Here is a 576,716-nt window from a genome sequence, read left to right as displayed (position 1 = left end):
GGTGATTGGCTGGGCCATTCTAACAACTTTATTTTCTTTCTCTAAAACAAAATGAGTTTCCTTGGCTGTGTTTGGGATCATTGTCTTGCTGAAATTTCAATCCTCATTTCAACTTTATCATCCTGGTAGATGGCAATAGATTTTTATCAAGAATGTCTTGGAATATTTGTCAATTCACCCTTCCTTCAATTATGAAGTTTGCCAGTGTTGTATGCTGAAAAACAGCCACAGCACCTAGTCTTGGTTGGTCTATGATGAAATGATGCTCTTTCCACTTCTGCTTTATGGCCCTAACAGTGCTCACTGGAACCTTCTATAACTTATGCTCTCACTACAAAAGACAAAAATATATCTCATACCCTACCATCATTATATATAAATGTAAAGCAAAGTTGCATAATAAATATAGGGTACTTAGTGAACTATTTTTGATCAAAAAAAGTATACAAGCCGTCCCACCAGCGGCAAGGTGACCCTAAATTGGGACGGTACCTATACTGCCTATATTAAAAACCTTACTGTATATCAAAGTTGAAGTAATGCATATAAAAGGGTAGACAAATAGGACCGGGTCTCAACTCCAGACCACCTAGGCCCGTGGTAAGCTACATATATACTAATCAGCTCAACAAAGGGGATGCCACACCCTTAAATTGCACAGAATGCAAACAAGACAAAAAACCAAGCAATGTGAACTGAGGTCTAAGATGGTAGACATGCAAGAAATAGGAGCATGTTCACACTAGCAAAAAGAAGCAAAACCTACAAAAGACAAGAATATATCTCATACCCTACCATCATTATATATAAATGTAAAGCAAAGTTGCATAATAAATATAGGGTACTTAGTGAACTATTTTTGATCAAAAAAAGTATACAAGCCATCCCACCAGCGGCAAGGTGACCCTAAATTGGGACGGTACCTATACTGCCTATATTAAAAACCTTACTGTATATCAAAGTTGAAGTAATGCATATAAAAGGGTAGACAAATAGGACCGGGTCCCAACTCCAGACCACCTAGGCCCGTGGTAAGCTACATATATACTAATCAGCTCAACAAAGGGGATGCCACACCCTTAAATTGCACAGAATGCAAACAAGACAAAAAACCAAGCAATGTGAACTGAGGTCTAAGATGGTAGACATGCAAGAAATAGGAGCATGTTCACACTAGCAAAAAGAAGCAAAACCTACAAAAGACAAAAATATTTCTCATACCCTACCATCATTATATATAAATGTAAAGCAAAGTTGCATAATAAATATAGGGTACTTAGTGAACTATTTTTGATCAAAAAAAGTATACAAGCCGTCCCACCAGAGGCAAGGTGACCCTAAATTGGGACGGTACCTATACTGCCTATATTATAAACCTTACTGTATATCAAAGTTGAAGTAATGCATATAAAAGGGTAGACAAATAGGACCGGGTCCCAACTCCAGACCACCTAGGCCCGTGGTAAGCTACATATATACTAATCAGCTCAACAAAGGGGATGCCACACCCTTAAATTGCACAGAATGCAAACAAGACAAAAAAACAAGCAATGTGAACTGAGGTCTAAGATGGTAGACATGCAAGAAATAGGAGCATGTTCACACTAGCAAAAAGAAGCAAAACCTACAAAAGACAAAAATATATCTCATACCCTACCATCATTATATATAAATGTAAAGCAAAGTTGCATAATAAATATAGGGTACTTAGTGAACTATTTTTGATCAAAAAAAGTATACAAGCCGTCCCACCAGCGGCAAGGTGACCCTAAATTGGGACGGTACCTATACTGCCTATATTAAAAACCTTACTGTATATCAATGTTGAAGTAATGCATATAAAAGGGTAGACAAATAGGACCGGGTCCCAACTCCAGACCACCTAGGCCCGTGGTAAGCTACATATATACTAATAAGCTCAACAAAGGGGATGCCACACCCTTAAATTGCACAGAATGCAAACAAGACAAAAAACCAAGCAATGTGAACTGAGGTCTAAGATGGTAGACATGCAAGAAATAGGAGCATGTTCACACTAGCAAAAAGAAGCAAAACCTACAAAAGACAAAAATATATCTCATACCCTACCATCATTATATATAAATGTAAAGCAAAGTTGCATAATAAATATAGGGTACTTAGTGAACTATTTTTGATCAAAAAAAGTATACAAGCCGTCCCACCAGCGGCAAGGTGACCCTAAATTGGGACGGTACCTATACTGCCTATAATAAAAACCTTACTGTATATCAAAGTTGAAGTAATGCATATAAAAGGGTAGACAAATAGGACCGGGTCCCAACTCCAGACCACCTAGGCCCGTGGTAAGCTACATATATACTAATCAGCTCAACAAAGGGGATGCCACACCCTTAAATTGCACAGAATGCAAACAAGACAAAAAACCAAGCAATGTGAACTGAGGTCTAAGATGGTAGACATGCAAGAAATAGGAGCATGTTCACACTAGCAAAAAGAAGCAAAACCTACAAAAGACAAAAATATATCTCATCTCATAGGGTATGAGATATATTTTTGTCTTTTGTAGGTTTTGCTTCTTTTTGCTAGTGTGAACATGCTCCTATTTCTTGCATGTCTACCATCTTAGACCTCAGTTCACATTGCTTGGTTTTTTGTCTTGTTTGCATTCTGTGCAATTTAAGGGTGTGGCATCCCCTTTGTTGAGCTGATTAGTATATATGTAGCTTACCACGGGCCTAGGTGGTCTGGAGTTGGGACCCGGTCCTATTTGTCTACCCTTTTATATGCATTACTTCAACTTTGATATACAGTAAGGTTTTTAATATAGGCAGTATAGGTACCGTCCCAATTTAGGGTCACCTTGCCGCTGGTGGGACGGCTTGTATACTTTTTTTGATCAAAAATAGTTCACTAAGTACCCTATATTTATTATGCAACTTTGCTTTACATTTATATATAATGATGGTAGGGTATGAGATATATTTTTGTCTTTTGTAGGTTTTGCTTCTTTTTGCTAGTGTGAACATGCTCCTATTTCTTGCATGTCTACCATCTTAGACCTCAGTTCACATTGCTTGGTTTTTTGTCTTGTTTGCATTCTGTGCAATTTAAGGGTGTGGCATCCCCTTTGTTGAGCTGATTAGTATATATGTAGCTTACCACGGGCCTAGGTGGTCTGGAGTTGGGACTCGGTTCTATTTGTCTACCCTTTTATATGCATTACTTCAACTTTGATATACAGTAAGGTTTTTAATATAGGCAGTATAGGTACCGTCCCAATTTAGGGTCACCTTGCCGCTGGTGGGACGGCTTGTATACTTTTTTTGATCAAAAATAGTTCACTAAGTACCCTATATTTATTATGCAACTTTGCTTTACATTTATATATAATGATGGTAGGGTATGAGATATATTTTTGTCTTTTGTAGGTTTTGCTTCTTTTTGCTAGTGTGAACATGCTCCTATTTCTTGCATGTCTACCATCTTAGACCTCAGTTCACATTGCTTGGTTTTTTGTCTTGTTTGCATTCTGTGCAATTTAAGGGTGTGGCATCCCCTTTGTTGAGCTGATTAGTATATATGTAGCTTACCACGGGCCTAGGTGGTCTGGAGTTGGGACCCGGTCCTATTTGTCTACCCTTTTATATGCATTACTTCAACTTTGATATACAGTAAGGTTTTTAATATAGGCAGTATAGGTACCGTCCCAATTTAGGGTCACCTTGCCGCTGGTGGGACGGCTTGTATACTTTTTTTGATCAAAAATAGTTCACTAAGTACCCTATATTTATTATGCAACTTTGCTTTACATTTATATATAATGATGGTAGGGTATGAGATATATTTTTGTCTTTTGTAGGTTTTGCTTCTTTTTGCTAGTGTGAACATGCTCCTATTTCTTGCATGTCTACCATCTTAGACCTCAGTTCACATTGCTTGGTTTTTTGTCTTGTTTGCATTCTGTGCAATTTAAGGGTGTGGCAACCCCTTTGTTGAGCTGATTAGTATATATGTAGCTTACCACGGGCCTAGGTGGTCTGGAGTTGGGACCCGGTCCTATTTGTCTACCCTTTTATATGCATTACTTCAACTTTGATATACAGTAAGGTTTTTAATATAGGCAGTATAGGTACCGTCCCAATTTAGGGTCACCTTGCCGCTGGTGGGACGGCTTGTATACTTTTTTTGATCAAAAATAGTTCACTAAGTACCCTATATTTATTATGCAACTTTGCTTTACATTTATATATAATGATGGTAGGGTATGAGATATATTCTTGTCTTTTGTAGGTTTTGCTTCTTTTTGCTAGTGTGAACATGCTCCTATTTCTTGCATGTCTACCATCTTAGACCTCAGTTCACATTGCTTGGTTTTTTGTCTTGTTTGCATTCTGTGCAATTTAAGGGTGTGGCATCCCCTTTGTTGAGCTGATTAGTATATATGTAGCTTACCACGGGCCTAGGTGGTCTGGAGTTGGGACCCGGTCCTATTTGTCTACCCTTTTATATGCATTACTTCAACTTTGATATACAGTAAGGTTTTTAATATAGGCAGTATAGGTACCGTCCCAATTTAGGGTCACCTTGCCGCTGGTGGGACGGCTTGTATACTTTTTTTGATCAAAAATAGTTCACTAAGTACCCTATATTTATTATGCAACTTTGCTTTACATTTATATATAATGATGGTAGGGTATGAGATATATTTTTGTCTTTTGTAGGTTTTGCTTCTTTTTGCTAGTGTGAACATGCTCCTATTTCTTGCATGTCTACCATCTTAGACCTCAGTTCACATTGCTTGGTTTTTTGTCTTGTTTGCATTCTGTGCAATTTAAGGGTGTGACATCCCCTTTGTTGAGCTGATTAGTATATATGTAGCTTACCACGGGCCTAGGTGGTCTGGAGTTGGGACCCGGTCCTATTTGTCTACCCTTTTATATGCATTACTTCAACTTTGATATACAGTAAGGTTTTTAATATAGGCAGTATAGGTACCGTCCCAATTTAGGGTCACCTTGCCGCTGGTGGGATGGCTTGTATACTTTTTTTGATCAAAAATAGTTCACTAAGTACCCTATATTTATTATGCAACTTTGCTTTACATTTATATATAATGATGGTAGGGTATGAGATATATTTTTGTCTTTTGTAGGTTTTGCTTCTTTTTGCTAGTGTGAACATGCTCCTATTTCTTGCATGTCTACCATCTTAGACCTCAGTTCACATTGCTTGGTTTTTTGTCTTGTTTGCATTCTGTGCAATTTAAGGGTGTGGCATCCCCTTTGTTGAGCTGATTAGTATATATGTAGCTTACCACGGGCCTAGGTGGTCTGGAGTTGGGACCCGGTCCTATTTGTCTACCCTTTTATATGCATTACTTCAACTTTGATATACAGTAAGGTTTTTAATATAGGCAGTATAGGTACCGTCCCAATTTAGGGTCACCTTGCCGCTGGTGGGACGGCTTGTATACTTTTTTTGATCAAAAATAGTTCACTAAGTACCCTATATTTATTATGCAACTTTGCTTTACATTTATATATAATGATGGTAGGGTATGAGATATATTTTTGTCTTTTGTAGGTTTTGCTTCTTTTTGCTAGTGTGAACATGCTCCTATTTCTTGCATGTCTACCATCTTAGACCTCAGTTCACATTGCTTGGTTTTTTGTCTTGTTTGCATTCTGTGCAATTTAAGGGTGTGGCATCCCCTTTGTTGAGCTGATTAGTATATATGTAGCTTACCACGGGCCTAGGTGGTCTGGAGTTGGGACCCGGTCCTATTTGTCTACCCTTTTATATGCATTACTTCAACTTTGATATACAGTAAGGTTTTTAATATAGGCAGTATAGGTACCGTCCCAATTTAGGGTCACCTTGCCGCTGGTGGGACGGCTTGTATACTTTTTTTGATCAAAAATAGTTCACTAAGTACCCTATATTTATTATGCAACTTTGCTTTACATTTATATATAATGATGGTAGGGTATGAGATATATTTTTGTCTTTTGTAGGTTTTGCTTCTTTTTGCTAGTGTGAACATGCTCCTATTTCTTGCATGTCTACCATCTTAGACCTCAGTTCACATTGCTTGGTTTTTTGTCTTGTTTGCATTCTGTGCAATTTAAGGGTGTGGCATCCCCTTTGTTGAGCTGATTAGTATATATGTAGCTTACCACGGGCCTAGGTGGTCTGGAGTTGGGACCCGGTCCTATTTGTCGACCCTTTTATATGCATTACTTCAACTTTGATATACAGTAAGGTTTTTAATATAGGCAGTATAGGTACCGTCCCAATTTAGGGTCACCTTGCCGCTGGTGGGACGGCTTGTATACTTTTTTTGATCAAAAATAGTTCACTAAGTACCCTATATTTATTATGCAACTTTGCTTTACATTTATATATAATGATGGTAGGGTATGAGATATATTTTTGTCTTTTGTAGGTTTTGCTTCTTTTTGCTAGTGTGAACATGCTCCTATTTCTTGCATGTCTACCATCTTAGACCTCAGTTCACATTGCTTGGTTTTTTGTCTTGTTTGCATTCTGTGCAATTTAAGGGTGTGGCATCCCCTTTGTTGAGCTGATTAGTATATATGTAGCTTACCACGGGCCTAGGTGGTCTGGAGTTGGGACCCGGTCCTATTTGTCTACCCTTTTATATGCATTACTTCAACTTTGATATACAGTAAGGTTTTTAATATAGGCAGTATAGGTACCGTCCCAATTTAGGGTCACCTTGCCGCTGGTGGGACGGCTTGTATACTTTTTTTGATCAAAAATAGTTCACTAAGTACCCTATATTTATTATGCAACTTTGCTTTACATTTATATATAATGATGGTAGGGTATGAGATATATTCTTGTCTTTTGTAGGTTTTGCTTCTTTTTGCTAGTGTGAACATGCTCCTATTTCTTGCATGTCTACCATCTTAGACCTCAGTTCACATTGCTTGGTTTTTTGTCTTGTTTGCATTCTGTGCAATTTAAGGGTGTGGCATCCCCTTTGTTGAGCTGATTAGTATATATGTAGCTTACCACGGGCCTAGGTGGTCTGGAGTTGGGACCCGGTCCTATTTGTCTACCCTTTTATATGCATTACTTCAACTTTGATATACAGTAAGGTTTTTAATATAGGCAGTATAGGTACCGTCCCAATTTAGGGTCACCTTGCCGCTGGTGGGACGGCTTGTATACTTTTTTTGATCAAAAATAGTTCACTAAGTACCCTATATTTATTATGCAACTTTGCTTTACATTTATATATAATGATGGTAGGGTATGAGATATATTTTTGTCTTTTGTAGGTTTTGCTTCTTTTTGCTAGTGTGAACATGCTCCTATTTCTTGCATGTCTACCATCTTAGACCTCAGTTCACATTGCTTGGTTTTTTGTCTTGTTTGCATTCTGTGCAATTTAAGGGTGTGACATCCCCTTTGTTGAGCTGATTAGTATATATGTAGCTTACCACGGGCCTAGGTGGTCTGGAGTTGGGACCCGGTCCTATTTGTCTACCCTTTTATATGCATTACTTCAACTTTGATATACAGTAAGGTTTTTAATATAGGCAGTATAGGTACCGTCCCAATTTAGGGTCACCTTGCCGCTGGTGGGATGGCTTGTATACTTTTTTTGATCAAAAATAGTTCACTAAGTACCCTATATTTATTATGCAACTTTGCTTTACATTTATATATAATGATGGTAGGGTATGAGATATATTTTTGTCTTTTGTAGGTTTTGCTTCTTTTTGCTAGTGTGAACATGCTCCTATTTCTTGCATGTCTACCATCTTAGACCTCAGTTCACATTGCTTGGTTTTTTGTCTTGTTTGCATTCTGTGCAATTTAAGGGTGTGGCATCCCCTTTGTTGAGCTGATTAGTATATATGTAGCTTACCACGGGCCTAGGTGGTCTGGAGTTGGGACCCGGTCCTATTTGTCTACCCTTTTATATGCATTACTTCAACTTTGATATACAGTAAGGTTTTTAATATAGGCAGTATAGGTACCGTCCCAATTTAGGGTCACCTTGCCGCTGGTGGGACGGCTTGTATACTTTTTTTGATCAAAAATAGTTCACTAAGTACCCTATATTTATTATGCAACTTTGCTTTACATTTATATATAATGATGGTAGGGTATGAGATATATTTTTGTCTTTTGTAGGTTTTGCTTCTTTTTGCTAGTGTGAACATGCTCCTATTTCTTGCATGTCTACCATCTTAGACCTCAGTTCACATTGCTTGGTTTTTTGTCTTGTTTGCATTCTGTGCAATTTAAGGGTGTGGCATCCCCTTTGTTGAGCTGATTAGTATATATGTAGCTTACCACGGGCCTAGGTGGTCTGGAGTTGGGACCCGGTCCTATTTGTCTACCCTTTTATATGCATTACTTCAACTTTGATATACAGTAAGGTTTTTAATATAGGCAGTATAGGTACCGTCCCAATTTAGGGTCACCTTGCCGCTGGTGGGACGGCTTGTATACTTTTTTTGATCAAAAATAGTTCACTAAGTACCCTATATTTATTATGCAACTTTGCTTTACATTTATATATAATGATGGTAGGGTATGAGATATATTTTTGTCTTTTGTAGGTTTTGCTTCTTTTTGCTAGTGTGAACATGCTCCTATTTCTTGCATGTCTACCATCTTAGACCTCAGTTCACATTGCTTGGTTTTTTGTCTTGTTTGCATTCTGTGCAATTTAAGGGTGTGGCATCCCCTTTGTTGAGCTGATTAGTATATATGTAGCTTACCACGGGCCTAGGTGGTCTGGAGTTGGGACCTGGTCCTATTTGTCTACCCTTTTATATGCATTACTTCAACTTTGATATACAGTAAGGTTTTTAATATAGGCAGTATAGGTACCGTCCCAATTTAGGGTCACCTTGCCGCTGGTGGGACGGCTTGTATACTTTTTTTGATCAAAAATAGTTCACTAAGTACCCTATATTTATTATGCAACTTTGCTTTACATTTATATATAATGATGGTAGGGTATGAGATATATTTTTGTCTTTTGTAGGTTTTGCTTCTTTTTGCTAGTGTGAACATGCTCCTATTTCTTGCATGTCTACCATCTTAGACCTCAGTTCACATTGCTTGGTTTTTTGTCTTGTTTGCATTCTGTGCAATTTAAGGGTGTGGCATCCCCTTTGTTGAGCTGATTAGTATATATGGAGCTTACCACGGGCCTAGGTGGTCTGGAGTTGGGACCCGGTCCTATTTGTCTACCTTTTTATATGCATTACTTCAACTTTGATATACAGTAAGGTTTTTAATATAGGCAGTATAGGTACCGTCCCAATTTAGGGTCACCTTGCCGCTGGTGGGACGGCTTGTATACTTTTTTTGATCAAAAATAGTTCACTAAGTACCCTATATTTATTATGCAACTTTGCTTTACATTTATATATAATGATGGTAGGGTATGAGATATATTTTTGTCTTTTGTAGGTTTTGCTTCTTTTTGCTAGTGTGAACATGCTCCTATTTCTTGCATGTCTACCATCTTAGACCTCAGTTCACATTGCTTGGTTTTTTGTCTTGTTTGCATTCTGTGCAATTTAAGGGTGTGGCATCCCCTTTGTTGAGCTGATTAGTATATATGTAGCTTACCACGGGCCTAGGTGGTCTGGAGTTGGGACCCGGTCCTATTTGTCTACCCTTTTATATGCATTACTTCAACTTTGATATACAGTAAGGTTTTTAATATAGGCAGTATAGGTACCGTCCCAATTTAGGGTCACCTTGCCGCTGGTGGGACGGCTTGTATACTTTTTTTGATCAAAAATAGTTCACTAAGTACCCTATATTTATTATGCAACTTTGCTTTACATTTATATATAATGATGGTAGGGTATGAGATATATTTTTGTCTTTTGTAGGTTTTGCTTCTTTTTGCTAGTGTGAACATGCTCCTATTTCTTGCATGTCTACCATCTTAGACCTCAGTTCACATTGCTTGGTTTTTTGTCTTGTTTGCATTCTGTGCAATTTAAGGGTGTGGCATCCCCTTTGTTGAGCTGATTAGTATATATATGTAGCTTACCACGGGCCTAGGTGGTCTGGAGTTGGGACCCGGTCCTATTTGTCTACCCTTTTAAATGCATTACTTCAACTTTGATATACAGTAAGGTTTTTAATATAGGCAGTATAGGTACCGTCCCAATTTAGGGTCACCTTGCCGCTGGTGGGACGGCTTGTATACTTTTTTTGATCAAAAATAGTTCACTAAGTACCCTATATTTATTATGCAACTTTGCTTTACATTTATATATAATGATGGTAGGGTATGAGATATATTTTTGTCTTTTGTAGGTTTTGCTTCTTTTTGCTAGTGTGAACATGCTCCTATTTCTTGCATGTCTACCATCTTAGACCTCAGTTCACATTGCTTGGTTTTTTGTCTTGTTTGCATTCTGTGCAATTTAAGGGTGTGGCATCCCCTTTGTTGAGCTGATTAGTATATATGTAGCTTACCACGGGCCTAGGTGGTCTGGAGTTGGGACCCGGTCCTATTTGTCTACCCTTTTATATGCATTACTTCAACTTTGATATACAGTAAGGTTTTTAATATAGGCAGTATAGGTACCGTCCCAATTTAGGGTCACCTTGCCGCTGGTGGGACGGCTTGTATACTTTTTTTGATCAAAAATAGTTCACTAAGTACCCTATATTTATTATGCAACTTTGCTTTACATTTATATATAATGATGGTAGGGTATGAGATATATTTTTGTCTTTTGTAGGTTTTGCTTCTTTTTGCTAGTGTGAACATGCTCCTATTTCTTGCATGTCTACCATCTTAGACCTCAGTTCACATTGCTTGGTTTTTTGTCTTGTTTGCATTCTGTGCAATTTAAGGGTGTGGCATCCCCTATGTTGAGCTGATTAGTATATATGTAGCTTACCACGGGCCTAGGTGGTCTGGAGTTGGGACCCGGTCCTATTTGTCTACCCTTTTATATGCATTACTTCAACTTTGATATACAGTAAGGTTTTTAATATAGGCAGTATAGGTACCGTCCCAATTTAGGGTCACCTTGCCGCTGGTGGGACGGCTTGTATACTTTTTTTGATCAAAAATAGTTCACTAAGTACCCTATATTTATTATGCAACTTTGCTTTACATTTATATATAATGATGGTAGGCTATGAGATATATTCTTGTCTTTTGTAGGTTTTGCTTCTTTTTGCTAGTGTGAACATGCTCCTATTTCTTGCATGTCTACCATCTTAGACCTCAGTTCACATTGCTTGTTTTTTTGTCTTGTTTGCATTCTGTGCAATTTAAGGGTGTGGCATCCCCTTTGTTGAGCTGATTAGTATATATGTAGCTTACCACGGGCCTAGGTGGTCTGGAGTTGGGATCCGGTCCTATTTGTCTACCCTATTGTATGCATTACTTCAACTTTGATATACAGTAAGGTTTTTAATATAGGCAGTATAGGTACCGTCCCAATTTAGGGTCACCTTGCCGCTGGTGGGACGGCTTGTATACTTTTTTTGATCAAAAATAGTTCACTAAGTACCCTATATTTATTATGCAACTTTGCTTTACATTTATATATAATGATGGTAGGGTATGAGATATATTTTTGTCTTTTGTAGGTTTTGCTTCTTTTTGCTAGTGTGAACATGCTCCTATTTCTTGCATGTCTACCATCTTAGACCTCAGTACACATTGTTTGGTTTTTTGTCTTGTTTGCATTCTGTGCAATTTAAGGGTGTGGCATCCCCTTTGTTGAGCTGATTAGTATATATGTAGCTTACCACGGGCCTAGGTGGTCTGGAGTTGGGACCCGGTCCTATTTGTCTACCCTTTTATATGCATTACTTCAACTTTGATATACAGTAAGGTTTTTAATATAGGCAGTATAGGTACCGTCCCAATTTAGGGTCACCTTGCCGCTGGTGGGACGGCTTGTATACTTTTTTTGATCAAAAATAGTTCACTAAGTACCCTATATTTATTATGCAACTTTGCTTTACATTTATATATAATGATGGTAGGGTATGAGATATATTTTTGTCTTTTGTAGGTTTTGCTTCTTTTTGCTAGTGTGAACATGCTCCTATTTCTTGCATGTCTATCATCTTAGACCTCAGTTCACATTGCTTGGTTTTTTGTCTTGTTTGCATTCTGTGCAATTTAAGGGTGTGGCATCCCCTTTGTTGAGCTGATTAGTATATATGTAGCTTACCACGGGCCTAGGTGGTCTGGAGTTGGGACCCGGTCCTATTTGTCTACCCTTTTATATGCATTACTTCAACTTTGATATACAGTAAGGTTTTTAATATAGGCAGTATAGGTACCGTCCCAATTTAGGGTCACCTTGCCGCTGGTGGGACGGCTTGTATACTTTTTTTGATCAAAAATAGTTCACTAAGTACCCTATATTTATTATGCAACTTTGCTTTACATTTATATATAATGATGGTAGGGTATGAGATATATTTTTGTCTTTTGTAGGTTTTGCTTCTTTTTGCTAGTGTGAACATGCTCCTATTTCTTGCATGTCTACCATCTTAGACCTCAGTTCACATTGCTTGGTTTTTTGTCTTGTTTGCATTCTGTGCAATTTAAGGGTGTGGCATCCCCTTTGTTGAGCTGATTAGTATATATGTAGCTTACCACGGGCCTAGGTGGTCTGGAGTTGGGACCCGGTCCTATTTGTCTACCCTTTTATATGCATTACTTCAACTTTGATATACAGTAAGGTTTTTAATATAGGCAGTATAGGTACCGTCCCAATTTAGGGTCACCTTGCCGCTGGTGGGACGGCTTGTATACTTTTTTTGATCAAAAATAGTTCACTAAGTACCCTATATTTATTATGCAACTTTGCTTTACATTTATATATAATGATGGTAGGGTATGAGATATATTTTTGTCTTTTATAGGTTTTGCTTCTTTTTGCTAGTGTGAACATGCTCCTATTTCTTGCATGTCTACCATCTTAGACCTCAGTTCACATTGCTTGGTTTTTTGTCTTGTTTGCATTCTGTGCAATTTAAGGGTGTGGCATCCCCTTTGTTGAGCTGATTAGTATATATGTAGCTTACCACGGGCCTAGGTGGTCTGGAGTTGGGACCCGGTCCTATTTGTCTACCCTTTTATATGCATTACTTCAACTTTGATATACAGTAAGGTTTTTAATATAGGCAGTATAGGTACCGTCCCAATTTAGGGTCACCTTGCCTCTGGTGGGACGGCTTGTATACTTTTTTTGATCAAAAATAGTTCACTAAGTACCCTATATTTATTATGCAACTTTGCTTTACATTTATATATAATGATGGTAGGGTATGAGATATATTTTTGTCTTTTGTAGGTTTTGCTTCTTTTTGCTAGTGTGAACATGCTCCTATTTCTTGCATGTCTACCATCTTAGACCTCAGTTCACATTGCTTGGTTTTTTGTCTTGTTTGCATTCTGTGCAATTTAAGGGTGTGGCATCCCCTTTGTTGAGCTGATTAGTATATATGTAGCTTACCACGGGCCTAGGTGGTCTGGAGTTGGGACCCGGTCCTATTTGTCTACCCTTTTATATGCATTACTTCAACTTTGATATACAGTAAGGTTTTTAATATAGGCAGTATAGGTACCGTCCCAATTTAGGGTCACCTTGCCGCTGGTGGGACGGCTTGTATACTTTTTTTGATCAAAAATAGTTCACTAAGTACCCTATATTTATTATGCAACTTTGCTTTACATTTATATATAATGATGGTAGGGTATGAGATATATTTTTGTCTTTTGTAGGTTTTGCTTCTTTTTGCTAGTGTGAACATGCTCCTATTTCTTGCATGTCTACCATCTTAGACCTCAGTTCACATTGCTTGGTTTTTTGTCTTGTTTGCATTCTGTGCAATTTAAGGGTGTGGCATCCCCTTTGTTGAGCTGATTAGTATATATGTAGCTTACCACGGGCCTAGGTGGTCTGGAGTTGGGACCTGGTCCTATTTGTCTACCCTTTTATATGCATTACTTCAACTTTGATATACAGTAAGGTTTTTAATATAGGCAGTATAGGTACCGTCCCAATTTAGGGTCACCTTGCCGCTGGTGGGACGGCTTGTATACTTTTTTTGATCAAAAATAGTTCACTAAGTACCCTATATTTATTATGCAACTTTGCTTTACATTTATATATAATGATGGTAGGGTATGAGATATATTTTTGTCTTTTGTAGGTTTTGCTTCTTTTTGCTAGTGTGAACATGCTCCTATTTCTTGCATGTCTACCATCTTAGACCTCAGTTCACATTGCTTGGTTTTTTGTCTTGTTTGCATTCTGTGCAATTTAAGGGTGTGGCATCCCCTTTGTTGAGCTGATTAGTATATATGGAGCTTACCACGGGCCTAGGTGGTCTGGAGTTGGGACCCGGTCCTATTTGTCTACCCTTTTATATGCATTACTTCAACTTTGATATACAGTAAGGTTTTTAATATAGGCAGTATAGGTACCGTCCCAATTTAGGGTCACCTTGCCGCTGGTGGGACGGCTTGTATACTTTTTTTGATCAAAAATAGTTCACTAAGTACCCTATATTTATTATGCAACTTTGCTTTACATTTATATATAATGATGGTAGGGTATGAGATATATTTTTGTCTTTTGTAGGTTTTGCTTCTTTTTGCTAGTGTGAACATGCTCCTATTTCTTGCATGTCTACCATCTTAGACCTCAGTTCACATTGCTTAGTTTTTTGTCTTGTTTGCATTCTGTGCAATTTAAGGGTGTGGCATCCCCTTTGTTGAGCTGATTAGTATATATGTAGCTTACCACGGGCCTAGGTGGTCTGGAGTTGGGACCCGGTCCTATTTGTCTACCCTTTTATATGCATTACTTCAACTTTGATATACAGTAAGGTTTTTAATATAGGCAGTATAGGTACCGTCCCAATTTAGGGTCACCTTGCCGCTGGTGGGACGGCTTGTATACTTTTTTTGATCAAAAATAGTTCACTAAGTACCCTATATTTATTATGCAACTTTGCTTTACATTTATATATAATGATGGTAGGGTATGAGATATATTTTTGTCTTTTGTAGGTTTTGCTTCTTTTTGCTAGTGTGAACATGCTCCTATTTCTTGCATGTCTACCATCTTAGACCTCAGTTCACATTGCTTGGTTTTTTGTCTTGTTTGCATTCTGTGCAATTTAAGGGTGTGGCATCCCCTTTGTTGAGCTGATTAGTATATATATGTAGCTTACCACGGGCCTAGGTGGTCTGGAGTTGGGACCCGGTCCTATTTGTCTACCCTTTTAAATGCATTACTTCAACTTTGATATACAGTAAGGTTTTTAATATAGGCAGTATAGGTACCGTCCCAATTTAGGGTCACCTTGCCGCTGGTGGGACGGCTTGTATACTTTTTTTGATCAAAAATAGTTCACTAAGTACCCTATATTTATTATGCAACTTTGCTTTACATTTATATATAATGATGGTAGGGTATGAGATATATTTTTGTCTTTTGTAGGTTTTGCTTCTTTTTGCTAGTGTGAACATGCTCCTATTTCTTGCATGTCTACCATCTTAGACCTCAGTTCACATTGCTTGGTTTTTTGTCTTGTTTGCATTCTGTGCAATTTAAGGGTGTGGCATCCCCTTTGTTGAGCTGATTAGTATATATGTAGCTTACCACGGGCCTAGGTGGTCTGGAGTTGGGACCCGGTCCTATTTGTCTACCCTTTTATATGCATTACTTCAACTTTGATATACAGTAAGGTTTTTAATATAGGCAGTATAGGTACCGTCCCAATTTAGGGTCACCTTGCCGCTGGTGGGACGGCTTGTATACTTTTTTTGATCAAAAATAGTTCACTAAGTACCCTATATTTATTATGCAACTTTGCTTTACATTTATATATAATGATGGTAGGGTATGAGATATATTTTTGTCTTTTGTAGGTTTTGCTTCTTTTTGCTAGTGTGAACATGCTCCTATTTCTTGCATGTCTACCATCTTAGACCTCAGTTCACATTGCTTGGTTTTTTGTCTTGTTTGCATTCTGTGCAATTTAAGGGTGTGGCATCCCCTATGTTGAGCTGATTAGTATATATGTAGCTTACCACGGGCCTAGGTGGTCTGGAGTTGGGACCCGGTCCTATTTGTCTACCCTTTTATATGCATTACTTCAACTTTGATATACAGTAAGGTTTTTAATATAGGCAGTATAGGTACCGTCCCAATTTAGGGTCACCTTGCCGCTGGTGGGACGGCTTGTATACTTTTTTTGATCAAAAATAGTTCACTAAGTACCCTATATTTATTATGCAACTTTGCTTTACATTTATATATAATGATGGTAGGGTATGAGATATATTTTTGTCTTTTGTAGGTTTTGCTTCTTTTTGCTAGTGTGAACATGCTCCTATTTCTTGCATGTCTACCATCTTAGACCTCAGTTCACATTGCTTGGTTTTTTGTCTTGTTTGCATTCTGTGCAATTTAAGGGTGTGGCATCCCCTTTGTTGAGCTGATTAGTATATATGTAGCTTACCACGGGCCTAGGTGGTCTGGAGTTGGGACCCGGTCCTATTTGTCTACCCTTTTATATGCATTACTTCAACTTTGATATACAGTAAGGTTTTTAATATAGGCAGTATAGGTACCGTCCCAATTTAGGGTCACCTTGCCGCTGGTGGGATGGCTTGTATACTTTTTTTGATCAAAAATAGTTCACTAAGTACCCTATATTTATTTTGCAACTTTGCTTTACATTTATATATAATGATGGTAGGGTATGAGATATATTTTTGTCTTTTATAGGTTTTGCTTCTTTTTGCTAGTGTGAACATGCTCCTATTTCTTGCATGTCTACCATCTTAGACCTCAGTTCACATTGCTTGGTTTTTTGTATTGTTTGCATTCTGTGCAATTTAAGGGTGTGGCATCTCCTTTGTTGAGCTGATTAGTATATATGTAGCTTACCACGGGCCTAGGTGGTCTGGAGTTGGGACCCGGTCCTATTTGTCTACCCTTTTATATGCATTACTTCAACTTTGATATACAGTAAGGTTTTTAATATAGGCAGTATAGGTACCGTCCCAATTTAGGGTCACCTTGCCGCTGGTGGGACGGCTTGTATACTTTTTTTGATCAAAAATAGTTCACTAAGTACCCTATATTTATTATGCAACTTTGCTTTACATTTATATATAATGATGGTAGGGTATGAGATATATTTTTGTCTTTTGTAGGTTTTGCTTCTTTTTGCTAGTGTGAACATGCTCCTATTTCTTGCATGTCTACCATCTTAGACCTCAGTTCACATTGCTTGGTTTTTTGTCTTGTTTGCATTCTGTGCAATTTAAGGGTGTGGCATCCCCTTTGTTGAGCTGATTAGTATATATGTAGCTTACCACGGGCCTAGGTGGTCTGGAGTTGGGACCCGGTCCTATTTGTCTACCCTTTTATATGCATTACTTCAACTTTGATATACAGTAAGGTTTTTAATATAGGCAGTATAGGTACCGTCCCAATTTAGGGTCACCTTGCCGCTGGTGGGACGGCTTGTATACTTTTTTTGATCAAAAATAGTTCACTAAGTACCCTATATTTATTATGCAACTTTGCTTTACATTTATATATAATGATGGTAGGGTATGAGATATATTTTTGTCTTTTGTAGGTTTTGCTTCTTTTTGCTAGTGTGAACATGCTCCTATTTCTTGCATGTCTACCATCTTAGACCTCAGTTCACATTGCTTGGTTTTTTGTCTTGTTTGCATTCTGTGCAATTTAAGGGTGTGGCATCCCCTTTGTTGAGCTGATTAGTATATATGTAGCTTACCACGGGCCTAGGTGGTCTGGAGTTGGGACCCGGTCCTATTTGTCTATCCTTTTATATGCATTACTTCAACTTTGATATACAGTAAGGTTTTTAATATAGGCAGTATAGGTACCGTCCCAATTTAGGGTCACCTTGCCGCTGGTGGGACGGCTTGTATACTTTTTTTGATCAAAAATAGTTCACTAAGTACCCTATATTTATTATGCAACTTTGCTTTACATTTATATATAATGATGGTAGGGTATGAGATATATTCTTGTCTTTTGTAGGTTTTGCTTCTTTTTGCTAGTGTGAACATGCTCCTATTTCTTGCATGTCTACCATCTTAGACCTCAGTTCACATTGCTTGTTTTCTTGTCTTGTTTGCATTCTGTGCAATTTAAGGGTGTGGCATCCCCTTTGTTGAGCTGATTAGTATATATGTAGCTTACCACGGGCCTAGGTGGTCTGGAGTTGGGATCCGGTCCTATTTGTCTACCCTATTGTATGCATTACTTCAACTTTGATATACAGTAAGGTTTTTAATATAGGCAGTATAGGTACCGTCCCAATTTAGGGTCACCTTGCCGCTGGTGGGACGGCTTGTATACTTTTTTTGATCAAAAATAGTTCACTAAGTACCCTATATTTATTATGCAACTTTGCTTTACATTTATATATAATGATGGTAGGGTATGAGATATATTTTTGTCTTTTGTAGGTTTTGCTTCTTTTTGCTAGTGTGAACATGCTCCTATTTCTTGCATGTCTACCATCTTAGACCTCAGTACACATTGCTTGGTTTTTTGTCTTGTTTGCATTCTGTGCAGTTTAAGGGTGTGGCATCCCCTTTGTTGAGCTGATTAGTATATATGTAGCTTACCACGGGCCTAGGTGGTCTGGAGTTGGGACCCGGTCCTATTTGTCTACCCTTTTATATGCATTACTTCAACTTTGATATACAGTAAGGTTTTTAATATAGGCAGTATAGGTACCGTCCCAATTTAGGGTCACCTTGCCGCTGGTGGGACGGCTTGTATACTTTTTTTGATCAAAAATAGTTCACTAAGTACCCTATATTTATTATGCAACTTTGCTTTACATTTATATATAATGATGGTAGGGTATGAGATATATTTTTGTCTTTTGTAGGTTTTGCTTCTTTTTGCTAGTGTGAACATGCTCCTATTTCTTGCATGTCTATCATCTTAGACCTCAGTTCACATTGCTTGGTTTTTTGTCTTGTTTGCATTCTGTGCAATTTAAGGGTGTGGCATCCCCTTTGTTGAGCTGATTAGTATATATGTAGCTTACCACGGGCCTAGGTGGTCTGGAGTTGGGACCCGGTCCTATTTGTCTACCCTTTTATATGCATTACTTCAACTTTGATATACAGTAAGGTTTTTAATATAGGCAGTATAGGTACCGTCCCAATTTAGGGTCACCTTGCCGCTGGTGGGACGGCTTGTATACTTTTTTTGATCAAAAATAGTTCACTAAGTACCCTATATTTATTATGCAACTTTGCTTTACATTTATATATAATGATGGTAGGGTATGAGATATATTTTTGTCTTTTGTAGGTTTTGCTTCTTTTTGCTAGTGTGAACATGCTCCTATTTCTTGCATGTCTACCATCTTAGACCTCAGTTCACATTGCTTGGTTTTTTGTCTTGTTTGCATTCTGTGCAATTTAAGGGTGTGGCATCCCCTTTGTTGAGCTGATTAGTATATATGTAGCTTACCACGGGCCTAGGTGGTCTGGAGTTGGGACCCGGTCCTATTTGTCTACCCTTTTATATGCATTACTTCAACTTTGATATACAGTAAGGTTTTTAATATAGGCAGTATAGGTACCGTCCCAATTTAGGGTCACCTTGCCGCTGGTGGGACGGCTTGTATACTTTTTTTGATCAAAAATAGTTCACTAAGTACCCTATATTTATTTTGCAACTTTGCTTTACATTTATATATAATGATGGTAGGGTATGAGATATATTTTTGTCTTTTATAGGTTTTGCTTCTTTTTGCTAGTGTGAACATGCTCCTATTTCTTGCATGTCTACCATCTTAGACCTCAGTTCACATTGCTTGGTTTTTTGTATTGTTTGCATTCTGTGCAATTTAAGGGTGTGGCATCTCCTTTGTTGAGCTGATTAGTATATATGTAGCTTACCACGGGCCTAGGTGGTCTGGAGTTGGGACCCGGTCCTATTTGTCTACCCTTTTATATGCATTACTTCAACTTTGATATACAGTAAGGTTTTTAATATAGGCAGTATAGGTACCGTCCCAATTTAGGGTCACCTTGCCGCTGGTGGGACGGCTTGTATACTTTTTTTGATCAAAAATAGTTCACTAAGTACCCTATATTTATTATGCAACTTTGCTTTACATTTATATATAATGATGGTAGGGTATGAGATATATTTTTGTCTTTTGTAGGTTTTGCTTCTTTTTGCTAGTGTGAACATGCTCCTATTTCTTGCATGTCTACCATCTTAGACCTCAGTTCACATTGCTTGGTTTTTTGTCTTGTTTGCATTCTGTGCAATTTAAGGGTGTGGCATCCCCTTTGTTGAGCTGATTAGTATATATGTAGCTTACCACGGGCCTAGGTGGTCTGGAGTTGGGACCCGGTCCTATTTGTCTACCCTTTTATATGCATTACTTCAACTTTGATATACAGTAAGGTTTTTAATATAGGCAGTATAGGTACCGTCCCAATTTAGGGTCACCTTGCCGCTGGTGGGACGGCTTGTATACTTTTTTTGATCAAAAATAGTTCACTAAGTACCCTATATTTATTATGCAACTTTGCTTTACATTTATATATAATGATGGTAGGGTATGAGATATATTTTTGTCTTTTGTAGGTTTTGCTTCTTTTTGCTAGTGTGAACATGCTCCTATTTCTTGCATGTCTACCATCTTAGACCTCAGTTCACATTGCTTGGTTTTTTGTCTTGTTTGCATTCTGTGCAATTTAAGGGTGTGGCATCCCCTTTGTTGAGCTGATTAGTATATATGTAGCTTACCACGGGCCTAGGTGGTCTGGAGTTGGGACCCGGTCCTATTTGTCTACCCTTTTATATGCATTACTTCAACTTTGATATACAGTAAGGTTTTTAATATAGGCAGTATAGGTACCGTCCCAATTTAGGGTCACCTTGCCGCTGGTGGGACGGCTTGTATACTTTTTTTGATCAAAAATAGTTCACTAAGTACCCTATATTTATTATGCAACTTTGCTTTACATTTATATATAATGATGGTAGGCTATGAGATATATTCTTGTCTTTTGTAGGTTTTGCTTCTTTTTGCTAGTGTGAACATGCTCCTATTTCTTGCATGTCTACCATCTTAGACCTCAGTTCACATTGCTTGTTTTTTTGTCTTGTTTGCATTCTGTGCAATTTAAGGGTGTGGCATCCCCTTTGTTGAGCTGATTAGTATATATGTAGCTTACCACGGGCCTAGGTGGTCTGGAGTTGGGATCCGGTCCTATTTGTCTACCCTATTGTATGCATTACTTCAACTTTGATATACAGTAAGGTTTTTAATATAGGCAGTATAGGTACCGTCCCAATTTAGGGTCACCTTGCCGCTGGTGGGACGGCTTGTATACTTTTTTTGATCAAAAATAGTTCACTAAGTACCCTATATTTATTATGCAACTTTGCTTTACATTTATATATAATGATGGTAGGGTATGAGATATATTTTTGTCTTTTGTAGGTTTTGCTTCTTTTTGCTAGTGTGAACATGCTCCTATTTCTTGCATGTCTACCATCTTAGACCTCAGTACACATTGCTTGGTTTTTGGTCTTGTTTGCATTCTGTGCAATTTAAGGGTGTGGCATCCCCTTTGTTGAGCTGATTAGTATATATGTAGCTTACCACGGGCCTAGGTGGTCTGGAGTTGGGACCCGGTCCTATTTGTCTACCCTTTTATATGCATTACTTCAACTTTGATATACAGTAAGGTTTTTAATATAGGCAGTATAGGTACCGTCCCAATTTAGGGTCACCTTGCCGCTGGTGGGACGGCTTGTATACTTTTTTTGATCAAAAATAGTTCACTAAGTACCCTATATTTATTATGCAACTTTGCTTTACATTTATATATAATGATGGTAGGGTATGAGATATATTTTTGTCTTTTGTAGGTTTTGCTTCTTTTTGCTAGTGTGAACATGCTCCTATTTCTTGCATGTCTATCATCTTAGACCTCAGTTCACATTGCTTGGTTTTTTGTCTTGTTTGCATTCTGTGCAATTTAAGGGTGTGGCATCCCCTTTGTTGAGCTGATTAGTATATATGTAGCTTACCACGGGCCTAGGTGGTCTGGAGTTGGGACCCGGTCCTATTTGTCTACCCTTTTATATGCATTACTTCAACTTTGATATACAGTAAGGTTTTTAATATAGGCAGTATAGGTACCGTCCCAATTTAGGGTCACCTTGCCGCTGGTGGGACGGCTTGTATACTTTTTTTGATCAAAAATAGTTCACTAAGTACCCTATATTTATTATGCAACTTTGCTTTACATTTATATATAATGATGGTAGGGTATGAGATATATTTTTGTCTTTTGTAGGTTTTGCTTCTTTTTGCTAGTGTGAACATGCTCCTATTTCTTGCATGTCTACCATCTTAGACCTCAGTTCACATTGCTTGGTTTTTTGTCTTGTTTGCATTCTGTGCAATTTAAGGGTGTGGCATCCCCTTTGTTGAGCTGATTAGTATATATGTAGCTTACCACGGGCCTAGGTGGTCTGGAGTTGGGACCCGGTCCTATTTGTCTACCCTTTTATATGCATTACTTCAACTTTGATATACAGTAAGGTTTTTAATATAGGCAGTATAGGTACCGTCCCAATTTAGGGTCACCTTGCCGCTGGTGGGACGGCTTGTATACTTTTTTTGATCAAAAATAGTTCACTAAGTACCCTATATTTATTATGCAACTTTGCTTTACATTTATATATAATGATGGTAGGGTATGAGATATATTTTTGTCTTTTATAGGTTTTGCTTCTTTTTGCTAGTGTGAACATGCTCCTATTTCTTGCATGTCTACCATCTTAGACCTCAGTTCACATTGCTTGGTTTTTTGTCTTGTTTGCATTCTGTGCAATTTAAGGGTGTGGCATCCCCTTTGTTGAGCTGATTAGTATATATGTAGCTTACCACGGGCCTAGGTGGTCTGGAGTTGGGACCCGGTCCTATTTGTCTACCCTTTTATATGCATTACTTCAACTTTGATATACAGTAAGGTTTTTAATATAGGCAGTATAGGTACCGTCCCAATTTAGGGTCACCTTGCCTCTGGTGGGACGGCTTGTATACTTTTTTTGATCAAAAATAGTTCACTAAGTACCCTATATTTATTATGCAACTTTGCTTTACATTTATATATAATGATGGTAGGGTATGAGATATATTTTTGTCTTTTGTAGGTTTTGCTTCTTTTTGCTAGTGTGAACATGCTCCTATTTCTTGCATGTCTACCATCTTAGACCTCAGTTCACATTGCTTGGTTTTTTGTCTTGTTTGCATTCTGTGCAATTTAAGGGTGTGGCATCCCCTTTGTTGAGCTGATTAGTATATATGTAGCTTACCACGGGCCTAGGTGGTCTGGAGTTGGGATCCGGTCCTATTTGTCTACCCTATTGTATGCATTACTTCAACTTTGATATACAGTAAGGTTTTTAATATAGGCAGTATAGGTACCGTCCCAATTTAGGGTCACCTTGCCGCTGGTGGGACGGCTTGTATACTTTTTTTGATCAAAAATAGTTCACTAAGTACCCTATATTTATTATGCAACTTTGCTTTACATTTATATATAATGATGGTAGGGTATGAGATATATTTTTGTCTTTTGTAGGTTTTGCTTCTTTTTGCTAGTGTGAACATGCTCCTATTTCTTGCATGTCTACCATCTTAGACCTCAGTACACATTGCTTGGTTTTTTGTCTTGTTTGCATTCTGTGCAATTTAAGGGTGTGGCATCCCCTTTGTTGAGCTGATTAGTATATATGTAGCTTACCACGGGCCTAGGTGGTCTGGAGTTGGGACCCGGTCCTATTTGTCTACCCTTTTATATGCATTACTTCAACTTTGATATACAGTAAGGTTTTTAATATAGGCAGTATAGGTACCGTCCCAATTTAGGGTCACCTTGCCGCTGGTGGGACGGCTTGTATACTTTTTTTGATCAAAAATAGTTCACTAAGTACCCTATATTTATTATGCAACTTTGCTTTACATTTATATATAATGATGGTAGGGTATGAGATATATTTTTGTCTTTTGTAGGTTTTGCTTCTTTTTGCTAGTGTGAACATGCTCCTATTTCTTGCATGTCTATCATCTTAGACCTCAGTTCACATTGCTTGGTTTTTTGTCTTGTTTGCATTCTGTGCAATTTAAGGGTGTGGCATCCCCTTTGTTGAGCTGATTAGTATATATGTAGCTTACCACGGGCCTAGGTGGTCTGGAGTTGGGACCCGGTCCTATTTGTCTACCCTTTTATATGCATTACTTCAACTTTGATATACAGTAAGGTTTTTAATATAGGCAGTATAGGTACCGTCCCAATTTAGGGTCACCTTGCCGCTGGTGGGACGGCTTGTATACTTTTTTTGATCAAAAATAGTTCACTAAGTACCCTATATTTATTATGCAACTTTGCTTTACATTTATATATAATGATGGTAGGGTATGAGATATATTTTTGTCTTTTGTAGGTTTTGCTTCTTTTTGCTAGTGTGAACATGCTCCTATTTCTTGCATGTCTACCATCTTAGACCTCAGTTCACATTGCTTGGTTTTTTGTCTTGTTTGCATTCTGTGCAATTTAAGGGTGTGGCATCCCCTTTGTTGAGCTGATTAGTATATATGTAGCTTACCACGGGCCTAGGTGGTCTGGAGTTGGGACCCGGTCCTATTTGTCTACCCTTTTATATGCATTACTTCAACTTTGATATACAGTAAGGTTTTTAATATAGGCAGTATAGGTACCGTCCCAATTTAGGGTCACCTTGCCGCTGGTGGGACGGCTTGTATACTTTTTTTGATCAAAAATAGTTCACTAAGTACCCTATATTTATTATGCAACTTTGCTTTACATTTATATATAATGATGGTAGGGTATGAGATATATTTTTGTCTTTTATAGGTTTTGCTTCTTTTTGCTAGTGTGAACATGCTCCTATTTCTTGCATGTCTACCATCTTAGACCTCAGTTCACATTGCTTGGTTTTTTGTCTTGTTTGCATTCTGTGCAATTTAAGGGTGTGGCATCCCCTTTGTTGAGCTGATTAGTATATATGTAGCTTACCACGGGCCTAGGTGGTCTGGAGTTGGGACCCGGTCCTATTTGTCTACCCTTTTATATGCATTACTTCAACTTTGATATACAGTAAGGTTTTTAATATAGGCAGTATAGGTACCGTCCCAATTTAGGGTCACCTTGCCTCTGGTGGGACGGCTTGTATACTTTTTTTGATCAAAAATAGTTCACTAAGTACCCTATATTTATTATGCAACTTTGCTTTACATTTATATATAATGATGGTAGGGTATGAGATATATTTTTGTCTTTTGTAGGTTTTGCTTCTTTTTGCTAGTGTGAACATGCTCCTATTTCTTGCATGTCTACCATCTTAGACCTCAGTTCACATTGCTTGGTTTTTTGTCTTGTTTGCATTCTGTGCAATTTAAGGGTGTGGCATCCCCTTTGTTGAGCTGATTAGTATATATGTAGCTTACCACGGGCCTAGGTGGTCTGGAGTTGGGACCCGGTCCTATTTGTCTACCCTTTTATATGCATTACTTCAACTTTGATATACAGTAAGGTTTTTAATATAGGCAGTATAGGTACCGTCCCAATTTAGGGTCACCTTGCCGCTGGTGGGACGGCTTGTATACTTTTTTTGATCAAAAATAGTTCACTAAGTACCCTATATTTATTATGCAACTTTGCTTTACATTTATATATAATGATGGTAGGGTATGAGATATATTTTTGTCTTTTATAGGTTTTGCTTCTTTTTGCTAGTGTGAACATGCTCCTATTTCTTGCATGTCTACCATCTTAGACCTCAGTTCACATTGCTTGGTTTTTTGTCTTGTTTGCATTCTGTGCAATTTAAGGGTGTGGCATCCCCTTTGTTGAGCTGATTAGTATATATGTAGCTTACCACGGGCCTAGGTGGTCTGGAGTTGGGACCCGGTCCTATTTGTCTACCCTTTTATATGCATTACTTCAACTTTGATATACAGTAAGGTTTTTAATATAGGCAGTATAGGTACCGTCCCAATTTAGGGTCACCTTGCCGCTGGTGGGACGGCTTGTATACTTTTTTTGATCAAAATAGTTCACTAAGTACCCTATATTTATTATGCAACTTTGCTTTACATTTATATATAATGATGGTAGGGTATGAGATATATTTTTGTCTTTTGTAGGTTTTGCTTCTTTTTGCTAGTGTGAACATGCTCCTATTTCTTGCATGTCTACCATCTTAGACCTCAGTTCACATTGCTTGGTTTTTTGTCTTGTTTGCATTCTGTGCAATTTAAGGGTGTGGCATCCCCTTTGTTGAGCTGATTAGTATATATGTAGCTTACCACGGGCCTAGGTGGTCTGGAGTTGGGACCCGGTCCTATTTGTCTACCCTTTTATATGCATTACTTCAACTTTGATATACAGTAAGGTTTTTAATATAGGCAGTATAGGTACCGTCCCAATTTAGGGTCACCTTGCCGCTGGTGGGACGGCTTGTATACTTTTTTTGATCAAAAATAGTTCACTAAGTACCCTATATTTATTATGCAACTTTGCTTTACATTTATATATAATGATGGTAGGGTATGAGATATATTTTTGTCTTTTGTAGGTTTTGCTTCTTTTTGCTAGTGTGAACATGCTCCTATTTCTTGCATGTCTACCATCTTAGACCTCAGTTCACATTGCTTAACTTTTGCTCTCAGTATGATTTGCAACAATAAGGTTGTGAAGGTCTTATGACAGCACACTGGTTTTACTCATCATGAGATATTTCTTGTGTGGCACCTTGGCAATGAGGCACCTTTTTATGGGTCATCAGTAGAACCAGCTGATATTATTTTTCACTAAGTGACTTCATTGCTTCATTGCTTTCTAATTACTGATAGATTTCAGCTGGTGTCATGACTTTCAATGGCTTTTTGCACCTCTCTTTGTTGATGTGTTCAATACTTTTCACTGTGTCATTACTCATGATTACACATAACTTAATTTATTGACATCTATGGTTTGATTTATTTTTCTGTGTGGATTGGATGGGTTGCTACCAACATCTGGTGAGAATTGCATGTCAAGAGCATGTTTAGAAATATATGTACATACAAAATTGTTGACATGTTCAATACTTATTTCACTCACTGTATGTCCAGCTCCAATGTTGGTTGATAAAACAACAGGCCAGTCACAACTGATATATGTGGACCTAGCCTATTTAAGTAAATGGCCCATAAACTAAATATTTATAAAGATACTGAAGTATAAAAGAACATTTAACAAAATTTCTACAGTTTTACATAGACAATAAAAATTTTAATTAAAATAGAATTTACATGAGTGAGGTCAAACACTATATGCATGTTTGACCTCATGTAATATACAATTGTATTGTATTATTATACCAACACATTGTTAAAGAGAAACTGTCACTAGATAAAAAGTGACCAGTTTCTGCACTTGTTTTATACCCTTGTCTATGTTTTTTTTTGTTTTTTTTCTAAAATCTGCCATACAGTTTCCGAAATATGGGCCTTTTTAGAGCTAAATTTTATGGTCTTTTCTAGTGATGAGTGAATGTGCTCACCACTGCTCGGTACTCGCACGAGCATCACGGTGCTCGACAAGCTAAGCGCTCGGTGAGTATTTCCAGGTTGCTCGAGCAGAAACTCGGGTCCTCTCCCTGAATGTTTGGCGCTCTTTAGAGTGCCAATGAACATGCAGGCATTGCCTTCCACACACTGTAATGCCATAGCCATGTTGGTTGTGGGCACTACAGTGATTGGCTGGCCGCACAGCATCATCAGTTCTATATAAGATCTGGCGCCGCTATACTCGTCACAGTCTACCCCGGCAACAGGCAGAGTAGGGAGAGCTGCTGCTGAGTCAGGGAGAGATTTGCTTGTTTGTAGTTAGTATAGGTATTCCACAACATATATACAGTACAGACCAAAAGTTTGGACACACCTTCTCATTTAAAGATTCTTCTGTATTTTCATGACTATGAAAATTGTACATTCACACTGAAGACATCAAAACTATGAATTAACACATATGGAATTATGCACTTAACAAAAAATTGTGAAACAACTGAAATTATGTCTTATCTTCTAGGTTCTTCAAAGTAGCCACCTTTTGCTTTGATGACTGCTTTGCACACTCTTGGCATTCTCTTGATGAGCTTCAAGAGGTAGTCACTTCACAGGTGTGCCCTGTCAGGTTTAATAAGTGGGATTTCTTGCCTTATAAATGGGGTTGGGACCATCAGTTGTGTTGTGTAGAAGTCTGGTGGATACACAGCTGATAGTCCTACTCAATAGACTGTTAGAATTTGTATTATGGCAGGAAAAAAGCAGCTAAGTAAAGAAAAATGAGTGGCCATCATTACTTTAAGAAATGAAGGTCAGTCAGTTCGAAAAATTGGGAAAGCTTTGAAAGTGTCCCCAAATGCAGTTGCAAAAACCATGAAGAGCTACAAAGAAACTGGCTCACATGAGGACCGCCCCAGGAAAGGAAGACCAAGAGTCACCTCTTCTTCTGAGGATAAGTTTATCCGAGTCACCAGCCTCTGAAATCGCAGGTTAACAGCAGCTCAGATTAGAGCCCAGGTCAATGCCACACAGAGTTCTAGCAGCAGACAAATCTCTTCAACAACTGTTAAGAGGAGACTTTGTGCAGCAGGCCTTCATAGTAAAATAGCTGCTAGGAAACCACTGCTAAGGACAGGCAACAAGCAGAAGAGACTTGTTTGGGCTAAAGAACACAACGAATGGACATTAGACCAGTGGAAATCTGTGCTTTGGTCTGATGAGTTCAAATTTGATATCTTTGGTTCCAACCACCGTGTCTTTGTGCGACGCAGAAAAGGTGAACAGATGGACTCTACATGTCTGGTTCCCACCGTGAAGCATGGAGGAGGAGTTGTGATGGTGTGGGGGTGCTTTGCTGGTGATACTGTTGGGGATTTATTCAAAATTGAAGGCATACTGAACCAGCATGGCTACCACAGCATCTTGCAGTGGCATGCTATTCCATCCGGTTTGCGTTTAGTCGGACCATCATTTATTTTTTAACAGGACAATGACCCCAAACACACCTCCAGGCTGTGTAAGGGCTATTTGACCAAGAAGGTGAGTGATGAGGTGCTACGCCAGATGACCTGGCCTCCACAGTCACCAGACCTGAACCCACCGAGAATGGTTTGGGGTGAGCTGGACCGCAGAGTGAAGGCAAAAGGGCCAACAAGTGCTAGGCATCTCTGGGAACTCCTTCAAGATTGTTGGAAGACCATTTCCGGTGACTACCTCTTGAAGCTCATCAAGAGAAGGCCAAGAGTGTGCAAAGCAGTCATCAAAGCAAAAGGTGGCTACTTTGAAGAACCTAGAATATAAGACATATTTTCAGTTGTTTCACACTTTTTTGTTAAGTATATAATTCCACATGTGTTAAATCATAGTTTTGATGCCTTCAGTGTGAATGTACAATTTTCATAGTCATGAAAATACAGAAAAATCTTTAAATGAGAAGGTGTGTCCAAACTTTTGGTCTGTACTGTATATATATATATCCATCTGAACTAACTGTCATTCTGAGGAGTAATCCAGCTGCATATATTCAGTGGTGATAGCAGGAGTTAGGCAGGCAGGGTGTGTTGTAGACTGCAGTGCATATAGTGCAAGAGGGTCCATAGCATATTCCTGCTGCTGCTGTTCTTACATATATTTGTAGACATAGCCCCATATATCCAGGGGTCAAGCAAATTTTTTTTATCTTTATCCTGGTTGTTTGCTTAAAAATCAATCCAGAATACAACATTTTTCTGCTTCATTTGCTTGTTAGCACTGCAGAATACAGCCAGATCTGTTCCATATTTTGGCGATAAAATTCCAGAAATGTGAACTGAATCTGGAAAATATTAGCCTCCTTTTCCATTCTGCTGCAGTGGGCCGGTCAAGCTATTCACACTAGGGCTCTGTATAGAATAATATTAGTAAATTACAGGCCTGCTGTTTAAAACCATGGTTCTCTGTCAGACATATCACTTATAAGAGTGTTCCAAAATCAGCCATTTCTTCTATTTTTATTTTGTTGCAGTGTGTCGGTCAAGCTATTCACACTAGGTCTCTGTGTAGAATATTATTAGTAAATTACAGGCCTGCTATTTAAAACCGTGGTTCTTTGTCAGACATATCACCTATAAGAGTGTTCCAGAATCAGCTATTTCTTCCATTTTCATTTCATTGCAGTGTGTCGGTCAAGCTATTCACACTAGATGTCTGTGAAGATTAGTATTAGTAAAATACAGGCCTGCTGTTTAAAACCGTGGTTCTCTATCAGACGTATCACATATAACTGTGGTTCAAATCCAGCCATTTGTAGTGAACGTGGAAAATATTGTCCTCCATTTAAAGATTGTAGCAGTGTGTCAGTGTACACAATTTTACAGCTCCATTTGCTTGTTCGCAGAATACAGCCATATTTTTTTAGTTTTATTCATATTACTGTATTGTGGAAGCAGAGGAACTTTTTTCAATGATCGGACACACGTGATCCATATGACTGCTGTAATAATACAGAAATTTTGTGGAGTGTGCCAAATATTCCACTCCTTTTAAAGTCAGCCATCTGTGTTTTGTTGAACGAATTGACACTTGGTCACTGACAAATAACATACTATTAGGTGACTTCCTGAAACCGTGGCCATCAGACGTTATCCCATATGACTGCCTTAATAATCCAGCAATTATTGTGAGCGTGTCAAATATTACACTACATTTAAAGTATTGCAGTTGAGGGTTCAAACCTATTCTCAGTTGGCCGCTGACAAATAGCATATCTGTGAACAATGTTGTTAGAGTATTACGCGGACAGGCAAAAAAAAAACATACAAAAATCAAGCTAAAATGGAAAAAATGTTAAGAAACATTCTTTCCAGGGTAATGACTTGTATATAAGGCCAAAGAAATAAAATAAACTATGGACTGTGGAAGACATTTATGCAACCAAAATGAACACTCATGTGTAGCTGGTGACGATACCACCTAGCAACAGCACCTGTTCCTATTGTAAATGCATCTGATAGCATTATCAATAGGAAATAGAATAGATTTTATTTTTTTTGGACAGCACCAGCAGCAAGCAGTATAAGGCAATAATACCTGGCTGGATCGGTGTAATACACTATCCATACTGCGACACCTCACACGTAAAAAAATTTCAGATAAGACAGTTAATATTCTAGAACATAGAATCTATTTGAATTGTCCTTCCCATCATTAAGGAGTGTGTCTCTTATACTGTTATTGCATATGCAACAATTTCAAGGGCTTCCAAAAATTAGGATGCACTCCAATAATATTTGAAGAGACGTAAAAAAAAAATAAAAGCACAGTAGGATCTTTCTTTAGTATAAAAACCAGACTTGCCAATGTAACCTCAATGTAATCACATTATTCAGCTCTTGCACCTCCTTCTCCAGTTTGGCCTCCATCTCTAAAATGACCACATCAGTCACAAGCTGAAAGCACTGCAGCACTGCCTTGGCCAAGCGGCAACAGGCTGTGCTGAAGATCATATGCTTAATGCTTAGGCGACAAACCGCCCACCGCTGCAGAGTTGTTGAAAGCTGTAACACAGCAGCCTGATCTGTGGCTCTCACCGCCAAGCATACAGCCAGACATGATCGTCATGTGTGACAATGGGTGGAACCTGGTGGCGGAGAAATGACAGCCGGAGTAGAAATGGTTTCCCTCTATGCCTGTTCTTTCACAGAGCTAAAGAATATGGCTGTGGTGAAACACAACTCTCACCGAGAAGCAGTGTCAGACTGAAAAACATTGGGCCCACCAGAGGATTTGATTCTAAGGTCCCACCTTTCTCCCCTGCTCAAGAGCCCCATAGCAACTGAAAAGTTTGCGCTATCATGAACTCTCCTGATGGAGAAGCCAAGGCCCACCAGAGGATTCTCTGGTGGGCCCTTAAAACCCTGCCAAGAAGCAGCCATAGCTAAGAAAAGTGTGTGGGAAGGTTCCTGGACACTCTATGGCTGCTTTTTTACTGAGGGGGAAATCCATGCAAACACAGGGAGTACACACAAAGTCCTTGCAGATCTTGTCCTTGGTGGGATTTTAACCCGGGACCCCGGCGCTGCAAGGCTTCAGTGCTAACCACTGAGCAACTTTGCTGCCCTCTCTGTTCTCCCTCTGATATCTAACATGCTTTAGAAACTTGCACCTACTGCCACTTAATATCTTCAGCTTCTTTGTGAGAAACTAATGTATTTGGGCAGCCACTCAGTCTACCAAACAAAATTCCTGAGAAGGAAATTGTGGATGGCTTCGCTACTGATATTGGGTGCCAATACCCAAACCACTGGAAATATTCCAGGCTGGTTGGAGCCAAGCTGATTCCCACAGAAAAGTACCAGCAGCAAGCTAAGGAGATGGTGGCCTCTATCATCATCACGACCTCACCTCGGCACTATGAACTCTCCTGATGGAGAAGCCAGGACCCACCGGAGGAGTCTCTGGTTCTCTGGTGGGCCCGTTCAACCCTGCCGAGAAGCAGCCTTGGCTAAGAAAAGTGTGTGGGAAGGTTCCCGGACACTCTATGGTTGTTTTTTTTCTACTGTGGCCTGGCTCCATACCATCCCTGGCCACATTCACTTGTCCACGTGTTTCTGGCTAGGCGGTCCTTCCCAGTAAGTGCACTGGGGAGGGCACGGGTAATTTTCTGGGACCCGCGCTTGTGGAAGGCGGAGACGATACCGGGAGAAATAGTAGCGGCTGGGGATCGAGTATGGACACCCAGCCGCCGCCAGCATGAGGTTGTGAAAAGCTTCCACCTCCACGAGCCTAAAAGTCAGCATGTCAAGTGCAAGCTAGCAGTCCAGAAATGTGGCAGTTTAGTGTTGCGGCCTGTGGGTAGATGATTGCAAGTCTGCAATGACAGGTGCAGGGCAGGAGGCATCTTTGCATGCGCCATGGACAGGGGATTGGCGTGCACGCACAATAGCGGAAGGGGCAGTGGTGTCACCCGCATACACTGTTTCTGGACCTTGGTATTCGACCCAGCTAGTGAGATGCTTTGCTGTCATGTGCCGGAGCGCATGGTGGTCGTCAGGGTGGTGGTCAGGCTGGTAGTTTTGGTGCTCTTGCTGATGCAGGCCTGGCAGATGTTGCAAATGGCCTTTTTGGGGTTATCTAAACAGTCTTTAAAAAACAACTATACTCGGGAAGACCTAACAGTTGTACTGGCAACATCCGTTGTGTTGGTGTTCCCAGGAGAGGTTGCCTGCCTTGTGTCTGCGACCACCACACTTCTTGTTCCTGCCTGTTGTGGTGCTATGCCTCCCTCCCCCTGTGTACTGCAGGTCTCCCTCTACATGTCCCCTTGCCTAGGTTGGGTTAGTGACTTCATCGACCACCACTTTATTTTCCACTTCCACATCCTGGTCCTCCTCCTGACTTTGTCCATTGTGTCACATCATTATCCACCTCTTACGACAGTATTTGCATTTTCGGGTGACCATGGCTCCTCAAATCGCTACATGTAATTTTATGTTGCCCTGCTCAAAGCTGGACGATTGAGAGGCCAAAATGTATTGATGGAAAATTGAACAGCTGGACTTTAATCTCTCCTTCAAACCACATATCCAAGCTCTTTCCACTTCCGAGCGGACGGAGCGAGAGGCCAGAATCTATAAATGCAAAGATGAACAAAACAGCTCTTCAAAGTTTCCAAGTGTGGGATCAGTTGTCTCAGGGCACTCGGAATGGTGGGAGGAAAGTGGATCAGGGTGAGGAAGATGCCGACTCCAATTAAAAAATTCTCCTGAATCCGCACATTCCTCAACCACGAATCTACAAAAACACCAGTGCACGCGCTCATCATCTTCCTTCTCGACGACTGCAACCCCCTGCTCTGTGGCCTCCCTTCTAACACTCCCGCATTCCTCCAATCTATCCTAAACTCTTATTTTAATTCTCATACCTCATTAGAATAAATAAAAAAATGGTAATTCTTGTGCTATCAAAATTTGAAAGTTTATTACATCAAAAAATTACACAGCCAACAGACAAAACCCTATAAAATAGCCCCTAAAAAGACCCGTTTAAAAGACTTGGGCAGTGTGGTTCTAGATGAAAATATCATTTGGTATCATGATTATGTCATCAAAAATTAAGTGGTGAACATGATACAAGAGTTCAATTCATATATTCCCGAGATAGAGTTACACGAATAACATATTATAAATTACATATATTTACAGCTTAATGATAACAACCATTTTTAACAATGATTATAATTGCAGTACATGATTCTAAAATAGATATTAGAAGCTAGTAAATGTATCACATAAGGACGTTGAGTCCTTATATACATCAATAAATCATGAGGACGGCCTAACAGCAGTCAAATTCTTCCTGGGTCTGACCAACATGGATCATCAGTTGATTGAATTACTTCTCCAGTTGCTGCGGTATATCCTCACACATAACTTTTTCCTTTTCAAAGACAGAATATACCTCCAGGAGAGAGGCACGGCTATGGGGGTGTCTTGTGCGCCCTCATATGCGTGCCTCTTCCTTGGTTATTGGGTACACGGTATAAACTACCCGGATAAAGAAGATGGAGCAGTCCGCTTCATTGATGATCTTTTCTTGATATGGCAAGGGGAGGTGCACCAACTGGAGAGTTCTTGATGAATTGAATATAAATGAATGGAACATACGACTGACATATTCATCGATAGTGTTGAGCCACCCCCGTAGTGTTCAAGTTCGGTTCGGTTCGTCGAACACCCATGTGTTCGCCGAACTGTTCATCGAATGGCCAATGGCAGGCAAACAAAAACACATAGAAACACATAGAAAACACCTTCAAAGGGGTCCAAAAGCTGACAAACTGCTCAGAAGACATAACTAACACAAGTAAAAGTGCCAAGTACATATAGTCATGCGAAAAGAAAAGAGGTGGAAGAGTAAAAGGAGGGGGAGACACAGATATAGGCATGTCATGCCCTTCTAAAATCCAAAAAGTGAGAAGCCGACATGGCCAGTCCGTTCCTGCCCGTGCCACCTCCGTGTCGCCGGGTTTGTGCCAGAGCCGCGGTGGACCCTGACGGCCAGCCCCCCTCTCCCAATACTGGTGCCTGTCCGCTGGTGGGTCGAGCGAGCCCCCCTGTGGTGGAGGCAGCTCTAAGCTTTTTAATTTAAATTGTCTCTCTAATTTGAATGAATACACTTTAAATCCTTTTACAAGGATCTATTGGAGGGCAAGTCTCATGCCAGCAGCCGCATAATTCCAGCTCCAGTAGCGTCCACTAAAGCTGCTGCAGTTTAAAAGCTTTTATAAGGATCGAGCTCGGCTGTCCACCGCAAGGCATCCTCCCGCCGTCCCAGCCCCTATGCCTTGGGGTGCCTCCTGATGCTCTTCACTGAGTATCCCGTGGTCCCGAAGCATTTCCTTTGAAAAAATTAAGTGTCCAAACTACAGGTGGTGTAGCTTGCTTAACAGCCGGGATAATCCGCTGACTAGCAGACAGTGCTACTGGCACAAAGCATTTCCTGGGCTAGATGCAGTTAAAAATTTGTAATTAGATACTCTCGTTGGATGCTGAGAAAGCATTCCATAGAGTCTCCTGGCACGACATATATTATTCTCTTAAAAAGCTTGGGGTAGGTCTAGGGGACCCTTTTATAGCCAAAATCATGGCCCTGTATCGCAATATGTCACCTAGGCTGAAGATAAATGGAACTGTAGCACCCTGAGGGCTCGGTTGCTACAGAGGTATTGCACCTCACCCAGAGGCGTGATATCTCACTCTCAGGTAAGGATGGAGTGTGGATCAGGACCCGACACCTGCATGCATTACACCACATTGCCGTGGGGCAGGGCGACCAATATGCCCCTGAGATGGGCACGACAGTCCCTGTACCTGGCTGGAGTGGGGGGAGGGAACACTGAGGAAGTGGAACCCTGTAGTGCAGGAGCAGGGAGGAAGCAGTCAGCTCTGGAGAACCAATTTCATGAATGGCAGTCTCCACTGGACCTGAAACCAGGGAAGGCCGTGTGCGACAATGCTGCAAACCTGGGTGCGGCCCTTAGCCGTGGAAATGTCACACACGTGCCTTGTATGGCTCACGTGTTGAACCTGGTTGTCCAGCAATTTTTAGCCCACTATCCCGGACTAGATGGCCTTCTGGTGGATGGAGGATGAACTGATGGAAGACTCATCAGATGAGGGAGACCTTGATCACATTTCTGTTGTGCGAGGTTGGGGGGAGAGGGCAGAGGAAGGAAGCATGATTGTTACCTCGCCACCAACACAACAGGGACTTGGTGCTCCTGGATGCGCAAGACACATGAGTGCCTTCTTGCTGCTCTACCTGCAACATGACCCTCAAATTGTGTGAATTAGAAATAATCCTTACTGCTGGGTTGCCACACTGTTAGATCCCCGGTACAAAAGTAAATTTGCAGAAATTATTCCTGCCATAGAAAGGGATGCACGCATACAGGAGTATCAGCAGAGACTGTTGCAGAATCTTACATGTGCTTTTCCACAAAACACCAGTGGTGCACGTAGTGAATCTCACAGTTCCAACTTGCCAACCGTGGGACCGTCGAGTGTTCAGCACTCAAACCATAACAGAACCACAGTATCTGCTGGTAACATCAATTTTGCGGAATCATTTCACCACTTTTTTAGCCCATCCTTTGCAAGGCCACAGGAGACAAGAAGTCTGACACATAGTCAACGCCTAGAGACGATGGTACAGGAGTATCTCCAAGTAAACACTGAAGCCATGACTGTGTCACTGGACCCTTGCTCTTTTTGGGCTTCCAATCTGGATAAATGGCCGGAGCTAGCCACTTACGCCTTGGAGATCTTGTCATGCCCCGCAGCCAGCGTTCTGTCTGAACGTGTGTTCAGCGCTGCTGGTGGTGTGCTGACAGATAAGCGCACGCAGCTCTCCACTGATAATGTAGACAGACTCACGTTCATAAGATGAACAAATTATGGATCCGAAACGACTTTTCTACCCCTGTGTCATCCTGGGGAGAGTAAAAGCTTGATGATTGGTTAAAATCACCTCACCAACCGTTTTAAGCTTTCAAATTACTAATCATGTTTATCTGTATCTTGGCTGGAAAATAATTTGGGCTTTGTAGCAGTGTGCAGCACTGATTCTATTAGGCCATCTATACTAGGCTCCACCAGATTTAAAATTACTAATCATGTTTATCTGTACCTTGGCTGGAAAATAATTTGGGCTTTGTAGCAGTGTGCAGCACTGATTCTATTAGGCCATCTATACTAAGCTCCACCAGATTTAAAATTAATAATAATTTTTAGCTGCATCTAGCCCGTAAAATAATTTTGGGGCTCCGAGATGCGCAAGACACATAAGTGCCTTCTTGCTGCACTACCTGCAACATGACCCTCATATTGTCAGAATTCGAAGTAATCCTGACTACTGGGTTGCCACACTCTTAGATCCCCCAAACTTTTCGATCAACCTTTTCATTTTAATAAAGACCAAAAAAATTGTCATTTTTGAAATTATAAGCATTAGCAGGTTATTAGAAACTGAAATCAAACAGTTTTCAACTCAAAACTTTATTCTAGGTGATGTTACATTTTCGCATAGGACCCCTTGTTCGAAAGGAGCTTCTGAACTCTCTCGTCCATTGAATTTGTCAGGTTTTGGATGGTTTCTGCTTCAATTGTTTTGCATGAGGACAGAATACCCTCCCAGAGCTGTTGCTTAGATGTGAACTGCCTCCCGCCATCATAGACACTCCTTTTGATGATGCTCCAGAGGTTCTGAATGGGGTAGAGGTCAGGGGAGCATGGGGGTCACACCATAAGTTTGTCCCCTTTTATGCCCATATCAGCCAGAGATGCAGATGTTTTATGTGCAGCATGAGATGGTGCATTATCATGCAGAAAAATGATCTTGCTGTGGAATACACGGTTCTTCTTCTTGAACCATGGCAGGAAGTGCTGTTTGAGAAACTCCACATACATTATGGAGTTCATCTTTACCCCTTCAGGGATCCTAAAGGGGCCGACAATCTCTCTCCCCATGATTCCAGCCCAAAACATTACTCCACCTCCTCCTTGTTGGCGCTGTAGCCGTGTTTGCGTGTGGTGTCCATCAACCAGCCATCCTCCACTCCATCCATCTGGATCATCGAGCGTTGCACGGCACTCATCCGTGAACAAAACAGTTTTGAAATCAGTCTTCATGTAATGGTTGGCCCACTGGAGCCGTTTCTGCTTGTGTGAAGTGGATAGAGGAGGTCGACAGGATGGCGTATGCACAGCTGCAAACCTCTGAAGGACCCTGCATCTTGTTGTTCGGGGGACGTTGGAGGCACCAGCAGCTTCAAAAACTTGTCTGCTGCTATGACAAGGCTTTTTTGCCGCTGCTCTTTTAACCTGACGTAGTTGCTTGTAGGAAAGAGTCCTCAATTTGCCCTTATCAGCACGCACACGTGTGTACTGTGAATCAGCTACATACTTCTTGATTGCCAAGACACTTCATCCTGATCATCGCACAATGTTGATTGTAGTCATGCCTTGACCTAAACACTCCACAATTTGTTGCTTCTCAGCAGCCGACACATCCTTTTTCTTTCCCATTTTGGCCTTCTTAAGTAGTCTTGCCTTTCATTGGACACACCTGCCAAACTAATTAGCACAGGTGTCTGCAATTGCTTACAGTGATATAAAGAGCCCTGACACACATCACCATCAATGAGTTTAACTGACAAACAAACAAATTCTTCCCTTATCACTCCTAAACACTTTTTGCATAATAATTTGGAACACAGTGTACATGTGCTTTTCCACAAAACACCAGTGGTTCACGTAGTGAATCTTACAGTTCTAACTTGCCAACCGTGATCTGTATGGAGTTGTTCAATAAAGGGCCCAAAATTAAGATAACATAGATGGGAGAGGTCTCTATGAATAGGAATTCCTAAGTATTTGATACCCTGTGAGGGCCAGGCAAAGGGAAAGTTGGACTGGATGGAATCCTGTATGGATTTGGGGAAAGAGACATCAAGGGCCTCAGACTTCGCTGCATTGATTTTAAAATTTGACCATGTAACAAAGTGATCTATTTCAGGAATAACAGCATGGATGGATATATGTGATTGAGTGATATATACTAGGACATCATCAGCAAATAGAGAGCACTTGTACTCGGTGCCTCCCACCTCAATCCACCTAATATTGGGGTTATGGCGAATTGATGAGAGCAGGTGCTCCGTCACTAGGATGTATAAGAGAGGGGACAGAGGACATCCCTGCCTTGTCCCATTGGTGATTGTGAAAGGTGATGAAAATGTTCTGATGCACCCCCTGGGCCTTGGGACACCCGGAGCCGGACCCTTTTTGGTGGATGCAGGTGGTTGCAGTCTCCGTGGCGGCGACCCGGTTCCGTGGCTCAGGGCGGTCAAACCAGTGGCGAAACTATTTATGTGGTTTTGATGTTTAAATGTCCGACTACGCCACCCGTGGATTGCGGTCAGAGTGAACCGCCGCTGCAGGGCAGACCGCTGAGGCTGGTGTTGTGGGTGCAGCAGAGCATAGCATAACTCCCCACAGGAGGAGTATAGCCTCAGGGCAGTGTATGCTGAGGATGGGGGTGATGGTGCAGGGCAGCAGCAGTAACGACACGGAGTCAGTGATGCAGTCCAGGGCCTTTACTCACAGTTCTTATTATCCAGACCATGTCTGCAGGTAACGGCTGCCCTCGTCGTACTGTGCTCACCAGGTGAGGGGCTCAGACAACTCCCAGATAACTTTGGAGCGCTTCACAGGACCCCCTTTGTGTGTCCTTGGTCTGGCCTTTCTTACCAACCCTTCTGTCCGGCTGCCTCGGGCCTCCTCTTGGTAAACTTGGCGCCAGTTTCCCTGACCCTATGTGGTGCCTTCCTAGCGGGTGTAGCGAGGGGCTGCGCCACATAAAATGTCACAGCCTCCGGTTTCTAGCTGAGGGTCGTTTCCTGCCTCTACTAGTTTTGGGGACCGGTCTCCCCCTATGGCCTGACCCCTCCACGCAGGTGGATTCGGGCGTGCGGTGGCGACTCGCCCGTCCGCACCCCTGGGATCCCTTCGTTCCTCGTTCCTGGAGCCTTCTCCGCTCCTCTTCCTTCCTTCTCCCTCTTCCAGGCCTGGGCCTCTGTTACTAGGCCCGCCTCCGGAGCAGAGCTCATACAGAGCCCCTGCTCCCTGTCCTTTCTGCTCAGACTTCTCTGCACTGAACTAAGATGGTGCCCACCTTTTATACTCCCTTCTCAATGCACCCAGGAACTGCTTCCTCCCTGCTCCTGCACTACAGGGTTCCCCTTCCTCAGTGTTCCCTCCCCCCACTCCAGCCAGGGACAGGGACTGTCGTGCCCATCTCAGGGGCATATTGGTCGCCCTGCCCCACGACAATGTGGTGTAATGCATGCAGGTGTCGGGTCCTGATCCACACTCCATCCTTACCTGAGAGTGAGATATCACACCTCTGGGTGAGGTGCAATACCTCTGTAGCAACCGAGCCCTCAGGGTGCTACAGTTCCATTTATCTTCAGCCTAGGTGACGTATTGCGATACAGGGCCGTGATTTTGGCTATAAAAGGGTCCCCTAGACCCCTACCCCAAGCTTTTTAAGAGAATCATATATGGCGTGCCAGGAGACTCTATGGAATGCTTTCTCAACATCCAACGAGAGTATCTAATTACAAATTTTTAACTGCATCTAGACCAGGAAATACTTTGTGCCTAGTAGCAGTGTCTGCTAGTCAGCGGATTATCCCGGCTGTTAAGCAAGCTACACCACCTGTAGTTTGGACACTTAATTTTTTCAAAGGAAATGCTTCGGGACCAGGGGATACTCAGTGAAGAGCATCAGGAGGCACCCCAAGGCATAGGGGCTGGGACTGGCAGTAGGATGCCTTGCGGTGGACAGCCGAGCTCGATCCTTATAAAAGCTTTTTAACTGCAGCAGCTTTAGTGGACGCTACTGGAGCTGGAATTACGCGGCTGCTGGCATGAGACTTGCCCTCCAATAGATCCTTGTAAATGGATTTAAAGTGTATTCATTCAAATTAGAGAGACAATTTAAATTAAAAAGCTTAGAGCTGCCTCCACCACAGGGGGGCTCGCTCGACCCACCAGCGGACAGGCACCAGTATTGGGAGAGGGGGGCTGGCCGTCAGGGTTCACCGCGGCTCTGGCACAAACCCGGCGACACGGAGGTGGCACGGGCAGGAGCGGACTGGCCGTGTCGGCTTCTCACTTTTTGGATTTTAGAAGGGCATGACATGCCTATATCTGTGTCTCCCCCTCCTTTTACTCCTCCACCTCTTTTCTTTTCGCATGACTATATGTACTTGTCACTTTTCCATGTGTTAGTTGTGTCTTCTGAGCAGTTTGTCAGCTTTTGGACACCTTTGAAGGTGTTTTCTATGTGTTTCTATGTGTTTTTGTTTGCCTGCCATTGGTTTTAACGGTGTTCGAAGGTGTTCGACAAACAGTTCGACGAACAGTTCGGCGAACACACGGGTGTTCGACGAACCGAACTCGAACACTACGGGGGTGGCTCAACACTAGTCCTCTCCTCTCCTGTAACAGTCGCTGTCACATTTTTGTTCAAGATTATTGAAATTGTTTTTGCAATGTATACCCCTTTTTCACATGTAAAGTGCCATGGAATACATGACGACAAAGTAATAATAATAATGTGATCCAGACTCACATCTACTGAGACTGGACCATGTGGAACACAGAGTGGGGGTGGTGACAAACTGACCGGAAACTTTATCTGTTATCCAAGCAACAACAACACTGCTCTGCCTTCAATAGTGGTGTTCCGAGGCCCCCTAGAAATTGGACAAGAAGGTAGTTCGACATGACGTAGGTGTTTGTTGTGCTCCCTCAGCAGGCACAGTTTTATCTTGCCCACGGCCTCTGCGTGCACTATCACTATCACCTTAACGTCCACTTCCCCTTCCCTTGACACACACCTTGCCCATTTTAAATGGAGTTTAAGATTTGTCACGTTGCCAAAAATGTTTGTATTATTACAGCAGTAATATAGGATCACGTCTGTTGAGATGACCACAGTTTTAGGCGGTGCCCTGGGAGTCAGAAATGCTTTCAGGGGTCTTCTTCATGCTGTTCCCATGTCACACACAACATGGCCAGATAAGGTTGTGAGGTCAAATAGTTAATGTAGTTGCAAACTTTATGAAGGAAATTGTAAAATGGCTTAAACTAATGTATACTGTCATAACAAATCTTCCTCATTTCCATATCAACCTTGTTGCAGGCAATCCCTGCTGCTAATTATGGAGGTGGTTATGGCAGCGATTTATAAACAGTGGACACCATTCATGATAAATAATTAAATGACTCTCATAAATTGACATGCCATGCCACCATAGTTAGGAGAAGTTTGTATGATGGGTATGAATGTTTGACCTCACTCATGTTATATATACAGTTGTACAATATCTTTCTGTCACTGTAAAATTCCTGCATATTATAGCATTATTTAAATGTGTAGTATATTTCCTAGAGATGAGTGAATCGATCTGCTGAGAATCAACTTCAAGTCGTATTTTATTTACATTTTAGGTCCCAGAGAATTTGATCAATTTGTGTGAATCTCAAAAATATGGCCAGCACCATTTCCCACATTTCCAAAAATTGCATCAGCCAGAGAGTAGGCACACATGACGTCAAGCATGGCTGTGCGAGCTTCCCTATAGCCTTGCAGCTATAACATCACATAGTCTAACACAGCCAAAAAGGAGGGAATACGAGAGCCACTATAAAAGATGAAGCAGAGAAAGCAGCTGCAAATTTAGGGCTTTACAGTCTAGGGTGAAGCGGTCTGAGCATACAGCTCAATTATTAGATAAAAAAAATTTCACGGCTTGTTGGCAAGCCATTGTTTTCTTACTTTGCAAATAACTATCCTGTTCATGTTCTCTAAATGCTGCAGAATATTTTGGCGCTATATAAACAAAATTATTATTATTATTATTATCTTTGCACAACTTGTTAAGAAGCTGTTGCATCTTTTCTATTGAAACAGAAAATGTGTTGCTGATCTTAAAACTGAGATGATTTTTGGCTAGCTTGTGAAAAAGCTATCACTTCTTCATTGAGCAAAGAACAGACCTCTTGATGTTCCCCTTGTAAATTTTTCAACTGCTTTTAACTTTTTACAATTAAAAAAAAAATGTCTGTTAGTCTATTGAGCAGGCAGTTGATTACCACTAATTACCCTCTGTTTACCCCTAGCAAGATATGTTGAGGTCATGTTGACATTTCTAAGGGTGCGATTTCATTAAAGAGCTCAAAAAGGGGTTCTGTACAGTCCTAGGAAACCTCAGATAGTTACACATCTTTTCTATGCAATTAAAGGCTTAACAGAGCTTGCAATTTGTAGAGAATTGATTGGTTGCCAATAGCTTTTTTTATAAACTTTGAAGGAGCAGGTGAATCTTTCAAAAGATTTAATCAACTCAAATCCTATCCTATTCAATATATAAAAAAAAGCTATCCTGTCACAAGAAGGACCAGAGAAATTGAAGATTTATATGCCTGGCCTGTAGAAACCTAAAGTACAGAATATACTTCTGAAATAGTTGTAATAGTTAATATAATAGTATAATATAAGGTCAAAATTGTTAGAAATGTTTGCGTTGGAAAAAACTCCAAAGCCTGTTCCACATGCCCAAGCCTCACGATTTCCGGATTTACCCTAGGTTCCTGGCCAGAGCTCAAGAGCCTCTTATATGCCTATGAGGCTACTCAGTTCATGTCAGGAAACTCACAGATGGCCTGGAAATCTGTACAAAGACCATGAAACTTGTTTGGATGAAATGAACCTTACTTCTAACTTCTTACTTAGCAATGACCTGCTGTCTTTGTAGATTATTCATCCATTCGCACATAAGTTGATCATATTTTCATAATGTTTTATCTCTGACTATCTCTGACTATTGTCAACTACGTTAAAAGGACCCAAATGATCTATTATTCTTAATATGTTTTATTAACTTTCCTAACCATTTATGCGAAAACTAAATTCATATATTTTTAGACTTTATGAGTCCATATCAGATTTCATTGTAGAGACTGTACTTGGTAGGCTATTTAATTATTTTAAGTAGTGCTGCCTACTTTTTGCTTTGGGGCACCAGGATTCAACTGGAAGATTGCATACACAAGCAAATATAAGCACACTTCTGTAACATTTCATGTTCACAGCTTTTTTTCTCAAAATAATACATTTTGGTGCAAAAACATTTCATTGTAGAATGCGTTCACAACTTGCACTAACAGTTTTTACCCTGTTTTTTTTTTCAAAATTATGTAAAAAAATTGTGAATGTGGTATTATTTGGAAAAATGGATACAAAAGTAATTATAGCTGCAATGTATGAACCAACCATTAACCTATTGAAATGGCTTCTGACATGTCTGTTTTAATATTTTAATAAATACTTCTGTTATTGATAGTTGTGTTCAGGCATAGCTTGAGCATTTTTGCTTAGAACTAGCGCACAGTTACAGAAAAATTGCATTGTTATTTCATGGGAAATGCAAGTATTTACTTTAACAGATACAGTATGTCAGAGAAATTTACAAATCCACTTTAAGAATAGGGTTTTGTTTTTTTAACCACACCATATTCAAGTATAGCTAGCTTTATTTATTATTATTATTATTATTATTATTATTATTATTTATTTATAGCTAGCTTTATTTGTGGGGGTATGACAGATAAAAATTAAAAAGAGCAATTGCAATAACTCCCCTTCCTTTGAGGATGAGAAAAGTCATGTAAAAATGTGTCTTGTGTGTGCACAGAGATACTGGCACAGCATTGATCATCTATACAATTGAATATTATGTAGCCACAGATACCATGTGATTTATGTAGTGATCTCTATGAATAGCACCAGAAAATCAAATCTATGAGAGCAACGATTGTACTATATCTGTATCAATTTCTAGAGTAAATTATAAATAATTTGATGAGCAGTGAGTGACCACAGTGAAATTTGCCCACTTTTTAGAAAAGTGCTATGAGCAGTGGAAAATGGGGAAAAAGTAGCAAATTGTTGACCTTATAAGGCGTGTGCCATAATTTATGATTCTTTCATGAGAGAAAACTGATGTAGTATGTTCATATAGATTTCTATAGGTGCTGAAATACAGTCGAATGCTAAAGAGCTAATTTTGTATTAGGGTTAGTGAACATAAAGTGCATGTGCAATATCAGACACATCATAGAATTTTTCTAGCTGGAGAAATTATGCTATACGTGATAACATTAAACTTAAAGCACCACTCCAGTAGTTCTTTTTATTTCAGCACTGGAGTGGTGCCACTAATCTAAGTCCCCTGCCCCTAGTATTATACCTACCAGTCGATAGCTTTAGCTCTTCCTGGTGCTGCTCCGGTCCCACCATCTTGTCACCGCAACATCTGACTAACCGGAAGACAGAGAAAAAGGTCACAAGTTCTCAATGTAAATCTAGGAGAGTCTCGTTCTGTCATATGCCACTATTCAATGCAATTGCCACATGTCTTCTGTAGGTAATACTGATGAATATTATTTAATCAATTTATTTAGTTTATTTGCTTATTTGAGGAGAAATGATCTGCTCTACTGTGTGTACTTCGCGCCAAGAAGAATGACATCTGTCAATAACATTCAAAGAGGAACTTCAGCACCGAAATAATGAGATGAAAACTTGCTTTAGCATAAAGTTATATGTATGTGTGCAGATAATGTCCGACATATTGGCCTCTTTCTAGGTATATCTGTGGTGGGGGGAGTTCGTCATGTACGATGAAGATGTGCATAGCGGGACATTGCGCTGCTAGTCCTTCTCTGCACATCTTCATCGGACACGCCAACCTCTGCCTGCCACAGATATAACCTGATAAAGGGCGGCATGGTTGCAATGTCAGACATTATCTGTATACATTGGTCGGCGAAGAATTAAAATATCACTTTATGCTAAAGCAACTTTTCATCTTCTTATTTGTTTATCTGATAGTAAAATCTCCTGCGAACAACATAATATAAAAAAAGATTTACAAAAGATATCTATATTGAAAATGATTTATTCCCAATTTTATATCATTAAAATAACACATGCATTAAATGTAATCTTTAGACATTTCATATTTGAACTCTCCCAACACTGAACTATTAAATTAGTAATGTAAAGTTTAACAAATTTGTAATCAAGTCTAATAAATGGCCTGATAGATGATACTTTTTTACAAAGTTGGATGAATTGTCAGCTTCTTAAACTTGCAGAAAAATATGATTTCCAGTCTGGTAAAAATCGCCAGATTTTCCAATTTTACAGACAGTGGGTTACAGTGTAATATTAAATCCACAACATACAGTAGATATACTTAGTCTTAATAAATAAATGACTTGAACCATACATTATATATCACTCAAATCCACGAGGACTTCCATTATGTATAATATATCAACTGTGTGATTTATTTATTAAGCAAAACGTGAATTTTCAGTGCTTGTGTTTTGAGGCGCTGTTTGTCACACACAGCTAAATGATGTATTCTTATTAGTCCCACTCAATTACCAAGTCATCCCTCTGTGCACTGCGTATTTGTTAATGATAGTGGCTCAGCACTGCAGCTACAATACCTGTGATTTTAGTGATTCATAGCCGCACACTAAAACGGTGAAAATGATAAATTGAGGGCTGTTGATTAAATGCTGCTAACAGTATGCCTCTTATGTATTTGTCGCAGTCAGAAGTTAAAGAAACAGTATTTCTGAAATAATTTTACATATATAATTGAGCAGAATGCTCTTAAGTTATTGAAAGAAAAATGCCTGGAAAGTACATTTTATATGATTAATGTTGAAATTTCAAGAAAATAGTTGCCAAAGCGTAAGTTTCTGATCGTGAAACAAGAATAGCTAATACCATTTTTTTGTTTAAGCGCATGTAATGCATTACAAATGGCTAAGCACAAAGCAATTTTTGTAAAAACGCAGCATTTTTTTGCAGATGTTAATAGGTAAATATTAAAAGTACAATAGGGCAAGTTTACTAGAACTAACTTTTAGACATTGCAAACTTAGATTAGACAGAATGTGCCAGATTTATTAAGAGGGCTCATGGTGTTTGATAACTTGGTCTAGTCTAATTTTACACCATTTATTAGTTGACTTACTTTGGTCCAAATTAAATATAATTTTATCACTAATTTATCATTTTTGTCTACAAGCATTGCTAATTGGCGTAGGCTAAAGACCTTACTGCATACTGTTTAATGTACTCAAGGCCATCACCATTTTATTATGGAACTCTAACTATGCAGAGGATTTGGAGCACTGTTTCAGAAAGTGTAGCCTGATTTCAATAGAAATATAGCAAGAAGTTAAACAGCACAGATTGGTGATTCAAAATTAACCTGGTGGTAAAAGATGAAGATTTATTCTTCATTTCCATAGTTCCATGAGAGTATGATTTGTCCAGAAAAAAACCTGACGTCTTTGAATCCATATTTGTTACAACTCTCCTGTTAGGTTTTTTTTAGTTTGCTGGTCACATGACCATTTTGCCTATTTAATCCGGCTCCGCCCTCCTGGCTTTGCTGGACTTCATTTGTATTTACTACTGTTGAGCTAGCTTGTTGCTCTATTGCCGTTCTCTGTTAGTTTTGCTAGGTCTTCGGACCTCTTTGCTTTTTTGTTGTGTGTTTGTCTTTGACTGCTACTATTTCTGCTAGGAGGTGTCCAACTTGTCCCAGTCCCTAGATCTTGTAGGGATCCCTCCCCCACATCTATAGGTCTGCGTTCAGACTAGCCGAGGACTTTAGCGGGTCTGATCGCAGGATCAGGTTCCCCGTTACATCGTAGGGATCTAGTTTAGTTCTATTGTAGGGACAGATCTCCTGCCTTTCCTTAGTCTCTGTAGCAGATCATAACAGTAAGTCCAGCCATAAAAAAAAAAAATAAATAAAAAGGAAAGGATTTTCTCTGGGGAAAGACCTCCAGTTTTCCATCATGATCTCGGTGCAAGATTTGGCTCAACGCTTGCAGGGACTCTCTCTGGAGGTGACCAAGCTCCAACAACACGTGAGTAGCTGTTCTGGAGCGCATTTTGTGGAACCAAAGGTACGTCTGCCTGATCTATTTTTTGGCGAACAACAAGATTTTTTTTCTTTTAAAAATGCTTGTCTATTATATTTTCGTTTGAGACCCGGATCCTCTGGTGATGAATCACAGCGCATAGGGTTCATAATGTCACTTTTGCGCAAAAATCCTCAGGGATGGGCCTTCTCTCTCCAACCTAGTGATCCGTGCTTTAGTTCAGTGGATAGTTTTTTTTCTGCTTTGGGTTTGTTGTACGATGATCCTGATCGTGTCTCATCTGCTGAGTCTGAATTAAGACGTTTGAGGCAGGGATCAGGTAATGTGGAAAAATATTGTTCTCACTTCCGTCGGTGGTCTGCCCAGGTAGGGTGGAACGATTCAGCTTTGAAAAGCTTGTTTCTGGCAGGGCTAGGTGAAAGGGTTAAGGATTTACTGATTGCTTATCCCACACCTGGAAACTTGCAGGAGGCAATGCAATTAGCTATACGGGTGGACAGGAGACTTCGTGCAAGGGTTAATGAGAGCAAATCCTCTGCTATGTCAGCTTCGAGTCCTGAGAGGTTCTGTGCTGACAATGGAGAGCCGATGGAAATTGGGGCGATGGCACCCCGCTCTCAGGAAAAAGACCGCCGACTTTCTGAAGGCTTGTGTTTCTATTACGGAAGCTCTGGTCATTTTATTAAGAGCTGTGTGCTTCGTAAGAAGAAAGAAAAAAAAATGGTCAGTCATGCTCGTATTGCCTGTTTAAATTCTAAGGGGGTATTCCTATCTGCCACTACTGCTGCTCAGGATGAATTAATTGAATTTCGGGTATTTGTGGATTGTGGATCTACTCTGAATGTGATTGATGGGGGATTCTTGGAAAAACTTAGATTAGAACCTAAAACTTTGTCATCCCCTATTGCTGTGGTTTCTGTCGATGGCTCTCCCTTGAAGAGTGTTACTCACAAGGTCTGTGAATTTCCCCTCACTATTAATGGTATTCACCAAGAAAAGTTGGATTTGGTGGTATTGGATAATTTGCCTTCTCCAGTAATATTGGGGTTACCCTGGTTAAAATTGCACAATCCTGTACTGGATTGGTCTACCAATGAAATTAAGTCCTGGAGCCCTAAGTGTTATGACAAGTGTTGTAACGGACGCATTGCTGCTTTGGATAGAGGGGAATTGTCTGTACCTATTCAGGATTTTTGGAGAGTTTTTTCTGAGGAGGAGTCGCAGGTTTTGCCTCCCCATAGAGACTATGATTGTACCATTGAATTTGTCCCTGGAGCGACTCTTCCTAAGAGTCGTTTATTTAATCTTACTATTCCTGAGAGAAAGGCTTTGGAGGAATACATACAGACAAGCTTGGCCGCTGGTCACATTAGGCCTTCCAAGTCTCCTGTGGCTGTTGGTTTTTTTTTTGTGAAAAAAAAAGATGGCGGTTTACGTCCTTGTCTGGACTTTCGTGAGATTAATAAAATTACTGTACGCAATCCTTACCCACTGCCATTGATTCCCGATTTATTTAACCAGTTAGTGGGGGCCAAGTGGTTCTCTAAAATTGATCTCCGGGGGGCATACAATTTATTGCGCATGAAGGAGGGTGATGAATGGAAGACTGCTTTTAACACTCCTGTGGGTCATTTTGAGAATCTGGTTATGCCTTTTGGTCTCACCAATGCTCCAGCATTTTTTCAGAATCTTATTAATGATATCCTTAGACCTTTAATCGGCAAAGATGTGGTGGTGTATTTGGATGACATTTTGATTTATTCGCCGGATCTGGAGTCTCATTGGCGGAGCGTACGTGAGGTATTACAGTTATTAATGGACAATTCGCTTTTTGCTAAGCTGGAGAAATGTGAGTTCGCTGTACAGAGAATTAGTTTTTTGGGCTACATTATCTCCAGTGAAGGTTTTGAGATGGACCCGGTTAAAGTTCAAGCTGTGCAGGAATGGCCTAGGCCTATTGGTTTGAAATCGATACAGAGGTTTTTGGGTTTCGCCAATTATTACAGAAAATTCATAAAAAATGTTTCTATTATTGTCAAACCGCTGACCGATCTCACCAGGAAAGGTGCTAATGCAGTTCAGTGGACTTCTGAGGCCATTGAAGCTTTTGTGTTTTTAAAGGAGAGGTTCACCTCTGCTCCCATCCTTATGCAGCCTGATGTGACTAAGCCGTTTTTGGTTGAGGTTGATGCTTCTTCGGTGGGGGTTGGTGCGGTGTTGTCTCAGGAAAACAAGGATGGAGTACATCCCTGTGCCTTTTTTTCAAAAAAATTTTCCGAGACTGAACTTAATTACGATATTGGTAATCGGGAATTGCTGGCGATTAAACTCGCATTTGAACACTGGCGTCATCTCTTGGAAGGTGCTGAATTTCCCGTTCAGGTTTTCACTGATCATAAAAATCTGATCTATCTTGATGCTGCCAAGCGCTTGAATGCCCGTCAGGCTAGGTGGGCACTTTTTTTCTCGCGGTTTAATTTTTCTGTTACTTACATCCCGGGTACCAAGAATGTTAAAGCGGATGCTTTGTCTCGCAGCTTTTCTCCCATGGTCGGTGTTGAGGAGGAAGAGGAGACCATTTTACAAGAAGGTGTTGTGATTGCTGCTTTGGACTCCGTTTTGGAGGATGAGATTCTTAAAGCACAGGAGAATGCCCCATCTAACACTCCCCATGGGTGGTTGTTTGTGCCTAGGACCTTTAGGAGAGATTTGTTTGTTGAGTGTCATGAGTCTTGGTTGGCAGGTCATCCAGGAATTTCTGAGACCAAGAGACTTGTGGGTCGCAGTTTTTGGTGGCCTGGATGGCAGAAGGAAGTCATTAAGTGGGTGCGCCAATGTACTGTGTGTGCTAGATCGAAGTCTTCGCATGCTCCTGCTGCGGGGTTGCTTTGCCCTCTGGAGGTTCCTAGTGCACCTTGGACACATCTGGCTATGGACTTTATTACTGACCTTCCTCCCTCTGAAGGTTTCACGGTCATCTGGGTGGTCGTGGACCGTTTTAGCAAGATGTGTCATTTGGTTCCCTTCATCAAACTACCTTGCGCTAAGACACTCGCCAAGGCCTTTGTCAAGGAAATTGTCAGACTACATGGTGTTCCTACTGACATTGTTTCTGATAGGGGACCTCAGTTCGTGGCTCGTTTTTGGCGTGCCTTTTGTGACAGGTTGGGAGTTCATTTGTCGTTTTCATCCGGATATCATCCTGAGTCTAATGGCCAGACAGAAAGGAAGAACCAGGATGTTGAGCAGTTCTTGCGTTGTTTTGTGGCAGACAATCAAGAGGGGTGGTCTGAGTTTCTGCCACTTGCTGAATTTGCTCTTAACAACCATACATCCTCTTCTGCTGGGTGTTCGCCTTTTTTTTGTTGTTCTGGGAGACATCCGTCTTTTGGGTCATTCTCCAAATTGGTTTCGGCTGTGCCTGAGGAGGAGAGTTTTTCCGGTGATTTGGAGAGAGTTTGGACGGATGTGCGTGGTAATCTTCAGGAGGCTAACAAAAAATCTAAGAGGTACTTTGATAGGAAATGGCAAGAGGTTTTGTTTGCTGTTGGTGACATGGTTTGTTTGTCCTCTAAGAATCTGCGATTGAGGATTCCTTCTAAAAAATTGGTCCCAAGTTCATAGGGCCCTTGAAGGTACTTCAGATAGTTAACCAATCTGCTGTTAGGCTGGAGGTTCCTAGGTCCTGGAGGATTAATCCGGTGTTTCATGTTTCTCTGTTGAAAAAAGCTGATGTGTCGGATGGTGACGCCTCTGCCACTGTTCCTCCGGTGGTGGAGGACGGGGAATATGAAATTTCCCGCATCCTAAATTCTAGACGGTATAGAGGGAGTTTGCAGTATCTCGTCGCTTGGAAGGGTTTCGGACCTGAGGATAACTCATGGGTGAGGGCGGATGATGTTTCTGCCCCCAGACTTGTCCGAGCGTTTCACAGGAGGTTTCCTGGTAAGCCTGGGCCTAGGGGATCCAGAGGATCCTCTTAGAAGAGGGGGTACTGTTACAACTCTCCTTTTAGTTTTTTTTTAGTTTGCTGGTCACATGACCATTTTGTCTATTTAATCCGGCTCCGCCCTCCTGGCTTTGCTGGACTTCATTTGTATTTACTACTGTTGAGCTAGCTTGTTGCTCTATTGCCGTTCTCTGTTAGTTTTGCTAGGTCTTCGGACCTCTTTGCTTTTTGTTGTGTGTTTGTCTTTGACTGCTACTATTTCTGCTAGGAGGTGTCCAACTTGTCCCAGTCCCTAGATCTTGTAGGGATCCCTCCCCCACATCTATAGGTCTGCATTCAGACTAGCCGAGGACTTTAGCGGGTCTGATCGCAGGATCAGGTTCCCCGTTACATCGTAGGGATCTAGTTTAGTTCTATTGTAGGGACAGATCTCCTGCCTTTCCTTAGTCTCTGTAGCAGATCATAACAATATTGTGCTCCATATGTCCATTTCTCATATCAGTATTACATCCGTATGTTCGTTTTTAACAACATTTTTAACTGTGCACCATCCGTATGTCTTTTTTGCACATATGTATGGCATACAGGTTTCACATGAACAAATTAATAAATAATAAAGGTCAAATAAACTTTCCTATTTTAATAATAACTAAAATAATTCAAATTTACTCAGTGCTATCATTAATTCTAATTGCAGCACAATTATTCACATTAATCCATCAAAATGTGAAACGTGATAAATAATTAATAAAATAATATTGGCGCATAAGACTTTTCTGTTAACCAAAGTCTTTGAATAGGACCAACCTTGGGTAAGTTTTCTCGTGTATATGGGTTGTGTAGTCCACTTTGTCCTGTTAGTCCATAAATTAAATTAAAATAGATCTACTCCCATTCGGCATATTGAAAAAAGGATGGTGAGAAGTGTGGTGTGCCCTAGCTGAGGTACATGTTTAGTTAGATAATGTAAAGATAGTAGATGTCCCTTATCATTTTTTATAATTTTGTTAATATGTTCACTAATTCTTTTATATAGTGGGCATTTTGTGCATCCCGCATATTTCTTTTGACATGGACACATAATACATTATATAACCCCTTTCATACTGCATGTTATATATGCCTTAGTTTTTAATTTCTCATTCTCTTCATTATTGCTAAATTCTAGCATATTTTTATTAGTTTTCAAAATACAGCATGCTTTTAATTTTTTGTATGGAAAAAAACATTAATTCAGAAAGTCATGATATATTTATAAATTGATTATTATTTTGTACCGTAGGGGCTACCAAGTTCCCTATATTACAAGTCTTTTTATAAATAAACTTACAGTGGGGAAAATAAGTATTTGATACACTGCCGATTTTGCAGGTTCTCCCACCTACAAAGAATTGAGAGGTCTGTAATTTTTATTGTAGGTACACTTCACCTGTGAGATACAATCTAAAAATAAAAGCCAGAAAATCACATTGTATGATTTTTAAATAATTAAATTGCATTTTATTGCATGAAAAAAAGTATTTGATCACCTACCAACCAGCAAGAATTCTGGCTCTCACAGACTTGTTAGTTTTTCTTTAAGAAACCCTTCTACTCTGCACTCATTACCTGTATTAATTGCACCTGTTTGAACTTGTCACTTTTATAAAAGACACAAAGAGCTGTCTAAGGACACCAGGGACAAAATTGTAGACCTGCACAAGGCTGGGATGGGCTACAGGACAATAAGCCAGCAGCTTGGTGAGAAAAATAATTTCTGCAAAGGAGAAAGGACGACTGCACCGTATTGAAGGGGTCATGTGTTAGCCAAAATCTCTCTATAATCTCCTTCCCTCAGTAAGATTATTGAAGATGGATCATGGCTGGGTCTTCCAGCATGATCCATAAGAAGCATTTCAACATCCTGGAGTGCCCTAGCCAGTCTTCAGACCTGAACCCAATAGAAAATCTTTGGAGGGAGCTGAAACTCAGTGTTGTCTAGCGACAGCCCCGAAGCCTGAAAAATCTGGAGAAGATCTTTATGGACGAGTAGGCCAAAATCCTTGCTGCGTGTGTGCAAACTTGGTCAAGAACTACAGGAAATGTCTGACCTCTGTAATTGCATACAAAGGTTTCTGTACCAAATATTAAATTCTGTTTTTCTATTGTATCAAATACTTATTTCATGCAATAAATTATCAATATAATATATTGACATTTGATAACACCTCTGCATTATGGTAACCCAAATATATTGACATTTGAACACTAAAAAGTAGAGAAAAATTGACAATCCAACATTGAATTAGTGTACAATGGATAGAGGAGAACTTTCAGATTGCTGTGGGTCTGACTACTAGGACCCTCAGCGATCCCTAAATCGGGGCTCTTTAACCTTGACAACATGGCTCTGCAGCCCCATCTTGAATGGAATGGAGGTGTTCATGATTGAACTCCACTCCATTCATTGTCTATGGGGCTGCACTATACTTGGCTATTTCTGGCAGTCCCATTGATAATGAATGGAGCGGAGGCTGATCATGTGTACCCCTGCTTCATTCAAGACAAATCTTCAGTTCCCTGTTTTTGGTGTTCCAGAGCCCTGATCTTGGGGTCTCTGGAGGTCTTAACTGTTGGACCCCAAGCAATCAGCATGTTATTCCCAATCCTATTGATTGAGGATCACTTGTTTTTGGGCGGAATAAACCATTTAATGAAGGAATTGTCTACTATGAGCACACATAATTGAAAAAAGGAGAAAGAGAGTAGCATGGCATGCATCACATTTTATTAAGAAGTGATATTTAAAATTACAATATCATATAAATACATAATACACAAATGTGACATGGGAACAAAGTAGGTCGGGTGATATGACATCCTGCCTCATCAGAAGAGGCCTCAGTATATACCATGGGAGTAACAGGAGGTGATATCCATCTATAGAATAGCCAAACGGGTTATACCAAGGTATAGGAGTAAATATATTAAAGTGAAGAAAGAAGCGGCAACCTTCAAGAGACTTACCACATTGATATAGTGCCCATGAACCGAGGCAGGGTTTTCAAGAGGCGCTGTTTAGTGACTCACAAGAACCTTCTTAAATAAACCCCTAGATGGTCACCTGACAAGTCATGTGACCGTACAATGTCAGGTCCTATTGTGCCAGCATACTTGATGGTGCATGCGTAATGAGAACCGCCCCCCGCCGCTCCAGTCCCAGCCGTCAGGCCGTCGGCACGTGTCCGGGAGCAGGTGTCACTGCACACCGAAGATGCGCAGAGGGTGTATACACAGGCGGGCATGTGCGTGCAGAGGACGCACACCACCGTGCAGGCACACAGCAGCAAGGCATATAAAAGGGGCTAAGTATAAGCAAAAGAAAAGAAGGTGCTGGTATCCATGTTATAGCAAATATAAAAGTATGTATCTCCCAAAATGTAATAGTGCTAGGGTGAGACAGCAGTAGGGTTTATCTCTATGCAATAAAAAAATCCACAGAAATACCATCACTCATATTATGAAAAGACATACATAATAAACCACAAATAAAGAGGAGTTTGTATAGACAAATGCACGGAAATTCCCACCCCATCAATCATTAACGCAGCAACTGGGTAGTTCTGAACAAAGTCCAAATACAAAGCTATGCTTTAGAATGTCCGAGGATCCGCAGGAAATGGGGCTGCACTATATTTGGCTATTTCTGGCAGTCCCATTGATAATGAATGGAGCAGAGGCTGATTAAGTGCACCCCTGTGTAACACAGGCACTTTAGATGCAGCGACACAGAAACACAGAGCAGCCAATACGGGGTTAATAAACAGGGGAAGTTTATAATTACAGGGTAAATCTCCACGCAGGGAGTTACATAGCTACATAGTTACATAGTTTATAAGGCCGAAAAAAGACAAGCGTCCACCCAGTTCAGCCTATTTCTTGTGCACTGCAGCTATTCCGCAGCGTTGATCCAGGGGAAGGCAAAAAAAAGGCCATGCGGTATAGGCCAATTTACATCATTGAGGAAAAATTCACTTCCCGACTCCAATCTGGCAGTAAGATTAAATCCCTGGATTAATTAACTATCACTAAGCATAAGAAGTAATTTTATTGTTCTCAAGAAAGGCGTCCAGGCCTCTTTTGAACTCATTAAGTGAGTTGGACATCACCACTTCCTCTCCCAGAGAGTTCCAGAGTCTCACGGCTCTAACTGTAAAGAATTCCCTTCTATGCTGGTGCAGGAACCTCCTTTCCTCCTGACGCATAGTGTGCCCCCTCATCTTTGTCACCATCCTTGGTATAAACAGGTCATGGGAGAGATCTCTGTACTGCCCCCTGATGTATTTATACATGTTTATGAGGTCTCCCCTAAGCCTTCTCTTTTCCAACGTAAATAGGCCTAATTTTGACAACCTCTTTGGGTATTCTAGTCCCTCCATTCCCTTTATTACCTTAGTCGCCCTCCTTTGTACCCTCTCTAGCTCCAATATGTCTTTCCTGAGTATCAGGGGAAAAACAAGGGAAAAGCAGGTAAAAGTCTATCACTGACAGTTCACAGTTTAACTAGATGTAGCAGAGTCAAACCGGTTATAATCAACAATTTTTTTCACTTAGCTGACTCTCGCTCCTCACAAGGCAGATGTACACTGATGCCGGTGTTGATTTTTCAGGCGTCCCCACCCAAACAATGCTCTGTCTTCTGGCGGCAGAGGGCGGTCTCCAGTTTTACCCGCTGAGCCCCTACTTCATAACACAGCACCTCACGTGCCCGGCTCCACCAACCCTGCGTCTCTTCTCTAGTCAGCCTGACTCCTCTGGTCCACTGCACTCGGCTCTTCCTCCCAGTCCTGGAGCCAGGAGCCTGGACCCTCTCACGCTGCTCTGCTGAGCCGGATCCAGCTCCGCTTTTTCGCGCAAAACGTACTCGTCTCTTCCTCCCTCTAGTCACACCAGGAGTCCCTCTGTCACCTGATCTCCCAGCTCTCTCTCTTGACACACCCCCTGCTTCCCTGTCACATGACTCCTCTGCTTGCAGTCTGTCTTCCCCCTGCAACAAGAGGTACGGCCCCGGCAGTTCCGGATCCCTTGCTCTGAAAGTACTTACACCCCGGTCTTCCCCCTTACACTCCCGCTCTCCTTTAACTCGCCATTCCACGGGCGAGAGTTCCTTCATCAAACGTTCACATTCTTGGACTTCCTGGACAATATGGTACCATGTGAATTGATCTTGTTCGAAACGGTGAGGAGGCACTCCTGCTGTTGTCCGTTCTGACTGGCGTAACTCAGTTTGACCGATGGGGGGTGCAGGGTCACTCGGATTTCCAATCTCCGCCTGCCCGGTGGCTTCAACCGATGTTGTTCCCTCGCCGCCTGCACTGGGGACTGCAGGTAATCGAGTGCTGGGGCTCGCAGATAGAATAAACAACTCTTCTTTGTCCACATCGTGGCTTGGGGCAACTGTGACAGGTCGCTCTCTAGAAGCAGGTGATTCTTCTCCACCCTCATCATCTTTAGACAGACAGGGTCGCAGCATACTACGATGAACCACTGTGGTAGGGGCTCCTTCAGCCTCCTCGGGTTGAACTTCTTACACAGGTCCTTCAGTGCCAATCTTGCGCTTCATTCAGCGCGGGGTCTGTTCCCACCGCCTACTCAATTTGCCCTGGGGCCGCCTGTCCTGAACCAACACCCGCTCCCCGGGCCTCAGAGCTGTCCCTCAAAGAGGCAATGTCTCATGATGTTTGAGCTCCTAAAACTTTGTTGTACCAACAGTAGGAGGGTCTGCAGTCGATGCCGATGTTCTCGGACCCAGGAAGACACCCCCATCCGTGGGTAGGCCTCCTCGGGGTCCAGCTCTAACTCGGTGATCTCTCGCCCCTTTTGTCCGAACAGCAAAGTATAAGGAGTGAACCCCGTCGTACTATTCACTCGGTTGTTGTAGACCCACACCAGCTCGGCCACAAACTCAGGCCATCATACCTTCTGATCTTCCTCCAACGTGCGGAGCATTTGGATCAGTGTCCGATTAAAGCATTCACAGGCCCCATTTCCTTGAGGGTGGTAAGGAGTAGTCCATGACTTCTCAATCTTGTACAACCGGTGCAGCTCTTCCATCACCCAGCCTTGGAAGCAGGCGCCTTGATCGGAATGAATCCTCTTTGGGCAGCCGTACACCCGAATGAAGTCTCGGCAGATAGCCTGCGCTGCTGACTCGGCGGTCTGGTCTCTGGTCGGGGTCACTACCGCAAACTTGGTGAAGTGGTCTGTCATTACCAGGCAATGTTCATACCCGAGATGCGCCGGTCAAACAGTCAAATAGTCGATCATCAGCACCTCCAAGGGGGCAGAAGTCACAATAGTTTGCATGGGGACCCGCTGCTCCGGGGGCTTTACCAGCTCACAGCTCTGACATCTTCGACAAGTGTCTTCTATTGTTGCTCGCAGTCGGGGATGATACACCAGCCTCTGCAACCACTGAAACATCTTCTCTGGTCCGAAGTGAGCCCCTCGTTCATGAGCCTCCTTAGCCACTACTCCGACCAACTTCTCTGGGATCACCACTTGCCAGGTGTTCCCGAACTCTCGCAGTAGCTGCACCCGTCGGTACAGCAGCCCGTCTCGCAAACACAGTCTATCCCATTGTCCCAGCATTTTCAGTGCTCACGAGTAGTGTTGAGCCACCCCCGTAGTGTTCGGGTTCGGTTCGGTTCGTCGAACACCGGGATGTTCGAGGAACTGTTCGTCGAACTGTTCGTCGAACACCTTAGAACACCGTCGAACACCGTTAAAACCAATGGCAGGCAAACAAAAACACATAGAAACACATAGAAAACACCTGCAAAGGTGTCCAAAAGCTGACAAACTGCTCAGAAGACACTCTCTTTAAAAAAGCCGGCCGGCAAATTCAGCAGCGGCATACACCGGTACCCGACAATTTAGACAAGAAGGAATAGAGCTTCACACATAGATTAGATAGATAGAAACATGTCAGTCACACATATAAGAAGCACAGTGACAGTGTTGGTTACTGCACTTGTCATTTAGTGTAAAGGATTTATTAAAAAAAATATTAGTGTTTTCATGCACCATCTCTTTAAAAAAGCCGGCCGGCAATTCAGCATCTGTACCCGACAATTTAGAACAGAAAGAATAGAGCTTCACACATAGATTAGATAGATAGAAACATGTCAGTCACATATATAATAAGTACAGTGACAGTGTTGCTTACTGTACTTGTCATTTAGTGTAAAGGATTTATTTAAAAAAATAATAGTGTTTTCATGCACTGTCTCTTTAAAAAAGCCGGCCGGCAATTCAGCAGCGGTACCCGACAATTTAGAACAGAAAGATAGAGCATCACACATAGATAAGATAGATAGAAACATGTCAGTCACATATATATGAAGTACAGTGATAGTGTTGGTTACTGTACTTGTCATTTAGTATTAAAATAAAGGATTTATTATTAAAAAAATTGGCGTGGGGTTCCCCTTAATTTTAGGCTCTAGCGGAGGTTAAGCAGACGGCTGGGGCAGATGTTTGAAGCCTGGGAAGGGGGTAATACCCACGGAGCTTCCCAGGCTACTAATATCAGCCCCCAGCTGAATACATAGCCTTTACTAGCTATTAAAATGGGGGACCCCCCAAAAAAAATGACGTGGGGTCCCCCCTAATTTAATAGCTAGCAAAGGCTAGGCAGACAGCTGGGGGCTGATATTAATAGCCCAGGAAGGGAGCCATGAATATTGGCCCCCTCCCAGGCTAGAAACACCAGCCGTCAGCCGCCCCAGAAATGGCGCATTCATAGGATGCGCCAATTCTGGCACTTAGCCTCGCTCTTCCACGCTGCCCTGGTGCGGTGGCAGGGGGTAATAGGGTTGGGGTTGATGTCAGCTTATAATGCCAGCTGACATCAAGCCCAGGTTAGTAATGGAGAGGCGTCTATAAGACACCCCCATTACTAACCCCATAGTCAAAGTTAAAAAAAACACAAACACCCAGAATAAAGTCCTTTAATTGAAATAAAGACACAATCCTTTATTGTTCTAAATTAAACCATACTTACCATCACGCCCATTCCAGCTGAAGCCAACGATCTCCTGCAATAAAAGAAAAATAATAAAGCAACCTCATCCTTACCTTTCCATGGTTCCCACGACAGCTTCAGCTCTGCTACATCGAGATGACAGGCTGGACCGCAGCAGAACGCTGCAACCAGCCTGTCATCCCGCAGACACTGAGAAGCGCAGGCTTGCTTGCGCTGCTCAGCGTCTCTCTGTGACGACATCCAGATGAGCCGAGTTCATGTCCAATGAACTCGGCTCACCTCATGCACGTCACTGACAGCGTGGGAAAATTCTCACGCTGAAGCACTGATTGCAGGAGAATTTTCCCACGCTGTCAGTGACGTGCAGGAGGTGAGCTGAGTTCATTGGACATGAGCTCACCTCATGCACATCACTGACAGCGTGGGAGAATTCTCCTGCACTCAGCACTTCAGCGTGAGAATTTTCCCACGCTGTCAGTGACGTGCATGAGGTGAGCCGAGTTCATTGGACATGACCTCGGCTCATCTGGATGCCGTCACAGCTTGACAGTGAGGAGCGCAAGCATGCCTGCACTTCTCAGTGTCTGCGGGATGACAGACTGGATGGCGGCGTTCTGCTGCGGTCCAGCCAGTCATCTCGATGTAGCAGAGCTGAAGCTGTCGTGGGAACCATGGAAAGGTAAGGATGAGGTTGGTTTATTATTTTTCTTTTATTGCAGGAGATCGTTGGCTTCAGCTGGAATGGGTGTGATGGTAAGTATGGTTTAATTTAGAACAATAAAGAATTGTGTCTTTATTTCAATTAAAGGACTTTATTCTGGGTGTTGTGTTTTTTTTAAATACTTTACTAGAAATTCATGGCGGTCATGTCTAATACTGGCGTGACCCCATGAATTTTGGGCTTGGGGCCAGCTGATAATACCAAGCTGGCCCTAACCCCTTTATTACCCAGTGAGCCACCGCACCAGGGCCCTGGATGAGTTGGGTACAGCGCCAGAAGATGGCGCTTCTATGAACGCGCCATTTTCCGGGGTGGCTGCGGACTGCAATTTGTAGCGGGGGGGGGGGCCCAGAAAGCTTGGGCCTCCCTGCGCTGCAGATTCCAGCCCCCAGCTGCCTAGTTGTACCTGGCTGGACACAAAAATAGGGCGAAGCCCCACGTACTTTTTTTTTAATTATTTCATGAAATTCATGAAATAATTAAGAAAAAAAGGCCTTCCCTATATTGTTGTGTCCGGCCAGGTACAAATAGGCAGCTGGTGGTTGGGGGCAGCCCGTTCTTGCCTGCTGTACCTGGCTGGACACAAATATAGTGCGAAGCCCCACTTCAATTTTTTTTAATTATTTCATGAAATTCATGAAATAATTAAGAAAAAAAGGGCTTCCCTATATTGTTGTGTCCGGCCAGGTACAAATAGGCAGCTGGTGGATGGGGGCAGCCCGTTCCTGCCTGCTGTACCTGGCTGGACACAAATATAGTGCGAAGCCCCACTTCAATTTTTTTAAATTATTTCAGGAAATTCATGAAATAATTTAAAAAAAATTGACGTGGGGCTTCGCACTATATTTGTGTCCAGCCAGGTACAGCAGGCAGGAACGGGCTGCCCCCAACCACCAGCTGCCTATTTGTACCTGGCCGGACACAACAATATAGGGAAGCCCTTTTTTTCTTAATTATTTCATGAAATAATTTAAAGAAAATTGACGTGGGGCTTCGCCCTGTTTTTGTGTCCAGCCAGGTACAACTAGGCAGCTGGGGGCTGGAATCCGCAGCGCAGGGAGGCCCAAGCTTTCTGGGCCACCCCCGCTGCAAATTGCAGTCCGCAGCCACCCCGGAAAATGGCGCGTTCATAGAAGCGCCATCTTCTGGCGCTGTACCCAACTCATCCAGGGCCCTGATGCGGTGGCTCACTGGGTAATAAAGGGGTTAGGGCCAGCTTGGCATTATCAGCTGGCCCTAAGCCCGAAATTCATGGGGTCACGCCAATATTAGACATGACCACCATGAAATTCTAGTAAAGTATTTAAAAAAAACACAACACCCAGAAAAAAGTCATTTAATTGAAATAAACACACAATTCTTTATTGTTCTAAATTAAACCATACTTACCATCACGCCCATTCCAGCTGAAGCCAACGATCTCCTGAAATAAAAGAAAAATAATAAAGCAACATCATCCTTACCTTTCCATGGTTCCCATGACAGCTTCAGCTCTGCTACATCGAGATGACAGGCTGGACCGCAGCAGAACGCTGCCATCCAGCCTGTCATCCCGCAGACACTGAGAAGCGCAGGCTTGCTTGCGCTCCACAGTGTCTCTCTGTGAGGGCATCCAGATGAGCCGAGTTAATGTCCAATGAACTCGGCTCACCTCATGCACGTCACTGACAGCGTGGGAAAATTCTCCTGCACTCAGCGCTTCAGCGTGGGAGAATTCTCACACTGAAGCGCTGAGTGCAGGAGAATTCTCCCACGCTGTCAGTGACGTGCAGGAGGTGAGCTGAGTTCATTGGACATGAGCTCACCTTATGCACGTCACTGACAGCGTGGGAAAATTCTCCTGCACTCAGCGCTTCAGCGTGGGAGAATTCTCACGCTGAAGCGCTGAGTGCAGGAGAATTCTCCCACGCTGTCAGTGACGTGCAGGAGGTGAGCTGAGTTCATTGGACATGAGCTCACCTTATGCACGTCACTGACAGTGTGGGAGAATTCTCCTGCACTCACCGCTTCAGCGTGAGAATTTTCCCACGCTGTCAGTGACGTGCATGAGGTGAGCCGAGTTCATTGGACATGAACTCGGCTCATCTGGATGTCGTCACAGAGAGACGCTGAGCAGCGCAAGCAAGCCTGTGCTTCTCAGTGTCTGCGGGATGAGAGGCTGGATGGCAGCGTTCTGCTGCGGTCCAGCCTGTCATCTCGATGTAGCAGAGCTGAAGCTGTCGTGGGAACCATGGAAAGGTAAGGATGAGGTTGCTTTGTTATTTTTCTTTTATTGCAGGAGATCGTTGGCTTCAGCTGGAATGGGCGTGACGGTAAGTATGGTTTAATTTAGAACAATAAAGGATTGTGTCTTTATTTCAATTAAAGGACTTTATTCTGGGTGTTTGTGTTTTTTTTAACTTTGACTATGGGGTTAGTAATGGGGGTGTCTTATAGACGCCTCTCCATTACTAACCTGGGCTTGATGTCAGCTGGCATTATAAGCTGACATCAACCCCAACCCTATTACCCCCTGCCACCGCACCAGGGCAGCGTGGAAGAGCGAGGCTAAGTGCCAGAATTGGCGCATCCTATGAATGCGCCATTTCTGGGGCGGCTGACGGCTGGTGTTTCTAGCCTGGGAGGGGGCCAATATTCATGGCTCCCTTCCTGGGCTATTAATATCAGCCCCCAGCTGTCTGCCTAGCCTTTGCTAGCTATTAAATTAGGGGGGACCCCACGTCATTTTTTTGGGGGGGTCCCCCATTTTAATAGCTAGTAAAGGCTATGTATTCAGCTGGGGGCTGATATTAGTAGCCTGGGAAGCTCCGTGGGTATTACCCCCTTCCCAGGCTTCAAACATCTGCCCAAGCCGTCTGCTTAACCTCCGCTAGAGCCTAAAATTAAGGGGAACCCCACGCCAATTTTTTTAATAATAAATCCTTTATTTTAACACTAAATGACAAGTACAGTAACCAGCACTGTCACTGTACTTCATATATATGTGACTGACATGTTTCTATCTATCTAATCTATGTGTGAAGCTCTATTCTGTCTGTTCTAAATTGTCGGGTACCGCTGCTGAATTGCCGGCCGGCTTTTTTAAAGAGACGGTGCATGAAAACACTATTATTTTTTTTTATAAATCCTTTACGCTAAATGACAAGTACAGTAAGCAACACTGTCACTGTACTTCGTATATATGTGGCTGACATGTTTCTATCTATCTAATCTATGTGTGAAGCTCTATTCTGTCTGTTATAAATTGTCGGGTACCGCTGCTGAATTGCCGGCCGGCTTTTTTAAAGAGACGGTGCATGAAAACACTATTATTTTTTTTGATAAATCCTTTACGCTAAATGACAAGTACAGTAAGCAGCACTTTCACTGTACTTCGTATATATGTGGCTGACATGTTTATATCTATCTAATCTATGTGTGATGCTCTCTTCTTTCGGTTCTAAATTGTCGGGTACAGGTGTATGCCGCTGCTGAATTGCCGGCTTTTCATGTTTCACTGTTGGCACTGTTCCCATCGATTTGGGCAATCACTGTAATGCCACAACCACCATGGCTGTGGCATTACAGTGAGTGGCAGACAATCCCTGCATGATTGGTGCTCTAAATAGCGCCAGACATGCAGGACACGCTTTTGGTGCACGAACAGTTATCGAACATAACCTCGAACAGCCGAATTTTTTGCAAATCGTTCGGGTTCGTCGAACAACTCGAACACCGCCCAAAACAGCTCGAATTTGAGATTGGCGAACAGTTCTAGTCGAACACCGCTCATCTCTACTCACGAGGACAGTGTACTCCTCTCTTCTCGACTGGGGACTTGCCGCAAAGCCACCCATTGATGTAATTGAGCAACTTCTCTGTCAGTCTGTTGAAGTCGGATCCAGTCATCTCTTGGCCGTCCTAGCACTTGTTCTTCCGACGTCTCTCCGATCTGTCCCTGCGCCGCAGCCAGCGGTCCCACGAAACTTCGAAAGCTAGGGGTCTCATCCGCCTCTAAATATTCATCACGGTCATGATCAGGCCATTCATATGTCACTCTGGAGAGGGCGTCGGCGTGAGTATTCTCTGCCTTAGGCCAGTAGGCGATCTTATACCGGTACCTGGCCATGTGGGCCACCCACCACTGCTCCAGGGCCCCCAATTTCGCATTCTCCACATGGGCCAGCGGGTTGTTATCTGTTCTCACCAGTACTTCGGACCCGGACAAATACTCCGCAAACTTCTCGGTCATTGACCAAACCAGGGCTAGCAACTCTAATTTGAAAGAGCTATAATTATCTGGGTTCCTCTCGGAGTCGAGAAGGGAGCGGCTGGTGTATGCAATCATGCGCTCTTTCCCATCCTGTACTTGGGATAACACGGCTCCCAGACCTTGTAGGCTCCCATCAGTGTGGAGTATGAAGGGTTGGGAGAAATCCACATAGGCAAGTATTGGGGCCTCGGTCAGGGCCATTTTTAGGGCACGGAAAGCCTCTTCCTGGCTGCTTCCCCACCGAATTGCTTGATTCTTGGAGCCCGCCGGCACTCCCTTAAATAGCTCCAGCAATGGGTTGGCTATGCGGGTGAAGTTCTTCACGAATCTTCGGTAGTAACCAGCAAGTCCCAGGAAGGCCCGAACGTCCTTCACTGTCTTCGGGGTAGGCCACTCCTGTACGGCGGCCACCTTTTCCTGAGTGGGCCTGACTCCTTCACCGGACAGTATGACCGAGATATTCGATCTTTTTGCGGAACAGGTGGCACTTCTGGGGCTTCACCTTTAGGCCTTGACTCTGTAGGCGACTCAGTACTTGCTCCAGTCGCTGGAGGTGCTCCTCGAAGGTGGCGGCATAGACAATTATGTCGTCAAGGTAAATCAGTGTCGCCTCAAAGTTCAAATCGCCCAGGCACCTCTCCATCAGATGCTGGAACGTCCCGGGGGCGTTAGTCAGGCCGAAGGGCATCCGATTGAACTCGAACAGTCCCATGGGTAATATGAACGCTGTCTTTGCACGGTCATGTTCGGCCACAGGCACCTGCCAGTACCCACTGGCCAGATCCAAAGAAAAGACGTAAGGCCGACAGGGACTCTTCGATTCAGGGTAGTGGGTAAGAGTCCCATACTGTACAGGCATTCAGCCATCTATAGTCCACACAGAACCACAGGGTCCCATCTTTCTTCCGGACCAGGACAATCGGGGCCGCCCACGGACTCTGACTCTCCCGTATCACACCATTCTGTAACATATGGGCTAGCATCTCCTTAACCTCTTTATACATCTGGGGAGGTATCTGCCGGTATCTCTCCCGCACTGGTGCAGCGTTCCCCGTGGGAATCTCGTGGGTAATGGCTTCGGTGCAACCAAAATCATCCTCATGGTGAGCAAATACCTCCTGGTAGCGCTCCAGCACCTCCTCAACCTGCTGTACCTGTCGAGGTGTAAGTCCCGTTAATTCAGCCCACATTCATTCTAGGATTCTTCATCCCCCCTTCACACTAGCCCGATGGGATTCTGGTGGCAAGGTGATCGCCAGAGTCCAGGGGTCTCCTCGTACAGCGGACAGCTGTACCACATCAGGTCGCACCAACTTCTCTGGCATTCCCAGAATCTGGGCTATTTCCGCCCTGGGAGGGAGTGTGAGATCATCTTCGCCCAGATTAATACACCGCACTATAACATTGCCACCCTGGATGGTGGCCAGTGTTCGAGCCACCAAGAGTCCGGGGGGTACTTTGGCCATCGATGTGGGTTCTATCTGAACTTCGACCCCCTCAAGAGGTGTGCAGGCCCATGTGGGTACATGAGTACAGTTTGCCCGGGCAGTAAGGTGAGCGCCGCAGCTGCTGGCACTATTATTTTCCCCAGGATCTTCCCTTCACTCGACGTCTCCTGAGCCTGGGCAGCTCGGATTAGTTGTTGAAAGATCCTCCTTTGGGGAGTTCGTGGGTCCCACTGGTCTAGAGGGATCTCCTTTGGCTCACTAAGCAGGATTTGCCCGATCTCTTTCAGCACATTCATTCCGAGGGTCACCGGGGGTCCACTTACGGTTCCCCCTGCGACCAGGACGACTCCTTTTTTTCCCACATCTTTTACACACACTCGGATCTTCATCCACACCACCCCTGCGACCGGGATGGGTAATTGATTAGCTGCCGGGAGTCTAATTACTGGTCCCCATTCAGGCCACGGTATCTCAGGAAATCGCAGTTGGAAGAAGGCTTCTGTCATCGTAGTCACCTGGGATCCCATGTCAATCAGGCAGTGAACAGCCCGACCGCTTATTTCGGCCCAGACAGTCGGGCTGCTGGAAACTAGGTCCTTGGGACTTCCTCTTTTTCTTTCCCCTTCCTCAGGCTCCGTGCTATGTCCCCCGAACACGGAGCCAGCTAGTTTAACGGCTGCTGCGACAGGGGCTGCCCTCGGCTAACACAGCCCCTGGCATAATGTTCTGCGCCTCCACTCTTCCAGCAGGTCGTGTCTCTGTCTGTGTAGGGCTGCCTCACTTCTCTATGGAACTCTCTTGCAGGGGGGGTCCTGCATTCAATTCTTTCCATAACTGGGACTATAGATCTGGGTATCTCTGGTGTCGAGGCAGGGGTCTTCTTGAGACTGGACCATTCATCTTGCATCTCCTGTATCTCCTTTCGCATCTCTCGAGCCCATTCCGGTTTAGCTGCAGGCGGGGGTGGGTACCTCATTACTTCGGACCATCCCTGCCAGGGCCATCACCCCCATCTCCTGCTCTCTCACACGTGCCTCTGCCTCCACTTCTAGAAATGTCATACGTGGGTTGGCGCGCAGGCGCTCCCACAAGGCCTGCTTTAGCTGCACATCCCTGAGGCCTGCCACAAACTGGTCCCTTAAGATCACGTCAGGGGGGCCCATTCCCAAATTCCCCATGTCATTTTTTCTAGTGATATAGGCATGCACCCTCTGTAAGCCATTAACATACTTCATCACAGTCTCCCCCTCCTGCTGCACTTGGTAAAACAGTCGTATCCTCAGCTCTCCTACATTGGTGGGATCCCCATGCATTTCCTCCAGTATCCGCACCACTTTTTCTACAGTATCCCGGTCATGGGGAGGGCGGTACATCACGGATTGTCAGGCCTCGCCGTCCAGGGTCAGTACGGCTATTTCGGCTTGCATAGCTGGGGTCATCGGATGCATACGTAACATACTCTTAACTCTCTCAATCCAGTCCCACAGCATCATATTGTCCCCGGTGAACTTTGGCAGATTGCTGAGCATGGCCCCCAGTGGCAAGCTAGATTTAGGGGCTCCCAGGATGGACTGCTCTGCAGTGTCTGTGTCTAACGACTGCATCCTGCCGACTACGCCAAATGTAACACGGGCACTTTAGATGCAGCAACACAGAAACACAGAGCAGCCAATACAGGGTAAATAAACAGGGGACGTTTATAATAACAGGGTAAATCTCCAAGCAGGGAGTATCAGGGGAAAACAAGGGAAAAGCAGGTAAAAGTCTATCACTGACAGTTCACAGTTTAACTGGATGTAGCAGAGTCAAACCGGTTATAATCAACAGTTTTTTTCACTTAGCTGACTCTCTCTCTACACTGATGCCGGTGTTGATTTTTCAGGCGTCCCCGCCCAAACAATGCTCTGTCTTCTGGCAGCAGAGGGCGGTCTCCAGTTTTACCCGCTGAGCCCCTAGTTCATAACACGGCACCTCACGTGCCCGACTCCACCGACCCTGCGTCTCTTCTCTAGTCGGCCTGACTCCTCCGGTCCACTGCAGCTCAGCTCTTTCTCCTAATCCTGGAGCCAGGAGCCTGGACCCTCTCACGCTGCTCTGCTGAGCCGGATCCAGCTCCGCTTTTTAGCGCAAAACCTACTCGTCTCTTCCTCCCTCTAGTCACACCAGGAATCCCTCTGTCACCTGACCTCCAGCTCTCTCGACACACCCCCTGCTTCCCTGCAGCAGCAATGCAGAACCAAATACTATCCATAAACAATCAAATTCAAATCAAGAGCCCAGGGCAGTGGCCAAATTGAGAAGACAAGAAATCCATTGGACAAGGAAAGAGGCAAAGGTTAATTTAAAACTCAGTGTCAATTCATGGGCAGGCATTAAGAGGAATACACAGGCTGGAGGGAGTTCAACTAATACATATTGTAACTAAAACACTGGAACTAATACATAGGCAAAGGTAAGGCACCCATTGTTTTCCAAAATAGGCAGACAACAGTGAAATGCAACCATATGCACAGGCCAATAATATCATAGGAATTCAGCTCCTCCATCAGCGAGATGAGGCAGAACAGGACTGGAACAGGGAAACAGTCTAGTTAATAGCCTTGTTTAAATGTCGGTAGGATTACCTTGTTGGCAAGCTTGTCTTTGGATTGGGCAGTTGTGGCTAAAAGTATTGCTTAATGGGTTACATCCTTATACTTCAAAGTAACAGATGTTGGGCCCCAAGGATAACTAGTTAATATATTTCAAACTCTCCTATGTTTCTGCTGGGAGCGTTGGGTAATAGTGTCAATCCATGCGGTGACGGAGAATACTGTGAATGTTATAGGTACAGTATAAAATGTATATTGTAATTAATCTGATTTCAAAGTCCAAGACTGGATTATCGGGTAATCATCACATAGTGGAAATAACAGGAGAAAAATTATAAAAAAAATATTCAAGAACTGCCTAAATACACCAAATTTGAAATTTAGTAAATGATTGATGCCTTGTACTTGTACAATGCCAGCGTTCAGAGGCATGATTGCCTGGATTAGTTTTGTTGTATAACTCCCTTACAGCAATATATCAAGAAATAAAGGTGGTATATTAAAAGAATATCAAGCGAGTACAAAGTGTTGTTTATATAGCCTGGCTGAACAGCTGAATTTCAGTAGTTTGACAGCTGTAACAGATAGCCAAGCTTAGCTGGGGACAAACAACATGTGAGCAGGACAAAGACTCTGTGACAGCATTAGGAATTGGGACAAAGGAGATGGGTGTTCAAGGTAAGTAAATAAAGTCAGGTTCTGCCAATAAAAGCTCCGAGCAGTCATTGTGTTCACAGCAAGAAAAATGACAGAACAATGTACAGCGAGTCAATTAAAGTGAACAATTATCTGCATTTTTGTGGATAGTTTAATAATCATAATAATGCTGGATAGCAGTCATTTTGATACAGCAACATCAACTATTTGCATTTATCAAAGCAAAGCAAATTTAGAATATTAACGAAAAATATTAAAACATTTACAGAATACTATCAAGTAACATTATACAAAAACAAATGTGCAGATGCTTCTCAGAAATGTAACTGATATGATCAAACTACTTGATGGAATGTTCTGATCTGATTTCATATATTATTCGCTTACAAAGCCTACCCTAGAAATAGAGGTGAGTAACCACAAGTAACAAATGGAAATGGAAAGAAAGCTGGTCATTAACATAGATTTCCCAAATTAAATGCAAATCTCTATAGATAAGCCATATTCATTTCATCACAACTGTAACCAGCAATATCTATGCATAGTAGTACTTTAGACGTGATGTATATATGACTGAGACAAATAACTCCTTTATTAAGCTCCCACATTATTGTTTAATTGAGACATATACAAACAGGTGTCTTACTAGCATTCAAGATTCCGAGCTGAGTATAAACATATCCTATCAGTTTACTCGGAATGACATGGTTCTGGTCAGATTACTTGTGCCAACATTCTTGTATAATACTATATCATTTACGTTGCATTCAACCAGTGTTTAATTAAAATGCCTACCAAGGCAGTTTAATATAACCATGTGTATCATATGGAAATCCAGCATATTTTGCAACTGTAAGAAATTCCTACCTATAGTTTTAGAACAATAAAAAATGGGGAAAAAAATACAAATTAAAATTATACTGTAATCTAATGAAGTAGAGGGGAAATACGGCCTTCTGACTGTGCCCTAAGACGGACAACGATCGCATCGCAATGCTCGAACTCGTAGTCCGAGCATTGCGATGTGATAGTCATCCATATTATACAGCCATCAGACTGCGCCCTTAATGTAATAACTGGTCTAGAGTGGGCTAACATTCACAGCTTCGAGATAAAATTGCAAGTTAGCACAATAACTACTAGTTAATAATTTACAACTATGCTCATTGTGGCTTGCACAAGGTGTTGCTGACTTTACTGCCCTGATAATAATACATGTCACCCTATTAGGGCCTGTGCACACATTGCAGATTTGTCACATATTTGAGAAACATGCTTATTTTACGCAGCATATTTTCTGTCAAGAGTCTGCACCAAATTCTTAACTTGTGCACATACCCTTAGGCCATGTTCCCCAATGATAATCTGCATGTGCTGTGCACATGCTGCGGAAATTTCCGCTGCGGTTTATCATTGCGGAAAAAAATGCAGCACTACCAATTATTTTGCGGAAGCGCTGCGCTTTCGCTGCCATTGATTTGCATTGGGACGCATGGATTCCGCATCACTGTATATGTAGATGCGCATTCCATGCGTTCCAATGTGCGGATGGTACCCAGGTGTGGAGGAGAGGAGACTCTCATCCAGACCCAGGTACCATAGAACCTGGAAAAAAAAAAATAATAAAAAATATATGTTATATTTACCTTCTGGGGGCCCCCAGTGCGCTCGTCCTCCCATGCCGGCAGATCGCGATAGACTGAAGGACCTGCGCTGACGTCATAGTCATGTGAGGGGTCACGCGACCGCTGACGTCGGCAGGTCCTTCAGTGTACCGCGATCTGCCGGCAGCCAGGACGGTGAAGCAAGGCTCCGGGGGCCATCGGAAGGTAAGTATACACTGTGTTCCAAATTATTATGCAAATAATGTTTTCTCAGATTTTCCCAAATTACCTATATGAATTGCAGTCATTGTAATTTTCCAGTCAAATAACTATTAGAGAACAATTGAAAGGTTTTTGTACAAACTGCCTATGATAACAGTATATTTTTAAAAAAATAAAAAACTCAAACAGCACTCAAAATGCATGTTCCAAATTATTATGCACAGCAGAGTTTTGAACCTTTTCATTTTAATAAAGAAGAAAAAAATGGTCATTTTTTAAATTATAAGCATTAGCAGGTTATTACAAATTGAAATCAAACAGTTTTTAACTCAAAACTTTATTCTAGGTGATGTAACATTTGCACATAGGACCCCTTGTTCGAAAGGAGCTTCTGAACTCTCTCGCCCATTGAATTTGTCAGGTTTTGGATGGTTTCTGCTTCAATTGTTTTGCATGAGGACAGAATACCCTCCCAGAGCTGTTGCTTAGATGTGAACTGCCTCCCACCATCATAGACACTCCTTTTGATGATGCTCCAGAGGTTCTCAATGGGGTTGAGGTCAGGGGAGCATGGGTGCCACACCATAAGTTTGTCCCCTTTTATGCCCATAGCAGCCAGAGATGCAGATGTGTTATGTGCAGCATGAGACGGGGCATTATCATGCATGAAAATGATCTTGCTGCGGAATGCACGGTTCTTCTTCTTGAACCATGGAAGGAAGTACTGTTTGAGAAACTCAACATACATTATGGAGTTCATCTTTACCCCTTCAGGGATCCTAAAAGGGCCGACAATCTCTCTCTCCATGATTCCAGCCCAAAACATTACTCCACCTCCTCCTTGTTAGCGCCGTAGCCGTGTTTGCATGGGGTGTCCATCAACCAGCCATCCTCCACTCCATCCATCTGGACCATCGAGATCATTTCATGCATGATAATGCCCCGTCTCATGCTGCACATAACACATCTGCATCTCTGGCTGCTATGGGCATAAAAGGGGACAAACTTATGGTGCTTGATTTCAGTTTGTAATAACCTGCTAATGCTTATAATTTCAAAAATGACCATTTTTTTGTTCTTTATTAAAATGAAAAGGTTGAAAACTCTGCAGTGCATAATAATTTGGAACATGCATTTTGAGTGCAGTTTGAGTTTTTTATTTTTTTTTAAATATACTATTATCATAGGCAGTTTGTACAAAAACCTTTCAATTGTACTCTAATAGTTATTTGACCGGAAAATTACAATGACTGCAATTCATATAGGTAATTTGGGAAAATCTGAGAAAATATTATTTGCATAATAATTTGGAACACAGTGTAGATTTATTTTTTTATTTTTAACCATTCTTTAAGGTCACACTATATAAATCCATGCCTTTTGCATGGATTTATATAGTGTGGCCAAGTTGACAAGCACTTTCCAAGTGATGCTAAAATCGCTTGGAAAGCGCTTGTCAACCCGCATGCGGAAATGCATGTGAAGACGCTTCACATCCGCTTATCCCTGGCAGGAAAAACACATGTACAATCCGCATGTACAATCCGCATGTGTTTTTTCTGCCAGGGGAGATGCAGAAACGCTCAGGAAAAATCCAGAGCATTTCTGCATCGTGGGCACATAGCCTTAGAGTGCAATCAGCACAACATCAACATGCAAGCAATTCACAGTAGACATTTGACATAACAGTGCTCCCTGTATGTGCCACGTCAGGACAATCTTCAATAGTAAAACCAACTGTTATAGAGAAGTTGTGTGTGTAAGGGGATCAGAACTTGAACTCCTTTAAGGTTAACTATGGCTCCCAGCTTGAGCATGGCACAGTGATGGATACTGGCGTGGTAAAGGTTAAAGCAACCCTCTGGCCTGAGACTGAAAGTGACTACATATTTTTGTGGTAACATCCTCCGTTATCCTTACCTGCATCCACTTCTCCAATTTGTGTGTCGTTCCCGTTTCCAAAATGGCTGCTACAGTGGTATGGGGAGTGTAGTGGTAGTCTAAACCATGGCAGTTGCCAAGTAAGGCACAATCTCTTTTTCAATAATGGAGTTTGTTTGCTATCAATCAAAAACATAGACCAGTAATTTTGAGGGTATCGGGCACCTTTCATCTCACAGAGTCAGGACAGAATTGATTACAGAAACATACTTTTGCACATTCCAAGTATCTTGGTGTGGGCACAGTTTTTACCTTTGCTGTCTCAATTCGCAAAAGGACATTCATTGTCTCACGCCATGATACAGCTCGTCTCAGGCAATCAGTGTGATGATTCTCAATTCAACATTCTTGCATTAATACAACACGTTACACCACTAGAATTTATAATCATTGTTACCGGTTTTCTACATGATGAGTTGCCAATCATTTCTATTATAATAGTGATCACATGACTATACTGTCTGTAAGATAAATACTACTATGCAAAAGTTTTAGACAGATGTAGAAAAAATGCTGCAAAGTAAGGAAACACTTCTAATAGATTATTTTAGTCAGTTAAGAAAATGCAAAGTGAATGAACAAAAAAGAAATTTAAGTCAAATTAATATTTGCTGTGAACACCCTTTTGCTTCAAAACAACATCAATTCTTTTAAGTACACTTGTTTACAGGTTTTGAAGAATTTGGCAGGGAGGTTGTTCCAAACAACTTTGGCGAACTAACCATAGATGTAGGCTTGTGTAAATCCTGCTGTTTTTTTCATGTAATAATAGAAAAACTGAAGTTGAGATCAGGGCTCTGTTGGGGCCTTATCATCACTTACAGGACTCCTTGTTCTTCCTTACTCTGGAAATAGTTCTTAATGTCATTTTCTGTATGCTTGGAGTCCTTGTCCTGCAGCAGAATATATTTGGAGCCAATCAGACACATCTCTGATAGTACTGCATGATGGATAGGTATCTATCTGTATTTCTCAGTACTGAGTATTGAGTAACTGGATTTTCTGAAATGCATCCCCAAATTTGCAAGGGACCTCCACCATGCTTCACTGTTATGTGCAGATACTTATTATTGTACTGCTCTCCAGCCTTTCAGTGAACAAACTGCCTTCTGTTACAGTCAAATACAGTGACTTGTGAAAGTATTCACCGCCTTGACATTTTTTGTGTTTTATTACCTCACAACCTGACTTGTATGGAGATCTCCTTGGTCATCATGGTGTTGTTTGGTTAGTGGCGCCTATTGCTTAATGGTGTTACAGCTCCTATTGCCTTTCAGAAAAGGTGTGTATTTACTGACAGAACATGTGACACTTAGATTGTACACAGTTGGACTTCCTCTCACTTAGCATGTGACTTATGAAGGTAATTGCTTACACCAGAAACTTTTAGGGGCTTCATAGCAAAAGGGGTGAATACAATTGATGAGCGAGTGCTAAAATGCTTGGGTACTCGTTGTTCGATTCAAGCAAATTGGAATGCTCGAGCGCTGAGACCGAGTAACAAGCCAAATTTAAATCTATGGGAAACTCAAGCATTTTTCCGATGGCTCCCCCCGGCGGTCTGCAGAGGGACTAAAAATTGCCCAAATCGATGGGAACAGTGTTCAAATGACATGGGAACAGCATGGTGAAGACCACTGGAAGCATTTCTGACTCCCAGGTCACTGCTGTCAACAACATTGTCAGAGGTATTATGCCACTTTTACGGACTCACAATAACACATACAAAAACAAAACCAAAATGGATTTTCCTGGGAAATGTGTTAAGGAACTTCCTTTCATGGGTAATGACTTGTATATAAGGCAAAGTAAATAACCAAAAACAAAAATGCTCCTCCACACCTTGGGCTATGTTCACACGTAGCGTTTTTGGTGCGTTTTTGCACTTTTACATTGCTTTCAACCAAGACAAATACATTCACTAGGAAATGTCATTCTAACATTTTATTACCTTATCTGGCCATGTGGTTTGTGACACATCATCAGACACATCCTGTTTCATTTATGATGGAGGGACTCTGAAAGTCACAAAGACTATTTTTATAGGGTCATAAGGCGGCCCTTACTATTTTTTAGGGCCAGCAGTCGGCAATGCTTTGTTGTTCCCATTATTAACGAGTGGGTCTCCTATACTGTAATTGCAAATGCAGTGACTGCAACGGCTGCCAACAATTTGGAGGAACTCCAATGCCCATTGCAAGAGACGTAGACGTCCGAGAGCCTCCTGCAAAAAATTCTCCCATTATTAGAAAGTGTATCTCCCAAACTGTTTGCCTATGCAGTGAAGCAACGGCTGCCAAAAAATTGGAGGAACTCCAATGCCCCTTGCCAAAGACGTAGAGGTCGGAAGGCCTCCTGAAAACAATGATCCCATTATTAGGAAGTGTGTCTCCCATACTGCTTGACTATGAAGTGAAGCAATGGCTGCCAAAAATTTGGAGAAACTCCAATATCCCTTGATAGAGACGTAGATATGTTTATATGGTACATATGGTGTTGATATGGTGTTGATATGGTGGTGGAGGATGAGGATGCAGAGAAGGAGGAGGACCAGAGCAAATAGACAAAATCAGGAAGAGAATACCCATGTGTGGGTGTGAAGACAGAGGTGCATGGGAATAGAGCTAGACCTCCCAAAAAAGACACTGCATTTGAGTTTATGCTACGTTGCTATCATTCGGTGGTGTTGAGAAGTCTGGCCCAATCCAGCTCTTGTTCATTTTTATAAGAGGCAGCCTGTCAGCATTTTCAGTTGACAGGCGGATGAGCCTATCGGTTATAATTCCACCGGCGGCGTTAAAAACCATCTCTGACAAAACGCTAGCGGCAGGGCAGGCCAGGACCTCCAAGACGTAGAGCGCCAGTTCATGCCACCTGTCCAGCTTGGATACCCAATAATTATAAGGCACAGAGGAATCACGGAGGGCATTGGTATAGTCAACAAGGTTCTCCCTCAGCATCTTCTTCAACTTTTCCCTCCTTGAGAGAGTACCCCGCGCATCAGGGCTTGTGCAATGGTAGGGTCTGAGAAAACTGTCACAGAACTTTGACAGTATTCCTCTGCTCAATTGCATTTGTGTCTCTCTCACCTGTACTCCTTGGTTGTCCAATCAACTGTGACCTCTGCCGCCAGTGTTTTCAGATGAGAATTTTTTTAATAATTCCGGGCCAACAAGTGCCTTCTCTTACTTCACCATTTTATTATACCTGTCCTGCAAGGGAATAAGAGACAGAAAGTTCTATTTGTATCGTGGGTCTAGTAGTGTCACCAACCAATAACAAAATTTGGGCAATGCGAGAGACACGGGAAAGGCAGCGTAACATAAACTCAGCCATGTGTGCCAGACTGCAATGAGGCAAGACTTCCATGTCCTCATCAAGAGGATGACTGATTATGCTCTCCTTCTCATCCTCCTCCTCTTCCTCCTCCTCCCTGTCCTCAGGCCATCCACGCTGAACAGACAGTATCACATTTGTGCAGGTAGTACCATCCATAGCGCAGGAAACTAGCTTCTGTTCTTCCTCCTCCTCCTCTTCGTCATTGTCACCCAATCCACGTTGGGATGAGATGAGGCTGGGTTGTGTGGAATCACCCTGTATGGTTCCTTGCTCCATCTCATCATGCTCCACCTGTAATGCATCCTCTTTAATTGTGAGCAGAGAGCATTTCAGAAGAGAAGCGGGATGGTGACGCTAATTATGACATCATCACCGCTCACCATCTTGGTGGAGTCCTCAAAGATTTGGAGGATGGTACAAATGTCTGACTTTCATGTCCACTCCTGAGGTTTTATGTGTGGAGTCTGACCTGAATACCAACAGCCTTGTTGATGCTGGTAGTCAACAACTGCCCAGAAGCTCTGTCGGTTAGGCTTCATAGCAAAAGGGGTGAATACATAGGCACATGCCAATTTGTAGTTATTTGATCTCAAAAATGTAATTTATGTCTATATTTTCAAATCGGATTACAAAAATATTTAAGCACAGGATGTCATGTAACAAAATAGGTAAAAAGCCAAGGGGTCGAGTACTTTCGCAAGACACTGTATTTCAAATTTTCACTCATCAGTCCAGAGAACCTGCTGCAATTTTTTTTGCAACTCATTTCCTATGTTTTCATGCGTTTTTGAGTTGCTTGGCCTTGTTTCCATAGCGGAGGTGTGACTTTTTTTCTTTTTCAGCAAGACTACTATAGGCAAGACATTTCTGAACAGTAGGTGGCTGGAGCTGGGCCCCACTGATTGCTGCAAGTTTTGAATTGATGGCACTGCTGGAAATCTTTCTATTTTGAAGGGAAGTAAACATGATTTATCTTTCATCTACTGCACTAACTTTCCTTTGCTAACCACTAAACTTATGGTCCTTAACGCTGCCTATTTTTTGGTGCTTCTTCAATAGGGCTTTAACCCCTTTACGATCTTAGACGTATCCATAATTCCAGATGATAGTTAACGACCTTGAACGCATGGATACATCATATCTTTAATGTGGCACCTCCACCACAGTCACGGTGATCGCATTAAAGTACCAGCACCATCTTACCTCAGGGTATATGTTATCATCGTCCCGGGGGTGCTGATGCCCCCCTGCAACTGTGATCGCTGTGATTGGCATTTCAATTCTGAAAAGCCAATCACAGCGTTTCTTAGCTTTTCAGGCAATCAGATTTCCTGAAACACTGATGTCCAGCCAAGGATCCTGGAAGTAACCAGTAAGAGCCCCAATTATAGACTGGAGCTTGGCTATGCCTGCGTCACCAGGGTCAGCTCTGATTGGTGCGATCGACGATGACATCGATCGCACCAATCAGAGCTCACAGATACGGTGTGACCTGGCAGTGACCGCCCTGTAGTTCCTCATTCTAGCTGGGAATTTGTAGAAGACAGTAACCCTGTCCGTCTGAGTGCCGTGCTGGGTCTTGTGGTGCCACAGAAGCCTGGGCATCACTACTTTCACTGTTCCTGCTGATACTGCTGAAGAAAGAAGAGTTCCTGATCCCTGATCTTTGCCTGATATCTTCTAATCCACCCCAATCCCCGTCTCCCCCCTTTCCCACTCTATCCGCCTTTCTACATGTTTCAACCCTCCCCACCCACTCCTTCTGCCACCGAGTGCTGATTAGTACTTGTTCGCTGATCAGTACTTGATCTCTTGATTTTTGGCAGTTTTTTTATTTTCATGCATCCTGCAGTGGCTGAACGCTGATCAGTGATGCAAATAACTGATCTGCACTCATACTCGCTGTTTTCCAGGACTTTTTTGTCCCTGTCCATTTTTACACCCCCCCAATTGCACCACCTCTGTGCGTGCATCCAGCAGCCGCCAAGCGTTGGTCAGTGACGCAAATCACTGATCTACACTCGTGCTCGCTGTTTTCACAACTTTTTTTTTCACTTACTATTTTTTCTCCTTCTCCTTTGCACCACTCCATGTGTGCATCCTACAGCCACCAAGCCACTGATCAGACACCATTGATTAACACCCGTGCTTGTTTTTGTCAAGGACTTTTTTTTTCCCCTGTCTATGTTTTTGTTATCCCCTTTTTGCACCACATCCGTGCGTGCGCACTACAGCTGTTGAGTGCTGGCCGGTGACGAACATCACTGACCCACTGACCGGGCTCCGCTTGTTTTGTTTTTTGTGAAAGAAGAATAAAAAAAAATAATTTAGATTAGTTGATAGGACTAGATTAGACTAGGGACAGTAAAAATATACTGTAGTAATCGTCATCTACTACAGTATTTTTTAGTGAATTGAGTGAGTTAGTAAAGAGTAAAATACATCATATTCATTGTCGTCTACTACGTTATTTGTTACTGAATTTAGTTAGTTAGTAAAGAGTAAAAATATACCATAGTAATTGTTGTCTACTATGGTATTTTTTACTAAATTAAGTTAGTTAATAAGGAGTAAAAATATACCGTAGTAATCATCGTCTACTACGGTATTTTTTACTGAATTGAGTTAGTTAGTAAAGAATAAAAATATACCATAGTAATTGTTGTCTACTATGGTATTTTTTACTAAATTAAGTTAGATAATAAGGAGTAAAAATATACCGTAGTAATCATCGTCTACTACGGTATTTTTTACTGAATTGAGTTAGTTAGTAAAGAGTAAAAATATACTATAGTAATTGTCATCTAGTATGGTATTTTTAGAGAATTGAGTTAGAGTTAGAAATGAGCAAAAAATATACTGTAGTAATTGTCATTTACTATGGTATTTTTTACTGAATTGAGTTAGTTAGTAAAGAGTAAAAATATAGTGTAGTAATCGTTGTCTACTATGGTATTTTTTACTGAATCTAGCTTGTGTCAGCGTGGAAAAAAAGAATCATCTGTGCATCCGCTCTACAGCCATCAAGTGCTGATCACTGACGCACATCAGTGATCAACCTCCGGTTGTTGATTTTTTTTTCTTTTCTCTTTTTCTTCCTTTCTAAATAAAAAAAAGTTTACACGAAGCACTCGCACACACACACCTGTTTAAAATTTGGTACTCACACAACACCACATACGTAAAAAAAAGTCTCACTCGTCCCAATCACTGCATTGAGCGGGGGAGGCATACGCCTTCCTTGCCTCCGACACTGATAGTGAGGGAGAGGATCCCACCTTCTTATATTTTTCCTCCTCCTCCTCTTCCTCAAGTGATGTTGAACTGCCACACAGATGCCCCAGGAAGATTATGAGCCACTGATTCCTGATTTTGTGGCTCAATCTGGAATCAAATTTGACACCACCGGCCTCACAGAAATGGACCTTTTCAAGGTCTTTTTCTCTGATGATTTTGAAAATCTCATGATGGGCCAAACAAATATGTAAGCCCAGCTAGTTTTGGCACAAAACCGCTCTTCATCATTTTCTAACTGGGCTCCTGTAGACGCAGTAGAAAGTATAATGTTTTGGGGCCTGGTCCTTCATATGGGGACACTGAAGAAGCTAGAACTTCGGTAGTATTGGAGTGCTGATGTTTTATACAACACTCCAGTGTTCCAAATGGCAATGACCCGTTAACTTTTTGAGGCCATCCAAAAATTTTTGCATTACAATGATAATGCATGGTGTCCTCCCCGAGATTACCCCAACTTTGACCGTCTTTTCAAAGTTCGGTCATTGAGCACTTCAGCAACAAGTTTGCTGAGGTGTACGTGCCCCAAAGGTACATCTGCGTGGAAAAGTCCCTAATCAATTTCAAGGGAAGGTTCAAATTCCGACAGTACCTGCCCAGTAAGAGGGCCAAGTATAGATTTAAGCTGTACAAACTGTGAAAGTACCTCAGTGTACAACCAAAAGTTTAGGGTTTATGAGGGGACTCCCGGATTGAGCCCCCTGAATGCCCCCCTGTCCTGGGAGTACAGAATTTACTCTCTATGTAGATCTATCTCTACGTAGATAACTTTTATACCAGCATCCCACTCTATAAGTTCTTCTCTGTGCGAGCTACCGCAGCCTGCGGAACTGCCCTCAAAAATCAGAGAGGCCTCCCTAACACACTAATTTGGCAGATGCTCAGAAAGGGTGTGAGCAGAGCCCAATTTAGCGACAACAATTGTCTCTGTAGGCCATAATCATCAACATTTAAAGAAATAAACACTTGAAATAGATCACTCTCTTTGTAATGACTCTATATAATATATGAGTCTCACTTTTTGTATTGAACTGAAATAAATGAACTTTTTGATGATATTCTAATTTTGTGAGAAGCACATGTATGTCAACCTTACGTACACTACGCATCTCACGTATGCCAATCTGATGCACTCTACACAACTTACGTATACCACTACATTATAAAAATTCACATACCAAGAAACAGTAGATCAGTTCCAAAATGGGGTCCCTTGTGAGGCATTTCCACTGTTTAGGCTCTCCAAACGTGAAATTACGCCCGCAGATGATTCCATCAAAGTCAGCATTCCAAAACATCACTCCTTCCCTTCTGAGCCCTGACGTGCGCCCAATCAGTAATTTTCTCCGACATATGGGGAATCAGCATACTCAAGAGAAATAGCACAGCAGATTTTGAGGTCGATTTTTCCTTGTGAAAATAACAAATTTGGGGCTAAAATAACATTTTTGTGGAAAAAATTAGATTTTTTTTTATTTTTACCACTCAATGTTATAATTTTCTGTAAAGCACTTGGGGGTTCAGGGTGCTCACCCCACATCTAGATAAATTCCTTGGGGGGTCTAGTTTCCAAAATGGGGTCACTTGTGGGAGATTTCTACTGTTTAGGCACATCAGGGGCTCTGAAAACGCGACATGACGCATGCATTCCAAAACCCACTTCTTCCCTTCCGAGCCCAGACGTATGCCCAAACAGTACTTTTCTCCCACATATGGAGTATCAACGTACTCAGGAGAAATTGCACAACAGACTTTGAGGTCCATTCTCTCCAGTTACCCTTGTGAAAATTTGAGGCTAAAATAACATTTTTGTGGAAAAAATGTGATTTTATTTATTTTCACAACTCAACTTCATAATTTTCTGTGAAGTACTTGGGGGTTCAAGGTGCACACCACACATCTAGATAAATTTCTTGGGGGGGGTCTAGTTTCAAAAATGGTGTCACATGTGTGGGATTTCCACTGTTTAGACACATCTGGGGCTCTCCAAACGTGACATGGCGTCCATTCTCAATTCCAGCCAATTTTGCATTGAAAAAGTAAAACAGTGCTCCTTCCCTTCTGAGCCCTGCTGTGTGCCCAAACAGGGGTTTTCCCCACATACTAGGGTATCAGTGTACTGAGGAGAAATTGCACAACAACTTTTGGGGTCCAATTTTTCTTGTTACCCTTGTGAAAATAAAAAAATATGGGCTAAAAAATAATTTTTGTTGTATTTCTATGCTATAAACTTCTGTGTGTAACATCCCTGGCGGCGTGCTGGCATGGCTTACCACCTCCCACCATGCAAGACCACAATCTTACCTATCAGTCCTGGCTGCACACTTTGCTCCAGTACCTGCTGTGTGCATGTCTCTTGTCTGATTGCTTAGGGCGGCGGCGCGGTTACTGCCTGATTCTTATAGTTACTATGTGCGCACTCCTAATGCGTCCCCAGCCTATTGTTGTGAGTCACTTCATACTTAAACCCCCTCCACCCAGTAGGAGGTGCCTGAGCAACACTTTCTTTCAGTGTGTTCTGTGCAACTGAGTTGCCAGGTCCTGTCCTGTGACTTCTAGTCTGTTCTGCCACCCTGGGGGCTGTATACCCAGGCCCGTTACCTGTATCTGTGACTTCTAGTCTGTTTCCGCCACCCTGGGGGCTGATTACCCAGGCTTGTTCCTGTATCTTATTCCTGGTTCAGTTCCTGTCTGAACAGTGTCCTAGTCCATTACTTGTTTGTCTCTATGTTCATATCTTCCCTTTTCCTGCAGTGTCTGAAACTGCACCTAACTCCAACTCGTTGTCTCTGTACTTCTGTTTGTGAGTTTAGTTTCCACTCGCTACTTCATTGTAAGTACCTTGTGTGTATCTGCTCTGCTTGTCTACCGTACCTGCGGGTTTTGCTCTGCTCTGCTTGTCTACCGCACCTGCAGGTTTTGCTCTGCTCTGCTTGTCTACCGCACCTGCGGGTTTTGCTCTGCTCTGCTTGTCTTCCGCACCTGTGGGTTTTGCTCTGCTCTGCTTGTCTACCGCACCTGTGGTTTTGCTCTGCTCTGCTTATCTACCGCAACTGCGGGTTTTGCTCTGCTCTGCTTGTCTACCGCTCCTGTTGTTTTGCTCTGCTCTGCTTGTCTACCGCAACTACGGGTTTTGCTCTGCTCTGCTTGTCTACTGCACCTGCGGGTTTTGCTCTGCTCTGCTTGTCTACCGAACCTGCGGTTTTTCTCTGCTCTGCTTGTCTACTGCAACTGCGTGTTTTGCTCTGCTCTGCTTGTCTACTGCACCTGCGAGTTTTGCTCTGCTCTGCTAGTCTACCGCACCTGCGGGTTTTGCTCTGCTCTGCTCGTCTACAGCACCTGCGGGTTTTGCTCTGCTCTGCTTGTCTGCCGCACCTGCAGCTCTTTTCCTGTATCCCAGTTTGTACTGGTCCCTATCCTGCCTGCCTTCCTACTTGCCAGTACCCACCTGTCTGTATACCAGCCGTGCCTGCCAGTACCCACCTGTCTGCATACCAGCCGTGCCTGCCAGTACCCACCTGTCTGCATACCAGCCGTGCCTGCCAGTACCCACCTGTCAGTATGCCAGCCTAACCTGTCTGTTCCTGCATTCCCTGGTGTGGGTCAACAGCTGTGACCGGGGTCTGACCTGGAGTAGCACTTGGTCTCTCTGCTCGGTTCCTCCCTGGTTCGCGGAGTCGACTGAGCCGCCGTGCGACCTTGGTCGGACCGAGTTGATACTTAGTCACGCCCCTCCAGGCACTCCTCGGTTCATGGTCTAGTGGGATCACTAACCACGCTCACGCCAGCCAGTCCGGGTGTGTGCGTAACACTGTGAAGGACTTTTGGTTGAAAAAGTCAGTGTCCCTTCCCTTCTGAGCCCTAACATGCGCCCAATCAGTAATTTTCTCTGACATATGGGGAATCAGTGTACTCAGGAGAAATTGCACAGCAGATTTTGAGGTCCATTTTCTCCTGTTACCCTTGAGAAAGTAAAATATTTGGGGCCAAAATAACATTTTTGTGGAAAAAATAAGATTTTTTTTATTTTTACAACTCAATGTTATAATTTTCTGTAAAATACCTGGGGGTTCAGGCTGCTCACCGCACAACTAGATAAATTCCTTGGGGGGTCTAGTGTCTAAAATGGGGTCACTTATGGGAGATTTCTACTGTTTAGGCACATCAGGGGCTCTGCAAATGCGACATGACGCCTGCAGACCATTCCATCAAAGTCTGCATTCCAAAACCTCACTCCTTCCCTTCCGAGCCCAGACGTGCACCCAAACAGTAGTTTTCTCCCACATATGGGGTATCAACATACTCAGGAGTAATTGCACAACAGATTTTGAGGTCCATTTTCTCCAGTTACCCTTGTGAAAATTTGAGGCTAAAATAACATTTTTGTGGAAAAAATTAGATTTTTTTTATTTTCACAGCTCAACTTCATAATTTTCTGTTAAGCACTATGGGGTTCAAAGTGCTCACAACACATTTAGATAAGTTCCTTGAGGGGTCTAGTTTCAAAAATAGAGTCACTTGTGGGGGGTTTACACTGTTAGACACATGTGGGGCTCTCCAAATGTGACATTGCATCCGCTCTCAATTCCTGTCAATTTTGCATTGAAAAAGTAAAACAGTGCTCCTTCCCTTCTGAGCCCTGCTGTGTGCCCAAAGAGGGGTTTTCCCCACATATAGGGTATAAGTGTACTCAGGAAAAATTGTGCAACAACTTTTGGGGTCCAATTTTTCTTGTTACCGTTGTGAAAATAAAAAATGATGGGCTAAAAGATAATTTTTGTTATATTTCTATGTTATAAACTTCTGTGAAGGACTTGGGGGTTCAAAGTGCTCACCACACATCTAGATAAGTTCCTTGAGGGGTCTAGTTTCAAACATTGGGTCACTTGTGGGGGTATTCCACTGGTTAGATACATCTGGGGCTCGCCAAATGTGACATGTCATCTGCTGTCAATTCCAGCCAATTTTGTTTGAAAAAATGAGTGTCCCTTCTGAGCCCTGCCGTGCACGCAGACAGTGGTTTTCCCCACATATGGGGCATGAGCGTACTCAAGAGAAATTGCACAACAACTTTTTATTATGATCTGCAACAAATACTAAGGAAAGATAGGGGAAAGCTGTCCCTATAGTAAGACTAAGCTAAATCCCTACTATGTAGCTGGCTGCCTGTTCCTAGTGAACAGACCCGCCTTAGTCCTCGGCTAGTCTGAACGAAGACCTATAGAATTAAGGGAGGGGTCCCTAAAAGTACTAAGGACTGGAACAAAAAATGGGACACCTCCTACACAGAAGTTGTTGCAGAACACAAAAAGACAAACTGACAAAAAGTACTAGAGGTCCCAGAGGACCAAGCGACCTTGACAGAGAAAGGCACAGAAGCACCAGGATAGAGAGACAGTAAAACACTGAAGTCCAGCACAGCCAGAAGGGCGGAGCTGGAGTATAAAGGCAGATGGTTACATGACCGCAAACCACAAGATCGAAAAAAACAAACAGGAGATTTCTATCACTTTTGGGTCTATTTTCTTCTGTTACCCATGTGAAATAAAAAAATTGGGGCTAAAATAACATTTTTGAGGAAAAAATTTTATTTTTTATTTTCACAGCTCTACGCTATAAACTTCTATGAAGCACGTGGGGGTTCAAAGTGCGCCTTCCTTTCTGAGCCCTGCCATGTGCCCAAACAGTGGTTTTCCGCCACATATGAGATATCAGTGTACTCAGGAGAATTAAATTGTACAACCACTTTTGGGGTCCAATTTTTCCTGTTACCCTTGTGAAAATAAAAAATTGGGGTCTAAAAGATCATTTTTTTGGAAAAAATGTGATTTTTTATTTGCATGGCGCTACGTTATAAAATTCTGTGAAGCACTTGGAAATTCAAAGTGCTCACCACACATCTAGATAAATTCCTTGAGGGGTCTAATTTCCAAAACGGGGTCACTTGTGGGGGGTTTCTACTGTTTAGACACATCAGAAGCTATCCAAAAGTGGCATGGCATCCGCTAATTATTACAGCAAATATTGAATTCAAAAAGTGAAATGGAGCTCCTTTTCTTCCAAGCCCTGCCGTGCACCCAATCAGTGTTTTTTCTCCATATATGGGGTATCAACATGTTCAGGAGAAATTGTAAAAATTATATTGCTGTCCATTTTTTCCTGTTACCCTTGTGAAAATTAAAAAAATTGGGGTCTAAAGTAACATTTTAGTGAAAAAAAGTTAAATGTTAATTTTTTCCTTTCACATTCCATTAATTCATGTGAAGTACCTGAAGGGTTAATAAACTTCTTGCATGTGGTTTTGACTTTCACTCCTCAAAGTCACTTTAAATGTGATGTGGTCCCCAAAAAAAAGGTTTTGTAAATTTTGTTGGAAAAATGAGTAACCTAACGAAAAAAAAAATTTTTCAAAAATTGTGCTGATGTAAAATAGACAAGTGGAAAATGTTATTTATTAACTAGTTTGTGTGACATATCTCTCTGATTTAAGGGCATAAGAATACAACGTTTGAAAATTGCTAAATTTTAAACATTTTCGCCATATTTCCATTTTTTTCACAAATAATCACAAGTCATATACAGGTCCTTTTCACAAAATTAGAATATCATGAAAAAGTTAATTTATATCAGTTGTTCAATGCAAAAAAGTGAAACTCATATATTATATAGAGTAATTACAAACAGAGTGATCTATTTCAAGTGTTTATTTCTGTTAATTTTGATGATTATGGCTTACAGCCAATGAAAACACAAAAGTCATTATCTCAGTAAATTAGAATACTTCATAACAACAGCTTGAAAAATGCTTTTAACCCCTTAAGCCCCGGAGCATTTTCCGTTTTTGCATTTTCGTTTTTGCTCCCCTTGTTCCCAGAGCCATAGCGTTTTTATTTTTTGGTCAATATGGCCATGTGAGGGCTTATTTTTTGCGGGACGAGTTGTACTTTTCAACGCCATTACTAGTTTTACCATATCCTGTACGGGAAAACGGGAAAAAAATTCCAAGTGCGGTAAAATTGCAAAAAAAGTGCAATACCACAGTTGTTTTTTATTTATTTTTTTAACACGTTCACTGAATGCTAAAACTGACCTGCCATTCTTATTCTCCAGGTCATTACGAGTTCGTAGACACCAAACATGTATAGGTTCTTTTATATTTAAGTGGTGAAAAAAAATTCCAAAATTTGGTTAAAAAAAAATAGCGCCATTTTCTAAGACCCGTAGCGTCTCCATTGTTCGTGATCTGGGGCTGGTTGATGGCTTATTTTTTGCGCACCGGGCTGACATTTTTATTGCTAACATTTGGGGTAGATCCGATGTTTTGATCGCCCGTTATTGCATTTTATTGCAATTTTGCGGCGACCAAAAAACGTAATTCTGGCGTTTAGAATTTTTTTCTCGTTACGCCGTTTACCGATCGGATTAATTCTTTTTTTATATTGATAGATCGGGCGATTCTGAACGCGGCGATACCAAATATGTGTATGTGGGGTTTATTTTTTATTATTTTATTTTGAATGGGGCAAAAGGGGGGTGATTTAAACTTTTATATATTTTTTTTTTTTTTATATTTTTAAAAACTTTTTTTTTTTTACTTTTTGCATGCTTCTATAGTCTCCATAGGAGACTAGAAGCAGCAACTATCCGATCGCCTCTGCTACATACAGGGGACGAGCAGGTCCCCTGCATGCAGCAGAAATGGTCCTGTGCTATGAGCGCCGACCACTAGGTGGCGCTCATAGCGACAAGATCATGACAACCACAGGCGTCTGCTGCAGACCCTGGGTTGTCATGCCCACCCATCGGCGACCCGCGATCACGTGACGGGGTCGCCGGTGGGCGGGGCTTATGACGCGCTACCCGGAAGCGCGCGTTAAATGCTGCTGTCAGAGATTGACAGCGGCATTTAACATGTTAACAGCCGCTGGTGGATCGCGATTCCACCCGCGGCTGTTGCGGGCACATGTCAGCTGTAAGAATCAGCTGACATGTGCTCCGTTCAGTGAGGGCTCAGCGCAGCAGCCCTCACTGAACGGGCAGTACGCAAATATGCGTACTAATACGTCCCCGGTATTTAAGGGGTTAAAATCCGAAATGTTAGCCTACTGAAATATATGTTCAGTAAATGCACTCAATACTTGGTCGTCGGGGCTCCTTTTGCATCAATTACTACATCAATGCGGTGTGGCATGGAGGCGATCAGCCGGTGGCACTGCTGAGGTGTTATGGAAGCCCAGGTTGCTTTGATAGCAGCCTTCAGCTCGTCTGCATTGTTGGATCTGGTATCTCTCATCTTCCTCTTGACAATACACCATAGATTCTCTATGAGGTTATGGTCAGGCGAGTTTGCTGGCCAATCAAGCACAGTGATACTGTTGTTTTAAAACCAGGTATTGGTACTTTTGGCAGTGTGGACAGGTTCCAACTCCTGCTGGAGAATGAAATTTCCATCTCCAAAAAGCTTGTCAGCAGAGGGAAGCATGAAGTACTCTAAAATTTCCTGGTAGATGGCTGTGCTGACTTTGGTCTTGATAAAACACAGTGGACCTACACCAACAGATGACATGACTCCCCAAACCATCACCGATTGTGGAAACTTCACACTAAACCTCAAGCAGCTTGGATTGTGTGCCTCTCCACTCTTCCTCCAGTCTCTGGGACCTTGATTTCCAAGTGAAATGCAAAATTTACTTTCATCTGAAAACAACACCTTGGACCACTGACCAACAGTCCATGTCTTTTTCTCCTTGGCCCAGGTAAGACGCTTCTGACGTTGTCTGTTGGTCATGAGTGGCTTGACACAAGGAATGCAACACTTGTAGCCCATGTCCTAGATACATCTGTGTATGGTGGCTCTTGAAGCAATGACTCCAGCAGCAGTCCACTCCTTGTGAATCTCCCCCAAATTTTTGAATGGCCTGTTCTTAACAATCTTTTCAAGACTCCTGTTATCCCGGTTGCTTGTGCACCTTTTTCTACCACACTTTTTCCTTCCACTTAACTTTCCATTAATATGCTTGGATACAGCACTCTGTGAACAGCCAGCTTCTTTAGCAATGACCTTTTATGGCTTATCCTCTATGTGAAGTGTGTCAATGACTGCCTTCTGGACATCTGTCAAGTCAGCAGTCTTCCCCATGATTGTGGAGCCTACTGAAACAGACTAAGTAACCTTTTTAAACGCTTAGGAAGCCTTTACAGGTGTTTTTTGTTAATTATTCTAATTTTCTGAGATAATGACTTTTGTGTTTTCATTGTCTGTAAGTCATAATCATCAACATTAACAGAAATAAACACTTGAAATAGATCACTGTTTGTAATGACTCTATATAATATACGAGTTTCACTTTTTCAATTGAAGAACTGAAATAAAATAACTATTTGATGATATTCTAATTTTGTGAGAAGCACCTGTAGAAGAAATTTTACCACTTTGATGAAATATATCACAAAAAACAATCTCAGAATCAGTGGTATCCGTTGAAGCGTTTCAGAGTTATTACCTCATAAAATGACACTGATCAAGGGGCAAAGTCACTTCAAATATGATGTCGTCCCCCAAAAAAAAGGTTTTGTAAATTTTGTTGGAAAAATGAGTGTTAACAGCACATTTTAAAACCCCAATCTGAATTTAAATCTTGCATGTTGTGGAGATTTAAGTAAAAAAGCAAAGGGAGCTGTTTAGAGGACCAGATGAGAGTCTGCAGTGGAGGGAAAGGTAAGTGACAAAGTAAGAATTGTTTTTTTTCATTATTTTCTCATAGGCACTATAGAATCTGAAATTTTTGTAAAATTCGTGGAAAATTTAATTTGCTTCTAAATGATTTACTCATGTCTTGTATTTTACTGTTATTGTATATATGTAATGTATATTTTATGTATACGCTGTAATATACTTGTCCCACTAAGCTGGCCAGTAGAGTAGCTGGGAAGCAGGAATCATAGGGCAGTTAGATTGCAGGAAGAATAGCCAGTGACAGCATGTTTTAATATTAATCTTTCATTGGCTTGAATAAAAAGGAGAGTTAGCAAAGAAACAAATGGATTTACAAGCATAGGGGGCCACAGTATTTTAACAAACTAGAAAAAAAACACTAAAAACCTAAAAACTTAAAATCTCTATTTAGTAATATTAAAACCACACCCATGATTCATCAAAGTGATATTGGCTTAAAAGACCAGAATTATTTATTCTTATACAGGATAGTATCTCAAGACAAAGTAGTTAATTTTCACAATGGCAAGGTGACAATAATTTTAGGGGATCCTAAAATTCCCTAATGTCTGTCCCTACATATCTACGGAGATTGGCGCTTTAAAAGTATGATAATGACGGTGTAATGTCTGTAAAATGCCACCTTGGACAGACTTAATGCAAGCCACTCTCTCTGGCAGATACCAGAGAAACCTCAGCCTTCACCCCTTAACCCCTGTATAGTGATCTGTTCTTATAATGGGGTCCACTGGATTACTTCCAGTGTCCAGAGGGGCAAACCAAGGCAAGGGAATTGCCTGGTAGCAGGATCAAAAACAAGACTGCAGAGAAGATACAAAATCATCAGGCAGGAAAAACGTTAATTAACAAGCAAAGGTCAAAATGGGAAACACATATACTAAACAGGAGCAGAGAACACAGACCTTAATCAGACGAGTGCAAGGCTATATCTGGCAACTACCAGCAATATATTGGCAGCTTTAGTTGGGAGTGGAGCTACCCAATAGGCTGAAGCAGGGAGTTGATTCCTTCAGCTGGACAGCATACACACTCATATTAGCAGAATGGACAGCATGATAGGTCCAAGCTACCCTATATTTAGTAGCTGGACAGGGCCTGGGCCACTCAGAGCGTCTAATTCTGACATGCCCTCCATCACCAGCGTCGATCATAAAAAGAATAGAGCAGTGCCTGGTGACAAAAACATATGTCACTGGAAGAAGTCATGGTGGAGATGGGACAGTAGCCCCCTTTTAAGAGGGGCCTCTGGACCCTTAGAACCAGGTTTACTCTGGAACAGAAGATGACACTTCCTGATCAGGTTTTTGGCATTGATATTACTCGCTGGAACGCAGGCTTTCTCTTCCAGGCCATAACCCACCAAAGCACCAGATATTGCACAGTCCCACTCACCAAACGAGAATCCAGGATTTTCTGCACCTCATACTCCAAATTGCCTATAACTACCGCAGGAGGAGAAGGATCTGTGACTGGGTGAACTTAAAAGATATAACTTGAGGAGGGACTTGTGAAACACATTGGGTATTTGGAAAGATGGAGGTTTCAGACAGAAAGGTGCAGGGTTAATGACCTTGCGCATTTGATAAGAACAAATAAATCTGTGACCAATCTTGGCAAAAGGAGCCTTAAACTTCATATTTTTAGTGGAAAACCACAACTTGTCCACAACTTCAAAGCTTGAGCCCCTAATGTCTCTTATTAGCAGCTGAGGTCTGACTACCCTCTAACTTCACACCAGATAAACTTTAATTTATCCACAGATTATTCAACCACTGGAGTATCCATTATGGTGGTTAAACAGGAACCAAAACAAGGATGCACTCCAAGATTACAGAAAAATTGACAATTTTAAATTAATTCTTGATACTTTATTAATAGCAAATTCTGCTAATGGGAGATGTTCCACCCAGTCAGACTGATGATCAGACACAACACTGAAAATATTGCTTGAGTGTTTGATTAGTACATTCTGTCTAACCATTGGTCTCTGAGTGGTAGGTAGAAGAAAAAGACAACTCAATATTTATCTTTTTACAGAACATACTTCAAAATTTGGGAATGAACTTGGCCCCTAGTCAAAAACTATATTTTCTGGAATACCATGTAAACGCACAATGTGATTAATGATTAACTTGCTTAAAGGGGTTGTCCACTACTAGGACAACCCCTTCTTAAACTAAATATTCGGCCACAATAAAATGATAAAGTCTATACTCACCTCCTGTACCAGCTCCGTTCCAGCGGTGTCGGCACTCGCGGTCCCGGGACTGTAATGCGGTAGAATTACAAGTGATGCCCGGCACCCAATCAGTGCTGGCGTCAATGTCCCCACCTTCGGACAAACTGAACATGAAGAGGAAGTCCGGGATCAGCTGCAGGCCTGGCTTCCTGTTCATGATCAGTTGGTGAAAAGACGGGGACACTTATGTCAGCACTGACTGGGCGTCGGGCATCATGTGTCATTCCACCACATCACAGCCCTGGGCCTGCGAGTGCCGAGACAGCTGGAACGGAGCCGGCACGGGAGGTGAGTATAGGCTTTATTATTTTATCGGGGCCGAACATTTAGTTTAAGAAGGGGTTGTCCTAGTATTGGACAACCCCTTTAAGTTTGAGAGATAGACAACCCAAACAGAGGGACAAAATGATACTGTTTACTGAAAATGTCAACCATTACCCAGATAACAGTCTTCTCTTCTGAGGTTGGGTGATCAATAATGAAGGTCATGGAAAGGTGGGTCAAAGGACTAAAGGGGGCGGGTAAGGGCTGGATAAAACCAGCAGCATGGTTTTGGGGCGTGTTGGCTCGGGCACACATTTCGCAAGTGAGCACATTTTCCCTGCAGTCTTTAAATATGATTGGCAACCAAAAATTCCTTACCAGTCAGATGGTATTGTTAATACTAGGGTGACCTGTAAGCACAGAATCATAAGACTCTTTAAGAATATGTAGGCAAAATTGGGGAGGAACAAATATTTTTTTGGGCAGAAGTAGTGTCAGGGGTTTGCTCTTGGGATCTACAGATTTCTTCTACAAGACCTAAGGAAACAGAAGACACAATTATACTTTCTGCTAGAATAGGAACTGGTTCTCAGACTGAATCTTCACACTGAGAAGAATAGAAACTCCAGGACAGTGCGTCAGCTTTTATGTTCTTAGTACCAGGTCTGAACGTCACAACAAAATCAAATTTTGAAAAGAACAATGCCCATCCAGCTTGCCTGTGGTTGAGTCTTTTAGCTGATTTTAAAGAAGTCAGATTTTTGTGGTCCGTTATAACAGTGACTTTATGTTTGGTATGTTGAAGGAAATGGCGCTATTCCTCCAAGACCTAATTAATTGGCAACCATTCACGATTACCAATGCCATAATTCCTCTAGGCAGATGAAATTTTTTGTGAAAAGAAGGCGCACAGGTGAAGTTGAGTGAGAGACTGGGTATCTTGCGATAGCACCCCTTCAAGTCAAACCTCAGAGGCGTTGACGTCCACAATAAAAGGACGCTCTAGATTCTGCACCACAAATACTGGCTCAGACAAAAAATGTTAATTTAACTCAGTGAAAGCACAGATTACCTCAGGTTTCCAAATAACTACATCTGCTCCCTTTTTAGTCAAGTCAGTCAGTGGTTTGTGAATCTTGGGAAAATTTTTTGTAAATTTACTATTAAAGTTTGCAAATCCATGAAAATGCTGCAAGGTCTTCAGAGGCTTTTGTTGCACCCACTCCTTAATGCGTTGGACCTTAGAGGGGTCCATGCGAAAATCTTTAGCAGACAAGATATACCACAGGAAATTTACTTCTTGAACTAAAAAAAAAACATATTTTAAGTTTCGCAAATATGGAATTGTCTTTGTCACGCAAGGTGTGTGAAAAACTAAGTGCAACACAAAGGGAAGAGGGAAAGGGAGCCCAGACTTTAGGGAAAGTGGGGAGTGGTGACCTCTTAGGTTGATCTGATATCACCCAGTCTCCACTAACGTCCCTATATTGGTCCCTCACCAATCGCCGCACGTGAACCTAAACCCTGTATTTGCTTAGCGCTTAGCCCTGGATAGGGAAGGGGCAATGAACACTAGTCAATCCCCACTAACGACTAAAGACCACAAGGGAGACAAATACGGGGGAAAGTAGCTTAGCTTAAGCCGACTTCAGAGAGATAACTCCAAGCGTCTTCCTAGCACCACAGAGGAGGATAGCAATCTGAGAGCTCCAAGCATTCACAAGGAAACACGTGAGTATCATCAGCACCTTCCTGCTGCAAAGTTAAACTATTTAAACACCCAGGCCAGGGTGTCATTTAGTAGGAAGGAGGTAGCCACTGGGTCCTACAGTGAAACAGCTAAGAAGGTGCCTGTAATGCCAAATGAAGAGATCTTCTGCAACCAACTGCACGGCAACTGTCTGTCACATCTGATATACCCGTGACAGTCTTTGAGTCTTTGGAGTATAGTAAGTACATGGAGAATGTGTAAATTAATGTCAGGTGAATAAACCAAGATGTCATCCACATAGACAACCACATATTGACCACTGATATCTCTGCATATGTCATTAACACATTATTGAAAAACAGCCAGTACATTACTTAACACAAAAGGCATCACAAGATATTCATAGTGACCCTCAGGTGTGTTAAATGCTGTCTTGCACACATCACCTTCACTTGTGCTGATCAGGTTATACACACCCTTGAGATCAAGCTCGGTGGACGAGCTGGTTGTAGAGTTCAAGAATGAGTGGCAGAGATTACTGATTCTTTACAGTAATTGTGTTGAGTTCTCGATAGGCAATACATGGTATTAGAGGAAAAAAACACTGGAAAAAACCATAAGTGTGTATTGAGATAAGTTCTCCAGCATGAAATCCAAGCGAGGGAAATCAGCAGAAGGACCATAGAATGGCAGACCATTTGGTGAAAATACATGTGAACAAAAAGAGAACAACTGAACATGCGGTCCTAGATGAATTAAAGAACAATGGAACAGGTTTTGAAAATGAAGTAAAATACCTTTAATCAGAAAAAATGGTACACTATACAAGAAGAGTATGTGCGCAGTACACAATTTGATTAAAAATTACATTCTCAATACTCCATTTTAACATGTCAAACATATCAAATAATTTAATTAAAATCCCATAAGTATATGAAATGTATGTAATCATTTATGTCAAATAGTGTGTACAAAATAATTAAAACACTGTTCCACACTAAAAGATTCCATTAGGGAAAGAGATAATGTATATAAGTAAGTAGGAAAGTCCAGACCAGTGTGAATGGGCAAAGGAGATAGTAGCACACATATAATAAAGTTATTTACGTCAAAAGGTGTGTATATATTATCAAGTGTGTGCAACACCAAAACTCTAAGCACATATACGTGGAACTAACAGTCCCAGGTGGGACAAGGAACTACAATGTACAGGGCTTTAAACAAAATCACATCATGTCATATCATGAAAGAGGACATACACTTGATAATATATACACACCTTTTGACGTAAATAACTTTATTATATGTGTGCTACTATCTCCTTTGCCCATTCACACTAGTCTGGACTTTCCTACTTACTTATATACATTATCTCTTTCCCTAGTGGAATCTTATAGTGTGGAACAGTGTTTTAATTATTTTGTACACACTTTTTGACATAAATTATTACATACATTTCATATACTTATGGGATTTTAATTAAATTATTTGATGTTTGACATGTTAAAATGGAGTATTGAGAATGTAATTTTTTATCAAATTGTGTACTGCGCACATACTCTTCTTGCATAGTGTACCATTTTTTCTGATTAAAGGTATTTTACTTCATTTTCAAAACCTGTTCAATTGTTCTTTAATTCATCTGGGGCTGCATGTTCGGTTGTTCTCTTTTTGTTCACATGGTATTAGACCATCATCTTTTTATCAACAAAAAAGAAACCAGGGCCTACTGGTAACGAGGACGGTTTGGCCCTTTTTACAGACTGTCTGCTGTATAATATTTCATGGCCTCACATTCTGGACTAGAAAGATTATATATTTTACCCTTGGGGAGACTGGAGTTGGGTACCAGATCAACGGGACAATTGTAACACAGGTACTTTAGATGAAGTGACACAGAAACACAGAGCAGCCAGTACAGGGTTAATAAACAAGGTGGATTTACTGTAACAGGGTCAATCTCCACGCAGGGAGTAACAGGGGAAATATGGGGAAATATGGGGACAACAAGGGGAGTAGCTGGTAACAGACTATAAACGACAATTCACAGTTTGGCTAGATGTAGCAGAGTCGACACGGTTGTAATCGGCAGTTTTACACTTAGCTGACTCTTGTTCCCAACAAGGCAGATGCCGGCTGATGCCAGTGTTGTTTTCTTCTGGCTTCCCCGCCTAAACAATGCTCCATGTTCTGGCGGCAGCGGGCGGTCTCCGGTTTGACCCGCTGAGCCCCTAGTCCATAACACTGCACCTCACTTGCTCGGCTCCACAGACCCTGCGTCTCTTCTCCCTCTAGTCGGGCTTGACTCCCACTGTCAACTGCCTGGTTTTCCATGCAAAACTCCTTTTTCTCCCTCTTCCTAGACACACTTCCAGCTCCCCGGTCACCTGACCCCTGAGCTCTGGCTCTGGACACGCCCCAAGCTTCTCGGTCACCTGACTCCTGTGCTCGCAGTCTGTCTTCCCCCTGCAACCAGAGGCCCGGCCCCAGCAGATCCTGATCCCTTGTTCTGAAAGTACTTACACCCCGGTCTTCCCCCTTACACAATCATATTCCCTGTGTGGGGGTAACTTTTCAGATTCTGACAGAGAAAATATATCAACAAAAATTTTACATATATCAGGTAAACCACTCTGTGGGTGCCAGCCAAAAGCGGGGTGCTACTGGTTGGGGTAATTGGTGCTGGATTCCCCAAAGTTACAGAGGTTCTAATCCCTGACGAGCCATTGGAGCGGTGAGACTGTCATTTGCACAATCTTGTGTACTTGCTGGGATTATACTATATGTTATGTACTGTTGGTGATCCAATAAAGTATTAGCACAGTGTGTTACACTCACCCTGTGTTGTCTAAGTAGTATTCTGCCCACGGGGAAGGAGCTCAGTGGATTGAATCCTGGCCCATGTGGTCTTTCTAAAGACAGCCATGCCAGTGGACGAAAGCACCCACTGACCCTCGTGTCTCCACACGCGTGTATGGAGCGGGTTCATAGAGTGAATTTGCACCATACTCAGCAAGTAATAGCTGAGTGTTATAGCTAGGACATGCTTCTAACAGAGTAGAGATCCGCCCGTGACTGTTAACCTATTAAATGCTCTGACAGTGGAATTAACAGTGCATCAGAATGAGGATATATCATGGTTGCTGTATAGAAATACCAGCGAGGGAACTAATAAATACAGTGAACAGTAAAAAAAAGTTTGACTAACTATGATAAAAATAAAAAAAGCATAAAAGTTCCAATAACATCCCTTTTCCACTATTAAAAATAAAGATATAAAGATAATAAAAAAAAATCAAAATACACATATGTGGAGTTGTCTCGCATTCAAAAAAGTCCAATATATCAAAATATAAAAATAATTAACTTAATTGGTAAATTTCTTAACAGAAAAAAATCAACTTCAAAATTGCAGTTTTTAGTCGTTAAAATGCCACAACAAATGTAAGAAATGATCAAAATGTCATATCTCACTCAAAATGGTTTCAATAAAAACATGGTCTTACTCCACAAAAATTACACCTTCACCCAGCTTTATCAGTCAAAATATAAAGGTGTTGTGGGTTTTGGAAAATGATGATGCAATGAAAAAAATTTTTTTTAATTTCTGATATTTTTTACTACTAAAATAATAAAAAAAATAGTTTGGCATAACAATAATAATACTGATGAGGAGAATCATAGTGCCAGGTAACTTTTACCACTCAATGTACGCCATAAAAACAATTCCCAAAAAACGATGTCAGAATTGCGTTCTCTACGCAATTTCACTGAGCTTGGAATTATTTTTCTGTTTTCCAGTAGAATGTGGTAAAATGAATGGTGTCATTCAAAAATACTACTCGTCTCGCAAAAAACAAGCCCTCATACGGCTATGCGGACAGAAAAATAAAAAAGATCTGACTCTTGGAAGAAGAGGAGGAGAAAAGCAAAAATTAAAAATAAGAAATTAGCCTTGTCGAGAAAGGGGGGTAAAACAATGTATTAAAAATACAGGAGAATATGAACTGACCTACACGTTCCATCAGGTTATGCCTTATTCATGGCCAACAACCATTGCCATTTGTAGGCCATGGTCCCACTATCAGTATTTGGTCAGTATTTGGTCAGTATTTTTTCTCAGGAGTCGGAGCCAAAACCAGGAGTGGGTGATAAATGCAGAATTGGTGACTTGTTTCTATTATACCTTTTCTCTGACTGTTCCTCACCTTGTTTTAGCTCCTACTCCTGAGAAAAAATACTGACCAAATACTGACCAAATACTGACAGTGAGGCATTGGCCTTACTGTAGTTTCAGGGAGCTCTGACAACTTTTTGAAAAGTGGGTGGAGCTGAGTTGGGGGTGTTATCAAGCACGGCCGACAAATCCATCATAGTTTACACTGTCATACTTCTGCCCACAGGAGTACACTTCTTGTGGTGGCACACGGCAGCTGAAAGATGCACCGAATACAGTAAGAAGCAAACGCATCTTAATGAAGCAAATGTGGTACCAATATTCAAAAAGGGGTCTAAAAGTGACCCTGGGAACTATAGACCAGTCAGCTTAACGTCTGTTGTGGGTAAATTGTTTGAAGGATTTCTTAGAGATGCTATTGTAGATTATCTTAATGATAATAACTGTCTAACTCCATATCAACATGGATTCATGAGGGATCGCTCCTGCCAAACAAACCTGATCGCCTTCTACGAGGAGGTGAGCTCACAGCTGGACCGGGGAGAGTCAGTGGATATTGTATACATTGACCTTGACTTCTCCAAAGCGTTTGATACCGTGCCACACAAAAGGTTGGTATATAAAATGAGAATGCTTGGTCTGGGGAATAATGTGTGCAAGTGGGTAAATAGCTGGCTGAGTGATAGAAAGCAGAGGGTGGTTATCAATGGAGTAAGCTCAGGGTGTGTCAGGGTTACTAGCGGGGTGCCTCAAGGGTCTGTCTTGGGCCCTATATTGTTTAATATATTTATTAATGATCTAGTGGAAGGGTTGCATAGTAAAATAGCAATATTTGCAGATGATACTAAACTTTGTAAAGTAGTTAATACAGATGAGGATAGGGCACAGCTACAGGAGGATTTAGATAAATTGGGGAGTTGGGCCAAAAAATGGCAAATGGGGTTCAATGCCGATAAATGTAAGGTCATGCACATGGGAAAGAAAAACAGCAGTCACCCATACATATTAAATGGGAAACCGTTGGGGAAATCTGACATGGAGAATGACCTGGGCGTCTTGGTTAATAGCAAATTAAATTGGAGTGCCCAGTGTCAGGCAGCAGCTGCGAAGGCAAATAGAGTCATGGCATGCATCAGAAGAGGAATAGGGGCATATGATGAGAACATTGTTCTTCCTCTGTTTAAAGCGCTGGTAAGGCCGCACTTAGAATATTGTGCACAGTTCTGGGCTCCGGTGCTCAGGAAAGACATATTGGAGCTAGAGAGGGTACAAAGGAGGGCGACTAAGGTAATAAAGGGAATGGAGGGACTAGAATACCCAGAGAGGTTGTCAAAATTAGGCCTATTTACGTTGGAAAAGAGAAGGCTTAGGGGAGACCTCATAAACATGTATAAATACATCAGGGGGCAGTACAGAGATCTCTCCCACGACCTGTTTATACCAAGGATGGTGACAAAGATGAGGGGGCACACTATGCGTCTGGAGGAAAGGAGGTTCCTGCACCAGCATAGAAGGGGATTCTTTACGGTCAGAGCCGTGAGACTCTGGAACTCTCTGGGAGAGGAAGTAGTGATGTCCAACTCACTTAATGAGTTCAAGAGAGGCCTGGATGCCTTTCTTGAGAACAATAAAATTACATCTTATGCTTAGTTAATTAATCCAGGGATTTAATCTGACTGCCAGATTGGTGTCGGGAAGTGAATTTTTCCTCAATGATGTTAATTGACCTATACCGCATGGTTTTTTTTGCCTTCCCCTGGATCAACGCTGTGGAATAGCTGCAGTGCACAAGAAATAGGCTGAACTGGATGGACGCTTGTCTTTTTTCGGCCTTATAAACTATGTAACTATGTAACTATGTAAGTTGAAAAATATTACTCCAGTTCAATTTTCATCAAGACTCACATAATACCAGTTTTGATGAATTAGAGCTCATGTATTTATCTGAATGCCTGCAATCTGATCTATACGTAGACCTGTCTTCTCTATATTTGCATAGGTATGCATAGATTAAATAGTCTTATAAACATAGCAATGTGTATGGCTAAAAAAATTATATGAACCTTTGCACTAATTAAAGAAGCACTCCCATCAAAATTGTTATCCTCTTAATATATTGCAATCATCATATTATATAGCACTGTGTATTTTCAATTACTCATTTTGCCTTTCTACCCAGTAAATTCTTCTGTTTACACATAATTAAAAACTGACTAGCTGAATCCTTCTAAACTCTACGTAGAAACAGGAGGTACATTTTCTCTGTATGAGTCATGAATTACTGCAAAAGTCCCTGGCAGGGTGGAGGAGGCAGCAGCTTGGTCAGGAGGTGAAGAGGGGAATGATACATGCAGGGACAAGAGACTTTCTGTTTCTACATAGAGCAGGAAAAGAATAATTAACTTGGTAGAAAGGCAAAATGAGCAATTGTAAGTACACAGTGCTATACAATATGATGATTTCAATATATTAAGAGGAAAAAAACTTTGATGGCAGTGCTTCTTTAATGCAGATTTACTAATGCAGATTTACAGATTTAGTGAGTGAAAAATCTCTTATATATTAACACAACTAGTTTTAGACTTACTTATTAAATGTTTAAGACAATGTTTCTACCTCATTCAAAAAGTGAGTGTTCCTTTGATAGAATGGCTGTGGTTTGGACAGAAAGGTATGTAGCATATGGTGTGCCAAAGTACACCAACATTTTAGTGCAAAAGTTGGTACAAATTTAATGCAACCAAAAGGTAATTTAAAGTTAGACAAAAATGTGTAAAAACAATATTAATCCCTTTACCCCCGAGGGTGGTTTGCACGTTAATGACCATGCCAATTTTTACAATTCTCACCACCGTCACTTTATGAGGTAATTACTCTGGAACGCTTCAACGGATCCGCCTGATACTGAGAATGTTTTTTCGTGACATATTGTACTTCATGATTGTGGTAAAAGTTCTTCGATATCACTTGCGTTTATTTGTGAAAAAAATGGAAATTTGGTGAAAATTTTGAAAATTTAGCAATTTTAAAAATTTAAATTTTTATGCCCTTAAATCAGAGAGATATGTTACACAAAATAGTTAATAAATAACATTTCCCACGTCTACTTTACATCAGCACAATTTTGGAACCAAAATTTTTTTTTAGTAGGGAGCTATAAGGGTTAAAAGTTGACCAGCGATTTCTCATTTTTACAACAAAATTTACAAAACCATTTTTTTAGGGACCACATCACATTTGAAGTGACTTTGAAGGGCCTTTATGACAGAAAAAACCCAAAAGTGACACCATTCTAAAAACTGCACCCCTCAAGGTACTCAAAACCACATTCAAGAAGTTTATTAACCCTTCAGGTTCTTCACAGGAATTTTTGGAATGTGGAAGAAAAAAATTAACAGTTACTTTAGACCCAAATTTTTTTATTTTCGCAGGGGTAACAGGAAAAACTGGACCCCAAAATTTGTTGTGCAATTTCCCCTGAGCATGCAGATACCCCATTTGTGAGGAAAAAACACTGTTTGGGCACACAGCAGGGCTCGGAAGGGAAGGAGCGCCATTTGACTTTTTGAATGTAAAATTTGCTTGAATAATTAGCGGACGCCATGTTGCGCCCCTGATGTGCCTAAACAGTGGAAACCCCCACAAGTGACCCCATTTTGGAAACTAGACCCCTTAGGGAACTTATCTAGATGTGTGGTGAGCAACCTGAACTCCCAGGTGCTTCACAGAAGTTTATAACATTGAACCATAAAAATACAATTTTCAAATTTTTTCAACAAAAATGTTTTTCAGCCCCCAATTTTGCATTTTCATAAGGGTAACAGGAGAAATTGCACCATACAGTTTCTTGTGCAATTTCTCCTGAGTAAGCCGATACCCCATATGTGCGGGAAAACCACTGTTTGGGCGCACGGCAGGGTTCGGAAGGGAAGGAACGCCATTTGACTTTTTGAATGTAAAATTTGCTTGAATAATTAGCCGATGCCATGTTGCGTTTGGAGAGCCCCTGATGTGCCTAAACAGTGGAAACCCCCCACAAGTGCCACCATTTTGGAAACTAGACCCTAAGGGAACTTATCTAGATGTGTGGTGAGCACCCTGAACCCCCAGGTGCTTCACAGAAGTTTATAACATTGAGCCAAAAAAATAAAATTTTTACATTTTTCCCACAAAAATGTTTTTCAGCCTCCAATTTTGCATTTTCATAAGGGTAACAGGGGAAATTGCACCATGCAGTTTGTTGTGCAATTTCTCCTGATTAGGCAGATACCCCATATGTGGGGGAAAACTACTGCTTGGGCATACGGCAGGGTTCGGAAGGGAAGGAGCACCATTTGACTTTTTGAATGTAAAATTTGCTTGAATAATTAGCGGATGTGTCCCTGATATACCTAAACAGTAGAAACCCCCCACAAGTGACACCATTTTGAAAACTAGACCCCTCAGGGAACTTATCTAGATGTGTGGTGAGCACCCTGAACCCCCAATTGTTTTACAGAAGTTTGTAACATGGAGCCGTGAAAATAAAAAAATCAAACTTTTTCCACAAAAAATATCTCTTAACCCCAATTTTTTTATTTTCTCAAGGGTAAGAGGAGAAAATGGACCCCAAAAACTGTTGTGCAATTTTTAATGAGTACGCCAATACCCCATATGTGGCGAAAATACAGTGTTTTGGTGCACGGCAGAGTTCAGAAGGTAGGGAGCACTGTGTGACTTTTTGAACGCAAAATTGGCTGGAATCGAGAGCAGATGCCATGTCACCTTTGGAGAGCCCCTGATATGCCTAAATAGTGGAAACCCCCCACAAGTGACCCCATTTTTGGAAACTACACCCCTCAAGGATTTATCAAGGGGTATAGTGAACATTTTGAACCCAGAGGTACGACACAGAATTTGATAACATTAGGTCATCATATTGAATAAGTTGTCATTAGTCTTGAGTGCTAGTGCTCGCTATTTGAGTTTGCATTGGGTGCTCAGGTACCAAGTATCGCGGGTGCTCGAGTGACATGCTCGAGTCCCTGCCCGCATGTTTCATGGTTATTAGACTCCCAAAAAAAAAAAAAACATGCGGGAATCGCTCGTGCATGGCGGGCAATCCCCGCAAGTTTTTTTGGCTGTATAACAGCTGCAAAACATTTGGGTCAGAGACTCGAGCATGTCACTCGAGCACCCACTATACTCGGTGCATACCCGAGCACCCGATGCAAACTCAAGTAGCGAGCACTTGCGCTCAACATTAGTCGCCATATCGTCGTCATTTTTTTTTCTTTACTTCTGACAAAATCCCAACCCCAACCCTAACCTTAGTCAAACCCTAACCCTAGCCCAACCCTTGTCCAACTCTAACCCTAGCCTAACCCTAACCTTAGCCTAACCCTAACCCTAGCCTAACCCTAGCACAACCCTAACCCTAGGCCAACTCTAACCCTAGCCCTACCATAACACTAGCCCAACTCTAACCCTAGCCCAACCCCAACCCTAACCCTAGCACAACCCTATCCCAAACCCTAGCACAACCCTAACCCTAGCACAACCCTAACCCTAGCCCAACCCTAACCCTAAACCCTAACACAACCCTAACCCAAACCCTAGTACAACCCTAACCCTAGCACAACTCTTACTCTAGCACAACCCTAATCCTAGCACAACCCTAACCCTAAAGTTTATTTTTTACGCCGTTCCTCGTGCGGTATAAGTGATTAGATGACTGCATTCTTCGGGTCGGTGTGATTACAGCGATGCCAGATTCATATCGGATTTTTATGATTGACAGCTGTCACACACTAAAAGACGCATTTTTTTGCAGACTAGTTTTTACATCGCCATATTTTGAGAGCTATAATTTTTCCATATTTCGGCCGACAGAGTCATGTGGCAGCTTGTTTTTTGCGGGACAAGTTGACGTTTTTATTGGTATCATTTTCGGGCACGTGACATTTTTTGATCGCTTTCTATTCTGATTTTTAGAAGGCAGAATAACAAAAACCAACGATTCAGGAATTGTTTTTTTGAGGGTTTTTTTATGCCGTTCTGCGTGTGGTAAAATTGATAAGGTAGCTTTATTCTTTGGGTCCGTACGTTTATAGCGGTAAGACATTTATATATTTTTTTATATTTTGGCGCTTTTACACAATAAAAACTATTTTATAGAAAAAAGAATTGGTTTTGCATTGCTTTGTTCTGAGAGCTATAACTTTTTTATTTTTCGGCCGTTGGAGCTGCATTGTGGCTTGTTTTTTGCGGGACAAGATGACGTTTTCAGCGGTAACATTTTTATTTACATTCGTCTTTCTGATCGCGTTTTATTCCATTTTTTGTTTGGCAATATGATGATAAAACATAGCTTTATGTTTCGCTTTTTATTTAGTTTTATCGTGTTCACTAAAGGGGTTAACTAGTAGGACAGTTTTATAGGTCAGGTCATTCCGGACATGGCGATACCAAATATGTGTACTTTTATTGGTTTATTTTTTTTTCATAAGACTATTTATTTATGGGTACAATATATATATTTTTTTATTATTATTATTTTTCTTTTTTTTTTCATATTTTTACAATTTTTTTTTTATTTATTTTTTCACTTTCTGACATTTTTATTACTTGCTTACATTGTCCCACTATGGGACTTTCACTTTTTGCAGCCTGATCGCCTGCATGGCATAGAGAGCAGCAGCTCCCTATGCCATTCAGCCTGTCAGCGCTGCACAGGGAGAAGTTGCTTTGGTTGTGCACTGCGCATGACCAAAGCAACTTCCTGCCTCCTGGTGTCCCGGATGTTGTCATGATGACGTTGGGTCACCATGGCAAGATCCGGGACCGGACTCAGACGCCGCTGGATGCCGGCAGGGAAGGTAAGTATAGCGCTTACCTCCTCTTGCCACAGCAATGCTGCAATCGATTTTGATCGCAGAATTTCGGGGGTTAATGTGCCGGGAGCAGTGCGGGACCGCTCCCTGCACACAGCACCGGGTGGTAGCTGTGACAATCAGCTGACACCCGGCGGCGATCTAGCCCGCACCGCTTGTGTGAGGGCGAAATCGCCAGGGCGTATTAATACGTATCAGGCCAATAAGGCCCAGGGCACAGATACGTACTAATACGCCCTGGGCCAGAAAGGGGTTAAAGTGGCTTATCTAGCCCCTCTCACTTTCGTATGAGGTAATGCAGGCAAGTGAATACGAACTATTTTAATTGACAATACCCAGAAGCAGAACACAAGATGTTGCAAGAGGTCAACTAATAGCAATAGCTCCAATAACGACTTTAAGTGATACTGAAAGTAGAGAGCAGACCTGAAAGTTTCTTTAACCCCTTCATGACATGGCGCTTTTCCTTTATCATTTTTCCTCCCCTTCTTCCAAGCGCCACAACTTTTTTTATTTCTCCTTTTTTTTTTTTGTAATATGGCGAGGGCTTGTGTTTTGCAAAATTTTCATTTTTTGGGATATAGGCTTTTGTGAGGGCTTATTTTTGCACCCTGCGCTAACATTTTTACTGATACCATTTTAGGGTAAATGTTTTGATCGCCTCTTATTGCAATTTAGTGCAATGTTGCAGAGGCCAAAAAGACTTAATTTTGGTGTTTTGATTTCTTTTCTCGTTACACTGTTTACCATTCGGATTAATTTACTTTATATTTTGATAGATCAGACCTTTGCAAATGCAGTGATAGCAAATATGTGTGCTTTTTTGTTCAATTGTTTTATTTTTTATTGGGGCAAAGGGGGGTGATTTGAACTTTTGTGTTTTCTTTATTTTTTTCTTATTGTTAAAAACCTTTTTTTCACTGCATTGTATAGTGAAAATCACGATCTCCTATGAATGCCATATCAGATCATAATGACATGCACCGGAGTTATCAGCAGACCCCCGGCTGTCATATCAATCCATCAGCGCCCTGCGATCACGTCACATCAGAGAATAGCAGTTTTACTTTCACCAAACTGCGGAGCAGTGAGTGTCAAGCACGGTGAAAGATTTCACCAAGATATTGCAGTTATGGAGAAAAGATATCAAGGAAAATGGAATCCAACGATGCTTGCAGACTACTGTTGTACAATTGTAAGAGATGATCCTATGCAAGGAGTGCAAGAAACAAGCAAAAAAGAGTTATCACTGAATGAGGACCAAATTTTGTAGTGCAATTTCTGTAATTGTTTATTATTCCCAATAGTGTTAAGACATGTTTTAATTGTTTGAATTGTTGCCTCTAAATAAATATCAGAAAATTGGCAAAACAAAATATTCTGCATCTTTATATTTGCAAAAATTATAATGTTTCAAAGTACTAAAACTTTTATGCATTAATTATATGTAGCAGTGAAAAGAAAACTCTTTGATATCATAGAAAGAGCCAACTAAAAATTTTCATTGTCAGATTTGAAATCAGGTGGTCAAAATCATTAACAAATGGCTCATTTCATAACTGAACCTGACAACTTTTGAAAATATGCAGAATAGACATAACATGAAATGCACAATGATTATAACACTATTTTGTCCCATAACCACCTTGCGGTTACTTCACTTATTCATCATTCCTCAACCTTCAACACCCATCAATTACAATATAACCATCAACAATGTATTGTTCTCTTCATTCTTTTTTAATAACCTATATATATAATATAGAATATGATTTATAGTGCATATGTATATACAGGGTGGTCCAAAAGTAGGTGGACAGAAAGTGTAATAAGGTTATGAAGGGGGGAGATTTATCAAATACTAAATTGCAGCCGCCTGTCTGGATCATTCTCCAATAAACTATGAATTAGATGTGGACGATAAGCTTTCCACCCAATAGATTTCAGGATTCGCATGATAGAAGCTCGTGAAATTCCCAATTCTAAAGAGGCTCTTCTGTGGACTTTTTTGGACTTTGAACAAATGTTTCAGCAACAAGTTGTTTATTATCTTCTGTACAGACTGTTTTGGGTCGACCAGTTTTTGGAGCATTAATGACTGAGCCAGTTGCATTGAATTTGTCACTGATGCGGTAAATGGTTTGTCTCTTTGGGGCTTGAGTATCAAATGTTTCAACCCAATTTGCTCTAACGGCTTCAGCATTTTGAGATTTCCAATACTCTGTTAAAATCTATTTTCTTTGATCTGTATTTAAATCATTTGTCATTATGTGTTATCTGAATTATCTGAGAAGAAAATAGATTTGGGGGAGATCTATCTGTGAAAACTAGATCTGTGAAACTGGCTCAGTTGCCCTTAGCAACCAATCAGATTCCACCTTTCATTTTCCAAAGAGTCTGTGAGGAATGAAAAGTGGAATCTGATTTGATGTTTGATAAATCTCCCCCTTCATAACCTTATTACACTTTCTGTCCACCTACTTTTGGACCACCATATATATATATATATATATATATATATATATATATATATATGTATTTATTTATGTATTTCTTCTTTTTACATTTTTTATAGAGATACAAGTGATAACAATGTTTCAACAATAAACATGCATCCACCAATTTTCAGTTAAAATAAGGGTGGGGGGAAATGAACCTCTTCTTTGAGCATGCTGGAATCAAAAATTTTGATACCCTTGCCGCTCCCTGCTTATAAAGGACCAGGGCAATTTACCTTTAAGTACAACCCTCTTGCCCATAACAACCCCATTTGCTATTACCTCCCCTAAGCAAGTCCCATGCTCAGCAAAACTATTAGCCCACTCATTCGGCACGGTCCTGATCAGAATGTCTGTTTTGACTATTTAATTATTTTGCTTTGGCGAGAGAAGTAAAATCTTTTAGATCAGATCACTTTTTAATTGCGCAGAGTATTGAACACCATGCAACTTTCTTAGACAGAGCTATAAAATGATAAGATAAAAATAGATTGAAAGAAGACTAGCATCCGTTAGATAGATAACTGATACATAATATACTTATCCATCACATGTATACCACTATCACAAAGAAAAACTAAATTTGTCATACCATACACGCCCCCCTATGGACAAAAACGACATTACAATTTCAAAATCAGATTTTTTTTTTTATTGCTTTTCAATGGTTAACAGTAATGTGCTTGCTTTCTTGCTTAGGAAACAGATATAAATAAATATTTTCAAACTTTCCCCTGCTAGTATCTAATTATACATCTAAATATAACTTTAAGAGATAAAATAAATACTTTTGTGGCAATAAGACATTTCAATATCTGAAAATGTATGATAAACTAGGTAAAAAATATTTCTACATGTATGTTGTACTGTAGTGATATAGTCTGCATTGTATGATTTTTAACTATTTTGTTCCATGTGTATTTGCAAGCACTGAAAGTATTTATTTCTTTTCACTTAATAAAACTACTTCTTTGATCTTCAATTTCTCATTTACTATGTATATTTATCATAAATGTCCACGTGGAAGCTTCTTCGACAAAACCAATGAGTTGTGTCCCAAAGCTTGTAATACATAATAATCACAATCTGCGGTCCCTCTGTTCATCCTGCTTCTAGTCATTTCAGGCCTTCTGGTTGCTTTTGTATTAGTTATGTGAAACATCCATTGTGATTTATGAAGAGGGCGTCCCTCTAATTTGTAGCAATTAATATGCTACAGAATACAGGATATTAATTTAAGCGCAAACACAAATGCGCTGAGAAATCACCCTTATCTGTAAATCGACAAGAGAAACTTTGTTTCCCAAGTTTGAGGGTTGTGACGAGAATGGCTGTTTGTCACCGATCTTGCACAGTTTAGTGTTTGCTTTTTTTAGAATAATTACTTATTCCATACATAAATCCCTCTGTTTTGCATCACTCTTCCGTAAAAGCCTGTGTCTTCAATCATTACTGATGCCGTATTTTTTCCTCTCTTTAGCATCCTAAGGAACAAGTAAAAGAAAAGTACTGATAGCTTTCACCATGAGTCTTAGGCCTGCGTTGTGGCCTGTCCTCTCAGTGTCCTTCCACAGGCCCCAAGTCATGCATCACTCATCTTGTCACATTGAACTCCAGATGCTCCTACCCTGGAGAATGCTCTGACTCTGGCAATTTTTCTTCATTCTCACTAACAATTTGGTAATGAAATATTGATTTTTAGTTAGATTCATATTGATGCTATTAGGTTTGCATTGATAAATCATGCTGGACTCCTATCTGAGGGGCTAGAAAGTGCTACACTGAACCCTGGAGATTACAATCAACTCATTGATGTGTTAATTTGATGGATTTTTTGTTCTCTAAGAAGGAGTGGGAGGGAAGACAAGGATTTTTCTTCATAGCTCTTACAAAGTTTTCACAGTGAAAATGGGAACTGTAATTGCAGACCTCTACGTACATTAACTTTTAAAAGCATTTTGTGGCTTAGCATTTAAAGGAGGGGGTTAAAAAGGTTGTTAGCAGTTTTCTAGACTTGTATTCGGCTGCAGAAAATCTAATATGTGTTTAGACCCAAACAAAAGCAGATAAAGAATCTCTATACAGGGGCTTCTTCATATTAGATTTATTTTGTGCTGCAAGCTGTTTTTTCTCTCTTTTTTTTTACTAATGGCAGCATGCCACTTACAGTGTTTCCTCATTCATCTGAAGACTATTTAAATGCCCAGAAACTTGATTTATGTGATCTGTAAATGTAATGCTTGTCGTTAACACATAATATATGTTGAATTACACATTGAACTAAAAGATTATTTTGTAATTCTTCCACATATAAATGAACTGCACATTTTCCTATTTTATTTTTAAAAACGCAATGGCATAAATAGCACGAGCCATATATTCATTGAATAAAAAGATTTATAGACAGCTAATGTAAAGTGTATTTACCAAATATAACATCCACCTCCACAGTTAAGTAGTATTCAAACATTAAATGAAAAATTAACACATTAAAAATATATTATTACTTAAAGGTCACTTCCAAATGAATACCTGACTTTGAGTCAAAATCTTTATGATTCACTATATGTTGCCTTTTTCTTCTATGGTCAGAATTCGCTTGCCTTACGTTTTGTTACACAAGAAGACAGTTTAAATGGTGCTGTGTTTGAGTATGTTCCTCAACAAACCGGTAGAACTGAATGTTGTTTCCATCAGTCTCATAGAATTTAAATGGAGTGGCAAAGTGCCTGCTCGACCCTTTCCAAATTCCTCCTTACCCACATTTTAGTGATCTAAGCCATCCCAAAGATCTGTCATTGTGAATATGTAATATGTAAATGCAGTTCCCTTTTAACTACAGGCTCCTTCATTTAAGGACAAAGAAATACATGTCAGAAATATTGCAAAAAAGGAGACCAAAAAAGAGCAATATGGCAAAACAGACAGCAATTTTATTCAAAATACATTAACAAAGTGTTAAAAGTTATGTAGAGATAACACCGCAATGAGGTAAAAAGAGGTGCCAGAACTAAGGCATCTCCTGAAGATCATACAGTGGGATATCCAACTCTAGAAGGTACATATAAAAGGAGGACAAGGAGTCCAGAAATGGGTGCATAAATAGGTCAATCAAAAACCCTCCATTAAGAGGGAAACAACCCCATTGTGGGGCAGGAAATCCAATGCAGTCAGTAAAACAGTATATTGAGTCAAAAATTAGTGACTGACAAGGACTTAAAGCAATAGGTAAAGGATGCACCCATATCAGGCACCAATATATAATAGATTGCAGTGTCCAAAATGCACCTAGAGTCTAATACATAGCACTCACCCAAGCAAGTGAAGTAGATCGCAGCATTGCGGTGGCAAGGGGAGGTGATCGGTATACTCACCTCCTCTTCCGGCCTCCAGCGCTGTCTGCCGCAGCTTCCCGGGTGTTGCCATGACGACCTGATGTCGTCATGACAACATCCGGGTCACCAGACAGCAGGAAGATTGTTTGGATATGCGCAGTGCATCTCCAAACTATCTTCTCCCTGTCCACGGCTGACTGCCTGCATGGCACAGGGATGGTGCTGCATTCCTGTGCGATGCAGGCGATCAGAATACAAAAAGTGAAAGTCCCATAGTGGGACAAAGTAAAAAAGTAAAAAACTCCCAAAAAGTGAAAAAAAAAAATTGTAAAAATATTTTAAATAAATATAAAAAAATAATCCACTAAAAATAAAAATATAATGTACCCATCAATAAATATTATTATGAAAAAAAACAAACAAACAATAAAACAAACAATAAAAGTACACATATTTGGTATCGCGCATCCGTAATGACCTGGCTTATAAAACTGTTCCACTAGTTAACCCCTTCAGTGAACACGGTAAAAAAAAAAAAAGCAAAAAACAATGCTTTATCATAATACCGCCAAACAAAAAATGGAATAACACGCGATCAAAAAGACGAATATAAATAAAAATGGTACCGCTAAAAACATAATCTCGTCCCGCAAAAAACAAGCCACCATACAGCTCCATCATCTGAAAAATCAAAAAATTACAGCTCTCAGGATAAAGCGATGCAAAAGAATAATTTTTTCTATAAAATAGCTTTTACTGTGTAAAAGCGCCAAAACATAAAAAACTATATAAATGTGGTACCGCTGTAAACGTACTGACCCGAAGAATAAAGCTACCTTATCAATTTTACCACACCCGGAGCAGAATAAAAAAATGTAAAAAAACACAATTCCTGAATTGTTGGTTTTTGTTTATTCTGCCTCCCAAAAATAGGAATAGAAAGCGATCAAAATATGTCACGTGACTGAAAATGGCATCAATAAAAACGTCAACTCATCCCGCAAAAAACAAGCCGTCACATGACTCTGTCGGCCAAAATATGGCGATGCAAAAACTAGATTTTACAAAATATGTGTCTTTTAGTGTGTGACAGCTGTCAATCATAAAAGCCTGATATGATTCTGGTATCTCTGTAGTAGCACCGACCCGAAGAATAAAGTAATCTCATCACTTATACCGCCTGAGGAATGGAGTAAAAAATAAACGCTAGGGCTGGGGTTGGGGTTGTGCTAATGTTAGGGTTGGGGTTGTTTTTTTTTTCAAAAGTAAAAAAAAAAAAAAAAAGATGACGACATGGCGACTAGTGTTGAGCGCAAGTGCTCGCTACTTGAGTTTGCATCGGGTGCTCGGGTATGCACTGAGTATCGCGGGTGCTCGAGTCTCCGCCCCATATGCTTTGTGGCCAAAAAAACCTCACGGGGATTGCCTGCCATGCACGAGCGATCCCCGCATGTTTTTTGGGGGTGTCTAATAACCGTGAAACATGTGGGCGGGGGCTCGAGCATTTCACTTGAGCACCCGTGATACATGGTGCATACCTGAGTACCCGATGCAAACTCAAGTAGCGAGCATTTGCGCTCAAGAGTAATGACAACAAATTTTGTGTCGTACCTCTGGGTTCAAAATGTTCATTATACCCTTTAATAAAATCCTTGAGGGGTATAGTTTCCAAAATGGGGTCACTTGTGGGGGAGCACCACTGTTTAGGCCGATTTTCCATTCAATTTGTTAGCGGACACCATGTCGCGTTTGGAGAGCCCCTGATGTGCCTAAACAGTGAAGCTCCCCCACAAGTGACCCATTTTGGAAACTAGACCCCCCAAGGCACCAATCTAGATGCATAGTGAGCACTTGGAACCCTCAGGTGCTTCACAAATTGATTCGTAAAAATTAAAAAGTGGAAAAAAAAATACTTTTTCATTTTACGAATCAATTTGTGAAGCACCTAGGGGTTCCAAGTTCTCACTATGCATCTAGATAGGTGCCTTGGGGGGTCTAGTTTCCAAAATGGGGTCACTTGTGGGGGGTTTCCACTGTTTAGGCACATCAGGGGCTCTCCAAACACAACATGGCATCCGCTAATTATTCAACCAAATTTAACAATCAAAAAATCAAATGGCGCTCCTTCCCTTCCGAGCCCTGCCGTGCGCCCAAACAGTGTTTTTTCACCACATATGGGGTATCTGCGTGCCCAGGGGAAATTGCACAACAAATTTTGGGTCCATTTTTTCCTGTTACCCCTGCAAAAATAAAAAAAAATGGGTCTAAAGTAACATTTTTGTGAAAAAAGTTAAATGTTCATTTTTTTCTTCCACATTCCAAAAATTCCTGTGAAGCACCTGAAGGGTTAATAAAGTTCTTGAATGTGGTTTTGAGCACCTTGAGGGGTGCCGTTTTTAGAATGGTGTCACTTTTGGGTATTTTCTGTCATAAAGACCTCTCAAAGTGACTTCAAATGTGATGTGGTCCCTAAAAAAATGGTTTTGTAAATTTTGTTGGAAAAATGAGAAATCGCTGGTCAACTTTTAACCCTTATAGCTCCCTAACAAAAAAAATTGTGGTTCCATAATTGTGCTGATGTAAAGTAAACATGTGGAAAATGTTATTTATTAACTCTTTTGTTCGACATATCTCTCTGATTTAAGGGCATAAAAATTAAAATTTTGAAAATTGCAAAATTTTCAAAATTTTCACCAAATTTCCATTTTTTTCACAAATAAACGCAAGAGATATCGAAGAAATTTTACCACAATCATGAAGTACAATATGTCACAAAAAAGCAATCTCAGAATCAGGGGGATCCGTTGAAGCGTTCCAGAGTAATTACCTCATAAAGTGACAGTGGTCAGAATTGTAAAAATTGGCCTGGTCATTAACGTGCAAACCACCCTCGGGGGTAAAAGGGTTAAAAATGCCCAAACTGCGAACTCTAAAAAAAAATGCTCGCATAATTTGTCTAGCCACCCAAATTAAACATGCTGGCCTCCATACATTCCTTTGTCATCTTCCAGTGGTTGCCTTGGCATCTTCAGGTATAGCTCATGTGGAATGATCCCATTAACATAAAAGTAAAGGTGCCAAACAGTGGGGCAGTGAGCCTAGCAGGTCAATTTAATTGTATCAATGTGTTAAAGGTGTAGATGCAAATAAATCCAGGAAAGAATTCAGTATTACCATAAAAGTAAGAACTTTCAAATTTTTATTCTCTTAGTGTTGTGATCAAGTCCCAAGTAAGAACTTGTATTCCCTCTGCTTTTACAGTCTAGATCCTAGAAATATAGGGAGTCACTCATCTTGCTTCTATCACCTCCCCCTGATGCCAATTTATTTGCTAGAAAGGGGCGGCACTGGTATTACTCACTGCTTCTATCTCCACTCCCTGACAACATCTTCTTTCACAGTCAGAAGCAGCAGCAGCTAATATAGAAGCAGAGTGCAGGCGCTGCGCTCACATCTCCCTTGAATTCAATCACCATGACCATTGATCTAGGACATCTTCAGAAGGCTGTGACGCAAGAAACTATAGTAAGTAACTGTGTGGCACCCCAGGGGTCTGGCTGCCACAGTGGCATTGCCTCCCTCACAAGGAATGATGCCATGCCTGCAATCAAGGAGGGGTCCCCTAATCAGGTATACCAGCACACAACACTTTCCTGGCTCCAGACCAGAAAGGGGAGCTCCTCCCCTTAGCAACTGGAATCTGGAGGCGGGGTTAGTAAGAGTGAGTTGAGAGGAGTTGAAGACAGGACAGCGACGAGGAAGGACCTGGGGAGGGGAGCTGTGTACAAGCTTTCCCCAGAGGAGAGAAACGCAGAAGAACCGGACACCGGAGTCCGAGGTTGTGGGGCACTGAAGGCCCAACAGCAGAAACCAAAGGGCAGAAGACTGCAGGTCTCCTGGCCCCACCAGACGCCCAGAGGCTCAGCAGCACATAGGGCCCAGCACCGCCACGTGGGAGCGACACTTAAGGAAGGCCCGAGCTGCCTGCCATACGGGTGAGGAAAAGACGTTTTACTCAGAGACGAGGGCCGCAGCATAGCTACGAGCAGCAGGGCCAAAGAGATTAGCGCAGAGGGAAGGCCTACAACTTCACAAGGCGAGTTGGATTCCCAAATTGCTTCCAGGCCGCCCGGACTTCTACTACCAGCTAGTACCCGTGCCTCGGTCTGCTTAACAAACCGCAAGTAAAGATATGAGGAAACCACCATTAAGCTGTGGACTGGTCATTATCTGTGCCATCATCTGCATTACACCGCACCAACAACATCCACCTCCACAATTGTACATATACTGCCCTGGAGCTTAGCTCTGCCTGTGGAGAGCTGAACCAACTCTGCTGCATCACCAACAGCTCCAGAGGATCTGCACCGTAGCGGCGGCCCCATATTGCCGCATACCACAGGTGGCATCACGAACATTATCTCTAAAAACTTCATTCCCCTTTCACCTTTTCCTTTAATTGACCGCCCTTGGTCATGAACCAGGTCACTGCCACTGTGACATTCCTCAGCATCGACCAGCCCTGCTACCGGGTACCCGAAGGCCCAAGGGGTGCGTCAAACTTGGAGTCACAAACAGGATTTACGAAGCCCGGTATAACCGTGTACTGTGTGCCATAGACTTTACTGAACTGGGTCATCACGTCATTTGCCATCAGCCAAGGGGAAGCAGGAGGCCCCGATCCAGAACCGCCAGGTAAGCGTTTCCTCTCGCCGACAGAGCAGCATACTAGTACGTCAACAGAAACCCAGGACCTGGTGAGGTTCACTAGGGGGGAGGAAGATGCCCAACCTGGGTGAGGATTCAGCCGCAGGCACAGCCGCCGCCACAGTAATGCCATTATCCATGCCGTATATACCGGGGACGGCATGGTTGCCCCAGTACTCAGGGGAGTCGCACACCCTGAGCGACTTTGGGGAGAGACTGCGCAGTTTGTTCCAAGTGTATTCCCTGTCTGAGGAGCAGAAAGTCAGCATCCTCATGGGCCAGCTAATCGGTGCATCCCAGAGAGAGGTGAAGTCCTGGCCGGACCGGGACAAAAGCACTGTTAAGGAAATACTGGCCAGGTTGAAGGATACCTTTGACACCCGCACAGCAGCAGAAATTAAAATGAAGTTCTATGGTTGCAAACAAAGGGTGCAGGACAGTGTATGGGACTATGCTCTAAACCTGCAGGAGGCACTGCGGGCCATTTAACAGGTAGACCCCGACAGTGTGCGAGACAAGGACAGATTGCTAACTGAGCAGTTTATTGAGGGGCTCCTGTCTAACGCTCACCGGACACAGCTGTACATTAAGGCTCTGCAAAACCCTGATCTGGACTTTGTGCAATTTAAAGACCGGGCCATCCAGGTGCTGCGAGAATCAAATCCAAGTGGCACTGCACCCCTCTGGAGCCCAGTTATCACAAACCACCAGGAGGTGGCGTCCTTTTCCCCGGCACCTGTGGAGGCTGACGCGCAGACCCTAGGTAATGACCCCTCTGCAGACCTACGCCTTCAGGTCCAGGAGCTGACCAAAAGTGTGGCTGTAGCGTCGGCGTCCCTGCCTCCTGCTAGGCAGGGACGCTGTTCCCCTCACCTCTCCGCTCCGTGTCCGGCGTCCTCCTCCCGCTCTGCTGGCAGCGCGCGCTGCTTCCCGGCCACTGTGCTTAGGGCGCGCGCGCTCCCCCTCTCTTAAAGGGGCCGCACGCGCCGTCCTAAGGAGTCCCCGGCCAAAGGCCGGAGGACCTCACCATATATAAGGCACCTCCTCCAAAATGGAGGTGCCCGAGCAATGTTGTTGCAAAGCCTTCACTCTGCTTCAGCCCTCAGGTCCCGTTACCAGTTACCTGCCAGTCACCTGCCAGATTCCTGCTTGTTACCTGCCAGTCACCTGCCAGATTCCTGCTTGATACCTGCCTGATATCCGCTTACCTGCTTGCAAGCCTGCGGTCCGACGGTCTGCCTTCCGACACCTGTCAGTCTGTCTATGGACCAGCTGCCCACTCACCTGGGAGCGCTCACCTGCTACCTGCCTGCTAGCCTACCTGGAGACTCTGCCGTCACTTGCTGTGACCACCTGCCTGTCCAGAGACTCTTACCCGCTCACCTGGGAGCGCTCACCTGCTACCTGCCTGCTAGCCTACCTGGAGGCTCTGCCGTCACTTGCCGTGACCACCTGCCTGTCCAGAGACTCTTGCCCGCTCACCTGGGAGCGCTCACCTGCTACCTGCCTGCTAGCCTACCTGGAGGCTCTGCCGTCACTTGCCGTGACCACCTGCCCGTCCAGAGACTCTTGCCCGCTCACCTGCTACCTGCCCTTCTACCCAGAGACTGTCCCTGTCACTTGCCGTGACTACCTGCCCTTCTACCCAGAGACTGTCCCTGCCACTTGCCGTGACTACCTGCCCTTCTACACAGAGACAGTCCCTGTCATTTGCCGTGACTACCTGCCCGTCTTCCCTGGGAGCCACCCGCCCCCTTGTATAGTTGCTCAGAGGTTCCGCCTCCCAGACCCGTTACAGTTTGCTCGGGCCATGGAACCCGGTGGCACCCAAGCTCCCTCGCTCTCGGACCTATGTCATGAACTGTCCCGGCAGAGGTCCCAACAGGAGTCCATCCTGAGTCACCTGTGGAATGTCAACTCTCGACTGGACACCCTGACTGCTCCACCAGTAACCACCGCTAGTGTCATGACTCGCAACCCGGCAGCGCCGCTGCCCACCAATACCATGGTATCCTGCCCCGGACCCCGGCTTTCTGCACCTCCTCGCTTCGGAGTCGATCCCGCTCAAGCCCGGGGCTTTATAAACCAGTGCACCCTGCACTTTGAACTCCTGTCCCACCAGTTTATCTCCGACCGGGCCAAAATAACCTTCATTATGTCCCATCTCACGGGGGAGGCACTGGCTTGGCTAAATCCTCTATGGGAGAGAGGAGACCCCCTAGTGTCCGACCTGCCAGCCTTTCTCACGGCTTTCCGGAAAGTCTTCGACGAACCCTAACGGAAGACCTCATCCGCATCATCTCTGCTACGCCTCCATCAAGGAAATCTCACCGTGGGCCAATATGCCATACGGTTCCGTATCCTTGCTTCGGAGCTGGCCTGGGATAACGACGCCCTGGTGTCTGTCTTTTGGGAGGGTCTGTCCGGCCGTATTAAAGATGAACTCGCCGGTCGGGACATTCCTACCACTCTCGACGACTTAATAACACTTGCCACCCGGATTGACATCCGGTTCCAGGAGCGCGCCAAAGAGGTCACCCGTGAGAGGAGGTTTCCACGTCTAGCCCCTACCTTCCAGAAACCAGTCACTTCTCCCGTTACTACCCAGGCGCACTCACCTGAGCCTATGCAGGTCGACCAGACCAAGATGGTCAAAACCCGTCAAGAGTTACGCCGTGCCGAGGGGAGCTGCTTCTACTGTGGCAGTAAGGAGCACCGGATCCGTTCCTGCCCGGAGAGGTCGGGAAACGCCTGTGTCTAGGATCGCTCAGAGAGGTCATCCTAGACAAGAGTAAACCCTCTCCATCTCTGTTGCTGTCGGTCTCTATCATCTGCGGGGAGAACCGTTAATTTGAACTAGCCCAACTTGACTCTGGAGCTGCCGGAAATCTCATTTCTCAGTCTCTGGTAGAGAAATACCGCATTCCCACCAAACCTCTAGCTGTACCCTTATCTGTCGCTGCCGTGGATGGGGGCCTCTTACCACATCCCATCCAACTCATCAGCGAATCCATAACCCTGCAGGTGGGAATGCTGCACTCTGAGAGCATCTTCTTTCATGTTCTGCCTGGACTCTCTCACGCCCTCTTACTAGGCCTACCTTGGCTTCAGAGACATGCACCCGTGCTTGATTGGCAGACTGGAGAAGTCCTTCGCTGGGGACAGGACTGCCATAAGACTTGTTTAGTTCCCGTCCATCCTGTCCGTCCTTCTCCTACTCCAGCCAATCTACCTGGTCTTCCGGCTCCTTATTGGTCGTATGCGGACGTCTTTAATAAAAAGGAGGCAGAGACATTACCCCCTCATAGACCATACGACTGCCCAATCGACCTGATGCCCGGCGCTACTCCTCCCCGTGGGCGCATTTACCCTTTGTTCGGTGCTGAGACCCGATCCATGTCAGAATATATTGAGGAGAATCTGGCCCGGGGATTCATCCGGAAAGCTACTTCCTCGGCGGGAGCAGGCTTCTTCTTCATCAAAAAGAAGGACGGCTCACTCCGTCCCTGTATAGACTATAGAGGCCTTAACCAGATCACGGTGAAGAATAAATACCCCCTTCCGCTCATTCCGGAATTATTTGACCGTCTGAGGGGGGCTAGAATCTTCACCAAGCTGGACCTCCGTGGGGCGTATAACCTGGTACGTATCCGTCAGGGGGATGAATGGAAGACGGCATTCAACACCCGGGACGGCCACTATGAATACCTGTTAATGCCCTTCGGTCTCTGTAACGCTCCCGCCGTCTTTCAAGAGTTGGTCAATGACATCTTCCGGGACCTTCTCTACTCCTGCGTAGTGGTGTACCTGGACGACATCTTGGTCTTCTCTTCGGATCTCCCCACACACCGGAGGGATGTTCGTCAGGTTCTGCTCAGGCTCAGGCAGAACCACCTCTACGCTAAATATGAGAAGTGCCTCTTTGAGCAGACCTCGCTTCCGTTTTTGGGCTACATAATTTCTCAGACCGGCCTACGAATGGATCCTGAGAAACTGTCTGCCATCGAGAAGTGGCCTCGACCAGAGGGGTTGAAGGCTATTCAGCGGTTCCTGGGCTTCGCCAACTACTACCGCCTGTTCATACCGCACTTCTCTTCCCGGACTGCCCCAAACTCTGCGCTCACCCGTAAGGGCACTAATCCCAGAGAATGGCCGCCCGAAGCAGAGGAAGCCTTTCTTTCCTTAAAACAGGCTTTCTCTTCCGCCCCGGTGCTGCATCGCCCGGACGGCAACAAGCAATTCTTCCTGGAAGTTGATGCCTCCTCCTCTGGAGCCGGAGCGGTACTTACCCAAAAATCGTCTTCCGGGAGAATGGTAACTTGCAGCATCTTCTCCAAACTCTTCTCCTCTTCCGAGCGCAACTATTCTATTGGAGACCGAAAGTTATTGGCCATTAAGCTGGCATTGGAGGAGTGACGTTACCTGCTCGAGGGGGCTCTTCACCCGGTAATAATTTACACGGACCATAAGAACTTGGCTTACCTCCAGAGTGCCCAGAGACTTAACCCGCGCCAAGCCCAGTGGTCCTTGTTTTTTGCTCGCTTTGATTTTGTTCTTCATTTTTGCCCGGCTGACAAAAACATCAAAGCTGACGCCTTGTCCAGATCCTTCCTGGTGTCTGATCTTGAGGAGGAACCTAAACACATCATCGATCCCGCCAGAGTAATGCAGGTGGCCCCCGTGATTCTAAATCGTCTCCCTCCTGGTAAGACGTTCGTAACGGTACCTGATCGGGAGAAGATCCTACACTGGGGTCACTCGTCTTAGCTAGCTGGCCACGCCGGTCAGAAAAAGACCCTCCAGCTTATCACCCGGCACTACTGGTGGCATACCCTGCACAAGGACGTAATAGACTTTGTTTCTGCCTGTGTGTCCTGCGCCCGCAACAAGGTTCCGAGACACCTGCCAGCCGGTCGCCTCCTTCCTCTTCCAGTACCTGCTGCCCCCTGGCAGCATATAGCTATGGACTTCATAACAGATCTCCCTGTCTCTGCCGGTTGTACGGTCATTTGGGTGGTCGCTGACCGCTTTTCCAAAATGGCTCATTTCATTCCCCTGCCAGGCCTCCCGTCTGCACCCGAGCTGGCTAAAGACTTTATCCGCCACATCTTCCGTCTCCATGGCCTGCCCCTCCACATCATGTCGGATCGTGGGGTTCAGTTCACCTCACGCTTCTGGAGAGCCACATGTAAGCTGCTAGATGTCACCCTGGACTTCTCCTCCGCATACCACCCACAGTCCAATGGTCAAGTGGAGCGGATCAATCAGATCCTGACCAGTTACCTCCCGCACTTCGTTAATGCCCACCATTCAGACTGGGTGGATCTCCTGCCATGGGCCGAATTCTCTTACAATAATCACGAGAGCGAATCTTCCTCCAAATCACCGTTTTTTGTAGTCTTCGGTCAGCATCCTCGGATCCCATTTCCCGTCTCCACCTCGGTGGACAATCCGGCTGCGGAATCTCTCGTTAGCAAATTTTCCTCCATTTGGGAGAGTACCCGATCCGCACTCCTTCAGTCGTCCGAGTGGATGAAAAAACACGCTGACAAAAAACGCCTGGATCCTCCACAATTCCGTCCTGGAGATAGAGTCTGGCTCTCGTCCAAGTATGTCCGGCTCAAGGTTCCTTCCTACAAGTTAGGGCCTCGGTTCATCGGCCCACTGGAGGTTATCAAATAGATCAACCCGGTGGCCTATAAATTGAAACTCCCGGCCAACTTGCGGATCCCTAATTCCTTCCATGTATCTCTCCTCAAACCCGTGGTACTTAACTCTTTTTCCAAGTCTACAAGTACGCCTCCTGCTCCGGTTTCCGCTGAAAACGAGTTTGAGGTAGAGAACATTCTGGCCACCAAAAGGGTAAGAGGAAAGACCTTTTTTCTAGTGGATTAGAAGGGGTTTGGTCCTGAGGAGAGAACTTGGGAGCCCCGGGAGAACATCCATGCCCCTCTCATCCTTGATAAATTTCATTCTGGCCTAAAAAAGGGGGGGCCTAAAGGGGGGGTACTGTAGCGTCGGCGTCCCTGCCTCCTGCTAGGCAGGGACGCTGTTCCTCTCACCTCTCCGCTCCGTGCCCGGCGTCCTCCTCCCGCTCTGCTGGCAGCGCGCGCTGCTTCCCGGCCACTGTGCTCCCCACCCTGAGCGACTTTGGGGAGAGACTGCGCAGTTTGTTCCAAGTGTATTCCCTGTCTGAGGAGCAGAAAGTCAGCATCCTCATGGGCCAGCTAATCGGTGCATCCCAGAGAGAGGTGAAGTCCTGGCCGGACCGGGACAAAAGCACTGTTAAGGAAATACTGGCCCGGTTGAAGGATACCTTTGACACCCGCACAGCAGCAGAAATTAAAATGAAGTTCTATGGTTGCAAACAAAGGGTGCAGGACAGTGTATGGGACTATGCTTTAAACCTGCAGGAGGCACTGCGGGCCATTTAACAGGTACACCCCGACAGTGTGCGAGACAAGGACAGATTGCTAACTGAGCAGTTTATTGAGGGGCTCCTGTCTAATGCTCACCGGACACAGCTGCACATTAAGGCTCTGCAAAACCCTGATCTGGACTTTGTGCAATTTAAAGACCGGGCCATCCAGGTGCTGCGAGAATCAAATCCAAGTGGCACTGCACCCCTCTGGAGCCCAGTTATCACAAACCACCAGGAGGTGGCGTCCTTTTCCCCGGCACCTGTGGAGGCTGACGCGCAGACCCTAGGTAATGACCCCTCTGCAGACCTACGCCTTCAGGTCCAGGAGCTGACCAAAAGTGTGGCTGTAGCGTCGGCGTCCCTGCCTCCTGCTAGGCAGGGACGCTGTTCCCCTCACCTCTCTGCTCCGTGCCCGGCGTCCTCCTCCCACTCTGCTGGCAGCGCGCGCTGCTTCCCGGCCACTGTGCTTAGGGCGCGCGCGCGCGCGCTCCCCCTCTCTTAAAGGGGCCGCGCGCGCCATCCTAAGGAGTCCCCAGCCAATGGCTGGAGGACCTCACCATATATAAGGCACCTCCTCCAAAATGGAGGTGCCCGAGCAATGTTGTTGCAAAGCCTTCACTCTGCTTCAGCCCTCAGGTCCCGTTACCAGTTACCTGCAAGTCACCTGCCAGATTCCTGCTTGTTACCTGCCAGTCAACTGCCAGATTCCTGCTTGATACTTGATACCTGCCTCATATCCGCTTACCTGCTTGCAAGCCTGCGGTCCGACGGTCTGCCTTCCGACACCTGTCAGTCTGTCTATGGACCAGCCTGCCCGCTCACCTGGGAGCGCTCACCTGCTACCTGCCTGCTAGCCTACCTGGAGGCTCTGCCGTCACTTGCTGTGACCACCTGCCTGTCCAGAGACTCTTACCCGCTCACCTGGGAGCGCTCACCTGCTACCTGCCTGCTAGCCTACCTGGAGGCTCTGCCGTCACTTGCCGTGACCACCTGCCTGTCCAGAGACTCTTACCCGCTCACCTGGGAGCGCTCACCTGCTACCTGCCTGCTAGCCTACCTGGAGGCTCTGCCATCACTTGCCGTGACCACCTGCCTGTCCAGAGACTTTTGCCCGCTCACCTGGGAGCGCTCACCTGCTACCTGCCTGCTAGCCTACCTGGAGGCTCTGCCGTCACTTGCCGTGACCACCTGCCCGTCCAGAGACTCTTGCCCGCTCACCTGCTACCTGCCCTTCTACCCAGAGACTGTCCCTGTCACTTGCCGTGACTACCTGCCCTTCTACCCAGAGACTGTCCCTGTCACTTGCCGTGACTACCTGCCCTTCTACCCAGAGACTGTCCCTGTCACTTGCCGTGACTACCTGCCCATCTTCCCTGGGAGCCACCCGCTTCCTTACAAGGACCGCCCCCTTGTATAGTTGCTCAGAGGTTCCGCCTCCCAGACCCGTTACAGTGGCTACACTAATCAAAACCGTGCAGGCCATGCAAGTGTCTCCAGAGGAAAGAAACCAGCTGGCTTCCAGTCCAGATGATGTCCCGTGGCGACGGCAGAAAAGGATTCCACCGACCAGAGGGAGGAACAGCGATCGCTACGACCAGGACAGACAACCCATCTGCCGACGCTTTCAAAAGGCGAGGTACTTCGAAAGATTCTGTAATTTAAATGAGCAACCCCTGGGGCAGAGGGCCAGCCCCCAGGAGTAAGACGACCAGGCCCACAAAGCTGGCGAGACAAGTACATGGGAGGACGACCGGTCCTACCTGTCGTGCTTGATGGTATCCCAATGAACCCGTTACTGGACACTGGTTCCCAGGTGACAACGATGCCATATATGTTAGAACCTTGCTCTTAGGTTTTTTTTCCTTTGCTGGTCACATGACCTTGTTGGCCTATTTAAGCCTGCTCCGCCCTTCTGGCTTTGCTGGACTTCATTGTATATCTACTTTCTAGCTAGCCTGTGCTCTGTGTCTTGCTCTGTTAGTTTGCTTGGTCTACTGACCTCTATGTTCTATATATTTTGTTTGTTCGTCTGTCTGCTACTATTTCTGTTAGGAGGTGTCCCATATTCCTCCCAGTCCTTAGTACTTGTAGGGATTCCTTCCCCACATCTATAGGTCTCCGTACAGACTAGCTTAGGACTTTAGCAGGTCTGATCGCAGGATCAGGTCCCCTGTTACATCGTAGGGATTTAGCTGAGTTCTATCGTAGGGACAGATCTCCTCTCTTTCCTTAGCTCTGGTAGCAGAACATAACAATATATTCTATTCAAACGATACTGGACTGATTCAGACATTACCCGCAGTCCAGATGAACATCTTAACATCTATGCCAGCAATGGTCAGCCCTTGCCTCAGGTGGGGTGTAAAGAGGTGACCATAAAGGTTGGCCGAGTAGAATTGCTATCACAAGGGATGATTATTGTTGCTATTGATCGCCGAGAAAGCCATCCTATGATAACTATAGGCACTAATGTGATAGAGAATTCTCTTGGGGAAATTATTGTTTTGTTGCAACAGGTCGCAGAGACTGCCAGTTCTAGTCAGCAGCGAGTTCTGCAGAAGGAGATCAGAGCCCTGATGCAAAGACAACAGGTAGAGCTGTCTGGAGGAGAAGTCTGCAGTGTTAGAATGAATGATCCATTCCCCATTGTAATGCCCCCTAGGAGTGAAATGTTAATATGGTATTGGGCAGCAATAGGTCTCAGGGGTCAAGATTATCAGGCCCTGGTAGCACCCGTGTACTCTGATAGTAGGCCCACCATCTTGACAGCCAGCGGTGTAGTCGATGGGGAGAGTATCAATACGCATCCTGAATTGTGTGGAGAAAGAGGTCCATTTACCCCGGTATGCCATCCTGGCTAAGCTGTTCACTGTCAGTAACAATGCAATAAAGGCTGTGGAACCCTTTCCTCCGTCCAAACCAGTGGAGGATAATGGCTCCAAGGGGTAGATGGAGGATTGGTGTCAGAAGCTACAAGTAGGCACTGACTCCACCCCTTTGCACCAAAAGCATGGGGTGTATCGGGTGGTCCAATAATATGAGCGAGTCTTTAGCAAACATCCACTAGACTTTTGGGCAGGTAAAAGGGGTCCAACTTCATATCCACACAGGAGATCATCCGCCCAATACAGAGAGGTACTGGCCAGTACCCCAGCTCACTATCAATGTGCCAAAGGAATGTTACAGGAGATGAAGGAGGCTGGGGTGATCAGAGATAGTTGTAGCCCCTGGGCAGCTCCATTAGTCCTCGTTACAAAGAAAGATGGTACAATGAGGATGTGTGTTGATTACAGGCAGATTAACCGCATTACACATAAGGACACCTACCCAGTACCCAGAATTGAGGAATCATTAGCTGCACTAAGATTCGCTAATTATTTCTCCACTTTGGATCTCACCAGTGGGTATTGGCAGGTTCCCACGGCAGAGGCGGACAGAGAGAAAACCGCGTTTACGACACCAATGGGCCTCTGCGAGTTCAACTGCATGCCATTCGGGCTCTGTAACGCCCCGGGAACTTTCCAGCGGTTAATGGAGTGTTGCCTAGGACACAAAAACTTCAAATCCATTCTGCTGTACCTAGATTAAGTAATTGTCTACTCAAAGACATACGAAGACCACCTGGAGCACCTGGCCGAGGTGTTCGAAGCCCTATCTGGTCATGGCCTGAAAGTAAAGCTGTCCAAGTGCCACCTGTTGAAGCCCAAGGTGCAGTACCTAGGTCATGTGGTAAGCGCCGAAGGTGTAGCACCAGACCTGAAAAAGTCACCGTGATCAAGGACTGACCAAGATCCTCCACTATCAAGGAAGTGTGGCAGTTCCTCGGGCTGATAGGCTACTACAGGAGATTCATCAGGGGTTTCACCAAGATAGCGGCACCCATGCAGGACCTGGAGACTGCGAAGCTTAGTGCCCTAGATCAACGATGGATGGCTCGACTGTCCAACTACGAGTTTACCATCAAGTATCGGGCGGGGCATAAAAACACTAATGCTGATGTGCTGTCCAGGATGCCCAACTTTCCAGATGGGGGAGAAGACCCGGAACAGCTGGGCGAGATAGAGCTACCCGCTTTCCATCGTCACGGGGTGACCCAATGCTCCCACTGTGTGAGGAACAAGCGCTCCGCCAACAGAGAGGCCACGTTTAACCCATTGCCCCACCATGGATGGGCAGAGATGCAGGATAGTGAACCGGCTGTCCACCTAGTAAAGGAGTTGCTGACACAAGCTGACTCACACCCTGATCCAGATGCTCAACAGGAGACCCAACAGTTGTGGAAGGAGAAGGGCAAGCTGTTCATCTACAAGGGAAAGCTGTGTCGAAGAAGCATCAACTCCTGGACACACGAACTGGTCTGGCAGGTGGTAGTCCCAAGGCGGGATGCGCCAATGGTCTTAGAAGCGTACCACGAATGAGCAGGACACTTCAGGTGGAAGAAGTTGGAAGCCCTGCTACGTGAGCGATTCTACTGGGCTGGCATGAGGAAAGCAATTGAGAGATGGTGTCGAGAATGTGGTCCATGCAACATGAGACGGAAAGACCGTGATAGCCAGAGGGCTCCCCTGCAGCCCATAATCACCAAACAACCACTTGAACTGGTAGCCTTGGACCACGTGAAGCTAGCTCCAAGTCGGTCAGGCTATGTCTACGCTCTCACCGTAGTAGACCACTACTCCCGGCTCCTGGTAGTAGTGCCAGTGAAGGATCAGACGGCTAAGACGGCAGCCAAAGTGTTTCAACAACACTTTTGTCACCCTCATGGTTACCCTGAACGAGTGCTTACCGACCAAGGCCCAGCCTTTAAAGCAGAAGTGTTTCAGGAATTCTGTAACTTGCACGGCTCCAAGAAAATAAGGACGACGCCGAATCATCCCCAGACCAACTGGTTGTGCGAGAAAATGAACCAGGTGGTAATAGCCCTGTTGAAGACATTGCCCCTTGAAGAACATAGCCTGTGGCCAGAGAAGTTACCGGATTTGGTGGACCTATATAACCATATCCCGGTGAACTCCACCAACTGTACACCCGCTTACCTGATGAGAGTGTAGCACCCTGAAGATTCGGCTGCTACAGGGGTATTGCACCTCAACCCAGAGGTGTGATATTCCACTCCCGGGTAAGGATGGAGTGTGGATCTGAGCTCGGTAGGCTGCATGCACTACATACATCCCATTTCCGAGGAACAGGCCGACGGTACTCCCACTTAGAAATGTGCAGGTACGACCGAGTCTGTTCCTGGCTGGAGTGGGAGGGGGGTGGTACATCCCAAGTAGTGTAGGGGCAGATAGGGGGAGCAGCCTGAGTAAAGATAGGAGCTCATTGGGTGCTGGTCGCCTGAGCTCACACATAGAGGGTGTATATAAGGTGGGCACCAACTAAGAACAGGGTCAGTTGCAGAGAGAAAGTCAGGAGCAGAGGAGAAGAGAGACCCAGAGTGAGAGAGGAGAGAGAGAGACCCAGAGGGGGAACCAGAAGAAAAGGACTCCAAGATCCCAACTTAAATCCCCGGGTGAAGAGTCGGCACCAGGGTACCGGAACCCAAGCTGGTGGGGGTAAAAACACTCCCCAGCCAGAGACCGGAGACCGTGGGCAGCGTTTGCCACGGTCACCCACCACATCCACCACGAAGGCATACCACGAGGAGGGTCAGGGAACCCAAGGCCAAGGGTGTCCCAACAGAAGGCCCGAGGGAGCTGGACCTGGGTGGATCAATAGTGGGGACGGCCAGAGAAAGGACTGAAGGAGAGCTCAGGGTCACGCTCCGGACTTATTTGGGAGTTGGCTGGATCCAGAACCTGGTGGACGCAGCACGGCTCGGGAGGTCACTCGAAGCTGGAGTGACCAGAACATCAGCAGTGAGTAAACATCCTAAACTGCATAACCCAACTCTGTCTCTGATTGCCGTCTACACTGCATCACCACAACTCCCATCCTCTGCACCTGATCCCCCTGAGGCTATACCCCACCCGTTGGGGGTTATATCACCAAAGCTGCACCTACACCAACAGCCTCAGCGGACCCTGCTGCAGCGGCGGCCACAGTGACCGCAACACAACGGGTGGCGTAGTCGACAATAAAGAACTTAATAACATCTGTAGGACTGCCACATACAACTCAGTTTGACACCCTGGGCACGGACCGGGTCACAGCCACTCGGAAGACTACAACCCCCATCTGATCCGGCTCCGGATATTCCCACTAACGAATATGGCCCAGGGGGCGCGTCAACTTTGGCGTAGTCGGCAGGATTACGTGCCCACAACCACCGGGTACTGCGTGCCTGAAGAAAAGAACAAGTTTACCTCAAAAAGAAGTCTCCTGCCGGTTCCGGAGGGTCCCCGCCATCGGACCCCATCACCAGTCGATTCCCGCCGGTTGTCCGCCATTAACAGCTTTTTCCCGCCATCTGCAGAGTTTCCCGCCACTGGGAAGCGATTCCCGCCATTTCCAAAGGTTTCCCGCCTTGGAAGAGCGGACGCCATTATGGGCGTGCCAGAGGGTGGCGAGAGGCCACCTCCCATCGTGGGCCAGGACCGAAAATGGCGCCAAAAGTGGAAACCGCCCCCACCAACAGAGACTGTGATGCTAGAGGTGTCTGTCAGCGTGAAAGAACAGCCCCTGGAGCTGACAATCACCAAGTGGCCCCGGGACCGCCCTCGAAGGGGGAGGAGACGAAAGGAAAGAACGAAGATGGGTGCCGTCCGGAGCAGTCTAGAGCGAGCGCACACGGAGGCAGGAAGCCTGGAGAGGAGTAGCAGAAAATCTCACCCGGAGATGGCGAGAGAGCAGAGCAGCACCGGCCCGCTGGCCAGGAGCCTGCTGGAAGAAGAGCAGAGCAGCACCGACCCGTTGGTCAGGAGCCTGCTGGAAACCGCGACCCCACTAGGCCTAGTGGAGGTCCTTGCACAGCTCCCCCGAGACCGGGAGTGTGCACAAACTGCCCTGGAGGGCCTCGCACGGAGGATGGCCCGGGTACAGCGAGAGACATTGGCGGAGTGGAGCCGAGAGATGGCCCAGCAAACCAAGACCCGGAGCACGCCAGCCAAGATGAGGAGACAGACCGCCTCTGAGGATGGCGCGGGAGGACCCAAGGCCGGAGACGGCGCCGAGAAGGGAGCCGAACGCATGGAGGCAGGTAAAGGGGACGTCTATACCCCAAACCAGGACACCGCTTACCTGCCCCAGCTCCCCGTCGCAGAGCCCGAAAGTCCCCCTGCTGTGCCCGAAAACGCCATGTCACCGATGCAGACTAGGCCCCAACCGGAAGCCGCCGCCGCGACCCCTGTGACGTCACACGCCTCGACCCCGAGCGTGACCAAGCAGGAAGTACACCCAGCCTGGTCGCAAGGCCTAGTACCCCCGGGCGCCGCAATACCAACAGCGCCCCCTACCTCCGCGGAGCCTCCGGCCTGGCCGCAAGGCCAGGTAGCCCAGGGTGCCGCCGTCCTAACGGTGCCCTTCACCTTCCAGGTGCCCCAGGCCTGGCCGCAAGGCCTGGGCAACCCGGGCGCCACCACCACCGCGCCCGCACCCGTAAAACCAAGGGTGCCGCGTCTGGGAGAGGACTTGTTTGCCCAGCACACGTGGCCGGACGGGCAGCCTTTCATCTGGCCCCAGGAATATTACGAACTGGAGCACCAGAGAGTTGGGGCCATGTGTGCACCCCTGATTCCGGCTCCGAAGCCCGTAATAAGGATCTCGCCCCCGCTAGCGGAAGCACAGTTTGAGTGGGACCCCACCGGAGAAGACCTAATGGGGTTCACTCAAGAAACCAGGGCAGCTGCAGCGGAGCGTGCAGAGTGCTGCCGACAGCAGCTCGAGGAGTTTGCGAGGGAGCGGAGAGAGAGGCGGGTCCGGGAACAACAGGCCCAAATAAGGAGCGCCGAGCAGAAGAGCCGAACCAGGAGGGACCCCCGTGCAGCGCACAGTCCCCGCACCACCGGGACTGTAATTAAGTTCAACATGCAGCATGGGTGGGGCTTCATCAGAGACCACAACACCCCCGGCGACGTCTTTGTCACGCGCAGAGATGTGGAGTCCCATCTGCCGGAGGGGCACAGAGGTCGTGACCTTTATATCGGGGACGAGGTCACCTTTACCCGGCACAAGTGTGCCAAAGGACCCTACGCCCTCCATGTGCATCGCCTGACGGAGGAAGAGCTGCGATGTGAGGAGGAAGAACAAGAGGACCCGGACGGGTCTGAAACTAGAGTCGAAGGTAACAATAAAGAAAGAGCAGGAGGACGCCGTCGTTAAGTACAGCGAAGCAGGTGCTGTATATAGTTGCCCGTCGGGGCACCATAAACTGAAACTGTTGCTGCTGCTAATATAGTCCCCGTTGGGACCAGCAAGTGTGAACTGTTACCCGTATTTCCCTTAATCCCACAGGCTGAGGACTGTGAGCAGCCATTCCCTTCCCCTCCTTAACTGGCCGAGGACTGAGAGCGGCCATAGCCTTGTAAATAGTTGCGCGTCCTAAAGCGCCCCCTACCGGTTTTATAGGAAAACCAGTTTTTCTAAGAGACTGTCGCACTTTACCCGGTCACACGTTGCACAGTGACCGGAGGAGGAGCCTGAGACGACGAGAAAGTTTTATCTGCTAAGATATGTTATTTATATAATGTTTTATATGTTTTATATGTTTATAAAAATTTGTATGTTTTGGTGTTTATGTCTTACAGCCCGAGGACGTGCTGTGATTTACCAGGGGGGAATGTAGCACCCTGAAGATTCGGCTGCTACAGGGGTATTGCACCTCAACCCAGAGGTGTGATATTCCACTCCCGGGTAAGGATGGAGTGTGGATCTGAGCTCGGTAGGCTGCATGCACTACATACATCCCATTTCCGAGGAACAGGCCGACGGTACTCCCACTTAGAAATGTGCAGGTACGACCGAGTCTGTTCCTGGCTGGAGTGGGAGGGGGGTGGTACATCCCAAGTAGTGTAGGGGCAGATAGGGGGAGCAGCCTGAGTAAAGATAGGAGCTCATTGGGTGCTGGTCGCCTGAGCTCACACATAGAGGGTGTATATAAGGTGGGCACCAACTAAGAACAGGGTCAGTTGCAGAGAGAAAGTCAGGAGCAGAGGAGAAGAGAGACCCAGAGTGAGAGAGGAGAGAGAGAGACCCAGAGGGGGAACCAGAAGAAAAGGACTCCAAGATCCCAACTTAAATCCCCGGGTGAAGAGTCGGCACCAGGGTACCGGAACCCAAGCTGGTGGGGGTAAAAACACTCCCCAGCCAGAGACCGGAGACCGTGGGCAGCGTTTGCCACGGTCACCCACCACATCCACCACGAAGGCATACCACGAGGAGGGTCAGGGAACCCAAGGCCAAGGGTGTCCCAACAGAAGGCCCGAGGGAGCTGGACCTGGGTGGATCAATAGTGGGGACGGCCAGAGAAAGGACTGAAGGAGAGCTCAGGGTCACGCTCCGGACTTATTTGGGAGTTGGCTGGATCCAGAACCTGGTGGACGCAGCACGGCTCGGGAGGTCACTCGAAGCTGGAGTGACCAGAACATCAGCAGTGAGTAAACATCCTAAACTGCATAACCCAACTCTGTCTCTGATTGCCGTCTACACTGCATCACCACAACTCCCATCCTCTGCACCTGATCCCCCTGAGGCTATACCCCACCCGTTGGGGGTTATATCACCAAAGCTGCACCTACACCAACAGCCTCAGCGGACCCTGCTGCAGCGGCGGCCACAGTGACCGCAACACAACGGGTGGCGTAGTCGACAATAAAGAACTTAATAACATCTGTAGGACTGCCACATACAACTCAGTTTGACACCCTGGGCACGGACCGGGTCACAGCCACTCGGAAGACTACAACCCCCATCTGATCCGGCTCCGGATATTCCCACTAACGAATATGGCCCAGGGGGCGCGTCAAGAGCAAGACCAGGCAAGTTACCCATTGACTTAGACATGGGAGTATTAACACTAGAGATGAGCGTTGTTCTACTCGAACTGTTCGCCAATCTCAAATTCGAGCTGTTTTGGGCGGTGTTCGAGCCGTTCGGCGAACACAAACAATTTGAGAAAAATTCGGCTGTTCGAGGTTATGTTCGATAACTGTTCGTGCACCAAAATCATAACTGGATTTTTTCTCAGTAATGATGAAAATTAATGTTAATACGCAGTTTGAGTGTACAGCGGGGTGGGGGGAGGGGCAGGGGATGGATCTCTGCAGGAACAATGAAGATCTCCATTTTTTTTTCTCTTTCCCGCATTTACAGTGGGGAGGTGCAATCTGTCAGCCTATCAGCAGCGCACACACGGAGCGAAGTGCTTTTTTTCACACAAGCAAGGGCATGTGTCATTGGCAGTGTATGTCACATGTCCTTGCCCTATAAGACCAAGCCATTTTCCCCGTCGCCACCATTTTCTCACTGCTGCAGCTGCGTGTTAGACGGCACCGCTGTTGCTGTGTGCGCTATACCTTGTTAATTTCAAGCCAATTTTCGCACAAATATACAGATAGCTTGGGAGTAGGGAATAGTTGTGATTGCAGTCCTTTTAAGGACTAGGTTACAGCATTTCCTACGACTTTTATCAGGCAGGTCTGTGCTCTTAAATAGATAGGTTGTGGGAGTAAAGACTAATTGTAATTGGAGTCCTTTTCAGGACTAGGTTACATCAGTTCCTATCAGTTTTTGCCAGGCAGGTCTGTGCCAGTGCTGTGCAAGTTTTTTTCACAGCATTTGGCTGAATCTAGCAAAGCTAATCCTTTTTGGCCTATTGCAGAGTGTGTTAGTCAGTGGAGTAGCCTATCTGTGTTGCAAGATATACCACCTGTGTATAGAATATCAATTTTTTTACTGCACCTAGTGAAGTAAAATCTTTTGGGCATAGCATCATTCTATTAGTCCATCTATACTGACCTCCATCAGGTTGCAAACTGAATCTAATTTTTTTCTGCATCTAGCTCTGAAAAAATATTTGGCCTTCTAGCAGTGTGTGGGACTTGTTCTATTAGTCCACCTATACTGACCTCCATCAGGTTGCAAACTGAATATATTTTTTTCTGCATCTACCTCTGAAAAAATATTGGGCTTCTAGCTGTGTGTGGGACTTGTTGTATTAGTCCATCTATACTGATCTCCATCAGGTTGCAAACTGAATATATTTTTTTCTGCATCTACCTCTGAAAAAATATTGGGCTTCTAGCTGTGTGTGGGTCTTGTTCTATTAATCCATCTATACAGACCTCCATCAGGTTGCAAACTGAATATAATTTTTTTCTGCATCTAGCTCTGAAAAAATATTTGGCCTTCTAGTAGTGTGTGGGACTTTCTCTGTTAGTCCATCTATACTGACCTCCATCAGGTTGCAAACTGAATATATTTTTTTCTGCATCTACCTCTGAAAAAATATTGGGCTTCTAGCTGTGTGTGGGTCTTGTTCTATTAATCCATCTATACTGACCTCCATCAGGTTGCAAACTGAATATAATTTTTTTCTGCATCTAGCTCTGAAAAAATATTTGGCCTTCTAGTAGTGTGTCGGACTTTCTCTATTAGTCCATCTATACTGACCTCCATCAGGTTGCAAATTAAAAATAATTTTTATCTGCATCTATAGTACCTCTGAAAAAATATTTGGGCTTCTAGCTGTGTGTGGGACTTGTTGTATTAGTCCATCTATACTGACCTCCATCAGGTTGCAAACTGAACATATTTTTTTCTGCATCTACCTCTGAAAAAATATTGGGCTTCTAGCTGTGTGTGGGACTTGTTGTATTAGTCCATCTATACTGACCTCCATCAGGTTGCAAACTGAATATATTTTTTTCTGCATCTACCTCTGAAAAAAATATTGGGCTTCTAGCTGTGTGTGGGTCTTGTTCTATTAATCCATCTATACAGACCTCCATCAGGTTGCAAACTGAATATAATTTTTTTCTGCATCTAGCTCTGAAAAAATATTTGGCCTTCTAGCAGTGTGTGGGACTTGTTCTATTAGTCCACCTATACTGACCTCCATCAGGTTGCAAATTCAAAATAATTTTTTGTATGCATCTAGCTCTGAAAAAATATTTGGCCTTCTAGCAGTGTGTGGGACTTTCTCTGTTAGTCCATCTATACTGACCTCCATCAGGTTGCAAACTGAATCTAATTTTTTTCTGCATCTAGCTCTGAAAAAATATTTGGCCTTCTAGCAGTGTGTCGGACTTTCTCTATTAGTCCATCTATACTGACCTCCATCAGGTTGCAAATTAAAAATAATTTTTATCTGCATCTACAGTACCTCTGAAAAAATATTTGGGCTTCTAGCTGTGTGTGGGACTTGTTGTATTAGTCCATCTATACTGACCTCCATCAGGTTGCAAACTGAATATATTTTTTTCTGCATCTACCTCTGAAAAAATATTGGGCTTCTAGCTGTGTGTGGGTCTTGTTCTATTAATCCATCTATACAAACCTCCATCAGGTTGCAAACTGAATATAATTTTTTTCTGCATCTACCTCTGAAAAAATATTGGGCTTCTAGCTGTGTGTGGGACTTGTTGTATTAGTCCATCTATACTGACCTCCATCAGGTTGCAAACTGAATATATTTTTTTCTGCATCTACCTCTGAAAAAATATTGGGCTTCTAGCTGTGTGTGGGACTTGTTCTATTAATCCATCTATACAGACCTCCATCAGGTTGCAAACTGAATATATTTTTTTCTGCATCTACCTCTGAAAAAATATTGGGCTTCTAGCTGTGTGTGGGACTTGTTGTATTAGTCCATCTATACTGACCTCCATCAGGTTGCAAACTGAATATATTTTTTTCTGCATCTACCTCTGAAAAAATATTGGGCTTCTAGCTGTGTGTGGGACTTGTTGTATTAGTCCATCTATACTGACCTCCATCAGGTTGCAAATTGAATATAATTTTTTTCTGCATCTAACCCAGCCAATAGTTTTGGCCTAATACCACAGTTTGGCCACTCAGCTCTGCTCGGTTACCATCCATTGTTTTTTTGTGCAAACAACTCCAGAGTTGTGAATTAGTTAACCACCAAAATGAGTGGAAAAAGGCCTGCTGCTGGTGGAAAGGGGAATAGGCGTGTTGGGAAGGGGAAAAAAGGTTGTGTCCGTGGGGTAGGTGTTAAAGCAACAGTAACATCTGCAGAAGAAAGACCATCTTCCAGCCAAACTAAAATGTCTACTTCTTTTAGCGGACAATGTGATAAGATCCCTTTCTTACAGCCACGCCAATCGCTACAAATTCCAGATGAGGCACAAAAACAGCAGGTGCTTCAACGGATATCAAGTGCTCCTTTAAGTGGGCTCTCCTCCACATCAACTTCAACATCACAAATACTCCAGTCCTCAAAGGTGTCACCCAAATCGCACTTGCTTCCTCACAGCTCCCAAATCTCCAGCTGCCCGTCTGAGTATGAGGTAGAACAGATGTTAGAGTCTGCAGAGCTGTTTACTCATACTATAGCCTGGGAATCAGAGGTCGACTCCAGCGCTTCTGTGAATCCAGACGAGGAAATGATCTGCACTGATGCCCAGAATCTTTATGAGTCGGATCCAGGACCAGACGCAGAAGGTTCTGACCATAATGTAGACCCTCATTCCCAAACTGTAACTCCTGTTGGTGGAGACAATGAGGAAGACGATGATAAGACTCAAATACCTGATTGGAGCGACAACTTTAGTTTTTTGTCAGGGCAGGAACAGGTTGGCTCTGAGGACGACGGGTGTGATAACACACAGGGTGATGATGATGAGGTTGGAGATCCCACTTACTGTCAACCCACAGTCAGCCAAGAGACGAGGTCAGCAGAGGAGGTGGAGGAAGATGCTAGTGACGACGAGGTCAGGTTGCGCCTTCCTGGACAGAGACGTAGTACTGGAAGCACGTCAACAACTGCATCCTCAAACACAACTCTGCCTCTCACCACAAGTCGTGGTGGCTCTTCAGGTCGCATGGGTGCTAAGCCTTGCATAGCCTCGGCATTTTTTCAGATCGATAAAGATGACCCAACTCGTGTTATCTGTAACATTTGTCAGCAAAAGCTAAGTAGAGGCCAAAAAATACATAGTTTGAGTACTTCATGCATGAACCGGCACATGGACATGAAGCATAAGTTGCAGTGGGAAGCTCAGTGTGCTACAATGCGGCCTAGCCGGCCGGGCCAACCACCGTCTGCCATATCTTGTGCATCCGCGGCCTCTTCATCCTCTGTGACTGGGGGGACAGCAGTCACACCTGTTTTGGGGCGCAGACCTGCCACCTCTTTACCCGCAACAGCCAGCGTGATTGGCAGGTCATCATTTTCTTTGGAGGTGGTAACACCAGCTGGTGTTGAGCACTGTCCGACATCGATAGCACCACCTTTGGATCAAGGCAACCTAACATGTCCGCCTGCATCTTCCTCACAGACCGGCAGTTTGCCGGGGACACCCTTATCAACCCCGTCTAAGCACAATAGCCAGCCCTCGGTCCCTCAGATGTGGACAAGTAAAAGACCATTTCCTCCTAGCCATGAGAAAGCTAAGAGGTTGAATTTCACCATCTGCAAGCTCTTAGCTACAGAAATGCTGCCTTTCCGCCTGGTGGACACAGAGGATTTTCGAGACCTTATGTCCGTCGCAGTGCCCCAGTACCAGATGCCCAGTCGGCACTACTTCTCAAAGAAAGGTGTGCCTGCGCTCCACCAGCATGTCGCACACAACATCACCGCTTCTTTGAGAAACTCTGTGTGTGACAGGGTGCATTTCACCACAGACACTTGGACGAGTAGGCATGGACAGGGGCGTTACATGTCGCTGACTGGGCACTGGGTAACTATGGTGACAGCAGGACAAGGGGCTGCTGTCCAAGTCTTGCCGTCCCCATGAGTTGTGCGTCAATCCTCTTTATGTCAAAGTTCCTCCACTGCTTCTGCCTCCTCAACCTCCTCTCGGTCTTCCACCTGCACCCAAAGCCTGTCTGGTCATGCCACAAGCTTTCTAACTGCGCAGAAGGGATCCTGCACACCTCCTTACTATGCTGGCAGTAGGGCTCAACGTCATCAGGCGGTTTTTACTTTGAAATGTCTGGGAAATGTGAGTCACACAGCTGAGGAGTTGTGGTCAGCTCTGGAGAACCAATTTCATGAATGGCTGTCTCCACTGGACCTGAAACCAGGGAAGGCCGTGTGCGACAATGCTGCAAACCTGGGTGCGGCCCTTCGCCGGGGCAATGTCACACACGTGCCTTGTATGGCTCACGTGTTGAACCTGGTTGTCCAGCAATTTTTAGCCCACTATCCCAGACTAGATGGCCTTCTGCAGAGGGCACGGTCGCTGTGTGCTCACTTCCGCCGTTCGCATCCCGCAGCTCAGCGACTTACATCTCTACAGAAGTCGTTGGGCCTGCCACTTCACCGGCTAAAATGCGATGTGCCTACCCGGTGGAATTCAACTCTGCACATGTTGCAGCGACTGTGGCAGCACCGACAAGCCCTGGTGCAATACGTTCTGACGTATAGCCTGGGCCAACGAGATCCAGAGGTGGGGCAAATCACGCTGGAGGAGTGGTCTCAGATCAGGGACCTATGCACCCTTCTGCACAGTTTTGAAATGGCGACGAAGATGTTTAGTGCTGATGATGCCATTATCAGCATGACTATTCCGCTGATTTACATGCTGGAGCACATGTTAAACAGAATTCGGAGTCAGGTGGTGGCACAAGAGGAGGTGGAGGAAGTAGAGGAGGAGGAGTTGTATGCGGAAGGGCTAACATCTGCAAGGTCCAGACGGTCGGCAGCACCAAGGCGGCAGGCATGTGAGGGTGTGGGAGATGGTTTTACCAGGGCGCATGGTAGCAGCCAAACTAGTGAGGAAGGTGCAGGGCCCAGGAAGAAGTGGAGGACGAACTGATGGAAGACTCATCAGATGAGGGAGACCTTGATCACATTTCTGTTGTGCGAGGTTGGGGGGAGAGGACAGAGGAAGGAAGCATGATTGTTACCTCGCCACCAACACAACAGGGACTTGGTGCTCCTGGATGCGCAACACACATGAGTGCCTTCTTGCTGCACTACCTGCAACATGACCCTCGAATTGTGAGAATTAGAAATAATCCTGACTACTGGGTTGCCACACTGTTAGATTCCCGGTACAAAAGTAAATTTGCCGAAATTATTCCTGCCAGAGAAAGGGATGCACGCATGCAGGAGTATCAGCAGAGACTGTTGCAAAATCTTACATGTGCTTTTCCACAAAACACCAGTGGTGCACGTAGTGAATCTCACAGTTCCAACTTGCCAACCGTGGGACCGTCAAGTGTTCAGCACTCAAACCGTAACAGAACCACAGTATCTGCTGGTAACATCAATTTTGCGGAATCATTTCACCACTTTTTTAGCCCATCCTTTGCAAGGCCACAGGAGACAAGAAGTCTGACACATAGTCAACGCCTAGAGACGATGGTACAGGAGTATCTCCAAGTAAACATTGAAGCCACGACTGTGTCACTGGACCCTTGCTCTTTTTGGGCTTCCAATCTGGATAAATGGCCGGAGCTAGCCACTTACGCCTTGGAGATCTTGTCATGCCCCGCAGCCAGCGTTCTGTCTGAACGTGTGTTCAGCGCTGCTGGTGGTGTGCTGACAGATAAGCGCACGCGGCTCTCCACTGATAATGTAGACAGACTCACGTTCATAAAGATGAACAAATCATGGATCCGAAACGACTTTTCTACCCCTGTGTCATCCTGGGGAGAGTAAAAGCTTGATGATTGGTTAAAATCACCCTACCAACCGTTTTAAGCTTTCAAATTACTAATCATGTTTATCTGTATCTTGACTGGAAAATAATTTGGGCTTTGTAGCAGTGTGCAGCACTGATCCTATTAGGCCATCTATAATAAGCTCCACCAGATTTAAAATTAAAAATTAATTTTTAGCTGCATCTAGCCCGGAAAATAATTTTGGGGCTCCGAGATGCGCAAGACACATAAGTGCCTTCTTGCTGCACTACCTGCAGCATGACCCTCATATTGTCAGAATTCGAAGTAATCATGACTACTGGGTTGCCACACTCTTAGATCCCCCAAACTTTTCGATCAACCTTTTCATTTTAATAAAGACCAAAAAAATGGTCATTTTTGAAATTATAAGCATTAGCAGGTTGTTAGAAACTGAAATCAAACAGTTTTCAACTCAAAACTTTATTCTAGGTGATGTTACATTTTCACATAGGACCCCTTGTTCGAAACGAGCTTCTGAACTCTCTCGTCCATTGAATTTGTCAGGTTTTGGATGGTTTCTGCTTCAATTGTTTTGCATGAGGACAGAATACCCTCCCAGAGCTGTTGCTTAGATGTGAACTGCCTCCCGCCATCATAGACACTCCTTTTAATGATGCTCCAAAGGTTCTGAATGGGGTAGAGGTCAGGGGAGCATGGGGGTCACACCATAAGTTTGTCCCCTTTTATGCCCATATCAGCCAGAGATGCAGATGTTTTATGTGCAGCATGAGATGGTGCATTATCATGCAGAAAAATGATCTTGCTGTGAAATACACGGTTCTTCTTCTTGAACCATGGCAGGAAGTGCTGTTTGAGAAAATCCACATACATTATGGAGTTCATCTTTAGCGCCTTCAGGGATCCTAAAGGGGCCGACAATCTCTCTCCCCATGATTCCAGCCCAAAACATTACTCCACCTCCTCCTTGTTGGCGCTGTAGCCGTGTTTGCGTGGGGTGTCCATCAACCAGCCATCCTCCACTCCATCCATCTGGACCATCGAGCGCTGCACGGCACTCATCCGTGAACAAAACAGTTTTGAAATCAGTCTTCATGTAATGTTTGGCCCACTGGAGCCGTTTCTGCTTGTGTGAAGTGGATAGAGGAGGTCGACAGGATGGCGTATGCACAGCTGCAAACCTCTGAAGGACCCTGCATCTTGTTGTTCGGGGGACGTTGGAGGCATAAGCAGCTTCAAAAACTTGTCTGCTGCTATGACAAGGCTTTTTTGCCGCTGCTCTTTCAACCTGACGTAATTGCCTGTAGGAAAGAGTCCTCAATTTGCCCTTATCAGCACGCACACGTGTGTACTGTGAATCAGCTACATACTTCTTGATTGCCAAGACACTTCATCCTGATCATCGCACAATGTTGATTGTAGTCATGCCTTGACTTAAACACTCCACAATTTGTTGCTTCTCAGCAGCCGACACATCCTTTTTCTTTCCCATTTTGGCAGAAAATGTAGGCTGCTTAATAATGTGAGAGAGCCTTCTTAAGTAGTCTTGCCTTTCATTGGACACACCTGCCAAACTAATTAGCACAGGTGTCTGCAATTGCTTACAGTGATATAAAGAGCCCTGACACACATCACCATCAATGAGTTTAACTGACAAACAAACAAATTCTTCCCTTATCACTCCTAAACACTTTTTGCATAATAATTTGCAATGCAGTGTACATGTGCTTTTCCACAAAACACCAGTGGTTCACGTAGTGAATCTTACAGTTCTAACTTGCCAACCGTGGTCTGTATGGAATTGTTCAATAAAGGGCCCAAAATTAAGATAACATAGATGGGAGAGGTCTCTATGAATAGGAATTCCTAAGTATTTGATACCCTGTGAGGGCCAGGCAAAGGGAAAGTTGGACTGGATGGAATCCTATATGGATTTGGGGAGGGAGACATCGAGGGCCTCAGACTTCGCTGCATTGATTTTAAAATTTTACCATGTAACAAAGTGATCTATTTCAGCCATAACAGCAGGGATGGATATATGTGATTGAGTGATATATACTAGGACATCATCAGCAAATAGAGAGCACTTGTACTCGGTGCCTCCCACCTCAATCGACCTAATATTGGGGTTATGGCGAATTGATGAGAGCAGGTGCTCCGTCACTAGGATGAGAGGGGACAGAGGACATCCCTGCCTTGTCCCATTGGTGATTGTGAAAGGTGATGAAAATGTTCTGACGCACCCCTTGGGCCCTGGGACACCCGGAGCCGGACCCTTTTTGGTGGATGCTGGTGGTTGTAGTCTTCGTGGCGGCGACCCGGTTCCGTGGCTCAGGGCGGTCAAACCAGTGGTGGAACTATTTATGTGGTTTTGATGTTTAAATGTCCGACTACGCCACCCGTGGATTGCGGTCAGAGTGAACCGCCGCTACAGGGCAGACCGCTGAGGCTGGTGTTGTGGGTGCAGCAGAGTGTAGCATAACTCCCCACGGGAGGAGTATAGCCTCAGGGCAGTGTATGCGGAGGATGGGGGTGATGGTGCAGGGCAGCAGCAGTAACGACACGGAGTCAGTGATGCAGTCCAGGGCCTTTACTCACAGTTCTTATTATCCAGACCACGTCTGAAGGTAACGGCTGCCCACGTCGTACTGTGCTCACCAGGTGAGGGGCTCAGACAACTCCCAGATAACTTTGGAGCACTTCACAGGACCCCCTTTGTGTGTCCTTTGTCTGGCCTTTCTTACCAACACTTCTGTCCGGCTGCCTCGGGCCTCCTCTTGGTAAACTTGGCGCCAGTTTCCCTGACCCTATGTGGTGCCTTCCTAGCGGGTGTAGCGAGGGGCTGCGCCACATAAAATGTCAGAGCCTTCGGTTTCTAGCTGAGGGTCGTTTCCTGCCTCCACTAGTTCGGGGACCGGTCTCCCCCTTTGGCCTGACCCCTCCACGCAGGTGGATTCGGGCGTGCGGTGGCGACTCGCCCGTCCGCACCCCTGGGATCCCTTCATTCCTCGTTCCTGGAGCCTTCTCCGCTCCTCTTCCTTCCTTCTCCCTCTTCCAGGCCTGGGCCTCTGTTACTAGGCCCGCCTCCGGAGCAGAGCTCATGCAGAGCCCCTGCTCCCTGCCACTTCTGCTCAGACTTCTCTGAACTGAACTAAGATGGTGCCCACCTTTTATACTCCCTTCTCAATGCACCCAGGAACTGCTTCCTCCCTGCTCCTGCACTACAGGGTTCCCCTTCCTCAGTGTTCCCTCCCCCCACTCCAGCCAGGGACAGGGACTGTCGTGCCCATCTCAGGGGCATATTGGTCGCCCTGCCCCACGGCAATGTGGTGTAATGCATGCAGGTGTCGGGTCCTGATCCACACTCCATCCTTACCTGAGAGTGAGATATCACACCTCTGGGTGAGGTGCAATACGTCTGTAGCAACCGAGCCCTCAGGGTGCTACAGTTCCATTTATCTTCAGCCTAGGTGACGTATTGCGATACAGGGCCGTGATTTTGGCTATAAAAGGGTCCCCTAGACCCCTACCCCAAGCTTTTTAAGAGAATCATATATGGTGTGCCAGGAGACTCTATGGAATGCTTTCTCAGCATCCAACGAGAGTATCTAATTACAAATTTTTAACTTCATCTAGCCCAGGAAATACTTTGTGCCTAGTAGCAGTGTCTGCTAGTCAGCGGATTATCCCGGCTGTTAAGCAAGCTACACCACCTGTAGTTTAGACACTTAATTTTTTCAAAGGAAATGCTTCGGGACCATGGGATACTTAGTGAAGAGCATCAGGAGGCACCCCAAGGCATAGGGGGTGGGACTGGCAGTAGGATGCCTTGCGGTGGACAGCCGAGCTCGATCCTTATAAAAGCTTTTTAACTGCAGCAGCTTTAGTGGACGCTACTGGAGCTGGAATTACCGTGGCTGCTGGCATGAGACTTGCCCTCCAATAGATCCTTGTAAATGGATTTAAAGTGTATTCATTCAAATTAGAGAAACAATTTAAATTAAAAAGCTTAGAGCTGCCTCCACCACAGGGGGGCTCGCTCGACCCACCAGCGGACAGGCACCAGTATTGGGAGAGGGGGGCTGGCCGTCAGGGTTCACCGCGGCTCTGGCACAAACCCGGCGACACGGAGGTGGCACGGGCAGGAGCGGACTGGCCGTGTCGGCTTCTCACTTTTTTGGATTTTAGAAGGGCATGACATGCCTATATCTGTGTCTCCCCCTCATTTTACTCCTCCACCTCTTTTATTTTCGCATGACTATATGTACTTGTCACTTTTCCATGTGTTAGTTATGTCTTCTGAGCAGTTTGTCTGCTTTTGGACACCTTTGAAGGTGTTTTCTATGTGTTTCTATGTGTTTTTGTTTGCCTGCCATTGGTTTTAACGGTGTTCGAAGGTGTTCGACGAACAGTTCGACGAACAGTTCGGCGAACACACGGGTGTTCGACGAACCGAACTCGAACACTATGGGGGTGGCTCAACACTAATTAACACCTGAGACAACATCACCAGATGCAGACTGGGATACAGAGCGGCAGCAACAATACCGCAAGATACAAGAATGTGTGGAGAGAAGTTTGTCCCAGGCGAGACAGAGGTAGGAGAAAACTTATAATCAGCATGCACCAGCACTTCCCTTGTCGCCTGGAGAACAAGTACTCAAAAGGAAGAGACGAGTTCACAAATTAGATGATCAGTGGAAGGTTGAGCCATACACCGTCTTACCTTCAAATTTCGACAACACCAAGGTATGCCTCGTCAGTAAAGATGGAGGAGAGACTTCAGCGGCAGTCTCAAGAGACCACCTGAAGGTATGTCCTGATCAGTTGAGACACAATGAGGAAGACCAAAACAGCCCCCAACACACAGAAAAGGAGTAAGAGACGGTTCAAACCATCCTTAGAGAATTTCCCCGGTCTTGGACACAGGCAAACTAAGCAATCGTGGTACCTGTCGTGACCTTTCCTCAAGTAGCCTCACCGGAAGCAGCAGAGACTCTAGAACAGCAGAGAGACTAGTCGGCCCCAGAAACAGATGCTTCATCAGCAGTGGAACAAGTGAATCTACCCCCTGCTAGCGGCGAATCTGTCATACCCATGGTGAGTCAAAGAGTTCGTAGAAGACTACCAAGCCTACCGGTGTTACCTTAGATTAACCGTAGTGTAGTCCACACTGAGCCCACCACACCAGCGGTAGACACTAGAGACCCGGGTAGGTCATTGGTAAAAAATGTACTGCGTAGATCAATCCGTTGTACCATAGGTCAGCTCCCTGCCCATTATAGGGACTAGAAAGTAGTAAAATATTAGTACATGTTATATAGTTGTAACCGTTAAGTAATCCTGAGCATATATAGTTATTAAATTTATGGACAAATGGACCACAGGACTAGGTGTGGTCAGGACAATGTTGAATAAAGTTAATAGTTGGCCTTGAAAATAAAGCGCAGGGACGATATACGAAGTGGGTTGAGACTGTTCCCACCAACCAACCTTCAAGTGCCTGGAAAAAGACAATCCCAGATAGTGGCGTAAAGATTAAGCGCTGCAATGGCTGCTACCAATTTTTGTTGGGTTTTTGTGATTTTTGCTTTTTGAGACTTTGTAAACTGTTGGTAATGAGAATTGTTATTGTTGTTAATTGTTAATTCAAAAAGGTATCCTCAGTCTGGGAGTACTGAATTTAACTAGGGGGGAATATGGCACTCCAGGGGTCCGGTTGCCACAGTGGCATTGCCTCCCTGATGCCATGCCTGGAAGCAAGTAGGGGTCCCCTAATCAGGTATATCAGCACACAACACTTTCCTGGCTCCAGACCAGAAAGGGGAGCTCCTCCCCTTAGCAATTGGAATCTGGAGGCGGGGTTAGTAAGAGTGAGTTGAGAGGAGTTGAAGACAGGACAGCGACGAGGAAGGACCTGGGGAGGGGAGCTGTGTACAAGCTCGTCCCAGAAGAGAGAAGCGCAGAAGAACCGGACACCGGAGTTCGAGGTTGTGGGGCACTGAAGGCCCAACAGCAGAAACCGGAGGGCACCCACCAGACGCCTGGAGGCTCAGCAGCACATAGAGCCCAGCACCGCCACGTGGGAGCGACACTTAAGGAAGGCCCGAGCTGCCTGCCATACGGGTGAGGAAAAGACGTTATACTCAGGGACTAGGACCGCAGAATAGCTACAAGCAGCAGGGCCAAAGAGATTAGCGCAGAGGGAAGGTCTACAAGTTCACCTGGTGAGGTGGATTCCCAACTTGCTTGCAGGCCGCCCGGACCTCTACTATCAGCTAGTACCCGTGCCCCGGTCTGCTTAACAAACCGCAAGTAAAGATAAGAGGAAACCTTCATTAAGCTGTGGACTGATCATTATCTGCGCCATCATCTGCATTACACCACACCAACAACATACACCGCCACAATTCTACATATACTGCCCTGGAGCTTAGCTCTGCCTGTGGAGAGCTGAACCAACTCTGCTGCATCACCAACAGCTCCAGAGGATCTGCACCGCAGCGGCGGCCCCATATAGCCACATACCACAGGTGGCGTCACGAACATTATCTCTAAAAACTTCATTCCCCTTTCACCTTTTCCTTTAACTGACCGCCCTCGGTCACGGACCGGGTCACTGCCACTGTGACATCCCCCAGCATCAATCGGCCCGGCTACTGGGTACCCCATGGCCCAGGGGGTGCGTCAATTGCAGCGCTGCCCCTTGATGGTGTCCTGTTGCATGAGAGGTGATGGACGCTGTGGGGAGTGAGTGCAGCCCTAGCCTCCTGTGCAGGGGTGGATTAAGAGTAGCAAGGGCCCCGGGCAGTTTAGAAGGTGCGGGTCCCTCCCCACCTGATTTATCACATGACATGTCACATGATCCCCTGTGATAGATCATGTGATAGTTCACAATATTAATATATTAATTCTAATAATTTTTTTTACATTAATTGTATGACTTAATATTGAGCACAATTAAGTATGCTGACATCCCCTATATACAGTATGAGACCCTGCACACAATATGAGCTGCCCCAATCCTCCTATAAACAGCAGTAGGCCGCAAGTAGCCATCTACACACAACGGGAGGCCCCATGTAGCCATCTATACACAGCAGGAGGCCGCACGTAGCCATCTAGGCACAGCGGGAGGCCATACGTAGCCATCTATACACAGCGAGAGGCCACACGTAGCCATCTATACACAGCGGGAGGCCACACGTAGCCATCTATACACAGTGGGAGGAGGCACTGCGCTATCTATGCACATCAGGGGGCCGCACGTAGCCATCTATACACCGCGGTAGGCCACACGGTGCCATCTATACACAGCGGGAGGCCACACATAGCCATCTATACATAGCAGGAGACTGCACTGCACTATCTATACACAGCATGAGGCCGCACGTATCCATCTATACTCTGCAGGGGCCACATGGTGCCATCTATACACAGCAGGAGGCCGCACGTTGCCATCTATACACAGCGGGAAGCCGCACGGTGCCATCTATACACAGCGGGAGGCCGCATGGTGCCATCTATACACAGCGGGAGGCCGCACGTAGCCATCTATACACAGCGGGAGGCTGCATGTAGCCATCTATACACAGCGAAAGGCCGCACGTAGCCATCTATACACAGCGGGAGAGCCACACAGTGCCATCTATAAACAGTGGGAGGCCGCACGTAGCCATCTATACGCAGTGGGAGGTCGTACGGTGCCATCTATACACAGAAGGAGGCCACACAGTGTAATCTATACACAGCGGGAGGCCACACGTATCCATCTATACACAGCAGGAGGCCGCACGTAGCCATCTATACACAGCCGGAGGCCGCAAGTAGCCATCTATACACAGCGGGAGGCCGCACGTAGCCATCTATACACAGCAGGAGGCCGCACATAGCCATCTATACACAGCGGGAGGCCGCCTGGTGCCATCTATACACCGCAGGAGGCCGCCCAGTGCCATCTATACACCACCGGAGTCCGCCCAGTCCCATCTATACACCGCAGGAGGCCGCCCGGTGCCATCTATACACCGCAGGAGGCCGCACGGCACCATCTATACACCGCAGGAGGCCGCACAGCGCAATCTATACACAGCAGGAGGCCACACGGCGCCATCTATACACAACGGGAGGCCGCATGGTGCCATCTATACACAGCGGGAGGCCGCACGTAGCCATCTATACACAGCTGGAGGCCGCATGTAGCCGTCTATACACAGCGGGAGGCTGCACGCAGCCATCTATACTCAGCGGGAGGCCACATGGTGCCATCTATACACAGCGGGAGGTCACATGGTGCCATCTGTACACACCGGGAGGCCGCACGTAGCCATCTATACACAGAGGGAGGCCGCACGTAGCCATCTATACATAGCAGGAGGCTGCCCGGTGCCATCTATACACAGCAGGAGGCCGCCCGGTGCCATCTATACACGGCAGGAGGCCGCACTGCGCCATCTATACACAACAGGAGGCTGCACGGTGCCATCTATATACAGCGGGAGGCCGCACGTCACCATCTATATACAGTGGGAGGCCACACGGCGCCCCCCAGATACAGCGAAAGGCCGCACAGCGCCCACCCAGAGACAGCGAGAGGCCGCACAGCGCCCCCCCAGAGACAGCGGGAGGCCGCACGGCACCCCTCCCCCAGAGATAGCGGGAGGCCGCATGGCGCCCCCCCCAGAGACAGTGGGAGGCCGCACGGTGCCCCCCCAGAGACAGCAGGAGGCCACACGGCGCCCCCCCAGAGACAGTGGGAGGTCGCACGGCGCCCCCCCAGAGACAACGGGAGGCTGCACGCAGTCACGCACACACACAAACATATACAGACATATACATACACGCATAAACACATTTGAAACACAAAAATACATATAAACAGACATCACACAATGGTATCTGCACACACTCACACACACACGCTCACACACACTCACACTCACCATCCCCCGACTCCCGTCGTCCAGCTCCTCTCCGGTGGTAAGTAGCAGTGCAGGGCGCGCACTGCGTGACATCACACTAGCAGACACGGCCGCGCACAGGTCCGTGTCTCCTAGCTGTGATGCGGCCGAGCCAGCACAGGGACGTTAACAGGTGCAGTGCTAGCCTGGCCGAAGAAGAAGCAGAGGCCGTGCACTGCTGCTGGGGGAGCGGTCCGGGGGCCCCCCGCCTCTGAGTGCCCAGATTGCGGTAGCCCAGATTGCCCTCATTATAATCCGCCTATGCTCCTGTGACATCCTGTGTAAGACTCCTCTCAAATGAAATGTCGCGGAAAGTACAAATAAAAAAGCACATTTAGGGATAAGCTAGATAGGGAGGAGTGTAGGGAATTTTATAAGAAAGCTAATTATAAAAGTGGTTAGGGTGTAAAGATAGATAGTTAGAAAATACATTTTAGGTGCTGGATCACACTTTTAAACCTTGGAAAACCTAATTCAATATCTGTTAGGGTGCTCTTTAAAGAAAGTCTGTCATCAAGTTTGTCTGAGAGCAGCATGATGTAGGGTAAGACAACCTGATCCTAGTGATGTATCACTTAGCTTACTGGTTGCTACAGTTTTTATTAAAAACTGTTTTATCTATAGATCTAGTGGTAGGGATGAGCAGATCTGACAAAACTCAAGTTTGCCAAATCACAAAGCTTTTACCAGGAACTTCACTGCGAATTGAATATTCCCTGTTAGTATCTCTGTTCTCTCCAGACCTCAGACTATAATAAACATAAAATGTTTAATAAAAAAACAACTAATACTGGTTTTACTGCTCACCTGTCCCGGCACCCCAGTTGTCTATGATATGATGATCGCAGATGCGATGCCTGATGTTACAATAGTCCATGACCGCCAAGGTCTAATAGCGGCTGGAAGTCCTTTTCTAAAGTGAAGACAACTGCATATGACTGTGTAAAGAAGAGGCAGTGGAGATGCCAGGAGAGGTGATCAGTTAGGTGAGTTTTAGTTTTATTTGTTTTTTAACCTTTTTTTCAGCCCTCTACTGTACAATTCAACAAAACGGTGACTGCAGCTCACTGGATGAATTACATAAAATCTATATTCTGGAGAATGTGGATTTTTTGGAAAATTTTGGAGTACAATTCAATTCCACATGAATAAATTCGCTCAACTCTATTTTGCAGTGTTCTAAATGCAGAGCTTGGTATAACCCTGCCCACACCACTGAATGGCTGGTTAATATGTATGCTGTACATAGCTGCAAATTAGTGGTGGGTGGAGTAATACAGAACTCATTAATATGGAGGGCTACATGGCAGCAGGTTTACTAATCTTATGATATTGTGATAATCTCTTGCTGATAAAACATTAACTTTATCAAATTTATACCAAGCAGCCAAGCAAATGACACATCACTGGAATCAGAGTCTCTGTCCTGATATTATACTGGTCTCAAATTAAGGTGGAAAAAACCTGGTAACAGATTTCCTTTAAATACTACTCCAGTCTTCTTATTTGCCAGATAAACTGGAAATAGTCCCCAGTCAGACCCCAGGGCCCAACTGTGACAATACTTTCTAAATCTCCAAGATTTATACCCCTAGTGGAATCTGTGGCTCTTCATCTTTTGTGAATTACACATTCATGCTAACTATGATAAATACTGTTATGGTGTGTTGTCCCACCATTAAGGCTGAGGGCACACAATGCGGTTTTTATGCGTTTCCACAGCGTTTTTTCCAAGTGGAAATGCATTAAAACTGCTTGTTAATAGGTCTGCCATGTATAGCAATGGTAATCCGCATGTGCTGTGCACATGATGTGGAAATTTCCGCTCTGGATTACCATTGCGGCAAAAACCGTAGCAGGACCATTTCTAGCTCGATTCCGCTGCGAATTTGCGCCCATTGACTTGCATTGAATCACAGGAAACCCGCATGTATAATATCTATACATGCGGATTTGCTGTGTGTCAATGAAAATCAATAGGCGCAAAATCACGCCGGAATCGCACTGTGGGTGGTACTCGGGTCGGGAGAGGAGGCTGCTACTCCTCTCATCTGACCGCTGCTCTGGCTGATAACAGCGTGAGCAGCATGGATGGGAGGAGCAGCAGTCTGCTCTTCCCAGCCCGCTTGCCCGCAGTCATAAAAAAAAAATAAAAAAGTAAAAAGAAAAGGAAAAACCTTTATACTCACCTGTACGGGTCCTCAGCAGTAATGCTCTGTCCTTGGCGGCTAGCGGTACACTGCAGGCCACGGGCTCGCACCCCGCAATGTACTGCCAGGACCTGTGGTGACGTCACTGATCACCTGATGGTCAGCTGATCTTCAGCTGATGAACCCCAGTGACCTCCTGCAGCCTGTATACTGACAGGGGGTGATTTTACACAGATCGTCGTGGGACACTCGGTGGTGATCGTGGACTGCGTCATTGACGGCAGACAGATGAGGAATATAGTTGTTTGTTATTTTACGTTTTTAGCAGGAGATCGAGGGCTTTGCAGAGGCATGCAATAAAGATTTTTAAAAAACGTGTGTTTTTTATTTCATTAAAATACTTTATTCTGGCCGTGTTTTTATTGAAAAAGCACTGTTCACTTTACTACGCGGTTAGTAATGGTGGCATCTTGTAGACGCTCTCCATTACTAACCTGGGCTTCACGTCAGCCGTCAATACAAGGCTGACGTGAACCACAACCCCATTACCCCACTGCCACCGCTACAGGGCAGTGGGAAGAGCGAGGCTAAGCGCCAGATTTGGCACATCTTATGGATGTGCCATTTCTAGGACTGCTGAGGGGTGATATTAATGGCCGCTGAGGGGGCTAGTATCCATAGCCTCTTCCATGGCTATTAATATCAGCCTGAGGTGTCTAGTTTAGCCTTTGCTGGTTAGATTTTATAGGGGGACCCTACGTCATTTTTTTTCCATAGGGGGACCCCACGTCATTTTTTTTCTGGGGTCCCCCTGTAATCTAGCCAGTAAAGGCTAAACAAACAGCTGTGGGTTGATACTAATAGCCAGGGAACATTGTTGGCTAATGGCCCCTTCTGCGGCTACTAATATCAGCCCCCAGCAGTCGTCTTTCCCTCTACTGGCTATAAAAATGACGCGGGAGCCGGCGCCATTTTTTTTATATTATTTTAGGCTCTGTGCCCATAATTCAGACGTAGAACCGCTTTTACGCAAATTTTTGCTGCGTCCAAAACATTGCATTCTATTGAACGCACGTAAATCCACATGTGTTCACTGAACCATGCGGATTTACTGCATTCAATATAGTCTGGTGGTCAAATTTCTACTGTGGAGACTAGTGATGCGCCCCCTGGGCCATAGGGTACTCGGCAGCCGGGCCTCTGGTAGCCGGGGGATATCACGGTGGCTGGCCCGGTCCGTGACCCAGGGCGGTCAGTAGAAAGGGGAAAAGATATGGGGGATTTGGAAAGTTCGTGATGCCACCTGTGGATTGCGGCTAGACGGAGCCGCCGCTGCGCAGCAGGCCTCTGAGGCAGATGGTAGGGCAGCTTGTGATGGAATGGCTCCCCACAGGTGGAACGGGCCTCAGGGCAGTGTGGGGGGTGTAATGGATGGGGGTGCACTATCTATGCACATCAGGGGGCCGCACGTAGCCATCTATACACCGCGGTAGGCCACACGGTGCCATCTATACACAGCGGGAGGCCACACATAGCCATCTATACATAGCAGGAGACTGCACTGCACTATCTATACACAGCATGAGGCCGCACGTATCCATCTATACTCTGCAGGGGCCACATGGTGCCATCTATACACAGCAGGAGGCCGCACGTTGCCATCTATACACAGCGGGAAGCCGCACGGTGCCATCTATACACAGCGGGAGGCCGCATGGTGCCATCTATACACAGCGGGAGGCCGCACGTAGCCATCTATACACAGCGGGAGGCTGCATGTAGCCATCTATACACAGCGAAAGGCCGCACGTAGCCATCTATACACAGCGGGAGAGCCACACAGTGCCATCTATAAACAGCGGGAGGCCGCACGTAGCCATCTATACGCAGTGGGAGGTCGTACGGTGCCATCTATACACAGAAGGAGGCCACACAGTGTAATCTATACACAGCGGGAGGCCACACGTATCCATCTATACACAGCAGGAGGCCGCACGTAGCCATCTATACACAGCCGGAGGCCGCAAGTAGCCATCTATACACAGCGGGAGGCCGCACGTAGCCATCTATACACAGCAGGAGGCCGCACATAGCCATCTATACACAGCGGGAGGCCGCCTGGTGCCATCTATACACCGCAGGAGGCCGCCCAGTGCCATCTATACACCACCGGAGTCCGCCCAGTCCCATCTATACACTGCAGGAGGCCGCCCGGTGCCATCTATACACCGCAGGAGGCCGCACGGCACCATCTATACACCGCAGGAGGCCGCACAGCGCAATCTATACACAGCAGGAGGCCACACGGCGCCATCTATACACAACGGGAGGCCGCATGGTGCCATCTATACACAGCGGGAGGCCGCACGTAGCCATCTATACACAGCTGGAGGCCGCATGTAGCCGTCTATACACAGCGGGAGGCCGCACGCAGCCATCTATACTCAGCGGGAGGCCACATGGTGCCATCTATACACAGCGGGAGGTCACATGGTGCCATCTGTACACACCGGGAGGCCGCACGTAGCCATCTATACACAGAGGGAGGCCGCACGTAGCCATCTATACATAGCAGGAGGCTGCCCGGTGCCATCTATACACAGCAGGAGGCCGCCCGGTGCCATCTATACACAGCAGGAGGCCGCCCGGTGCCATCTATACACGGCAGGAGGCCGCACTGCGCCATCTATACACAACAGGAGGCTGCACGGTGCCATCTATATACAGCGGGAGGCCGCACGTCACCATCTATATACAGTGGGAGGCCACACGGCGCCCCCCAGATACAGCGAAAGGCCGCACAGCGCCCACCCAGAGACAGCGAGAGGCCGCACAGCGCCCCCCCAGAGACAGCGGGAGGCCGCACGGCACCCCTCCCCCAGAGATAGCGGGAGGCCGCATGGCGCCCCCCCCAGAGACAGTGGGAGGCCGCACGGTGCCCCCCCAGAGACAGCAGGAGGCCACACGGCGCCCCCCCAGAGACAGTGGGAGGTCGCACGGCGCCCCCCCAGAGACAACGGGAGGCTGCACGCAGTCACGCACACACACAAACATATACAGACATATACATACACGCATAAACACATTTGAAACACAAAAATACATATAAACAGACATCACACAATGGTATCTGCACACACTCACACACACACGCTCACACACACTCACACTCACCATCCCCCGACTCCCGTCGTCCAGCTCCTCTCCGGTGGTAAGTAGCAGTGCAGGGCGCGCACTGCGTGACATCACACTAGCAGACACGGCCGCGCACAGGTCCGTGTCTCCTAGCTGTGATGCGGCCGAGCCAGCACAGGGACGTTAACAGGTGCAGTGCTAGCCTGGCCGAAGAAGAAGCAGAGGCCGTGCACTGCTGCTGGGGGAGCGGTCCGGGGGCCCCCCGCCTCTGAGTGCCCAGATTGCGGTAGCCCAGATTGCCCTCATTATAATCCGCCTATGCTCCTGTGACATCCTGTGTAAGACTCCTCTCAAATGAAATGTCGCGGAAAGTACAAATAAAAAAGCACATTTAGGGATAAGCTAGATAGGGAGGAGTGTAGGGAATTTTATAAGAAAGCTAATTATAAAAGTGGTTAGGGTGTAAAGATAGATAGTTAGAAAATACATTTTAGGTGCTGGATCACACTTTTAAACCTTGGAAAACCTAATTCAATATCTGTTAGGGTGCTCTTTAAAGAAAGTCTGTCATCAAGTTTGTCTGAGAGCAGCATGATGTAGGGTAAGACAACCTGATCCTAGTGATGTATCACTTAGCTTACTGGTTGCTACAGTTTTTATTAAAAACTGTTTTATCTATAGATCTAGTGGTAGGGATGAGCAGATCTGACAAAATTCAAGTTTGCCAAATCACAAAGCTTTTACCAGGAACTTCACTGCGAATTGAATATTCCCTGTTAGTATCTCTGTTCTCTCCAGACCTCAGACTATAATAAACATAAAATGTTTAATAAAAAAACAACTAATACTGGTTTTACTGCTCACCTGTCCCGGCACCCCAGTTGTCTATGATATGATGATCGCAGATGCGATGCCTGATGTTACAATAGTCCATGACCGCCAAGGTCTAATAGCGGCTGGAAGTCCTTTTCTAAAGTGAAGACAACTGCATATGACTGTGTAAAGAAGAGGCAGTGGAGATGCCAGGAGAGGTGATCAGTTAGGTGAGTTTTAGTTTTATTTGTTTTTTAACCTTTTTTTCAGCCCTCTACTGTACAATTCAACAAAACGGTGACTGCAGCTCACTGGATGAATTACATAAAATCTATATTCTGGAGAATGTGGATTTTTTGGAAAATTTTGGAGTACAATTCAATTCCACATGAATAAATTCGCTCAACTCTATTTTGCAGTGTTCTAAATGCAGAGCTTGGTATAACCCTGCCCACACCACTGAATGGCTGGTTAATATGTATGCTGTACATAGCTGCAAATTAGTGGTGGGTGGAGTAATACAGAACTCATTAATATGGAGGGCTACATGGCAGCAGGTTTACTAATCTTATGATATTGTGATAATCTCTTGCTGATAAAACATTAACTTTATCAAATTTATACCAAGCAGCCAAGCAAATGACACATCACTGGAATCAGAGTCTCTGTCCTGATATTATACTGGTCTCAAATTAAGGTGGAAAAAACCTGGTAACAGATTTCCTTTAAATACTACTCCAGTCTTCTTATTTGCCAGATAAACTGGAAATAGTCCCCAGTCAGACCCCAGGGCCCAACTGTGACAATACTTTCTAAATCTCCAAGATTTATACCCCTAGTGGAATCTGTGGCTCTTCATCTTTTGTGAATTACACATTCATGCTAACTATGATAAATACTGTTATGGTGTGTTGTCCCACCATTAAGGCTGAGGGCACACAATGCGGTTTTTATGCGTTTCCACAGCGTTTTTTCCAAGTGGAAATGCATTAAAACTGCTTGTTAATAGGTCTGCCATGTATAGCAATGGTAATCCGCATGTGCTGTGCACATGATGTGGAAATTTCCGCTCTGGATTACCATTGCGGCAAAAACCGTAGCAGGACCATTTCTAGCTCGATTCCGCTGCGAATTTGCGCCCATTGACTTGCATTGAATCACAGGAAACCCGCATGTATAATATCTATACATGCGGATTTGCTGTGTGTCAATGAAAATCAATAGGCGCAAAATCACGCCGGAATCGCACTGTGGGTGGTACTCGGGTCGGGAGAGGAGGCTGCTACTCCTCTCATCTGACCGCTGCTCTGGCTGATAACAGCGTGAGCAGCATGGATGGGAGGAGCAGCAGTCTGCTCTTCCCAGCCCGCTTGCCCGCAGTCATAAAAAAAAATAAAAAAGTAAAAAGAAAAGGAAAAACCTTTATACTCACCTGTACGGGTCCTCAGCAGTAATGCTCTGTCCTTGGCGGCTAGCGGTACACTGCAGGCCACGGGCTCGCACCCCGCAATGTACTGCCAGGACCTGTGGTGACGTCACTGATCACCTGATGGTCAGCTGATCTTCAGCTGATGAACCCCAGTGACCTCCTGCAGCCTGTATACTGACAGGGGGTGATTTTACACAGATCGTCGTGGGACACTCGGTGGTGATCGTGGACTGCGTCATTGACGGCAGACAGATGAGGAATATAGTTGTTTGTTATTTTACGTTTTTAGCAGGAGATCGAGGGCTTTGCAGAGGCATGCAATAAAAATTTTTAAAAAACGTGTGTTTTTTATTTCATTAAAATACTTTATTCTGGCCGTGTTTTTATTGAAAAAGCACTGTTCACTTTACTACGCGGTTAGTAATGGTGGCATCTTGTAGACGCTCTCCATTACTAACCTGGGCTTCACGTCAGCCGCCAATACAAGGCTGACGTGAACCACAACCCCATTACCCCACTGCCACCGCTACAGGGCAGTGGGAAGAGCGAGGCTAAGCGCCAGATTTGGCACATCTTATGGATGTGCCATTTCTAGGACTGCTGAGGGGTGATATTAATGGCCGCTGAGGGGGCTAGTATCCATAGCCTCTTCCATGGCTATTAATATCAGCCTGAGGTGTCTAGTTTAGCCTTTGCTGGTTAGATTTTATAGGGGGACCCTACGTCATTTTTTTTCCATAGGGGGACCCCACGTCATTTTTTTTCTGGGGTCCCCCTGTAATCTAGCCAGTAAAGGCTAAACAAACAGCTGTGGGTTGATACTAATAGCCAGGGAACATTGTTGGCTAATGGCCCCTTCTGCGGCTACTAATATCAGCCCCCAGCAGTCGTCTTTCCCTCTACTGGCTATAAAAATGACGCGGGAGCCGGCGCCATTTTTTTTATATTATTTTAGGCTCTGTGCCCATAATTCAGACGTAGAACCGCTTTTACGCAAATTTTTGCTGCGTCCAAAACATTGCATTCTATTGAACGCACGTAAATCCACATGTGTTCACTGAACCATGCGGATTTACTGCATTCAATATAGTCTGGTGGTCAAATTTCTACTGTGGAGACTAGTGATGCGCCCCCTGGGCCATAGGGTACTCGGCAGCCGGGCCTCTGGTAGCCGGGGGATATCACGGTGGCTGGCCCGGTCCGTGACCCAGGGCGGTCAGTAGAAAGGGGAAAAGATATGGGGGATTTGGAAAGTTCGTGATGCCACCTGTGGATTGCGGCTAGACGGAGCCGCCGCTGCGCAGCAGGCCTCTGAGGCAGATGGTAGGGCAGCTTGTGATGGAATGGCTCCCCACAGGTGGAACGGGCCTCAGGGCAGTGTGGGGGGTGTAATGGATGGGGGTGCAGGGGAGAGACGGCAGGACGGTCCCGGAGGAAAGACGGACACTCACACGGGGGTAAGCTTCAGTACCTTTACAGGTGATGCTGCAGGCACGGTCCAGGGTACTCCAGGTGAAGGGCGCACTTTTGGACTCTCACCAGTGAGCGGGTATAGGGCCTCCTGATCCGTTGCTTTATTCTCTCAGCTTCTGACCTGCCTGGAGCTAGGCCTAGCTTTGTTACTGTCTCTCTTTGCACCTACTGACCGTGGTGGTAGGGCCTTCTCTTTGGAGATCACTCTCCCTGGACGCTGGGACCTCCGTGACTCCTAGCACTGGTACTTTAATCAGCGTTAGGTGAACCTGGGACCTGTAGTCCTCCAGGGGTTCCGGTGGTTCCTACTGGGTATAAATGACCCTGCAGGCGCGGACCGGGTGTCCGGTATAGATATATCGGGGTGAGCCTGGTATGCTCCTCTGCCCCCTTGCTACTTCTTCCTTCTCCTCTCTGCCTTCGGCCCACTCAAGGCCCTCACTAGGCCTTCACACGTACTGTAGGCCTTGGCTCGCCTAAGCACAGCAGCCAGCTCGCTGCCTCTTCACTGCTCTCTGAGCGTCAGCATGCTCTCTGCTCAACTCTGAGCTGTGTTCCTCTCTGTCTCTGAACACTAAACTGAACTCTAACTGAGCTGCCTGGCTCCATCCTCCCTATATATATCCCTAATGGGCTCCCTCTGCTGGTCTGAGGTGCTAGAGTGGAGGTGTGTGAATGTGTGAGGGCCTCTTGTGGAGATGTCCATCCGTGCACCCTTCTGGGTTCTGTGGCACCAATGCACAGCAGGGCGCCACACTAGTGACTCCACAAGAGAATTTGACATGCTGCAGTCCTGAAAGATGCGCTGCATGTCAGTGTCCATGGGTGATTTGCAGCCTCTGATGCACGCATAGTGGATGTGGGATTTCTAGAGATCCCATCCACTATACTGTAACATATGGACCCTGTGGGTTTGATGCTGTATAAACATGCAGCGTCAAACCTGCAGCTGTTCCTGACCATGGCCACGTACCCAAACACACCCGCAGTATGTCAATTACTGTAGCGGACACGCTAGTCTCTGCTGAAAATTTTGACTGATTGAAGTGTCATTATATGCTGTGGATTCACATGTACCGACAATAAAAGTGCAGGGTTAGAACACCGCGTTTTGGATGCAGCATAAATAAGTTTTGTCCAAAGCTCTGCTGAGTGCTGATCGATGGACGTAGCAGCTAACGAACCAGCTGTGATATTTTATGTAATGGCCAGGGACCATGTTTGCCTAATGGCACCTTCCCAGGCTAAAATTAGCATCTCACAGCAGTGGCATAAATGACATGAATAGAAATGCTAATGAAGATTCGGTGAATGAAACTAGCTGACACCCAGCTCTTTTGTTTGGTGATGTCAAGGTGTCAATCAGACCTTTTCATGACCAAACTTTAATTAAAGTAAAGAAACCACACACAGTGTAAACACTTTATTTTAAATACAACAGACCCATTCTTTAATCATTTAAATGAAGCAATATACTCACGCCAGTTCTTATGGTAATCCAAGGGCTTAAGCAATGTCCCACCAACATTACTTAACTCCAAAAAGCATTCATTGACGTACAAAAACGCTTAAAAAAACGCATGTAAAAACTCATCAAAAACGCGTCAAAAGTGCATGTAAATCCACATGCGTTTTTTTCTGCCAGGGAAAGGCAAAAATTCTCAGGAAATTTCTGATTCAAATCCTGAACGTGTGCACATACCCTAAATATAATATTTATTGCATAGGTCATAAAGATAAACAATGATTATTATGAACATGCTGTTGAAAAATGATGAATAAAATTTAAAATTCTGACATTTGCTTACATAGTTTGGAGATACCTGATATTCAAAGTGTCCAGCAATGGGCACGTCCACCTAATGATCTAAATACTGTTGGATATGTGTGTTCAGTCACCATCTCAGCAGCCCGTTCCATCTATAGTGATCCTCTCTTCATTGAAGAGCAGCCAACAGAAATAGATTGCTAACAGTACTTGTCAGGGAAGAGCCAAGCCTTTGGAGTATACCTCTTTTTCATAAGAAGAGATTGTTTTTTCAAAATAAACATTCAATGATATAGAGACAAGTATTGATAACTGTTCATGGAACTACCTTGCAAGTAGATATGCTCGTTCATTGGTTATATCATATAGGCAGGTTCTTGCATGAAAGAGATTTATATTTCTCTTTTTAATTAAATCAATGAAGTTTACAAATTATGTGCAGCATAGTACATTAGAAGAGAATAAAACAGGGAAATAAAAGAACGCTTCTTTTTTTTTTCTTTACTTTTTTTAATTAACTCATAGATTTCTTTATGGGTATCAAAAATGAACCAGGTCTGCCCTACACAGATGGATCAGCAAGTGATTTAAAGTACAGTTGTAAGGATCTGAGTGTTGGCTCAAGCTTACCATGGACAGTAACGTCACATAGCAGGTTCTAGATTCACCTTGGCCTTCACCCTTCAACTCCTATACAGGGATCCAGCGTCTGACTAGCGTGTTAAGGGCCCACCAGTGACATTGACTCTGTGGCCCACAGTTCAGCTACATTACCTGTCCCATGTCCACAAATTTACTTATGCTTCTACATAATGACAACCTGGGTAGCTTTTTTTAAATGAATGAGATGTTGACCTTCTCTGTACAGTTACATTAAGTGTACAGTGCCAAACAGTGCTCATGCAGGAGGATGGTGGGCCAACTCCTGCAAAGGGGCGCACTAGGAGATTCACCTGGTATCCTGTGGACCAGTCTGTACCTGCAGGGATCTGAACTTAAAGGGAATCTGTCAGTAGAATCAACCCCCTTAGCCATCTATATGGGCATGCAGGTCCTAGAAATGATGCCTTCATATCTGCGATCTGATGTCTTATTCCCGGGAAATCCACATTTTTTCTTAATATGTAAATGAGTTGTTAAAATCTATGGGCTGAAAATAGATCTCCCTGAGAATCTACAACTAGGACTTATTTTAAATAAAAGGGGATGTTACCAGTGTGAGACATACAGATCAGGAGAGCAGACTGTCAGTTATTACATGTCTCACACTGCTAACGCTCCCTTTCATTTAAAATAAGCTCTGTAGGCAGATTCTCATGCAGATCACTGTCCAGCCCATAGATCCTAACAGCTCATTTACATATTAAGAAAAACATTTCTCTGGAATAGGACATCAGATTGCAGATATCAAGGTATTATTTTATTCAACTTTCTATGACCTGCATACCCATATAGATGGCTTAGGAGGACTGATTCTACTGACAGATTCCCTTTAAAACAGTGCCCTTTGGGTTCCGTCTTTGGAGTAACTGTTGGATAGAGGATCAAGCTTCATGTAAGAGTTGTCAAACTAGCTGGGACAATAACTGAATAGACAAAAACAGTTGCAAAATCAGAAGCTGCAACAAAATCAGAGATATAGCTGGAATGAATTGCCAGGAGGTCAGTCAAAGCAGAGTCAAACTAGTCAAGCTCAATGCCAGGGGAAATCATAGAGTCTCATAGTCATAGTGAGCATTAGAACAGTATTACTGTAACTGTGTGGGATTTAGCCAAGTAATTCTTCTTTTGTTGTTTTATCAAATTAATTTATCACACATCTACTTTTTTGTGAAGGATAGTGGATGGATAATTTCTTTAAAGGGAATCTGTCAGCAGGATTTTTCCTCCACTCCGAACTCTTTAAATGCGCATGTAGCTCTTTCAAAGATACGTCCAGCAATACCTTTGCATTGCTATTCTGTTCCATGATTCCTGAGAAATAAGTGTTTGAATTGATATGCAAATCAGGCTGTAGATCTGAGACCACTGTAACACCACCTCTATTCCCTGCCCAATGCCACCTCCTCTTGCTTGACTAATACCCTCTATGATCTGTGACTATAGGCATAGGAGCTGTCATTCAAGCAGAAAGAGAAGGTGCTGGGCAGAGAAAAGAGGTGCAGTGACAGAAGCTTCAGATCTATAGCCACATTTGCATGCCATTTCAAAAGCTGATTTCTCAGTAAAGGACGAACCGGCTGGTCAATGTAAAGATATTGCTGAATTAGTGTGAAATCATCCTGACAGATTTCCTTTAAAGGCAATACATTGTAAAACTTGTAGAGAAGGGCAATGTCAGGAGTGTTTTTAGCTATCTGTTCCTTCCTATGGAGTATTGCATGGTCCACAAGTCTCTAGGTCAGCTTGGTCTCCTTAAGGAGTAACTTTACTCCTTAAAACTACCCACTACAGTACCACATTCCACTGATGTCTGTGTCTTTATTCCTCACTTAATAACAGATATGTTCCACTCTGCAACTGCATGGTCTGCCATCCCAGTCAAGCAGTAAGAATCCACACAGTTTATTAGTCTGCATGATTTCCTGAATAATCCTGATTAGTGATGGGTGAGCACTAAAATGATCGGGTGCTCGTTGCTCGGGTCGAGCACATTGGAATACTCGGGTGCTCGACCCGAGCAACGAGCCAAATGTAAGTCTATGGGAAACTCAAGCATTTTTCAGGCGACTACCACAAACGGTCTGCAGAGGGCCTAAAAATTGCCCAAATCGATGGGAACAGTGCTCAAAGGACATGGGAAAAACATGGGGAAGACCCCTGGAAGCATTTCTGACTCCCAGGTCACTGCTGTCAACAACATTGTCAGAGGTATTACGCCACTTTTACGGACTCACAATAAAACATACAAAAACTAAACCAAAATGGATTTTTCTGGGAAATATGTTAAGGAACATCCTTTCCAGGGTAATGATTTGTAAATAAGGCAAAATAAATAAGCAAAAACAAAAATACTCCTCCACACCATAGGTTATGTTCACAGTAGCGATTTTGATGAGTTTTTGCACTTTTGTATTGCTTTCAACCGTGACAAATGCATTCACCAAGAAATGTCATTTTAACATTTTACAACCTTATCTGGCCATGTGGTGTGTGACACATCATCAGACACATCCTGTTTCATTTATGAAGGAGAAACTCTGAAAGTCACAAAGCCTATTTTTATAGGGCCATCAGGCGGCCTTTACTATTCTTAAAGGGCCAGCAGTCAGCCCTCACTATTCTTAGAGAGCCATCGGCCGGCTATGCTTTGTTGTTCCCATTACTTAAGAGTGGGTCTCCTATACTGTTATTGCATATGCAATGAGTGGCAGGGCTGCAAAAAATTTGGGCCTACTTCAATGCCCCTTGGAAGAGACGTAGAGGAGGGCCTCCTGAAAAAAAATGTTCCCATTATTAGGAAGTGGGTCTCCCATAGTGTTTGTCTATGCAGTGAATGCAAGGGTTGCCAAAAAATTGTGAGGCACTCCAATGCCCCTTGGTAGAGACGTAGAGGGCCTCATGAAAAAATGTTCCCATTATTAATAAGTGGGTCTCCCATAGTGTTTGACTATGCAGTGAATGCAAGGGCTGTCAAAAATTGGGAGGCACTCCAATGCCCCTTGGAAGAGACGTAGAGGGCCTCATGAAAAAATGTTCTCATTATTAGGAAGTGGGTCTCCCATAGTGTTGGCCTATGCAGTGAATGCAAGGGCTGCCAAAAATTTGGACTTACTCCAATGCCCCTTGGAAGAGACATAGAGGAGGGCCTCCTAAAAAAAATGTTCCCATTATTAGGAAGTGGGTCTCCCATAGTGTTGGCTAGTGTTGAGCCACCCCCGTAGTGTTCGAGTTCGGTTCGGTTCGTCGAACACCCGTGTGTTCGCCGAACTGTTCGTCGAACTGTTCGTCGAACACCTTTGAACACCGTTAAAACCAATGGCAGGCAAACAAAAACACATAGAAACACATAGAAAACACCTTCAAAGGTGTCCAAAAGCTGACAAACTGCTCTGAAGACACAACTAACACATGGAAAAGTGACAAGTACATATAGTCATGCGAAAAGAAAAGAGGTGGAGGAGTAAAAGGAGGGGGAGACACAGATATAGGCATGTCATGCCCTTCTAAAATCCAAAAAGTGAGAAGCCGACACGTTCAGTCCGCTCCTGCCCGTGCCACCTCCGTGTCGCCGGGTTTGTGCCAGAGCCGCGGTGAACCCTGACGGCCAGCCCCCCTCTCCCAATACTGGTGCCTGTCCGCTGGTGGGTCGAGCGAGCCCCCCTGTGGTGGAGGCAGCTCTAAGCTTTTTAATTTAAATTGTCTCTCTAATTTGAATGAATACACTTTAAATCCATTTACAAGGATCTATTGGAGGGCAAGTCTCATGCCAGCAGCCGCGTAATTCCAGCTCCAGTAGCGTCCACTAAAGCTGCTGCAGTTAAAAAGCTTTTATAAGGATCGAGCTCGGCTGTCCACCGCAAGGCATCCTACTGCCAGTCCCAGCCCCTATGCCTTGGGGTGCCTCCTGATGCTCTTCACTGAGTATCCCGTGGTCCCGAAGCATTTCCTTTGAAAAAATTAAGTGTCAAAACTACAGGTGGTGTAGCTTGCTTAACAGCCGGGATAATCCGCTGACTAGCAGACACTGCTACTAGGCACAAAGTATTTCCTGGGCTAGATGCAGTTAAAAATTTGTAATTAGATACTCTCGTTGGATGCTGAGAAAGCATTCCATAGAGTCTCCTGGCACGCCATATATGATTCTCTTAAAAATCTTGGGGTAGGGGTCTAGGGGACCCTTTTATAGCCAAAATCACGGCCCTGTATCGCAATACGTCACCTAGGCTAAAATTAAATGGAACTGTATTACCCTGAGGGCTCGGTTGCTACAGAGGTATTGCACCTCACCCAGAGGTGTGATATCTCACTCTCAGGTAAGGATGGAGTGTGGATCAGGACCCGACACCTGCTTGCATTACACCACATTGCCGTGGGGCAGGGCGACCAATATGCCCCTGAGAAGGGCACGACAGTCCCTGGCTGGAGTGGGGGGAGGGAACACTGAGGAAGGGGAACCCTGTAGTGCAGGAGCAGGGAGGAAGCAGTTCCTGGGTGCATTGAGAAGGGAGTATAAAAGGTGGGCACCATCTTAGTTCAGTGCAGAGAAGTCTGAGCAGAAGTGGCAGGGAGCAGGGGCTCTGCATGAGCTCTGCTCCGGAGGCGGGCCTAGTAACAGAGGCCTAGGCCTGGAAAAGGGAGAAGGAAGGAAGAGGAGCGGAGAAGGCTCCAGGAACGAGGAATGAAGGGATCCCAGGGGTGCGGAAAGGCGAGTCGCCACCGCACGCCCGAATCCACCTGCGTGGAGGGGTCAGGCCAAAGGGGGAGACCGGTCCCCGAAACTAGTGGAAGCAGGAAACGACCCTCAGCTAGAAACCGGAGGCTGTGACATTTTATGTGGCGCAGCCCCTCGCTACACCCGCTAGGAAGGCACCACATAGGGTCAGGGAAACTGGCGCCAAGTTTACCAAGAGGAGGCCCGAGGCAGCCGGACAGAAGGGTTGGTAAGAAAGGCCAGACAAAGGACACACAAAGGGGGTCCTGTGAAGCGCTCCAAAGTTATCTGGGAGTTGTCTGAGCCCCTCACCTGGTGAGCACAGTACGACGTGGGCAGCCGTTACCTGCAGAGGTGGTCTGGATAATAAGAACTGTGAGTAAAGGCCCTGGACTGCATCACTGACTCCGTGTCGTTACTGCTGCTGCCCTGCACCATCACCCCCATCCTCCGCATACACTGCCCTGAGGCTATACTCCTCCCGTGGGGAGTTATGCTACGCTCTGCTGCACCCACAACACCAGCCTCAGCAGTCTGCCCTGGAGCGGCGGTTCACTCTGACCGCAATCCACGGGTGGCGTAGTCGGACATTTAAACATCAAAACCACATAAATAGTTCCGCCACTGGTTTGACCGCCCTGAGCCACGGAACCGGGTCGCCGCCACGGAGACTACAACCACCAGCATCCACCAAAAAGGGTCCGGCTCTGGGTGTCCCAAGGCCCAGGGGGCGCATCAGAACATTTTCATCACCTTTCACAATCACCAATGGGACAAGGCAGGGATGTTCTCTGTCCCCTCTGGGTGGATCAGGGAAATGCTGTAGATATAGTATATCTTGACTTCAGCAAAGCATTTGACAAAGTATCTCACATCATCCTTATTGAAAAAATGACCAAGTATGCAATGGACCAGGCAACTGTTAGGTGGATTCATAACTGGCTTAGTGATCGGACTCAAAGGGTGGTTGTAAATGGCTTCACATCCAGCTGGATGAATGTCTCAAGTGGGGTACCACAGGGCTCCGTCCTGGGACCTGTATTGTTCAACATCTTTATCAATGATTTAGATGAAGGAATTGAGGGTAAACTGATTAAATTTGCTGATGACACAAAGCTAGGAGGGATAGCTAATACTAGAGAAGAGAGAGAGAGGATTCAAAAAGACCTAAATAAACTGGAGCAGTGGGCAGCAACCAACAGAATGGTTTTTAACAGGGAAAAATGCAAAGTACTACATCTGGGCAATAAAAATGAAAAAAGCATATACAGAATGGGAGGAATAGAGCTAAGCAACAGTACATGTGAAAAGGACTTAGGTATACTAATAGATCATAGACTGAACATGAGTCAACAGTGTGATGCAGCAGCAAAAAAGGCAAATACAATTCTGGGATGTATTAACAGAAGCATACAGTCTAGATCACATGAAGTCATTATCGGTCTTTACTCCTCTTTGGTCAGACCTCATCTGGAATACTGTGTACAGTTTTGGGCACCACATTTTAAAAAAGACATAGACAAACTGGAGCAAGTTCAGAGAAGAGCGACCAGAATGGTGACTGGTCTGCAAACCATGTCCTATGAGGAACGGTTGCAGGATTTGGGAATGTTTAGCTTGCAAAAAAGAAGACTGAGAGGAGACTTAATAGCTGTCTACAAATATGTCAAGGGCTGTCACATTGTAGAAGGATCATCTTTATTCTCATTTGCACAAGGAAAGACTAGAAGCAATGGGATGAAACTAAATGGGAGGAGACACAGATTAGATATTAGAAAAAACTTTTTGACAGTTAGGGTGATTAATGAGTGGAACAGGCTGCCACGAGAGGTGGTGAGTTCCCCTTCAATGGACGTCTTCAAACAGAGGCTGGACAGACATCTGTCTGAGATGATCTAGTGAATCCTGCTTTGAGCAGGGGGTTGGACCAGATGACCCAGGAGGTCCCTTCCAACTCTATCATTCTATGATTCTATGATTCTACATCCTAGTGACGGAGTACCTGCTCTCATCAATTCGCCATAACCCCAATATTAGGTGGATTGAGGTGGGAGGCACCGAGTACAAGTGCTCTCTATTTGCTGATGATGTCCTAGTATATATCACTCAATCACATATATCCATCCATGCTGTTATGGCTGAAATAGATCACTTTGTTACATGGTCAAATTTTAAAATCAATGCAGCGAAGTCTGAGGCCCTCGATGTCTCCCTCCCCAAATCCATATAGGATTCCATCCAGTCCAACTTTCCCTTTGCCTGGCCCTCACAGGGTATCAAATACTTAGGAATTCCTATTCATAGAGACCTCTCCCATCTATGTTATCTTAATTTTGGGCCCTTTATTGAACAACTCCATACAGACCACGGTTGGCAAGTTAGAACTGTAAGATTCACTACGTGAACCACTGGTGTTTTGTGGAAAAGCACATGTACACTGTGTTCCAAATTATTATGCAAAAAGTGTTTAGGAGTGATAAGGGAAGAATTTGTTTGTTTGTCAGTTAAACTCATTGATGGTGATGTGTGTCAGGGCTCTTTATATCACTGTAAGCAATTGCAGACACCTGTGCTAATTAGTTTGGCAGGTGTGTCCAATGAAAGGCAAGACTACTTAAGAAGGCTGTCTCACATTATTAAGCAGCCTACATTTTCTGCCAAAATGGGAAAGAAAAAGGATGTGTCGGCTGCTGAGAAGCAACAAATTGTGGAGTGTTTAGGTCAAGGCATGACTACAATCAACATTGTGCGATGATCAGGATGAAGTGTTTTGGCAATCAAGAAGTATGTAGCTGATTCACAGTGGGCAAATTGAGGACTCTTTCCTACAAGCAATTACGTCAGGTTAAAAGAGCAGCGGCAAAAAAGCCTTGTCATAGCAGCAGACAAGTTTTTGAAGCTGCTGGTGCCTCCAACGTCCCCCGAACAACAAGATGCAGGGTCCTTCAGAGGTTTGCAGCTGTGCATACGCCATCCTGTCGACCTCCTCTATCCACTTCACACAAGCAGAAACGGCTCCAGTGGGCCAAACATTACATGAAGACTGATTTCAAAACTGTTTTGTTCACAGATGAGTGCCATGCAGCGCTCGATGGTCCAGATGGATGGAGTGGAGGATGGCTGGTTGATGGACACCCCACGCAAACACGGCTACAGCGCCAACAAGGAGGAGGTGGAGTAATGTTTTGGGCTGGAATCATGGGGAGAGAGATTGTCGGCCCCTTTAGGATCCCTGAAGGCGCTAAAGATGAACTCCATAATGTATGTGGATTTTCTCAAACAGCACTTCCTGCCATGGTTCAAGAAGAAGAACCGTGTATTTCACAGCAAGATCATTTTTTTGCATGATAATGCACCATCTCATGCTGCACATAAAACATCTGCATCTCTGGCTGATATGGGCATAAAAGGGGACAAACTTATGGTGTTGACCAACATGCTCCCCTGACCTCTACCCCATTCAGAACCTCTGGAGCATCATCAAAAGGAGTGTCTATGATGGCGGGAGGCAGTTCACATCTAAGCAACAGCTCTGGGAGGGTATTCTGTCCTCATGCAAAACAATTGAAGCAGAAACCATCCAAAACCTGACAAATTCAATGGACGAGAGAGTTCAGAAGCTCCTTTCGAACAAGGGGTCCTATGTGAAAATGTAACATCACCTAGAATAAAGTTTTGAGTTGAAAACTGTTTGATTTCAGTTTCTAATAACCTGCTAATGCTTATAATTTCAAAAATGACCATTTTTTTGGTCTTTATTAAAATGAAAAGGTTGATCGAAAAGTTTGGCGGATCTAAGAGTGTGGCAACCCAGTAGTCATGATTACTTCGAATTCTGACAATATGAGGGTCATGTTGCAGGTAGTGCAGCAAGAAGGCACTTATGTGTCTCGCGCATCTCGGAGCCCCAAAATTATTTTCCGGGCTAGATGCAGCTAAAAATTATTATTAATTTTAAATCTGGTGGAGCTTAGTATAGATGGCCTAATAGGATCAGTGCTGCACACTGCTACAAAGCCCAAATTATTTTCCAGCCAAGATACAGATAAACATGATTAGTAATTTTAAATCTCGTGGAGCTTATTATAGATGGCCTAATAGAATCAGTGCTGCACAGTGCTACAAAGCCCAAATTATTTTCCAGCCAAGATACAGATAAACATGATTAGTAATTTGAAAGCTTAAAACGGTTGGTAGGGTGATTTTAACCAATCATCAAGCTTTTACTCTCCCCAGGATGACACAGGGGTACAAAAGTCGTTTCGGATCCATGATTTGTTCATCTTTATGAACGTGAGTCTGTCTACATTATCAGTGGAGAGCCGCGTGCGCTTATCTGTCAGCACACCACCAGCAGCGCTGAACACACGTTCAGACAGAACGCTGGCTGCGGGACATGACAAGATCTCCAAGGTGTAAGTGGCTAGCTCCGGCCATTTATCCAGATTGGAAGCCCAAAAAGAGCAAGGGTCCAGTGACACAGTCATGGCTTCAATGTTTACTTGGAGATACTCCTGTACCATCTTCTCTAGGCGTTGACTATGTGTCAGACTTCTTGTCTCCTGTGGCCTTGCAAAGGATGGGCTAAAAAAGTGGTGAAATGATTGCGCAAAATTGATGTTACCAGCAGATACTGTGGTTCTGTTATGGTTTGAGTGCTGAACACTTGACGGTCCCACGGTTGGCAAGTTGGAACTGTGAGATTCACTACGTGCACCACTGGTGTTTTGTGGAAAAGCACATGTAAGATTCTGCAACAGTCTCTGCTGATACTCCTGCATGCGTGCATCCCTTTCTATGGCAGGAATAATTTCTGCAAATTTACTTTTGTACGGGGATCTAACAGTGTGGCAACCCAGTAGTCAGAATTATTTCTAATTCTCCCAATTCGAGGGTCATGTTGCAGGTAGTGCAGCAAGAAGGCACTCATGTGTGTTGCGCATCCAGGAGCACCAAGTCCCTGTTGTGTTGGTGGCGAGGTAACAATCATGCTTCCTTCCTCTGTCCTCTCCCCCCAACCTCGCACAACAGAAATGTGATCAAGGTCTCCCTCATCTGATGAGTCTTCCATCAGTTCGTCCTCCACTTCTTCCTGGGCTCCTGCACCTTCCTCACTAGTTTGGCTGCTACCATGCGCCCTGGTAAAACCATCTCCCCCACCCTCACATGCCTGCCGCCTTGGTGCTGCCGACCGTCTGGACCTTGCAGATGTTAGCCCTTCCGCATACAACTCCTCCTCCTCTACTTCCTCCACCTCCTCTTGTGCCACCACCTGACTCCGAATTCTGTTTAACATGTGCTCCAGCATGTAAATCACCGGAATAGTCATGCTGATAATGGCATTGTCAGCACTAAACATCTTCGTCGCCATTTCAAAACTGTGCAGAAGGGTGCATAGGTCCCTGATCTGAGACCACTCCTCCAGCGTGATTTGCCCCACGTCTGGATCTCGTTGGCCCAGGCTATACGTCAGAACGTATTGCACCAGGGCTTGTCGGTGCTGCCACAGTCGCTGCAACATGTGCAGAGTTGAATTCCACCGGGTAGGCACATCGCATTTTAGCCAGTGAAGTGGCAGGCCCAACGACTTCTGTAGAGATGTAAGTCGCTGAGCTGCGGGATGCGAACGGTGGAAGTGAGCACACAGCGACCGTGCCCTCTGCAGAAGGCCATCTAGTCTGGGATAGTGGGCTAAAAATTGCTGGACAACCAGGTTCAACACGTGAGCCATACAAGGCACGTGTGTGACATTGCCCCGGCGAAGGGCCGCACCCAGGTTTGCAGCATTGTCGCACACGGCCTTCCCTGGTTTCAGGTCCAGTGGAGACAACCATTCATGAAATTGGTTCTCCAGAGCTGACCACAACTCCTCAGCTGTGTGACTCACATTTCCCAGACATTTCAAAGTAAAATCCGCCTGATGACGTTGAGCCCTACTGCCAGCATAGTAAGGAGGTGTGCAGGATCCCTTCTGCGCAGTTAGAAAGCTTGTGGCATGACCAGACAGGCTTTGGCTGCAGGTGGAAGACCGAGAGGAGGTTGAGGAGGCAGAAGCAGTGGAGGAACTTTGACATAAAGAGGATTGACGCACAACTCGTGGGGACGGCAAGACTTGGACAGCAGCCCCTTGTCCTGCTGTCACCATAGTTACCCAGTGCCCAGTCAGCGACATGTAACGCCCCTGTCCATGCCTACTCGTCCAAGTGTCTGTGGTGAAATGCACCCTGTCACACACAGAGTTTCTCAAAGAAGCGGTGATGTTGTGTGCGACATGCTGGTGGAGCGCAGGCACACCTTTCTTTGAGAAGTAGTGCCGACTGGGCATCTGGTACTGGGGCACTGCGACGGACATAAGGTCTCGAAAATCCTCTGTGTCCACCAGGCGGAAAGGCAGCATTTCTGTAGCCAAGAGCTTGTAGATGGTGAAATTCAACCTCTTAGCTTTCTCATGGCTAGGAGGAAATGGTCTTTTACTTGTCCACATCTGAGGGACCGAGGGCTGGCTATTGTGCTTAGACGGGGTTGATAAGGGTGTCCGCGGCAAACTGCCGGTCTGTGAGGAAGATGCAGGCGGACATGTTAGGTTGCCTTGATCCAAAGGTGGTGCTATCGATGTCGGACAGCGCTCACCACCAGCTGGTGTTACCACCTCCAAAGAAAATGATGACCTGCCAATCACGCTGGCTGTTGCGGGTAAAGAGGTGGCAGGTCTGCGCCCCAAAACAGGTGTGACTGCTGTCCCCCCAGTCACAGAGGATGAAGAGGCCGCGGATGCACAAGATATGGCAGACGGTGGTTGGCCCGGCCGGCTAGGCCGCATTGTAGCACACTGAGCTTCCCACTGCAACTTATGCTTCATGTCCATGTGCCGGTTCATGCATGAAGTACTCAAACTATGTATTTTTTGGCCTCTACTTAGCTTTTGCTGACAAATGTTACAGATAACACGAGTTGGGTCATCTTTATCGATCTGAAAAAATGCCCAGGCTATGCAAGGCTTAGCACCCATGCGACCTGAAGAGCCACCATGACTTGTGGTGAGAGGCAGAGTTGTGTTTGAGGATGCAGTTGTTGACGTGCTTCCAGTACTACGTCTCTGTCCAGGAAGGCGCAACCTGACCTCGTCGTCACTAGCATCTTCCTCCACCTCCTCTGCTGACCTCATCTCTTGGCTGACTGTGGGTTGACAGTAAGTGGGATCTCCAACCTCATCATCATCACCCTGTGCGTTATCACACCCGTCGTCCTCAGGGCCAACCTGTTCCTGCCCTGACAAAAAACTAAAGTTGTCTCTCCAATCAGGTATTTGAGTCTCATCATCGTCTTCCTCATTGTCTCCACCAACAGGAGTTACAGTTTGGGAATGAGGGTCTACATTATGGTCAGAACCTTCTGCGTCTGGTCCTGGATCCGACTCATAAAGATTCTGGGCATCAGTGCAGATCATTTCCTCGTCTGGATTCACAGAAGCGCTGGAGTCGACCTCTGATTCCCAGGCTATAGTATGAGTAAACAGCTCTGAAGACTCAACCATCTGTGCTACCTCATACTCAGACGGGCAGCTGGAGATTTGGGAGCTGTGAGGAAGCAAGTGCGATTGGGGTGACACCTTTGAGGACTGGAGTATTTGTGATGTTGTAGTTGATGTGGAGGAGAGCCCACTTAAAGGAGCACTTGATATCCGTTGAAGCACCTGCTGTTTTTGCGCCTCATCTGGAATTTGTAGCGATTGGCGTGGCCGTAAGAAAGGGATCTTATCACATTGTCCGCTAAAAGAAGTAGACATTTTAGTTTGGCTGGAAGATGGTCTTTCTTCTGCAGATGTTACTGTTGCTTTAACACCTAACCCACGGACACAACCTTTTTTCCCCTTCCCAACACGCCGATTCCCCTTTCCACCAGCAGCAGGCCTTTTTCCACTCATTTTGGTGGTTAACTAATTCACAACTCTGGAGTTGTTTGCACAAAAAAACAATGGATGGGAACCGAGCAGAGCTGAGTGGCCAAACTGTGGTATTAGGCCAAAACTATTGGCTGGGTTAGATGCAGAAAAAAATTATATTCAATTAGCAATCTGATGGAGGTCAGTATGGATGGACTAATAGAACAAGTCCCACACACAGCTAGAAGCCCAAATATTTTTTCAGAGGTAGATGCAGAAAAAAATATATTCAGTTTGCAACCTGATGGAGGTCAGTATAGATGGACTAATACAACAAGTCCCACACACAGCTAGAAGCCCAATATTTTTTCAGAGCTAGATGCAGAAAAAAATTATATTCAATTTGCAACCTGATGGAGGTCAGTATAGATGGAGTAATAGAACAAGTCCCACACACAGCTAGAAGCCCAAATATTTTTTCAGAGCTAGATGCAGATAAAAATTATTTTTAATTTGCAACCTGATGGAGGTCAGTATAGATGGACTAATAGAGAAAGTCCCACACACTGCTAGAAGGCCAAATATTTTTTCAGAGCTAGATGCAGAAAAAAATTATATTCAGTTTGCAACCTGATGGAGGTCAGTATAGATGGACTAATAGAGAAAGTCCCACACACTGCTAGAAGGCCAAATATTTTTTCAGAGCTAGATGCAGAAAAAAATTATATTCAGTTTGCAACCTGATGGAGGTCTGTATAGATGGATTAATAGAACAAGTCCCACACACAGCTAGAAGCCCAATATTTTTTCAGCGGTAGATGCAGAAAAAAATATATTCAGTTTGCAACCTGATGGAGGTCAGTATAGATGGACTAATACAACAAGTCCCACACACAGCTAGAAGCCCAATATTTTTTCAGAGCTAGATGCAGAAAAAAATTATATTCAATTTGCAACCTGATGGAGGTCAGTATAGATGGAGTAATAGAACAAGTCCCACACACAGCTAGAAGCCCAAATATTTTTTCAGAGCTAGATGCAGAGAAAAATTATTTTTAATTTGCAACCTGATGGAGGTCAGTATAGATGGACTAATAGAGAAAGTCCCACACACTGCTAGAAGGCCAAATATTTTTTCAGAGCTAGATGCAGAAAAAAATTATGTTCAGTTTGCAACCTGATGGAGGTCTGTATAGATGGATTAATAGAACAAGTCCCACACACAGCTAGAAGCCCAATATTTTTTCAGAGGTAGATGCAGAAAAAAATATATTCAGTTTGCAACCTGATGGAGGTCAGTATAGATGGACTAATACAACAAGTCCCACACACAGCTAGAAGCCCAATATTTTTTCAGAGCTAGATGCAGAAAAAAATTATATTCAATTTGCAACCTGATGGAGGTCAGTATAGATGGAGTAATAGAACAAGACCCACACACAGCTAGAAGCCCAAATATTTTTTCAGAGGTAGATGCAGAAAAAAATTATATTCAGTTTGCAACCTGATGGAGGTCTGTATAGATGGATTAATAGAACAAGTCCCACACACAGCTACAAGCCCAATATTTTTTCAGAGGTAGATGCAGAAAAAAATATATTCAGTTTGCAACCTGATGGAGGTCAGTATAGATGGACTAATAGAGAAAGTCCCACACACTGCTAGAAGGCCAAATATTTTTTCAGCGCTAGATGCAGAAAAAAATTATATTCAATTTGCAACCTGATGGAGGTCAGTATAGATGGACTAATAGAATGATGCTATGCCCAAAAGATTTTACTTCACTAGGTGCAGTAAAAAAATTGGTATTCTATACACAGGTGGTATATCTTGCAACACAGGCTACTCCACTGACTAACACACTCTGCAATAGGCCAGAAAGGATTAGCTTTGCTAGATTCAGCCAAATGCTGTGAAAAAAACTTGCACAGCACTGGCACAGACCTGCCTGGCAAAAACTGATAGGAACTGATGTAACCTAGTCCTGAAAAGGACTCCAATTACAATTAGTCTTTACTCCCACAACCTATCTATTTAAGAGCACAGACCTGCCTGATAAAAGTCGTAGGAAATGCTGTAACCTAGTCCTTAAAAGGACTGCAATCACAACTATTCCCTACTCCCAAGCTATCTGTAGATTTGTGCGAAAATTGGCTTGAAATTAACAAGGTATAGCGCACACAGCAACAGCGGTGCCGTCTAACACGCAGCTGCAGCAGTGAGAAAATGGTGGCGACGGGGAAAATGGCTTGGTCTTATAGGGCAAGGACATGTGACATACACTGCCAATGACACATGCCCTTGCTTGTGTGAAAAAAAGCACTTCGCTCCGTGTGTGCGCTGCTGATAGGCTGACAGATTGCACCTCCCCACTGTAAATGCGGGAAAGAGAAAAAAAAATGGAGATCTTCATTATTCCTGCAGAGATCCATCCCCTGCCCCTCCCCCCACCCCGCTGTACACTCAAACTGCGTATTAACATTAATTTTCATCATTACTGAGAAAAAATCCAGTTATGATTTTGGTGCACGAACAGTTATCGAACATAACCTCGAACAGCCGAATTTTTCTCAAATCGTTCGTGTTCGCCGAACGGCTCGAACACCGCCCAAAACAGCTCGAATTTGAGATTGGCGAACAGTTCGAGTAGAACAACGCTCATCTCTAGTGTTGGCCTATGCAGTGAATGCAAGGGCTGCCAAAAATTGGGAGGCACTCCAATGCACTTTGGAAGAGACGTGGAGGAGGGCATCATAAAAAAATGTTCCCATTAGAAAGGAGCGGGTCTCCTATACTTGTAATGCCCATACACTAAGTGTATGGGCTGACAAACATTTACCCCTGGGTGATACACATGAACATACTGTATAAAAAAAAATTTTTGCCGGCATCATGAACACCCTTTAAAAAAATTATGTGGGTGTTGCATCACGGACCACGGTCACCCTGGTGATATGGTGGTGGAGGATGAGGATGAGAAAAAGGAGGAGGACAAGAGCAAATAGCCAAAATCAGGACGCGTATACCCATGTCTGGGTGTGAAAAAGTGCATGGGAATACACCTTCCAAAAAAAGACACTGGATTGAGTTTATGTTACGCTGCTATCATTCGTTGGTGTTGAGAAGTCTAGCCCAATCCAGCCCTTGATCATTTTTATAAGAGTCAGCCTGTCAGCATTTTCAGTTGACAGGCGGATGTGCTTATCAGTTATAATTCCACCAGCGGCACTAAAAACCCGCTCTGATTAAACGCTAGCGGCAGGGCAGACCAGGACCTCCAAGGCATAAAGAGCCAGTTCATTCCACGTATCCAGCTTGGATACCCAATAATTATAAGGCACAGAGGAATCACGGAGGACGTTGGTACAGTCGGCAAGGTACTCCTTCAGCATCTTCCCAAACTTTACACTCCTTGGGAGAGTACCCCACGCCTCAAGGCCTGTGCGATGGGAGGGGCTGAGAAAATTCTCCCAGAACTTTGAAAGTGTTCGCCTGCCTCTGCTGGATGGGAGTTGTGTCTCTCTCGCCTGTAGTCCTTGGTTTTCCAACGAACTGTGACCTCTGCTACCAGCATTTTCAGATGGGAATTTTTTTAATAGTTCTACAACAAGGGCCTTCTGGTACTGCCCAAATTTTGTAGACCTGTCCGCCTAAGGAATAAGAGATAGAGAGTTCTACTTGTAGCGTGGGTCTAGAAGTGTCACCAAACAGTAATGACTGTCACCCAAAATTTTGAGAAAGCTAGGGTCAAGGGAAGGGCAGAGTAACATAAACTCAGCCATGCGTGACAGACTGCTAACAGGTAAGACTTCCGTGTCCTCACCAAGAGGACGACTGACCATGCTCTCCTCCTCCTCCTCTCTGTCCTCTGGCCATCCATGCTGAACAGACAGTCTGACAGTTGTGCAGGTAGTATCATCTATAGCTACTGTTCTTCCTCCTCCTCCTCATCCCCAGTGTCACCCTATCGACGTTGGGATGAGATGAGACTGGGCTGTGTGTAATCACCCTGTATGGTTCCTTGCTCCATCACATCGTGCTCCGCCTGCAATGCATCCTCTTTGAACTGAATACTGACAGCCTTGTTGATGCTGGTACTCAACAACTGCCCTCCTCTGCTCACAAATCCTTCCCAACATCTACAGTTTAGAGTTCCAATGCGTGGGGACATCACACACCAGTCTGTGAGACGGAAGCTGCAAGCGCTGCAGAAACACGGCAAGGGCGACGGAAGCTGTAGGTGATTTTCTAAAATGGCACACAGGCAGCGTACTTTGAAAAGCAGATCTGGCAGCTCGGGGTAGGATTTGAGAAACTGCTGAACCACGAGGTTAAGCACATGGGCCAGGCATGGTACGTGTGTGAGCTCGCCTCGCCTCAGAGCCGCCACCAGGTTCCGGCCATTGTTACACACGACCATGCCTGGCTGTAGGTTCAGCGGTGTGAGCCACAGATCTGCCTGCTCTTTCAGAGCTGTCCACAACTCTTCAGCATTGTGCGGTTTATCACCTAAGCATATTAGCTTCAGCACAGCCTGTTACCGCTTGGCCGAGGCAGTGCTGCAGTGCTTCCAGCTTGTGACTGATGTGGTCATTTCAGAGATGGAGGCTGAAGAGGTGGCTGAGGAGGATGAGGTGCAGGAGCTGTAGACTGTGGGGGCAACCTGATTGAACTAGGGCCCGCAATACTTGGAGTCGAGAGGACATGTTCCGTCTCAAGATTCTACTGTGTGCTGGCTTCCACTACGTTAACCCAGTGTGTCGTCAGCGAGATGTACCATCCCTGCCCACAAGCACTTGACCGCGTGTCCGTGGTTAGGTGGAATTTCTGGGTAACTGCATTGTTGAGGGCACGGCTAATGTTTTGGGACATGTGCTTGTGTAATGCGGGGATGGCACACCGGGAGAAATAGTGGCGACTGGGGACCGAGTACCGAGGGAAGGCCGCCGCCATCAGGTTGTGAAATGCTTCCATCTCCACAAGCCTAAAAGGCAACATTTCGAGCGCAAGCAGTCGCGAAATGTGGGAATTTAGTAGTGTTGCCTGTGGGGTGTTGGCTGCATATTTACACTTGCGTTCCAAGGACTGGTGTATGGATAACTGAACGCTGTGCTAGGACAAGGACGTGGACGTGCTTCCTGATGCTGCTACTTGAGAGTGTGCAATGACAGGTGCAAGGCAGGAGGCATCTTTGCATGCACCATGGACAGGGGCTTGGCTTGCATGCACAACAGCAAAAGAAGCAGTGGTGCCACCCGCAGACACTGTTCCTTGACCCTGTTACTATATCATCCACCACCTCGTCTTCCACTTCCGCACCCTGGTCCTCCTCCTGACTTTATGGCAATTGTGTCTCATCATCGTCCACCTCTAGTAACACTTTTCCACCATCGCCTTCGTGTGACTGTGGCTGCTCAAATATTTGGGCATCGCTACATGCGATCTCCTCTAGCCCCACTTCAAGTGGACCGGGCGAGAGGCCCGAATCTATAAATGGAAACGTTAACAGCTCTTCGGAGTGTCCAAGTGTGGGATCAGTGGTCTCCAGGCACTCGGCATGGTGGGAGGAAGGTGGATCAGGGTGAGGAATATGCAGTCCAGACTCAAGGCTACTTAGAGTTGACTGTGTGGAAGACAGGGTGGTGGTGGTGGTGGCAAAATGACTGGAAGCATTATCCGCTATCCAACCACCAACCTTTTGACAATGCTCTGGGTTCAATAGTGGTGTGCTACGGTCCCCTAGGAATTGGGACAGGAAGGTCGGGCAAGAAGATGTGGGTGTTTGTAGTGGCAGAATTTCAGCTTTCCCACGGCCTCGGCCTCTGCATGCACCATCACCATCATGTCCAGTTCCCGTCCCTTGCCACACGCCTTGCCCATTTTAAATGGAGGACAATATCTTCCATGCTCACTACAAATAGCTGAATTTGGAGCAAAGTTATATGTGATCCGTGTGACAGACAAACCACAGTTTTAAATACCTGACCTGTAGATAACTATTTTTAACAGCAAACTGGTGTCAATAACTTCACTGACACACTGCAACAAAATTTTAATGGAGGCCAGAAATGACAATATTTTCAGCACAATTATATGTTATCCGTGTGACGGACAAACCACAGTTTTATGGCTGGCCTGTAGGTAGCTATTTTTAACAGCGCCAACCTCGTGTCAATCAGTTCACTGACACACTGCAACAAAATTTTAATGGAGGCCAGAAATGGCTGAATTTGAAGCAAACTTATATGTGATCCATGTGACAGCGAAACTACAGTTTTAAATACCTGGCCTGTAGGTAACTATTTTTAACAGCAAACTGGTGTCAATAGCTTCACTGAAACACTGCAACAAAATTTTAATGGAGGCCAGAAATGGCAATATTTTCAGCGCAATTTTATGTGATTCGTGTGATGGACAAATCACAGTTTTAATTAGCTGGCCTGAAGGTAACTCTTTTTAACAGCGCCGACCTTGTGTCAATCAGTTCACTGACACACTGCAAACAAAATCTTAATGGAGGCCAGAAATGGCAATATTTTCAGCGCAATTATATGTGATCCGTGTAGCGGACAAATCACAGTTTTAAATAGCTGGCCTGTAGGTAACTATTTTTAACGGCACCGATCTTGTGTCAATAAGTTCACTGACACACTGCAACAAAATTTAAATGGAGGCCATAAATGGCAATATTTTCAGCGCAATTATACATGATCCGTGTGACGGACAAACCACAGTTTAAATATCTGGCCTGTAGGTAACTAGTTTTAGCAGCAAACTGGTGTCAATAGCTTCACTGACACACTGCAAACAAAATTTAAATGGAGGCCAGAAATGGCAATATTTTCAGCGCAATTATATGTGATCCGTGTGATGGAGAAACCACGGTTTTAAATACCTGGCATGTAGGTAACTATTATTAACAGCGCCGACCTTGTGTCAATCAGTTCAATGACACACTGCAACAAAATTTAAATGTAGGCAAGAAATGGCAATATTTTCAGCGCAATTATTTGTGATCTGTGTGACGGAGAAACCACAGTTTTAAATACCTGCCATGTAGGTAACTATTATTAACAGTGCCGACCTTGTGACAATCAGTTCAATGACACACTGCAACAAAATTTAAATGGAGGCCAGAAATGGCAATATTTTCAGCTCAATTATATGTGATCCATGTGACGGAGAAACCACAGTTTTAAATACCTGGCCTGTAGGTAACTATTTTTAACAGTAAAGTGGTGTCAATAGCTTTACTAACACACTGCAACAAAATTTAAATGGAGGCCAGAAATGGCAATATTTTCAGCGCAATTATATGTGATCCATGTGACGGACAAACCACCATTTTGAATAGCTGGATTCTTAGCGCTGTAATATGGAAAGGACCTGGCTGTATTCTGAAGTGCCAACAAGCAAATGCGCAGATAAACGGTGGTCTCTGGATTGCTTTTTTCGCAAATAATGAGGATTAAGATCCAAAAAAAATTATTCCTGGCCCCTGAGACCTCGGCCTATGTCTAGAAATGTCTAACAGCAGCAGCAGCAGACAGAACTTAAATGGAGCCTCTTGTGTTATATGCACTGCAGTCTGGTATATACACTGCCTGCCTGCCTTTATACACTGCCTGCCTGATATCTCTGCAGATGGATTAGTCCTCAGAAGGACTGTTTGTTGAGATGGATATGTGTAATATACTTCTGTTCTACCTACACTACCTAATAAACAAGAACATCTCTCCCTAGCTCAGCAGCAGCTCTCCCTATATTGTCTGATTGCGGAGTAGACTGACTAGCACGGCGGTGCCAGGTCTGATATAGACCTGATGATGCTGTGTGGCCAGCCAATCACTGTAATGCCACAACCAACATGGCTGCGGAATTACAGTGAGTGGCAGGCAATCCCTGCATGTTTATTGGCTCTGTAAAGAGCGCCAAATATGCAGGGATGGGACCTGAGCATTAGCCCGAGCATCTCGCAAGTACTCGGCGAGCTCCGAGCATCTCGAGTACTGAGATGCTCGGGCGAGTACTGAGTACTTGCCAGTATGCTCACTCATCACTAATCCTAATGTAATATAGAAAACTATGTGATCACGTAGGAATTAATTTCCTGCTGATCTATTTAATTTTGGCTGAAGAACTTCTTAGAGGGACAGGGCTTAGCCAAGGGTGTGATAGTAAGGATCATAGTGTTCTACTGCAGACACAGCTTAGGAGAGAGATTAAGCTACACCCATTTGTCCACAGGATTCTGAGTGGCAGACCTCCTGGCTGATGGCTGATCTCCTTGGATAAATAAAGATTTATTCAATTTTAATTGCAGTATAATTAAATAGGATCAAACATTTTTTTGGTTTAGTGTTCCATCAAGTTTTTATGTCATTGCATGATAGCTATGCTGATGTAGTGTTAATATCTTAACTCCTAAATGCTTAAGGTGTGGACAGGCTGGAATGGAGCAATGGAGGCTCAAAAGGAGGTGTATCCTCCTCAGCAGTGAGTCTTACTTGGATGCAATGGTCATTGAACTGGAGATCCCATGGGCAATGCCATGAAGGGCCTTTCATAAGGGAACATCACACCAGTAAAGATAAGTGGATAGATCTATTGAAGAACAAGTTTGAAATTTTCTGAAATTCCTGATTTAATGTGAATTTGAACATATTGAGATTTGATTCACAGTTTTCAAAAGAAAACTTACTCAGCACTATTTCCCACACTACTGAAGCATTAGAGAGTGGGCTAACATCATTTTGTGTTGTCGCGCAGGCAGCCCAAAAAGCACTGCAGCTATTACATCTTATGGATTATCAGATCTTGTACAGTGGTGGTCAGTACCTGGGCCATTTGAGGCAAGCGGTTCCCAGTGGAGAACAGTTTTTAGGGACGAGATATTTCCTCCTCCAGAGTCACTAGGTTAGTCTCTCTCTTCTGTAGAGTTTAAGCTCTTATGGTCAGGGAGTCCTCTCTCTCACCTGTAAAGTGTAAGCTCTTATCAGCAGGGTCTTCTCTCTCTCACTGTTTCTCATGCCTATGAAGTGTAATGTCTTATGGTTAGCAGGGTCCATTCTCTCTGTCTGGCCTGTAAAATGCAAACTCTAATGGTCAGTGGGGTCCTCGCTTTGTGCCAACCAGCCAACCAGAGCAAAGAAGGAGCTCCCTTCCTCTGTTTTGCTGATAAATGTCGCTGTCACTATTGACAGCAGCATCAGGGGGGTTAAAACACCCACAATCGGAGCTAGCATCGATTGTGGGTGTTGACGCAGAGTGTCAGCTCTCATATAGGGCTGACATCCGCTTTTGATCATGCTGGCGCTCGAAGTGGACCTGCGCAATCTTCACAACGTACATGTATGGTGGTTTATGGGAACAAACCACCTTCAACACCATACATGTATGACGGATGTCGTGACGGAGTTAAACTCTGTTGAACTGCTAACATACATGCCTGGCTTGAGAAAGACATCTGTCCGAAGTTGAAACACGTAGCCCTGTATTAAGTTCATAAATTCTTGTGAAAATATTACCTGCTTGTCTGTCATACTCTGCAGCTCGTATGTCACTTCCTTTTTATTTTCATTTTTAAACTTTTTAAAACTCGTAGTTTGTAATGCTTAATGGACCCAATGAACTTATAATTGAGTCTGGTGTTGATCATTTTTATAATAATAATGTGCCACGTATAGAGTTATTTTTCTCTATAGAAATATGTAATCTGCAAAAGAAAACCCGGAATAATTTTTTCCTTCCACATTACTTTAATTCCTGTGAAGCACCTAAGGCTGCGTGCCCACGATTAGGAATTGCAGCATTTTGGACGTTTTTGCTGCATTCAAAATGCTGCTATTTACCGCACTTGTGTTTAGGTAACATGCGGATTTACCGCATGTAATGACTGTCTATTGTGGAAAATACGCAGCAGAGAATAGCGTCTCCACTATAGAAATTCCCATGCTGCAGCTCGTAAACCGGCACAGCGGGTGAGTTTAATAGAAGCAAAGGTGCAGTTTTTAGAATGTTGTCACTTTTGGGTATTTCCTGTCATATAGGCCCCTCAAAGTCACTTTAAATGTGATGTGGTCCCTAAAAAAATGTTTTTGTAAATGTTGTTGGAAAAATCAACTTTTAACCCTTCTAATTTCTTAACAAAAAAAAATTATTCTTAAAAAAAGATGCTGATGTAAAGTAGATACATGGAAAATGTTATTTATAAATTATTTTGTACAGCATGACTAACTGGTTTAAAGGATATAAAAATAGAAAGTTTGAAAATCACAAAACTTTCAAAATTTGCACCAAAAATTCTGTTATTTTCACAAATAAATGCAAAAATTTCAGCATAAATTTACCACTGTCATAAAGTGCAATGTGTCATGAAAAGCTGTCACAGAATCACTGGGATTAAATGAAGCGTTGCAGAGTTATTACCACATTAAGTGATACTTGTCAGAATTGTAAGATTTGGCCTGGTCAAGAAGGTGAAAACAGGCTTGGGGGGTGAAGGGATTAAAGGGAATCTGTCACCAGATTTTTGCTACCTCATCTGAGAGCAGCATAGTGTAGTGAAAAAGACCCTGATTCCAGTGATGTATCACTTAGTTTATTGGGTGCAACAGTTGTGACACAATCAGTGTTCTTAGATGTAGCTTGTAGCAGAACTCAGAACGCCAACCCCAACCACATCAGGCTCCTTATGGACACTGTCTATTGACAGTGTGCTGCTTATCATAGGAGGGGACGTGGTCAGTCGACTTGGCACAAGGCAGCTAGTCTAGGCAATGATACAGTCCTAGTGATAAAATGCTGTTGACGCGCCCCCTGGGCCTGTGCTGCTGCTGCTGCTGTGCAGAGGGAATACCCGGAGCCGGATCGCTGGGGGTTGTAGTCTCCGTGTGGCGGTGACCCGGTCCGTGCCCAGGGTGGTCAAACCAGTGGCAGTCTTAATGTATAGCAAATGTCCGACTACGCCACCCGTGGATTGCGGTCAGTGGGGACCGCCGCTGCGCTGCCGACCGCTGAGGCTGATGTTGGTTGCGCAGCCGAGTATGGGATAACTCCCCACGGGAGGAGTATTGCCTCAGGGCAGCTAATGTGAGAGATGATGGGAGTGATGGCGCGAGCGTCCCAGTCCCAATGGTGCCGGTGCGGCGAGGAATCACAGAGACGTGCAGTTGCAGTTTTCAAAGCTTTACTCACGGTGGTTATTCTGGTCACTTGTGCACATGAGGGACCGCCTGAGCCGTGCTGCGTTCACCAGGCAAGGGACTCGGTCAACTCCCAGGCAATTCCAGAGTGTGGTTCAGAGCTCCCCTCTCTTCCTTTCTACTGGCCGTCCCCACCAGGGACCCACCTTTGTCCAGCTTCCTCGGGCCTTCTGTTGGCGAAACCTCTCTCCGGTTTCCCTGACCCTATACGGTATGCCTTTCTGGTGGATGTAGTGAGGGGTCGCACCAAGATGTGGTCACAACCTCCGGTTTTGGCTGAGGATTAGTCGCCTCCACCAATTCGGGTTCCGGTACCCTGCTCTGCCAACCCTTCACCCTGTATCTCCTGGGCATATGGGGTTCCTTCTGCCTTCGTGTCTCTGGGCCTTTCTCTGTGTTCCTTGCTTCCTTTCTCCTCTGTTCCAGTTCCTTTCCTACTTTCCTTTCTGTTCCTTCTTCTCTCTCTCTCTCTCAGGCTCCAGCCTCCTGACAAGGCCTGCCTGCAGAGCAGAGCCCATGCAGGGGCTCTGCTTCCTGCCTTCTCCTCAGACTGTCTCTACTGAACTGGCTCCTGTCCTAAGATGGTGCCCACCTTATATACCTCCTTCTGACACCCGAGCCCAGGTGACTAGCAACCAATGGGCTCCTACCTATGCCCAGAGACCTACCCCTATCTGCTCCTACACCACTGGGTATTCCACCCCCTCCCCACTCCAGCCAGGAACAGATGCTGTCGTGCCTGCACTTTTGTCTAGTGGGAGCACCGTTGAGCTGTTCCTCGGAAATGGGGTGTGTGTGGTGCATGCAGCCTACCGAGCCCTGGTCCACACTCCATCCTTACCCGGGAGTGGAATACCACACCTCTGGTTCGAGGTGCAATACCCCTGTAGCAGCCGAGCCCTCGGGGTGCTACACTGTCTCAGGCTTTCATTGGATTACATAGCAAAAACCTGCTGACAGATTATTTTTAAATAGATAAAAAAGACAGGCAAAGTGTTACACATTGACATCATGGGGTCAATGGTCAATGGAAATAATGAAATGAGATCAAATTAAAAGTAAACAATGCATCATGATAACACATGGGGTATTCAATATGATAATATAATATGAACATAATATGATTAATATTATAAACATCTAGTGTTAAAATTGGAGCACTAAAAGAAGGTTAAAGGTGTTATAAAAGAATACTCTTATTGGATTAACATGTGTTTAAAAAGTTATATCAAGGTAGATGTTTATTTATAATTGTATCTCTAAATGCTTGACTACATTGTAACCTTTTTGATAAAATAGTTTGTTTACTGTATGTTTTAATCCCCACATGGCATCTTCAATATAATAATTATAAAATAGATTAATTGTTGTTATTATTATAATATATAAGGATGAGAATAATATGAGTCATTGTAAAAAAAATATACCTAAAAAACAAAATACAATTAAAATATTTTATTTAATTTAGAAATAAGAGACAGAATTAAGCAGTGCAACACCCCCTGTTGGCCAATGCAAACTCAAAGAATTTGGCTTTCTTAATGTAAATTGGAATAGATAAATTGTATCGCTATGTAGGTGCATGTTGCAGATGTTATATGACTCTTCACATTACCATAAATTGAAAAGGTTTCCTATACTCAACCTTCACAGAGATATATAGCTTGCTACATCAGGAAGAGATCATCTCTACACTCAGTAGAAAATGGTCATGTTTGAAGTCGTATTTCACCAAGGCTAGCAAGTCTCACAGACAGCAGTAACCTTCTTGGCAGAGTAGTGTTTGCAACATGCTTTAGAACTGTATATAAAAAGCAAATAAGCACCAGCAAAGAAATTAGGAAAAAGTTAGGAGATGGTTGAATGTGAATGTCTATATGATGACTTCACTAATCCTACTAACAGACACATTTGCTTCTATTTCCTCAAGGTAGGAGAAGCACATTTTGTTCTTGTGGCTGTAAATGACCTAGAATGCTCACATATTATAGAATTAAGGTAAGCAAAACTGAAAAATACAGCCTACAGGACAGTCAAGTGACAGCAATTCATGCATGAATTAATAGGCTTCAGTTTTATTATAAACACAAGTTCAAACTTGTCCATGTCAGCCACCATACCTCATTGTTGGTCAAATCATGCAATATTCTGACATTTACTCTTCAGTGATAGATGTTCATCCTCCAGAGAGCATTACTTAACACATTCTGCAAACAAAGTATGCAACATTCTATCTCACAGCATAAAAGAAAGCACATTATTCACATTCATCACATATTAATTCCACAGGGCAATCTCTTGGATTGTCTACAACATTATAAAATCCATAAATCATCTTTCCAGTTATTTTTGCAAAACTATTGTCATTATACTACAAATATACAATCCTTAAAAGGCCAAAATGTTACAGAAGTATAATAGAGGAGCTAAGTTACAGAAATAGTAATGTGAATATTGTGTGATTTATTATTAAAGGGAATCTGTCAGTAGGATCAACCTTCCTAGACCGTCTATATGGGAATGCAGGTCATAGACAGCTGAATAAAATTAATAAGTTGATATCTGCGATACAATGTCTTATTCCAGAGAAATCCATGTGTTTCTTCATAAGAGCTTATACTTTACAGGAGATAGAAAGAGAGGACCATGCTGATCATAAGAGCTTGCTTTTTAAAGAAGAAAGAAACTTACCCAGTGACTTTGGAAAAGGAAAATGAGTCTGCCGTGCAAACTTTGCTACACTGGGAACCAGTGATCTCAGATGACCCAGGTACTATCAAAGTTACATTCTATAGCGCTATAGCATGCAAACATGACATATATGAAATTTGAATTGCATTACTGCTCTAGAAAATAGGAAAAAATGAGAATACTTAGCGCATAAATTGGCCAATTCATATATCCCCAGCAATCGCGATAAGTCGATTCTGTTTGCTGGGACCTAACCTAATGTGATTCCTCTCCTGGGCTGAGAGCCTGCATTTAAATAGATAGGTTGGATCCTTTCCATGATTAAAACCACCAGAGGCTGATGGGTGGAGTGCTCAGTCAGCCCATGAGAGGAATCACAACATGATACAGACTGGGATGAGGGGCCTGTATATTCTGCTTCCACAGATAAACCCCTTACCTGACATTGTTTAGACTAACAGTCCTTTCTGATCCCTTGCAGTGTTTTTTCATATATTTCTGCCCTTACTGTTCCTCTGAGAAATATGCAAATTGTCTCTTCAGAGAGGAAGAGAACTAGAACTCTAGAGCCACCTATTGGAAGTAGCAATCCTAAAAGTCAATATCGACTCTCTAACGAGTCTTGTCACATGACTTAGGATACTAGCCAGAACCTCAAATTGCAGACACTGTGTTTCGGGTTACTGCCCATCATCAGACTTAAAAGTCTCCTCACCTTGACATGCATAGCACGTCATTCTCCGCAAGGAGAAACGTTACCTCTTGGATCCCGATCAGACGCCTCTCACCAAGCCAAACCAGATCTCATACTTTGCACTGATGATGGGCAGTAACCCGAAACACAGTGTCTGCAAATTGAGGTTCTGGCTAGTATCCTAAGTCATGTGCCCAGGCTCGTTAGAGAGTCAATATTGACTTTTAGGATTGCTTCTTCCAATAGTTGGCTCTAGAGTTCTAATTTTCTTTCTCAAGGCGGAAAAAATTTGCATATTTTCCAGAGGAGCATTGTGGCTTAAAAGTCTCCTCACCTTAACATGCTTAACATGTCACTCTCCACAAGAAAAAACGTTACCCCTTGGAGCAAAATCAGACGCCTCTCACCAAGCCACACCAGATCTCACACTTTGCACTGACGAGGGGCAGCACCACGAAACACAGTGTCTGCCAATTGAGATTCTGATTTCTGGCTTTCATCCTAAGTCATGTGATAAGGCTCGTTAGAGAGTCGATATTGACTTTTAGGATTGCTACTTCCAATAGATGTCACTAGAGTTCTAGTTCTCTTCCACACTGAAGAGACAATTTGCCCTTACTGTTTTATGCTTCCTGTATGGATGTGGCATTTTTTTCCCCTTTTTATTCCCTATTGGAAATTGTTTGATGTTTTTACCAATTGTTAAATAAAGATTGTTACTTTTTACCTTTCACACTCCAGTTTCCGATATTCTCTTTTTGGGTTATATTTTTCTATGGATGAGCATTATACTGTAGGTAGACCGATATTTTCTTTGGTTTACTTTAAAGCCCAAGACGTATTAATACGCGTCTGTGCCCTGGGCTTTAAGAGCCTGACCCGTATTAATACGTCTTTGCGATTGCACGCACACACAGGCTGTGCGGGAGCGATCGCCGTCGGGTGTCAGCTGATTGTCACAGCTGACACCCGGAGCTATGTGCAGGGAGAGGTCCCGAAGTCGATCGCAGCATTGCGGTGGCTAAGGGAAGGTGATCGTAATACTCACCTCCTCTTCCGGTCTCCAGCGCTGTCTGCCGCGGCATCCCGGATGTTGCCATGACGACCCAATGTCGTCATGACAACATCCGGGTCACCAGACGGCAGGAAGAGTTTTTGGTCATGCGCAGTGCATGACCAAACTATCTTCTCCCTGTGCAGCGCTGACAGCCTGCATGGCACAGGGATGGCGCTCCATTCCTGTGCTATGGAGGCGATCAGAATAAAAAAAGTGAAAGTCCCATAGTGGGACAAAGTAAAAAAGTAAAAAAACTGTCAGAAAGTGGAAAAAAAAATATTAAAAATATTTAAAAAGAAATAAAAAAATAATCCACCAAAAATAAAAATATAATGTACCCATCAATAAATATTATTCTGAAAAAAAAAACAAAAAAAACAATGAAAGCAGACATATTTGGTATCGCCGCTTCCGGAACGACCTGACCTATAAAATTGTCCCGCTAGTTAACCCCTTCAAGTGAACACGGTAAAAAAAAAAAAAAAAAAACGAAGCAAAAACAATGCTTTATCATCATACCGCCAAACAAAAAATAGAATAACACGCGATCAAAAAGACGAATATAAATATAGATGGTACCGCTGAAAACGTCATCTCGTTCCGCAAAAAACAAGCTACCATACAGCTCCATCAGCCAAAAAGTAAAAAAGTTATAGCTCTCAGAATAAAGCTTATTATGTAAAAGTGCCAAAACATAGAAAAATGATATATATGTGGTACCGCTGTAAACGTACTGACCCGAAGAATAAAGCTACCTTATCAATTTTACCACACGTGGAGCAGAATAAAAAACTAAAAAAAAAAACAATTCCTGAATTGTTGGTTTTTGTTTAATCTGCCTCCCAAAAATCGGAATAGAAAGCGATCAAAAATGTCACGTGCCTGAAAATGATATCAATAAAAAAGTCAACTTGTCCCGCAAAAAACAAGCCATCACATGACTCTGTCGGCCAAAATATGAAAAAATTATAGCTCTCAAAATATGGCGATGCAAAAACTAGATTTTACAAAAGAAATGCATCTTTTAGTGTGTGACAGCTGTCAATTTATAAAAACCTGATATGATTCTGGTATCTCAGTAGTTGACCGCTAAATAAAGTCATCTAATCACTTATACCACACGAGGAACGACGTAAAAAATAAACTCTTGGGTTAGGGTTGTGCTAGGGTTAGGGTTGGGGTTGGGGTTAGGGTTGTGCTAGGGTTAGGGTTGGGCTAGGGTTGGGATAGGGTTGTGCTAGGGTTAGGGTTGGGGTTAGGGCTAGGGTTGGGCTAGGGTTGGGGCTAGGGTTGGGGTTAGGGTCGGGGTTACGGTTGGGGCTAGGGTTGGGGTTAGGGTTGGGGTTAGGGTTGGGCTAGGGTTGGGCTAGGGTTAGGGCTAGGGTTGGGGTTGGGATTTTTTTAAAAAGTAAATAAAAAAAAGATGACGATATTGCAACTAGTGTTGAGTAGTGTTGAGCCACCCCCGTAGTGTTCGAGTTCGGTTCGGTTCGTCGAACACCCGTGTGTTCGCCGAACTGTTCGTCGAACTGTTCGTCGAACACCTTCGAACACCGTTAAAAACAATGGCAGGCAAACAAAAACACATAGAAACACATAGAAAACACCTTCAAAGGTGTCCAAAAGCTGACAAACTGCTCAGAAGACATAACTAACACATGGAAAAGTGACAAGTACATATAGTCATGCGAAAATAAAAGAGGTGGAGGAGTAAAAGGAGGGGGAGACACAGATATAGGCATGTCATGCCCTTCTAAAATCCAAAAAGTGAGAAGCCGACACGGCCAGTCCGCTCCTGCCCGTGCCACCTCCGTGTCGCCGGGTTTGTGCCAGAGCCGCGGTGAACCCTGACGGCCAGCCCCCCTCTCCCAATACTGGTGCCTGTCCGCTGGTGGGTCGAGCGAGCCCCCCTGTGGTGGAGGCAGCTCTAAGCTTTTTAATTTAAATTGTCTCTCTAATTTGAATGAATACACTTTAAATCCATTTACAAGGATCTATTGGAGGGCAAGTCTCATGCCAGCAGCCGCGTAATTCCAGCTCCAGTAGCGTCCACTAAAGCTGCTGCAGTTAAAAAGCTTTTATAAGGATCGAGCTCGGCTGTCCACCGCAAGGCATCCTAATGCCAGTCCCAGCCCCTATGCCTTGGGGTGCCTCCTGATGCTCTTCACTAAGTATCCCATGGTCCGGAATCATTTCCTTTGAAAAAATTAAGTGTCTAAACTACAGGTGGTGTAGCTTGCTTAACAGCCGGGATAATCCGCTGACTAGCAGACACTGCTACTAGGCACAAAGTATTTCCTGGGCTAGATGCAGTTAAAAATTTGTAATTAGATACTCTCGTTGGATGCTGAGAAAGCATTCCACAGAGTCTCCTGGCACGCCATATATGATTCTCTTAAAAAGCTTGGGGTAGGGGTCTAGGGGACCCTTTTATAGCCAAAATCACGGCCCTGTATCGCAATACGTCACCTAGGCTGAAGATAAATGGAACTGTAGCACCCTGAGGGCTCGGTTGCTACAGACGTATTGCACCTCACCCAGAGGTGTGATATCTCACTCTCAGGTAAGGATGGAGTGTGGATCAGGACCCGACACCTGCATGCATTACACCACATTGCCGTGGGGCAGGGCGACCAATATGCCCCTGAGATGGGCACGACAGTCCCTGTCCCTGGCTGGAGTGGGGGGAGGGAACACTGAGGAAGGGGAACCCTGTAGTGCAGGAGCAGGGAGGAAGCAGTTCCTGGGTGCATTGAGAAGGGAGTATAAAAGGTGGGCACCATCTTAGTTCAGTGCAGAGAAGTCTGAGCAGAAGTGGCATGGAGCAGGGGCTCTGCATGAGCTCTGCTCCGGAGGCGGGCCTAGTAACAGAGGCCCAGGCCTGGAAGAGGGAGAAGGAAGGAAGAGGAGCGGAGAAGGCTCCAGGAACGAGGAATGAAGGGATCCCAGGGGTGCGGACGGGCGAGTCGCCACCGCACGCCCGAATCCACCTGCGTGGTCAGGCCAAAGGGGGAGACCGGTCCCCGAACTAGTGGAGGCAGGAAACGACCCTCAGCTAGAAACCGGAGGCTCTGACATTTTATGTGGCGCAGCCCCTCGCTACACCCGCTAGGAAGGCACCACATAGGGTCAGGGAAACTGGCGCCAAGTTTACCAAGAGGAGGCCCGAGGCAGCCGGACAGAAGTGTTGGTAAGAAAGGCCAGACAAAGGACACACAAAGGGGGTCCTGTGAAGTGCTCCAAAGTTATCTGGGAGTTGTCTGAGCCCCTCACCTGGTGAGCACAGTACGACGTGGGCAGCCGTTACCTGCAGACGTGGTCTGGATAATAAGAACTGTGAGTAAAGGCCCTGGACTGCATCACTGACTCCGTGTCGTTACTGCTGCTGCCCTGCACCATCACCCCCATCCTCCGCATACACTGCCCTGAGGCTATACTCCTCCCGTGGGGAGTTATGCTACGCTCTGCTGCACCCACAACACCAGCCTCAGCGGTCTGCCCTGGAGCGGCGGTTCACTCTGACCGCAATCCACGGGTGGCGTAGTCGGACATTTAAACATCAAAACCACATAAATAGTTCCGCCACTGGTTTGACCGCCCTGAGCCACGGAACCGGGTTGCCGCCACGGAGACTACAACCACCAGCATCCACCAAAAAGGGTCCGGCTCCGGGTGTCCCAAGGCCCAGGGGGCGCGTCAGAACATTTTCATCACCTTTCACAATCACCAATGGGACAAGGCAGGGATGTTCTCTGTCCCCTCTCTTATACATCCTAGTGACGGAGCACCTGCTCTCATCAATTCGCCATAACCCCAATATTAGGTGGATTGAGGTGGGAGGCACCGAGTACAAGTGCTCTCTATTTGCTGATGATGTCCTAGTATATATCACTCAATCACATATATCCATCCCTGCTGTTATGGCTGAAATAGATCACTTTGTTACATGGTCAAATTTTAAAATCAATGCAGCGAAGTCTGAGGCCCTCGATGTCTCCCTCCCCAAATCCATATAGGATTCCATCCAGTCCAACTTTCCCTTTGCCTGTCCCTCACAGGGTATCAAATACTTAGGAATTCCTATTCATAGAGACCTCTCCCATCTATGTTATCTTAATTTTGGGCCCTTTATTGAACAACTCCATACAGAGACCACGGTTGGCAAGTTAGAACTGTAAGATTCACTACGTGAACCGCTGGTGTTTTGTGGAAAAGCACATGTATACTGCGTTCCAAATTATTATGCAAAAAGTGTTTAGGAGTGATAAGGGAAGAATTTGTTTGTTTGTCAGTTAAACTCATTGATGGTGATGTGTGTCAGGGCTCTTTATATCACTGTAAGCAATTGCAGACACCTGTGCTAATTAGTTTGGCAGGTGTGTCCAATGAAAGGCAAGACTACTTAAGAAGGCTCTCTCACATTATTAAGCAGCCTACATTTTCTGCCAAAATGGGAAAGAAAAAGGATGTGTCGGCTGCTGAGAAGCAACAAATTGTGGAGTGTTTAGGTCAAGGCATGACTACAATCAACATTGTGCGATGATCAGGATGAAGTGTCTTGGCAATCAAGAAGTATGTAGCTGATTCACAGTACACACGTGTGCGTGCTGATAAGGGCAAATTGAGGACTCTTTCCTACAGGCAATTACGTCAGGTTGAAAGAGCAGCGGCAAAAAAGCCTTGTCATAGCAGCAGACAAGTTTTTGAAGCTGCTTGTGCCTCCAACGTCCCCCGAACAACAAGATGCAGGGTCCTTCAGAGGTTTGCAGCTGTGCATACGCCATCCTGTCGACCTCCTCTATCCACTTCACACAAGCAGAAACGGCTCCAGTGGGCCAAACATTACATGAAGACTGATTTCAAAACAGTTTTGTTCACGGATGAGTGCCGTGCAGCGCTCGATGGTCCAGATGGATGGAGTGGAGGATGGCTGGTTGATGGACACCCCACGCAAACACGGCTACAGCGCCAACAAGGAGGAGGTGGAGTAATGTTTTGGGCTGGAATCATGGGGAGAGAGATTGTCGGCCCCTTTAGGATCCCTGAAGGCGCTAAAGATGAACTCCATAATGTATGTGGATTTTCTCAAACAGCACTTCCTGCCATGGTTCAAGAAGAAGAACCGTGTATTTCACAGCAAGATCATTTTTCTGCATGATAATGCACCATCTCATGCTGCACATAAAACATCTGCATCTCTGGCTGATATGGGCATAAAAGGGGACAAACTTATGGTGTGACCCCCATGCTCCCCTGACCTCTACCCCATTCAGAACCTTTGGAGCATCATTAAAAGGAGTGTCTATGATGGCGGGAGGCAGTTCACATCTAAGCAACAGCTCTGGGAGGGTATTCTGTCCTCATGCAAAACAATTGAAGCAGAAACCATCCAAAACCTGACAAATTCAATGGACGAGAGAGTTCAGAAGCTCCTTTCGAACAAGGGGTCCTATGTGAAAATGTAAAATCACCTAGAATAAAGTTTTGAGTTGAAAACTGTTTGATTTCAGTTTCTAACAACCTGCTAATGCTTATAATTTCAAAAATGACCATTTTTTTGGTCTTTATTAAAATGAAAAGGTTGATCGAAAAGTTTGGGGGATCTAAGAGTGTGGCAACCCAGTAGTCATGATTACTTCGAATTCTGACAATATGAGGGTCATGCTGCAGGTAGTGCAGCAAGAAGGCACTTATGTGTCTTGCGCATCTCGGAGCCCCAAAATTATTTTCCGGGCTAGATGCAGCTAAAAATTATTTTTAATTTTAAATCTGGTGGAGCTTATTATAGATGGCCTAATAGGATCAGTGCTGCACACTGCTACAAAGCCCAAATTATTTTCCAGTCAAGATACAGATAATCATGATTAGTAATTTGAAAGCTTAAAACGGCTGGTAGGGTGATTTTAACCAATCATCAAGCTTTTACTCTCCCCAGGATGACACAGGGGTAGAAAAGTCGTTTCGGATCCATGATTTGTTCATCTTTATGAACGTGAGTCTGTCTACATTATCAGTGGAGAGCCGCGTGCGCTTATCTGTCAGCACACCACCAGCAGCGCTGAACACACGTTCAGACAGAACGCTGGCTGCGGGGCATGAAAAGATCTCCAAGGCGTAAGTGGCTAGCTCCGGCCATTTATCCAGATTGGAAGCCCAAAAAGAGCAAGGGTCCAGTGACACAGTCGTGGCTTCAATGTTTACTTGGAGATACTCCTGTACCATCGTCTCTAGGCGTTGACTATGTGTCAGACTTCTTGTCTCCTGTGGCCTTGCAAAGGATGGGCTAAAAAAGTGGTGAAATGATTGCGCAAAATTGATGTTACCAGCAGATACTGTGGTTCTGTTACGGTTTGAGTGCTGAACACTTGACGGTCCCACGGTTGGCAAGTTGGAACTGTGAGATTCACTACGTGCACCACTGGTGTTTTGTGGAAAAGCACATGTAAGATTCTGCAACAGTCTCTGCTGATACTCCTGCATGCGTGCATCCCTTTCTATGGCAGGAATAATTTCGGCAAATTTACTTTTGTACCGGGGATCTAACAGTGTGGCAACCCAGTAGTCAGGATTATTTCTAATTCTCACAATTCGAGGGTCATGTTGCAGGTAGTGCAGCAAGAAGGCACTCATGTGTGTTGCGCATCCAGGAGCACCAAGTCCCTGTTGTGTTGGTGGCGAGGTAACAATCATGCTTCCTTCCTCTGTCCTCTCCCCCCAACCTCGCACAACAGAAATGTGATCAAGGTCTCCCTCATCTGATGAGTCTTCCATCAGTTCGTCCTCCACTTCTTCCTGGGCTCCTGCACCTTCCTCACTAGTTTGGCTGCTACCATGCGCCCTGGTAAAACCATCTCCCCCACCCTCACATGCCTGCCGCCTTGGTGCTACCGACCGTCTGGACCTTGCAGATGTTAGCCCTTCCGCATACAACTCCTCCTCCTCTACTTCCTCCACCTCCTCTTGTGCCACCACCTGACTCCGAGTTCTGTTTAACATGTGCTCCAGCATGTAAATCAGCGGAATAGTCATGCTGATAATGGCATCATCCGCACTAAACATCTTCGTCGCCATTTCAAAACTGTGCAGAAGGGTGCATAGGTCCCTGATCTGAGACCACTCCTCCAGCGTGATTTGCCCCACCTCTGGATCTCGTTGGCCCAGGCTATACGTCAGAACGTATTGCACCAGGGCTTGTCGGTGCTGCCACAGTCGCTGCAACATGTGCAGAGTTGAATTCCACCGGGTAGGCACATCGCATTTTAGCCGGTGAAGTGGCAGGCCCAACGACTTCTGTAGAGATGTAAGTCGCTGAGCTGCGGGATGCGAACGGCGGAAGTGAGCACACAGCGACCGTGCCCTCTGCAGAAGGCCATCTAGTCTGGGATAGTGGGCTAAAAATTGCTGGACAACCAGGTTCAACACGTGAGCCATACAAGGCACGTGTGTGACATTGCCCCGGCGAAGGGCTGCACCCAGGTTTGCAGCATTGTCGCACACGGCCTTCCCTGGTTTCAGGTCCAGTGGAGACAGCCATTCATGAAATTGGTTCTCCAGAGCTGACCACAACTCCTCAGCTGTGTGACTCACATTTCCCAGACATTTCAAAGTAAAAACCGCCTGATGACGTTGAGCCCTACTGCCAGCATAGTAAGGAGGTGTGCAGGATCCCTTCTGCACAGTTAGAAAGCTTGTGGCATGACCAGACAGGCTTTGGGTGCAGGTGGAAGACCGAGAGGAGGTTGAGGAGGCAGAAGCAGTGGAGGAACTTTGACATAAAGAGGATTGACGCACAACTCGTGGGGACGGCAAGACTTGGACAGCAGCCCCTTGTCCTGCTGTCACCATAGTTACCCAGTGCCCAGTCAGCGACATGTAACGCCCCTGTCCATGCCTACTCGTCCAAGTGTCTGTGGTGAAATGCACCCTGTCACACACAGAGTTTCTCAAAGAAGCGGTGATGTTGTGTGCGACATGCTGGTGGAGCGCAGGCACACCTTTCTTTGAGAAGTAGTGCCGACTGGGCATCTGGTACTGGGGCACTGCGACGGACATAAGGTCTCGAAAATCCTCTGTGTCCACCAGGCGGAAAGGCAGCATTTCTGTAGCCAAGAGCTTGCAGATGGTGAAATTCAACCTCTTAGCTTTCTCATGGCTAGGAGGAAATGGTCTTTTACTTGTCCACATCTGAGGGACCGAGGGCTGGCTATTGTGCTTAGACGGGGTTGATAAGGGTGTCCCCGGCAAACTGCCGGTCTGTGAGGAAGATGCAGGCGGACATGTTAGGTTGCCTTGATCCAAAGGTGGTGCTATCGATGTCGGACAGCGCTCAACACCAGCTGGTGTTCCCACCTCCAAAGAAAATGATGACCGGCCAATCACGCTGGCTGTTGCGGGTAAAGAGGTGGCAGGTCTGCGCCCCAAAACAGGTGTGACTGCTGTCCCCCCAGTCACAGAGGATGAAGAGGCCGCGGATGCACAAGATATGGCAGACGGTGGTTGGCCCGGCCGGCTAGGCCGCATTGTAGCACACTGAGCTTCCCACTGCAACTTATGCTTCATGTCCATGTGCCGGTTCATGCATGAAGTACTCAAACTCTGTATTTTTTGGCCTCTACTTAGCTTTTGCTGACAAATGTTACAGATAACACGAGTTGGGTCATCTTTATCGATCTGAAAAAATGCCCAGGCTATGCAAGGCTTAGCACCCATGTGACCTGAAGAGCCACCACGACTTGTGGTGAGAGGCAGAGTTGTGTTTGAGGATGCAGTTGTTGACGTAAGTGCGATTTGGGTGACACCTTTGAGGACTGGAGTATTTGTGATGTTGAAGTTGATGTGGAGGAGAGCCCACTTAAAGGAGCACTTGATATCCGTTGAAGCACCTGCTGTTTTTGTGCCTCATCTGGAATTTGTAGCGATTGGCGTGGCCATAAGAAAGGGATCTTATCACATTGTCCGCTAAAAGAAGTAGACATTTTAGTTTGGCTGGAAGATGGTCTTTCTTCTGCAGATGTTACTGTTGCTTTAACACCTACCCCACGGACACAACCTTTTTCCCCCTTCCCAACACGCCTATTCCCCTTTCCACCAGCAGCAGGCCTTTTTCCACTCATTTTGGTGGTTAACTAATTCACAACTCTGGAGTTGTTTGCACAAAAAAACAATGGATGGTAACCGAGCAGAGCTGAGTGGCCAAACTGTGGTATTAGGCCAAAACTATTGGCTGGGTTAGATGCAGAAAAAAATTATATTCAATTTGCAACCTGATGGAGGTCAGTATAGATGGACTAATACAACAAGTCCCACACACAGCTAGAAGCCCAATATTTTTTCAGAGGTAGATGCAGAAAAAAATATATTCAGTTTGCAACCTGATGGAGGTCAGTATAGGTGGACTAATAGAACAAGTCCCACACACTGCTAGAAGGCCAAATATTTTTTCAGAGCTAGATGCAGAAAAAAATTATATTCAGTTTGCAACCTGATGGAGGTCAGTATAGATGGATTAATAGAACAAGACCCACACACAGCTAGAAGCCCAATATTTTTTCAGAGGTAGATGCAGAAAAAAATATATTCAGTTTGCAACCTGATGGAGGTCAGTATAGATGGACTAATACAACAAGTCCCACACACAGCTAGAAGCCCAATATTTTTTCAGAGGTAGATGCAGAAAAAAATATATTCAGTTTGCAACCTGATGGAGGTCAGTATAAGTGGACTAATAGAACAAGTCCCACACACTGCTAGAAGGCCAAATATTTTTTCAGAGCTAGATGCAGAAAAAAATTATATTCAGTTTGCAACCTGATGGAGGTCAGTATAGATGGATTAATAGAACAATACCCACACACAGCTAGAAGCCCAATATTTTTTCAGAGGTAGATGCAGAAAAAAATATATTCAGTTTGCAACCTGATGGAGGTCAGTATAGATGGACTAATACAACAAGTCCCACACACAGCTAGAAGCCCAATATTTTTTCAGAGGTAGATGCAGAAAAAAATATATTCAGTTTGCAACCTGATGGAGGTCAGTATAGGTGGACTAATAGAACAAGTCCCACACACTGCTAGAAGGCCAAATATTTTTTCAGAGCTAGATGCAGAAAAAAATTATATTCAGTTTGCAACCTGATGGAGGTCAGTATAGATGGATTAATAGAACAAGACCCACACACAGCTAGAAGCCCAATATTTTTTCAGAGCTAGATGCAGAAAAAAATTATATTCAGTTTGCAACCTGATGGAGGTCAGTATAGATGGATTAATAGAACAAGACCCACACACAGCTAGAAGCCCAATATTTTTTCAGAGTTAGATGCAGAAAAAAATTCTATTCAGTTTGCAACCTGATGGAGGTCAGTATAGATGGATTAATAGAACAAGACCCACACACAGCTAGAAGCCCAATATTTTTTCAGAGCTAGATGCAGAAAAAAATTATATTCAGTTTGCAACCTGATGGGGGTCAGTATAGATGGATTAATAGAACAAGACCCACACACAGCTAGAAGCCCAATATTTTTTCAGAGCTAGATGCAGAAAAAAATTATATTCAGTTTGCAACCTGATGGAGGTCAGTATAGATGGATTAATAGAACAAGACCCACACACAGCTAGAAGCCCAATATTTTTTCAGAGGTAGATGCAGAAAAAAATATATTCAGTTTGCAACCTGATGGAGGTCAGTATAGATGGACTAATACAACAAGTCCCACACACAGCTAGAAGCCCAATATTTTTTCAGAGGTAGATGCAGAAAAAAATATATTCAGTTTGCAACCTGATGGAGGTCAGTATAGGTGGACTAATAGAACAAGTCCCACACACTGCTAGAAGGCCAAATATTTTTTCAGAGCTAGATGCAGAAAAAAATTATATTCAGTTTGCAACCTGATGGAGGTCAGTATAGATGGATTAATAGAACAAGACCCACACACAGCTAGAAGCCCAATATTTTTTCAGAGCTAGATGCAGAAAAAAATTATATTCAGTTTGCAACCTGATGGAGGTCAGTATAGATGGATTAATAGAACAAGACCCACACACAGCTAGAAGCCCAATATTTTTTCAGAGCTAGATGCAGAAAAAAATTATATTCAGTTTGCAACCTGATGGAGGTCAGTATAGATGGATTAATAGAACAAGACCCACACACAGCTAGAAGCCCAATATTTTTTCAGAGCTAGATGCAGGAAAAAATTAGATTCAGTTTGCAACCTGATGGAGGTCAGTATAGATGGACTAATAGAATGATGCTATGCCCAAAAGATTTTACTTCACTAGGTGCAGTAAAAAAATTGGTATTCTATACACAGGTGGTATATCTTGCAACACAGATAGGCTACTCCACTGACTAACACACTCTGCAATAGGCCAAAAAGGATTAGCTTTGCTAGATTCAGCCAAATGCTGTGAAAAAAACTTGCACAGCACTGGCACAGACCTGCCTTGCAAAAACTGATAGGAACTGATGTAACCTAGTCCTGAAAAGGACTCCAATTACAATTAGTCTTTACTCCCACAACCTATCTATTTAAGAGCACAGACCTGCCTGATAAAAGTCGTAGGAAATGCTGTAACCTAGTCCTTAAAAGGACTGCAATCACAACTATTCCCTACTCCCAAGCTATCTGTATATTTGTGCGAAAATTGGCTTGAAATTAACAAGGTATAGCGCACACAGCAACAGCGGTGCCGTCTAACACGCAGCTGCAGCAGTGAGAAAATGGTGGCGACGGGGAAAATGGCTTGGTCTTATAGGGCAAGGACATGTGACATACACTGCCAATGACACATGCCCTTGCTTGTGTGAAAAAAAGCACTTCGCTCCGTGTGTGCGCTGCTGATAGGCTGACAGATTGCACCTCCCCACTGTAAATGCGGGAAAGAGAAAAAAAAATGGAGATCTTCATTGTTCCTGCAGAGATCCATCCCCTGCCCCTCCCCCCACTCCGCTGTACACTCAAACTGCGTATGAACATTAATTTTCATCATTACTGAGAAAAAATCCAGTTATGATTTTGGTGCACGAACAGTTATCGAACATAACCTCGAACAGCCGAATTTTTCTCAAATTGTTCGTGTTCGCCGAACGGCTCGAACACCGCCCAAAACAGCTCGAATTTGAGATTGGCGAACAGTTCGAGTAGAACAACGCTCATCTCTAGTGTTGAGCACAAGTGCTCGCTACTTGAGTTTGCATCGGGTGCTCGGGTATGCATTGAGTATCGTGGGTGCTCGAGTGACATGCTCAAGTCTCCGCCCCATATGCTTCGCAGCCAAAAAAAACTTGCGGGGATTGCCTGCCTTGCACGAGCGATCCCCGCATGTTTTTTTTGGGGTGTCTAATAACCATGAAACATGCGGGCGGGGACACGAGCATGTCACTCAAGCACCCACGATACTTGATGCATACCTGAGTACCCGATGCAAACTCAAGTAGCGAGCACTTGCGCTCAAGACTAATGACAACTTATTCAATATGATGACCTAATGTTATCAAATTCTGTGTCGTACCTCTGGGTTCAAAATGTTCACTATACCCCTTGATACAATCCTTGAGGGGTGTAGATTCCAAAATGAGGTTACTTGTGAGTGGTTTCAACTATTTAGGCACATCAGGGGCTCTCCAAACGCGACATCGCGTCCGCTCTCGATTCCAGCCGATTTTGCGTTCAAAAAGTCACACAGTGCTCCTTCCCTTCTGAACTCTGCCGTGCGCCCAAACACTGTATTTTCCCCACATATGGGGTATTGGCGTATTCAGGAGAAATTGCACAAACGTTTTTTGGGTCCATTTTCTCCTCTTACCCTTGTGAAAATAAAAAAATTGGGGCTAAAACATCATTTTTGTGGAAAAAGTTTGATTTTTTTATTTTCACGGCTCCATGTTATAAACTTCTGTAAAGGACTTGGGGGTTCAGAGTGCTCACCACACATCTAGATAAGTTCCCTGAGGGGTCTAGTTTCCAAAATGGTGTCACTTGTGGGAGGTTTCCACTGTTAAGGCACATCAGGGGCATATCCGCTAATTATTCAAGCAAATTTTACATTCAAAAAGTGAAATGGTGCTCCTTCCCTTCTGAACCCTGCCGTATGCCCAAACATTGGTTTTTCCCCACATATGGGGTATCTGCTTACTCAGGAGAAATTGCACAACAAATTGAATGGTGCAATTTCTCCTGTTACCCTTATGCCTTATGAAAATGCAAAATTGGGGCTGAAAAACATGTTTGTGGGAAAAATGTGAAAATTTTATTTTTACGTCTCAATGTTATAAACTTTTGTGAAGCACCTGGGGGTTCAATGTGCTCACCACACATCTATATAAGTTCCCTGAGGGGTCTAGTTTCCAAAATGGTGTCACTTGTTGGTTTTTTCACTGTTTAGGCACATTAGGGGCTCTCCAAATGCAACATGGCGTCCGCTAATTATTCAAGCAAATTTTACAATCAAAAAGTCAAATGGCGCTCCTTCCCTTCTGAACCCTGCCGTGTGCCCAAACAGTGGTTTTCCCCCACATATAGGGTATCTGCTTACTCAGGAGAAATTGCACAACAAAGTGCATGGTGCAATTTCTCCTGTTACCCTTATGAAAATGCAAAAGTGGGGGCTGAAAAACATTTTTGTGGGAAAAATGTGAAAATTTTATTTTTATGGCTCAATGTTATAAACTTCTGTGAAGCACCTGGAGGTTCAAGGTGCTCACCACACATCTAAATAAGTTCTCTGAGGGGTCTAGTTTCCAGAATGGTGTCACTTGTGGGTGGTTTCCACTGTTTAGGCACATCAGGGGCTCTCCAAGTGCAACATGATGTACGTTAATTATTTAAGCAAATTTTACATTCAAAAAGTCAAATGGCACTCCTTCCCTTCCGAACCCTGCCGTGCGCCCAAACAGTGTTTTTTCCCCACATATGGGGTATCTGCGTGCCCAGGGGAAATTGAACAACCAATTTTTTGCCCATTTTTTCCTGTTAACACTGCGAAAATAAAAAAATTGGGTCTAAAGTAACATTTTTGATAAAAGTTAAATGTTAATTTTTTTCTTCCACATTCCAAAAATTCCTGTGAAGCACCTGAAGGGTTAATAAAGTTCTTGAATGTGATTTTGAGCACCTTGAGGGGTGCAGTTTTTAGAATGATGTCATGTTTGGGTATTTTCTTTCATAAAGTCCCCTCAAAGTGACTTCAAATATGATGTGGTCCCTAAAAAAATGGTTTTGGAAATTGTGTTGGAAAAATGAGAAATCGCTGGTCAACTTTTAACCCTTATACCTCCCTAACAAAAAAAAAAAAATTTGGTTCCAAAATTGTGGTGATGTAAAGTAGATATGTGGGAAATGTTATTTATTAACTATTTTGTGTGACATATCTCTCTGATTTAAGGGCATAAAAATTAAAATTTTGAAAATTGCAAAATGTTCAAAATTTTCGCCAAATTTCCGTTTTTTCACAAATAAACGCAAGTGATATCGAAGAAATTTTACCACAATCGTGAAGTACAATATGTCACGAAAAAACATTCTCAGAATCAGGGGTATCCATTGAAGCATTCAAGAGTAATTACCTCATAAAGTGACAGTGGTCAGAATTGTAAAAATTGGCCTGGTGATTAACGTGCAAACCACGTTGGGTTGTAAAGGGGTTAAAGAATGATGTGGGTAGACTAATAGATCGCTCTCTTCCCATACATATAATGTTATCGGCAGAACATCTCTTGTTTACATTGGGTGGTATGCTGTCAAGAACAATGATTTATTTGCCTTCATAAACAATATGCAAAAGCTAAAACCAATATTACCGTCATATAGTGACCATACAGTTGTAGATACCAGTGCTGAGGAACATGTTTAGAGATTACAGTGCAAATATAGATAGTGACTTACAGGTGACGTTCTTTCTAATGGAGTCATTCACTTTTCCCTTCTTTTTCATCTGGCTCTGACTGATATGGCTTCTCAAGCAACAACTCATTTGTAGAGTTTATAGCAAAGACTTTTGCCTTTTCACATTTCCAGCATCATCCCCATCCCAAAGCCTGCATGAACTCTCCATCTTGCTTATGACCCAATGCTAAGCCACTACTGCTGTATTTGTCCCTATTACTGTACCTGCTGTGTGGAATGGTAACAATATTCTTCTTACTGACACACATAGTAATGCCCACCCCTGTGCCCATTATATATGTCCCCAAAATTGATGGCAGAAAATATTAAAGCTCTCTATGAGTGCTCTATGAAGTAATAATGAATGCTCATAGAAAGAAATAATGCCTCCTATGTGCCCCTTTCACAGTTATAATACTCTAAATGCTTCTACAGTGGTGGCCAAAAGTATTGGCACCCCTGCAATTCTGTCAGATAATACTCAGTTTCTTCCAGAAAATGATTGCAATCACAAATTCTTTGGTATTATTATCTTCATTTAATTTGTCTTCAATGAAAAAACACAAAAAAGAATTGTCCTAAAGCCAAATTTGATATAATTCCACACCAAACCTAAAAAAGGGGGTGGACAAAAGTATTGGCACTGTTTGAAAAATCATGTGATGCTTCTCTAATTCGTGTAATTAACAGCACCTGTAACTTACCTGTGGCACCTAACAGGTGTTGGCAATAACTAAATCACACTTGCAGCCAGTTAACATGGATTAAAGTTGACTCAACCTCTGTCCTGTGTCCTTGTGTGTACCACATTGAGCATGGAGAAAAGAAAGAAGACCAAAGAACTGTCTGAGGACTTGAGAAACCAAATTGTGAGGAAGCATGAGCAATCTCAAGGCTTCAAGTCCATCTCCAAAGACCTGAATGTTCCTGTTTCTTCCGTGCGCAGTGTCATAAAGAAGTTTAAACCCATGGCACTGTGGCTAACCTCCCTAGATGTGGACGGAAAAGAAAAATTGACGAGAGTTTTCAACGCAAGATTGTGCGGATGGTGGATAAAGAAACTCGACTAACATCCAAACAAGTTCAAGCTGCCCTGCAGTCCGAGGGTACAACAGTGTCAACCCGTACTATCCGTCGGCGTCTGAATGAAAAGGGACTGTATGGTAGGATACCCAGGAAGATCCCACTTCTTACCCCGAGACATAAAAAAGCCAGGCTGGAGTTTGCCAAAACTTACCTGAGAAAGCCTAAAACGTTTTGGAGGAATGTTCTCTGGTCAGATGAGACAAAAGTAGAGCTTTTTGGGAAAAAGCATCAACATAGAGTGTACAGGAAAAAAAAAGAGGCATTCAAAGAAAAGAACACGGTCCCTACAGTCAAACATGGCGGAGGTTCCCTGATGTTTTGGGGTTGCTTTGCTGCCTCTGGCACTGGACTGCTTGACCGTGTGCATGGCATTATGAAGTCTGAAGACTACCAACAAATTTTGCAGCATAATGTAGGGCCCAGTGTGAGAAAGCTGGGTCTCCCTCAGAGGTCATGGGTCTTCCAGCAGGACAATGACCCAAAACACACTTCCAAAAGCACTATAAAATGGTTTGAGAGAAAGCACTGGAGACTTCTAAGGTGGCCAGCAATGAGTCCAGACCTGAATCCCATAGAACACCCGTGGAGAGATCTCAAAATGGCAGTTTGGAGAAGGCACCCTTCAAATATCAGGGACCTGGAGCAGTTTGCCAAAGAAGAATGGTCTACAATTCCAGCAGAGCATTGTAAGAAACTCATTGATGGTTACCGGAAGCAGTTGTTCGCAGTTATTTTGGCTAAAGGTTGTGCAACCAAGTATTAGGCTGAGGGTGCCAATACTTTTGTCTGGCCCATTTTTGGAGTTTTGTGTGAAATGATCAATGATTTGATTTTTGCTTCATTCTCTTTTGTGTTTTTTCCTTGCAAGCAAATTAAATGAAGATAATAATACCAAAAAATTTGTGATTGCAATCATTTTCAGGAAGAAACTGAGTATTATCTGACAGAATTGCAGGGGTGCCAATACTTTTGGCCACCACTGTATAATGTAACGATGCTTCTAAAGTGCCCACTTAACAGTTAATATTCTCCCCTAATTGTCCCTAAAAAGTAATAATGAATGTCCACTGATTCCTCAACAGTACCCCTATTCACAATGGGATGGCCTACAAAGCTCCCTGATATATAATATGATGTCCCCCCACAGCTCCCTATATACAGAATGATGTCCCCAACAGCTCCCTATATACAGTATGATGCCCTGGACATCTCCCTATATACTGTACAGTATGGTGTCCCCCACTACTCTCTAAATACTGTATGATGTCCCTAACACCTTTCTATATACAGTATGATGTTTTCACTGCTTACTATGTACAGTATGATGCCCTGACAGCTCCCTATACACAGTATGGGGTCTCCACAGCTCCCTGTATACAGTATGATGTCCCCTATTGCCACCCATATGCAGTATAATTTCCCCATAACTTCTAATGCATAGTATAATGCCCCCCACAAACTATGGGGCTCCACATCTCCCTATATACAGTATGATGGCACCACAGCAGCTCCTTATATACAGTTTGATGGCTCCACAGCTCTATGTATACAGTATGATGCCCCTATAGTTCCATACTGTATATACAGTTTTGGGCCCCCACAGCTCCCTATATAAAGAATGATGTTCCCCACATTCACATACAAGTACTAACTTATACAATAAAAAATAAACACTATTTACTCACCTAAACCTGAGTCCACTGCCACAGTCAGCATCCTGATGCCCTACACATGAATCCAGTGTTCTGTTCTTGCCGGCATACATAAATCAACCTGCGCATTACAGAACGGAAAGTGGTAATGCAGGGAGACTATGTCTCTCTGTTTTACTACAGAGTTTATGTCTATCACCATGCTATGCATTCAAATATAGATATGTGTTGTGGTCAAACCGGTCACTCCAGACGACCGCTCCCTCTGCTCCGCTTCTGTCTCTATTGAGAATAGGCAATTGGCAAGTTTGTCTCCCCTAATGACGGCCCTGGTCACCCATCTTATTAATGTGCTAAGTTTTCCACTTATGAAGTTATGTAGGGGTTTGTTTTTGTGTATGGTAGATTCTTGTGCATCGTTGTCAAATCTATCATTTGATCATTATTATTATTTTCATGGGGTAATGTAAAAAACAGCAATTCTTCCATTTTTTTCCATTTTTTTTCCTTATCACCATGCTCAATGTGTTTTAAGTAATGTGTTATCTTTTTTCAACAATTAATGATTGCCGGCAGTGGTACCCATTTTTATATTTTGAACAAGCTCTAAACTAATTTTTTTCATTAAAAATGTTTTAGATTTTTTTGAAGGGTTATTTTTTGACATTGTATTGCACTTTATTTAATAATTTTTGTTCTTCTTTGAAGTAGAAGTTTGGATTGTTTTCATAATGCTAAGTATTCCAAATTATTATTCCTTGTCAGTGTAAGTGCCCCTGCTGGCGATCATATGAAAAATGACCGTCTGCATGACCCCTTAAACTGATAAACTACTATGTCATGCCTCTGGTCTTGGCTAAAATACTAATGTCACTTTCACACCTAGGGGTCTTTGCAAGACACAATTGCCATGGAAATCCATTGGCACCCCACAAATGTGTGGCTTGTTTATAGGACTTACTCCCTTCATGAAAACCGACGTACATGTACAGCGCAAGTCATAAGCAGATGTATTGAACAGGCTCACGAGTTGGAACGTGATGGCTGTTTGTTAAAACAGTTCCCAAAAAGAAAATGTCAGAGCTGCGTTTTTTTTCACAATTTGTCCCCACTTGGAATTTTTTCCCGTTTTCCAGTACCTTTATGGTAAAATTAATGGTGTCATTCAAAATTGCAACTCGCCCCACAAAAAACAAGCCCTTATATGTGTAAGTGAACAAAAAATAAAAAAACAAAAATGGAAATTGGCCGTGTCATGAATGGGTTAAAAAAATCTAGGAAAAATACATGCACAACATGTGAAAGAATAAAAATGGTAGTAAAAATGCTATGAAAAATGCTTGAAATTCATGGCATTTGGGTTGATAATGTGCATTCCAATAAAATAAGCTAAATCTAATGCATATAAAGAATTTTACCTGTTCAAGCCATATAATAACGTTAAGATTGGTACTTGATAGCTTGCAAATTAATGATAATCAGTCCTTTATATATTTAATTCATAAATGAATTGTAATCTTTTTATGTAATTTAAGGTAATTTTTCCACAACTCTCAGCTTGTGAGACATGCAATATATGACTTTGGTCTCCTCGCCTGTGGCTTCTCAGGTTGTCACTACTAATGACTAGCGGCAGTGGCTGATGAGAGGCAGTTAACTGGAAATATCTCATAGAGAGCAGCTTCAAGTCCTACTGTTCTGAAACCTGTGGCATACACTGCTGCAGTCCAAAATAAATTTGTAATCATCTGTATAAGACGAATAGAAAGTTCAAGAATTATTGTTAACAAAAAATATTGTATTTGCCTTTTCTCCTGTCCTTTTCACCATTATCACTTACTTTCTTAGAATCTTCTAAAGCAGAACTGGGCAAAGTGCGGTCCGCGGGCCAAATCCAACCCTCTTGGTGAAAGCAGCCTCAGGTTTTCAGTCATAGAGGTGCGGCCGGGGCGGCTTCAATGACTGCTCAGTGTATAGTGGCTGTCAGTCAGTGATGGGGGCGCAGTTACAGCCACTGCTCACTGTATACTGAGCGGTGACTAAAGCTGTGCCTCTATGACTGAAAGGCCGAGCCTGCCAGGAGGAATAAAGTTAATTTCCTCCTGGCAGCGGGGCTCTCTGTACAGGCGACAGGCAGTTTCAGAATGCAATTATCCTACATAATAACCCCATGTCTGAAAGTTAACAGCATTTTTTTACATGATAGGTTCCTTTGATTCATGGAAATACATGATCCGTTTAATACTGTAATGCCTTTGCTTAGCCCTAGGACAAATACAGTAGTAACCCATATGTAAGACTTGCATTCAGCTGCTCAGCCATGGAAACCCATGCCATGGAGCTCCTGATGCACAATTTTTGTCATGATTGCGATGATGTTAACACCAGAAGAAGTTTGGAACTATACAGTTATTAAGGCAGCAGAGCTTTGGCAACTTTTTTGTACTATGTGTCTCATCACTCAGCAAACCCATTTTGTAACTTCACATCGTTTCCCACTTCAAGTCTGAGCTGTGGAAGTTCCTAAACGTTTTCCACTTTCCAATGATATCAGTCACTGATTGTGAAATATTTAGGAGAATTGAAATTTCGTGAACTGACTTATTGCAATGGTGGCATCCTATTACACTCATGTGCTTGAATTCAGTGAGCTATTCACAGTGACCCATTCTTTCACAAACATTTGTAAAGGCAGACTGCATGGCAAGGGGCTGGATTTTATAGACTTGTGGCAATGGGACTAAATGAAAAAACTGAATTCAAAGTATAAGAGGCGCGCCAATAATTTTGTACATACAGACCGGCGATAATCCTAAGTCATGTCGCAAGGTCTTTTATAGGGTTGATATTGACTTTTAGGATAGCTACTTCCAATAGTTGGCTCTAGAGTTACCATCGTCTTCCGCTCTGAAGATGCTATTAGAATATTTCAATTCCCAGACTTATGCCAACTTGGTGCACTCCACAAGGAGAATCTTTACCCTTTAGACCACCAGTCAGAGCCTCTCAGCCAAAGCAGATCTTTCCTAATTTGCACTTCTGAGAGGCAAATACCCTAAAACACATGACCACAAATAAAGTTTTTCATTTGGTTGCTTATCCTAAATCCTGTTTCAACGCCCTTTAAACTGTTGATATTGACTTTTAGGATAGCTACTTCCATGAGGCAGGAACTAAAAAGTTCCTGACCGCGTCCTCTTTCAAGAGGCTATTTTCATAATTAAATTCATAGAGGAGCTAGAGGACCATTATGAGTTTCCTTTTGCCAATTTGGCGTTCTACACAAGGAGAAAATTTTCCTTTAATACTCTATGGGCATTATAGGCACCATTTATTCGAACACAGAATGAAGCTTATTAGGACATTGCATAAACTAGTTTTCTAGACAATCCATTCACTATTTAAAAGGGCAATGCTTAAAATATTTATCTGCAACCTTTGTGACCTAAGTTATCTGGTCTCTCGGTATACTTTTTATCCAGTTGCTGTATGGACCATTGCTGGCCACTCAATGACAGCATTTATATTGTCACTGTGTACACTATTTATCTTTATGGTTTTTTTTTTTACTTTTTATCTATACTTTAATCTGTATTCATCATGCCTTTTCATGACAAATTTCACTCACTGTTACCAACTTGCAGTTACAGTATCTACTGATTGTTCTTAACCCAATAGTTCTGCCAAACTCATTGTGATTACCTCATGATAACAATACCTCGCTATCTCTGTCAATTTTTTTGTCTCGACAACTAAAGAATTGTATAACTGAAAAAATGCTAACCATATGCTGATATGCTTTAATTTATTATAGCTGTCCTGCAGAGGAAAATGTTTGATCATACCTCTCTATAGACTTGGTCATAAAATTTGATATAATAAACAGCACACAAAATTATATTGGATGTAGTGCATGTTAAATGATTGTAATACACCAGTAATCTCCTGAAGGAGGTCCAGATTGTAAAATATTTAATACATTTTTATAAATTAAAGTTAAGCTATAAACTATGTTTGATGTTTCCTTATCAGAGATAGTACTCATTTCTGTACTGAAATAATAAATCATTTTAAAAATACACAGTGAGCCAGTAAAAAAGAAGAATATCTCACTGCCAAACATAAGTAATGTAGTTCTAAAAATTTTTACATTTCATTGAAAGGGTTATCCCACAAATAATATTATATTTGTTTGAATAAAACACTAAATTATCACCACATTTTCTATTCAAGGTCATAAAAGAAGTTATGACATGTACCTGCTTTAACCCCTTTCTGACGTGGGGCATAATAATACGTATTTGCGCCCTGGGCCTATTGGACCAAATACGTATTATTACGCCCGGGCGATCACTCTCGCACAGAGGCTGTGCTGGTGTGATCGCCGCCAAGCGTCAGCTGATTCTCACAGCTGACACCCGGTGCTATGTGCTAGGAGCGGTCCCGCACCGCTCCCAGCATATTAAATCCCAAAATGCTGTAATTGAAGTCGATCACAGCATACCTGCTCGCCGGTGTCCCGTTCTGTCTGTGCTGGGTCCCGGTGGTTTTCATGGTGACCCAATGTCGTGACGACATCCGGGTCTCCAGGCACCAGGAAGTTACTTTGATCATGCGCAGTGCGCGATCAAAGTAACTTCTGCATGCAGGCTGAGAGCCTGTATAGCATAGAGATGCTGCTGCTGCATGTCTATGCTATACAAGTGATCAGCCTGCAAAAAATGAAAGTCCCATAGTGGGACAAAGTGTAAAAATTAATAAAGTGTCAGAAAGTGAAAAAAAAAAATATTAAAAAAATATTTTAAAAAAATTAAAAAAATAATCCCCAAAAAATAAAAAAATACTGTACCCATAAATGAATATTATTATGAAAAATAAAAAAAAAAAAAAACAATAAAAGTACACATATTTGGTATTGCCGCGTCCGGAATGACCTGACCTATAAAACTGTCCCACTAGTTAACCCCTTTAGTGAGCGCAGTAAAAAAAAAAAAGAAGCAAAAAAACTATGCTTTATCATCATACCACCAAACATAAAATGGAATAAAATGCGATTAAAGATACGAATGTAAATAAAAATGGTAACGCTGAAAATGTAATCTTGTCCCACAAAAAACAAGCCACTATACAGCTCCATCAGCCAAAAATAAAAAAGTTATAGCTCTCCGAATATAGCGATACAAAAAAAATATTTTTTCTATAAAAGTTTTTATTATGTAAAATTGCCAAAAATTAAAAAAATAAATAAATGTGGTACTGCTTTAGACGTACTGACCTGAAGAGTAAAGCTATCTTATCGATTTTACCACACACGGAACAGCATAAAAAAAAATCGGAATAGAAAAAATGTCACGTGTCTGAAAATGGTATCAATAAAAACGTCAACTCGTCCCACAAAAAACAAGCCATCACATGACTCTGTTGGACAAAATATGGAAAAATTATAGCTCTGAAAATATGGTGATGCAAAAACTAGTCTTTGAAAAAAAAAACGTCTTTTAGTGTGTGACAGCTGTCAATCATAAAAACCCGATATGAATCTGGCATTGCTGTAACCGCACTGACCCGAAGAATAAAGTCTGACCCGAAGAATAATCACTTATACCACGCGAGGAATGGCGTAAAAAATAAACTCTAGAGTTAGGGTTGTGTTAGGGTTAGGGTTGTGCCAGGGTTAGGATTGTGCTAGGGTTAAGGTTAGGGTTGTGCTAGGGTTAGGGTTAGGGCTGTGCTAGGGTTAGGGTTGTGATAGGGTTAGGGTTGTGCTAGGATTAGGGTTCGGATAGGTTTGTGTTAGGGTTAGGGTTCTGCTAGGGTTAGGGTTGTGCTAGGTTAGGGTTGTGCTAAGGTTAGCGTTAGAGTTGTGCTAGGGTTAGGTTTAGGGTTAGGGTTGTGCTAGGGTTAGGGTTGTGCTAGGTTTACGGTTGTGCTAGGTTAGGGTTGTGCTAGGGTTAGGGTTGTGCTAGGGTTAGTGTTGTGCTAGGGTTAGGGTTAAAGTTGTGCTAGGGTTAGGGTTGTGTTGGTGTTGGTATTTTTTCAAAAGTAAAGAAAAAAAAATGATGACATGCTCGAGTCTCCGCCGCCATATGCATTGCAGCCAAAAAAAACTTGCCATGCACAAGCAATCTCCGCATGATTTTTTTGGGTGTCTAATAACCGTGAAACATAAGGGGCAGGGACTTGTCACGCAAGCACCCGCAATACATGGTGCATACCCAAGTACCCGATGCAAACTCAAGGAGCGAGCACTTGCGCTCAAGACTAATGACAACTTATTCAATATGATGACCTAATGTTATCAAATTCTGTCGTACCTCTGGGTTCAAATTTTTCACTATACCCTTTGATAAAATCCTTGAGGGGTGTAGTTTCCAAAATGGGGTCACTTGTGGAGGGTTTCCACTATTTAGGCACACCAGGGGCTCTCTAAGTGCCACATGGCATCCGCTCTCGATTCCAGCCAATTTTGCATTCAAAAAGTCACACAGTGCTCCTTCCCTTCTGAACCCCACCGTGTGCTCAAACAGTCTATTTTCCCCACATATGGGGTATCGACGTACTCAGGAGAATTGCACAACAGTTTTTGGGGTCCATTTTCTCCTCTTACCCTTGTGAAAATAAAACATTTGGGGCTAAAAGATAATTTTTGTAGAAAAAGTTACTTTTTTATTTTCACAGCTCCATGTTATAAACTTTTGTGAAGCACCTGGGGGTTCAGGGTGCTCACCACACATCAAGATAAGTTCCCTGAGGGGTGTAGTTTCCAAAATGGTGTCACTTGTAGGGGGTTTCCACTGTTTAGGCACATCAGGGGCTCTCCAAATGCAACTAGGCATCCGCTAATTATTCAAACAAGTTTTACATTCAAAAAGTCAAATGGCGCATCTTCCCTTCCGAACCCTGCCGTGCAACCAAACAGTGGTTTTCCCCCACATAGGGGGTATCTGCTTACTCAGGAAAAATTGCTCAACAAATTACATGGTGTAATTTCTCCCTGTTACCCTTATCGAAATGCAAAATCGGAGGCTGAAAAACATTTTTGTGGGGAAAATGTGAAAATTGTATTTTTGCGGCTAAATGTTATAAACTTCTGTGAAGCACCTAGGTGCCCACCACACACCTAGATAAGTTCCCTGAGGGGTCTAGTTTCCAAAATTGTGTCACTTGTGAGGGATTTCCACTGTTTAGGCACATCAGGGGCTCCCCAAATGCAACATGGTGTCTGCTAATTATTCAAACAAATTTTACATTCAAAAAGTCAAATGGCGCATCTTCCCTTCCGAACCCTGCCGTGCGCCCAAACAGTGGTTATCCCCCACATTTGGGGTATCAGCTTACTCAGGAAAAATTGCACAACAAATTACATGGTGCAATTTCTCCCTGTTACCCTTATCAAAATGCAAAATTGGAGGCTGAAAAACATTTTTGTGGGGAAAATGTGAAAATTGTATTTTTGCGGCTAAATGTTATAAACTTCTGTGAAGCACCTAGGTGCCCACCACACACCTAGATAAGTTCCCTGAGGGGTCTAGTTTCCAAAATTGTGTCACTTGTGAGGGATTTCCACTGTTTAGGCACATCAGGGGCTCCCCAAATGCAACATGGTGTCTGCTAATTATTCAAACAAATTTTACATTCAAAAAGTCAAATGGCGCATCTTCCCTTCCAAACCCTGCCGTGCGCCCAAACAGTGGTTATCCCCCACATTTGGGGTATCAGCTTACTCAGGAAAAATTGCACAACAAATTACATGGTGCAATTTCTCCCTGTTACCCTTATCAAAATGCAAAATTGGAGGCTGAAAAACATTTTTGTGGGGAAAATGTGAAAATTGTATTTTTGCGGCTAAATGTTATAAACTTCTGTGAAGCACCTAGGTGCCCACCACACACCTAGATAAGTTCCCTGAGGGGTCTAGTTTCCAAAATTGTGTCACTTGTGAGGGATTTCCACTGTTTAGGCACATCAGGGGCTCCCCAAATGCAACATGGTGTCCGCTAATTATTCAAACAAATTTTACATTCAAAAAGTCAAATGGCGCTCCTTCCCTTCCGAACCCTGCTGTTTACCCAAAGAGTGTTTTTTCCCCACATATGAAGTATCGGCGTGCTCAGAAGGAATTGCACAACAAATTTTGGGGTCCATTTTTTACTGATACCCTTGCAAAAATAAAAAAAATGGGGACTAAAATAGCATTTTTGTGAAAAAAGTTAGATGCTCATTTTATTCTTCCACATTCCAAAAATTCCTGTGAAGCACCTGTAGGGTTAATAAACTTCTTGAATGTGGTTTTGAGCACCTTGAGGGGCGCAGTTTTTAGAATCGTGTCATTTTTGGGTATTTTCTGTCATAAAGGCCTTTCAAAGTCACTTCAAATGTGATGTGGTCCCTAAAAAAATGGTTTTGTAAATTTTGTTGGAAAAATGAGAAATCACTGGTCAACTTTTAACCCTTATAATTTCCTAACAAAAAAAAATTGGTTTCAAAATTGTGCTGATGTAAAGTAGACATGTGGGAATTGCTATTTATTAACTATTTTGTGTGACATATCTATCTGATATAAGGGCATGAAAATTCAGTTTGAAAAGTTTGAAAATTGCTAAATTTTTGCCAAATTTCCGATTTGTTCACAAATAATTGCAAGTCATATCAAAGAAATTTTACCACTCTCATGAAGTACAATATGTCATGAAAAAACAGTCTCAGAATCAGTGGGATCCGTTGAAGAGTTCCAGAGTTATTACCTCATAAAGTGATAGTGGTCAGAGTTGTAAAAATTGGCCCGGTCATTAGAGTGCAAACCACCCTCGGGGTTAAAGGGGTAAACCCATTGTTCCAAGTCTATAGCACTTCCACCTAATGAGTTACATGCAATTGGACGCATATGTCCCATCATTCTTCCCACACGTAAATTACTGCATAGTGATAGCCATTAGAAATGGTTAGAAATAGCTTTCTGCCCTGCTAGTCAGGGAAGGAGCAGTGCCTGTCACGGGTGTGTCAGGGTTGACAGACAGTCATATGGTGTTCTGCTGTAGAAGGTCGCTGCATTTGGCCTTAGAAATATCTCCCTGATCCTTTTATTATTCATCTCTCTTTAGGATCCAGTGGTGACCCTCACCTTGCTTGGGGATTATACCTGAGGTATCCTCCCTGTCTGCTGTTATTCAGCACTTCCTTGCTGTGTCGTTAAATACCCTCGGATCCTCAGAGAGTAGCTGGTGATAGTGTGTATAACTATTCAGGCCTGGGATTCTAGTAGAATTACCTTGGTGTTCCTTCATGGATTGTTGCCGTGTTTTCTCCGGTGTCATCTTGGAGTTAAGCGTATTTCCCTGTTTGTTTTCCCTGTGTGTACTTTAGTTTGTATTGGGGCTAACTCAGTGCTCACCCTTCCAAGGGCCTAGCCTTAGGGTCAGCTAGGGCCAGGTTTCCTACTCGATGATAGGTGCAGAACCTATTTAGGGTCTATAGGGAAGTCAGGGTTTGTTGATAGATCTGTTTAGGGGTCTCCACTCTCCCTTCCTCTAGTTGTAGGGCTCCCACCCCTTTTCCCATCGTTATAAGCTGGGTTCTCCCCAAACCTAGCGTGACAGTGCCTTAGCAGAAACATGGTAGCATAGCTGAGCAGATTCCTTTTTTTCAGCTTTTTAGAATTGTTAAACTGGATTTGAAAGTAAGGGAGATTTTGGTGACAGTTGTCAGAAAGGAAAGAAGATTAATCCTGCTCTAAGTCCTAAAGCGGACAGCTATAAGTGGGGAACATGGAAGCAAAATGTGGCCAAAATAGGATTTTGCTATGAATATCTCTTTAAAACAGCTATTAACAGCCTTTTGGAACTTTTGAAAATAATTCATGGAAAAAACTCTTTGTTTCAAAATGGGGAGTGTTTTGTAATTATTTAGATTAGGGGTCTCAAATTTGCTGCCCACAGGTTGCATGTGGCCCCCAAAGTAATTTCTTACTGCCTGCAGCCAGGGACGGGCTGGGCTGGGTAGCAGAGGGAAAACTGTAGGACAGGCCAGCACTGTGTTTTTAACTGTGCTGGATGTCATTCTGGCCATGTCCCAGAATACCAGACAATGCCAGGCAGCACTTTATGAGTGGCCACATCTACTGAATCACATCACACAGTGCACATGACGCTATCTGTACTCACCAGGGAAGATTTACAAGTAACAGGGCTAGATCAGAGACGAGTCGTATGGAACGAGGTAAGTGTTGTTTGGCTTTGGAGCAATCAAACTCTATAAAGGGAGCTGTAGGACCTTCATACTGTTTATTGAAAGCTGTAGGGCATCATATTGTATATAGAGGAGCTGTTTGGTCCTTTATATTGCATACAGATTGCTGCGGGGCCATTACACTGAATACAGGGGGCTGTGGGGTTATTGTACTACATATAGGGAGAAGTTGGGGTATCATACTGCATTTAGAGGAACTATGAGGCCATCATACTGTGTATAGTGGGCTGTGGGGACATCATACTGAACATTCAAAAAGTCAAATGGCGCAAAAATAAAAAAATTGGGGTCTAAAGTAGCATTTTTGTGAAAAAAGTTAGATGTTCATTTTTCTCTTCCACATTCCAAAGATTCCTGTGAAGCACCTGTAGGGTTAATAAACTTCTTGAATGTGGTTTTGAGCACCTTGAGGGGTGCAGTTTTTAGAATGGTGTCACTTTTGGGTATTTTCCTGGGGGGCCATCATACTGTATATAGAGGAGCTCTGGAGCCATCATACTGTATATTGGGATCTGTGGAGCCATCATACTGTATATAAGGTGCTATACGGCCATTATACAGTATGTAGGGGGGCTATATGGTCATCATACTGTAAACAGGGAAATGAGGCGCCATCATACTGTACAGTTGTCTCACAGGGCTCTCTTATGAAGAATGCCCTGGACTACAAGACTTGCCTCCCTCCAGACATGGTAGCCAGCGCCTCACTTTCGGATCATCATTCCACACCTAGAAAAGTCTGAAACACTGCTGATCCTTAGGAGGGAAAACTACCACCCGTACAATACACAACAAACATTTTGTGAGTGGTATCCCAACAGAGGGCTGTAACAATAACATTATTCACATTTTCTGCAAATAAAATAGGAAGACATGCAACATTAAAGTTTAATTCCATCCTCAAAGTAAAAATACCTCATTGTAAGAACCTCACATACCCTAACTTTACATTAGATGCCCTTTCTGATGTACCACTAACAGGTTTCAACTGGTCTATTAAAGAGACAGTACTTATTCTAACACATGAAAATTCAAGGCACAATGGCTACATTGTTCTTTTTTAAAGTGCTTTTTCTAATACTAAAATGAATATCTTAAATTTATCCTGTAAAATTCTTCTATAGAAGTCAATGGACAGCTTCAAACTAAAGGTTTCTGTGGTCCCTCCAGTTTTTGTAAATCATGTTCTCCATAGTCATATAAAGAAAAAAAATGTAAAAAAATGTACCAGCAGAATGCAAAATGGATTTAAAAAAATTATTATGGATGGAAGAAATTAGGGGAAGACAAATAGAGGTATACATAGGAACATGGAGGATAACAGGGACCACAAGGCTCATTATGTAGATAGTACATTCCCCAAGTTCAACAAATACAATAATTGTTTCAAGGGAAATAAATCATCGATTATTTGCTACTGGTTTGAAAAAATTGTTCCAAATAAATTGACTTTTTGTGTCTCTACTAATGCAAAATCATTTTTTGTTTTACTTTGAAAAAATACAGTGTTCTGAAAAACAGAAAAAAAAATTCAAATGTGTTGACATTGCGAAATTAAATGTAACTCTGCCATTGATTTCTTGGGCTTCGTTTTCACAGCGTTAATTGTGTGGTAAAAATGACATGGCAAAAACTATACCAAAGTTGTCCAGTTTCTGAAAGTTTTTCGCACCATTTTCTGTAACCAGTAACTTTCTTATTTCTTGTTAATTCAACTGTGTCAGGGCTTTTTTTTTTGCAGCTTGAACTGATATTTTTATTGATGCCATTTTGGGATACATATAACATTTTGATCGCTTTTTATTGCATTTTTCTGGGAGGGCGGGGGTGACAATCTAAGAATTACAAATCTAGTGTTGTAGTATATAGTGAAATTGTGGTTGTTTTATGAAGCTCATCCTGTGGCTGAGCTTCATAAGAGGACCATGTTGACAGTTACTAAGGGGCAATGGAATGCTGTTGTCAGAGATTGACAGCAGCATTTAAATGGTTAAACTGCAGAAATCGAAATGGAGCTAGCTATGTAAGGATACATTCCCACGATGAGCTTTTGGTGAGATTTTGACGCTGCATATTTTTGCTGCATCAAAAACGCAGCGCCTTATAGTTCCAGGAAAGTGGATGGAATTATTAGAAATCTCATGTCCACTGTGCTTCTTTTTTACTCAGCATAAGCTGACCTGCAGTGCGTGTTTCAAATCTGCAACATGTAAATTTCTCTTGCAGGTACGCTGAGTTTTCTGTGCAGATTTTCCCCAGACTTGCATTAGACGCGGAAAATCTGCAGGTAAAAAATGCACACAAGCTGTGGAAATGCATCAAACATGCATGTAATCCGCACCTAAGTATATCAGTAAAGTTTTATTACAGCCAGATACCAGGAAGTATAATAAACAGGGCAGCTTTATTTATGGCATGACATACCAAAAAGAGACAAAAAGTGCAGAGTCAAAAATGCAAGATAAACAGGCATGTTAAAAAAAATGCACACAAAAACACAATGAAAAAATGCAAGTAACCTAATTTACACAATAGGTGCAGAAATGGTGCAGAAATTCTGCAACATCAAAAATTCACCAACAGCTCATTGTGGGAAAGTAGCCTTAGACAGCTTGCATCTGCCTGGTATTAAGCCCCTTCTTATGTACAGCGCCATGGAATCAATGACGCTATATAAATTATTAATAATAATAATAATATTAAGCAGTCTCAGCTACTGAGCAGGCTACATACTTGCCTTAGCCAACTATGACAACAATGTACGTCATTGGTCACTAAGGCGTTAATACTGTGGCACTGAGCTTTGTTGTTACACATCAATAATGTGAGTGTGGCAGTTTTAGTTCAATAGGAACAGTCTCTTGTAATTAATACAGTTGATGGTTGCCACCAGCCATGAACACAACCCTACAGGTTTCTGCTCGAGGAAGTAAATACCAAACACCTTGCAATATATTTTATTACATTTAGTACAGTCCACAGTTTCTCTCTTACAGGAACATTTAGTTACTGTATGTTATCAAAATAATACCAGGGAATGTTTAAAAGCTGGTGTGGTTTTGTGGCTGTGGCTTAACACGGATGTATTTTTACACTTTAGTCTAAGAATTATTCAGTCTCTTTATATATTGGGTTTTGATTCACATGACTTCTTAGGCTGGCAGTGCGCTGTCTCTGTTGCCTGTTACAATTTCCTTCTGATGCCAATCCCACATTAGATCCAGTACTGACACTACTAATGTTCATAGGGTTGAAAGGGCTGGCAAACAAGTAGAAATTCGTTAAAATCTGAAGTAGCTACACAACTGCTGTATAACACAAAAATACTGGCAATTGCAAGGAATTTACTGGCCAGGCGGCAACACTCCAGACAGATGCGAATCACATTGGAATTTGGATTTGTACTCTTAGTAGAACTCCACATGCTGGATATAGTCTTCCGTGCTATCTCATCCTTCAGCAGACTCCATTAATAGGCCATAGTTTACTTCATGAGGCTCATGCCACATTAGCTTTGTTACGCTCACGCCCGGACTTTCTGGCGTGAGCATGATTAGTGATCCCACTGTACCATGAACCGAGGAGTGCCTGGAGGGGCGTAACTAAGTATCAACCCGATCCGACCAAGTCCTCACGGTGGCTCAGTCGACTCCGTGAACCAAGGAGGAACCGAGCAGAGGGACCAGGTGCTACTCCAGGTCAGACCCCAGTCACAGCTGTTGACCCACACCGGGGAATGCAGGAACAGGCAGGTTAGACTGGCATACAGACAGGTGGGTATTGGCAGGCACGGCTGGTATGCAGACAGGTGGGTACTGGTAAGCACGGCTAGTATGCAGACAGGTGGGTACTGGCAAGCACGGCTGGTATGCAGATAGGTGGGTACTGGCAAGCATGGCTGGAGGGCAGACAGGGAGATACTGGCAAGCACGGCTGGAGTGCATACAGGTAGGTACTAGCAGGTCGGAGCGCAGGCTGGATAGGGTCCAGTACAGACTGGGAGACAGGAACAGAGCCGCAGATGCGGTAGACAAGCAGAGTAAAGCGAAACCGCCGGAGCGGAGGACAAGGCAGAGCAGAGCGTAACCGCCGGAGCGGTGAGCAAGCAGAGCAGAGCGAAACCGCAGGTGCGGTGGACAAGGCAGAGCAGAGCGAAACCACAGGTGCGGTGGACAAGGCAGAGCAGAGCGAAACCACAGGTACGGTGGACAAGGCAGAGCAGAGCGAAACCGCAGGTGCGGTGGACAAGGCAGAGCAGAGCGAAACCGCCAGAGCGGTGGACAAGGCAGAGCAGAGAGGAACCGCAGGTGCAGTGAGCAAGCAGAGCGGAGCAAAACCGCAGGTGCAGTGGACAAGGCAGAGCAGAGCGAAACCGCAGGTGCGGTGGACAAGGCAGAGCAGAGAGGAACCGCCAGAGCAGTGGGCAAGGCAGAGCAGAGAGAAACCGCTGGCGCGGTGAGTAAGCAGCGCAGAACAGGGCTGAAGGTGCAGGCAGAGAGGACAGGGCTCTGTTCACATGGAACAGACTGGAAAACACAGGAAGATGGCTAGAGCACTGGAGGTAGATACGGAGGAAGGGAAAAGGGACAAGCAGAACCAGATACACACAAGGTACTTACAATGAAGTAGCGAGTGGACACAAAACTCACAAACAGAAGTACAGAGACAACGAGTTGGAGTTAGGTGCAGGTTCAGACACTGCAGGAAAAGGGAAGGTATGGACATAGAGACAAACAGGTAACAGGCTAGGAGACAGTTCAGACAGGAACTGATACTGCAATGAGATACAAGAACGAGCCTGGGTATACAGCCCCCAGAGTGGCGGAAACAGACTGGAAGTCACAGGTAACAGGCCTGGGTATACAGCCCCCAGAGTGGCAGAAACAGACTAGAAGTCACAGATACAGGTAACAGGCCTGGGTATGCAGCCCCCAGAGTGGCAGAAACAGACAAGATGCAGAACAGGACCTGGCAACTCAGAGGCAAGGAGCACACTGAAGGTTAGTGTTGCTCAGGCACCTCCTTCTGGGTGGAGGGGGATTAAATATCCAGTGACTCACAGCAATAGGCTGGGGACACATTAGGAGTGTGCCCACAGCAGCTATAAGAATCAGGAAGTAACCGGGCCGCTGCCCTAAGCAATCAGACAAGAGACATGCACGCAGCATGAACTGGAGCAAGGTTTCCAGGCTGGACTGATGGGTAAGATTGCGGTCTTGCATGGTGGGTGTTATGTTCTGCTACCAGAGCTAAGGAAAGAGAGGAGATCTGTCCCTACGATAGAACTCAGCTTTATCCCTACGATGTAACAGGGGACCTGATCCTGCGATCAGACCTGCTAAAGTCCTAAGCTAGTCTGTACGGAGACCTATAGATGTGGGGAAGGAATCCCTACAAGTACTAAGGACTGGGAGGAAAATGGGACACCTCCTAACAGAAATAGTAGCAGACAGACAAACAAACAAAATATATAGAACACTGAGGTCCGTAGACCAAGCAAACTAACAGAGTTAGATACAGAGCACAGGCTAGCTAGAAAGTAGTTATACAATGAAGTCCAGCAAAGCCAGAAGGGCGGAGCAGGATTAAATAGGCCAACAAGGTCATGTGACCAGCAAAGGAAAAAACCTAAGAGCAAGGTTCTAACAGTACCCCTCCTTCTAAGAGGATCCTCCGGATCCCCTAGGACCAGGCTTATCAGGAAATCTCCTGTGAAACGCTCTGATAAGTCTGGACGCGGAAACATCATCTGACCTCACCCAAGAGTTATCCTCGGGTCCGAAACCTTTCCAGGCCACAAGATACTGCAAACTACCTCTATACCGTCTAGAGTTAAGGATGCGAGAAATTTCATATTCCCCGTCCTCCACCACCGGAGGAACAGAGGCAGAGGCGTCACCATCCGACACAACAGCTTTTTTTAACAGAGAGACATGAAATACCGGATTAATTCTCCAGGAGGTAGGAACCTCCAACCTAACAGCAGATTGGTTGACAACCTGAAGCACCTTAAAGGGCCCTACAAACTTGGGACCCAATTTCTTAGAAGGAATCCTCAACCGCAGATTCCTAGAGGACAACCAAACCATGTCACCAACAGCGAACAAAACCTCCTGTCGTTTCCTATCAAAGTAGTCTTTAGATTTTCTGTTGGCCTCCTGAAGATTACCACGCACATCCGTCCAAACTCTCTCCAAATCACCGGAAAAATTCTCCTCCTCAGGCACGGCAGATCCCAACTTGGAGAACGACCCAAACGACGGATGTCTCCCAGAACAACAAAAAAAAATGCGAACAACCAGCAGAAGAAGATGTATGATTGTTCAGAGCAAATTCAGCAAGTGGCAGAAACTCAGACCACCCCTCTTGATTGTCTGCCACAAAACAACGCAAGAACTGCTCAACATCCTGGTTTTTCCTTTCTGTCTGGCCATTAGATTCAGGATGATATCCGGACGAGAACGACAAATGAACTCCCAACCTGTCACAAAAGGCACGCCAAAAACGAGCCACGAACTGAGGACCCCTATCAGAAACAATGTCAGTAGGAACGCCATGAAGTCTGACAATTTCCTTGACAAAGGCCTTAGCGAGAGTTATAGCGCAGGGCAGTTTGACAAAGGGAACCAAGTGACACATCTTGCTAAAACGGTCCACGACCACCCAGATGACAGTAAAACCCTCAGAGGGGGGAAGGTCAGTTATAAAGTCCATAGCCAAATGTGTCCAAGGAGCACTGGGAACCTCCAAAGGACAAAGCAACCCCGCAGCAGGAGTATGTGAGGACTTAGATCTAGCACATATAGTACATTGACGCACCCACTTAATGACTTCCTTCTGCCATCCAGGCCACCAAAAACTGCGACCCACCAGTCTCTTGGTCTCAGAGATTCCGGGATGACCTGCCAACCGAGATTCGTGACACTCAACAAACAAATCTCTCCTAAAGGTCCCAGGCACAAACAACCTCCCATGAGGAGTGTTAGATGGGGCATTCTCCTGTGCTTTAAGAATCTCATCTTCCAAAACGGAGTCCAAAGCAGCTATCACAAACACCTTCTTGTAAAATGTTCTCCTCTTTCTCAGCACCGACTATGGGAGAAAAACTGCGAGACAAGGCATCCGCCTTAACATTCTTAGTACCAGGGATGTAAGTAACGGAGAAATTAAACCGCGAGAAAAACAGTGCCCACCTAGCCTGACGGGCATTCAGGCGCTTGGCAGCATCAAGATAGATCAGATTTTTATGATTCGCAAGAACTTGAACGGGAAATTCCGCACCTTCCAAGAAGTGGCGCCAGTGTTCAAATGCGAGTTTAATAGCCAATAATTCCCGATTACCAATATCGTAATTCAGTTCAGCCTCCGAAAATTTTTTTGAAAAAAAGGCACAGGGATGTAATCCATCCCCGTTATCCTGAGACAATACTGCGCCAACCCCCACAGAGGAAGCATCAACCTCAACCAAAAACGGCTTAGTCACATCAGGCTGCATAAGGATGGGAGCAGAGGTGAACCTCTCCTTGAGATACACAAAAGCTTCAATGGCCTCAGAAGACCACTGAACCGCATCAGCACCTTTCCTGGTGAGATCGGTCAGAGGTTTGACAATACTAGAAAAAAATTTTATGAATTTTCTGTAATAATTGGCAAAACTTAAAAACCTCTGTATCGATTTCAAACCAATAGGCCTAGGCCATTCCTGTACAGCTTGAACTTTAACCGGGTCCATCTCAAAACCTTCTCTGGAGATAATGTAACCCAAAAAACTAATTCTCTGTACAGCGAACTCACATTTCTCCAGCTTAGCAAAAAGCGAATTGTCCATTAACAACTGTAATACCTCACGTACGCTCCGCCAATGAGACTCCAGATCCGGCGAATAAATCAAAATGTCATCCAAATACACAACCACATTTTTGCCGATCAAAGGTCTAAGGATGTCATTAATAAGATTCTGAAAAAATGCAGGAGCATTAGTAAGACCAAAAGGCATAACCAGATTCTCAAAATGACCCACAGGAGTGTTAAAAGCAGTCTTCCATTCGTCACCCTCCTTCATGCGCAACAGATTGTATGCCCCCTTAAGGTCAATTTTAGAGAACCACTTGGCCCCCATTAACTGGTTAAACAGATCAGGAATCAATGGCAGTGGGTAAGGATTGCGTACAGTAATTTTGTTAATCTCACGAAAATCCAGACAAGGACGTAAACCGCCGTCCTTTTTATTTACAAAAAAAAATCCAACCGCCACAGGAGACTTAGAGGGCCTAATGTGACCGGCGGCCAAACTTGTCTGTATGTATTCCTCCAAAGCTTTCCTCTCAGGAATAGTAAGGTTAAATAAACGACTTTTAGGAAGAGTCGCTCCAGGGACAAATTCAATAGAACAATCATAGTCTCTATGGGGAGGCAAAACCTGCGATTCCTTCTCAGAAAAAAACTCTCCAAAAATCCTGAATAGGAACAGGCAATTCTCCCCTATCCAAAGCTGCAATACGCCCATTACAACACTTGTCATAACATTTATGGCTCCAGGATTTAATTTCACTGGTAGACCAATCCAGTACAGGATTGTGAAATTTTAACCAGGGCAATCCCAATATTACTGGAGAAGGCAAGTTATTCAAAACTACCAAATCCAATTTCTCATGGTGAACACCATTAATAGTGAGGGGAAATTCACAGACCTTGAGAGTAATATTCTTCAAAGGGGAACCATCCACAGAAACCACAGCAATGGGGGATGATAAAGGTTCGGGTTTTAAATTGAGTCTTTCCAAGAATCCCCCATCAATTACATTCAGAGTAGACCCACAATCAACAAACACCCGAAATTCCATTATTTTTTCCTGAGCAATCGTGGAAGCAGCTAAAAATACACCCTTGGAATTTAAACAGGCAATACGGGCATGACTGACCATTTTTTTTTTCTTTCTTCATACGAAGCTCACAGCCTTTAATCAAATGACCAGATTTTCCGCAATAGAAACACAAGCCTTCAAAAAATCTACGGTCTTTTTCTTGAGAGCGAGGTGCCACCGATCCAATCTCCATCGGTTCACCACTGTTAGTACACACATTCTCATAACCAGAAACTGACATAGCAGAGGATTTGCTCTCATTAACCCTTGCACGCAGTCTCCTATCCACCCGTATAGCTAATTGCATAGCCTGTTGCAAATCTTCAGGTGTAGGATAAGCAATTAGCAGGTCTTTAACCCTTTCATTGAGCCCAGCAAGAAATAGACTTTTCAGAGCAGAATCGTTCCACCCTGTTTGAGTAGACCAACGACGGAAATGAGTACAATATTTTTCCACATTACCTGATCCCTGTTTCAAACGTCTCAACTCAGTCTCAGCTGATGCGACAAGGTCAGGATCATCATATAATAGTCCCAAAGCAGAAAAAAAACTATCCACTGATCTGAAGCATGTATCACTAGGTTGCAAAGAAAAGGCCCACTCCCTAGGCTCTTTGCGCAAAAGTGACATTATGAACCCTATGCGCTGGGATTCATCCCCAGAGGACTTGGGTCTCAAATGAAAATACAATAAGCAAGCATTTTTAAATGAAAAAAATTCTCGGTGTTCACCAAAAAATAAATCCGGCAAACATACCTTAGGCTCCAAGAAATGTGCTCCAGGACAGTTACTCACGTGCTGACGGAGCTCGGCCACCTCCAGAGAGAGTCCCTGCAGGCGATGAGCCAAATCCTGAACCGACACCATGATGGAACAGAAAAATCTTTCCTTAGAGAATTTGCAGGCTGGACTTACTGTTATGTTCTGCTACCAGAGCTAAGGAAAGAGAGGAGATCTGTCCCTATGATAGAACTCAGCTTTATCCCTACGATGTAACAGGGGACCTGATCCTGCGATCAGACCTGCTAAAGTCCTAAGCTAGTCTGTACGGAGACCTATAGATGTGGGGAAGGAATCCCTACAAGTACTAAGGACTGGGAGGAAAATGGGACACCTCCTAACAGAAATAGTAGCAGACAGACAAACAAACAAAATATATAGAACACTGAGGTCCGTAGACCAAGCAAACTAACAGAGTTAGATACAGAGCACAGGCTAGCTAGAAAGTAGTTATACAATGAAGTCCAGCAAAGCCAGAAGGGCGGAGCAGGATTAAATAAGCCAACAAGGTCATGTGACCAGCAAAGGAAAAAACCTAAGAGCAAGGTTCTAACAGTGGGAGGTGGTGCACTATGCAAGCACGCCGACAGGGATGTTACAAGCTTCACCTCAGGTAGTTGTAGGGCAGGCCGGTGCGTGTGGTCTTATACTGCAGGTAACTTTAGAGTGTAATTCCCATCATTTGCCCTGCCAGGATCTCAATCTCCATTAGGGTGTTCCATTTCTGCTCTGATTGTCTTATAAGGTAATCTTCAGGGAGTGGTCTGTAGCCACTCTACCAGTCTTGTCTAGGGCTACTTCTCGCTAGACGTGTCTCCTCCGGCAGACTCTCCTTGTCCCACTATCCAGAGTAGGTATAAGGTCATCTATTATGGTCTGCTATACCTGTTTCAGGTACTTTGTTTTTAGGTCCCGAGCCTAGCTAACCAACTGTTGAGCTCTTTATCTTAGCAGTGCTATGTATCACATGTCTTTTCTACCTCCTCACTTATGGAACTCTTCAGAAATCTTTTTGCTGACTTATTCTGTCAGACAGCCTATGTTCAGTCCGTTCCCTTCTTCAGTTTCTCTCCATAGGCAGTTAATCTCCGGCCTGGAATGTATATTTTGCTGCTGTTTGTCTCTAATTTTCTGGCAAGCTTCCTCTATAAGTACTCTATATCAGGTAGGGCATAGGCACACTACTAACAAGAGGAGATAGTGTAACACGGGTACTTTAGATGCAGCGACACAGAAACACAGAGCAGCCAATGCAGGGTTAATAAACAGGGGAAGTTTATGATAACAGAGTCAATCTCCACGCAGGGAGTAACAGGGGAAAATATGGGGGAAAACAAGGGACATAACAAGTACAAGTCTTTAACTGACAGTTCACAGTTTAACTAGATATAGCAGAGTCGAACCGGTTGTAAACGACAGTTTTTACACTTAGCTGGCTCTCTTCCTCCACAAGGCAGTTGCCAGCTGATGCCGGTGTTGATTTCTTCAGACTTCCCCGCCCAAACAATGCTCCTTCTTCTGGCTGCAGGGGGCGGTCTCCGGTTTTACCAGCTGAGCCCCTAGTCCATAACACGGCACCTCACATGCTCAGGCTCCACAGACCCTGCGTCTCTTCTCCCTCTAGTTGGCTTGACTCCTCCGGTCCACTGCACTTGGCTCTTGCTCCCAGTACTGGAGCCAGGAGCCTGGACCCTCTCACACTGCTCTCCTGAGCGGGACTCTGCTCTCCCTTTCCCGCGCAAAAGTCCTCGTCTCTCCCTCTCTCTAGCGATGCCACCAGTTTTCCGGTCACCTGACCTCCCAGTTCTCACTCTGGACACCCCCCCAGCTTCCCAGTCACCTGACTCCTTGGCTGGAAGTCTGTCTTCCCCCTGCAACCAGAGGTACAGCCCCAGCAGTTCCGGATGCCTTGTTCTGAAAGTACTTACAACCCGGTCTTCCCTCTTACAATAGTGGTGCCCACATGCTGCAGTAGCTGAATGACTCCAAATACTGACCACAATTTTTTTCCCACTATTTACTCTTTACTACTTGTAGTATTCTGATCTATGTGATTTTTTCTGCAACTGTCATGCGTTTTTTCTTGTGTCTTTACCGTGAAACCTTTCCTAAATGTACTATAAATATATACACATTTTTTCTATTTTTGATGAAGATTTTTAATGTTATGTACTAATAAAATGGATATTTTTTAATTGACTTACTCTGACAATGTTTCTTTATACTGTGGGATGTTTAGCTCCAGCTTTCTATGTCAGTATTTGCAAGGTCTCAATAGGAGTTTTCCCTAATTAACCCTTTGTATGGCTCCAGTAAATTTACTAATTTTCTAATAAAATGTTGCAGTACCAGAAGGCCCTTGTTAAAGAATTATTTAAAAAGTTCTCATCTGACAGTGGTGGTGGCAGAGGTCACAGTTCCTTGGACAACCAAAGAGTACAGCGAGGGAGACACAAACCATATGCTGCAGAGGCAGGGGAACACTGTCAAAGGTCTGGGACAGTTTTCTCAGACCCTCCCAGGTCCCAGGCCCTGATGGGCGGGGTACTCTGACAAGGAGGGAAAAGTTTTGGAAGATGCTGAAGCAGTACCTTGGCGACTGTACCAGTGTCCTCCGTGATTCCTCTGTGCCTTACAACTATTAGGTATCCAAGCTGGACACATGGCATGAACTGTCTCTCTATGCCTTGGGGGTCCTGGCCTGCCCTGCCGCTAGCGTTTTGTCAGAGCGAGTTTTTAGTGCTGCCGGTGGTATTATAACTGATATGTGCATCTGTCTGTTAACTTAAAATGCTGACAGGCTGACTCTTATCAAAATGAACAAGGGCTGGATTGGCCCCGACTTCTCAACACCACCGGATGACAGCAGCGGACTATAAATTCAAATTCATTTTTTTGGTCTATTCCCATGCACCCCTTCACAACCAGATATGGGTATACTCTTCAGGATTTTGTCTTTTTTATGTCGTCCTCCTTCTTCCCCTTATCCTCCACAACTATATCAACAGGGTGACCATCATGCAACACCCACATTAATTTTTTTAAGGGTGCTTATGATGCCTGTGGGAACAATTTTTAGAGGCCTACCTCTAACATTCCATAACATATACAGTACAGACCAAAAGTTTGGACACCCCTTCTCATTTAAAGATTTTTCTGTATTTTCATGACTTTGAAAATTGTACATTCACACTGAACGCATCAAAACTATGAATTAACACATGTGGAATTATATACTTGACAAAAAAGTGTGAAACAACTGAAAATATGTCTTATATTCTAGGTTCTTCAAAGTAGCCACCTTTTGCTTTGATGACTGCTTTGCACACTCTTGGCATTCTCTTGATGAGCTTCAAGAGGTAGTAACCGGAAATGGTCTTCCAACAATCTTGAAGGAGCTCCCAGAGATGCTTAGAACTTGTTGGCCCTTTTGCCTTCACTCTCCGGTCCAGCTCACCCCAAACCATCTCGATTGGGTTCAGGTCTGGTGACTGTGGAGGCCAGGTCATCTGGCGTAGCACCCCATCACTCTTCTTCTTGGTCAAATAGCCCTTACACAGCCTGGAGGTGTGTTTGGGGTCATTGTCCTGTTGACCCGATGGGAACCAGGCATGTAGAGTCCATCCGTTCACTTTTTCTGCGTCGCACAAAGATAAGGTGGTTGGAACCAGAGATCTCAAATTTGGACTCATCAGACCAAAGCACAGATTTCCACTGGTCTAATGTCCATTCCTTTGTTCTTTAGCCCAAACAAGTCTCTTCTGCTTGTGTCCTGTCCTTAGCAGTGGTTTCCTAGCAGCTATTTTACCATGAAGGCCTGCTACACAAAGTCTCCTCTTAACAGTTGTTGTAGAGATGTGTCTGCTGCTAGAACTCTGTGTGGCATTGACCTGGTCTCTAATCTGAGCTGCTGTTAACCTGCGATTTCTGAGGCTGGTGACTCGGATATACTTATCCTCTGAAGCAGAGGTGACTCTTGGTCTTCCTTTCCTGGGGCGGTCCTCATGTGAGCCAGTTTATTTGTAGCGTTTGATGGTATTTGCAACTGCACTTGGGGACACTTTCAAAGTTTGCCCGATTTTTCACACTGACTGACCTTCATTTCTTAAAGTAATGATAGCCACTCGTTTTTCTTTACTTAGCTGCTTTTTTCTTGCTATAATACAAATTGTAACAGTCTATTCAGTAGGACTATCAGCTGTGTATCCACCTGACTTCTGCACAACACAACTGATGGTCAGAACCCCATTTATAAGGCAAGAAATCCCACTTATTAAACCTGACAGGGCACACCTGTGAAGTGAAAACCATATCCAGTGACTACCTCTTGAAGCTCATCAAGAGAATGCCAAGAGTGTGCAAAGGAGTCATCAAAGCAAAAGGTGGCTACTTTGAAGAACCTAGAATATAAGACATATTTTCAGTTGTTTCACACTTCTTTGTTAAGTATATAATTCCACATGTGTTAATTCATAGTTTTGATGCCCTCAGTGTGAATGTACAATTTTCATAGTCATGAAAATACAGAAAAATCTTTAAATGAGAAGGTATGTCCAAACTTTTGGTCTGTACTGTATATATACCCCCCAGGGGTAAATGTTTTTCAGCTCGGGCATTACCAGTGTAGGAGACCCACTCCTTAATAATGGGAAAAAACATTTTTTACTGAGGCCCTCCATTATATCTCTTCAAAGTGGTATTGGAATGTGTCCTAATTTTTGCCAGCCCTTGCACTTATTGCATACGCAATAACAGTATAGGAGATCCACTCCTTAATAATTTTTAATACAATTTTTCTGAGGCTCTTTACTACGTCTCTTCAAAGCGGTACTGGAGTTCGTCTTAATTTTTGGCAGCCCTTGCACTTACTTGCATTAACAGTATAGGAGACTCCCTCCTTACTAATTTTTAATACAATCTGCACTCAGAAATTCATCAAAGCAGGCAGGGTTGCTTGTGTTTCCCACAGGTGCTGCCACGTACCAAACCCCCCCCCGGGACCGGTTAAAATTGCCTTATACCCCGTGCTGCTATAAAAAAAAGTCTATTCTATTACCTATTAATACCGCTGTTAGCTGCATTTAGAATAGCGACAGGTGCTAGGTGGTAACATCTGCTGGAAAGGAGTGTTCATTCTGGTGACACACATCTCTTCCACAGTCCATAACTATATTGATTTTTTTTCCATACACTCATTGACCGATTCATAATTTTTACGGTGATCTGTACTCAGAAATTATTCAAAGTTGACAGAAATTTATCATAGTTGACAGAAATTCATCGAAGTTTGCAGAAATTTTTCTAATTAGACAGAAATTAAGTTAACAGAATTTAATGATTTAATGTGTCATTCGCAGTTTCTATACAGATTCTGTATGTAAGGGATAGTGGTAGGAGACTTGACGCTATTGGAATTGGAATTATCAGTTCAGAACTCTCCAGTGCTTTGTTTACATCCATTTTTGGGGGCTTCTTGAAGTATATTTGGGGTCATTTTCCTGCTGGAAGACCCATGACATAGGATGCGAATCCAGCTTTATGACACTGGGCATTACATTGTGACCCAAAATCCTTTGGGAATCTTCACATTTCATGATGCCTTGCACACAGTCAAGGCACCCAGTGCCAGAGGAAGCAAAACAACCCCTAAATATCTTTGAACTTCCACCATATTTGACTGTAACTTCTGTGTTTTTTTATTTGTAGGCCTCATTCCATTTACAGTAAATAGTTGAATGATATGCTTTACCAAAAAGCTCCATATTGGTCTCATCTGTCTCCAAGATGCCTGCTGGCCCTCTAAAAATAGTGGAGGCTGCCTGCTGGCACTCTAAATTGTGAGGGCTGCCTGCTGGACATCCAAATTTCAAACTTTACAGTATATATACGAAAAAGAAAATATGACCACCTCAGATGGATACACTATGTTGCAGTAACAATATACAGCTATGCAAAGCATAGCATTAGTGAGGGCCGACTGCTGTCCCTCTAACAATAGTAAGGGCCGCCTGATGGCCCTGTAAAAATAGGGTTTGTGACTTTCAGAGTCACTCCTTCATAAATTGAACAGAAAGGAGGCCAGATAAGGTAGTAAAATATTAAAATTACATTTACTGGTGAATTTATTTTTCACCGTTGAAAGCAGTGCAAATATGCAAAAACACAACAAAAACACTATGTGTGAACATAGCCCAAGGTGTGGAGGAGCATTTTTTTTTTCTTTTATTTATTTTGCCTTATTTATAAGTCATTACCCTGGAAAGAATGTTTCTTAACATTTTTTCCAGGAAAATCCATTTTATCTTTGTTTTTCTTTGTTTTATTGTCAGTCCGTAAAAGTGGCATAATACTCTGACAATATTGTTCACAGCGACCTGGGATTCAGTGATGCTTCCAGGGGTCTTCCCCATGCTGTTCCCATGTCATTTCAGCACTGTTTCCATCTATTTGACCAATTTTTGGCCCCCTGCCGACCTCCAGGGGGGCGGCCGGAAGAATGCTCGAGTTTCCCATTGACTTACATTGTACTTGTTACTTGGGTCGAGCACCCGAGCATTACGATTTGCTCGACCTGAGTAACGAGCATCACTACTAAAGGCTAGGGTTGAGCGAGTATGTTCTGTCCGAGTATGCTCGGGCCGAGCTCCGAGTATTTATAGCTGCTCGGTGATATGGTTGAATCACTCCCGTGTGCATGATTTGCAACTGCTTGACAGCTTTATTACATGTGAGAAATGTGTAAGAAATAGACATTCCTCACATGTAATAAAACTGTCAAACAGCTGCAAATCATGCACAGGAGCGATTCAACCATATCACCGAGCAGCTGTAAATACTCGGAGCTTGGCCCGAGCATACTCGGCGAAAGGGTTAATAGAACATACTCGCTCAACACTACTAAAGACCTTAGGTAGTTCATGTGAGGGTCTGGTTTCTTAAAAAGCTCCTATTACAAGTCTGGGGCTGGCCTTTTTATTTAATAATTGATGACAAGTGATTTATCTAAATAAAGTTGCTTACAAAAGTGCACATAACACTTACTAATGTTCCTTAAAAGGACACGACTTTTGCTAGAACTTCCAGGATATGGGATCCCGTTAAGCAGAGCAGAATCCCATGGCCCTCTGTAGCTTTCTTCGATCTCGAGTGTTATTGTGAGATCTCACTCTTTGTAATAACTTAGCACTGCTACACTGCTTACAGCTGGGAGTTGCCAGATATAATTTCACTTGCCTGGTTTACATCCTTCGATATAAGCTCCTGTTGTTCTTGTGTTTTTTTCTTTTAAAGACCTTGGCTCTTTCACTGACTACTCTTCCTTCTTCTGATTTTGTTTCTGGACTGCCCTCCTGATTTTGACCACTCCTGAAAGTATGCACCATCGACCAGCAGCTGACTCCATGGCCCCAACCCAGGGGTGCCTGTGTAAGTCCAGATACCTGTACAGGAGTTAAAAGGTGAAGGCCAGTGCATCCCTTGGGTTCTGGTAATCATAGTGACTTGCTTTAATCTTGTCTGTAGTATCCATCTTTTAGAGCTGCTAGGCAACCACTGACAGAGCTATGTTACACCAGGTCCAACATTGCTGTTCCAGTTGACAGGCTGAGACAAACATCATGACTACAGTGTATTTGACCACTGCAGTCAATCACTAGGCTGAGCTGCTCTGTAGACGGCACAAGCCGCTGAGCCCAGTGACTGGCTGCAGCGGTCACGTGTGCTGTAGTTATGATGTCATCTCGGAAGCCTATCTACAAGGACTATGAGTAGCAGAAAGTTGAAAACCCCTTTAATTTACTATAACTCATAAGTAAATGCTGGCTGATTTGCAGTTTGTTATTTATTGATGAAAATATTCTGCATCCTAAAGTTGTTATTAGTTAATAGTTCTGTTTGATACCTAACTAAAAAATAATTCCTATATAATCATTAAATATTTGGTTCCCTCTTTATCCACATAGTACATACTCTTCAAGCATGTTCTCAGGAATTCTAATAGTTAAATTGTACTTGTCACCTTGTCTGGGCTCAGAGAGCTTATATTTATTTATTAAAGTCAAGTGAAACTCTTTGCCATCTTCAGTATTTAATTTAACTTGGCAAAATTGCATTCTAATTTTCAGCTCCACCTCTGCTAGGTCATCTTCAGGTCATCAGATTAGACACATCAGCACAAGAAAGAAGACAGCGTGCTCCAACTGCAGGGCAGAATAACCTGGCGATCAATCAGTATGATGGCAGCAGTCGAACAATGACAGTCATCTGTCAGAAAACAGGAGGTGGCGTCTCATTAACACACCACTCACCTGCCCTGAGCTACAACTGTCTTATAATAATACCGATCAGTCACATTACTTCTCTTTGCTATAGGATGCTATAGAGAAAGAACCCTGTGTTTCTTTACTCCGACTCCCTATTCTTTAGCCTTTTATTTATTTCTGGTGCACTCCTTTCTTCCCTTTTTTTTTCAGATTCATAATGGTTGACACTATTTAGGTTAGCCTGGTATAAGTTCTGCGATATAACAAAAGAGGGAGCAGAGACAACACTGCAGACAAACATTTCAGGCACGCCATTCTGGGGTAATGGACCATGGCAGCAAAATATACCTGTGCAACATTTGATAAAGATGAGCTGACATGCCAGTCCAAATAGGTTCTTTTGTGTGTCTGCATATGTCTATCCATCACTGCTTTCAGCTTAAAACAAGAAGGTAGCAATAACAGCAGCAGCTGGCAGGAACCATAAGGGGAAGTACAGCTCACACAATTAAACTCCGTTTACCCCTGGCCTTTATTTCACTCCTTCCCCCAACTAATTTATTATGTTTTCTTTCTCTGCATGCAGAAAACATGAAGCTGATTTTTCTTACATTCTTTTGCTATCTAAATCCTTTTAGGGAGAGGCTCTCCGGGACAATAAACTAAAATCCCCTGATATTATGCATTGATTCGCCGGTGAAAAAAAAAATGTTGTTGTGGGGTTTTTGTCTCTCATGCTAGATTGATTAATGTAAGTCAGTTCAATGCCTGCACTTTCATAATATTACGTGAGCCAGAACTGTGATTTACTACTGAGGCATCTTCCAATGTTTAAAACTGCACACAAAACAAAAAGGTATTATCTAGTCTCATAGCTCTTTCCATATGATTAGCGGTGATTGAAAGCAAAATTGTTTCCAAAATTATTTTTACAACTAAAGGTTAATTATAAAAAGTGAATATTATAATATTATTATTAGAATATAATATTATTTTTTTTATTTTATATCGTTTCTTATTGATTTGTTTTTCCACAATTCAGTTAATGCAAAAGAAGAAATAAAGGTTTCTACTTTCAGACACATTCAGATTTTAATTTTAGCATTAAAAGTATAGGTAAGGCTTCATTCAGATGTCCATGTTTAAACATGTATGTGAAAAAATGGTACTGGTGTCATCAGTGTGTCATCAGTGTGTCATCGGTGTGTCATCGGTGTGTACATTTTTACCAATAGTGTGTCCATTATTACCATCAGTGTGTCATCCATGTGTACGTTTTTACCATCATTGTGTCATCTGTATGTGTTTTTACCATCAGTGTGTCATCAGTGTGTCATCGGTGTGTCATCGGTGTGTACATTTTTACCAACAGTGTGTCCATTATTACCATCAGTGTGTCATCCATGTGTACGTTTTTACCATCATTGTGTCATCTGTATGTGTTTTTACCATCAGTGTGTCATCAGTGTGTCATCGGTGTGTCATCGGTGTGTACATTTTTACCAACAGTGTGTCCATTATTACCATCAGTGTGTCATCCATGTGTACGTTTTTACCATCATTGTGTCATCTGTATGTCTGTTTTTACCATCAGTGTGTCATCCTTAATTCTTATGGATGGATGAATAAATAAATAAATGACAAAGCTTCTCCTATACTTTGCACTGTTAACATCTTAGTGGCCACCGATAGCGCCACTCACAGGCATTATCAGCAACACACGGTATTTACAAATATACTTATGCCCACATGCTGAATACATTAGGCAATTTTAAAAAAGTACCAGACAACTTCTTTAATTATATACAACCCCCGGCCATTAACCTTTAAATGCCGCTGTCAATCTGTGACAGAGGCATTAACAGTGCGCCGGACGTGCCGTTCTATCCCTCATCGGCGCTCCCGCGACGTGATAGTGGGAGTCCAATGTGTTGCTATGACAGCCAGAGGTTTGCTGAAGACCCCTGTGTCTGTCATCACGGTACTCCTGCAAAAACCAGCCTGTGACAGCATTCTTTGTAGGGAAAACCTGCAAGATTGTGTATCAAATACTTATTTTCCCCACTGTTTTTAGCAGAAAGGATAGAATCAGATCCCACCTGATTGCAAAAATTTAATCCAATCCCATCCGCGGATCTATGTACAAGATCTATGCACAGAGCCACAATAGAGATACAATCATCCACCATTACACTGGACTGTGAAATAAATAACAATAATTTATTCTCTTCAGACTATTCAAATGTCTTTTGCCTTTTTTAGTTGCTTTTTCAGAAAAATTTGGTACAATTTGCTAATTTCTTTAAAGGGTTTAGATCTTTTTTTTTACATTCACTATTAGACAAGTATTAGGCTATGTTCACAGTGCATTCTGCTGGAACTAAACGCCTCAACTGTGAAACGCTGCATTCAAACATACATGGCAATATATTCATAGACTAAAATAGACAAGACATAGGGAAAATAATGTTCTTTTACCTACATTTTCTCAGTTATACGTCATATTGTATTTGTTCTATAGATGCAAAAAAATGTAGTTCACCACATATTTTAGTCACCAAAAAAATGTATGAAAAACATATAAGTAATATTCTCCATTATTCTCAATGGAAGACGTATTGAAACGTATAGCAGAACATTTAAAGTAATCTAAAATATATATGTTTTCCTGTCTGTACCATTAAAAAAGAGTTGAGAAAAGAATTGTTTAAAAAAAAAAAAACATTTGGGCCCATAGATTTCTGCAGATGTCATTTAATGGCTCTTTGCAACTGCACAACACGGATGGCTGCAAGATCTGTAACTTGGCTTTTAACAGGTTTAAGTTGGACCAAAATTGAGGTCTTACTAGGTGACTTCTTGCTATGATTACGATGCTGGGTTCTTTAGTCTATCTATTGTAGTTTAATATAAAGATGACACCATTAAAAAAGTCTTAGGAAATTTATAGCAAATGATCGACGATCACACAATATAAATGAATGCAGCCCGTGATAATGATGCAGATCTGGCTGTCAGTCAGTGCTGGAGGCACAGTTACAGCTGCGGCTCACTATACACTGAGCAGTCTTTGAAGCTCAGTTCGTTTCATCCTGCAGTAGCGGGGCTTTCAGTGAAAGCTTCCCAAAGGTTCAGGACGCTATTAACATGCAAATTATCTGCAGGTTAGTAGTGATTTTTTTACATTTACATTCTCTTTAAAGAGAATTTGCATTAAAATGCTTCCACGGTGAAGGGAAGGTTTTATTACAAGACTTTGGTCTATGTCTGGGAGAATTTTTGGCATTTGTCCAGTAGAAGATTTGTGAGGTTAGACACTGATGTTAGACAAGAGGGCCTGGCTCACAATCTCTATTTTAGTTAATCCCAAAGGTGTTGAATGCATTCCAGGTCAGGGCTCTGTGTAGTTTATCAAGTTCTCTTATACCAAATGCACCCAATTATATCTTTATGGATATTGCTTTTTGCTTTAGGGCACAGTGATACTTGAGCAGAAATGGACTTTCCCCAAACTGCTCCCACAAAGATGGAAGCATACAATTGTCCAAAATGTCTTGGTAGACTCAAGCATTAACATTTCTCTTCACTGGAACTAAGAGGCATATGCCAACCCCTGAAAAACAATCTGTTGGCATTATTCCTCCTCCACCAAACTTTACATTTGGCACAATGCAACAAGACAGGTACAGTGGCATTTAAAAGTTTGGACACCCCTGGTCAAAATTACTGTTATTGTGAAAAGTTAAAGGGGTATTCCCATCTCCAAGATCCTATCCCAATACGTAGTAGGTGTAATAATAGTAATATTAGCAAATATCTCCAATTAGAAATGTATATTTTTTCTGATTCGCTATCTCTCTTTCCTCATGTGCAGGCATGGCAGGACCTTAGGTATCCATGGTTACATCCACTGATAAAGTCACAGTTAGTTAGCTAGTTCCTAGTGGTCGTAACCATGGATACCTAAGGTCCTGCGATGTCTGCACATGAGGTAAGAGAGATAGCGAATCAAAAATATTATACTACATTTCTAATTGGAGGTATTTGCTGATATTTTTATTATTACACCTACTACAGATTGGAAAGGATCTTGGAGATGGGAATACCCCTTTAAGCAAATTGATGATGAAATGATATCTAAAAGACCTAGAGTTAAAGATGACGCATTTCCTTTGTATTTTAGGCAAAAAAATATTTTCTTTCATCGGTTACATTTTAAAAATTACAATAAAGAAAATGGGCCTATGCAAAAGTTTGGGCAGACTGCATGGTTAGTATCTAGCAGCACCCCCTTTTGAAAGTATCTCAGCTTGTAAATGCTTTTTGCAGCTAACCAAGAGTCTTTTAATTCTTATTTGAAGGATTTTCATCCATTCTTCCTTGGAAAATTCTACTTGTTCTGTGAGACTCCTGGGTTGTCTTGCATGCACTGCTACTTTGAGGTCTAGCCACAGATTTTCAAATGTTCAGATCGGAGGACTGTGAGGGCAATTATAAAACCTTCAGCTTCCACATTTTGAGGTATCTATTGTGGATTTTGACAATCATGTGTTTGGGATCATTATTCATTTGTAGAAGCCATCCTCTTTTCAACTTCAGCTTTTTTACAGAGGTGGAGTTATGTTTGTATCAAGAATTTATTGAAATTTCATTGAATCCATTCTTCCCTCTATCCGTGAAATGTTTCCTGTGTCATTGGCTGCAACACAACACCAAAGCATGATTTATCCAGCCTCATGCTTAATGGTTGGCGAGATGTTCTTCTCCTGAAATTCTGTGCCTGTTTTTCTCCATACATACCTTTGATCATTGAGGCTAAAGAGTTCTATTTTAACCTCATCCACCATTACACTGGACTGTGAAATAAATAACAATAATTTATTCTCTTCAGACTATTCAAATGTCTTTTGCCTTTTTTAGTTGCTTTTTCAGAAAAATTTGGTACAATTTGCTAATTTCTTTAAAGGGTTTAGATCTTTTTTTTTACATTCACTATTAGACAAGTATTAGGCTATGTTCACAGTGCATTCTGCTGGAACTAAACGCCTCATCTGTGAAACGCTGCATTCAAACATACATGGCAATGTATTCATAGACTAAAATAGACAAGACATAGGGAAAATAATGTTCTTTTACCTACATTTTGTCAGTTATACGTCATATTGTATTTGTTCTATAGATGCAAAAAAATGTAGTTCACCACATATTTTAGTCACCAAAAAAATGTATGAAAAACATATAAGTAATATTCTCCATTATTCTCAATGGAAGACGTATTGAAACGTATAGCAGAACATTTAAAGTAATCTAAAATATATATGTTTTCCTGTCTGTACCATTAAAAAAGAGTTGAGAAAAGAATTGTTTAAAAAAAAAAAAACATTTGGGCCCATAGATTTCTGCAGATGTCATTTAATGGCTCTTTGCAACTGCACAACACGGATGGCTGCAAGATCTGTAACTTGGCTTTTAACAGGTTTAAGTTGGACCAAAATTGAGGTCTTACTAGATGACTTCTTGCTATGATTACGATGCTGGGTTCTTTAGTCTATCTATTGTAGTTTAATATAAAGATGACAACATTAAAAAAGTCTTAGGAAATTTATAGCAAATGATCGACGATCACACAATATAAATGAATGCAGCCCGTGATAATGATGCAGATCTGGCTGTCAGTCAGTGCTGGAGGCACAGTTACAGCTGCGGCTCACTATACACTGAGCAGTCTTTGAAGCTCAGTTCGTTTCATCCTGCAGTAGCGGGGCTTTCAGTGAAAGCTTCCCAAAGGTTCAGGACGCTATTAACATGCAAATTATCTGCAGGTTAGTAGTGATTTTTTTACATTTACATTCTCTTTAAAGAGAATTTGCATTAAAATGCTTCCACGGTGAAGGGAAGGTTTTATTACAAGACTTTGGTCTATGTCTGGGAGAATTTTTGGCATTTGTCCAGTAGAAGATTTGTGAGGTTAGACACTGATGTTAGACAAGAGGGCCTGGCTCACAATCTCTATTTTAGTTAATCCCAAAGGTGTTGAATGCATTCCAGGTCAGGGCTCTGTGTAGTTTATCAAGTTCTCTTATACCAAACGCACCCAATTATATCTTTATGGATATTGCTTTTTGCTTTAGGGCACAGTGATACTTGAGCAGAAATGGACTTTCCCCAAACTGCTCCCACAAAGATGGAAGCATACAATTGTCCAAAATGTCTTGGTAAACTCAAGCATTAACATTTCTCTTCACTGGAACTAAGAGGCATATGCCAACCCCTGAAAAACAATTTGTTGGCATTATTCCTCCTCCACCAAACTTTACATTTGGCACAATGCAACAAGACAGGTACAGTGGCATTTAAAAGTTTGGACACCCCTGGTCAAAATTACTGTTATTGTGAAAAGTTAAAGGGGTATTCCCATCTCCAAGATCCTATCCCAATACGTAGTAGGTGTAATAATAGTAATATTAGCAAATATCTCCAATTAGAAATGTATATTTTTTCTGATTCGCTATCTCTCTTTCCTCATGTGCAGGCATGGCAGGACCTTAGGTATCCATGGTTACATCCACTGATAAAGTCACAGTTAGTTAGCTAGTTCCTAGTGGTCGTAACCATGGATGCCTAAGGTCCTGCGATGCCTGCACATGAGGTAAGAGAGATAGCGAATCAAAAATATTATACTACATTTCTAATTGGAGGTATTTGCTGATATTTTTATTATTACACCTACTACAGATTGGAAAGGATCTTGGAGATGGGAATACCCCTTTAAGCAAATTGATGATGAAATGATATCTAAAAGACCTAGAGTTAAAGATGACGCATTTCCTTTGTATTTTAGGCAAAAAAATATTTTCTTTCATCGGTTACATTTTAAAAATTACAAAAAAGAAAATGGGCCTATGCAAAAGTTTGGGCAGACTGCATGGTTAGTATCTAGCAGCACCCCCTTTTGAAAGTATCTCAGCTTGTAAACGCTTTTTGTAGCTAACCAAGAGTCTTTTAATTCTTATTTGAAGGATTTTCATCCATTCTTCCTTGGAAAATGCTACTTGTTCTGTGAGACTCCTGGGTTGTCTTGCATGCACTGCTATTTTGAGGTCTAGCCACAGATTTTCAAATGTTCAGATCGGAGGACTGTGAGGGCAATTATAAAACCTTCAGCTTGCACATTTTGAGGTATCTATTGTGGATTTTGACAATCATGTGTTTGGGATCATTATTCATTTGTAGAAGCCATCCTCTTTTCAGCTTCAGCTTTTTTACAGAGGTGGAGTTATGTTTGTATCAAGAATTTATTGAAATTTCATTGAATCCATTCTTCCCTCTATCCGTGAAATGTTTCCTGTGTCATTGGCTGCAACACAACACCAAAGCATGATTTATCCAGCCTCATGCTTAATGGTTGGCGAGATGTTCTTCTCCTGAAATTCTGTGCCCTTTTTTCTCCATACATACCTTTGATCATTGAGGCCAAAGAGTTCTATTTTAACCTCATCGGTCCATAGGAATTGTTTCCAAAATGCATCAGGCTTGTTTAGATGTTCTAATTTGCCTCTCTATTAATCCTACAAGCAGCTCTCACAGAAATTTTGCTTGGTCTTCCAGACCTTATCTTGACCTCCATTGTTCCTGTTAACTTCTATTTCTTAATTACATTTCGAACTGAGGAAAGGGTAACTTGAAAATGCTTTGCTATCTTCTTATAGCCTTCTCCTGCTTTGTGGGCCTCCACCATTTTCATTTTCAGAGTGCTAGGCAGCTGCTTAGAAGAACCCATGGCTGCTGTTTTTTGGCACAAGATTAGAGGAGGCTGGGTTCTTATAAAGCTGGGAAATTTGCATCACCTGGCCTTTCCTAACGATGATAGTGAACAAGCCATAACCCTAACACACTAATTAAGGTCTGAAACCTTGGTCAAAGTTATCTGAGCACACAAATCTCCCAGGGTGCCCAAACTTTTTCATCGGCCAATTTTCCTTTTTGTAATTTTTAATTTGAAAAAAGATGACAATATAATTTTTTTTGCCTAAAATACAAAAGAAAATGTGTCATCTTTAACATGAGGCCTTTTATTTCATCTTCAATTTGCTTAACTGTTCACAATAACAGTATTTTTGACCAAATTCGCCCAAAGTTTTACATGTCACTGTAATGTTATCCTGGGATTTGGAAAACCTGGAGTAATCCATCAGACTGACAGATAGAGAAATGAGATTCATCACTCCACAAACAGTATGTTTCCACTAACGTAGAGTCTAGTGGTGGCATTCTTTACTCCACTCCATCCGATGCTTGGCATTGTGCTGACGATGTAATACTTGCATATGGCTGCTCGGCCATGGAAACCCATGCCATAAAGCTCCCAGTTTTTGTGCATTTTGGTAACGTGAGAGGAATTTTGGAACTCTTCAGTTGTTGGTCAATAGAGTTTTGTTGACTTGTATTCACTATGTGCTGCAGTACTTGGAAACCCTGATCTGTAACTTCACGGGGTGTAGTTCCCATAGTTCCTCAAGTTTCAATAATACCACTCACAGTTGTTCATAGAACATTTAGGAGGGAAGAAATTTCACAAACTGATTTGTTATAATGGTGACATCCAATTACCAGAAATCACTGGAATTCATTGAGCTTGTGAAGGACCCGTTCCTTCACAAATGTATGTAAAGGCAGACGGCAAGGTCGTGAGACTAAATAAAAAAAACTGTATTCAATGATTAAGGGGTTTATCCAAATACTATTATTCATATAGTGTAGCGGAAGAGAAGCAGAGTTATCATAATAAAGGTTTATATGAATTGCAGCAGGATTTCTTGGTAAAATTAAATCCTGAGAGGACTCCTAGAAGAAATAAAGAGAGTCCTACTTATCCCACCTATACGCAGTGATTGATAGCTTCTCACATATCAGTGTGTACATTGAGAATTTTTTCTTTGCTCAGAAATCCTGCAAACCTACAGTGGGTACGGAAAGTATTCAGACCCCTTTAAATTTTTCACTCTTTGTTTCATTGCAGCCATTTGGTAATAGGTTCAGACTAGCTGAGGACTTTAGCGGGTCTGATCGCAGGATCAGGTTCCCCGTTACATCGTAGGGATCTAGCTTAGTTCTATTGTAGGGACAGATCTCCTGTCTTTCCTTAGTGCTTGTAGCAGATCATAACAGTAAGCCTAAAAAAAATTTTCTCTAAGGAAAGACCTCCAGTTTCCATCATGGCGTCGGTTCAGGATTTGGCTCAACGCCTGCAGGGACTCTCTCTGGAGGTGGCCGAGCTCCAACAACACGTGAGTAGCTGTTCTGGAGCGCATTTTATGGAGCCAAAGGTACGATTGCCTGATTCATTTTTTGGTGAACAACAAGATTTTTTTTCCTTTAAAAATGCTTGTTTATTGTATTTTCGTTTGAGACCAAGATCCTCTGGTGATGAATCACAGCGCATAGGGTTCATAATGTCACTTTTGCGCAAAGAACCTCAGGGATGAGCCTTTTCTCTCCAACCTAGGGATCTGTGCTTTAGATCAGTGGATAGTTTTTTTTCTGCTTTGTGGTTGTTGTATGATGATCCTGATCGTGTCTCATCAGCTGAGACTTAATTGAGACATTTGAGGCAGGGATCAGGTAATGTGGAAAATTATTGTACTCACTTCCGTCGGTGGTCTGCTCAGGTGGGGTGGAACAATTCAGCTCTGAAAAGTTTGTTTCTTGCTGGGCTAGGTGAAAGGGTTAAGGATCTGCTGATTGCTTATCCTACACCTGGAAACTTGCAGGAGGCAATGCAATTAGCTATACGGGTGGGCAGGAGACTGCGTGCAAGGGTTAATGAGAGTAAATCCTCTGCCATGTCAGCTCCGAGTCTTGAGAGGGTCTGTACTGACACTGGAGAGCCGATGGAGATTGGGGCGATGTCACCCCGCTCTCAGGAAAAAGACCGCAGGTTTTCTGAAGGTTTGTGCTTTTATTGCGGCAAATCTGACCATTTCATTAAGAACTGTGTGCTTCGTATGAACAAAGAAAAAAAAAAAAAAAGAGGTCAGTTACGCCCGTATAGCCTGTTTAAACACTAAGGGTGTATTTCTTTCTGTTACTACCGAAGCTCAGGAAGAATTAATTGAATTTCGGGTATTTGTGGATTGTGGTTCAACTCTGAATGTGATTGATGGGGGATTCTTGGAAAAACTTAATTTAAAACCCAAACCTTTGTCATCCCCTATTGCCGTGGTTTCTGTCAATGGCTCTCCCTTGAAATGTGTTACTCACAAGGTTTATGAATTTCCCCTCACTATTAATGGTATTCACCAAGAAAATTTGGATTTGGTGGTATTAAATAATTTGCCTTCTCCAGTAGTTTTGGGGTTGCCCTGGTTAAAATTGCACAATCCTGTACTGGATTGGTCTACCAATGAAATTAAGTCCTGGAGCCCTAAGTGTTACGACAAGTGTAGTAACAGGCGCATTGCTGCTGTGGATAAAGGGGAATTACTTGTACCTATTCAGGATTTTTGGAAAGTTTTTTCTGAGGAGGAGTCGCAAATTTTGCCTCCCCATAGAGACTACGATTGTACCATTGAATTTGTCCCTGGAGCGACTCTTCCTAAAAGTCGTTTATTTAATCTTACTATTCCTGAGAGAAAGGCTTTGAAAGAATACATACAGACGAGCTTGGCCACCGGTCATATCAGACCCTCTAAGTCACCTGTGACTGTTGGATTTTTTTTTGTTAAAAAAAAGGACGGCGGTTTACATCCTTGTTTGGACTTTCGCGAGATTAATAAAATTACTGTACACAATCCCTACCCACTGCCATTGATTCCTGATTTGTTTAACCAGTTAGTTGGGGCCAAGTGGTTCTCTAAAATTGATCTCCGGGGGGCATACAATTTGTTGCGCATGAAGGAGGGTGATGAATGGAAGACTGCTTTTAACACTCCTGTGAGTCATTTTGAGAATTTGGTGATGCCTTTTGGTCTTACCAATGCACCAGCATTTTTTCAGAATCTTATTAATGACATCCTTAGACCTTTGATCGGCAAAAATGTGGTTGTGTATTTGGATGACATTTTGATTTATTCGCCGGATCTGGATTCTCATTGGCGGAGCGTACGTGAGGTATTGCAGTTATTGATTGACAATTCGCTTTTTGCTAAGCTGGAGAAATGTGGGTTCGCTGTACAGAGAATTAGTTTTTTGGGCTACATTATCTCCAGCGAGGGCTTTGAGATGGACCCGGTGAAAGTTCAAGCTGTGCAGGAATGGCCTAGGCCTATTGGTTTGAAATCAATACAGAGGTTTTTGGGTTTCGACAATTATTACAGAAAATTCATTAAAAAAATTTCTATTACTGTTAAACCACTGACCGATCTCACCAGGAAAGGTTCTAATACTGTTCAGTGGACTACTGAGGCCATTGAAGCTTTTGTGTTTCTAAAGGAGAGGTTCAGCTCTGCCCCCATCCTTATGCAGCCTGATGTGACTAAGCCGTTTTTGGTTGAGGTTGATGCTTCTTCTGTGGGGGCCGGTGCGGTGTTGTCTCAGGAAAACAAGGATGGAGTACATCCCTGTGCTTTTTTTTCAAAAAAATTTTCTGAGACTGAACTTAATTACGATATTGGTAATCGGGAATTGCTGGCTATTAAACTCACATTTGAACACTGGCGTCATCTCTTGGAAGATGCTGATTTTCCCATTCAGGTTTTCACTGATCATAAAAATCTGATCTATCTTGATGCTGCCAAGCGCTTGAATGCCCGTCAGGCTAGGTGGGCACTTTTTTTTCGCGGTTTAATTTTTCCGTTACTTACATCCCGGGTACCAAGAATGTTAAAGCTGATGCTTTGTCTCGCAGCTTTTCTCCCATGGTCGGTGCTGAGGAGGAGGAGAGCATTTTACAAGAAGGTGTTGTAATTAGAGATGAGCGTTGTTCTACTCGAACTGTTCGCCAATCTCAAATTTGAGCTGTTTTGGGCGGTGTTCGAGCCGTTCGGCGAACACGAACAATTTGAGAAAAATTCGGCTGTTCGAGGTTATGTTCGATAACTGTTCGTGCACCAAAATCATAACTGGATTTTTTCTCAGTAATGATGAAAATTAATGTTAATACGCAGTTTGAGTGTACAGCGGGGTGGAGGGAGGGGCAGGGGATGGATCTCTGCAGGAACAATGAAGATCTCCATTTTTTTTTCTCTTTCCCGCATTTACAGTGGGGAGGTGCAATCTGTCAGCCTATCAGCAGCGCACACACGGAGCGAAGTGCTTTTTTTCACACAAGCAAGGGCATGTGTCATTGGCAGTGTATGTCACATGTCCTTGCCCTATAAGACCAAGCCATTTTCCCCGTCGCCACCATTTTCTCACTGCTGCAGCTGCGTGTTAGACGGCACCGCTGTTGCTGTTAATTTCAAGCCAATTTTCGCACAAATATACAGATAGCTTGGGAGTAGGGAATAGTTGTGATTGCAGTCCTTTTAAGGACTAGGTTACAGCATTTCCTACGACTTTTATCAGGGAGGTCTGTGCTCTTAAATAGATCGGTTGTGGGAGTAAAGACTAATTGTAATTGCAGTCCTTTTCAGGACTAGGTTACATGAGTTCCTATCAGTTTTTGCCAGGCAGGTCTGTGCCAGTGCTGTGCAAGTTTTTTTCACAGCATTTGGCTGAATCTAGCAAAGCTAATCCTTTTTGGCCTATTGCAGAGTGTGTTAGTCAGTGGAGTAGCCTATCTGTGTTGCAAGATATACCACCTGTGTATAGAATACCAATTTTTTTACTGCACCTAGTGAAGTAAAATCTTTTGGGCATAGCATCATTCTATTAGTCCATCTATACTGACCTCCATCAGGTTGCAAATTAAAACTAATTTTTATCTGCATCTACAGTACCTCTGAAAAAATATTTGGGCTTCTAGCAGTGTGTGGGACTTGTTCTATTAGTCCATCTATACTGACCTCCATCAGGTTGCAAACTGAATATATTTTTTTCTGCATCTACCTCTGAAAAAATATTGGGCTTCTAGCTGTGTGTGGGTCTTGTTCTATTAATCCATCTATACTGACCTCCATCAGGTTGCAAACTGAATATATTTTTTTCTGCATCTACCTCTGAAAAAATATTTGGCCTTCTAGTAGTGTGTCGGACTTTCTCTATTAGTCCATCTATACTGACCTCCATCAGGTTGCAAATTAAAACTAATTTTTATCTGCATCTACAGTACCTCTGAAAAAATATTTGGGCTTCTAGCAGTGTGTGGGACTTGTTCTATTAGTCCATCTATACTGACCTCCATCAGGTTGCAAACTGAATATATTTTTTTCTGCATCTACCTCTGAAAAAATATTGGGCTTCTAGCTGTGTGTGGGTCTTGTTCTATTAATCCATCTATACTGACCTCCATCAGGTTGCAAACTGAATATATTTTTTTCTGCATCTACCTCTGAAAAAATATTTGGCCTTCTAGTAGTGTGTCGGACTTTCTCTATTAGTCCATCTATACTGACCTCCATCAGGTTGCAAATTAAAACTAATTTTTATCTGCATCTACAGTACCTCTGAAAAAATATTTGGGCTTCTAGCAGTGTGTGGGACTTGTTCTATTAGTCCATCTATACTGACCTCCATCAGGTTGCAAACTGAATATATTTTTTTCTGCATCTACCTCTGAAAAAATATTGGGCTTCTAGCTGTGTGTGGGTCTTGTTCTATTAATCCATCTATACTGACCTCCATCAGGTTGCAAACTGAATATATTTTTTTCTGCATCTACCTCTGAAAAAATATTTGGCCTTCTAGTAGTGTGTCGGACTTTCTCTATTAGTCCATCTATACTGACCTCCATCAGGTTGCAAATTAAAACTAATTTTTATCTGCATCTACAGTACCTCTGACAAAATATTTGGGCTTCTAGCAGTGTGTGGGACTTGTTCTATTAGTCCATCTATACTGACCTCCATCAGGTTGCAAACTGAATATATTTTTTTCTGCATCTACCTCTGAAAAAATATTGGGCTTCTAGCTGTGTGTGGGTCTTGTTCTATTAATCCATCTATACTGACCTCCATCAGGTTGCAAACTGAATATAATTTTTTTCTGCATCTACCTCTGAAAAAATATTTGGCCTTCTAGTAGTGTGTCGGACTTTCTCTATTAGACCATCTATACTGACCTCCATCAGGTTGCAAATTAAAACTAATTTTTATCTGCATCTACAGTACCTCTGAAAAAATATTTGGGCTTCTAGCTGTGTGTGGGACTTGTTGTATTAGTCCATCTATACTGACCTCCATCAGGTTGCAAACTGAATATATTTTTTTCTGCATCTACCTCTGAAAAAATATTTGGCCTTCTAGTAGTGTGTCGGACTTTCTCTATTAGTCCATCTATACTGACCTCCATCAGGTTGCAAATTCAAAATAATTTTTTTCTGCATCTAACCCAGCCAATAGTTTTGGCCTAATACCACAGTTTGGCCACTCAGCTCTGCTCAGTTACCATCCATTGTTTTTTTGTGCAAACAACTCCAGAGTTGTGAATTAGTTAACCACCAAAATGAGTGGAAAAAGGCCTGCTGCTGGTGGAAAGGGGAATAGGCGTGTTGGGAAGGGGAAAAAAGGTTGTGTCCGTGGGGTAGGTGTTAAAGCAACAGTAACATCTGCAGAAGAAAGACCATCTTCCAGCCAAACTAAAATGTTTACTTCTTTTAGCGGACAATGTGATAAGATCCCTTTCTTACGGCCACGCCAATCGCTATAAATTCCAGATGAGGCACAAAAACAGCACGTGCTTCAACGGATATCAAGTGTTCCTTTAAGTGGGCTCTCCTCCACATCAACTTCAACATCACAAATACTCCAGTCCTCAAAGGTGTCACCCAAATCGCACTTGCTTCCTCACAGCTCCCAAATCTCCAGCTGCCCGTCTGAGTATGAGGTAGAACAGATGGTTGAGTCTGCAGAGCTGTTTACTCATACTATAGCCTGGGAATCAGAGGTCGACTCCAGCGCTTCTGTGAATCCAGACGAGGAAATGATCTGCACTGATGCCCAGAATCTTTATGAGTCGGATCCAGGACCAGACGCAGAAGGTTCTGACCATAATGTAGACCCTCATTCCCAAACTGTAACTCCTGTTGGTGGAGACAATGAGGAAGACGATGATAAGACTCAAATACCTGATTGGAGCGACAACTTTAGTTTTTTGTCAGGGCAGGAACAGGTTGGCTCTGAGGACGACGGGTGTGATAACGCACAGGGTGATGATGATGAGGTCGGAGATCCCACTTACTGTCAACCCACAGTCAGCCAAGAGATGAGGTCAGCAGAGGAGGTGGAGGAAGATGCTAGTGACGACGAGGTCAGGTTGCGCCTTCCTGGACAGAGACGTAGTACTGGAAGCACGTCAACAACTGCATCCTCAAACACAACTCTGCCTCTCACCACAAGTCGTGGTGGCTCTTCAGGTCGCATGGGTGCTAAGCCTTGCATAGCCTGGGCATTTTTTCAGATCGATAAAGATGACCCAACTCGTGTTATCTGTAACATTTGTCAGCAAAAGCTAAGTAGAGGCCAAAAAATACATAGTTTGAGTACTTCATGCATGAACCGGCACATGGACATGAAGCATAAGTTGCAGTGGGAAGCTCAGTGTGCTACAATGCGGCCTAGCCGGCCGGGCCAACCACCGTCTGCCATATCTTGTGCATCCGCGGCCTCTTCATCCTCTGTGACTGGGGGGACAGCAGTCACACCTGTTTTGGGGCGCAGACCTGCCACCTCTTTACCCGCAACAGCCAGCGTGATTGGCAGGTCATCATTTTCTTTGGAGGTGGTAACACCAGCTGGTGTTGAGCGCTGTCCGACATCGATAGCACCACCTTTGGATGAAGGCAACCTAACATGTCCGCCTGCATCTTCCTCACAGACCGGCAGTTTGCCGGGGACACCCTTATCAACCCCATCTAAGCACAATAGCCAGCCCTCGGTCCCTCAGATGTGGACAAGTAAAAGACCATTTCCTCCTAGCCATGAGAAAGCTAAGAGGTTGAATTTCACCATCTGCAAGCTCTTGGCTACAGAAATGCTGCCTTTCCGCCTGGTGGACACAGAGGATTTTCGAGACCTTATGTCCGTCGCAGTGCCCCAGTACCAGATGCCCAGTCGGCACTACTTCTCAAAGAAAGGTGTGCCTGCGCTCCACCAGCATGTCGCACACAACATCACCGCTTCTTTGAGAAACTCTGTGTGTGACAGGGTGCATTTCACCACAGACACTTGGACGAGTAGGCATGGACAGGGGCGTTACATGTCGCTGACTGGGCACTGGGTAACTATGGTGACAGCAGGACAAGGGGCTGCTGTCCAAGTCTTGCCGTCCCCACGAGTTGTGCGTCAATCCTCTTTATGTCAAAGTTCCTCCACTGCTTCTGCCTCCTCAACCTCCTCTCGGTCTTCCACCTGCACCCAAAGCCTGTCTGGTCATGCCACAAGCTTTCTAACTGCGCAGAAGGGATCCGGCACACCTCCTTACTATGCTGGCAGTAGGGCTCAACGTCATCAGGCGGTTTTTACATTGAAATGTCTGGGAAATGTGAGTCACACAGCTGAGGAGTTGTGGTCAGCTCTGGAGAACCAATTTCATGAATGGTTGTCTCCACTGGACCTGAAACCAGGGAAGGCCGTGTGCGACAATGCTGCAAACCTGGGTGCGGCCCTTCGCCGGGGCAATGTCACACACGTGCCTTGTATGGCTCACGTGTTGAACCTGGTTGTCCAGCAATTTTTAGCCCACTATCCCAGACTAGATGGCCTTCTGCAGAGGGCACGGTCGCTGTGTGCTCACTTCCGCCGTTCGCATCCCGCAGCTCAGCGACTTACATCTCTACAGAAGTCGTTGGGCCTGCCACTTCACCGGCTAAAATGCGATGTGCCTACCCGGTGGAATTCAACTCTGCACATGTTGCAGCGACTGTGGCAGCACCGACAAGCCCTGGTGCAATACGTTCTGACGTATAGCCTGGGCCAACGAGATTCAGAGGTGGGGCAAATCACGCTGGAGGAGTGGTCTCAGATCAGGGACCTATGCACCCTTCTGCACAGTTTTGAAATGGCGACGAAGATGTTTAGTGCTGACGATGCCATTATCAGCATGACTATTCCGGTGATTTACATGCTGGAGCACATGTTAAACAGAATTCGGAGTCAGGTGGTGGCACAAGAGGAGGTGGAGGAAGTAGAGGAGGAGGAGTTGTATGCGGAAGGGCTAACATCTGCAAGGTCCAGAAGGTCGGCAGCACCAAGGCGGCAGGCATGTGAGGGTGGGGGAGATGGTTTTACCAGGGCGCATGGTAGCAGCCAAACTAGTGAGGAAGGTGCAGGAGCCCAGGAAGAAGTGGAGGACGAACTGATGGAAGACTCATCAGATGAGGGAGACCTTGATCACATTTCTGTTGTGCGAGGTTGGGGGGAGAGGACAGAGGAAGGAAGCATGATTGTTACCTCGCCACCAACACAACAGGGACTTGGTGCTCCTGGATGCGCAACACACATGAGTGCCTTCTTGCTGCACTACCTGCAACATGACCCTTGAATTGTGAGAATTAGAAATAATCCTGACTACTGGGTTGCCACACTGTTAGATCCCCGGTACAAAAGTAAATTTGCAGAAATTATTCCTGCCATAGAAAGGGATGCACGCATGCAGGAGTATCAGCAGAGACTGTTGCAGAATCTTACATGTGCTTTTCCACAAAATACCAGTGGTGCACGTAGTGAATCTCACAGTTCCAACTTGCCAACCGTGGGACCGTCAAGTGTTCAGCACTCAAGCCGTAACAGAACCACAGTATCTGCTGGTAACATCAATTTTGCGGAATCATTTCACCACTTTTTTAGCCCATCCTTTGCAAGGCCACAGGAGACAAGAAGTCTGACACATAGTCAACGCCTAGAGACGATGGTACAGGAGTATCTCCAAGTAAACATTGAAGCCACGACTGTGTCACTGGACCCTTGCTCTTTTTGGGCTTCCAATCTGGATAAATGGCCGGAGCTAGCCACTTACGCCTTGGAGATCTTGTCATGCCCCGCAGCCAGCGTTCTTTCTGAACGTGTGTTCAGCGCTGCTGGTGGTGTGCTGACAGATAAGCGCACGCGGCTCTCCACTGATAATGTAGACAGACTCACGTTCATAAAGATGAACAAATCATGGATCCAAAACGACTTTTCTATCCCTGTGTCATCCTGGGGAGAGTAAAAGCTTGATGATTGGTTAAAATCACCCTACCAAACGTTTTAAGCTTTCAAATTACTAATCATGTTTATCTGTATCTTGACTGGAAAATAATTTGGGCTTTGTAGCAGTGTGCAGCACTGATCCTATTAGGCCATCTATAATAAGCTCCACCAGATTTAAAATTAAAAATAATTTTTAGCTGCATCTAGCCCGGAAAATAATTTTGGGGCTCCGAGATGCGCAAGACACATAAGTGCCTTCTTGCTGCACTACCTGCAGCATGACCCTCATATTGTCAGAATTCGAAGTAATCATGACTACTGGGTTGCCACACTCTTAGATCCCCCAAACTTTTCGATCAACCTTTTCATTTTAATAAAGACCAAAAAAATGGTCATTTTTGAAATTATAAGCATTAGCAGGTTGTTAGAAACTGAAATCAAACAGTTTTCAACTCAAAACTTTATTCTAGGTGATGTTACATTTTCACATAGGACCCCTTGTTCGAAAGGAGCTTCTGAACTCTCTCGTCCATTGAATTTGTCAGGTTTTGGATGGTTTCTGCTTCAATTGTTTTGCATGAGGACAGAATACCCTCCCAGAGCTGTTGCTTAGATGTGAACTGCCTCCCGCCATCATAGACACTCCTTTTAATGATGCTCCAAAGGTTCTGAATGGGGTAGAGGTCAGGGGAGCATGGGGGTCACACCATAAGTTTGTCCCCTTTTATGCCCATATCAGCCAGAGATGCAGATGTTTTATGTGCAGCATGAGATGGTGCATTATCATGCAGAAAAATGATCTTGCTGTGAAATACACGGTTCTTCTTCTTGAACCATGGCAGGAAGTGCTGTTTGAGAAAATCCACATACATTATGGAGTTCATCTTTAGCGCCTTCAGGGATCCTAAAGGGGCCGACAATCTCTCTCCCCATGATTCCAGCCCAAAACATTACTCCACCTCCTCCTTGTTGGCGCTGTAGCCGTGTTTGCGTGGGGTGTCCATCAACCAGCCATCCTCCACTCCATCCATCTGGACCATCAAGCGCTGCACGGCACTCATCCATGAACAAAACAGTTTTGAAATCAGTCTTCATGTAATGTTTGGCCCACTGGAGCCGTTTCTGCTTGTGTGAAGTGGATAGAGGAGGTCGACAGGATGGCGTATGCACAGCTGCAAACCTCTGAAGGACCCTGCATCTTGTTGTTCGGGGGACGTTGGAGGCACAAGCAGCTTCAAAAACTTGTCTGCTGCTATGACAAGGCTTTTTTGCCGCTGCTCTTTCAACCTGACGTAATTGCCTGTAGGAAAGAGTCCTCAATTTGCCCTTATCAGCACGCACACGTGTGTACTGTGAATCAGCTACATACTTCTTGATTGCCAAGACACTTCATCCTGATCATCGCACAATGTTGATTGTAGTCATGCCTTGACCTAAACACTCCACAATTTGTTGCTTCTCAGCAGCCGACACATCCTTTTTCTTTCCCATTTTGGCAGAAAATGTAGGCTGCTTAATAATGTGAGAGAGCCTCCTTAAGTAGTCTTGCCTTTCATTGGACACACCTGCCAAACTAATTAGCACAGGTGTCTGCAATTGCTTACAGTGATATAAAGAGCCCTGACACACATCACCATCAATGAGTTTAACTGACAAACAAACAAATTCTTCCCTTATCACTCCTAAACACTTTTTGCATAATAATTTGGAACGCGGTGTACATGTGCTTTTCCACAAAACACCAGCGGTTCACGTAGTGAATCTTACAGTTCTAACTTGCCAACCGTGGTCTGTATGGAATTGTTCAATAAAGGGCCCAAAATTAAGATAACATAGATGGGAGAGGTCTCTATGAATAGGAATTCCTAAGTATTTGATATCCTGTGAGGGCCAGGCAAAGGGAAAGTTGGACTGGATGGAATCCTATATGGATTTGGGGAGGGAGACATCGAGGGCCTCAGACTTCGCTGCATTGATTTTAAAATTTTACCATGTAACAAAGTGATCTATTTCAGCCATAACAGCATGGATGGATATATGTGATTGAGTGATATATACTAGGACATCATCAGCAAATAGAGAGCACTTGTACTCGGTGCCTCCCACCTCAATCCACCTAATATTGGGGTTATGGCGAATTGATGAGAGCAGGTGCTCCGTCACTAGGATGTATAAGAGAGGGGACAGAGGACATCCCTGCCTTGTCCCATTGGTGATTGTGAAAGGTGATGAAAATGTTCTGACGCACCCCCTGGGCCTTGGGACACCCGGAGCCGGACCCTTTTTGGTGGATGCTGGTGGTTGTAGTCTTCGTGGCGGCGACCCGGTTCCGTGGCTCAGGGCGGTCAAACCAGTGGCGGAACTATTTATGTGGTTTTGATGTTTAAATGTCCGACTACGCCACCCGTGGATTGCGGTCAGAGTGAACCGCCGCTACAGGGCAGACCGCTGAGGCTGGTGTTGTGGGTGCAGCAGAACGTAGCATAACTCCCACGGGAGGAGTATAGCCTCAGGGCAGTGTATGCGGAGGATGGGTGTGATGGTGCAGGGCAGCAGCAGTAACGACACGGAGTCAGTGATGCAGTCCAGGGCCTTTACTCACAGTTCTTATTATCCAGACCACGTCTGCAGGTAACGGCTGCCCACGTCGTACTGTGCTCACCAGGTGAGGGGCTCAGACAACTCCCAGATAACTTTGGAGCACTTCACAGGACCCCCTTTGTGTGTCCTTTGTCTGGCCTTTCTTACCAACACTTCTGTCCGGCTGCCTCGGGCCTCCTCTTGGTAAACTTGGCGCCAGTTTCCCTGACCCTATGTGGTGCCTTCCTAGCGGGTGTAGCGAGGGGCTGCGCCACATAAAATGTCAGAGCCTCCGGTTTCTAGCTGAGGGTCGTTTCCTGCCTCCACTAGTTCGGGGACCGGTCTCCCCCTTTGGCCTGACCCCTCCACGCAGGTGGATTCGGGCGTGCGGTGGCGACTCGCCCGTCCGCACCCCTGGGATCCCTTCATTCCTCGTTCCTGGAGCCTTCTCCGCTCCTCTTCCTTCCTTCTCCCTCTTCCAGGCCTGGGCCTCTGTTACTAGGCCCGCCTCCGGAGCAGAGCTCATGCAGAGCCCCTGCTCCCTGCCACTTCTGCTCAGACTTCTCTGCACTGAACTAAGATGGTGCCCACCTTTTATACTCCCTTCTCAATGCACCCAGGAACTGCTTCCTCCCTGCTCCTGCACTACAGGGTTCCCCTTCCTCAGTGTTCCCTCCCCCCACTCCAGCCAGGGACAGGGACTGTCGTGCCCATCTCAGGGGCATATTGGTCGCCCTGCCCCACGGCAATGTGATGTAATGCATGCAGGTGTTGGGTCCTGATCCACACTCCATCCTTACCTGAGAGTGAGATATCACACCTCTGGGTGAGGTGCAATACGTCTGTAGCAACCGAGCCCTCAGGGTGCTACAGTTCCATTTATCTTCAGCCTAGGTGACGTATTGCGATACAGGGCCGTGATTTTGGCTATAAAAGGGTCCTCTAGACCCCTACCCCAAGCTTTTTAAGAGAATCATATATGGCGTGCCAGGAGACTCTATGGAATGCTTTCTCAGCATCCAACGAGAGTATCTAATTACAAATTTTTAACTGCATCTAGCCCAGGAAATACTTTGTGCCTAGTAGCAGTGTCTGCTAGTCAGCGGATTATCCCGGCTGTTAAGCAAGCTACACCACCTGTAGTTTAGACACTTAATTTTTTCAAAGGAAATGCTTCGGGACCATGGGATACTCAGTGAAGAGCATCAGGAGGCACCCCAAGGCATAGGGGCTGGGACTGGCAGTAGGATGCCTTGCGGTGGACAGCCGAGCTCGATCCTTATAAAAGCTTTTTAACTGCAGCAGCTTTAGTGGACGCTACTGGAGCTGGAATTACGCGGCTGCTGGCATGAGACTTGCCCTCCAATAGATCCTTGTAAATGGATTTAAAGTGTATTCATTCAAATTAGAGAGACAATTTAAATTAAAAAGCTTAGAGCTGCCTCCACCACAGGGGGGCTCGCTCGACCCACCAGCGGACAGGCACCAGTATTGGGAGAGGGGGGCTGGCCATCAGGGTTCACCGCGGCTCTGGCACAAACCCGGCGACACGGAGGTGGCACGGGCAGGAGCGGACTGGCCGTGTCGGCTTCTCACTTTTTGGATTTTAGAAGGGCATGACATGCCTATATCTGTGTCTCCCCCTCCTTTTACTCCTCCACCTCTTTTATTTTCGCATGACTATATGTACTTGTCACTTTTCCATGTGTTAGTTGTGTCTTCTGAGCAGTTTGTCAGCTTTTGGACACCTTTGAAGGTGTTTTCTATGTGTTTCTATGTGTTTTTGTTTGCCTGCCATTGGTTTTAACGGTGTTCGAAGGTGTTCGACGAACAGTTCGACGAACAGTTCGGCGAACACACGGGTGTTCGACAAACCGAACCGAACTCGAACACTACGGGGGTGGCTCAACACTAGTTGTAATTGCTGCATTGGACTCCGTTTTGGAAGATGAGATTCTTAAAGCACAGGAGAATGCCCCATCTAACACTCCCCATGGGAGGTTGTTTGTGCCTAGGACCTTTAGGAGAGATTTGTTTGTTGAGTGTCATGAGTCTCGGTTGGCAGGTCATCCTGGAATTTCTGAGACCAAGAGACTTGTGGGTCGCAGCTTTTGGTGGCCTGCATGGCAGAAGGAGGTCATTAAGTGGGTACATCAATGTACTGTGTGTGCTAGATCTAAGTCTTCACATACTCCTGCTGGGGGGTTGCTTTGCCCTCTGGAGGTTCCTAGTGCACCTTGGACACATCTGGCTATGGACTTTATTACTGACCTTCCCCCCTCTGAGGGTTTCACGGTCATCTGGGTGGTCGTGGACCATTTTAGCAAGATGTGTCACTTGGTTCCCTTCATCAAACTGCCCTGCGCTAAGACACTCGCTAAGGCCTTTGTCAAGGAGATTGTCAGACTCCATGGTGTTCCTACTGACATTGTTTCTGATAGGGGACCTCAGTTCGTGGCTCATTTTTGGCATGCCTTTTGTGACAGGTTGGGAGTTCATTTGTCATTTTCATCTGGATATCAGACAGAAAGGAAGAACCAGGATGTTCGGCAGTTCTTGCGTTGTTTTGTGGCAGACAATCAAGAGGGGTGGTCTGAGTTTCTGCCGCTTGCTGAATTTGCTCTTAACAACCATACATCCTCTTCTGCTGGGTGTTCTCCTTTTTTTTGTTGTTCTGGGAGACATCCGTCTTTTGGGTCATTCTCTAAATTGGTATCGGCTGTGCCTGAGGAGGAGAGTTTTTCCGGTGATTTGGAAAGAGTTTGGACGGATGTGCGTGGTAATCTTCAGGAGGCTAACAAAAAATCTAAGAGGTACTTAGACAGGAAACGTCAAGAGGTTTTGTTTGCGGTTGGTGACATGGTTTGGTTGTCCTCTAAGAATCTGCGGTTGAGGATTCCTTCTAAAAAATTGGGTCCCAAGTTTGTAGGGCCCTTGAAGGTGCTTCAGGTAGTTAACCAATCTGCTGTTAGGTTGGAGGTTCCTACCTCCTGGAAGATTAATCCGGTGTTTCATGTTTCTCTATTGAAAAAAGCTTATGTACCAGATAGAGACGCCACAGCCACTGTTCCTCCGGTGGTGGAGGACGGGGAATATGAAATTTCCCGCATCCTTAATTCTAGACGGTATAGAGGGAGTTTGCAGTATCTCGTCGCTTGGAAGGGTTTCGGTCCCGAGGATAACTCATGGGTGAGGGCAGATGATGTTTCTGCTTCCAGACTTGTCAGAACGTTTCACAAGAGGTTTCCTGATAAGCCTGGGCCTAGGGGATCCGGAGGATCCTCATAGAAGAGGGGGTACTGTTAGAACTCTCCTGTTAGGTTTTTTCTATTGTGCTGGTCACATGACCGTTTTTGCCTATTTAATCCTGCTCCGCCCTTCTGGCCTTGCTGGACTTCATTGTACTTTCTACTCTTAAGCTAGCCAGGTGCTTTGTTACCTTTCTCAGTCAGTTTAGCTAGGTCTTTTGACCTCTATGTTCTATGTTGTTTGTTTGTCTTTTTACTGCTACAATTTCTGCTAGGAGGTGTCCATCTTTCTCCCAGTCCCTAGTTCTTGTAGGGATCCCTCCCTCACATCTATAGGTCTTCGTTCAGACTAGCTGAGGACTTTAGCGGGTCTGATCGCAGGATCAGGTTTCCCGTTACATCGTAGGGATCTAGCTTAGTTCTATTGTAGGGACAGATCTCCTGTCTTTCCTTAGTGCTTGTAGCAGATCATAACACTGGGACAAAAATGGGACACCTCCAAAACACAAGATAGAAAAAACTAACAGGAGGGTTCAAACAGTACCCCCTCTTTTATGAGGATCCTCCGGATCCTCCAGGCCCAGGCCTATCCAGAAACCTCCTGTGGAAAGCTTTAACAAGCCTAGGAGCAGAGACATCAACCGTCCTTTCCCAGGAGTTGTCTTCGGGACCGAAACCCTTCCAGGAGACAAGATACTGTAATCTCCCTCTATGCCATCTAGAATTCAAGATACGCGAAATCTCAAATTCGCCGTCTTCCACCACAGGAGGAACTGTGACAGTGGCGTCCCTATCAGAAATGTCAGCCTTTTTCAACAAAGAAAAATGAAACACAGGATTAATCTTCCAGGAAGTAGGGACATCCAACCTAATAGCAGACGGGTTAACAACCTGAAGCACTTTAAATGGACCCACAAACTTAGGACCCAGTTTTTTAGAGGGAATCCTCAAGCGCAGGTTCGTCGAGGACAACCAAACCATGTCACCCACAGTAAACAAAACCTCTTTATGTTTCCTGTCAAAATACTTCTTGGATTTCTTGTTAGCCTCTTGAAGGTTACAATGTACATTAGTCCAAACTCTCTCCAAATCACAGGAAAAATTCTCCTCCTCCGGCAACGCCGACCCTAATTTGGAGAACGAACCAAAAGACGGATGTCTCCCAGTACAACAAAAAAAGGAGAACACCCAGCAGAGGAGGATGTATGATTGTTAAGAGCAAATTCTGTGAGAGGCAGAAACTCAGACCACGCCTCTTGATTGTCTGCCACAAAACAACGCAAAAACTGTTCAACATCCTGGCTCTTTCTTTCAGTCTGTCCATTAGACTCAGGATGATAACCAGACGAAAATGACAAATGGACTCCCAACCTGTCACAAAAATCATGCCAAAAGCGAGCCACAAACTGAGGTCCTCTATCAGAAACAATATCTGTGGGAACGCCATGGAGTTTGACAATCTCCTTAACAAACGCCTTAGCGAGTGTCTTGGCGCAGGGCAACTTAATGAATGGAACCAAGTGACACATCTTACTAAAACAGTCCACGACCACCCTGATGACAGTAAAACCCTCGGACACAGGAAGATCAGTAATAAAATCCATTGTGAGATGCGTCCAAGGCACACTAGGAACTTCCAGAGGGCAAAGCAACCCCGCAGCAGAAGTATGTGAAGCCTTTGACCTAGCACACACAGTACACTGACGCACCCACTTGATGACTTCCTTCTGCCATCCAGGCCACCAAAAACTGCGACTGATAAGTCTCTTAGTTTCCAAAATTCCTGGATGACCTGCCAACCGAGACTCATGACACTCCACAAACAAATCTCTCCTAAAGGCTCTAGGCACGAACAACCTCCCATGGGGAGTGTTAGATGGAGCATCATCTTGAGCTTTCAGAATCCCATTCTCCAAAACGGAGTCCAAAGCTGCCACCACAACTCCTTTCTGTAAAATGCTCTCCTCCTCCTCGGCACCGACCGTAGGAGAGAAACTGCAAGATAAAGCATCGGCTTTAACATTCTTAGTACCAGGGATGTAGGTAACAGAAAAATGAAACCGAGAAAAAAAAAGTGCCCACCTAGCTTGACGGGCATTCAAGCGCTTGGCAGCATCCAGATAGATCAAATTCTTATGATCTGTGAAAACCTGAATAGGAAATCTAGCGCCTTCCAAAAAATGACGCCAATGTTCAAACGCAAGCTTAATAGCCAGCAACTCCAACATCATAATTCAGTTTGGTTTCTGAAAATTTCCTCGAAAAGAAGGCACAAGGATGTACTCCACCCTTGCTCTCCTGAGACAAAACTACTCCGACCCCCACCGATGAAGCATCGACCTCGACCAAAAAAGGCTTGGTCTCATCAGGCTGCATAAGGATAGGGGCACAACTGAACCTCTCCTTGAGATACTCAAACGCTTCAATGGCCTCAGTAGTCCACTGGGCCGTATTCGCACCTTTCTTGGTGAGATCGGTTAGAAGTTTAACAATTACAGAAAAAATCTTAATGAATTTCCTGTAATAATTGGCAAAACCCAAAAATCTCTGTATAGATTTCAAACCAATAGGCCTAGGCCATTCCTGCACAGCCTGAACCTTCACAGGGTCCATCTCAAAGCCCTCGCTGGAGACAATGTAGCCCAAAAAACTAATTTTCTGCACAGCGAACTCTCTTTTCTCCAGCTTAGCAAAGAGTGAATTATCACTCAATAACTGCAAAACTTCACGTACACTCTGCCATGGGACTCCAGATCTGGCGAATAAATCAAAATGTCTTCCAAATACGCAACCACATTCTTACCAATAAAAGGTCTCAGGACGTCGTTAATAAGGTTCTGAAAAAATGCAGGTGCATTGGTAAGACCAAAAGGCATCACCAGATTCTCAAAATGACCTACCGGAGTGTTAAAAGCTTTTTTCCATTCATCACCCTCCTTCACTCGTAACAAATTGTATGCCCCCCGGAGATCAATTTTGGAGAACCACTTGGCTCCCACTAACTGGTTAAACAAGTCAGGAATTAACGGCAATGGGTAGGAATTGCGTACGGTAATCTTATTAATTTCACAAAAATCCAAACATGGACGTAAACCGCTGTCCTTTTTTTTAACAAAGAAGAATCCAACTGCCACCGGCGACTTAGAAGGTCTAATGTGACCAGCAGCCAGGCTAGTCTCTATGTACTCCTCCAAAGCCTTTTTTTCAGGGATAGTCAGATTAAACAAGCGACTTTTGGGAAGAGTAGCACCCGGAACAAACTCAATTGCGCAATCATTATCCCCATGAGGAGGTAAAACTTGCGACTCCTCCTCCGAAAAAACCCTCCAAAAATCTTGAATAGGTACAGGTAATTCCCCTTTTACCACAGCCGCAATGCGACCATTACAACATTTATCATAGCACTTCGTACTCCAAGACTTAATCACATTAGTAGACCAGTCCAATAAAGGATTGTGCAGTTTTAACCAAGGCAATCATAGAACAACTGGAGAGGGCAAATTATCCAAAACAACCAAGTCCAAAATTTCTTGGCGAACTCCATTGATAGTGAGGGAAAATGCAGCAGTCTTGTGAGTAATACATTTCAAAGGAGTGTTATCAATTGCAACCGCAGAAATAGGTGATGACAAAGGTTTGGATTTCAATTTAAGGTTTTCCAAAAACCCTTTATCAATCACATTAAGTGTTGTATCACAATCCACAAATACCTGAAATTCAATCAAATCTCCCTGCATAGTAGTACTCCCAGAAAAAAATACTCCTGCAGAGCGTAAACAAGCTATAAGGCCGTAACTGACCTTTTTTTTTTTTTTACTTAAACGACGCTCACAATACTTAACCAAATGGTCAGCTTTACCACAATAAAGACACAAACCTTCGGCTAATCTCCGGTCTCTTTCCTGAGAGCGATGTGACATTGCCCCCACCTTCATTTGTTCTCCGCTGTCAGAGCAGATTTTCTGGGAACTAGAACCTGACGTTACAGGAGTTTTTACATCAATCACCCTGGACCTCAGTCTCCTGTCCACTCGAACAGCTAACTGCATAGCCTCCTGCAGTGTCTCAGGTACAGGGAATGCAATTAGCAAATCCATAACCCTTTCACTCAGACCAGCAAGAAATAAACATCTCAGCGCAGAATCATTCCATTTAACTTCTGAGGCCCATCTCCTGAAGTGTGTGCAATAATTTTCAACATCATCTGACCCTTGATTCAAACGTCTAAGTTCTTATTCAGCAGATGAGATTCGATCAGGATCGTCATATAATAGCCCCATAGAGAAAAAAATTCCTCAACAGACCCCAAACATGGATCATTAGGTTGGAGAGAAAAGGCCCACCCCTGTGGTTCCTTGCGCAAAAGTGACATAATAAAACCAATGCGCTGGGATTCATTCCCAGAGGATCTTGGTCTCAAACGAAAATATAACAAACAAGCATTTTTAAAGGAAAAAAAAAATCTTGCTGTTTACCTCAAAAAACATCAGGCAGTCCTACCTTGGGTTCGACAAAATGCGCTCCAGAACTGCTACTCACGTGTTGCTGGAGCTTGGCCACCTCCAGAGACAATCCCTGCAAGCGTTGAGCCAACTCCTGGACGGAAACCATACTGATCCCCAAATTTCTTTCCTATAAGTTTTTTGGGGCTGGACTTACTGTTATGATCTGCAACAAGAACATCTGCAGCAATATAGGGGAAAGCTGTCCCTACAGTATGACTAAGCTGAATCCCTACGATGTAGCGGGCTGCCTGTTCCTAGTGAACAGACTGGCCTTCATCCTCGGCTAGTCTGAACGAAGACCTTTAGAATTAAGGGAGGGGTCCCTAAAAGAACTAAGGACTGGGACAAAAATGGGACACCTCCTAAACAGAAGTTGTTGTAGAACACAAAAGACAAACTGACAAAAAGTATTAGAGGTCCCAGAGGACCAAGCGAACTGACAGAGATAGGCACCGAAGCACCAGGCTAGCAAGACAGTCAAACAACACTGAAGTCCAGCAAAGCCAAAAGGGCGGTGCTGGAATATATAGGCAGATGGTCACGTGACCGCAAAACACAAGATAGAAAAAACTAACAGGAGGGTTCTAACAAGATCCTCTCCACTTCCATTAGGTTGGATGGTGAACGTTGGTGGACAGCTATTTTCTGGTCTCTCCAGAGATGCTCAATTGGCTAGGCTGGGCTAGTCAAAATGGTCACAGAGTTGTTCTGAAGCCACCCCTTTGTTATTTTAGCTGTGTGTTTAGGGTCATTGTCTTGTTGGAAGGTGAACCTTTGGCCAAGTCTGAGGTCCAGAGCACTCTGGAAGAGGTTTTCATCCAGGATATCTCTGTACTTGGCCGCATTCATGTTTCTTTCAATTGCAACCAGTTGTCCTGTCCCTGCAGCTGAATAACAACCCCATAGCATGATGCTGCCACCACCATGTTTCTCTGTTGGAATTGTATTGGGCAGGTGATGAGCAGTGCCTGGTTTTCTGCACACATACCGCTTAGAATTATCACCAAAAAGTTCTATCTTCGTCTCATCAGACCATAGAATCTTATTTCTCATAGTCTGGGAGTCCTTCATGTGTTTTTGAGCAAACTCTATGCGGGCTTTCATATGTCTTGCACTGAGGACAGGCTTTCGTCGGGCCACTCTGCCATAAAGGCCCGACTGGTGGAGGGCTGCAGTGATAGTTGACTTTGTGGAACTTTCTCCCATCTCCCTACTGCATCTCTGGAGCTCAGCCACAGTGATCTTGGGGTTCCTCTTTACCTCTCTCACCAAGGCTCTTCTCCCACGATTGCTCAGTTTGGCTGGATGGCCAGGTCTAGGAAGACTTTTGGTGGTCCCAAACTTTTTCCATTTAAGGATTATGGAAGCCACTGTGCTGTTAGGAACCTTACGTAATGCAGAAATTCTTTTGTAACCTTGGCCAGATCTGTGCCTTGCCACAATTCTGCCTCTGAGCTCCTTGGGCAGTTCCTTTGAGCTCATGAGTCTCATTTGGTCTGACATGCACTGTGATCTGTGTGGTCTTATATAGACAGGTGTGTGCCTTTCCAAATCAAGTCCTATCAGTTTAATTAAACACAGCTGGACTCCAATGAAGGAGTAGAACCATCTCAAGGAGGATCACAAGGAAATGGACAGCATGTGGCTTAAATAAGGGTGTCTGAGCAAAGGGTCTGAATACTTATGACCATGTGATATTTCAGTTTTTCTTTTTTAATAAATTTGCAAAAATTTCTATATTTCTGTTTTTTTCAGTCAAAATGGGGTGCAGAGTGTACTTTAATGAGAAAAAAATGAACTTTTTAGAATTTACCAAATGGCTGCAATGAAACTAAGAGTACAAAATTTAAAGGGGTTTGAATACTTTCCGCACCCACTGTATATATCATGATTCTCAGTTTTTCTCTCTATCATAATCTGCACTCAGATAGGACAGCAGAAATCATCTGACAGGTGCAGTTTAACCAGTTCAGAATCAGACCATTTTACCCCATTGCTGACCATGCACAGTTTCGGATTTTATCGTACTTGCACTCTTAACAGCTCTAAAATAATTTCTCTTTTGGATATTTAAATATTTTTTGCCTCTTTCTTTCGCCATACATGTGGCTCAGTTATATGTAAATTGTATATTCCTTTTTTTCTGATATATTAGAAAATGTAAAAATAAAAGTAAATACTGTAGGTGTCTATTTTTCACATTTTTAGTATGAGATAGTATAATGTGTATTTCTCGTATGTTATTGTCTCGAGGCATTTTGTGTTAAAAAAGTTGGACAATAGTCAGAAAACTGATTTACTAACAGAGAATTTGCACAAAATAGTTACAATTATATATATTGCTAAGTGGAGAAATACTATAAAACACAGTATAGACATTGAACTTATCTTAAAGGCTTTCATTTTATGCACATTTATACAGTTATGCAAGAATTTAGCTAGCACAGTCTTTTCCATTGAATTAAGCAAAAATTAGAGATACATCATGTCGTGCAGACCAAGCATAAAACACAAAGATGTTACAAAAACTAATGAGATCATCTGCAAGTGTTTTAGTGAAATGTCAAGTAAGATGCTCTAAAACAAACAACTTCATATTAATATATTTTTGTAGTAACTGGCCTTCCTAGATATTTATTGCTATCATCCGTTTGTGTCCATCCTTTGAAATCTTCTATTGCACTCCTTTTAGAAGTCATGTCAAACAAAAAAATTTTGTCAAGTATAGATGCTTATCAAAGAAGCAAAAGGTTTTAAATGAAGAATATTGCTTGCTCATGTGACTATTGTTAAAAGAAAATAATCATGTAGCTACTGAACTTATTGGTACTATAGTGTAGTGATGGAGAGCCTTTTAGAGACCGAATGCCCAAACTGCAATCCAAAACCCACTTATTTATCTCAAAGTGCCAACACGGCAATTTAACCTGAATACTGAGGTTTTAGTTTAGAAAAACAACTCCTACATTAGCACACTACAGAGTCTATAGCAAAGAGCTTGTAAGCACTGCACTCCCAGCCTAAGATACTAGCCACCGATTGCAGAGGAGGTCTGTTTTTGAGAATGGAGTGGATTTGTAATCAAAAGTAAAATTGTAAAGTTGTTTGTTTTTACAACCGCTTTGCAATTGTAACCCTTCATCATGATGAGATGAGCAAGGGATGTCAACCTCAAATACACAGAGGGCCAAAGTTAAAAGCTTGGACAAAGTCGCAGGCCAACCAGTATACAATATAATGGGCACCACATAGTCTTCCATACGGTGTAATGGGCCCCACATAGTGCTCCAGAAAAGTGTAATGGGCACCACATAGTCCTCTATACAGTATAATGGGCCCTACATAGTGATCCATACTGTAGAGGGCCAAAGTTAAAAGCTTGGACAAAGTCGCAGGCCAACCTTGATATTTGTTAAAAAAAATGTCTACAATTGAGGAAGTTTTTCCTTATCAAATAAAACGATTAACTTTTGGTATTATAGTGGAATAATATAATACAGTATGTTATGTAAGAGAAGTAAAAATCATATGGCCCAATAATTTAAATATGTAATAACAAAGGATAAAATATCTTGAGTAAAACAGAAAATAATGATGATGCAAACAAAAGTGCCTCCCAAACACAGTATGATACCCCCACAGTGAATTCCTCCACACGCACAGTATGATGACCCTACTGTACCCCCATTCCTCAATTACCCCAAAAAAGATTGGTGACCCCATCACAGTATGATTCTCCAACTGTAATCTCCACACAGCCCTCCATGCAGTATAATGGCTGCACATAATCTTCCATACAGTGTAATGGGCCCCAGATAGTCCTCCATACAGAATAATGGGCCCCACATAGTCCTCCATACAGTCTAATGGGCCCCAGATAGTCATCCATAGAGTGTAATGGGCCCCACATAGTCCTCCATATGGTGTAATGGGCCCCACATAGTCCTCCATACAGTGTAATAGGCACCACATAGTGTTCCATACAGTGTAATGGGCCCTACATCGTGATCCATACTGTAATGGGCCCCACATGATGCTCCATACTGTATAATGGCCCCACATGATGCTCCATACTGTATAATGGCACCACATGATGTTCTATATTGTTTAATGGCCCCACTTAGTGCTCCATACAGTATACTGGCCCCAAATAGTGCTCCAAACTGTATAATGGCCCCACATGATGCTCCATACAGTATAATGGCCCCACATGATGCTTCATACAGTATAATGGCCCCACATGATGCTTCATACTGTATAATGGTCCCCCATAGTGCTTCATACAGTATACTGGCCCCAAATTGTGTTCCATACTGTATAACAGCTCCACATGATGCTCCATACAGTATAATGGCCCCACATGATGCTCCATACAGTATAATGGGCCCGACATAAAAATAAATAACTACTCTCCTCTGCCCATTCCAACGCTGATCTGGTCTCTTCAAACACTACAGTCCTACCTGTGACTCCACTCTCCTCAGCTGGTGCGGTATCCCCTCACTCTCACCAGGAAACTGGAGTACCCAGAGGAAACTCATGCAAACACAGGGAAAACATAGAAATTCCTTTCATATGTTATCCTTGGAAGGATTTAAACCCAGGACACTAGCACTGTAAAGTTAATATTAATCAACATTTTAATCAATAGATTTTGGAATAATAATAAGTTCCACAATTGGATGTGTTTAACAAAAATGTTCCTGTGCTGAGATAATCTTATAAATGTGCCCCTGCTGTGTGCTGTGTAATGGTTGCGTCTGACCGTGCACTAACATGGTCTGATCATACCACATCTCCAGGGCAGGGGAGGACGCAAAAGAGGGTATACAGAGAGGACATTATGGGATCACAGTTGATTCTTTCTGTAATTATTATGAATTAGTCTGCCATACTAGGTCATGCCCCTTCCTGGGGAGAGCTGGTGAGAAGTGGCGTAAACATGCCAAAAGTCACACTTTTTGCACACCTTTGGGTTGTGAAAAAATTTTGAGACATTTCAAGGTGTTTTATGCCAGAATACTATTAAAAACGCCTTGATGAGTCGGGTCCATTGCCTTTACCTGTTAGTTTACTGAATTTTTTTTTTAACACATTTAGAATTTAGGATCTAAAATTTGTGGTGATCAATAGCAATTGGTGTACCAAATTAATGGGGATTTAGTTACATATAAGATATTTAGATCTTTCTCCGGCACTTTATCTAGATTATAAACTTATTCCAATCAGATTCTCCTTTCAGCTTGATTACAAATCAAATCAAAACTGAAGCCAAAAAAGAAAAACTGTTTTTTGAGGATTTTTTTTTAACGGATAATAGCAGAAAAAAGTCCTGAAAAATAATTTAAAAAAATGTTTGAAAGACTGTTACTATTCATTTCTATTGCAAAACCACTTTGCTGTACGTAGGTTCAGTGCTTTGAGCATTGTTTTTTTTCTGTTTCAGGTTTTAAAAAATGCCAGGTGGAAATTAAAAAGCGCAAGTCACTTTTTTGAAGTGGGGCCTGATGTAATCTGCTCCAAATTAGGCAATGTCAAATCAAAAGTCTGCAAAAAAATGGTTTATGAAAAAAACACTTCCAAAATATTTTAAAAACACTTTAGCAAATGTTTCAGGAAGCAAAAGAAAAAATTCTTCCAAAAATTTCCAAAAGGAGGAGCCACTCTTTTTCCACCTGAAATCTCATAATTTTTCACCACCTCAAAAAATTCTGTCTGCACATCGCCTAAGTGCAGGTACAGACGACGGTGTATATGACACTCAGAGTTTGATCAGAGGGTGATCCCATTCTCTTGGGTGAGAAGATAGAGGAAAAAAATTCTCCATCTTTATCTCCATTCTGTCAGTGCGCGGAAATCAGACTGAACTCAGATGTCATCTGAGTTTATAATAATAATAATAGTTTTTATTTTTATAGCGCCAACATATTCCGCAGCACTTTACAAATTTTAGGGGGGACATATACAGACAATACAGAATAAGCATATCTCATATCGAAAGGAGTGAGGGCCCTGCTCGCAAGTTTACAGTCTATGAGGAAATGGGGGAGACACAAAAGGTAAAAAGTACATATATTGTATAATGCAGCCTTGATATACTAAATAGGATACATAGTAATACATGGACTGGTCACCAGCCAGTATGTGTACAGTCCTGACCGAGGCTATTATGTGCATGGTTGGTATGAACCTGAAGTTGAAGAAGATTTTAATATGGGGGAAAACTGGGATGGACAGAGTGTGTTTAGGCGATACGCCAGTCTAACGAAATGTGTTTTTAGGGTTCGCTTGAAACTGTGGGTATTGGGAATTAATCGAACTGTCCTGGGTAGTGCATTCCAAAGAATTGGCGCAGCACACGAGAAATCTTGGAGACGGGAGTGGGAAGTTCGGATTATGGAGGATTTTAATTTTAAGTCATTTGCAGAACGGAGGGCACGTGTATGGTGGTAGACTGAGACAAGAGAGGAGATGTAGGGGGGTACTGAAGCATGGAGCGCTTTGTGGGTAAGCGTGATAAGTTTAAATTGAACTCTATATTGGATGGGCAACCAATGCAATGACTGGCACAGGGAAGAGGCATCGGTGTAGCGGTTGGCGAGGAATATGATCCTGGCTGCTGCGTTAAGGATGGATTGGAGAGGGGAGAGTTTAGTAAGAGGGAGACCGATTAGTAGAGCGTTGCAATAGTCAAGACGAGAATGAATAAGAGCTACAGTAAGAGTTTTTGCCGAGTCAAAGGTGAGAAAAGTCATGAGGTGTAGATGACATGAACGAGCGAGTGATTTGATGTGAGGAATGAAAGAAAGATCTGAATCAAAAATGACCCCAAGACAGCGGGATTGTTGCTGGGGAGAAATGGTTGAGCCACAAACGGAAATGGCAATATCGGGCACAGGTAGGTTAGTGGAGGGAGGAAAGACGAGTAGTTCAGTTTTTGACAGATTCAGTTTTAGGTAGAGGGAGGACATAATGTTAGACACAGCAGAAAGACAATCACTGGTCTTTTGTAGTAATGCAGGGGTGATGTCCGGAGCAGAGGTGTATAATTGGGTGTCATCAGCATAGAGTTGGTACTGAAAACCGAATCTACTGATTGTTTGTCCAATAGGAGCGGTGTATAAGGAGAAAACAAGGGGGCCTAGGTCTGATCCTTGAGGAACCCCGACAGTAAGGGGAAGTAGAGAGGAGGAGGAGCCGGCAAAAGAAACAGAGACGGAGCGGTCAGAGAGATAGGAGGAGAACCAGGAGAGAACAGTGTCCTTGAGGCCAATAGTGTGGAGCATAGTGAGGAGGAGCTGGTGATCCACAGTGTGGAATGCTGCAGAGAGATCCAGGAGAATCAGCAGGGAGTAGTGACCATTAGATTTAGCTGTTAGTAAATCATTAGAGACTTTAGTGAGGGCAGTTTCAGTAGAATGTAAAGAGCGGAAACCAGATTGTAAAGGGTCAAGAAGAGAGTTGTCTGAGAGATAGCGGATGAGACGGGAGTGGACCAGGCATTCCAGGAGTTTAGAGATAAAGGGAAGATTGGAAACAGGTCTGTAGTTGGCCGTGCAGTTCTGGTCAAGGGATGGTTTTTTAAGTAATGGTTGTATGCTGGCATGTTTAAAAGAAGAGGGAAAGATACCAGATGAGAGGGAAAGGTTGAAAATTTTAGTTAGGTGAGTGGTGACAGCTGGAGCAAGGGACTGAAGGAGATGTGAGGGAATAGGGCCACTGGTGCAGGTGGTAGGGCGAGCAGATGCAACGAGCTTGATCACTTCATCTTCCGTCACTGCTTCGAAGTCAGAAAGTGAGCAAGATACAATGTGGCGGGGGAGAGCATGCATAACATTTGGGGATTGGGAGAAAATTTCCTGTCGGATATGGTCAATTTTTTCTTTGAAATAATTGGCCAGATCGTCAGCGCTGAGGTCGGTGGTCGGGGCCTGTGTTGTTTGATTGAGCAGAGAATGAAACGTGTCAAAGAGTCATTTAGGATTATTGGAAAGTGAGATGATGAGGTTGTTAAAGTAGGTTTGTTTGGAGAGGTGAAGGGCAGAGTTACAGCATAAATTTATAATGGAGGAAATCTTCGGGCAGATTTGATTTTCTCCGCAGCCGTTCAGCACACCTGGAGTACCTCTGGAGAAGACATGTTTGAGGCGTGTGCCAGGGTTGTCGCCGTCTATGCTGAATTTTTCTTTGTGTAGGAGGTGCGGCTTCATCCACGGCGCATAGCATTATTTTGTTATAATGCTTCAATGCAGAGTCGGGACATGAGAGGGAGGAGATTGGGGCCAATGATGATTGCAACCTTTTTATAAATTTCTGGGTGTTAATGGCGTGTAAATTTCTATAAGTGTGGATGGTGGGAGTGTCTTGAGTAGAGTCACAGTTCTTGACAGAGAATGAAAGAAGATTATGGTCAGAGAGTGGAAGGGGAGAGTTAGTAAAGTCATGTACTGAGCAAAGCTGGGAGAAGATCAGGTCCAATGTGTTCCCATCTTCATGTGTAGGAGAATTAGCAAGCTGTGAAAGGCCGAAGGAGGAGGTTAGTGATAAAAGCTGCGTGGCAGATGGGGAAAGAGAATCGCCAATTGGGATGTTAAAATCTCCCATGATTATCGTGGGGATGTCGCAGGATAGAAAATTTGGAAGCCAGGCAGCAAAGTGATCCAGGAATTGACGGGGGGGACCTGGAGGACGATAGACAACCGCCACTCGCAGGGAGAAGGGCCGGTAGAGTCTGACTGTGTGGGCCTCAAAAGACGGGAAGATAAGGGAGGGTACAGGGGGGATAACCTGAAAAGTACATTTTGTTGAAAGAAGCAGACCAACACCTCCCCCTGATCTGTTGTCAGGTCGCGGGGTATGAGAGAAATGTAGGCCACCATAGGAGAGAGCTGCAGCGGCGGTGGTGTCCGACTGCTGGATCCAGGTTTCAGTGAGAGTCAGAAGGTTGAGGGAATTAGAGAGGAAAAAGTCATGGATGTAAGAGAGTTTATTACAAGCTGAGCGCGCATTCCAAAGGGCACAGTTGAGTGAGACAGAAGATATGCAGGGAATATTAATGAGATTAGCAGGGTTTCTGAATGTAACTGGGAAAGAATTACTGTTATTATTACTGGAGGGTCCTGGGTTGGGAGAAATATCACCTGCGACTAATAGAAGGAAGATACAGAGAGTGAGCAGATGGTTGAGTGATTTGTGAGAGCGTTTCCTGTGTTGTATGGTGGGAATTAATGGATCTGCGTGGTATAACATTGTGAAGAGAGCATGACAACTGTACATAGGAGAAGAGAGGAGTGAGGGGTTAATATGGATGGAGTCTGCAGAATTTGTGGGAGAACAGTGAATGTGGATGATTGTAGCAGCCAGAATATAAATGGCACAGATACAAATGGTGAATACTGTTTGGCAAAAAGATGACCTGGAAGCAAGTTTGTTTAATTGTCTTGCATGTCTTACCTGTCTCCTGCCCTGTCCAACTGCCATCTTCTAACTGCCAAGGCACTTTGATAAATTATGGCACTTTGATAAAGTATGCATAAATGCTATATGCATAAATGCCCCAGCATAAATGCTGCCCCTTGGCTATGTCTCAATATATAGGGATGTATCTGCTTAGATCTACACAGATTTAACTCGTTAGCAATCTATCACTAGCTTAAGACAACAGGAGACAATAAAACTGCAGAAAAAAAAACAGACTGGCAACTCTACATGGATCATAAACTCTTAAAGTAAGTGTGATGACCTTAAAGTATCATGGATTAAACAACGTAGATTGGTGAGAAATATATACCAGTGATAGGCTGCAGAGCATTGCATGGAGGAACAAGGCAGTTTTCAGGATAGATCACACATAGGAGTGAGAAATATATACCAGTGATAGGCTGCAGAGCATTGCATGGAGGAACAAGGCAGTTTTCAGGATAGATCACACATAGGAGTGAGGAATATATACCAGTGAGTGCAGTCCAATGTGTTCCACGCATTCATTGACTTGCATGGCCGAGTGCGATCTGAATATCGCATCAACCTCGGGCATGTAGCAATCTTTTCATTGGACAGTCTCTGCCCGAGGAAAACACCAGGCATGTGCATGGACCAATACACTCATTTTGGTCAGAGTGTGATCCGATGTTTTGTCGTATCACACCTGGAGCAAAAATATACTTGTCTGCACCTGCCCATAGAGTATATGAAACATATGGAAAAGGGCCCCATACTACTCTGCTATTGCAGGAAGTCTAACTGTCAAGTGGAATTTTCTAGCAATAATTGTTGCTCAGACAAGCATCAACTATCTGATCTTAGAAAAGGACTTCAGATTACAAAAAGGGTAGTCTTTATGAGACAAGCCAAATAATTAAATATTTGGCAAGACGCCTTCAGGTTAGTAAACAGATTACACAATCTAACTAGAGCTAAAGAGCATTTTTAATATAAACATTACATGTTTGATGTAAGCAGGTAATCTAATGTATTAACATTTTTTTTTTAATATTTTGCATCTTCAATATTTAGGTAAATTAGACAAATATAAATATGTAGATAAAAGCATGTAGAACTAATATCTGGCTGTAGTATATCTGAAAGTACAGCACAAGGTCAAAGAAAACTATTTCTTTTTCAATCCTTAAAACACGTACAAGAGTTGGGACTGATTTATGAATGTATTTCCACAATTTACTTGGAAATGTGTAATGTCTGTGCAACTTGGCAGAAAAAAAGTTGAGGGTAATTTGAAGGAATGTTTCTATTCCACTTTATTGTAAAATTATCCCATGTTACCTGCTTTAATCCCCTGAAAACAAATTAAATCCTCACTAAGCTGACTTTAAATCAATAGTTTCATTTAAGAATGGTGTGACTTAATAAAAATAAAAAACTAACCACTCCAGCCAATTTAAAAGGGAAATAAATCATTGCTCAATGAAAAAAGGCAGATTTGACTTGTATATCAGGGACGACTTTGTTGAAATAAAGAACCTGGTGTCTAAATTTACTTCAGTTATGTTGCAAATCTCTAAGATATCATTAGCAAAATCTCTATCGAGTGAATATGTTAAAATATGTTACAGGAAAATGAGCACAATAGAATGAAAAAGACTCAGAATAAAGTATCCATGTCTCCCCATTCTTTTTCATATTGTTTTATCAGGTGAGATCTTGTTACTAAGCAATTTAGTGGACTGGTGACCAGTATTGAAGACCAGAGATCATTTTGAGGAAGAGAACATGAATAGTAGATGGTGTCAATGTTTCTCAATTTGGGGCGAAGGAATACATTTTATAGTTATAAACAATCATTCTCATTTAAAAGATTTTCAACATTTTTTATATTCTCTTCCTCACTCTAGAAAAAAATCCCATATAATGACTATGCTTACCTTAAAGTATTTCTCATTTTGTTTTCAGGAGAGCACTGTTCTCCATTCTCCTGTCTTTGTGCTGGCTAAGGTGGGTGCACCTGATTGATTCACAGTTCGGACACTTGCTTGCATCCCTGAATTACACTCTGCGCGCTCCAATGCTGACAGCAGAGGTAGCTGTGCCTCTAGGAGCTCAAAGGAACGGAAGCTAGTAGGATTCAATTCCCCAGCCAGCTTCTGACCAGTGCTTACAAACTTTATAGAAGGGAGCTTGTGAGTGCTGCACTCCTTGTATAGAAGAACAGCAGCCACTTACTGCAACAGTGTCCAGTAACCTAGATAACAGGCAGTAAACCACAGAATTAAAAAACCTCTTATTCTTGAAAATGGAGAGGATTTTTAATAAGAATTAAATTGCAATCTTTTTTTGTTTTATATGCACTTTTACCCATATATAAAGATGAATAGGGGCCATTCTGATTGGGTATAACTTGTTGCAGTGGGATGGCTTTTATATTTTTTTGAAAAAAAAAATGTCAACTAAGTATCCTAATTTTTGTTTACATGTACAGGGAAAATACTAATATTTCTGTAATGAATAAAAATAATAAAACTTTGTCTATCATTTTATTTATATACAGTATGAATTTTTTTCTATCTTTTATCTATGATACACTTTCCATGGGTGCAAGATTTGACACAGTTTCCTGTGTCCCCTTCGCATCCAGGTGACCGGATATTTAACCAGCTCTGTACGCTAATTTATTAACACTACCCACCACTGCAGAATGCGCTGCACCCTATAGCATTTATTTGTTTACCACTCTCCAGCAAAATTGCTCTATAGGTCACTATACATTACATCTAGCTGGTTTCATTATAACACTTTATAATTGTCCCTGGTGTTTCTTTTTAGGCTTTCTTTTTAGGTTTTTACAATAGAAACACTGGTTATTGTATTATTTTTGTGGTTTCTATCTTTTTGGTCTTCTATGGCTCTTTATAAGCAATTATTTTGCATGCATGTGTTACTTCATATAATTTCCTTATTTTTCTATATGTTGTATGTACATAGTTCACATTTTGGAAATTTAATTTAATACATTATTGTTGTATACATAGATTTTGTCTTTATTCTTTATGTACAGCATTACTGATGAAAGGTCAGTTGTTGACCGAAACATCTGCATTTTGGATTGCTTGCACCCAATAATTTTGCATCTATAACATATCTGGGCACCACGTTTTCTCTACTTAATTCATGAGATAGAATCCTACTTGAGTACCTTTGACAGGTGTGCTCTAATTGCATCCTTTATAATATTAAATAGTTAAGCATCATTTCTTCAAGGGTTAATTTACATTAGTAATGGCTAATTCTTCTGGTGATGAGTATCTATTGCTGGTTATTCAGCTTTAACAGCACAACATAGAGAGGGAGATCACATGAGGAATAGAACCCTGATTTTCTGTTTCCCATGGTCTGAGCACCATGTTACCAACAGAAAGTACCATCCAAAGTTCATAGGACACAGAGACACAGTGTTGATGGCACAAGAATGGATGGCCATCAAGTTCAGGACCCGGCATACATATATAAAATGCATAGTCAACAAAGTTAGGAGAGAACCAGAGGCTTCGGAAGGAGAATTCTTAGTTGGCCTTGTAAAAGAAATTTCAGTAATTCTTGTGGACTTAGAGACATCCTCAAAACAGTGTGCCCAATGACAAAACATAAGGTATAATTTTTTTGCACTTGTTTTTTAATGCTATAAAACATGAAAAATCTGTCTGTCTGTGCAGTGTGTAATTAAACAAGTTGTTGGTTACCGGCCTAGTTTAAGCATGGGGCCAGAGATGCTGCACGATGGAGGCACAAGAAATCGGATACTGGGCAGTGAACAGAGAGGGCAGCCGGAGAGATGAGCGGTGAGGTGAGTATAAGTTTTTTTCTTTTTTTACATCTTACTTTTATTATGCTGTGTGGTCTGGAACAACCATAAAGCATGAAATGGAACATTCAATGCAAGGAGGATAACTTTGCCATGAATCGACTTTCCCTGTAAAATCTGTGCGATTCAGCAAATTCTAATTTTTTCATATGCACTCATCTCTACAAGGGATACCACAGACTGGTACCCATCTTCTCAGGGCAATTAAAGGCTTAGTAGTACTTGCAATTCACTGCAAATCAAATTTTGTAAAATTTGTCAAAGCTGATTAATTTGAATTTCAAAACATTAGATCAACTCTAGTGATTATCCAAAGGCAGTGCATCCCAGTTTTCAGATAAAAATAGTATCACAAAATGGAAACATTTTCATTGTCTTCTTCTTCTGATAAATACTTTATCATGTACCCAAAGAAGATGTTTACAGAAACTTTATAAGACTAAGAAAAAAAATTATTCTCTAGAAGTTCTCATTTCCTTAAAATAAATATTTCCCAGTAAAACCTAGGCATTTTTCCAGAGAAAGGAATTGCATTTAAATATTCTGTTCTTGATAACATGCCTCAAGCTTTTGGCTATCATTGGCATGTTGGACTAGTTCCCAACTTAGTCACTTTGTCGTACTTGATTATTTTTTAGACATATCCATTGACAACAGATGTAAACCAAAATGATTTTGAGCATTAATTTACCTGAACCAGAAATGACAGTTATCTGTAGAGAAGGTAATTTCCAGCAAGCATCTTTACCAGATTTCCAACACTGGTATTCATTTTTATTAATGTATACAATCATAAAATAGTCTGGTGAGTAAAGGTGCATTTGCCTTAGAAGATCTGCGGTCGTTAAACAACTGATGATAACTAACTTTTTTGCCAATCAGTGTCGTTTAACCTGTTGTGACAGGCAGACCACACTTTGGATTAGTAATAGATCTTTCTGTGCATGTAGACTGTCATTGTTCTCTGCAGCTCACAAAGGATGATGGGCTTGTAAGAAGGTGGACATACTGCCCCCTTGAAGAAACATGGGTTGTTGTGATGTGTATTGTGATATGCACTATTAGTGACGGCGTTGTAGTTTGACTGTCAGTAGGGAGAATTAGGGTTAATGATTGGGACTAGCCCAGAGTGGGAGCTGGGAAAGGCAAAGGGACAGAGACAGTTTCCTGTCAGGAGGTCAGATAAGGCCCAGCGTGCAATAAAAGCAGACCTATGGTCTGACCTTCGAGCAGAGCAACATGAAGTGCGTGTCCCTGAAATGAGAGGAAACCGAGGCTATAGTTAGCGTGATCCAGAGTAGTAACGAGGAAAATAGACAGAAGGAGTGAGCGATTCTACAAAGATGGGTCCGAGGCTGGAGGCCTAGTAGGATGGTCCTGAGTTTTCAAGCTGAAGAGGTAATGGGGCGATTTAGAATAGGGAACAGAGTGCCCTGGGTGGTAGTTCCAAGGCATCAACAAACAAAGAAGCTAAGTAAAGGCTATAGTAGCAGAAGTAGCTCCCCTAAAGGGAAAAGAATGTGGAACCATGGGTTGAGAATTAAGACTCTTGCTTACTGAACAATAGTGCTATGATTGTTGACATGGGAAGCTCCTGAAGCACTCTGCTAGGTTGTGGTGAAGCATACATAAGACAGTCTTATGTAGATACAAAAGAGCAAACATAGCTGTTAAACCAACAAGGTCAAGGTCAGCATGAGCTCCACTCCAGAAACATAATCAAACCAAGAAGAAGATATGGAGTAAATCAATAGGAAAAATCTTTATTAAATACATAAATATAAAAGATGCATAATCAAATCACACCATTTAGCAGATAGGGATACATAGGGTCGAGGGATAGCAGCATTATATAGCTCATGAGCCCCCCACACACCCACACGATGAATTGTAAATTATGGGGTGGGGACTCCTCAGGTAAGGTAACTAGCATAAATAGAAAATGGCCAGGGAACAGTAATACTCAATATATCCTGGACTGAGAACCGTCCACAATCTCATAATGTACCCACAGTCCAAAAATACATAAAGGGAACCTTACCAGGGAATAGAACACGAGACTAAAGTGCTGAGTGCAATTGGCCCATGGGAAACAAACACCTCAACGCGCATTTCGCCTGATTTGGTGTGGCTTTCTCAAGAGGCTGAGGCTCAGATGTGTGTAAGGACCTTAAGTATGTAAATTTCGTGGTCATGTGACGCATCACATGACCGTCTAAGCTGTGGTGTCAGACTTCCACATGGCGGCGCATGCGCCGTAGGTATCCTATTGCGATCAGGGAATAATTGATAAGAAGACAGTGGAGGCACTCACCTTCCGTTATCCTAGGACAGAAACTCTGTATCTCCTCCCCAAAATCTACAAGGATGCTGTCAATCCACCGGGACGTCCGATCATGTCAGGACAGGGGAGCTTATGTGAACCTATCTGTAGATATATCGACAATTATTTAAAACCACTTGTCGAGACTTTTCCCTCATTTGTGAACGACACGACGGACGTCCTTACACGGGTTCATGGCATTCCTTGTTGAGCAGGGCACTCTCATGGTCACCGCTGATGTGGAGAGCTTATATACATTATCCGACATGACCTGGGTCTCGAGGCGGTCCGCCTGTTCCTTGGGACCACCAACCTGGACGGCCCGTCTCGGGAATTTCTCCTCGAGCTGCTCCACCCCATAATTTACAATTCATTGTGTGGGTGTGTGGGGGGCTCATGAGCTATTTACTGCTGCTATCCCTCGACCCTATGTATCCCTATCTGCTAAATGCTGTTATTTGATTATGCATCTTTTATATTTATGTATTTAATAAAGATTTTTTCCTATTGATTTACTCCATATCTTCTCCTTGGTTTGATTAGGTTGTGGTGAAGGCAGAGGAGCAAACTGATGCAAAATGTGTGAGTTTAGGAATTAAAGAAAGAATGTGTATAAAGATGTTCCGTCTGTTAAGAGAAACCTCCTTGAAGATTTGCACCCGCTATCCACTGACCATATTCCCCCCCATGTTGTGGTACAGTATAAGACAGTTCCTTTTTAAGTGGTGATCTCTCTCATTGAACGCTATAACATCTGGTTCGGGCCAGACTAAGTCACCAGCACCATGCGGGCTGCAAGGACATAGGATCCCCATAGACAAAGTCCACACACCCAGTCAGGACCTCCATTTACATGCAGCGTGCGGGGACGTGAAACACAAGTACCTCGCCTACGTCTGCCACCCCGTTACGTGCTGCTGAGAACAATGATTTTTATGTAAACTTAAAAATCATTTCACTGAAAGAAAGAGGGGTTTGTTCATGTGACTGATAATTGGCAGCTTGTGTACACTAGCTGGTTATTGGGAAACAAGCATTCCTAGAAAAGATTGTTTCTCATAATTGTGAAGCGTAAATGCATCCTAAAACGATCTCTGAAGATATATATGTGTGTGTGTGGTTGTGTATACTATACTGTACAAAAGTTTAGATCCACAGGAGATCTGTGGTTGGTTCCCCAAGATGTTTAGCACAACTTCCCTGCCTTGTTCTTGCAAAAACTGTATGCAAATGTACTTTGAAGAATCGATGCTGTTTATAGGCAAAGGATGGTCACACCAAATATTTATTTGATTTATATTTTTGTTAGGTTCATTCACTTTACTTTTTGTCAATTAATAAATATGAACTTTATTTTTAAAGCATTCTTACCTTGCAGCAAGTTCACCACGCCTGCCTAAATCTTTTCCACTGTCCCGTTTATATATATATAAATGGCCGCCGGAAAGGTCCTAAAGGGGAAATATGTGTCATCGGGGTGGTTAGCCTCAGCGATATCAGCCTGGAAAAGCAAGCTCCAGCATTTATAGTGCTGAGAGAGTTAATAGGGCGTGGCAAGGGCTGTGTTTATGAGCTGTCAAAGAGATGGATGGGACTGGCTGCTCCCATATCTCCACCTCTGGGTGTGGTACAGCCTATATAAGGCAGTTCAGCTGCCTCATTGAGTGTCTGTGAGTGGAGGTTTAATGACCTTCAGTGTTGTTCTATCTCTGTCAGAGACTCTGATTTGGACACATACCTGAGTGGGCAAGAGCATGCTTGCAAGTGGACTGTTTATTTACTGTTTGTTTTTGGTGTACCATTATGCCAATGTCTTCTTTATACTGTGAAGTCTATGAAGTATAATTATCCATGGTTGTGTAACAGGTGCCGGAATGCAATGCACAGAGACACAAGGCGGGAACAGTCAGGGATTGATAAAACCACTTTATAGGTATAACATATATTATACAAGGGGGTAGTAACAGGGATAGTAAACAACAACTTGGAATAACAATAAGAAATAGTTTCAGTGAATAACGGTAAAGTTCTTTGCAAAAGTGTGATGCACCCACTCGTGGAAGTCACCATGTGAGTCCTTTTTGTATGGCCATAGCAGGGGTCAACGGTTATTCCCGCTAGGCCGCAAGTCTCTTCTGGACAAAGTCTATCAAATCCCGCTTAGCCTTCCACACACCAATCAGCCCCCTCCCAACCTGAAGTCCCAATCCCAACTGTCCCTGGTACCATAGGTGAGAGTTGGAAGTGACGGCCCTGGTCAGTTGAGCAATCCCTCTGCGGTTGCAGGCACATCACTCCTGTCACGGTCCTCTCTCAGCTCTTCTCGGCTTGACCGTCGAAGGTAGTCCCTCACGCTTGGGGTATGCAGGTCCAGACCTCGGCTCTTGACATGCGGCGTTGGATCCTGGGAACTTACTCAGTGTGGGGCACAGGTCCTGACTCTGACCAGTATGCGCAGGGCTCAGGGCGCTTCTTTGGGGAGTCTGGAGCCTCTCAGGCGATGTCCAACTCAGGTGCAGCGCAGGCCTCCGTCTGAGGCCTGTCGCGCTGGGCTCTGCTGTCCCTCTGGAGCACGTCTGCTCCACTCTGCAGCCTGGCCCCAAATCTGCCTGTGTCTTGGCACTGGACTTTTATATCCAGGAAATCCATCCTGGAAGTCACCTGATCAGGTCCAGCATCTGAATTTGCTCCCCCTTCAACTCTTCTAGCAGAACTTGGTTCCGCTTAATTTCGTCTGGCCAGCAGATGGCAATCTTTCCTCATCTCTGGCACATCCTGCAAGAATCCTCCTGCTGGTTCATTGCTCGGTTCATTGCTCTCTACTACACTTGTGTGGACCTGGCGACTACCAAAGAGCTAAACTCTTACAATATATACTGTGGGTACTGAAAGTATTCAGACCCCTTTAAATTTTTTACTCTTTGTTTCATTGCAGCCATTTGGAAAATTATAAAAAGTTCATTTTTTTCTCATTAAAGTACACTCTGCACCCCATCTTGACTGAAAAAAACAGAAATGTAGAAATTTTTGCAAATCTATTAAAAAGAAAAACTGAAATATCACATGGTCATAAGTATTCAGACCCTTTGCTCAGACACTCAGATTTAAGTCACATGCTGTCCATTTCCTTGTGATCCTCCTTGAGATGGTTCTACTCCATCATTGGAGTCCAGCTGTGTTTAATTAAACTGATAGGACTTGATTTGGAAAGGCACACACCTGTCTATATAAGACCTCACAGTGCATGTCAGACCAAATGAGAATCATGAGCTCAAAGGAACTGCTCAAAGAGCTCAGAGACAGAATTGTGGCAAGGTACAGATCTGGCCAAGGTTACAAAAGAATTTCTGCAGTACTCAAGCTTCCTAAGAGCACAGTGGCCTCCATAATCCTTAAATGGAAGACGTTTGGGACCACCAGAAGTCTTCCTAGACCTGGCTGTCCAGCCAAACAGCAATCGTGGGAGAAGAGCCTTGGTGAGAGAGGTAAAGAAGAACCCCAAGATCACTGTGGCTGAGCTCCAGAGATGCAGTAGGGAGATGGGAGAAAGTTCCACAAAGTCAACTATCACTGCAGCCCTCCACCAGTCGGGCCTTTATGGCAGACTGGCCCGACAGAAGCCTCTCCTCAGTGCAAGAATTATGAAAGCCCACATAGAGTTTGCTCAAAAACACATAAAGGACTCCCAGACTATGAGAAATAAGATTCTCTGATCTGATGAGACAAAGGTAGAACTTTTTGGTGATAATTCTAAGCGGTATGTGTGGAGAAAACCAGGCACTGCTCATCACCTGCCCAATACAATCCCAACAGTGAAACATGGTGGTGACAGCATCAAGCTATGGGGGTGTTTTTCAGCTGCAGGGAACGGACAACTGGTTGCAATCGAAGGAAACATGAATGTGGCCAAGTACAGAGATATCTTGGATGAAAAACTCTTCCAGAGTGCTCTGGACATCAGACTTGGCCGAAGGTTCACCTTCCAACAAGACAATGACCCTAAACACACAGCTAAAATAACAAAGGAGTGGCTTCAGAACAACTCTGTGATCATTCTTGACTGGCCCAGCCAGAGCCCTGACCTAAACCCAATTGAGCATCTCTGGAGAGACCTGAAAATGGCTGTCCACCAACGTTCACCATCCAACCTGATAGAACTGGAGAGGACCTGCAAGGAAGAATGGCAGAGGATCCCCAAATCCAGGTGTGAAAAACTTGTTGCATCATTCCCAAGAAGACTCATGGCTGTACTAGCTCAAAAGGGTGCTTCTACTCAATACTGAGCAAAGGGTCTGAATACTTATGACCATGTGATATTTCAGTTTTTCTTTTTTAATAAATGTAAAACATTTCTACATTTCTGTTTTTTTTTTCAGTCAAGATAGGGTGCAGAGTGCACTTTAATGAGAAAAAAATGAACTTTTTAGAATTTACCAAATGGCTGCAACGAAACAAAGAATGAAAAATGTAAAGGGGTATGAATACTTTCCATACCCACTGTATATTGGGATTCACTCTCTCTGGTAGGCATTAGGCCTTAGGTAGCGTTAACACAGGCAATGCAGTTTTGGCCCAAACGTGCCATTTTTATTACTTTCCACATGTTGCACAGCACCAAAACAAACTCATGAACATAAATCCCTTTCAGTCCAAGCTCCAGCAGCTTCCAGCACCAAACAGAAGTGTTCAGGTCTCGTCCAGTTCACACTTAACAGGCTGCAGCTTCCACACAGTTCTCTGCAGCTCTCACAAACAGACTGCTCAGCGCAGACTCCATTCAGAAAGAGACTCTGGTATGTCTCTTTCTCTCAGCTATAGCTGAGATTTTGGCAGATCACTCACCAGCAGCACACTCAACTCTACTCAACATTCAGGAGACTAACATTCCCTCAGGATATCCCACTCCATGAAACTTCTTCCTGCTTCTTAGTAAAACATATAAACTCTTTCCTTCCCAGCTATGCTACTATATATATATATATATATATATATATATTGTAAGATGGCCACCGGACATGTCCTTGAGGGGAGAAATGTATGGCTGAGGTTAGTAACTTCAGTGATGTAAAACCAGGAAAGCATGCTCCAGCACAAATAGTGCTGAGAGGGTTAGTTGGACATGTCAGGTCTGGTTTTAACTAGCAGTCATAAGAGACAGATGGGATTGGCTGCCCAAATATCCCCACCCCAGGGTGTGTGTATAAAATGGAGACCGAGTGTCTCATTCAGTGTATGTGGCTGGAGGTGTGGAGACCTCCAGCGTGTCTGTGCTACAGGACACTGACTGTGAGCGGGTGAACCCGCAACACTGTATGGACTGTTTATTTTCCTGTTTTGTTACTTTGTGCCAGACAAGGCTATGCTTCATTTACTTTGAAAGTGCAGTTTATGAGGTCTGAATAAACCTGTCTTGGTCATTTTAAAGAAACTGACTCCTGTGACTACCTCAAAAGCGACTGAGTAAGTACCAAACCCCTACAATATATATACACACACACTGCATATGTATATATATATGTGACACCCCAGGGGTCTGGTTGCCACAGTGATAGAGATGTTATGTCTGAGAGCAGGTGGGAGGTCCTTTGGTCAGGGATCCTGTGCATGCCACACCTCCTGCCCAGTCTTGGGAGGGGAAGGACTTCCCCTATATCAACCCGGGGCTGAAGCAGGGTTAGCAGTCAAGGAGAGTAGAGACAGAGAAGCAGCATAGGAAGAAACAGCAGAAGCTCAGTGGGAGCAATATTACTACGAGTCAGGGGCTGGCAGCTGCAGAGCTCGCCCTGACTGAGAAGATTTCTTACCGGACCCGGAGTCCGAGGCTGTGGGGACTAACTCCTACCCAGCAGCAGAATCCGTCAGGCAGGGGATTGCAGGTCCTCTGGCCAAGAAACCCGAAGGCACGGTCACACGCGTGGGACCAGCACCGCCATCGTGGAGCGGAAGCCATTAGAAGGCCCCGAGTCACCGGCCATACGGGTGAGCACTACACGGTACACTCAGGGACGTGGGCTACTTATATCCGCTTCTAGCAAGGTAGCCAGAAGAGTACAGTCAGTTTGGGAGGCCTACAACTCCGCCTGGCCAGGGGAGATCCCATCTGCTCAAGGACTGACCAGGCCCCAATCACTAGCCAGTACTCCGGGAGGGTCTATCTTTGTCACCAGTAAAGACCCTGAATTACACCGTACCGTCTCCGAGTGGTTCCTGCTACCCCCATCATCCACATCTGCTGCCCTGAGGCCATACCCCTCCCGTTGGGGGTTATACCATCTACGCTGCACCATCCATCCACCGGCCTCAGCGGACTGTCCTGCAGCGGCAGCTCCATAGCTGCATTCAACGGGTGGCGTAGTCGTACAACATCTACCGCTGATACATCGCCGCTCAGTTTGACTCCCTGGGCACGGACCGGGTCACCGCCACGAGACTACAACCCTCAAGAGATCCGGCTCCGGGTAAGCTCCCGCGTGCGCAACGCAGCGCGACACAGGCCCAGGGGCGCGTCAACTTTTGGCGTAGTCGGCAGGATTTCGTGCCCGCAACCACCGGGTACTGCGTGCCTGAAAAAGAGACTTTTCAAACTTACCTGTGGTGAAGATTCCCGCCATCCGGCGCCATCTTCAGCCTTCTTCCCGCCATCGGTGAAGTTTCCCGCCATCCGGCGCCATCTTCTGCCTTCTTCCCGCCATCCGTGGAGTTTTCCCGCCATTGGACGCCATCTTGAGGACGCCGCGCGGGAAGAAGAGGGGCGTGGACTCCGAAAGCGCGCGAGAACTGAAGCCTCGCCTCACGTCCGGACGTTGCGTAAGGTCCTGGAAGGAGCCCAGCAGACGCCGACGTCACAGGAGCGCGACGGAAGGTCCTCAACCCTGACGATCCACTGCGGAGCCGCGGCCTACGGAAGAGGATCATCGCAAGGTAGGCCACGGTCCACTAGGGGGGAGGAAGATGTCGGATACGGAGGAGAGCTTCACTGCCTCAACCCCCGCCAGTGCTACCGCTGCTGCAGTTATGCCCTTCACCATGCCCTATATCCCGGGAGCAGCTTGGCTACCCCAGTACTCAGGGGAGTCACATACCCTGCATGACTTTAGAGAAAAGCTGGATAGCCTCTTCCAGGTGTACCCCCTCACAGAAGAGCAAAAAGTGAGCATCCTGGTGGCCCAACTAACCGGGGCAGCCAAAAGGGAAGTAAAATCCTGGCCACCTGGGAGGAAGACTGTCGCAGGGATACTAACCCGGCTGAAGGACACCTTTGATACCCGCACCTCAGCCGAGATTAAGCTTAGATTCTACAGGTGCAAGCAGCGAGCGCATGAGAGTATAAGGGACTATGCACTAAACCTACAAGAGGCCCTGAGGGCCATTAAGCAGACCGACCCTGATGGAGTGGGAAACGAGGACAGGCTGTTGACCGAACAGTTTATAGAGGGACTGTATTGTAATACCCACCGAACCCAGTTGCGGGCAATGGCCTTACAGGATCCCCATCTGGGCTTTGCACAGTTCAAGGACAGAGCCATCCGGGTGCTCCGAGAACCGGCACCGGGTGGCGTTGTGGCCCACAGGCGCCCTGCTATCACTTACCACCAGGAGGCGGCGCCCTTGTCGGCAGGGCCTGTGGGAGCTGATGCGCAGGCTTTGGACAATGACCCGGCTCCAGACCTACACCATCAGGTCCAAGAGCTAGCTAAGAGCGTTGCTGCGTTAACCCGAACTGTGCAGTCTTTACAGGCTTCCATCCCAGGGAAGATCCAGCTGGCATCCGGACCGGAGGACATCCCGTGGCGTCGACCAAGGAGGACCCCACCGGCCAGAGGAATACCCAGTGACCGATACAGCGAGGACGGACGACCCATCTGCCGCCGCTGCAATCAACCCGGACATATGGCAAGGTACTGTTCTTTAAACGGGCACAACCTGGGGTAGAGGGCCAACCCCCAGGAAAAAGATCACCAGGCCCATCGAACTGGCGCGACAGATATGTGGGAGGACGTCCAGTCTTGCCTGTGGTACTGGATGGCATTCCCATGAGTGCTCTACTGGACTCCGGGTCACAGGTCACCACCATCCCGTACGTGCTCTTTAAGCAGTACTGGAATGACTCGGATATTACCCGCTACCCTGACGACGACTTGAGTATCATCGCCAGCAATGGCCAGCCCGTGCCACAGATCGGATTTAAAGAGGTGACCATCAAAATCGGTAGAGTCGAACTGGCAGCCCAGGGACTGATCATTGTAGATATTGACAAACATGAGAGTCACCCAAAAATAACTCTAGGAACTAATGTAATTGAAAATTGTCTTGCAGAGGTGATTTTCCTTCTACAGCAGGTTGCCAAGAACGCCAGCTCCGGCGAGCAGCGGGTGCTCCAGAAAGAGATCCGGGCACTGATGCGACGGCAACAGGTGGAACTCTCCGGCGGTGAGATTGGTAGCGTAAGAATGTGTGACCCTTTCCCTATTGCCATGCCCCCAAAAAGTGAAATGATGATTTGGTGCCGGGCAGCTATTGGTCCGAGAGGTAGAGATTACCAGGCAATGGTAGAACCAGTTTACTCAGACAGTAGGCCCACCATTTTGACAGCACGGGGGGTGGTCAATGTACGCCATGGGAGGGTGCCCGTTCGCATAATCAATATCGGGGAGAGGGAAGTGTACCTGCCCCGGTATGCCACGCTAGCCAAATTATATACCATCAACCAAAACTCTATACAGTCTGTGGAACCCTTGCCTCCATCTCACCCGGAGGAAGGTAACGGCTCTAAGAAAGTAATGGAGGATTGGTGTCAGCAACTACACTTGGGAACTGACTCCACTCCCTCCCACCAGAAACAGGGAGTCTACCGGGTGGTTCAAGAGTATGAGAGAGTGTTTAGTAAACACCCGTTAGACTTCGGGCGAGTCAAGGGGGTAGAACACCGCATCCCCACGGGAGATCATCCTCCCATAAAAGAGAGGTATCGACCCGTACCCCCTGCACATTACCAACACGCCAAGGGGATGCTTAGAGACATGAAGGAGGCTGGGGTAATCCGAGATAGCTGTAGCCCCTGGGCAGCCCCACTAGTTTTAGTCAAAAAGAAAGACAACACTATGAGGATGTGTGTAGATTACCGGAAAATCAACCGTATCACACACAAGGATGCGTACCCTTTGCCAAGGATAGAGGAGTCTTTGGCTGCTTTAAGATCTGCTAACTTCTTCTCCACCTTGGATCTCACTAGCGGGTACTGGCAGGTTCCTGTAGCAGAGGCGGACCGGGAGAAGACCGCATTCACCACCCCGATGGGACTTAGTGAGTTTACCTGCATGCCGTTTGGACTTTGTAACGCACCAGGAACCTTCCAACGATTAATGGAGTGCTGTCTGGGACACAAAAACTTCGAGACGGTCCTGTTGTACCTGGACGATGTCATCGTATATTCCAAGACTTATGAGGACCACCTGAAACATCTGGCGGAAGTGTTCGAAGCCCTGGCAAGTTACGGCCTGAAGGTGAAGCCCTCTAAGTGTCACCTCCTGAAGCCAAAGGTGCAGTACCTGGGACACGTGGTGAGCGCTGACGGAGTGGCTCCCGACCCTGATAAGATCACCGCAATTAAGGAATGGCCAAGTCCCTCCAGTGTAAAGGAAGTGCGGCAGTTCCTCGGGTTGGTAGGCTATTACCGCAGATTCATCCCCGGTTTCACCAAAAAGGCAGCACCTATGCAGGACCTCCTGATAGGCCAGTCCCGGAAGGCCAAGAACCAGAAGCCGCCCTTCAAATGGGAGGAGCTGGAAGAAGAGTCCTTCCGCCAGCTGAAGATGGCCCTCACGGGGGATGAAATCCTGGCGTACCCGGATTATAGCCAGCCCTTTATCCTCTACACCGACGCCAGTAACATGGGGCTAGGAGCCGTACTGTCCCAGATTCAGCAAGGGAAAGAACGAGTAATCGCCTACGCCAGCCGAAAACTGCGACCCACCGAAAGGAACCCCGAGAATTACAGCTCATTTAAGCTAGAGTTCCTGGCCGTGGTATGGGCAGTCACCGAGCGCTTTAAGCATTACCTCGCTTCTTCCCGGTTCACCGTGTACACGGATAACAACCCGCTGACACACCTGGACACGGCAAGACTCGGTGCCCTGGAGCAGAGGTGGATGGCCCGTCTGTCCAACTACGAGTTCACAATCAAATACCGGGCAGGACGCTCCAATACCAACGCGGACGCCCTGTCCAGGATGCCCAACCTGCCGGACGGAGGAGAAGATCCGGAGGGACTGGAAGAAGTTGAACTCCCTGCGTTCCACCGTCATGGGACTATTCAGTATTCCCACCAGGTAAGGAGTAAGCAGACTGCTACGTTGAACCCCTTACCCCACTACAACTGGGCGGAAACGCAAGACAGCGACCCTGCCGTCCGACTGGTGAAGGAGATGCTGACTCGGCCGGAGGCTCGCCTTGAACCAGACGCTCCGGAGGAAGCCAAACAACTATGGGCAGAGAAGAGTCGACTGTTCCTTTACAAAGGGAAGTTGTGCCGCAGAATGGTTAACTCCCGGACGCATGAATTACTCTGGCAAGTAGTGGTGCCACGAAGGGACGCAGCCATGGTGATGGAGGCATACCACGACGGAGCTGGGCACTTCGGGTGGAAGAAGCTGGAGTTCCTGCTGCGCGAGCGGTTCCACTGGGTAGGCATGAGGGGAACCATTGAGAAGTGGTGCAGAGACTGTGGCCCGTGCAACCTGAGAAGGAAGGACCGTGCCAGCCAGAAGACTCCCCTGCAGTCCATCGTCACCCGGCAACCGTTGGAACTGGTAGCCTTGGATCATGTAAAACTGACCTCAAGCAGAAGTGGCTACGTCTACGCGTTAACCATCGTGGATCATTACTCCCGGTTTCTGGTTGTCGTCCCCGTCAAGGACTTAACGGCTCAAACAGCAGCTAGAGCCTTCCAGCAGCACTTTTGCCGTCCACACGGGTACCCGGACCAAGTGCTGACGGACCAGGGACCTGCCTTTGAAGCGGAGGTCTTCCAGGAATTCTGCAATCTGTATGGCTGCCGGAAGATAAGGACGACACCCTACCATCCGCAAACTAATGGACTTTGTGAGAAAATGAACCAGGTGGTAATGGATCTTCTAAAAACGTTGCCCCTGGAAGAACGCAGTCTGTGGCCTGAGAAGTTGCCCGATCTGGTGGACCTATACAACCACATCCCGGTAGGTTCCACCAACTGTACCCCGGCTTACCTAATGAGGGCAAGACCTGGTAAGTTACCTGTTGACCTGGAAATGGGAGTCCTGACACCCGAGGACACTTCACCAGAAACAGACTGGGACACAGAGAGGCAGCAGCAGTACCGGAGAGTACAGGAGAGCGTGGAGCGAAGTCTCTGTCAGGCTAGGGAAAGACAAGAGAAAACTTACAACCAGTATGCTCCCGCTGTTCCCCTGGTACCCGGAGAGCAGGTCTTGAAGAGGAAGAGACGGCTCCACAAGTTGGACGACCAGTGGGAGAAGGACCCGTACACCGTACTGCCCTCAAGCCACGAGAACCCGAAGGTTTGTACCATCAGTAAAGACGGAGGGGAAACCACAGCCATCGTATCCCGGGACCACCTGAAGAAGTGTCCCGAACAACTGAGGAACCCTGAAGAGGAACAAGAAGACCATCGACCCGTAGAGGAAAGGGAAGATATGGTTAGTACTGTGCTCGGGGACTTCCCTCGGTCTTGGACTCAAGTCAATGGTGCAGTTGTGGTACCCGTACTCACCTTCCTCCAACCAGCATCCCAAGCACCTACGGAGCGACAGGTAGAGCTGGAAGAGCAGCCGGTCCAGGAGGCAGAAGACTCCACACAAGCAGAACAGGAGGATCAACCCTCTGCTTATAGTGAGCCTGCCGTACCCCTAGTGAGCCAAAGAGCCGGTAGACAGCTGCCCAGTTTACCCTTGACAGCTCCTACACCCTGTAGTTCAGGGCTAGACAGTCAGCTCCGTAGGTCCACTAGGGCCACTAGAGGCCAGTTACCCGCACGTTGGAGGATTTGAAATGTTTAAATTGTTTTATTTGTGATCACCTGTCTGTTACTTGTAAATAATTATGTGTTTCTAGTTACTTTTAGGAGTCCTTGGTGGATTTACCGGGAATCCTTTGTACATAGTTGGAGCGTAACCCAGGACGGACTAAAGACTGTTAAGGACTCGGGGTAGGACAGACCCCTACCTGGTTACGTCTCCCTGTTTTGGTGAAATGGACACCTTGCTTTTCTTCAAAACTGCACCCGGTTGCGGACATGCCGTTTACCATCTTTATGTGTTTTCTTATTGTATTGTTATTGTTATACCTTGTTATGTTTTTCCAAAAAAAAAAAAAAAATATGTTTAGTCCCGGAGTACTAAATTTCACTAGGGGGGAATGTGACACCCCAGGGGTCTGGTTGCCACAGTGATAGAGATGTTATGTCTGAGAGCAGGTGGGAGGTCCTTTGGTCAGGGATCCTGTGCATGCCACACCTCCTGCCCAGTCTTGGGAGGGGAAGGACTTCCCCTATATCAACCCGGGGCTGAAGCAGGGTTAGCAGTCAAGGAGAGTAGAGACAGAGAAGCAGCATAGGAAGAAACAGCAGAAGCTCAGTGGGAGCAATATTACTACGAATCAGGGGCTGGCAGCTGCAGAGCTCGCCCTGACTGAGAAGATTTCTTACCGGACCCGGAGTCCGAGGCTGTGGGGACTAACTCCTACCCAGCAGCAGAATCCGTCAGGCAGGGGATTGCAGGTCCTCTGGCCAAGAAACCCGAAGGCACGGTCACACGCGTGGGACCAGCACCGCCATCGTGGAGCGGAAGCCATTAGAAGGCCCCGAGTCACCGGCCATACGGGTGAGCACTACACGGTACACTCAGGGACGTGGGCTACTTATATCCGCTTCTAGCAAGGTAGCCAGAAGAGTACAGTCAGTTTGGGAGGCCTACAACTCCGCCTGGCCAGGGGAGATCCCATCTGCTCAAGGACTGACCAGGCCCCAATCACTAGCCAGTACTCCGGGAGGGTCTATCTTTGTCACCAGTAAAGACCCTGAATTACACCGTACCGTCTCCGAGTGGTTCCTGCTACCCCCATCATCCACATCTGCTGCCCTGAGGCCATACCCCTCCCGTTGGGGGTTATACCATCTACGCTGCACCATCCATCCACCGGCCTCAGCGGACTGTCCTGCAGCGGCAGCTCCATAGCTGCATTCATTGGGTGGCGTAGTCGTACAACATCTACCGCTGATACATCGCCGCTCAGTTTGACTCCCTGGGCACGGACCGGGTCACCGCCACGAGACTACAACCCTCAAGAGATCCGGCTCCGGGTAAGCTCCCGCGTGCGCAACGCAGCGCGACACAGGCCCAGGGGCGCGTCATATATATATCTATACATATATATATATATATATATATATATTGAACTCTAAGGGTATATACTTATAGGGGCATTACACATATATTAAAATTAGCTATCCTACTCTTTTATGTGTACCATTCCCTTGCAGAATTATGTCTCTATAGTCGCAAATAATAAACAAGCTCTGTGGTGTATCTTGTTATCACGTCACTCGTTCCATCTGCTCCTTCCTCTGCAGGATAGAGAGAATTTATTTCAAGGGATGCCGAAGCACAAACAACGAGTCTAAGGCCCATTATATAGAAAGTAGAAAATATTTTATTAGACATTATTATTTATACAGTATCTGGAGTGACACAAATGCGCAACTAATACGTAAATCCCATTAAAACCTACTTAAAAAATATATCACAGCAGATCACCACAGGTTGCAGGTGTATGTCTCACAGACATCCCCATTTATCCACTTATTATCACATAGAAAAATATACAAGGAAAGGATACTCGTCCAAATATCGAGATTGCCATGTCAAATGACCATTTGTATATAATGGTCTCCCTATTCTTCCTAGATATACATATAAAGTGGAATATAATTACCTTTATAACGTGACACCAGCACGCTGTGTGATTCCCCGACGCGCATTTTGGCGCTATTGCCTTTCTCAAGGGGATGGCTCTGGATGAGCATGGAGCGTTTTTAAATATGCAATCACCTGTGTTCCTAACCAATCAGATAGTAGTTACGACCATCCCGGAAGTGGGCGATCACATGAGGACCGTCATGGCAACCATAGCCGCTGCTTAGTATTACCCCGCGACCCGGAAGTGATGCAGGGTGCGTCGCCGTAACCCAGACAACAGGCCCCTCCGGCATCGCAGCATTAAGGCTACCCAGGATGTCGAAGGAACCAGGCGTGTGGGGACAGCGGTGCACCTGCGTACAGAGTCAATGGTAAGTTCCAACCCCATATCACACTGGAACACATCTATCTGAGCCATATTTTTACAACGATGATGATACCAATTAGTTAACCCTAAATCGTCCCTTGATGCACATATATGTAAATCACGCAACAGATGATCAAAATACCATAACACGTATATAATTGTGCACAAACACATGTATCATAGATAGTTATTACCTCCTCATGTTATTATTGTGAATAACGTTCATATGGGCCAATCACGAATACATTATATATTAATTAACAGGAGATGTAATTACATGTTACTACATGCTACCGATAAGTGTTTAGGATATCTAAATAATATAAATATCTAAATAGTATCTAAAGGATAACTAAATAGTATAAATATACATATCCATCCAGTGACCCTGACCATTATTGTATATCATGGATTTTTAACCCTATATTATGGTTGTATATTAATATTTATTATATAGAGACTAATGCTAGTACACCAAAAAGATCATCACCCACATACTCATCATCAGTGGCATTTATGTGTATATACATTTTCAATCACATAGCATAGACAAAATACAACCGTAACAGTTATGCGGGTACAGGTATATTATAGTCATTGGATACATATATTTATTTCTCCTCTTTTCTTTTTTCATTCTTTGTATTCATATGGCATCTGAGATGGGATATCACAGCGTGTGATCGCGGGTGTAATATTTAACTATGTTGCAAAGATGGCCCCATCTATGGACGCACAATGAATCATACTCATCCAGACCAATAGATTCATTAGGCCTGCTGAAAAAATATCAAAACGAAAAAACACATAAAGAAACACAATAAAACCATTGATACACATACAGGTTGCACAGGACAATACGATGTAACTGCAAGACAGGTTCACAAAAATGGGGCAAAACTATTATTTTCATTAAGGCCATTCAGGTGTAAGGTTCCAAGGGTCCAGATCCACCTTGTCTCCATACGGGCAAGTTTCTGGGAAATAGGACCACCCCGTATCCCCACATCCACCATATCTATACCTTTTACTACCAACAGCTTAGTATTACAATCGTGATTGATTTTAAAGTGTTTAGGTATCGTCTTAAGGGTCGATATATCATTTTGCTCAGACGCGGCCATTATCCCGAGAACATGTTCTCTAACCCATATTTTTAGGCAGCGTGTGGTCATCTCAACGTAGATGAGGCCACATGGGCATGTGGCATGGTATATCACATTACGTGATATGCATGTAATATGTTTTTTGATCTCATATACCCATTTGCCCGTGGAATCGACAAATGTGGTACTCCTAACCACGCTGGGACAGGCCACACATCGCCCACACGGTATACAACCGGGACGAACACTGATTTTATCCATAAACGTCTGAACTTTGCCGCCCTCATAATGACTCCGGACCAAATGGTCACGGAGATTTTTTGCACGACGAAATACAATTGTAGGTTTTTTTGGAATGTATTTGGACAGTACAGGATCAGCTCTTAGCACTGGCCAAGCTTTGTTGAGAGCATCTCTAACGGCAGGTATCTGGGTGTGAAATGTAGTTATAAACCGAACCACATCGTTGTCTTTTTTGTCACGAGATTTGTATAACAGATCATTTCGTGAAGAATGTCTAGCCCGATTGTAAGCTTTCTTGATCATTCTACGGCTATACCCGCGTTTATAGAACCGCTCCCTCAATTCCAATGATTGTTTCTCAAACTCCTGCTCAGTGGAGCAGATTCTGCGAAGCCGCAGAAACTGCCCCACCGGAACAGATTGAACCATATGTAATGGATGGGAAGAGGAAGTGTGAAGGAGGGTGTTGGATGAAGTCGGTTTCCTAAAAATATTAGTTTGAACAGCATTGTCCTTATCACATGTCAAACATACGTCTAAAAACTCGATTTTGTGTGGATCGTATGCAAACGTGATACGTATGTTCATTGTATTGGTGTTTAAGGCTTGCATGAACATTGCAAGATGTTCACATGAACCCTGCCAGATCAAAAAAATGTCATCAATGTACCGCGTCCAGGAAAGGACGCGGCCCATTGACGACCCCTGATCGGGCAGAGAGAGGTCCTTCTCCCACAGCCCAAGAAACAGGTTAGCATACGAGGGGGCAAAGGCCGCCCCCATAGCAGTCCCCTGGAGCTGTAGGTAGAAGGACCCCTTAAACACAAAGAAATTATGCGTAAGCGTAAATTCTAATAACTCCATTATTAGTGCTTGTGTGTCAATAGCTAGAGATGACCCTCTCAGAAAATATTGAGTGGCACGCAGGCCATCACCATGTCTAATACTGGTATATAGCGACTCCACGTCGGCTGTTACCAGTAGAGAGTCAGTCTCTAGAAAGAGTCCATCTACTCTTCTAAGCAGGTCGCCCGTATCCCTTAAGAACGAGGGGAGATTCTCCACCAATGGGTTCAACTTAGAATCTATCCATCTATTGATGGACTCCAAGTAGTTCCCCCTGCCAGATATAATCGGTTGTCCAGGGGGTTTATTCAGATTTTTATGTAGTTTTGGGAGGAGGAATAGGGTGGGAATTGTTGGCTCAGCCACAGCTAATGCAGATGCCAGCTCATCAGTAATGATTCCCCCACTCACCACCTTATCCAAGATTCTTTTCAATTGCGCCTGAAAACCGAGGAGTGGGTTATATGTAAGTCTTTTATAACATGTTCCATCTCGTAACTGGCGAAATGCTTCCGCTTCATACATGCGCTGCGGCCACACCACCAAATTCCCACCCTTATCGGCTGGTTTAATTACTACATCTGGTAGGTTCTTCAAAATTTTAAGCCGTTCTCTCTCCTCCCTACTCAGATTATCACAAGGAATGTATCTTGGTATCTTACATAACTCATTAGATACAATTGGAACAAACATCTCCACATTAGTATTACTAGATATAGGGGGGAACCGCTTGGAGCCCTTTCTAATAGATGGAGGTATCTTATCCCCATCTACGGAATTATGCTCCACCGCTAATTCCTCCAACGTTCTCCATGCTCGTTGTTCCTCCTCCGCAGGAAATAGATTCCATATATTGGAATCATGAAATTGATGTTTAAAAATCAAGGCTCTAGCAAAAATATGTAGATCCTTGATTAGTGTAAATTCATCAAATCCCGCTGAGGGGGAAAAGGACAGTCCCCTGCCGAGTAGATAAAGATCGGACTCAGATAATATATGTTGACTCAAATTAATTACCTTATTGTCTTTTTTCTTTTTTTCGGGTGATATAAAATTTTGCCGCTTATACGGATGGTAATTAATGTCACCATGTTTTCTTGTCTGTGAACTGGACCTGGTCACCCTTGATGTGGATGCATCTTCACCAATTTCACTAATAGACAATCCAGATGTAAACGATGATATACGGGATAGTCGAGGTTGTTGAGTAGCTGCTTTACGCCACCAATATACCCTCTTTGACTGATAATCCCGCATGTCTCTATTAATTTTTTTGATTTGAACCTCTTGTATTTTTTTGACAATGCCGTCCAAAGTTTTCTCCAATTTAGCATCAAATACAGGTAATTTATCAGGGGGGCAACTTGTCCTTAGGACTGCCTGGGCAATATCAATAGATGCGTCCAGATCAACAATTTTACCCGTATTTAGCTCAATCAATTGTTTCATTAGACTGGTGGAACATTCATCACAGGTTGCTTCCCATTTAGAAGTGAACAATACATCATCTACCAGGAAGGTAGGAACAATTCTCACACGTAGACCCCTTGGTATCATCTTTTTATTGAGATAGGTGTTCAAAAACGCCCTATTCCACCATAGCCGAGTACGTTTAATCATCATGTCTTGTATTCCGAAAAAATCCTCCTCCCATTTGTGCCTCCCATCTTGCTGGGGAGTGTCACCATCCACCCCAAACACCTGTTCAACTTGATTAAGCTATGCCTTTTCCTTGGCTTTATAATCCATACTTCTAATATCACAACCTGTGCTAGACACAGTAAATAGAATATGAGAGAAAGAATTAGAACAGAGTACTAAGTTGCCTATTATAATTAAATATATGATATATACACCATACATTTTGCAACCTACTCATGGATATATATCTCCGACCACTCGTTTAAATCAATATTATTTCAAGGGATGCCGAAGCACAAACAACGAGTCTAAGGCCCATTATATAGAAAGTAGAAAATATTTTATTAGACATTATTATTTACACAGTATCTGGAGTGACACAAATGCGCAACTAATACGTAAATCCCATTAAAACATACTTAAAAAATATATCACAGCAGATCACCACAGGTTGCAGGTGTATGTCTCACAGACATCCCCATTTATCCACTTATTATCACATAGAAAAATATACAAGGAAAGGATACTCGTCCAAATATCGAGATTGCCATGTCAAATGACCATTTGTATATAATGGTCTCCCTATACTTCCTAGATATACATATAAAGTGGAATATAATTACCTTTATAACGTGACACCAGCACGCTGTGTGATTCCCCGACGCGCGTTTCGGCGCTATTGCCTTTCTCAAGGGGATGGCTCTGGATGAGCACAGAGCGTTTTTAAATATGCAATCACCTGTGTTCCTAACCAATCAGATAGTAGTTACCCCCATCCCGGAAGTGGGCGATCACATGAGGACCGTCATGGCAACCATAGCCGCTGCTTAGTGGCTCAGATAGATGTGTTCCAGTGTGATATGGGGTTGGAACTTACCATTGACTCTGTACGCAGGTGCACTGCTGTCCCCACACGTCTGGTTCCTTCGACATCCTGGGTAGCCTTAATGCTGCGATGCCGGAGGGGCCTGTTGTCTTGGTTATGGCGACGCACCCTGCGTCACTTCCGGGTCGCGGGGTAATACTAAGCAGCGGCTATGGTTGCCATGACGGTCCTCATGTCATAGGATAGAGAGAAGGATTAATGGAACAAAAATATTGCAACATCAGATTACAAAGGGTTTTTTAGTAGTTTATAGCTGAGGGAGTAGCCAGTGGTACAGAGGTAATTGATGCGTTCCAAAAAAACCACTACCATCTACCACAAATGACACAAGAATTATAACTTGTATGTGGAGGGTGAAGGGCCTAGTTACAGATTTTGCATTAGGGCCCAAAAGCTTCAAGTTACTATTATTTTTCATGTCAACATAGTGACACATAAAATGGACCTTAAGCATAAGGTCGCCAAATGTCACAACATCATGACATCAAGAGGTGCTCCATGACTCTACATGCGCAAGCACATAACCATACCGGGCCTCATCAGAGCTGGAAGTCTAGCATTAGAGGCATGGAGATTTCAGCTCTCGCTGTGGTGATCAGAAGATGCAACAAGGACCCAACAGGTGATTGTGAGAAGCAGAGGGTCTGGAGAGGTGAACCGTGAAGTGAGTGTAAGAATTTTTTTCAAATGTTTTTAACCCTTTGATGGCAAGCAGACGCCATTTTGCTGAATCTGCTTGGAAGTGAATTACAAGAAATCTGCATTTTGCCAAGTGTGGAGTTTTGTAAAATTGTAGTAAAATTCAAATCCCCTTAAATGTATTCGCCCATGTCTGATAGAAGCCTTTCAAATCTCAGTTTGATTTTCAAATCTGGTGGATTAAAACAAGACGTTCAGTTTTGATTGGATGGCACGGACATTACTTTTTGTTGAAGCTTTTTAAAGCTCTGTTATCTTTCAGTTTTCTAACATTTACCAGGCAGCTAAATAGGGTATTATTAAATATTCTGCACCATTTACTTTCTACAGCCTCTATGAATGACACTACAGAAAAAGGTAACTGTGAACCAATCAGTGAGCACATTCTGATGGCAGAATCTGTATCCCTTACTTTTCCTAAACTCTTCTAAACTGATTTATGTCTACAAGAAAGTTGATGAAACCCTATTATGGAAAAAAGAATGTAATCAAAAAATATATGCATTCAAATTAATGCCCCAGAAAGTGATCATATCTTTTATCTATTATAGGAACTAGTATGACCAGGCCTAAGCAATGAGATTATTAGATTGCAGAGCTTTCTAAGCTATCCACTTTGTAAGTAGTGAATTTGTAGCTGAAGTGACATTTTCCTCATGCTCAGATTGATTCATTAGCTATCCTCTAGCTTTGATATACTGTAAGTGCATTCAAAGGATTATTAATGAAGAGTTATTTAGTGCAACACAGTTTATGCTTATGGTCTTCCTTTTCTTTCCAATTAACATCACAAGGTCATTGTACTTGTATTGTCCTTCTGTGAACTGGCACTTGTCTGTTATTTACACTCTGAATTCTTTTTGGCCAGAAGCCTAGCAATGAAAAAGACAAAAGACAACAAATAGTGCAAGTAAAAGACGAACTTGAATCAGCAAACTTAATTATCAAAAACAAGAATACAATTTTATATAACATGTTGATATTTAAAGCAACTGTACAGGATTGTTTTTTTTTCCATTGCATGTAAGATGGTCAGTGGGACTCAGTTCTTCAAAACAACTTAAGCTTTAGTCCAGATGGGGATTAAGCTTAGCAGTTCCAGACTTTGGAACAAATGTTTGGTGGTTATAGTAAATGACACAGATGCTTGGTGATTACAGTCCGTGGCACAGATGCTTGGTGATTACAGTCCATGGCACAGATGCTGGGTGATTACAGTCCATGGCACAGATGATTGGTGGTTATAGTCCATGGCACAGATTCTTGGTGATTACAGTCCATGGCACAGATGATTGGTGGTTATAGTCCTTGGCACAGATGCTTGGTGGTTATAGTCCTAGGCACAGATGCTTGGTGGTTATAGTCCATGGCACAGATGCTTGGTGGTTATAGTTCATGGCACAGATGCTTCCTGGTGTTACAGGCAGCTGTAATTTGGCAAATGCTAGCTATACTGTAGACTTGGATCAGACTTAATTTATAGTCACACCTAATGAGACTTCCTTCATCATTGGTACAGGTGAACTGGAAGTGGTCTGCAATGGCTAAGAGAGGATACAATGAAAGGTACAAGAAGTGGTCCACAACCACTCAGTGAGGATACCAGGGTCTCCTCCTTTTCATTGTTGAAAGCTGGCCGACCCAAGTACTCATCAGTCATCACTGCCACAGGCAGTATCATATAATTTTTCCTGCTGGTGGCCACTCTTTTTTACAGTTAAGCCCACTCTACCGAGGATACATATTCTCCTTAGCTGCACCTTATCCTTTGGGCAGCACAGTGGCTCAGTGGTTAGCACTGTTGCTTTGCAGTGCTGGGGTCCTGGGTTCAAATCCCACTAAGGACAACATCTGCAAGGAGTTTGTATGTTCTCCCTGTCTTAGCATGGGTTTCCTCCAGGTTCTCCAGTTTCCTCCCACACTCCAAAGATATACTGATAGGGAATGTAGATTGTGAGCCCCAATGGGGACAGTGCCAATAATGTCTGCAAATTGTCTGAATCGTAAAGTGCTGCAGAATATGTTGGCGCTATATAAATAAAAAGATTATTAATATTATTATTATCCTTTAGAACCTTTCACTCAAGCTTTCACATAGGGTGCTTTCTCTCTAGTGTCTATGTTGTAACTTTCTGTCAAGTCTAAATTTCATCCACTATGCTGGTACTGTAATACACTACAGTAAGGCTGTGTGCCCACGATGCATTTTTTAAGTGTTTCCGCAGCGGCAAAAACGGTGCAGAAACGCTTAAAAATCACATAGTAGATGGCCTGCCATGTTCCCCAATGATAATCCACATGTGCTGTGCACATGCTGCGGAAATTTCCACTGTGGGTTATCATTGCGGAAAAATATGCAGCACTACCAATTATTTTGCAGAAGCGCTGCGTTTTCGCCGCCATTGACTTGCATTGGAACGCTTGGATTCCGCATCACTGGATCTGTACATGCGGAATCCAAGCGCTTCAATGTGCGGATGGTACCCGGGTGTGGAGGAGCGGAGACTCTCCTCTGGACCTGGGTACCACAGTACCTGTAAAAAAAAGAATAAAATAAAAAATAAATATTATATTTACCTTCTGATGGCCCGCGGTGCTCTTGCCTTCACTTGCCAGCAGATCGCGGTGGACTGAAGGACCTGCGCTGACGTCATTTAGTCATGTGACGGCAGGTCCTTCAGTGTACCGCGAGCTGCCGGCAAGCCAAGACGGAGCGAATAAAGACTGCGGGGGCCATCGGAAGGTAAGTATAGATTTATTTTTTAACATTCTTTCGGTCACACTATATAAATCCATGCCGGTTGCCTGGATTTACATAGTGTGACCAAGTCGTCAAGCACTTTCCAAGTGATGCTAAAATCGCTTGGAAAGCGCTTGTCAACACGCTTGCGGAAATGCATGTGAAGAACGCTTCACATCCGCATGTCCCTGGCAGGAAAAATGCATGTACAATCCTCATGTGTTTTTTCTGCCAGGGAGATGCAGAAATGCTCAGGAAAAATCCGGAGCATTTCTGCATCGTGGGCACATTGCCTAAGGCTGTGTGCCCACTATGCATTTTCCAAGCGTTTATGCTGCGGAATTTCCGCAACATAAACGCTTGGGAAACGCTTGGTAATCCGCCCCCCATGGTCCCCAATGACAAGCCGCAATGTCAATGCCCAGGCTGCGGATTCTTCCGCAGCGTTTATGCTGCGCTCAAAAATCCGCAGCATGTCCATTAATTTTGCGGACACGCAGCGTAATCGCCGCCATTGACTTGCATTGAAACGCATAATATCCGTGTCAGTACATTTGTACACACGGATATTATGCGTTTCTATGTGCGGATGGTACCCAAGTCTGGAGGAGAGGAGACTCTCATCCAGACCTGGGCACCATAGAAACTGTAAAAAAAGAATTTAAAATAAAAAATAAAGCTTATACTCACCTTCCGGTGTCCTCCCGGTGTTTTGTCTGCTCCGTCCGGTGTCTTGCATTGCTCGCGCTGTTGTGAAGGACCTGCGGTGACGTCATTCAGTCATGTGACCTGACACATGACTGCATGACGTCACCGCAGGTCCTTCACAACAGTGCGAGCAATGCAAGACACGGGACGGAGCAGACAAAACACCGGGAGGACACCGGAAGGTGAGTATAAGCTTTATTTTTTATTTTTTTGCCATTCTTATTCTTTTTTTTTTTAACTAACTTGGTCACACTATATAAATCCATGCCGCTTGCATGGATTTATATAGTGTGACCAAGTTGTCAAGCACTTTTCCAAGTGATGCTAAAATCCCTTGGAAAAGCGCTTGATAACCCGCATGCAGAAATGCATGTGAAGAACGCTTGACAAACGCTTCTACCTGGCGGGAAAAATGCATGTAAAAACCGCATGCGTTTTTCCTGCCAGGGAGAAGCATAAAGAATATGCAGCATTTCTGCATCGTGGGCACATAGCTTAAATCTGCAGTGTATCTGCTTTATGGGAACATACCCATAGGGTGCTGCTGTAAAATTGAATCTACAGAAGTATAAGCAGAAGTAGACATGATTTTATAGTTGCAACTTTTCTGTAATACATTTATTGTTATAGGATCCTCATTAAAATCACCCATTGAATTTACATTTATATAATATGTATGCATATTTTATCTGAACATATCATGTTAACTGAGATCAGTGATTGGCTGCAGCAGTCACATGGATGTACAACTTGTCATCACTGCAGCAAAGTAAACAAAGACAGAGGGAGACCACCAGAGCCCAGGCCCTGGAGTTGTGCATGCAGGGTTTTCAAAGGTGAGTAATGGTTATAATTTAATTCTATTACATTTCTTACTCTCAGGCTATTTTTAATGTACAGACAACCCCTTAAAGTCTAACCTGCATTTTTTGTTCTATTTACTTCCTCTTCTGATTTCTGTAAATGTCCTTTTTCTATATTTGCAAAGTGAATGGGCTCTTTCTAGTGTGATATAAGAACTGTACAGTATGCTCTGATCAAGTTTGATGTCTCCCTCTGCTTCCCCTTTCCCCTCTCTCACAGCATATGGTCTTTCACACAAAATATGGAATAAACTGTTTTACACTACATAGATTTCTTGGTGGATGTTCATTTTTTTTTATTTATAGAGAAACAATAGTAGGAAAGAGAAACAACAGGCTGCTGGATGGAGGGGAGGAAGATGACTCTTTTACTTGCTAAGATTACAAATTCATATAACACACATTTGAGCAAACTTAAATGAATAGATTATTTTGTTCAAGTCAAATCAGACTAAACTTCCACACATAACTGAGAAATTGGCTTATAATTTAAAATATTTGTAATAATTGCTAAAATAAATACTGCAAATGCTTAATAAAATAAATGACAAAGTATATTTAATCATGATTTTTTTACATAATAATAATTTAATAATAATAATTTTATTCATATAGTGCCAACATATTCCGCAGCACTTTTCAATTAGGTGGGGACATGTACAGAGAATAACGACATCACAAAGTAACATATAATTCAACAGTTACAGAAGGAGTTTACAATCTATAAGGAAATAGGGGGGGCACAATAGGTAAAAAATGCTTGTCATGTAAGGTCTAGCCATCAAAATAGTAAATAGGGGTTTTCAAATAAAGCTCCACAAACCAGTCATCAGCCAATATCTGTACAAGAACAGCTACCAAGTGCTGTTGGGCGCATGGAGGATGTGGAGATAGATTAATAGAAAGTGTGAAGACCTGGGGTCTTCCATGGGCATAATACTACTCAGACAACACAGGGTGAGGGTAAAATAGTGTTGCAATACTTTATTGCACCACCAAATAGACAATAAACATATAGAACAGTCCCAGCAAATATCCAAGATGGTGCAAAATTACACAGTCTCACCCTTCCGCTGGCCCGCTGGGATTAGAGCAGCTGCGTCTTTGGGACTTCCAGGGCAAACTACCTCAACCAGTAGCATCCCGTTTTGGGTGGACACCCACAGAGAGGAGGTAGTGGCAAGCTTAGTAATCTGACAATCCATTGAGGTACAAGTCTAGGAAACCCAAGGGTCCCTCCCTGGCTTCTCCAAACATATCCATGGGACTAGGTGACCATATGGTTCCAATCTGGGTTTGTCTGAGTCTCTGAGTGTATCCATGGGTTCCAGGTAACCAGACGGTCCCAACCTGGCAACCCCAAACAACTTAACCATAGGGCCAGGTGACCGGATGGTCCCAAGTCAGAACATAGCCATGGGACCAGGTGACCAGAGGGTCAGAATCCTGGTTTTCTCCTAACGTCTCCATATCAATGTATCAGATCTGTATCCTTCCAGCAAGGGTCGTGTTCCCTTAGGCTGGCATCTTGTAGAATCCAAATCTGTGTCCCTCTGGATGGAGCCATGCTACCAAGCTGCTGTCCTGGAGAGTCACTCTGATTCTCCTTGTAGCAGGATAAAAATCTCTTTTTATATTTACATATGTGGTTCAGCTCATCATTCACAGGTCAGAGGGAAAGGGGCAGGGGCTCATGTCTCATTGTTTGAGCATTTAATCAATTTGCATAGTTTGTATCCCTCTGCTCTGTATATCTACAACTAGCTGGCTTAGCACAATATGTAATTAGCATATTAACAAACATCATTGTTCCCCAACCCTGAGTCCTCCATACAATAAGTTGCAGTAAATATCAACTGAAATGTCAACATTCAAGTTTATACAAATACTAGTCTGTCCTTCTTGACCCACCAAAGAAAAACACATAAATTCAAAAGTCAACATAAACACAATAGTGCATTTCTCCTGGCCTCACAAATCTAGATTTCTGGCTAATTAAGATTAGAAGCTGTGTCATCACAGAAGGGACCAGATTCTGAGAAGAAGTTAAAAAGAAGGAACAGGGAAGAGTTAGATTACTGAATTGAGGAGATAGGCCTGCCTAAAGAGATGTTTAAAGCTTGTTTAAAAATGTGGGGGGCTAGGTATTAATCAGATCATCCTGTTGAGTGCAAAACTGACACAGCATGAGAGAAGTCTTGAAGATGAAAGTGTCAGGTACAGATTATGGAGGATGTTAGTCTTAGATCAGTTGCAGAATGGAGAGCATGGGTAGGGTGATGGACAGAGATGGAGGAGGAGATGTAGGGTGATGCAGAACTGTGGAGAGCATTGCCACATATGATGTATGTATTACAAATGATCAAGCTTAACATGGGATTGAGTTAATTTTAAAATACCACATATGTGATTATTATATGGTTTATGAGGAGAGTTCCAATTGTTGGCTACACAGTTTTCTTCCCACTCCTGAGACAGATATTACCCATTGAGGCACAAAGTCTACAAGGGCTTTGAATTTGTCATGTGGAAGAGTGTGGCTTACACTCTAAGTGCACTGGTTGTGCTCCATCTTACCCCTAAAATAGTTCACAATGGTGATACCAGCATGACAGCTCAGTGGTTTGCACTTTGTACTGTTGGGGTCCTAGGTTCAAATTGCATCAAGGACAGCATATTCATGGAGTTTGCATGGGTCTTCTCCGGTTGCTGGTGTTGTGCTATGGTAGGTATAAGAAACACTGATGTTTTCACAAAATAATTGACCCCATGGGCAGCTTTATTCTCCTAGTGTGTAAACTAAACAATGGGATTTACTCTGTGGCAAATCTTTCTGTTCACAATACTTACCAGATATCATTTATATGTTGTTTCTTTAAAAGGTTATCCAGACAGGCACAAGGTGGGATTATCCTTGGCGGAGATTTTAATATTCCCATTAACCATGATCTTGATTGCCAAAGAGTATTCACTACCAGCTGCTCTGAGCTAAAAGGTCTTTTGAAAGACTTAAATTTACGATATATGGATATATTTGCATGCAGGGGAACATGATTTACATTTTTTATCTCAAGTCCACTTATCCCAATCTAGAATTGTTCTTTTTGTTTAGCACCTATAGACCTATTACACAGAATGATCAAAGCTGATATTGATATAATTAAATGCTCTGGACCACTTTCTTTTTATCATACAAATATATGACAATATCTTTAATCCCAGCCATCCCCAGTATAGAAAAAGCCCCTACAATTTGAAGCATAAACAAAATATGCCTCTCAAATGAGTTTTTTATTTTAAATATAAAGTGTAAAATTATATACTATTCATATTACATCCATTTGGTAGGTGCCAAAGTCTTTATGTGTGGAAATATTATACAATCATCACCCTAACTAAAAAAGCAACTAAATAAACCATGAAATTACCTTCTTAGTCAGATCAAGTATTTATCTAGAATCTCCAGAATTGCAATCCATCACACACCCTTATGGGACAACTTGCTAAAGTAAGGATGGAATTAAGATCCTTGGTTTTATACAAATGAGTATAATTTAAGATGAGCTTAGGCTAAATTTTATAAAACAAAGAAAGGGTGGGGGGGAGAAGCGCTGTGCCTGTGTGAACCTGATAGAAAATAAACTGGCAGTGCAAATAATGGTAGGCTGCTCACCTTAGGGGGGTTGTGCAAACCGCACAACCCAGGTGTGGAAGCCTCTGGTATACAAGGTGTTAGCTGCCACTTATGGTGCGTGGCCTCTGATGACCGCTGTATGCTGCCGGTCACGTGGTACCGGGTACGAATCACGTGATGGTGACGTCATCAAGGTCCTGGTTCCAGCGAGCGCTTACAGTTCCCTGCAGCTCCGAGCCACAAATCCCCTCGGGGAATGCAGAAAATGTATAGATAGATTGTGGTCAAATTCGGGCGCCAGGAACTGGATAAAGACGACTGGAAGGATATTTAAAAGAAAACGAACCTCTTTATTCGACAATGTTATGCCCACAACTCATTTCTGCAGTGATCTGCTGCCTTCATCAGGTGGAATTACCTGGTAATTCCACCTGATGAAGGCAGCAGATCGCTGCAGAAATGCGTTGTGGGCATAACATTGTCGAATAAAGAGGTTCATTTTCTTTTAAATATCCTTCCTGTCGTCTTTATCCAGTTCCTGGCGCCCGAATTTGACCACAATCTATCTATACATAGGCTAAATTTTATGGCACAGGACAAGGTCCTCTTTTACCTAACAGGCTCAATTGAAGAGCAGCTACAACACAATAGAATGTTTAAAATGCAAATTGAATATTTGTCATGCACCAACTAAAGATAGTGGTTGTGTTTGCATACTACTACAACTTTTTGTATAATTTAAAATATCTTATTTATTTTACTCGCTTATATAGAGCCATTAATTCCACAGCGCTTTACAGACTTCTTTATCACTTTCCCCATCGGGGCTCATAATCTAGATTCCCTTTCAGTATGTCTTTGGAATGTGGGAGTAAACCGGAGAACCCGGAGGAAACCCACGCAAACATGGGAGAACATACATTTCCTTGCATTTCTACCTCTCAACCTAAACCCACCAGTTTTAGCATTATTATTAGATTCCGTTTCTATTTAAAAAATGACACAAGAGGTTTAAGTAAAACTAAATCTGCACATCACAAACAATGAGATACATTCTGCCATTAGCTCAGCAAAACCACCAAAATTATGAGGCCATGAGGGTTACATAAATCAGGGTTCCCCAGTCCTCAAGGCCCACCAACAGGTCATGTTTTCAGGATTTCCTTACTATTACACAGGTGATGGAATTATTGCCTGTGCAGGTGATGTAATTATTAGTGATGAGCGAGCATGCTCTCTTCTACTTCGTGCTCACCAGAGCATCTCACTGCTCGAGATGCTCGGCGCTCGCCGAGTATTTCCGGGTTGCTAGGGCGGGAACTCAGGTCCCCTCCCTGCATGTTTGGCGCTCTTTAGAGAGCCAATGAACATGCAGGGATTGCCTGCCGTGCACTGTAATGCCGTAGCCATGTTGGTTTTGGACATTACAGTGATTGGCTAGCTGCACAGCGTCATCAGGTGTATATCAGACTTGGCGCCGCCATGCTCGTCACAGTCACTCCGGATCAGACAGTGTAAGGAGAGCTGCTGCTGTGTCAGGGAGAGATTCCATTGTGTATTAGGTAGTGTAGGGAGAAAAAACGTACATTACACATATCCATCTTAACAAACAGTCCTTCTGAGGACTAATCCATCTGCAGAGATATCAGGCAGACAGGGTGTATAGGCAGGCAGTGTATATAGCAGACTGCAGTGCACATAGCACAAGAGGCTCCATTCCAATTCTGCCTTCTGCTGCTGTTAGATATTTCTATACAAAGGCCCAGGTCTCAGGGGCCAGGAATACTTTTCATTGGATCTTAATCCTCATTATTTGCTTAAAAAGCAATCCAGAGAACATCGTTTTTCTGCGCCATTTGCTTGTGAAGGGAGAGGTGCTGCTGCGTCAGGGACAGATTTGCTTGTGTATTAGGTAGTGTAGGGAGAAAAACCGTACATTACACATATCCATCTTAACAAACAGTCCTTCTGAGGACTAATCCATCTGCAGAGATATCAGGCAGGCAGGGTGTATAGGCAGGCAGTGTATATAGCAGACTGCAGTGCATATAGCACAAGAGGCTCCATTCCAATTCTGCCTTCTGATGCTGTTAGATATTTCTATACAAAGGCCCAGGTCTCAGGGGCCAGGAATACTTTTCTCTGGATCTTAATCCTCATTAATTGCTTAAAAAGCAATCCAGAGAACACCGTTTTTTCTGCACCATTTGCTTGTTGGCACTGCAGAATACAGCCAGGTCCTTTCCATATTAGAGCGCTAGAAATCCAGCTATTTAAAACTGTGCTTTCTCCGTCAAACGGATCACATATATGTTGTCAGAAAAAACTGCCATTTCTGGCCTCCATTAAAAATTTCCTTTAGTGTGTCAGTGAAGCAATTCACAGCAGTTTGCTGTTCAAACTACTTACCTACAGGCCAGGTATTTAAAACTCTGTTTTCTCCATCACACGGATCACATATACGTTGTCATAAAATACTGCCATTTCTGGCCTCCATTAAAAATTTCCTTTAGTGTGTATGTGAAGCAATTCACCGCAGTTTGCTGTTAAAACTACTTACCTACAGGCCAGGTATTTAAAACTCTGTTTTCTCCGTCACACGGATCACATATAAGTTGTCAGAAAATACTGCCATTTCTGGCCTCCATTAAAAATTTCCTTTAGTGTGTCAATGAAGCAATTCACCGCAGTTTGCTGTTCAAACTACTTACCTACAGGCCAGGTATTTAAAACTCTGTTTTCTCCGTCACACGGATCACATATACGTTGTCATAAAATACTGCCATTTCTGGCCTCCATTAAAAATTTCCTTTAGTGTGTCAGTGAAGCAATTCACCGCAGTTTGCTGTTCAAACTACTTACCTACAGGCCAGGTATTTAAAACTCTGTTTTCTCCATCACACGTGTGGCACCCTGCTGCGCATTGGTGCCACAGATCCCAGAGGGGTGCATGGATGGACTTCTCCACAAGAGGCCCTCATAGCATTCACACACCTCCACCCTACCACCTCAGACCACCAGAGGGAGCCCGGATAGGGATATATACTGGAGGGTGAAGTTAGGCAGTTGAGTCTTGAGTCTGCTGCAGCCAGAGAGGTTGTCAGGTCAGTCTGTTGAGAGGAGCTCCTGCAGAAGCTAGCCTGCAGTGGAGCTCAGTCAGTCCAGTCCAGACTCAGACAGCTTGAGTTAGTGAGCCTAGGGCGCGCCGACGCAAAAAGAACTGTGAAGAGTAGCGAGGCCTACTGCCCGTGTGAAGCCTAGTGAGGGCCCCGAGCGTGGCCGAAGGCGAGTGGAAAGAGAGTAACATAGGGGGCAGAGGAGCTTTACCCGCTCACCCCAAGAACATATACCGGACACCGGGTCCGCGTCTGCAGGGATTCCTTACACCCAGCAGAAACAACCCGAACCCCTGGCGAACTATTTGTCCCAGGAACACCAAAAGCTGATTACGTACCAGGATCAGGAGTCATGGAGGCCCCAGAGACCAGGGAGTGTGAACTCCAATAGAAGGCCCTACCACCAGGTCAGCAGGTGCAAGACAGAGACCAAGTTAGGCCTAGCTCCAGGCAGGTCAGAAACTCATCAAGGAAAGGCAAGGAACAGGAGGCCCCACACCCGCTCACTGGGGAGAGTCCTGATATGCACCCTTCACCCTGAAGTGCCCTGGATCGTGCCTGAAACACCACCAGTAAAGGTACTGAAGTGAACTGTCGTGTGTGTGCCTATTCTTCTTCTGACCCGGCTGAGTCCCCTCTGTCCTGCATCCCTACACTTACGCTGCCCTGAGGCCCCGCTCCATCTGTGGGGAGCCGCACCAACTAAGCTGCCTAAACACTGGCCTCAGAGGACTGTCGCAGCGCTGGTGATCCTCACCAGACACCAAAGGTGGCGTCATGAACATTTCCCTATCACATATAAATTCCCCCATTCTTTTAAGAGTGACCCCAGGGTATGGGCCCGGGAGCCGACCACCGCGACATCCCTCAAGGTCAGACAACAACTAGGCCCGGGCGCCGAGTCGTCCCCATCCCCTGGGCGCGTCATCTCTTCCTGGCGTCACGAACAGGATTCCGTGCCCGCTGCAACGACGGAGTGTTGTGCCCGTTGCCACCGGGTACTGTGCGCCTTTAATCAGAATTGTGTATTTAACTGTGGCGAAGATTGCCGCCATTGTTGTGCCACCGAGCGGGAAGAAGGACGTAACAGCGGGAAACTGAGAGGCGTACCTGCTGAAGCGCGCGAAGCCCCGGATACGCCCCACGCCTCGACGTCAAACCAGGAGCCCCGGTGAGCGCTCTGACGTAGGACGCAAGCGACGCAAGGTCCTGAAGAAAGACCGTCACCTGCGGAACTGCGGCCTACCGGAAGAAAATAAAAGAAGGTAGGCCACGGTTCGCTAGGGGGGCGCCAGAATGTCAGAAGAACAGCACAACGCCGGAGTACCTGTTAATGACCCTGATGATCAATCCGCGCCCAGCGCTGAGCAGGCCGGAGCAGCCGCTCCATCAGCAGGGCTTGTAACCCCTGTCATACCCATGGCCCTACCGTACATCCCTGGAGCGAAGTGGCTCCCCCAGTACAGCGGCAAACCAGATACCCTGTCTGAATTCAAAAGGAAAATATGCGGTATACTGGACATGTACTCTATGACAGGCAAGCAAAGAGCCGCTGTTGTATTGGGACAATTGACTGGTGCTGCGGAGCGAGAAGTAGAAACCTGGTCGGCCGCAGACCAGGAGTCAGTGTCTGCAATCTTTAAAAAGTTACAGACTGTCTTTGAGGATCGTACTGAGACAGACCTCCGGATGAGGTTCTACAACTGCTCTCAGCAACCAGAGGACAGTGTTCGGGACTATGCCTGACGTTTACAAGGGGCCCTGCGAGCTGTGAAACAGGTTAGTCCAACCAGCATCAATAATGAAAATAGGATGCTGAAGGAACAGTTTATCCGGGGACTGAGGTCTCAAGAGGAGAGCAGGACTGTGCGTTGGTGGTCCCTGGATCATCCAGATGCCACCTTTGACACCATTAAGGACATGGCTATAAAAGGACTGCAGTCCCTGGAAACAACTGCTATCCAATGTTGCCAGGGTGGGGCCACCCCAGTGCCCGCAGCGTCCACCTTTTCCCCAGTGGCTGCTGAAGCTAAGGTGAAAGCAACTTCCCCTAGTGAGCTGGACAGCCTGCGCTCTGAAGTGCGTCAGTTGAGCAAAACCCTGACCACGGTACTGAGTACCCTGCAGCTGTGGATGGAGCCCGAGGCAGAAGGAAGGATCCTGCTTGCCGACAGCCCTGAGGATGTCCCCTGGATGAGAAGGAGGAGGAGGACAACGCCACCCCCTGGGAAGACCAGCGACCAACGCCGCCCACCGAAGGACCCTGTCTGCGACCGATGCCACAAGACAGGTCATGCCGTCTGGAGCTGTCCTTTAAATGAGCAAACCCTGGGGCCGAGGGCCGACACCCAGGAGTAGACCCCTCAGGCCCATCAAACTGGTACCGCAGGTTCGTGGGAGGAAGACCTTTCCTGTCCATTGTGCTGGATGGCATCGCGACACCTGCTCTGCTGGACACAGGATCTCAGGTAACCATCATGCCTAATGTCCTCTACAAAAGGTTCTGGTCCATAGACGAACTTCAGCCACCAGATCCAAATCTTTCCGTGTATGCCTCAAACGGCCTCCCCCTTAACCTAGTCGGGGTTAAGGATGTGGCAGTAAAGGTGGGAAGAGTGGAACTGAAGGACCAGGGACTAATTGTAGTAGAGACTAATCCTGATGATACAGACTTGTATATGGTACTTGGCACAAATATTGTTAGTAACTGTTTGGGAGAAGTGTTGTTCTTGCTCCAACAGATAGCTGACACTGCCAGACCAGGGCAGAGAAGGGAGCTCCAGAAAGATACCCGAGCCCTTATGTACCAGCAACAGGTAAAGCTAACAGGTGGTGAAATTGGTAATGTACGGGTTACAGACCCGGTACCCATAGTGATTCCCCCGATGAGTGAAATGCTGATTTGGTGTAGAGCAGCAATAGGTCTCAAAGGACGAAGCTACCAGGCGGTAGTAGAGCCCCTTAGCTCAGAGCATAGACCTACACTCTTAACTGCCAGAGGGGTAGTGGATGTATACAATGGGAAGGTGCCTGTCCGTCTTCTGAACTATGGGGAGGACGAGGTTAGATTACCACGCTATGCCACTGTTGCCAAATTGTACACAGTAAATAACTCCATACACACGGTGGAGTCCTTAACCTCACCAGACGAAGTAGGGGATAATGACCCAGCAACCAGGTGGAGGATTGGTGTCAACAGCTCCATGTTGGGACAGACACCACCCCAGTCCATCAAAAACAGGGGGTACACCGGGTGGTTCAGGAATACGCACAGGTATTCAGTAAGCACCCACTTGACTTCGGGAGGATTAAAGGGGTACAACACCATATCCCCACAGGTGACCATCCACCCATCAAAGAATGTTACAGGCCTATACCACCAGCACACTACCAGAAGGCGAAGGAGATGTTGCACGACATGAAGAAGGCAGGGGTAGTAAGGGATAGTTGTAGTCCCCGGGCAGCTCCCCTAGCTCTAGTCAGGAAAAAGGACGGAAGCATGAGAATGTGTGTAGATTACAGACAAGTAAATCGCATTACACATAAAGATGCATACCCTTTACCACGTATAGAGGAATCCCTGGCTGCCTTAAAGTCTGCAAATCACTTCTCTACCCTTGACCTCACTAGTGGGTACTGGCAAGTAGCTGTTGCTGAGGAGGATCGGGAGAAGACGGCCTTCAATACCCCGATGGGACTCTGCGAGTTCAACAGTATGCCGTTTGGACTCTGCAACGCCCCCGGAACTTTCCAGAGATTGATGGAGTGCTGCCTGAGACACCGCAACTTCGAGACTGTACTACTATACCTGGACGATATGATAGTGTACTCCAAAACGTATGAGGACCACTTGAAGCACCTGCGGGAGGTATTTGAGTCGCTGTCCCGGTATGGGATGAAGCTGATGCCCTCAAAGTGCCACCTGCTCAAGCGAAAGGTACAGTACCTGGGGCACATCGTAAGTCCAGAGGGAGTAGCACCAGACCCAGAGAAGGTCACTGCCATCCAGAAATGGCCGGAGCCGAAGAGCCTCAAGGAGGTACTTCAGTTCCTGGGACTAGTCGGGTATTACCGGAGGTTTGTGAAGGACTATACAAAGAAAGCTTCGCCTCTGCAAGACCTCTTGGTAGGACAGTCCCCCAGAGGCAGAAATCCCCCGTTCCAGTGGGGTAAGGAGCAAGCTGAATCCTTTAAGGTGATGAGGGAGATCCTGACCGGTGAAGAGATCCTAGCCTACCCTGACTACAGCCAACCGTTCCTGCTGTACACTGATGCCAGCAACGAAGGATTAGGAGCTGTACTGAGTCAGAAGCAGGATGGCCGAGAGAAGGTGATCGCCTGTGCAAGCAGGAAGCTCCGCCCGACCAAGAGGAACCCAGAGAACTATAGCAGCTTTAAGTTGGAGTTCCTGGCCCTGGTCTGGGCCATCACCGAGCGGTTCAAGCACTACCTAGCCTCCAGTAAGTTCGCTGCCTTCACTGATAATTAGAGATGAGCGTTGTTCTACTCGAACTGTTCGCCAATCTCAAATTCGAGCTGTTTTGGGCGGTGTTCGAGCCGGTCGGCGAACACGAACAATTTGAGAAAAATTCGGCTGTTCGAGGTTATGTTCGATAACTGTTCGTGCACCAAAATCATAACTGGATTTTTTCTCAGTAATGATGAAAATTAATGTTAATACGCAGTTTGAGTGTACAGTGGGGCGGGGGGAGGGGCAGGGGATGGATCTCTGCAGGAACAATGAAGATCTCCATTTTTTTTTCTCTTTCCCGCATTTGCAGTGGGGAGGTGCAATCTGTCAGCCTATCAGCAGCGCACACACGGAGCGAAGTGCTTTTTTTCACACAAGCAAGGGCATGTGTCATTGGCAGTGTATGTCACATGTCCTTGCCCTATAAGACCAAGCCATTTTCCCCGTCGCCACCATTTTCTCACTGCTGCAGCTGCGTGTTAGACGGCACCGCTGTTGCTGTGTGCGCTATACCTTGTTAATTTCAAGCCAATTTTCGCACAAATATACAGATAGCTTGGGAGTAGGGAATAGTTGTGATTGCAGTCCTTTTAAGGACTAGGTTACAGCATTTCCTACGACTTTTATCAGGCAGGTCTGTGCTCTTAAATAGATAGATTGTGGGAGTAAAGACTAATTGTAATTGGAGTCCTTTTCAGGACTAGGTTACATCAGTTCCTATCAGTTTTTGCCAGGCAGGTCTGTGCCAGTGCTGTGCAAGTTTTTTTCACAGCATTTGGCTGAATCTAGCAAAGCTAATCCTTTTTGGCCTATTGCAGAGTGTGTTAGTCAGTGGAGTAGCCTATCTGTGTTGCAAGATATACCACCTGTGTATAGAATACCAATTTTTTTACTGCACCTAGTGAAGTAAAATCTTTTGGGCATAGCATCATTCTATTAGTCCATCTATACTGACCTCCATCAGGTTGCAAACTGAATATAATTTTTTTCTGCATCTAGCTCTGAAAAAATATTTGGGCTTCTAGCAGTGTGTGGGACTTGGTCTATTAGTCCATCTATACTGACCTCCATCAGGTTGCAAATTAAAAATAATTTTTTTCTTCATTTAGCTCTGAAAAAATATTTGGGCTTCTAGCAGTGTGTGGGACTTGTTCTATTAGTCCTTCTATACTGACCTCCAGCAGGTTGCAAATTGAATATAATTTTTTTCTGCATCTAGCTCTGAAAAAATATTTGGGCTTCTAGCGGTGTGTGGGACTTGGTCTATTAGTCCATCTATACTGACCTCCATCAGGTTGCAAATTAAAAATAATTTTTTTCTGCATCTAGCTCTGAAAAAATATTTGGGCTTCTAGCAGTGTGTGGGACTTGGTCTATTAGTCCATCTATACTGACCTCCATCAGGTTGCAAATTAAAAATAATTTTTTTCTTCATTTATCTCTGAAAAAATATTTGGGCTTCTAGCAGCGTGTGGGACTTGTTCTATTAGTCCATCTATACTGACCTCCATCAGGTTGCAAATTAAAAATAATTTTTTTCTGCATCTAGCTCTGAAAAAATATTTGGGCTTCTAGCAGTGTGTGGGACTTGGTCTATTAGTCCATCTATACTGACCTCCATCAGGTTGCAAATTAAAAATAATTTTTTTCTGCATCTAGCTCTGAAAAAATATTTGGGCTTCTAGCAGTGTGTGGGACTTGGTCTATTAGTCCATCTATACTGACCTCCATCAGGTTGCAAATTGAATATAATTTTTTTCTGCATCTAGCTCTGAAAAAATATTTGGGCTTCTAGCGGTGTGTGGGACTTGGTCTATTAGTCCATCTATACTGACCTCTATCAGGTTGCAAATTAAAAATAATTTTTTTCTGCATCTAGCTCTGAAAAAATATTTGGGCTTCTAGCAGTGTGTGGGACTTGGTCTATTAGTCCATCTATACTGACCTCCATCAGGTTGCAAATTAAAAATAATTTTTTTCTTCATTTATCTCTGAAAAAATATTTGGGCTTCTAGCAGCGTGTGGGACTTGTTCTATTAGTCCATCTATACTGACCTCCATCAGGTTGCAAATTAAAAATAATTTTTTTCTGCATCTAGCTCTGAAAAAATATTTGGGCTTCTAGCAGTGTGTGGGACTTGGTCTATTAGTCCATCTATACTGACCTCCATCAGGTTGCAAATTAAAAATAATTTTTTTCTGCATCTAGCTCTGAAAAAATATTTGGGCTTCTAGCAGTGTGTGGGACTTGGTCTATTAGTCCATCTATACTGACCTCCATCAGGTTGCAAATTAAAAATTATTTTTTTCTGCATCTAGCTCTGAAAAAATATTTGGGCTTCTAGCAGTGTGTGGGACTTGGTCTATTAGTCCATCTATACTGACCTCCATCAGGTTGCAAATTGAATAAAAAAAATTTCTGCATCTAGCTCTGAAAAAATATTTGGGCTTCTAGCGGTGTGTGGGACTTGGTCTATTAGTCCATCTATACTGACCTCCATCAGGTTGCAAATTAAAAATAATTTTTTTCTGCATCTAGCTGTGAAAAAATATTTGGGCTTCTAGCAGTGTGTGGGACTTGGTCTATTAGTCCATCTATACTGACCTCCATCAGGTTGCAAATTGAATAAAAAAAATTTCTGCATCTAGCTCTGAAAAAATATTTGGGCTTCTAGCGGTGTGTGGGACTTGGTCTATTAGTCCATCTATACTGACCTCCATCAGGTTGCAAATTAAAAATAATTTTTTTCTGCATCTAACCCAGCCAATAGTTTTGGCCTAATACCACAGTTTGGCCACTCAGCTCTGCTCGGTTACCATCCATTGTTTTTTTGTGCAAACAACTCCAGAGTTGTGAATTAGTTAACCACCAAAATGAGTGGAAAAAGGCCTGCTGCTGGTGGAAAGGGGAATAGGCGTGTTGGGAAGGGGAAAAAAGGTTGTGTCCGTGGGGTAGGTGCAGAAGAAAGACCATCTTCCAGCCAAACTAAAATGTCTACTTCTTTTAGCGGACAATGTGATAAGATCCCTTTCTTACGGCCACGCCAATCGCTACAAATTCCAGATGAGGCACAAAAACAGCAGGTGCTTCAACGGATATCAAGTGCTCCTTTAAGTGGGCTCTCCTCCACATCAACTTCAACATCACAAATACTCCAGTCCTCAAAGGTGTCACCCAAATCGCACTTGCTTCCTCACAGCTCCCAAATCTCCAGCTGCCCGTCTGAGTATGAGGTAGAACAGATGGTTGAGTCTGCAGAGCTGTTTACTCATACTATAGCCTGGGAATCAGAGGTCGACTCCAGCGCTTCTGTGAATCCAGACGAGGAAATGATCTGCACTGATGCCCAGAATCTTTATGAGTCGGATCCAGGACCAGACGCAGAAGGTTCTGACCATAATGTAGACCCTCATTCCCAAACTGTAACTCCTGTTGGTGGAGACAATGAGGAAGACGATGATAAGACTCAAATACCTGATTGGAGCGACAACTTTAGTTTTTTGTCAGGGCAGGAACAGGTTGGCTCTGAGGACGAAGGGTGTGATAACGCACAGGGTGATGATGATGAGGTCGGAGATCCCACTTACTGTCAACCCACAGTCAGCCAAGAGATGAGGTCAGCAGAGGAGGTGGAGGAAGATGCTAGTGACGACGAGGTCAGGTTGCGCCTTCCTGGACAGAGACGTAGTACTGGAAGCACGTCAACAACTGCATCCTCAAACACAACTCTGCCTCTCACCACAAGTCGTGGTGGCTCTTCAGGTCGCATGGGTGCTAAGCCTTGCATAGCCTGGGCATTTTTTCAGATCGATAAAGATGACCCAACTCGTGTTATCTGTAACATTTGTCAGCAAAAGCTAAGTAGAGGCCAAAAAATACATAGTTTGAGTACTTCATGCATGAACCGGCACATGGACATGAAGCATAAGTTGCAGTGGGAAGCTCAGTGTGCTACAATGCGGTCTAGCCGGCCGGGCCAACCACCGTCTGCCATATCTTGTGCATCCGCGGCCTCTTCATCCTCTGTGACTGGGGGGACAGCAGTCACACCTGTTTTGGGGCGCAGACCTGCCACCTCTTTATCCGCAACAGCCAGCGTGATTGGCAGGTCATCATTTTCTTTGGAGGTGGTAACACCAGCTGGTCTTGAGCGCTTTCCGACATCGATAGCACCACCTTTGGATCAAGGCAACCTAACATGTCCGCCTGCATCTTCCTCACAGACCGGCAGTTTGCCGGGGACACCCTTATCAACCCCGTCTAAGCACAATAGCCAGCCCTCGGTCCCTCAGATGTGGACAAGTAAAAGACCATTTCCTCCTAGCCATGAGAAAGCTAAGAGGTTGAATTTCACCATCTGCAAGCTCTTGGCTACAGAAATGCTGCCTTTCCGCCTGGTGGACACAGAGGATTTTCGAGACCTTATGTCCGTCGCAGTGCCCCAGTACCAGATGCCCAGTCGGCACTACTTCTCAAAGATAGGTGTGCCTGCGCTCCACCAGCATGTCGCACACAACATCACCGCTTCTTTGACAAACTCTGTGTGTGACAGGGTGCATTTCACCACAGACACTTGGACGAGTAGGCATGGACAGGGGCGTTACATGTCGCTGACTGGGCACTGGGTAACTATGGTGTCAGCAGGACAAGGGGCTGCTGTCCAAGTCTTGCCGTCCCCACGAGTTGTGCGTCAATCCTCTTTATGTCATTTTTCCTCCACTGCTTCTGCCTCCTCAACCTCCTCTCGGTCTTCCACCTGCACCCAAAGCCTGTCTGGTCATGCCACAAGCTTTCTAACTGCGCAGAAGGGATCCTGCACACCTCCTTACTATGCTGGCAGTAGGGCTCAACGTCATCAGGCGGTTTTTACATTGAAATGTCTGGGAAATGTGAGTCACACAGCTGAGGAGTTGTGGTCAGCTCTGGAGAACCAATTTCATGAACGGTTGTCTCCACTGGACCTGAAACCAGGGAAGGCCGTGTGCGACAATGCTGCAAACCTGGGTGCGGCCCTTCGCCGGGGCAATGTCACACACGTGCCTTGTATGGCTCACGTGTTGAACCTGGTTGTCCAGCAATTTTTAGCCCACTATCCCAGACTAGATGGCCTTCTGCAGAGGGCACGGTCGCTGTGTGCTCACTTCCGCCGTTCGCATCCCGCAGCTCAGTGACTTACATCTCTACAGAAGTCGTTGGGCCTGCCACTTCACCGGCTAAAATGCGATGTGCCTACCCGGTGGAATTCAACTCTGCACATGTTGCAGCGACTGTGGCAGCACCGACAAGCCCTGGTGCAATACGTTCTGACGTATAGTCTGGGCCAACGAGATTCAGAGGTGGGGCAAATCACGCTGGAGGAGTGGTCTCAGATCAGGGACCTATGCACCCTTCTGCACAGTTTTGAAATGGCGACGAAGATGTTTAGTGCTGACGATGCCATTATCAGCATGACTATTCCGGTGATTTACATGCTGGAGCACATGTTAAACAGAATTCGGAGTCAGGTGGTGGCACAAGAGGAGGTGGAGGAAGTAGAGGAGGAGGAGTTGTATGCGGAAGGGCTAACATCTGCAAGGTCCAGACGGTCGGCAGCACCAGGGCGGCAGGCATGTGAGGGTGGGGGAGATGATTTTACCAGGGCGCATGGTAGCAGCCAAACTAGTGAGGAAGGTGCAGGAACCCAGGAAGAAGTGGAGGACGAACTGATGGAAGACTCATCAGATGAGGGAGACCTTGATCACATTTCTGTTGTGCGAGGTTGGGGGGAGAGGACAGAGGAAGGAAGCATGATTGTTACCTCGCCACCAACACAACAGGGACTTGGTGCTCCTGGATGCGCAACACACATGAGTGCCTTCTTGCTGCACTACCTGCAACATGACCCTCGAATTGTGAGAATTAGAAATAATCCTGACTACTGGGTTGCCACACTGTTAGATCCCCGGTACAAAAGTAAATTTGCAGAAATTATTCCTGCCATAGAAAGGGATGCACGCATGCAGGAGTATCAGCAGAGACTGTTGCAGAATCTTACATGTGCTTTTCCACAAAATACCAGTGGTGCACGTAGTGAATCTCACAGTTCCAACTTGCCAACCGTGGGACCGTCAAGTGTTCAGCACTCAAACCGTAACAGAACCACAGTATCTGCTGGTAACATCAATTTTGCGGAATCATTTCACCACTTTTTTAGCCCATCCTTTGCAAGGCCACAGGAGACAAGAAGTCTGACACATAGTCAACGCCTAGAGACGATGGTACAGGAGTATCTCCAAGTAAACATTGAAGCCACGACTGTGTCACTGGACCCTTGCTCTTTTTGGGCTTCCAATCTGGATAAATGGCCGGAGCTAGCCACTTACGCCTTGGAGATCTTGTCATGCCCCGCAGCCAGCGTTCTGTCTGAACGTGTGTTCAGCGCTGCTGGTGGTGTGCTGACAGATAAGCGCACGTGGCTCTCCACTGATAATGTAGACAGACTCACGTTCATAAAGATGAACAAATCATGGATCCGAAACGACTTTTCTACCCCTGTGTCATCCTGGGGAGAGTAAAAGCTTGATGATTGGTTAAAATCACCCTACCAACCATTTTAAGCTTTCAAATTACTAATCATGTTTATCTGTATCTTGACTGGAAAATAATTTGGGCTTTGTAGCAGTGTGCAGCACTGATCCTATTAGGCCATCGATAATAAGCTTCACCAGATTTAAAATTAAAAATAATTTTTAGCTGCATCTAGCCCGGAAAATAATTTTGGGGCTCCGAGATGCGCAAGACACATAAGTGCCTTCTTGCTGCACTACCTGCAGCATGACCCTCATATTGTCAGAATTCGAAGTAATCATGACTACTGGGTTGCCACACTCTTAGATCCCCAAACTTTTCGATCAACCTTTTCATTTTAATAAAGACCAAAAAAATGGTCATTTTTGAAATTATAAGCATTAGCAGGTTGTTAGAAACTGAAATCAAACAGTTTTCAACTCAAAACTTTATTCTAGGTGATGTTACATTTTCACATAGGACCCCTTGTTCGAAAGGAGCTTCTGAACTCTCTCGTCCATTGAATTTGTCAGGTTTTGGATGGTTTCTGCTTCAATTGTTTTGCATGAGGACAGAATACCCTCCCAGAGCTGTTGCTTAGATGTGAACTGCCTCCCGCCATCATAGACACTCCTTTTCATGATGCTCCAAAGGTTCTGAATGGGGTAGAGGTCAGGGGAGCATGGGGGTCACACCATAAGTTTGTCCCCTTTTATGCCCATATCAGCCAGAGATGCAGATGTTTTATGTGCAGCATGAGATGGTGCATTATCATGCAGAAAAATGATCTTGCTGTGAAATACACGGTTCTTCTTCTTGAACCATGGCAGGAAGTGCTGTTTGAGAAAATCCACATACATTATGGAGTTCATCTTTAGCGCCTTCAGGGATCCTAAAGGGGCCGACAATCTCTCTCCCCATGATTCCAGCCCAAAACATTACTCCACCTCCTCCTTGTTGGCGCTGTAGCCGTGTTTGCGTAGGGTGTCCATCAACCAGCCATCCTCCACTCCATTCATCTGGACCATCGAGCGCTGCACGGCACTCATCCGTGAACAAAACAGTTTTGAAATCAGTCTTCATGTAATGTTTGGCCCACTGGAGCCGTTTCTGCTTGTGTGAAGTGGATAGAGGAGGTCGACAGGATGGCGTATGCACAGCTGCAAACCTCTGAAGGACCCTGCATCTTGTTGTTCGGGGGACGTTGGAGGCACAAGCAGCTTCAAAAACTTGTCTGCTGCTATGACAAGGCTTTTTTGCCGCTGCTCTTTCAACCTGACGTAATTGCCTGTAGGAAAGAGTCCTCAATTTGCCCTTATCAGCACGCACACGTGTGTACTGTGAATCAGCTACATACTTCTTGATTGCCAAGACACTTCATCCTGATCATCGCACAATGTTGATTGTAGTCATGCCTTGACCTAAACACTCCACAATTTGTTGCTTCTCAGCAGCCGACACATCCTTTTTCTTTCCCATTTTGGCAGAAAATGTAGGCTGCTTAATAATGTGAGAGAGCCTTCTTAAGTAGTCTTGCCTTTCATTGGACACACCTGCCAAACTAATTAGCACAGGTGTCTGCAATTGCTTACAGTGATATAAAGAGCCCTGACACACATCACCATCAATGAGTTTAACTGACAAACAAACAAACAAATTCTTCCCTTATCACTCCTAAACACTTTTTGCATAATAATTTGGAACGCGGTGTACATGTGCTTTTCCACAAAACACCAGTGGTTCACGTAGTGAATCTTACAGTTCTAACTTGCCAACCGTGGTCTGTATGGAATTGTTCAATAAAGGGCCCAAAATTAAGATAACATAGATGGGAGAGGTCTCTATGAATAGGAATTCCTAAGTATTTGATACCCTGTGAGGGCCAGGCAAAGGGAAAGTTGGACTGGATGGAATCCTATATGGATTTAGGGAGGGAGACATCGAGGGCCTCAGACTTCGCTGCATTGATTTTAAAATTTTACCATGTAACAAAGTGATCTATTTCAGCCATAACAGCAGGGATGGATATATGTGATTGAGTGATATATACTAGGACATCATCAGCAAATAGAGAGCACTTGTACTCGGTGCCTCCCACCTCAATCCACCTAATATTGGGGTTATGGCGAATTGATGAGAGCAGGTGCTCCGTCACTAGGATGTATAAGAGAGGGGACAGAGGACATCCCTGCCTTGTCCCATTGGTGATTGTGAAAGGTGATGAAAATGTTCTGACGCACCCCCTGGGCCTTGGGACACCCGGAGCCGGACCCTTTTTGGTGGATGCTGGTGGTTGTAGTCTTCGTGGCGGCGATCCGGTTCCGTGGCTCAGGGCGGTCAAACCAGTGGCGGAACTATTTATGTGGTTTTGATGTTTAAATGTCCGACTACGCCACCCGTGGATTGCGGTCAGAGTGAACCGCCGCTACAGGGCAGACCGCTAAGGCTGGTGTTGTGGGTGCAGCAGAGCGTAGCATAACTCCCCACGGGAGGAGTATAGCCTCAGGGCAGTGTATGCGGAGGATGGGGGTGATGGTGCAGGGCAGCAGCAGTAACGACACGGAGTCAGTGATGCAGTTCAGGGCCTTTACTCACAGTTCTTATTATCCAGACCACGTCTGCAGGTAACAGCTGCCCACGTCGTACTGTGCTCACCAGGTGAGGGGCTCAGACAACTCCCAGATAACTTTGGAGCGCTTCACAGGACCCCCTTTGTGTGTCCTTTGTCTGGCCTTTCTTACCAACACTTCTGTCCGGCTGCCTCGGGCCTCCTCTTGGTAAACTTGGCGCCAGTTTCCCTGACCCTATGTGGTGCCTTCCTAGCGGGTGGAGCAAGGGGCTGCGCCACATAAAATGTCAGAGCCTCCGGTTTCTAGCTGAGGGTCGTTTCCTGCCTCCACTAGTTCGGGGACCGGTCTCCCCCTTTGGTCTGACCCCTCCACGCAGGTGGATTCGGGCGTGCGGTGGCGACTCGCCCGTCCGCACCCCTGGGATCCCTTCATTCCTCGTTCCTGGAGCCTTCTCCGCTCCTCTTCCTTCCTTCTCCCTCTTGCAGGCCTGGGCCTCTGTTACTAGGCCCGCCTCCGGAGCATTGCAGGGTTCCCCTTCCTCAGTGTTCCCTCCCCCCACTCCAGCCAGGGACAGGGACTGTCGTGCCCATCTCAGGGGCATATTGGTCGCCCTGCCCCACGGCAATGTGGTGTAATGCATGCAGGTGTCGGGTCCTGATCCACACTCCATCCTTATCTGAGAGTGAGATATCACACCTCTGGGTGAGGTGCAATACGTCTGTAGCAACCGAGCCCTCGGTGCTACAGTTCCATTTATCTTCAGCCTAGGTGACGTATTGTGATACAGGGCCGTGATTTTGGCTATAAAAGGGTCCCCTAGACCCCTACCCCAAGCTTTTTAAGAGAATCATATATGGCGTGCCAGGAGACTCTATGGAATGCTTTCTCAGCATCCAACGAGAGTATCTACTTACAAATTTTTAACTGCATCTAGCCCAGGAAATACTTTGTGCCTAGTAGCAGTGTCTGCTAGTCAGCGGATTATCCCGGCTGTTAAGCAAGCTACACCACCTGTAGTTTGGACACTTAATTTTTTCAAAGGAAATGCTTCGGGACCACGGGATACTTAGTGAAGAGCATCAGGAGGCACCCCAAGGCATAGGGGCTGGGACTGGCACTAGGATGCCTTGCGGTGGACAGCCGAGCTCGATCCTTATAAAAGCTTTTCAACTGCAGCAGCTTTAGTGGACGCTACTGGAGCTGGAATTACGCGGCTGCTGGCATGAGACTTGCCCTCCAATAGATCCTTGTAAATGGATTTAAAGTGTATTCATTCAAATTAGAGGGACAATTTAAATTAAAAAGCTTAGAGCTGCCTCCACCACAGGGGGGCTCTCTCGACCCACCAGCGGACAGGCACCAGTATTGGGAGAGGGGGGCTGGCCGTCAGGGTTCACCGCGGCTCTGGCACAAACCCGGCGACACGGAGGTGGCACGGGCAGGAGCGGACTGGCCGTCTCGGCTTCTCACTTTTTGGATTTTAGAAGGGCATGACATGCCTATATCTGTGTCTCCCCATCCTTTTACTCCTCCACCTCTTTTCTTTTCGCATGACTATATGTACTTGTCACTTTTCCATGTGTTAGTTGTGTCTTCTGAGCAGTTTGTCAGCTTTTGGACACCTTTGAAGGTGTTTTCTATGTGTTTCTATGTGTTTTTGTTTGCCTGCCATTGGTTTTAACGGTGTTCGAAGGTGTTCGACGAACAGTTCGACGAACAGTTCGGCGAACACACGGGTGTTCGACGAACCGAACCGAACTCGAACACTACGGGGGTGGCTCAACACTAGTCATAACCCCATTTATAAGGCAAGAAATCCCACTTATTAAACCTGACAGGGCACACCTGTGAAGTGAAAACTATTTCCAGTGACTACCACTGGAAGCTCATCAAGAGAATGCCAAGAGTGTGCAAAGCAGTCATCAAAGCAAAAGGTGGCTACTTTGAAGAACCTAGAATATAAGACATATTTTCAGTTGTTTCACACTTTTTTGTTAAGTATATAATTCCACATGTGTTAATTCATAGTTTTGATGCCTTCAGTGTGAATGTACAATTTTCATAATTATGAAAATACAGAAAAATCATTAAATGAGAAGGTGTGTCCAAACTTTTGGTCTCTACTGTATATCTGTAATGTACGGTTTTTCTCCCTACACTACCTAATACAAAAGCAAATCTCTCCCTGACGCAGCATCACCTCTCCCTACCCAAGCAAATGACGCAGAAAAACGTTGTTCTCTGGATTGATTTTTAAGCAAATAATGAGGATTAAGAGCCAAAGAAAAGTATTCCTGGCCCCTGAGACCTGGGCCTTTGTATAGAAATATCTAACAGCAGCAGAAGGCATATTTGGAATGGAGCCTCTTGTGCTATATGCACTGCAGTCTGCTATATACACTGCCTGCCTATACACCCTGCCTGCCTGATATCTCTGCAGATGGATTAGTCCTCAGAAGGACTGTTTGTTAAGATGGATATGTGTAATGTATGGTTTTTCTCCCTACACTACCTAATACACAAGCAGATCTCTCCCTGACGCAGCAGCACCTCTCCCTACACTGTCTGATTCCGAAGTGACTGTGACGAGCATGGTGGCGCTAGGTCTGATATAAACCTGATGACGCTGTGCGGCCAGCCAATCACTGTAATGCCCACAACCAACATGGCTACGGCATTACAGTGCATGGCAGGCAATCCCTGCATGTTCATTGGCTCTCTAAAGAGCTGCAAACATGCAGGGAGGGGACCCGAGTTCTCGCTCGAGCACCCCGGAAATACTCGGCGAGCGCCGAGCATCTCGAGCAGTGAGATACTCGGGCGAGCATCGAGCAGTAGCGAGCATGCTCGCTCATCACTAGTAACGACATATTTTGGTTGTTGAACTATATTGAATTCTGTATTGGCTTCTGCGTTTCATAGTTCATCAGGGTATTCTCATTATTACTATAGATTGATCTATTTGTATGGGAGTAAGCATTTGTGAGGGATCTCATGCCATATTTCTCAGATATATTTCATGACTGCCTTGATGAGTTGATAGGACCTATAGTAGCATGGAAAAGTTTTGGCACCCTTGGTCAAAATTACTGTTATTGTGAACAGTTAAGCAAGTTGAAGATTAAATGATCCCTAAAAGGCCTAAAGTTAAAGATGACTCATTTCCTTTGTATTTTAGGCAAAACAATATATATATATATATATGTATATATATATATATATATATATATATATATATATACATATATATATATATATATATATATACACTGTGTGCAGAATTATTAGGCAAATGAGTATTTTGATCACATGATACTTTTTATACATGTTGTCCTACTCCAAGCTGCATAGGCTTGAGAGCCAACTACCAATTAAGTAAATCTGATTATGTGCATCTCTGTAATGAGGAGGGGTGTTGACTAAAGACATCAACACCCTATATAAGGTGTGCTTAATTATTAGGCAACTTCCTTTCCTTAGGCAAAATGGGTCAGAAGAGAGATTTGACGGACTCTGAAAAGTCCAAAATTGTGAGATGTCTTGCAGAGGGATGCAGCAGTCTTGAAATTTCCAAACTTTTGAAGCGTAATCACCGAACAATCAAGCGTTTCATGGCAAATTGTCAACAGGGTCGCAAGAAGCATGTTGGCCAAAAAAGCGCAAAATAACTGCCCATGAATTGAGGAAAATCAAGCGTGAAGCTGCCAAGATGCCATTCCCCACCAGTTTTGCCATATTTCAGAGCTGCAACGTTACTAGAGTATCAAAAAGCACAAGGTGTGCGATACTTAGGGACATGGCCAAGGTAAGGTAGGATGAAAAACGGCGACCTTTGAACAAGAAACATAAGATAAAACGTCAAGAATGGGCCAAGAAATACCTTAAGACTGATTTTTCAAAGGTTTTATGGACTGATGAAATGAGAGTGACTCTTGATGTGCCAGATGGATGGGCCAGAAGCTGGATCAGTAAAGGGCAGAGAGCTCTACTCCGACTCAGACGCCAGCAAGGTGGAGGTGGGGTACTGGTATGGGCTGGTATCATCAAAGATGAACTTGTGGGACCTTTTTGGGTTGAGGATGGAGTGATGCTCAACTCCCAGACCTACTGCCAGTTTCTGGAAGACAACTTCTTCAAGCAGTGGTACAGGAAGAAGTCGGTATCATTAAAAAAAAACATGATTTTCATGCAGGACAATGCTCCATCGCATGCATCCAGCTACTCCACAGCGTGGCTGCCCAGAAAAGGTCTAAAAGAAGAAAAAATAATGACATGGCCCCCTTGTTCACCTGATCTGAACCCCATAGAGAACCTGTGGTCCATCATAAAATGTGAGATCTACAGGGAGGGAAAACAGTACACCTCTCGGAACAGTGTCTGGGAGGCTGTGGTGGCTGCTGCACGCAATGTTCATCGAAAACAGATCAAGAAACTGACAGAATCTATGGATGGAAGGCTGTTGAGTGTCATCATAAAGAAAGGTGGCTATATTGAGCACTAATTTTTTTGGTTTTTGTTTTTGCATGTCAGAAATGTTTATTTCTAAATTTTGTGCACTGATATTGGTTTACCTGGTGAAAATAAACAAGTGAGATGGGATTATATTTGGTTTTTATTAAGTTGCCTAATAATTCTGCACAGTAATAGTTACCTGCACAAACAGATATCCTCCTAAGATAGCCAAATGTAAAAAAAAAAACACTCCAACTTCCAAAAATATTAAGCTTGGATATTTATGAGTCTTTTGGGTTGATTGAGAACATAGTTGTTGATCAATAATAAAAATAATCCTCTAAAATACAACTTGCCTAATAATTCTGCACACAGTGTATATATATACAGCTCTGGCGAAAATTAAGAGACCACTGCAAAATTTTCATTTTCTCTGATTTTTCTCTTTATAGGTATATTTTTGAGTAAAATGTACATTGTTGTTTTATTCTATAAACTACTGACAACATGTCTCCCAAATTCAAAGCTAAAAATGTTGTATTTATTTGCAGCAAATGAGAAATCATCAAAATAATAAAAAAGGAACAGTGCTTTCAGACCTCAAATAATGCAAAAAAAAAACAAGTTCTTAATCATTTAGAAACAACAATACTCATGTTTTAACTCAGAAAGAATTCAGAAATCAATATTTGGTGGAATAACCATGATTTTTAATCACAGCTTTCATGCGTCTTGGCATGCTTTCCACCAGTCTTTCACACTGCTTTTGGATGAATTTATGCCACTCCTGGCACAAAATTTTAAGCAGTTCTTCTTTGTTTGATGGCTGGTGACTATCCATCTTCCTCTTGATTACATTCCAGAGGTTTTCAATGGGGTTCAGGTCTGGAGATTGGGCTGGCCATGACAGGGTCTTGATGTGGTGCTCCTTCATCCACACATTGATTGATCTAGCTGTGTGGCATGGAGTATTGTCCTGCTGGAAAAAACAGTCCTCGGAGTTGGGGAACATTGCCTGAGCAGAAGGAAGCAAGTGTTTTTCAAGGATAACCTTGTATGCGGCTTGATTCATATGTCCTTCGCAAAGGTTAACCTGCCCAATTCCAGTCTTGCTGAAGTATCCCCAGATCATCACCAATCCTCCACCAAATTTCACAGTGGGTGCAAGACACTGGCTTGTATGCCTCGCCAGGTCTCTGTCTAGCCATTAGACAACCAGGTGTTGGGCAAAGCTGAAAATTAGACTCATCAGAGAAGATTACCTTACTCCAGTCCTCTATGGTCCAATCCTTATGGTCTTTGGCAAACTTCAGCCTGGCTCTCCTTTGCTTCTCATTGATGAAAAGCTTTTTTCTAGCTTTACATGACTTGAGGCCTGCTTCTAGGTGCATGTTACGAACTGTTCTTGCCATGCACTTCACCCCAGCTGCCATTTGCTATTCCTTTTGTAGGTCACTTGATGTCATCCTGAGGTTGCTGAGTGACATTTGAATAAGATGACGGTTATCCCGGTCAGTGGAGAGTCGTTTTCGCCCTCTGCCAGTCTGTAGCTTTGTTGTCCACAATGTCTGCTGCTTGACCTTGTTGTAATGGACAACCATCTTCGAAATTTTAAGGATGGAGGCAACATGACGCTCACTGTATCCCTCTGCTAGTAAAGCCAGAATTGAGCCCTTCTTTTCCTCACTCAAGACTTTTCTTTTCAACTCCTTTGGCATGGTTAAAAGTTATTTTTTCATTCAAATTACTTTTGTGCTATTCCTAGCACTTGTTTTGCCATCCAGCTTGTCCTATTGCAAGAGGATTGTGAAGACCACAGCAGTGTTTTTTATACTTTCCCTCGTTACATAAGATTTGGTTCAGGTGATCACCTAATCAGAAGCACATTAAGTAGAATGAGGTGATCTTTGGTTGGAATTCAACTGACACTGGAATGCAATGGCTGTCAGACATCTAGAGATGGTGATTTTTAGAAAACTGTGCAGTGGTCTCTTAATTTTTGCCAGAGCTGTGTATATATATATATATATATATATAAATATATATATAAATATATATATATATATATATATATATATATACAGTTATATGAAAAAGTTTGGGCACCCCTATTAATCTTAAGCTTAATGTTGTCTTAAAATTGGTGTTTTTGCAACAGCTATTTCAGTTTGATATATGTAATAACTGTTGGACACAGTAATGTTTCTGCCTTGAAATGAGGTTTATTGTACTAACAGAAAATGTGCAATCTGCATTCAAACAAAATTTGACAGGTGCATAAGTATGGGCACCCTTATCATTTTCTTGTTTTAAATACTCCTACCTACTTTTTACTGACTTGCTAAAGCACTTTTTTTGGTTTTGTAACCTCATTGAGTTTTGAACTTCATAGCCAGGTGTATGCAATCATGAGAAAAGCTACTTAAAGTTGCCACTTGCAAGTTGTTCTCCTGTTTGAATCTCCTCTGAAGAGTGGCATCATGGGCTCCTCAAAACATCTGTCAAATGATCTGAAAACAAAGATTCTTCAACATAGTTGTTCAGGGGAAAGACACAAAAAGCTGTCTCAAAGATTTAACCTGTCAGTTTCCACTGTGAGGAACATAGTAAGGAAATGGAAGAACACAGGGACAGTTCTTGTTAAGGCCAGAAGTGGCAGGCCTAGAAAAACATCAGAAAGGCAGAGAAGAAGAATGGTGAGATCAGTCAAGGACAATCCTCAGACCACCTCCAGAGAGCTGCAGCATCAACTTGCTGCAGATGGTGTCACTGTGCATCGGTCAACTATACAACGCACTTTGCACAAGGAGAAGCTGTATGGGAGAGTGATGCGAAAGAAGCCGTTTCTGCAAGCACGCCACAAACAGAGTCGGGTGAGGTATGCAAAAGCACATTTGGAGAAGCCAATTTCTTTTTGAAAGAAGGTCCTGTGGACTGATGAAACCAAGATTGAGTTGTTTGGTCATACAAAAAGGCGTTATGCATGGCGGCAAAAAACACAGCATTCCAAGAAAAACACTTGCTACCCACAGTAAAATTTGGTGGAGGTTCCATCATGCTTTGGGACTGTGTGGCCAATGCCGGCACCGGGAATCTTGTTAAAGTTGAGGGACGCATGGATTCCACTCAGTATCAGCAGATTCTTGACAATAATGTTCAAGAATCAGTGATAAAGTTGAAGTTACGCAGGGGATGGATCTTTCAGCAAGACAATGATCCAAAGCACTGCTCCAAATCTACTCAGGCGTTCATGCAGAGGAATAATTACAATGTTCTGGAATGGCCATCCCAGTCCCCAGACCTGAATATCATTGAACATCTGTGGGATCATTTGAAGAGGGCTGTCCATGCTCGGCGACCATCAAACTTAACTGAACTGGAATTGTTTTGTAAAGAGGAATGGTCAAAAATACCTTCATCCAGGATCCAGGAACTCATTAAAAGCTACAGGAAGCGACTAGAGGCTGTTATTTATGCAAAAGGAGGATCTACTAAATATTAATGTCACTTTTCTGGTGAGGTGCCCATACTTATGCACCTGTCAAATTTTGTTTGAATGAATGCAGACTGCACATTTTCTGTTAGTACAATAGACCTCATTTCAAGGCAGAAACATTGCTGTGTCCAACAGTTATTACATATATCAAATTGAAATAGCTGTTGCAAAAACACCAATTTTTATAAAACAATAAGCTTAAGATTAATAGGGGTGCCCAAACTTTTCCATATAACTGTATATATATATATATATATATATATATATATATATATATATATATAAAATTATATATAGTTTCATCTTTTACATTTTAAAAATTGCCAAATGGAAAATGGGCTAATGCAAAAGTTTGGGCACCCTGCATGGTTAGTACCTAGTAGCACCCCATTTTGCAAGTATCACAGCTTGTAAATGCTTTTTGTAGCCAGCCAAGAGTCTTTCGATTCTTGTTTGAAGAATTTTCATCCATTCTTCCTTGGAAAAATCTTCCAGTTCTGTGAGATTCCTGGGTTGTCTTGCATGCACTGCTATTTTGAGGTCTAGCCACAGATTTTATTGATGTTCAGATCAGGGGACTGTGAGAGTCATTGTAAAACCTTCAGCTTGCGCCTTTTGAGGTAGTCTAATAGTTAATGCTTAATAGTTGGTGAGATGCTCTTTTCCTGAAATTGTGTCCTTTTTTCTCCAGATATACCTTTGATCATTGTGGCCAAAGAGTTCTATTTTAACCTCATCAGTTCTTCAGGACTTGTTTCCAAATGCATCGCATCAGGCTTGTTTAGATGGCCTTTTGCATACTTCTGACACTGAATTTTATGGTGAGGGCGCAGGAGAGGTTTTCTACTGATCACTCTTTCATGAAGGTCATATTTGTGCAGGTGTTTCTGAATAGTAGAACAATGTACCTGAACTTCAGAGTCTGCTAAATCTTTCAGAAGGTCTTTTGCTGTCAAGCGAGGGTTCTGATTTGCCTCTATAGCAATCCTATGAGCATCTCTCACTGAAATTTAGCTTGGTGTTCCAGACCTTATCTTGACCTCCACTGTTCCTGTTAACTGCCATTTCTTAATTACATTTCAAACTGATGAAAGGACGACTTGAAAAGACTGCTATCTTCTTATAGCCTTCCCCTGCTTTGTGGGCCTCCCCCATTTTCATTTTCATAGTGCTAGGCAGCTGCTTAGAAGAACCCATGACTGCTATTTTTTGGCACAAGGTTAGAGTAGGATGGGTTTTTATAAAGCTGGGAAATTTGCATCACCTGGCCTTTCTTAATGATGATAGTGAACAAGCCATAACCCTGTCAGGCTAATTAAGGTCTGAAACCTTGGTCAAAGTTATCTAAGCGCACAAATTTCCAAAAGTGCCCAAAATTTTGCATCTGCCCATTTTACATTTTGTAACTTTTAAAATATAAAAAATATAAATGTATCATGTTTAACTTGTGGTAACTGGTGAAATTGTTGGAGAATTATCTGTTTATGTGTTGTGGGTTATAGCTTGTCTAAAGGGAAAAAAAAGTGGTAGCCCATGATTGGTGCATGTGACCAAGTGTGTGTGTGCAGAAATGTTTGTTCTAGAATTTTCTAGCAGCATCATCTGTGCTGTGCTGCCTGGAGGACTACAAGTGCAGAGATTCTTAGCGAGGCTGCTAAGCGTTGCAGAGGCTGCATTTAAATACAGAGGAGGCAGATAAGTACATAGTTAAATGCAATATCATAATTTGTGGTAACTAGTGAAACTGTTGGGGAATTATCTGTGTTTGTGTAGAAGGGTTATAGCTTGTCTAAAGAGGAAAACAAAAAGGGGGTAGCCTGTGATAGGTGCACGTGACCAAGTATGTGTGTGGAGAAGTGTTTGTTCTAGAATTTTGTAGCAGAATCACATGTGCTATGCTGCCTGGAGGACTACAAGTGAAGAGATTCTTAGCGAAGCTGCTGAGCATTGCAGAGGCTGCATTTAAGTACATAGTTAAATGCAATATCATAGTTTAGCACAAGAGCATAGTTTGGTGCTTTCCTTACTAGTCTTCCATTAGTTTTTCTGCTTTTACTTGTATTGTTTATCCTCATTTAGTATGTGTTCCATGGACAATGCTACCAGGTGTGCTTCTTGTGAGATGTATGCATGCCTTGAACAGTCGTTTGAGGATGAATGTGTCTGCGCTCAATGTCAGTGAATTAAATGTTTGGAAGCCTAGGTACTGGATCTAAATGTGCAGCTTGCAACACTCAAGAGCATTGCAAACCTGAAGAAGAATTTATAGCTCACTGAGCTTGCGCTGGCTGGGGCCAGTGACATGGAGGAGGGTGGAGGTGGGGAATATCAGGGCAGAAGTACGTAGCTGGGTAAATGTTACAGGAAGGGGTAGGGGAAAAATAACAGGGAGCCCAGTCCTGATCTGGCACAACTTAGTAAATATGCCTGTTTGGCTGATATTAGGAATGCAAGGCCAGGACTGGGATTACTGCAGCAGGACATTGCTATTGCTCCTAGCAACCAGGAAGATGACTGCTGTAGGAAGGAGGGAAGGAGTGCAACAAAGGCAAGACAGATGTTGGTGGTAGGGGACTCTATTATTAGAAGGACAGATAGGGTCATCTGCCGCCGAGACCGTGAATGTCGAACAGTGTGTTGTCTGCCGGGTGCTCGGGTTCAACATTTTGCAGATCGGATAGACAGATTGGTGGGTGGTGCTGGGGAAAACCCAGCGGTCATGGTACACATTGGTACCAATGACAAGGTTAGAGAGAGGTGTAAGGTCCTTAAAAATTTTTACAGGAAACTTGGAGAGAAGCTGAGGGCCAGCACCTCCAAGGGGGTGTTTTCCAAAATACTGCCAGTGCCCCGAGCATCACTAGCAAGACAGCGGGATCTTAGGGAGATAAATTAGTGGCTTAGAAATTGGTGCAGGAAGTAAGGGTTTGGATTCATGGAGAACTGGGTCGACTTTGCTGTCGGCTACAGGTTCTATGGTAGGGATGCGCTGCACCTCACTGCGGTGGGTGCAGCTGTGCATGGGGAAAAAATGGTCAGATGGATGAAAGAGCTTTTAAACTAAAACCTGGGGGAATAAGGGGATAGATAGAGTAGACAGAGTGAGACAGTAGGGGTTAATGAGGATTTAGGGGGGCTGGGATATGCAAAGAAAGTAGGGAGCTGAGTAGGAGTAACAAATGTGCTAATAGTACTAAATGTCTGCTGGCAAATGCAAAAAGTCTCTCAAACAAAATGAATGAGCTGGAGTTTCTTATTTCGGTCACAGAATACGATGTGGTGGGCATTACGGAAACCTGGCTGGATGAAAGCCATGACTGGGTGACAAACATAGAGGGTTACACTACATTTATAAAGGACAGGAAAGACAAAAAAGGTGGAGGGGTATGTATTTTTGTGAGATCCAACCTAAAACCTATGGACAAATGTACATGGGAATGGCAACAATGGAAAGCTGATAATTGGAGTTTTCTAAAAGCCACCTAATTTATCTGAACAGGTAGAATAAGAAATGCTGCAAAAAAGTAAAAAGGCAGCAAATCATAATAGGGTCCTCATTATGGGGGATTTTAACTATCCAGACATTCAATGGGACACAGAATCATCTAGGTGTGCTAAAAGCTGCAAGTTCTTATCCACAGTGCAGAGAAATGTATGCGTGGCTAGTACAAAGGACTAGCACATGACTTATTCCTTCCAAAGACCATGCTAAGGACCAGGGGGCACTCATTATGGGTGGAAGAAAGGCAATTCCGGCAGCTAAATAGGAAAGGGTTCTTTACAGTCAAAGCAGTCAGACTGTGGAATACTGACCACAAGAGGTAGTAATAGCAGACACTATGACAGATTTTAAAAAAGGGCTGGATGATTTCCCCAATACACATAACATTGTGGGTTATAGTTAAATTAGTGACAAAATGTACAATTGAACTTGATGTACCCAGGTCTTTATTCAACCTACGGAACTATGTAACTATGTAACTTTAGGCCTTTTAGAGATTATTTCATCTTCAGCTTGGTCAACTGTTCACAATGACAGTAATTTTGACCAGGGGTGCCCAAACCTTTATATGCCACTCTATATAGAGGTGCATCTTACTAAATTAGAAAATCATCAAAAAGTTAATTTATTTCAGTTTTTCAATACAAAAAGTGAAACTCATATTATATAGTCATTACAAACAGAGTGATCTATTTCAAGTTTTTATTTCTGTTAATGTTGATGATTATAGCTTACAGGCATATTATACATATAATTGATTTATGGTCCTTTAACAACCGCGGGTGAAGCAGAGCTCTGTCCATGGCTGTTAACCTGTTAAATCCACTGTCAATCTCTGACAGTGAAAAAAAGGAGCCAAATGTGGTTTAGCCATGTTGCTGGTAGGCAATGAAGAACCAAATGGAAGTATAATAAAAGATTTTTTATTTCAGATTCTTTAGTCAACGCGTTTCAAAGTCATTCCAGACTTCTTCCTCAGGACACAAACCATATAGATACGTTAGATACGCTTTGTGTCCTGAGGAGGAAGTCTAGAATGACTTTGAAACATGTTAACTAAAGAACCTAAAATAAAAATCCTTTATTAAACTTCCATTTAGATTTTTATTGGCTATCAGCAGTGCAGATAAACCACATTTGGCTGTTTTTCTTTTTCTCTTTCCTGGTCGGAAGAACCGTGGATCTGCAGCAGCTGTTTTCATGCTTATTCACGGTTTTCTGTCACACAACCTTATCAGATTAGCATATCCTTTATTTGCATAATTGCTATTCTCAGATGAGACACTATTTGCGCTTTTTTGCTCCTAGTTTCTACTAAATCTCTGACAGTGGCCTTTATCACGTGGTGGCAGAGGGGCACATCATTGCAAGCTCCCATCAGCGATCCCATGACGTCATCGTGCTGCGCCAATGGGTTGCCATGACATACCTGTCATTATGATCCTCCTGTCAAAGCTAGCCAATGTCTAGCATTCATATGAGATTGTGATAAAGCTATACATTGCTGTGCTGAACATAGCACAAGCGATCGGACAATCGCAGCTTCAAGTACCCAATGGGACTATTAAACACAATAAAAAGTGACAAAAAAAGATTTTGAAGATATAAAAAAACTAAAGAAACACAAAAGTTCAAATCACCCCCTTTTGCCCAAATAAAAAAATACACATATTTGGTGTCACTGTGAACGTAACAGTCTGACCTATTAAAATATAAAATAAATTAAACCTATCAGTAAACAGCGTAATGAGAAAGAAATCAAAACACCAGAATTTTTTTGGATGCTGAAAAATTGCAATAAAATGCAATAAGAGGTGATCAAAACATTGTAACCACCCCAAAATGGTATCAGTAAAAACATCTGCTCAGGGCATAAAATATAAGTCATCACACAGCCCCATATCTCGAAAAATGAAAACTCGGAAAATGGAGACACGAGTGAAATTTTATTTTCTTACAAATTTCTGAATATTTTTTCACCACTTAAAAAAAAAACTGTACATGTTTGGTATGTGCAACTCATAATGACCTGGAGAATCATATTGCCAGGTCAGTTTTACCATATAGTGAACATGGTAAATAAAAAATAAAAAAATTGTGTAATTTCACTTTTTTGCAATTTCAACACACTTGGATGATTTTTTTTTCCCATTTTTCAGTGCATCATTTGATAAAATGAATGATATTGTTCAAAAGTACAACTTGTCGTACAAAAAACAAGCCCTCATACGGCTATGTGAACAGAAAAATAAAAAAGTTATGGCTTTTGTAAGAAGGGGAAGAAAAACCAAAAATGAAAAAAGGTCATGAAGAGGTTAAAAAATAAATACAGATTGATGAGTAAGATAATAGTCCATGGAGCTATTCACACCCTGCAAATCAATGGTCCTATATTCAGGGCAAATTCACACATAAGAGAAAATGACAACCAGAAAGAACTTGAATATTAAAGTATGTAGAAGATAATGCTTATACGGCGAATATATGGAAACCTACAAAATGTGGACCATTGGTAACACTTGGCAAACAGAAACAAATATGAAATCAACCATCATTAGAAGATACAATAAATACATGTACAGTCCGACCACACCTGGAAAAGAAGGATGTGGAGCTGATCCTAGAAGTTATAAGGTGTCGTCTCCATATCCTACACCACTAGCAGCTTCAACAGGGGCTATTGTAAGGGTTTGAGATAGGCAACTTTACCAGGAAACAGTAATAATAATATTATAGCGTACAAAGCATACATTTTAGACAATTATATGTTTACAACTTTGCAGCAACAGTTTCAGGAAAGTCTTTACCTTCTACACAAAGCAATGTAATATGGTTTGACAAGTTTGGTGTAGCGGAGCTGCAGTGACTTGTAAAGAGCTTAGGCCACATTTCTGCATTGCTAATTGTGATCCAGACCATCTTATCCTTATACCCATTCACCCAGCCCCCGCTTCCCCAGTCCCACTAACAGGAGCCCTATGGAATGCTCGCTCCGTCTGCAACAAACTTTCTTATATCCATGATCTTTTCATTACTAACAAACTTTCCTTCCTCAGCATCACTGAAACCTGGCTCACTCCCTCAGACACAGCCTCTCCAGCTGCACTTTCATACGGTGGATTCCATGTTTCATACACACCTCGCACCAACGGCAAGAACGGTGGAGGAGTAGGATTTCTCCCGTCAGACAACTGCTCCTTCACCCATATCCCACTGCCACCCTCCGTGGCTCTCCTATCTTTTGAGGTTCATTCTGTGCGCATCTATTCCTCCTCCAACCTCCAACTGGCCGTCATTTATCGCTCCCCCCCCAGGACCAACCAACACCTTCTTCGATCACTTCACCACCTGGCTGCTTCATTTCCTTTCCGCTGACATCCCCACTATCATCATGGGTGACTTCGACATGGACACTTCCCACTCATCTCTCTAAGCTTCTGTTCCTCACTTCCTCCTTCAGCCTCGCTCAATGGTCTTCTGCCCCCACTCACAAAGATGGCCATACACTTGACCTCATCTTCACCCGCCTTTGTTCCCTATCTAACTGCTCTAACTCTTCCCTCTCCTCTCCATGTGCACAATCCCCTATCCACAAACTTGCAAACCCTGGCAGAAATCTCAAACACCTTGACCTACACTCACTCTCTGAATCCCTTCTCCCTCTTACAGACATTAGCTCCTCACATGATGCAGATGCTGCTGCCGCTTTATATAACACCACAACAGCTGCAGCTCTCCATTTGGATCGCCCCCCTCACATATACCACAGCTCGCACACTCAAGAGGCAGCCCTGGCACACCAACCTGACTAAAGAACTGTGAAGGGCCTCAGGGTTGCTGAGCGGAGATGGAAAAGGTCCCACTTCAACGAGCATTTCATCGCATTCAAACAGTCCCTCACTTCTTTCAAGTCCACACTTACTGCAGCAAAACAAACCTACTACTCATCTCTCATATCCTCCTTGTCTCACAACCCTAAACAGCTATTCAACACTTTCAATTCTCTACACCGTCCCCAAGCGACTCCTTCCTCTCCTCTCATCTCAGCCGAAGACTTTGCCTCATTCTTCAAGCAGAAGATTGACACCATCAGAAAAAGCTTTTCCCTAAAGTCCCCACAGCCCCTCCTCATATCTACTCAACCCTCCTCCTCCAAAACCAACATCTCCACCATTACATAAGATCAAGTTTCCTCTTTATTCTCCAAATCACACCTCACCACCTGCGAACTTGACCCAATCCCGTCCCACCTCGTCCCAAGCCTCACCACAGTCTTCATCCCAACCCTAACCCACCTTTTCAACCTGTCACTAACAACTGGTGTCTTCCCCTCATGCTTCAAACACACCCATCCTCAAAAAGCCCTCCCTTGACCCATCGTCTCTGACTAGGGTCAATTATTACTACAAATTATTACAAATATTACTTCGCCCCTACGCCTCAAAACTACTGGGACAACACATTCATCTTGAACTGTCCTCCCACCTCCCCTCCTGCTCCCTCTTTGACCGCTTACAATCTGGCTTCCGTCCGCATCACTCCACTGAAACTGCCCTGACTAAAGTCACCAACGACCTACTAACTGCCAAATCCAAGCAACACTACTTCGTCCTTCTCATAGACCTGTCACCTGCCTTTGACCCAGTGGACCATTCCCTCTTACTACAGATTCTCTCAACTCTTGGCATCAAAGACTTGGCCCTATCTTGGTTCTCCTCATACTTAATAGACAGGACATTCATTGTTTCCCACTCACACACCACCTCCTCAACTCGCCCCCTATCTGTCGGTGTCCCCGAAGCTTCCGTTCTCGGACCCCTGCTCTTCTCCATCTACGCCTTCGGCCTGGGACAACTCATAGAGTCCCATGGCTTTCAGTATCACCTCTATGCTGATGACACACAGATCTACCTCTCTGGACCTGATATCACCTATTTACTAACCAGAATCCCACAATTTCATCTTTCTTCTGTACTAGATTTCTAAAACTTAACATGGATAAAACTGAATTCATCCTCTTTCCACCGTCTAACTCAATCCCCCCATCTGACCTATCAAAGTCAATGGCAGCCCACTCTCCCCAGTCCTGCAAGCTCGCTGCCTCGGGGTAACCCGGGACTCTGATCTCTCCTTCAAACCACATATCCAAGCCCTTTCCACTTCCTGGTGACTCCAACTCAAAAATATCTCCCGGATCCGCACATTCCTCAACCACGAATCTGCAAAAACACTTGTGCACGCCCTCATCTTCCACCTCGACTACTGCAACCTCCTGCTCTGTGGCCTCCCCTCTATCACTCTCACACCCCTCCAATCTATCCTAAACTCTGCTGCTCGACTAATCCACCTGTCCCCCCGCTATTCCCCGGCCTCTCCTCTCTGTCAATCCCTTCACTGGCTCCCCATTACCCAGAGACTCCAGTTCAAACCCCTAACCCTTGCAATACAAAGCCATCCACAACCTGTCTCCTCCATACATCTGTGACCTAATCTCTTGGTACTTACCTGCAAGCAACCTCCAATCCTGATATGATCTCCTTCTCTACCCTCCTCTTATCTCTTCTTCCCACAATTGCATACAAAATTTCTCCTGTGCATCCCCCCTACTCTGGAACTCTTTTCCCCAATACATCAGACTCTCGCCTACTGTGGATACCTTCAAAAGGAACCTGAAAACCCACCTCTTACAACAAGCCTACAACCTGCAGCAACCACAGCTCCACCATACCTCTGCATGATCAGCTCTACCCTCACCTACTGTATCCTCATCCATCCCTTGTAGATTGTGAGCCCTCGCGGGCAGGGTCCTCTCTCCTCTTGTACCAGTCATTCAAAATTATTGTAATTTTTTTTTACTATGTATACCCCTTTCACATGTAAAGCAACATGGAATAAATGGCGCTATAATAATAAATAATAATAATAATTATCAGAACTAGACCTCACACATGCTCTTTTGAATGGCTAAAAATTCACACAGACATACTCAAAAGGAATCCCACCTCCCAGGGTTACCAACTTGATTTTTTTTTCTTCAGGATTGCTTATCAAAAAATCATGGACAGACAATATTTTTACAGACACATTGGAAAATCATAGTAAATCATTATGATTATTAGGGTATGTTCACACTAGCATATAAAAAATCGGTTCCATTCTCATTCAGAAGAGTGGGACGATTTTTTCTCGCTTGTCATCCGTGTGCTGTACATCAGTTGTCCGTATACAATCAAGTTTTTTTACTCAGCAGCTAATAATCATTTACAGGACCATATACAGTTCCATATGCTATAGAATTCTAATGTACAAAACACTACTCCAAAAGCATGTATAGTGCATATTAGCTAGAGATAAATGTATCATATCTCCCCATTTAATCAACATAGGCAAAACTATGCAGTGGGCCCCCAATCATAACACCTAAGCTTCGAATAATTCCAAATACCACTTGCAAATATATAATAACATTCTTTATTGAAAAATCTTCAGGACTGGATCAGTGAGTAGAATAGGCCAATGCCTAGTAAGAATGTTTCTCATTAAATTCCACTCACAATTGAAGGTGGAAATAAATCTCACCTTTGAATTATTCATTGATTTCTTTTAAGGTAGTGATGAGGAGTCTCTCCCGCGGCACTGCCCTTGCTCTATTGAATCCCTTTTTAATCATTCTGCGGCTATAGCCCCTATCTAGGAAGCGATCCCGCAGATCATGGGACTGCTGTTCAAAAGAAGCGGTTGTGGAGCATGTTCTTTTGGCCCTCAAAAATTTTCCAATAGGAATTGCCCTGATGGTTGAGGGCAGATGAGCAGATGAGTAGATGAGGCATGTAATATGGAATTTACAGATGTACTCTTGCGATGAATACTAGTTTGGATCAGGCCCATCTGGTCAACCGACATCACAATATCCAGGAAGTCAATCTCTTTTCTGCTATATTTCTATGTAAGTTTGATAATTATTCATATTTAATTCTTCAAAAAAAGTATTCAATTCAATTACAGTTCCTTGCCATATGATCAAAAGGTCATCTATGTATCTGAACCAGTACTGCACATGGTCAGCAGCACATGCCCCCTCATGACGAAAAATCTCCCTCTCCCAAAGGCCGAGGAAGAGATTTGCGTACGACGGGGCACATGCCGCGCCCATGGCAGTACCACGTCTCTGAAGATAGAAACGGTCCTTGAACACCAAAAAAAAAATTTTGTGTTTAACCCTTTTACAACCGAAGGTGGTTTGCACGTTAATGACCAGGCTAATTTTTACAATTATGACCACTGTCATTTTATGAAGTAATTACTCTGGAATGCTTCAACGGATCCCCATGATTCTGAGACTGTTTTTTCGTGACATATTGTACTTCACGATTGTGGTAAAATTTCTTCGATATGACTTGCATTTATTTGTAAAAAAAATGGAAATTTGGCGAAAATTTTGAAAATTTTGCAATTTTTAAAATTTTAACTTTTATTCCCTTAAATCAGAGAGATATGTCACACAAAATAGTTAATAAATAACATGTCTATTTTACATCAGCACAATTTTGGAACCAAATTTTTTTTTATTGGGGAGCTATAAGGGTTAAAAGTTGACCAGCAATTTCTCATTTTTCCAACAAAATTTACAAAACCATTTTTTTAGGGACCACATCATATTTGAAGTCACTTTGAGGGGTCTTTATGACAGAAAATACCCAAAAGTGACACCATTCTCAAAACTGCACCCCTCAAGGTGCTCAAAACCACATTCAAGAACTTTATTAACCCTTCAGGTGCTTCACAGGAATTTTTGGAATGTGGAAGAAAAAAATTAACATTTAACTTTTTTCACAAAAATGTTATTTTAGACCCCAATTTTTTTATTTTTGCAGGGGTAACAGGAAAAAGTGGACCCCAAAATTTGTTGTGCAGTTTCTCCTGAGTAAGCAGATACCCCATATGTGGGGGAAAACCACTGTTTGGGCGCACGGCAGGGTTCAGAAGGGAAGGAGCGCCATTTGACTTTTTGAATGTAAAATTTGCTTGAATAATTAGCGGACGCCATGTTGCATTTGGGGAGCCCCTGAGGTGCCTAAACAGTGGAAACCCCCCACAAGTGACACCATTTTGGAAACTAGACCCCTCAGGGAACTTATCTAGATGTGTGGTGAGCACCTTGAACCCCCAGGTGCTTCACAGAAGTTTATAACATTGAGCCGTAAAAATAAAATGTTCACATTTTTCCCACAAAAACGTTTTTCAGCCCCCACTTTTGCATTTTCATAAGGGTGACAGAAGAAATTGCACTATGCAGTTTCTTGTGCATTTTCGTCTGAGTTAGCAGATACCCCATATGTGGGGGAAAACCACTGTTTGGGCGCGCGGCAGGGTTCGGAAGAGAAGGAGCAAAATTTGACTTTTTGATTGTAAAATTTGCTTGAATAATTAGCGGATGTGCCCCTGATGTGCCTAAACAGTGGAAACCCCCCACAAGTGACACCATTTTGCAAATTAGACCCCTCAGGGAACTTATCTAGATGTGTGGTGAGCACCTTGAACCCCCAAGTCCTTTACAGAAGTTTATAACATGGAGCCGTGAAAATAAAAAAATCAAACTTTTTCCACAAAAATGATGTTTTAGCCCCAATTTTTTTATTTTCTCAAGGGTAAGAGGAGAAAATGGACCCCAAAAACTTTTGTGCAATTTCTCCTGAGTACGCCAATACCCCATATGTGGTAAAAATAGACTGTTTAGGCACACGGCAGAGTGCACGGGAAGGAGCACTGTGTGACTTTTCGAATGCAAAATCGGCTGGAATCGAGAGCGGACGCCATGTCACGTTTGGAGAGCCCCTGGTGTGCCTAAATAGTTGAAACCCCCCACAATTGACCCCATTTTGGAAACTACACCCCTCAAGGATTTTATCAAGGGGTATAGTGAACATTTTGAACCCAGAGGTACGACACAGAATTTGATGACATTAGGTCATCATATTGAATAAGTTGTTATTAGTCTTGAGCGCAAGTGCTCACTACTTGAGTTTGTATCGGGTACTCAGGTATGCACCATGTATCACGGGAGCTCAAGTGAAATGCTCGAGTCCCCGCCCGCATGTTTCACGGTTATTAGACACCCCAAAAAAAACATGTGCATGGCACGTTTTTTGGCCGCGAAGCATATGGGGCGGAGACTCGAGCACCCACGATACTCAATGCATACCCGATCACCCGATTCAAACTCAAGTAGCGAGCACTTGCGTTCAACACTAGTTGCCATATTGTCATCTTTTTCTTTTTTTTTTACTTTTGAAAATAAAAACAACCCTAACCCCAACCCTAACATTAGCACAACCCTAACCCCAACCCTAACATTAGCACAACCCTAACCCCAACCCCAGCCCTAGCGTTTATTTTTTGCGCCGTTCCTAGTGCGGTATAAGTGATTAGACGACCTTATTCTTTGGGTCGGTGCGACTACAGAGATACCAGAATGATTTCTGTTTTTTATGATTGACAGCTGTCACACACTAAAAGACACATATTTTGTAAAATCTAGTTTTTGCATCGCCATATTTTGAGAGCTATAATTTTTCCATATTTTGGCCAACAGAGTCATGTGATGGCTTGTTTTTTGCGGGATGAGTTGACGTTTTTATTGGTGCCATTTTCAGGCATGTGGCATTTTTTGATCGCTTTCTATTCCAGCTTTTGGGAGGCAGAATAAACATAAACCAGCAATTCAGGAATTGTTTTTTTTTTTATTATTCTACTCCGCGTGTGGTAAAATTGATAAGGTAGCTTTATTGATCGGGTCAGTACGTTTACAGCGGTACCACATTTATATCGTTTTTCTATGTTTTGGCGCTTTTACACAATAAAAGCTATTTTATAGAAAAAATTATTTTTTTGCATCGCTTTATTCTGAGAGCTATAACTTTTTGATTTTTTGGATGATGGAGCTGTATGGTGGCTTGTTTTTTGCGGGACAAGATGACGTTTTCAGTGGTACCATTTTTATTTATATTCGTCTTTTGATCGCGTGTTATTCCATTTTTTGTTTGGCGGTATGATGATAAAGCATTGTTTTTTGCTTCGTTTTTTTTTTTTTTTTTTTTACTGTGTTCACTGAAGGGGTTAACTAGTGGGACAGTTTTATAGGTCAGGTCGTTACAGACGCGTCGATACCAAATATGTGTACTTTTATTGTTTGGTTGTTTTTTTTTTCATAAAAATATTTATTGATGGGTACATTATATTTTTATTTTTGGTGGATAATTTTCTTAATTTTTTTTTATATTTTTACAATTTTTTTTTATTTTTTTTTTCACATTCTGAAAGTTTTTTACTTTTTTACTTTGTCCCACTCTGGGACTTTCACTTTTTTTATTCTGATCGCCTGCATAGCATAGGGATGGAGCACCATCCCTGTGCCATGCAGGCAGTCAGTGCTGCACAGTGAGAAGATTGTTTGGTCATGCACTCCGCATGACCAAACAATCTTCCTGCTGTCTGGTGACCCGGATGTTGTCATGACTACATCGGGTCATCATGGCAACACCCAGGAAGCCGCAGCAGACAGCGCTGGAGGCCGGAAGAGAAGGTGAGTATTGCGATCACCTCCCCTTAGCCACCGCAATGCTGCGATCGACTTCGATCGCAGCATTGCGGGGGGTTAATGTGCGGGGGGGTTAATGTGCCGGGAGCGGTGCGGGACCACTCCCTGCACATAGCACCGGGTGTCAGCTGTGACAATCAGTCACCAGCTACATATCCTGTAGCACATCCTATGTAATATATTATGGGATGTGCCCATGCGAGAAAATTTATGTTGGGCTCACATCCAGGGAGCTACGTATTCGGACTAGGGAGGACCTGATGACTCTGAAGACCATTCTCAAACATTTTAAGGTCTTCCACAATTCTGACCCAGTGGGTTCAAAATAAGGGGGATTGATCGAATCCACTGTGGAATTAGGGGAGGTGATACAAAAAAGGCCTGGGCTCAGGTGGATTATTGATTTGGGGACTGTTAGGCGTCGGGCGTTTGCCAGATTCGAAATGGGTTCAGAACCATCAGTGGACTCTGTGATATCCCATTCTGGTCAAGCCAGGGCTGATGCTGCTCAGCATTGTCATCAGTCCCAACGCCTAGCTGGTGCACGAGATGTACAGGTTGTCTATTGGGTTTTCGTTCCTAGCAACATGAAGGAAAGGTTGCGGAGGGAGACAGGGCTGTTAAAGCCTAAGTCCAGGATTCTCTGTACTGAGCATGCCCGTGACATGGCGGACCATGATTGGTGGTTTGGGAGTCAGCTGATCCGGTGACCTGGCACCGCCTGATTGGTTACGGGTGACGTCACCAATGGTGCGACGGTGGGCAGGGCTTAATCTTTAAAAAGCCCGCCCACAAACTGGGCGGCGCGCTCTGATCATTGAGCTGTGATGGTGTTGTGTGGACTCTTGGTCTCTTGGGCTCCACGTGTGCTTTAGTTTCTAGCAGGCAGGCTTAGTGGAAATAGGCAGGCTTAGATGAAATAGGCAGGTAGCTTCATCTGACGGCCTGGCTCTGATAAAGGGGTCGCCTTACACCCAGAGCAGTCTGCAGACACCCTATTCCCGGTACCACCTGTAAGCCACGTGGAGGGATCCTCCTCAGTCCGGTAGCACATCAGCTGGGAGCACGTATTCACCGGCGTGAGTCACACACGCGTCCTAGCACCAACTGTGTAGTCCCTGTGCTGCAACAGGACTACAGATATATTATTTATCGCACATCTCTCATGCTGTTAACGGAGATAGGGCGTATCCCTATTCCCTTCCCAGTGCGCTGTAACACGGAAGGGATTGTCATTTAAGTTAGTTGTTTTACCTTCTCACCCGGAAGGTGTTCGGCCGCAGTCCACCAGGCTGCATCGCGGACCCTGGGTTCGGTTGCTTTCCATTATAAATAAAGTTGTTTGCAACCGTCCCCTTAACAGGAACAATGTCACCAACTGGATTAAACAAGAAACTCAGTTTTTCACCTTTCCTATAATCTCTACATTTTTATATCTTGCTTTTATTTTAATTTGTTTTTTTGTGTGGTTTTAATTTTTTTCTTTCTCATGCCTCTGTATTCTAGTAAGAATGACTTGCTATTTCCACCATTTTGTGAAAACCCGGATTCATTGATATATTGGAAATGTGTAATCCATTGTGTGGTGGACTTGCCACTATTTGGGACCCCTACTCATTCAAGCCCTCTTAAAGAATATAAGAGAATGGAAGTATTGCTCTTACACCAATGGACATTTTTCTTATCTATGATATACTTATTTGTATAAATGACAGATGTTATATTCCTTTATTATATTTTAGATATATATTGTTTTAGATCTACATATATATGATTGCCTACTATTGGTGTTATTTTTTATACATCTAATAAGTATGCTCCCTTTCTCTCTTTTACTATGTCATGTACACTTTGTTCTGTATAATGATTTATTTTGGGAGATATTATGTGGGGTTAATTCTTTAATTGTATGCCCATTTGTGGACCTCTATCCTAGGGATTAAATACCCTTTTCCTCTTTTGTATGTATGGGCGTTCATATCTTTGACTACATGTTGATGATTCCTAGGGTGGATAGGCATTATAATGTTCCTTGTCCATGATTGTAAATACATATGGGACTCCTAGAAAATGGCTCCGGTAGGCGCATGCGCACTGAGACAGTCTGTCCACTGTCGGGCTAAGGCCTCCGTCACTTCCGGTGCGCACTCCTGACATCGGATGGGGATTTCCCCTAGTGCGTGCCGGAAGGGAGAGCCGGACCTCGCACTTCCGGATTGTCTGTAACAGCGCCGACATGCGACACATTGATTGGCGGACATTAGATGGGGCCATGTATAAATATGGCGAGGCATGCACTTTCTTACTACACACTCCCCTTGAGAAAGCACTGGGTGTGCAAAATGCATGTTGGGGCGTTATTTTTGGCACGGGACTGCACGCAGTGATATTCCTGATGGGTAAGTTAAATGACCTTGGTTGGTGCTGCCCTTAGGGCAAGCATCATTCTGTTTTTCTCTCCATATACAGTACAGACCAAAAGTTTGGACACACCTTCTCATTTAAAGATTTTTCTGTATTTTCATGACTATGAAAATTGTACATTCACACTGAAGGCATCAAAACTACGAATTAACACATGTGGAATTATATACTTAACAAAAAAGTGTGAAACAACTGAAAATATGTCTAGGTTCTTCAAAGTAGCCACCTTTTGCTTTGATGACTGCTTTGCACACTCTTGGCATTCTCTTGATGAGCTTCAAGAGGTAGTCACCAGAAATGGTCTTCCAACAATCTTGAAGGAGTTCCCAGAGATGCTTAGCACTTGTTGGCCCTTTTGCCTTCACTCTGCGGTCCAGCTCACCCCAAACTGTTAGAACTCTCCTGTTAGGTTTTTTCTATTTTGCTGGTCACATGACCTTTTTTGCCTATTTAATCCTGCTCCGAACTTCTGGCCATGCTGGACTTCATTGTAATTTCTACTCTTAAGCTAGCCAGGTGCTTTGTAACCTCTCTCAGTCAGTTTAGCTAGGTCTTTTGACCTCTATGTTCTATGTTGTTTGTTTGTCTTTTACTGCTACAATTTCTGCTAGGAGGTGACCATCTTTCTCCCAGTCCCTAGTTCTTGTAGGGATCCCTCCCTCTCATTTATAGGTCTTCGTTCAGACTAGCTGAGGACTTTAGCGGGTCTGATCGCAGGATCAGGTTCCCCGTTACATCATAGGGATCTAGCTTAGTTCTATTGTAGGGACAGATCTCCTGTCTTTTCTTAGTGCTTGTAGCAGATCATAACACAAACCATCTCGATTGGGTTCAGGTCTGGTAACTGTGGAGGCCAGGTCATCTGGAGTAGCACCCCATCACTCTCCCTCTTGGTCAAATAGCCCTTACACAGCCTGGAGGTGTGTTTGGGGTCACTGTCCTGTTGAAAAATAAATGATGGTACAACTAAACGCAAACCGGATGGAATAGCATGCCGCTGCAAGATGATGTGGTAGCCATGCTGGTTCAATATGCCTTCAATTTTGAATAAATCCCCAACAGTGTCACCAGCAAAGCACCGCCACACCATCACACGTCCTCCTCCATGCTTCACAGTGGGAACCAGGCATGTAGAGTCCATCCGTTCACCTTTTCTGTGTCGCACAAAGACACGGTGGTTGGAACCAAAGATCTCAAATTTGGACTCATCAGACCAAAGCACAGATTTCCACTGGTCTAATATCCATTCCTTGTGTTCTTTAGCACAAACAAGTCTCTTCTGCTTGTTGCCTGTCCTTAGCAGTGGTTTCCTAGCAGCTATTTTACCATGAAGGCCTGCTGCACAAAGTCTCCTCTTAACAGTTGTTGAAGAGATGTGTCTGCTGCTAGAACTCTGTGTGGCATTGACCTGGTCTCTAATCTGAGCTGCTGTTAACCTGCAATTTCTGAGGCTGGTGACTCGGATAAACTTATCCTCAGAAACAGAGGTGATTCTTGGTCTTCCTTTCCTGGGCGGTCCTCATGCGAGCCAGTTTCTTTGTAGCGCTTGATGGTTTTTGCAACTGCACTTGAGGACACTTTCAAAGTTTGCCCAATTCTTCGGACTGACTGACCTTCATTTCTTAAAGTAACGATGGCCACTCGTTTTTCTTTACTTAGCTGCTTTTTTCTTGCCATAATACAAATTCTAACTGTCTATTCAGTAGGACTATCAGCTGTGTATCCACCAGACTTCTGCACAACACAACTGATGGTCCCAATCCCATTTATAAGGCAAGAAATCCCACTTATTAAACCTGACAGGGCACACCTGTGAAATGAAAACCATTTCCGGTGACTACCTCTTGAAGCTCATAAAGAGAATGCTAAGAGTGTGCAAAGCAGTCATCAAAGCAAAAGGTGGCTACTTTGAAGAACCTAGAATATAAGACATATTTTCAGTTGTTTCACACTTTTTTGTTAAGTATATAATTCCACATGTGTTAATTCATAGTTTTGATGCCTTCAGTGTGAACGTACAATTTTCATAGTCATGAAAATAAAGAAAAAAATTTAAATGAGAAGGTGTGTCCAAACTTTTGGTCTGTACTGTAGATCCTTTTTTGTGCCATACTATTATATTTAACCTTAGGGCCTTCATTAATACGGCATATGACCTATGATTCTATTTGTATGGCCACATTTTCGAGTATATTACTAGCTGGTATGGGAGATGTCACTACTATTACTCTACCTAGTTCTTTTTCTATAAATACTTACCCACAGGAATTAGAGTCCACTGGGAATTCATTATTGTCCATATGTGCTTGATGATTCTTTTGTTTCATCCTTTTTCCTCTAAAAATCTCTTTTAAACCTTGTGATCATCTGATAATGATTTTTTTAATTATTATTTTTCAATAAAGAATGTTATTATATATTTGCAAGTGGTATTTGGAATTATTCTAAGCTTAGGTGTTAGAATTAAAATGTATCAGTCAAAATCAGATTCTATACTGATGGTCCTTATTAGTGTTGAGCCACCCCCGTAGTGTTCGAGTTCGGTTCGGTTCGTCGAAAACCAGTGTGTTCGCCGAACTGTTCGTCGAACTGTTCGTCGAACACCTTCAAACACCGTTAAAACCAATGGCAGGCAAACAAAAACACATAGAAACACATAGAAAACACCTTCAAAGGTGTCCAAAAGCTGACAAACTGCTCAGAAGACATAACTAACACATGGAAAAGTGACAAGTACATATAGTCATGCGAAAATAAAAGAGGTGGAGGAGTAAAAGGAGGGGGAGACACAGATATAGGCATGTCATGCCCTTCTAAAATCCAAAAAGTGAGAAGCCGACACGGCCAGTCCGCTCCTGCCCGTGCCACCTCCGTGTCGCCGGGTTTGTGCCAGAGCCGCGGTGAACCCTGATGGCCAGCCCCCCTCTCCCAATACTGGTGCCTGTCCGCTGGTGGGTCGAGCGAGCCCCCCTGTGGTGGAGGCAGCTCTCTTTTTAATTTAAATTGTCTCTCTAATTTGAATGAATACACTTTAAATCCATTTACAAGGATCTATTGGAGGGCAAGTCTCATGCCAGCAGCCGCGTAATTCCAGCTCCAGTAGCGTCCACTAAAGCTGCTGCAGTTAAAAAGCTTTTATAAGGATCGAGCTCGGCTGTCCACCGCAAGGCATCCTACTGCCAGTCCCAGCCCCTATGCCTTGGGGTGCCTCCTGATGCTCTTCACTAAGTATCCCATGGTCCCGAAGCATTTCCTTTGAAAAAATTAAGTGTCTAAACTACAGGTGGTGTAGCTTGCTTAACAGCCGGGATAATCCGCTGACTAGCAGACACTGCTACTAGGCACAAAGTATTTCCTGGGCTAGATGCAGTTAAAAATTTGTAATTAGATACTCTCGTTGGATGCTGAGAAAGCATTCCATAGAGTCTCCTGGCACGCCATATATGATTCTCTTAAAAAGCTTGGGGTAGGGGTCTAGGGGACTAGTGTTGAGCCACCCCCGTAGTGTTCGGGTTCGGTTCGGTTCGTTGAACACCGGGATGTTCGAGGAACTGTTCGTCGAACTGTTCGTCGAACACCTTAGAACACCGTCGAACACCGTTAAAACCAATGGCAGGCAAACAAAAACACATAGGAACACATAGAAAACACCATCAAAGGTGTCCAAAAGCTGACAAACTGCTCAGAAGACGCTTTCTTTAAAAAAGCCGGCCGGCAATTCAGCAGCGGCATACACTGGTACCCGACAATTTAGACATGAAGGAATAGAGCTTCACACATAGATTAGATAGATAGAAACATGTCAGTCACACATATAAGAAGCACAGTGACAGTGTTGCTTACTGTACTTGTCATTTAGTGTAAAGGATTTATTAAAAAATATAATAGTGTTTTCGTGCACCGTCTCTTTAAAAAAGCCAGCCGGCAATTCAGCAGCGGTACCCGACAATTTATAACAGACAGAATAGAGCTTCACACATAGATTAGATAGATAGAAACATGTCAGTAACATATATATGAAGTACTGTGACAGTGTTGCTTACTGTACTTGTCATTTACTGCAAAGGATTTATTAAAAAAAATAATAGTGTTTTCATGCACTGTCTCTTTAAAAAAGCCGGCCGGCAATTCAGCATCTGTACCCGACAATTTATAACAGACAGAATAGAGCTTCACACATAGATTAGATAGATAGAAACATGTCAGTCACATATATAATAAGTACAGTGATAGTGTTGGTTACTGTACTTGTCATTTAGTATTAAAATAAAGGATTTATTATTAAAAAAAATTGGCGTGGGGTTCCCCATAATTTTAGTCTCTAGCGGAGGTTAAGCAGACAGCTGGGGCAGATGTTTGAAGCCTGGGAAGGGGGTAATACCCACGGAGCTTCCCAGGCTACTAATATCAGCCCCCAGCTGAATACCTAGCCTTTACTAGCTATTAAAATGGAGGACCCCCCCCAAAAAAATGACGTGGGGTCCCCCCTAATTTAATAGCTAGCAAAGGCTAGGCAGACAGCTGGGGGCTGATATTAATAGCCCAGGAAGGGAGCCATGAATATTGGCCCCCTCCCAGGCTAGAAACACCAGCCGTCAGCCGCCCCAGAAATGGCGCATCCATAGGATGCGCCAATTCTGGCACTTAGCCTCGCTCTTCCACGCTGCCCTGTAGCGGTGGCAGGGGGTAATAGGGTTGGGGTTGATGTCAGCTTATAATGCCAGCGGACATCAAGCCCAGGTTAGTAATGGAGAGGCGTCTATAAGACACCCCCATTACTAACCCCATAGTCAAAGTTAAAAAAAAAACACAAACACCCAGAATAAAGTCCTTTAATTGAAATAAAGACACAATTCTTTATTGTTCTAAATTAAACCATACTTACCATCACGCCCATTCCAGCTGAAGCCAACGATCTCCTGCAATAAAAGAAAAATAATAAAGCAACCTCATCCTTACCTTTCCATGGTTCCCAGGACAGCTTCAGCTCTGCTACATCGAAATGACAGGCTGGACCTGCAGAACGCTGCCATCCAGCCTGTCATCCCGCAGACACTGAGAAGCGCAGGCATGCTTGCGCTCCTCAGTGTCTGACTGTGACGGCATCCAGATGAGCCGACAATGAACTCGGCTCACCTCATGTACGTCACTGACAGCGTGGGAAAATTCTCCTGCACTCAGCGCTTCAGCGTGAGAATTTTCCCACGCTGTCAGTGACGTGCATGAGGTGCGCCGAGTTCATTGGACATGACCTCGGCTCATCTTTATGCCGTCACAGCCAGACACTGAGTAGCGCAAGCAAGCCTGCGCTTCTCAGTGTCTGCGGGATGACAGGCTGGATGGCAGCTTTCTGCTGCGGTCCAGCCTGTCATCTCGATGTAGCAGAGCTGAAGCTGTCGTGGGAGCCATGGAAAGGTAAGGATGATGTTGCTTTATTATTTTACTTTTATTGCAGGAGATCATTGGCTTCAGCTGGAATGGGCGTGATGGTAAGTATGGTTTAATTTAGAACAATAAAGAATTGTGTGTTTATTTCAATTAAAGGACTTTTTTCTGGGTGTTGTGTTTTTTTTAAATACTTTACTAGAAATTCATGGTGGTCATGTCTAATATTGGCGTGACCCCATGAATTTCGGGCTTAGGGCCAGCTGATAATGCCAAGCTGGCCTTAACCCCTTTATTACCCAGTGAGCCACCGCACTAGGGCCCTGGATGAGTTGGGTACAGCGCCAGAATATGGCGCTTCTATGAACGCGCCATTTTCCGGGGCGGCTGCGGACTGCAATTTGCAGCGGGTGGGGCCCAGAAAGCTTGGGCCTCCCTGCGCTGCAGATTCCAGCCCCCAGCTGCCTAGTTGTACCTGGCTGGACACAAAAATAGGGTGAAGCTCCACGTATTTTTTTTTTAAATTCATGAAATTCATGGAATAATTAAGAAAAAAAGGGCTTCCCTATATTGTTGTGTCCGGCTAGGTACAAATAGGCAGCTGGTGGTTGGGAGCAGCCCGTTCCTGCCTGCTGTACCTGACTGGACACAAATATAGGGCGAAGCCCCACATCAATTTTTTTTTCATTATTTCATGAATTTCCTGAAATAATTTAAAAAAAATTGACGTGGGGCTTCGCCCTATATTTGTGTCCAGTCAGGTACAGCAGGCAGGAGCGGGCTGCCCCAACCACCAGCTGCCTATTTGTACCTGGCCAGACACAACAATATAGGGAAGCCCTTTTTTAAAAAAATTATTTCATGAAATAATTAAAAAAAAATTGACGTGGGGCTTCGCACTATATTTGTGTCCAGCCAGGTACAGCAGGCAGGGACGGGCTGCCCCCAACCACCAGCTGCCTATTTGTACCTGGTTGGACACAACAATATAGGGAAGCCCTTTTTTTCTTAATTATTCCATGAATTTCATGAAATAATTAAAAAAAAAAATGCCTGGGGCTTCGTCCTATTTTTGTGCCCAGCCAGGTACAACTAGGCAGCTGGGAGCTGGAATCCGCAGCGCAGGGAGGCCCAAGCTTTCTGGGCCCCACCCGCTGCAAATTGCAGTCCGCAGCCGCCCCAGAAAATGGCGCGTTCATAGAAGCGCCATCTTCTGGCGCTGTACCCAACTCATCCAGGGCCCTGGTGCGGTGGCTCACTGGGTAATAAAGGGGTTAAGGCCAGCTTGGCATTATCAGCTGGCCCTAAGCCCGAAATTCATGGGGTCACGCCAATATTAGACATGACCACCATGAATTTCTAGTAAAGTATTTAAAAAAACACAACACCCAGAATAAAGTCCTTTAATTGAAATAAACACACAATTCTTTATTGTTCTAAATTAAACCATACTTACCGTCACGCCCATTCCAGCTGAAGCCAATGTCTTCTGCAATAAAAGTAAAATAATTAAGCAACCTCATCCTTACCTTTCCATGGTTCCCACGACAGCTTCAGCTCTGCTACATCGAGATGACAGGCTGGACCGCAGCAGAAAGCTGCCATCCAGCCTGTCATCCCGCGGACACTGAGAAGCGCAGGCATGCTTGCGCTCCTCAGTGTCTCGCTGTGACGGCATAAAGATGAGACAAGTTCATGTCCAATGAACTCGGCGCACCTCATGCACGTCACTGACAGCGTGGGAGAATTCTCCTGCGCTCAGCACTTCAGCGTGAAAATTCTCCCACGCTGTCAGTGACGTACATGAGGTCAGCTGAGTTCATTGGACATGAATGAGCTCACCTCATGCACGTCACTGACAGCGTGGGAAAATTCTCACGCTGAAGCGCTGAGTGCAGGAGAATTTTCCCACGCTGTCAGTGACGTGCATGAGGTGAGCTGAGTTCATTGGACATGAATGAGCTCACCTCATGCACGTCACTGACAGCGTGGGAAAATTCTCACGCTGAAGCGCTGAGTGCAGGAGAATTTTCCCACGCTGTCAGTGACGTGCATGAGGTGAGCTCATTCATGTCCAATGATCTCAGCTCACCTCATGCACGTCACTGACAGCGTGGGAAAATTCTCCTGCACTCAGCGCTACAGCGTGAGAATTCTCCCACGCTGTCAGTGACGTGCATGAGGTGAGCTCATTCATGTCCAATGAACTCAGCTGACCTCATGTACGTCACTGACAGCGTGGGAGAATTCTCACGCTGAAGTGCTGAGTGCAGGAGAATTCTCCCACGCTGTCAGTGACGTGCATGAGGTGCGCCGAGTTCATTGGACATGACCTCGGCTCATCTGGATGCCGTCACAGCCAGACACTGCAGAGCGCAAGCATGCCTGCGCTTCTCAGTGTCTGCGGGATGACAGGCTGGATGGCAGCGTTCTGCTGCGGTTCAGCATGTTATCTCGATGTAGCAGAGCTGAAGCTGTCGTGGGAACCATGGAAAGGTAAGGATGAGGTTGCTTTATTATTTTTCTTTTATTGCAGGAGATCGTTGGCTTCAGCTGGAATGGGCGTGACGGTAAGTATGGTTTAATTTAGAACAATAAAGGAATGTGTCTTTATTTCAATTAAAGGACTTTATTCTGGGTGTTTGTGTTTTCTTTTAACTTTGACTATGGGGTTAGTAATGGGGGTGTCTTATAGACGCCTCTCCATTACTAAACTGGGCTTGATGTCAGCTGGCATTATAAGCTGACATCAACCCCAACCCTATTACCCCACTGCCACCGCTACAGGGCAGTGGGAAGAGCGAGGCTAAGTGCCAGAATTGGCGCATCCTAAGGATGCGCCATTTCTGGGGCGGCTGACGGCTGGTGTTTCTAGCCTGGGAGGGGGCCAATATTCATGGCTCCCTTCCTGGGCTATTAATATCAGCCCCCAGCTGTCTGCCTAGCCTTTGCTAGCTATTAAAATAGGGGGGACCCCACGTCATTTTTTTAGGGGGTCCCCCATTTTAATAGCTAGTAAAGGCTAGGTATTCCGCTGGGGGCTGATATTAGTAGCCTGGGAAGCTCCGTGGGTATTACCCCCTTCCCAGGCTTCAAACATCTGCCCCAGCCGTCTGGTTAACCTCCGCTAGAGCCTAAAATTATGGGGATCCCCACGCCAATTTTTTTTTTAAATAAATCCTTTATTTTAACACTAAATGACAAGTACAGTAATCAACACTGTCACTGTACTTCATATATATGTGACTGACATGTTTCTATCTATCTAATCTATGTGTGATTCTCTATTCCTTCTATTCTAAATTGTCGGGTACAGATGCTGAATTGCCTGCCGGCTTTTTTAAAGAGACGGTGCATGAAAACACGATTATTTTTTTAAATAAATCCTTTACACTAAATGACAAGTACAGTAAGCAACACTGTCACTGTACTTCATATATATGTGACTGACATGTTTCTATCTATCTAATCTATGTGTGAAGCTCTATTCTGTCTGTTATAAATTGTCGGGTACAGATGCTGAATTGCCGGCTGGCTTTTTTAAAGAGACAGTGCATGAAAACTCTATTATTTTTTTTAATAAATCCTTTATACTAAATGACAAGTACAGTAAGCAACACTGTCACTGTACTTCATATATATGTGACTGACATGTTTCTATCTGCCTAATCTATGTGTGATTCTCTATTCCTTCTATTCTAAATTGTTGGGTACAGATGCTGAATTGCCGGCTGGCTTTTTTAAAGAGACGGTGCATGAAAACACTATTATTTTTTTAATAAATCCTTTACACTAAATGACAAGTACAGTAATCAACACTGTCACTGTACTTCATATATATGTGACTGACATGTTTCTATCTATCTAATCTATGTGTGAAGCTCTATTCTGTCTGTTATAAATTGTCGGGTACCGCTGCTGAATTGCCGGCCGGCTTTTTTAAAGAGACGGTGCATGAAAACACTATTATTTTTTTTGATAAATCCTTTACACTAAATGACAAGTACAGTAAGCAACACTGTCACTGTGCTTCTTATATGTGTGACTGACATGTTTCTATCTATCTAATCTATGTGTGAAGCTCTATTCCTTCGGTTCTAAATTGTCAGGTACCAGTGTATGCCGCTGATGAATTGCCGGCTTTTCATGTTTCACTGTTGGCACTGTTCCCATCGATTTGGGCAATCACTTTAATGCCACAACCACCATGGCTGTGGCATTACAGTGAGTGGCAGACAATCCCTGCATGATTGGTGCTCTAAATAGCGCCAGACATGCAGGACACGCTTTTGGTGCACGAACAGTTATCGAACATAACCTCGAACAGCCGAATTTTTTGCAAATCGTTCGGGTTCGTCGAACAACTCGAACACCGCCCAAAACAGCTCGAATTTGAGATTGGTGAACAGTTCTAGTCGAACAACGCTCATCTCTATAGGGGACCCTTTTATAGCCAAAATCACGGCCCTGTATCACAATACGTCACCTAGGCTGAAGATAAATGGAACTGTAGCACCCTGAGGGCTCGGTTGCTACAGACGTATTGCACCTCACCCAGAGGTGTGATATCTCACTCTCAGGTAAGGATGGAGTGTGGATCAGGACCCGACACCTGCATGCATTACACCACATTGCCGTGGGGCAGGGCGACCAATATGCCCCTGAGATGGGCACGACAGTCCCTGTCCCTGGCTGGAGTGGGGGGAGGGAACACTGAGGAAGGGGAACCCTGTAGTGCAGGAGCAGGGAGGAAGCAGTTCCTGGGTGCATTGAGAAGGGAGTATAAAAGGTGGGCACATTCTTAGTTCAGTGCAGAGAAGTCTGAGCAGAAGTGGCAGGGAGCAGGGGCTCTGCATGAGCTCTGCTCCGGAGGCGGGCCTAGTAACAGAGGCCCAGGCCTGCAAGAGGGAGAAGGAAGGAAGAGGAGCGGAGAAGGCTCCAGGAACGAGGAATGAAGGGATCCCAGGGGTGCGGACGGGCGAGTCGCCACCGCACGCCCGAATCCACCTGCGTGGAGGGGTCAGGCCAAAGGGGGAGACCGGTCCCCGAACTAGTGGAGGCAGGAAACGACCCTCAGCTAGAAACCGGAGGCTCTGACATTTTATGTGGCGCAGCCCCTCGCTACACCCGCTAGGAAGGCACCACATAGGGTCAGGGAAACTGGCGCCAAGTTTACCAAGAGGAGGCCCGAGGCAGCCGGACAGAAGTGTTGGTAAGAAAGGCCAGACAAAGGACACACAAAGGGGGTCCTGTGAAGTGCTCCAAAGTTATCTGGGAGTTGTCTGAGCCCCTCACCTGGTGAGCACAGTACGACGTGGGCAGCCGTTACCTGCAGACGTGGTCTGGATAATAAGAACTGTGAGTAAAGGCCCTGAACTGCATCACTGACTCCGTGTCGTTACTGCTGCTGCCCTGCACCATCACCCCCATCCTCCGCATACACTGCCCTGAGGCTATACTCCTCCCGTGGGGAGTTATGCTACGCTCTGCTGCACCCACAACACCAGCCTCAGCGGTCTGCCCTGTAGCGGCGGTTCACTCTGACCGCAATCCACGGGTGGCGTAGTCGTACATTTAAACATCAAAACCATATAAATAGTTCCGCCACTGGTTTGACCGCCCTGAGCCACGGAACCGGGTCGCCGCCACGAAGACTACAACCACCAGCATCCACCAAAAAGGGTCCGGCTCCGGGTGTCCCAAGGCCCAGGGGGTGCGTCAGAACATTTTCATCACCTTTCACAATCACCAATGGGACAAGGCAGGGATGTCCTCTGTCCCCTCTCTTATACATCCTAGTGACGGAGCACCTGCTCTCATCAACTCGCCATAACCCCAATATTAGGTGGATTGAGGTGGGAGGCACCGAGTACAAGTGCTCTCTATTTGCTGATGATGTCCTAGTATATATCACTCAATCAGATATATCCATCCATGCTGTTATGGCTGAAATAGATCACTTTGTTACATGGTCAAATTTTAAAATCAATGCAGCGAAGTCTGAGGCCCTCGATGTCTCCCTCCCCAAATCCATATAGGATTCCATCCAGTCCAACTTTCCCTTTGCCTGGCCCTCACAGGGTATCAAATACTTAGGAATTCCTATTCATAGAGACCTCTCCCATCTATGTTATCTTAATTTTGGGCCCTTTATTGAACAACTCCATACAGACCACGGTTGGCAAGTTAGAACTGTAAGATTCACTACGTGAACCGCTGGTGTTTTGTGGAAAAGCACATGTACACTGCGTTCCAAATTATTATGCAAAAAGTGTTTAGGAGTGATAAGGGAAGAATTTGTTTGTTTGTCAGTTAAACTCATTGATGGTGATGTGTGTCAGGGCTCTTTATATCACTGTAAGCAATTGCAGACACCTGTGCTAATTAGTTTGGCAGGTGTGTCCAATGAAAGGCAAGACTACTTAAGAAGGCTCTCTCACATTATTAAGCAGCCTACATTTTCTGCCAAAATGGGAAAGAAAAAGGATGTGTCGGCTGCTGAGAAGCAACAAATTGTGGAGTGTTTAGGTCAAGGCATGACTACAATCAACATTGTGCGATGATAAGGATGAAGTGTCTTGGCAATCAAGAAGTATGTAGCTGATTCACAGTACACACGTGTGCGTGCTGATAAGGGCAAATTGAGGACTCTTTCCTACAGGCAATTACGTCAGGTTGAAAGAGCAGCGGCAAAAAAGCCTTGTCATAGCAGCAGACAAGTTTTTGAAGCTGCTTGTGCCTCCAACGTCCCCCGAACAACAAGATGCAGGGTCCTTCAGAGGTTTGCAGCTGTGCATACGCCATCCTGTCGACCTCCTCTATCCACTTCACACAAGCAGAAACGGCTCCAGTGGGCCAAACATTACATGAAGACTGATTTCAAAACTGTTTTGTTCACGGATGAGTGCCGTGCAGCGCTCGATGGTCCAGATGGATGGAGTGGAGGATGGCTGGTTGATGGACACCCCACGCAAACACGGCTACAGCGCCAACAAGGAGGAGGTGGAGTAATGTTTTGGGCTGGAATCATGGGGAGAGAGATTGTCGGCCCCTTTAGGATCCCTGAAGGCGCTAAAGATGAACTCCATAATGTATGTGGATTTTCTCAAACAGCACTTCCTGCCATGGTTCAAGAAGAAGAACCGTGTATTTCACAGCAAGATCATTTTTCTGCATGATAATGCACCATCTCATGCTGCACATAAAACATCTGCATCTCTGGCTGATATGGGCATAAAAGGGGACAAACTTATGGTGTGACCCCCATGCTCCCCTGACCTCTACCCCATTCAGAACCTTTGGAGCATCATTAAAAGGAGTGTCTATGATGGCGGGAGGCAGTTCACATCTAAGCAACAGCTCTGGGAGGGTATTCTGTCCTCATGCAAAACAATTGAAGCAGAAACCATCCAAAACCTGACAAATTCAATGGACGAGAGAGTTCAGAAGCTCCTTTCGAACAAGGGGTCCTATGTGAAAATGTAACATCACCTAGAATAAAGTTTTGAGTTGAAAACTGTTTGATTTCAGTTTCTAACAACCTGCTAATGCTTATAATTTCAAAAATGACCATTTTTTTGGTCTTTATTAAAATGAAAAGGTTGATCGAAAAGTTTGGGGGATCTAAGAGTGTGGCAACCCAGTAGTCATGATTACTTCGAATTCTGACAATATGAGGGTCATGCTGCAGGTAGTGCAGCAAGAAGGCACTTATGTGTCTTGCGCATCTCGGAGCCCCAAAATTATTTTCCGGGCTAGATGCAGCTAAAAATTATTTTTAATTTTAAATCTGGTGGAGCTTATTATAGATGGCCTAATAGGATCAGTGCTGCACACTGCTACAAAGCCCAAATTATTTTCCAGTCAAGATACAGATAAACATGATTAGTAGAGATGAGCGTTGTTCTACTCGAACTGTTCGCCAATCTCAAATTCGAGCTGTTTTGGGCGGTGTTCGAGCCGTTCGGCGAACACGAACAATTTGATAAAAATTCGGTTGTTCGAGGTTATGTTCGATAACTGTTCGTGCACCAAAATCATAACTGGATTTTTTCTCAGTAATGATGAAAATTAATGTTAATACGCAGTTTGAGTGTACAGCGGGGTGGGGGGAGGGGCAGGGGATGGATCTCTGCAGGAACAATGAAGATCTCCATTTTTTTTTCTCTTTCCCGCATTTGCAGTGGGGAGGTGCAATCTGTCAGCCTATCAGCAGCGCACACACGGAGCGAAGTGCTTTTTTTCACACAAGCAAGGGCATGTGTCATTGGCAGTGTATGTCACATGTCCTTGCCCTATAAGACCAAGCCATTTTCCCCGTCGCCACCATTTTCTCACTGCTGCAGCTGCGTGTTAGACGGCACCGCTGTTGCTGTGTGCGCTATACCTTGTTAATTTCAAGCCAATTTTCGCACAAATATACAGATAGCTTGGGAGTAGGGAATAGTTGTGATTGCAGTCCTTTTAAGGACTAGGTTACAGCATTTCCTACGACTTTTATCAGGGAGGTCTGTGCTCTTAAATAGATAGGTTGTGGGAGTAAAGACTAATTGTAATTGGAGTCCTTTTCAGGACTAGGTTACATCAGTTCCTATCAGTTTTTGCCAGGCAGGTCTGTGCCAGTGCTGTGCAAGTTTTTTTCACAGCATTTGGCTGAATCTAGCAAAGCTAATCCTTTTTGGCCTATTGCAGAGTGTGTTAGTCAGTGGAGTAGCCTATCTGTGCTGCAAGATATACCACCTGTGTATAGAATACCAATTTTTTTACTGCACCTAGTGAAGTAAAATCTTTTGGGCATAGCATCATTCTATTAGTCCATCTATACTAACCTCCATCAGGTTGCAAATTAAAATTAATTTTTATCTGCATCTACAGTACCTCTGAAAAAATATTTGGGCTTCTAGCTGTGTGTGGGACTTGTTGTATTAGTCCATCTATACTGACCTCCATCAGGTTGCAAACTGAATATATTTTTTTCTGCATCTACCTCTGAAAAAATATTGGGCTTCTAGCTGTGTGTGGGTCTTGTTCTATTAATCCATCTATACTGACCTCCATCAGGTTGCAAACTGAATATAATTTTTTTCTGCATCTAGCTCTGAAAAAATATTTGGCCTTCTAGCAGTGTGTCGGACTTTCTCTATTAGTCCATCTATACTGACCTCCATCAGGTTGCAAATTAAAGATAATTTTTATCTGCATCTACAGTACCTCTGAAAAAATATTTTTTGCTTCTAGCTGTGTGTGGGACTTGTTGTATTAGTCCATCTATACTGACCTCCATCAGGTTGCAAATTAAAAATAATTTGTATCTGCATCTACAGTACCTCTGAAAAAATATTTGGGCTTCTAGCTGTGTGTGGGACTTGTTGTATTAGTCCATCTATACTGACCTCCATCAGGTTGCAAATTAAAAATAATTTTTATCTGCATCTACAGTACCTCTGAAAAAATATTTGGGCTTCTAGCTGTGTGTGGGACTTGTTGTATTAGTCCATCTATACTGACCTCCATCAGGTTGCAAACTGAATATATTTTTTTCTGCATCTACCTCTGAAAAAATATTGGGCTTCTAGCTGTGTGTGGGTCTTGTTCTATTAATCCATCTATACTGACCTCCATCAGGTTGCAAACTGAATATAATTTTTTTCTGCATCTAGCTCTGAAAAAATATTTGGCCTTCTAGCAGTGTGTCGGACTTTCTCTATTAGTCCATCTATACTGACCTCCATCAGGTTGCAAATTAAAAATAATTTTTATCTGCATCTACAGTACCTCTGAAAAAATATTTGGGCTTCTAGCTGTGTGTGGGACTTGTTGTATTAGTCCATCTATACTGACCTCCATCAGGTTGCAAATTAAAAATAATTTGTATCTGCATCTACAGTACCTCTGAAAAAATATTTGGGCTTCTAGCTGTGTGTGGGACTTGTTGTATTAGTCCATCTATACTGACCTCCATCAGGTTGCAAACTGAATATATTTTTTTCTGCATCTACCTCTGAAAAAATATTTGGGCTTCTAGCTGTGTGTGGGACTTGTTGTATTAGTCCATCTATACTGACCTCCATCAGGTTGCAAATTAAAAATAATTTTTATCTGCATCTACAGTACCTCTGAAAAAATATTTGGGCTTCTAGCTGTGTGTGGGACTTGTTGTATTAGTCCATCTATACTGACCTCCATCAGGTTGCAAATTAAAAATAATTTGTATCTGCATCTACAGTACCTCTGAAAAAATATTTGGGCTTCTAGCTGTGTGTGGGACTTGTTGTATTAGTCCATCTATACTGACCTCCATCAGGTTGCAAACTGAATATATTTTTTTCTGCATCTACCTCTGAAAAAATATTGGGCTTCTAGCTGTGTGTGGGTCTTGTTCTATTAATCCATCTATACAGACCTCCATCAGGTTGCAAACTGAATATAATTTTTTTCTGCATCTACCTCTGAAAAAATATTTGGCCTTGTAGCAGTGTGTCGGACTTTCTCTATTAGTCCATCTATACTGACCTCCATCAGGTTGCAAACTGAATATATTTTTTTCTGCATCTAACCCAGCCAATAGTTTTGGCCTAATACCACAGTTTGGCCACTCAGCTCTGCTCGGTTACCATCCATTGTTTTTTTGTGCAAACAACTCCAGAGTTGTGAATTAGTTAACCACCAAAATGAGTGGAAAAAGGCCTGCTGCTGGTGGAAAGGGGAATAGGCGTGTTGGGAAGGGGAAAAAAGGTTGTGTCCGTGGGGTAGGTGTTAAAGCAACAGTAACATCTGCAGAAGAAAGACCATCTTCCAGCCAAACTAAAATGTCTACTTCTTTTAGCGGACAATGTGATAAGATCCCTTTCTTACGGCCACGCCAATCGCTACAAATTCCAGATGAGGCACAAAAACAGCAGGTGCTTCAACGGATATCAAGTGCTCCTTTAAGTGGGCTCTCCTCCACATCAACTTCAACATCACAAATACTCCAGTCCTCAAAGGTGTCACCCAAATCGCACTTGCTTCCTCACAGCTCCCAAATCTCCAGCTGCCCGTCTGAGTATGAGGTAGAACAGATGGTTGAGTCTGCAGAGCTGTTTACTCATACTATAGCCTGGGAATCAGAGGTCGACTCCAACGCTTCTGTGAATCCAGACGAGGAAATGATCTGCACTGATGCCCAGAATCTTTATGAGTCGGATCCAGGACCAGACGCAGAAGGTTCTGACCATAATGTAGACCCTCATTCCCAAACTGTAACTCCTGTTGGTGGAGACAATGAGGAAGACGATGATAAGACTCAAATACCTGATTGGAGCGACAACTTTAGTTTTTTGTCAGGGCAGGAACAGGTTGGCTCTGAGGACGACGGGTGTGATAACACACAGGGTGATGATGATGAGGTTGGAGATCCCACTTACTGTCAACCCACAGTCAGCCAAGAGATGAGGTCAGCAGAGGAGGTGGAGGAAGATGCTAGTGACGACGAGGTCAGGTTGCGCCTTCCTGGACAGAGACGTAGTACTGGAAGCACGTCAACAACTGCATCCTCAAACACAACTCTGCCTCTCACCACAAGTCGTGGTGGCTCTTCAGGTCGCATGGGTGCTAAGCCTTGCATAGCCTGGGCATTTTTTCAGATCGATAAAGATGACCCAACTCGTGTTATCTGTAACATTTGTCAGCAAAAGCTAAGTAGAGGCCAAAAAATACATAGTTTGAGTACTTCATGCATGAACCGGCACATGGACATGAAGCATAAGTTGCAGTGGGAAGCTCAGTGTGCTACAATGCGGCCTAGCCGGCCGGGCCAACCACCGTCTGCCATATCTTGTGCATCCGCGGCCTCTTCATCCTCTGTGACTGGGGGGACAGCAGTCACACCTGTTTTGGGGCGCAGACCTGCCACCTCTTTACCCGCAACAGCCAGCGTGATTGGCAGGTCATCATTTTCTTTGGAGGTGGTAACAGCAGCTGGTGTTGAGCGCTGTCCGACATCGATAGCACCACCTTTGGATCAAGGCAACCTAACATGTCCGGCTGCATCTTCCTCACAGACCGGCAGTTTGCTGGGGACACCCTTATCAACCCCGTCTAAGCACAATAGCCAGCCCTCGGTCCCTCAGATGTGGACAAGTAAAAGACCATTTCCTCCTAGCCATGAGAAAGCTAAGAGGTTGAATTTCACCATCTGCAAGCTCTTGGCTACAGAAATGCTGCCTTTCCGCCTGGTGGACACAGAGGATTTTCGAGACCTTATGTCCGTCGCAGTGCCCCAGTACCAGATGCCCAGTCGGCACTACTTCTCAAAGAAAGGTGTGCCTGCGCTCCACCAGCATGTCGCACACAACATCACCGCTTCTTTGAGAAACTCTGTGTGTGACAGGGTGCATTTCACCACAGACACTTGGACGAGTAGGCATGGACAGGGGCATTACATGTCGCTGACTGGGCACTGGGTAACTATGGTGACAGCAGGACAAGGGGCTGCTGTCCAAGTCTTGCCGTCCCCACGAGTTGTGCGTCAATCCTCTTTATGTCAAAGTTCCTCCACTGCTTCTGCCTCCTCAACCTCCTCTCGGTCTTCCACCTGCACCCAAAGCCTGTCTGGTCATGCCACAAGCTTTCTAACTGCGCAGAAGGGATCCTGCACACCTCCTTACTATGCTGGCAGTAGGGCTCAATGTCATCAGGCGGTTTTTACATTGAAATGTCTGGGAAATGTGAGTCACACAGCTGAGGAGGTGTGGTCAGCTCTGGAGAACCAATTTCATGAATGGTTGTCTCCACTGGACCTGAAACCAGGGAAGGCCGTGTGCGACAATGCTGCAAACCTGGGTGCGGCCTTGTATGGCTCACGTGTTGAACCTGGTTGTCCAGCAATTTTTAGCCCACTATCCCAGACTAGATGGCCTTCTGCAGAGGGCACGGTCGCTGTGTGCTCACTTCCACCGTTCGCATCCCGCAGCTCAGCGACTTACATCTCTACAGAAGTCGTTGGGCCTGCCACTTCACCGGCTAAAATGCGATGTGCCTACCCGGTGGAATTCAACTCTGCACATGTTGCAGCGACTGTGGCAGCACCGACAAGCCCTGGTGCAATACGTTCTGACGTATAGCCTGGGCCAACGAGATTCAGAGGTGGGGCAAATCACGCTGGAGGAGTGGTCTCAGATCAGGGACCTATGCACCCTTCTGCACAGTTTTGAAATGGCGACGAAGATGTTTAGTGCTGACGATGCCATTATCAGCATGACTATTCCGGTGATTTACATGCTGGAGCACATGTTAAACAGAATTCGGAGTCAGGTGGTGGCACAAGAGGAGGTGGAGGAAGTAGAGGAGGAGGAGTTGTATGCGGAAGGGCTAACATCTGCAAGGTCCAGACGGTCGGCAGCACCAAGGCGGCAGGCATGTGAGGGTGGGGGAGATGGTTTTACCAGGGCGCATGGTAGCAGCCAAACTAGTGAGGAAGGTGCAGGAGCCCAGGAAGAAGTGAAGGACGAACTGATGGAAGACTCATCAGATGAGGGAGACCTTGATCACATTTCTGTTGTGCGAGGTTGGGGGGAGAGGACAGAGGAAGGAAGCATGATTGTTACCTCGCCACCAACACAACAGGGACTTGGAGCTCCTGGATGCGCAACACACATGAGTGCCTTCTTGCTGCACTACCTGCAACATGACCCTCGAATTGTGAGAATTAGAAATAATCCTGACTACTGGGTTGCCACACTGTTAGATCCCCGGTACAAAAGTAAATTTGCAGAAATTATTCCTGCCATAGAAAGGGATGCACGCATGCAGGAGTATCAGCAGAGACTGTTGCAGAATCTTACATGTGCTTTTCCACAAAATACCAGTGGTGCACGCAGTGAATCTCACAGTTCCAACTTGCCAACCGTGGGACCGTCAAGTGTTCAGCACTCAAACCGTAACAGAACCACAGTATCTGGTGGTAACATCAATTTTGCGGAATCATTTCACCACTTTTTTAGCCCATCCTTTGCAAGGCCACAGGAGACAAGAAGTCTGACACATAGTCAACGCCTAGAGACGATGGTACAGGAGTATCTCCAAGTAAACATTGAAGCCACGACTGTGTCACTGGACCCTTGCTCTTTTTGGGCTTCCAATTTGGATAAATGGCCGGAGCTAGCCACTTACGCCTTGGAGATCTTGTCATGCCCCGCAGCCAGCGTTCTGTCTGAACGTGTGTTCAGCGCTGCTGGTGGTGTGCTGACAGATAAGCGCACGCGGCTCTCCACTGATAATGTAGACAGACTCACGTTCATAAAGATGAACAAATCATGGATCCGAAACGACTTTTCTACCCCTGTGTCATCCTGGGGAGAGTAAAAGCTTGATGATTGTTTAAAATCACCCTACCAACCGTTTTAAGCTTTCAAATTACTAATCATGTTTATCTGTATCTTGCCTGGAAAATAATTTGGGCTTTGTAGCAGTGTGCAGCACTGATCCTATTAGGCCATCTATAATAAGCTCCACCAGATTTAAAATTAAAAATAATTTTTAGCTGCATCTAGCCCGGAAAATAATTTTGGGGCTCCGAGATGCGCAAGACACATAAGTGCCTTCTTGCTGCACTACCTGCAGCATGACCCTCATATTGTCAGAATTCGAAGTAATCATGACTACTGGGTTGCCACACTCTTAGATCCCCCAAACTTTTCGATCAACCTTTTCATTTTAATAAAGACCAAAAATATGGTCATTTTTGAAATTATAAGCATTAGCAGGTTGTTAGAAACTGAAATCAAACAGTTTTCAACTCAAAACTTTATTCTAGGTGATGTTACATTTTCACATAGGACCCCTTGTTCGAAAGGAGCTTCTGAACTCTCTCGTCCATTGAATTTGTCAGGTTTTGGATGGTTTCTGCTTCAATTGTTTTGCATGAGGACAGAATACCCTCCCAGAGCTGTTGCTTAGATGTGAACTGCCTCCCGCCATCATAGACACTCCTTTTAATGATGCTCCAAAGGTTCTGAATGGGGTAGAGGTCAGGGGAGCATGGGGGTCACACCATAAGTTTGTCCCCTTTTATGCCCATATCAGCCAGAGATGCAGATGTTTTGTGTGCAGCATGAGATGGTGCATTATCATGCAGAAAAATGATCTTGCTGTGAAATACACGGTTCTTCTTCTTGAACCATGGCAGGAAGTGCTGTTTGAGAAAATCCACATACATTATGGAGTTCATCTTTAGCGCCTTCAGGGATCCTAAAGGGGCTGACAATCTCTCTCCCCATGATTCCAGCCCAAAACATTACTCCACCTCCTCCTTGTTGGCGCTGTAGTCGTGTTTGCGTGGGGTGTCCATCAACCAGCCATCCTCCACTCCATCCATCTGGACCATCGAGCGCTGCACGGCACTCATCCGTGAACAAAACAGTTTTGAAATCAGTCTTCATGTAATGTTTGGCCCACTGGAGCCGTTTCTGCTTTCTATGGCAGGAATAATTTCTGCAAATTTACTTTTGTACCGGGGATCTAACAGTGTGGCAACCCAGTAGTCAGGATTATTTCTAATTCTCACAATTCGAGGGTCATGTTGCAGGTAGTGCAGCAAGAAGGCACTCATGTGTGTTGCGCATCCAGGAGCACCAAGTCCCTGTTGTGTTGGTGGCGAGGTAACAATCATGCTTCCTTCCTCTGTCCTCTCCCCCCAACCTCGCACAACAGAAATGTGATCAAGGTCTCCCTCATCTGATGAGTCTTCCATCAGTTCATCCTCCACCTCTTCCTGGGCTCCTGCACCTTCCTCACTAGTTTGGCTGCTACCATGCGCCCTGGTAAAACCATCTCCCCCACCCTCACATGCCTGCCGCCTTGGTGCTGCCGACCGTCTGGACCTGGCAGATGTTAGCCCTTCCGCATACAACTCCTCCTCCTCTACTTCCTCCACCTCCTCTTGTGCCACCACCTGACTCCGAATTCTGTTTAACATGTGCTCCAGCATGTAAATCACCGGAATAGTCATGCTGATAATGGCATCGTCAGCACTAAACATCTTCGTCGCCATTTAAAAACTGTGCAGAAGGGTGCATGGGTCCCTGATCTGAGACCACTCCTCCAGCGTGATTTGCCCCACCTCTGAATCTCGTTGGCCCAGGCTATACGTCAGAACGTATTGCACCAGGGCTTGTCGGTGCTGCCACAGTCGCTGCAACATGTGCAGAGTTGAATTCCACCGGGTAGGCACATCGCATTTTAGCCGGTGAAGTGGCAGGCCCAACGACTTATGTAGAGATGTAAGTCGCTGAGCTGCGGGATGCGAACGGCGGAAGTGAGCACACAGCGACCGTGCCCTCTGCAGAAGGCCATCTAGTCTGGGATAGTGGGCTAAAAATTGCTGGACAACCAGGTTCAACACGTGAGCCATACAAGGCACGTGTGTGACATTGCCCTGGCGAAGGGCCGCACCCAGGTATGCAGCATTGTCGCACACGGCCTTCCCTGGTTTCAGGTCCAGTGGAGACAACCATTCATAAAATTGGTTCTCCAGAGCTGACCACAACTCCTCAGCTGTGTGACTCACATTTCCCAGACATTTCAAAGTAAAAACCGCCTGATGACGTTGAGCCCTACTGCCAGCATAGTAAGGAGGTGTGCAGGATCCCTTCTGCGCAGTTAGAAAGCTTGTGGCATGACCAGACAGGCTTTGGGTGCAGGTGGAAGACCGAGAGGAGGTTGAGGAGGCAGAAGCAGTGGAGGAACTTTGACATAAAGAGGATTGACGCACAACTCGTGGGGACGGCAAGACTTGGACAGCAGCCCCTTGTCCTGCTGTCACCATAGTTACCCAGTGCCCAGTCAGCGACATGTAACGCCCCTGTCCATGCCTACTCGTCCAAGTGTCTGTGGTGAAATGCACCCTGTCACACACAGAGTTTCTCAAAGAAGCGGTGATGTTGTGTGCGACATGCTGGTGGAGCGCAGGCACACCTTTCTTTGAGAAGTAGTGCCGACTGGGCATCTGGTACTGGGGCACTGCGACGGACATAAGGTCTCGAAAATCCTCTGTGTCCACCAGGCGGAAAGGCAGCATTTCTGTAGCCAAGAGCTTGCAGATGGTGAAATTCAACCTCTTAGCTTTCTCATGGCTAGGAGGAAATGGTCTTTTACTTGTCCACATCTGAGGGACCGAGGGCTGGCTATTGTGCTTAGACGGGGTTGATAAGGGTGTCCCCGGCAAACTGCCGGTCTGTGAGGAAGATGCAGGCGGACATGTTAGATTGCCTTGATCCAAAGGTGGTGCTATCGATGTCGGACAGCGCTCAACACCAGCTGGTGTTACCACCTCCAAAGAAAATGATGACCTGCCAATCACGCTGGCTGTTGCGGGTAAAGAGGTGGCAGGTCTGCGCCCCAAAACAGGTGTGACTGCTGTCCCCCCAGTCACAGAGGATGGAGAGGCCGCGGATGCACAAGATATGGCAGACGGTGGTTGGCCCGGCCGGCTAGGCCGCATTGTAGCACACTGAGCTTCCCACTGCAACTTATGCTTCATGTCCATGTGCCGGTTCATGCATGAAGTACTCAAACTATGTATTTTTTGGCCTCTACTTAGCTTTTGCTGACAAATGTTACAGATAACACGAGTTGGGTCATCTTTATCGATCTGAAAAAATGCCCAGGCTATGCAAGGCTTAGCACCCATGCGACCTGAAGAGCCACCACGACTTGTGGTGAGAGGCAGAGTTGTGTTTGAGGATGCAGTTGTTTACGTGCTTCCAGTACTACGTCTCTGTCCAGGAAGGCACAACCTGACCTCGTCGTCACTAGCATCTTCCTCCACCTCCTCTGCTGACCTCATCTCTTGGCTGACTGTGGGTTGACAGTAAGTGGAATCTCCAACCTCATCATCATCACCCTGTGTGTTATCACACCCGTCGTCCTCAGAGCCAACCTGTTCCTGCCCTGACAAAAAACTAAAGTTGTCGCTCCAATCAGGTATTTGAGTCTTATCATCGTCTTCCTCATTGTCTCCACCAACAGGAGTTACAGTTTGGGAATGAGGGTCTACATTATGGTCAGAACCTTCTGCGTCTGGTCCTGGATCCGACTCATAAAGATTCTGGGCATCAGTGCAGATCATTTCCTCGTCTGGATTCACAGAAGCGCTGGAGTCGACCTCTGATTCCCAGGCTATAGTATGAGTAAACAGCTCTGCAGACTCAACCATCTGTTCTACCTCATACTCAGACGGGCAGCTGGAGATTTGGGAGCTGTGAGGAAGCAAGTGCGATTTGGGTGACACCTTTGAGGACTGGAGTATTTGTGATGTTGAAGTTGATGTGGAGGAGAGCCCACTTAAAGGAGCACTTGATATCCGTTGAAGCACCTGCTGTTTTTGTGCCTCATCTGGAATTTGTAGCGATTGGCGTGGCCGTAAGAAAGGGATCTTATCACATTGTCCGCTAAAAGAAGTAGACATTTTAGTTTGGCTGGAAGATGGTCTTTCTTCTGCAGATGTTACTGTTGCTTTAACACCTACCCCACGGACACAACCTTTTTTCCCCTTCCCAACACGCCTATTCCCCTTTCCACCAGCAGCAGGCCTTTTTCCACTCATTTTGGTGGTTAACTAATTCACAACTCTGGAGTTGTTTGCACAAAAAAACAATGGATGGTAACCGAGCAGAGCTGAGTGGCCAAACTGTGGTATTAGGCCAAAACTATTGGCTGGGTTAGATGCAGAAAAAAATTATATTCAATTTGCAACCTGATGGAGGTCAGTATAGATGGACTAATACAACAAGTCCCACACACAGCTAGAAGCCCAAATATTTTTTCAGAGGTAATGTAGATGCAGATAAAAATTATTTTGAATTTGCAACCTGATGGAGGTCAGTATAGATGGACTAATAGAGAAAGTCCGACACACTGCTAGAAGGTCAAATATTTTTTCAGAGGTACTGTAGATGCAGATAAAAATTATTTTTAATTTGCAACCTGATGGAGGTCAGTATAGATGGACTAATAGAGAAAGTCCGACACACTACTAGAAGGCCAAATATTTTTTCAGAGCTAGATGCAGAAAAAAATTATTTTTAATTTGCAACCTGATGGAGGTCAGTATAGATGGACTAATACAACAAGTCCCACACACAGCTAGAAGCCCAATATTTTTTCAGAGGTAGATGCAGAAAAAAATATATTCAGTTTGCAACCTGATGGAGGTCAGTATAGAGGGACTAATACAACAAGTCCCACACACTGCTAGAAGCCCAATATTTTTTCAGAGGTAGATGCAGAAAAAAATATATTCAGTTTGCAACCTGATGGAGGTCAGTATAGATGGACTAATACAACACAGCTAGAAGCCCAAATATTTTTTCAGAGGTACTGTAGATGCAGATAAAAATTATTTTGAATTTGCAACCTGATGGAGGTCAGTATAGATGGACTAATAGAGAAAGTCCGACACACTGCTAGAAGGCCAAATATTTTTTCAGAGCTAGATGCAGAAAAAAATTATATTCAGTTTGCAACCTGATGGAGGTCTGTATAGATGGATTAATAGAACAAGACCCACACACAGCTAGAAGCCCAATATTTTTTCAGAGGTAGATGCAGAAAAAAATATATTCAGTTTGCAACCTGATGGAGGTCAGTATAGATGGACTAATACAACAAGTCCCACACACAGCTAGAAGCCCAAATATTTTTTCAGAGGTACTGTAGATGCAGATAAAAATTATTTTGAATTTGCAACCTGATGGAGGTCAGTATAGATGGACTAATAGAGAAAGTCCGACACACTGCTAGAAGGCCAAATATTTTTTCAGAGGTACTGTAGATGCAGATAAAAATTATTTTTAATTTGCAACCTGATGGAGGTCAGTATAGATGGACTAATAGAGAAAGTCCGACACACTACTAGAAGGCCAAATATTTTTTCAGAGCTAGATGCAGAAAAAAATTATATTCAGTTTGCAACCTGATGGAGGTCAGTATAGATGGACTAATACAACAAGTCCCACACACAGCTAGAAGCCCAATATTTTTTCAGAGGTAGATGCAGAAAAAAATATATTCAGTTTGCAACCTGATGGAGGTCAGTATAGATGGACTAATACAACAAGTCCCACACACAGCTAGAAGCCCAATATTTTTTCAGAGGTAGATGCAGAAAAAAATATATTCAGTTTGCAACCTGATGGAGGTCAGTATAGATGGACTAATACAACAAGTCCCACACACAGCTAGAAGCCCAAATATTTTTTCAGAGGTACTGTAGATGCAGATAAAAATTATTTTGAATTTGCAACCTGATGGAGGTCAGTATAGATGGACTAATAGAGAAAGTCCGACACACTGCTAGAAGGCCAAATATTTTTTCAGAGCTAGATGCAGAAAAAAATTATATTCAGTTTGCAACCTGATGGAGGTCTGTATAGATGGATTAATAGAACAAGACCCACACACAGCTAGAAGCCCAATATTTTTTCAGAGGTAGATGCAGAAAAAAATATATTCAGTTTGCAACCTGATGGAGGTCAGTATAGATGGACTAATACAACAAGTCCCACACACAGCTAGAAGCCCAAATATTTTTTCAGAGGTACTGTAGATGCAGATGAAAATTATTTTGAATTTGCAACCTGATGGAGGTCAGTATAGATGGACTAATAGAGAAAGTCCGACACACTGCTAGAAGGCCAAATATTTTTTCAGAGGTACTGTAGATGCAGATAAAAATTATTTTTAATTTGCAACCTGATGGAGGTCAGTATAGATGGACTAATAGAGAAAGTCCCACACACTGCTAGAAGGCCAAATATTTTTTCAGAGCTAGATGCAGAAAAAAATTATATTCAGTTTGCAACCTGATGGAGGTCAGTATAGATGGACTAATACAACAAGTCCCACACACAGCTAGAAGCCCAATATTTTTTCAGAGGTAGATGCAGAAAAAAATATATTCAGTTTGCAACCTGATGGAGGTCAGTATAGATGGACTAATACAACAAGTCCCACACACAGCTAGAAGCCCAATATTTTTTCAGAGGTAGATGCAGAAAAAAATATATTCAGTTTGCAACCTGATGGAGGTCAGTATAGATGGACTAATACAACAAGTCCCACACACAGCTAGAAGCCCAAATATTTTTTCAGAGGTACTGTAGATGCAGATAAAAATTATTTTGAATTTGCAACCTGATGGAGGTCAGTATAGATGGACTAATAGAGAAAGTCCGACACACTGCTAGAAGGCCAAATATTTTTTCAGAGCTAGATGCAGAAAAAAATTATATTCAGTTTGCAACCTGATGGAGGTCTGTATAGATGGATTAATAGAACAAGACCCACACACAGCTAGAAGCCCAATATTTTTTCAGAGGTAGATGCAGAAAAAAATATATTCAGTTTGCAACCTGATGGAGGTCAGTATAGATGGACTAATACAACAAGTCCCACACACAGCTAGAAGCCCAAATATTTTTTCAGAGGTACTGTAGATGCAGATAAAAATTATTTTGAATTTGCAACCTGATGGAGGTCAGTATAGATGGTCTAATAGAGAAAGTCCGACACACTGCTAGAAGGCCAAATATTTTTTCAGAGGTACTGTAGATGCAGATAAAAATTATTTTTAATTTGCAACCTGATGGAGGTCAGTATAGATGGACTAATAGAGAAAGTCCGACACACTACTAGAAGGCCAAATATTTTTTCAGAGCTAGATGCAGAAAAAAATTATATTCAGTTTGCAACCTGATGGAGGTCAGTATAGATGGACTAATACAACAAGTCCCACACACAGCTAGAAGCCCAATATTTTTTCAGAGGTAGATGCAGAAAAAAATATATTCAGTTTGCAACCTGATGGAGGTCAGTATAGATGGACCAATACAACAAGTCCCACACACAGCTAGAAGCCCAATATTTTTTCAGAGGTAGATGCAGAAAAAAATATATTCAGTTTGCAACCTGATGGAGGTCAGTATAGATGGACTAATACAACAAGTCCGACACACTGCTAGAAGCCCAAATATTTTTTCAGAGGTACTGTAGATGCAGATAAAAATTATTTTGAATTTGCAACCTGATGGAGGTCAGTATAGATGGACTAATAGAGAAAGTCCGACACACTGCTAGAAGGCCAAATATTTTTTCAGAGCTAGATGCAGAAAAAAATTAGATTCAGTTTGCAACCTGATGGAGGTCAGTATAGATGGACTAATAGAATGATGTTGTGCCCAAAAGATTTTACTTCACTAGGTGCAGTAAAAAAATTGGTATTCTATACACAGGTGGTATATCTTGCAACACAGATAGGCTACTCCACTGACTAACACACTCTGCAATAGGCCAAAAAGGATTAGCTTTGCTAGATTCAGCCAAATGCTGTGAAAAAAACTTGCACAGCACTGGCACAGACCTGCCTGGCAAAAACTGATAGGAACTGATGTAACCTAGTCCTGAAAAGGACTCCAATTACAATTAGTCTTTACTCCCACAACCTATCTATTTAAGAGCACAGACCTGCCTGATAAAAGTCGTAGGAAATGCTGTAACCTAGTCCTTAAAAGGACTGCAATCACAACTATTCCCTACTCCCAAGCTATCTGTATATTTGTGCGAAAATTGGCTTGAAATTAACAAGGTATAGCGCACACAGCAACAGCGGTGCCGTCTAACACGCAGCTGCAGCAGTGAGAAAATGGTGGCGACGGGGAAAATGGCTTGGTCTTATAGGGCAAGGACATGTGACATACACTGCCAATGACACATGCCCTTGCTTGTGTGAAAAAAAGCACTTCGCTCCGTGTGTGCGCTGCTGATAGGCTGACAGATTGCACCTCCCCACTGTAAATGCGGGAAAGAGAAAAAAAAATGGAGATCTTCATTGTTCCTGCAGAGATCCATCCTCTGCCCCTCCCCCCACCCCGCTGTACACTCAAACTGCGTATTAACATTAATTTTCATCATTACTGAGAAAAAATCCAGTTATGATTTTGGTGCACGAACAGTTATCGAACATAACCTCGAACAGCCGAATTTTTCTCAAATTGTTCGTGTTCGCCGAACGGCTCGAACACCGCCCAAAACAGCTCGAATTTGAGATTGGCGAACAGTTCGAGTAGAACAACGCTCATCTCTAGTCCTTATGGCAAGTGATTTTTTTCTCACACCCATCAGATTTTTAAGTGAAAACGTAGTATGCTGCGATTTTTTTCTCATGCTCAATACAGCTGAGAAAAAATACACAGATCTGCGCTGCGTCATTGAATAACATTGGTCTGAGTGTAATCGTCTGATTTATGCACAAGTGTGAGCGAGCCCAAACTGATACATATCTACAGCTATAATTGTATTCTGAAGACATTAGCTACATTTACTGTAGACTGTAAAATTATAATTACAGTCAAAATTTTTGTAAGTTTCTATAGCCTAAAAAAAAAATCAATGGACACCTCATATTTTTTTACGGAAAGGACAAAACAGTGCCCTATTTTTATGGACTGTGTCTGAATTTCTGGATGGTCGGCAACAATGCCACCCCCCTTGTGCCTACATTATGTTATGATATTTGTTGCATGTTTAGCTCTATGAACAATGATCTCTTAACCAAACAGCAATGGGGAAACACACTTGGGAGTGTATTTGCATAGTAACGTATTATGATCAGTGCTGAATTCATCTGAATCAGATTTTATGTAATAATAAGTGCTTTGGTCACTGCTGCTGCCATTGGTTGGCAACAGACAACATACGCCATCTCCGCTTGAGACAAGCGTGGGGACTCAGCGGTGCATCAGTCAGGAGGTTAGCATATACTCTACTTTCATGTTAGACCATGTTGTGTCTTTTTTAAAAAAAAAATCAAAATTTTGGGCTAACCTTTAAAACCACTTTATCCCTGAAGGTGGTTTGCACGTTAATGACGAGGCCAGTTTTTACAATTCTGACCACTGTCACTTTATGAGATAATTACTCTGGAACGCTTCAGCGGATCCCACTGATCCTGAGATTGTTTTTTCGTGACATATTGTACTTCATGATAGTGGTAAAATTTCTTCGATATCACTTGCGTTTATTTGCGGGGAAAAAAACTGAAATTTGGCGAAAATTTTGCAATTTAAAAGATTTGAATTTTTATGCCCTTAAATCAGAGAGATATGTCACACAAAATACTTAATAAATAACATTTCCCACATGTCTACTTTACATCAGCACAATTTTGGAACCAAATTTTTTTTTTGTTAGGAAGTTATAAGGTTTAAAAGTTGACCAGCGATTTCTCATTTATTTTTCATACAAAATATACAAAATCATTTTTGTTTTAGAGACCACATCACATTTGAAGTGACTTAGAGGGGCCTTTATGACAGAAAATACCCAAAAGTGTCACCATTTTAAAAACTGCATCCCTCTAGGTGCTCAAAACCACATTCAAGAAGTTTATTAATCCTTCAGGTGCTTCACAGGAATTTTTGGAATGTGGAAGAAAAAAATTAAAATGTAACTTTTTTCACAAAAATGTTATTTTAGACCCCAATTTTTTTATTTTCGCAAGGGTATCAGGAAAAAAAAGACTCCAAAATTTGTTGTGCAATTCCTCCTGAGCACGCCAATACCCCATATGTGGGGAAAACCACTGTTTGGGCACACGGTTGGGTTCGGAAGGGAAGGAGCACTATTTGACTTTTTGAATGTAAAATTTGCTTGAATAATTAGTGGATGCCATATTGCGCTTGGGGAGCCTCTGATGTGCCTAAACAGTGGAAACCCCCACAAGTGAACCCATTTTGAAAACTACACCCCTCAAGGATTTTATCAAGGGGTATAGTGAACATTTTGAACCCAGAGGTATGACACAGAATTTGATAACATTAGGTCATATTGAATAAATTGTTATTAGTCTTGAGTGCAAGTGCTCGCTACTTGAGTTTGCATTGGGTACTCGGATATGCACCAAGTATCGCGGGTGCTCAAGTGACATGCTCGAGTCCCCGCCCCACATGTTTCACGGTTATTAAACACCCCAAAAAAAACATGCAGGGATCGCTCGTGCATGGCAGGCAATCCCCGTGACTTTTTTTTGGCAGTATAACAGCTGCAAAACATATGGGGCGGAGACTTGAGCATGTCACTCGAGCACCCACGATACTCGGTGCATACCCGATGTACACTCAAGTAGCGAGCACTTGCACTCAACACTAGTCGCCATATTGTCATCATTTTTTTTCTTTACTTTAGAAAAAAATCCCAACCCCAACAAAACCCCAGCCCTAGCACAACCCTAGCACAACCCTAACCCTAGCACAACCCTAACCCTAGCACAACCCTAACCCTAAACCTAACAGAACCCTAGCACAACCCTAACCTTAGCACAACCTTAACCCTAGCACAACCCTAACACTAGCACAAACCTAACCCTAACCCTAGCACAGCCTTAACCCTAGCACAACCCTAACACTAGCACAAACCTAACCCTAGTACAACCCTAACCCCAGCACAGCCCTAACCCTTGCACAACCCTAACCTTAACCCTAGCACAACCCTAACCCTAACACAACCCTAACCCTAACAAAACCCTAATCCTAGCACAACCCTAACCTTAACCCTAGCACAACCCTAGCTTTAACCCTAGCATAACTCTAACCCTAGCCCAACCCTAATCCTAGCCTAACCCTAACCCTAACCCTAGCACAACCCTAACCCTAAAGTTTATTTTCTATGCCTTTCCTAGTGCGGTATAAGTGATTAGACTGCTGTCTATGATTGACAGCTGTCACACACTAAAGAACCATTTTTTTTGCAAAGACTAGTTTTTACATCGCAATATTTTGAGAGCTATAATTTTTCCATATTTACGCCAACAGAGTCATGTGATGACTTGTTTTTTGTGGGACAAGTTGACGTTTTTATTGGTACCATTTTTGGGCACGTGACATTTTTTGATCGCCTTCTATTCCGATTTTTGGGAGGCAGAATAAGCAAAAACCAACAATTCCAGAATTGTTTGTTTTGTTTTTTTTATGCCGTTTCGCGTGTGGTAAAATTGATAAGGCAGCTTTATTCTTCGGGTCAGAATGTTTACAGCGGTACCACATTTATATAGTTTTTTTATGTTTTTGCGCTTTTACACAATAAAAACTATTTTATAGAAAAAAAAAATTGTATCGCTTTATTCTGAGAGCTATAACTTTTTTCTTTTCTGCTGATGGAGCTGTATGGTGGCTTGTTTTTTGTGGGACAAGGTGACATTTTCAGCGGTACCAATTTTATTTAAGTTTGTCTTTTTGATCGCATTTTATTCCATCTTTTGTTTGGCGGTATGATGATTAAGCCTAGTTTTTTTATTTGTTTTTTATTTTTTTATTTTTACCGTGTTCACTAAAGGGGTTAACTAGTGGGACAGTTTTATAGGTCAGGTTGTTTCAGACGCGTCGATACCAAATATGTGTACTTTTATTGTTTTGGTTTTTTTTCATAATAATATTTATTTATGGGTACAGTATATATATTTTTTGGGGGGGATTATTTTTTCATACTTTTAAAAATATTTTTACAATTTTTTTTGTTTTTTTTTCACTTTCTGAATCTTTTTTTTACTTTTACACTTTGTCCCACTATGGTACGTTCATCTTTTTAACCCAGATTGCTTGTATAGCACAGAAATGCTGCAGCAGCATTTCTATGCTATGCAGGCTGCAGCCCTGCACACACAAGTTACCTAACTTCCTGCCGTCTGGTGACCCGGATGTCATCATGACGACATCACGTCACCATGACAACCACCGGGACCCCACATAGACAGCGCGAGATGCCAGAGAAGAGGTAAGTAAGCAGCGCTTACCTCCCCTTGCCACCAGAATGCTGCGATCGACTTCGATCACAGCATTTCAGGGGTTAATGTGCTTGGAGCGGTGTGGGACCGCTCCTAGCACATAGGACCGGGTGTCAGCTGTGAGAATCAGCTGACACCCGGCGGCAATCTCCCTGCACAGCTTGCGTGCGGGCGCAATCACATTCTGCATAATAGTACGTCCCTGGCCCAATAGGCCCAGGGCACAAGGATGTACTATTACCATAAATGTCAGAAAGGGGTTAATAAGTCATGCTTTACCATGCAAATAATAACATTGTAAATGGAGGCATAATATTTTCTAATGTCTGAAACGCCACCTATTATTCGTATATCAGCAGTATTCTTAAAAATAGTATGTGCTTGCTACGTTCCCAACATTTTAATAGTCAATGCTCTCTCCTTTCTTGTCTTCTTCTGGAAGTGAATAGAAGGCAGACAGAATGATCAGTTAGGACTTAACATCTATTGTTGAAAAGACATCTATTTATACATTAACTTTATCTTAAATGATTTTGATTAATAGCCTCGGTGAACACCCCCTGATTTTTTGAAAAGAGATAATTTTTGCTGCCGCAGCTGTTTAACTTTCTAGGGACAGGAGCGTAACAGTCTCTGAGCTCTCATATGATCAATGCCTGTCACAGCTGATTCCAGGTGAGAAATGAGGAGGGTGTTTTTTTTAAATCCCCACATTTTGCACGCTTCATTCTAAGGATGTACTGGAAACAACGTGATTCACAAGCACAGGAATAAACTCCTGCAATTCCACATTGTTTATATTTTCATTAGTGCTTCTATTGTCACCCCAGTGTTCCCATCATATGGAGTTAGAAAACTACAGATGTGCCAAGAACCTAAAACTCTCATTGAACTCCATGTCCGAACAAGTATTGCTTTTAAAGTTTTGGTAAAATAATGGAGTTTTTTCACATCAGAAGAATCAAACAACTCATTCATCATACATTCCACATAAGTCTTTTGTAAATTTGACAATTCTTGCTAGTGTGATATGCTTCTCTGACTTATTTTCTGCAGATTAATTCTGATTTGATGACATCACTAATGATAACTTCAGATTTTGGAGTTTCAGGCAACTGTAGTGGGAGGTTTTACTTAACCCCTTCCAGTCATAAGACTTAATAGTACATCTTATTTCAGGTCCCCATGTACAGACCAGGCTCAGGAGCTGAGCCCGCACCATACCAGGCAGACACTCGATGTAATACATAGTCGGTATCTGCATGTAACTACAGATTATTGCTGTTGTTTAACCACTTAAATGCCAGTGTCAATCTCTGGTTGCTGCATTTAAATTACGCCAGTGCGGATGAGCACACTCACGCTTCAACTGTCCCAACGCAATCATTATGAATTGATTTGTTGTTATGGCAACCAGGATCCTGCTGAAGGCCTCGTCTCTGCTGTTTTATTACTCCTCTGAAGCACCACCTGTCAGAGGACTTCATAGGAGGACAGCTTTTTCACTACATACTGCAATACTATAGTATTGCAATATATATTATAATCAATTGAACAATTGCAAGTTCAAGTCCTAAGGGACCTAAAATTTAAAATATAATAAAATTAAAAAAACAATAAAAAAAAATGTCAAAACACCCTCTTTTTCTGCATTAAAAATAAAGAAAAAATTAATAAGCGTATTGTGTTTCATTGTGTCTGTAAAAGTCTGATTTATCAAAATAACAAAATGATTATATTATACTGTATGTATCGGCACCTTTATGCAATTTTGCATCAAAGAGAAATTTTTCATGAATACAAATTTAGATTAGTGGTTAAAAGTGTGACCCAAACAGAATTAGACAAACCACACCTCCGGAGAATAAAAGTTCACCTTATACAGAAAGCATGCAAATTACCTAAGCCTATGTCTACATAGGCATATCTTTAAAATTACCAGAACCTGAGGGATTAAATATCTGGTTTTCCGCTAACAATTTTAAAATGGTACAATCTATAAAATACAGGGATTATGCAACTTGAACAGTAAGTGCATTTATATGCTCTATATCGTTCCTGAAAGCAGAAAGCATGACGATTGCTGTTATGCTGATGTTCTGTTGGCAGCTATGTTCACCTTCATGTAATTTTATAACAAACAGTTGGTATTTAATAAAAAATGCATAATGCATTAACCCCTATTCCAAAAAAGTTGAAACGCAATGTAAAATGTAAAGAAAACAAAAATGTAATGATTTGGAAAATATGGCTTTTAATAGCCATATTTTAATCACAACAGAATATTGAATGCAGATGAGAATGAGAAAGTTAGACATTTTTCCATTTCATCTTAAAAAATTGATGTCAACAATACATATATAAAAAGAGTTCTGACAGGGCCATGTCTCCAATTGAGTAGCATTCCCTTTTCTTTGAGTAGCGGTGAAGCTGGCAGAAGGATGTCCGCAGCTTCGGTCCCAGAGTGCCGCGTGCCAGGTAGTAAGAAAGTGCCCCGCTGCGTCGCGCCGATTGAGGGTTTGTACTTACAGGTCTGTACTTGCAGGTCCAGGCGTGTTTTCAATGGTTAGAATGGTTGCAGGGTGCCGTGCTGTGTTACCGGAGGATGTATTCCTTAGGCTGATAGTTGCAGACGCTCAGAGGGGAGCAGTCTGTGTAAAAAGAGGGGAGGAAGCGAGAGTGGAGTCTCGGCCGGTGATTCAACACTCAGGGAACTTCTCCTGAGCATGTGGTAGAGGCAGGTCAGGAGGACCTGCAGGGAATACTGTCACATGACAGTCACGTGGTACAAGCTTGTACGGGTGCCTAGTTGGACCAAAAACCAACGCGTTTCGAAAACTGAGGACGGTTTCCTTCATCAGGGTAGGGCCATAATAGGCATAGGGTTCTTTATATTGGTCCAGTGGTGTATCAGTTGTAAAAAAAAAAAAGGAAAGAAAGAAAAAAAAAAGGCAGTTGATTGGAGAATGGTTCACAGTCTTATGGAAGGATTAGTTGTAGGTGGATAGATCTCATGATAACTTTATCCTTCATTCCAGAAAAGGGATTACTTGAATGGTGACTATTAGTCATTAAAAGCAAACAGTTCTATTTCAGAGTTTAAAGAGACTTAGGATCAATAATACCAGGTACATATCGAGTCCAGGGAACTTACTTTGTACCATCTCATACTTTCCAAAAATAGACTCTGTACTCCTTTAACTTTTCTTGTGTCTCTCTCTTTAAGATTGATCCTTTTACTAATTAACAACCAAAACATATGTCTGAGCCAGCTGTACCTCTTCTGTAAAGACCACATCTACTTCCCTATCCCACCAGGACATCCACCTACCTATCTTGGGACATCTTAGCAGGTATACCTTAAATACTTATTATTATTATTGACGATCACCAATTCCCTTTTTAATTCCTAAACTTTATACACCTCTTTTCAGAGTGAACCATCTCCCTGGGTCACCCACAACCTTCTTGGACTCCTCTGATTCACTTCTCCTCCTCGCCATCAGGAAAATCACCCTCATCTAGAAGCCAATTATTAGTGGATCCGCTTTGAGAAAATCCACAGAGGACCACCAGCCTTTTACCAATACTACTAAACCCTATACCTAATATAAATTACTCCCGTTTTACTTTATTTTACAATCGGGTTTTAATCAATTTTATCCATAAAGAATTTTATTTTATACCTTTCACTCCATCTCATATTTATTTTACGCCTGGGTCCAGCGCTAGCTAATTTTAATCTAATCTTTTAACCCTTGACATACCGTGGTTTTTGTGTCCTACTTGCTGCAGGACCCTTTAGGCAGACCTACCAGCGCCACTGTTTTTCTATTTATATGTTTCATAATGTGCAAAATATTTTTTTATATTGGTGAAAGATCTTGTATGCAGACGACAAGGTAATCATCAGTACTCTTTTGCATTGTTTAGCATTGTCTTGCTGAAATAAGCAAGGCCTTCCCTGAAAGAGACGTTGTCTGGATGGCAGCATATGTTGTTCTAAAACCTCTATATCATGCTCAGCATTAATAGGGCCTTTCAGGATGGGCAAGTTGCCCATGCCGTGAGCACTAATATAGCGTCATACCATCAGAGATGAAGGCTTTTGAACTCTGCACTGAAAAAATCAGATGGTCCCTCTCCACTTGAGTCTACATGACATGGCGTCCATGGTCTCCATAAAGAAATTCAAATTTTAATTCAACTGACCACAGAGCAGTTTTACATTTTGCCTCAGTTCATTTTAAATTAACTTTGGCCCAAAGCAGATGGTATCCTTTTTGGATTGTGTTGCTATATGGTTTCTGCTTTGCATGATAGAGCTTTAACTTGCATTTGTTGCCTGCATGGCGAACTGTGTTCACAGACAATTATTTATGGAAGTAATCCTGAGCCCATACAGTGATTTGAATGACCAAATCATTCCTGTTCTTAATGCAGTGCTGCCTGAGGGACGGTAGACCATGAGCATCGAATGTTGACCATCAGCATTGCCCGTGTGCACATGACCAGAATCACTGAATGTTTTGATACAATGTACTGTAGAAGACGGGATGTTTAAAATATTTGCAATTTTACGTTGATGAACATTTTTCTGAAATTGTTCCACAAATTTCAGACACTATTGATTAGAAATAAATAAGTTTCTGATCATCTTTGCTTCTGAAAGACTCTACCTCTTGAACATGCACTTTTTATAACCAGTCATGTGATTTAGATAAAAATTTACCTTTCAGCTGTTTATCATTAGTATCACTTACTTTTCCACTTTTTTGTCAATTGTCCCAACGTTTTTGACATGTTGCTGCCATCAATTTTTAAATTAGATAATTTTAATATCTTTCAGCTTCTGACATGTGTTCTATGTTCTGTTGTGAATAAAATATGGCTTTAAAAGGGTGGTCCGGCCCAAATCGAAAAGTCTGCAGTCACTCTGTGTGACTGCAGACTTATGAATTCCCCCCATCGCATGCACTGTGCGCTGCGGGGATTCACCGATTTCTGATCCGGGACCGAATGATAAATGGTATGTATCTCCATACACTCCATACACTTGTATTGAACTAGGCCGTGCCCCATCTAGAGATGTGGCTGTCCAGTGGGTGTGGCCATCCAGTTGGCATGGCCTTGTCCCATACAAGTGTATGGAGCAACGTTGCGCCCACTACTCGGGTTCTGGCCAGAAGTATGTATACCTTATACATACCCTCCGGTCCTAGCTCAGAAACAGGCAAATCCCCGCAGCACACAGTGCGTGCGCTTTGGGGATTCATAAGCCTGCTGTCACACAGAGTGACTGCAGTCTTATCGTTTTGGATCAGACAACCCCTTTAAGAGATTTCCAAATCATTGCATTATTGTTTTATTTTGATTTTACAGCTTCCCGCCTTTTTTTGGGAATTAGGGTTGTACGCTCTTCATCAGGTGCAGGTATATGGTGCAGGCTCAATATCTGAACCAACCTACTCCATACAGGTCAGGTGCCAGCTGTTTTATACCGCTGGCATCTGCCTCTAGCAGAAGCAACTGGACTTAGCTTCAATTGTGGCTATTTAATCACTTAAGTTACGCAGTCAATCTGATAGAAGAATTTAAGTGCAACAAAGCTTTTGAGGCATCTGTTCCATCACTTATCCCACCCCCACTCACAATGCAATCATGGAGTGGCAATAGAATGGCATGTCAGCAGGGGAATTACTGTAAGCCCCCTCACTGCCATGTTTGTAAGCTGGGCTTCATAGAACATTGTGAAGTTTAATATCTACTGTAATACTTAAGTATTGAAGTATACAGTACAAGTAATCAAATGATCAGAGTCCCCTGGAGAGATTAAAATATAAATGAAAAGTAATAAAAAAAAGTTTTAACGTTATTAAGATATTATTGTAAAAAACCCTGAAATTTTAACCCCTTCACGCCACAGTCAATTTCCGATTTTTGCGTTTCCATTTTTTTCCTCCCCTTCTTCCCAGAGCCATAACACTTTCATTTTTCTGTCCACATAGACATATGAGAGATTGTTTTTTGTGGGATGAGTTGTACTCATGACACCATTCATTTTACCACATAGTGTACTCGATAACGGGGAAAAAATTCCAAGTGCAGGAAATTGTGAAAAAAACACAATTCTGACATAGTTTTTTGGGAATTGTTTTCATGGTGTACATTTTCTGGTAAAAATGACCATGCAATATGATACTCCTCATCAATATGATTATGACGATACACAACATGTCCAGTTTTTTTATTATTTTAGTGGCGAAAAAAAATCTGAAGTTTGCAAAAAAACATTTTTGATATTGTGTCGCCATTTACCGAAACCCATAACATTTTTATTTTTCGGCCAATGGAGCTGTGTGATAGCTTATTTTTTGCGGGGCAAGACATCGTTTTTATTAGTACCAGTTTGAAATAGAAGTGACTTTCTGATCGCTTGTAACAGTATTTTTTGTGTATTTGCGGCGATCAAAAAAAACAAATTTTGGCGTTTTTGAATTTTTACCGCTTACGGTGTTTACCGATCGGGTTAATTATTTTTAGATTTTTGAAAGATCAGACATTTATGAATGCGGCCATACCACATATGCATATTTTTTTATTTTTTAATATCTTTATTCTCAATGGTGGGAAAGGTGGGTGATTTGAACTTTTAGGGTTTTTTTGTTTTGTTTTTTCATATTTTTTAAAACTTTTTTATTTTTACTTTTTACTGTTTTTTTTGCCCATTTATGGGACTTGAAGATGTGATCATTCGATCGCTTGTGCTATATATAGCGATGCCACAGCATCGCTGCATATAGCAGAAATCAACGTCTCCTTTGAAGCCTGGCCAGAGGCAGTGTTTCAGAGGAGCTACGTAATGACAAGAAACCCCTTGGAAACTGGTAAATCAACAATAAAGTTCATAGATATAGACCTCCAACAACATATTGGAATTGACAGACGTTGCCATAAACCAATTGGTGATATGCAGGGTGTTTTAGATGGCACAGGTGTTACAGGAACAAACTTATTCCTTAACATTCTTTCACAATTTGGCCACCAAAAGAAGCACAACAGAGATTCTTGTGTTTTTTAATTCCCTAGTGACCTGATAATGTGGAATAATGGGTTAACTTTAATACCTTTTTTATTAGTCTTTGTAATATAGATGCCATGATTATGAGTCTGAACTTTATTTTGAAAAGGTAAGAAATTTCTCATCTAATGGGTGCTGGAGAATTGGGTCAAACTTATCTGCTTCCTCTCTATCTTCAAGCAAGTCCATGATGAATAGCCACCAGGAAGTCGGAGTCCAAAAGAACAGTAGTTGGTGGTGCTGTCAGAAAAGAATCTTTACAGAATAAACTAGATAAAGCATCAGCTTTACCATTACAGGAGCCAGAACTGTAAGAGATTACAAAGTTGAATCGATTAAGGTAAAAACTCCATCGAGCTTGGTGCAGAGACAAACACCTGGCAGACCTGACAAAATCAGGATTACGATAATCACTTAGGACTACATTTTGTTGAGCTGTCCTTCCAAATGATATCTCCATTTTTTTAAAGTACTAATGATGGGTTGGAACTCCTTTGTCTCCACATCATAGTACATTTCTGACAAAGTTCTGGAAAAATAAGCACAGGGATATAACAAACCTTTTACTCCTGTTCTTTGTGACAGAATGGCCCCAATTTCACCATCCACCATTTGAAGTATCCAATTTTACAATAAAGGCATGTTTTGGATTAGGATGAATCAGTATAGAAACTGTTGTATACTTTGTCTTAAGGCAAGAAAAATCTAATTTTGCATGAGCAGACCAAATAAATGGTATTCATTGAGCGATCAGTGTAATTATACCTGAAAAACTGTTAATGAAACGTTTGTAGAAATTATCAAAGCCTACAAATCTTTGGACCTCTTTAATGTTTTTCAGGCTTGGACAGTCTCTAATTGCTTGAATTTTGTAAGTGTGCGTTTGCACTCCTTGGTTAGAGATTATGTAACTAAAGAAATTAGACATTCCAACATAGTTTTTACACAATTCTGCAGAATTAGAAAAGATTAATAGAATTATATCTACATACAGTATATGACCGCAAACTTATCCAGCAAGTGTCAGAAAATGTCACTAACAAAGTGCTGAAACGTTGGTGGAGCATTACAAAGTCCATATATATCCAGATATAAATAAATCATAATGTCCATAACGTAATCTAAATGCTGTTTTTCATTCATCACCTGGTCTACCAAGAATCGAGATATATGACCCTTGAGAATCAAGTTTATTGAACATCTATGAATGACGAATTCTGGCCATTAACTCAAAGATCAAAGGCAGAGAGTAACGATTCTTCTAGTAATTTTATTTCATTCTCTATAATCAACACAGGGTCTTAAAGAACCATCATCTTAACAAAACATTTAGGTGCACCTGATGGTGATGAAAATGGACGAACAAATTATTTGGCTACATTTTCATCTATGTATTTTTTGAGGACTTTCAGTTGCTTCTCTTCCATTGGCTATATACTACCAAAAGATATAGTTGCTTCAGGCTACAGATCAATTGGACAATCATAAGGTTAATGAGGAAGAAATTTGTCAGCACTTTTCTAGTCACATACATCAGCAAATTCTTCATAGACAGGTGGATGTTTCAGGATCCTCTACAACCTCTTCATAAGGTAGTTTTGGTTAAATATGCATTGATTGAACAGCCAATTTAAGAGACACTTATTTGGTTTCCCAGTTAATTGTGGAATTTTGAGCTTGAAACCAAGTCAACCACAGGATGATTGGGAAATGTGGAGATTAAATGAATGTGTGATAAAACCGCATGGTGATTAAAGGAAACCTGACAACTGATATATTCTGCCTGATCCATGGGCAGCATGTATCAACATTGGCTACATGATTACAGCTATATATATCTAACTTTGAAATGCTGCAGAATCGTCTTTGCCTGCAGGTGTGTATAGGGAGAGACCTATCATTTAAATTCCCTTTAAATTCCATAATTATCTCAAAAAGGTTCAGTCTCTTGATTCAGTCTCATTCTCAGCTCAGTAGGGTTCCATCTACAGTTTCATAATGATCTAAGAAAGTCAGTTTTCACCCTATTTTTTTTTAGCAAGCGAAATGACCATAAAATTTCCATTTATTCCTGAGTCAATCAATCATAGGTGGATATTCAGTGAGAATCAATGTGAAATTGATAGGAATAAAGCAATGATTTTTTGTTTTATTTTTTTTAATATTGGGGGCAACAGAAGAAATTGAATGGATGACTGCATTCATTCGTGATTGTGATTTAGACAGAACTTGTTCTTCATCAAATCTGTTGGGATCTGCCACTAGTTGCACTGTTTTATGCAGTTGACAATTAATGAAAGAGTAGTAAGACTTACCACAATAGAAGCAAAAATTATCACAAAGCTTCCAATATCTTCTATACGCGCCTTCGTGGTTCAATGAATTTTCAACCTCCATAGGTTCAGTTTCAGATACATGGCAATTCTTTATTTCAAAATTTTGGAAGTTGGTGGAAGATGAATTATGATTACCTGTTACGTGACCAAGGTGAATTCCATTTCTCTAGTCTTTTCTGACTTTCTGATAGCCAAGTATATGCATTTGCCTACAATGGTAAATGAAATCATCAAAATCTTTGGGAGAACCAGTCCATGATAATTTGTTATAAGTGCACTGCATAGTCTGTTCTTTAAAAAATGTTAATCTTCCAGCATTAATCCACTTCATTTCAATCACCCACTATCTGAATTCCATGGCACACTCAGTGACAGAGGCCTTGCCCTAATATATAACCATTAATGTACCTTCTGCTGTTGCATAACGATTAGGAGCATCAAATACTTGTGGCTGCTATGAAAACCTCTGAATCGTAAAGCCAAGCATCGTGATTTTCCATAAGGGGACTTGCCCAGGCTAAAGCTTTATGTGTTAGTAGCATAATGATACACAGTACTTTCGATCTGTCAGTAGGGAAGTGAGCAGGATGTGCAGCTAAGTATAATCTGTATTGGTTTATGAATTCATAGTCTCCAACGAACCTGAAAGGTGGGAGCCGAAGGTCAGGTGGATAGGCCAAAACCATACCTCAATTTTGTAATTCTAAGATCTGCTCTGATTGCGGAGCTATCAAATTGCTTAGGTCTTGCACAATATTCCTGTGTAGCTTGTCCTAAAATTTAAACATTATAGGATGTCTGGTTTTCAAGTGCCAAGTGTTTTGTATTTCATTTTTGCATGTTTGCATAAATGTTAGGGATCTAAGGGGTAAGGTTTCTCCTTATGGAGAGTGACAAGACAGGTCTGGCATGCCAGTATGAGGAGACTTAAACACCTTTCATGCTCCTCTGGGAAACGCTTTGCAATATGACTTTGGTTTGGCTTTTATCCTAAGTCATATTGCAAGACTCATTAAAGGGTCTATATTGACTTGTAGGATTGATACTTCCAATAGGTGGCACTAGAGGTCAAGTCCTCTTTCTCTCTGAAGAGACAATTTGCATAGATGTTAGTAAGCAAACAGTTCTTGTTGTTTACATGCAAATTGTTTCTTCAGAGAGGAAGAGGACTAGAACTCTAGTGCCACCTATAGGAAGTAGCAATCCTAAAAGTCAATAGTGACCTTTTAACGAGCCTTATCACATGACTTAGGATGTACACCAGTACCAGAAACTCAATTTGCAGACACTGTGTTTTGGGGTACTGCCCCTCGTCAGTGCAAAGTGTGAGTTCTGGTTTGGCTGGGTGAGAGGGGTCAGACCGGTATCTAAGGGGTAACATTTCTCCTTGCAGTGAGCAACATGTTAAGCATGTCACGATGAGCAGACTGCAATGCTCCTCTGGGAAATATGCAAATTGTCTCTTCAGAGAGGATAAGAACTAGAACTCTAGTGCCACCTACAGGAAGTAGCAATCCTAAAAGTTAATAGCAACACTGACGAGGGGCAGTACCGCGAAACACAGTGTCTGTAAATTGAGTTTCTGGTTCTGGCGTATATATCCTAAGTTATGTGATAAGGCTCGTTAAAGGGTCACTATTGACTTTTAGGATTGTTACTTCCTGTAGGTGGCACTAGAGTTCTTAAAGGGAATCTGTCACCACATTTGACCTATCTAAACTATTAATATGGGCATACAGGTTATAGACTGCTGAAAATAGTCCTACCTGTATGTCTCATATCAGATACCATGTTGTTGAGAAATCATCTTTTATCACTTTAAATAAAGGACATCTTCCAGGCTATGGGGAGGATGTTGCCTAGAAGATAACTCTGCTTCCAGAGCTTATTTTACATGAAGGAGGAGTTACAGTGCGATGTGTGATGGCCGCTCTCTGCTCTTCTGATCTCACTGCAGAGCTGTATGTGATTATACGTGGCACATCTCCCGATTTCTCTCAGCTTCAGCTTTCATCTCACAGGCAGACAAGGTTGCAATATTATTGCAACACAGCAGAGCTCAAGAGCTGCAAAAAATGTGTTTGCAAAAAGACAAATTTCCGTTCTCCTGTTCAGTGCCAGTTACTTGTCTCACACTGGTAATACCTCTTTTTATTTAAAATAAGCTTAGCAGGCAGAGTTATCTTCCAGGCAACACCCTTCCCATAGCCTGGAAGAGGTCATTTAGATATAAAGAAAAACATGGATTTCTCTGGAATAAGACATCAGGTCACGGATATGATTCAGCTTCTTTTTGACCTGCATGCCATATACACGGTTTAGGATCCTATTGACAGATTCCCTTTATGGAGGCCCAAACAGGAAACAAGTCAGATTCCACAGAAACAACATTGGCCATCTTAGTATAGGGCAATTTCAAATACAAACTAGTGGTTTCCAGTGGTAAGGAGAGGAAATGCGGTACAATTTCTTAAGGTGTATAATAGCAATCATAATTGGTCAATAAGCAGACTCCTGACAGTGTTTGACTTGTAGAAACTGTATTGTTCACAAAATTGGTAAAAACACATGCAGTTTTTGACGTGATGTTATTTGCTTAATAATAACAAACAAAACAAAAAAAGTTTTAAAATCATGTTAAAACACAATAAAGAGCAATCCATGGACAGGGTCCCTTCCACACTGGCTGATCTTAGTAGGAGGGATGATGTCACTTTAACAAGCTGTCTCACCCTAAAGCTGTGATCTAGTTTTTGCATTAAAGCTAAGAGTTCAGACTTTAAAGAGTCAAGCCCAAAATCATAGCTCTTGCTATAAAATAAATACTATTTTGGTCTTTCAATTCATTTATAAAATGATTTTTACTGTATTCTGTAAATTAAAATTTAACTGTAGCAGCAAATGCAAAGTACAAACTACTTGAATTGAATGGATGAATGAATGAGGCAAGATTCAATATATTTCTATTAAAAATAATAAAAAAAACAGTTGCTTCCCTCATTCACATCGTAGGATTTTGGTCAGTATTTTTGTATCAGTATTCATAAACCCCCAAAAAAGCTATAACTAAATCACTAATTCACTAATCCTTCTTTATACTTTTGCATGAAAAGGTTACATTCCTGGTTTTCGCATAGAAAAACTGACGTAAAATATTGTCTTTTCTATTATTTATTTTTTATTTTTTTTTATTTAAGGTATGAAATCTACTAATCTAATCTTTTTTCCTTTCATTTAAAATCAGTAACAACTAAAATGCATAATTTATAATACTGATCTGATTTCATACAGGGATCTTTTTGGCCTCCTTTGGCTCCAATCCCTGACTGTGACCTTGGTTCTCACATAGGCAAGAGATACACTACAATATGTGTCATTCAACACTGAGAGCGCAATGTCGCATTGCAACATCGCATCTATTTATTTCCTATGGTGTAGAATTGCGACACCAACCTACTCAACTGAGTCACAACTGATTCCAAATTTCCAGTCACATGTCACAGGCGACTCACTTGCCATAGACTTCAATGTAAGTCACATGCAGCTGGAACTTGTGTGCGACTTATCGATGACTTAGCTATTGTTTTACAGAGAGCTCACAGCAATAAAATAACTGACTTATCTGAGAATTGCTATTGCACGACTCCTGTCCTTGTGTGGTCCCAGGCTTAAAGCTACACTCCTGTGATACACTATACTTACTCCTGTGATACAATATGCTTGCATGACCTGTATACTGTACATTATCATGATTTATAAAAAAGCTAAGAAAAAAATGTATACAATCTATCAATACATTTCCATTATGAAATATCTTCAAACTCACAATCTGATTATCACTTGAAACTATTCTCAATATTCCCATGCACTACATAAAGGAATTGCAAAGCAAGACGTGCAGAACGTTTAAGCTTCAGAAAAGCACTTTCCTACTGAAGTCTCTGTCATAACGGACCATTGACTTAATATTTCACTTTGAGTCAATACAATTGGTAAAAACTTTTTTTTTGTACATTTGCTGGTAGATATTTGCAAGAGTTACAATTATTATTTGATAAGGACATTTACAAATTGAAATTGTCAGGAAGTTGGAGATCAAGAGCAGTGCTACTGACATCTTGTGGTGGAAATGAAAACTGCCCATGTTATATACCAGATTCTGCTCGCTGTGTCACTCTGTATACATATACATTATCCAGTTGTGTACACCAAGTAGGAGACATTATGGTTAGAATTACATCAGTGTCTCTTTTCTGTTTGGATGTTAACAGACAATATCAATCTTCAAAATACAAATATTAATAAGTGTAAGGCCGTCTGTGTTTTTCCGCTTTAAATTAATAGTTTTACACATAGCCAAAAGAGTGAACAGAATAATCGTAGCAATGTATTAATTAATTACTTTTTTTAACACTCTTCTAGTCGATCAGATCTTGTCAGTGAGTAGGTGGAGTATGCTCGAACGAGCACCGAGTAGTTACAGCTGCTTGGTGATATGCTTGAATCGCTCCTGTGTGCATGATTTGCAACTGTTTGACAGTTTTAATGCATGTGAGGAATGTGTAAGAAATAGACATTCCTCACATGTATTAAAGCTGTCAAACAGTCGCAAATCATGCACACATGCACACAGGAGTGATTCAAACATAACACCGTGCAGCTGTAACTACTCGGTGCTCGCCCGAGCATACTCGGCGAAAGGGTTAACAAAACATACTCGCTCATCACTAATAAATACATGATTGATGGCAGGGCCATATTTTGCATTTATGCTGCCCTAAATACTTTAAGTGGTCACACCCCCTACTGATAAGTCAAACTAAAGGTATGTGCACAAGACATATTTTTCAGGTGGATCCACTCTGTAACCTGCCCAAAAAAGTGCTAAATAAATGATAAAAAGAATGAACTGTCACTAGGCGATAGGCACTGCTATGTAAAAATGACTTGATGTTCATATGTTCGGTCTTTTGAGCTTCTTTTAACCGATTCAAATTTTCAAAAAAGTGGTCAAAACAAGTGACCGGTATATTCTTTTACATTGAAGTCGATCACTAGTTTAATAAATAGAATTTTAATGAAAAACTGACGGCCAAAAGATGTCATAAAAGACTACCAGAAAGAAGCAAAAAAATTGCTTCAGGACAAAAGATGCAAACAGCAACAAAAAAAATCGATTTACTGAGAGCACTGCAGCTGAAGGTAAAAGTGAATATAAAATGCCACAACCACAGGCAGCAATAAACTAAGCTCACTATGATGTCTGTGATTAGTTTTATTATAGTAAAGGTAAAAAAAAACTACGCATTTCAAAGACGTATTGGCTGATTCTTCAGATATGTACATACAAGGAAAGTAGTAATAGCTGTATAAAGAGACAAAAAAGCCAAAAGTAAGGGGGCAAGATCAGAGTGACAATTTGAAAAGATGCCTGATGATATACTAAGGCAAGAGACTTTATTGAAACCTTGATAATTAATAACAAAAACTACAATCCTTAACATAAGACAATAAAACAATAATACATTTTCTAAAATTCATGAATAACGAGATATTGTTATAAAACCGTAATTATAGGAAATCAGGTAGGACAAGATGTCTTTATTATTAATGCAAACCTCTAAGTATATACCATATATCATATAATATGTATCACTTATCTTAAAAGAAAAAAAGCAGACCATAACTCCGGAAGTGAGCATCTTTATTACCTAGGTAATTCTAGAGCTAAGGAAGCCTTAAAGAACCAAAATTGAAGCATCGGAAGCTTGCAACAAATGGATTAGCATCCTGGTTGTGTAAGTAACCAGAAATGGAACATATAATGAAATAGAAACTAAATACAAGGGAGCATGGGGGAAGCGCAAGTTTTACAGATAATACTCTCATTCTCAAATATACATCAGATGATGCCCTATGTGCATGGGAATTTGTTGTTTCCTTGTTATTGTTATTAACTTCAGCACAAAAGATGAAAGTGCTTTCCACCTCAAAAAATTGCGGGGTCCGCAGTTATCTAAAATTTGTGTGCACCCCAAAAATGCACATACCCTTAAGATATTAGTTAAGGCAACCATATAAAGACTAAAGTTGACCCAACACAGCAATATCGGCAGGTTCGGCCAACAGTCTAATGTGTACTGTACCCTGTAAACATTCAAGAGCTTGAAGAAACTGCAAAGGAAGAGTGGGAGAAAATTCCAGCTGAGAAGTGCAAGAAGCTTATAGATGACAAACGTTTGGAGGCTGTCATCAATGCCAAAGGGTGTGCAACTAAGTATTAATTAGGGGTGCCTTTATTGCTGCACATGCTGTTTATTCTGTTTCTTCTTTGAAATTTCTACATGGAAGTTGAAAAACAATGTTTATTGTTGTATTACTTTGGACCACTAATTAAAAAATCCTGAGGATATAACTTTGGTACATTTCCATTTATTTCTGAAGATATTGTACAGTCTATGAAAAAAATGAAGGGGTGGCAGTAATGGTGAGCAGCACTGTATGTGCTGTCAAGAGCAAAGCTTTTCTACGCACACAGTACGATCACATTACCGATGGTTCCGTGCACATGAAAGTCACAGCTTGTCTAAATAGACTATTAAATGACCGCTGATCAGCATCATAAAGCAGATCGGCAGTCGTTGAAAGGCTGTGAATGGTAAATGGTAAATGTAAAAGCACCCTTAGATCTAGGTACATTAAAGGACTGACTTTTCACAGCTACAGCTCGTCTCTGCAAACTTCCCTCTTCTCTGGTCTTCTGCAGCATATCCCGAGACTGCACTTAAAAACTGTTGTGATAATGTTTCCTGAATAAAAATAACCACTTATGTTGTGTCCTAAATAAGCATTACACTGTGCCACTGAATAAATATTTTCACTTCACTTTGCTTTCTGCACAAAAAAAATCTCCCACTGTGCCTTTTATGGTATATGACTTCCATACTATCCTCTACTATAAAATATTCCCACCACACCTCTCCCCTTACATACTATCACCGCCAAACCATCCAAACCATCTCCCAAATATACTATGACCACTATACTGTCTTCCCTTATGAATTAAAGCCATCACACTTTCCTCACATATGAACAATGATTTCCACACTATTCCCACCCCAGGTTGCCCCCTCATCACACTGTTCCCCTCACACTGCTCCCACTTCATACTGACCCTTCTCTTCACACTGCCACTCATACTGTCCTCTCCATACTGAGCCCTCCCTTACTGCCATCTCTCCTTACTGAGCCCCTCATGCTGCCACTTCTCCATGCCAATCCTCCACCTGCTGCCCTGTTTCCACACTGAGCCCCTGAACCTTCTCCATACTGAGCCCCCATGCTGCCTCCTCTTCATACTAAGCTCCCCATGCAGTCATTTTTCCATACTAAGCCTCCCATGTTACCATCTCTGCATATTAAGCCCCCATATGGCCTCCAGCAATACAGATCCCCTCATGCTGTCCTCTTTCCATACTGACCCCCACATGCTGCCCTTTATCCATACTGAGCCCCTTATGCTGCCACACTCTCCATATTGAGCCCCCCATGTTACCCCTTTTCTATACTGAGCCCCCCATTCTGACACTAACCATACAGAGCCCCTTATGCTGGCCTCTTTCCACACTAACCTCCCATGCTGCCATTTCTCCATAATGAGCCCTCAATTCTGCACCTTCTCCACACAGCCCAAAATATGAGAAAAATATGAGCCTAATTGAGAGAGTCCAGCTGATTATCCCCCACCAATTCCAATACCTCTGCTTCTTTCACTTTCATAGGTCTATGGGAGTGGGAGGGTGCATCTGTGCGCCTCCTTGGTTACATAAAAAGTGAATGGAGTTATCTATATGAATGTGAAGTAATGCTATGTTCATATGCAGGGCCCACATTCTGATAATCAGTGGGGGTCCCAGTTTTCAGAACCCCAGTGATAACAACATATAGCATGCATCCCAAGGATAGTTAAAGAGGTTGTCCAGTCTTATGGTGAAAGTCTGCAGGCACTAAATGTGACTGAAGATGTTTGAATCCTTACAGCATGCACACTGCATGCTGTCAGAATTTGCAGGTTTTGCCAGTGACAGTGCGCAATCACATAACTACAAGTATGAAATTTGCATTCAAGCGGTCATATACCGCATAGACATGCTCGGCTTCACTCAATACAAGTGCACTGAGTGAGGCTGAGCACGATTAGTCAGAATGTGACTGGAAGTATGCAAATTGCATACTTGCAGTCTTATGACCTGACTACCCACTCTCACCAGCAATACTGGAGAATTCTCACAGCGTGCGGTGCAAGGATTCAGAAGTCTCCAGTCACATAGAGTTATGCATGAATTGAATAATTCTGAGACCGCAGTAGATGTTAAAAGTGACATTTTTTGTTGAGTTTGAAAAACCACTTTGTTATATTAAATTTGTTGAGCTTTGTACAATGATTTTGTTTAATTTGTATATTGCAAACAACAGAAAGTTTTCAATTTAATTTGCAAAGGGAATTGAATAATTGTAATTTTACCTGTATGTGGAAAAACTGCAGCAAAGTAAGAATACTTTCAAAAATAGTAAGCATTCTTTGGGCCCAATTAATGAAGGTGTTTTCACCAGTATGTAAAAGAACTTCAAATGCAGCAACATTTTTGTAAAACACAAAGTTTCACGCCACTTTTGACCAACTCTGCCATATTGGGCAGAGTTGGAGCAGGACTGGGCATGATGAAACCCGCCCTATAAATTCATCAAAAGTTGTGGTGTAACTTATACTACAAATGTTACTCCAGTCTTTGATGGAGAAATAATTTTATTGAGATGCACTTAGGTGCATGCCAGTAATAAGATAAGCCTAATTCATTAAGTGGGTGTGTCTCTTAATAAATTAGGCACATCTAACTCCTGTACGCCTATCATCAAGACTGGAATGTGAAATGCCAGTCTTAACCTCTTCCCGATATGGACAATTTCTGTTTTTGTATTTTCATTTTTTTCTTCCTTTCTTCCAAGGGCCATAACTTTTTAATATTTCCATCTACATAGATGTATTGTTCTTGTTTTTTGTAGGACGAGTTGTACTTTTGAATGATGCCATTCATTTTACCATTTATAGTATTCTAAAAATTGATTAAGATAAAAGTAATTGTGACCTTCTTCTTTGGGAATTGTTTTTATGGCGTACATTGTGTAGTGAAAATGACTTTGCATCAAGATTTTTCAGGTCAGTACAATTACAGCAATACCAAACTCATTCAGTTTTTTTTGTTAATTTAGTGGTGAAAAGAAAATCAGAAATTTAAAAAAAGAAAAGAAAATTTTTTGTATAGCTATTTTCCAAGATCCATAATGTTTTCATTTTTCAGTCAATAAAGCTGTGTTTGGGATTATTTTTTGCAGGGCAAGCTGACGTTTTTATTAATACCATTTTTGGACATACAGTGCTCAGCATAAATGAGTACACCCCCGTTGAAAAGTAAGATTTTAATCAATATCTCACTGAACACAAGAATAATTTACAAAACTTTGACAATACTGAGTTACATAGAACATTTTTAACCCATAGCAGGAAAATAAGGTTAATAATATAACTTTCATTAAAAAATCATCAGTTTTATGCAAATTAGTTGATTCAAATATGAATACATCCAACATTAAAAACAACCGCATCTAGTATTTTGAACGACCTCCATGTTTTTTTAAGGCGAGCACCACGTTTTCTAAGCATGGAATTAATAAGTTGGCGACATATTGCAACATCTATCTTTCTCCATTCTTCAATAACCACCTCAGTTAGAGCCTGGATGCTTGATGGAGAGTGATGCTCAACTTGTCTCTTCTCATCTTCTCTTTCAATATAGAGCAGTACATCTGTGAATTCATGATACCATCAAAAGAATGTAGCTCCCTGACATCAAGAGCACTGAAGCTGCCACACATAAGCACACTGCCACCACCCATCGCAGGGTGGCCCATGGGCGCAAAGAATGCCGGCACACAGTTCATGCTCTTGTTAGAGATTGACAATGGCATTTAATATGTTAACAGTTGTGGGGGAAGAACAGCTCCAATTATGGCTGTTAGAGGCAGATTATGGCTGTGACACACAGCCATTATCTACCAGGTATGGGGTGGGCTCAGTCTGTGAACCTGCTCCATACGTTAGCTCCTGACTTTCACTGTACATGCACATAATGTTGGGAAGGGGTTAACGAATTGTGCCCCTTGACTGCAAAATCAGTTAAGCATAAATTCTTCTGTGTATATTTGGTCAAAGTCAGGTATTTTCTAGGATTGTAGTCAGGTGTATGAGTCACCAATAAAACTAAATAGGTGTTAATGATCATTATTTTAATATGTTGGTTGGAACACAGTCATTCGCTGAACCAATAACATTGTAGGAGGCTTAAAACTGAGTGAGGAAAAGTAAAACTCTGCTACAGAGGTGAGGCTGTGGAAGATAGTTTCATATCATGGTCATACACCATGGCAAGACTGAGCACAGCAACAAGATGCAAGGTAATTCTATTGTATGAAGAAGACAAAAGGCCCCGTCACACTAAGCGACGCTACAGCGATCCCGACAACGATACAACCTGTCAGGGATCGTTGCTGCGTCGCTATGTGCTCGCTGGTGAGATGTCAAACAGTCAGATATTCCCAACGACACAGCAACGATGCGGCGACCCGTAATGATCTGTATAACGATGCACGTCTATGTGTTTCTGTGTCTGAGTCGTCAACAAGGTCGTTGGTAAGGTGTCAAACACAGCGATGCATGCTACCCAGTGGGGCCTCAACGATCAAACAAATGTCCAGACCATTCCGACACGACCAGCAATCTCACAGCAGGGGCCTGGTCGCTGCTAAGTGTCAAACGTAGCGAGATCGCTACTGAGGTCGCTGTTGCATCACAGAACTTGTGACTCAGCAGTGATCTTGCTAGCGATCTCGCTTAATGTGACGGGGGATAAAGATTTCAAAGCAGATTGGGGTTTTGAAATATGCGGTTAAAGCTCTTGTGAAGAAGAACCAAGAAGTGGGCAACATTAAAAACCATAAGCACAGTGCTTGGCAGTGACAACTTAGTGCAGCAGATAAAAGACACATCATTCTTACTTCCTCCAAAACCAGAAGATTTCCAGCAGTAAAATTAGCTCAGATTTCACAGCATCCAGTGGGATCCAGCTACATCTATCTACTGTCCAGAGAGGTCTGATCAGTAGTCTTTATGGAATTGAGACCATAAAGTCATATCTCTGGCAATGAAACATGGCCAAGCAGCTCACATATGATGAAAACATGTGGTGCAGAAAAATGGCAGATGTTCTAGGTAGATGAGTCAAAATGTAAAATATTTGTCTATAACAGAAGGCAGTTTGTTCGGCAAATGGCTGGCAAGCAATTTAATAATGAGTGCCTGCATGAGTGCCTGCAGGCAACAGTGAAGCATGGTGGAGGATCCTTGCAAGTTTTGAGCTACATTTCAGCAAATGGAGTTGAGGATTTGCTGAGAAATACATGGACATTAGTGTTGAGCGAGTATGTTCTGTTTCGAGTATACTCGGGCGAGCAGCGAGTAGTTACAGCTGCTCGGTGAAATGTTTGAATCACTCCTGTGTGCATGATTTGCAACTGTTTGACAGCTTTATTACATGTGAGGAATGTGTAAGAAATAGACATTCCTCACATGTATTAAAACTGTCAAACACTCGCAAATCATGCACACAGGAGCAATTCAAACATATCACCGAGCAGCTGTAAATACTCGGAGCTCGGCCCGAGCATACTCGGCGAAAGGGTTAACAGAACATACTCGCTCAACACTAATGGACATACATATCCATCATGCAATACCATCAGGGAGGTGTCTGATTTAACTCCAAATTCATTCTGCAGCAAGACAATGAGCCCAAACATTGTCATTCAGAACTATCTTCAGCATATGGAAAAAGAACAATGAGTCTGTAAGTGATGATATGGTCTCCATAGAGCCACTATCTAAATATCAAAAGGGTGTTCACACTAAATATTGATTTTGTGTAGATTTTTTTTTGTTCATTCACTTTGCATTTTGTTAATTGATAAAAATATATTATTACGCTTCTATTTTTGAAAGCATTCTTACTTTGCAGCATTTTTCCCGCACCTACCTAAAAATTTTGCACAGTACTGTATTTGAATAGTGAGAAAATGGACAGAAACGTATTAAAGGGAATCTGTCAGTAGGTTTTTGCTATGTAGTCTGAAGACAGCAAGACAGATTGAGGCTGAAACGCTGAATTCAATTATGTGTGACTTGTCAAAGTGAGTGCTGTAGTCTACTATCACTAAGAGATTAACATTGCAGGACTAGTCAGGCAACTAAGCACCTCACTGTCTATTTACTTTATACTCTGAGAGCCTGGTGTGGGCGGGGTTAGCTTTCTCAGCTCTACTTCATTCTAAATCTAAAAGCTCTGATTGTGTCAGAATGGCTCCACCCAGTAATCTAATTGATACATTGTTGGATTCAGCTTCTCTTTTCCTACATCAGGCTGCTCTCAAATGAGGTAGAAAAAACCTGCTGACAGATTCCCTTTAAAGTCTATGTTCACAAATGCAAGAAAAATGGAAGAGCTTGACACCTTGATACTGGAGGAACATATTGATGTAGTTGGATGTAGTTGGTGTTGCTAAGACATGTATGGACTCTTCACTTGATTGGGCTGTAATTCTTTCAGGTTTTAAGCCCTTTCGAAAAAACAAGGTAAAAAGAATAGGAGGGAGAGTATGTCTTTATATGTTATGAGTGTGTGACACTGAGTCACTTTTCACGGACAAGCCGTGAGTCGGGATAGTCAAGGATTCTGAGGTCAAAAGCCAGGAGGGTACGTCATATACAGAGGGAAGAGAAAAGGAGTAATCAGGTAACGGTCTGAGGTCAAAATACCAGGATGATAGCAGGTCAGAACAAAAGGATTAAACAAAGGTAGAGTCAGAATGAGATCCAAAGTCAAGCAATGAAAGATCAGCAAGCAGAACACTAGGCACAGAGAAAACCAACCACACTTAGCTGAAGCTACATCTGGCAGAGGTCTGGGACTAACAGCCCAGCTAAGTAACCAGGCGATCACCTGGGACAATGAACACCAGGAGAAAGCCAGCAGCTCCCAGTCTCAGATTGGATGGCTAAGCTGTCAATCAAATCACAGACATCTTCAGCATTCCCCTGTACCAGATTGGACGGCTGAGTCCTCAACTTCACCCCAGACACACTGAGGGGTGGAATCGTGACAGTACCCCCTCTTCAAGGGGACTACCAGACCCCCAGATTTCCCACAAAATTTTAGATGGAAGGCCTTGACTAACCGCTCGGCCTTCACATCTCAAGCTGGGACCCATGATGTGTCCTCTGGTCCGGATCCTCTCCAGTGGATGAAGTATTGGAGGGAATTTCGAACCCTACAAGAATCCACAACCCTCTGAACCTAATACTCCAAGCCACTGTCGACAGAATCCGTAGGAGGCAAGGATGAGGGAGACACTGCCAAAGGGACAAACTCCTATAATAGGGATTTATGGAACACGCTAGGGATGAGAAGAGATGGTGGAAGCTTTAGTCTGAATGCCTCTGTATTGACCACCTCCAGGACCTCATATGGGCCAATAAACTTTGGACCCAACTTTAGCAACGGTACTCTAAGTTTAATATTCCGAGACAATATACCTTATCCCCAATCTAAAAACAGGACCCACCGAACGTCTTCTATCGGCCTTCCGTTTTGTGAATTTAAGCGGTCCCAATATTCTTTTGAACCTCCCTCCAGACATCCCCAAGTTTCTTCACAGTGACCTCTGTGACGAAATGGACCCCTTTTATATACAACATAGGATGATTTCTTATTTATCCGGACAATTTGGTATTTTGTGGCGAACTCGTAATATGCCACTCGTGTGTTAAGTTCTTACAATCTAGCTGGACACTATTTTGTATACCCATTGTTTCTAGAGTCTTGTTGATGTTGGTGATGTTAACCTAGGTAATGCAATTATCTCTCTTCTGTAAGGTCAGAGGAATTTAATCCTGTTAGAATGCCATTGTATTACCATGTGGATTGTTGACTCTATATAAATTGCCTCAGCCACCATTGTTCTAATGTAATAACTTGCAAACTGAATGTCTCCTACTAGCATTTCATTGTAGGACTATATCAATCAGTATGTGGCTCTCCCTTGCCTGGACTGCAATATGACCAAAAATGGTTATATGGGACTTGAGATCCAGCCAATGAAAAGACAGTCTTATTCCACTAATCGTGAAGTCCCCAGTATCCTGCAATGAGGGCTGAGGGTATATCAGGAGGACTGTTCAGTTGACCCGGAGATTTTTGTCAGGTGCACTAGCTTGAAGACAGGCAGCTAATTTAGGATCTTAGGATTCGAATGGGAGAACAACGACCGCCTAGGACGCAACCCAGGTTGGGACATTTCGGTCACCTGGTTACAGACTTTGCCGTGCTGTCTCAGTTCCAAACTCCGGCATTATTTCTTTCTGGGTGGGTGCCTGCAAAAAGAAGGCGACTACTGGTTTGGAGTAAATAGTCCAGGAAGATCTGAGATACGAAGAATCTAAAACCCTGGTGAGCCAGCTGAAGGGTGAGACTCTGTTGCCTGTTACAATTTGTGCTATGCTGGTTATGTGTTATATGCTGTTAGTTGTTGGGGATCCAATAAAGCCTTAATATTGTGATTCCCTCACCCTGTGTTGTCTGAGTAGTGTTCCGTCCACGGTTGAGGAGATCAGGCGTTCAGTTGGGGATGAGCCCTGGTCCACGTTGTCTTTCTAAAGGCGGCTGGGCCAGTGGACGAGAGCACCCACTGACCCCGTGTCTTTACGACCTCCACCCCAAGACATTCAGAACTAATCCTAGAAAATTCACCAAAATGGGGATGAAAATCATAATTGCAGTAAAATGGTGAGGTTCCAGTCGACTGATTTATTTGACTGTTAAAGGCAAACTTAGCAATAGATAAAAGCAAAGACCATTCCTCCTGCTGCGCCACAAAGCACCTTAAAATTTGTTCCAAAGAATGATTTAACTCCTGTAACAGATGCAATCTTAAGAACACAGGCACAAATAATTTGGACCCTGTGGTAGCGGAAGGAGCCAACAGCTGAACTTTACGGATCTCCTCGTCCAATTCCAATGTTACCATCGAAACCACAAAATCCTGAGGATTAATGGAGGATGGAAGTTCTGCAGGAGAAACTGAAACGAGACTGCATGATAATGTGTCAGCTTTCACATTCTTAGACCCTGGCCTGAATGTGATAAAAAATTAAACCTAGAGAAAGACAAGGACCATCTGGCCTGTCTAGCAGTTAGCCGTTTAGCTGATTCAATGTAAGCTAGATTTTTGTGATCAGTGACCACAGTAACTGGATGAACTGCCCCTTCCAAAAATGCCTCCATTCCTCAAAGGCCAATTTAACAGCAAATAACTCACGTTTCCCAATATCATAATTTATTTTCAAAGACGAGAATTTTTTAGAAAAAAGCACATGGACGCAGGTTACTCAGAGTTTTGGGCACCTGAGATAAAACTTCCTCTACTCCGACCTCCAAAGCATCCACCTCCACAATAAATGGTTCTTGGAGATCAGGTTGAATTAGAATGGGAGCAGACATGAAATACTCTCTTAATTTTTCAAAAGCCCTGATAGCATCCAGTGACCAAATCTTGACATTCGCCTCCTTATGTGTAAGGTCAGTAAGAGGTTTAGCAATCTGAGAAAAACCCTTGAAAAATTACCTATAATAGTTGGCAAATCCCAGAAAACATTGCAAAGCTTTAAGATCACGAGCTTGAGCACAATCAATTATGGCCTGAACCTTCCCAGGATCCATCTTAAACCCTTCTGCTGACAAAATAAACCCCAAGAATGAAATTTCCTGAACAGAAAAAAACACATTTCTCTAATTTCGCAAACAGAGAGTTCTCCCTTAATCTTTGTTTACAACACTGACATGTTCCTGGTGAGAGTCCAAATCGGGCGAGAAAAATAGAATATCATTCAGGTAAATCACAACATATCTTGAAATGCTATCACAGAAAATATCATTCATAAAATTTAGAAAAACAGCAGGTAATTTGGATAACCCAAATGACATGACAAGATTTTCAAATAGACCCTCAGATGTTAAGAATGCCGTTTTCCACTCATCACCCTATCAGATGTGTATCAAATTTTAAGTCCCTCTAAGATTAAGTTTAGAAAACATCCTGGCCCCAGGAAGCTTATTATTTAGGTCGGGGATGAGTGGAAGTGGGTAAGTATTTTTAACTGTGATTTTGTTTGGTTTTCCGAAATCAAGGCAGGGACAGTGGCCACTATCTTTCTTTTTTACAAAGAAAACTCTGGCAGCTACAAGGGAGGAGGAAGGACTTTAACATTCGTTAACATATTCTTTCAAGACAGCCCTTTCAAGCTCAGACAAATTGTAAAGGTGAGCTTTAGGTAATTTGACATTAGGGACAAGATTAATAGCACAATCGTAAAAACTATGAGGAGGCAGTATCTCCGCCTCTTTTTCCGAGAATACATCTCTGAAGTCCTTCATGTACCCCGGTAGTCCCTTCAGACTAGCATAGCATATTTTAACCTATAATTGATACTAGGTATCCAAGAAAACCACTTACAAAACATATAAAATCAATCAACTTTTATTAATATAATCTAAAATACATTTCATTGTGCAGCGTTTCAACAAAGCAACATCTGCATAGAGATGAGATAAAGAGGATAATTCAAGTAAAGACAGGTGGAGTAACCCAGGGTAAGGCTAAAATATCATAATCCAGGTGGTGTTTGGATTATGATATTTTAGCCTTACCCTGGGTTACTCCACCTGTCTTTATTTGAATTAACCTCTTTGTCTCATCTCTATGCAGTTGTTCTCTTGTTGAAACACTGCACAATGAAATGTATTTTATATAATATTAATAAAAGTTGATTGATTTTATATGTTTTGGTGGTTTTCTTGGATACCTAGTATCCAAATATAGGTTAGTATATGATACAACCCACTGCACTTTACTCTATGACAGTATAAATGGGGAGATGGAACAAGATATGTCTCCAGTCAATATGAATTATATACAGTATGCTATTTGAATATTTTTTTAGCAGGACAGACTTTACACATTTCTTTTAACAATTGTGGCTCCATTTAACAATCTCTTTATGACACCAATCAATAACAGGATTGTGAATATGCAGCCATGGAAGCCCCAGTACCAACCCAGAAAGTAAATTATCCAAAACAAAACAGGAGATGGATTCAGAGTGGAGTGCTCCCACTTGGAGCATGAAATCCACCGTTACCCTTTTGACCAAATTTCAGGCTAACGGTGTCTTGTCAAAGGTGAAAATTTGAATGGTTCTTTACAAACTACAGTGGTGGCCAAAAGTATTGGCACCCCTGCAATTCTGTCAGATAATACTCAGTTTCTTCCTGAAAATGATTGCAATCACAAATTCTTTGGTATTATTATCTTCATTTAATTTGCTTGTAAGGAAAAAACACAAAAGAGAATGAAGCAAAAATCAAATCATTGATCATTTCGCACAAAACTCCAAAAATGTGCCAGACAAAATTATTGGCACCCTCAGCCTAATGCTTGGTTGCACAACCTTTAGCCAAAATAACTGCGAACAACCGCTTCCGGTAACCATCAATGAGTTTCTTACAATGCTCTGCTGGAATTGTAAACCATTCTTCTTTGGCAAACTGCTCCAGGTCCCTGATATTTGAAGGGTGCCTTCTCCAAACTGCCATTTTGAGATCTCTCCCCAGGTGTTCTATGGGATTCAGGTCTGGACTCATTGCTGGCCACCTTAGAAGTCTCCAGTGCTTTCTCTCAAACCATTTTATAGTGCTTTTGGAAGTGTGTTTTGAGTCATTGTCCTGCTGGAAGACCCATGACCTCTGAGGGAGACCCAGCTTTCTCACACTGGGCCCTACATTATGCTGCAAAATTTGTTGGTAGTCTTCAGACTTCATAATGCCATGCACACGGTCAAGCAGTCCAGTGCCAGAGGCAGCAAAGCAACCCCAAAACATCAAGGAACCTCCGCCATGTTTGACTGTAGGGACCGTGTTCTTTTCTTTGAATGCCTCTTTTTTTTTCCTGTACACTCTATGTTGATGCTTTTTCCCAAAAAGCTCTACTTTTGTCTCATCTGACCAGAGAACATTCTTCCAAAACATTTTAGGCTTTCTCAGGTAAGTTTTGGCAAACTCCAGCCTGGCTTTTTTATGTCTCGGGGTAAGAAGTGGGGTCTTCCTGGGTATCCTACCATACAGTCCCTTTTCATTTAGACGCCGACGGATAGTACGGGTTGACACTGTTGTACCCTCGGACTGCAGGGCGCTTGAACTTGTTTGGATGTTAGTCGAGGTCCTTTATCCACCATCCACACAATCTTGTGTTGAAATCTCTCGTCAATTTTTCTTTTCCGTCCACATCTAGGGAGGTTAGCCACAGTGCCATGGGCTTTAAACTTCTTGATGACACTGCGCACGGAAGACACAGGAACATTCAGGTCTTTGGAGATGGACTTGTAGCCTTGAGATTGCTCATGCTTCCTCACAATTTGGTTTCTCAAGTCCTCAGACAGTTCTTTGGTCTTCTTTCTTTTCTCCATGCTCAATGTGGTACACACAAGGACACAGGACAGAGGTTGAGTCAACTTTAATCCATGTTAACTGGCTGCAAGTGTGATTTAGTTATTGCCAACACCTGTTAGGTGCCACAGGTAAGTTACAGGTGCTGTTAATTACACGAATTATAGAAGCATCACATGATTTTTCAAACAGTGCCAATACTTTTGTCCACCCCCTTTTTTAGGTTTGGTGTGGAATTGTATCCAATTTGGCTTTAGGACAATTCTTTTTGTGTTTTTTCATTGAAGACAAATTAAATGAAGATAATAATACCAAAGAATTTGTGATTGCAATCATTTTCAGGAAGAAACTGAGTATTATCTGACAGAATTGCAGGGGTGTCAATACTTTTGGCCACCACTGTAAGTGTCCCTAATCCTAACTTCAGAACTAGTCCCGAATCAATAAAGAATGATATGAAAGCAAGTGTAATCTATGTGGTGTAATCTATAGACATCCCTAACATTACTGAGGAGTTGGAAGGTCAGCTGCATATTATAAATCACTGGTTGCACAGACTGCTATAGTAGTAATTTTACAATATTTTAACTATCCAGGTCATGACTGAGGTCATGCTTCTGCTTCAACAGAAAAAGGGAGAAAATTCTGCAGCCTGTTGCAAAATTTTATGGGCCAGTTATTGTAAGACCCGACAAGAGGCAGTGCTCTGTTGAATTTGGTTGTTTCTAACAAGGTACAGTTTGTTGGAAATGTCACTGTTCATGAAAACCAATATTATTTAATTTTTCTTGAACTGTAAAAAAAAAAACGTAGTGGGCGGGCAAAAACTATTTTAAACCTGTTGTACTGTTTTGGGTCTATTTGACCGGGAAAAAAAAGTTTGTGATGCTGAAGATTATTTATTATGAGGATCTCCAAATTGTGGTTAGGAAAGTTTGTTTTTGGATAGGTGTTATTATGAGTGTTGCGTTTTTTTGTTTTTTTTTACTCGTTCTGTATGAAATAATAATTGTTACATATGTCCTGTTTGGGTTAATATCATTTGATAGTGTTTTATACAGATCTCCTGCCATATTTTCAGTCACATAAAAGATTCATAGTATCATTTTGGATTAGTTATTGCATCTACTATTGTTTATTAATTTCTCCAGTTCCAACCTATCCGTGCACTCGATATATTTGCAAGTTCCGCAGATGGATGAGCTGTGAGTACAGGTCTGTGCAGGTCTGTTTTGCTGTAGTATACAATCTGTTATTGTTGCTACACTGGTTAGTGTTTGCTGCGATTTTATTATTATTGTTGTTTATTTATATAGTCATGTTTTATTCCACAACACTGCTCTAACCCCGTGAAAGTCGTAAGTGTCCATTATTTGGATGGTTGGTTAAAAATGTGGGGAAGACGTCCATTGAGAGAAAGCGGAATTGTAAAAGCTTGCCAACGCCTCTAATTCTGAAGAAGGTTATCAACTGGAGAAAGTGTCAGAAGATGAGGACCACATAAGTGGTGGGGAAAGTGATTAAAAGAATTCTGATTCTGAAATTGAATCTGATGAGGCTCGATAGAGATTTTTCCAAAATTATACAATGAGAATGTCACTGTGGATGAACAACTTGTGGAATTCCCAGGTAGGTGCCCGTTCAAACAATAAATACCACGTAAGCTAGCAAAGTACGGCATCAAGATATGGACAATGTGTGACAGCAGCAGTTCATACACTCTAAACACTCAGGTATATACAGGAAAAAAGCCTGGAGAAAAACCTGAAAAGAATCAGGGCATGCAAGTCATTTCAGATTTGACATATGGACTAAGACAACAAAATGGGATATGTGACAACTTTTTTACATCGCACCAACTGGGGCAGCTGTTGCTAAAATGAAAACTTACAATGGTGGGCACTGTAAGAAAAAGCAAGGTATCCTTGGAAAAAAAATGTTCATAGTTCAACGTTTTACTTTACTGGAGATACGACAGTGGTTTCTTACATTCCCAAAAAAATCCTAAACAGGTCATTCTGATGAGCTCTATGCACCATGACAATGCAGTAAGTAGTCGAGATGCCAAAAAGCTGATATCAAAAGCTGATATTAGATTATAATTCCACTAAAGGCGCAGTTGATACACTAGATCAACTAATAGCTACATACACAAGCAGATGCAAAACCAATTGGTGGCCAATGGTTTTATTTTATAACATTCTTGATGTATCTGCCTACAATGCATGTGTTTTGAAATCTATTTTAGGAAGAAAAGCAAAGTGAAGGAGCATCAGCCATAGTAAAACATATCCAGCAGCATACTCAACAACGCAACCCATGGCCTCCATCAGCCCTGGAGGAAGCCTAAAAAGGAAAAGATGCAGCATTTGTCCATCTTTGTGTGATAAAAACAAATATTACATGTTCTAGTTGTAGTAAATATTTATGTAAAGCACATGTGGGACATGGGGATAGCTGTGGCTGTAGTGTTTTTGGACTTTACAAAAAACATTTGACGCTGTGCAGCATGAACTCCTAATACATAAATTAATGTCTATAGACTTAGAAAGTGAAGATTGTAATAGGATTCAAAACTGGCTTATAGATTGCACCCAGAGCATTGTGGTGAATGACTGCTACTCTGAATGGTCTCTGGTTATAATGGTGTACTCCAAGGCTCACTACTGGATCTGCTACTGTTACATACAGTATCAATCAATGATATACAGTATAAGATGGAGTTAATAGTATTGTTTCTCTGTTTGCAGATTACACCAAGCTATTATTATTATTATTATTTATTATTATAGCGCCATTTATTCCATTGCGCTTTACATGTGAAAAGGGGGTATACATAGCAAATACAGTTACAATAATATTGAACAAAACGAGTCAGCGACTGGTACAGGAGAAGAGAGGACCCTGCTCGCGAGGGCTCACAACCTACAAGGGATGGGTGAGGATACAGTAGGTGAGGGTAGAGCTGGTAGTACAGCAGTATGGTGGAGCGGTGGTTACTGCAGATTATATGCTTGTCGGAAAAGGTGGGTCTTCAGGTTCCTTTTGAAGGTTTCCACAGTAGGCGAGAGTCTAATATGAAAATAGAAGAGAGTAAGTTTCAGCTCACCTGATTGCTGTAGGCTTAGGGAGGAAGCATGGGTACGTGTGTCCTCATGAGTTTGCATGAAAAAAATTGTTGAAGAAATCAGCTTCCAAAGTGCAAAATATTTATTGAAACAAATCCACGCAGTTTAAAAATTTCCAAATTACATCGGGGAATCTCACATGGAAAAAACGCAACGCGTTTCGAACACAAAGCTTTGACAAGGAACACAGCTCTGTGTTCGAAAAGCGTAGAGTCTAATATCTTGTATGCGATTGTGGGAAGAGGAGATAAGAGGGGAGTAGAGAAGGAGATCTTGTGAGGATTGGAGGTTGCGTGTAGGTAAGTACCGGAAGACTAGATCACAGATGTATGGAGGAGACAGGTTGTGGATGGCTTTATATGCCAAGGTTAGGGTCTTGAATAGTGTTGAGCCACCCCCGTAGTGTTCGAGTTCGGTTCGGTTCGTCGAACACCCGTGTGTTCGCCGAACTGTTCGTCGAACTGTTCGTCGAACACCTTCGAGCACCGTTAAAACCAATGGCAGGCAAACAAAAACACATAGAAACACATAGAAAACACCTTCAAAGGTGTCCAAAAGCTGACAAACTGCTCAGAAGACACAACTAACACATGGAAAAGTGACAAGTACATATAGTCATGCGAAAAGAAAAGAGGTGGAGGAGTAAAAGGAGGGGGAGACACAGATATAGGCATGTCATGCCCTTCTAAAATCCAAAAAGTGAGAAGCCGAGACGGCCAGTCCGCTCCTGCCCGTGCCACCTCCATGTCGCCGGGTTTGTGCCAGAGCCGCGGTGAACCCTGACGGCCAGCCCCCCTCTCCCAATACTGGTGCCTGTCCGCTGGTGGGTCGAGAGAGCCCCCCTGTGGTGGAGGCAGCTCTAAGCTTTTTAATTTAAATTGTCCCTCTAATTTGAATGAATACACTTTAAATCCATTTACAAGGATCTATTGGAGGGCAAGTCTCATGCCAGCAGCCGCGTAATTCCAGCTCCAGTAGCGTCCACTAAAGCTGCTGCAGTTAAAAAGCTTTTATAAGGATCGAGCTCGGCTGTCCACCGCAAGGCATCCTAGTGCCAGTCCCAGCCCCTATGCCTTGGGGTGCCTCCTGATGCTCTTCACTGAGTATCCCGTGGTCCCGAAGCATTTCCTTTGAAAAAATTAAGTGTCCAAACTACAGGTGGTGTAGCTTGCTTAACAGCCGGGATAATCCGCTGACTAGCAGACACTGCTACTAGGCACAAAGTATTTCCTGGGCTAGATGCAGTTAAAAATTTGTAAGTAGATACTCTCGTTGGATGCTGAGAAAGCATTCCATAGAGTCTCCTGGCACGCCATATATGATTCTCTTAAAAAGCTTGGGGTAGGGGTCTAGGGGACCCTTTTATAGCCAAAATCACGGCCCTGTATCACAATACGTCACCTAGGCTGAAGATAAATGGAACTGTAGCACCGAGGGCTCGGTTGCTACAGACGTATTGCACCTCACCCAGAGGTGTGATATCTCACTCTCAGATAAGGATGGAGTGTGGATCAGGACCCGACACCTGCATGCATTACACCACATTGCCGTGGGGCAGGGCGACCAATATGCCCCTGAGATGGGCACGACAGTCCCTGTCCCTGGCTGGAGTGGGGGGAGGGAACACTGAGGAAGGGGAACCCTGCAGTGCAGGAGCAGGGAGGAAGCAGTTCCTGGGTGCATTGAGAAGGGAGTATAAAAGGTGGGCACCATCTTAGTTCAGTGCAGAGAAGTCTGAGCAGAAGTGGCAGGGAGCAGGGGCTCTGCATGAGCTCTGCTCCGGAGGCGGGCCTAGTAACAGAGGCCCAGGCCTGGAAGAGGGAGAAGGAAGGAAGAGGAGCGGAGAAGGCTCCAGGAACGAGGAATGAAGGGATCCCAGGGGTGCGGACGGGCGAGCCGCCACCGCACGCCCGAATCCACCTGCGTCGAGGGGTCAGGCCAAAGGGGGAGACCGGTCCCCGAACTAGTGGAGGCAGGAAACGACCCTCAGCTAGAAACCGGAGGCTCTGACATTTTATGTGGCGCAGCCCCTTGCTCCACCCGCTAGGAAGGCACCACATAGGGTCAGGGAAACTGGCGCCAAGTTTACCAAGAGGAGGCCCGAGGCAGCCGGACAGAAGTGTTGGTAAGAAAGGCCAGACAAAGGACACACAAAGGGGGTCCTGTGAAGCGCTCCAAAGTTATCTGGGAGTTGTCTGAGCCCCTCACCTGGTGAGCACAGTACGACGTGGGCAGCCGTTACCTGCAGACGTGGTCTGGATAATAAGAACTGTGAGTAAAGGCCCTGAACTGCATCACTGACTCCGTGTCATTACTGCTGCTGCCCTGCACCATCACCCCCATCCTCCGCATACACTGCCCTGAAGCTACACTCCTCCCGTGGGGAGTTATGCTACGCTCTGCTGCACCCACAACACCAGCCTTAGCGGTCTGCCCTGTAGCGGCGGTTCACTCTGACCGCAATCCACGGGTGGCGTAGTCGGACATTTAAACATCAAAACCACATAAATAGTTCCGCCACTGGTTTGACCGCCCTGAGCCACGGAACCGTATCGCCGCCACGAAGACTACAACCACCAGCATCCACCAAAAAGGGTCCGGCTCCGGGTGTCCCAAGGCCCAGGGGGTGCGTCAGAACATTTTCATCACCTTTCACAATCACCAATGGGACAAGGCAGGGATGTCCTCTGTCCCCTCTCTTATACATCCTAGTGACAGAGCACCTGCTCTCATCAATTCGCCATAACCCCAATATTAGGTGGATTGAGGTGGGAGGCACCGAGTACAAGTGCTCTCTATTTGCTGATGATGTCCTAGTATATATCACTCAATCACATATATCCATCCCTGCTGTTATGGCTGAAATACATCACTTTGTTACATGGTAAAATTTTAAAATCAATGCAGCGAAGTCTGAGGCCCTCGATGTCTTCCTACCTAAATCCATATAGGATTCCATCCAGTCCAACTTTCCCTTTGCCTGGCCCTCACAGGGTATCAAATACTTAGGAATTCCTATTCATAGAGACCTCTCCCATCTATGTTATCTTAATTTTGGGCCCTTTATTGAACAATTCCATACAGACCACGGTTGGCAAGTTAGAACTGTAAGATTCACTACGTGAACCACTGGTGTTTTGTGGAAAAGCACATGTACACCGCGTTCCAAATTATTATGCAAAAAGTGTTTAGGAGTGATAAGGGAAGAATTTGTTTGTTTGTCAGTTAAACTCATTGATGGTGATGTGTGTCAGGGCTCTTTATATCACTGTAAGCAATTGCAGACACCTGTGCTAATTAGTTTGGCAGGTGTGTCCAATGAAAGGCAAGACTACTTAAGAAGGCTCTCTCACATTATTAAGCAGCCTACATTTTCTGCCAAAATGGGAAAGAAAAAGGATGTGTCGGCTGCTGAGAAGCAACAAATTGTGGAGTGTTTAGGTCAAGGCATGACTACAATCAACATTGTGCGATGATCAGGATGAAGTGTCTTGGCAATCAAGAAGTATGTAGCTGATTCACAGTACACACGTGTGCGTGCTGATAAGGGCAAATTGAGGACTCTTTCCTACTGGCAATTACGTCAGGTTGAAAGAGCAGCGGCAAAAAAGCCTTGTCATAGCAGCAGACAAGTTTTTGAAGCTGCTTGTGCCTCCAACGTCCCCAGAACAACAAGATGCAGGGTCCTTCAGAGGTTTGCAGCTGTGCATACGCCATCCTGTCGACCTCCTCTATCCACTTCACACAAGCAGAAACGGCTCCAGTGGGCCAAACATTACATGAAGACTGATTTCAAAACTGTTTTGTTCACAGATGAGTGCCGTGCAGCGCTCGATGGTCCAGATGAATGGAGTGGAGGATGGCTGGTTGATGGACACCCCACGCAAACACGGCTACAGCGCCAACAAGGAGGAGGTGGAGTAATGTTTTGGGCTGGAATCATGGGGAGAGAGATTGTCGGCCCCTTTAGGATCCCTGAAGGCGCTAAAGATGAACTCCATAATGTATGTGGATTTTCTCAAACAGCACTTCCTGCCATGGTTCAAGAAGAAGAACCGTGTATTTCACAGCAAGATCATTTTTCTGCATGATAATGCACCATCTCATGCTGCACATAAAACATCTGCATCTCTGGCTGATATGGGCATAAAAGGGGACAAACTTATGGTGTGACCCCCATGCTCCCCTGACCTCTACCCCATTCAGAACCTTTGGAGCATCATTAAAAGGAGTGTCTATGATGGCGGGAGGCAGTTCACATCTAAGCAACAGCTCTGGGAGGGTATTCTGTCCTCATGCAAAACAATTGAAGCAGAAACCATCCAAAACCTGACAAATTCAATGGACGAGAGAGTTCAGAAGCTCCTTTCGAACAAGGGGTCCTATGTGAAAATGTAACATCACCTAGAATAAAGTTTTGAGTTGAAAACTGTTTGATTTCAGTTTCTAACAACCTGCTAATGCTTATAATTTCAAAAATGACCATTTTTTTGGTCTTTATTAAAATGAAAAGGTTGATCGAAAAGTTTGGGGGATCTAAGAGTGTGGCAACCCAGTAGTCATGATTACTTCGAATTCTGACAATATGAGGGTCATGCTGCAGGTAGTGCAGCAAGAAGGCACTTATGTGTCTTGCGCATCTCGGAGCCCCAAAATTATTTTCCGGGCTAGATGCAGCTAAAAATTATTTTTAATTTTAAATCTGGTGAAGCTTATTATAGATGGCCTAATAGGATCAGTGCTGCACACTGCTACAAAGCCCAAATTATTTTCCAGTCAAGATACAGATAAACATGATTAGTAATTTGAAAGCTTAAAACGGTTGGTAGGGTGATTTTAACCAATCATCAAGCTTTTACTCTCCCCAGGATGACACAGGGGTAGAAAAGTCGTTTCGGATCCATGATTTGTTCATCTTTATGAACGTGAGTCTGTCTACATTATCAGTGGAGAGCCGCGTGCGCTTATCTGTCAGCACACCACCAGCAGCGCTGAACACACGTTCAGACAGAACGCTGGCTGCGGGGCATGACAAGATCTCCAAGGCGTAAGTGGCTAGCTCCGGCCATTTATCCAGATTGGAAGCCCAAAAAGAGCAAGGGTCCAGTGACACAGTCGTGGCTTCAATGTTTACTTGGAGATACTCCTGTACCATCGTCTCTAGGCGTTGACTATGTGTCAGACTTCTTGTCTCCTGTGGCCTTGCAAAGGATGGGCTAAAAAAGTGGTGAAATGATTCCGCAAAATTGATGTTACCAGCAGATACTGTGGTTCTGTTACGGTTTGAGTGCTGAACACTTGACGGTCCCACGGTTGGCAAGTTGGAACTGTGAGATTCACTACGTGCACCACTGGTATTTTGTGGAAAAGCACATGTAAGATTCTGCAACAGTCTCTGCTGATACTCCTGCATGCGTGCATCCCTTTCTATGGCAGGAATAATTTCTGCAAATTTACTTTTGTACCGGGGATCTAACAGTGTGGCAACCCAGTAGTCAGGATTATTTCTAATTCTCACAATTCGAGGGTCATGTTGCAGGTAGTGCAGCAAGAAGGCACTCATGTGTGTTGCGCATCCAGGAGCACCAAGTCCCTGTTGTGTTGGTGGCGAGATAACAATCATGCTTCCTTCCTCTGTCCTCTCCCCCCAACCTCGCACAACAGAAATGTGATCAAGGTCTCCCTCATCTGATGAGTCTTCCATCAGTTCGTCCTCCACTTCTTCCTGGGCTCCTGCACCTTCCTCACTAGTTTGGCTGCTACCATGCGCCCTGGTAAAATCATCTCCCCCACCCTCACATGCCTGCCGCCTTGGTGCTGCCGACCGTCTGGACCTTGCAGATGTTAGCCCTTCCGCATACAACTCCTCCTCCTCTACTTCCTCCACCTCCTCTTGTGCCACCACCTGACTCCGAATTCTGTTTAACATGTGCTCCAGCATGTAAATCACCGGAATAGTCATGCTGATAATGGCATCGTCAGCACTAAACATCTTCGTCGCCATTTCAAAACTGTGCAGAAGGGTGCATAGGTCCCTGATCTGAGACCACTCCTCCAGCGTGATTTGCCCCACCTCTGAATCTCGTTGGCCCAGGCTATACGTCAGAACGTATTGCACCAGGGCTTGTCGGTGCTGCCACAGTCGCTGCAACATGTGCAGAGTTGAATTCCACCGGGTAGGCACATCGCATTTTAGCCGGTGAAGTGGCAGGCCCAACGACTTCTGTAGAGATGTAAGTCGCTGAGCTGCGGGATGCGAACGGCGGAAGTGAGCACACAGCGACCGTGCCCTCTGCAGAAGGCCATCTAGTCTGGGATAGTGGGCTAAAAATTGCTGGACAACCAGGTTCAACACGTGAGCCATACAAGGCACGTGTGTGACATTGCCCCGGCGAAGGGCCGCACCCAGGTTTGCAGCATTGTCGCACACGGCCTTCCCTGGTTTCAGGTCCAGTGGAGACAACCATTCATGAAATTGGTTCTCCAGAGCTGACCACAACTCCTCAGCTGTGTGACTCACATTTCCCAGACATTTCAATGTAAAAACCGCCTGATGACGTTGAGCCCTACTGCCAGCATAGTAAGGAGGTGTGCAGGATCCCTTCTGCGCAGTTAGAAAGCTTGTGGCATGACCAGACAGGCTTTGGGTGCAGGTGGAAGACCGAGAGGAGGTTGAGGAGGCAGAAGCAGTGGAGGAACTTTGACATAAAGAGGATTGACGCACAACTCGTGGGGACGGCAAGACTTGGACAGCAGCCCCTTGTCCTGCTGTCACCATAGTTACCCAGTGCCCAGTCAGCGACATGTAACGCCCCTGTCCATGCCTACTCGTCCAAGTGTCTGTGGTGAAATGCACCCTGTCACACACAGAGTTTCTCAAAGAAGCGGTGATGTTGTGTGCGACATGCTGGTGGAGCGCAGGCACACCTTTCTTTGAGAAGTAGTGCCGACTGGGCATCTGGTACTGGGGCACTGCGACGGACATAAGGTCTCGAAAATCCTCTGTGTCCACCAGGCGGAAAGGCAGCATTTCTGTAGCCAAGAGCTTGCAGATGGTGAAATTCAACCTCTTAGCTTTCTCATGGCTAGGAGGAAATGGTCTTTTACTTGTCCACATCTGAGGGACCGAGGGCTGGCTATTGTGCTTAGACGGGGTTGATAAGGGTGTCCCCGGCAAACTGCCGGTCTGTGAGGAAGATGCAGGCGGACATGTTAGGTTGCCTTGATCCAAAGGTGGTGCTATCGATGTCGGACAGCGCTCAAGACCAGCTGGTGTTACCACCTCCAAAGAAAATGATGACCTGCCAATCACGCTGGCTGTTGCGGGTAAAGAGGTGGCAGGTCTGCGCCCCAAAACAGGTGTGACTGCTGTCCCCCCAGTCACAGAGGATGAAGAGGCCGTGGATGCACAAGATATGGCAGACGGTGGTTGGCCCGACCGGCTAGGCCGCATTGTAGCACACTGAGATTCCCACTGCAACTTATGCTTCATGTCCATGTGCCGGTTCATGCATGAAGTACTCAAACTATGTATTTTTTGGCCTCTACTTAGCTTTTGCTGACAAATGTTACAGATAACACGAGTTGGGTCATCTTTATCGATCTGAAAAAATGCCCAGGCTATGCAAGGCTTAGCACCCATGCGACCTGAAGAGCCACCACGACTTGTGGTGAGAGGCAGAGTTGTGTTTGAGGATGCAGTTGTTGACGTGCTTCCAGTACTACGTCTCTGTCCAGGAAGGCGCAACCTGACCTCGTCGTCACTAGCATCTTCCTCCACCTCCTCTGCTGACCTCATCTCTTGGCTGACTGTGGGTTGACAGTAAGTGGGATCTCCGACCTCATCATCATCACCCTGTGCGTTATCACACCCGTCGTCCTCAGAGCCAACCTGTCCCTGCCCTGACAAAAAACTAAAGTTGTCGCTCCAATCAGGTATTTGAGTCTTATCATCGTCTTCCTCATTGTCTCCACCAACAGGAGTTACAGTTTGGGAATGAGGGTCTACATTATGGTCAGAACCTTCTGCGTCTGGTCCTGGATCCGACTCATAAAGATTCTGGGCATCAGTGCAGATCATTTCCTCGTCTGGATTCACAGAAGCGCTGGAGTCGACCTCTGATTCCCAGGCTATAGTATGAGTAAACAGCTCTGCAGACTCAACCATCTGTTCTACCTCATACTCAGACGGGCAGCTGGAGATTTGGGAGCTGTGAGGAAGCAAGTGCGATTTGGGTGACACCTTTGAGGACTGGAGTATTTGTGATGTTGAAGTTGATGTGGAGGAGAGCCCACTTAAAGGAGCACTTGATATCCGTTGAAGCACCTGCTGTTTTTGTGCCTCATCTGGAATTTGTAGCGATTGGCGTGGCCGTAAGAAAGGGATCTTATCACATTGTCCGCTAAAAGAAGTAGACATTTTAGTTTGGCTGGAAGATGGTCTTTCTTCTGCACCTACCCCACGGACACAACCTTTTTTCCCCTTCCCAACACGCCTATTCCCCTTTCCACCAGCAGCAGGCCTTTTTCCACTCATTTTGGTGGTTAACTAATTCACAACTCTGGAGTTGTTTGCACAAAAAAACAATGGATGGTAACCGAGCAGAGCTGAGTGGCCAAACTGTGGTATTAGGCCAAAACTATTGGCTGGGTTAGATGCAGAAAAAAATTATTTTTAATTTGCAACCTGATGGAGGTCAGTATAGATGGACTAATAGACCAAGTCCCACACACCGCTAGAAGCCCAAATATTTTTTCAGAGCTAGATGCAGAAAAATTTTTTATTCAATTTGCAACCTGATGGAGGTCAGTATAGATGGACTAATAGACCAAGTCCCACACACTGCTAGAAGCCCAAATATTTTTTCAGAGCTAGATGCAGAAAAAAATTATTTTTAATTTGCAACCTGATGGAGGTCAGTATAGATGGACTAATAGACCAAGTCCCACACACCGCTAGAAGCCCAAATATTTTTTCAGAGCTAGATGCAGAAAAAAATTATATTCAATTTGCAACCTGCTGGAGGTCAGTATAGAAGGACTAATGGAACAAGTCCCACACACTGCTAGAAGCCCAAATATTTTTTCAGAGCTAAATGAAGAAAAAAATTATTTTTAATTTGCAACCTGATGGAGGTCAGTATAGATGGACTAATAGACCAAGTCCCACACACTGCTAGAAGCCCAAATATTTTTTCAGAGCTAGATGCAGAAAAAAATTATTTTTAATTTGCAACCTGATGGAGGTCAGTATAGATGGACTAATAGAACAAGTCCCACACGCTGCTAGAAGCCCAAATATTTTTTCAGAGATAAATGAAGAAAAAAATTATTTTTAATTTGCAACCTGATGGAGGTCAGTATAGATGGACTAATAGACCAAGTCTCACACACTGCTAGAAGCCCAAATATTTTTTCAGAGCTAGATGCAGAAAAAAAATATTTTTAATTTGCAACCTGATGGAGGTCAGTATAGATGGACTAATAGACCAAGTCCCACACACCGCTAGAAGCCCAAATATTTTTTCAGAGCTAGATGCAGAAAATTTTTTTATTCAATTTGCAACCTGATGGAGGTCAGTATAGATGGACTAATAGACCAAGTCCCACACACTGCTAGAAGCCCAAATATTTTTTCAGAGCTAGATGCAGAAAAAAATTATTTTTAATTTGCAACCTGATGGAGGTCAGTATAGATGGACTAATAGACCAAGTCCCACACACCGCTAGAAGCCCAAATATTTTTTCAGAGCTAGATGCAGAAAAAAATTATATTCAATTTGCAACCTGCTGGAGGTCAGTATAGAAGGACTAATAGAACAAGTCCCACACACTGCTAGAAGCCCAAATATTTTTTCAGAGCTAAATGAAGAAAAAAATTATTTTTAATTTGCAACCTGATGGAGGTCAGTATAGATGGACTAATAGACCAAGTCCCACACACTGCTAGAAGCCCAAATATTTTTTCAGAGCTAGATGCAGAAAAAAATTATTTTTAATTTGCAACCTGATGGAGGTCAGTATAGATGGACTAATAGAACAAGTCCCACACGCTGCTAGAAGCCCAAATATTTTTTCAGAGGTAAATGAAGAAAAAAATTATTTTTAATTTGCAACCTGATGGAGGTCAGTATAGATGGACTAATAGACCAAGTCTCACACACTGCTAGAAGCCCAAATATTTTTTCAGAGCTAGATGCAGAAAAAAAATATTTTTAATTTGCAACCTGATGGAGGTCAGTATAGATGGACTAATAGACCAAGTCCCACACACCGCTAGAAGCCCAAATATTTTTTCAGAGCTAGATGCAGAAAATTTTTTTATTCAATTTGCAACCTGATGGAGGTCAGTATAGATGGACTAATAGACCAAGTCCCACACACTGCTAGAAGCCCAAATATTTTTTCAGAGCTAGATGCAGAAAAAAATTATTTTTAATTTGCAACCTGATAGAGGTCAGTATAGATGGACTAATAGACCAAGTACCACACACTGCTAGAAGCCCAAATATTTTTTCAGAGCTAGATGCAGAAAAAAATTATTTTTAATTTGCAACCTGATGGAGGTCAGTATAGATGGACTAGTAGAACAAGTCCCACACGCTGCTAGAAGCCCAAATATTTTTTCAGAGATAAATGAAGAAAAAAATTATTTTTAATTTGCAACCTGATGGAGGTCAGTATAGATGGACTAATAGACCAAGTCCCACACACTGCTAGAAGCCCAAATATTTTTTCAGAGCTAGATGCAGAAAAAAATTATTTTTAATTTGCAACCTGATGGAGGTCAGTATAGATGGACTAATAGACCAAGTCCCACACACCGCTAGAAGCCCAAATATTTTTTCAGAGCTAGATGCAGAAAAAAATTATATTCAATTTGCAACCTGCTGGAGGTCAGTATAGAAGGACTAATAGAACAAGTCCCACACACTGCTAGAAGCCCAAATATTTTTTCAGAGCTAAATGAAGAAAAAAATTATTTTTAATTTGCAACCTGATGGAGGTCAGTATAGATGGACTAATAGACCAAGTCCCACACACTGCTAGAAGCCCAAATATTTTTTCAGAGCTAGATGCAGAAAAAAATTATATTCAGTTTGCAACCTGATGGAGGTCAGTATAGATGGACTAATAGAATGATGCTATGCCCAAAAGATTTTACTTCACTAGGTGCAGTAAAAAAATTGGTATTCTATACACAGGTGGTATATCTTGCAACACAGATAGGCTACTCCACTGACTAACACACTCTGCAATAGGCCAAAAAGGATTAGCTTTGCTAGATTCAGCCAAATGCTGTGAAAAAAACTTGCACAGCACTGGCACAGACCTGCCTGGCAAAAACTGATAGGAACTGATGTAACCTAGTCCTGAAAAGGACTCCAATTACAATTAGTCTTTACTCCCACAATCTATCTATTTAAGAGCACAGACCTGCTTGATAAAAGTCGTAGGAAATGCTGTAACCTAGTCCTTAAAAGGACTGCAATCACAACTATTCCCTACTCACAAGCTATCTGTATATTTGTGCGAAAATTGGCTTGAAATTAACAAGGTATAGCGCACACAGCAACAGCGGTGCCGTCTAACACGCAGCTGCAGCAGTGAGAAAATGGTGGCGACGGGGAAAATGGCTTGGTCTTATAGGGCAAGGACATGTGACATACACTGCCAATCACACATGCCCTTGCTTGTGTGAAAAAAAGCACTTCGCTCCGTGTGTGCGCTGCTGATAGGCTGACAGATTGCACCTCCCCACTGCAAATGCGGGAAAGAGAAAAAAAAATGGAGATCTTCATTGTTCCTGCAGAGATCCATCCCCTGCCCCTCCCCCCGCCCCGCTGTACACTCAAACTGCGTATTAACATTAATTTTCATCATTACTGAGAAAAAATCCAGTTATGATTTTGGTGCACGAACAGTTATCGAACATAACCTCGAACAGCCGAATTTTTCTCAAATTGTTCGTGTTCGCCGACCGGCTCGAACACCGCCCAAAACAGCTCGAATTTGAGATTGGCGAACAGTTCGAGTAGAACAACGCTCATCTCTAGTCTTGAATAGTGTTGAGCCACCCCCGTAGTGTTCGAGTTCGGTTCGTCGAACACCCGTGTGTTCGCCGAACTGTTCGTCGAACTGTTCGTCGAACACCTTCGAACACCGTTAAAACCAATGGCAGGCAAACAAAAACACATAGAAACACATAGAAAACACCTTCAAAGGTGTCCAAAAGCTGACAAACTGCTCAGAAGACATAACTAACACATGGAAAAGTGACAAGTACATATAGTCATGCGAAAATAAAAGAGGTGGAGGAGTAAAAGGAGGGGGAGACACAGATATAGGCATGTCATGCCCTTCTAAAATCCAAAAAGTGAGAAGCCGACACGGCCAGTCCGCTCCTGCCCGTGCCACCTCCGTGTCGCCGGGTTTCTGCCAGAGCCGCGGTGAACCCTGATGGCCAGCCCCCCTCTCCCAATACTGGTGCCTGTCCGCTGGTGGGTCGAGCGAGCCCCCCTGTGGTGGAGGCAGCTCTAAGCTTTTTAATTTAAATTGTCTCTCTAATTTGAATGAATACACTTTAAATCCATTTACAAGGATCTATTGGAGGGCAAGTCTCATGCCAGCAGCCGCGTAATTCCAGCTCCAGTAGCGTCCACTAAAGCTGCTGCAGTTAAAAAGCTTTTATAAGGATCGAGCTCGGCTGTCCACCGCAAGGCATCCTACTGCCAGTCCCAGCCCCTATGCCTTGGGGTGCCTCCTGATGCTCTTCACTGAGTATCCCGTGGTCCCGAAGCATTTCCTTTGAAAAAATGAAGTGTCCAAACTACAGGTGGTGTAGCTTGCTTAACAGCTGGGATAATCCGCTGACTAGCAGACCCTGCTACTAGGCACAAAGTATTTCCTGGGCTAGATGCAGTTAAAAATTTGTAATTAGATACTCTCGTTGGATGCTGAGAAAGCATTCCATAGAGTCTCCTGGCACGCCATATATGATTCTCTTAAAAAGCTTGGGGTAGGGGTCTAGGGGACCCTTTTATAGCCAAAATCACGGCCCTGTATCGCAATACGTCACCTAGGCTGAAGATAAATGGAACTGTAGCACCCTGAGGGCTCGGTTGCTACAGAGGTATTGCACCTCACCCAGAGGTGTGATATCTCACTCTCAGGTAAGGATGTAGTGTGGATCAGGACCCGACACCTGCATGCATTACACCACATTGCCGTGGGGCAGGGCGACCAATATGCCCCTGAGATGGGCACGACAGTCCCTGTCCCTGGCTGGAGTGGGGGGAGGGAACACTGAGGAAGGGGAACCCTGTAGTGCAGGAGCAGGGAGGAAGCAGTTCCTGGGTGCATTGAGAAGGGAGTATAAAAGGTGGGCACCATCTTAGTTCAGTGCAGAGAAGTCTGAGCAGAAGTGGCAGGGAGCAGGGGCTCTGCATGAGCTCTGCTCCGGAGGCGGGCCTAGTAACAGAGGCCCAGGCCTGGAAGAGGGAGAAGGAAGGAAGAGGAGCGGAGAAGGCTCCAGGAACGAGGAACGAAGGGATCTCAGGGGTGCGGACGGGCGAGTCGCCACCGCACGCCAGAATCCACCTGCGTGGAGGGGTCAGGCCAAAGGGGGAGACGGGTCCCCGAAACTAGTGGAGGCAGGAAACGACCCTCAGCTAGAAACAGGAGGCTGTGACATTTTATGTGGCGCAGCCCCTCGCTACACCCGCTAGGAAGGCACCACATAGGGTCAGGGAAACTGGCGCCAAGTTTACCAAGAGGAGGCCCGAGGCAGCCGGACAGAAGGGTTGGTAAGAAAGGCCAGACAAAGGACACACAAAGGGGGTCCTGTGAAGCGCTCCAAAGTTATCTGGGAGTTGTCTGAGCCCCTCACCTGGTGAGCACAGTACGACGTGGGCAGCCGTTACCTGCAGACGTGGTCTGGATAATAAGAACTGTGAGTAAAGGCCCTGGACTGCATCACTGACTCCGTGTCATTAATGCTGCTGCCCTGCACCATCACCCCCATCCTCCGCATACACTGCCCTGAGGCTATACTCCTCCCGTGGGGAGTTATGCTACGCTCTGCTGCACCCACAACACCAGCCTCAGCGGTCTGCCCTGGAGCGGCGGTTCACTCTGACCGCAATCCACGGGTGGCGTAGTCGGACATTTAAACATCAAAACCACATAAATAGTTCCGCCACTGGTTTGACCGCCCTGAGCCACGGAACCGGGTTGCCGCCACGGAGACTACAACCACCAGCATCCACCAAAAAGGGTCCGGCTCCGGGTGTCCCAAGGCCCAGGGGGCGCGTCAGAACATTTTCATCACCTTTCACAATCACCAATGGGACAAGGCAGGGATGTTCTCTGTCCCCTCTCTTATACATCCTAGTGACGGAGCACCTGCTCTCATCAATTCGCCATAACCCCAATATTAGGTGGATTGAGGTGGGAGGCACCGAGTACAAGTGCTCTCTATTTGCTGATGATGTCCTAGTATATATCACTCAATCACATATATCCATCCATGCTGTTATGGCTGAAATAGATCACTTTGTTACATGGTCAAATTTTAAAATCAATGCAGCGAAGTCTGAGGCCCTCGATGTCTCCCTCCCCAAATCCATATAGGATTCCATCCAGTCCAACTTTCCCTTTGCCTGGCCCTCACAGGGTATCAAATACTTAGGAATTCCTATTCATAGAGACCTCTCCCATCTATGTTATCTTAATTTTGGGCCCTTTATTGAACAACTCCATACAGACCACGGTTGGCAAGTTAGAACTGTAAGATTCACTACGTGAACCACTGGTGTTTTGTGGAAAAGCACATGTACACTGTGTTCCAAATTATTATGCAAAAAGTGTTTAGGAGTGATAAGGGAAGAATTTGTTTGTTTGTCAGTTAAACTCATTGATGGTGATGTGTGTCAGGGCTCTTTATATCACTGTAAGCAATTGCAGACACCAGTGCTAATTAGTTTGTCAGGTGTGTCCAATGAAAGGCAAGACTACTTAAGAAGGCTCTCTCACATTATTCAGCAGCCTACATTTTCTGCCAAAATGGGAAAGAAAAAGGATGTGTCGGCTGCTGAGAAGCAACAAATTGTGGAGTGTTTAGGTCAAGGCATGACTACAATCAACATTGTGCGATGATCAGGATGAAGTGTCTTGGCAATCAAGAAGTATGTAGCTGATTCACAGTACACACGTGTGCGTGCTGATAAGGGCAAATTGAGGACTCTTTCCTACAGGCAATTACGTCAGGTTGAAAGAGCAGCGGCAAAAAAGCCTTGTCATAGCAGCAGACAAGTTTTTGAAGCTGCTTGTGCCTCCAACGTCCCCAGAACAACAAGATGCAGGGTCCTTCAGAGGTTTGCAGCTGTGCATACGCCATCCTGTCGACCTCCTCTATCCACTTCACACAAGCAGAAACGGCTCCAGTGGGCCAAACATTACATGAAGACTGATTTCAAAACTGTTTTGTTCACGGATGAGTGCCGTGCAGCGCTCGATGGTCCAGATGGATGGAGTGGAGGATGGCTGGTTGATGGACACCCCACGCAAACACGGCTACAGCGCCAACAAGGAGGAGGTGGAGTAATGTTTTGGGCTGGAATCATGGGGAGAGAGATTGTCGGCCCCTTTAGGATCCCTGAAGGCGCTAAAGATGAACTCCATAATGTATGTGGATTTTCTCAAACAGCACTTCCTGCCATGGTTCAAGAAGAAGAACCGTGTATTTCACAGCAAGATCATTTTTCTGCATGATAATGCACCATCTCATGCTGCACATAAAACATCTGCATCTCTGGCTGATATGGGCATAAAAGGGGACAAACTTATGGTGTGACCCCCATGCTCCCCTGACCTCTACCCCATTCAGAACCTTTGGAGCATCATTAAAAGGAGTGTCTATGATGGCGGGAGGCAGTTCACATCTAAGCAACAGCTCTGGGAGGGTATTCTGTCCTCATGCAAAACAATTGAAGCAGAAACCATCCAAAACCTGACAAATTCAATGGACGAGAGAGTTCAGAAGCTCCTTTCGAACAAGGGGTCCTATGTGAAAATGTAACATCACCTAGAATAAAGTTTTGAGTTGAAAACTGTTTGATTTCAGTTTCTAACAACCTGCTAATGCTTATAATTTCAAAAATGACCATTTTTTTGGTCTTTATTAAAATGAAAAGGTTGATCGAAAAGTTTGGGGGATCTAAGAGTGTGGCAACCCAGTAGTCATGATTACTTCGAATTCTGACAATATGAGGGTCATGCTGCAGGTAGTGCAGCAAGAAGGCACTTATGTGTCTTGCGCATCTCGGAGCCCCAAAATTTTTTCCGGGCTAGATGCAGCTAAAAATTATTCTTAATTTTAAATCTGGTGGAGCTTATTATAGATGGCCTAATAGGATCAGTGCTGCACACTGCTACAAAGCCCAAATTATTTTCCAGTCAAGATACCGATAAATATGATTAGTAATTTGAAAGCTTAAAACGGTTGGTAGGGTGATTTTAAACAATCATCAAGCTTTTACTCTACCCAGGATGACACAGGGGTAGAAAAGTCGTTTCGGATCCATGATTTGTTCATCTTTATGAACGTGAGTCTGTCTACATTATCAGTGGAGAGCCGCGTGCGCTTATCTGTCAGCACACCACCAGCAGCGCTGAACACACGTTCAGACAGAACGCTGGCTGCGGGGCATGACAAGATCTCCAAGGCGTAAGTGGCTAGCTCCGGCCATTTATCCAGATTGGAAGCCCAAAAAGAGCAAGGGTCCAGTGACACAGTCGTGGCTTCAATGTTTACTTGGAGATACTCCTGTACCATCGTCTCTAGGCGTTGACTATGTGTCAGACTTCTTGTCTCCTGTGGCCTTGCAAAGGATGGGCTAAAAAAGTGGTGAAATGATTCCGCAAAATTGATGTTACCACCAGATACTGTGGTTCTGTTACGGTTTGAGTGCTGAACACTTGACGGTCCCACGGTTGGCAAGTTGGAACTGTGAGATTCACTACGTGCACCACTGGTATTTTGTGGAAAAGCACATGTAAGATTCTGCAACAGTCTCTGCTGATACTCCTGCATGCGTGCATCCCTTTCTATGGCAGGAATAATTTCTGCAAATTTACTTTTGTACCGGGGATCTAACAGTGTGACAACCCAGTAGTCAGGATTATTTCTAATTCTCACAATTCGAGGGTCATGTTGCAGGTAGTGCAGCAAGAAGGCACTCATGTGTGTTGCGCATCCAGGAGCACCAAGTCCCTGTTGTGTTGGTGGCGAGGTAACAATCATGCTTCCTTCCTCTGTCCTCTCCCCCCAACCTCGCACAACAGAAATGTGATCAAGGTCTCCCTCATCTGATGAGTCTTCCATCAGTTCGTCCTCCACTTCTTCCTGGGCTCCTGCACCTTCCTCACTAGTTTGGCTGCTACCATGCACCCTGGTAAAACCATCTCCCCCACCCTCACATGCCTGCTGCCTTGGTGCTGCCGACCGTCTGGACCTTGCAGATGTTAGCCCTTCCGCATACAACTCCTCCTCCTCTACTTCCTCCACCTCCTCTTGTGCCACCACCTGACTCCGAATTCTGTTTAACATGTGCTCCAGCATGTAAATCACCGGAATAGTCATGCTGATAATGGCATCGTCAGCACTAAACATCTTCGTCGCCATTTCAAAACTGTGCAGAAGGGTGCATAGGTCCCTGATCTGAGACCACTCCTCCAGCGTGATTTGCCCCACCTCTGAATCTCGTTGGCCCAGGCTATACGTCAGAACGTATTGCACCAGGGCTTGTCGGTGCTGCCACAGTCGCTGCAACATGTGCAGAGTTGAATTCCACCGGGTAGGCACATCGCATTTTAGCCGGTGAAGTGGCAGGCCCAACGACTTCTGTAGAGATGTAAGTCGCTGAGCTGCGGGATGCGAACGGCGGAAGTGAGCACACAGCGACCGTGCCCTCTGCAGAAGGCCATCTAGTCTGGGATAGTGGGCTAAAAATTGCTGGACAACCAGGTTCAACACGTGAGCCATACAAGGCACGTGTGTGACATTGCCCCGGCGAAGGGCCGCACCCAGGTTTGCAGCATTGTCGCACACGGCCTTCCCTGGTTTCAGGTCCAGTGGAGACAACCATTCATGAAATTGGTTCTCCAGAGCTGACCACAACTCCTCAGCTGTGTGACTCACATTTCCCAGACATTTCAATGTAAAAACCGCCTGATGACGTTGAGCCCTACTGCCAGCATAATAAGGAGGTGTGCAGGATCCCTTCTGCGCAGTTAGAAAGCTTGTGGCATGACCAGACAGGCTTTGGGTGCAGGTGGAAGACCGAGAGGAGGTTGAGGAGGCAGAAGCAGTGGAGGAACTTTGACATAAAGAGGATTGACGCACAACTCGTGGGGACGGCAAGACTTGGACAGCAGCCCCTTGTCCTGCTGTCACCATAGTTACCCAGTGCCCAGTCAGCGACATGTAACGCCCCTGTCTATGCCTACTCGTCCAAGTGTCTGTGGTGAAATGCACCCTGTCACACACAGAGTTTCTCAAAGAAGCGGTGATGTTGTGTGCGACATGCTGGTGGAGCGCAGGCACACCTTTCTTTGAGAAGTAGTGCCGACTGGGCATCTGGTACTGGGGCACTGCGACGGACATAAGGTCTCAAAAATCCTCTGTGTCCACCAGGCGGAAAGGCAGCATTTCTGTAGCCAAGAGCTTGCAGATGGTGAAATTCAACCTCTTAGCTTTCTCATGGCTAGGAGGAAATGGTCTTTTACTTGTCCACATCTGAGGGACCGAGGGCTGGCTATTGTGCTTAGACAGGGTTGATAAGGGTGTCCCCGGCAAACTGCCGGTCTGTGAGGAAGATGCAGGCGGACATGTTAGGTTGCCTTGATCCAAAGGTGGTGCTATCGATGTCAGACAGCGCTCAACACCAGCTGCTGTTACCACCTCCAAAGAAAATGATGACCTGCCAATCACGCTGGCTGTTGCGGGTAAAGAGGTGGCAGGTCTGCGCCCCAAAACAGGTGTGACTGCTGTCCCCCCAGTCACAGAGGATGAAGAGGCCGCGGATGCACAAGATATGGCAGACGGTGGTTGGCCCGGCCGGCTAGGCCGCATTGTAGCACACTGAGCTTCCCACTGCAACTTATGCTTCATGTCCATGTGCTGGTTCATGCATGAAGTACTCAAACTATGTATTTTTTGGCCTCTACTTAGCTTTTGCTGACAAATGTTACAGATAACACGAGTTGGTCATCTTTATCGATCTGAAAAAATGCCCAGGCAATGCAAGGCTTAGCACCCATGCGACCTGAAGAGCCACCACGACTTGTGGTGAGAGGCAGAGTTGTGTTTGAGGATGCAGTTGTTGACGTGCTTCCAGTACTACGTCTCTGTCCAGGAAGGCGCAACCTGACCTCGTCGTCACTAGCATCTTCCTCCACCTCCTCTGCTGACCTCATCTCTTGGCTGACTGTGGGTTGACAGTAAGTGGGATCTCCAACCTCATCATCATCACCCTGTGTGTTATCACACCCGTCGTCCTCAGAGCCAACCTGTTCCTGCCCTGACGAAAAACTAAAGTTGTCGCTCCAATCAGGTATTTGAGTCTTATCATCGTCTTCCTCATTGTCTCCACCAACAGGAGTTACAGTTTGGGAATGAGGGTCTACATTATGGTCAGAACCTTCTGCGTCTGGTCCTGGATCCGACTCATAAAGATTCTGGGCATCAGTGCAGATCATTTCCTCATCTGGATTCACAGAAGCGCTGGAGTCGACCTCTGATTCCCAGGCTATAGTATGAGTAAACAGCTCTGCAGACTCAACCATCTGTTCTACCTCATACTCAGACGGGCAGCTGGAGATTTGGGAGCTGTGAGGAAGCAAGTGCAATTTGGGTGACACCTTTGAGGACTGGAGTATTTGTGATGTTGAAGTTGATGTGGAGGAGAGCCCACTTAAAGGAGCACTTGATATCCGTTGAAGCACCTGCTGTTTTTGTGCCTCATCTGGAATTTGTAGCGATTGGCGTGGCCGTAAGAAAGGGATCTTATCACATTGTCCGCTAAAAGAAGTAGACATTTTAGTTTGGCTGGAAGATGGTCTTTCTTCTGCAGATGTTACTGTTGCTTTAACACCTACCCCACGGACACAACCTTTTTTCCCCTTCCCAACACGCCTATTCCCCTTTCCACCAGCAGCAGGCCTTTTTCCACTCATTTTGGTGGTTAACTAATTCACAACTCTGGAGTTGTTTGCACAAAAAAACAATGGATGGTAACCGAGCAGAGCTGAGTGGCCAAACTGTGGTATTAGGCCAAAACTATTGGCTGGGTTAGATGCAGAAAAAAATTATATTCAATTTGCAACCTGATGGAGGTCAGTATAGATGGACTAATACAACAAGTCCCACACACAGCTAGAAGCCCAAATATTTTTTCAGAGGTACTGTAGATGCAGATACAAATTATTTTTAATTTGCAACCTGATGGAGGTCAGTATAGATGGACTAATACAACAAGTCCCACACACAGCTAGAAGCCCAAATATTTTTTCAGAGGTACTGTAGATGCAGATAAAAATTATTTTTAATTTGCAACCTGATGGAGGTCAGTATAGATGGACTAATACAACAAGTCCCACACACAGTTAGAAGCCCAAATATTTTTTCAGAGGTACTGTAGATGCAGATACAAATTATTTTTAATTTGCAACCTGATGGAGGTCAGTATAGATGGACTAATAGAGAAAGTCCGACACACTGCTAGAAGGCCAAATATTTTTTCAGAGCTAGATGCAGAAAAAAATTATATTCAGTTTGCAACCTGATGGAGGTCAGTATAGATGGATTAATAGAACAAGACCCACACACAGCTAGAAGCCCAAATATTTTTTCAGAGGTAGATGCAGAAAAAAATATATTCAGTTTGCAACCTGATGGAGGTCAGTATAGATGGACTAATACAACAAGTCCCACACACAGCTAGAAGCCCAAATATTTTTTCAGAGGTACTGTAGATGCAGATAAAAATTAGTTTTAATTTGCAACCTGATGGAGGTCAGTATAGATGGACTAATAGAATGATGCTATGCCCAAAAGATTTTACTTCACTAGGTGCAGTAAAAAAATTGGTATTCTATACACAGGTGGTATATCTTGCAGCACAGATAGGCTACTCCACTGACTAACACACTCTGCAATAGGCCAAAAAGGATTAGCTTTGCTAGATTCAGCCAAATGCTGTGAAAAAAGCTTGCACAGCACTGGCACAGACCTGCCTGGCAAAAACTGATAGGAACTGATGTAACCTAGTCCTGAAAAGGACTCCAATTACAATTAGTCTTTACTCCCACAACCTATCTATTTAAGAGCACAGACCTCCCTGATAAAAGTCGTAGGAAATGCTGTAACCTAGTCCTTAAAAGGACTGCAATCACAACTATTCCCTACTCCCAAGCTATCTGTATATTTGTGCGAAAATTGGCTTGAAATTAACAAGGTATAGCGCACACAGCAACAGCGGTGCCGTCTAACACGCAGCTGCAGCAGTGAGAAAATGGTGGCGACGGGGAAAATGGCTTGGTCTTATAGGGCAAGGACATGTGACATACACTGCCAATGACACATGCCCTTGCTTGTGTGAAAAAAAGCACTTCGCTCCGTGTGTGCGCTGCTGATAGGCTGACAGATTGCACCTCCCCACTGCAAATGCGGGAAAGAGAAAAAAAAATGGAGATCTTCATTGTTCCTGCAGAGATCCATCCCCTGCCCCTCCCCCCACCCCGCTGTACACTCAAACTGCGTATTAACATTAATTTTCATCATTACTGAGAAAAAATCCAGTTATGATTTTGGTGCACGAACAGTTATCGAACATAACTTCGAACAGCCGAATTTTTATCAAATTGTTCGTGTTCGCCGAACGGCTCGAACACCGCCCAAAACAGCTCGAATTTGAGATTGGCGAACAGTTCGAGTAGAACAACGCTCATCTCTAGTCTTGAACTTGAATCTGGGTAATGGGGAGCCAGTGAAGGGATTAACAGAGGAAGGAGGCTGGGAAGTAGCGGGGGGACAAATGGATTAGTCTGGAAGCTGAGTTTAGGATAGATTGGAGGGGTGCGAGAATGATAGAAGTGAGGCAACAGAGCAGGAGGTTTCAGTAGTCAAGGCGGGAGATGATGAGGGTGAGTACTAGTGTTTTCGCAGAGTCTTTGCTGAGGAATGTGTGGATCCGGGAGATATTTTTGAGTTGGAGTCGGCAGGAGGTGGAGAGGGTTTGGATATGTGGTTTGAAGGAGAGATCAGAGTCCAGGGTTACCCCGAGGCAGCGAGCTTGTGGGACTTCGGAGAGTGGGCAGTAATTAACTTTGATGTATAGGTCAGATGGGGGGGTTGAGTGAGGTGGGAGAAAGATGATGAATTCAGTTTTATCCATGCTAAGTTTTAGAAATCTAGCAGAGAAGAAGGATGAGATAGTGGACAGACATTGTGGGTTTCTGGTTAGTAAGGAGTTAATATCGGGTCCAGAGAGGTAAATCTGTGTGTCATCAGCATAGAGGTGATACTGAAAGCCGTGAGACTCTATGAGCTGACCCAGGCCAAAGGTGTAGATGGAGAAGAGTAGGGACTCTAGAACTGAACCTTGGGGGACACCAACAGATAGGGGGCGAGTTGAGGAGATGGTGTGTGAGTGGGAGATGCTGAATATCCAGTCTGTTAGGTATGAAGAGATCCAAGATAGGGCCAAGTCTTTGATGCCAAGAGAAGAGAGAGTCTGTAGTAAGAGGGAATGGTTCACTCTGTCAAAGGCAGATGATAAGTCCAGGAGGAGGAGGATAGAGTAGTGTCGCTTGAATTTGTCAGTTAGAAAGTCATTGGTGACTTTAGTCAGGGCAGTTTCAAAGGAGTGATGCAGTCGGAAGCCTGATTGTAAGCGGTCGAAGAGGGAGCAGGTGGAGAGGTAGGAGGACAGTTCAAGGTGGACGTGTTGTTCCAGTAGTTTTGAGGCATAGGGGAGAAGTGATATGGGGCAATAGCTAGTCAAAGAGGATGGGTCAGGGGAGGGCTTTTTGAGGATGGGAGTGATTGAGGCATGTTTGAAACATGAGGGGAAGACACCAGTTGTTAATGACAGGTTGAAGAGGTGGGTTAAGGTTGAAGATTGTGGTAAGGTTAGGGATAAGGTGGGACAGGATTGGGTCAAGTTCACAGGTGGTGAGGTGTGATTTTGAGAGTAAAGAGGAATCTTGATCTTCTGTGATGGTGGAGAAGTTGGTTTTGGAGGAGGAAGGTTGAGTAGATATGAGGAGGGGCTGTGGGGACTTTAGGCAAAAGCTTTCTCTGATGTTGTCAATCTGCTTGAAGAATGAGGCAAAGTCTTCAGCTGAGATGAGAGGAGCAGGAGGAGGCGCTGGGGGACGGAGGAGATAATTGAAAGTGTTGAATAGCTGTTTACGGTTATGAGACAGGGAGGATATAAGAGATAAGAAGTAGGTTGTTTTGCTGCAGTGAGTGTGGACTTGAAAATAGTGAGGGACTGTTTGAATGCGATAAAGTGCTCATTGGAGTGGGACCTTTTCCATCTCTGCTCAGCAACACTGGAGGCCCATCAAGGTTCTTCTACGCAGTATAGTGGAGTAAATGGAAGATATTCATAAGTTTTAAGCAGACTTGGTCAAACTGAGTGTTTGGGCATCTACTTGACAGATGACATTCATTGCCGATAAAGTTAAGAACCTGTGAATTAAAAATAACATGAGGACATCATAAGTTCTAGGGAGAATAAAACTAAGAGAGTTACTTGTAGAAAAGGATCTTGGTTTATTTATAGATGACATACTAAATAACAGCTTACCTCTCTCAACGTGCACGCAGCCCGTCGTCTGGTATTTTTGTAAAATTCGAGGAGAATTCAATTTGACTACATTCACTCCTCTATAGTGGCTTCTACAGTCAGCAGGATATTGTAATATATTAAAAGAGGCATAGATTCATGGGACATGGATCTAATACTAGATAGAGCTTTGTAGAGCACTAATAGAGCTTTATAGAGCATTAATAATACCTCATCTGGAATATGCAGTTCAGTTCTGGTCACTAGTTCATGGAAAGGATGTCCTGGAGTTAGAAAAAGTGCAAAGAAGAACGACAAACAGATTGATGAGGTGGATCTTGGTTATGAGAAAAGATTAAGAGAAATACATTTATTTAGTTTTGAGAAGAGATGTCTAAGTGAGTACATGTTCAACTTAAACAAGCACATAAATGGCCTATATATAAAGTAAGTTCAAAAACTGTTTCATGTAAAACCCCCTCAAAAAACAAAAACACATTCCCTCCATCTGGGTAAAAAATTGGTTCAATCCAAGTAGAATGCAGACCTTCATTACCATAAGAGCGATTAATCTGTGGTACAGCCTACTCAGGATCTCATCATAGAAGTAATAATCAATTTTTTCAAAAAAAGATCAGATTTTTTTAGAAGAAAATATTATAAATACATATTTGCAAGTGTAAAATTATTGTTCATGATGTTGATCCAGTCTATTGACACTCGGGATAAGGAGGGGAAAACAGCCTCTTTAGGACAAACTGGATAATTTACTATTGATGTACCTATACTTTATTTCCATTATGCTTTCCCATACTAATTATTAGTCATGAGCGAGCACTAAAATGCTCGGGTACTCATAGCTCGGGTCGAGCAAATTGGAATACTCGGGTGCTCGACCAGAGCAACGAGCCCAATGTAAGTCTATGGGAAACTCGAGCATTTTTCAGGCGGCTCCCCCCAGCGGTCTGCAGAGGGCCTAAAAATTGCCCAAATCGATGGGAACAGTGCTCAAATGACATGGGAACAGCATGGGGAAGACAACTGGAAGCATTTCTGACTCCCAGGTCACTGCTGTCAACAACGTTGTCAGAGTATTACGCCACTTTTACGGACTCACAATAAAACATACAAAAACAAAACCAAAATGAATTTTCCTGGGAAATATATTAAGGAACATCCTTTCCAGGGTAATGACTTGTATATGAGCAAAATAAATAACCAAAAACAAAAATACTCCTCCACACCTTGGGCTATGTTCACACGTAGCGTTTTTGATGCGTTTTTGCACTTTTGCATTGCTTTCAACAAAGACAAATGCATTCACTGGGAAATATCATTTTAACATTTTACAATCTTATCTGGCCATGTGGTGTGTGACACATCATCAGACACATGCATACAGTGCTGAAAAGACATGGGAACAGCATGGGGAAGACCTCTGGAAGCATTTCTGACTCCCAGGTCACTGCCTAAAAGTGTGCCCATTATAAGTGATCATTGGCGCATGCGAAGATGCCTCCCGCCATGCAGACTTGCAACAATCACCATCCATGTCCTTGTCCCAGTGCAGCGTTCAGTTGTCCGTACCCCATTTCTTGGAATGCAAGCGCAAGTATGCAGCCAGCCACCCACGCACCCACAGGCTGCAATACTAAACTGCCAAATTTTTGACAGCTGCTTGCACTTGAAATGTGGCCTTTCAGGCACGTGGAGGCGGAAGCTTTTCATAACCTCAAGCCGGCGGCGGCTGGGTGTCCATACTCAGTCCCCAGCCGCCACTGTTTCTCCCGGTGTTGTCTCCGCCTTCCACAAGCACGGGTCCCACAACATTACCCTTGCCCTCCCCAGTGCACTTACTGGGAAGGACCGCCTAACCACAAACATGTGGACAGGTGAATGTGGCCAGGGACGGTACAGAGCCAGTCTACAGCTTTTTTTGCTGAGAGTTATATTTAGCTCGGTGAAAGGACTGGCATAGAGGGAAGTCGTATCTACCCTGGGTGTCATTTCTCCCAGGAAGTCCTATAATGCTGCTTGTTGCAGAAGCAATGGCAGCCCTTCCAACATCAACTCGCACTTGTCGGTGGTGCTTTGACACACAAATATCTTTCTTTGCACATTCAATTTCATGAATACAGAGTTGGACAATGGCCTGATCTGCAATGCGGTTTAAGAAATAACATGCATAAGCATGTCCAATCCACATTAAAAAATCAGCCATAGAGAGTCCGGGAACCTTCCCCCACACTTTTCTTAACCAGGGCTGCTTCTCGGCAGGGTTGGACGGGCCCACCAGAGAACTGGAAACTCTTCCGGTGGGCCCTGGCTTCTACTTCAGGAGAGTTCATAGTGCCGAGGTGAGGCCATGATGATGATAGAGGCCACCATCTGCTTAGTTTTCTGTTACTTGGAATACAAGTGCAAGTATGCAGCCAACCACCCACCTGCCCACTCACAGGCCGCAATACCAAACTGCCAGATTTCTGGGCAGCTGCTTGCACTTGAAATGTGGCCTTTTAGGCTCGTGGAGGCGGAAGCTGTCCACAATCTTCTGGCAGCGGAGACCAGGTATCCATACTCAGTCCCCAGCTGCCATTATTTTTCCCGGTATCATCTCTGCCTTCCACAAGCACGGGTCCCACAACATTACCCGTGCCCTCCCCAGTGAACTTACTAGGAAGGACCGCCTACCCACAAACACGTGAACAGGTGAATGTGGCCAGGGACGGTATGGAGCCAGCCCACAGCTTTTTTTGCTGAGAGTTATACTTAGCTCAGTGAAAGGACTGGCATAGAGGGAAACCGTAACTACTCTGGGTGTCATTTCTCCCAGGAAGTACTCTAATGCAGCTTGTTGCAGAAGCAATGGCAGCCCGTCCAACATCAACTCGCACTTGTCGGTCGTGTTTTGACACACACACATCTTTCTTTGTGCATTTAATTTCATGACTACAGAGTTGGGCAATGGCCTGATCTCCAATGCGGTTTGGGAAATAACATACATAAGCACGTCTTATCCACATTAAAAAAGCAGCCATAGAGTGTCCGGGAACCTTCCCCCACACTTTTCTTAGCCAGGACTGCTTCTCGGCAGGGTTGGACGGTCCCACCAGAGAATCCTCTAGTGTGCCTTCGCTTCTACATCAGGAGAGTTCATGATAACGCTAACTTTGGAGCTGCTATCATGTAAAACATTGTGCCCACCAGAGGATTTGATTCTGAGGGCTCTTGAGCGGGGGAGAAAGGTGAGCCCACAGAATCAAATCCTCTGGTGGGCACAATGTTTTTCAATCTGAAACAGCTTCTCAGTGGAAGTTGTATTTCACCACAGCCATATTCTTTAGCTCGGTGAAAGGACTGGCATAGAGGGAAACCGTATCTACTCCGGCTGTCATTTCTCCGTCACCAGGTTCCGCCCATTGTCACACACGACCATGCCTGGCTGTATGTTCAGTGGTGAGAGCCACAGATCAGGCTGCTGTGTTACAGCTTTCAACAACTCTGCAGCACTGGGTGGTTTGTCAATTAAGCATTAAGCATGTTATCTTCAGCACAGCCTGTTGCCGCTTGCCCAAGGCAGTGCTGCAGTGCTGTCAGCTTGTGACTGATGTGGCAATTTCGGAGATGGAGGAGCAGGTGCAGGAGCTGAACAATGTGATTACATTGAGGTTAAATTGGTGACGCTGTTTTTTATACTAAAGAAAGATCCTATTATTTTGTTTTTTTTACGTTATTTTTTAAGACAAATGCATTCACCGGGAAATGTCATTTTAACATTTTACAACCTTATCTGGCAATGTGGTGTGTGACACATCATCAGACACATCCTGTTTTATTTATGATGGAGGGACTCTGAAAGTCATAAAGCCTATTTTTATAGGGCCATCAGACGGCCCTTACTATTCTTAAAAGGCCAGCAGTCGGCCCTCGTTATTGTTAGAGAGCCGTCAGCCGGCTATGCGTTGTTGTTCCCATTATTAACAAGTGGGTCTCCTATACTGTTATTGCATATCCAGTGACTGCAAGGGCTGCCAAAAATTTGGACGCAATCCAATACCCCTTTGAAGAGACATAGAGGAGGGTCTCAGTAAAAAAAATGTTCCCATAATAAAGGAGCTGGTCTCCTATAGTGGTAATGCCCATGCTGTGACTGCAAGGGCTGCCAAAATTTGGGAAAAACCCCACTTAGAATTTAATGACACATAGAGCAGGGCCACAGTAACAAGGTACAACATGTTCTCATTAGAAAGGAAAGGATCTGCTATACAGTTATAGGGTATGCAGTGAGTCCAACTGCTGACCAAATTTAGGAAAAACCCCACTAACAATTTAAAGAGACATAGAGCAGGGCCACAGTAATAACACATTCCCATTAGAAAGTAGAGAGTCTCCCATAGTGTTGGCCTATGCAGTGAATGCAAGGGCTGCCAAAAATTTGGAGGCACTTCAATGCCCCTTGGAAGAGACGTGGAGGAGGGCCTCATAAAAAAACGTTCCCATTAGAAAGGATCGAGCCTCCTATACTTGTAATGCCCATGCACAAGTATATGTGCTGACAAACATTTACCCCTGGGGGGTATACATGAACATACTCTATAACAAAAAATTTTTACGGGCATCATAAACACCCTTTAAAAAAATTATGTGGGTGTTGCATCACGGACCACGGTCACCCTGGTGATATGGTGGTGGAGGATGAGGAGAAGGAGGAGGACAAGAGCAAATAGCCAAAATCAGGAAGCGTATACCCATGCGTGGGTGAGAAAAGGTGCATGGGAATACACCTCCCAAGAAAAGACACTGGATTTGAGTTTATGTTACACTGCTATCATTTGGTGGTGTTGAGAAGTCTGGCCCAATCCAGCCCTTGTTTAGGTTCATAAGAGTCAGCCTGTCAGCATTTTCAGTTGACAGGTGGATTCCACCAGCGACACTAAAAAGCCGCTCTGATAAAACACTGGCGGCAGGGGAGGCCAAGACCTCCAAGGCATAGAGAGCCAGATCATTCCACGTATCAGGCTTAGATACCCAATAATTATAAGGCACAGAGGAATCACAGGGAACGTTGGTGCGGTCGGCAAGGTACTTCCTCAGCATCTTCCAAAACTTTGCACTCATTGTGAGAGTACCCCACGCCTCAGGGCCTGTGCGATGGGAGGGTCTGAGAAAACACTCCCAGAACTTTGACAGTGTTCCCCTGCCTCTGCTGGATTGAAGTTGTGTCTCTCTCACCTGTACTCCTTGGTTGTCCAATGAAGTGTGCCCTCTGCCGCCAACGTTTTCAGATGGGAATTTTTTTAATAGTTCCGCAACAAGGGCCTTCTGGTACAGCCCCATTTTTGTAGACCTGTCCGCATCAGGAATAAGAGATATAAAGTTCTCCTTGTAGCGTGGGTCTAGAAGTGTCACTAACCAGTAATGACTGTCACCCAAAATTTTGAGAACGCGAGGGTCATGGGAAAGGCAGCGTAACATAAACTCAGCCATGTGTGCCAGACTACTAATAGGCAAGACTTCCATGTCCTCACCAAGAGGATGACTGACCATGCTTTCCTTCTCCTCCTCTCTGTCCTCTGGCCATCCACGCTGAACAGACGGTATGACAGCTGTGCAGGTAGTACCGTCTATAGTGCATGAAACTAGCTCCTGTCCTTCCTCCTCCTCCTCTTCCTTATTGTCACCCAATCCACGTTGGGATGAGATGAGGCTTGGCTGTGTGTAATCACCCTGTATGGTTCCTTGCTCCATCTCATCGTGCTCCACCTGCAATGCATCCTCTTTGATTGTGAGCAGAGAGCATTTCAGAAGACAGAGAAGCGGGATGGTGACGCTAATTATGGCGTCATCGCCGCTCACCATCTTGGTGGAGTCCTCAAAGTTTTGGAGGACTGTACATATGTCTGACATCCATGTCCACTCCTGAGGTCTTATGTGTGGGGTTTGAACTGAATACCGATGGCCTTGTTGATGCTGGTACTCAACAATTGCCCTCTTCTGCTCACAAATCCTTCCCAACATCTGCAGTGTAGAGTTCCAACGCGTGGGGACATCACACACCAGTCTGTGAGCCGGAAGCTGCAAACGCTGCTGAAACACTGCAAGGGCAGCGGAAGCTGTAGCTGACTTTCTAAAATGGGCACCCAGGCGGCGTACTTTAACAAGCATATCCGGCAGCTCCGTTTATGATTTGAGAAACCGCTGAACCACGAGGTTAAACATGGGCCAGGCATGGTACGTGTGTGAGCTCGCCTTGCCTCAGAGCCGCCACCATGTTCCGACCATTGTCACACACGACCATGCCTGGCTGTAGGTTCAGCAGTGTGAGCCACATATCTGCCTGCTCTTTCAGAGCTGTCCACAACTCTTCAGCATTTTCGGTTTGTCACTTAAACATATTAGCTTCAGCACAGCCTGTTGCCGCTGGGCCAAGGCAGTGCTGCAGTGCTTTCAGCTTGTGACTGATGTGGTCATTTCGGAGATGGAGGCTGAAGAGGAGCAGGCTGAGGAGGATGAGGTGCAGGAGCTGTAGACCGTGGGGGCAACCCTGATTGACCTAAGGCCCGCAATCCTTGGCGTCGGGAGGACGCGTTCCGTCCCAAGGTCCGACTGGGTCCCGGCTTCCACTATGTTAACCCAGTGTGCCGTCAGCGAGATGTACCATCCCTGCCCACAAGCACTTGTCCACGTGTCTGTGGTTAGGTGGACTTTCCTGGTAACTGCGTTGTTGAGGGCACGGCCAATGTTTTGGAACACGTGGTTGTGTAATGCGGGGATGGCACACCAGGAGAAATAGCGGTGGCTGGGGACCGAGTACCAAGGGACGGCCGCCGCCATCCGGTTGCGGAATTCTTCCGTCTCCACAAGCCTAAAAGGCAACATTTCGAGCGCAAGCAGTCGTGAAATGTGAGAATTTAGTAGTGTGGCCTGTGGGGCAGTGGCTGCATATTTGCGCTTGCGTTCCAAGGACTGGGGTATGGACAACTGAACTCTGCACTGGGACAAAGACATGGACGTGCTTCCTGATGCTGCTACTTGAGAGTGCGCAACGACGGGTACAGGGCAGGAGGCATCTTCTCATGCACCATGGACAGGGGATTGGCTTGCATGCACAACAGCGGAAGAAGCAATGGTGCCACCTGCAGACACTGTTCCTGGACCCTGGGGTTCGGCCCACATAGTCAGGTGCTTTGCTGCCATGTGCCTGATCATGCTGGTGGTGGTCAGGCTGGTTGTTTTGCCACCCCTGCTGATGCTGGCCTGGCAGGTGGTGCAAATGGCCTTTTTGGGGTTATCGGCAGAGTCTTTAAAAAAAACAACCAGACTCGGGAAGACCTAACAGTTTTACTGGCAACTTCCTTCATGTTGGTGTTACGGGGAACGGTTGCCTGCCTTCTGTCTGCGGCCACCACACTGCTTCTTCCTGCCTGTTGGGGTGCTCTGCCTCTCTCCCCCTGTGTGCTGCTGTCCTCGCTCTGCATGTCCTCCTGCCAGGTGGGTCAGTTACTATATCATCCACCACCTCGTCTTCCACTTCCGCACCCTGGTCCTCCTCCTGACTTTCTGGCAATTGTGTCTCATCATTGTCCACCTCTTGTGACACTTTCCCACCGTCGCCTTTGGGTGACCATGGCTGCTCAAATATTTGGGCATCGCTACACGTGATCTCCTCTTGCACTGCTTCAAGTGGACCGGGCAAGAGGCCCGAATCTATAAATGGAAAAGTGAACAGCTCTTTAGAGTGTCCAAGTGTGGGATTAGTTGTCACTGGGCACTCGGCATGGTGGGAGGAAGGAGGATCAGGGTGAGGAATATGCGGTCCAGACTCACGGCTACTGAGACTTGACCGCGTGGAAGACAGGGTGGTGGTGGTGGTGATGGCTAAGTGACTGGAAGCATTATCCGCTATCCAACCATCAACCTTTTGACACTGCTCTAGGTTCAATAGTGGTGTGCTGCGGTCCCCTAGGAATTGGGACAGGAAGGTCAGGCGAGAAGATGTGGGTGTTTGTTGTGGCACAATTTCAGCTTGCTCACGGCCTTGTCCTCGGCCTCTGCATGCACCATCACCATCACGTCCAGTTCCCCGTCCCTTGCCACGTGCCTTGCCCATTTTAAATGGAGGACAGTATCTTCCATGCTCACTACAAATGACTGAGTTTGGAGCGAACTTATATGTGATCCATGTGAAGGAGAAAACCGAGTTTTAAATACCTGGCCTGTAGGTAAGTAGTTTGAACAGCAAACTGGTGTGAATTGCTTCACTGACACACTGAAAGAAATTTTTAATAGAGGCCAGAAATGGCAGTATTTTCTGACAACGTATATGTAATCCGTTTGACGGAGAAAACACAGTTTTAAATAGCTGGATTTCTAGCGCTGTAATATGGAAAGGACCTGGCTGTATTCTGCAGTGCCAACAAGCAAATGGCGCAGAAAAACGGTGTTCTCTGGATTGCTTTTTAAGCAAATAATGAGGATTAAGATCCAAAAATAAGTATTCCTGGCCCCTGAGACCTGGGCCTTTGTATAGAAATATCTAACTGCAGCAGATGGCAGAATTGGAATGGAGCCTCTTGTGCTATATGCACTGCTGTCTGCTATATACCCTGCCTGCCTGATATCTCTGCAGATAGATTAGTTAGTCCTCAAAAGGACTGTTTGTTAAAATGGATGTGTGTAATGTACGTTTTTCTCCCTACACTACCTAATACACAAGCAAATCTCTCTCTGATGCAGCAGCACCTCTCCCTACACTGTCTGATCCAGAGTGACTGTAACGAGCATGGCGGCGCCAGGTCTGATATAGACATGATGACGCTGTGCGGCCAGCCAATCAATGTAATGCCACAACCAACATGGCTACGGCATTACAATGAATGGCAGGCAATCCCTGCATGTTGATTGGCGCTATAAAGAGCGCCATACATGCAGGGAGGGGACCCGAGCTCCCGCCGAGCAAATCCGGAAATACTCGGCGAGCGCCGAGCATCTCGAGCAGTGAGATGCTCGGGCGAGCACTGAGCAGTAGCGAGCATGCTCACTCATCACTACTAATTATATAAAATAGGCCGATACATTTATTTGTGTGTACTGTTTGCCGTAATCTCCGAGACCCTGGACCCTCCAAAGTTAAATTTCTGTGTGCACACCTGTGTATAAGCCTAAAAAAGTACAAATAGCATTCAGTGAATTACTTTGCAATTGCTTACTGCATTTTTTCTTTATTTTCCCGCCTATATTAATTTTGCTACTTTTTTACTTACATGGTTATTCCCATCTTTATAAGTTATAACTTACTGATCAGTGGGGGGTTGACCAATGAAAACCCCACCAATCCCAAGAATGGGGCCCTGAAGAGCCCTGTCTGAATGGAGTGGTGGCTGAACATGCACACCCCTGCTCCATTCATTCTTTATGGAACCGCTGGAAAAATCTGAGAGCTGCACTTGGCTTCCTACATCCATAGAGAATTAATTAGGTCGAGAGGCACATGTTCAACCACCGCTCCATCCATTCTGTTCTCTGGTTTGATGAGGGTCCCAGTGGTCAGACCCCTATCGATCACCAAATTATCACTTATCCCATGGGTAAGTAATAACTTCTAATGAAGGGAATAACCCTTTAAATGTACATTTCATTGTAACAGTATCAAACTTTCAATAGTGAGATGAGATTTAGATACTAGACTTTTTTGGATAAAAATTATATGATGTTATTATTTTTTAATGATGTCCAAAGAGTTCACGTTCAAACAGTGTACTTTGTCATCTGCTCATGTTACATATGGACATCACAATCTTATGTTCATCACTTTCATTCTGGCATTTAATGTGTTTTTGACAAGTTTGTCATGTAGTGCCTCTCTTACACTTTTTCAATTACACAGGGTTTTTATAAATGTGTATTGAGCCAGAAGACGGATATACTGGCTATGCAGCAGGTTCAGCTGACGGTGGTCCCTCGAGGAGGGGTTCCATGCCAGTCAGAGAAGATTAACTGTATAATAAATACAAGTCAGGGAACAGTAACAGTCCTGCCAAACTGATAGGTGGGTTCTAGTAGTCAAAACATATGGGGGCCTGGTAAGTCGGCACTTACAAGTGATGTTACATGCACAGTTCTGGTGATGCATTGTTACAACAATTCGTGATAAGAGCATAGTTCTTCTTAGTTGTCCTATTATGTCATGCGGCAGGAAGAAGCAACAGTATTTTTGTTTTTTCAAAAGTTATTATTTTCTACTTTTTAATAATAGATTATCCTAGCAATATGTCATGATATGATGTGATCAGAATACTTCTTTAATCTCTCAACATCCATTTCAGTCCTAAGCGACTAGCTAATTGAGAAATGTGCACACATAATAGTTCAATGGACCTAACTTTTTTTTTGGGCTACCAAAAGAAAAAAGGTTTTTAATTTCTAGTTTTTTATTTCCAAATTTGCTACATGACGATAAAATAGAAGAATGGTTTTCTATTTTGCTTTGGCTGCTTTGATACATAATATATGCAGGCTCAGGAAACAGGGCTGCTATGGCAGAGGTTTGTGTTTGGTATGGGCACTGTTTTTTTTTCTTCATATATTTTTTTACAATTGTAACATAATAATAAAATAGCTCTGGGTACATTTACTTTATATATATATATATATATATATATATATATATATATTTGTATATACATATATATATATAGCTATATATATATATAGATATATATATATAGCTATATATATATATAGATATATATATATATCACAGTTTTTTTACTGTAATTGGGGTATCCATAGGAGCATCAGCTACAGGGGTAAACAATGCAATGTATGTGCATGAAGCTTGAGCACCATAAGGTTAATATTTAGTATTATTACATACTGTATTCTTGGATGAATAACATCAATTTTCTATAAATCACCACTGTAAATACAGCAAAAGTTTTCTGGCTTTAATAAATGTGCTAAAAAAACATCTTACAGTCTAGATGAGAAGAATATAAAGTGATTCTTGCCTGTATGGAGGCTTCACACAAGTCCAGAAACAATGAAATATATTTAGCTTTCTTGGAGATGTCAGCCTCTTTTACCCAGGTCAGGAAAAAATCACTTATTGCTTCTGAGCACTAAAGACAGTTTTCTCTTCAGGGCAACTCCTTTCTGCCACCCTTGTCCCAAGACATTTCTTTAGTGATATCTTTTTCATGTAAAATAAGTGCAATATCTTGTGTTTCAAGGGAAATGACAAAGTATTAAAGAATTCTGGTTAAAACAGGAATAAAAAACCTTGGTCTTTAAAGTGTTTGAAGACCCATAAAGGTTACGAAGACTCAAAGATTCTTTTATTGAAAGCCACCTTAGAAAAAAATAGAGTTTGGCTCCAAACTACTATATGTTTAAATGCAGGGAAAATATAGGAAAAGTAACTTAATTATTGGAAGCGCAATTAAAGAGAAAAGACGTGGATTACAGTTATTGCACATTATATCAAACTGATAATGCACCAAAGAGATATGATAAAAATATTACTAAGTAACTGAACCACACATCAAACCTTTCATAATGCACTACTGGATGGCACACTTAATTCTTCCTGCCACTACATTATGCCTTCTGCATTAAAAGCCTAAGTTAATCTGTTAAAATGTTAGAAAAAGACAAAACAGATCGGTAGTAAAGTGAGAAAAAGGGCATTTAAAAATGGTCATTTCACATTTTGTTTTTTATCCAAACAGTGATCCTCTTTTGATGGAAATATATTGCTGTGTGGAAGGACAGGGATATCTTATTGAATTAAAGTGTTAATGAAACGAGTTCTTTTACATGATAAATGGCTGAACACCAACGCATATGGGAATTAGAAGGGACAAAATGAACGACAGTAGAGATGAGCAGGTCTGATGAAATTCTGATTCAACAAATCACACAGGTTTTACCGGGAAATTCAATTTGCAATAGATTTATTCTTCTCATTTTGAATATCCCTTATTATGTTCAGGGGTCTGGAGAGACCCCAGAGCAAAATAAACTTAAGATATAGGAAAAAAAAACTAATAATACCTCACCACTCAACTCCGCTGCTTACTGTCCATCGTACGGTCGGATGCAAAATCTTCACTCTAGGCCAGGACATCCAGCGACAACTAGGCCCAGGACGACTGTGTACAGCCTAAATTGCATGAATAGGCCCAGGATATCTCTGTACATATGCATTATGAGGTTGCAGCATGCCCGGAATCATCCCTGGCCAAATCACTACCAGAAGCCTTTAAAGGAGTTCTCCAAGAAATTTAGTAAAATTAATAAAATAAAGTGTTACACGCATGCCACTAGGTTCAGATAGGGGCGAGACAGGTTACATGAATTGTTTGGAATCCTGGGGGAATCGTTACTCAGGGCAACCATAGACAATGTGCTGCAGCTTCTCTCAGGCACACAGGGGTATTGACCCTCACGCACAGACACATAGGTTGTTTCACTTGCTGACCAAACACACTTGACAAGAGTCCTCATAAATGATAGAACAGTAGTATTTAATAAGAAGCCGCACAGACAGTGCAAGTTAAGTCTTATGAGCAACAGGCTCCAGTGACAAACAGTACAGTTTCCTTAGCAGCACAGCAGTTCACAGTCTTCCCAGTAGTACAGGACAGCACAGTTCTAATGCAAAGGCACATTAATGAACATCGCATTCTTTACAGCACAGTGAGAAGGAGGAGGGGGGGGGTTTGCTGAGGGAGATGATCCCTGTGACACCATTTCTTCCAGTCCTTATCTTTCTGCCTGACAATACTCTGCACTGTTAGTTCAGGAACTCTACCTGACCTGTGCTTAGCTTCACTCCTGACTTGAATCCTTTTCACTTGCAGGGGCGCTTCTGTGAGATACAGAACACACACAGCGCATTTCTCTTCAGCTCCAGCCAGACTGTAAACAACTTTCCCACAATCCCCCTGGGGCTCTGCTAAAATACTCTCCCATCTCCTGTGAATGTGTTAACCCCTCTGATTGCTGGATGCTTCAGGAGCACAACACTTCCTGTCTCATGTGCTTGTGTTACTTCTAATAGTTGTGAATGCTTTTAAAGCAACAGCACTACTTCTACATGTCACAAAAGTACATTTAAATATTGCAAATTTTGCTAAATACCTTTATTTAGCAAAAATGTATCAAAATGATAAGCTTTATTTAGTGCACTGTCAGGATTTTAAATATGTCAGCTCCATCCATAGCAGTTTCCAAGCCGTCCAAGCTGTGACGTAGTAGGAGGGTTTGTGTAAAGACATCTGGTCTAGACAGACATTGGGTGAAAGCAGCATCCTGTCAGGTATAATTAATTCACATTCCTCTCTTCATTGAACCTGACAGGACACCACTGAGGAGCAGATGGGACTAAAGCAAAAGATAACCTTTCCTTAGCTGACTGAGATTAAACATTTTCGCCAGTCAGCCTGACACGTTTAGTGGAGGGCAGGATGGCATGTAGCTCCTGGAATAAACAATATATACATTTTTACTCAGGGTACTGATAGGAAGTCAGACTTACTGGGCAGAAATGCCAGGGCCGGCCGAAGACAGTTTGTATTGATTATTCCAGAAGCTCCTGTCCTGTCAGGTTCAGTGAACAGAGGCATATGTGTTCACAATACCTGACATGACACTGCTCTCACCCAACATCTGTCTTGAGCTGATATTTTTATGCAACCCGTTCTTCTACGCCTCAGCTGGGATGGCTGTGCAACTGCTATAGATTGCAGCTGACATATTTAAAATCCTGACAGTGCACTGTATAAAGCTTACATTTTTGCTAAAGTTTTGCTAAATAAAGGTATTTAGTAATATTTAAATATATTTCATTTATTTTATTTCTTGGAGAGCAAGTGTGAAGGTGCAGCCCACCACAGCAATAAGAAGATGCATCAAGGATTGTATAGTGGAGAGAGATCAGCAGGGGTGGCCAGAGATGTGAGCACTGAGGAGAGTATTAGTTTTTGAGGGGTTTTCTTACCTTTTGCCAACCCTTTACAATTCAGCGAAACAATGGCCAGATGGCTACCATTTTGCTGAATTTCATGCAAAGCAAATTACAAAATATCGGCCTTCTAGAGAATGCAGATTTTTGTAAAATTTGAGTCTATTTCAATTCCACTTGAATAAATTTGCCCAAATGTAAATGACAGTATAATAGGTGACACTTTATAAAATGCAAAGTAAACTAATAAATCATTCATGCGTGTCATAACTGGATGCCATAGATAACACTGTATAAAATGTAAAGTAAACTAATAAATCATTTATGAATGTCATAACTGGATGCCAAACTATATTATTAAACATGAATTGATCAATCCATGAAGGATTTACTTCCAATCAAATTTCCTGAAATTCATGATTACACGCAAACCTAAACACTATAACACACTTAAAAACACTTTAACACGTACAAAGGACTGTACTTTATGTGTGCGTGTCTCTCTCTCCTCACAAAAACTAAGAGTGTTATGCATGTATTTTCCAAGCAATTAAAAGCTTTCCAGTATTGCGATTCGTAGCTAATTTGTTCTACGCTAATTGAATTTTACAGGAAAGTTTGGTAAAACCAGCAAATTAGAATTTCAAACAATTCTCTCATCTCTAAATATTACCTATTCTCTTCTCATCAAGAAACAGATCATACTACTTAGCTATATAACTTTTAATTGGGCTATGCTAGAAAATCACTGATGAATAAGGGCTTTAGTGTTCAAGATGGTAACACGCCATGTCAATGCCACAGGCCGGTGTTCATAGCAGAACAGCAGTGACAAGCACGGGAGTCTTCTGCAGACCCCCGTTTGTCATTCCAACCCCTCGGCGCCCTGCTATCATGTGACAGGGGTGCCAATGGGCGGAGTTTGTGACATGCTTCTGGTGGGGTTATCTTAAATGCCACTGTCAGAGATTGACAGCGGCATTTAACATGTTAACAGCCGTGGATGGATCGCGATTCCACCCGGGGCTGTAAAGGGTACATGACAGTTGATTTGATCAGAAAAGATGCGGGCTCAGCTCCGGAACGTGCATCAAAGGGAGATACATGACCTATGACGCCTATTTGCCATAGGTCGTGAAAGGTTTAATCTTAGATAACTTCCTTGGTGCTGGAAATGCATCAAAATATAAATAAAAAGGATTGATTCTTTCTACCGTGGTTTGGCTTTATTCCACGGGTCTCCCTACTTTATTGGTCTATTGAGCAGTTTACATTGTCCTTTTTTTTGTATAGTTGATCAGATTCCTTAAATTTCTAAAAACCCATTTTAATTAAACTTGCACTCAATTACACTAAAAAAAGTATCCTCATGGTAGGATGGAGATACTTTTTAACCCAAAATATAAGACTATTTCAACCCCATATATAATAGGATTGGATAGCATACATGTTACTTTCCAACAATAAAACTTCCCTGCTCATCAGACATTACCATGAATTCATGAACCTTAGTCACGTGAATGCCTTTGTGCTAAATATATTTTTATATAAAAATAATACATTAAAGATTGAGCAGTATTATTTCCTGGAAATTAGCTGTATTATATTATATAATTGCAGTTTTGATTGAATGAAGGAAAGAAGTTATCTAAAAGCAGTAAGGGTTTTAATGCTCAGATTTTCATTATTCTATCTTTGAACTCACACCTTAACATGTGCCAGAGAACCTCTGAGACACATTAAAAGCTTCAATACTTTTTATCATGCAGATTTAATTAAGCTAGCAATATTTTTAATTTTTTACCTTCCATCCAAAGAATAAAGTTATTACATTGTACTTTTTATATTAATTAGTCTTTTAAAATAACATTTCAATTTAAATACCTTCAAATTCCAATATTAGAGGTATGATTTCTAACATACAAGGTATTTGCTTCTCCAGCTAAATGCTTTTAAGTACAATGAATGTGAAAGTCATGGCTAATTGACTATTCCAGACAAAGGAAGTACAGTCAATGTTCTGTGCTCATCTCATAGTACAGTGAGAAATTATTTGAAGAAAAGGCAATTTCATAAAGTAAAAAATAGTTTAGGATATGGGATGAGATACATCTTCTAAGCAAAATGACCCAAACAGCAGAACAGTGTAAAACTAAAATCTCGTTGATTTAGGGAATCAAATCAAATGCTCTTACATTTTAAAGCATAATCGTCATTTTAATTTTTATTACATAAATCGATAGTACACTTGAAAATAAGCAACTTTGCAATATCTTATCAGCTAAATCTGCTTCTTTCTCCTCCTGGACTGATTTTTCATTTTCAAAAATTCTCAATTCACGAGTAAAATCTGTATTCAGAGAAGACTGATTTTTATATTATTGAGATATAAGATTCTATCTATAGAAGATGGTACTGAAGAGATTTGTCTCACACTGTATAATGGCCCCCACTGTAGTCTCCACACTTTATGAAGGTCCCCACACAGTATGAGGGCCCCCTCACAGTAGCCTCCAAACTAATTAAAGGCCCCCCATAGTGTATGATGCCCCCCACAACGGTAGCTCCAAACTGTATAATGGCCCCCGAATTAGCTCTCAGACTGTATAATGGCCCCTACAGTAGTTCCCACATCATATGATGGCCCCATGGTAGGCCCAAAACTATATAATGGCCCCCACATTAGCTCCCACACTGTATAATGGCCCCCACAGTAGTCCCCACAGTTTGACTGTCCCCCACTCAAGCTCCCACACTGTATGAAAGCACCCACAGTGTATGATGGCCTTCACAATAGTCCCCACACTGTATGATGGTCCCCACAGTAGCGCCCAAATTGAATAATGGCCTTCACTTTAGCTCCCACACTGTATAGTGGCCCCCACAGTAGTCCCCACATCATATGATGGCCCCCAAAGTAGGCCCCAAACTGTATAATCATCCTCACATTACCTCCCACACTTTATAATGGCACCCACAGTAGTCCCTACAACATATGATGGCCCCAAGGTAGGCCCCAAACTGTATAATGGCCCCCACGTTAGCTCCCACATTATATAATGGCTGACACACTTTATGGAGGCCCCACACTGTATAAGAGCCTCCACAATAGTTCCTACAATGTATGAGGTTCCGCCATATTTTATGATGTCTCCACAGTCACACAACATCTTTTAATTAAAATAAAAAACATCATATACTCACCTAATTCAAGATTCTGAGAATGGGTGGATCAACACATTGTCATCGCTACCGGCATAGCACAATGACGTTACTGCACCATGACTGACATCCTGTTTGCGTGCTGGCGCCTCAGCCAGTGTATCACTCTGACGTTCTGTAAACCCCATGGTTAATACGACCTGTAGTCTACAAAATAGAGAGCAGTAGTGTGGGGAGATTGTGTCTCCCTGCCCTACAGTAGAGCTTAATCGATATATAGATAAGTATGACAGTAGCACCGGGTGGGCAAACAAACCCTCTGCCTATTCAGTAGCTACACTACTGTCTAAGTTTCATTCATGCTTACAGCAGAGAAATTATTTCAGCCTCCATGCCTTATGACTGGTGCTATTTTACAGTGGTAGCTGCTAGAAACTCCCAATTTTCACTTGAACCCAACATTTTAAATTAAAATCATGCTGTTAACTATTCAATGATTACAGAACCCTTGATACAATGCAAATCATCCAGCTGCAGCCTATATAGCCATAAATCTGGTCTAGATAACTTTCAGACTACCCATTCAAATAAGAGCAGATGGTTTCATAGCTGCACACGTATGTATATTCCCACAATATCAATCAATTGTAGCTCAGTGGTTAAAATCCGAAAGTTAATAAAATTGTCAAATGCAAACAATTTTAAAATCGTACTTGATGCCGCAGATGTCTTTTTACTACTGTGCCATGGGATTGCACATGCACAACCACATAGTGCTTACTTCACAGGTTAGCAGGAACAATGTTTGCCTACTCCTGTCAAAGGAAAAACAACTTCCCTCCTCTCCGATTACATTGCTCGACTGCATATTAGATGCAGAGGAAATGCAGGACTACCAGGCAGCCAGTAAACCAATAATGGTTTTTCTTGTTAACAGCATAAATATTTCTGTCCTTATTCATTATAATAGTTGTCTTCTACCTGTAAATCAGGGATGTCAAACTCAAATAAAGAGAGGACCAAAATAAAAAACTTGGACAAAGTTGCGGGCCATCCTTGATATCTATTAACAGCCCTCCACACAATATAATGGGCCCCACATACTCCTCCATACAAAATAATGAGATATAATGGGCCCCACATACTCCTCCATAAAGAATAATGGCCCCACATAGTCCTCCATACATAATAATGGGCCTCACATAGTCCTCCATACATAATAATGGGCCTCACATAGTCCTCCATACAGTATGAGCCCCACATAGTCCTCCATACAGAATAATGGCCCCACATAGTCCTCCATACAAAATAATGGGCCCCTTTTGGAAGTGCATTGAGCTGTAGGGTGCATTGCTGCAAAAGGGGAAAAAAAAAAAACCTCTTTAAATCTTCCTTAGCGAGTGTGAACGAGCTGAGTGTGACCGGAGCGTAAGTGCAAACGGAAGTAAGTGTGTGACTTGTTTTTCAGTGAAGAGGTATTTGGGAATCCTGCAGAAAATACCTGTGTGAATTGCGGTGAGTTGCTGAATTGTGACCTGCTGAGTGCTTTTCTACCTGTTTAGTTTTTTGGGGCTTTTTAAAACCTATTTTCTCACTACAGATTTACAGTTTCTTAGTTTACTACCTGTGTATTTAAGGGTTAACTACATTGCACTAAAATCCTGAGGTGTAGCTATACTCACAAGGGGTTAATTAAGAGTGAGGGGTCATAATTAGTGTTGAGCGAGTATGTTCTATTAACCCTTTCGCCGAGTATGCTCGGGCCGAGCTCCGAGTATTTACAGCTGCTCGGTGATATGTTTGAATCACTCCCGTGTGCATGATTTGCGACTGTTTGACAGTTTTAATACATGTAAGGAATGTCTATTTCTTACACATTCCTCACATGTAATAAAGCTGTCAAAGAGTTTCAAATCATGCACACGGGAGTGATTCAAACATATCACCGAGCAGCTGTAAATACTCGGAGCTCGGCCCAAGCATACTCGGAACAGAACATACTCGCTCAACACTAGTCATAATTAAGGGTTTATAAGGGGTAGCTGGTTGGGGCATCCAGTCCTTTGGAAGTGCATTAAGCTGTAGGGTGCATTGCTGCAAAAGGGAAAAAAAAACTCTTTATATCTTCTTCCTTAGCAAGTGTGAACGAGCTGAGTGTGACCGGAGCGTAATTGCAAACGGTAGTAAGTGTGTCACTTGTTGTTCAGTGACTTTGGATTCAGGGAGTTTGGAAGGGAGGAATTTGGACTGAATTGCTGTCTGTATTTTATTAATTCTTTACATTTCTTTTTACCTAACATTTCTGTCTAGCGCAATTCCCATTAGGAAATGAGCTCCATTATTGACAATGCTATCCAGTGTACATCTTGCCACATGTATGCAATCCTTGAACAGCCGGTCGGGGTTGCATACTGCTGCGTGAGATGTGTGCACGTTGTGCGTTTGGAAGCCCAGGTACTGGATCTAAATAAGCAGCTGGCAACACTGAGATCCATTGACAATATGGAAAGGAGTCTGCTGCTCACTGAGCAGCTGCTCACTGGGGTAGATGTGGGGGAGGGTGGTAGTAGGGAGCTGCAGGACAGTACGGCAGCTAGCTGGGTGACAGTTAGAAGGGGGAGTAGAGGGAAGAGTGCCAGGGAGGCTAGTCCTGATCTGGCACACCCCAATAAGCTTGCAAAGTTGGAAGATAAGGGGGGTGACGGTACAGGGGTAGCACTGCTGCAGCAAGGCATGTCCCCTGAAAGCCGGAGGAGTGTCAGCTTCAGTAAGGAGGAAAATAGGAGAGCAGGGCATGCCAGGCAGGTGCTGGTAGTGGGAGAATCAATTATTAGGGGAATAGATAGGGCAATCTGTCACAGAGACAGGGATCGTTGAACAGTGTGCTGCCTACCTGTCGCTCGAGTCCGGCACATCGCTGATCGGGTTGACAGATTACTGGGAGGGGCTGGTGAGGACCCAGCGGTCATGGTGCACATTGGCACAAATGACAAAGTTAGAGGTAGGTGGAAGGTACCTAAAGATAATTTCAGGGAATTAGGCTGCAAGCTTAAAGCAAGGACCTCCAAGGTGGTATTCTCTGAAATACTACCTGTACCACGTGCCACGCCAGAGAGGCAACGGGAGATTAGGGAGATAAATAAGTGGCTCAAGAACAGGTGTAGGAAGGAGGGATTTGGGTTCCTGGAGAACTGGGCCAACTTCTCTGTTGGCTACAGACTCTACGCTAGGGACCGGCTGCACCCCAATGGGGAGGGTGCAGCTGTGCTGGGGGAGAAAATGGCTAGAAGGTTGGAGGAGTGTTTAAACTAGGGATTGGGGGGGAGGGTATTCATTTTATAGGTGGGGAAGATAGTGCAGATAGTGACCTGGGCACAAATAAAGAAATTGGGGGTCGGGTTAGAACAGTTAATAAAGTAAGAAGGAATAGAGGTACAGAGAGATACATAAAATGCATGTACACTAATGCTAGAAGCCTCACCAACAAAATGGAGGAATTAGAAATAATTTTGTTGGAAAATAATTATGACATGGTGGGGATATCTGAGACGTGACTGGACAAGAGCCATGACTGGGCAGTTAATTTACAGGGCTATAGTCTGTTCAGAAATGACCGTACAAACAAGCGAGGGGGGGGTGTTTATATGTAAAATCATCCTTAAAACCCATCTTGCGGGAGGATATATGTGAGTCTAATGAAAATGTAGAGTCCCTGTGGGTGGAGATAAGGAGAGGGGGAAAAAATAATAAATTACTGATAGGGGTTTGTTATAAGTCTCCAAAAATAATGGAAGCAGCGGAGAATATCCTCGTAAAGCAAATAGATGAAGCAGGGACTCAAGGAGAAGTCATTATTATGGGAGACTTCAACTACCCTGAAATACATTGGGGGACAGAAACCTGTAGTTCAAGCAAAGGTAATAGGTTTTTGACAACTATGAGAGACAATTACCTTTCACAACTGGTTCAGGTCCCAACAAGAAGGGGGGCACTGCTAGACCTAATATTAACCAATAGGCCAGACCGTATATCAAATATACGAGTTGGGGGTCACATGGGTAATAGTGATCACAAAATAATAAGTTTTCATGTAACCTATAATAAGATGTGTAATAGAGGGGTTACAAGGACACTAAGCTTCAGGAAGGTAAATTTTCAACGGTTGAGAGATGATCTTAGTGCAATAAACTGGGACGATATTCTGAGACATAAAGCCACACATAGCAAATGGGAGACATTTATTAGCATCCTGAATAGGACCTGTGTACAATATATACCCTATGAGAATAAACATGCTAGAAATAGGAGGAAACCACTATGGCTAAATAGAGCTGTAAGAGGTGATACAGTGGTGGCCAAAAGTAGTGGCACCCCTGCAATTCTGTCGGATAATACTCAGTTTCTTCCTGAAAATGATTGCAATCACAAATTCTTAGGTATTATTATCTTCATTTAATTTGCTTGCAAGGAAAAAACACAAAAGAGAATGAAGCAAAAATCAAATCATTGATCATTTCACACAAAACTCCAAAAATGGGCCAGACAAAAGTATTGGCACCCTCAGCCTAATACTTGGTTGCACAACCTTTAGCCACAATAACTGCGAACAACCGCTTCCGGTAACCATCAATGAGTTTCTTACAATGCTCTGCTGGAATTGTAGACCATTCTTCTTTGGCAAACTGCTCCAGGTCCCTGATATTTGAAGGATGCCTTCTCCAAACTGCCATTTTGACATCTCTCCACAGGTGTTCTATGGGATTCAGGTCTGGACTCATTGCTGGCCACCTTAGAAGTCTCCAGTGCTTTCACTCAAACCATTTTATAGTGCTTTTGGAAGTGTGTTTTGGGTCATTGTCCTGCTGGAAGACCCATGACCTCTGAGGGAGACCCAGCTTTCTCACACTGGGCCCTACATTATGCTGCAAAATTTGTTGGTAGTCTTCAGACTTCATAATGCCATGCACACGGTCAAGCAGTCCAGTGCAAGAGGAGGCAAAGCAACCCCAAAACATCAGGGAACCTCTGCCATGTTTGACTGTAGGGACCGTGTTCTTTTCTTTGAATGCCTCTTTTTTTTTCCTGTACACTCTATGATGATGCTTTTTCCCAAAAAGCTCTACTTTTGTCTCATCTGACCAGAGAACATTCTTCCAAAACATTTTAGGCTTTCTCAGGTAAGTTTTGGCAAACTCCAGTCTGGCTTTTTTATGTCTCGGGGTAAGAAGTGGGGTCTTCCTGGGTATCAAACCATACAGTCCCTTTTCATTCAGACGCTGACGGATAGTACGGGTTGACACTGTCATACCCTCGGACTGCAGGGCAGCTTGAACTTGTTTGGATGTTAGTCGAGGTACTTTATCCACCATCCGCACAATCTTGCATTGAAATCTCTCGTCAATTTTTCTTTTCCGTCCACATCTAGGGAGGTTAGCCACAGTGCCATGGGCTTTAAACTTCTTGATGACACTGCACACGGAAGACACAGGAACATTCAGGTCTTTGGAGATGGACTTGTAGCCTTGAGATTGCTCATGCTTCCTCACAATTTGGTTTCTCAAGTCCTCAGACAGTTCTTTGGTCTTCTTTCTTTTCTATATGCTCAATGTGGTACACACAAGGACACAGGACAGAGGTTGAGTCAACTTTAATCCATGTTAACTGGCTGCAAGTGTGATTTAGTTATTGCCAACACCTGTTAGGTGCCACAGGTAAGTTACAGGTGCTGTTAATTACACGAATTAGAGAAGCATCACATGATTTTTCAAACAGTGCCAATACTTTTGTCCACCCCCTTTTTTAGGTTTGGTGTGGAAATGTATCCAATTTGGCTTTAGGACAATTCTTTTTGTGTTTTTTCATTGAAGACAAATTAAATGAAGATAATAATACCAACTGTTATGCACACGCCCGGGCTAACTGGCGTGTGCGTGATTTAGTGATTCCACTGTGCCATGAACCGGAGAGTGCCTGGAGGGGCGTAACTAAGTATCAACCCGATCCGACCAAGGTCACACGACGGCAAACGACGCCGTGCACCAGGGAGGAACCGAGCAGAGGGACCAGTTGCTACTCCAGGCCAGACCCCGGACACGGCTGTTGACCCACACCGGGGAATACAGGAACAGGCAGGTTAGGTTGGCACACAGACAGGTGGGTATTGGCAGGCACGGCTGGCATGCAGACAGGTGGGCACTGGCAGGCACGGCTGGAGTGCAGACAGGAGGATACTGGCAGGCACGGCTGGAGTGCAGACAGGAGGGTACTGACAAGTATGGCTGGCGTGCAGATGGGGAGGTACTAGCAGGTTGAAGCACAGGCTGGATAGGGTCCAGTACAGACTGGGATTCAGGAACAGAACCACAGATGCGGTAGACAAGCAGAGCAGAGAGGAACCACCGGAGCGGTGGGCAAGGCGGAGCAGGCAGGAACCGCCGGAACGGTGAGCAAGGCAGAGCAGGCAGGAACTGCCGGAGCGGTGAGCAAAGCGGAGCAGGCAGGAACCGCCGGAGCGGTGAGCAAGGCGGAGCAGGCAGGAACCGCCGGAGCGGTGAGCAAGGCAGAGCAGAGATAAACCGCCGGAGCGGCGAGCAAAGGCAGAGCAGAGGGGACAGGGCTCTGTTCACACGGAACAGACTGGAAGGGAAAGGCAGAACCAGATACACACAAGATACTTGCAATGAAGTAGCGAGTGGACTCTAAACTCACAAACGGAAGTACAGCGACAACGAGTAGGAGTTAGGTGCAGGTTCAGACTCTGCAGAAAAAGGGAAGGTACAGACATAGAGAAAAACAGGTAGCAGGCTAGGAGAGTGTTCAGACAGGAACTGAGTGTTCAGACAGGAACTGACACTGCAGCGAGATACAGGAGCGGGTCTGGGTATGCGGCCCCCAGAATGGCAGACAAACAGGCTAGAAGACACAGATAACAGGTCTGGGTATGCGGCCCCCAGAAGGCGGGACGAACAGGCTAGGAGCATGTTCAGACAGGCCTGGGAATACAGCCTCCAGGAAGGCGGACAGGCAGGAAAAACAGAACGGGACCTGGCACATTCAAAGTCAAGGTGCACACTGAATGTTAGAGTTGCTCAGGCATCAGCTCCAAGGTGGAGCTGGTTTAAATATCAAGTGACAGACAGCAAAATGCTGGGGACGCATTAGGGGTGTGCCCACAGCAGCTACAAGAAACAGGAAATAACCGGGCCGCCGCTCTAAGCAGTCAGAACAGAGACAAGCAGACAGCATGAATAGAAGCCAGGCTAGCAGACTGGACTGAAGATCAAGTTTGCGATCTTGCATAGTGAGAGATGGTGCACCATGCAAACCCGCCGCCAGGTATGTTACACCAAAGAGTTTGTGATTGCAATCATTTTCAGGAAGAAACTGAGTATTATCTGACAGAATTGCAGGGGTGCCAATACTTTTGGCCACCACTGTATAAGTGACAAAAAGAAAGCATTTAGAGAACTAAAGCAAGTAGGTAGTGATGGGGCATTAATTAAATATAGAAAATTAAATAAATTCTGTAAAAATCAAATCAAGGCAGCAAAGATCAAGGCAGAGAGAAAGTAAAAATAATCCCAAAATATTCTTTAACTACATAAATAGTAAAAAACTAAAAAATGATAGTGTTGGCCCCCTTAAAAATAGTCTGGGTGAAATGGTGGATGAGGATGAGAAAAAAGCCAATATGCTAAATGATTTTTTTTCAACCGTATTTACACAAGAAAATCACATGACAGAAAACATGATCAGTGATAACAAAAATTCTCCATTAAATGTCACTTGCTTAACCCACAGGAAGTACGGCTGCGTCTAAAAATCACTAAAGTTGACAAATCCCCGGGCCCGGATGAGATACACCCGCGAGTACTGCAGGAATTAAGTAACGTCATAGATAGACCATTATTTTTGATCTTGAAAGATTCCATAATAACAGGGTCTGTACCACAGGACTGGCGTATAGCAAATGTGGTGCCAATATTCAAAAACAGGATAAAAACTGAACTTGGAAATTATAGGCCAGTAAGCTTAACCTCTACTGTGGGTAAAATCCTGGAGGGTTTCCTAAGAGATGCTATACTAGAGTATCTGAAGAAGAATAACCTCATGACCCAATATCAACATGGGTTTACGAGCGACCGTTCCTGTCAAACTAATCTGATCAGTTTTTATAAGGAGGCAAGTTCCGGACTGGACCAAGGAAATGCAGTGGATGTTGTGTATATGGACTTTTCAAAAGCTTTTGATACGGTTCCACACAAAAGGTTGATACATAAAATGAGAACAATGGGGATAGGGGAAAATATATGTATGTGGTTAAGAATTGGCTCAGTGATAGGAAACAAAGGGTGGTTATTAATAGAAAACACTCAGACTGGGTCTCATTTAACAGTGGGGTACCACAGGGGTCAGTATTGGGCCCCCTTCTTTTTAACATATTTATTAATGACCTTGTGGGGGGCATACAGAGTAATATTTCAATAATTGCAGATGATACTAAACTCCGCAGGGTAATCAATACAGTGGAGGACAATTTTATATTACTGGAGGATCTATGTAAACTAGAAGCTTGGGCTGATAAATGGCAAATGAGCTTTAATGGGGATAAATGTAAGGTAATGCACTTGGGCAGAGGAAATAAAATGTATAATTATATGCTTAATAGTAAAACACTAGGCAAAACTGTAACTGATAAAGACCTGGATGTATTGGTGGACGACAAGCTCACGTTTAGTGGCCAGTGTCAGGCAGCTGCTGCAAAGGCAAATAAAATAATGGGATGCATTAAAAGAGGCATAGATGCTCATGAGGAGAACATAATTTTACCTCTATACAAGTCACTAGTTTGACCACACTTAGAATACTGTGTACAGTTCTGGTCTCTGGTGTATAAGAAAGACATAGCTGAACAAGAGAGGGTGCAGAGAAGAGCGACCAAGGTTATTAGAGGACTGGGGGGTCTGCAATACCAAAACAGGTTATTACACTTGGTGTTATTTACTGTGGAAAAACGAAGGCTTAGGGGTGATCTTATTACTATGTACAAGTATATGAGGGGACAGTACAAAGACCTGTCTACTGATCTTTTTACTCTGAGGCGAGAGACGGGGAAAAGGGGGCATCTTCTACATCTGGAGGAAAGAAGGTTTAATCATAATCACAGACGGGGATTCTTTACTGTAAGAGCAGTGAGACTATGGAACTCTCTGCCGCATGATGTTGTAATGAGTGATTCACTATTAAAATTTAAGAAGGGCATGGATGCCTTTCTTGAAAAGTATAATATTACAGGTTATATATACTAGATTCCTTGATAGGGTGTTGATCCAGGGAACTAGTTTGATTGTCGTATGGATTCAGGAAGGAATTTTTTTCCCCAATGTTGAGCTTAGTTTTTGCCACATTGTTTTTTTTTGCCTTCCTCTGGATCAACATGTTAGGCTATGGGTTGAACTAGATGAACTTAGTCTTCCTTCAACCTTAAAAACTATGTTACTATGTTACATAGTCCTCTATACAGAATAATAGTCCCCACACAGTCCTCCATACAGAATAATGGGCCCCACACAGTCCTTCATACAGAATGGGCCCCACATAGTCCTCCATACAGAATAATGGACCCCACATAGTCCTTCATACAGAATAATGGCCCCAAATAGTACTCCATAGAGAATATTGGCCCCACATAGTGATCCATACAGAATAATGAGCCCCACATAGTCCTCTATACAGAATAATGGGCCTCACATAGTCCTCCATACAGAATAATGGGCCTCACATAGTCCTCCATACAGAATAATGAGCCCCACATAGTCCTCCATACAGAATAATGGGCCCCACATAGCCCTCCATGCAATATAATGGGACCCACATAGTCCTCCATACAGAATAATGGGCCTCACATAGTCCTCCATACAGAATAATGGCCCTCACATAGTCCTCCATACCGAATAATGGGCCCCACATAGTCCTCCATACAGAATAATGGGCCCCACATAGTCCTCCATACATAATAATGGACCCTACATAGTCCTCCATACATACAAAATAATGGGCCCCACATAGTCCTCCATACAGAGTAATGGGCCTCACATAGTCCTCCATACAGAATAATTGGCCCCACATAGTCCTGCATGCAATATAATGGGCCCCACACAGTCCTCCATACAGTTTAATGGCTCCACATAGTTCTCCATACAGTATAATGAAGGGGTGGTGCCGGCGTGAGAGTTTTACATGTGTGCTGTAAATACACTATAAGAAACAACTGAGCCTACTTTATCTATACAGTCTAAAAAATAAACTGTCTTTGTTGCCAAAAGTGACCAATCAGAGCTCTGCTTTAAAATGTTAAAGTTTTGGTAAAATGAAAGCTGTATTGTTATTGGTTGTTATAGATATCAAAGAAGTTTTTGATGGCAGTAGAGCAGTGTTCCCCAACTTCATTCCTCAAGGCCCATGCACAGGTGATGGAATTATTGCCTGTGCAGGTGATGCAATTATCACCTGGGCAATACTAAGGAAATCTTGAAAACATGACATGTTGGTGGGCCTTGAGGAATGGAGTTGGTTGAACCCTGCAGTAGAGGACACAAAAGAGGGAATATATCTAAAACATATACAGCATTCATTAGTATAGAATGAAGGATTATAAACTGGTAAATGGGAATGTAGGGGCAGGCAAGAATTACAATTATTAATTTACCATTAGAAATTATATTTCTTTCTATCCCCTGTCAATTGTGCTGCCGAGAGTGCAGGTCAGGGTCGGCGTCAGCACCCGGCGCACCCGGGAAAGTGACGGGGCCCTGAGTAGGCGGGAGGGCCCACTCACCATCGGGCAACCCACGCGTTATGGGACTCGTGAGCGGTGCGGTGCCGGTGCCAGCGCCCACTCCCCCTAGCTTTCCCAAGGCCCCGGCAGCCGGTGGCACAATACTTTCCTCTCCCCGTGCCTCAGCACCAGCTCCGGTCTCTTCCACGGCTGCTGCACTGTGATGTCTCAGGTCAGAGGGCGCGCTCTCTCCTGAGCCGTCACAGGCAGCGCAGAGCAGGAAGATGCCTGCGCGGGTGAGGAGTCCGGAGCAGCGGCAAGAGGTGAGAAGTGAGGTGAATATTTGATTTTTGTTTTTTTAATGTATGGAGGCATGGGGCATTATAAGGGAGGGGGGGTGACATCCTGCATGGGGCATTTAAAGGGGGGGAAGTGACATCCTGCATGGGGCATTAAAAGGGGGGGAGTGACATACTGCATGGGGCATTATGGGGGGGTGACATCCTGCATGGGGCATTATAAGGGGGGTGACATCCTGCATGGGGCATTATATGGGGGAACAGCCTGCATGGGGCATTATAAGGGGGGAACAGCCTGCGTGGGGCAATATGTGGAGGGAACAGCCTGCATGAGGCATTATGTGTGGGGAACAGCCTGCATTAAATGGGGGCCAGTATTCTGTATGGAGCGTTATATGGGGGCCAGTATCCTGTATGAAGCGGTATATGGGGGCCAGTATCCTGTATGGAGCATTTTATGGGGGCCAGTATTCTGCATGGAGGACTATACAGTCCGGTCTGCGCTGTGCGTTGCGAGGATTCGCCGGTCTCTGAGCTATTGTGGAATTTACAATAGATATCGGTCATGTATTGTAAGAAAAGAAATCTTCGGCATTGTACTATATATATATATTTCTCTGCGGTATCTGTGCATCATGAATCGTGGTATGTGTTAAAGGGGCCCACTGAGACTCTTTTGCCCAGGGCCCACAAAAACCTGGAGCCGGCCCTGGTGCAGGTACTGTGGAGAAGCAAGGTAGTTAGCATGGTTATGTTCCCTGAGGGGTCATTAGACTGCAGGGAGTTTGGAAAAAAATAGATTCTTAGAGTTTTGAAAAAATAATAGATTCTTTAAGCAGAGATTTTATAAGCTACTATCCCTATATACAGACAACAAATTGAACATATATTGTGCTATAGGTAAGTAAAAAGTAATAATGCATAAAAAAAACATAGGGTAGTTAGTAAAAACTGTTTTTGATCAAAAAAGAGTAAAAGCCATCTCACCAACGCCATGGTATACCCTGTCGGGACTGTCCTAATCTCTAATTTTAACACCTTACCATGTGTCAAAAATGACCTTATTCTGAATAAGGGCCGGGGCCCAACAGTTTTTTTCTTCTATCCCTATATACAGATAGCATATATGTACTGAATGAGTACCAATGTAACAGATCAATATATAAGCCAATAAGGACATGGGGTAGGGTAGTGTACACAAGCCCTTAGATATTCAGCTGGTAAGATAAGTTTGGATATCATTTAAAGAGAATCTATCACCATGTTTTTGCTACCTCATTTGAGAGCAGCATGCATAGGGGCAGAGACCCTGATACCAGTGAGGTACCATTTCCTTGGCTGCTGACTGCAGAAATCATCTGCTGCAGATCTACCAGTTAACTGAGTGTTGAGCTCTGTATAGCCCACCCACTCAACTGATTGGCCGCTTTCTGTGTACACTGTGTATAGACAGAAAGCTGCCAATCAGTAGTGAGGTCGGGGGACAGAGCTTATGAATATGGAGGATTACAAGGCAGCAGCTTTATTAGTCCTTTAGTGATAATCTCCTGCTGATAAAACAATGATTTTATCAAAACTACAGCAAGCAGCCCAATAAGTAACACATCACTGGAATCAGGATCTCTACCTCTACTGCTAATCTCAGATTAGGTGGCAAAAACCTGGTGTCAGATTAATCATTAGGTTTTTTTGATTGTGTGGACTGTCACCCCATTATGCTGTTGTACACATTCCTTCATACTTCACTATTTTTACTATGCCAGTCTCCAGTATTATCAGATCTTGTATATTTTATTGTATTTTAATATTTTTAATGTCATAATCACAGTAGAAATTCAATAATCGAGCTGTATACTCTTACAGTAGACTTAACCCATCTTCATCTATTATTATGATGACTATGTGTGCGCAAAATAAAAAGTATAGTATTAGAAAGATGACTTCCCCCAAGGATTTCTTTTACAATGAATTAAATGAATATACAATCTTCTGTTCCATTTAATCTTTTATGTTGTGCCTTTAAGGCTTTACCTTTGTCAGATTTCCTAAAAAGTAACTTTCCTCATTATCAGACAGTAGCACTTAGTCTAACTTAATCTTATATTGCCATATAAAGACCAAAGTAGGTGATTTCATATGATATCTGAAAGAGCAAAGAGATTTATTCTGCTTGTTCACTTCTAAATAGATAAGAGAAGGCATTAAAGCTGCAGATTGGGTTACATCATTCAAGCAAAGCTAATCGAGCAGTTCTATTCAGATAGCTGGATTGACGTAGGAATTGTTATGGCTGCTAATCAATTACATATATGTACATATAGTAGATATATATAGTATATAAATATATACATATGTATATACAGACATGGAGAAAACTAAGTACACCTCTCTCCAGACCCCAAAGCATAATAAATGTGGGATGAACAAAATGAAAAAAAATGAATACTCACCTCGGCCCTCGTGCACCTCCCCATTTAATCAATTGTGGGTGGTATCATTGAAATGAGAAAGAGTTTAGGAACAACAGCAACTCAGTTAACAACGTAGCAGAGTGGGTTTGTCAGGGTTTCGTCTAGGACTCTTAGCTCTCGTGAAGGGAAGTCATATAAAGGACCTATCCCCATAAATTACCCCTGCCTTTTTATTTTAATATATTACTGGTAAAAAAATAAATAAACAAAATTATAAATATTAATTATTAAATAATCAGTGAGTAAGAAGCTTTTATTAATATGGGAATAATATGCAAATTTTATGTTAATCAGACTATTAGTAAAAAAATCGCCACCATTTCCCAACATATCTAGTGGTACACCACAGCACGGTACTGACATATATGCTCTCAGCAGCGTGGTTTTGTTGCTCAGAGCAGACACCATCTTTAGGGACATACTGTTAAAGGGAAGGTGCCGCAATTTTTATTTTTGTATTATAATAATAATAATAATCTTTTTATTTATATAGTGCCAACATATTCCACAGCGCTTTACAATTCAGAAAATTTACAGACATTATTGGCACTTTCCCAATTGGGGCTCACAATCTACATTCCCTATCAGTATGTCTTTGGAGTGTGGGAGGAAACCGGAGAACCTGGAGGAAACCCATGCAAACACGGGGAGAACATACAAACTCCTTGCAGATGTTGTCCTTGGTGGGATTAGAACCTAGGACCCCAGCACTGCAAGACTGCAGTGCTAACCACTGAGCCACCATATAATTTTTGATTATATAATCAATTATTTTTAATACAAAATTAAATCCACTGTTTTAACAGTTGTTTTTTTTTGCAGACACTAGGGGCTACTATTTCCATTTGCTGGTGTGTAACGATACTTACACACCTCAAATATGGCAGCCCCTGTACATAGGAGTCTGCATTCACTGTCTGACCGCATCTCCTACACTGTGGTTGCCTCCTCTTGTGACCTGACCATCATGGTGCACTATATGGGGCCATTATACTGTATGGTGCACTATGTGGGCCTATTATACTGTATGGTGCACTATGTGGGGCCATTATACTGTATGGTGCACCATGTGGTGCCATTAAACTGTATGGTGCACTTTGGAGGGCCATTATACAGTATGGTACATTATGTGAGGCCCATTGTACTATATGGAAGGCAATGTGGGGCCCATTGTACTATATGGAGGACTACATGAAGAATCCAGGGGGTTCAGAAGGACAACGAAAATTAGGGCTGCAAAGTTATGAGATGCCCTTCCGTGACCCCAATTAATATAAATTTTTTATTTCTTTTTTTTGGGGGGGGGCATTAGAACTTCTGCTATCTGGCCCAATGATTTCTAAGTATGCCCTTGGTGATATCCCCCCCCCCAGAGCCATGTATCTAATGGTCATCATGGTAATACTCAGCCATGTATCTAATGTCCATTACAGTATAGTGTAATGTGTGATCCTGCTCCGTCCACTTCTATGGGAGTAATGGTGTAATGTGACCCTGCTCCATCCACTTCTATGGGAGCAGTGGTGTAATGTGTGACCACGCTCTGTCCACTTCTATGGAAGTAGTAATATAGTGGATGGAGCGGGGTCACATATTACACCACTGCTCCCATAGACGTAGACAGAGATGGGTCACACATTACACCACTGCTCCCATAGAGGTGGATGAAGCGAGGTTACACATTACATACATTAGATACTGTGTATCAAATCGCGTCCTGTGTGATGTATTCAGCTGAGCCATATATCTAATCCCATCATGTGATATACTACACTGAGCCCTGTATCTAATTCCAGCGTGTGTTATTCTAAGCGTATTTAATTGCAGCACGTGATACACTCTGCATATCTAACCCCAGCTTATGATTAGTGTTGAGCCACCCCCGTAGTGTTCGAGTTCGGTTCGGTTCGTCGAACACCCGTATGTTCGCCGAACTGTTCGTCGAACTGTTCGTCGAACACCTTCGAATACCGTTAAAACCAATGGCAGGCAAACAAAAACACATAGAAACACATAGAAAACACCTTCAAAGGTGTCCAAAAGCTGACAAACTGCTCAGAAGACACAACTAACACATGGAAAAGTGACAAGTACATATAGTCATGCGAAAAGAAAAGAGGTGGAGGAGTAAAAGGAGGGGGAGACACAGATATAGGCATGTCATGCCCTTCTAAAACCAAAAAAGTGCGAAGCCGACACGGCCAGTCCGTTCCTGCCCGTCAACCTCCGTGTCACCGGGTTTGTGCCAGAGCCGCAGTTGACCCTGACGGCCAGCCACCCTCTTCCAATACTGGTGCCTGTCCGCTGGTGAGTCGAGCACCCCCCGCGGTGGGGGGGAGTAACATCTGCAGAAGAAAGACCATCTTCCAGCCAAACTAAGATGTCTACTTCTTTTCGTGGACAATGTGATATGATCCCTTTCTTATGGAAACGCCCATCGCTACAAATTCCAGATGAGGCACAAAAACAGCAGGTGCTTCAACGGATATCAAGCGCTCCTTCAAGTGGGCTCTCCTCCACCTCAACTTCAACATCACAAATACTCCAGTCCTCAGAGGTGTCACCCCAATCGCACTTGCTTCCTCACAGCTCCCAAGTCTCCAGCTGCCCGTCTGAGTATGGGGTAACACAGATGGTTGAGTCTGTACAGCTGTTTACTCATACTATAGCCTGGGAAACGGAGGGCTGCTCCAGAGCTTCTGTTAATCCAGACGAGGAAATGATGTGCACTGATGCCCAGAATCTTTATAAGTCGGATCCAGGACCAGATGAAGAAGGTTCTGAGCATAATGTAGACCCTCGTTCCCAAACTGTAACTCCTGTTGGTGGAGACAATGATGAAGACGATGATGAGACTCAAATACCTGATTGGAGCGACCACTTGACTTTTCGGTCAGGGCAGGAAGAGGTTGGCTCTGAGGACGACGGGTGTGAGAACACACAGGGTGATGATGACGAGATTGGAGATCCCACTTACTGTCAACCCACAGTCAGCCAGTCGATGAGGTCAGCAGAGGAGGTGGAGGAGGATGTGACTAGCCCAGGGGATGGGGATGACTCGGTACCCGGGCCTTTGCCTGGCCTTTGGGATGTCGCGGTGGTCGGCTCCCAGGCCCGTACCCTGGGGTCACTCTTTAAAAGGGTGGATAATTGTTAATTTTATAAGAGTTCGTGACGCCACCTGTGGTATCTGGTGAGAAGCACCAGCGCTGCAGCAGTCCACTGAGGCCGGTGATAAGGCAGCTCGATGGTATAGCTCCCCACAGGTGGAGCTAGGCCTCAGAAAAGCGTATGTAGGGGGAATGCAGGACAGGCGAGACCCAGCTGGGTCAGAGCAAGAACGGGAACGGACACGGTAGTCACTTCAGTACCTTTTACTGGTGGAAATTCAGGCACATCCTGGAGCACTGTAGGGTGAAGGGTGCATATCAGGATCCTCCCCAATGAGCGGGTGTAGGGCCTCCTGTTTCTTGCTTCTGCGTAGTAAGTTTCTGACCTGCCTGAAGCTAGGCCTTACTTTGTCTCTGTCCTGCGCTGGCTGACCTTATGGTAGGGCCTTGTCTTGGAGTTCACGCTCGCAGTATGCGGAGCCTAAGCCTCTCCAGGCTCTGTTACGTATCAGCACCTTAGCAATCCTGGGACTTGTAGTTCTCCAGGGATTCCGGTTGTGCCTTACTGGGTCATAGAGATCCCGGTAAGCTCGGATCCGGTGTCCAGTAAATGCTTCGGGGTGAGCTGGTTAAGCTCCTCTGCTCCTTATGTACTAACTCGCCACTCGCCTTCGGCCTACTCGGGCCCTCACTAGGCTATACACACTAACGGCAGCTTGCCGTGCTTCACCGATCTTATGGCGCCGGCACACCGTAAGCTGTAACTGGGCTCCCTGAATCTAGCTAGCAGGCGCCTCGTGCTCCACTGCTGAACTATTAACTGAGTTCTCTAGACTAGACTGAGCTCCACTGCAGACTGACCTCTCTTAGGCTTCTCTACTGCAGGAACTCTTCAGAGGAACTGAACTGCCTAGCTCCACCTTCCCTATTTATATCCCTAACGGGTTCCCTCTGCTGGTCTGAGGTGGAAGGTGGAGATGTGTGAATGTTTATGGGGGCCTCTTGTGGAGGATTCCATCAATGCACTCTTCTAGGATCTGTGATACCAAGCGCAGCGGGGCGTCACAGATGCTATTGACGACGAGGTTAGGTTGCGCCTTCCTGGACAGAGACTGAGTACTGGAAGCACGTCAACAACTGCATCCTCAACCACAACTCTGCCTCTGACCACAAGTCGTAGTGGCTCTTCATGTCTCATGGGCTCTAAGCCTTGCATAGCCTGGCCATTTTTTCAGATCGATAAGGATGACCCAACTCGTGTTATCTGTAATATTTGTCACCAAAAGCTAAGTAGAGGCCAAAAAATCCATAGTTTGAGTACTTCATGCATGAACCGTCACATGGATATGAAGCATAAGTTGCAGTGGGAAGCTCACCCTTGCTACAATGCTGCCTAGCGGGCCGGGCCAACCACTGTCTGCCCCATCTTGTGCATCCGAGGCCTCTTCATCCTCTGTGACTGGGGGGACAGCAGTCACACATGTTTTTGGACGCAGACCTGCCACCTCTATACCCGCAACAGCCAGTTTGATTGGCAGGTCGTCAGTTCATTTGGAAGTGGAAACACCTGCTGGTATTGAGCGCTCTCTGACATCGAGAGAACCACCTTTGGATCAAGGCAACCTAACATGTCCGCCTGCATCTTCCTCACAGACCGGCAGTTTGCCGGGGATACCCTACTCAACCCCGTCTAAGCACAACAGCCAGCACTCGGTCCCTCAGATGTGGACAAGCAAAAGACCATTTCCTCCTAGCCATGAGAAAGCTAAGAGGTTGAATTTCACCATCTGCAAGGTCTTGGCTACAAAAATGCTGCCTTTCCTCCTGGTGGACACAGAGGATTTTCGATACCTTATGTCCGTCGCAGTGCCCCAGTACCTGATGCCCATTCGGCACTACTTCTCAAAGAAAGGTGTGCCTGCGCTCCACCAGCATGTCGCACACAACATCACCGCTTCTTTGAGAAACTCTGTGTGTGACAGGGTGCATTTCACCACAGACACTTGGACGAGTAGGCATGGACAGGGGCGTTACATGTCGCTGACTGGGCACTGGGTAACTATGGTGACAGCAGGACAAGGGGCTGCTGTCCAAGTCTTACCGTCCCCACGAGTTGTGCGTCAATCCTCTTTATCTCAAAGTTCCTCCACTGCTTCTGCCTCCTCAACCTCCTCTTGGTCGTCCACCTGCACCCAAAGCCTGTCTGGTAATACCACCTGCTTTCTAACTGCACAGAAGGAATCCTGCACACCTCCTTACTATGCTGGCAGCAGGGCTCAATGGCATCAGTGTTTACTTTGAAATGTCTGGGAAATGTGAGTCACACAGCTGAGGAGTTGTGGTCAGCTCTGGAGACCCAGTTTCATGAATGGTTGTCTCCACTGGACCTGCAACCAGGGAAGGCCGTGTACGACAATGCTGCAAACCTGGGTGCGGCCCTTCGCCGGGGCAAAGTCACACATGTGCCTTGTATGGCTCACGTATTGAACCTGGTTGTCCAGCAATTTTTAGCCCACTATCCCGGACTAGATGGCCTTCTGTAGAGGGCACGGTCGCTGTGTGCTCACTTCCGCCGTTCGCATCCTGCAGCTCAACGACTTACATCTCTACAGAAGTTGTTGGGCCTGCCAGTTCACCGGCTGAAATGCGATGTGCCGACACAGTGGAATTCAACTCTGCACATGTTGCAGCGACTGTGGCAGCACCGACAAGCCCTGGTGCAATACGTTCTGATGTATAGCCTGGGCCAACGATATCCAGAGGTGGGGCAAATCACGCTGCAGGAGTGGTCTCAGATCAGGGACCTATGAAGTTGATGCGCCCCCTGGGCCGTGGGGTACCCGGAGCCGGGCCGGTAGACGCTGGGGGTTGTAGTCACTGTGGCGGTGACCCGGTCCATGACCCAGGGCGGTCAATCCAAGGGTAATATATATGGGTTTTATAATGTCCGACTATGCCACCTGTGGAGTGCGGCCAAAGGGGCCGCCGCTGCGGAACAGTCCTCTGAAGCTGGTGGTTTTGTAGCAATGGTATTATTACTCCCCACAGGAAGAGTGTAGCTTCAGGGCAGTGTGGGTGGATGTTGGTGGTAGTAGTGCAGGGAGTCAGTAATGAACACAGAGTCTGTGTGATGCAGTCCCAAGATCTTTACTCACAGTTGTTGCAGTCCAGATTACAGGTACCAGAGCAATCTCCCCCGTCGTGCTGTGCGTACTCAGTGAGGGGCTCAGTCCATCCCCAGATAGCTCTGGAGTACTTAGCAGGACCCCCTTCTTTATGTCCTTTCTCTGGCCTTCTCCCTGCACCTCACACCCAGTGATACTTCTATCCGGTATCCTCGGGCCTTGGCGGGCGAAGTGTGTTCCGTCCCCTGGGTCCTATGTGGCTACCTTCTTAGTGAGACTGGTGTGGCCTGCAGTACATGAAATACTGCAGCCTCCGGTTTCTAGTTGAGCCTTGCTGTTTCTCCGCTAGTTGAGGGACCGGTTCCCCTTATCTGGCCTGACCCCTCTACCTCCTGGTAGCTGCGGCGTACGGGTGGCCTTCTGCACGGCCCGTACCCCTAGGGTCCCTTCGGTTCCTGGAGCCTTCCTGCTCCCACTCCTCTCTTCTCTCCTTCAGTCCTGGGCCTCCCAGGCTAGGCCCGTCTCCAGAGCAGAGCTCATGCAGAGCCTCTGCTCCTGTCACTTCTCCTCCTCTGACTGGCTTGCTCTTTATAAGATGGCTTCCTATTTATACTCTCCCTGTCATGTGCTCCCCTAAGCTGCTCCCCTAAGCACCCACTACATAGGACCCTCCCGCCAGCTAGAGACCTGGGACTGTGTTCTCCCTTAGGAGCAATCTCGCCCTACCCCCACTGCGGGTATGTGTTGGATGCAGGTGTTAGGGTCCCGAGCCATACTCCTTCCTTACCTGAGAGTGAGATACCACACCTCTGGGTGAGATGCAGTAACTCTGTGGCGACTGAACCCTCAGGGGCGCCACACACCCTTCTGCACAGTTTTGAAATGGCGACGAAGATGTTTAGTGCTGACGACGATGCCATTATCAGCATGACTATTCTGGTGATTTACATGCTGGAGCACACGTTAAACAGAATTCAGAGTCAGGTGTTGGGACAAGAGGAGGTGGAGGAAGTAGAGGAGGAGTCGTATGCGGAAGGGATAACATCTCCAAGGACCAGACGGTCGGCAGCACCAAGGTGGCAGGCATGGGAGGGTGGGGGAGAGGGATTAACCAGGGCGCATGATAGCAGCCAAACTGTTGAGGAAGGTGCAGGAGCCGAGGAAGAAGTGGAGGACGAACTGGCGATGGGCATGTAAGTCTCATCAGATGAGGGAGACCTTGATCACATTTCTGTTGTGCGAGGTTGGGAGGAGAGGGCAGAGGAAGGAAGCATGATTCTTACCTCGCTACCAACACAACAAGGACTTGGTCCTCCTGGATGCGCAAGACACATGAGTGCTTTCTTGCTGCACTACCTGCAACATGACCCTCGGATTGTCAGAATTCGAAGTAATCCCTTCTACTGGATTGCCACACTCTTAGATCCCCGGTACAAAAGTAAATTTGCCGAAATAATTCCTGCTATAGAAAGGGATTCACGCATGCAGGAGTATCTGCAGAGGCTGTTGCAGAATCTTACATGTGCTTTTCCACAAAACACCAGTGGTGCACGTAGTGAATCTCACAGTTCTAACTTGCAAATCGTGCGACTGTCGAGTCTTCATCACTCAAACCGTAACAGTAACACAGTATCTGCTGGTAACAGCAATTTTGTGGAATCGTTTCACCACTTTTTTAGACCATCCTTTGCAAGGCCACAGGAGACAAGAAGTCTGACACATAGTCAACGCCTAGAGAGGATGGTACAGGAGTATCTCCAAGTGAACATCGAAGCCTTGACTGTGTCACTGGACCCTTGCTCATTTTGGGATTCCAATTTGGAAAAATGGCCGGAGCTCGCCAATCACGCCTTGGAGATCTTGTCATGCCCTGCAGCCAGCGTTCTCTCTGAACGTGTGTTCAGCGCTGCTGGTGGTGTGCTGACAGATAAGCGCACGCGGCTGTCCACTGAGAATATAGACAGACTCACCTTCATAAAGATGAACAAATCATGTATTCGCAAGGACTTTTCTACCCCTGTGTCATCCTGGGGAGACTAATAGCTTGAGGATTTGGTAAAATCACCTCACCAACCGTTTTAAGCAACTGTGGGGCAATTGATGCCACTTAACTCTAGAATGCATGACCATAAAAATCTACACTTTCACATACCTGGGGCCTTTTAGGCCCGTGTGCAAATTACATGGAATAACTCAAAGTCAAATGACAAACAACTATATACATGAAGAATACCTAGAGTTTCAAAATTCTAACTAAAGTAATCTTGCAGAAAATAGAAAACAATTAACAGGGCGGGCCTGCGAGGCCCCAGGTATGCTTTCTAGGGTTAAGTGGTGTCTGTGCCACAATTTTGGGAAAAAATGGAGACTCTTTTTGGAGTCCCCATGCTGTGTCTTACGTGACGAGTGGTGTTTAAATTTGGCGCCAAAATCGCTGATTGGTCGAGGCCGCCGGCCGCGACCAATCAGCGATTTTGGCGCAAAATTTAAACAACGCTCTGCTGATTGGTCGCGGCCGTCAGACGCGACTAATCAGCGACTTTGGGGCCAAATTTAAACCCCGCTCTGCATCGCTCTGCTGATTGGTCGCGGTCGCCGGCCTCGACCAATCAGCAGAGCGTTGTTTAAATTTGGCGCCAATCTCGCTGATTGGTCGCGGATGGCGGCCGCGACCAATCAGCAGAGCGGTGTTTAAATTTGGCGCCAAAATCGCCGATTGGTCGCGGGCGGCGGCCGTGACCAATCAGCGAACCGTGTTAGTGAGGAAAGGAGAGCGTGTTTAAATTTGGCACCAAAATCGCTGATTAGTCGCAACCGCGACCAATCAGCAAAGAGGTGTTTAAATTTGGCTACAATACTGCTGATTGGTCGCGGCCGGCGACCGCGAAAAATCAGCAGAGCGATGCAGAGCGGGGTTTAAATTTGGCGCCAAAATCGCTGATTGGTCGCCGGCCGCGACCAATCAGCAGAGCGGTGTTTAAATTTGGTGCCAAAATCGCTGATTAGTCGCGGCTGACGGCCGCGACCAATCAGCAGAGCGTTGTTTAAATTTTGCGCCAATACTTCTGATTGATCTCGGCCAGCGACCGCGATCAATCAGCAGAGCGTTGTTTAAATTTGGCGCCAATCTCGCTGATAGGACGCGTCTGGCGTCCGCGACCAATCAGCAGAGAGTTGTTTAAATTTGGCACCAAGCTCGCTGATTGGTCGCAGCTGGCGTCCGCGACCAACTAGCACAGCAGTGTTTAAATGTGGCGGCAAGATCGGTGATTGGTCGCGGACTCTATTTAAATGTGGCACCCAAATCGGTGATTGGTCGCGGGCAGCGGCCGCGACCAATCAGCACAGCGGTATTTAACTTTTGCGCTAAGATCAGTGATTGGTCGGGTCCGAAGACCACGACCAATCATCGAATCGTCTTGGTGAGGACCGGGGAGCGGCTGCCTGTGCGGCTACTTCGGCTGCGAGAACCCGGACATGAGCGGGCGCTCGCAGCAGAAGTATCCCGACCCGCAGCGCCTCTCCCCGGTCCTCCCTTCCGCATGGAGGTCAGTGACGCCGGCGGTCCTTCCGCTGCTACCGGCCGAGAGATGAGCGCCCGCGCCGCTCATCTCCCGGCTGCATCTCCGTCCCGCAGATGGGTCTGGCGGTCGGGGTCCTTCTGCTGTCGGGGTCCTTCTGCTGTTACCGGCCAGGAGATGAGCGCCTCGCGGCGCTCATCTCCCGGCTGCATCGCCGCTGAGCTCCGTCCCGCAGATGAGCCGCTAACGGCCGCCATATTTTTTCAGAAATACCGCGGCGCTGATTGGCGGCTGCCGGACCAATGAGCGACGCGGGATTTCCTGGACAGACAGACAGACAGACAGACAGACAGATAGACAGACAGACAGATGGGATAAGACAATTATATATAATGCCTCTTGAGAAAGCCCTCTATTCAGGGGCGAAACGCGCGTCGAGGCTCTATTGGGGCCACCTGGTATCTCTGTTTCTCCTGGTCCTTGGCCTGTCTTTTACTTCTATCTATAATTGTGTTTGGTAAGCGATATTGGTATTTACATTGACACTGTATATTCATCTGTACATTTGTGCGGATTTGTGCATATGCATGGTGTGTACTATTTTTTTGTGCTTGCCTTTCCTTCCTCCCTCGCCTTGAGGTAATTTTTCTCAAAGTATATATACACTGTATACACACTACTATGTGCTGCATTTTGTAACCTATTATCTACTTTATGCCGCCACCTTTAGTGGCCGCTTTTATATTTGGTATTTAATAAAGTTATACTGTTTTTATGCCTATATGTACTCTGTTTCTCCTATTATTATAATTATATATATAGATAGCTTGGATCTGGTATCTTGATAATGGCGTTCCATCAATGTGTGATAGGAAGAAATTAATTTGTGATCTGATGATTATATATGTTTTTACTATTGTTACCCGACTCAGTGTACCGTTTGTGGGTTGTAGAAGTACCCAAGTGCCCCTGCCCGCTGGAACCGTTTTCGATTGGTGTATGCCTAGACGTATTGCATTATTGGCTATGACTACGTCCTGGTGTAATAAGCCTCCACTGGTGGTAATTTTGGATTGAGGGACTAATTCGCTTATGCATAGCGCCCCGAAGAAGGTGATCGCAAATGCAGTAGACAGTAGTGTTGCTTCAAATTGTGAGTGTCATGTTAATGGTGTTAGGGATATGATGTGAGAAATCAGTTTTAGTGACACGGGACGGGACATCTACACTCCTGACTTGGCTGACCCCTTTTCCACCCTTTTATGGATTGTCTGATGATGAATCTTTGTCACATCTCCCCAATTCAGTAGTTGGAAGTGAAATGCTACTCCGGTCAGACACCGCTGCGCTGATGCCCCTGATATGCCCCTCATCATTAGCTGGTGGAGAAATTCTATGGTGACTTGTGATCTGGCTTGTTCACATTGGTCAACCCGTCTACCTGCCACTCTTCCCATGCCTTACCGTATGCTTGCCACATCGACGGGGCAACTGACGCTCTGATTAATGGCATCAACTATTCGCCACTAGATCCCATAGGGAGGGTGGGCAACTGTTGCTCGATGGGTGGGCGTTGGGGAAGAGCTCTGTGAAAATCTGCCAATTGAATTGTGATAAAGCGTTAGCAGCAGCTTTAGACCCCTCAGCATCGTGGCTAGCGTGGACCCATACATTGTGTTTTAGGCACAGGAATGCTAGCCGGCGTAGTAGGCCTAGCACTGGGAGAGACGATGATGCCATCTTATTAATGCAGTGCGCTAGGCTGTTGTTTTTTGTTATGAAGCGTATATTTTTGACAGCCAGGCACGCGCCCCATATTTCTATTGCTACCACTATTGGGAAGAAAAATTATTTTCAGGGCTAGATGCAGCTAAAAATTATTATTAATTTCAAAGCTGGTGGAGCTTGGTATAGATGGCCTAATACAATGAGTACCACACACTGCTACAAGCCTAAATATTTTTTCAGAGCTAGATGCAGAAAAAAATTATATTGAATTTGCAACCTGATGGAGGTTAGTATAGATGGACTAATAGAACAAGTCCCACACACTGCTAGAAGCCTAAATATTTTTCAGAGCTAGATGCAGAAAAAAATTATATTCAATTTGCAACCTGATGGAGGTCAGTATAGATGGACTAATAGAACAAGTCCCACACACTGCTAGAAGCCTAAATATTTTTTCAGAGCTAGATGCAGAAAAAAATGATATTGAATTTGCAACCTGATGGAGGTTAGTATAGATGGACTAATAGAACAAGTCCCACACACTGCTAGAAGCCTAAATATTTTTTCAGAGCTAGATGCAGAAAAAAATTATATTGAATTTGCAACCTAATGGAGGTCAGTATAGATGGACTAATAGAACAAGTCCCACACACTGCTGGAAGCCTAAATATATTTTCAGAGCTCGATGCAGGAAAAAATTATATTGAATTTGCAACCTGGTGGAGGTTAGTATAGATGGACTAATAGAATGATGCTATGCCCAAAAGGTTTTACTTCACTAGGTGCACTAAAAAAAATTGTATTCTATACACAGGTGGTGTAGCTTGCAACACAGATAGGCTACTCCACTGACTAACACACTCTGCAATAGGCCAAAAAGGATTTGCTTTGCTAGATTTAGCCAAATGCTGTGAAAAAAACTTGCACAGCACTGGCACAGACCTGCCTGGCAAAAACTGATAGGAACTGATGTAACCTAGCCCTGAAAAGGACTGCAATTACAATTAGTCTTTACTCCCAACCTATCTGTTTAAGAGCACAGACCTGCCTGATAAAAGTCGTAGGAAATGATGTAACCTAGTCCTTAAAAGGACTGCAATCACAACTATTCCCTACTCCCAAGCTATCTGTAGATTTGTGCGAAAATTGGCTTCAAATTAACAAAGTATAGCGCACACAGCAACAGCGGTGCCGTCTAACACGCAGCTGCAGCAGTGAGAAAATGGTGGCGACGGGGAAAATGGCTGGGTCTTATAGGGCAAGGACATGTGACATACACTGCCAATGACACATGCCCTTGCTTGTGTGAAAAAAAGCACTTCGCTCCGTGTGTGCGCTGCTGATAGGCTGACAGATTGCACCTCCCCACTGTAAATGCGGGAAAGAGAAAAAAAAATGGAGATCTTCATTATTTCTGCAGAGATCCATCCCCTGCCCCTCCCCCCGCCCCGCTGTACACTCAAACTGCGTATTAACATTAATTTTCAGCATTACTGAGAAAAAATCCAGTTATGATTTTGGTGCACGAACAGTTATCGAACATAACCTCGAACAGCCAAATTTTTTTCAAATCGTTCGTGTTCGCCGAACGGCTCGAACACCGCCCAAAACAGCTCGAATTTGAGATTGGCGAACAGTTCGAGTCGAACAGCGCTCATCTCTACTTATGATACAGCGAACAGCACAAAGGAGCAGAATCGGTGCTGCCAGCTGTCCTCGGTAACACTATCTACTTGTCAGTATCACTTTGCAGTCACCAATAAAAGGGCTCCGCATTGTGATCCTAAATTTCATTCTCTCTTATACTTTTGCAAACACCCAGAAGGGGAGGGGGGGAGTGACATCACAGACATGTAAACTGATCCACCCACATTTACTGCAGTCATAATGTGAGTTAACACTACACTAGGTTTTCTTAGCAAATTTCAACAGCTGCTCCCACTAATGTTTAAAAATGGAAAATATCAAACATTTTTAAATTATTTTTCATATTTTAATTCATTAAAAACTAATGATAATATTAAAAAAAAAACTAAATCATTAATACTTTACAGTTTTTCAATTGTTGCAAAATATTTTTTTTTTATGACACCTTCCCTTTAACTTTGTTAGAAGACTTATCCCTGCCTGTCTGCAGCTTCACTGTCTGCCATTGTCACACTGGTGAAAATGCTCCAATAAGAGCAAAGACCAGTGTGATAGTGATAGATAGTGAAGCTGCTGACATACAGGGACAACTGTAATATACTTATCACTGCTGGAGAGGTGATGATTAGTGATGAGCGAACGTGCTCGCCACTGCTCAGTACTCGCCCGAGCATCACGGTGCTCGGCAAGTATTTCCGGGTTGCTCGGGCGGGAACTCAGGTCCCATCCCTGCATGTTTGGCGCTCTTCAGAGAGCCACTGAACATGCAGGGATTGCCTGCCACGCACTGTAATGCCGTAGCCATGTTGGTTGTGGGCATTACAGTGATTGGCTGGCCGCACAGCATTATCAGATCTATATAAGACCTGGCGCCGCTATGCTCGTCACAGTCTACCCCGGAAACAGGCAGAGTAGGGAGAGGTCCTGCTTGTTTATAGTTAGTATAGGTATTCAAAAACATATATATAGCCATCTGAACTAACAGTCCCTCTGAGGACTAATCCAGCTGCATATATTCAGTGGTGATAGCAGGAGTTAGGCAGGCAGGCAGGGTATGTGGCAGACTACAGCACATATAGTGCAAGAAGGTCCATTGAACGACCTGTTAGTATAGGTATTCCATAACATATAAATATATATCCATCTGAACTAACAGTCCTTCAGAGGACTAATCCAGCGGCATATAGTCAGTGTTATGTAGGAGTTAGACAGTCAGGCAGTATATGTGGCAGACTGCAGTGCATATAGCGCAAGAGGGTCCATTGAACGGCCTGTCTGCTGCTGCTGTAATAATTACAAATACTTATAGACATAGCCCCAGATATCAGGGGCCAGGGTATTTTTTTTTATATTTTAATCCTGGTTATTTGCTTAAAATGCAATCCAGAGTACACCATTTTTCTGCTCCATTTGCTTGTTAGCACTGCAGAATACAGCCCGATCTGTTCCATATTTCAGGGATAAAAATCCAGAAATTTTAACTGAACGTGGAAAATATTGGTCTCCTTTTCCATTCTGTTGCAATGTATTGGTCAAGCTATTCACACTAGGTTTCTGTGAAGAATAGTTTTAGTAAATTACAGGCCTCCTATTTAAAACCGTGCTTCTCTGTCAGACATAACACCTATAAGAGTGTTACAAAATCAGCGATTTCTTCCATTTTCATTTTGTTGCAGTGTGTCGGTCAAGCTATTCACACTAGGTCTCTGTGTAGAATAATATTAATAAGTTACAGGCCTGCTATTTAAAACCGTGGTTCTCTGTCAGACATATCACCTATAAGAGTGTTACAAAATCAGCCATTTCTTCCATTTTCATTTTGTTGCAGTGTCGGTCTAGTTATTCACACTAGGTGTCTGTGAAGAATAGTATTAGTAAATTACAGGCCTGCTATTTAAAATGGTGGTTCTCTGTCTGACATATCACCTATAAGAGTGTTCCAAAATCAGCCATTTCTTTCATTTTCATTTCATTGCAGTGTGTCAGACAAGCTATTCTCACTAGGTCTCTGTGTAGAATAATATTAGTAAATTACAGGCCCGCTATTTAAAACTGTGGTTCTCTGTCAGACATATCACCTATAAGAGGGTTCCAAAATCAGCCATTTCTTCCATTTTCATTTCGTTGCGGTGTGTCGGTCAAGCTATTCACACTAGATCTCTGTGTAGAATAATATTAGTAAATTACTGGCCTGCTATTTAAAACCCTGGTTTTCTGTCAGACGTATCACATATAACTGCTTTCCAAAATCATCTATTTCTTGTGAATGTGGAGAAATATTGTCCTCCATTTAAAATGGGCAAGGTGCGTGGCAAGGGACGGGGAAGTGGACGTGATGGTGATGGTGCATGCAGAGGCCGAGGCCGAGGACGTGGTGGTGGGCAAGCTGAAATTGTGCCACAACAAACACTCACATCTTGTCACTCGACCTTCCTGTCCCAATTATTAGGCGACCGCACTACACCACTATTGAACCCAGAGCAGTGTCAAAAGGTTTTTGGATGGATAGCAGATAATGCTTCCAGTCACTTTGCCACCACAACTACCACCCTATATTCCACACGGTCAAGTCTAAGCAGCCGTGAGTCTGTACCACATATTCCTCACCCTGATCCTCCTTCCTCCCACCATGCCGAATGCCCGGAGACAACTGATCCCACACTTGGACACTCAGATGAGCTGTTCACTTTTCCTTTTGTAGATTCGGGCCTCTCGCCCTGCCAGCTTCAAGCAAGTCAAGAGGAGAACGCGTGTAGCGATGCCCAAATATTTGAGCAGCCAAGGTCATACGAAGGCAACGATGGGAAAGTGCAATTACTGTCGCAAGAGGTGGATGATGATGATGATGAGACACAATTGCCAGAAAGTGAAGAGGAGGAGCAGGGTGCGGTAGTAGAAGATGGGGTGGTGGATGATATAGTAACTGACCAAACCTGGCAGAGGGACATACAGAGCAAGGACACCAGCACACAGGGGGAGGGGGCGTAGCACCACAACAGGCAGGAAGAAGCAGTGTTGTGGCCGCAGACACAAGGCGAGAAAGTGTTCCTTGTAACGCCAACACGGCGGAAGTTGCCAGTACAACTGTTAGGTCTTCCCGAGTCTAGTTGTTTTTTAAAGACTCTGCAGATAACCCCAAAAAGACCATTTGCACCACCTGCCCGGCCAGCATCTGCAGGGGTAGCAAAATTAGCAGCCTGACCACCACTAGCATGATCAGGCACATGGCAGCAAAGCACCTGACTAAGTGGGCCGAACCCCAGCGTCCAGAAACAGTGTCTGCGGGTGACACTACTGCTTCTTCCACTGTTGTGCGTGCACGACAATCCCCTGTCTATGGCGACTGCCCAGATGCCTCCCGCCCTGCACGTGTCATTGTACACGCTCAACTAGCACCATCAGCAAGTCCTTGTCCCAGCGCAGCGTTCAGTTGTCCCTACCCCAGTCCTTGGAACGCAAGCGCAGATACGCAGCCACACTACTAAATTCACACATTTCGCGAAAGCTTGCGCTCGAAATGTTGCCTTTTCGGCTCATGGAGACGGAAGCTTTCCGCAACCTGATGGTGGTGGCCGTCCCTCGGTACATGGTCCCCAGCCGCCACTATTTCTCCTGGTGTACCGTCCCCGCATTACACAAGCACATGTCCCACAACATTAGCCATGCCCTCTCAACGCAGTTACTGGGAAAGTCCACATAACCACGGACACATGGACAAGTGCTTGTGGGCAGGGATGGTACATCTTACTGATGGCACACTGGGTTAATATAGTGGAAGCCGCGACCCAGTTGGACCATGGGACCGAACACGTCCTCCCGTCACCAAGGATTGCGGGCTCTGGGTCAATCAGGGTTGCCCCCACATTCTAAATCTCCTGTACCTCCTCCTTCTCTTCAGCCTCCATCTCCGAAATGACTACATCAGTCGCAAGATGGAAGCACTGCAGCACTGCCACGGCCAAGCGGCAACAGACTGTGCTGAAGCCAATATGCTTAGGTGACAAACAGCACAACGCTGAAGAGTTGTGGACAGCACTGAAAGGGCAGGCAGATGTGTGGCTGACACCGCTGATCCTACAGCCAGGCATGGTCACGTGTGACAATGGCCGGAACCTGGTGGCGGCTCTGAGGTGAGGCGAGCTCCCACCCGTACCATTCCTGGCCCATGTGCTTAACTTCGTGGTTCAGCGATTTCTCAAAACCTACCTGGATCTGACAGATCTGCTTGTCAAAGTAGGCAGCCTGTGTGCCCATTTTAGAGAGTCAGCTACAGCTTCCGTCGACCTTGCCGTGCTTCAGCAGCGTTGGCAGTTTCCAGCTTACCGACTGATCTGCGATTTCTCCACGAGATGGAACTCTACATTTTAGATGTTGGGAAGAATTTGTGAGCAGAAGAGGGCAATTGTTGACTACCAGCATCTACAAGGCCATCGGTATTAAGTTCAGACTCCACACATAAGACCTCAGGAGTGGACATGGATGTCAGACATATGTACCATCCTCCAAAACATTGAGGAGTCCACCAAGATGGTGAGCGGCGATGACTCCATAATTTGCGTCACCATCCCGCTTCTCTGTCTTCTGAAACGCTCTCTGCTCACAATTAAAGAGGATGCATTGCAGGAGGAGCACGATGAGATGGAGCAAGGAACCATACAGGGTGATTCCACACAACCCAGCCTCATCTTATCCCAACGTGGATTGGGTGACAATGAGGAAGAGGAGGAGGAAGAACAGATGTCATACCATCTGTTCAGCATGGATGGCCTGAGGACAGGGAGGAGGAGGAAGAGGAGGGTGAGGAGGAGAGCATGGTCAGTCGTCCTCTTGATGAGAACACGGTAGTCTTGCCTCTTTGCAGTCTGGCACACATGGCTGAGTTTATGTTACTCTGCCTTTCCCATGAACCTCATGTTGTCCAAATCTTGGATGACAGTCATTACTGGTTGGTGACACTTCTAGACCCACGCTACAAGGAGAACTTTCTGTCTCTTATTCCCGCGCAGGACAGGCCTAATAAAATGGGGCAGTACAAGAAGGCCCTTGTTGCGGAATTATTGAAAAAATTCCCATCTGAAAACTCTGGCGGCAGAGGTTCTTTGGACAACCAAGGAATACAGGCGAGAGAGACACAAATGCAATCCAGCAGAGGCAGGGGAACACTGTCAAAGTTCTGGGAGAGTTTTCTCAGACCCTCCCATCGCACAGGCCCTGAAACGCGGGGCACTCTCACAAAAGTTTCGGAAGATGGTGAGGGAGTACCTTGCCGACCGTACCAACGTCCTCCGTGATTCCTCTGCGCCTTATAATTATTGGGTATCCAAGCTGGACACGTGGCATGAACTGCCTCTCTATGCCTTGGAGATCTTGGTCTGCCCTGCCACTAGCGTTTTGTCAGAGCAGGTTTTTAGTGCTGCCAGTGGAATTATAACTAATAGGAGCATCCGCCTGTCAGCTGAAAATGCTGACAGGCAGACTCTTATAAAAATGAACAAGGGCTGGATTGGGCCAGACTTCTCAACACCTCCAGTAACATAAACTCAAATGCAGTGGGGGTTTTTTGGGAGGTCTAACTCTATTCCCATGCACCTTTGTCTTCACACCCAGACATGGGTATACGCTTCCTGATTTTATCTATTTGCACTTGTCCTCCTCCTTCTCCTCATCCTCATCCTCATCCTCCACATCCTTCTTCAAATCACCACCATATCGCCATATCTACGTCTCTTGCAAGGGACATTGGAGTTCCTCCAAAATTTTGGCAGCCGTTGCATTCACTGCATAGGCAAACAGTGTGGGAGATCCACTTCCTAATAATGGGAACATTGTTTTCAGGAGGCCCTCCGACCTCTACGTCTCTTGCAAGGAACACTGGAATTCCTCCACGTTTTTGGCAGCCGTTGCATTCACGCCATAGGAAAACAGCATGGGAGACCCACTCCTTTTTAATGGGAGCATTACTACTCGTTACTGTAGCCCAACTCCATGTATCTTTAAATTGTTAGTGGGGTTTTTCCTAAATTTTGGCAGCCGTTGGACTCACTGCATACCCTATAACTGGATAGCAGGCCTTCTCCTTTATAATGGGAACATGTCGTTACTGTGGCCAAGCTCTATGTGTGTTTAAATTGTTGTTGGGGTTTTTCCTAAATTTTGGCAGCCGTTGGACTCACTGCATACCCTATAACTGGATAGCAGACCCTCTCCTTTCTAATGGGAACATGTCGTTCCCATTAGACATAAATTGTCAGCATGCTTTACCTCTAATTGAAAACTATGTGCAGGAATACATAAAATCATCATCTCCATACATAGTAAACATAGTGATAGACAAATACGTTTTTCAACAATAATTAGATACTAGTGTTGAGCCACCCCCGTAGTGTTCGAGTTCGGTTCGGTTCGTCGAACACCCGTGTGTTCGCCGAACTGTTCGTCGAACTGTTCGTCGAACACCTTCGAACACCGTTAAAACCAATGGCAGGCAAACAAAAACACATAGAAACACATAGAAAACACCTTCAAAGGTGTCCAAAAGCTGACAAACTGCTCAGAAGACATAACTAACACATGGAAAAGTGACAAGTACATATAGTCATGCGAAAATAAAAGAGGTGGAGGAGTAAAAGGAGGGGGAGACACAGATATAGGCATGTCATGCCCTTCTAAAATCCAAAAAGTGAGAAGCCGACACGGCCAGTCCGCTCCTGCCCATGCCACCTCCGTGTCGCCGGGTTTGTGCCAGAGCCGCGGTGAACCCTGACGGCCAGCCCCCCTCTCCCAATACTGGTGCCTGTCCGCTGGTGGGTCGAGCGAGCCCCCCTGTGGTGGAGGCAGCTCTAAGCTTTTTAATTTAAATTGTCTCTAGTGTTGAGCGATACCTTCCGATATCGGGAAATATCGGATCGGATTGGATCGGACCGATACCGAAAAAGTATCGGATATCGCCGATTCCGATACCGGAAACCAATGCAAGTCAATGGGACATAAATATCGGAATTAAAATAAACCCTTTCTTTCCTTGTAGGTTATTTCTACATGAAGGAAAACAACTAAGAATAATGTAGAATGTATTGGGGGAGGTGGGGGAGACAATAAAGGCATAGAGGTTTAGCCCAGTCAAATGGAATAGCAGGAATTAATATTTTTTTATTATGTTCTGAGTTACGGAAATATTAACTATGTTAAGTATTTTTATATTTTGTCAGATATTTATGTTTCACTACTTCCATGCTCTTCACCTTCTTTTTTACTTCTCCCACACTTTCTCCTTCATCATCCTCAGCATCTTTTTCATCCACTTCTTCTTCACCTTCTTCTTCTTCACCTTCTTCGTATTATTCTTTTTTTTACATTCTTCATATTCTACTTCTTCATCTTCTTCATATTCTTCTTCTTCATCATATTCTTATTTGTGACAGGCATTCCTGTAGTTGTTATCTATAAAAGGTTGGACATTACACCTTTCGTTCTGCCCGTCACAAAAGATTTACAACAGGATTTGTCCGCGTTCAGTTTGGCCTGCAGCAGCAGGTCTTTTCCAGGGGCACCACGAGGAGGAACGGACTCACCCCCATACACTGCTTAGTCATCTTCTGCTTATAATTTAGATATTATCTTTTGCTCTGATTTTTAGTCTTATGCTTAATGTTCTTCCGCTTTTTGTTCTGCAGCTTCTTGTATTTCTGCTTCTTGGTTTTCTGTCTCTTGTTTTTCTGTATCTTGGTGCTTGTCTTCTCTTCTTTGTCTTCTTGGTCAACTTCTTCAGGGTCATCTTCTTGGTCTTCTTCGGGGTGGTCTTCAGGGTCGTCGTCTTCGGGGGTCCTCGTCTTCGGGGTCCTCGTCTTCTTCGGGTTGGTCTTCTGGGTCCTCGTCTTCGGGGTCCTCGTCTTCTTCGGGGTGGTCTTCAGGGTCCTCGTCTTCTTCGGGGTGGTCTTCAGGGTCCTCGTCTTCTTCGGGGTGGTCTTCAGGGTCCTCGTCTTCAGGGTCATTGTCTTCGGGGTCCTCGTCTTCTTAGGGTTGGTCTTCAGGGTCCTCGTCTTCAGGGTCCTCGTCAGGGAGATCCAGAGTGATTACCAAGAACCATTTCAAAAAGCTTGAACTTGGAAATGTAGCAGAAGGTACAAGAAAGCTGAGGAACTACCGAGGACCAGCTGACGGTACTGGAACCCGGATGGATAGCAGAAGGTACAAGAGCCAATGGAACTACCGAGGACCAGCTGATGTTACTGGAACTCGGTTACTAAGCAGGAGGTACCTGTGCCAGAAAGCACTACCAAGGACCAGCAGACGTTGGTGGAACTTGGATACCGAGAAGGAGGCACCTAATCCAAAGGCACTGCCGAGAACCAGCTGACGGTACTGGAACCCGGATGGGTAGCAGAAGGTACCCATGTAAAAAAAAAGTTCAAGGCCGCGAGCCGGCCGCAGTTACCAAAACCCACAGTCCTACAGAGGGTGCTTGTCCTATTGGCACTATGGAACCAGCCTTCATTGCCAGATCCCGCAGCCCACATAGGAGTCACCTAAACTGCAGGCACCATAGAGTCGGCTAACCCGACCGCAACACGACAGGACAACGCATTGGAGGCAAAGTGACGTTGACACTACCCGGAAACAGCTGGCGTGCTGGAACCAGGCTGGGCAGGAGGGAGTACCCGTGCCAAAGACACTGCCGAGAACCAGCTGACGGTACTGGAACCCGGATGGGTAGCAGAAGATACAAGAGCAAATGGAACTACCGAGGACCAGCTGACGGTACTGGAACCCGGATGGGTAGCAGAAGGTACAAGAGCCAATGGAACTACCGAGGACCAGCTGATGTTACTGGAACTCGGTTACTAAGCAGGAGGTACCTGTGCCAGAAAGCACTACCAAGGACCAGCAGACGTTGGTGGAACTTGGATACCGAGAAGGAGGCACCTAATCCAAAGGCACTGCCGAGAACCAGCTGACGGTACTGGAACCCGGATGGGTAGCAGAAGGTACCCATGTAAAAAAAAAGTTCAAGGCCGCGAGCCGGCCGCAGTTACCAAAACCCACAGTCCTACAGAGGGTGCTTGTCCTATTGGCACTATGGAACCAGCCTTCATTGCCAGATCCCGCAGCCCACATAGGAGTCACCTAAACTGCAGGCACCATAGAGTCGGCTAACCCGACCGCAACACGACAGGACAACGCATTGGAGGCAAAGTGACGTTGACACTACCCGGAAACAGCTGGCGTGCTGGAACCAGGCTGGGCAGGAGGGAGTACCCGTGCCAAAGACACTGCCGAGAACCAGCTGACGGTACTGGAACCCGGATGGGTAGCAGAAGATACAAGAGCAAATGGAACTACCGAGGACCAGCTGACGGTACTGGAACCCGGATGGGTAGCAGAAGGTACAAGAGCCAATGGAACTACCGAGGACCAGCTGATGTTACTGGAACTCGGTTACTAAGCAGGAGGTACCTGTGCCAGAAAGCACTACCAAGGACCAGCAGACGTTGGTGGAACTTGGATACCGAGAAGGAGGCACCTAATCCAAAGGCACTGCCGAGAACCAGCTGACGGTACTGGAACCCGGATGGGTAGCAGAAGGTACCCATGTAAAAAAAAAGTTCAAGGCCGCGAGCCGGCCGCAGTTACCAAAACCCACAGTCCTACAGAGGGTGCTTGTCCTATTGGCACTATGGAACCAGCCTTCATTGCCAGATCCCGCAGCCCACATAGGAGTCACCTAAACTGCAGGCACCATAGAGTCGGCTAACCCGACCGCAACACGACAGGACAACGCATTGGAGGCAAAGTGACGTTGACACTACCCGGAAACAGCTGGCGTGCTGGAACCAGGCTGGGCAGGAGGGAGTACCCGTGCCAAAGACACTGCCGAGAACCAGCTGACGGTACTGGAACCCGGATGGGTAGCAGAAGATACAAGAGCAAATGGAACTACCGAGGACCAGCTGACGGTACTGGAACCCGGATGGGTAGCAGAAGGTACAAGAGCCAATGGAACTACCGAGGACCAGCTGATGTTACTGGAACTCGGTTACTAAGCAGGAGGTACCTGTGCCAGAAAGCACTACCAAGGACCAGCAGACGTTGGTGGAACTTGGATACCGAGAAGGAGGCACCTAATCCAAAGGCACTGCCGAGAACCAGCTGACGGTACTGGAACCCGGATGGGTAGCAGAAGGTACCCATGTAAAAAAAAAGTTCAAGGCCGCGAGCCGGCCGCAGTTACCAAAACCCACAGTCCTACAGAGGGTGCTTGTCCTATTGGCACTATGGAACCAGCCTTCATTGCCAGATCCCGCAGCCCACATAGGAGTCACCTAAACTGCAGGCACCATAGAGTCGGCTAACCCGACCGCAACACGACAGGACAACGCATTGGAGGCAAAGTGACGTTGACACTACCCGGAAACAGCTGGCGTGCTGGAACCAGGCTGGGCAGGAGGGAGTACCCGTGCCAAAGACACTGCCGAGAACCAGCTGACGGTACTGGAACCCGGATGGGTAGCAGAAGGTACAAGAGCCAATGGAACTGCCGAGAACCAGCTGGCGGTGCTGGAGCCCAGGGTAAATACTAAAAACAGAAGAGCCAGAGGTGTATTTGGAGGAGGTTTTAAATCCGTACTACAGTGGATGTGGACAAAGCAGGAGAATTTGCCGGACACACAGCTGGGGATCAGCTGACGTTACTGAATCCCAATAACACTGGAGCAAGCGTTGACTGTGCAGACGGCACTTCTGAGCAGCAACTAGCGGTATTGGAGCCCAGGGTAAATACTAAAAACGGAGGAGCCAGAGGTGTAATTGGAGCAAGTTTTAAATAAGTAGCACAGTGAATATGGACAGAGCAGGAGAAATTGCCGTGAACACAGCAGGGGAACAGCTGACGTTACCGAACCCCAATAACACCGCAGCAAGTGTTGACTGTGCAGACGGCACTTCCGAGCGCCAACTGGCGGTGCTGGAGCCCAGGGATAAGAATGAAAACAGAGGAGCCAGAGGTGTAATTGGAGCAACTTTAAAATCTGTAGTAGTGAGAATGTGGACAGAGCAGGAGAAATTGCCGTCCGCACAGCAGGGGAACAGCTGACGTTACTGAACCCCAATAACATGGTAGCAAGTGTTGACTGTGCAGACAGCACTTCCGAGCGCCAACTGGCGGTGCTGGAGCCCAGGGATAAGAATGAAAACAGAGGAGCCAGAGGTGTAATTCGAGCAACTTTAAAATCTGTAGTAGTGAGAATGTGGACAGAGCAGGAGAAATTGCCGTCCGCACAGCAGGGGAACAGCTGACGTTACTGAACCCCAATAACATGGTAGCAAGTGTTGACTGTGCAGACGGCACTTCCGAGCGCCAACTGGCGGTGCTGGAGCCCAGGGATAAGAATGAAAACAGAGGAGCCAGAGGTGTAATTCGAGCAACTTTAAAATGTGTAGTACAGTGGATGTGGACAAAGCAGGAGAAATTGCCGTCCGCACAGCAGGAGAACAGCTGACGTTACTGAACCCCAATAACACGGCAGCAAGTGTTGACTGTGCAGACGGCACTTCCGAGCGCCAACTGGCGGTGCTGGAGCCCAGGGATAAGAATGAAAACAGAGGAGCCAGAGGTGTAATTCGAGCAACTTTAAAATGTGTAGTACAGTGGATGTGGACAAAGCAGGAGAAATTGCCGTCCGCACAGCAGGAGAACAGCTGACGTTACTGAACCCCAATAACACGGCAGCAAGTGTTGACTGTGCAGACGGCACTTCCGAGCGCCAACTGGCGGTGCTGGAGCCCAGGGATAAGAATGAAAACAGAGGAGCCAGAGGTGTAATTCGAGCAACTTTAAAATGTGTAGTACAGTGGATGTGGACAAATCAGGAGAAATTGCCGTCCGCACAGCAGGAGAACAGCTGACGTTACTGAACCCCAATAACACGGCAGCAAGTGTTGACTGTGCAGACGGCACTTCCGAGTGCCAACTGGCGGTGTTGGAGCTCAGGGATTACAGTTCAGGTGGTAGAAACATGAACAGAACAGGAGACCTGGATACTGTTGCCAACCAATTATTTATTCTGGAAGAGGACTGGCAAATTCATGAGAGATCCAGGCCTTGTTCATTTTGAGAAAAGTAAGCCGGTCAACGTTATCGGAGGATAGTCGCATGCGACGGTCTGTTAGTACACCACCTGCGGCACTAAAGACGCGTTCCGATAATACACTAGCAGCAGGGCAAGCTAGCACCTCCAGTGCATACTGACTAAGCTCTGGCCATGTATCCAGCTTACAGACCCAAAACTTGAAGGGAGAAGAGCCGTCTGGGAGTACACTAAGAGGGCAAGACATGTAGTCTGTCACCATCTGACGGAAACGTTGCCTCCTGCTGACTGGAGCTGTCTGTGATGGTGTAGACATTTGTGGCGGCGGGGACACAAAACTTTGCCACATTTCGGCCATACTGGTCTTGCCTTGTGCTGAGGCGCTGCTTCTGCTCCCTCTTTGTGCAGAGCTTCCTCCACTGCCTCGACGCACTGAGCTGCTTTGTAAAGCACTAGCAGCACTGCTCTCGGTTGGAATGGAGAACATGATGGAATGCACCAGTGCGTCTTGGTACTCCCGCATTTTACGCTCCCGGTTCAATGGTGTTATGAGGCTTTGTAAGTTGTCCCGGTAGCGAGGATCTAGGAGGGTGGACACCCAATAATCAGCCGTGTTGAGAATGTGGGCGATGCGGCGGTCGTTTCTGAAGCACTGCAGCATGAAATCAACCATGTGCTGCAGACTGCCAACTGGCCAAGAAACGCTGTCCCCTGCTTGAGGCGTGATCTCTGCCTGCTCTGCATCACCCCACCCTCGCTCTAGATACTGACTACTAGAGCATTGTGTACCTCCCTCCTCTGGACAGATGTCTTCCTCATCCATTGACTCCTCCTCATCCTCCTCACAAAGTGTCCCCTGCCTAGGCCTTTGTGAGGAACCACGTTGCGCAGACTGTAGAGAAGCAGATGGCATTTGTGACTCCTCATCCTCCACCTCTTCCAAAACCTCGTCCCTTAGTGCTTGCAGTGTTTTTTCAAGCAGGCAGATAAGGGGGATAGTCATGCTGACTAGTGCATCATCTGCACTCGCCATCCGCGTGGAATAATCGAAGGCACGCAAAACGTGGCAAATGTCCTTCATAGAGGCCCACTCAGTGGTGGTGAAGTGTGAACGGCGCGCACTGCGACTTGTTTGCGCCTGCTGCAGCTGGTACTCCATTACTGCTGCCTGCTGCTCACACAACCTCTCCAACATATGTAACGTTGAATTCCACCTGGTGGGTAGGTCACATATGATGCGATGTTCCGGAAGACATAATCGGCGCTGCAGAGCTGCAATGCGTGATCTTGCATTGCTGGAACGCCGCAAGTGAGCGCACTCTATGCGGACCTTGTGAAGCAGTGCATCAAGATCCGGATAGTCCCTCAAAAAACTCTGCACGACCAAGTTGAGCACATGTGCCAGACATGGGATGTGAGTGAGGTTGCCTAGGCCCAGAGCTGCCACCAGATTTCGGCCATTGTCACACACTACCATGCCTGGCTGGAGATTCGCTGGCACAAACCACACGTCACTCTGCTGCTTGATGGCATTCCAGAGCTCCTGCGCTGTGTGGCTTCGATTCCCCAAAGAAATTAATTTTAATACGGCCTGTTGACGTTTGGCCACGGCTGTGCTCATATCGGTCATCATAACAGGTAACCGTTCACGGGTCGATGTGGAGGTAGACCGTGACGGCTCCTGCAGCGCTGATTCAGAGGAACTGGAGTATGAGGAGGAGTCAATGTGTACAGACTGGATTCCTGCAATCCTTGGAGTTGGCAGAACACGTACAGCGCCACTCTCAAGATCTGTACCCGGCTCCACAACATTTACCCAATGGGCAGTGAGGGAAAGGTATCGTCCCTGTCCATGCTTACTGGTCCACGCATCAGTGGTCAGGTGGACCTTGCTACTGACGGCGTTTTGTAGCGCATGTTTAATTTTTCCCTCCACATGATGTTGCAGGGCAGGGACGGCTTGCCTGCTGAAATAAAAGCGGCTGGGCACGTTGTATTGTGGGACTGCCAATGCCATAAAGTTACGGAATGTGTCAGTCTCCACCAGCCTGAATGATAGCATTTCAAGGGCCAGTAGTTTAGCAATGCCAGCATTCAGAGCCTGTGCTCGGGGGTGGTTTGCCGAGTATGGGCGCCTTTTCTCCCATGCCTGTGCTAACGATGGCTGTAGACTGGCCTGGGAGTGTGAGGATGACTGGGAAAGTGGTGCTGTGGGTGGAATTACACTGTGTCTCTGTACAACAGTGCCAGAGATTCTTCCATGGCGATCCTGTGAGGAAGCCGAACCAGCTTTGTGTGAGCTGGAGGAAGAGGCTACAACACGAGCTGAAGAGGTGGTAGGTGGCGCTGTAGGTTGGCCTAGGTCTTCAGTGTGTTTGTGTAACTCCACCACGTGCTTGGTCCGCACATGTTTCCACATATTTGTGGTATTGAGGTTGCTGACACTTTTCCCTCTTTTCACCTTCTGATTACACAGCTTGCATTTGACAAAGCAAATGTCATCTGCAACTGTGTCAAAAAAGGACCAGGCACTGCAAGTCTTGGGAGCGCCCGCTTTGGATTTTGGAAGAGCCATGCTCCTAATGGGTGCCGAAGTGGAGGCTACAGGCAACCAAGTCTGCCCCCTCCCTCTCCCTCCTTTTTGGGCCGTTCGGGGAATCTCTTCCTCAGAGCTGCTCCCACCACCTTCCTGTCCCTCACGCCATGATGGGTCAAGGACCTCATCATCTACACCACCCTCTTCAAACAACTGCTTCTCCTGGGTAGTCTCGACAGCACAGTACGCACCAGAAAGTGGCACCTGAGTCTCATCATCAGATGCGTACTGAGGTGTGCTGCTGACCATAGGCACTGGCCCACCCGCCTCTTCAGATTCAGAGAGACAAAACGGTTGCGCATCACTGCATACTACCTCTTCTTCAAATTCTCGAATTCTGCTTGGCTGGCCCCCTCTTTCCAAGCCAAGAGATTCAGAGAACAGAAGTAGAGATGGCTCCTGTCCAGGGCTCTCTGACTGCCTGGGCAATTTGGCAGGTGGTGAAGAGACAGATGGGTGCTCTTCAGTGCTCAGGACCTGAGAGGATCTGGAACTAATTGAAGTCGATGCGTTAGCTGCCATCCATCCGACAACGGCTTCAATTTGGTCCTCGCGCAGCAGTGGGGTACGGCTAGCTCCTACAAAGCTGCGCATAAAGGACTGTTCCCTGGTAAAACTGGGGGATGCTGAGTCACTGGTGCCCGCAGCAGGCACAGAATCCCCACGTCCTCTCCCTGCAGGCACAGAATCCTCACGTCCTCTCCCTGCAGAAACTCCACGCCCACGCCCACGACCACGACCACATGCCTTACTCCCTGCCTTCTTCATCTTGGTAGACTGATAAAGATAGGCAGAAAAGTACTAAGGGCTTAGTGTGCTTATTCCTGAACAGCTGCTAACAGGTATAAGAAACACTAATTTTATAAAGTGTGGACTAGACTTTAATATGAGCTAATGTGGCCTACACAACTGTAAAGTGGAGTGTTTGGTGAACTTTATTTAGGTTTTTTTTGTCACAAAAAGACACTGGATGTGCCTAAAGATGTAATAACGATAGTATCACAAACTTTTTGTAGCTATTACAATGTAGGAAGGTAACCTACAATGCAATAGATGAGGCTGCAAAAAATAGGTTAATACTAATCTGGCTGGGGCTGCAGGGCCCAATGCTGCAGAAAGGCTCCTCTATCTACTCCTATATAGTGTGTTTGGAATCAATTTAGCTGAATATGGATGGAACCACCACACTAATAGGAGATATCAGGAAAAATTATGAATTGGCAATAAAGGACAATGTATGAGGCAGTGACACACACTGAGTGCACTACAACCAGACGGGGTTGAAGCACACACTACAGGGTGAGCTGCACTCACACACCAGACCTTGCAGACAGCGGTGAACAGTACAGATGCAGAGCACTGTGCACTAGTGCTGCAAGACGGAAAAAAAATTCTCTATCTACTCCTATATAGTGTGTTTGGAACCAATTTAGCTGAATACAGATGGAACCACCACACTAATAGGAGATATCAGGAAAAATTATGAATTGGCAATAAAGGACAATGTATGAGGCAGTGACACACACTGAGTGCACTACAACCAGACGGGGTTGAAGCACACACTACAGGGTGAGCTGCACTCACACACCAGACCTTGCAGACAGCGGTGAACAGTACAGATGCAGAGCACTGTGCACTAGTGCTGCAAGACGGAAAAAAATTTCTCTATCTACTCCTATATAGTGTGTTTGGAACCAATTTAGCTGAATACAGATGGAACCACCACACTAATAGGAGATATCAGGAAAAATTATGAATTGGCAAAAAAGGACAATGTATGAGGCAGTGACACACACTGAGTGCACTACAACCAGACTTGGCTGAAGCACACACTACAGGGTGAGCTGCACTCACACACACAGACCTTGCAGATAGCGGTGAACAGCACAGGGAACTGTGCACTAGCACTGCAAGGCACAGTGATTTAGAAAGTAGCTTGGGTAAAGCAGTATAGAGCAAATAGGTAGCTAAAACTGTCCCTCAGAACAACAGCGTCCTATCCCTAACTGAATTCACAGCAGAGTGAGCTCAAAATGGCGGCGGTGGCTTTTATAGTGCATCATGACATCATTTCAGCAGCCAATCACAGCCATGCCATTAGTTAAGATGCCTACATGCCTAACAGGATGTGCCCACACTTCTTAGGATCCTCATTGGCTGAATAAAATGAAAATGTCTCATTGCATTATGGGAACTTCCGATTCCGGTATACGATATTGCAATAGTATCGGAATTAAGTATCGGAATTCCGATACCGCGAATATCGGCCGATACCCGATATTTCAGTATCGGAATGCTCAACACTAATTGTCTCTCTAATTTGAATGAATACACTTTAAATCCATTTACAAGGATCTATTGGAGGGCAAGTCTCATGCCAGCAGCCGCGGTAATTCCAGCTCCAGTAGCGTCCACTAAAGCTGCTGCAGTTAAAAAGCTTTTATAAGGATCGAGCTCGGCTGTCCACCGCAAGGCATCCTACTGCCAGTCCCAGCCCCTATGCCTTGGGGTGCCTCCTGATGCTCTTCACTAAGTATCCCATGGTCCCGAAGCATTTCCTTTGAAAAAATTAAGTGTCTAAACTACAGGTGGTGTAGCTTGCTTAACAGCCGGGATAATCCGCTGACTAGCAGACACTGCTACTAGGCACAAAGTATTTCCTGGGCTAGATGCAGTTAAAAATTTGTAATTAGATACTCTCGTTGGATGCTGAGAAAGCATTCCATAGAGTCTCCTGGCACGCCATATATGATTCTCTTAAAAAGCTTGGGGTAGGGGTCTAGGGGACCCTTTTATAGCCAAAATCACGGCCCTGTATCGCAATACGTCACCTAGGCTGAAGATAAATGGAACTGTAGCACCCTGAGGGCTCGGTTGCTACAGACGTATTGCACCTCACCCAGAGGTGTGATATCTCACTCTCAGGTAAGGATGGAGTGTGGATCAGGACCCGACACCTGCATGCATTACACCACATTGCCGTGGGGCAGGGCGACCAATATGCCCCTGAGATGGGCACGACAGTCCCTGTCCCTGGCTGGAGTGGGGGGAGGGAACACTGAGGAAGGGGAACCCTGTAGTGCAGGAGCAGGGAGGAAGCAGTTCCTGGGTGCATTAGAGAAGGGAGTATAAAAGGTGGGCACCATCTTAGTTCAGTGCAGAGAAGTCTGAGCAGAAGTGGCAGGGAGCAGGGGCTCTGCATGAGCTCTGCTCCGGAGGCGGGCCTAGTAACAGAGGCCCAGGCCTGGAAGAGGGAGAAGGAAGGAAGAGGAGCGGAGAAGGCTCCAGGAACGAGGAATGAAGGGATCCCAGGGGTGCGGACGGGCGAGTCGCCACCGCACGCCCGAATCCACCTGCGTGGAGGGGTCAGGCCAAAGGGGGAGACCGGTCCCCGAACTAGTGGAGGCAGGAAACGACCCTCAGCTAGAAACCGGAGGCTCTGACATTTTATGTGGCGCAGCCCCTCGCTACACCCGCTAGGAAGGCACCACATAGGGTCAGGGAAACTGGCGCCAAGTTTACCAAGAGGAGGCCCGAGGCAGCCGGACAGAAGTGTTGGTAAGAAAGGCCAGACAAAGGACACACAAAGGGGGTCCTGTGAAGTGCTCCAAAGTTATCTGGGAGTTGTCTGAGCCCCTCACCTGGTGAGCACAGTACGACGTGGGCAGCCGTTACCTGCAGACGTGGTCTGGATAATAAGAACTGTGAGTAAAGGCCCTGGACTGCATCACTGACTCCGTGTCGTTACTGCTGCTGCCCTGCACCATCACCCCCATCCTCCGCATACACTGCCCTGAGGCTATACTCCTCCCGTGGGGAGTTATGCTACGCTCTGCTGCACCCACAACACCAGCCTCAGCGGTCTGCCCTGTAGCGGCGGTTCACTCTGACCGCAATCCACGGGTGGCGTAGTCGGACATTTAAACATCAAAACCACATAAATAGTTCCGCCACTGGTTTGACCGCCCTGAGCCACGGAACCGGGTCGCCGCCACGAAGACTACAACCACCAGCATTAACCAAAAAGGGTCCGGCTCCGGGTGTCCCAAGGCCCAGGGGGTGCGTCAGAACATTTTCATCACCTTTCACAATCACCAATGGGACAAGGCAGGGATGTCCTCTGTCCCCTCTCTTATACATCCTAGTGACGGAGCACCTGCTCTCATCAATTCGCCATAACCCCAATATTAGGTGGATTGAGGTGGGAGGCACCGAGTACAAGTGCTCTCTATTTGCTGATGATGTCCTAGTATATATCACTCAATCACATATATCCATCCCTGCTGTTATGGCTGAAATAGATCACTTTGTTACATGGTAAAATTTTAAAATCAATGCAGCGAAGTCTGAGGCCCTCGATGTCTCCCTCCCCAAATCCATATAGGATTCCATCCAGTCCAACTTTCCCTTTGCCTGGCCCTCACAGGGTATCAAATACTTAGGAATTCCTCTTCATAGAGACCTCACCCATCTATGTTATCTTAATTTTGGGCCCTTTATTGAACAATTCCATACAGACCACGGTTGGCAAGTTAGAACTGTAAGATTCACTACGTGAACCACTGGTGTTTTGTGGAAAAGCACATGTACAGTGCGTTCCAAATTATTATGCAAAAAGTGTTTAGGAGTGATAAGGGAAGAATTTGTTTGTTTGTCAGTTAAACTCATTGATGGTGATGTGTGTCAGGGCTCTTTATATCACTGTAAGCAATTGCAGACACCTGTGCTAATTAGTTTGGCAGGTGTGTCCAATGAAAGGCAAGACTACTTAAGAAGGCTCTCTCACATTATTAAGCAGCCTACATTTTCTGCCAAAATGGGAAAGAAAAAGGATGTGTCGGCTGCTGAGAAGCAACAAATTGTGGAGTGTTTAGGTCAAGGCATGACTACAATCAACATTGTGCGATGATCAGGATGAAGTGTCTTGGCAATCAAGAAGTATGTAGCTGATTCACAGTACACACGTGTGCGTGCTGATAAGGGCAAATTGAGGACTCTTTCCTACAGGCAATTACGTCAGGTTAAAAGAGCAGCGGCAAGAAAGCCTTGTCATAGCAGCAGACAAGTTTTTGAAGCTGCTGGTGCCTCCAACGTCCCCCGAACAACAAGATGCAGGGTCCTTCAGAGGTTTGCAGCTGTGCATACGCCATCCTGTCGACCTCCTCTATCCACTTCACACAAGCAGAAACGGCTCCAGTGGGCCAAACATTACATGAAGACTGATTTCAAAACTGTTTTGTTCACGGATGAGTGCCGTGCAGCGCTCGATGGTCCAGATGGATGGAGTGGAGGATGGCTGGTTGATGGACACCCCACGCAAACACGGCTACAGCGCCAACAAGGAGGAGGTGGAGTAATGTTTTGGGCTGGAATCATGGGGAGAGAGATTGTCGGCCCCTTTAGGATCCCTTAAGGCGCTAAAGATGAACTCCATAATGTATGTGGATTTTCTCAAACAGCACTTCCTGCCATGGTTCAAGAAGAAGAACCGTGTATTTCACAGCAAGATCATTTTTCTGCATGATAATGCACCATCTCATGCTGCACATAAAACATCTGCATCTCTAGCTGATATGGGCATAAAAGGGGACAAACTTATGGTGTGACCCCCATGCTCCCCTGACCTCTACCCCATTCAGAACCTTTGGAGCATCATTAAAAGGAGTGTCTATGATGGCGGGAGGCAGTTCACATGTAAGCAACAGCTCTGGGAGGGTATTCTGTCCTCATGCAAAACAATTGAAGCAGAAACCATCCAAAACCTGACAAATTCAATGGACGAGAGAGTTCAGAAGCTCCTTTCGAACAAGGGGTCCTATTTGAAAATGTAACATCACCTACAATAAAGTTTTGAGTTGAAAACTGTTTGATTTCAGTTTCTAACAACCTGCTAATGCTTATTATTTCAAAAATGACCATTTTTTTGGTCTTTATTAAAATGAAAAGGTTGATCGAAAAGTTTGGGGGATCTAAGAGTGTGGCAACCCAGTAGTCATGATTACTTCGAATTCTGACAATATGAGGGTCATGCTGCAGGTAGTGCAGCAAGAAGGCACTTATGTGTCTTGCGCATCTCGGAGCCCCAAAATTATTTTCCGGGCTAGATGCAGCTAAAAATTATTTTTAATTTTAAATCTGGTGGAGCTTATTATAGATGGCCTAATAGGATCAGTGCTGCACACTGCTACAAAGCCCAAATTATTTTCCAGTCAAGATACAGATAAACATGATTAGTAATTTGAAAGCTTAAAATGGTTGGTAGGGTGATTTTAAACAATCATCAAGCTTTTACTCTCCCCAGGATGACACAGGGGTAGAAAAGTCGTTTCGGATCCATGATTTGTTCATCTTTATGAACGTGAGTCTGTCTACATTATCAGTGGAGAGCCGCGTGCGCTTATCTGTCAGCACACCACCAGCAGCGCTGAACACACGTTCAGACAGAACGCTGGCTGCGGGGCATGACAAGATCTCCAAGGCGTAAGTGGCTAGCTCCGGCCATTTATCCAGATTGGAAGCCCAAAAAGAGCAAGGGTCCAGTGACACAGTCGTGGCTTCAATGTTTACTTGGAGATACTGTCACGGGTGTGTCGCCACGAAGATCGTCACGAGTACACAGCCTGACTTCTCGCAGCTGACTTGTTGGTGCTTTGTGTTTTTCGGCAGTGAGGGAGTTAATTCTCTCTCTCTCTGTGCTAGACGAGGTCCAGCCTCGCCCAGCTGCAATCAATACTTCTGTAGTGAGACTCCTTCAAATACCTGCTGGTCTGTTTGGGAAGTGTCGGTGAAAGCATTTCATTCAGACTTACAGAGCGGATCGTGGTGTTTGGAGTTTCTGAGATAAGTGCATTTGGAGTGTTTTTTCCCTTCCTCGCTTTATCATTTATCTCCTTTCCCGTTGGTGTTCCCTCTGTTGTAGTTGTGTAGTTTTTGTATGCAAGGTGGTTTTGGTTTTTCCCTTGTACTGTCTCGTTCGTCTAAGTACTGTGTGTGGGCATATTATTTCTTGTCCCCTTTTGTTGTGATCGGGGTCCTTCTCAGGACTAGATTACTTAGGTGCAGGGATCGGCAGGAGGTAGGGGTTACGCTGGCGGCCTGGACCTCTGTACCTTTAACAGTACCTCCAGGTTGAGGGATTAGTCAGGGCCCCAGCTTAGGGTCAGCTTAGGCCCCCTACCTCCAGTATACAGAGACAGCGTGACATTTTCACCGACCCACTTAGTTTTTCTCCAGCTACCATGGATCCAGTAGCCGGTCTAGCTCGGCAGTTGCAGAGTTTGTCCATGGAGCTGGCGGACGTTAGGTCCAAGGTTTTGCATCCTCAGGAGCAAGCCGGACCAGAACCTAAAGTAGCTCTCCCTGACAGGTTCACTGGGGGGCGGGACAAGTTTTTTGTTTTCCGGGAGGCATGCAAGTTGTACTTTCGGCTGCGGCCTCGGTCATCGGGGAGTGAAGAACAAAGGGTGGGAATTGTCATCTCGCTCCTACAAGGGGACCCACAATCTTGGGCGTTCTCTCTTCCCCCGGGCTCCCCGGCTCTCCAGTCAGTGGATAGGTTTTTCGCTGCTCTGGGACTCGTATATGATGACCCAGATCGGATCTCCCTTGCTGAGTCTAAGTTACGTAGGATCCAGCAGGGAGATCGTCCGGCGGAGGAATTCTGTTCGGAGTTCCGTAGGTGGGCCACGGACACCCAGTGGAATGACCCGGCTCTTAGGAGCCAGTTTTGTCATGGTTTATCCGACAAATTACAGGATGTGTTGGCACAGTATGACTCTCCCGCGTCACTGGAAGCCGCTATGGCCCTTGCTATTCGCGTTGACAGACGGCTTCGGGAGAGGTGCGGGATAACTCTACCCCCTGTGATGACTCCACCTCCTACAAGGTCCCCTCATATGGTGGTTCCCCTGGTCAGTCCAGAGGAGCCTATGCAATTAGGAGGGACATCATTTCGGGGGAGGGGACCGGTGGTGCGCCATAAGACAGGAAGGTGTTTCTTCTGCGGGAGAAAGGGACATTTTATTGGGGGGTGTCCATCCCGTCCCTTGCAGAGTGAAGAGTCGTCGGAAAACTGTTGATCCCAGGTTGTGTGGTGGACGGCAATCTGGGAGTAGGTATTTCGTCCCTAGGTTCGTCTCAGTTTCTCGTACCGGCGGAGGTGGTGGTGGGTACGAGAACTGAGAGGATATCTGTTCTTCTGGATAGTGGGGCCGGGGCTAATCTGGTTGATGCTCGGTTTGCCCGGGTTCAAGGTATGCGATTGAGTGAGTTGGCTAAACCCATCCCCATATTCTCGATCGATGCCAGGCCTCTCGGTCAGGGAAGTTTTTTGCAAGCTGTGCATGACGTAAAACTTCAAGTGGGGGCGATACATAAAGAACTGTTGTCTTGCTACGTGTTGGAGGGTCTTCCCACTCCTATAGTGTTGGGCCTTCCTTGGTTAGCTAAGCATAACCCGGTTATTAATTGGCAAACCAGAGAGATAAGCCAATGGAGTAAATTCTGTAATAAAAACTGCATGAACACGGTCATCGGTGCGGTTACTCCTTGGGTCTTACCTCCATTTCTGGCGGACTTTGAGGATGTATTCTCGGAGAAAGGGTGTCAGGAACTACCTCCTCATCGCGAGTATGACTGTTCTGTAAAACTGCTCCCTGAGGCCAAGTTACCTAAAGCTAGGTTGTATAACCTTTCTGGTCCTGAGAGGCAGGCCATGAAGGATTATATTTCAGAAAGTCTGGCTAAGGGGCATATTAGACCTTCATCTTCACCGGTGGCTGCGGGGTTCTTCTTTGTTAAGAAGAAAGATGGAGGCCTACGCCCTTGCCTGGATTTCCGTGAACTTAATCGGATTACGGTCCAAGATCCGTATCCGCTCCCACTTATTCCCGATCTCTTTTGTAACATACCTGGCGGCGTCCTTGCATGGTGGTTCATCTCCCACTGTGCAAGAGGGCGCACTTGATCTCCTGTCCAGAATGTCTCTCTGGCTTCCCTCCATGCTGTCTGTTTGTGTCTGTTTCTGCTGCTTAAGGGCGGCGCCCGATCACTTCCTGCCTTTTGTACCTGCTGTGGGTCACACCCCTTGTGCGTCCTCAGCCTATTGCTGTCTGTCACTTGGTATATAGCTCAGCAGCTCCCTTCTATCCCTGCCTGAGCATAGTGTTTCCTTCAGTGTGTGCTTGCACTCTGAGGGTGCCAGGTCCCGTCTCTTGTCTCCTGCTTTTTGTATCAGTTCCCGTGTCTGAACTGAGTCCTGTATGTCTCCTGCTTTGCGGTATCAGCTCCCGTGTCTGAACTGACTCCTTTCTGTGTTCTCTTGTCTGTCCTGTCTGAACACGCTCCTAGCCTGTTCCTCTCGCCTTCTAGTGGCCGATTTCCTAGACCCGCTCCTGTGTCTGGTCTGTCCTGTCTGAACACGCTCCTTGCCTGTTCGTTCCGCCTTCTAGTGGCCGATTTCCTAGACCCGCTCCTGCGTCTGGTCTGTCCTGTCTGAACACGCTCCTTGCCTGTTCGTTCCGCCTCTCTGGGGGCCGTATTCCCAGACCCGCTCCTGTATCCCTCTGCAGTGTCGGTCTCCTCCGTACACTCAGTTCCAGTCTGAACTCTCTCCTGTCCTTTACCTGTTTTGCCTCTATGTCCGTTCCCTTCCTTTTTCTGCAGAGTCTGAACTCGTACCTAACTCCTGCTTGTTGTCTCTGCAAGTACTGTGTGAGTATCTGGCTCTGTCTTTCCCTTCCTGTCTGTTCCGTGTGAACAGAGCCCTGTCCTCCCTGCTCAGCCTTGTCTGCACTCTAGCAGTGCTTGCCTGTAACCCTCTGCCTGTATTGTTCCTGAGTCCCGGTGTGTACTGGGTCCTATCCCGCCTGTGTTCCTACCTGCTAGTGCCTCCCTGTCTGCACTCTAGCTGTGCTTGCCTTTACCCCCCTGCCTGCATACCCGCCTGCCTGCATACCAGTCGTGCCTGCCTATACCCACCAGTCTGTGTGCCAGCCTACCAGCCTGTTCCTGTATTCCCCTGTGTGGGTCAACAGCCGTGTCCGGGGTCTGTCCTGGAGTAGCACCTGGTCCCTCTGCTCGGTTCCTCCTTGGTGCACTGGCGTCGTATGCCGTCGTGCGACCCTGGTCGGATCGGGTGAATACTTAGTCACGCCCCTCCAGGCATTCACTCTCCGGCACGGTCCAGTGGAATCACTACCAATCACACGCACACGCCGCTTAGCCCGGGCGTGTGCATAACATCTTTAATCAGATCGTGGGCGCCAAATGGTTCTCTAAGTTGGATCTCAGGGGGGCGTACAATCTGATTAGGATGAAGGAGGGGGATGAGTGGAAGACGGCGTTTAACACTCCGGAGGGGCATTATGAGAACCTTGTCATGCCATTCGGTCTGACTAATGCCCCGGCGGTGTTCCAACACTTTGTTAATGACATTTTTCGCCGCCTGGTGGGACAGTTTGTTGTCATATATCTGGATGATATCTTAATTTACTCGCCGGATCTGGTGTCTCATCAGGAGCACGTTAGGCAGGTGTTACAGATCTTGCGGGATAATAAACTGTATGCCAAATGGGAAAAGTGTGTGTTCGCCGTACAGGAACTCCAGTTTTTAGGCTTCCTGGTTTCAGCGTCCGGTTTTCGTATGGACCCTGGGAAAGTGCGGGCAGTTCTTGAGTGGGATCGGCCAGAGAATCTTAAGGCACTACAACGTTTCCTGGGGTTTGCTAATTATTACCGGAAGTTCATTCGTAATTTCTCGTCCATGGTTAAGCCTCTCACAGACATGACTAAAAAGGGGACGGATTTTTCTAGGTGGTCTGACAAGGCTTGTCAAGCATTCTCCTCCTTGAAAAAATGTTTTGCCTCGGCACCCATACTCATTCAACCTGATGCGTCACAGCCATTCATTGTAGAGGTAGACGCTTCCGAGGTAGGGGTGGGAGCAGTATTGTCACAGGGTTCGTCCCCTGGTAAATGGCATCCGTGCGCCTTTTTCTCTAAAAAATTGTCGTCCGCTGAGAGGAATTACGATGTCGGCAATAGGGAACTCTTGGCCATTAAGTTAGCTTTTGAGGAGTGGCGCCATTTTTTGGAGGGGGCAGTCCATCCGGTCACCGTCATCACCGATCACAAGAACCTGCTATATCTGGAGTCCGCGAAACGTCTGAATCCCAGACAAGCTAGGTGGTCATTGTTTTTTACCAGGTTTAATTTTGTCGTTACATATCGTCCTGGGTCAAAAAATGTAAAGGCGGATGCCTTATCTCGTAGTTTCCCTGGGGCCGGCAATACGGACGACCCGATTCCTATCCTTCAGGAGGGGGTGGTGGTTTCGGTAGTATGCTCTGAGCTGGAGGAGGAGGTATTGGAGGCTCAGGGGGACGCCCCTGTTGGACCTCCGGGGAGACTGTTTGTTCCAGATCAGTTGCGACAAAAGGTGATCGAGGCACACCATAACTCAGTTTTTGCAGGACACCCGGGGAGTAAAGCAACTGTGGATCTCCTCTCGCGTCGGTTTTGGTGGCCTAACTTACATAAGGAGGTGGTAACTTTTGTCGCGTCCTGTGGGGTTTGTGCGCGCTCTAAGACCTCACATACCCGTCCGTCTGGGGCCCTCTTACCTTTGAAGATCCCGGAGCGTCCTTGGACTCATCTGTCTATGGACTTTATTACGGACCTCCCTCCGTCTTCGGGTAAAACGGTCATACTCGTTGTAGTGGACAGGTTCAGCAAGATGGCACATTTTATCGCTCTTCCGGCTCTCCCTAATGCTAAAACTCTTGCGCAGGTGTTCATTGGGGAGATTGTGAGGCTTCACGGGGTACCCTCCGAGGTGGTGTCTGATCGGGGGTCTCAGTTTGTGTCCAAGTTCTGGAAGGCGTTTTGTGCACGGCGGGGGATGCATTTGTCATTCTCATCGGCTTTTCATCCTCAGACCAATGGTCAGACGGAACGTATGAACCAGAGCTTGGAGACATATCTCCGGTGTTTTGTGTCAGAGAACCAGGAGGACTGGGCTTCTTTCTTACCTCTGGCAGAGTTTGCTCTTAATAATAGGCGGAGCGAGTCCACTGGTAAGTCCCCGTTTTTTGGGGCATATGGTTTTCACCCCCAGTTTTGTACTTTCAGTAGGGGGGGCTCTTCGGGGGTTCCTGAGGAGGAACGATTTTCCTCATCACTCGCTTCAGTATGGAGAGGGGTGCTGAAGAATCTGAATACTATGGGGAACCGATACAAACGTATGGCTGATAGGAGGAGAGTGTCTGGTCCGGACCTAAGTGTGAACGATCGGGTATGGTTGTCTACCAGGAATATTAAACTTAAGGTTCCCTCCTGGAAACTGGGTCCCAGGTTCATCGGGCCGTACAGAATCAGTTCTATTATTAATCCGGTGGCATTCCGTCTTGACCTCCCCCCTACGTTTAAAATTCACAACGTGTTCCACAGATCATTGCTTAAGAGGTATGTGGCGCCGGTGGTACCGTCACCTTTACCTCCCCCTCCAGTGGTGGTCAATGGTAACTTGGAGTTCCAGGTATCGAGGGTCATCGATTCACGATTTAATCGCCGGTCCCTTCAGTACCTGGTTCATTGGAAAGGGTATGGTCCTGAGGAGAGGATGTGGGTTCCTGCGTCGGATATTAACGCAGACCGTTTAGTTCGGGCCTTCCACACGACTCACCCGGATAAACCTGGCCCTGAGGGTCCGGAGGCCCCTCGTAGAAGGGGGGGTACTGTCACGGGTGTGTCGCCACGAAGATCGTCACGAGTACACAGCCTGACTTCTCGCAGCTGACTTGTTGGTGCTTTGTGTTTTTCGGCAGTGAGGGAGTTAATTCTCTCTCTCTCTGTGCTAGACGAGGTCCAGCCTCGCCCAGCTGCAATCAATACTTCTGTAGTGAGACTCCTTCAAATACCTGCTGGTCTGTTTGGGAAGTGTCGGTGAAAGCATTTCATTCAGACTTACAGAGCGGATCGTGGTGTTTGGAGTTTCTGAGATAAGTGCATTTGGAGTGTTTTTTCCCTTCCTCGCTTTATCATTTATCTCCTTTCCCGTTGGTGTTCCCTCTGTTGTAGTTGTGTAGTTTTTGTATGCAAGGTGGTTTTGGTTTTTCCCTTGTACTGTCTCGTTCGTCTAAGTACTGTGTGTGGGCATATTATTTCTTGTCCCCTTTTGTTGTGATCGGGGTCCTTCTCAGGACTAGATTACTTAGGTGCAGGGATCGGCAGGAGGTAGGGGTTACGCTGGCGGCCTGGACCTCTGTACCTTTAACAGTACCTCCAGGTTGAGGGATTAGTCAGGGCCCCAGCTTAGGGTCAGCTTAGGCCCCCTACCTCCAGTATACAGAGACAGCGTGACAGATACTCCTGTACCATCGTCTCTAGGCGTTGACTATGTGTCAGACTTCTTGTCTCCTGTGGCCTTGCAAAGGATGGGCTAAAAAAGTGGTGAAATGATTCCGCAAAATTGATGTTACCAGCAGATACTGTGGTTCTGTTACGGTTTGAGTGCTGAACACTTGACGGTCCCACGGTTGGCAAGTTGGAACTGTGAGATTCACTACGTGCACCACTGGTATTTTGTGGAAAAGCACATGTAAGATTCTGCAACAGTCTCTGCTGATACTCCTGCATGCGTGCATCCCTTTCTATGGCAGGAATAATTTCTGCAAATTTACTTTTGTACCGGGGATCTAACAGTGTGGCAACCCAGTAGTCAGGATTATTTCTAATTCTCACAATTCGAGGGTCATGTTGCAGGTAGTGCAGCAAGAAGGCACTCATGTGTGTTGCGCATCCAGGAGCACCAAGTCCCTGTTGTGTTGGTGGCGAGGTAACAATCATGCTTCCTTCCTCTGTCCTCTCCCCCCAACCTCGCACAACAGAAATGTGATCAAGGTCTCCCTCATCTGATGAGTCTTCCATCAGTTCGTCCTCCACTTCTTCCTGGGCTCCTGCACCTTCCTCACTAGTTTGGCTGCTACCATGCGCCCTGGTAAAACCATCTCCCCCACCCTCACATGCCTGCCGCCTTGGTGCTGCCGACCGTCTGGACCTTGCAGATGTTAGCCCTTCCGCATACAACTCCTCCTCCTCTACTTCCTCCACCTCCTCTTGTGCCACCACCTGACTCCGAATTCTGTTTAACATGTGCTCCAGCATGTAAATCACCGGAATAGTCATGCTGATAATGGCATCGTCAGCACTAAACATCTTCGTCGCCATTTCAAAACTGTGCAGAAGGGTGCATAGGTCCCTGATCTGAGACCACTCCTCCAGCGTGATTTGCCCCACCTCTGAATCTCGTTGGCCCAGGCTATACGTCAGAACGTATTGCACCAGGGCTTGTCGGTGCTGCCACAGTCGCTGCAACATGTGCAGAGTTGAATTCCACCGGGTAGGCACATCGCATTTTAGCCGGTGAAGTGGCAGGCCCAACGACTTCTGTAGAGATGTAAGTCGCTGAGCTGCGGGATGCGAACGGCGGAAGTGAGCACACAGCGACCGTGCCCTCTGCAGAAGGCCATCTAGTCTGGGATAGTGGGCTAAAAATTGCTGGACAACCAGGTTCAACACGTGAGCCATACAAGGCACGTGTGTGACATTGCCCCGGCGAAGGGCCGCACCCAGGTTTGCAGCATTGTCGCACACGGCCTTCCCTGGTTTCAGGTCCAGTGGAGACAACCATTCATGAAATTGGTTCTCCAGAGCTGACCACAACTCCTCAGCTGTGTGACTCACATTTCCCAGACATTTCAATGTAAAAACCGCCTGATGACGTTGAGCCCTACTGCCAGCATAGTAAGGAGGTGTGCAGGATCCCTTCTGCGCAGTTAGAAAGCTTGTGGCATGACCAGACAGGCTTTGGGTGCAGGTGGAAGACCGAGAGGAGGTTGAGGAGGCAGAAGCAGTGGAGGAACTTTGACATAAAGAGGATTGACGCACAACTCGTGGGGACGGCAAGACTTGGACAGCAGCCCCTTGTCCTGCTGTCACCATAGTTACCCAGTGCCCAGTCAGCGACATGTAACGCCCCTGTCCATGCCTACTCGTCCAAGTGTCTGTGGTGAAATGCACCCTGTCACACACAGAGTTTCTCAAAGAAGCGGTGATGTTGTGTGCGACATGCTGGTGGAGCGCAGGCACACCTTTCTTTGAGAAGTAGTGCCGACTGGGCATCTGGTACTGGGGCACTGCGACGGACATAAGGTCTCGAAAATCCTCTGTGTCCACCAGGCGGAAAGGCAGCATTTCTGTAGCCAAGAGCTTGCAGATGGTGAAATTCAACCTCTTAGCTTTCTCATGGCTAGGAGGAAATGGTCTTTTACTTGTCCACATCTGAGGGACCGAGGGCTGGCTATTGTGCTTAGACGGGGTTGATAAGGGTGTCCCCGGCAAACTGCCGGTCTGTGAGGAAGATGCAGGCGGACATGTTAGGTTGCCTTGATCCAAAGGTGGTGCTATCGATGTCGGACAGCGCTCAAGACCAGCTGGTGTTACCACCTCCAAAGAAAATGATGACCTGCCAATCACGCTGGCTGTTGCGGGTAAAGAGGTGGCAGGTCTGCGCCCCAAAACAGGTGTGACTGCTGTCCCCCCAGTCACAGAGGATGAAGAGGCCGCGGATGCACAAGATATGGCAGACGGTGGTTGGCCCGGTCGGCTAGGCCGCATTGTAGCACACTGAGCTTCCCACTGCAACTTATGCTACATGTCCATGTGCCGGTTCATGCATGAAGTACTCAAACTATGTATTTTTTGGCCTCTACTTAGCTTTTGCTGACAAATGTTACAGATAACACGAGTTGGGTCATCTTTATCGATCTGAAAAAATGCCCAGGCTATGCAAGGCTTAGCACCCATGCGACCTGAAGAGCCACCACGACTTGTGGTGAGAGGCAGAGTTGTGTTTGAGGATGCAGTTGTTGACGTGCTTCCAGTACTACATCTCTGTCCAGGAAGGCGCAACCTGACCTCGTCGTCACTAGCATCTTCCTCCACCTCCTCTGCTGACCTCATCTCTTGGCTGACTGTGGGTTGACAGTAAGTGGGATCTCCAACCTCATCATCATCACCCTGTGTGTTATCACACCCGTCGTCCTCAGAGCCAACCTGTTCCTGCCCTGACAAAAAACTAAAGTTGTCGCTCCAATCAGGTATTTGAGTCTTATCATCGTCTTCCTCATTGTCTCCACCAACAGGAGTTACAGTTTGGGAATGAGGGTCTACATTATGGTCAGAACCTTCTGCGTCTGGTCCTGGATCCGACTCATAAAGATTCTGGGCATCAGTGCAGATCATTTCCTCGTCTGGATTCACAGAAGCGCTGGAGTCGACCTCTGATTCCCAGGCTATAGTATGAGTAAACAGCTCTGCAGACTCAACCATCTGTTCTACCTCATACTCAGACGGGCAGCTGGAGATTTGGGAGCTGTGAGGAAGCAAGTGCGATTTGGGTGACACCTTTGAGGACTGGAGTATTTGTGATGTTGAAGTTGATGTGGAGGAGAGCCCACTTAAAGGAGCACTTGATATCCGTTGAAGCACCTGCTGTTTTTGTGCCTCATCTGGAATTTGTAGCGATTGGCGTGGCCGTAAGAAAGGGATCTTATCACATTGTCCGCTAAAAGAAGTAGACATTTTAGTTTGGCTGGAAGATGGTCTTTCTTCTGCAGATGTTACTGTTGCTTTAACACCTACCCCACGGACACAACCTTTTTTCCCCTTCCCAACACGCCTATTCCCCTTTCCACCAGCAGCAGGCCTTTTTCCACTCATTTTGGTGGTTAACTAATTCACAACTCTGGAGTTGTTTGCACAAAAAAACAATGGATGGTAACCGAGCAGAGCTGAGTGGCCAAACTGTGGTATTAGGCCAAAACTATTGGCTGGGTTAGATGCAGAAAAAAATTATATTCAATTTGCAACCTGATGGAGGTCAGTATAGATGGACTAATACAACAAGTCCCACACACAGCTAGAAGCCCAATATTTTTTCAGAGGTAGATGCAGAAAAAAATATATTCAGTTTGCAACCTGATGGAGGTCAGTATAGATGGACTAATACAACAAGTCCCACACACAGCTAGAAGCCCAAATATTTTTTCAGAGGTACTGTAGATGCAGATAAAAATTATTTTGAATTTGCAACCTGATGGAGGTCAGTATAGATGGACTAATAGAGAAAGTCCGACACACTGCTAGAAGGCCAAATATTTTTTCAGAGCTAGATGCAGAAAAAAATTAGATTCAGTTTGCAACCTGATGGAGGTCTGTATAGATGGATTAATAGAACAAAACCCATACACAGCTAGAAGCCCAATATTTTTTCATAGGTAGATGCAGAAAAAAATATATTCAGTTTGCAACCTGATGGAGGTCAGTATAGATGGACTAATACAACAAGTCCCACACACAGCTAGAAGCCCAATATTTTTTCAGAGGTAGATGCAGAAAAAAATATATTCAGTTTGCAACCTGATGGAGGTCAGTATAGATGGACTAATACAACAAGTCCCACACACAGCTAGAAGCCCAAATATTTTTTCAGAGGTACTGTAGATGCAGATAAAAATTATTTTGAATTTGCAACCTGATGGAGGTCAGTATAGATGGACTAATAGAGAAAGTCCGACACACTGCTAGAAGGCCAAATATTTTTTCAGAGCTAGATGCAGAAAAAAATTATATTCAGTTTGCAACCTGATGGAGGTCTGTATAGATGGATTAATAGAACAAGACCCACACACAGCTAGAAGCCCAATATTTTTTCAGAGGTAGATGCAGAAAAAAATATATTCAGTTTGCAACCTGATGGAGGTCAGTATAGATGGACTAATACAACAAGTCCCACACACAGCTAGAAGCCCAAATATTTTTTCAGAGGTACTGTAGATGCAGATAAAAATTATTTTGAATTTGCAACCTGATGGAGGTCAGTATAGATGGACTAATAGAGAAAGTCCGACACACTGCTAGAAGGCCAAATATTTTTTCAGAGGTACTGTAGATGCAGATAAAAATTATTTTTAATTTGCAACCTGATGGAGGTCAGTATAGATGGACTAGTAGAGAAAGTCCGACACACTACTAGAAGGCCAAATATTTTTTCAGAGCTAGATGCAGAAAAAAATTATATTCAGTTTGCAACCTGATGGAGGTCAGTATAGATGGACTAATACAACAAGTCCCACACACAGCTAGAAGCCCAATATTTTTTCAGAGGTAGATGCAGAAAAAAATATATTCAGTTTGCAACCTGATGGAGGTCAGTATAGATGGACTAATACAACAAGTCCCACACACAGCTAGAAGCCCAATATTTTTTCAGAGGTAGATGCAGAAAAAAATATATTCAGTTTGCAACCTGATGGAGGTCAGTATAGATGGACTAATACAACAAGTCCCACACACAGCTAGAAGCCCAAATATTTTTTCAGAGGTACTGTAGATGCAGATAAAAATTATTTTGAATTTGCAACCTGATGGAGGTCAGTATAGATGGACTAATAGAGAAAGTCCGACACACTGCTAGAAGGCCAAATATTTTTTCAGAGCTAGATGCAGAAAAAAATTATATTCAGTTTGCAACCTGATGGAGGTCTGTATAGATGGATTAATAGAACAAGACCCACACACAGCTAGAAGCCCAATATTTTTTCAGAGGTAGATGCAGAAAAAAATATATTCAGTTTGCAACCTGATGGAGGTCAGTATAGATGGACTAATACAACAAGTCCCACACACAGCTAGAAGCCCAAATATTTTTTCAGAGGTACTGTAGATGCAGATAAAAATTATTTTGAATTTGCAACCTGATGGAGGTCAGTATAGATGGACTAATAGAGAAAGTCCGACACACTGCTAGAAGGCCAAATATTTTTTCAGAGGTACTGTAGATGCAGATAAAAATTATTTTTAATTTGCAACCTGATGGAGGTCAGTATAGATGGACTAATAGAGAAAGTCCGACACACTACTAGAAGGCCAAATATTTTTTCAGAGCTAGATGCAGAAAAAAATTATATTCAGTTTGCAACCTGATGGAGGTCAGTATAGATGGACTAATACAACAAGTCCCACACACAGCTAGAAGCCCAATATTTTTTCAGAGGTAGATGCAGAAAAAAATATATTCAGTTTGCAACCTGATGGAGGTCAGTATAGATGGACTAATACAACAAGTCCCACACACAGCTAGAAGCCCAATATTTTTTCAGAGGTAGATGCAGAAAAAAATATATTCAGTTTGCAACCTGATGGAGGTCAGTATAGATGGACTAATACAACAAGTCCCACACACAGCTAGAAGCCCAAATATTTTTTCAGAGGTACTGTAGATGCAGATAAAAATTATTTTGAATTTGCAACCTGATGGAGGTCAGTATAGATGGACTAATAGAGAAAGTCCGACACACTGCTAGAAGGCCAAATATTTTTTCAGAGCTAGATGCAGAAAAAAATTATATTCAGTTTGCAACCTGATGGAGGTCTGTATAGATGGATTAATAGAACAAGACCCACACACAGCTAGAAGCCCAATATTTTTTCAGAGGTAGATGCAGAAAAAAATATATTCAGTTTGCAACCTGATGGAGGTCAGTATAGATGGACTAATACAACAAGTCCCACACACAGCTAGAAGCCCAAATATTTTTTCAGAGGTACTGTAGATGCAGATAAAAATTATTTTGAATTTGCAACCTGATGGAGGTCAGTATAGATGGACTAATAGAGAAAGTCCGACACACTGCTAGAAGGCCAAATATTTTTTCAGAGGTACTGTAGATGCAGATAAAAATTATTTTTAATTTGCAACCTGATGGAGGTCAGTATAGATGGACTAATAGAGAAAGTCCGACACACTACTAGAAGGCCAAATATTTTTTCAGAGCTAGATGCAGAAAAAAATTATATTCAGTTTGCAACCTGATGGAGGTCAGTATAGATGGACTAATAGAATGATGCTATGCCCAAAAGATTTTACTTCACTAGGTGCAGTAAAAAAATTGGTATTCTATACACAGGTGGTATATCTTGCAACACAGATAGGCTACTCCACTGACTAACACACTCTGCAATAGGCCAAAAAGGATTAGCTTTGCTAGATTCAGCCAAATGCTGTGAAAAAAACTTGCACAGCACTGGCACAGACCTGCCTGGCAAAAACTGATAGGAACTGATGTAACCTAGTCCTGAAAAGGACTCCAATTACAATTAGTCATTACTCCCACAACCTATCTATTTAAGAGCACAGACCTGCCTGATAAAAGTCGTAGGAAATGCTGTAACCTAGTCCTTAAAAGGACTGCAATCACAACTATTCCCTACTCCCAAGCTATCTGTATATTTGTGCGAAAATTGGCTTGAAATTAACAAGGTATAGCGCACACAGCAACAGCGGTGCCGTCTAACACGCAGCTGCAGCAGTGAGAAAATGGTGGCGACGGGGAAAATGGCTTGGTCTTATAGGGCAAGGACATGTGACATACACTGCCAATGACACATGCCCTTGCTTGTGTGAAAAAAAGCACTTCGCTCCGTGTGTGCGCTGCTGATAGGCTGACAGATTGCACCTCCCCACTGTAAATGCGGGAAAGAGAAAAAAAAATGGAGATCTTCATTGTTCCTGCAGAGATCCATCCCCTGCCCCTCCCCCCACCCCGCTGTACACTCAAACTGCGTATTAACATTAATTTTCATCATTACTGAGAAAAAATCCAGTTATGATTTTGGTGCACGAACAGTTATCGAACATAACCTCGAACAGCCGAATTTTTCTCAAATTGTTCGTGTTCGCCGAACGGCTCGAACACCGCCCAAAACAGCTCGAATTTGAGATTGGCGAACAGTTTGAGTAGAACAACGCTCATCTCTATTAGATACAGACAAGAGATGGCAGCTTGCACCTGTTCACACTTGTTTTATTCTGTTCGGAGGTGCCGGTTAGTTTTTTGTTTTCATAATTAGATACATATGCAGATTACTTTATAACAAAAACTCATGCATCCTTTTCCCAGATATTTTGTGCCTTCTCTGGAATTTATTTGGGAGAGTACATGAAATATATATGTGCCAGTGGTATAACTATAGTCCTATGGTGGGACCTGGGCCCAGATCCACTAGTATTTTATTCAGATACAGGGACCCCAGTAGCATTCTAGATTCCAAAAATATATATATGTGCACTGCCCTCATTAAAAAAATTGACTACAAATAATATAAATAAATCTAATAGAAAACTTAATTTTCCAAATAATACCTTTAAATTGTAGTCATACAGTTACTGAATAACAAATATCACTATATTGATATTGAACATGTCTGCTATCCCAAAACTAATATACCAATAATAAACCACATAAAGGGGATAAATACCGCCACTAGTGATGAGCGAGCACTAACATGCTCGGGAGCTCGTTACTTGGGTCGAGTAAATCATAATGATAGGTTGCTCGACCCGAGTAATGAGTACAATGTAAGTCAATAGGAAACTCAAGCATTTTTCCGGCGCCTCCCCCCGCCGCTAAAGATCTGGAGGGGTCTGAAAATAGGTCAAATTGATAGAAACAGTGCTGAAATGACATGAGAACAGCATGGGAAAGACCCCTGGAACCAACTCTGATTACCAGGTCACTGCTATGAACAATGTTGTCAGAGTACTACGCCTTTTTTTACGGACTGACAATAAAATATACAAAAACTAAGCAAGATTGGATTTTCCTTGAAAAAATGTTAAGAAACATTCTTTCCAGGGTAATGAATTGTATATCATGCAAAATAAATAACAAAAATGCTCCTACACACCTTGGGCTATGTTCACACGCTGTGTTTTTGCTGCGTCTTTGCACTTTCGCATTGCTTTCAATGGTGAAAAGTATATTCACCAGTAAATGTAATTTTAACATTTTACTACCTTATCTGGCCATGTGGTGTGTGAGACATGATCAGACACATCCTGTTTCATTTATAAAGGAGGGATTCTGAAAGTCACAAAACCTATTTTTACAGGGCCACCAGGCAGCTCTTACTATTGTTAGAGGGCAAGCAGTCGGCCCTCACTATTGTCAGAGGGTCATTAGCCTGTTTTGCTTTGTATAGCCGTATATTGCTACTGCAATATAATGTATCCATCTGAGGTGGTCAAATTTTCTTTTTTGTATATATTCTATAAAGTTTGAAATTTGGATGTCCAGCAGGTGGCCCTCACAATTTATGGAGTGCCAGCGTGCAGCCTGTAATGGGTTTGGGAGGTGGAACCTCTGAGCAACTATACAAGGGGGCAGTCCTTGTAAGGAAGCGGGTGGCTCCCAGGGAAGATGGGCAGGTACTCACGGCAAGTGACAGGGACAGTCTCTGGGTAGAAGGGCAGCAGACAGGTGGCTGGTGAGCGCTCCCAGGTGAGCGGGCGAGAGTCTCTGGACAGGCAGGTGGTCACGGCAAGTGACGGCAGAGCCTCCAGGTAGGCTAGCAGGCAGGTAACAGGTGAGCGCTCCCAGGTGAGCGGGCAAGAGTCTCTGGACAGGCAGGTGGTCACGGCAAGTGACGGCAGAGCCTCCAGTTAGGCTAGCAGGCAGGTAGCAGGTGAGTGCTCCCAGATGAGCGGGCTGACTGGTCCATAGACAGACTGACAGGTGTCAGAAGGCAGACCGTCGGACCGCAGACTTGCAAGCAGGTAAGCGGCTATCAGGCAGGTATCTAGCAGGAAACTGGCAGGTGACTGGCAGGTAACAGGCAGGAATCTGGCAGGTGACTGGCAGGTAACAAGCAGGAATCTGGCAGGTGACTAGCAGGTAACTGGTAACGGGACCTGAGGGCTAAAGCAGAGTGAAGGCTTTGCAACAACATTGCTCGGGCACCTCCATTTTGGAGGAGGTGCCTTATATATGGAGAGGTCCTCCGGCCATTGGCCGGGGACTCCTTAGGACGGCGCGCGTGGCCCCTTTAAGAGAGGGGGAGCGCGCGCACCCTAAGCACAGAGGCCGGGAAGCAGCGCGCGCTGCCAGCAGAGCGGGAGGAAGCCGCCGGGCACGGAGCGGAGAGGTGAGGGGAACGGCGTCCCTGCCTAGCAGGGGGCAGGGACGCCGACGCTACAGTACCCCCCCTTTAGGCCCCCCCTTTTTTAGGCCAGAGAGAAATTTAGCAAGGATGAGAGGGGCATGGATGTTCTCCCGGGGCTCCCATGTTCTCTCCTCAGGACCAAACCCCTTCCAATCTAACAAAAAAAAAGTCTTTCCTCTTACCCTTTTAGTGGCCAGAATACTCTCTACCTCAAAGACGTCTTCAGCGGAAACCGGAGCAGGAGGAGTACCTGGATTGTTGGAAAAAGAGTTAAAGACAACGGGTTTGAGGAGAGATACGTGGAAGGAGTTGGGAATCCGTAAGGTAGCCGGGAGTTTTAATTTGTAGGCCACTGGATTAATTTGCCTGAGGATTTCGAAAGGACCGATGAAGCGAGGACCTAACTTGTAGGAGGGTACCTTGAGCCGTACATGTTTGGAAGAGAGCCAAACCTTGTCTCCCGGACGGAATTGAGGCGGATCCAGACGTCTCTTATCAGCATATCGCTTCATCCGCTCGGAGGACTGAAGAAGTGCAGGCCTGGTACTCTCCCAAATGGTAGAAAACTCGCTGACAAGAGACTGCACAGAGGCGGAGACGGGAAATGGAATCCGGGGGTGCTGGCCATAGACAATAAAGAATGGGGACTTGGAAGAGGATTCGCTCTTGTGGTTATTATAAGAGAACTCGGCCCAAGGAAGGAGGTCCACCCAATCAGAATGGTGGGCATTAACAAAGTGCCGGAGATAGCTGGTAAGGATCTGATTGATCCGCTCCACTTGACCATTGGACTGAGGGTGGTAAGCGGAGGAGAAGTCCAGGGTGACGTCCAGCAGTTTACATGTGGCTCTCCAGAAGCGTGAGGTAAACTGAACCCCTCGATCTGACACGATGTGGAGGGGTAGGCCATGGAGACGGAAGATATGGCGAATAAAGTCCTTAGCCAGCTCAGGTGCAGACGGAAGACCAGGCAGGGGAATGAAGTGGGCCATTTTAGAGAAGAGGTCCGCGACCACCCAAATGACAGTACACCCCGCAGAGACAGGAAGATCGGTAATGAAGTCCATAACGATGTGTTGCCACGGGGCAACAGGTATGGGAAGCGGCAGGAGATGACCAGCTGGTAAGTGTCTGGGAACTTTGTTGCGGCCACAAGATGAACAGGCAGAGACAAAGTCTACCACATCCTTACGCAGGGTAGGCCACCAGTAATGCCGGGAAATGAGTAGGAAGGTCTTCTTTTGGCCGGCATGGCCAGCTAGTTTAGAAGAATGACCCCAGCGAAGAACCCTCTCACGGTCTGGAGGCGCCACGAACGTCTTGCCGGGTGGAAGACGAGTCAAATCCAAGGGGGCCACATTCATCACCTTGGAGGGGTCGATAATATGCATAGGCTCCTCCTCTTGGTCGGAGGATAGGAAGGATCGGGACAAGGCATCAGCTTTGACATTTTTGTCCGCCGGGCGGAAATGAAGGATGAAATCGAAGCGGGCAAAGAACAAAGACCACCGGGCCTGACGTGGATTAAGTCTCTGGGCATTTTGGAGATATGCCAGGTTCTTGTGATCCGTATAGATGATCACCGGGTATAGAGCCCCTTCAAGCAGGTAACGCCATTCCTCCAGCGCCAATTTAACGGCAAGCAGTTCTCGGTCTCCTATGGAGTAATTGGGTTCAGAGGAGGAGAAGATTTTAGAGAAAAAGCTGCAGGTTACCATTCTCCCGGAGGAAGACTTCTGGGTGAGCACCGCTCCGGCTCCAGAGGAGGAGGCATCAACCTCCAGGTAGAACTGTTTGTTGCAGTCCGGATGGTGCAGCACACAGGGGCAGAGGAGAAGGCTTGTTTCAGGGAATGAAGGCCTCCTCAGCTTCGGATGACCATACCTTGGGATTTGCTCCCTTACGGGTGAGCGCAGATAAGGGCGCAGTCCGTGACGAGAAGTGAGGAATGAAGAGACGATAGTAATTAGCGAAGCCCAGGAATCGCTGTATCGCCTTCAAGCCCTCCGGACGGGGCCACTTTAGGACAGCAGAGAGCTTCTCGGGATCCATTCGCAAGCCTGTCTGGGAGATAACATAGCCCAGGAAAGGAAGAGAGGTCTGCTCAAAAAGGCACTTCTCGTATTTAGCATAGAGGTGGTTCTGCCTGAGCCTAAGCAGGACCTGACGAACATCCCTCCGGTGTGTGGGAAGATCCGGAGAGAAGACCAAGATGTCGTCCAGGCATACCACCAAAAAGGAGTAAAGAAGGTCATGGAAGATGTCGTTGACCAGTTCTTGGAAGACGGCGGGAGCATTGCAGAGACCGAAGGGCATCACACGGTACTCATAGTGTCCGTCCCGGGTATTAAATGCTGTTTTCCACTCGTCTCCCTGACGGATACGGACCAGGTTATATGCTCCGCGTAGATCCAGCTTGGAGAAGATCCTGGCGCCTTTAAGACGATCAAATAACTCAGAGATGAGCGGAAGGGGGTATTTATTTTTAACCGTGATCTGATTGAGTCCTCTATAGTCAATACAGGGGCGAAGCGAGCCATCTTTTTTTTTGACAAAGAAGAATCCGGCTCCAGCCGGGGAAGTAGACTTCCGGATGAATCCCCTGGCCAGATTCTCCTCTATGTACTCAGACATGGCCCGGGTTTCTGCTGCAGACAACGGATAAATACGCCCGCGGGGTGGAGTGGCACCAGGTACCAGGTCGATCGGGCAATCATATGGCCTATGAGGAGGCAATGTCTCTGCTTCCTTCTTACCGAAGACGTCAGCATAGGGCCAGTAAGGAGCCGGAAGACCGGGTAAATTAGCTTGGATAGGTGGAGGACGAACCGGACGAACCGGAACCAGGCAGGTCTTATGGCAGGCCGGCCCCCACCGGAGTACTTCACCGGAATGCCAGTTCAACCTGGGTTCATGTGTCTGGAGCCAAGGTAGACCTAGCAATAGGGAGTGGGAGAGTCCGGAAAACACATGGAAGGAGATTACCTCAGAGTGCAGCATTCCCACCTGCAGGGTTATGGGTTCCGTGACGAGCAGGATGGTCACCGGAAGGAGTCTTCTATCCACGGAGGTGACTGACAAAGGTTCAGCCAGAGACTTGGTGGGAATACGGTATTTCTCAACCAGGGACTGAGAGATGAGGTTTCCAGCGGATCCAGAATCCAGGTGGGCGAGTTCAAAGTGACGGTTCTCTCCCCAGGAGATAGATACAGACAAAGTCAGGGTTGGATAGGACTTATTTTTGTCTAGGGCGACCTCTCCGAGCGGTCCTAGACACTGGAGTTTCCCGACCTCTCCGGGCAGGAACGAATCAGGTGCTCCTTACTGCCACAATAGAAGCAGCTCCCCTCGGCTCGGCGTGACTCTTGGCGAGATTTGACCAACTTGGTCTGGTCGATCTGCATGGACTCGGGTGAGTGCGCCCGGGGAGTGACAGAAGAGGAGACAGGTTTCTGGAAAGTAGGAGCTAGGCGGGGAATCCTTCTCTCACGGGTGGTCTCTTTAGCACGTTCTTGAAACCGGATGTCAATCCGGGTGGCCAGAGACACCAGGTCATTCAGGGTGGTAGGAATGTCCCGACCGGCGAGCTCATCTTTAATCCGACCGGAAAGGCCCTCCCAGAAGACGGACACCAGGGTCTCATTATGCCAGGCAAGCTCAGAAGCGATGGTGCGGAACCGTATGGCATATTGACCCACGGTGAGACTCCCTTGGCGGAGACGTAGCAAAGAGGAGGCAGATGAGGTCTTTCGTCCCGGTTCATCGAAGACCCCTCGGAAAGCAGTGAGGAAAGACGACAGGTCGGACACCAGGGGATCCCCTCTCTCCCACAGAGGGTTAAGCCATGCCAGTGCCTCCCCAGTGAGATGGGACATGATGAATGCCACTTTGGCTCGGTCGGAGATAAACTGGTGGGCCAGGAGTTCAAAGTGCAGGGTGCACTGGTTTATGAAGCCCCGAGCTTGAGCGGGGTCGCCTCCGAAGCAAGGAGGTGCAGAAAGCCGGGGACCGGGGCAGGATGCCATGGTATTGGTGGGCAGCGGCGCTGCTGGGTTGCGAGTCATGACACTAGAGATGGTTGCTGGTGGAGCAGTCAGAGTGTCCAGGCGAGAGTTGACATTCCGCAGGTGGCTCAGGATGGACTCCCGTTGGGACCTTTGACGGGACAGTTCATGGCATAGATTCGAGAGCGAGGGAGATTGGGGGCCACCGGGTTCCATGGCCCGAGCAAACTGTAACGGGTCTGGGAGGTGGAACCTCTGAGCAACTATACAAGGGGGCTATCCTTGTAAGGAAGCGGGTGGCTCCCAGGGAAGACGGGCAGGTACTCACGGCAAGTGACAGGGACAGTCTCTGGGTAGAAGGGCAGGTAGTCACGGCAAGTAACAGGGACAGTCTCTGGGTAGAAGGGCAGGTAGTCACGGCAAGTGACAGGGACAGTCTCTGGGTAGAAGGGCAGCAGACAGGTGGCTGGTGAGCACTCCCAGGTGAGCGGGCGAGAGTCTCTGGACAGGCAGGTGGTCACGGCAAGTGACGGCAGAGCCTCCATGTAGGCTAGCAGGCAGGTAACAGGTGAGCGCTCCCAGGTGAGCGGGCAAGAGTCTCTGGACAGGCAGGTGGTCACGGCAAGTGACGGCAGAGCCTCCAGGTAGGCTAGCAGGCAGGTAGCAGGTGAGCGCTCCCAGGTGAGCGGGCAGGCTGGTCCATAGACAGACTGACAGGTGTCGGAAAGCAGACCGTCGGACCGCAGGCTTGCAAGCAGGTAAGCGGATATCAGGCAGGTATCTAGCAGGAAACTGGCAGGTGACTGGCAGATAACAGGCAGGAACCTGGCAGGTGACTGGCAGGTAACAAGCAGGAATCTGGCAGGTGACTGGCAGGTAACTGGTAACGGGACCTGAGGGCTGAAGCAGAATGAAGGCTTTGCAACAACTTTGCTCGGGCACCTCCATTTTGGAGGAGGTGCCATATATATGGAGAGGTCCTCCGGCCATTGGCCGGGGACTCCTTAGGACGGCGCGCGCGGCCCCTTTAAGAGAGGGGGAGCGCGCGAGCACGCGCCCTAAGCACAGAGGCCGGGAAGCAGCGCGCGCTGCCAGCAGAGCGGGAGGAAGCCGCCGGGCACGGAGCGGAGAGGTGAGGGGAACGGCGTCCCTGCCTAGCAGGGGGCAGGGACGCCAACGCTACACAGCCTCCACTATTTTTAGAGAGCCAGCAGGCGTGTTGGGGACAGATGAGACCAAGAGAGCTTTTTGGTAAAGCACATCATTCAACTGTTTCCTGTAAATGGAATCAGGCCTTCAAATAAAAGAGCACAGTATTTACAGTCAAATGTGGTAGAGGTTCAAAGATATTTAGGGGTTCTTTTGCTGCCACTGGCACTGGGTGCCTTGAATGTATGCAATGCATCATGAAATCTGAAGATTCCCAATGGATTTTGGGTTGCAATGTAGTGCCCAGTGTCATAAAGCTGGATTTGCATCCTAGGTCATGGGTCTTCCAGCAGGACAATGACCCCAAACATACTTCAAGAAGCACCCAGAAATGGATGGAAACAAAGGACTTGAGAGTTCTGAAGTGGTAATTCCAGCTCTAGTAGCGTGAAGTCTCCCACCACTACCTCTTACATACAGAAGCTACAAAGAAACTGCGAATGGAAACATTTAATCATTCAATTTTGTAAACTTTAATTAATTTCTGTCAAATTTAAGACTTTCTGACAACTTCGATGATTTTCTGTCAACTATGATAAATTTCTGTCAACTTTGATTAATTTGTGAGTACAGATCACCGTAAAAATTTTGAATCGGTCAATGAGCGTATGGAAGAAAACAATCTAGTTATGGACTGTGGAAGAGATGTATGCCACAAGAATGAACACACACTTCATCCATACCCATACTGCGATAGCTCACCAGTACACGAATTTCAGATAAGAGAGGTAATATTGTAGATTAAAAAAATATATATTTTAACCGGCTCCGAAGAGGCAACCTCGCCTGCTTTGATGAATTTCTAAGTAAAGATCACCATTAAAAATCATGAATCGGTCAATGAGTGCATGGAAAAATAAATCGAGTTATGCACTGTGGAAGATATGTATGTGAACAGAATGAATACTCATTTCCAGCTAATGATACCTAGCACCTTCTCTATTATAAATGCAGCTAACAGCAGTTTCAATAGGAAATAGAATCGTTTTTTTTTTAAGCAGTAGCACGCAGTATAAGGCAATAATCCCTGGCTGGATCCTTGTAATACACTATCCATACTACAATAGCTCACCCGTACATGAATGAATTTCAGATAAGAGAGGTAATATTGTAGAATTAAAAATAGATTTTAACCAGCTCCGAAGAGGTTTACTTGGTACACTGCAGCACCAAATTGTGGAGGAACGCAAGCAACCCTGCCTGCATTGATGAATTTCTGAGTGCAAATTGTTTTAAAAAACATGAATCTGTCAATGATTTTTGGAAAAAAGCAATGAAGTTATTGACAGTGTCAGAGATGTATGCAACCAGAATGAACACTCATGAACACCTAGCACTTGTCCCTATTGTAAAAGCAGCTGATAGTCGTATCAATAGGGAATAGAATAGTTTTTTTTTTGCAGCAGAGCGCAGTATAAGGAAATAATCCATGGCTAGATCTGTGCAATACACTATCCATACTACAATAGCTCACCCGTACACAAATTTCAGAGAAGAAAGGTAATATTTTAGAATAAAAAATAGATTTTAACCAGCTCCGAAGAGGTTTTTTTGGTATGTGGCAGCACCAAACTGTGGAGGAACGCAAGCAACCCTTCCTGCTTTAATGAATTACTGAGTGAAGACTATATTAAAAAACATGAATCGGTCAATGATATTTGGAAAAAAGCAATCAAATTATGGACTGTGTGTCACGCAAGATGTAGGAAAGATTAAGTGCAACACAAGGGAAGAGAGGAAGGGAGCCCAGACACTAGGGAAATGGGGAGTGGAGACCTCCTAGGCTGATCTGATATCACTCTGTCTCCCCTATCGTCCCCTATATTGGTTCCTCATCAATCACCGCACAGGATGAGCACTAGTCAGCCCCCACTAACAACTATTGACAACAAGGGAGACAAACATGGGGGAAAGTAACTAAGCTTGAGCCGAATTCAGTGAGATTACACCAAACGTCCTCCTAGCACCAGAGAGGAAGTAAGCAGACTATAATTGCTCCAATCCTTCACAAGGGAACATGTGAATATCACCGGCACCTCCCTGTAGCAAACAGAAAGTATTTAAACATCAAGACCTGGGTGTCAATTAGAGCAGGAGGGAGGTAGTCGCTGAGTCCTAGAGTGAGACTGATTTAAGAAGGTGTCTTTAATGCCAAACAAAGAGATCTTCAACTAACTGCAGGGCGACTGTCTGTCACATCTGACACTCAGGACCAGGTTTCTCAGAAAAAGAGGTGTAGAATGAATGAACCAACCTGGAAGCGTTCACCTCTGATGCTGAAACCGACATCCTCTCCTCTGCATCATAACCCTTCTAGTGCACAAAGTATTGTAGGGAACGACGTTGGAGATGAGAATCTACAATCCTCGAAATCTTAAACTCCAGATTACCATCAACCATTATTGGAGGTGGCGGTAGGGGTGAGGGCTCAAGAGATTCCTCATATTTCTTGAGTAAGGACCTGTGGAAAACATTGTGGAGCTTAAAGGTCTGAGGAAGCTCAAGACAAAACGCTGCTGGTTTAATGACGGTGGTTATTTTTTAGGGACCAATAAACCTAGGTCCCAAGAAGGGACTTTCAACTTGATATTCCTGGTAGACAACCACACATAGTCATTCACATTCAGGTCCGGACCTGGCAAGCGTTTTCTGTCAGCCATACATTTATACCTGTCTCCCATGATCCGTAAATTACTCTAACCCTAACCCCCCCTCTACACCAAGTAGAGCGACAAAGCAAAATGTTCCTCCTCAGTAACTCCCGAAGCTCCTCCTTCACTAAAGGTACTAAACTGTGGATGGTAACCGTATGCACCAAAGAACGGTGATCTACCAGTGGATTCTTGTCGATGATTATTAATGGCAAATTCTGCCAGCGGTAAGTAGGATGCACAATCCTCCTGATTTTCGGAGACGAAACACCTGAGGTGGGTCTCCAAAATTCTGATTGATGCGATCCGTCTGGCCATTCGACTGAGGATGGAAGGCAGAGGAAAAGGACAGCTGCACCCCCAGTCGAGAACAGAATGCTTTCCAGAACTTAGAAACAAACTGGCTCCCCCGATCTGACACCACATTGGAGAGAACCCCATGAAGCTTCACGATCTCATTTATAAAAACCTGAGCAAGTGTTTTGGCATTTGGAAGTGCATGTAATGCGACAATGTGAACCATTTTACTGAACCTATCTACAACCACCAAATCCTCCATTTTGCCTGCAGAAACTGGTAGGTCAGTAATAAAATCCATGGACAAATGTGTCCATGGCCTGCTAGGGATAGGTAGCGGAAGAAGAGTACCAGACGGACGGGTATGCAATACTTTAGAACGTGCGCAAATGCTACAAGCAGATACGTGTTCAATCACATCCTGATGCAACCCTGGCCAACAAAAATGACGAGAGAGGAGGTCCGCAGCTGCCTTACCACCTAGATGACCAGCAAGCACAGATTTGTGATGTTCCTTAATTACTTTGTGGCGCAGATTAGATGGTACAAATGACCTTCCTGAAGGGCAGGAGGCAGGGGCGTTCCCCTGAGCCTCCAACACCTCACCCCCAGTTCAGGATACAATGGTGAAATGACTACCCCCTTCTGTAATATCGGGGCAGGGCTCTCATGGTCACCGCCATGAGGGAAGCTCCAGGACAAAGCATCAGCCTTGACATTTTTGACCCCTGGATGAAAAGTGACAACAAAATTGAGCCTAGTAAAAAACAGTGACCATCTGGCTTGCCTAGGGTTGAGATGTTTAGCTGATTGGAGATATAACAGGTTCTTATGGTCAGTAATAACAGTAATAGGATGGACAGCCCCCTCCAACCAATGTCGCAATTCTTTGAACGACAATTTGATCGCCAAAAGTTCCCTATTACCACATCATAATTTTTCTCAGCCGAAGACAATTTTCAAGAAAAGAAAGCCCCACCTCCGAATCATCAACTTCAACAATAAAGGGCTGGTAAACATCGGGTTCACTGAGTATAGGTGCCATGGCAAAACAGTTATTTAAGGAAGAAAAAGCCTGGAGGGAGGCATCCGACCATTTGGAAAAATCAGACCCCTTTCTAGTCATGTCAGTAAGGGGTTTCACTGAGTAATTTTAGATGAATTTCCAGTAAAAATTAGTAAAGCCCAGAAAACCTGGGCCTCTTCAGGTTCTCAGGACAGTCCCAATCAGGGACTGCACGGATCTTCTCCGGATCCATACAAAACCCTGAAGATGACAGCAAATACCCCAAAAACTGCACCTCCTGAAAGGTGACAAACACATTTCTCTAATTTGGCATATAGTTTGTTATCCCTTAATATCTGAAGCACCTGTTTAACATGCCCCGATGTGTCTCAAAATCAGGTGAGTAAACCAAAATATCATCCAGATAGACCACCACAAACCTCCCCACCAAATGATGGAAAATATAATTTATGAAATGCTGAAACACCACAGGTGCATTGGTCAAACCGAAAGGCATGACCAGACTCTCGAAATGCCCTTCAGGGGTATTGAACGCTGTTTTCCATTCATCCCCTTCCCTGATTCTAACCAGATTGTAGGCTCCCCTTGAATCCAACTTGGAGAATACCTTAGCTCCTACAACCTGGCTGAACAAATCTGGTATCAGAGGAAGAGGATATGGATCTCAGATGGTGTTTTGATTTAATTCCCGGATATCTAAACAGGGACATGGGCTGTCATCTTTTTTCTTCACGAAGAAGAATCCTGCCACCACGGGCGAAGATGAGAGCCTGATGTGTCCCTTCTCCAGACTTTCCTCAATGAAATCCTTCATGGCTTGTCTCTTGGGGCCAGAAAGATTATACAGTCTGGACTTTGGTAGTTTAGCTCAGGTTAATAGGACAGTAATATGCACGAGGTAAAATCCTGACACCCCCTCTCAGAAAAAATGTCCTCAAAACCAGACAGAAAAGCAGGTAATATTTCGTAGAGACTGTAGCAAGGGAAATATCTAAACAGTTCTCATGGCGATAATCTCCCCATTCAATGATCTCCCTGGCTTGCCAATCTACCAACGGATTATGTTTCACCAACCAGGGAAGACCCAAAACAATTGGGGTGGGGAGACTGTCCAAGACATAGCAAGGGATTATCTCACAATGAACCGACCCCACCCTCAGTCATTATGTACAATCTGAGTTAGTGCTTTCTGTGTAAGTGGCGCTGAATCAATGTTGAAGATGGAATTAGGCTTAGCTAAAGTACAGCAAGCAAGACTATGAGTTTTCACAAACTCAGTATCAACCATGCTGACTCCAGCTCCACTGTCAACAAACACAGAAATTTTCTCGGTTTTGCTCTCTAGCACCACCTCTGCTGTCAGGACAAACCGGGAACTGCAGGTTGGTGATAAATGTACCCCTTGCTTATCCAACTACAGACTACCAAGGGTTAATCGAGTTTCCTTTTGCTTAGGAATCGAAGGACAGGCCCCAATAAAATGTCCCTTTTTACCACAAAAAAAATACACCCTTTTTCTTGTGAATCTCCGAGGAAATGTATGATGCAGAGGCACCCCCTAGCTGCATGGGTTCCTCCACATCCCTCAGTACTGGTTCACTGCCAGACCGCTCCAGCAAAGGTGCATAACCCCGACAAGAAGGCCCCGAAGAAGGTGGTCTCACCCACCTATCCCGAAGGCTGTCTATCAAGAAGTATAGCCACTGACATGGCAGCCTCCAAGGACTCAGGGGTTTCATACACTGCCAAAGCATCTTTAAACCTTTCAAAAAGCCCTCACAAAATTGGCTTCTAAGAGCAGAGTCATTCCATTTTTAATCCGTTGCCCATCTACGGAATTCAGAGCTGTATGTCTCCACTGACTGATTCCCCTGCTGAAGGCAACATAGCCTAGACTCAGCCAAGGCGACTCGGTCAGGATCATTATAGATGAGAGCCAGGGCCCCAAAAAACCCTTCCACAGACTGGAGTCAAACCGAATCCTGTGGTAAAGAAAGCGGCCAGGATTGAGGCTCTCTCTGCAGCAGTGAGATCACAATTCCCACCCATTGCTCCTCACTTCCGGAGGAGTAAGGAAGAAGTTTAAAGTACAGTTTGCAGACCTCCTCAAAACACAAAAAAATTGTCCCTACCACCTGAAAACCTGTCCGAGAGGGCAACCTTGGGTTCAGGCTGGACGGGCCTGCCTTCAGAAATCCCAACATTAGCGACCTGTAGCCACTGATGCTGTTGCTGAACCTCACAGCGGAGGTCAGTCACCTCCAGAGACAGACAGCGCAGCTGCTGCAACTGAAACCATACCAAAAAAAAAAAAAAAACACAAATAAACCCAAGTGTCAGTTTGTTTTTTTTGTTTTGTTTTCTAAATGTGCATGGCCGGTGATAATGTCACACAAATGGTAGTAAAGACTAAGTACAACATGAAGGGAAGAGGGGAAGGGAGCCCAGACACTAGGGAAAGGGCGAGTGGAGACCTCCTAGGCTGATCTGATATCACCCTGTCTCCCCTATCGTCCCCTATATTGGTTCCTCACCAATCGCTGCACAGGAAGCCTAGGCCCTGTATTTCCCTAGAGCTTGGCCCTGGATATGAAAGTGGGGACGAGCACTAGTCAGTCCCCACTAACAACTAAAGACAACAAGGGAGACAAACATGGAGGAAAGTAACTTAGCTTGAGCCAACTTCAGAGAGATTACACAAAACATCCTCCTAGCACCAGAGAGGAAGTAAGCAGACTGCAATTTCTCCAAGCCTTCACAAGGGAACATGTAAATATCACCGGCACCTCCCTGTAGCAAACAGCAAGTATTTAAACACCCAGGCCTGGGTGTCAATTAGAGCAGGAGGGAGGTAGCCGATGGGTCCTAGAGTGAGACAAATTTAAGAAGGTGTCTGTAATGACAAACAAAGAGATCTTCTACAACCGACTGCAGGGCGACTGTCTGTCACATCTGACACACCCGTGACACTGTGGAAGAGATGTATGCGACCAGAATAAACACCAATTTTCTGCTGATGATACCTAGCACCTGTCCTTATTCTAAATGCAGCTAACAGCGGTATCAATAGGGAATAGATTTTTTTGCTTTGTTTGTTTGCAGCAGCAAGAGTATAAGGCAATAATCCCTGTCTGGATGCGTTTAATATGCTATCCATAGTGCGATAGCTCACCAGTACATGAATCGCAGATAAGAGAGGTAATATTGTAGAATAAAAAATATATTTTAACTGGCTCCGAAAAATTTATTTGGGTACTTGGCAGCACCAAACTATGGAGGAATGCTAGCAACCATGCCTGCTTTGATGAATTTCTGACTACAGATGACAGTAAAAATTATGAATCGGTCAATGAGTGTATGGATAAAAACAATCTAGTTATGGACTGTGGAAGAGATATATGCAAGCATAATGAACAGTAATTTCCAGCAGATGTAACCACCTCGTACCTGTCCCTATTCTAAATACAGCTAACAGCGGTATCAATAGGGAATATAATAGAATTTTTGGTGTTTGGTTGTAGCAGCAAGGAGTATAAGGCAGTAATCCCTGTCTGGATGCATGTAATACGCTATCCATGGTGCGATAGCTCACCCGTATACGAATTACAGATAAGAGAGGTAATATTGTAGAATATAGAATCAATTTGAATTGGCCTTCCCATTATTTAGGAGTAGGTCTCCTATACTATTATTGCATATGCAGTAAGTGTAAGGGCTGCCAAAAATTAGGACACACTCCAATACCAATTTGAAGAGACGTACTGAAGGGCCTCAGAAAAATTGTATTAAAAATTATTAAGGAGTGTGTCTCCTATACTGTTATTGTGTTTGCATCAAGTGCAAGGGATGCCAAAAATTAGGACGCACTCCAATACCAATTTGAAGAGACATAGTGGAGAGCCTCAGTAAAAAAAAAAATAATGTGTGTGTTGCATGATGGTCACCCTGGTGATATGGTGGTGGAGGATGAGGAGAAGGAGAAAGAGGAGGGCGACATAAAATAGATGAAATCCTGAAGGGTATACTCATGTCTGGGTGCTAAGGGGTGCATGGAAATAGACCCCCCCCAAAAAAAAATAAACACTGGATTTGAGTTTATGTTCCACTACTATCATCTGATGGTGTTGAGAAGTCGGGCCCAATCCAGCCCCTGTTCATTTTGATAAGAGTCAGTCTGTCAGCATTTTCAATTGACAGGCGGATGCGCCTATCAGTAATAATACCCCCGGCGACATTAAAAACCTGCTCTGACAAAACGCTAGAGGCAGGGCAGGCCAGGACGTAGAGAGACAGTTTATGCCACGGGTCCAGCTTGGATACCCAATAGTTGTAAGGCACAGAAAAATCACGGAGGACGCTGGTACAGTCGGTAAGGTACTCCTTCAGCATCTTCCAAAACTTTTCCCTCCTTGTCAGACTACCCCATGCATCTGGACCTGGGCACTGGGAGGGTCTGAGAAAACTGTCCCAGACCTTTGACAGTGTTCCCCTGCCTCTGCTGCATCTGGTTTGCGTCTCCCTCGCCTGTACTCCTTGGTTGTCCAAGAAACTGTGACCTCTGCCGCCAGCGTTGTCAGATGGGAATTTTTTTAATAATTCTTCAACAAGGGCCTTCTGGTATTGCAACATTTTATTAGACCTCTTCGCCACGGGAAGGAGAGATAGAAAGCACTCTTTGTAGCGTGGGTCTGGAAGTGTGACCAGCCAGTAATTACTGTTGCCCAAAATGCATACAAGGCGAGGGTCACAGGAAAGGCAGCGGAACATAAACTCAGCCATGTGTGCCAGACTGCCACCAGCCAAGAATTTCCTGTCCTCACCAAGAGGACGACTGTCCATGTTCTTCTACTCATCCTCCTCCTGGTCCTCCTCCTCGTCTTCCCTCTCCTAACTCTGATCAGAGTTTGAGCAGAGTGTAATTAGCAAAATCGGCCCGATTTTCTTGGATGAGGGAAAATACACTGCTGTGACCCTAGCCTTAGACACATTGATCAGCTGTTTGCAGGTGCAACAGCAGCCGGAAGTAATCAAAGTATGGAGTAATGACAGCACAGCACTGAAAAGTGTTTAGTGGCCAATCTTAGGTACTGCAGCTCTGCTCCCATTTACTTTAAAGTCTCCATTTATTTATTTTATTAGCTTACACTACCGTTCAAAAGTTTGGGGTCATTTAGAAATGTCATTATTTTTTAAAGAAAAGCACATTTTTTTTCAATGAATCTAACATTAAATGAATCAGAAATACACTCTATACATTGTTAATGTGGTAAATGACTATTCTAGCTGCAAATGTCTTGTTTTTATTGCAATATCTACATAGATGTATAGAGGCCCATTTCCAACAACCACCACTCCAGTGTTTTAATGGTACATTGTGTCTGCTAGCTGTGTAAGAAGGCTAATGGATGTTTAGAAAACCCTAGAAAACCCTTGCACAAGTATGTTAGCCCAGCTGAAAACGGTTTGGCTGATTTGAGAAGCTATAAAATTGACCTTCCTTTAAGCTAGTTGAGAATCTGGAGCATTACATTTGTTTGTTCTATGAAACTCTCAAAATGGCCAGAAAAAGAGAACTTTCATGTGAAAGTCTATTCTTGTTCTTAGAAATGAAGGCTATTCCATGCGAGAATTTGCCAAGAAACTGAAGATTTCCTACAATGGTGTGTACTACTCCCTTCAGAGGAGAGCACAAACAGGCTCTAACCAGAGTAGAAAAAGAGGGAGGCCCTGCTGCACAACTGAGCAACAAGACAAGTACATTAGAGTCTCTAGTTTGAGAAATCGATGCCTCACAGATCCTCAACTAGCAGCTTCATTAAATAGTACACGCAAAACGCCAGTGTCAATGTCTACAGTGAAGAGGCGACTCTGGGATGCGGGCCTTCAGGGCAAAGTTGAAAAGAAAAAGCCATATCTGAGACTGGCTAATAAAAGGAAAAGATTAATATGGGCAAAAGAACACAGACATTGGACAGAGGAAGATTGGAAAAATGTTTTATGAACAGACAAATCAAAGTTTGAGGTGTTTGGATCACACAGAAGAACATTTGTGAGACACAGAACAACTGAAAAGATGCTGGAAGAGTGCCTGACGCCATCTGTCAAGCATGGTGGAGGTAATGTGATGGTCTGGGGATGCTTTGGTGCTGGTAAAGTGGGAGATTTATACAAGGTAAATGGGATTTTGAATAAGGAAGGCTATCACTCCATTTTGCAACGCCATGCCATACCCTGTGGACAGCGCTTCATTGGAGCCAATTATATCCTACAACAGAAAAATGACCCAAAGCACACCTCCAAATTATGCATGAACTATTTAGGGAAGAAGCAGCCAGCTGGTATTCTATCTGTAATGGAGTGGCCAGCGCAGTCACCAGATCTCAACCCCATTGAGCTGTTGTGGGAGCAGCTTGACCGTATGGTACGCATAAAGTGTCCATTAAGCCAATCCAACTTGTGGAGGGGCTTCAGGAAGCATGGGGAGAAATTTCTCAAGATTACCTCAGCAAATTAACAGCTAGAATGCCAAAGGTCTGCAATGCTGTAATTGATGCAAAGGGAGCATTCTTTGATGAAAGCAAAGTTTGAAGGAGAAAATTATTCTTTCTAATAAAAATCATTATTTTTAACTTAGTCAATGTCTGGAATATATTTTCTAAAAATTTTGCAACTCATTTGATAAATAAAAGTATGAGTTTTCATGGAAAACACAAAATTGGCTGGGTGACCTCAAACTTTTGAAGGGTAGTGTATATAGCACCATTAATTTTCACAGCTCTTTACAAACATTATCACTGCTGTCCACCATTGTCCCCCCATCCTCACAATTTAAATTTCCTATCAATATGTCTTTGTAGTGTGGGAGGAAACTGGAGTAACATATAAAAGTATCTCCTTGTTTCCCACAGCAACCACAGTGCAGCTGTAACATTGTCAATGCATTTTAACCTCTTAATAACACAGCCAATTTTCGTTTTTGCTTTCTTATCAAATTCCAGTCTTGAAAGACACTATCTATTTTAACGTGTAGTGGATTGAAAAACTGAAAAAATTTGGGCTTGTAAAACAAAATGCAATTTCAATATTATTTTCTGGGTTTCATTTTTAAGAAGTTCACAGTGTGTGAAAATTACTTGGCAACAAGATTCTCCAAGTCAATATGACGCCAAGCAAAACTTTTATGTTTTTTTTACTATGTTACTAACTTTAAAAAATCTGAAACGTAAAAAATTAAACATGGTTTGTGTCACCATTTTCTTAGACCCATAACTTTTTTATTTTTTCATCAAAAGAGTTGGGTGAGGATTTGTTTAGTGTTCTGTGAGTTGTATTTCATATCAGCACCATGTTGGGACACATACAATGATTTATTGAATCTTTTATGGAAAGTGCGATGACCAAAATTATCAATCTTGGCATTTCGATTTTTTTTTCTTAGTGGCGTTTAACTTGTGAGTTAGATAATTTTATATTCTGACAGGTCAAACCTTTATAAAATTACTGAATTACTGAATAAGTTTTTTTATTGCTTTATTTTTAGATGGGAAAAAGAGGGGGTGATTCAAACGTCTAAGGTTTTGCTTTTTTCATATAATTTTTGTTATATTTTTTAAAACTTTTTTTTATACTATTCAGTTAATTTTTTATTCGCACATGACTTAATATTGTGTCAAAAATTGCCAGTGGCATTTAACTGATAACAAAGCAGAGTTCAGAGCTAGCTCTGATTGCTACTGTTAGAGGCAGGTGCTATCTGTATAACACAGCCAGCACCTTCCTTGTGTGAAGCTACTGAATCCCCTCTATACACCCACACTCTCCTCATGACATACTATTATGTCATTGGGAGTGAAGAGTTTAATAAATTAAAGCTGATTCGGTGCATGGCCAACATGGTAATTACATTTTGACAAATGAGATGCACACTGACTTAGTAGATAGTGTTAAACCTCGGTGTTTGAAAAATTGGTGTTCCCCACATTATGTAGCATGTAGTTTGTATAAGCAACCTCATAGAGCTCCTTTCTAGCAAGTCTTTTAATGATATATCATGGCAATGATATTCAGCCCCTTAAAAGCTTTTTAAAGTAGGAGTAATAGACCCTGATATTTTCTTTTATGGTGAATATTGGTGGTCCTATTGCATTCAAGGCCCCTATGCAGCTACCATCCAGCACCAATGTAGGCCCCTTAGTTACAACTGATACCAGACACCTCTCACCCAGCCAAACCAAAACTTACACTTTGCACTGACGATTTGCAGTACCCTGAAACACAGTGTCTGCAAATTGAATTTCTGGTTCTGGCTCATATCCTAAGTCACGTGATAAGACTCGTTAAAGGGTCTCTATTGACTTTAAGGATTGCTACTTCCTGTAGGTGGCACTAGAGTTCTAGTTCTCTTCCTCTCTGAAGAGACAATTAACTGATACCTAGAAATCTGTATGGTCATCAGCATAGAGTTGGCATGTACTCCCCATGTGGTGCTCATTTCCACGAAAGTGGAAGTGAAATTGTCACGATGAAAATAATGAGAAATAAACAAGCAATTATTTGCCTGTTCTGATTGTCACGGGCCAAAGTTCTTGTCATTTGCTTCAACGGCTACTTACTCTACGCAATTGTGGACTGGGTTGCATGCGATCAGCTCCATTTGTGGATAGGTCCATATTTTCTAACAGCTGTTTAATGAATCAAGAATTTCATGTTATCAAATACATTAGAAATTCAGCCTTCACACCCAATAATTAGAATATGATGTGAATCCATGTGATCATTAATGATTAGTTATAGACATCACCGACTGCATCTTTACATAACAAAACAAACAACAAAGAAACCGTTTCCTATTAAACATTGACTTAATTCACCGATCAGAGAGAAGCAGAGTGAAGGTAATGTGAATAAAAACAGAAATGTAGCAAATTTGCACGCGTATCACTAATATATATATATATATATATAAATATATATATATATCACATGTATAACACTTCACAATCTGCAATTTTCCACAGATCAGGCTATTGAATATGCTCCACTAATTCCTGTTTAGATTTAGCTGTAAATAACACTCATTGTGGATAAAGCTTCCCTTTTTACATTCATTACTGTCATATACTTGAAAGGGAAAAACATAGGTCATTCATTGGAGGTTATTTTACATGCAAAATACCCTGTGGTAGCTGTCATTCAGAGCTACTTAGTGTACGCCCTCAGTCATCTATTAGCAGGGCTTCAGGTCATAACCTTTTGTGGCATTTTGAATTCCAAAACCTCTTATTAGTGCAATATTTACATATCCTTCAGTAAAAAATGTTCCTTTATAGAAATGCATAATGTGCTGTAAATGTGCTTGGCCTTTTGTCTGAAATGCTTAATTATAAATTTTGCAGCATTGAAACCAGCAGACATGGAAATGTATTTGCTTGTCGTTCAGCGGCATCTTAAACACGACACCAGTTAACCCATTAGAAGGATTTGTCCAAGCAATTGAATGCTGTAATTGGATATCATGGTAAAGGCAATGAAGTCTCCTGAAATTTTACATACAAACATTTTCTATTTGGACGTTCGCATGTTTATAGGTTCAGAAAAACACTATAGGATTCTAAATTAGTAAAGTCCATTGAATTTGTCAATTGACAAATTCAATGGACGAGAGAGTTCAGAAGCTCCTTTCGAACAAGGGGTCCTATGTGCAAATGTAACATCACCTAGAATAAAGTTTTGAGTTGAAAACTGTTTGATTTCAGTTTCTAATAACCTGCTAATGCTTATAATTTCAAAAATGACCATTTTTTTGTTCTTTATTAAAATGAAAAGGTTGAAACCTCTGCTGTGCATAATCATTTGGAACATGCATTTTGAGTGCAGTTTGATTTTTTTATTTTTTTTTAAATATACTGTTATCATAGGCAGTTTGTACAAAAACCTTTCAATTGTACTCTAATAGTTATTTGACTGGAAAATTACAATGACTGCAATTCATATAGGTAATTTGGGAAAATCTGAGAAAATATTATTTGCATAATAATTTGGAACACACTGTATAAAGATAAATAAGTACAGATGAGCAGGTCTTTTAAAATTTGAATTTGCCTACTTTGCCAAATTTTTGCAAAAAAAAAAATTTGCAGTGAAGAAAGGAGAGATAAATAATCGAAAGGAGAGAGAGAGAACCCCGCTGATCATAATCTTAAACTCTACAGGAGAGAGAGAACACCACTGACCATAAGAGCTTACACTCTACAGGAGAGAGGACCCCTCCGATCATAAGAGCTTAAACTGCACAGGAGAGAGAGAGGACCCCACTGACCATAAGAGCTTACACTCTACAGGAGAGAGAGAAGACTCTGCTGACTATAAAAGCTTATGATGTGCCCCCTGGGCCTTGGGGTACTCGGTGCCGGGCCAGTCGTTGCTAGGGGAGATGTCACAGTGGAGGTGACCCGGTCCGTGACCCAGGGCGGTCAATCCAAAGGGGAATATTATTTACAGGGGATTTATAGTTCTTGTATAGAGTTCGTGACGCCACCTGTGGTATGCGGCTATATGGAGCCGCCGCTGCGGAATAGGTCCTCTGGAGCTGATGTCAGTTCAGCAGAGTTGGTTTAGCTCTCCACAGGTAGAGCTTAGCTCCAGGGCAGTGTAGATGTTAAAGATGTTACTGTGTAGTGCAGGGAGGGGATGGTGCAGCAATAACTTCACAGAAACAGTGGGGAGCAGTCTTCAGAGTTTACTCACAGTTGTTAAGTTCCTCAGGTTGCACTGTCCGGATTACAGCCTCCCACATCGCGCTGCGTTCACCAGGCAGGGGTTCAGCGAACTCCCAGGTGTTTTAAGAGTGCCTGACAGGACCCCGTTCTATATGACCTTCTCAGCCGTCTTTCTGCGCTGGCCCTCACCCTTCTTGCCCTGCGCCTTGCCAAACAATGTCCCAAGCCGGTATCCTCAGATCTTTCTGGGCAACCTGGAGTTCCCTGGATCCTATGTGGTTACCTTTTTGGCGACTTGAGTGCGGATGTGGCAACTGCACCCTGAAAGTACAGAAGCCTCTGGTTTCCAGTTGAACCTTGTAATTCTCACTGGTCAGGGTCCGGTCCCCTCTGCGGCTTGATCCCTCCACCGCCTGGCAGATTCAGGCATACGGGTGGCCTCCAGCACTGCCCGTAGCCCTGGGATCCCTTTCACGTTCCTTGAGCCTTTCTCCTGCTCCTCTATCCTTCCTCCTCTCCTTCTCAGTCTTGGGCCTCTCTGCTAGGCCCTCCTCCCGAGCAGAGCTCCTGCAGAGCTCCTGCTCCCACTACTTCTCCTCTCAGACTGTCTTGTCTGACTGGCACTCCTTTCCAAATGGTTCCCTCTTTTATATTGTTAGAACCCTCCTGTTAGCTTTTTCTATTTTGCTGGTCACATGACTTTTTGCCTATTTAATCCAGCTCCACCCTCCTGGCCTTGCTGGACTTCAGTGTTACTTTTACTCTTTAGCTAGCCAGGTGCTTTGTAGCTTACTCTGTAGTTTGCTTGGTCTTTTGACCACTAGTACTTCTGTTTGTTTGTTTGTCTTTGCTCTGCTACAATTTCTGTTAGGAGGTGTCCAACTATATCCCAGTCCTTAGTTCTTGTAGGGACCCCTCCCTTATATCTATAGGTCTGCGTTCAGACTAGCCGAGGACTTAGGCGGGTCTGTTCACAAGGAACAGTTTTTGCGTTGTTTTGTGGCTGACAATCAAGAGGGGTGGTCTGAGTTTCTGCCACTGGCTGAATTTGCTCTTAACAACCATACATCCTCTTCTGCTGGGTGTTCTCCTTTTTTTTGTTGTACTGGGAAGCATCCGTCGTTTGGGTCATTCTCCAAATTGGTATCGGCTGTGCCGGAGGAGGAGAATTTTTCCGATGATTTAGAGAGAGTTTGGACTGATGTACGTCGTAACCTTCAAGAGGCTAACAAAAAATCCAAGAGGTACTTTGACAGGAAACGTCAAGAGGCTTTGTTTACTGTTGGTGACATGGTTTGGTTGTCCTCTAGGAATCTGCGGTAGAGGATTCCTTCTAAGAAACTGGGCCCGAAGTTTGTGGGTCCGTTTAAGGTGCTTCAGGTAGTTAACCAATCTGCTGTTAGGTTGGAGGTTCCTACCTCCTGGAAGATTAATCCGGTGTTTCATGTTTCCTTATTGAAAAAAGCTGATATTTCTGATAGGGACACCACTGTCTCTGTTCCTCCGGTGGAGGAAGACGGTGAATATGAAATTAATCGCATTCTTAATTCTAGATGGCATAGAGGGAGATTGCAGTATCTCGTCGCTTGGAAAGGTTTCGGTCCCGAGGATAACTCCTGGGTAAGGGCTGATGATGTCTCTGCTCCTAGACTTGTCGGAGCGTTTCACAGGAGGTTTCCTGATAAACCTAGTCCTGGAGGATCCGGAGGATCCTCATAGAAGAGCGGGTACTGTTAGAACCCTCCTGTTAGTTTTTTCTATTTTGCTGGTCACATGACCTTTTGCCTATTTAATCCAGCTCCGCCCTCCTGGCCTTGCTGGACTTCAGTGTTACTTTTACTCTTTAGCTAGCCAGGTGTTTTGTACCTTACTCTGTAGTTTGCTTGGTCTTTTGACCACTAGTACTTCTGTTTGTTTATTTGTCTTTGCTCTGCTACAATTTCTGCTAGGAGGTGTCCAACTATATCCCAGTCCTTAGTTCTTGTAGGGACCCCTCCCTTATATCTATAGGTCTGCGTTCAAACTAGCCGAGGACTTAGGCGGGTCTGTTCACAAGGATCAGGTTCCCCGCTGCATCGTAGGGAATCAGCTTAGTCCTATTGTAGGGACAGTTTTCCTATCTTTCCTTAGTGTTTGTAGCAGTTCATAGCATATATCACTTCTAACAAGTGCTCCCCTGATCTACGTCCTCCACCCACACCCACTACATGTTTCCCCCTACTTTGGTTCCCCCCGCTCCAGCCAGGGTCAGGACTCAGCAGGAAGCGTGACACATCTTGCCCCTCCAGCTGGTCTGGAGTAGTGTAATGTTGGATGCAGGCGTTAGGGTCCCGGGCAGCACTCTATCCTTACCTGAGAGTGAGATACCACACCTCTGGGTGAGATGCAGTACCTCTGTGGTGACTGAACCCTCATTGGCGCCACACTTACACTCTACAGGAGAGAGAGAAGATCCCGCCGATCATAAGAGCTTACACTCTATAGGCGAGAGAAGACTCTGCTGACTATAAGAGCTTACACAACACAGGAGAGAGAGAAGACCCCGTCGATCATAAGAGCTTAAACTCTACAGGAGAGAGAGAGTACACCACCAATCATAAGAGATTAAACTCTACAGGAGAGAGGACCCCGCTGACCAAAAGAGCTTACACTCTACAGAAGAGAGAGAGGACCCCACCGACCATAATAGCTTACACTACACAGAAGAGAGAGGACCCCGCTGACTATAAGAGCTTAAACTCCACAGGAGAGAGAGAGGACCCCACTGACCATAAGAGCTTACACTCTACAGGAGAGAGAAGACTCTGCTAACTATAAGAGCTTACACTACACAGGAGAGAGAGACCCCACTGACCATAACAGCATACACTCTACAGGAGAGAGAGACTTACCTAGTGACTTTGGAGATGGAAACTGATTCTGTCGTACAAACTGTGTTCCGCTGGGAACTGCTGATCTTTGATGGCCCAGGTACTGACCATTGCTGTACAAGGTATGATTATCCGCTACATGTCATAGCTGCAGGGCATTATGGGGAGTCCCACAGGGCAACGCAAAATGACATTAGCCCAGTCTCTGATGCTTCAGCAGTGTGGGAAATGATTTTGGGAAAGGGTTTTTTTTGCCAACCGCCAATTGAATCTCAAAATGTTCAAATTCGCATGAAACTGCAAATTTCAGGAAATTCATCTCGAACTCTATCCCCCGTGGATTGATGCACTCATCTGTTTTGTCAGTATATTTTATGAATATTTATATGCCAAAACCAATAGTGAGTTAATATTCCACTCCTGGTTTTGGATTACCAATCCTGATCCAAAAAAACTGAAAAACATCTCAACAAGTGTGAAAGTGGTCTACTGCAGACAAAACTGGGCAGCAAATTATTATTTTGCAGGGCTGACGAGTATTGATTCAATAACTGCATAGCTCCAAACCTGCGCTTACATTTTCATCAGCACTTAAACTGTGCGCTGGGTGCTCCATGGCATGAGTTTCCATGGACAAGCAGCTGCATCAGAACCTTAACCAATAACCAAAAGAAAAAGAGGTATGTTAAGGTGCAGTGATCACCCAATATAAACAATATATCAATGGTGTATAAAAAATATACAGTACAGACCAAAAGTTTGGACACACCTCATTTAAAGATTTTTCTGTATTTTCATGACTATGAAAATTGTACATTCACACTGAAGGCATCAAAACCATGAATTAACACATGTGGAATTATATACTTAACAAAAAAGTGTGAAACAACTGAAAATATGACTTATATTCTAGGTTCTTCAAAGTAGCCACCTTTTGCTTTGATGACTGCTTTGCACACTCTTGGCATTCTCTTGATGAGCTTCAAGAGGTAGTCACCGGAAATGGTCTTCCAACAATCTTGAAGGAGTTCCCAGAGATGCTTAGCACTTGTTGGCCATTTTGCCTTCACTCTGCGGTCCAGCTCACCCCAAACCATCTTGATTGGGTTCAGGTCTGGTGACTGTGGAGGCCAGGTCATCTGGCGTAGCACCCCATCACTCTCCCTCTTGGTCAAATAGCCCTTACACAGCCTGGAGGTGTGTTTGGGGTCATTGTCCTGTTGAAAAATAAATGATGGTGCAACTAAACACAAACCGGATGGAATAGCATGCCGCTGCAAGATGCTGTGGTAGCCATGCTGGTTCAGTATGCCTTCAATTTTGAATAAATCCCCAACAGTGTCACCAGCAAAGCACCCCTCACACCATCACACCTCCTCCTCCATGCTTCACAGTGGGAACCAGGCATGTAGAGTCCATCCGTCCACCTTTTCTGCGTCGCACAAAGACACTGTGGTTGGAACCAAAGATCTCAAATTTGGACTCATCAGACCAAAGCACAGATTTCCACTGGTCTAATGTCCATTCCTTGTGTTCTTTAGTCCAAACAAGTCTTTTCTGCTTGTTGCCTGTCCTTAGCAGTGGTTTCCTAGCAGCTATTTTACCATGAAGGCCTGCTGCAGAAAGGCTCCTCTTAACAGTTGTTGTAGAGATGTGTCTGCTGCTGAACTCTGTGTGGCATTGACCTGGTCTCTAATCTGAGCTGCTGTTAACCTGCGATTTCTGAGGCTGGTGACTCGGATAAACTTATCCTCAGAAGCAGAGGTGACTCTTGGTCTTCCTTTCCTGGGGCGGTCCTCATGTGAGCCAGTTTCTTTGTAGCGCTTGATGGTTTTTACAACTGCTCTTGGGGACACTTTCAAAGTTTGCCCAATTTTTCAGACTGACTGACCTTCATTTCTTAAAGTAATGATGGCCTCTCGTTTTTCTTTACTTGGCTGCTTTTTCTTGCCATAATACAAGTTCTAACAGTCTATTCAGTTGGACTATCAGCTGTGTATCCACCTGACTTCTACACAACACAACTGATGGTCCCAACCCCATTTATAAGGCAAGAAATCCCACTTATTAAACCTGACAGGGCACACCTGTGAAGTGAAAACCATTTCCGGTGACTACCTCTTGAAGCTCATCAAGAGAATGCCAAGAGTGTGCAAAGCAGTCATCAAAGCAAAAGGTGGCTACTTTTAAGAACCTAGAATATAAGACATATTTTCAGTTGTTTCACACTTTTTTGTTAACTATATAATTCCACATGTGTTTTGATGCCTTCAATGTGAATGCACAATTTTCAAAGTCATCAAAATACAGAAAAATCTTTAAATGAGAAGGTGTGTCCAAACTTTTGGTCTGTACTGTACATGATAGAAATAAATATAATCTAGATGCAGGCTAACCCTGATGATCAATATTGCACGGTGAGTAGATGGCAAAAATAGCCACCAATAATGCCAGGAACATACTGCAGCTAAGGTGACCTCTGCATAATATAAATAAGGGAAATAAGGTATTGTATTATTGTACCTGACACTATAATATAGAGTTGCTCAGGAATCCCAAACCAGCCCGAAATAGGATCACAGCATCAGTCTGGTTAAACCATGTAAATAAACAAGAAAAACAGTACCAATAACAGTGGTGATAGCCCCACACAAGCTGCTAATGTCCCTTCCATAAATAGTAGCAATAAAACCAGTATTCCCCAAATGCGGGAGAGCCTAGCAACGGGATGGTGTAGATGGGTGTTCAATGCAGTATGTTCCTGGTATTATTGGTGGCTAGTTTTGCCATCTACTCACCGTGCAATATTGATCATCAGGGTTAGCCTGCATCTAGATTATATTTATTTCTATCATGTATTTGATTTATTGTGATCATGTTTTGGGATGGTTTCTGAAGTAGATGGGTTGTCCATTAGTTGGTAATTCCACTGTATACATTTTTACTTGTGTTTTAATGAATTGATGTCTGTGACGTTGTTATCTGTATTGATATGAATAAAACTTATATGTATATTTTTTATACACCATTGATATATTGTTTATATTGGGTGATCACTGCACCTTAACATACCTCTTTTTCTTTTGTTTATTGGTTATATAGAGTTGGTATGTTGCATGTTGATCCCTAAACAGATTGGATGGTGCCCTCCATAGTTTGTACTCTGTGCATCAGAGCCTTACATTACCAAGCACAATGTCAAGCATTAGATGAAGAGTAATGTCAAGGATGTTGATCATAAAGGAGCAGAAATATGTTCTGTGGAATATCACATCCCATTTCTCTATCTGGCAATCTGATGGATGAGTCTGGGTTTCGCAAATGACAGGAGAACATTACCTGCCTGACTCCATTGTGCCAACTGTAAAGTTTGAAGCAGGAGGGATAATAATATAAGGCTGTTTTTCTGGGGATTACCCAGGTCCCTTAATTCCAGTGAAGTGAAATCTTATTGCTTTTGAATACGAAGACGTTTTGGAAAATTGTATTGTACCAACTTGTGGGAACAGTTTTGGGTGCTCCATTTTCTGTCCCAAGGCATGATTGAGTTTGGTATGGAAAACATTGCCCTGTTGGCAATACTATAGACATAGAACAGAGATTGTGAGTCAGGCCGTCCTGTACAACATCAGTTTCTGACCTCATGAATGCTTTTCTGGATGAATGGGCAAAAATTCCTACAGACACTCCAAAATCTCGTAGAAAGCATTCCCTGCAGAGTGGAAGCTGTTATAGCTGCAAAAAGGGAGCTCAACTCCAAATTAATTACTACGGATTTAGGGTGGGACGTAATAAAGGCTCTTGTAGGTGTAATGTGTAAGTGACCAAATACTTTGTACATAAAGTATATGTAAGAGCATCAGCTATAGGGCATATTTAAAAGGAATCTGACACCAGGTTTTGCTACCTCATCTGAGAGCTGCATAATGTAGGGGCATAAACCCTTTTCCAGTGATATGTCATTTATGGTTTGAATTTTGATAAAATCCCTGTTTTATCTGCTGCAGTCTCTAAATGCTGAGCTCTGTATAACTCCGCCCACACCACTGATTGGCAATTTTCTGAGTTCACTGTGCATAGGCAGTAAGCTGCCAATCAGTGGTGAGGGCAGGGTAATAAAAAGCTCATGAATATGGAGGACAACATGGCAGCAGGTTTACTAATGCAACAAGAAGTCCAGTTAGTGATACATCATTGGAATCAGGTTCTTTGTTTCTACCTTATGCTACTCTCAGATTAGGTGACAAACACCTTGTTTCCTTTTAATAATAATAGCTATAACATAGTGCTTGCATAATTCTTCTATAATGCGTTATCTACTTGGAATAATTATTGTTATCTGGACACCATTGCTGCTTTTACATACAGCTTGTGTACTAGCTAATCTTGTGGAGTTATACTCTATATTCATGAATTAGGTACAGATATTGGGCCTAATAATATATCTGACTGGTTTTCTATAATGATTAATTGTATTTAATTGAAATAAAAGATGTTTTCTTACACTGTAAATATTGGTAGTTATTACACTTCTATTCCCTATTACCATTATCGTTTTCCATAATCCTACAGTAATGTCTATGCAGTCTGTATTTCAAATATAAAATCATACATAACTGAAAGATTACTCTTATAAGAGCATAACTATTCTATTTAAGGTGACTTATTAACTATTACAGTGTGAAATGAGGCATATCTATTTCTCACTGGCAAAATCTACCTTTAAACCAATGGTCATAATGGATATGTAATTCCATGTATATGTCATTAAATTACATGTAATTAAACCAGATGTCATTAATTTATATGTAACCCCAAATATATGTTCCTACATGATAATTATCAGCTAATGAATATCTGCCAGTAACAACTAAGGCTGAAAGGATATGAATGCCAATAGTAGTTGAAGCTAAATGAATGCTATTGACATTGATAACTTAATGGTGATCATTTCAGTGACATTATTCTTGCAATGCTTTTCTCACACTTGTGTCATTGTTTTCAAAGTGTTTCATGTCCATGAAAGTGCCAGTAATATATCACAATCGCAGCTGAGAACGTACAATTAAATAATCTGTTGGATGAAGTAGGAGAGTGACTGGTCCAAAACAGTATAAAATTCTTATGGTACGTCAGCGACGTTGTGGAATCTATAGAACCACAACGTAAGTGCTTCACTTACAGAGGGGGATTCCAGTTTAATAAGAGTAAAACGCATTTTTTGGTATAATGAAAAGTCATGTAACTCATAAACTTTGTAATTCCATTTCTCACCATTCTAAAGTTTTTTATTGGCTATCAGCGAATGGAAATGTTATTGGTAATATGCTGGAAACCAATCCTGATCATCCCCGACTGACAGAGATAAAGGGCTCATTACAAGAGGGAGATTTGCTACATCTTTAACACGCTACGTAACTTGGATATGTTATTTGGACGTGGATAATTTTGATAAAACCTGGTGTTTCGAAACTTTAAATTGGAAATATAATATTCCAAGTTAAAGTTTGGACTAAAAAAATATTTTTAATTAAAAAAACATTTGACAACATAGAGACAAGTGAGAAATTTTAATCAGTGATGATCCAGTTGCTTAGACCCCAACAAATCACTAAAACGAAGAAGCAGAGACTCTCAGCCTAAGGCTGGGTTCACATAGTCTTTTCTTCAATGTTCAATGGACCAATTCGTGGTTCCGACCAAACTAACCCGCAAAACAGGATTCAGGTATATGCACCATAGTGTGCTCAGTCGTACATTGTTTTAGGCTGTATACGCCTATTGGAGGCGGGGACCAAAACGTAGTCTACTATATTTTGGTAACTGCCTCAACTAGGAGTATACAGCCAAATTGAATGCACAACAGAGCACACTGTGGCCCATCGGCGCATACGCCCAAATCCTGTTTTGTGGAGAAGAAAATGGTTTGTGAACCCAACGCTTCTCTCCTCTGACTGAAGGTGGCTTCATAGACACATATGTGACATTACCACATCCGTAAAAGTCCTATGTATCCATAGCTAAAATTAATTAACCCGATTGGTAAAAAGTGTAATGAGAAAAAAAGTCAAACTGTCAAAATTGCATAAAATATGCCAAAAGAGGCGATCAAAGCATTGTATATACCCCAAAAGAATTTCAACAAAAATCACAGATTAAGGCACAAAAACAAGCCCCCACACAGTTCCATTGACCAAAAATTGAAAACTTTACAGGTCTTTCAAAATGCTGACACAAGTGAACTTTCATTTTTTTTCCAAATTTTTGTTTCATCACTGAAATGAAGAAAAAAAAAGATATGTTTGGTATGACCATAATTGTACTGAAGAATCATAATGCCAGGTCATTTTTACTGTATAATGAATGATGTAAATAAATTTTTAAAAAAACAATGGCGGAATTGCACTTTTTTTGCCACACTTGGAAATTTTTTCCTGCTTTCCATTACATCACATGATTGATAAAATGAATGAAGTAATTCAAAAGTACAAATTGTCCTGAAAAACAGCAAGCCCTCATACAGATATGTTGGAGGAGAAATAAAAAAGTTATGGCTCTTGGAAGAAGAGGAGGAAAAAACAAAAGCGCAAAAATTGAAAATTACCTGATCGGGAAGCTGTTAAAGGGAATCTGTCACCACTTTGGAGTTATCAGACCTCTACTATGGCCATACAGGGTATAGAAAAGTGAATCTATACATACCTGTATGGCCCATAGTAGAGATTTGATTGCAGAGAAAAGCGCTTTAATCAATTCTATTTTGTACAGACTTGGCGCCCGGGGGACGCCAAGCAATCCCCGCCTATGTGCTTATTATTCCCCCAAATCCCTGCCTATATGCTTAATTATCATATTCACCCCCTCTCCTGCACGTCACAGGGCCCTGTGACGTGCACTGTGCTCCCTGACTTCCCGGACATGTGCAAAGCGCTGCTCACATAGCGCACGCTTTGTTTCCCCCCGGTCCCTTCTGCCTGTGCACTGCGCTGCGGGGTTCTATTGCGCAGGCACCAGGAAGCGACAGTGACTCCCCGGCGCCTGCGCAATAGAAACCTGTGGCGCAGAGCACAGGCATACGGGGCCGGTATGAAGCAAAGCGCGCTCTATGTGAGCGGTGGTTTGCTCATGCCCGGGAAGTCAGGGAGCGCAGTGCACGTCACAGGGCCAGTCACAGGGCACTGTGACGTACAGGGGAGGGAGTGAATATGATAATTAAGCATATAGGCGGGGATTTTTGGGGAATAATAAGCACATAGGCAGGAACTGCACAAACTCAACCAGCTGATCGCCCACTACAAGGACAGAATGGAATAATGCCAGGAGGACCTAGGGAGTATACTTCAGAAAATAAATACTGGGTATTTATTGAATGGAGCATAATTTTTAATAAATGTAAATTGCAAAACCATTTATTTCCACATTTTCTGCTTGGTTAAAAGTATTCTTTATGGTGGCACAACCCCTTTAAGCAACAGTTTCCCTTTAAAGTTAAGGTAGGAAGGACTTAGGTAAGTAAAGACAAAACTCCCCAATGTACCCGATATCCAATCTCTGCAGGGTCCATACCTTTCCTTGCTAAACTTCTATAACATAAATCCTTAGAACAGCCACTAAAAGAAAACATGACAGTCCATAGACTCCTGATAATCCAGACTAGGGACGGTAATTTGCTGAGTGTTGTGTTTCCGGAATTGTAACATACAATCAAAATTATTCATCTTCTATTAAAAATTAAGGTTTATTAGCAAAATTTACAAACTTTCTGTACTTTGTAATAAATAAATTAACAAAGAATATAACACAACACAACTAATATAACAAGTACATTCTCAAAATTCAACACAGAATGCCACTTTTACTGATTATTTCACTGCCTGTTTTTAAACAATATTTTACCTCACAAAATGAATCCTCTGTGATCCCCTGCTGTAATGTCTGTATTGTCTTTTGCTTCCTCCCCTGCCAGGAGCTGTGGTATGTTCCGTACACGGTCAGATACAGACAATTTTTAAAATGAACTTTTGTTCATGGGAAAACCCCTTTAAGTTTAATCAACATTTGAATCAATAGATCTTTGAATAATAATAAGTTCCACAATTGAATATATTTAAATAAAATGTTCCTGTGCTGAGATAATCTTATAAATGTGCCCCTGCTGTGTGCTGTGTAATGGCTGTGTCTCACCATGCAGGAACATTGTCTGATCATACCACAGCTCCTGGGCAGAGGAGGAAGGAAAAGAGAGAATACAGATATTACAGCAGGGGATCACAGCTGATTCTTTCTTTGAGTTAAAACATTGCTTAAAACCAGGCAGGGAAATGATTCTTGTTTGCAGCAGGTCATAACAGCAAAAGCTAAATACTAAAGATAATTGTCATGAAGGGGCTGTATAATTATGATTGTATCTGCATATACAGTACATTTGGAATAGATAGATAGATAGATAGATAGATAGATAGATAGATAGATAGATAGATAGATAGATAGATAGACAGATAACAATAAGAAAAACAGGCAGCACTCCAAAAATCAAAAGTGAAAAAGTAGACTTTATTAGCCCATATGGTACCCTCACCATATGGGCTAATAAAGTCCACTTTTTCACTTTTCATTTTTTGGAGTGCTGCCTGTTTTTCTTAATATTATTTATAATACAAACTGGATAATTGTTTGAGAGGCCTTGCACCCACAGCCATATCTATGGTGCTGTTCCAATTATTTCTAATATATATCTGTCCTAGGAACCTTGCACGTTTAATAATTTTTCTAATTTTTCTTTGTTTCTTGTGGACCATGAATCAATCTACCATGGAGCCTGGTGTGTTCACATATACCACTGATGATGAGGAACAAATCTTGAAAGGTATAGAGGGAGATTTGGCTTTTTTGAGTGTACCCTCTGTTATGCACACGCCCGGGCTGAGCGGCGTGTGCGTGTGATTGTAGTGATTCCACTGGAACGTGCCGGAGAGTGAATGCCTGGAGGGGCTTAACTAGGTATTCACCCGATCCGACCAGGGTCGCACGACGGCATACGACGCCAGTGCACCAAGGAGGAACCGAGCAGAGGGACCAGGTGCTACTCCAGGACAGACCCCGGACACGGCTGTTGACCCACACAGGGGAATACAGGAACAGACTGGTAGGCTGGCACACAGACTGGTGGGTATAGGCAGGCACGACTGGTATGCAGGCAGGCGGGTATGCAGGCAGGGGGGTACAGGCAAGCACAGCTAGAGTGCAGACAGGGAGGCACTAGCAGGTAGGAACACAGGCGGGATAGGACCCAGTACACACTGAGACTCAGGAACAATACAGGCAGAGGGGTACAGGCAAGCACAGTTAGAGTGCAGACAGGGAGGCACTAGCAGGTAGGGACACTGGCGGGATAGGACCCAGTACACACTGGGACTCAGGAACAGAACCACAGATGTGGCGGACAAACACAGCAGAGTGAGGCCGCCCAGAGAGGTGAGCGAGAACAGGGCAGGACAAGGCCACCTGTAGCGGTGAGCAAGAGTAGAGCAGGACAAGGCCGCCAGGAGCAGTGAACAAAGGATCAGAGCTGAGCGAGACTGCTGGAGCAGTGAGCAAGAGTAAAGCAGGACGAGGCCGCCTGGAGCGGTGAGCAAGAGTGGAGCGAGACTGCCGGAGCAGCGAGCAAAAGGGTCAGAGCGGAGCAAGGCTGCCGGAGCAGCGAGCAAAGGAGTCAGAGCAGGCTAGAACCACCAGAGCGGTAAGCAAAGGAGTCAGAGCAGACTAGAACCGCCGGAGCGGTGAGCAAAGGAGTCAGAGCAGACTAGAACCGCCGGAGCGGTGAGCAAAGGAGTCAGAGCAGGCTAGAACCGCCGGAGCAGTGAGCAAAGGAGTCAGAGCAGGCAAGGCTGAGTAGGGGGGACAGGGCTCTGTTCACACGGAACAGACAGGAAGGGAAAGGCAGAGCCAGACACCCACAGGGTACTTGCAGTGAAGTAGCGAGTGGACCACAAACTCACAAACGGGAGTACAGAGACAACAGGCAGGAGTTAGGTACGAGTTCAGACTCTGCAGAAAAAGGAAAGGAACGGACATAGAGAAAAGACAGATGAAAGATAGGAGAGAGTACAGACTGGAACTGAGTGTACGGAGGAGACCGACACAGGAGCGGGACACAGGAGCGGGTCTGGGAATACGGCCCCCAGAGAGGCGGGACGAACAGGCAAGGAGCGTGTTCAGACAGGACAGACAAGATACAGGAGCAGGTCTGGGTAATCGGCCCCCAGAGAGGCAGGACGAACAGGCAAGGAGCGTGTTCAGACAGGACAGACAAGATACAGGAACGGATCTAGGTAATCGGCCCCTAGAAGGCGGGAGGAACAGGTTAGGAGCGTGTTCAGACAGGCCTGGAAATACAGCCTCCAGGAAAGGCAGCAGGCAAGAGTACACAGACAGGACTCAGTTCAGACACGGGAACTGATACCACAAGGCAGGAGACAAAGACAGGACTCAGCTCAGACACGGGAACTGATACCGCAAGGCAGGAGACATAGACAGGACTCATTCAGACACGGGAACTGATACCGCAAGGCAGGAGACATAGACAGGACTCAGTTCAGACACGGGAACTGATACCGCAAGACAGGAGACAAAGAACGGGACCTGGCACCTTCAGAGTGAAAGCACACACTGAATGAAACACTATGCTCAGGCAGGGATAGATGGGAGCAGCTGAGCTATATACCAGGTGACAGACAGCAATAGGCTGAGGACGCACAAGGGGTGTGACCCACAGCAGGTACAAAAAGCAGGAAGTGATCGGGCGCCGCCCTTAAGCAGCAGAAACAGACACAAACAGACAGCATGGAGGGAAGCCAGAGAGACATTCTGGACTGGAGATCAAGTGCGCGCTCTTGCACAGTGGGAGATGGACCACCATGCAAGGACGCCGCCAGGTATGTTACAGTACCCCCCCCTTACGCCCCCTCTTCTTCAGGCCTGCCAGAATCTTCCGCAGGGAATTCGAGGACCAGTCGTTCACTTCAAGGAGATCACTTCCACTGTCCACAGGAAAAACTGATCTCATCTGGTTAGCTAGGATGCTACCTCCTATCCAGCCATCCTCAGCAACAGACGAAACGGGTGGAGTACCAGGAACAGCACACAAGGAAGTCTCTCTCCACATATTTTCAGGTGGCACCCCAGAGGGTACAGGAGACAACTGGAAGTCCTTCACCGGGTTGGAGGGGGACAGAGACTTGGGGGTAATCTCTGCTTCGAGGTACATCTTGTCAAGCTCACAGGAAGAAATAGATGGGTTATCAGGTACATAATGAGGAAAAGTCACTGTCTCTTTATTATCTGGTGGTACCCCGGAGGATTCAGGAAACAACTGGAGGTCCTCCGCCGGGTCAGAAGAGTGCAGAGGCTCAGAGAAAACATCTGCTTCAGAGTACACTAGGTCGGACTCACTGGACGAAGCAGGCGAGGTATCGGGTACCGAGTATAGGAAAGTCTCTGTCCATTCACCACCAGGTGGCACCCCGAAGGGTTCTGGAGACAACTGGCGGTCCTCCGCCTGGTCAGAAGGGTGTAGAGACTCACGGGTAACCCCTGCTTCAGAGTACACTAGGTCGGACTCACTGGACGAAGCAAGCGAGGTATCAGATCTAGGATATAGGAAAGTCTCTGTCCATTCACCACCAGGTGGCACCCAGAAGGGTTCTGGAGACAACTGGAGGTCCTCCGCCTGGTCGGAGGGGTGTAGAGACTCGGGAGTAACCACTGCTTCGGAGTACACTAGGTTGGACTCAGTGGACGAAGCGAGCGAGGTATCAGGTACAGAGTATAGGAGAGTCTCTGTCCTTTCGCTACCAGGTAGCACCCCGAAGGGTTCTGGAGACAACTGGAGGTCCTCCGCCTGGTCGGAGGGGTGTAGAGACTCGGGGGTAACTACCACTTTGGGGTACCCATTGTCAGGCTCACAGGACGAAGCGGACAAAGTATTGAGTACCGGGTGTAGAGAAGTCTCTCTCCATTTGTCATCGAGTGGTATCCCGGAGGATTCAGGAGGCAACAGGGGGTCCTCCACCAGGTAGTAGAGGTGCACAGACTCTGAGGTAACCACAGCTTTGGAGCATCCTTGGACATGCACACCGGTTAAAGTGGGTGAAGCAACTGATGCCGGGTGCAGGAAGTTCTCCTGTGTGGAGTCTGGATGGGCAGAAGTCTCTTCGGGCAGGAGAACTGGTGCACTACCCACGCACATTACCCATTGGGGCTTCTCCGGGATACAGGGAGATGAAGCTTCAGTAGGGACTTCAAGGTTGGGGTCAGGAAGTCTCATGGAGGACAGACCCTGGCGTGACGGCTTGCCTCTACGTCTAGCACGTCTGGACTGCCTCTTGAGGTTGGGAGAAGTATTCCGGAAAGCGTAGTCACCCTGTGAGGATTCTGGGTGGGCAGTAGTCTCATTGGGCTGGAGGACTATTGCGCTACCCACACACATTACCCATCGGGGCTGCTCCGGGATATTGGGAAGTGAAGCTTCAGCAGGGGCTTCAGGGTTAGGGTCCTCGAAGACCATACGAAAGGCCAACAGGAAGGCCTGCAGGTCAAGGACGACAGGATCCCATGCTTCCCATAGGGGGGTGACCCATTTCAAGGCATCACCCGCTAGGTAGTCAATCATAAAGGCCACTTTAGCCCAATCGGAAGGAAAATAGAGAGGGTAGGCCTTAAAGTGTAGCATGCATTGCTCCACAAATGCACGACACTGTCTTGGATCCCCATAGTAACGTGGCAGATCCGCAGGAACGAGAGCTGATAGATCCATCTGGACGGTGCGTAATTCGCCTGGAACTCAGCTAAGGAAAAAAAATTTTATTTATTTATTTTAATGCATGTATTCGCTGGAAAACTTCTCAGAGAGCGAAGGCCGTGGGGCTCAACGGGAACCATGGCCTGAGCATGCTGTTATGCACACGCCCGGGCTGAGCGGCGTGTGCGTGTGATTGTAGTGATTCCACTGGACCGTGCCGGAGAGTGAATGCCTGGAGCGGCTTAACTAGGTATTCACCCGATCCGACCAGGGTCGCACGACGGCATACGACGCCAGTGCACCAAGGAGGAACCGAGCAGAGGGACCAGGTGCTACTCCAGGACAGACCCCGGACACGGCTGTTGACCCACACAGGAGAATACAGGAACAGACTGGTAGGCTGGCACACAGACTGGTGGGTATAGGCAGGCACGACTGGTATGCAGGCAGGCGGGTATGCAGGCAGGGGGGTACAGGCAAGCACAGCTAGAGTGCAGACAGGGAGGCACTAGCAGGTAGGAACACAGGCGGGATAGGACCCAGTACACACTGGGACTCAGGAACAATACAGGCAGAGGGGTACAGGCAAGCACAGCTAGAGTGCAGACAGGGAGGCACTAGCAGGTAGGGACACTGGCGGGATAGGACCCAGTACACACTGGGACTCAGGAACAGAACCACAGATGTGGCGGACAAACACAGCAGAGTGAGGCCGCCCAGAGAGGTGAGCGAGAACAGGGCAGGACAAGGCCACCTGTAGCGGTGAGCAAGAGTAGAGCAGGACAAGGCCGCCAGGAGCAGTGAACAAAGGATCAGAGCTGAGCGAGACTGCTGGAGCAGTGAGCAAGAGTAAAGCAGGACGAGGCCGCCTGGAGCGGTGAGCAAGAGTGGAGCGAGACTGCCGGAGCAGCGAGCAAAAGGGTCAGAGCGGAGCAAGGCTGCCGGAGCAGCGAGCAAAGGAGTCAGAGCAGGCTAGAACCGCCGGAGCAGTGAGCAAAGGAGTCAGAGCAGACTAGAACCGCCGGAGCGGTGAGCAAAGGAGTCAGAGCAGACTAGAACCGCCGGAGCGGTGAGCAAAGGAGTCAGAGCAGGCTAGAACCGCCGGAGCAGTGAGCAAAGGAGTCAGAGCAGGCAAGGCTGAGTAGGGGGGACAGGGCTCTGTTCACACGGAACAGACAGGAAGGGAAAGGCAGAGCCAGACACCCACAGGGTACTTTCAGTAAAGTAGCGAGTGGACCACAAACTCACAAACGGGAGTACAGAGACAACAGGCAGGAGTTAGGTACGAGTTCAGACTCTGCAGAAAAAGGAAAGGAACGGACATAGAGAAAAGACAGATGAAAGATAGGAGAGAGTACAGACTGGAACTGAGTGTACGGAGGAGACCGACACAGGAGCGGGACACAGGAGCGGGTCTGGGAATACGGCCCCCAGAGAGGCGGGACGAACAGGCAAGGAGCATGTTCAGACAGGACAGACAAGATACAGGAGCAGGTCTGGGTAATCGGCCCCCAGAGAGGCAGGACGAACAGGCAAGGAGCGTGTTCAGACAGGACAGACAAGATACAGGAACGGATCTAGGTAATCGGCCCCTAGAAGGCGGGAGGAACAGGCTAGGAGCGTGTTCAGACAGGCCTGGAAATACAGCCTCCAGGAAAGGCAGCAGGCAAGAGTACACAGACAGGACTCAGTTCAGACACGGAAACTGATACCACAAGGCAGGAGACAAAGACAGGACTCAGCTCAGACACGGGAACTGATACCGCAAGGCAGGAGACATAGACAGGACTCAGTTCAGACACGGGAACTGATACCGCAAGACAGGAGACAAAGAACGGGACCTGGCACCTTCAGAGTGAAAGCACACACTGAATGAAACACTATGCTCAGGCAGGGATAGATGGGAGCAGCTGAGCTATATACCAGGTGACAGACAGCAATAGGCTGAGGACGCACAAGGGGTGTGACCCACAGCAGGTACAAAAAGCAGGAAGTGATCGGGCGCCGCCCTTAAGCAGCAGAAACAGACACAAACAGACAGCATGGAGGGAAGCCAGAGAGACATTCTGGACTGGAGATCAAGTGCGCGCTCTTGCACAGTGGGAGATGGACCACCATGCAAGGACGCCGCCAGGTATGTTACACCCTCCATCCTGGACTTAAAACACAAATATGAGAATGACTTTAAACGAATCACTACTATACAGTTACACTTAACCACACTAGGAGAATACTACAAAGCACAAAAAATCCCACGAGATCTCTAGTCAAATGTACGGCTGAACTTATTCTTGCATTTTTGCACTAGATTTTATATGATCTCCATTAAGTATGCTATCAACATATTTTATTGAATATTGAAATTTTACAAAAAGAGGTGAAAACGCTCCAAGATGGGATCCCAGACATAAAAGCAAAAATTCAAACACATATGAATTGGGATATATAGGATTGGCTAACCTTTCTGAGACTGTTGTTGCACAGAGCAATAAATTACGTTGAAATCTGGAGGAAAAAAAAGACGAAAGTGGAATACTGTAGAAATATGGAGGACTAAAGAACTGGCAATGTCTACAACTGGCAAATAGATGGCATTAACCCCTTTACAACCCATGACGTCTTAGTACGCACATTTGCGTACCCCCCGTTCAGTGAGGGCTGCTGCGCTGAGCCCTCACTGAACCGAGCACATGTCAGCTGATTGTTACAGCTGACATGTGCCCGCAACCGCCGCGGGTGGAATCGCGATCCACCCGCGGCTGTTAGCATGTTAAATGCCGCTGTCAATCTCCGACAGCAGCATTTAACGTGCGCTTCCGGATAGCGCGTCATAAGCCCCGCCCATCGGCGACCCCGTCACGTGATCGCAGGTCACCGATGGGTGGGCATGACAACCCAGGGTCTGCAGCAGACGCCTGTGGTTGTCATGATCTGGTCGCTATGAGCACCACCTAGTGGTCGGCACTCATAGCACAGGACCATTTCTGCTGCATGCAGGGGATCTGCTGGTCCCCTGTATGTAACAGAGCCGATCGGACAGTTGCTGCTTCTATTCTCCTATGGAGACTATTGAAGCATATAAAAAAAGAATTAATCCAATCGGTAAACGGCGTAACGAGAAAAAAATTCTAAACGCCAGAATTACGTTTTTTGATCACTGCAAAATTGCAATAAAATGCAATAACGGGCGATCAAAACATCAGATCTACCCCAAAATGTTATCAATAAAAACGTCAGCCCGGTGCATAAAAAATAAGCCCTCACCCAGCCTCACCTCACCCAGCCCCAGATCACGAAAAATGGAGACGCTACAGGTCTTGGAAAATGGCGCTATTTTTTTTTTTTGCCAAATTTTGGAATTTTTTTTCACCACTTAAATATAAAAGAACCTATACATGTTTGGTGTCTATGAACTCGTAATGACCTGTAGAATAAGAATGGCAGGTCAGTTTTAGCATTCAGTGTACGTTGTAAAAAAATAAATAAAAAACAACTGTAGTATTGCACTTTTTTTGCAATTTTACCGCACTTGGAATTTTTTTCCCATTTTCCTGTACATGATATGGTAAAACTAGTAATGGCGTTGAAAAGTACAACTAATCCCGCAAAAAATAAGCCCTCACATGGCCATATTGACCAAAAAATAAAAACGCTATGGCTCTGGGAACAAGGGGAGCAAAAAACGAAAAAGCAAAAACGACAAAACCCAAGGTTGCGAAGGGGTTAATAACACATGGAGAAAGAGAGGTTATAATACCTTTAGGAAAATCCAATGTAAAAATACTGATTGTTTTTCTGAATTTACCATTAATCCTTCTCTTTTCAGAAATGGACACACCAGTACAGGGATATGACAACAGAAAAGAAGAGGAGGCAGATGTCATTATAGACAACAAAAAAGAGAAGCGAGGGAAAAACAGACCTCAAAACAGCGACAAATGACAACGAGAAAAAGGAAGCTTAATTAGTGGTAAATATTTCTAAAAAAAACATTAACCAATTCACAAATGTCAGTTCTTAAAAATGGCTTAACGTTTGGACCAATTGTAGACCATGTACCGGGGTGGTCTCTCCCAGAATACAGCGGACCGAGGACAAAGAACACGACCAGGCAATTTGTTAAGAAACTAATTTTTACTAACAACAAAAACAGTTAATGTGTAAGTATAATCTTACGATGTGTAAGATTATACTTAGCCCATCCTGGACCTCGTTGATGGACTGAACAACAACGACCTCAACTTACACTTTACCTTCGAGTTTGGTCCTCATGAGCTGCCTTTCCTTGATGTCCTCATTCAGATAGGGATGGATGGTGAGATAGGGACAAGCACTTATAGAAAAATGACTGCCTCGAATTCCCTTCTCAAGTGGGAGAGCAACCATCTGGTCCCCCTTAAGAAGGGAATTCCTAAAGGGCAGTTCATGAGGATCCGAAGAAACTGTTCCAATGACGTTACCTTCAGAGCTCAGGCTAGTGATCTTTGTCGGCGTTTCCATGAGAGGGGTTATCCGCGGAAGGTGGTGGCTGAGGCTTATGGTGAGATTATGGCTAGTGACCGCACCTCCTTACTACACCCACCTCCCAAATCAAATAAGGATAGTGCTCCATGTAGGCTTATTACCACTTTTTCCAATCAGGCACACACAGTTCGTGAGATACTACAAAAACATTGGCCGATCCTCCAAATGGATGAGGACATAGGTGATTTGGTTGACTTAAGTCCCCTGATTACTTATAAAAGGGGCAGATCCCTTAGGGACAGATTGGTCCACAGTCACTACACAGACCATCTGGGAAACAATTGGTTAAAAAGCTCCATCAATGGCAGTTTCAGATGTAGTGGATGTGTATCATGCAAAGTAATGGTACAAGGAAAGGACTTTAAAAGTAATGTCACCGGAGAAACCTTCGTCGTAAAGCATTTCATCAATTGCAGATCCAAGGGGATAATCTATATGGCCACATGTGTGTGCGGGGTGGAGTATGTGGGGAAAACTAAAAGAGAACTGAGAAGAAGAGTGGGGGAACATCAACGTGATATTGCCCTGAAAAGGGACACCCCCCTGGCAAGGCATGTGAACAACGTGCATCCTAATGGCACGGATGTGATACGATTTATGGGAATCGATAAAGTGACTGCCCCGCCAAGAGGGGGTGATTGGGATAAGTTGATCCTCCAAAGGGAGGCAAAGTGGATTTTTAGGTTGCAGACTATGGCCCCTCACGGCCTTAATGAACAGCTGTCTTTTAGGTCTTTTCTATGAGTGCAGGGTGAGCTAGGGTGAGGAGAGTAGGGACAGCCGCCGCGGAGTGGGGGCGCCACTTGTGCAGGTTTTAGGGTGCCAACCTCCACTGACAGGTAGGGATAGTCCTAACTAGTCCATTAATAGGGCCTTGTAGTCCCTCTGCTGTATCCCTCCTCCCCATATATATATTTTTGTCTCATTTATGTGTTTATGATTAATATCTACTCCTGCAACATACGCCTTGTCATCCATTCTCCTCCCCCACTTCTTTCTCTCTTCTCCTCCCCCCCCCCTTTTTCCTCCTGTAGTTGGAGGTGCGGTCCTCCCCAGTTTTCTCCCCTTTTTTGTACTTTAAAAGATTGTTTTGCTTCAATTTGTTGTACTTTTGCTTCTTTTTGGGTATTATGTGTGCTCTCTTTGCCTCTGCCCCAGTACCACTGGTTTGACTTGACCTGTGAAGTTTTTCCGGTCTATTGACCATTGGGGTGTGCTGCGCGTGGTTATTGTATACTGCGCGGCATATGGTATGTAGCCAGAGCAGTGTCCTATACTGTTTCTTTTTGGACACTCCTCCTGGCTGGGGTGATTTTGGGTGGGAGTTTGTTACCACCCACTGCAGTGTGTTACGTGTGGGCACTCTGCGTTCACTCCCCCTATTTGTCGTCACCTGGTCAGCGCGTCAGTTTTCTTTAGGACACACGCACCAGATTTGACGTTTGCGCGTCACGGCCGGCACTTGCGTTCCACATACCGGACGTGAGTTCGCCGGAACCGGAAGTGACGCGCTCGCGTGTCAGCGCGGGCATTTTTAAAAGGAGGACTTATTTGTTTGTCATTTGCGCTGTCTAATGGATAGGCTGAGTGATGGATGCCAGCTTCTATACTGTGTGACACCCTCTTCTCCCCTGATGATTAGCTGAGGCAATGAAACGCGTTGGGAGCGGTGTGCTGTGTGTTGCTGGAGGCTGAAAAGGTTTAGATGCCCCACCACATGGAGCTGTCTTAAAGCCAGAGAGCAAGAACCGACATTTTATTTGGTGAGGTTGTTCCAATAGTAAATATAAGGTCTAAATGCTCACCATAACCTGTTTAAATGTACTAAGGTTCTTATATGCTGAGACACTATATGCTGAGACATTGTCTTGAGAGCTCCACTATTTTTTGCCATTTTATCTGTGTTATGTTACGGGTAGACTATGTCTGTATAACATATTTTCGTATTCCTGGACATAATGAGTTACTGATTATTATGGTTACTCACCACCACAGGCAGGCATATACTTGCTTTTAGGTCCTTGCGACTTGTTCATCAATTTTAATTAATTCGTAATTAAAATGTTAAGTTTTAACCTTTTGTAGAACCACTATATTTGCTTGAATACCTTTTTAAGAAAAGCAACGCTAATTGACGCATTTTTTTCTGCAGTTAAACAAGATCTTGAGAAATTAAAAGACTTGTCAGGTAAACATTTCAAACATCCTAATTTTACTACAAATGAATTCAGAGCTTTACAGGACCTTGCCCATGATGACGACATCATTATAAAACCTGCCGAAAGGGGTTGCTGTCGTAGTTATAGACAATGATGCCTATATATTGGAGATCAAAAAACAATTGAGTGATACAAATGTATATCTAAAATTAAATAATGATCGTAAATTTGATATTCAAATGGATATAAAAGAGATCTTAGATGTGACTAAAAATGATGGAATCATTAACCAAGATCTGTATGATTATCTAATGGTAGAACATCCAATCACACCGGTATTGTATGTTCTACCGAAGATACACGAATCATTAATAAACCTGCCAGGATGACCGATCGTTTCTGGAGTAGATACTGTATTCAATAAAATTGGTATATTTTTGATCAAAATTATAAATCCATTAACAAAAAACAAACAATCTTTTATAAAGGATACTACTAATTTTCTACTGATGCTAAACAATGTCTAGTTAACTAATGAAGTGATCTTGGCATCATTTGATGTCACATCCTTATACACATCAATTGATCATGAAAGGGGTATCACAGCAGTAAAATGTAAACTGGCTCTTTTGAATTTATCAATTGAGGGTGAGAATTTCATTATCTCTCTACTTGACATCATCATAAAACAAAATTATTTTCTTTTCGGCAACGAATTCTTTTTGCAAAAATGCGGGACAGCCACGGGCGCCAACATGGCGCCTGCATATGCAAATATTGTCATAATTACATTGGAGGAGAACTTCGTCTATGTATCCTACCACTTCCAGCATGCAATGAGCTGGTGGAGATACATAGACGACATCTTCTTCCTATGGACGGATACGCAAGATGAACTACTTAACTTCCATTAATTTTTAAACCAGAATAATCCCACCATTAAATTTACCTTGGTTAACTCAAAAACCAATATCCAATTTTTGGATGTCTTGTTAGAACAAAAAATAATTAACTTACTTACTTATACTTATACTTGCTTACTTATACTTCCCGCTATGTAAAGTCAACTGACAAAAATGACTTACTGAACTATCACAGTCATCACCCCAGGAAAACTATAAAATTGATTCCATACAGCCAATTTTTAAGAGCAAAAAAGGATAGTGAATGATGTAAAATCACTTGACATGTTAACAAACAAATTTAAAGCAAGAGTGTATCCCAAGAATCTCTTGGATATGCAAAAAAATAAAGTTTTGTCCTTGGAAAGGTCAGTTGTCTTAAATCCGGGAAAAAATAAAGAGCAATTATGTAAGGTCCCCCTGGTTACAACATATAGTGAAGAGAGTGGACAGTTTGCTACAATTGTCAGAAAACATTGGGGTATGTTAACTAAATGTCTGCCGAATATAGAAGAATTTCAGAATCCTCCGTTTTTTTCCTATAGAAGGAGTAAAAATATAGGGGACCATCTCATACTCTCAGACATTGTACCCTTGAAAAAGACAACACAAACATACTTAACAGGCACCCAGAGAAAAGGGTGTTACCCTTGTCTTTCTTGTGTGAACTGTTCCTTTGTATTAAAAGGACCTAAGTTTACTCATCCAATCACCAATGTAACTTATAATATTAAACACCAGCTGACAAGTAATTCTGACTATGTCGTATACCTGCTCTAATGTCCATGTTCCTTATGGTATATCGGTGAAACTACGTGGGATTTTAAAACTAGGATCAACCACAACCGGTACACCATAAGGAAGAAAAGGTTAGATCTCGCAGTAGCCAAACACTTTGTGGAGATGGGACACAATGAAAAACAACTCAGATTTATGATAATTGATAAAACAAAGAGAACTTGAATGGATACATAGACTTAACACCCTGAAGTCAAATGGTCTTAAGGCTGAATTCAAAATAAACTCAATTCTTTAAAGTGCACCTGTCAGCAGGATTGTGCAGTGTAAACTACATAAACTGTTAGGTGGGCGATATTACACTGATTAGAATGATACCTTGGTTGATCAAATCAGTCCTGTGGTTGTTGTGTAATTTTTACTTTCAGTTTGGAGATAATGATATGCCCATGCTCTGGGGCGGCCTGTGGGGGGCACTCTATCTGGTGCTCGGCTTACATATTCATCTGTATGCTGTTATGACAGCTCATTGTGCCTTCGCTGACCTGCCTCCTAATTTAATTAATGCATCTAGTAGTGCAGGGTTAGGTAAAATAGGAGGAAGGTCAGTGAATGATCCGTGACCTGTCATAAGAGCATATGGATGAATATATAAGCAGAGCACCGGATAGAGCCCCGCTATACGCCACCCCGGAGCACGAGCATATCATTATCCCCAAACTGAAAGTAAAGATTACACAGGAACCACAGGACGGATTTCATCAACCAAGGTATCGTTTTAATCAGTGTAATGGTGCCCACCTGACAGTGTATGTAGTTTACTGAGCACAATCCTGCTGACAGGTGCGCTTTAAGTCGCTTGCCCTCTAAACCTAGATTCTTACTTAATCATACAGTGGTGTAATTAGAGTACTTATTTTTTCTATCCCTTTTGGGATAAATTTTGGCATAATCCTTTAGCCTACTACTAACATATGGGTTCCATTGTTATGTGAGCCACAAAAATAATGCACTTGACATCTAATTCTGGGTGACAATAATAAGGGATGGCTCATGTCACTGTTCTCCTATCCTCCCTGTGGTTGTCTTTAATGGAACTTCTATCTGACACTTTTGTTTTCTGGGAGTGGCAGATGCAGAGCCCTTTGTATGCTTAATTGAACATACCTGAGTGTCACATTCCCAGTTCACACCCTAATAACATGCTCCCTGATCGCCCTTGGCTGGGATATGGAGATGATTGCCCCTCTTATAATGGCTCACAATACCTTCGGTACCTAAAAGTGCTTATATTGTCGCCAGATCACATTTGGGAATGTTTTCCCTGAACAAAGATCGCAACTGTACATTTGTTACGCATATTGCGCATGCGCAAAATCTTTCTAGAATCTTTCTAGAACCCCGGAAGTCTTGATTGGCTGACTAATTATGATGCGTATGGATAAGCACAATAGCATGTTTCCGGACATCGATTTCGGGGTCTTATGTATATGATAATTACTATGATTACAAGTGGATGAGTCATATTTTTCATCAAATGCTGCATACGTGTTCATTTATATTCAATTGATGCACTTTTGCACTTTATATGATGTAATCATTGCTCGTAGACATATATGGATATCTGTTTTTTAACACTATGTATGCATAAAATGTATCATCAATGCATGTTATCCGAGTGCACATGTATGTTTCACATAATTTTGCACTGAGTATTCAATTATGATATGATGTAATGCTGTTATATATATATACAGTACAGACCAAAAGTTTGGACACACCTTCTCATTTAAAGATTTTTCTGTATTTTCATGAATATGAAAATTCTACATTCACACTGAAGGCATCAAAACTATGAATTAACACATGTGGAAGTATATACTTAACAAAAAAGTGTGAAACAACTGAAAATATGTCTCATATTCTAGGTTCTTCAAAGTAGCCACCTTTTGCTTTGATGATTGCTTTGCACACTCTTGGCATTCTCTTGATGAGCTTCAAGAGGTAGTCACCGGAAATGGTTTTCACTTCACAGGTGTGCCCTGTCAGGTTTAATAAGTGGGATTTCTTGCCTTATAAATGGGGTTGGGACCATCAGTTGTGTTGCGCAGAAGTCTGGTGGATACACAACTGATAGTCCTACTGAATAGACTGTTAGAATTTGTATTATGGCAAGAAAAAAGCAGCTAAGTAAAGAAAAATGAGTGGCCATCATTACTTTAAGAAATGAAGGTCAGTCAGTGAGAAAAATTGGGAAAACTTTGAAAGTGTCCCCAAGTGCAGTTGCAAAAACCATCAAGCTCTACAAAGAAACTGGCTCACATGAGGACCGCCCCAGGAAAGGAAGACCAAGAGTCACCTCTGCTTCTGAGGATAAGTTTATCCGAGTCACCAGCCTCAGAAATCGCAGGTTAACAGCAGCTCAGATTAGAGACCTGGTCAATGACACACAGAGTTCTAGCAGCAGACACATCTCTACAACAACTGTTAAGAGGAGACTTTGTGCAGCAGGCCTTCATGGTAAAATAGCTGCTAGGAAACCACTGCTAAGGACAGGCAACAAGCAGAAGAGACTTGTTTGGGCTAAAGAACACAAGGAATGGACATTAGACCAGTGGAAATCTGTGCTTTGGTCTGATGAGTCCAAATTTGAGATCTTTGGTTCCAACCGCCGTGTCTTTGTGCGACGCAGAAAAGGTGAACAGATGGACTCTACATGCCTGGTTCCCTCCGTGAAGCATGGAGGAGGTGTGATGGTGTGGGGGTGCTTTGGTGGTGACACTGTTGGGGATTTATTCAAAATTGAAGGCATACTGAACCAGCATGGCTACCACAGCATCTTGCAGCGGCATGCTATTCCATCCGGTTTGCGTTTAGTTGGACCATCATTTATTTTTCAACAGCACAATGACCCCAAACACACCTCCAGCCTGTGTAAGGGCTATTTGACCAAGAAGCAGAGCGATGGGGTGCTACGCCAGATGGCCTGGCCTCCACAGTCACCAGACCAGAACCCAATCGAGATGGTTTGGGGTGAGCTGGACCGCAGAGTGAAGGCAAAATGGCCAACAAGTGCTAAGCATCTCTGGGAACTCCTTCAAGATTGTTGGAAGACCATTTCCGGTGACTACCTCTTGAAGCTCATGAAGAGAATGCCAAGAGTGTGCAAAGCAGTCATCAAAGCAAAAGGTGGCTACTTTGAAAAACCTAGAATATAAGACATATTTTCAGTTGTTTCACACTTTTTTGTTAAGTATATAATTCCACATGTGTTAATTCATAGTTTTGATGCCTTCAGTGTGAATGTACAATTTTCATAGTCACGAAAATACAGAAAAATCTTTAAATGAGAAGGTGTGTCCAAACTTTTGGTCTGTACTGTATATATATATATATTGTGTGTACCTACTCACTGCTTGAGAAAGGTTGTTCACAACTGAAACATTGCCACACCATATGGGCTAATAAAGTCCACATGATCACTTTTGAAAAGCCACGCCATATGGGCTAATAAAATCCACTTTCTCACTTTTGATTTTTGGAGTGCTGTCTGCTTTTTTTATTATTATTTACAATACAAACTGGAAAATTATTTGGGAGGTCTTGCAACCACAGCCATATCTATGGTGCTGTTCCATTTTTTTTCCCCATAGATAGAGGCTTTTCTGCAGCTTTTGAAGGCAAAAGCAATCCTACATTTAGAATACAGATTTGTGTCTTTATAATTTTGAAGCAAATCTTGCATTGCTCAGGGAGAATATAGCACACTTAATATTTTGACATAAAAACACAGAGGAGCTTCATTGTTGATGATATGAAACTAAATGAACAAATCTCTAAACTAACTAGCATTGACTAAAATGTTCATACATACAAACAGCCCCCACGTCACATTATTTGACTTATTAGTTTCAAGAAATCCTCATTTTAATAATGTAGATGCTTAGGCATTTCTATTGCTCAGTGAGCAGACTGGATCCCTAAGTGTCGTCTAATAAATATATAAAGTTGTTCAGAGCAACTGATTTCCGTAGATGATAAGAATTACTTCTGCAAATGATTCAGTTGCTGATGCAGCTAAATTTATAAATTGGGTTGAAAAGTTTGACATGCTGAATTAGATGCCACTATATAATGCATCACTAAGTAATTGATACATACATTATGTGCTAACAGAGAACCAGGTTAACTCAACTGTAACTTTTTTGCATTATTGTCTAACTTAGCCTTTAGTTCATTGCCAATTGAACCAATTCTTGAAAGAGCTTCTCTGGTTTATTAGCTGAATGAAAGCTCAGCTTTTTATAGCTTGGTGATTTTAAGAAACAAGAGGATGTGGAAGTACATTAGGAGTCTGTTTAAATCACTTGGAGGAAAATATTTTTGAAGTTTTACTTTTATTTAAATTTGTTTCATGATGTGTAATTGCTGAAGCTTATCTTCAGCAACACATTTGTAATCTGGAAGTATGTCGTTTCTTCAATCTCTTCTAAAAGTACTAATAGAATGGAGATATATATGTTAAATGCACCTTAAACCTGCAACTGACATTTTCAGATACGGTATTTACTTCTTGTCAAAGACGGAGCTCTGCTTTAAATGTGAATTATGTCTTTTATTTAAATTCTCAATAATGAGAATATATGTGGCAGTGAAGTAAAATGCTGCATTACCGATCTTAATAAGAACATATCACAGGAAATACAATTTTTTAAAGCAGGATTTTAAAGTTTGTTGGTCCATATTGGATGGCATTCCATTATTCTCACTTGCCTGACTTTCATCACTTAAGCACCCCATATACAGTACAGACCAAAAGTTTGGACACACCTTCTCATTTAAAGATTTTTCTGTATTTTCATGACTATGAAAATTGTACATTCACACTGAAGGCATCAAAACTATGAATTAACACATGTGGAATTATATACTTAATAAAAAAGTGTGAAACAACTGAAAATATGTCTTATATTCTAGGTTCTTCAAAGTAGCCACCTTTTGCTTTGATGACTGCTTTGCACACTCGTGGCATTCTCTTGATGAGCTTCAAGAGGTAGTCACCGGAAATGGTCTTCCAACAATCTTGAAGGAGTTCCCAGAGATGCTTAGCACTTGTTGGCCCTTTTGCCTTCACTCTGAGGTCCAGCTCACCCCAAACCATCTCGATTGGGTTCAGGTCTGGTGACTGTGGAGGCCAGGCCATCTGGCGTAGCACCCCATCGCTCTGCTTCTTGGTCAAATAACCCTTACACAGCCTGGAGGCATGTTTGGGGTCATTGTCCTGTTGAAAAATAAATGATGGTCCAACTAAACGAAAACCGGATGGAATAGCATGCCGCTGCAAGATGCTGTGGTAGCCATGCCGGTTCAGTATGCCTTCAATTTTGAATAAATCCCCAACAGTGTCACCAACAAAGCACCCCCACACCATCACACCTCCTCCTCCATGCTTCACGGTGGGAACCAGGCATGTAGAGTCCATCTGTTCACCTTTTCTGCATCGCACAAAGACACACTGGTTGGAACCAAAGATCTCAAATTTGGACTCATCAGACCAAAGCACAGATTTCCACTGGTCTAATGTCCATTCCTTGTGTTCTTTAGCCCAAACAAATCTCTTCTGCTTGTTGCCAGTCCTTAGCAGTGGTTTCCTAGCAGCTATTTTACCATGAAGGCCTGCTGCACAAAGTCTCCTCTTAACAGCAGTTGAAGAGATGTGTCTGCTGCTAGATCTCTGTGTGGCATTGACCTGGTCTCTAATCTGAGCTGCTGTTAACCTGCGATTTCTGAGGCTGGTGACTCGGATAAACTTATCCTCAGAAGCAGAGGTGACTCTTGGTCTTCCTTTCCTGGGGCGGTCCTCATGTGAGCCAGTTCTTTGTAGCACTTGATGGCTTTTGCAACTGCACTTGGGGACACTTTCAAAGTTTTCCAAATTTTTCGCACTGACTGACCTTCATTTCTTAAAGTAATGATGGCCACTCGTTTTTCTTTACTTAGCTGCTTTTTTCTTGCCATAATACAAATTCGAACAGTCTATTCAGTAGGACTATCAGCTGTGTATCCACCTGACTTCTGCACAACACAACTGATGTTCCCAACCCCATTTACATGGCAAGAAATCCCGCTTATTAAACCTGACAGGGCACACCTGTGAAGTGAAAACCATTTCCGGTCACTACCTCTTGAAGCTCATCAAGAGAATGTCAAGAGTGTGCAAAGCAGTCATCAAAGCAAAAGGTGGCTTCTTTGAAGAACCTAGAATATAAGACATATTTTCAGTTGTTTCACACTTTTTGTTAAGTATATAATTCCACATGTGTTAATTCATAGTTTTGATGCCTTCAGTGTGAATGTACAATTTTCATAGTCATGAAAATACAGAAAAATCTTTAAATGAGAAGGTGTGTCCAAACTTTTGGTCTGTACTGTACATAAGTCTAATGTCGGCTACGACCCTTGTATCGACAAGTTCAGCCCACACTTTATAATGTATGGGCCCCCGGCTCTGGTGTAGAATATGTTATAGAAGGTGCAACCTAGCTGGATTCTAAAAGGAAGGCAAAGTGAATAAGTGATTAGCATTAGAATTGTGCAGATTGATTGCAATTCAAATTTGTCAGCTTCACTGCATTTTCCCTAAAATTCTGATTAGTGGCAAATAAATTTGTTGCAAATTACAATGCTGAAAAACCTCTAACTAACTGGAAAATGCGTGATATCACTCTGAGATTTCCTAGGAGTATATTGAACTTGTTTTCCACTCTGAATGCACAACATTATTGTTGTCCAAGTGGTTTTGACCTATCTGGCTATAGGAAATGGTAATGCCGCTGTAACCAACAGCGGGATTTGGGTGGCATGTATGAGTCTAATATTGAACTATTGCAACAGAAATATTTGTTTACAACACACACACAATATGAGATATACAGTTGTGTTTACATTTTGTCCAGACTAAATAAAGATTAAGTCGCTTTTACTGTTGTACACACGTGGTCCAAATTTTTGGTACACCTCGTTTAATTAAAGAAAAACCCACAATGGTCATAGAAATAACTTGAATCTGACAAAAGTAATAATAAATTAAAAATCTATGAAAATGAACAAATGAAACTCAGTCATTGCTTTTCAACCCTGCTTCCACAGAATTTTTCAAAAAATTAAACTCATTAAATAGGCCTGGACAGAAATGATGGTACTCTTAACTTAATATTTTGTTGAACAACCTTTTGAGGCAATCACTGCAATCAAACGATTCCTGTAACTGTCAATGAGACTTCTGCACCTCTCGACAGGTATTTTGGCCCACTCCTCATGAGCAAACTGCTCCAGTTGCTGCGTGTTTGAAGGTTGCCTTTTCCAGATGGCATGTTTCAGCATTTTCCAAAGATGCTCAATAGGATTTAGGTCAGGGCTCATAGAAGGCCACTTCAGAATAGTTCAATGTTTTACTCTTAGCCATTCTTGGGTGCTTTTAGCTGTGTGTTTTGGGTCATTATCCTGTTGTAAGACCCATGACCTGCGACTGAGACCAAGCTTTCTGACACTGGGCAGTACATTTCTCTCTAGAATCCCTTGATAGTCTTGAAATTTCATTGTACCCTGCACAGATTCAAGACACCCTGTGCCAGATGCAGCAAAGCAGCCCCAGAACATAACAGAGCCTCCACCATGTTTCACAGTAGAGACAGTGTTCTTTTCTTGATATGCTTCATTTTTCCGTCTGTGAACATAGAGCTGATATGCCTTGCCAAAAACTTATAATAATAATAATAGTTTTTATTTTTATAGCGCCAACATATTCCGCAGCACTTTTTAGAAATTTTAGGGGGGACATATACAGACAATACAGAATAAGCATATCTCATATCGAAAGGAGTGAGGGCCCTGCTCACAAGCTTACAGTCTATGAGGAAAAGGGTGAGACACAAAAGGTAAAAAGTTCATATATTGTATAATGCAGCCTTGATATACTAAATAGGATAAATAATAATCCATGGACTGGTCGCCAGCCAATATGTGTACAGTCCTGACAGAGGCTATTAAGTGCATGGTTGGTATGAACCTGAAGTTGAAGAAGATTTTAATATGGGGGAGAACTGGGACGGACAGAGTGTGTTTAGGCGATACGCCAGTCTAAAGAAATGTGTTTTTAGGGTTCGCTTGAAACTGTGGGTATTGGGAATTAATCGAACTGTCCTGGGTAGTGCATTCCAAAGAATTGGCGCAGCACGTGAGAAATCTTGGAGACGGGAGTGGGAAGTTCGGATTATGGAGGATTTTAGTTTTAAGTCATTTGCAGAATGGAGGGCACGTGTAGGGTGGTAGACTGAGACAAGAGAGGAGATGTAGGGGGGTACTGAAGCATGGAGCGCTTTGTGGGTAAGCGTGATAAGTTTAAATTGAACTCTATATTGGATGGGCAACCAATGAAATGACTGGCACAGGGAAGAGGCATCGGTGTAGCGGTTGGCGAGGAATATGATCCTGGCTGCTGCGCTAAGGACGGATTGGAGAGGGGAGAGTTTTGTAAGAGGGAGACCGATTAGTAGAGCGTTGCAATAGTCAAGACGAGAATGAATAAGAGCTACAGCAAGAGTTTTTGCCGAATCAAAGGAGAGAAAAGTCCTGATTCTTGAGATGTTTTTGAGGTGTAGATGACATGAACGAGCGAGTGATTTGATGTGAAGAGTGAAAGAAAGATCTGAATCAAAAATGACCCCAAGACAGCAGGCTTGTTGCTGGGGAGTAATGGTTGAGCCACAAACGGAAATGGCAATATCGGGCACAGGTAGGTTAGTGGAGGGAGGAAAGACGAGTAGTTCAGTTTTTGACATTCAGTTTTAGGTAGAGGGAGGACATAATGTTAGACACAGCAGAAAGACAATCACTGGTCTTTTGTAGTAATGCAGGGGTGATGTCCAGAGCAGAGGTGTATAATTCGGTGTCATCAGCATAGAGATGGTACTGAAAACCGAATCTACTAATTGTTTGTCCAATAGGAGCGGTGTATAAGGAGAAAAGAAGGGGGCCTAGGACTGATCCTTGAGGAACCCCGACAGTAAGGGGAAGTAGGGAGGAGGAGGAGCTGGCAAAATACACAGTGAAGGAGCGGTCAGAGAGATAGGAGGAGAACCAGGAGAGAACAGTGTCCTTGAGGCCAATAGTGCGGAGCATAGTGAGGAGGAGCTGGTGATCCACAGTGTCAAATGCTGCAGTGAGATCCAGGAGTATCAGCAGGGACTAGTGACCATTAGATTTAGCTGTTAGTAGATCATTAGAGACTTTAGTGAGAGCAGTTTCAGTAGAATGCAAAGAGTGGAATCCAGTTGGAAAGGGTCAAGAAGAGAGTTGTCTGAGAGATAGTGGATGAGACGGGAGTGGACCAGGCGTTCCAGGAGTTTAGAGATAAAGGGAAGATTGGAAACAGGTCTGTAGTTGGCCGTGCAGTTCTGGTCAAGGGATGGTTTTTTAAGTAATGGTTGTATGCTGGCGTGTTTAAAAGAAGAGGGAAAGATACCAGATGAGAGAGAAAGGTTGAAAATTTTAGTTAGGTGAGTGGTGACAGCTGGAGCAAGGGACTGAAGGAGATGTGAGGGAATAGGGTCACTGGTGCAGGTGGTAGGGCGAGAAGATGCAAGGAGCCTGATCACTTCATCTTCCGTGACTGGTTCGAAGTCAGGAAGTGAGCAAGATACAATGTGGCGGGGGAGAGCATGCATAACATTTGGGGATTGGGAGAAAATTTCCTGTCGGATATGGTCAATTTTTTCTTTGACATAATTGGCCAGATCGTCAGCGCTGAGGTCGGTGTTCGGGGCCTGGGTTGTTTGATTGAGGAGAGAATGAAACGTGTCAAAGAGTCGTTTAGGATTATTGGAAAGTGAGATGATGAGGTTGTTAAAGTAGGTTTATTTGGAGAGGTGAAGGGCAGAGTTATATGTTTTCAGCATAAATTTATAATGGAGGAAATCTTCGGGCAGATTTGATTTTCTCCACAGCCATTCAGCGCGCCTGGAGTACCTCTGGAGAAGACATGTTTGAGGCATGTGCCAGGGTTGTCGCTGAATTTTTCTTTGTGTAGGAGGTGCGGCTTCATCCAGGGCGCATAGCATTATTTTGTTATAATGCTTCAATGCAGAGTCGGGACATGAGAGGGAGGAGATTGGGGCCAATAATGATTGCAACCTTTTCAAAAATTTCTGGGTGTTAATGGTGCGTAAATTTCTATAAGTGTGGACGGTGGGAGTGTCTTGAGTAGTGTCACAGTTCTTGACAGAGAATGAAAGAAGATTATGGTCAGAGAGAGGAAGGGGAGAGTTAGTAAAGTCATGTACTGAGCAAAGCCGGGAGAAGATCAGGTCCAATGTGTTCCCGTCTTCATGTGTAGGAGAATTAGAAAGCTGTGAAAGGCCAAAGGAGGAGGTTAGTGATAAAAGATGCGTGGCAGATGGAGAAAGAGAATCGCCAATTGGGATGTTAAAATCTCCCACGATTATCATGGGGATGTCGCAGGATAGAAAATTTGGAAGCCAGGCAGAAAAGTGATCCAGGAATTGACGGGGGAACCTGAAGGGCGATAGACAACCACCACTCGCAGGGAGAAGGGCCGGTAGAGTCTGAGTGTGTGGGCCTCAAAAGACGGGAAGATAAGGGAGGGCACAGGGGGGATAACCTGAAAAGTACATTTTGTTGAAAGAAGCAGACCAACACCTCCCCCTGATCTGTTGTCAGGTCGTGGGGTATGAGAGAAATGTAGGCCACCATAGGAGAGAGCTGCAGCGGCGGTGGTGTCCGACTGCTGGATCCAGGTTTCAGTGAGAGCCAGAAGGTTGAGTGAATTAGAGAGGAAAAAGTCATGGATGTAAGAGAGTTTATTACAAGCTGAGCGCGCATTCCAAAGGGCACAGTTGAATGAGACAGAAGATATGCAGGGAATATTTTTTTTGTCTCATCTGTCCATAAGACATTCTCCCAGAAGCTTTGTGGCTTGTCAACATGTAGTTTGGCAAATTCCAGTCTGGCTTTTTTATGATTTTTTTTCAACAATGGTGTTCTCCTTGGTCGTCTCCCATGAAGTCCACTTTGGATCAAACAACGACGGATGGTGCAATCTGACACTTATGTTCCTTGAGGTTGAAGTTCACCTTTAATCTCTTTAGAAGTTATCCTGGGCTCTTTTGTTACCATTCGTATTATCCGTCTCTTTGATTTGTTATCAATTTTCCTCCTGCGGCCATGTCCAGGGAGGTTGGCTACAGTCTCATGGATCTTAAATCTCTGAATAATATGGGCAACTGTAGTCACAGGAACATCAAGCTGCTTGGAGATGGTCTTACAACCTTTACCTTTAACATGCTTGTCTATAATTTTCTTTCTAATCTTCTGAGACAACTCTTTCCTTTGTTTCCTCTAGTCCATGTTGAGTGTGGTACACACCATGTCACCAAACAGCACAGTGAGTATCTGTAGCCCTATATACAGGCCCACTGACTCATTACAATATTGTAGACACTTGTGATGCTAATTAGTGGACACAACTTGATTTAACATGTCCCATTTATCACATTATTTTCAGGGGTACCATCATTTCTGTCCAGGCCTATTTCATGAGTTTAATTTTTTTTTAAATTCTGTGGAAGCAGGGTTGAAAAGCAATGTCTGACTTTCATTTGTTCATTTTCATAGATTTTTAATTTATTATTACTTTTGTCAGATTCAAGTTATTTCTGTGACCATTGTGAGTTTTTCTTTCATTAAACGAGGGGTACCAACAATTTTGACCACGTGTGTATATCACAGATCAATTTACAGTCACACTGAGTGATTACAGCTTGACAACGACGTCTCATGCTGTTCACAAGTTGAGTTATTGTCTGCTGAGGCATGGCATCTCACTCTTCTTGAAGGGTGGCCCTCAGGTCAGGTCAGGGTTACAGAGTTAAGAGCCTTTACTTTGTGACTCAGCAGCTCCCATAGGTTTTCTATGGAATTCAGGTCTGGATAAAGTGCAGGCCACTCCATTTGAGGTACTCCAGTCTCCAGCAGCTGTTTCCTAAAGATGTGACCTTGATGAGCTGGAGCATTGCCATCCATGAAGATGAAATTAGGCCCGTGTTATTCATGCAGAGCTATTGGAGGAAATATATACAGTCCAGGATATGCTACACTGATGGAGGGACAATCACGGATTGGCTCTGCTTGGCGACAGACTAGTAGTTTGGAAGTACTCACGGATCTGGCCCTACTGTTCCCTATTGTAGTGGGGAGTTTGGCCATAGTTTGTGGAGTGTAAGACACATGGAACTGGTTTCTGGCTGGAAGCACATAAGAAAACCAGTAGGCAGGGGATCACTTTTTCATCCTTATCTCCCCTCACTGTATAAGGCTTTACTCCTTTGTGGAGGTGACTATGCAGAGAATGGATTCAGGCTGCAGTAGAGCTTCCTTACTCTGCCTTGACTATACAGGACTAAATGGTTTGTACTACCTCCCAGGACTTGTGTTAGAAGGGAGCTGGGAGGCTCCTACTAGCCGTTTCTATGGTAGCTTGTGAGGAAATTAATCACCTAACCTTCATATGCATAAATTGACCAGTGGATGGCAGCAAAGTACAAATTGCAATGCACATTTGTGAATCCTCAGTGTACGCACATGCAATGTATTACATCTCCTAACTCACAGTGCCCAAAGTAATTCTAGCATGCTGAAATAAATCTACTGCCACTCAACAACAGATTCACTCAGAAGAAATAGACAGGGTACCGGGACCACAGTAGGATTTGAAGTATGTGCAGAGTGCTAATAGATGTGGAAATGTGAGAAGTCAAATGTGTCTTTCTAGCAAACTCTGCAGACAAGTCATAACTGTAAAAAGTTGTTATGTCAGTCTGGGTCAGATGGCAAAGATGGGAAAAGTGAACGATCCCATCAGAAAGAATGTCACCTGTAAGACACTATCTATAAATGTACTGTAATCTCTTAAATATTCTACAGGACTGCTATCTACCACCATATGGTCAGCCTGCCTAGCATCAGCCATTTTAGCTTGATTGATAGCTCACTACTAGTGATGAGAGAGCACTAAAATGCTTGGGTACTCGTTGCTCGAGTTGAGCAAATTGGAATGTTCGAGTGCTTGACCCGAGCAATGAGCCCAATGTAAGTCTATGGGAAACTCGAGCCACACCCGGCGGTCTGCAGAGGTCCTAAAAATTGCCCAAATCAATGAGAACAGTACTCAAATTACATGGGAACAGCATGGGGAAGACCCCTGGAAGCATCTCTGACTTCCAGGTCACTGCTGTCAACAATGTTGTCAGAGTATTACGCCACTTTTACGGACTCACAATAAAACAAACAAAAACGAAACCAAAATGGATTTTCCTGGGAAAAATGTTAAGGAACATCCTTTCCAGGGTAATGACTTGTATATAAGGAAAAATAAATAGCCAAAAGCAAAAATGCTCCTCCACATCTTGGGCTATGTTCACACGTAGCGTTTTTGATGCGTTTTTGCACTTTTACATTGCTTTCATTGGTGAAAAATACATTCACCGGGAAATGTCATTTTAACATTTTACTACCTTATCTGGCCATGTGGTGTGTGAGACATGATCAGACACATCCTGTTTCATTTATGAAAGAGGGACTCTGAAAGTCACAAAGATTATTTTTATAGGGCCATCAGGCAGCCCTTACTATTGTTAGAGAGCCATCAGCCGGCTATGCTTTGTTGTTCCCATTATTAACGAGTGGGTTCTCTATACTGTTATTGCGTATGCAGTGACTGCAAGGGCTGTCAAAAATTTGGACGAACCCCAATACCTCTTTGAAGACATATAGAGGAGGGTCTCAGTAAAAAAAAGAATCCCATTATAAAGGAATGGGTCTTCTATAGTGGTAATGCTCATGCAGTGACTGCAAGAACTGCCAAAATTTGGGAAAAACCACAATAACAATTTAACCCCTTTCCGACATTTGTGGCAATAGTATGTCCTTGTGCCCTGGGTTTATTGGGCCAGGCACATATTATTACGCGCAATGTGATCGCGCCTGCACACAAGATGTGCGAGGCGATTGCCACTGAGTGTCAGCTGATTGTCACAGCTGACACCCGGTATTATGCTCAGGGAGTGGTGCGGCAATGCTCCCTTCACATTAATCCCCAAAATGCTGCAATCAAAGTCAATCGCAGCATTCCAGGAGCAAGGGGAGGTAAGCGTCGCTTACTTACGTCCTCTCCGGCATCCTGCGCTGTCTGCGGCTTCACTGAAGTTGTCTTGGTGACCCGATGTCGTCATGACGACATCCGGGTGACCAGATGCAGTGTGCGATCAAAGTAACTTCGGCCTGTGCAGCGCTAACAGACTGTATAGCATAGAGATGCTGCTGCATCTCTATGCTATGCAAGCGATCAGACTGCAAAAAGTGAAAGTTCCATAGTGGGACAAAGTGTGAAAGTAAAAAAAAAAGTATCAGAAAGTGAAAAAAAAAAAAAAAAACCTGTAAGAATATTTAGAAAAATGAAAAAAAATCCAAAAAAATAAAAATATAATGTTCCCATAAATAAATATTATGAAAAAAACAACAATAAAGTACATATATTTGGTATCGCCTCATCCAGAATGACATGACCTATAAACATGTCCCACTAATTAACCCCTTTAGTGAACACGGTAAAAAATAAAAAACGAAGGAAAAAAACATGCTTTATCTTCATACCGCCAAACAAAAAATGGAAGAAAACGCGATCAAAATAACGAATATAAAAAAAATGGTATCGCTGAAAATGTCATCTTGTCCCGCAAAAAACAAGCTGCCATACAGCTCCATCAGCAGAAAAATAAAAAAGTTATAGCTCTCAGAATAAAGCGATAGAAAAAAAAAATTTTTCTATAAAATAGTTTTTATTGTGTAAAAGTGCCAAAACAAAAAAAAACTATATAAATGTGGTACTGCTGTAAATGTACTGACCCAAATAATAAAGCTACCTTATCAATTTTACCACACGCGGAACGACATTAAAAAAAAAAAAAAAAACAATTCCTAAATTGTTGGTTTTTGTTTATTCTGCCTCCCAAAAATCAGAATAGAAAGTGATCAAAAAATGTCATGTGCCCGAAAATGGTACCAATAAAAACGTCAACTTGTCCCGCAAAAAACAAGCCATCACATGACTCTGTCGGCTGAAATAGGCAAAAATTATAGCTCTCAAAATATGGCGATGCAAAAACTAGTCTTTGCATAAAAAAAAAGTGTTTTTTAATGTGTAACAGCTGTCAATCATAAAAACCCAATATTAATCTAGTATCGCTGTAATCACACAGACCTGAAGAATAAAGTCGTCTAATCACTTATACCGCACGAGTAAAAAATAAACTCTTGGGTTAGGGTTGTGCTAGGGTTAGGGTTGTGCTAGGGTTAGGGTTAGGGTTGTGTTAGGGTTAGGGTTGTGCTAGGGGTAAGGTTGTGGTAAGGTTAGGGATGTGCTAGTGTTTGGGTTAAGGTTGTGCTAGGGTTTGGGTTAGGGTTGTGCTAGGGTTAGGGTTAGGGTTGTGCTAGGGTTTGGGTTAGGGTTGTGCTAGGGTTAGGGTTAGGGTTGTGCTAGGGTTAGGGTTAGGGTTGTGCTAGGGTTTGGGTTAGGGTTGTGCTAGGGTTAGGGTTAGGGTTGTGCTAGGGTTAGGGTTGTGTTAGGGTCAGAGTTGTGTTAGGGTTAGGGTTGTGCTAGGGTTAGGGTTGTGCTAGGGTTTATGGTTGTGCTAGGATTAGGTTTGCGCTAGGGTTTGAATTAGGGTTGTGTTAGGGTTAGGGTTGTGCTAGGGTTAGGATTAATGTGCTAGGTTTAGGGTTGTGCTAGAGTTGGGGTTAGGGTTGTGCTGGGGTTGGGATTTTTTCAAATGTAAAGAAAAAAAGGATTACAATATGGCGACTAGTGTTGAGTGCAAGTGCTCGCTACTTGAGTTTGCACCGGGTACTCGAGTATGTACCGAGTATCGCAGGTGCTCAAGTGACTTACTCGAGTCTCCGCCCTATATGTTTTGTGGCTATTATACAGCCAAAAAAACCTTGCCAGGATTGCCTGCCATGCACGAGCAATCCCCGCATATTTTATTTGGGTGTCTAATAACCGTGAAACATGTGGGGCGGAGACTCGAGCATCTGCGATACTTGGTGCATATCCAAGTACTTGCGCTCAAGACTAATGATAACTTATTCAATATGATGACCTAATGGTATCAAATTCTGTGTCATACCTCTGGGTTCAAAATGTTCACTATCCCTTGATAAAATCCTTGAGGGGTCTAGTTTCCAAAATAGTGTCACTTGTGGGGAGTTTCCACTGTTTATGCACATCATGTGCCCCCCAAATGCGACATAGCGTCCGCTAATTATTTAAGCAAATTTTACATTCAAAAAATCAAATGGCGCTCCTTCCCTTCCGAGCCCTGCCGTGCGCCCAAACAGTGGTTTTCCCCAACATATGGTGTATCGGCGTGCTCAGGAGAAACCGACAACAAACTGCATGGTGCAATTTCTCCTGTTACCCTTATGAAAATGCAAAATTGGTGGCTGGAAAACATTTTTGTTCGAAAAATTTGAAAATTTTATTTTTAAGCTTCAATGTTATAAACTTCTGTGAAGCACATGGGGGTTCAAGGTGTTCACCACAGATCTAGATAAGTTCCATGAGGGGTATAGTTTCCAAAACGGTGTCAAATGTGGGGGTTTTCTACTGTTTAGGCACATCAGGGGCTCCACAAACGCGACATGGCGTCCACTAATTATTCAAACCAATTTTATATTCAAACATTCAAAAAGTTAGAGAGTGCTCCTTCCCTTCCGATCCCTGCCGAGTGCCCAAAAAGTGTTTTTCCCCCACATATGGGGTATCTGCGTGCTCAGGAGAAATTGCATAATACATTTTAGGGTCCATTTTTTCCTGTTACAATTTCAAAAATAAAAAAGTTTGGGTCTAAAGTAACATTTTTGTGAAAAAAAATAAATGTTCACTTTTTTCTTCCACATTCCAAAAATTCCTGTGAAGCACCTAAGGGGGTAATAAACTTCTTAAATGTGGTTTTGAGCATTTTTAGGGGTGCAGTTTTTAGAATGGTGTCACTTTTAGGTATTTTTTGTCATAAAGGCCCCTCAAAGTCACTCCATACAGTACAGTCCAAAAGTTTGGACACACCTTCTCATTTAAATATTTTTCTGCATTTTCATGACTTTGAAAATTGTACATTCACACTGAAGGCATCAAAACTAAGAATTAACACATGTGGAATTATATATTTAACAAAAAAGTGTGAAACAACTGAAAATATGTCTTATATTCTAGGTTCTTCAAAGTAGCCACCTTTTGCTTTGATGACTGCTTTGCACACTCTTGGCATTCTCTTGATGAGCTTCAACAGGTAGTTGACTTTTTTTAGGTGATGTGGTCCCTAAAAAAATGGTTTTGTAAATTTTGTTGGAAAAATGAGAAATCGCTGGTCAACTTTTAACTAGTGATGTGCGAGCACTAAAATGCTTGGGTGCTCGATGCTCAGGTCGACCACATTGGAAT

The sequence above is a fragment of the Phyllobates terribilis genome, unplaced genomic scaffold (assembly GCF_046119375.1).
Source record: "Phyllobates terribilis strain yellow unplaced genomic scaffold, ASM4611937v1 Scaffold_4__5_contigs__length_816908805, whole genome shotgun sequence".
NCBI lineage: Eukaryota > Metazoa > Chordata > Amphibia > Anura > Dendrobatidae > Phyllobates > Phyllobates terribilis.
This window is presented reverse-complemented; position numbering follows the sequence as displayed.